General features: G+C 42.4%; 6 protein-coding genes, 1 long non-coding RNA gene and 1 other non-coding gene across 14 annotated transcripts; 2 read left to right on the forward strand and 6 right to left on the reverse strand.

The window, feature by feature from the left end:
- Nucleotides 1–15,985: 15,985 nt before the first annotated feature.
- Nucleotides 15,986–129,632, forward strand: RNF41 (ring finger protein 41). Its single transcript, XM_063426815.1, has 6 exons — nt 15,986–16,203; nt 85,537–85,648; nt 109,505–109,776; nt 118,779–118,914; nt 121,303–121,406; nt 127,840–129,632. The coding sequence occupies exons 2-6, from the start codon at nt 85,559–85,561 to the stop codon at nt 128,189–128,191; spliced, it is 954 nt and encodes a 317-aa protein (XP_063282885.1). The 5' UTR covers nt 15,986–16,203; nt 85,537–85,558; the 3' UTR covers nt 128,192–129,632.
- Nucleotides 129,633–163,457: 33,825 nt separating this feature from the next.
- TRNAS-CGA (transfer RNA serine (anticodon CGA)) lies at nt 163,458–163,539 on the reverse strand. Its single transcript has one exon. It is a non-coding gene; the product is annotated as a tRNA-Ser (tRNA).
- Nucleotides 163,540–164,955: 1,416 nt separating this feature from the next.
- Nucleotides 164,956–226,072, forward strand: SMARCC2 (SWI/SNF related, matrix associated, actin dependent regulator of chromatin subfamily c member 2). 3 transcript variants are annotated; one of them, XM_063426666.1, is made up of 29 exons: nt 164,956–165,113; nt 169,596–169,715; nt 171,686–171,771; nt 172,554–172,635; nt 172,903–172,995; nt 173,361–173,430; nt 175,775–175,844; nt 181,752–181,827; nt 195,039–195,170; nt 196,325–196,440; nt 197,203–197,327; nt 197,734–197,793; nt 203,091–203,128; nt 203,259–203,389; nt 203,549–203,620; nt 205,710–205,823; nt 206,016–206,169; nt 206,504–206,620; nt 207,432–207,494; nt 207,597–207,855; nt 208,103–208,264; nt 208,835–208,867; nt 209,449–209,513; nt 210,532–210,661; nt 215,243–215,397; nt 215,729–215,863; nt 215,956–216,274; nt 219,975–220,358; nt 223,628–226,072. In XM_063426666.1, exons 1-29 carry the CDS (start codon nt 165,003–165,005, stop codon nt 223,684–223,686), a joined length of 3,531 nt encoding a protein of 1,176 aa, XP_063282736.1. In that variant the 5' UTR covers nt 164,956–165,002; the 3' UTR covers nt 223,687–226,072. The 3 variants fall into 3 exon arrangements, with proteins under 3 accessions (XP_063282736.1, XP_063282753.1, XP_063282745.1); XM_063426683.1 differs by having other exon boundaries at nt 219,975–220,058; XM_063426675.1 differs by lacking the exon at nt 208,835–208,867.
- Nucleotides 226,073–246,180: 20,108 nt separating this feature from the next.
- Nucleotides 246,181–303,059, reverse strand: LOC134568110 (myosin light polypeptide 6-like). 4 transcript variants are annotated; one of them, XM_063426428.1, is made up of 7 exons: nt 302,830–303,059; nt 258,257–258,284; nt 250,809–250,952; nt 249,598–249,771; nt 249,248–249,325; nt 248,559–248,600; nt 246,181–246,553 (listed from the first exon to the last, which is right to left on the reverse strand). In XM_063426428.1, exons 1-6 carry the CDS (start codon nt 303,007–303,009, stop codon nt 248,572–248,574), a joined length of 633 nt encoding a protein of 210 aa, XP_063282498.1. In that variant the 5' UTR covers nt 303,010–303,059; the 3' UTR covers nt 246,181–246,553; nt 248,559–248,571. The 4 variants fall into 4 exon arrangements, with proteins under 4 accessions (XP_063282498.1, XP_063282516.1, XP_063282488.1 ...); XM_063426446.1 differs by lacking the exons at nt 258,257–258,284; nt 302,830–303,059 and adding exons at nt 258,482–258,509; nt 259,680–259,759; XM_063426418.1 differs by lacking the exon at nt 248,559–248,600 and having other exon boundaries at nt 302,830–303,058.
- A 25,372-nt stretch (nt 303,060–328,431) lies between these two features.
- On the reverse strand, nt 328,432–410,274 carry ESYT1 (extended synaptotagmin 1). Its single transcript, XM_063426404.1, has 32 exons — nt 409,913–410,274; nt 409,418–409,827; nt 369,994–370,035; nt 367,884–368,018; nt 367,292–367,365; nt 366,829–366,901; nt 366,610–366,699; nt 363,707–363,762; nt 363,121–363,241; nt 362,666–362,842; nt 358,226–358,308; nt 353,895–353,943; nt 353,714–353,803; nt 351,995–352,090; nt 350,718–350,789; nt 345,917–346,003; nt 345,650–345,799; nt 345,063–345,197; nt 343,414–343,590; nt 342,552–342,634; nt 340,254–340,302; nt 339,473–339,562; nt 339,291–339,386; nt 339,056–339,127; nt 337,530–337,616; nt 337,300–337,446; nt 336,860–337,047; nt 335,800–335,898; nt 334,688–334,807; nt 331,930–332,035; nt 331,486–331,535; nt 328,432–330,462 (listed from the first exon to the last, which is right to left on the reverse strand). The coding sequence occupies exons 2-32, from the start codon at nt 409,787–409,789 to the stop codon at nt 330,441–330,443; spliced, it is 3,288 nt and encodes a 1,095-aa protein (XP_063282474.1). The 5' UTR covers nt 409,790–409,827; nt 409,913–410,274; the 3' UTR covers nt 328,432–330,440.
- A 76,373-nt stretch (nt 410,275–486,647) lies between these two features.
- Nucleotides 486,648–491,067, reverse strand: ZC3H10 (zinc finger CCCH-type containing 10). Its single transcript, XM_063426493.1, has 2 exons — nt 490,848–491,067; nt 486,648–488,507 (listed from the first exon to the last, which is right to left on the reverse strand). Exon 2 carries the CDS (start codon nt 488,404–488,406, stop codon nt 487,165–487,167), a length of 1,242 nt encoding a protein of 413 aa, XP_063282563.1. The 5' UTR covers nt 488,407–488,507; nt 490,848–491,067; the 3' UTR covers nt 486,648–487,164.
- Nucleotides 491,068–500,320: 9,253 nt separating this feature from the next.
- Nucleotides 500,321–502,425, reverse strand: LOC134596038 (uncharacterized). 2 transcript variants are annotated; one of them, XR_010090331.1, is made up of 3 exons: nt 502,411–502,425; nt 501,575–502,295; nt 500,321–500,622 (listed from the first exon to the last, which is right to left on the reverse strand). It is a non-coding gene; the product is annotated as an uncharacterized LOC134596038 (long non-coding RNA). The 2 variants fall into 2 exon arrangements; XR_010090330.1 differs by lacking the exon at nt 502,411–502,425 and having other exon boundaries at nt 501,575–502,397.
- A 41,321-nt stretch (nt 502,426–543,746) lies between these two features.
- On the reverse strand, nt 543,747–567,816 carry PA2G4 (proliferation-associated 2G4). Its single transcript, XM_063426459.1, has 13 exons — nt 567,556–567,816; nt 559,919–560,047; nt 556,661–556,766; nt 555,467–555,536; nt 554,464–554,556; nt 553,303–553,366; nt 552,715–552,793; nt 550,565–550,643; nt 549,795–549,928; nt 548,974–549,068; nt 548,363–548,490; nt 547,472–547,525; nt 543,747–546,400 (listed from the first exon to the last, which is right to left on the reverse strand). Exons 1-13 carry the CDS (start codon nt 567,641–567,643, stop codon nt 546,347–546,349), a joined length of 1,173 nt encoding a protein of 390 aa, XP_063282529.1. The 5' UTR covers nt 567,644–567,816; the 3' UTR covers nt 543,747–546,346.
- Nucleotides 567,817–576,716: the final 8,900 nt, after the last annotated feature.

Genomic DNA, 576,716 nt, shown 5'->3' on the forward strand with positions numbered 1-576,716 from the left:
GGACAATGGCTGGCTTGGGGGGGCTTTCTGTAACTGGGAGTCAAAAAGGCGATTGGTTTTCTCGTGCTGTGGCTCCCAGGTGCCAAAGCTCATGGGAAGAAGATACCCTGTCACCAGAAGTGGGAAACCCTGTACTTGGGTGGCGGGAGCAGGGGACAATTGGAATCCCAGGAAGAAAACCCCTTGTCATCGGAAGTAGGAAAACCTGTACTTGGGTGGCGGGAACAGGGGACAAAGGGACTGGAACTCCTGTGTCACGCTAAGACACCTGGGAGGGGACACTGTGACTGTGTGGTGCACACCCCTTGCATGGGGTTTTGCTTAAAAAATGAGTGTGGTAAATAACGTGTTGTTGTACCTCCAGAACTCGGTCTCATCCAGTTACTGAGGGGAAGAAAAGGGTCTCTGTACAGTTTAAGTGGTTCCTGATGGGCTGAAGATAGGGAACTAGCGGAGGGTTACACGTAGTCCGCTACAGATCTCTTAAAGGATTTTAGGCCTGGGGAAGATTTGAAAGTGTGCGGTAGGTTGTTCCATAATTGCGGTGCTCTGTGGGAAAACAAAGATCACAACACTTTCTTTTTGCATTGTACTATACTAAATAAAGTGCTGGCACTGGATCGGAGGTTATAGGAGGTGGGAACAGCTGGGGAGAGCATTCTACTCAGTTATGGGGAGAATTTCCCAGAAAAGCTCTTAAACACAAGGCTGGAAATATGAAGGGTGCATCTGGATTCCAGCGACAGCCAGTTTAGTTATTTTAACATGTCACAAGAGTGGATCATGTAATTACATTGTAGCACAAAGCGGCAGAACGAGTTGTACAATGTATTAAGTTTATTAAGGTGGGTTTGTGGTGCAGGTGCATACACTACATCCCAATAATCAATGACCGGCATTAGTACTTGCTGTACAATATTTTCCTTTACTGTGGGGCTTAGACAGGATTTGTTTCTGTATAGGGTACCTAGTTTTGGAGAAAGTTTTAATAATGTAATAAATAACTCACTTTACACAAGACGTTGCTATATATTTAAATGTACAAAATATATGCAAAGAACATTAAGGGGATGTGACGAACTGCCTTTTGTCACTGGGTTTTTATGTGACCAACTGCCCTTTGCCCCTGGCTTTTGGAGGAGCCTGATTGCCAGCCTCCTGCTTCATGACTATAGCCCTGGGTTGTATGACCCTTTAAAAACTTTATATGGGCATATTAAGGCTTTTGGGAACAATGCCCCTTTAAGACAGTGCCCCCAGACCTTTAAAATATGTGATTCGTGGCTTTTTTCCTTATGATTCGGTAAATGGGGATTACCGAACCAATTACTGAACAGGCGGACCACACGCAAATGGCAGGCAATTTACCATCCAGGCTGGCGGTTAACCGCAGGTTGATTGCCGACCGCTGGGTGGCCGCCGTTCGTACAGTTGTACATGTGGCGGCGGCCATCCTTATTTAGTCAAACGCGGTCAACGATGTGTGCCACTGAATCCATGGAACTAAAATCGGCTACAAAACAGCACGAACACCGCTAAAAGTTGACCTTCCCTGGAACTAATTGATTCGACAATTCGAATCGACAGTTTGTTCAACAATACGAACGGCTCAACAATACGAACGGCACAGCCAAAATCTCTGGAACTGTTTTGGCCGGGAAAGCCATGCTTGAGGTCGGTCAAAAAGGACTTCCACCTAACTTTTAAACCACTGCAGGGAATTGTCTGATTTTTGGATATGTTTGTATTTGGAGTATGCTGATTTAGAATATGTATTGTGAATTTTATTAATATTGCATGTATACTTTTAAAGTTATAAGAATTGTTTAAAAACAGGCAGAGGGGAGGATTTTGCTGGAATGAATGGGAGTGTTTAACTGGATTGTACGTTGTTGATTGGCTGTTCCACAAGACCATGTGGGTGGGAACTGTGTGTAAAAACTTGCATAAAAGAAAGCCCTTTGGTGCTGATTAAACAGATCATCATGTTTGGGGGATTGGAGATCTACACTCTGGGGATTGCTATAATCACTATACTCCCCAGGGTATAATCACTAAGGTCTGCTAAGAGCTTGTTCCTGTTCCTGCTCTCTGGAATTCTGAGAGGTCGACCTACTTGAAGCTGGACCCTGAAGCTGGACCAAGCTACGGCGGTTTGTGGGGTCTGCAGTGGTTATGGTGTCAGGTGGAGTGCTTGGAGCCCTCGGAAAGCACTAGGAGCATCCATCAACCGAAGGTACCTGGTCGGGGTGCAAGGGCTTCCGTTACAGGGGATCATTAAAAGGAATGCAGTGGAAGGGTATATGGAAAGTTGTCAGCCATTGCACATCACAGCAAATAATCAGACTCACTCAATGAATGAATGTCATAGAAACATGGATAAAATTTATATTGTTTATTTGTTTGCATAACTCCTATAGTAAGAGGCTGGGTGGTAAGCGCCCATGGACTTTCAGTTTGTTTGTGTTAACCTTTTGACAGAGAACTAGGGAACAGAAACAGGGATGTGCTGGCCTGGCCCCATAACCACTACAAGCGAATAACTTCTGTCTCTCACTGCGCAGTAGTGGTGGTGGGGAGAGGAGCTTGAAGTAACCCCCAAGTAGTCAAACTGTTCTCAAATGTAACTGTGTCTTACCTGCTGGTCATTGCTTCTGGAAAAGTAAGAATCTCTCTTCACTGAGATATTCCCAGCGGTGCAAGGCAGGGCTTAGTTTAGAATAGCCAAAAGAAGGTTCCTAGCAGTAGTTTCCTATTCTTCATGGACGAAGTGATTGACTCCAAGGAGATAGCAGAAAAGAAGTCTCACCATTGTAGTACACTGTAGGTTACGGTGGTTTTGAGTGCTTCTTTAAAAATAACAAGAAAAAAAGTTAAAGCACAGAAGAAAAAAGTCAATCACTTCTAAAGTTCGTTATATCTGCTATAGGGGATTTCACCATGACGTCACAACAATTATTATTTATTATTATTATTGCCATTTATATAGCGCCAACAGATTCCGTAGCGCTTTACAATATTATGAGAGGGGATTTAACTATAAATAGGACAATTACAAATAAACTTACGGGAACAATAGGTTGAAGAGGACCCTGATCAAAAGCAGAAGCGTTCCATACACTCTCTACATTAATACACAACATGCAATTCCCCATACAGCTTCCTGTCTTGATCCTTTCACTCCAGTTTGACAGCCCCAGCAGTTGGGACTTGTTTTGTTATTAAAACAAAACAAAAATAAAGAAAGTTTTAAATAGCATTCGCCATAATCAGTGACCTTCCCCTCCGTTCCCCCTGCTTGATGCAGCCTGGGTAACCCTCTGTCCGATGAATGAGTCTGACAGGTGAGGTGTAGTGAAGGAGTGAGAGTGACTCAGTGAGCTTCACTCAGCAAGAGGCTAGTGCGGGCTCAGCTAGTAGTACTCACCGTCAGGTCCATACTTCTCTTGGCTCCTCCGGTCTTACGGACAGGTCACAACACAGCGCAACACATAGTGTTTACAAACATTCTGAACCAGACTATACATTTGCAACTTCTACAGTGAACTTTGAATGACTGAAAATTCTGTCACTACAATATAAGGTAATAGCAGCTGAAGTGCGCTTTATATTAGCATACCATATCGCTTTGTTTTCATTTTTGCGTGGTTGCAACACAAACTCTCTAATAAAATTCTGTGAAAGAGTTCCTTCAAGTTAGTTCAGACTTGTCCAATATGCACATACCATGCATGCGGAGCTTTTAAATAATGACATTTCAACAACACGGCGGAAAAATATTATTGGAAAGACCTTTATTGAATAGATAATGTTTTATGGGAAATTGCATATTTTTATATATATTAGCATGTAAGGTCAGGTAGCGTACAAATAGCACCCCCTCCAGCAAAAGTTTATTTTTTCCATATAGTAAACTGCATGGTATAGCACAGTGTTTTTCTCAATCTTTTAGGGAGAAGTAATCAAGAATGTATTTTCTACTGATTTAAATGCCAAATGAAATGTGTACAAACAGATGTTTAAGTTAATCCCATATTGGAGAACAAGCCTGATTCAAGGTAGTAAAGAATATATTTAAAGGGACACTATAGTCACCAGAACAACTACAGCTTATTTAATTTGTTCTGGTGAGTAGAATCATTACCTTCAGGCTTTTTGCAGTAAACACTGTCTTTTTTTAGAGAAAATGCAGTGTTTACATTATAGGCTAGTGATAACTTCACTGGCCACTCCCCAGATGGCTGTTAGAGATCCTTCCTGGGTCATGACTGCCTAAAATGCATCCAAACATTCAGTGTCTCCTCCCTATGCATGCAGATACTGAACTTTCCTCATAGAGATTCATTTATTAAATTAATCTCTATGAGGAGATGCTGATTGGCCAGGGGCTGGATATTTTCTCCTGCCAAAAGGATATGGGTTTGCAAGGCCTCCGTCCCTTGTATCTTCGGCCAAAAGCCTTAGTGGGAGCCCTTGCCTGAAGTCCACTGATCCCTTCAGCAGGATTGTGGTCCCATGGGTTCTCTGTATTCAGGGTGACTCCCTGGGTGTATGGACAGCAGTGGGGGGTTACCTCCAATTGAGCCCCAGGCTCGGAAGAAGAGTGGGCGTAGAGGATAGCAGCACCGTTCATCTGTGCAGAATGAGATGCAGGTAGGTGTGAGCTATGCTCCAAGTAAGCCGATGGCGTGGTAGAGAGACAGACATCCATGATGCCGTTGTAGGGCGGTGGAACACCAAGGGGTGATATCTTCCGAGATTGGTCAGTTAAACTGCACCAGAATTTCGGGCAGGTAACCTCAAATCTGTCGTTAAAGGAGTCAAGCCACTCCTGGGGTACTTAGGCCTGTATGTGGTTGTGGTGTTGATACCGGAGAAACTTACGGAAGCCAAGCACAGAGAGATGGACACAGGTTTCTTCAGGAAGGAAGAGATTCTTTATTCGATTCACCGACCGGGACTCAGAGGGACTAATGTCACCAAAAAACAGCAAAGTCTGAGTCCTGATCATACAGTGTAGATTCCTTATATAGGCATGTAGCTCCTCCCATAAGCAGTTCAACCTACACATACTCTTATCTAATCAACCGAATAGAGACTAAATTCCTGTTTGACCACATGGCTTGCCCAGCACAATGGAGGAGGGGAAATACTCGTATATCCTGTATTCCTACATATGCTCCTTACACTACTGATTGTATCTTAGCTACGTGATACATCAACATATGCAAGTGCACATACCACGTGGCAATCTTGTCCTAGTAAATTTATTTTTACTGAGATTCCACCACATTCCCCACTTTGATGCCTCTGATATTTTCACAATTACGGAGGCATCACATAACCTTAGTTTGCATATAGGTTGCCATGAACCAGACCAGACTTTGCTAGTAATGATGTGAATCCCTCAACATTCTTCTTCCTGCATTAGTTCTCCCTGATTTAGAACCTCATATCTATATATGGCCATTATCTGGGCAGCAGCCTTTCTTTCTGCTATATTTTCTATAATGCTCTGCACAGACCTAACTACTAAAGGAATAAGACATGGTAGGAGAAGACACAACATTAAGATCAGCATGACTCCACTTACCAATGCCTTAAGTCCTCCAAACTGCTCATACCAATTACCAAACCAACTACTTGGATTATACCCTTTCCATACCTGAGTAGGCACATGCGCTAGTTTAACCATATGGCTAGTAAGCTCAGCTATTGCTTGCCCTTCATCATCTATTTGAAGACAGCAATTGCTTAGGTTAAACTTCCCACATACACCTCCCTCTACTGCCAATAGGTAATCCAAAGCTAATCTATTTTGGCAAACGGCTGTCCTCATCCTAGTATTATGCTTCGTTAGAAGATTGAGCGCTTGTGATGTCTCATTAGTAATTATCTCAACCACCGCCTGTAACCTTATAATGCGGTTGAGCATATATATTGGGGTTCTATATCCGAAAGTGCCATCCTCTGCCCAAGTGGCTGGCCCATAATAATCTATAATACGCTGGGGAGGCCATTCATTATCTTCCCAGGCGCCTATCTCTATGGGTCCCCTTTTCTTCCTATGATTCACATCATATACTTTAACTCCCAAAGTCTCACCTGTTTCAATAGGCAACAAGAAGAAGGATGGTTTGAGCATACCTAACACACATGCCCCTTCCCAGTCCTGTGGTAACTCTGAATAGGCCTTCTTACCACAGATCCAGTACAAATTTGCTGGGGCTTTCCAACTAGATGTAATAGATAAATCAAACCACACATCCTTTAAACTGGCATATCTTGCAAACGGGTTGGGTGGTTCTGAGACATTTGAAGCCGACCACCAGGTTGTATTCTTTGTACTATCATCATAAGCTTTTTGCCCTAGACAAGTTAGTTCTCCTACAGATGTATTAAACATTATTCCTTTTCTTGCTATGCAAACATAACCTATGATGGAGGTCTTTAATCTCCACTCAGATTTACCTCTAACACTCATCTGATAATCGGCTTGTGAGGATATTATTTGTTCAATTGTCTCAGAACCGGACATTACCTCCTTTGCTTCCCAGGGCCATTGGTCTCCCATGTTAGTACCTCCACACACATAGCAGTTGGTCATATTAAGACTACCAGCAATACTTTCAGCTAAATCTATAAACAGGTTTTTAGCATTATGGGGGATCTTATTATCTACACTCATCTCTTCATAAAAAGAATGGAAAACCTGATGAGTTTGGGATGCTACGGTATCGGTCTCTATCCCTATAAACAATATTGTCCCAGGATCTAAACCCGTCCCATATATCTGAAACCCAAATAAGTTACCGAACCTATCTAAAAATTGTTCAGGATTATTTATAAGTATATGGACTGGGTTACATTCCATAGACTTACAATATGGTTTGGTAGGCAACTTAGTAACAATCATATCCTTATCTGCTGTCTGTCCCCAAGTTGCCCACCCCACACAAGACCAATATGGGCAATAATTATAATCCTTATCTGGGCATTTTGGACTTAGGTACTTGTTTTTACTACTGGGACAAATATATTTATCGTTAGACTCATACGTTCTCTCCCACTTAAGATCCCCACATACATTCCACGGCTTTCTACCACTTGATATCGCTTTACATGCATCAAATAGCAGAACACCCGAAGAATGTACGGTTTCTAATACAGTCTTATTTATTAGGGTCCCCTGTGGATCTCCATTCCTGAGGGTCAACCAAATTGTACGGGGTTGATACTCTGGATTGAAGCACTTAGGTTCTCCTACTCCTAAATGGCATACACTATATTCTATACCTAGGTATCTACACCTAGACACATATCCCTTACACTCATATTGTGAATGCCAAATTAGGGTCTGGAAAATATGATTACCTGTTATAGTAGTCTTAATGCAAACCTCACAGCTAGGAGTGTCGGTACCTCTACCTTCCTGAATATAAAAAGACACAAAAATATACATTATCAAAAGCGCTTCTTTCGACGTCTTCTTCCTCAGTCTTCGTCCCTGCGATGGCACCTCAGCTTCCAGGATGTAAGGGCTGCAGGGAATGGAGTTCTGCTCTTCTTCACAGAGGTCACTTCGAGACACCCTGGCTATGATACGTGGGTGAGTGGTCAGGCTTTATTATGGCCGTCAAAAACACTCACTTACTAATCTCTTTAAATGCAATTGTAATCCCAATGTCTCCTCGTCACTCCGACTGAGTCGTGCGCTTTAACCGGATCTTGCAGGGATTCTCTGGATCTGGTGTAGCTTGCCAAGAATCTACTGCTGCTGGTTTAACCCTGGAGTGATGAATCCACGGAGTCACTTCAGCCACCTTTATTGCTGTAGGGGTAGACAAAAGAACAACATAAGGACCCCTCCACTTAGGCCCTAACGGTATACTGTTCCACTCTTTAATCCACACTTGATCTCCTGGATGATAGCTATGAACAGGGGGATAAATATTCACAGGTAATCTATCTTGTACCCATTTCTGTACCTCCTCCATAGTTTTACCCAACTCTACAACCTGCTGCCGAGTAATTCCTTCTCCCAACTGACTCAAATCCCCCCTTAAGTTACCAAGTACGGGAGGTGGACGCCCATACATGATTTCAAAAGGTGAGAGACCCATCCTTCTGGTAGGTGTACTACGAATACGTAACAGAGCTATAGGCAAAAGAACATTCCACTTAAGCTGAGTCTCTTGACACATCTCTGCCAACCGGTTCTTTATAGTTCTATTCATTCTTTCTACTTTACCAGAGCTCTGAGGTCTATATGCCGTATGAAGCTTCCACTTAATACCAAGCATATGAGTCAGTTGTTGTAGGCACTGGTGAACAAAGGCTGGACCATTATCCGATCCTATAGAGCATGGTAGTCCATATCGGGGTATTATTTCTCGCAGCAGGAATCGTACAACTTCTCCTGCTTTCTCTGTACGAGTAGGACATGCTTCTACCCAGCCTGAATAGGTGCACACAACTACTAGTAGGTAGTGATGTCCACCGGATTTAGGCATTACTGTATAGTCTATTTGAAGATCGGACATAGGGAGTCCCCCCATATACTGAACTCCTGGTGGTTTTACTGGTCCTTGCCTTGCATTATTCTTAGCACATATTACACATCTTCGTACAATGGCTTGAGTCAAGTTGGACAATCTTGGTATGTAGAAATGTTTTCTGAGAGATTCTTCCATACTATCTCTTCCAGAATGTGTCCCGTTGTGATAGTTCTGGACAATTTCTACAGCTAGTGATGCTGGAATGACTATTCTTCCATCTTCTAACTGATACCATTTGTTCTCCAGGTACTTTCCAGTTTCAGTCTTTAACCACTCTTCTTCTTGAGCTGTATAAACTGGAGTCCATTGAGACAGTGGAGTCGGTATAAGAGCAGCTATATGTTCCACATATTCCTGTCTTCCTGATTCAGCGGCACGCTTAGCTGCATTATCTGCCATCCGATTTCCTTTGGTTACATCCCCATCTCCTTTCAGATGCGCCCGACAATGTATAATACCAACTTCTTTCGGTTCCCATACGGCTTCCAATAGTTGTAATATTTCGGCTGCGTACTTAATTTCTTTACCCTCTGAATTCAATAGTCCTCTTTCTTTATACAAAGCTCCGTGGGCATGAGTGGTTAAAAACGCATACTTGGAGTCCGTGTAGATGTTCACTCTTAAACCTTCAGCCAATTGTAACGCTCGTGTTAGTGCGATTAATTCTGCCTTCTGTGCCGATGTTCCTTTTGACAGTGGCCGAGCTTCTATCACCTTGTCCATAGTTGTTACTGCATATCCTGCATAGCGAATCCCTTCTTTCACATAACTACTACCGTCTGTATAGTACTGGACATCAGGGTTCTGGATGGGAAAGTCACGAAGATCTGGTCTACTTGAAAATTATTCATCCATCACCTCCAGGCAATCGTGTTGACTTTCAGTAGGTTGCGGCAAAAGGGTAGCTGGATTTAAGGTATTGACAGTCTCTAAATGCACTCTTGGGTTTTCACACAACATAGCTTGATACTTAGTCATGCGGCTGTTACTAAACCAATGATTGCCTTTGTAATCTAGCAACGTTTGTACTGCGTGTGGGACTCGCACATAGAGTTCTTGACCCAGAGTGAGTTTATCGGCTTCAGCTACCAGCAGGGCGGCTGCAGCTACGGCTCTTAGACAAGGTGGAAGACCACTGGCCACTGCATCCAGTTGTTTGGACATATATGCAACAGGTCTTTGCCATGATCCCAAGTACTGTGTTAATACTCCCACAGCCATTCTTCTTTGCTCGTGTACATATAAGTAGAATGGACGTGTGTGATCAGGTAGACCTAATGCTGGGGCACTCATCAAAGCCTTCTTCACATCTTCAAATGCCTTTTGCTGTTCAGTGGTCCATAGGAAGGGATCGTGTTCTGTACCTTTTATAGCTGCATAAAGAGGTTTCACCAATATCGCATAACCGGGAATCCATATCCTACAGAAGCCTGCTGCCCCCAAGAACTCTTGCACTTGTCTTCTATTCTTGGGTATTGGTATTTGGCATACAGCTTCTTTTCTCTCTGGCCCCATTATTCTTTGACCTTCAGAGATATGGAATCCCAGATACTTGACAGTTGGCTGACACAACTGAGCCTTCTTCCTGGACACCTTGTATCCTGCCTCCCAGAGAATGTGTAGAAGATCATGTGTTGCTTGCTGACATATTTCTCTTGTAACTGCGGCTATCAACAAATCATCTACATATTGTAATAGTACACACTCTCCTGGGATGGACTTGAAATCCAGTAAGTCTTGACTTAAAGCTGATCCAAATAGGGTAGGTGAATTTTTAAACCCTTGGGGCAGTCTCGTCCAAGTCATCTGGCGTTTCGAGCCCGTTACAGCATTTTCCGATTGGAATGCAAAGATACACTGACTTTCTGCAGCAATTCGAAGGCAAAAGAAGGCATCTTTGAGATCTAAGACAGTGAAATAGGTAGCCCCGCCCGGAATTAAAGCAAGCAGGTTATATGGATTGCGCACAACTGGATGTGTACTTACAACCGCATCATTGACTGCTCTCAAGTCCTGCACAGGGCGATACTCATCTGTACCGGGCTTTTGAACAGGCAGCAATGGGGTGTTCCAGGGGGAAGTACAGAATTTTAGGATACCATACCGTAAGAACTTATCCAGATACGATTGTATATTCTTCTTGGCCTTTTGTGGGATATGATATTGCCGTAAGCTCACTGGATAGACCCCAAGTTTCAGTTCGATTCAAATTGGTGGAATATTACGAGCAAGTCCTGGTGGGTTGTTCTATGCCCAAACTCCTGGTATATTGAACAAGGATTCATCACTCTTAGGGTTTTGACTAGTCAACGCTGTATAAAGTCGCCACTCTTCTTCCTTTGGTACAGATAGTGTCATTATACCTGAAGATCCATTGAACTTTAAAGATGTTGTTCCATTTGGTAGAAACGTTATCTGCGCTTGTAGTTTTGACAGCAAATCACGTCCTAGCAGTTGGACTGGACATTCAGGCATATAAAGGAATTGATGTTTCACTATGTGGCCTCCCAATGTACAGAGTTGACTTTTAAGAACCGGTTTAGCAGCACTCTTTCCAGTTGCTCCTATTAAGGTGATAGTTCTTCCAGATGGAGGAGCAACTAGGTCAGTTACCACCGAATGTTCAGCACCAGTATCGATCATGAATGCACTCCTTTTTCCCCCTATTGATACATCGACCATAGGCTCCGCTCGGCCAAGGGGGATGGAGCCCGGTCGGTATCAATAGTCCTCCATGACTGTGTCAGCCAATCCTACAAAGTCCCTATCTTCTCTATCGCGGGATCTCTGCGCTGCGGGATAGTACCTGTCTTCTCTAACACTTCCTCTATTGCTACCATTACTCCCTCCGGGACCTCCTCTACCTCTCGCTCTGCCTCTATAATTACCATATCCTGCCCTGGGTCGGTCTCTCTCATACTGTTCCCTTCGCGGACACTCGCTTCTCCAATGCCCTTCTTCCCTACAATATGCGCACTGATTCCTACTCAGGGGTTCCCCATTCCACTTACTATCGCCTCTATCCGTTCCCCTATATACCTCCTTTTCCCTTCTATCTACGCCTGTGATCGCTACCGCAAGCATATCTGCCTTTCTACGCATCTTGCGCTCTTCCTCTTTCTTCGTCTCCGTTTCCCTGTTCATATACACTTTATTCGCTACCTCCATTAGTTGGGTTATGGACATCCCTACAAACCCTTCTAACTTTTGTAGCTTGCGCTTTATATCTCCGTAGGCTTGGCGGACAAAGGCAGAGTTAACCATCCGGGAATTTTCAGGGGCCTCCGGATTAAAGGGGGTATACAAGCGGTATGCCTCCAAAAATCGGTCATAAAAGACACTGGGCGATTCATCACTTTTCTGTAACACCTCAGCCGTCTAAGACATATTAATCGCCTTCTTTCCTCCAGCTTTCATGCCAGCAATATTAGCGTCTCTATAAGCTTTTAAATGAACCATGTCTGCACCATTGACATTCCACTCTGGATCAGTGTTCGGATAATGAGTTGCGGCCCATGCTGCTGGGTTGGCTTGATTTCGTGCACGGGCCTCTTCTTCCAGCGCTTTAATTGCCGCTTGATTTATCCTAGTCCTTTCCTCGTTATTAAATAATGTCATTAATAATTGCTGGCAATCAGCCCAAGTGGGATTGTGTGTCTGGACTATCGAGGTGAACAGATCGGTCATGGCTTGAGGCTTTTCAGTGTAAGAGGAGTTATGGGTCTTCCAATTAAAGAGATCGGTAGTCGTGAAAGGGACATAGACAAAGACTGGGTCAGCGTATTGTATCTGGCCGTCATCGTTAAGGTGTGTCGAGCCAGGAGTCAATCGAAGTGGCATTTGATAATGTCGGGGTTGGAGGGTACCGGTCAGTTGTCGGGTTAGTATGGGGCTTTGTTGAGGTGTGTCAGTTAGGGGTTCCAGTCGAGGGGTAGTAAGGCATGGGGATGGGGAAGCTTTACTATGGGGAAGGTTGGTGAATAAAATATTCCGGGCCGGGCTAGGGGGAGCCTGACCGGAAGCTAGATATGGCGCCAAATCAGGATATGTGGGGTTAACGGAGGTAGGTACCGGAAGGGGAGGTTTTGAAACAAGGGGGCTGGATTCTGAGCTGGAGGAGGAAGTAGGTGGGGACAACGGGGCAAGGGGTGGAGCGTTTCCAGCAGCACCTCCTCTTCCTCTTCCTGTGGAGGAGGAGTAAGGGGGCGGCATAGGGATCTCAGACTCAGGGGCGTGTCCAAAATGGGCGTAATCATGGCCCTAGTAGACAAGCGAGTCCTGGCCACCATGAGGCGACATTGCTCCTCGTGGCATACTCGGATCCATTTTGGCGAGTCCCTTTTTAAAATTCTTTATCATGCATCCTAAGGGATCCAAAATCGTCGAATCTGACGCGCCCATCCTTAACAATGGAGCGTCGTTTCCAACAGATACTATGCATCCGTTCCCTCGGCAACAGCACCACGTGGTACAGTTACTAAGTGAAACGCACACAACAAAACACTCAGGGAATTCCCGTACACACACAGCTGTTACACCAGTCACTAAATAACTAATACTGTGCCCTTTGGCGAAACTATACAGTCACCCATGCTATAATACCCTATATTTGAATTACCCGTCTATAACATACCCCAGTAACATCGTCTTTACAAACAGTAGTTACAGTACGGTTAGCATAGGTTAAAGTACAATTTAAAGTCACAGTACAATTAGTAGTGGTTATGGTGTTAGACATGCAATATAGACGACAATTATTAGTACTTATTTACAGTGTCAGTAATTATACATGGTTATGGTACCGTGCGCTATAATACAGTTACACACTATTCACACTCTCGCTAGACGGCAGAGCTCACACTATCTAGCAAGATATACACGCTACTAAAACAATCTTTAACACATATACAATTCCCAACTAATCTATTGGCCAGTACCTTGATGGACTACCTAAAACTATCTACATCCGTTTTGGTTAGCCACACTGCCCAAGCACCACATATAGCGAACTACAGGGCGGAATTTACAACAGCACCCTTTTAGTCTAATTACTCTATCAAAAATCTAGTGGGTTCCAAATTTACACGCCTTCCCACTTAGCCAAGATAGGTTGAGAGCTAGCGAACCGAATTTACACAGGCGCCGCTTAGTCTCCCGGTCCCTCCGACCTAGCGAACAAAATATACACCCTAGAACGCTAGTCTAGACAAGACACCGGTGTCCGGCTAGGGCTATTTACACCAGAACCCCGCCTGACTCCAAACCAAAATTAAACGGGCTGACTACAGGGCGTTTAATTGAGCAGTGCGCGCCTTCGCTCCTTCCCTCCACTGGAGGGGGCAGATTCCAAATAACCCCTTATGGGCCTACCGCACAATCGGTATCCAATACCCCTAGTGGGTCCGCCGTCTAAAACAGCGGTCGTCTTGCCTCCTCGTTCCTGAACCTTAGTTCACACTCATCGACGGGGACACCCCAGCACTTACTACGTAGAGGCCGATGATCTCCTGGACAACAGACCAGTGGCGCCGAGACGAAGGGAGGTCCACGCAGAAGTTCAGGGGTGCAGCCGTAGAGAACGTGGGCAAAGATAGACCGTCTCACGCCTCTGCTTCTCAGCTACCGTTGAACGATGAGCTTCCCGGCCAATGCACCAAATGATACCGGAGGAACTGACGGAAGCCAAGCACAGAGAGATGGACACAGGTTTCTTCAGGAAGGAAGAGATTCTTTATTCGATTCACCGACCGGGACTCAGAGGGACTAATGTCACCAAAAAACAGCAAAGTCTGAGTCCTGATCATACAGTGTAGGTCCCTTATATAGGCATGTAGCTCCTCCCATAATCAGTTCAACCTACACATACTCTTATCTAATCAACCGAATAGAGACTAAATTCCTGTTTGACCACATGGCTTGCCCAGCACAATGGAGGAGGGGAAATACTCGTATATCCTGTATTCCTACATATGCTCCTTACACTACTGATTGTATCTTAGCTACGTGATACATCAACATATGCAAGTGCACATACCACGTGGCAATCTTGTCCTAGTAAATTTATTTTTACTGAGATTCCACCACAGTGTCTCCAGGCAATTTTAGGGTCGCCTCGCAGATCTCGAGTCAGCCAGCAGATCATTGCCCAAGGGCAGGGCCGCCATCAGGGGGTGACAACCATAACGGTTGTCACGGGCACAGCGGCCCTGGGGCCCATCGGGTGGCCCTAAGCGTGTGGGCCGTGGTATAGCGCGACCGGGCCCCTGGGAGGAAGTGGTCACTTCTGACAGACACTTACACATTCTCTCACACTCACTCACAAATTATTATTTTTATTTAAGCCCACCCCGCCTCCATATCTTTAAAAGAGCTGGAGTGGATCCTGTTCCTGGGGTCCCGTGTGGGGCTTGTGTAATCTTCGTGCTCTTCCAGCACTGCTCGTTCCCATGTTGTTTAGTGATGCCGCTGTGATGTCATGACCTGGCTCCTGTCATCACTTCAGTGCGTGCAAGGGAGAAGTGTTGGAAGAGCACAGAGATTACAGCTCTCTCGCCACCTGTCTCTGTTCTCCCCAAGCTGGCTGCCTCCATTCTCCCCGAGCTGACCACCTCCTGGGGGTCACTAAGGTAGCAAACTCTTTGAGTACCCCAAGCGTGTGGTATGCCTACTCCCTGGAGTATGTGTTTAGAAACCAGGGTGTAAAATATACCTTAACTATATGCATATATTTGTTATGAAAGGCCATTCCCCCATATTTTATTTGGTACCTTTGCTCATGTGTGCTTTTTAAAAATCAAAATGGCAAAATGTAGGCTAAACTGGAAGCACAGCTGACTTGGAGAATGTTTCCAATATAGCTATTTTTACCCTAAATTTGAAACTCACTTTGAATTCTCACTTTAGTGAATAGCCTGAATTCAGTGCATTATACAGCTGCTAGCCATTTCTATAACTAAACAGGGACATGCAGTACAATGCAGTGGGTCTCCTTCACTGGAAGACATCACTGGAAGCATCACTACTCCTGCTGTAAGAGGTTTCTAACACATTTATTCATAGCTACAGTGACCACTGTAAGCGTCACTCTGGAGGGTGACGTCATTTCCAGTAAACACAGTTAACTATAGGTTGTGGGAGCAGAAAACGGTGAGTGCTCCCTATTCTAAATGAATTAAAAAAAAAAAAATCCAAAATGGCCGCCTCACACCTACAGAGGCAAGTGACGTAAATAAAGAATTGACTAGCAACTACAGTCTGATTGGATAGAGAGCCGCGTGACGTCACGTGAGTAGAAGATAAGTTAAAGGTTCCCCCTATCCCTAGGACACCTCCGCTTCCCTATGCCCCGCCCCTTTAAGGTTTTTCCCCCTGTCAGTGGTGATTTGTCATTGAGTCTCCTGGTTCCGCCCCCGTCACCTCTACGCGCTCCACGATTGGCTGCCCGCATCTGTCTGTCACGGAGTATCATCGGGGTGGGCGTGGCTTCGCGGTGGGTTGCGTAGCAGCCATAGAGGAGCTGTGAGAGACCGGTGGTGGCGTCAGTTTGTGTCAGGGAGAAGCTCAGAGACGGAGTGTCCGGCGGACAGAATCTCCCTGCCCCGGGGGGGAGGCGGCGTCCGCTCCGTTGGGGTCGGGGCGCGTCACGGTAAGTTTATTACCAGCGGTGTATGATGGGAAGGCAGCTGGAGGGCCCTGAGTGCAGTCAATGAGTGGGGGCAGGTGTGAGGAAGTGTCTGCACTGTGTGAGTGGAGGGGGACTGGGGAATGGGGGGTAAACTACTTGTGGAACTACAGCTCTTCTAATGCCCAGCCTCCTGTGCTAGGGAATTATGGGAAATGTAGTACATGGCTAATGGAATGCCAAAGGTTGGCAATCTCAGCTGCACAGGTCTTGGTGTATGTTAAGCATAGTTTTAGGCTTTTTAAAAATTTGATTTATGGTCTTTGAGGAGCTTGTTAACCAGATTCACCATATTTTCCTGATAAACTTGGTCATGCTGTGGATGACAAATTCTGACTAGTATTATGATTGACTATTTACATCATATTAATGTAGGAGGGATCACAAAGTAACAGACATGACAGCATGTTTTCCCAACTGCAGGGCAGCACTTTTCATTTGTTGCCATCTAAAATGAAGGCATTATGTGTGTCCAGAAGACACAGTGTGCATCTGTAACTTAGGTGTGAACTGAGAGGGTATATAAAGGGTAACTGCATAATTTGTGTCCAATGGGTGTTTAATAGACAATATTGTGCTGCTGTGTGTCAGTGTAATTCCACTGCAAAATATATTGGATTTCATTAGTGATTGTGACTTTCTCGGGACTCTCTCAGCCAATGACTAATGTCCAAACTTGGTATGTGTTGGCAACAATGTCTACTTTTGCAAAGCTGTGTAGACTGGAAGGAATGTTGAAGCCCGATATAGCCAGGTTTGTGTCAAAGCTTTCGTAAGTGGATTGGCATTTTACTATGGGATGGCACGAGGGGATGTGTGACACCGTTATGGATGCTTACTTTGCTTTTTTTTTTTTTTGTAGTAAAAATTATGTCATTGCCCCATGATTGTATTTTAGCATAATACATTTTGATTGTTGGATTTGCTTGGTGAATTGTCCAAATATGTGAGCAGTTAATGGAGCAATGATAAGCTGTTAACGCATTTCTCATTTCTTCCTGAATGAGTTAAGGCAATCTTTGAGCAGCTAAGATTTTCCCGTTTATCCTCAAAAGATAAGTATTTTGCATCTATACATGGTGCCAGGAAAATCTTAAGCAAATTCCAAGATTAACCTCCCTCTCCATATTTGCTCTATGCTTTGGGGAAAGCCATGTGATGTAATTTGATGACGGAGTATGCAGCTACTAGTTCTATTTCTGCTGGCAGTTTAATATTGCGTGTAGGTACACATATAGCTTATTGTAGTAGTCATGGTGTAATGGATTTTATGCTATCCATTTGTGTTTAAACTGATTTTGCTCGCTTCTTCGACTGTAGGACATTTTTATTGCTACTCATGGCTGCCTTTGTGCGTGGCAGTATTGAAGAACACAGATGCAAATAGGATCCTTAATTAATTTTATTCTTTTCATCTTGTATTTCCTTGTTTTTTTTTTTTTTTATAATAAGTAACAAAAACTCATGTTGAAAGGCATTCACATGAAATCAAACATCTTGGACGAACAATTATATAGTTCTCGATATACATTTGTTAGTGCACCTGTGAGCTTTAGGTACATTGATTATACAATGTAATGTTAACAATCGTAGTCTGATGCCCTATTTCTACAATAATTGGCCTCTACGCCATAACCCATATGCATATTATAGAAAAATATAAATATGAAAAAAGATCCTGAATTATTTTATACCAAATATGCATCTTACATACTTACCGTCAATATGACTCTGGTGACATAAACCTGCAAATTGCTGTCTTGGTTTGAAAATAAAATTTTAGATCAATTTTGTCAGCATATCGGCTACCGAAACATCATCTGTAGATACTTTTGTACAGGTCATGTGAGGACAGTGTACAGATTGAAAGCTCTGCAGTATTTTCAGCTTCCATTTAGGAGTTTTCTTGACTGATCACCTAAAATACCATCCTGGATTATTTTACACCTGATATGAATCTGTATCGGTAAGCTTGTTAGAGCAGATCCCTCATCCAATCTGTATGCTGAATTTGTTATGTTAAAATTCCTTTTATATTGTGTATTTATTGTTCAGCACTGTTGAAAGTGCCACAGTGTTGCAAATAAAATGTTAATGTACGTGTTTTTTTTTTTTTTTTAATTTATTTTTTGTTCTTGGTGACCAAGTTCAGAGAGCGAGAGAGAATAAAATATATATATATATATATATATATATAGATGGATAGATGTCCTGTGGTGTAAAGTTGCACCAATCCCCTGGTATGTTAAAAATTTAGTTTAACAAGTGAGAGGCGGTCTTATGGTGCACATCTTGGCAATGTCAGGCAGAATTGGAATTACTGAATCTGCTGAGCTACTGGAATGTGCTGAAGCTGGTAAATTTATATGCTGTATGAAATGACAGTCCTTCTTGTTTCCTGTTGTCTGTAGAATGCTGCCTCTAAAATTTACAGTATAGTAATAGAAGTGTAAAGAATTGTACACTTTTTCTTCATGTCATATTTAAGATATATATATATATATTTTTTTTTTAAAATAATTCTTCTTGTACTGTTTGACTTAATTTATCCCAAACGGTATCCTCAGTTGTATATGGGAAAAATAAAAATGATGCAGCCTATTTGTGATTTAAACCCCCCCCCCCCCCCCCCAAAAAAAAAAACCTGTCTTCTTCAAAAAGAGATCCACGAAACTGATCTTAGCTCCAATATCTATATCTCTCTCAAGAGAAGGCTCCAGATGTGAGCCGAAACGTTGATGTTATTTTTAATTTTTTTTTTTTTTTTTTGTCAATCTTTGTTTTATTGCGGCATATGAGATGGGATACAGAAGAGAAAAGGATAATGTACGGTTTGTTCACAAAATGGGGTGGGTACAACATTTGCATCTGATAAATACACTTCCTTATTAATCAATGCCACTTTTTTTTTTTATGTTGATTATCGAAACAGATATATTACATTTTAAAGGTAAATAAAGAATGGTTATGTGAAGTTACTACCATAATGCTGCAGCCACTTTTGGAGCCCTGCAGTCAATGTAGATTCATTACAGATTGTTTAAGTTTAAACTGTAGCATGGATATTCAGGCTATGGATTGTTTGATCCAGTGTGTAACATGTCAAATTAACAGTGCATAAACTAGTCTTAATATTCCAACATTATAATACCTAGTAGGTTAAACCATGAGTCAGGCGGTGTGCCTTCGCCAGTCATTAGGGTAGTTTATAACAAGCTATTATGTTATACATGCTAAACGAACACATCTCAGTTTTCAATAGAGCAGTGTAGGTGTGGGAAGGTCGTGTGATAAATGCGTGTTGAAAGGAACATGGCGGGTAGTGAGTTTGTTGCTAGCTATGGTGCGAAGCTTAGCTATTCCGCCTATAGTATATGTTGTTAGTGAAGCAAGCTTAACTATGCACGATAAGACCAGACAGGTGATTGAAACATGCTAGGTTGTTGTAAAATAGAGAGTTTGATCATACGCCTACCGAGTGTGTTGTAGAGTGTAGTTTAAACCTTACGCTTTGTCTATTCGCTTTATGTGTCTGCATGCAATAGCTAACCACTGAAACCAATATGTAACTTAGAAGTGAGGCTGCAAATGGGAGTCCAGTAAAGGGAGGTCGTGTATCCGAACAGGTTATGTCCCAACAGCCCGTGGCTAAGATTGGTGGCAGTGGGGTTATCTGATAGCGGGCCAGTTCAGCCTATACCGCAGCTTGGTAGTGCCGCCGTGCGTGTCGGAGGGATGGCAAGGATGGCCCCGGTATCTCGTAGATTCCACAGAGATACGGCTTGGTGTGGACTGGTGGTAGCCGTCTGCCAGCCCCAGGCCCCCATGAAGGCCTTCACCTGTGTTCCACCGACTCGGTTGCTCGGAGAGGCCGGGTCGTCCCTTCTTCGGGCGCCATGTGGGGCTCGGGTGTTCTGCCGCCGCCAGCGGCGGGTAAGTCTCTGGCGGTGTGGTCGGTGATTTGGAGTCCGACTCCATGTGGTCTTCGGCCTGGAAAGGCGTTGTGGGCGGCCCCCAGTACCGCGTCCCCGTCGTTGTGGACAAAGCTTTGGACCATGAGATGCGTCAGTGGGCCTGGTAAAGACACCGCTGCTTGAGTGAGTTAGTTTTGGTCGCGTTTGGTGCGTCCTCTTCTTATGGGGTCCCGGTTGGTCCCTTTTACCCCCTACTGTAAACTGGTGCTTGTTGTAGCCCCGCCATGTCAGAGGTCTGTTAGTGCCATGGTGCATGTTGACTAGCCGTGGGTCAGGCAGTCGGTGGGGTGAGAGTTCAGCTTTCAGTTGGATCTGGGCTGGAGGGGTCATTAATGCCTCTAGTTTACAGCAGAAATCTTGAAAAATCTTCTCCAACCTGGATTCATAGTTCCACTTGTCTGTTACCTTGTCGGACTGACACGTGGGTGAGGCTTCCCCTTCCGCCATGCGGGTGGTGTGGTCACTTGAATACGGGTCGGGTCCGGCCCCATGCTTCGTTTGGTGGGCTGGGATATCCCCCCTGGCCCTGTGGGGGGGGAACGGTGCTCCGCGTGGTCCAGTGAGTAGGAGAGGTGGGGGGCAAGCGATCGGCCGATTTCCCCCGCCCGGAGCTCCCGCTAGGCCGCAGCTGCTCCATGTGTCTGCCGTCGGTCAGAGTAACGGCCCTCCTCATCGGGACCCCCCGGCTGCGGACCGACACCGGCAGGTGTCCGTTTGTGCTGGGTTTTGGGCAGCAGGAGTCCCAGTAAGTCGCTTGTGTGTGGAGATTAGTAGGGAGCTCCTGCATGCTGCGACCGTCTGCCATGCCGGTCAGGCTCCGCCCCCCGTTATTTTTAATTTTATTATGAATTAAAAGCTATATTTTATAATATACAAAGACCCTGGAGTGTTCTGTTCATTTGGACTTTTATGAATTTTGCTGGATGAGCATTGGGCAATATCTGCAGTTAACCAGGAGTGCAAGCATATTGAACTTTCACTACACGTGACATATTATTTAAATTCCTTAAACTGAAAAAGAAGGAAGTAGACCTGGATCTACATGGCGGCCTCTTATCCGATTACCATAGGGCTAAGCAAATACCAAGAGGCTTCTGGGTACATAACATACCAACTATTGGTAGAACTAAACCAAGGGTGTGCAAAGATTGTACGTCAGTATTGAACAAGTGTTCACTTGACTTAATGTTAATAACTATACAAGATGTAAAAGAAGATTTTATTTTTTTTTTTTGCATTTTTTATTTTTGCAGTGCATATAGTGATTACAACAGGCTCTAGGTACCCCAACGGCATTCCTTGAGCTTCATGGCATAGATAAGACATAGGGTAATTGCTAGACAATGCACATTTTTTGTATAATCGAAACAGGTTAAGGTTACACGCAGGTAATACATTCTTTTTTAAGTGTGTAGGCAATAGTTGTACCTCCGTGTGGGTTTAAATGCATGTGGCTGTGTGGAGCTATGTGCAACCCCGGCCACCAAAGCAGGAGACAGGAGTATTTCGCCATTGGGTTGGTCAGAGATTTGCAGGGTCACTAAATGGTGGAACAGAATATAGGTATATGGGGTATAACAGGTGTCATCAGTTAGCTTGCATGGTGTGTGACAGGTGTGTGTGCAGTAGCTTGTCTGACCTATGGAGTTTGGTGGTCAGTTAGATCAGGTATGTGGTCAGTTAGATCAGATATGTGAAAAGAGTCCAGTCTTAAGTGTCAACGCTTGTTTCTGGGTAGCGTCCATTGCGTTGGTTGCCTGTATTTGGTGAGTCATCCCATTTCTTTAGCGGGGATCTGTGGCAGTGGCGACGGGTAAGCACAGGTGTTGGCTAACCGCCAAGAGCAGGCCGACTTTTCCCTCCAGCTCCGGGCCATCGACAAGGGCGGCATTGTTTTCCCATGGACTCGGGAGCTGCTAGAGACCGGGTCCTTCCCTGGTGGGACAGGTCTGGGGGCCTTGAGGTGATTGCCCCGCTTGCGGCGGGCAGGCCTCCACCTGCGTGGGTGATGCGATGGGGTTGTACCCCTAGTGGCCTTCGGCCCGGATGGGCTGATGCGGTGAGTGACAGGCTGTTTCAGCGTAGTAGTGCCAGAGGGTTGCTCAGGCCCCCTCCGAGTGTCGCCTCCCTGTGCGCTTTCGGTGCTCCTGATCTCCCGCTGCTGGATCTGTGTAGCAGTGTACCTCGACTCAATCTTTGCCCAGAAGTTGTTGAACAGGTTGTTCAGGCGAATGTTCAGAGGCTCGGTGGCGAGGTTTCAGTGCTCCGCCGGCAAGCTTCCTGCGCTGGGTTGTGTGTCCGCCATGTCAGACTGGCACACGGCCTGCAGGTTTTGTGCGTGGCTGGGAGTTGTGTCGAGTCTCGGAGACCACGGAGGTATGATGGTCGAAGCTGTTTGGACCGGGATAACCCCCGCCGGTCCTGTGGGGGGGGGGGGGGAAGCCAGAGGTCGCGGAGGCTGTTTGTAGTGATGGGCTGGGAGAGCGGCCGTCTCTATCCTGCCCTGCGTGTTGTAGGCCCCAAGCCTCGGGTCAGGCTTTCCAGCGGGAATATCAGGCATGAGAGGTATCCCCTTGTTCCCCTGCTTCTGTAAAACAAGATGAGGTAAGTTGGGGTTCAATCCAAGGTAGTGTGCCCCTGTTTTTCGTCGAATTTAGGCCCAGGCTCGGGAGCTCGCAGATAGTGCGTCTGCTCGGCTCCCCTGTCAGGCTCCGCCCCCCCAAGATGTAAAAGATCTAATGGAAGTCCGGAAGAAGATCAAGCAATACCCCTTAACTCACAAGAAGGGATGAATATGCAACTTAAACTCAATGAGGAAATAATTAAGTATACAAATCAACTCATAAAGTTTAAAAGACAGAAGATGGAATGTGTACAGCAGGACTATACTGATCATTATGTATATAGATGGCTATCAGGAGAACAACGCAATCGTCAAGGAGATTTAAGAAGAGGATAATAAAGCCAAATCTAGCCACTATTGATGTTACTTCAGGCGAGTCCGCATCGGAAAATGAAGGCACTCGACCATCACAATCAGTCCATTTTTTAGAAATGGAGGGTCCACAAGAGGATACAGCACCCTGGAGAACCACCACAAGAAGCAAAAACAAAAGCGACAGAGACCAATTACAAGACGGGGACAAAAAGGACGAACCCGCTGGACCCAGAGGGAAACCTCCAGTGCGGAAGTAATACCTGTTTTCAACTTATCCGAAAGAACACTCAGCCACAAGGAATTGGATATTTTTTTTTTTTTTTTTAATTCTTTATTTTTAGCGTGCATAAAACTAGAACAGTAAGTCCCGGTGCGCCACAACAGCGACATCGGTGCATAGTTCAATACAATCCTTTCACAGGTCATGGTTATCAACGATCATGCACTTTTTCAGTTAATAGAAAGACATAACGATAATACAACATCGTGTGATTGTGATATGTTTAAACAATGAGTTGCGTAGCTAAGTTAATGATAGTTAAAAGTCTAAGGCGAGGTACTATCCGTTGACTCTGATTAACAGTTTGGTTTAATATAGCCTGTGTGTTCGTGGGGTTAGGTTATGGCCGCTGTGGGTGGGATACGTTGGGCTTAAGTTGGCCGATGTATATAGCTTTAGGTTTCTGTCGTTTGTGTTTAAGTTGAAATCTCTTTAACATTGTCCTTATATAGTCTGCGGGTTAGCTCGTTCACCTCTGTGGTCGCCTGTGTAAGTCAACGTGGAAGCCTCATTTAAGAAAGAGAGCATCGGAAATCCCCATCCTGTATAGTGTAATGGGGTGAAACAGGGGTGACTAACTGTCGCATCGTCGCTATATTATTGTGGGTGCTAGTCAGCTGTGTGTGGGGCTAGTCAGTGGAGCTATTTTAAGGGTCGACGACCTCTAGGCCACCATGTGAAGAAGTCCCGCTCAGTTAGTGGAGTTTATGCTGTCCCCCAAGGCAGGAAGCGTTGTATTCTTGTGCTATGTGAGTTCAAGTTCTCTTTTCGATGTACATTACAGTGATCGATGTGTTACAGGGGAGTAAGCTGTATCGAGTGAGACCTGTGCTGTGCGTTTGTGGGGCCGGGTCGTGATAGGTGACGGGTCCCTTTCCTAGAGCTAGCAGTGGTGACAGGCTGCTCGCGGTAGTCAGGGTCTTGCTCATTGAGCCTGACTCGAGTGTGCCCCGGTGTCCCCTGCGTGTGCATTAACAACTGTCTCCTGGGTCCTAACTGGTATGGTTTGTCCCTGGTACGCTTACTGTCGGTGTTGTCCCCATGAGGCAGCCGCCTGCGCGGAATAAGGTCCAGAAAAGAAAAACATTAAAAGCTTAACACAACATAAACAACCAAACTAGTAACTTTACTTGAGTCTCTTGCTACCTCCCCATCATATCTGGGTGGTCGCGAATATTATAAGCTCAATGCGGGTCGGAGAGGGCCCTGTATTACACGGTATCTTCAATGTGTATAGCTACTATAATGAGAAAGTCGGATGCCCCATACTGGGTGCCTCATACCCTATCAAGATAAGACATAGTAACCTCGACAATTTGTTCCCTTTAAGGTATCCCGCCCCCCGCCAGTGGTTGAGCAGAGTAAAACCCGGCACGTCCCGACATACTAGGTGCTACTTTCATGTAGCGGTTTCAGCCAAGGTTAGGCCGTGTTAGTCCCGGTGTCCCTATGTCGTGATCGCAGCGTACGTCTCCGGCGTGGAACTCAGGGGGACGAATGGGACGCTCTTGTCCGGGTCCCATACATGAGTGCGGTTGGGAGAGCTACTAGTGTCTGTTGTAGCTGGTTCCGCCGAGGTCAGCAACTCTTGTGGTAAGTCCAGGAGCTGGAGGAATGCCGGGGAGTCTTGGGCGTCCTTTTATGGTGTGACAGTCCTTTCCCCGTGTAACTGATAGTGTCCTGTGGGGTCGCCAACGGTATTCTACCTTGTGGGCACGAAGTATCGTAGTAAGTGGCTTCAGCGTTCTTCGCCAGGCTAGAGTGCTGTTAGATAGATCCAAATAGAGAGATATGTCCATGTTTTCAAATCGGAAGGGGGATTTGGTTTGAAAAGCTGTCAAAATCGCCGTTCTGTGCCCACTGCTGCGGAGGCTCAGAATAACATCCTGTGTGGCGTTGGCCGGTGCGTTCGGTGGTTTAGGGATTCTGAAGATCCCTTCTGGGGTGATCTTTGCACGATTTCCCTGTGGTAGGATTGCGAGGAGCAGCCGATCAATTAAAAGAGGTAGGTCGGCCTCGGCAATGTCCTCACGTACTCCCCTTACTTTTATGTTGGACGCCTTTTTAGCGTCTTCAAGCGCCGCGAGGCGCTGGTCGAGTTGCCGGTTCTGTTTATCCAGGCCTTGTATTGTGTGTTGTAACGTTATGTCTTGAGTGTGGGTCATGGACGAGCCCTCCAGTTTAGAGATGCGGCCTGTCAGGCCCTGCAGGTCTGCTCGGAGCGTCTTGATCTCTTCATGGAAGCTGTTTTTTAAATCCGCCATGAGCGCTTTCATGACCGTAACAGTGATCGATCCTTCATCCGCCTCTTTGCCCCTTTGTCGTGCCTTCTGCGGCGGGTCTGGGAAAAATCCGAACACCCGCCATGTTGGGCCGCCATGTTAGTCTCTGATGCGCCTCGTGCCTGCATCCACATCTCTCCGATTGTGAGACCTGGTGGGGGTTTGTGTGGCACCGATTTCTTCCCCTTTCTCCCCATTTTGTCTTGGGATGTTTGCTGGCAGGTAAGGATAAAAGTGGGGTACATTTTTCTGCTTTTTCGCCGTTTTGAGATCGGAGCTCTCTTTGCATGCGACTAGTCTCTTCAGCGTTCAGGCTCCGCCCTCGGAATTGGATATTTTAAGTAAGGGATTGTCATTTATTCCTACAAGAGCACCTAATCATTTTTCAATGGAACGTGGAACTGTACAAGTTCGGTCGGACATTGAGATTGAAAGATTTCTTTAACAAGGCACAGAAACCTATCGCTGTTGAAGATAACGGATCTAACAAACCATTCTTTAAAAGATCTAGCCAGTTTGATCCTCCATCAAATCAACCTACGATTAAAACATTTTTGTCCACTGTTAAAAACGAAACTGAAGAAATCCTAAATGGACATAAACCTCAACACTGGAACTTTACCAGGGAACAACATATATTAGTACGGCAATTAGCATCAGACCCAACAATTGTAATCCGCCCCGCAGATAAAGGCGGGGGTATAGTAGTTTTAAACTATGCAGAGTATGCCAATGAAATATACAAGCAATTGGAAGTACGGGAAACTTATCAACACCTGGAGAAGGATCCGACTAACAATATTGCCCAGAAAATCGAAGAGGTACTAATATTCAGTCTTAGAGCTGGTTACATTGATACAGACCTATTTGAATATCTACAGAAGAAACACCCTCGGACACCAATCTTATACACGTGAGGGAGCAGCTGGGCGTCCGTTGAGAGGTTCCCTTCAAGGAGGTGAGTGTTGCGTTGGGCCTCCCAGGGGAAGTCTGATTGCAGGTGTTGCCACTTCACTCTGCTACGGTCGATGCGTCCCAGAGGGTTCTGATGGGTCAAAGTCTCGGACCTCCATGCTGGGCCCCTAGCAGCTACAGGCTTTGTGTGAGCCCCTGCGGGTTTCGGGGCAGTTGTAGTGCTTTGCTTCCGCCGAGGGGGGAGAGAGGATCTCCGATCAGTTGAGCTGCGATTTGGTAATGCGTGAGTGTGCCGCCTTACTTGATGGCTTTTGAGGTTTAGAAGGCGCTGGTGGACTCCGGCGCTTGTCAGCCTTCAGGTACTTGTGGTCGGGAGGTAAGTTAGACTGCCTGTCTTCTCTCCGCTGCTCTCCTGTAGCTTTTGCCCCTCTACATAACAGCTTCCGCCAGAATTCTCTGAAGTGGGCCTCTAGTCGTTCCTCAAAGGTCTCCAGAGGGCTTGTTGCTTTTGCAGCAGGCTCAGCCGCCGCCATCTTGTTCTCGGTGTCAGAGCAGAGCGTGAGTGTCAGGGGTTGCGCTGTGTTTTGCTTTGCATAAGAGTCAAGCTTGTTTGTTCATGCCGGGATAACCCCCACCGGCAAGGGGGGAGAAACGGGGGTCCCAACCACCTTAGCTGTTCCAGCAGGCCAGTCAGCAGGGAGAGCGGCCGCCTCTCATACGCTCACAGACGCTGGTAGGCCACAGTGTGCTGTCGAGTATAATTTGTCCTGTAGGTCCCAAAAACCCTACAGGTTGGTGCTCCGGGTAATCCCGATGCGTTCCAGCGTTAAAAAATTGTTTTTTGGGGTAGGAAAACGCAGCTTAATAGTGGTTCTCACTTGGAGCTCACACTTGGTGCGACCAGTCAGTTCGGCGGATCGGCCCCCCTGTTAGCAGATTTTTATCCCCCACCCCCATGACTCCTCTCCTGCAACTGTCAAAAATTACCTACTACGCCCTCAATGAATACTTTTCTAATAACCTACTTCGAACCCCTACTTTTACCCTTTGTGTCACTATACCCCACTCCCTCTCAAATGTAAGCTCATTGAGCATGGCCCTCTACCTCTCTGTTTCTGTACGACTGGTTACAATTACATGTCTGTTTGTCCACCCATTGTACAGCACTACGGAATCTGATGGCACTATATAAATAATAATTGATGGGGCAATTCCAGTGGGCTGCAGGCACTATAACCAATTCAATTGAATGAAATGGCTATAGTGCCATTTAAATTGTGATAATGGCGGAATTGTCTGGGTGCCTTCTTACCCTTGGAGTTAAAGGGTTACTCTAAACCTCTTGGGGTGGCTTTCCTGTGTAAATGGCCCTTCTGGGTACAATGAAGGTGGTCTCCCTCCTCGATTTTCAGTAAATGATTGGGGGGAGGGGGGGGGATTTATTAATTTGGAATCCAACGCTGGGCAAAGGTCCTGACCCTGATCTTCCATGTCTCCTCCAACATCACAGACTTTTGATAGAAAAGCTAGTGATTGGAGAATTTTGCCAACTTAGAATGCATGTGCATGGTCTGGGCCGGTAAGGGGAGGGATACTTTAAAAAAAAAAAGGTAGGAGGGAGAACACAGTGGGTGGGAAAGGAGATCAAGATTATCACGTCTGTCGGCAGCGTGCAGTGCTGTCTGTTCCAGGCTGCCAATGTTAACTCTGTGCATAAAATATGCCTGTTTTTTTTGCCTAGGTGAGGTGTTTTTAAATAAAACTACTACATTTTTGTGAAACTTAAAATTGCTCTCTAGTGGTTGAGCGAGTGTGCTGGATCGTGTATGTTGTATGAATTGGCCCCAGCAGCACCCTATTAAATATTTTGGAGTCCAGCCAAATTTCCCAACTTTGCACCCCTCCCTGTCACAGGTGTATCATTCAAGGGCCCTATTTAACTTTTTAAGAATTAATCGGTTGCACTTATACTTTGTTGATAAGTAGAGTGACTGGAGAGTCCTTTTAACCCCTTAAGACCGGAGGGCGTACTATTACGTCCTTTTAAAAGCGGCTCTAAATGCCGCAGGACGTAATAGTACGCCCTCCGGTTTTTTGTAACTTACCCAGTCGCCGGCGATCCCACGCTGGCGATCGCGATTGGGGGGACTCCCAGGGAGCCCCCCGCGGCACGTCTGCTCTCTTCAGCCCCCCCCCCGGGCCATGTGAGAGTGAGGTCCTTGCGAGGACCTCACAATCACATAGCCGGGATAGCTGGCTGCAGCAATGCCAGCAGGGGGACTAACTGTAATGACAGTCCCCCTGCTGGCTGGAAATCAAATTCAAATTAATTAAAATAAGTGTAAATAAAATAAATACTTAGATTATATATATATATATATATATATATATATATATATATATATATATGTATATATATATGTATATGTATGTATAATATGTGTGTGTGTGTGTGTGTGTGTGTATATATATATATATATGTGTGTGTGTATATATATCTCAAATTACACGTAGACTGATACTGATTAAATATATATATAATTATTGTTATATATATTTATATATAATATAAAAAAAAATATGTAAATACGTACTAAAATAAAATAAATAATTAAAACTACAATATAAAAAAATATATAGATGTGTTTTATTTCGTTCTAACTGTATTGTGATATTAATATATATATATTTATATCAAAATACACGTAGAACGAAATAATATATATCTATATACATAAATATATACGTATATATCACTATATATACCTATATATAAATAAAAATATTTTAAAATTATAATTACGTATATATACACGTGTGTGTGTGTGTGTGTGTGTATATATATATATATATATATATATATATATATTAATTAATTCTACACATATATTTATGTAATAATTTTACATAATTAGGTATCCTAATTAATTACAATTAGCGGGTCCTGCCTGACAACCCATGCCGAAAGTATAGGGAATTTAATTTGCTAGCACTATATTTAACCGTATAACTTTCCAAGACACCATAAAACCTGTACATGGGGGGTGCTGTTTTACTCTGGAGACTTCGCTGAACACAAATATTAGTGTTTCAAAACAGTAAAATGTATTACAACGATGATATCGCCAGTAAAAGTGACATTTTATGCATTTTTCACACATAAACGGCACTTACACTGACGATCTTATTGCTGCAATACTTTTTACTGTTTTGAAACACAAATATTTGTGTTCAGCGAAGTCTTCCGAGTACAACAGTACCCCTCATGTACAGATTTTATGGCGTTTTCAAAAATTACAGCGTCAAATATAAGGCTTGTTTCATTTTTTTCATATTAAAATTTGCCAGATTGCTTACATTGCCTTTATGACACTATGGTAGCCCAAGAATGAAAATGACCCCTATGATGGCATACTTTTTGCAATAGTAGACAACCCAAGGTATTGCAAATGGGGTATGTCCAGTCTTTTTTAGTAGCCACTTAGTCACAAACACTGGCCAAAATTGGCGTCTTTTGCATTTTTCACACACAAAAATATACTAACGCTAACTTTGGCCAGTGTTTGTGACCAAATGGCTACTAAAAAAGACTGGACATGCCCCATTTGCAATACCTTGGGTCGTCTACTATTGCAAATGGTATGCCATTATGGATGTAAATTTATTTCCTGGGCTACTATACAGTCCCAAAGGCAACGTAACCAATCTGGCGAATTTCAATTTCAAATGTAACACGCTATATTTGACCCTGTAACTTCCCAAAACACCATAAAGCCTGTACATAGGGGGTACTGTTTTACACGTGAGACTTTGCTGAATACAAATATGTGTATTTTATTGCAGTAAAAGCAAACAGTATTATGACATTGACAGTTAAAATGTCATGTAGAACTAAAAAAAAAAATCGTATTTTCTCCCATTTTTTTCATATTATGTTTCATAGCTGATATTAAATGAAAGCCCTGTTTCCCCTGAATAAAATGATATATAATAAGGGGGGGTGCATTTAATATGAAAGAGGTGAATTACGGTTGGACAGACATATAGCGCAAATGCCAGGTTTTGTTTACATTTTGTTTCGTTCACAACTTGTACATTTGGCTGCGGTGTTAAGGGGTTAAATGATGTGGGTCAGTGTGTTCCTCTATCGTTTTCTTCTGATTATTTAGATCAGTTGCACGAACTTCCCGCGGCAGTAACTATGCATGTAGATATGTGAATAGAAATATCATTTTTGGTTAAACTTAACAATCCATGTGAAGCGATTATAAAATGTTTGCTGAAAACATTTTGACTCACAACTAAGATGCACAATAGCAGAGGTGTTTTTGTGGGAAATACATCAGAATTGTTCTAGTTAAATCGGCATTGTCACACAGCTTAAAGGGACACTTAAGGCACCCATACCACTTCTGCCCACTGAAGTGGTGTGGGTGCCAACTCCCACTACCCTTAACCCTGCAAGTGTAATTATTGCAGTTTTTATAAGCTGCAATAATTACCTGGCAGGGTTAAGTCCTCCTCTAGTGGCTGTCTCTCAGACAGCCACTAGAGGGACTTCCGTGTTCTTAGAACACGAAAAGTGTTTAAAGCGACGCTGGAGAGCCCCTTTAAGGTCAGCTTAAGTCCTTTCCATTTTCTGTATCAAAGAAAGATTTCCCACAATACTCTTCCTCCTCCTTGACATGGGAAATATAGCTGGCTTAAGTTCCTAATTGTGTCAGAAAGTTAGGTAAAGAAAAAAAAAAATAGCCCCTTCTTTGTCTTATGGTTTAAAGAAAACTAGGTCACAAATAATGAACCGCTTCTGAGAGAGGAAGAGAAGAGGAAACAATAGGAAAAATGTAAGTTCAACGTTACAGTGCTGCTTTAAATGTTGTTGTTTTTTTTTTGGGGGGGGGGGGGGTTCTCCTCATCAAAATGTATTGTGAGATGTATGCATAAATGTCTCTCTGTAATGTAAACATCATATAGTTTCTTATGACCATGGCTTTGAAATTAAAACTAATTAGTTGCACAAATTAACCTCCCCTATATTGTATAATAAAGCGGATTTGATTTAAGTTGGTCGTCAATAAGACTATACTTAAATAAAAAGTTTTTTAACAAAGACTGCTTACAGTTTTTGTTTTTTTTGTGAGAAGGCATACAAATGTTTGGAAATTTTAAATGTCTAAATCGGGGCTTTCCAAATTTTTATGGGCTGAGACCCACTTTTGTAAATGGTAATTTTTTTGAGACCATGGCATCTAGTTTTAGATGCATAAAATTTGCACATCATGTCTGCCTTAAATGCATACCATGGCAACCAGGTTTAGATGCATAAACTTGGCATATCACGGCAGATTTAGAGTTATAATTTTGCCATATCATGGCATTATAGAGGCAGAAACTTGTCCTATCATGGCAGTCTTAGAGGCATAATTCACATGATGTAAAGTCATGATTTTATTAACGACATGGAGGCGAGTATTATGCTGCACTCTTTCTTTATTTCCCTCAGCAGCAAAGAATTTTCTTTTTAACATAACCAGGATAGAACAGTAAGTAGTCTGAGTGGTACATCCTCCTAGCAACAGGACAGCCAATCGGATTCCACTCTCCCGCATAATAGGCTCTGTCAAGCAATCTGTTTCCTCTTTATTTGTGATCCCAAACAAGGACAACCATCCAACCGAAAAGGGACCGTGTGTATAAAGGGAATATCCATATCGGTATGAAGTAGGTTTAGGCTGTAAGAGAGGAAAAATATGGTAATATCCTAGTATAAAACTGGATGTGCGCATAAATCATAAATTGTCATAAATAGAACTTTAATTAGCTTAAGCCAATGTGGTCAAATTTGACTACTGACAAGCGTAACAGGAAGAAAAAACTCTATGTTCAAACAGAACTTACCGTGAAATCAACTTACCCATATTCCATCCTGCCTCGGGATGGGAGGGAGGGATAATACTCGCCTTCGTGTTGTTAATAAAATCATGACTTTATGTCATGGTAATAGTTAATCCTGTGAATTTTATTAAGACACTGAGGCTCCTATTAGGCTGGTTTAAAGCTGAGAGACTACCGTTCCCGCGAAGTGTTGTATGGGTTTAGAGTAAAAGTCACGGAAGGTAGACTCTGAGAACCAGTCGGCCGCCTTTAAAATGTCCTCAAGGCGACAACCAATCGAGGAGGCCTTGGAAGCCATCGTTCCTCATATTGAGTGAGGTGTCAATGCCTGCTAGGGACATAATCCATTTAACCCAGCGAGCCAGGGTAGGGGTAGACACTGGTAGATGCGTTTTTGGGAAGGAAACAGAGTTTGTGTTTCGCTGGGCCCCGTAATGAGGAGGTGCGAAGTTCATAAGTTTGTAGGCATGTGACCGGGCATAAAAGAGGCCTGTTAGGGAACGATGGGTATATCACTTTCTTTGATTTCTTCGTTCTTCGAGATATATCGAAGCTGACCCCTTCCGGGGTGTAAGAACGAGCGGTAATGTCCAGAGCTCTGATGTCGGAAACCCTCTTGCAAGATATGAGGCAGAGGAGCATGACTAGCTTTGCTGACAGCTGTTTCAGAGAGCTAGCGGTATTGTTTGGCCATGATTTGAGAAAATTGAGGATGATGGAGACGTCCCATAGTACTGAATAGCGTGGTAGTGGGGGACGTGCAAATCTGATGCCGCGTAGGAGTTTACATACCAGCGGGTGACGTCCCATCGGAGCTCCATCTACACCTTGGTGTGCAGCTGAAATTGCAGATCGGTGGGGCGGGGATGACGACGTGACGTCACGCAGGGAGCGTAGCGTGCACGCCGCCTCGATGAGCTGAGCTGGAGTCCCGCGAGGGTATGAGGGAGACACCGTCCGTATGAGAGTGTGGCTGCTTACCTCGACTAGCACGACGAGTGTTTACCCCGACAGATCCCGTTATCGACTGCCAGATGCGTATGCCGCCCTGACCCGTAATACCGGAGAGACAGCTGATGATGCTTTTGGAGCCAGGCTTCTACTATCAATCTCCTAAGCCTACCACCACCTATCTCCCTCCGCTTTTACTTCCAAGACAACTCAGGTGAAAACCCTTCGGGGTATCTGACATTGGGGAGGCAAGAATTTAATAACCAAAAAAAAAAATCTATAAAGGGGGGGTGGAAACGCTCCGGTAGATGGAGGTGGGAGCAACTTGATTAATGGCTTAATAATTACTTTTGGAACGAATCGTTGTGAAGTGGAGGTTAGGCCGAAAGGACCTTTTCCCTTTTCCCTTTTTTTTTTTTTTCCCTGCTTATCCCCCCTGGGGGAAGTTGAGAAGCCAGGTTGAGAGCTATGAGAATTTAATCAGAATTGTGAACGAACTTGAATTAAGTACAATCTCTCAGGGCAGTCCTTAAACGGTGTATGCAAGGAAGCTACTGCTAAAATCAGGTTAGCCTAAATATTAAGAACTAGGCATTGCTTTGAATGTAAGCCTATACTCGAGAAGTGGCAACACTAGGGGACTGGTAAAAGACAGCCGACTGACTGGAACTTATACCCGGAACAGGGGGAGCTTTTGGAGCAGTCTGAATGAAATCAAATTTTTGGGGTTTTTTTTCTTTTTTTTTGGATGAGAAGGCATTATAACATCGGCCCAGTACCCTCCCTGAAGGGAAATAAGACCAAGAAGGGAGTTGCAGCACCTGCAAGGGGGAAGGAAGGAAGGAAATCCCGATAAGAATAAAAAAGGGAAAAGAATAGAAAAGTGCCCCACTTAATTGAGGGGGAAAAAAGGATTAGAGAAATTACGACAAGGAAAACGGCGGAGCAAAGACAAGACCCAAAGCTTCCCCCCAAAAAAGACCGTGAAAAGAAGGAAAAGCAAGAAAGGAGACTTTCAAATTTTTTCAATGCAACAGGAGACAAAAGCTCAATAGAAAACTCCTCGGTATCAACGCCAAGCAAAATGATATTAAGTAAGCCCATGGGAGACCCTAATGAGAGAGACCCACAGGAATGCTCAGAAGAACAAATGATAACCCCAGCGTATTTAAAAGAGTGTTTAAATCTACAGTTGGAACAAATAAAACTAGAAATGCAGGGGAGTTTTGCAAACTTAAAGCAAGACATAGCATCAATGGGTCAAAAGGTCACAGTCAACGAACAAAAAATAGAAAACCTGGAATTCCTCCTTCAGAAGCAAAAAGAGACCATTGAGAAACAACAAGTGATGTTAAACGATCTGCAGGAGAGATCTACTAACTTGGAGGATAGAGGAAGAAGAAACAATCTAAGAATAAGAAATATCCCGGAATCTATTTCACAAGAAAATTTGGGAAATTACCTTTATGGAGTTTTTTTTTTTTTGTTTTTTTTTAATTCTTTATTTTTGTTGTGCAGTGCCAGGACAACAGTTAAGAGAAGGTACATCAAGAATAGCATCAAAAAGTGTCGACATTTCTCTATACATGTCAAAGATTACTGCACAATTTTTATATATTCGAAGAGTACATGCTGCTCCTAGAACTGAGTAGCAGATAACGTGTAGCATGGCATAAGTTGGTGTCTAAAGTAAAACAAAATTGATGCTTACAATAAATGTTCAATTATAATGTCATAGTTCTTAACATCCTCTTATTAATATATACGCATAGTCAACATGAAATGTACAGTAATAATTACTTACAGTTGGTATGTCAAAACTGGTTAAATGTAAGGTGTAGATAACAGTCTACATAGTAATCCCATAGGAGATGCATGTATGCGTGTCTAAGGTGGTGATTACGGTGAGAAAGCGATGTAAGTAAGCGCCCCTGTGTCTGTCTAGTTCCTGCATATATTGGAAAAAAAAAAAAGGGGGGGGGGGGGGTATTATAAGCAATCTTTCTGAGCCATTGTCTAACTATATATAAATGCCCTGATGATAATAAGGCTGTATGTAAGTGATGTTAGCCATGCGTGCCCAAACTAGTAAAGTTTTAGTGTGGTTATGTATTCCTTCCCACTGTAATGGTACTAGTTAAAGCCTTGGTAGGTTAAGTTGGAAGGTGGGTAGTAGCACAGGTTGATAAAACTCCATAGTTAGGCGTATTGACTTAAATCTTGTGTCTGCTATAAATGAGAAGATAAGTAAAATGGAAATCATAGCAGAGATCGGTCCCTGGGAGCGTATGCATGTTGCCAGTGTTAGTTAAACCGTTGGGTACGACACTACTTGCACACTGGTGTGATATATAGCGGAGCTTATTTGGCTCACAGTAATGGCATAGAGCTAAGTTATGCGTATTGTGAGTTGTGTCAGATGATATACATGTATGTGTATGTATGAGAAAAAGATGAAAAAAAAAAAACCTTTTTGTTTCAGTCTTCCAGGAAGAGGAAACATGGGTTAGGAAAAAGGGCCTACGTGAGGTTCCCTGTTAAGCGCCAGTGGAATATTTTCCCTGTGCCTCAAGGAGCCTTGTGCCATGCACGCGCAGCCGGGCATATCAGAACACCCTGAATTAAAATAATAAAGGGAGATAAGAAACAATTTAAATAAAATTAAAAAGAACACAAGGGAAGCAGTGTACATGCCAGACTGGGCAATCTAACATTCCCTGAAGTATTTAGGGAGGCCTATATTTATGCTATCTGCTTAAAAAGTAAATGCAAACGTGGAAATTAAATATGTGAACTATAAAACGGAGCTTTGTTATTTAACCACGGCCAGACTAAACAGTGTCTTTACATGGCGCGGACTGAGTGAAGCAATATCCGTTACCCCAGACGAGGGCTGATCCCACACCTGCCGTTGTGGGCCCTTTAGGCCGTCTATCCTCCGTCAGTCCTCCCCAGACCATATCCAGCTTCCCCGCGTGATGCCCTGAGGTTCTGTGGGCACTCAGAGTCCGGATTAGTCTTTCAGACCCCCCACCAAGAGTCCTTGTCCCATCCGTCTCCTGCACCTCCCCAGCACCCCAAATGCATCTGTGAAGCGTCTGGGCCCTCTTACCCCACTGAGCGCCGGCCACATACTTGGGACCGGGTCCCCCCTCTCACGGCGACCGGTATACCGGAAAGGCTGGTGTGTCCCCGTCCCACAGGACTCACGGTGTCGGGGGCATATTTCCTCTGGGCCACCCCCGAACCCAAAGGCAGGGTCCATGTCTTCTCTCGGGGGGGCTGGTTGCTCAGGGGTCCTTCCGGATGACAGCGGCTGTCGGGGCCCCCAGGGCGGCGCCGGATCTTTTTCTCATCTGAGTGAACGGAGGCCTCCCTCCTCATCCGCATCAGTGTCTGCTGGCGGGCTGTGTTTCAGGCAGTTCAGGCGGTCAGCGTGGGACCAACGTGGGAGCTACCGCCATTGTGTGGGCTGCCGCCATGCGGCCGGGATGACCACCTCCGGCCGGGGGGGAAGCAGGGCCGAGCCCGGAGACGGAGCATGTCTCTGTGTGTACTGGTATCTCTCGCGGGGTGTCCGTCTCTCACCCTGGAGTCTCATCCGGATGTGTCTGAGTTGTCTGTATGGCTTCGACGGCCGCTTGTATCTAGGCTTATGGTGGCTAGAAGGCCGAGGGTAGCTGTTTTAGCTCATCCCGGTTGCTACAGGCGTCTTCCAGGTATCTGGTTAAAGCTGGGGTTGTTCTCTATTGAGTGGAGGCGGACAATCCGTCCTTGAAACGGTTGGTAATGTCTTTTTATGATGGTTTAGTAAGCTCGGTGCTGGAGCCAAAGCAGATGGCTGCCAGTCGGCCCGGCAGCCCGGCCCCGCCCCCCCCTCCCCCCCCTCCCCCCCCCCCCTTATGGAGTTTTTTAAAGCTCTTAAAATTCATATTGATGATAAAATGGATTTTCTTGAGAGATCACATCGCTTATATAAACCAAGAACACTTCCAGATGATCTCCCAAGAGACATAATTATCGCCTGTCATTCTTACTCCTTCAGAGAAAAAATTCTAAAAGCAGCAAGACAAACAGAAAGAGAACAAGGAAAATTTAAGGACATAAAGGTTTTCCCAGATCTCTCTTTCCAGACAAGGAAAGCGAGGAAACTCTTTTTTTCCAGCTACTTTACGTTTAAGAGAAAAAAATTTAAAATATAGATGGGGATTTCCCACCAAACTTATAGTCTCCAAAGATGGGATCACGCACACATTTGATTCACTTGAAAATGTAACTAATTGGTTGGAGAATATAGTTTAATTAGGGAGAGAATTGAAATCAGTTGGTCGATAAGGTCAATTCAGGATGGAGTTTGAAATGGTTTTTGTGAATCACAATGGGAAAAGAGTGCATAGGGTATGGGGGAAAAAGAACACAATAGTGGGGAAAATTAAGTGGAAATTAAGTTAAAAGATACATTTATAATGACACTTATTCCTCACGGGGAAAATATTAAAGTATTTAGGAATGGCTAATTTTGTAGGACGGAGTTGCACTTTAATAAAAAAGGGAAATAAGCGGGGGGAAGGGAAAGAAAGGAAAGGGAAAGGGAGAAAAAAAAAACTAAGAGTAACTAGGGATAGGTAGAGTAATAGATAAAATCACATTTACACGAGGATTAATTTTTGACGTGCGAATAAGGGGGGTAAAATTAATATGAATTAAATGGAAGAGACACTCACGTAACACTGGGTTAATTTAAAAGAGGAAGAGGTTATCCACAAGAATTTATTATTGAATAACATTAAAAATAAAATTCAGAGTATAAATATAGACAAGGGGTCCACAAGAAGATAAATTAGAATCGTAATTATAACTAGATAGAAGTAATAGTACTTTTTGTTAAGGGTGGTAGGGAACACGAAAGAGGGCCGAGACTAAAGTGCTGGAGAGACTGATTTATAGATGGGGAATCTCAATCGGGAAGAACTAAAAGTCGTGTAAATTTTGCCTATCAGAGGGAGGTTGGGGTCACTGTTGAAGCATTTTAGAAGGTGGGAAAACGAAGTAGTATACGGGGATGATTACAGTTCAGCTCTTAAATTTTCCTTGTCTAGGAGTCATCCTGATGAGGACTAGATTACATTCAGGTTTTTTTTCCTTTTTGGATCTAAACCCAGAGGTTATTACTCAGGGTTATCAGTATGAATGCCCCTCAGATATGAGGGGAAGAGGTATGAATGGTGTTGTATGTGTGGTAGGGGCAGGGGCTTGTTTTCAGATAAGGAATATTATTAAATTCAGGTCCAATAAGAATATAAACAATGGACTTTGGGCAGTTTACAAGAGGATAAAAAGAGAGAATGGTTAAATTTTTATCGTTAAATTCTCAGGGTTTAAACTCTCCCAATAAGAGAGCGATCTTGTTCGACTATATTAAGAAAGAAAAAGCTCAAATAATTTTCTTACAGGAGACGCATTGGAGAAGAGAGGATTGGATAAGATTTATCCCTCAAGGGTTTCCAATAGTGGCATGTGCCTCATTAGACAAGCAGAGGAAAAGAGGGGTAGCCATTATGATAACTGAGGATATTGATGCTAAAATTATTTACCAAGAAAAAGATGAGGAAGCCAGATTTATTATAATGATAATTAAAATTCAAACAGAAATCTATACACTAGTTAATGTTTATGTGCCTAATAACCCCTCAAATAAGTACTTTTATGATCTTCTGGACAAAGTAGAAAAAATAAAACAGGGAAAATTACTTCTATCGGGGGATTTTAACCGTATATTAGATGCAAATCTCGACAGGAAATCATTAAATCCGGCTGGGCAAAATAAAGCTGCAATAGCTCAGGCAGCACAATTCCAAAAGATAATTTAAAAATATGGCCTACTGGATATCTGGCGGGTGTTCCATCCACTCGAGAGGGATTATACATGCTTCTCCAGATCATATCTCTCATATTCGAGAATTGATCTAATATTGGGCAATGACGCCCTGGCCAATAGCACTAACAAAGTCCTTATAGACGAAGTTACATGGTCAGACCATAATGCTATGATTTTGGAGGTGGATATAGTGAACAACAGGGTAAGAAGAACAAACTGGAGATTAAATGACAAAATCCTCTCTAGTAAAGAAAATAGAAAATATATTGAGGAGATGTCAGATAAGTTTTTTCTCGAAAATGAGACCGGAGAGGTGTCGACCCCAGAGATATGGAACACATATAAATGTGTTATAAGAGGGTACTTAATTAAACTAGGCACAATCGATAAAAAAAAAAAAAAAGTGGAAACCTCTGAGGGATCTTTATGTGGATTACTATAAATTATCTAGTGAAAACAAAATCTCTCCAACACAAGAGATCAGTGTAAAAATGCTGTCAGTGCAAAGCCGTATAAATGAACTATTATGGGAGGAGAAAACAAAAACTTTACATTCCTTAAAGATAGATTGGTATTATAAGAGCAATAGGGCAGACAGGTTGCTTACAAATAAATTAAAAAATAAAAAAATAATGAGGAGGATTTATAAAATTGAGACGGGCAAAGAAACGTTATTATGCCCCAAAAAGATGGGGTTAGCTTTTAATAATTATTATAGCCGATTATATAACTTAGACTCGGTGGGACAACAACTCCCCTCATCAGAATACTTTATAAATAGGAAAATGCCAAAAATAACTAGAGAACATCTGAATGAGATAAATAAACCAATAACCTCAGAGGACATTATAGTAGCAATAAATAAGTTACAGATGAATAAAGCCCCTGGCCCTGATGGCTATTCAAATAAATTTTATAAGATATTTAGGGACACTCTATCGGTACGCCTCGCAGGGGTATTTAATTTGATAGTGGAAAATCGGGCTTTTCCTAGTGAGATGCTTCAAGCCAATATAGTCCCAATTCTGAAGCCAGACAAAGATCCAGCCAAATTAGAGAACTATCGACCAATATCTCTTCTGAATGGGGATGTAAAAATCTATGCCTCAATTATAGCAGACCGTTTAAAAATCTGCATTCCTGCTTTGATTCATCAGGATCAGGCTGGATTTATCTTCGGCAGAGCAGCCTCAGGCGGACTTAGGAGAATCTTGGATGTGCATGAAGTAGCGATCAAGAAGAAGGTCTCCCTTCTGACCCTGTCATTGGATGCTGAAAAAGCGTTTGACAGGGTCAGATGGGATTTTCTGGGAGATACACTGAAGTCGTTTGGTATAGTTGGGGCAGTATATGACGCCATAATCGCGTTATATGCAGCTCCCTCTGCCAGGACAATAGGTCCAGGAATAGAAGCAGACTGGTTTAACATTAAGAATGGTACTAGGCAGGGCTGCCCTCTGTCCCCGCTACTCTATGTCTTAACCATTGAGCCTCTGGCAGAAGATATAAGGCAGAACGCGCAGATTAAGGGTTTTTTGTTTAACAATGCAGAACATAAGATTAATCTATATGCGGACGATGTTCTGCTTATGTTGCAGAACCCTAGAACATCAGTCCCGGAATTGATAAAAATATTAGACCAATACAGTAAATATTCAAACTATAAAATTAACACTAATAAGACTACAATAATGGCAACGAATCTAGTAAGAGAGGACAAGGAATATATAAAAACATCTTATGATTTCATCTGGACAAAGAGATATATTTCGTTTCTTGGCATTAAAATACCAAGAAACATAAATAAAGTTATAGAGGTCAATTTTCTTCCTCTCATAAAAAATACTAATAAGATTCTAAAAGAATGGGTTAGTAGAGAGATTTCCTGGATCGGGCGTATAAATACCATCCGTTCATATATTTTGCCTAAGTGGAATTATCTATTTAGAATGGTACCAATACAGGTTCCAAATCCTTGGTTAAAAATGATACAGGCAGCTTTTTCGAAATTTATCTGGAAGGGAAAAAAAACGAGAATAAGCCTCCAGCTACTATCCAAGAAAAGAAAAGATGGGGGTCTAGCTGCCCCAAATATAATAGATTATCATAACGCCTGTATGTTGGCACACACGGTTAATACCCTAAGTACAGACCAAAAGGATCAAGCATGGTACCAAATTGAGCAATCATTAGTAGAGACAAGTAGTCTGTCTGCTCTGTTCTGGTCAACAAGGAAAAAGGGGGAAAAAAAAAATTAGTCCGTCCAGAAAACTCAAAGATTATTGATAGCATGTGGAGATTCTGGAATAAAATTAAGAAAAACTGCAAAATAGAATATAGATTATTCCCATTTTTACCTATAGAGGTGATTAATAGTAACATTGATGATATTAATATTAATGGATGGACACAAAAGGGAATTAAGTATATACAAGAGCTTATTGATACAAAGGAAATAAAGCCATTTAACCAGTTACAATCAGAGTTTGGGATAGACAATAAGGAGATATTTACATATCTAAGAATTAAGTATTATCTGGCGAAATTTTTGGATTTCCAGCTCAGTAGAAATATTAGTTCCCTTAAAAAGATTATGGAAAACTATAGCACTAAAGGTCATATCTCCAGATGCTATGAATTTTTAAAGGATTCACAAAAAATTCTCGGACTGGAAAGCTAGGATTAAGTGGGAAAAAGATCTACATATTGGGATCCCTGAACAAGACATGATAAATGCAATAGTTAAAGTTAACAAATCGGTACATTGCCTAAATATAGTAGAAAACTTTTATAAACTCCTAAACAGATGGTATATGGTCCCAGTAAAATTGGCTAAAATGTATAAAGATCAGAAATCGGTATGTTGGCGATGTGAGGAAGGCTTGGGAGATTATCTCCATATCTGGTGGAACTGTAAACCTCTAAGTAACATATGGAAGTGTGTATCCCATCAGATTCAAAGTATGGGTCAGAAAGATATACCCTTTACACCACAAAGTTTTCTGTTGCATTTGGGTTGGCCTGCTATGCCAAATGAGATAAGTAAGCTGATAACGCACATTTTATTGGCAGTCAAGATAACAATAGCCAGATATTGGAAAAGTAATAAGGTATTAGAGTGGAGAGAAATTAAAACACAAGCTATATACCAATGCAAAATGGAAACGGGGATAATTCAAGGTAATTCTGTAGGTCTGAAGGAACCCAGTAAATGGGAAAAGTTAGTTGAGAAGTTTACTGCTAGTAAGGATAAGGTATAACGCAGAGTCTTCCAACCGCCCCGAAGTGTGTGTATGTTCCCGGAGGAATACCAGCTTTACTGCATTTAATAAAGATGGTTGAGAACAACCGAAAGGCATTTGCTTGATTCCCCCGGTAGTGTGGATGAGTATGAGATGAGTTTTTATTAACTTCAATCTTTATTTTGGTGTTAAATAGGGATATGGTTTCCCAAACTTGTTAAACAATGGTAAAACTGCTATTTTTTTTGTTTTATCCTATTACTACGGTTTTTTAGTAAATTGTTTGTAGGGAAACATATCCATCGATATAAAGAATAGAAATTGAGGTTATTGTATGTCTTGATAATTGTAATATAAAATTTTTTGAAGAAATAAAAATATATATAAAAAATAAATAAAAAAAGAAATTGCAGATCGGTAGAGGTTTATTGTACGCTAGGCTTTGCCATCCTCAAATAATGAGGTTAAGAAGTGGAGAATCGAAGTTGGAGGAGCCGATATGGGATCCAAATCTCGTTCCAGGCACCAATCACGTTAACTGTTCAAAGTAGACTTATAAGCCTGTCTCGTGCCGGGTGCCCATGCGCCCTTGAATGTGGAGCGTTGATTCCGAAACTCCCTCGATTGACCAGGGACCCCTGAAACCAGCCACACTGTGAGATGTAGTAGGTCTTGCTGGAGCAGGGGGTGAGGTGACCCGTCCGGGTCCTGAAGCAGGTCCTCAAGGTGTGGTAGGATGCGTGGTACGTCTATCGCCATCTCTAGGAAGGGAGGAAACCATGGTTGGGAAGGCCATAATGGTGCCACAATCACCAGAGTTCCCGTCTGGCGTCTTAAATTGTAGTAGGCAACGGGGGATCAGCGCAAATGGTGGAAAGGCATAGAGTTCCTTGTAGACGACCAGTCTTGGGTGAAAGCACCGGTTGCCAGTGCTGATGGGTCCGATCTCCAGCTGAAAAATCTGGGAAGTTGTGTATTCAAGCGGGAAGCGAAAAGGTCTTTGTTCATAGGGCCCCATAAGGACTGGATGTCTTGGAAGACCCTGGGGTCCAGATGCCAGTCGCTAGGGTCCCTGAGGTGTCGTGAGTACCAATCTGCCGCGTTGTTGCAGAGACCCGGGATATATTCCGCCGTGACCGAGATGCCGTGTGTCGGGCAGAATTTCCAAAAATCCCGTGCCATTTTTGCGAGGACCTTCGATTTCGTGCCCCCTAGGTGGTTGATATATCAGAGCGCTGTCCATCTTCAGAAGGATAGAGCACTGGGCTTGGGTTGGCGAGAAACTGCGGATTGCAAAGGATCCGGCCAGGAGTTCCAAGCAATTGATGTGGAGGAATGATTCCACGTCAGGCATCTGCCACCTGTAGATACATTTCCACAGCGAGCACCTCAACCGTGCAAGCTTGCGTCGGATTCTATTAGATCTGGTGCAGTGCCGAAAATGGCGCGACCATTCCAGGCTTCCATATGGAAGAGCCACCATTTCAGTTAGTCTTTCGCTTCCGAGTTCAGAGTGATCGTGTCTGTGTAGGAGACCCCGTCCTTCAAGTGGGAGGTTTGTAGGCATTATAAAGCTCGATAGTGGATCACTGGGCGGACACCTCCGCCTTTTTTGGCAACCAGGAATAGGTTGCTCACATAGCCTGGTGTGGCCATAGGGATTTCTGAGATGGCTTGTTTGTGTTCCAAGTCCAGGACCTCCTTGGCCCATGGCCGCCCACACTGTGGGAAGAAAGCTGGAGTGTTCCGTGAAACTAGCTTGTTCTGTCTAAATGAACTCCTGTTAACACGGCCGGACAGACTGCTCCTGGTTCTTCCGGCCCCACCAAAAACCTTGGGGTGAAACACCTTGCGCATTTTTGATTGCGATTTGTCTAGGGCAGTAAATGTATGTGCTCTTTGACAAAATTGTCTCCAAATAGGAGACCTTTGGCTTGGGCGCCCGGTTCGTTCCAGCTTGGGTTCTATTTTTAATAGTATTGATTTGCGACGCTCCGTGGCCATCGCAGTGTTGGCATTGCCAATCAAGCAAATAACTTGTTGGATCCATCCCCTTATAGCGTCACGATCCAGCTCTTGGTCGTCTTGGACCACTTCAAATATCTTGGTTGCCGGGCCCAAGATGTCTAAGACTTTATCCTGGCAGTTGCGCAGGGAAAAGTCTAAGCCTTTATTAGGCTTCCAGCCTGTCTTTCCCAAGAATTGGATAATTTTCTGGTCAACTGCAGGTGTTCTGCAGGCATCATCTGGGACTGTGGGGCATGGGCATTCACCCGTAGTTTATTCTGCGTCGCCTTATCTAAAGGCTTGCGTACTGTTGATGCTATATACCTGGCCACATGGTCCAAGGGGGACCATTCTGCTGACCGTTGGTGACGCAGTTGATCAGGGTCGAATAGGGGTTCCCCATGGTGGTCCAAAATTTTATCTGTGTCCCCTGGGGCCTTATGCTCCACGTTATGTTTATCAGATTGAAGCGAATTACAGTCTCGGGAGGGATCGTATTCCTCGTATCTTCCGAATCCATATAGGCCTCCTCAATATCGCTGAGATCCGACTCAGAATCTAGTTGGGCTTTTGCCCCTTTTACATAATCTAGCCGATTTTTGCCTGGCTAGTGGCACTTCTGCGTGGTGGCAGGTTAGTCGCGCCATCTGTGACAGGTGTATAGCTGTCCATCTGTGACATTGAGGAGTGTTTTACCTTAGCCAAGGCCTTGCGGCCAGCGTGAGGTTGCATAGGGGTCGTGACAGGCAAAACCTGGGCAACAGTCTGCTGAGCAGATTTCTGTGCCTGAATCAAGGCATATGTAAATGTCTGTGATAGTGAGTCAGACATCAATCCCATAGCCGACATAAGGGCTTTAGTCATGGCCTGTGACAGTGTTGTCCATCAGAGTCTGGATATCCGCAGAGGTATCAAACTCAGCGGGGGAACCCGCTCCATCGTCACACACCTGAAGGTGCCTTAAAAACCACCTTGATTGGGGATATTAGACCCAGAGGGTGTGGGAGCATCTTTGTCAGAAGGCATAGTGACTATGCTATGAAACTGACAGGAGTAATAAAGTATTATGGGAATAATAAACCTAGAGAGGAGGGTTGATTAACCCAAAAAAGGGGGTATGTAATGGAATAAGCAAATGTATTACTCACAGACGACGATATAATGCAGTAATATCAGGAGAGACAGTTATCTGACCGTCACTAAAACGAAACCCCAACTCAGAGTTCCGGCCGTTGGGGGGCAGTACTAGATTTAGAATGCGGGAAAGGCAATAAAATGGCTGCCACAAGCGGCAAAATCCCCGAAAGGGGAGAGTAGAAGAATTTGTGTAGACGAAAGCCAGGTTACAAGTGCGTTCGTGGTGAAACAGCCAAACATAAAGGGTCGAATTAGGCTACCTAAGCGTTCAAATGAAATTAGACTAACCAGTACACTGCAGAAAGCGCGCGCACGTCTGAATTCAGTAGAACGGCGATCGGACAGATAACTGGTAAAAATGGGGCGAAAGCGCCGTGACAGGGCACCAGCAGCTCCTGCAGACGTCCCCGAGCCCAGTTAATAGTACTGGGCTCAGGGGGGTCAAGGGTACCAAGGAAGAGGAGAATAATATCACAGCAAAGGCAATAAAATAGTAATGTTATAGAACTGTTAACTGACAGGATGGAAGTCCATGAATGAAACAAAACTAGAATACTAATGATATATTAAATAGGAATAATTATTTAACTAATCATTAAATATTTTTATTTAAAAAAAAAAAAAATTTTTTTTTTTTTGTATTTGTATTTACTTTATATCACACAGCCTGGTTACAATGCTGCTACCCATCCCATGTGTTCCCTATTAAGGGTTAATAAGTAAAGGGGTGTATATAAAAAATACCCCTTTCTGTCTCATTAGAGATATCTTTGCCAGAAGCTCAAGGAAGCAGGCTGAAGGGTCAGTGTTAGGACCCGCTTAGGGGGGGGGGTCTGCCTTGACGTTGGCAGGCGGGCATCCCTCCAATGGCCATTGGAGCAACTAAATGACCTCCATTTGTCTAAATATACATAGGGATTAAGGAAAAAGCGCAAGTAACATTTTCTTTTCTTTGGTTTTTTACTATATATTGGGGCTGATGTGTGTTGTAGTCCTTGCTGCTTTAGCGCAGGACTTCTTTTTTTGTATTTGTAATAATTAAATAGTTACACTAATTACAGTAATACATATAAAAGACGACCCCACCTGATGTTACTTAACTGAGGGAGCAGCAAAGAAAGAGGAAACAGATTGCTTGACAGCCTATTATGCTGGAGAGTGGAATCCGATTGGCTGTCCTGTTGCTAGGAGGATGTACTACTCAGACTACTTACTGTTTTATACTGGTTATGTTAAAAAAAATAAAAAAATTGAGGGAAATAAAGAAAGCGTGCAGCATAATAGGAGCCTCCGTATATCATGGTTAATTTAGAGGCATACTTTTAGCATGTCATGGCAGTTTAGAGGCATAAACTTGACACATCATGGCAATCCGTTTTAGAGACACAGAGACTCTGGCAGAGTCAGAAGCGCTGTGTCCCTCTTTTTTTCTAAAGTCACTTTTTATTGTAAGTAATGAACAAAGTAGACAGGCAAGCATGGTAATCATATGATGTAGCAGTGGGACACGCAGGTCTCCATTTGGATTACATCAATAACACATGGTTTGGATACGCAGATCCACTTTAGTTAGGTATATATTCGTTTGTAGTGTGAAAGTGGTAATATTGCTCCATATGATCCGAAGAACCTTATCAACTAGTTTGCCTGTATATAGTTAATGAAGTGTTAAGAATCAACTTGAATGCTTATGAGCAACGGGACGCAGAGGTTCCTTTAACAATTAGTGAGCGTGATCACAGTGGGTCTGTCGTAGTGTTATTATTAATCAGTTCGTTTTTTTTTTCATTACCTAGTTGTCTTTCAAAATATATTTTTCCTTTTTTAATTTTAGTTTTTCATTATATCTTTATATGGCAGTGTTGCCATTCCTGTTTGTCTAAGTCTGTGTGGTATTGTATGTGTTGAGTGGTTTGCCGTGTGATGTGTCTCCACTTTATCTAGGCCCCCCTTGGGTCCATGGTTTGCATTGGCTAGTGTCTTGACTCTCCTCTGAGACAGGAGGGGGGGGGGGGGTGTTAACCCTCTGCGTTTGCTTCTGTAAATCATAGGTTGAGTCTGTCATTTGAGGTCTGGTGTATGGTCAGTTTTACCCCTGGGATTGCTGTTTCCTCTCCAGTTTCTCCCGGTCCCGTCAACACTAGGTATCTATGTGACTGTCAGGGCAGTTGTTCGGTGTGAGCCATTCCAGGGGATGTCAGGCATCCTGTCTGCTGCCCAGTGGGGACTTCGGTGTGGTATTCGTGCGGTTGACCCCGTGATTCAGGGTATGGCTGTATTGGCATGTTTCGTGTATATGCGCGTTCTGTGGTGGTTGCGTGGAGAATCTCTGCGTGGGAGTGTGGTATGTATGCTCTGAGCTGGTGTAGACCTGTGGTGGTGAATGATGTTGTTCCCCATCTTGTTTTTCCCTCGTGTGTTGTGGGCTAGTTGTACTCTGGTTTCGGGAGTCATGGGGGTGTCTGTCCACCTGTCATCCAGTAGTGAACCCCCCTATTCCCGCCCCCTAGATCTTGGTTCTTCTCGTTTGCCCATTGTCAGCGTCCTGGGTAAGCTTTTCCTCTGTGTGTATCCGCTCCCCCCTGGGTCCCCACCCCGCTGCTACCAGTGGGCGGGGAGGGGTAGGCTTGTGATCGGTGGTGCTGCGTCCGGCGAGTCCAGGCACTCCATCCCCCGTCTCCCTCCCCCTCTCCCCCGTCTAGTTATCGGATGTGTTCCGAGAGCAATATACATACCATAGTCTCCACTGCTCTGCGTGTTTTTTTTGTCTCCCCAGAAGACTAGCTATTGTGGATTCGGCCCTGTGTATGTCTTCAACCCTGAGTTTCCATTGCCCGATTGTCGGCAGGGTCGGTGTTTTCCACAGTATCGGTATCAGTGCTTTAGCTGCGTTTAGCAGGTGTCTGAGGATTGATTTTTTTTTTTGTATGTTGAGAGCGTTTCTTTCGTGTGGTGTAGTAGGGCCAGGTCCGCTGTCAAGTTTGTGGGTTCTCCCGTTATATTCTGTATTTCTGCTTCAATGTCCTTCCAATATGGTTGGATCTTGTTGCAGTCCCACCAGATATGTTTGAGGGTACAGACTCCATTTTCACATCTCCAGCAGGTGTCCAGTATCATCGGATTGATCCGATGTAGTAGAGTCGGCGTGCGGTATCAGTGAGAACTTATAATTCATTTCTTGGTAGTTCGTGCTCGATGAGCTTTTGTGTTGTAGCAGCAATATTTGTTCCCATTGTCCCTCCGTGTATGCGTTATCCAAGAGGTCTTCCCATTGCCTTTTGAATAGGTCCTTCTTTTCCCTCTCGCCCGTTGCTAGTTGTTGGTATACGGTCGAGACCATTTGCCTCGGGTGTCTGGAAACAGAGTTGTTCAAACCAGGTTAGATCCCTGTGCAGCTTGATCTTGTGTGGAAGATTGTGGTAAAAATGTTTGAGTTGGGCATAGTGGAATTGGTGCATGAGGGTAGTCGTCCCTCCCTCTGACATTTCCCGTAGGGTCTTCAGTCCGGTTCCAGTTAATAACGTATGTAGAGGGATGTAGCCTTCTTGGGTGTCCAGTGGCCACGCTGACGGCGGTAGACCGTCTCCTATGTTTGAGTTGTAAGTGATGGGATCAACGGGCTGGGAGAGGGGAATATGTAAGGTGCCTTCCTCAGTCTAGTCCAAGATTTGAGTGTTTGTGTGATGGAGGAGTCTTCCCCTAGTGAGTTCAAGGCCTTGTCCCCACCATGCCAGATGTATTGGTGTAGTTGATTATTTGCTAGGTCTTTGCACAGTGTGGTCCATCGTTTATGAGGTGTGGCTATGTGGAGTTCTCTAATGCGCTGTAGAATCATTGCTTGGTAATATTTGTTCAGGTCCGGTAGGGCAAGTCCCCCCCGCATGTTTTGGGAAGGCACAGTTTTTCCTGTGCTATCCTGGCTCTATCCCCCTTCCATATGTATTTAAGGATCGCTGTCCGGAGCATTTTGAAGAAAATTTGTGGGATTATGCGTGGGAGTGTGTGGAACACGTAGAGTATCCTAGGGAGGATATTTATCTTTACAACTGCGATACGTCCCTGCCATGAGATGTGGTTGTAGTTCCATCTTTTGAGATCCTCCAGGACGGTGGACAGGAGGGGTGTGTAGTTATGCGTGTAAAGATCCTTCGCATCGGGGGTAACTTGTAGCCCCAGGTATTTCATGCTCTCTGTGCACCAGTGAAACGGGAATTGTCATCGCAGTCGCTCGCATTCTTCCACTGGTACCGTCACATTTAGTATCTCGCACTTGGGTATGTTAAGTTTGAGCCCCGATAAATTGCCATACGTCTGGAATTCTGCCATGAGCTGAGGGATCGATTCCAGGGGTTCAGCCAAGAAAAACAGCATGTTGTCTGCGTAAGCGGCGACCTTGTGTTCCTGCATTCTATGGCTGAGGCCTTGTATCTGTGGGTTTCTTCGTATTTTATCCAGGAGCGGTTCCAAGGTAGGGGCAAATGGAAGCGGCGAGAGTGGGCAGCCTTGCCTGGTTCCGTTCATTTTTTTTTTTTTTTTTTTTTTTATTCTTTATTTTTGCAGTGCAAATGAGTATAACAATGGACATGCGGTACCCCGACGGCAATCCGCATGTTGTTTCAAAACAGGTATAACAGTGGGGCATGTGTTAACAGTTGCACATTTTTATATTAAGGATAAAGTTTAGTACAATTTTTCATAATTTAAGGAGACTATATGTATCTGGAAGCAATTGCTGTTTGTTTTGTAACTCAGTTAACGAGATGGAACAGTAGATTTATATGGAGGGTAAAAAGCTAAAACAAGTAGTAGGGTAGGTGCATGTATAGTACATGAGCTATTGTCACCTTGATGCTTATAAAAGTAAACAATTCTTTCCTGTTAGGCTATATATTCATGTCTAAATACTTAACAATGCTGGTACAAGCAGGGAGGAAGAGATGGTATAGACATTATGAAAGTTAAACATTTTCTATTGTTAATATCAGGTTTGGTACTCGTGTAAATACCACTGATATGAAGCACATAGGTAAGCCAGCGCTCCAACCCTAAATCGTATAGGACACAGCTGGGTAATACAGGAAAGAGTCTGCTAGATCTGAGGAAGCCGCCAAGGCGAAACGCGTCATCACGTTTTTGGACGCACGACGTCAGTACGTGCTACTAGCACCTCCCATTCCCGGAAGCATTCTACCACTGGAAAGACCGCAAGTGCATGCCGCGAGTCTGAAGTGTTTGGTGATCCATCAAAGCTTTCCAGGGAGAGGGGTGATAAATTTTATAAATTTTTTGTACCAATAAAAGGCTTATTTTGATTCCGGTGCCATCCTGCTTGTTTTAAGCTCACCATCCAACTATTCTACAGAATCCTGCAGAAAGGATTTCAAAGCATCATAAGTTAGAGCAGACTTTTTTCTGCTCTATCATTGTGAGTTGCCAATCTATTTGTTATTTTTATTATACTCATCATATGGATTTACACTATATTGTCTTTCTATTCTCTTTATTTATATGTGGAGCGTTTTAAAAGATACTCCTTCATCTTCAGCTGTTTCTATATTGTGAGGAGTAAGTGTTTCTCTGGTTATATTTCACAAAAGCACAAATTCACATAATATATAACATTGGAATTAATTTATTTGCACTTAAAATAATTAATATATTGTATTTGCACTTTATTCATTATCTTTTTATTAATATTTGTGCATAGACTGGTTTAAATTGTTTAACTAGCACTTAAAGGCACAGCGCACTTTTTTTCTGCACAGGCTATATATTCATGTCTAAATACTTAACAATGCTGGTACAAGCAGGGAGGAAGAGATGGTATAGACATTATGAAAGTTAAGCATTTTCTATTGTTAATATCAGGTTTTGTACTCGTGTAAATACCACTGATATGAAGCACATAGGTAAGCCAGCGCTCCAACCCTAAATCGTATAGGACACAGCTGGGTAATACAGAAAAGAGTCTGCTAGGTCTGCATAGACATAAGGCAGCAGTCTATTCCGCAATGGGGCAATGAAAGTCAGACGACTCCCACAGTCGGTAAGTTCAGGGCTCTTGCAGGATAGTCACTCTGTCCCCACGTTTGTATGTGTGCCAGCATTTGGAGACCACAGACCTGGGGACGGGTCGGTGCTGGATCTGTCCTCTGACAGGAGCAGTCGTTGGTTCCCGGTTGCATCCGCCGCTGGTTGTGGCTGGGCTGCATTCGGCGGGGATGAGGCGGTGAGATAGTACCTCTAGGAGCACTCTGCCCAGGTAGGCTTGTGGTGTCAGGTGTTTTTCGCGCGGTTTACCCTTCCCCCTGTTTCGTTTGCGGCGCTTGAGGTTGCTTTCTATTCTCCGGTCGCCGTCCGGCAGCCTCGGGTTGTGTATCCGTGCTGCCCCGCGCTTGGGTAGAGTGCGCCTCCTTCTCTGTCTCTGCTTAAGTGCCCCTGTTGTTTGTGGAGATACAGGTTCTGGAGGACGACAATTGCGTGTCTGTGGTGGTGCGGATGTAGAAATCTTACTCTCCAGTTGCTGCCAAAACTTTTGACAGTGTCTTTCCAGGCGCTTGAGTATGTCGCTGGAGTGTGGGAGCCATGCGTCCGCCGCCATATTGAAGGGGCCGTGGTTCGTTTGGTCTATGTTTCTGGTTTGATCATACGCGAGTCAGCCCACCGGGTGGGGACCGGGATAACCCCCACTGGTCCAAGTGGGGGAGGTAACGGGGTTGCGGTGAGGCTTCTGCCGAGTGTGCTCTCCGGGTTGGGCGAATGGCCGCTTCCCCCAATTGCCAGGCACGCCAGGCCGCAATTCTCATACGAGATATGTGTCCGTCACACCGGGACTCTCCGGGCATAGGACGGTACCGCCGGTCGCCGTGATGGTCTACAGTTGTGCTGGGGTACTGTCTGCTTCTTTTTAGGCAAGGTTGCCCCGATTTTCAGGCTTGAAGAGCCGGAGCTCTCTGAAAGTGCGTCCTGCCATGGTGAGTGTCAGGCCCCGCCCCCCCTGGTTCCGTTCTTTATGTTGAAGCTATCTGTAAGTGCCCCATTTACTCGGACTTTAGCATTTGGTTGATGATAGAGTGTTGCGATCCACTTCAGCATCTGGTCACCGATGCCAGTTCTCCGCAGTGTTTCCATCATAAATCGCCAATCTACTCTATCAAATGCTTTTTCTGCGTCCGTGGATAGCAGAAGTACCTTTTTCTTGAGGTGTTTCACTGCATGTTGGATCACAAAGAGCCTGAGGGTGCGGTCTCTGGCCTCCCTGCCTGGGATGAACCCCGTCGTGGCATGTATGTCTGTAGTCGTAATGACCGTATCTTCGAGAAAAGTTTGACATCTGTGTTGATGAGAGATCGGGTGGTAGTTCCCCACCTGTTCTGTGTTTTTGCCTGGCTTCGGGATCACCGTAATCGTCGCTGCTAGGGATTCCTTGTGGAAGGATGCTCCGTCTCGTAGGCTATTTAGTGCGTTAACCAGTTTCGGTACCAGTTCATCGCTGAAATTCTTGTAGTATTCTACCGGGAAACCGTCTGGGCCTGGTGCTTTACCATGCTTTGCTACTTTTAGGGCTAGTTTGACCTCCTCTTCTGTAACCGGCGCGTCAAGCGTTTCTGCTTCTTCCGGGGTGAGGGCGTCAGGGTTGAAGTCCTGCAGGTAGTTTACCGTGTCCGTTTGTTGTCGCTCGGCATCAGGGGCCCTGTTTGAGTCGTCGATGTTGTCGAGGTTTGTGTAAAAGTACTTGAATTCCTCTGCGATTTCTTCAGGGAATTGCAACAATCTGCCTCGTCTGGTTCGCAGGGCGTGTACCTGGGCCTTGTTTTGCGGACCCCTTAGCATTTAGGCAAGCAATTTCCCACCCTTGTTGGCATGCCTGTAGAAGAATGCTTTTGAGCGTTGCATTTGTCTAGCGTATCTGCGTTCTATGATTTCCGTTAGCTGTCTCCTTTTCGCGGTGAGGTCTTTATATGTCTGGTCATGTTGGGACCTTTTATGCCTCTGTTCCAGGTCTGCTATCTGTTGGGTGAGGTCTCTTAGTTGTTGTCCTGCGTCTTTTTTCTTCTGTGTTGCTATTCGTATTAGGTGTCCCCTCAGGACGCTCTTGTGCGCTTCCCAGATAGTCATGCCTGACAGTTGTTCCGTAGTATTCTCCTCAAAGTATTGACAGATATGCTCAGCTATTTGCGTTCTCATTGGTTCATCTAGGAGCAGGGCATCGTTAAGTCTCCATGCCATCTTGGTCGGGCGGTATAGGGGTGATTCTAGTTCCACTTTCACCGCACTGATCCGACCAGGGCGTAGGTTGGATGTCAGCCTTCCTGAGGTAGGTGAGTCCCTCCTGCTGTATGCAGATGTAATCAATTCTGGAATACCGGTGGTGTAGTGTGGAGTAGTATGTAAAGTCCCGTTCCACCGGGTGGAGCGCCTGCCACGTGTCAATGAGCCGAAGGTTCCTGAGGGACTTCAGAATGGTCTTAATAGTTGAGCTTGGGACACTACTCCGTCCCATTGACATGTCCGTCAGGGGGTCCAGTGGGACATTTAAGTCTCCTCCTAGTATCAGGACTCCTACGAATTTGGCCAGTTTCATCAGTGTTCTGCGAATAAAGCTGGCTTGTCCCGAGTTCGGGGTGTAGATGTTTGCAATTGTGTATGTTTTCCCGGCCATTTCCCCTTTCACAAAAAGGAATCTACCGTCAGCGTCCACTAGTTGGTCGGAAGCCGCAAATTGGAGGTTAGCTGCGATCAGGATGGCAGTTCACGTTTTCTTCAAAGAGGGGTGATTGCTGTAGAAGTTCTGCGGGTAATATCGTTTTTAAAGTAGGGAGTTCGCTTCCGTCTTTAGGTGGGTTTCCTGTAAGAGTGCAATTGAGACGTGTTGTCTCTTGAGATCTCTCAGAAGATGAGATCTCTTTTCTGGGGCATTGAGTCCCCTGCAGTTTTGCGTAAGTATAGTCAAAGGTGTCGGGGTGTAAGCCATTGTGGATGGTAGGTGTCGTTACATCAGCCCTCTTATCCGTGGGTCAGGGACCCAGGCTGGCCGCACTATCAGCAGCACGGGTAGGCAAAGGCAGGGGGTCGGGCGGCAGGTGTGGGCGCGGCGCGCGTGGAGGGACGCAGCGGCAGTTTGGGAACCCAGGGGGGCGCCGAAGAGTGGCGTGTTGTCTCGTTAACAGGTGTAGTTGTGCGTCCTGTGTGTTGTCGTCTTGGTGTGTGTGTGTGGGTGTATGCCCCTTCAGTTAGTGTGTGGAGTCGTCTCTCCCTAGTTCGGGTAGAGTCCCGTATAACTGGGTGGGTGACCAGAGCCGTACCACTACACGGTAGTTACCGGAGCAGCTGCAAGCGTGGTTCCCCCAGTAGTCCTGGTTCTGCAACGGCTTTTCTGTGAGAGACCGATCTAAGTGCTGGTTTGAAAAATCTACATCCACGGAGCGGTAATGATCAACTCTCCAACATACTCTGTTTAAATCACGCTTTTACTGTGAATCTTAGAAATAAGCTTCACCATATTTTATTGTAAGAGTTATTCTTATATGGGGTTTTTTCATATGGGAAATAAAGTTGTAACTATATTGCGCTATGTCAGTATCTTTTCTATTTTAAAGGTTTTGGATACATATGTGCTACTGTTACAGCAACTAATCCCTGTGGATTTATGAAAATACCCACAAAATAAGACTGGATTTGGAACTCTTAGACATTTTCTGTGCTGACCCCAAAGTTTAAAGATAGGGGTACATTCACTAAGTGCTGATACTTGGTTTATTTTATTTTGTGTCTTATAAGATGTTTTAAAAACTTGGGAAGGTTTTTTTTATTGTATTTAGCAGCTTTTTACATTAACTTAGTTGTGGATAATAGAATTGAAACATTGACTTAGAAATTCCACTAGATTATTTTTGATCTATATTGCGCTCTCTATACTTTGTGTTTTGACCTATGAAGAAACGTTGGAACAGAGGAAAGATGAATACATTTCTATATTTTACATTAAATACATTATGTATCTTTATGATATATAGGAGCGATTTCAGGTAAGTGAAATTTTTCATTACAGGTTTACTATATGTGTGGTTTAGGTGCCTAGAGTAACTTTATTATTTATTTATTATTTTTATTGAAATAGCAACTATAAGTTGCACATAGAAAAGAGAATGAAGGTAAACGGTCACCATTTCTTTAACGCTTTGTTTATTTGGATTTCTGGCCCCTTTCCTAGCTCCTGCCATATTGATGCTGATCATAAATATGTTGTGTCTAGTATTTTCTGTTTAATTATGCTTAATTACTTCAGAAAGTGTATTGGGTGCCAGATAGCTTTACTACAAACCTTGTGCTTATGGGTGGAGGAGCAAGGATTTCTCCTACATCCCTTGGCACAGAGGTTTTGGCATACTTTCTTGGCTACACCGACTTGGATTAGAAGAAATATCATGTTTTGACAGAATTTCAAGTTCTTTAGAATACATAACTGTAGAGTGCCAAGTGGTGAATATCTGCAGATATGCAGAAAAGGATTTCTGACATGTGATGTAAAATGTGCTGGTGCTCCCCTTGTCTCTCTTGTGCTTTAAGACAAAAGGTAGCCAAAAAGCTATTCCCTTGCTGTTAAAGAAACATAACTTTAGGCGTTTAGTGTGAGTTAAGTGAGGAGCTCTCACAAAATGTGACCAGCCGCCATGAGTTACAGGTTCTTGCTTTCAAATCTCTACATAATGCTGCTCCCAACCATCTATCCTCCCTTATACACAAGTATGTCCCGTCTAGGCCCTGCTATGCTCTGCTGAAAACTTACGTCTATTTTCTGTCCGTACTCCCACCTATGATGCTCGCCTTCAAGACTTCTCGAGGGCTGCAAAGCTCCTGTGGAACCTCTCTTCCCTCCTCCATTAGAAGCTTACCCAATCTCCACGCCTTCAAAAAAATCATTAAAAACCCACTTCATAAAAGCGTATCAATTAAACTGTTAATAGCTCCCGACTGATTCCTCTCTTGCAACTGTCATTAGTTTAATACTATCCTTACCTATTGTGTCACTTTACCTCAATCCCTCTAGCACAGTTGTTCTCAAACCAGTCCTCATGGCCCACCAACAGTCCAGGATTTGTGTTTCCCTGTATTGAATTTTATTTATTTTTGCAGTGCTTTTGATAACCGTAACGTCATTTTGACTAGGCAGAGGTATACAGAATGATTATTGTAGAACATTGGGTATCCGATACTTGGCTTTTGAGAACATTGCACTCTTTAAAAAAAAATTTTTTATAAAACCATCATAACACAGTATCATGTCGGTGTTGGGTTCATGTGAGAGTGGTAATACGTAACATGAGGCTTGAATTACAGTGCTTGGTGTGGCAGGAGGTTGGGAGGCCTGTGTGGCCCGAGTGTGTCTAGAGGGTTCTTTTCGGTCATACCGGGTTCTTTGTGGCACCAGTTATTGTGGGCTTTATGCCAATCTAACATAGGTGTCTAAGCATGTGCCGGGACCTAGGTAGTGTGCAAGTTACAAATAGTATGTACAGGTAGTAAGTGCCCTTAACCAAGGGGGCTGCGGGGGGTGGGGAGGGTTGAGTTAACTTGTGGCGTATTGTCTCCCTGCTTTGCTGTTATAACTGTGTGGGTGTGCATGCGCAAGGGTTCCATACACCAGGGGAGCTGTTTTTTGTTGGGCTGACCTGTGAGGGCGCCACTGTATCAATGGGCATTTTATGCACAGTGTTAAAAGGTAGGAGGAGAGACATTAGTAAAAACATAGCGAAGAGGAAAATAAAACACGTAGTGAATCATTAAATCATAGAACGAACTTGTTGAGGAAACAGTCTCAGGTAACGGTAAAGCCTCTGTCTGCTTTTGTGGTTCAGGTCACGTGAGAGTTCGAGGTGCCCTCTCTTGGGGTAAATGGTTCGACCGTAGCCGGGTCCCAGGTTGTCGTGACTTTTGCGGCTGGTTGTGTTGGCGTCTGTGATGTGAGGTATGTGTTTCCCTGTTTTATTCCAATCGAGATACTAACAAAACCTGGACAATTGGTGGGCCATGAAGACTGGTTTGAGAACCACTGCTCTAGCATATAAGGTCATTGAGCAGGGCCCTCAAAACTTTAATCACATACAGTAGGCTCTTGCAGGGTCTAGCAAGCTATTAACATATCAGGGGATAAGAAAATCTTAATTAAACAGAACTTGCAATAAAAGCCTAAATAGCTCTCTTTACAGAAGTGTTTATGGAAGGCTGTGCAAGTCACATGCAGGGAGGTGTGACTAGGGTTCATAAACAAAGGGATTTAACTCCTAAATGGCAGAGGATTGAGCAGTAAGGCTGCAGGGGGCATGTTCTATACACCAAAACTGTTTCATTAAGCTAAAGTTGTTTAGTTGTCTATAGTGTCCCTTTAAGTGCATGGGATGTGTCAAGCTGTGCACTATAGCATTAGGAATACCGGTTTGTATTAGTCACGCTATAGTGTTTAATGATGGTAGGATCTGGAATATGTAATTTCAACACTGGCATCACTAAACGCAATGGAGCAGAGCAAGATTACAGCAACCCTACTGGACCCCAGGGAAAAGATCCACTCCTACTCTCGCAAAGGTAGGGTGGGTGGGCGTACTTATCCCATTAAGGACGGTGGGCGTTCTATGCCGTCCTTGGGGACCCGGCTCTAAACGCGGGCGGCATAGAACGCCAAAGCCGTCCTATGTATTTACCTGGTCGCCGGCGATCGTGGTGTGGGGACTCAACTGGCAGCCCAGGAGCCCCCTCCTTCCTTCCCGGACCCCCTGGGCCATGTGATAGCTAGGTCCTTGTAATGACAGGTACTCCCCATGCTGCCTGTAATTAGTAAAATAAATGTTAGTTTAAAATAAAATATATAATTTAGAATATGTATGTGTATGTGTATATGTATATATGTGTATATGTATATATGTGTGTATATATATATATATATATATATATATATATATATATATATATATGTGTAAATTCGTTTTAACCCCTTAAGACCACAGCCAAATGTACAGAACAAAACGTAAACAAAACCTGGCATTTGCGTTATGTCTGTCCAACCGTAATTCACCTCTTTCATATTAAATGCACCCCCCCTTATTATATATCATTTTATTTAGGGGAAACAGGGCTTTCATGTAACATCAAATATTTAGGTATAAAACACAATTTAATATGAATAAAATATTGAAAAATAGTAAAAAATAAGAAATTTTTCAAAAAATGTTTAGTTCTACGTGAAATTCTAACTGTGACTTGCATAATACTGTTTGCTTATACTGCAATAAAATACACATTTGTATTCAGCGATGTCTCACGTGTAAAACAGTAACCCCTATATATAGGTTTTATGGTCTTTTGGAAAGTTACAGGGTCAAATATAGCATGTTACACTTTTCAATTTTTTCACATTGAAATTCGCCAGATTGGTTACGTTGCCTTTGAGACTGTATGGTAGCCCAGGAATGAGAATTACCCCCATGATGGCATACTATTTGCAATAGTAGACAACCCAAGGTATTGCAAATGGGCTATGTCCAGTCTTTTTTTGTAGCCACTTGGTCACAAACACTAGCCAAAGTTAACGTTAATATTTGTTTGTGTGTGAAAAATTCAAAGCACTAATTTGAATGCCAATTTTGGCCAGTGTTTGTGACCAAGTGGCTACTAAAAAAGACTGAACATATACCCCATTTGCAATACCTTGGGTTGTCTACTTTTGCAAATGGTATGCCATCATGGGGGTAATTCTTATTCCTGGGCTACCATACGGTCTCAAAGGTAACATAACCAATCTGGCGAATTTCGTTGTGAAAAAACTGAAACACAAGCCTTATATTTGACTCTGTAACTTTGAAAACACCATAAAACCTGTACATGAGGGGTACTGTTATACTCAGGAGACTTTGCTGAACACAAATATTTGTGTTTCAAAACAGTAAAAAGTATTCAAGCAATAAGATCGTCAGTGTAAGTGCCGTTTATGTGTGAAAAATGCATAAAATGTCACTTTTACTGACGATATCATTGTTGTAATACATTACAACAATATACAACAATATCGTCCGTGTAAGTGCCGTTTGTGTGTGAAAACTGCAAAAAACGTAATTTTCATGGACCATATCTATTTTACTGTTTTGAAACACAAATATTTGTGTTCAGCGAAGTCTTCCGAGTAAAACAGTACCACCCATGTACAGGTTTTATGGTGTCATGGAAAGTTATAGGGTTAAACATGGTGCTAGAAAATTAAATTCCCTACACTTTCGGCCTGGGTTGTCAGGCAGGTCCCGCAAATTGTAATTAATAAAAGGACCTAATTATGTTAAATTATTATATAAATATATATGTAAAATTATTTTATATATATATATATTTTTTTTAAATTATTTTTATTTATATATAGGTATACATATAGTGATATATACATATACTTGTGTGTGTGTGTGTGTGTGTATATATATATATATATATATATATATATATATATATATATATTTTTTGTTCTACGTGTATTTTGATATCAATATATATTATCAAAATACAGTTAGAAGGAAATTACACATATATATTTTAATTATTTATTTTTATAATTTTTTTAGTTAATGTATTTACATATTTTTTTTATTTTATATATATATATATAAATCTATATATATATATATATCCTACGTGTATCTTGATAATATATATATTAATATTTAAATACACTTCGTCTGTGTGTGTGTGTGTGTGTGTGTGTGTGTGTGTGTGTGTGTGTGTGTATATATATATATATATATATACATACATACATACATACATACATACATACATACATACATACATACATACATACATACATACACTTGGATCATATATATATGATCGAAGTCTATTTTATTTGTAACTGTAATTTTTTTTTTTTAACTAATATTTTATTTTTATTACAGGAGAGGGGGCAGAGACCGTGTCAGCCAGTGATTTCACATCACTGGCTGACACACAGGATCGGTGATCACAGTGACACAGTGATCACCACTCTGATTTGTTGCGTGTGGCTGCCATGAGGGCGAGGCAATCACGTAGTTTCCACCCTCCGGGGTGCTTGTCGTTGGTCTAGAGATCCGATGCCATCTATCCAGTGGCATAGATTTGGCCTGCTTAGCAGTGAAGAGAGTGCTAAACAGCCTGCGGAATAGGTGCTCTGTGGTTTCTACCGCGTCAGGTAGGCCGCGGACTTTGACATTTTTCCAACGCCGTTTGTCTTCTAGCGCTGTTAGCTTATCTGACTGTTGCTGGTGGGCCTTCTGCTGGGTTAGCAGTTGCTGTTCTACTGCCGCTAGCCTGGTCTCATGCGCAGCCGTGTTTAGCTCTGTATTTTGTAGTCGGGCCGACACTCCGCTTATTTCCTCGCGGAACGTGCCGATGTCAGCTGCAATGTTGCGGCGCAGCTCCCCAAGCATGTTTCTCAGAGCCTCCGTAACAGGTGGCTTTGCAGGTAAGTGGGTCAATGTGGTCAGCACCTGGGCGCCATAGTCGTCCTCCTCTGACCCGGATGCCTCACTGAATGAGTTGTACCTGTCTTCCAACTGCATCGCCATTGTAGGCCTCTGCGTGGTCTGGGGCCTCCGCAGGAGATCACCGATATCTGCGGTAGCCGGGGGTCTATCCGGCTTGGATTTTTTTTGTTGCGTTGCCCCATACTCTCAGAAGGCTTTGCTGTGTCCAGGAGTGCTCTCAAATTGATTTTTTCGCTGTATTTCACCGTGTTTGGGACTTATTTGCACGGAGCTCAGTGCATGTGCGTCCTCTCGGTATGGCTGCTAGCTCCGCCCCCCACATTTTACTGTGTTGAAACTCTAATATTTTTGTTCAGCGAAGTCTCCTGAGTAGAACAGTACCCCTCATGTACAGGTTTTATGGTGTTTTCAAAGTTACAGAGTCAAATATAAGGCTTGCGTTTCAGTTTTTTCACATTGAAATTCGCCAGGTTGGTTATGTTGCCTTTGAGACCATATGGTAGCCCAGGAATGAAAATTTCCCCCATGATGGCATATCATTTGCAATATTAGACAACCCAAGGTATTGCAAATGGGGTATGTCCAGTCTTTTTTAGTAGCCACTTGGTCACAAACACTGGCCAAAATTGGCATTCAAATTTGTTTATTTATTTAGCATTTTTCACACACAAACCAATATTAACACTAACTTTGACCAGTGTTTGTGACCAAGTGGCTACTAAAACAGACTGGACATACCCCATTTGCAATACCTTGGGTTGTCTATTTTTGTAAATGTTATGCCATCATGGGGGTAATTCTCATTCCTGGGCTAGTAAAGTAACTAGTCTGGCGAATTTCAATGTGAAAAAAATGAAAAATTTAACCTGCTATATTTGACCCTTTAAATTCCCAAAACACCATAAAATCTGTACATAGGGGGTACTGTTTTACACGTGAGACATCGCTGAATACAAATGTGTATTTTATTGCAGTAAAAGCAAACAGTATTATGACATTCACAGTTAAAATGTAACGTAGAATTAAAAAAATCTTATTTTCTCCCATGTTTTTATATTTTATTCATATTAAATTATGTTCCATACCTAAATATTTGATGTTAAATGAAAGCCCTGTTTTCCCTGAATAAAATGATCTCTAATAAGTGTGTGAATTTAATATGAAAGAGGTGAATTATGGTTGGACAGACGTATAGCGCAAATGACAGGTTTTGTTTTGATCACAACTTGTTCATTTGGCTGCGGTCTTAAGGGGTTAAAGCTTTTGTTTTTTTACTAAAACTAAAACTTTTAAATTATTTTCTCCCATATTTTAATATTAAAAGTTATGTTTCATACCTAAATATTTGATGTTAAATGAAAGCCCCATTCCCCCTGTATAAAATGATATATGTGTGGGTGCACATAATATGAAAGAGGCGAATTACGCCTGAACAGACATAGCGCAAATTCCAGTTTTTGTTGACGTTTTGTTTTGATCACAACGTGCACATTTGGCTCAGTCCTTAAGGGGTTAAATTAAAATAAAAATAATTAGTAAGTGTATGAGAATGTGTCTGTCAGTATCACTGTGTATTTAGGTTACCCGGCCCCTGTCCAATCACATGGGACCCTGTCCAATCATTATTTATTTTCACATGCTGCGCTGGTCTCACTGTGACTGGCCCCACCTCCAAGGCTGAGATGATCAATCTTGATCTCTATGGGGAACATTCAGCGCATTCATGCAGAGCGTGGGGACACTGAACGTTTGTGCTGCACACTGTGCAGCAGTGGACTAGCAATCAATCGCCTCTAGTAGATGTCTAAGTGACTGTTACTAGAGGTTTTACTAGGCGGCAATGTAAACCTTGTCTTTTCTTTGAAAATCCTTCAGGCAAAGGAAATGGACACCAGAACCACTACATTTAGCTGTAGTGGTTCTGATGACTATGTCACTTTCATTTTTATTGTTGCTAGGTACCAAGAGGTGGAGCTAACGTTGCAATGCAGGGTTAAACAGACAGGGCACTGCACCCAGACCACTTCTGACTGAGATGAAGTGGTCTGGATGCTTCTAGTGTCCCTTCATAGATTTTTCCATATTAGAGAAATGGGTTGTAGGTAAGCACAAGTGGTACACATGTATGTTTTCTTATATAACACCACTAAGAAAAATCTTGACTACTCCCTGGTCACTGCAGATGCATATTAGCAGCATTTTATGCTTTAAAGACGGGGGAAATGGGACGCTTGGTCTTTTCTAAATTATTTATGCAAAGAGATCAGTCATCCATTTAATCAGAATATTTTTAGGTTATGTTTGAAACCTAAGTAAGAGCTAATTATAGTTGAATGATGACCAAATACAGCAGATGGTTAAGAATCCCTATGGTATGAGAGTCAGACTAATGGAATTTTCCAGAAGTCTGTTTTTATTTGGAGGTAGGTGTTGCAACCTGTGTCTTTCCAAACTTGTTTGTTCATTATTTAGAAAAACACACCTGGTTTTATTAATGGGTGATTTTTTATTAATAAGCTATGTATTTTAAGAAATTAATTACATAGTAGTGGGAGCATTGTACTTGCTGTTTTAAGAGTGCATGGCAAGATGTGCTTTAATTGGAAAAGTAAAATTTGTTTGGGTCTTTTCCAAAACCAAAGTACAAATTTGCCTTTAAAATAGAATGTGCCGAAACACCCATCAACCAATAAATATTGTAGTGACCTTATCAAACACCTTGCAAGAACACAGCATGTGTTTCATCCTCCGATCGCCCCCTGAGGTTTGCATTTATTTACTAAAGGCATCAGTCATTGTATCTAATTAAAAAAAATAAAAAAAAATTGTAAAAGCTGCAGATCTCTAGAGCCTTTGCAAGCTCCCTCCTTTATTACCCAAGAGGATGGATTGTTTTGAATCAAACTGATTTAACTTAACCCCTCCAGAACGGAGTCAGTAGTACACGTTCTGATCAAAACAAAACAAAAACTGGAATTCGCGCTATATGTCTGTTCAACCGTAATTCACCTCTTTCATATTAAGTGCACCCACACTTATTATATACCATTTTAAATGTCATAATACTGTTGGCTTTTACTGCAATAAAATGCACATTTGTATTCTGCAAAGCCTTAACAGGTTTTAAGGTGTTTTAGAAAGTTACAGGGTCAAATATAGCACATTCAATTTTTCTGTTTACATTTTATTTTTTATTTTATTTTTTACATTGAAATTTGCTAGATTAGTAATGTTACCTTTGAGACCATGTGGTAGCCCAGGAATGAAAATTACCCCCATGATGGCATATAATTTGCAATAGTAGACAACCCAAGGTATTGCAAATGTCCAGTCTTTTTTTTTATTTTTATTTTTTTTATTTTTTTTTTACTAGCCACTTTGTCACAAACACTGGCCAAAGTTAGCATTCATATTTGTTTCTGTGTGAAAAAAGCAAAAACAAATTTGGCCAGTATTTGTGACTAAGTGGCTACTAAAAAAGACTGGACATACCCCAATATATGTGTATTTTATTGCAGTAAAAGCTAACAGTATTATGACATTTTACAGCTAAAATGTCAGGCAGAACTACAAATGAATTGTTTTTTTTTTTTATTATTATTTTGGTGCGCTCTTTGTTTATATATTTCGTTCTACGTGTATTTTGATCTCAATATATATTCATATCAAAATAGTCAGAACAAGATTATATATATATATATTTTTAAATTCTTTATTTTGGTTGTGCAAGAAAGAACAAAAAAGGAAACATTGCCACAACGGCGTATGCAGGCTTCACAATCTCATAGTAATATACATACGTGACATTATAAGCATTGCACATTTTTATGTTAACAGAAAGTTATTGTCAGAAAGGCATAACAGTGGTGGTGATGTGAGTCGCGATGAGAACTAATAGGTGCCACCACCTATGGGGTCACCCTCTCTCCCCTGTTGGGTAGGATTAGGGGGCTCAAGAGTCCCTATGGGTTATGATAAGTGAGAGGGGGGGGGGTGGTTCAATAGATTATGTGTTAGGGGCCGGTTTGGTCTGTGTTCCGAGCTGGATAAGCAGCTTTGTAAGGCGAAAAGGGGGGGGGGGGGGGAGAAGCTCTCCCCGGTATGTGACTGTGTGTCGTTGTTATTGTATGCGTGTACATGTGACAGAGCATAGCAAGTGAACATTAAATTAATCAAAAAGGAAATAAAATAAAATAAAAGGCCATACGGTGGTAATAATACTAGGTAGAAAAATCCATTAGGACGGTATCTTTAGGCTAGTCCCGATATTTAAGGGGCTGTAAAGCCCAAGCAGGCTGCTTTTGGGACGGTCTCAGATTATGCAGTCAGGTCGCAGGTCCGGGTTTTGGGGAGACCCGGGCAGCGCGGGGTACGAACTCCTGGATTTCAGCCTGGTCAATACGAGCCAGTCCAGACCCAGAAGTAGAAGTAGCAGTCGGGGAGGGAAAGCCAAGCCTGTTCAGTTGTTCTCTAAGTTCTTGCAGGGTGCTCACCCGGTATGCTTCTCCCTGTACTTGAAAAAGGAGAGTCCTCGGCATGCCCCAGCGGTAGGTAATGTCCTTTGCCCGCATAGTTGCCGTAACATGCTCCCCGTCGTCCCGCTTCTTGTGCCCGGGGCCTGCACTTAGATTAACGGCAGCTCCTTCCTCCGGGTCAGCGGAGTATTCCTCCGAGGAACAAGAGAAATCCTCTCCCAGGGCGGCCATCTTGTCCCATGCGGCCTGCTGCTTATTGCGGAACAGTTCACCGATATCTCGACTTGGAAAGTCCTTATCAGCTTTCGGCTTTTAATTTTTTCGGCCCATGTCGGTTGCTGTATTGTAAATAAGGTTTATGGACCTTCTATGTGCCCGTTATCGGCCGCAAAACTTGCGATTATCATGGATTATTGCGGAGCTCGGAGAAAGCGTGTCTGCTCCGGTACTCTGCCAGGCTCCGCCAGAACAAGATTATATTTAACGTTTTTATATATAATCCATATTCTACGTGTATTTTGATATTAATATATTAAAATATACTTGCACAGTGTTGGAACTGTATTTTAATTTATTTCAGGTAGCAGGGGGACTACCGGTCATTCTAGGCACCCCCCTGCTGGCAATGCTGTGGACAGCTATTCCGTCCATGTGATTGTGAGGTCCTCTCGATCACATGGCCCAGGAGGGCCGAATTGGCAGCAGGGGGAGTCCCTTGGATGTCAGGTTAGTCGCCCTCTCCGCCCCCCCATCGCGACCGCCGGCGAGCAGGTAAGTACATAGGAAGGTGGGGACGTGCTATGCCGCCCACTGGCGTTTAGAGCCAGGTCCCCAAGGATGGCGGAGCACACTCAGTCCTCCGGGGTTTAACTGTGATATAAAGATTTTAAATCATGACATGTAAAAACCTAATTCTTTCACATTATAATATTAATATTTGCAACCAGATGAAGATTTCATATTTAAAATAATACTTTCCAGTTTACCAGTGATATCAGAACTAATATCTATAATTACAAATGCATAGATAATGATGAAATTACTGCATCTTGAAATTTCTTCAGTTTAATAGGTTAATGGCGACTATTTGGAAGACAACTTATTGTTTAAACTAAAATTATAACCGATAACAAACAAAGTTTAAAGCAAATACATTAATATCATCTGTTAACTCAACTGACCTTGTTAGACAACATTTAGGGAGTGGTTTTGTAGTGGCCATTTTACCTGACTTTCCTTTGGGTGCCAAGCCTTTACTGATGCTGGGTGATGCTCATCTTATTTCTGCAGAAGCCAGATGCCGATTCTGACGGTCATTTATTGGTTTAGAGCATCAGCGTAATGCTCTCATTCAACAAATGACCCTCCGTTTAAAGAATGTGCACATAATTGATAGTCCACTTGGAATTATAGTAGCAGGAAAAAATGGTGCCGTAAGTGTATGAAAAGTATATACTTTATTACTTTTTTTTTTTTTTTTTAAGCATATAGTATAAAAACAATTTAAAAAACACTTAATTCGGCTAAAATCCAAAAATAGTCTTAGTGGTCACTGTTCACCCAGGACGCGTTTCGCCAAGTAGGCTTCCTTGGCTGGAAAATTCTTTGTAGCTTCTTTGGATTCCTCCCTGCTTTAAATATCCTTCTAATCAGGGAATAATAGTATGCTGGCTTAAATTTTCACGGGCAATCTCCATGGTAACAGATGCCCTGCGTGTCAAGCCTCCTATTGATTCTGTGCTTTCCGCATTGCTTGCCGATACATCACGTCCGGTTTCGGCATATCCGGTTTGTGCGTTCCATTCTGCGTTCCAACAGCCATTGACTGGATTCTTTTGCCGGACGGCAGATTTTTCCTGGCATTTAATACAGGAAATAAATATCATCAACATTATTCTGCTTAATGTACATGATTTAAATGAAAAATCATATTTACATTCTTATGTTCAATGTACATCGTATAGATACGTTTATAATGTGCAGGGATGTATGTATAACATAGAAAACTGTTTATTGGACAGATAAAAACATTTGTTTCCTGAAATATCAATCTATTAATAACAAATTAAATTATTAAATTATTATTTTCCTTCTCACTGACTACCTATAATATTATTTCCACATTATAAACTTAGTGTATTCAATTCATTAAATATAATACAGATATAGTAGGATAGAATTTCTTTTACTGTATTTTGGTGCTTTATTTCCCTGCATTTAAAGGGGAGCATACTTAAAATTCTTAATATTATGAAAATGCCTTAAAATAGCATAATTTTAAATACTTTTTAATGGAATTAAATGTAAAAATACAGTATTTAAAAAATTATGTAAAAAAGGGAGGTATGTGCAAAAGGGAATTCATTTAATCTCTCATTAGAGTGCAAATACTAGTTTGTATAACAGAAGAGGCATAATCTTTTTAAAGTTTATTTGTTTTCACTTTATTATTGGTGCTTTCTTACTGTATTTATAGGGGATTGAGAAATTAATTACGGTAACTTTTAAATCGTGATTCATTTGTGATATAAATATAATTTCAAATAACTACTTGATTAGTGCTTTTTTTTAAAAAAAAAACATAGCCTGTCATTGCGATCGGAAGCTGCGGTCCCCGGGCACAGGGGGCATGCCCCCCAACCGCGATCTGCAGCGGCCATGTGCCGCCGGCCACGTGGGGGCAAGATCGCCCAGGGCGTTCTATGCCGTTTGTTTTTTTTGCCACCATTTACAGTACAGTTATCCCCTGTTTGAAGGTGCCCAGTGACAGGTGACTTTGTGGCAGCTGTCCACCAGTCCTTATTGCAAAGTCACCTCAAACCCATTTATTTTTAAAATACCTTTCATCAAACATTGAAAGGAAATCTCATTCCTACTTTTAGTATATGACCAGATCCTTCAGCCATATATGTACATCTTGGGGGAGACGGTATTTGAAAACTGACAGTTAGATTGTGAAGCAGGAAAGACCATAGAGACTAACTGCTTTTAAACACGGTCTGAACCAAAGAGCACATAAAATGGCTGGCTGACTTCACTATATGCTAAAAAAGGTAGTGACGAGTGTTTTTCTTTTTTCCTTTTACATATACCTAAAAAAATAATAATAATCTATCCCCCCATTACATTACTTACGTCCAGTGCTGTCATGTCTGCAGCTTGTATTACTGTAACATCCACCTTCTGCCTGTGCTCTACTTCTTCCATGGCCCCAACTTGTTGGCTTCATTGCCAGCTGGTCAGTGTGACATCCGTTGCTGTATTACCATGCTCTTCTAGCCAGCTCTGGCTCAGGAGTAGCCCCTTAAGGACAGAGCTTCAGAAGCTTGTCTTTCACTTAATGACAACGGCATTTTTTGCATTTTTTGCTATTTGCGTTCAACTGCAATTTGCATTTTACTAATTTATTGCACCGACACATATTATATACAGTTTTTTAAAGGACAGAAAGGGCTTTAATTTGATGTAACACATATATATATATATATAAATGCTTATTTATTATAAAAAAAATACAGAAATATGCAAAAAAATGAATTTTTGTGTTTTTTTTTTTTTTACAGTTTTTGCAATAATAATGTGTACATAATTAGTGCAGGTTAAGGAAAGTAATTAAAAATAAATTCATTTAGTTGTTCTGAATTACAGAATATATAATGTGTCTGGGATTTTAAGTTTTTTTTGTAAGTTACAGGTCACAAAGCACAAGGAGTAAAGTAAACTTTTTAAATGTGGAGCGATTTTAGAATTTGGTATGTTTGTCTTGTAAGCCTAATAGCCATAAAAGAAAACAAAATTGCCACACAAAAGTATATATTTATATAAAGTAGACACCACAGGCTATTTACCTAAGGTTGTTTTGACACTTTCATCGTAGCCATTTTACCGCCAACCCCTGCTAAATATTGGAGTAAAATTGTGTTTTTTGGGGGTTTTGGCACACAAACTTATAACAAAGAACTTCTCATGTGTATTTTGTAAAGTTGGTGTGTGCTATTCCTGTACAAAGTTTTATTTTGTGTTCAGTTACATCTGCTGAGTAAAATGGCACCCCCATTGTATGTCTTTGGCACTATTTCGTGAAGTTACAGTGCCATATAGGAGACCTGTCCTTTTCAGTATTCACAGTAGAATTTTGAGAGACGGATTTAATGAGCCTATGCTTCCATTTGGGGTATTATAACAGTTTGACTGTTCAAAAAACCCCACAAAGGCCTACCATTTGTAAAAGTAGACACTCACGGGTATCTCATAAGGTGCATATTGTGCCTTAACATGCCCCCATTTTTTCACCAATAGTTGCCAAAGTATGTGGTATAAAATAATTTTGTGCATTTTTTACATATGGATTGCATTTGTGCTGGGCATTTTGTATATTTCACATGTGCCACTAAGTTCAAATCCCCCAAATTATGTTCAGCTAAGTCTTCTGAGTAAAATGACACCCCCGTTGTATGTCTTTGGCACTATTTTGAGAAGCTACAGTGCCAGATAGGAGACCAAGCCATATCAGTTTTTACCGAACTTTGAATTTTGACGCTGGGCCTATGTGCAATTTCCAAGCATCTTAGCAGGTATTAAATTCAAACTACCCCACAAAGGCCTACCATTTCTTAAAGTAGACACCCCAGGGTATTTCAAAAGGTATATTCTAAACCTTAGTGTAGGATCATTTTTTGTTAGTTTGTACCAAGTCTCGTTGCAATTAGCATTTTTGTCTGCCTTTTTGACACACACTTGGAGATGTTACTGTATATTTTGCTATCCTTATGTGTGCTATGGCAGTATAACACCTAATATGTTGCTCAGCTATGTCATCTTAGTGCAATGATACCCCCATATACAGAATAGTTGGGGTAAACTTATTCGGGGGTAGTACACAGTCATCTGCGTCCCGGGCAAAGCGGTCATGGATTCCGAAACCAAAACACAGACAGACCACAAAGAGAGAGAACACAGAGAGAGAGAAACTTGTAATACCGGTCCTTAGAATGGCCGGGCTATACAAGCAGAGAATTGTCAAGGTACAAGCCGAGGTCAAAGGAGTAAAGAGAAACGGAACAACGATAGGACAAGCCGAGGTCAAGGATCAGAGAAGACAGGATAAACGGTAGACAAAGCCAAGATTCGGTAACCAATCAGACAGATGACTAAAAATCACACCCCAAAACTGGTCTACTTATTCGGCCTGGGTGTGAAAATTTTTAAAACAATGGCCAATACATAGGCCGGGCTGAGAGGGGCAATCAGGGCAGTAATAGCTGGTCTCAACTCTTACGCCCCTCTTGTAACACACCCTGCACCTTTTCTGGGGGTTTTGTTTTTTTAGGGGTTGGTGGAATCTTAAAGCAGAAGTGACCTGCCTCCATTCTTCTGCTAGGCTCCACTGATGGTCTCCTTGTGTGGCATTCTAGCAGCTTAGAAATTAGCTCAAACTGGAAAGAAAGAAAAGTGCTTTTCAGCCCAGCATTTGCCTTTTTAAAAATGACAAAGGCATTGTGGATTGCCATCTGCATCAGGTATATGCCCACTTTTTTATACCATGCCCTGGTCTTTCTCATGATCAAATATGGCTGCATCAGTTGATCGGACAGGTCAACGCCCCCCATATGCCGATTATATTGCCGTATGCAGACTGGCACCCGTTTATATTCGTCTCTGCCACGAACTGCGACCCTCCGAGTGTTTTCACCATGGATGGTGGTTAAGATGAAAACATCCTTTTTATCCCTGTACTTGAGTGCCAGCAGTTCATTCTGGCAGAGAGCTGCTGTTTGCCCCCTTTTCATTTTTTTGTTTGCTAGAGCCTTTGGGAAACCTGTGCGACTCTTCCGAATAGTGCCACAGGCCACGGTCTCGAAGCAATACAACATTTGTAACAGTGGGATGCTATTATAAAAGTTATCGATGTATAGATGATAACCTTTATTAAGTAGTGGCATTATTAAGTCCCAGACAATTTTCCCAATTGTCCCTACTGTATCTGGGCAACCTGGGGGATCAAGGTGGCTATCCCTTCCTTCGTATACACGGAAGGTGTATACGTAGCCACTGCCACTTTCACATAGTTTATAAAATTTGATCCCATATCGGGATCTTTTGGATGGGATATATTGTCTAAACCCCAGTCTTCCCTTAAACTTCATTAGGGACTCGTCAATGGAAATGGTTTTTATTGGGGGTATATATAGCGGCAAATTTACTGTTAAAGTGGGCAATTAAAGGGCGTAGTTTGTAAAGAAGATCATACTGCGGATCACCTTTTGGGGGGCACTTGTTGTTATCACTAAAGTGCATAAATCTTAGTATGTCTTCATATCTAAGCGCTACGGAATCTGTTGGCGCTATATAAATGGCAATAATAAATAAATAAATATCTTTCCCTTGTCATTGTCTCGGCAAAAATGGGAGTATTGCAAATAGGATGTTTAGCCCAATACATCCTAATTGTGGGCTTTTTAATTAGCCCCATTAACATGGTCAGTGCCCAGAATTGTTTCAATTCTGGCACACTGGTTGGGTACCATCTCTCTTTCCTAGAGATAAGAGAGTCTGGATTGCGTGCCAGATATTGCTCCGCATAGAGATTAGTCTGGGTGACTATCTCCCCAAAAATCTCATCCCCCAAGAACAGCTGCATAACATCCAGCGCACTATAGGCAGACAGGTCCGCCTGTATGCCAGGATTGGCTGTAAACACTGGGATGTCTGGGGAAAAATTATTAGGGGGTACCCAGTCATCTGCGCCATGTTCAGCATTAGGGGAATCGTCGATTTCCCCTGTTGGTCCTGCAGTATCTGGCACATAGTCCCTGTCCCCTGCATCCCCTGCTTCACTCTCTGAGGCAGTGTCAGTCGCCTCTGAGTCGGCCGCTAACAGGGCATAAGCCTCAACCGCGCTATACTTTCTAAACATTGTTTACACCTAACACAGCTAACAAAACTCTAACAAAAAAATATATTTTTTATTTTTTTTATTCCCTAATTCCCACTAAATTTCACCCACCAAAATAACCAAATCACAAATTAATAAAATCAAATAATAAAATTTAACCCCTTAGGGTTACAAAAAAACTAAAAATTAACCCTTGAAAGTAAAAAAAAAAAAAAATAGATCACAGTAGAGTACTGTGACCTGTATATTGATCACTGCTAGCAGTGATCAAGCAGCAGGGAAAGGGTTAATTTTTTTTTTTTTTTACTCCAGAAAAAAGAATTTTATACTTAAGTATAACTTTGCAATAAATCAGGGACACAATGTAGCACCGATCCGTCTCTCTCCACTTCACAAACCCACACGAGGTGGAGGGAGGCGGATCAGATATCCCAGCAGCATTGTGACCGCTGTGACTGGCTGTCACAGCGATCACATGGGCTGGGATATCCGGATTTGCTGCTGCTGGTCTGCCCCTGACTCGGAGGGACCCAGCAACAGCATTAACCCCGCGATCGCCGGCACTGCGCGATCGCGGCGTTAATTTTAACGCGTGACGGACAAGGTCAGTCACTCGTCATTAACGCATTCCCCCGAGTGACGGACCTCGTCCGTCACTCGTCGTTAAGGGGGTAGTCACAGCAACCATTGCGCATGTGCTGCGATTTGTTTCGCAGAGAACTGCCTGTAGAAGGGTTCTCCTGCTCTCCTCTTTTAGTCTTTTGGTGTAAACACAGTTGAATCCTTGCCCACACTGGGGTACCACAACTATCAATTCATACCTGGAGCTCCCCTCTATTACTTTGGGTCCATTTTTTTTTCTTATTTTATTTTTTATTTTATTTTTTGGCCACAGACTGTCAGATGCTCTGCAAAGTGAGCACTATATACAGCCCTCTACATAGATTTAAAGTGGACCAGAGATTTGTATTTATTTATTTATTTTAAATTGTATATAGATACAGATTAGATGAAGTTTATTTTTTGTGACCAAGCCACTTTAAATCTTCATTGACTACAATTCGGTGTGAGTTGGGAAAAATCCCTGCTCACACGTGGAGACACTTGTATCAATATATATCTGAGGCTCCTCTGTGTTAGCTGGGGAAATTTGTCCCCAGACTCAGCTGCTCTATATGCAGTAATCAACTGCCATTTCAATAAGGTATTTAAATGCCTAGTGCTGCAATGCGGTTTGAGTTAAATCCCTGCTTACACCAGGATGCCCCAGGTTTAAATCCAACCATTACATACAGCTGCTTAAATCCCACTCAGGCGCTGTTTCTGTGCCTGCAGATGCTTAATGGAAGCCCTGACTGTCTCCCAGCATGGTCCCATGCCAGTTGTGGTCAGTGCTGGGCCTTGCCAGCTGTCCAGCACAGAACACGTTGTAATTGGCATGCTGGAGTTTCAGCTTTACAGGTTTACAATGCTAAAACAAGGAAAGGTTAAAGGATCTTAACATGTATAGCTTGGAGGAAAGACGAGACGGGGGGACATGATAGAAACATTTAAATACATAAAGGGAATCAACACAGTAAAGGAGGAGACTATATTTAAAAGAAGAAAAACTACCACAACAAGAGGACGTAGTCTTAAATTAGAGGTGCAAATGTTTAAAAATACCAGGAAGTATTACTTTACTGAGAGAGTGGTGGATTCATGGAATAGCCTTCCAACTGAAGTGGTAGAGGTTAACACAGTGAGGGAGTTTAAGCATGTATGGGATAGGCATAAGGCTATCCTAGACTTAAGATAAGGCCAGGGACTAATTAAAAGTATTTCGAAATTATTGGGCAGACTAGATGGGCCGAATGGTTCTTATCTGCCGTCACATTCTATGTTTCTATTGTAGCCCAGGCTTGGGTGTGCAAATGAGACAGATATTATAGCGTTATTGCAATTAACACACCTATACTTTCGGAGTTGATAACCATGTGTCTCTCTTTATATTGTCTTAATTTGCTCTGGCATGTATTAGATCCGGTCTGAAATTTCTCGAGTTCTTAAAAGCCATAATTGAAACTATTCCAAAAATATTCCTTAGGTCCATATTCTCACTCAACACATGCTGGTGTTTTTTTTTATAATTTGTGCAATATAACGGGACTTAGTGGAATAAGTATGTACATAAAGAATTCGTTTTGGCTTTGTCTCGACTTCAACCCTCGGTCTCTCCTGATTATTGTATTCCAAAACTTTTTTTCCTTGGCTGTCCTCAGTGACTCCATGGGATAACCTCTATCCCTAAAATTCTTCCTAATTTCATCCGCCCCTTGTTCAAAAAGTTGATCATCAGAGATGATCCTTCTCCGACGTAATAACTCTTTCAATTTGGGTGGATGGAATGATTAGAAATGCAGGGACGCATTCCTGTCTGTCTGGAGAAGATATCAAAATGAAAACAATTTCTTGACATTCACATCCAGGAAATGAATCTGTGTCTGGCTATATTCAATGGTGAATTTTATGGTGGGGAGCATTTGATTAATGCTTCCCTAGAATTTGAAAAGGGTCTCCAATGAGTATAGATGTAATCCTCCTCAAAACAAGCCATAAATCTTTTTGGATACACTTTTACAACCTAGTGTAATGACTACCCGTTCCTTCATAAAAGACACAACAGATTTTTGAAAAAATTTAATTTGGTGGTTTTTTTTTGTTTGTTTTTACCAAAATACGTGACTTTGTGGAATTACAGGACGTGACATTTTTGTATACTATGAATATAAGCAGCCTGTACATCTTCGTACCACATGGTAGGGGTGTGCAGGCTGTTAAACGACATCTATTGAAATTAGACATTGATGAGGCTCAGCGTGAATTTGCAGTCACTCTTTTGGAAAAGATGTTATATGAACATTTATTTTCTGTACAAGGACACTTTTTATAAACCATTACAGGGCACGGCAATGGGTCAAATGTGGCCCCATCGTACGCCAATTGATTAGGGATCGATTGATCGATTAACGGTCTGGATAATCTGTATTTTTGTCAATATCGGTATCGGCCAATTCAGATACTGATATTGCCGATAATATAGAACAGGACCGCCGGACCCATTACAAGCCCGGCGGTCCTGGAGGGGCCCGCAGGTAGCGTTTACTTACCTTGCCAGCAGCTCCTTCAGCTCTTCTGTGTAAATCTCGTGAGACCCGCGGCCGTCAGAGTGTTGCCATGGGTTACCATGGCAATGCTTTGTGTGGCACGCTGGCTGTGAGAATGATATATCCCCCCTCCCTGGCCAAGTAACAAGCAGGAAGGGGGGACTAAAAAATAAATAATAATAATAATAATAATTACATATTAAAAAAAAATATTAAAATAAAATGTAATAAAAAAATGCCCCCTCAATTACATACCTACACAAACTCCTTTATATACACATACACTACACACACACTGCATTATATAAACACACTGCACAAATACACTGTGTATATAGTGCAGTGTGTTTTTGTAGTGTGCAGTGTGTTTTATATAATGCACACTACACATACACACTGCATTATATAATGCAGAATATCGGTATCGGCTCTAAAAAATGAATAAATCAATATCGCCCGATCCCTACAATTTATTTACAGCTTGTTTTGAGATGGATAAATTCTATACTCGTTCTAAACTCGCTGGCCGCGAGACTTACACTGGGAGCTGGAGAAGCTGCTGGGAGGTGAGTAAACGCATGCTGCCCCTCCCTCCCCCTCCCCCCCCCCACAGCTCAGCCAATGCCACTGGATCACCAGGGATTGCTATATCCCCCCTCCCTGGCCAGGTAACACGCAGGGAGGAGGGACAACAAAAATAAATAATAATTAAATATATAAAAAAAATCTATTTAATAAAAAAATGCTCCCTCACACACACTCCATTATATACACATACGCTACACAAACACAGTGTATATAATGCAGTGTGTTTGTATAGTGTGTTTTATATAATGGAGTGTGTTTGTATAGTGTGTCTATACACACACTATACATATCTGCATTATATACACACACTATACAAACACACACTCTGCATTATATACACACACTACATTCACTATACACACACTCTGCATTCATTATATACACACACTACACACACTGCATTCACTTTACACACACTATACACACTACACAAACACTGTGCTTTCATTATATACACACTGCATCCACTACACACACTAGACAAATACACACTGCATCCACTACACAAACACACACTGCATCCACAACACACACTACACAAACACACACTGCATCCACAACACACACTACACAAACACACACTGCATCCACAACACACACTACACAAACACACACTGCATCCACAACACACACTACACAAACACACACTGCATCCACTACACACACACTACACAAACACACACTGCATCCACTACACACACACTACACAAACACACACTGCATCCACTACACACACACTACACAAACACACACTGCATCCACTACACACACACTACACAAACACACACTGCATCCACTACACACACACTACACAAACACACACTGCATCCACTACACACACACTACACAAACACACACTGCATCCACTACACACACACTACACAAGCACACACTGCATCAACACACACCGCTCCCCTGTCTAAACACACTGCATCCACTACACCGCTCCCCTGTCTAAACACACTGCATCCACTACACATGGCATGTATATTTTGTGCATTTACCTTTTAGAAATGTTTTTTTATTTTCCAAAATGGTAAATGTACAGAATATCGGCAAATTATATCGGCTATCGGCCTGAAAGTTCTCAGAATATCGGTATCAATATCGTTCGATCCCTACCAGTGACCATTGGTGGGGGAGGGGGGGAAATAAAAGTATTTTCTATGGCATGTGTTGTGGAATCCTCCATAGATCTTAATGCTGTACTCACTGACATTGGTTCGTAGAAGCTGAAGCAACAGTAGAGGATGGCGGAGCCTGTGAGCGACCGGTTCAGGTAAGTAAATCTCATCTTTCACTGCACCCCATGGCCACCAGACCCACAGCTGGTGATAGAACCGCTTTAAAGAAAACCCTTAAATTACGTTTAAACACATGGCACAATTTCTAGGTGCTTTTATTTTTAAGAATGTTTTTTGTCAGATCTTGGGCAATTTCCTCTGTCCTTTAAGGAGTTAAGAAAGTGTGTGAGTGTGTGTGTGTGTTTCATGAGCTATTTCATGGTCGACTTTGCTTCCTTGTGAAAAACAAGAGCATAATCACAAACTAAGCATGGCTTGCAGGTAATCTAAAACTAGTGCAAGAAAGAAAACTTTGCCTGGGAATGTAACTGATTCTGTCAGACCAACCAAATTCTTTCAGCATTTGGTTTTAATAATGTTACTGCTTAGGAATACCTCTAGTGGTAGTTGTCACGAATGAGCCCTCTCCAAGAGTGCGTGACGTAGTTGTGGTGGTGAAAGGGTTAAAGTTCACTATTTGTCTGCACTAGACCGGAAATAATTACACAAACTCCTTTTAACATCACCCATGCTGAAACATAATAATAGAACTACTACTATTTTAACGCTGCCACCACCACCAAGACCATTTATCAATCAGGTCCCCCAGGTAAATCAATTATAAAACCCACCAAATATTACTTAGCACAATATTTAAAGAATTGCAAAAATACTAATTACTCTCTTCAGGTAACGTGATTCTTAACCAGACAGAGGCAGAACTTAATAAATGTTTATTATGAGCAAAAAATAGTCACAGTGCATATAGAAATAAGTGTGTGTGTTGAGTGCAAGCCTTCATTAACTGTATTATAATTGTTGGCAATGGCTGGAATGCCCCCTGCATTTTGAAGAGGATAAAACCTTTAAGTGTGTGCAAGGAGCAAAAGGGACTTTATATATAATGTGTATATATGATAAACAAATCATTTATACCAACAGGTAAAAACAAAAAGGATAAAATACAGAAGTCCTGATTACTCACTTAGGTTTTCAAAGTACAACTTCTGCCCAAGGAAGAATGATGGTGTATGTAGCGGAGCTGCAATATTAAATCCCAATATCTCCGCTGGTAGACGAAAGTAATCCAAAGAAAGCGCTGAAAGAAGGCAATATCCCAAATCCCCCAGTAACCGGACGAAACACAGTTCTGGGAGTCAACTGAGGGTTTTATTCACAAGCTCCAGTATTTATGCGATTTCCCATGCAAGGGGTTTCCTTAATTAGTAAACAGGGGTTATACAGTAGGGGACTACATGGGGTACTTAACATACAGAACATTTCTCCCACCATGCACTGCTGTACAAGAGGGATACTCCCCCAAGAATATCCTGCTCAGTGGATTATCCCTCCGTACAGCAGAACCGGCTTTTCACATAAAAATCTGTAACTGGTATATTATTTGTGTCAATGTACCGAATGACCGATCGGCAGATAGCTGGGGTCTGAGCGCATACTTCGTGAAAGTACCGCTCAGATCCCAGCACAATTTACCGAACGCTGCAAGAAATACATTGTAACATCAACTCTTCATAAAAGTCACAAATGCATAAGTGGGGGGAAAAAGTACCGAACGGCCTGGAAGTCCAGCGGTGTTCGTGCCGTTGAGTAGCCGATTTTAGTTCCAGGCAAAAAGGGAATCCAAGATGGCCGCCGCCTCGTGGTCAGTAGCCGAATGACTGCCACCCTGGGAATCAATTAACAGCCGATAGATAGTGTTGCAATCTGTTAATGGGAGCCACACGACCTCCTGTGTGGGCTCCCATTCTGTACTTTGTTCGTTTCACGAACAGTGTTGAAAATCACTATTGAAAAATTCCAATTGAAAAGCATTGAATTGGCTGAGACTGTAAAGTTTGACCGCAGCCAAGGAGGCTGAGCTTTCAGCAAAGAGACTGGTGCGGCGCTGGAATAAAGGTGAGATTAAATACCTTATTTTGCTGAAAGGGGTGCCGGTGACCTAAATAGCTTTATTAGAACTATAGTGGCACTATACTACTTCTTTAAGATACAGGTGACATGAGAGGATAACTGAAGGGAAAAAAACATGACAGAGCCGCTTTAACATAGTCTGGCATGCTTTTTAATTAGAAATGTGTATAAAGATGTCTTTATTTTATTTTGTAATTAAAGTTTGACTGGAAAACTTTCACTAAAACAAGTATGTCGGTATAGAGAAGTATGCAGACGTTATGGTGCATAACCAAGATTACAAAAAAAGATAAGCGAGAAACAAAACAGAATTCAAAGAAAATTAGAGGTTTGGGTCTCCATCCATATCAGGAAGAGTGAAAAAGAAAAGCAAAACACAAGGAAAGGGAAAAGAGAGCATGGGAAAAAAAAAACTAGACCTTTTAACTATTGGTTTGCCGTTTTACCTTTGTGTTTTTATTTTTATTTTTGGTTTTTTGTGGTTTGACTGGCTTCACTGCCAGAGAGGCGGTAATTCCTTAGCAGGAATTTGTTGGGTCTCCTGAAATAAACGCAGCTTGCAAATTGTAGGGGTGATTTTGCCCTTTATTTCAGAGAGGGAGGCACTAATCTAAATAGGGACAGGGCCACTATAGCATTGGAAATACAAGTTTGTATTTCCAGCACTATAGTGTACGTTTTATAGTACGGTAAATATTGAATACATTTTTTTTTTTTACTTTTGTACGACACACTTTGAAAAATATTGAATGAAATTCCTCGTAAAGGTTAAGACCCCATGATTTTTTTTTTTAATTTTATTTATTTTTATTGTGCTTGTTAACATAATACATACTGAGTAGATGGCAAATAAATCATTTCTTCCCCCAACTATTTGCCAATCAAAGCTCACTGCGACCTGTTCTGCTTGGACCCAGGTGTATGTTGGCCATCAGGTGAAGTACCTCTTTGGTAGAAATTCCAAGCATTCAGTTCAATTTTTTTATTTTAAGTGATTTCTTTAAGGGGGTATAGATGTTACTGTATAGTTGCAAATTAAAAAGTACCTTTCTTCTAGGGGCTGCCAGACCCAATTCAGTAATTGAATCTGTTTGATGATCTTGTCTGTATGATGACACTGGACTCTGTGTGCATCCAATGCCTTTCTATAAAAATCCATAGATTCATTGCTACTGTTAGATGTTCTTTGACTTGGTGGATCATGGCAGTTGCTGCACACTCTCCATATGTTCTCTGCTTTTCTATGAGAAGTCGGTGACACTACATTAAAGTCATAAGGAGTGATGTTTTAGCTGGAGTGAGGAAACTCCTTGCAATGGGATAAAGTTGAGTGTGTGTGTTTTTGTTTTGTATTTTGGGCCCTTTATATTGTATTTTGTTTAAATTAAAACGTTCAGAACTTGTACAGGCCTGATATCGAGAGGATGCAAGACAAATTAATGGATGTATCTGACACAATTGGCGTCACAAACAACGTTCTGGCTATCCTGTCACATGCTGCCTGGGAGGGCTTCTTATCAGAGCTGTTCATACAATGAGCTCTGATGAAGTGCTTGTGTATTGGTTTAAATGCCTTGAAACTCATCAAAAGTGAAATAAAAGCATGTTTATATGTCACATGCTTGTGCAACACCCTGTTTAGTGTTCTGAAGGACTGAGGGAAAATGGTCACATTAAAAGATCACTATAGGGTCAAGAACACAAACCTGCATTCCTGACCCTGTAGTGCTAAACCCACCATATTGGTGGCTTGTCCCCCTATAAAAGTTTCAAACTCTGCTTCAAAGTTTCTGCTGGAGCTGGCTATGCCCCCTTTGCGACATCATCCAAACAGTCGATTTTTAGCCAATCCAATGCTTTCCCTATGGGTGTATGGGAAAGCATTGGATTGGCTAAACTCTGCACGGGGGCAGGGCCAAATGCCGTTTTGGCCATTCAGGACCTTCTCATAGAGATGCATTGAATCAGTGCATCTCTATGAGGAAAATTCAGCGTCTCCATGCAGAGCGTGGGGATGTTGAACGGCAGGGTTGCTTACTGTGCAGCCCTGAGCCAGGAAGCCCCTCCAGTGGCCATCTAAGGAGTGGCCACTTGGAGGTGTCCCTAGGGGCAATGTAAACACAACATTATCTCTGAAAAGGCAGGGTTTACATGAAAATGCCTGAAGAGAGCTATTATACTCACCAGAACAACTACATTAAGCTGGTCTACACATTGTATTGCAGGAGGAATCCAGGAAACATTAGGAGTTTGAAAAATAATTCTTGGGCAAAGTTGTAAAAGCACTGTCACTATGGAAACAATGGAGTGTGCCTGCTGATTTGACTTGCACAATTACTACTCCGTGCACCCTTTTTTTTTTTTTTTAATAAATGTCTCTATTTTTGTACATTTTTATTTTGGCATGCATGGATACATCACTGTGAATGACATGAGTTGGTATTGTCCCCGCCTTGCTAATGTGGAAGTTCTGGATCTAGTTTATCTTGTGTGTTGTTTGTGTTATCCACTTTACTTGGTGAGCATGAAGAGTCTGTTATTTGAGCTGTTTAACCCCTTAAGAACGCAGGGCGTTCTATGCCGTTAAAACAGTGTAAAAGTAAATAATATATACTTAGATTATATCTGTATATAGATATAGATATAGACACACTCACACATACAGTCAGGTCCATAAATATTTGGACATCCACACAATTCTAATCTTTTTGGCTCTATACACCCACACAATGGGTTTGAAATGAAACAAAGATGTGCTTTAACTGCAGACTTTCAGCTTTAATTTGAGGGTATTTACATCCAAATCAGGTGAACGGTGTAGGAATTACAACAGTTTGTAAATGTGCCTTCCACTTTTTAAGGGACCAAAAGTAATGGGACAGATTAACAGTCATAAATCAAACTTTCACTTTTTAATACATGGTTGCAAATCCGTTGCAGTCAATTACAGCCTGAAGTCTGGAACGCATAGACATCACCAGACGCTGGGTTTCATCCCTGGTGATGCTCTGCCAGACCTCTACTGCAACTGTCTTCAGTTCCTGCTTGTTCTTGGGGCATTTTCCCTTCAGTTTTGTCTTCATCAAGGGAAATGCATGCTCAATCGGATTCAGGTCAGGTGATTGACTTGGCCATTGCATAATAATCCACTTCTTTCCCTTAAACTCTTTGGTTGCTTTTGCAGTATGCTTCGAGTCATTGTCCATCTGCACTGTGAAGTGCCGTCCAATGAGTTCTGAGGCATTTGGCTGAATATGAGCAGATAATATTGCCCGAAACACTTCAGAATTCATCCTGCTGCTTTTGTCAGCAGTCACATCATCAATAAATACGAGAACCAGTTCCATTGGCAGCCATACATGCCCACGCCATGACACTACCACCACCATGCTTCACTGATGAGGTGGTATGCTTTGGATCATGAGCAGTTCCTTTCCTTCTCCATACTCTTCTCTTCCCATCACTCTGGTACAAGTTGATCTTGGTCTCATCTGTCCATAGGATGTTGTTCCAGAACTGTGAAGGCTTTTTTAGATGTTTGGCAAACTTTAATCTGGCCTTCCTCTTTTTGAGGCTCACCAATGGTTTACATCTTGTGGTGAACCCTCTGTATTCACTCTGGTGAAGTCTTCTCTTGATTTGTTGACTTTGACACACATACACCTACCTCCTGGAGAGTGTTCTTGATCTGGCCAACTGTTGTGAAGGGCGTTTTCTTCACCAGAGAAATAATTCTTCGGTCATCCACCATAGTTGTTTTTTGTGGTCTTCCGGGTCTTTTGGTGTTGCTGAGCTCACCAATGCGTTCTTTCTTTTTAAGGTTGTTCCAAACAGTTGATTTGGCCACACCTAATGTTTTGCTATCTCTCTAATGGGTTTGTTTTGTTTTTTCAGCCTAATGATGGCTTGCTTCACTGTTGACAGCTCTTTGGATCTCATATTGAGAGTTGACAGCAACAGATTCCAAATGCAAATAGCACACTTGAAATGAACTCTGGACCTTTTATCTGCTCCTTGTAAATGGGATAATGAGGGAATAACACACACCTGGCCATGGAACAACTGAGCAGCCAATTGTCCCATTACTTTTGGTCCCTTGAAAAGTGGGAGGCACATATACAAACTGTTGTAATTCCTACACCGTTCACCTGACTTGGATGTAAATACCCTCAAATTAAAGCTGAAAGTCTGCAGTTAAAGCACATCGTTTTTCATTTCATTTTAAATCCATTGTGGTGGTGTATAGAGCCAAAAAGATTAGAATTGTGTCGATGTCCCAATATTTATGGACCTGGCTGAATATACACATACTGTCTGTGTATTTTAATATTAATATATATATCTCAAAGTACACGTACAATGATATTGACTAAATATATAATTATCTATATATATTAAACAAATCTGTAAATATCTTAAAAAATAAAATTACAAAAATAATAAATATATGCATGTGTAATTTCCTTCTAACTGTATTTTAAAATTAAAATTGTGCCAGTGTTTGTGACCAAGTGGCTGCTAAAAAAGACTGGACATACCCTATTTGCAATACCTTGGGTTGTCTACTTTTGCAAATGGTATGCCATCATGGGGGTAATTCTTATTCCTGGGCTACCACTCGGTCTCAAAGGCAACGTAACCAATCTGGCGAATTTTAATGTGAAAAAACTAAAAAAAAAAGTAACGCTATATTTGACCCTGTAACTTACCAAAACACTATAAAACCTGTACATAGGGGGTACTTTTTTACACGTGAGATATCGCTGAATACAAATGTGTATTTTATTGCAGTAAAAGCAAGCAGTATTATGACATTCACAGTTAAAATGTAACGTAGAATTAAAAAAATCTTATTTTCTCCCATGTTTTTATATTTTATTCATATTAAATTATGTTCCATACCTAAATATTTGATGTTAAATGAAAGCCCTGTTTTCCCTGAATAAAATGATCTCTAATAAGTGTGTGAATTTAATATGAAAGAGGTGAATTATGGTTGGACAGACGTATAGCGCAAATGACAGGTTTTGTTTTGATCACAACTTGTACATTTGGCTGCGGTCTTAAGGGGTTAAAGTTTTTTTTTTTTTTTTTTTTTTTTTACTATAGTTTGTTCTATTTTGTAGGTCGTTTATGTAAGTGTTAAGTAATGGCTTTTATTGGTCATTGTTTAAGTGCTTGGTTTCTGCCTAGTTATATACACTAGGTTTTTGCAGCAACCCATAACTGATAGTTGGCAAAGAACCTAGTTTTTCCTGTTTTAACGTCACACAATAGAAAACAATTAATGTAAGATATACATGTGGCAGAAGGCTGATCCTGATAGCTGGAAAACAATTTGGCCCATATCTCCTCTGTATTTCACAGACTGATGTGATCCGGTTTAGTCTCGTATCAAACCCTTAGCAAATTGTCAACAGCTTAGGTAAGGTGTAATGATCTATGCACATATTAGAAGTGAGGTTCTGCACAACATTCTCAGTTAAATGCTTTTTATTGTGTAATTCTGCTGCTGTTGAAAACAGCAACGCATTGGATTTGAATTCATGATTCACTTGATATATCAGACAATATCTGCTTTTAATATATGTATGTGAAATCCTGGATGGTTAAAAACGCAACTGACTAATGCTTTGGATTACCTTTTACTGTTTCTGTAGTTTGTTTTTATATATACGTAATTATGACTCTTTTTATTTTAGTGTGGAGACATAGATAGGCCTTAATGTCCAAATGATTCAATACTGTTAGATAATTTCCAAAGTATTTATCTACAAAAATTCCCATAGACCTCAATGGCGAATTCTGTTCATAACTCACTTAGAATTTTATTTTAACCGCATCAAATCATTCGGAAAGCTTATTAAATAGAGGCCATAATGTTTATAATATCTTAAAATGTTCTGTAAACTGTCTTACTACAGCAATTTCGCATACCATACTTACTGCTTTCTTTTTTCCCCCTCCTTTCTTTAGTGTTTAGTGTCCGTGATGAGCGATGGGGTATGATGTAACACGTTTCCAGGGTGATGTGGATGAAGATCTCATCTGCCCCATCTGCAGTGGGGTCCTGGAGGAGCCGGTGCAAGTGAGTAAAATACATCCCTGTTTGCACTGCTATAGACTATTAAAGGAACACTGAGGAAGTATTTCTTTTTAGACGCAAAACACGTTCTGTTCGCTGACGGTTTATTGTTCTTAGTGGTACTCTTCCCCTCTCCCCCTTTCTGTTTTGCCTGTGTTTCAATCTCACTCCCCTTACACTTATATTTCTCTCTGTACTTTGCCTTGTGTATAACGTCTTCTTACAGTAAATAAGCAATTGCAAGAAAGTTCCTGCTGATTTCCTTGGATATCTTAATGTGTGCAGTTAAACTCCTTTTTATCTTTGTTGGCTGAATCATTTTCCCTTTCTTACTTGCAGTTTATAATAGGGATAGGCCGATAATAGGTTCGGCCGATATTCCGGATTTTGGCAAATATAGGTATTGGCCACTATTGATACCGATAATGTGAAAGGCACGTCCATAAGGCGGCACAGGGGGCTGTCTTAAGGCGCACCAGCTCTAGGGGCGCAAGAATCGAGTTACTTGCAGGGAGGAAGAGCACAGCGCTCCCCAGTCACTAAGTGTAGCGTGGCTCTGTTTCTCACTGAGCGAGCACATCCTGTCAGTCCAGCCGGGTACAGGAAACGGAAGCTCCTGTAACGCGTTCCACGCTACAAGAGATAATGAGGCACACCATGGAGGGGGGAGGGGAGAGGACCATTAAGGGACAGGGAAGGGAGAGGTACACTAAGGAACAGGAAAGGGAGGGGAGAGGTACACTAAATATTCTTGAAAACAAAAAAAATCTGACTGGCATGTATATTTTGTGCATTTACCACACAAAAAATAAAATAAAGGTTATTGGTAAGTTATCGGCTATCTGCCTAAAAGTTTAGATTATTGGCATCGGTATCTGCTCTAAAAAAAAATAAAAAAAAATCGGTCAATCCCTAGTTCATAATAAATTTAAAGTGTCCAAATTTTCTTCTACTTTTTCCATTAAGCTGAAGTGATTTTTATGTATAGATTGTCCCATTAGTTGAATATGCTTAAAGGGACACTATAGTAACCAGAACAACTACAGCTTAATGTAGTTTTTCTTGTGTCTATAACCTTTCCCTGCAGGCATTTTTATGTAAACGCTGCTTTTTTAGAGAAAAAGCAGTGTTTACTTTACTGCCTAGGGCATGGGTAGGTAACCTTTGGCCCTCCAGATGTTGTGGACTAAATCTTCCAAAATTCTTACTGCTATAATACTGACAAAGCGTCATGGGAGGTGTAGTCCAATACATCTGGAGTGCTAAAGGTTGCCTACCTCTGGCCTAGGGATACCTCTAGTGGCAGTCACTCACACTGCCATTAGAGGAGCTTCCTCTGTCAGTGATGCACAGTGTGCTGCACTAACAATCAGCATCTCCATGCTCTTGTGTAGAGGCACTGAAAGCTTCTCATAGAGGAGCATTGATTCAATGCATCTCTATAAGGAGATGCTGATTGGCCAAGCCAGCAGCCCCGTACGGCGCTGGAATACAAGGAAGTTTATTACCTTTTGAAGAGTGCCAAGCACCTAAACTATGTTTAACACTGAGATACTTTGCCACTTTCTTTTACATCAAAATCACATTTAGGTTTCTCAACCCACTGCACTTGGTTTTTGTGTGTGACGGTTTATTGTTCTTAGTGGTACTCTTCCCCTCTCCCCCTTTCTGTTTTGCCTGTGTTTCAATCTCACTCCCCTTACACTTATATTTCTCTCTGTACTTTGCCTTGTGTATAACGTCTTCTTACAGTAAATAAGCAATTGCAAGAAAGTTCCTGCTGATTTCCTTGGATATCTTAATGTGTGCAGTTAAACTCCTTTTTATCTTTGTTGGCTGAATCATTTTCCCTTTCTTACTTGCAGTTTATAATAGGGATAGGCCGATAATAGGTTCGGCCGATATTCCGGATTTTGGCAAATATAGGTATTGGCCACTATTGATACCGATAATGTGAAAGGCACGTCCATAAGGCGGCACAGGGGGCTGTCTTAAGGCGCACCAGCTCTAGGGGCGCAAGAATCGAGTTACTTGCAGGGAGGAAGAGCACAGCGCTCCCCAGTCACTAAGTGTAGCGTGGCTCTGTTTCTCACTGAGCGAGCACATCCTGTCAGTCCAGCCGGGTACAGGAAACGGAAGCTCCTGTAACGCGTTCCACGCTACAAGAGATAATGAGGCACACCATGGAGGGGGGAGGGGAGAGGACCATTAAGGGACAGGGAAGGGAGAGGTACACTAAGGAACAGGAAAGGGAGGGGAGAGGTACACTAAATATTCTTGAAAACAAAAAAAATCTGACTGGCATGTATATTTTGTGCATTTACCACACAAAAAATAAAATAAAGGTTATTGGTAAGTTATCGGCTATCTGCCTAAAAGTTTAGATTATTGGCATCGGTATCTGCTCTAAAAAAAAATAAAAAAAAATCGGTCAATCCCTAGTTCATAATAAATTTAAAGTGTCCAAATTTTCTTCTACTTTTTCCATTAAGCTGAAGTGATTTTTATGTATAGATTGTCCCATTAGTTGAATATGCTTAAAGGGACACTATAGTAACCAGAACAACTACAGCTTAATGTAGTTTTTCTTGTGTCTATAACCTTTCCCTGCAGGCATTTTTATGTAAACGCTGCTTTTTTAGAGAAAAAGCAGTGTTTACTTTACTGCCTAGGGCATGGGTAGGTAACCTTTGGCCCTCCAGATGTTGTGGACTAAATCTTCCAAAATTCTTACTGCTATAATACTGACAAAGCGTCATGGGAGGTGTAGTCCAATACATCTGGAGTGCTAAAGGTTGCCTACCTCTGGCCTAGGGATACCTCTAGTGGCAGTCACTCACACTGCCATTAGAGGAGCTTCCTCTGTCAGTGATGCACAGTGTGCTGCACTAACAATCAGCATCTCCATGCTCTTGTGTAGAGGCACTGAAAGCTTCTCATAGAGGAGCATTGATTCAATGCATCTCTATAAGGAGATGCTGATTGGCCAAGCCAGCAGCCCCGTACGGCGCTGGAATACAAGGAAGTTTATTACCTTTTGAAGAGTGCCAAGCACCTAAACTATGTTTAACACTGAGATACTTTGCCACTTTCTTTTACATCAAAATCACATTTAGGTTTCTCAACCCACTGCACTTGGTTTTTGTGTGTGTTTTAAAACATTTTTTTTAATGTATGTTTGTCTGGCGTTTATTTTATCATGCTGAACTTTTTATAATCTACACAATTTATATACACTTTTAAACAACCCGTTAAGTTAGTGTTACCATTGGACTCAAATGCCTACTGGGATCTTTCTGTGTAGCTGTGACATATCCTCTGATATTAAAATGCTGGCTCTCAGATTGTTGTTGCCACACAAGATTTGTGGAATCTTAGACACCAACTATAGAGGCCAAGCTTCTGCCTGCAATGCCCAACTTCTAGCATTGTCATACATAGACTGCTGTTAAGTTGTCATCCTCTACTTGGAGCACTTGTGTAGTTAGTCATTCATCTATATCTCATGAGTCACAGCAGCAAACATGTGGACCTAGCCGCTCCGTGTACATGTTTCAGTCTACCCTGCAGCTAATGCCTGGATATATTGAATGGGACTCTATGTCCTTCCCCATGGTAGGTCCCAAAATGTTTGTGTACCATAAGATAATACATAGAAAAACATCACAAACAAAACAATATGTTGTGGTGCAGATCTTTTTTTTTTTTTTTGTAATCCAATATCATTAGTAATATAATTTTTAAAAATGACACGCAGGTTCTTAGAAATAAGCAATTAGCATTTTACAGGCAGGGCCAATACATGATATACTGAAGTAAGTTCGGACTCGCAGGTCCAACAGTAGACCGTGATGACATAATGTGCAAAACCTAAAGAAGAACAAAGTAATAAACAAAAGCCGTACACAATAATTTTAAACCCTAATTGAACAAACTGGTTATAGAGAGCAAACGAGCTTAGAAGGTAGCCACATTTCCTTCACCTCTAAGTTTAGAAAGTGGTATTTGACAGATATTGACATCACACCTGTATCTCTCAATGTCTGCCTGCTGAGTTTCAGAGGATAAACACTCTTCTATAAATACAAGGCCACCTCAATGGGCGTATTGTAGATTCTATTACTTTGCAAATAACTAACTCTGAAATACCCCCAGAAATAAGTTATTTGCAAAGTTATAGAATCTTCACTACATATTGTTTTATTTGTGACTTTTATTTCTATGAATTATCTTCTGGTACACAATTTATATTAAACTTATTGTATCCTGAACAGCTTTAGTGGAAAGCTGGCAGATGAGCTACAACTGCAGGGTTATATACAAAGTACTGAGCTTCCCTAAAGAGAATATGAGCTAAATGGGCATTTGAAGCCCATGGTGGAACATTTACACTGGTGTCCAAATTGGGACATCGAAGGTTGACTGTTAATCCAGCAATACATTATGGATAGAGAAGCATTGTTGGAATTGTAATAGCATGAAGGGCTGACTTTGGAAATATTGTGTGCTGTGGGCAAAACTATAGCGGCAATGAAAATGTACAGTTGTACACTTGGGTGTTTTTGTGACGTTTAACTGATCAGAACAGAAGAACTACTTTTAGGCGTCACTATTTTTGTCAACTCCGAATTGTGAGTGGAAAATGTAATAAAATAATTCTGTATATTAGCATAAAATCAATCATTTTCATACCATGCACATGGGTTTCAGGGGCTAGAATGTGAAGTGTCCAGGTTTGTCTTTCAGACTTTTTATCTGTACATTACTCTGTCACTTGCTTATACCAGCAAACTATATAGAAAATGATCCTGCTCACACATGTTAGTGCTGGCATTATATCTTTATCTATATCGAACACATTTTATTACATTTGAGAATTGAGAATATATGAATTCTTAAATCTAATAAATATGTATATAAAAACACTGAAAAAATATATATTTTTTCCAGGTTTTTACACCAAACAAATGTGGTAGACAGTCTTAATTCATCTGTGTATAAAGATTAAGTAGCTAGCTATATAATCACAACAACATTACTAAAACAGAGTTCTTATAATTGGGTTAGAGAGAGTAGATGGTAAGTCCAGGATGTTTTGCAAGACTTGAGGCACACAAGGTATGATGGTACTTATAGTCTAACAGTGGGAGCTCTGTTATTGGTAAAACCTGTTTTTGAAATACACTATATGGACAAAAGTATTGGGGCACACCTCTTAATTATTGAGTTCAGGTGTTTCATTTATACCGATTGCAACAGTTGTATTTAACGCCGTTACGGCGTTCCATGCCGTCGCGCTTTAAATGGGCTTTAAAGCCGTTGCGGCGGCATGGAACGCTGTAACGGTTTAAGCCCCCAGGAGCCAGCAACTACTCACCTCCGCCGCGATCCTCTTCTGGGCAAATGAGGCCCCCGGGGGCCATGTGATCGCTCTCAAAGAGCGATCACATGGCCCCCTATAGCTGGCTATGGATCTGCCAGCAGGGGGACTGTTTGAAATATCAGACAGTCCCCCTGCTGGTAGGAGGTGTAAAAAAAATAAAATAAACATGTTTAAAAATAAATTAAATATATTTTAATATATATATAATATGTATATATATTATATATATATATATAATATATATACATATTATATATATGTAACGTCATGCAAAGTGTATTTTAATATTAATATAAGTATATAAATTAATATTAAAATACACTTAGAATGACGTTACATATATATAATATGTATATATATTATATATATAATGTACATATATATATTATATATAAATACGTATAATTAAAATAATAAATAAATAAAATAATAAAATAAATAAATAAAATATTGAAACAAAATTTAATATAAATTATATATGCATATGTAATTTCATTCTAACTGTATTTTGTTATTAATATATATATATATCGGTAACAAAATACACTTAGAATGACATTCTATATATATCTATCTATGTATAAAATACAAATAACCGCAAATATATATATATATATATATAGATAAATACATATAATTACATAAAAGATTACATTAGTATACACGTAGAATTTAAATACCTATAAATGCATATATATTAAAATTCTACGTGTATATTTAAATAATCTTTTAATGTAATTATGTGATTTGATTAATTAAAATTTGATTGACATGCCTGACAACACAGGGAGAAAGTGCAGAGAATTTAATTCGCAAGCACTATATTTGACCCTGTAACTCTCCAAGACACCATAAAACCTGTACATAGGGGGTACTGTTTTACTCGGGAGACTTCACTGAACTCAAATATTAGTGTTTCAAACTGGTAAATTGTATTACAACAATGATATTTTAAGTAAAAGTGACGTTTTTCGCATTTTTTACAAGCGAACGGCACTTTTATGGTCTATATTATTGTTGTAATATGTTTTACGGTTTTAAAACACTAATATTTGTGTTTAGTGAAGTCTCCCGAGAATAACAGTACCCCCCATGTACAGGTTTTATGGTGTTTTGGAAAGTTAGAGAGTCACATATAAGGCTTGCATTTCATTTTTTTCACATTGAAATTTGCTAGATTGGTTATGTTGCCTTTGAGAGCGTATGGTAGCCCAGGATTGAGAATTACCCCCATGATGGCATACCATTTGCAAAAGTAGACAACCCGAGGTATTGCAAGTGGGGTATGTCCAGTCTTTTATAGTAGCCACTTAGTCACAAACACTGGCCAAATATTAGTTTTTTGCTTTTTTCACACAAAAACAAATATGAACGCTAATTTTGGCCAGTGTTTGTGACTAAGTGGCTACTAAAAAAGACTAAACATACCCCACTTTCAATACCTTGGCTTGTCTAATTTTTCAAATGGTATGCCATTATGGGGGTAATTCTCTTTCCTGGGCTACCACACCGTCTCAAAGGTAACATTACTAATCTGGAAAATTTCAATTTGAAAATGGAACGTTCTATATTTGACCCTGTAACTTTCCAAAACACCATAAAACCTGTTAATGGGGGGTACTGTTGTACTCGTGAGACATCGCTGATTACAAATATGTGCATTTTTTTGCAGTAAAACCTAACAGTATTATGACATTCACAGCTAAAATGGCAGACGGAAATACAAATTTAATAATCTTATTTAATTCTCAAATTTAATAATCTTATTTTCTCACCTTTTTTTTTATTTTATTCATAATAAATTATGTTCCATATATGAATAGTTAATGATAGATTAAAGCCCTGTTTCTCCTGAACAAAATGATATATAATAAGTGTGGGTGCATATAATTTGAAAGAGGGGAACTACGGTTGAACAGACATATAGCGCAAATTCCAGTTTTTGTTTACGTTTTGTTTTGATCAGAACGTGCACTATTGACTCCGTCCTGAAGGGGATAATAAAGCACATAGCCATGCAGTCTGCATTTACAAACATTTGTGAAAAAATGGGTCATAGATGTAATCCAATAGAAAGCAGCGACATTTTCCTGAACATAGACTTACTGGATACCGCACTCACCAAGTAAGCCAAGTGCTCTGAAACCAGGGCTGGCCAGGCCTCCCTTCCAAGATATGCAGAATAAATAACGGTTCAAATACTTGATAAATACCTGATAGGGTTGAAACGTTGCTGTTTTTTCCCCAATAAAGCTGCTATTTTTTTGTTATCCTGGAGTGCCTATGATACCGGAGAAACTGACGGAAGCCAAGCACAGAGAGATGGACACAGGTTTCTTCAGGAAGGAAGAGATTCTTTATTGGATCACCGATCGGGACTCAGAGGGACTAGCGTCACCAAAATACAGCAAAGTCTGAGTACTGAATACATAGAGTACATTCCTTATATAGCACTGTAGCTCCTCCCACAATTAACTACACCCACACATACCCTTAACCTATTTAATAAATAGAGTCTAAACTCATCCATCCGGTCTAACCACGTGGCTCATCTGATACAAAGGAGAGGGACGCGTAATTCCAGTTCTTACATTCCTGCACCTGGTCAGTACAGTGATAACAGTATCTTAGCTACGTGTAATTAACTGATACTACAAACACATATACATACATATGCCTTGTGGCAATCTTAGCCTGCTAAACTTGTATTTTACTGGAATTACATCACATTCCCCCCTTTGATGCCTCTGATATTTCACAATTACTTGAGGCATCACTTAACCTTGGTTTGCATATACCTCAGGTTACCATGAACCAGACCAGACTTATCTTATGATGTGAATCTTTTAACACTCATCTTCCTGCATTGGTTCTCCCTGATTTAAAGCCTCATATTTATATATGGCCATTATCTGTGCAGCAGCCTTCCTCTCTGCTATACTTCCTATCAGGCTTTGCACAGACCTAACTACTAAGGGTATAAGACACGGTAGGAGTAGACACAACAGTAAAATCAGTAGGACTCCACCTACCACTGCCTTAAGCCCTCCAAACCACTCATACCAGCTACCAAACCAACTACTTGGATTGTACCCTTTCCATACCTGAGTAGGCACATGCACTAGTTTAACCATATGGCTAGTAAGCTCAGCTATTGCTTGCCCTTCGTCATCTATTTGAAGACAGCAATTGCTCAGGTTAAACTTCCCACATACACCTCCCTCTACTGCCAAAAGGTAATCCAAGGCTAATCTATTCTGGTACACTGCTGTCCTCATCCTGGTATTATGCTTCGCTAGAAGATTGAGTGCTTGTGAGGTCTCATTAGTAATAATCTCAACCACCGCCTGTAATCTTATAATACGGTTGAGCATATAAATAGGGGTTCTATAACCAAAGGTACCATCTTCTGCCCACGTGGCTGGCCCATAATAATCTATGATACGCTGGGGAGGCCATTCATTATCTTCCCAGGTGCCTATCTCTAAGGGTCCCCTTTTCTTCCTATGATTCACATCATACACTTTAACACCTAAAGTCTCACCTGTTTCAATCGGTAACAAGAAGAAGGATGGTTTGAGCATACCCAACACACATGCCCCTTCCCAGTCCTGTGGCAACTCCGAATAGGCTTTCTTACCACAGATCCAGTACAAATTTGCTGGGGCTCTCCAGGTAGATGTGATGGATAAATCAAACCACACATCCTTTAAACTGGCATATCTAGCAAACGGGTTAGATGGTTCTGAGACATTTGAAGCCGACCACCAAGTTGTATTTTTAGTATCATCATCATAAGCTTTTTGCCCTAGACAAGTTAATTCTCCTACAGAAGTATTATACATTATTCCTTTCCTTGCTATGCAAACATAACCTATGATGGAGGTCTTTAATCTCCACTCAGATTTACCTCTAACACTCAAATGATAATCGGCTTGTGTAGATATTAGTTGGTCAACTGCCTCAGAACCGGACATTACCTCCTTTGCTTCCCAAGGCCATTGGTCTCCCATGTTAGTACCTCCACACACATAGCAGTTGGTAACATTAAGACTACCGGCAATACTTTCAGCTAGGTCAATGAACAGGTTTTTAGCGTTATGGGGGATCTTATTATCTATACTCATCTCTTCATAAAAGGAATGGTATACTTGATGAGTCTGGGAGGATACCGTATCAGTCTCTATTCCTATAAACAATAATGTCCCAGGATCTAAACCCGTCCCGTATATCTGAAACCCAAATAAATTTCCATACTTATCTAGGAACTTGTCGGGGTTATTAATAAGTATATGGACTGGGTTGCATTCCATAGACTTACAATAAGGGCTAGTCGGCAACTTAGTCACTATCATGTCTTTATCTACTGTCTGTCCCCAAGTCGCCCACCCCACACAAGACCAATATGGGCAAAAGTTATAGTCTTTATTTGGGCATCTAGGACTTACATATTTATTTTTACTACTGGGACAAATATATTTATCATTAGACCCATACGTCCTCTCCCATCTAAGATCCCCACATACATTCCACGGTTTTCTACCACTTGATATCGCCTTACATGCATCAAATAGCAGAACACCCGAAGAATATACGGATTCTAACACCGTCTTATTAATTAGGGTCCCCTGAGGATCTCCATTCCTGAGAGTCAACCAAATTGTACGAGGTTGATACTCTGGACTGAAGCACTTAGGTTCTCCTACTCCTAAATGGCACACACTATAGTCTATATTTAGGTATCTACATTTTGATACCTCTCCTTTACATTCGTATTGTGAATGCCAAATTAGGGTTTGGGAAATATGGTTACCTGTTCTCGTAGTCTTAATGCATACCTCACAGCTAGGAGTGTCGGTACCTCTACCTTCCTGAATATAAAAACACATATAAATAAACACAATCAAAAGCACATCTTTCGCCGTCATCCTCAGTCTTCGTCCGTGCGATGGAACCTCAGCTTCCAGGATGTGAGGGCTGCAGGGAATGGAGTTCTGCTCGTCTTCACAGGTGTCCCTTCGAGACTTTCCTGGCTTATACACTATGTGTTGGTAAGCGGACAGGCTTTATTATGGCCTTCTCACTCACACCTGTAACAATAAAATTTGTAATCCACAATAATTCCTCGTTACTCCGACTGAGTAGTGCGTTTCAACCGGATCTTGCAGGGATTCTCTGGATCTGCTGTAATTTGCCAAGAATCGACTGCTGCTGGTTTAACCCTGGAGTGATGTATCCACGGAGTTACTTCGGCTACTTTTATCGCTGTAGGGGTAGACAAAAGAACAACATAAGGACCTCTCCACTTGGGCCCTAACGGTACATTATTCCACTCTTTAATCCACACTTGGTCTCCTGGATGATAACTATGAACAGGGGGATAAATATTCACAGGTAATCTATCTTGTACCCATTTCTGTACCTCCTCCATAGTCTTACCCAACTCTACAACCTGCTGCCGGGTAATTCCTTCTCCCAACTGACTCAAGTCCCCCCTTAAGTTACCAAGTACGGGAGGTGGTCGCCCATACATGATTTCAAAAGGAGAGAGGCCCATCCTTCTGGTAGGGGTACTGCGGATTCGCAATAAAGCTATGGGTAAGCGAACGTTCCACTTAAGTTGGGTTTCCTGACACATTTTAGCCAACTGGTTCTTTATAGTTCTATTCATTCTCTCTACCTTACCAGAACTCTGGGGTCTATATGCAGTATGAAGCCTCCACTTTATACCAAGCATATGAGTCAGTTGTTGTAGGCACTGATGAACAAAAGCTGGACCATTGTCCGATCCTATAGAACAGGGTAGTCCATATCGGGGTATTATTTCTCGTAGCAGGAATCTCACAACTTCTCCTGCTTTCTCTGTACGAGTAGGACATGCTTCTACCCAACCTGAATAGGTGCACACAATTACCAACAGGTAACGATGTCCACCCGATTTAGGCATTACTGTAAAGTCTATTTGTAGATCGGACATGGGGAGTCCCCCCATAAACTGGACTCCTGGTGGCTTTACTGGTCCTTGTCTTGCATTATTCTTAGCACACGTTACACATCTGCGTACAATGGCCTGAGTCAAGTTGGACAATCTTGGTATGTAGAAATGTTTCCTGAGAGATTCTTCTGTACTGTCTCTCCCAGAATGTGTCCCATTATGATAGTTCTGGACAATTTCTACTGCTAGTGATGCTGGTATAACTATTCTTCCATCTTCTAGCTGATACCACTTGTTCTCCAAATACTTTCCCGGTTCAGTCTTTAACCACTCCTCTTCTTGAGCTGTATAAACTGGAGTCCATTGGGACAGTGGAGTTGGTATAAGAGCAGCTATATGCCCCACATACTCCTGTCTTCCTGATTCAGCAGCACGCTTAGCTGCACTATCTGCCATCCGATTTCCCTTGGTTACATCACCATCTCCTCTCAGATGCGCTCGACAATGTATGATACCGACTTCTTTCGGCTCCCACACTGCTTCCAATAGTTGTAGGATTTCAGCTGCGTATTTGATTTCTTTGCCTTCTGAATTCAGTAGTCCTCTTTCTTTATACAAAGCTCCGTGGGCATGAGTGGTTAAAAACGCATACTTAGAGTCCGTATAGATATTTACTCTTAAACCTTCAGCCAATTGTAACGCTCGTGTTAGTGCTATTAATTCTGCCTTTTGTGCTGATGTTCCTTTCGCCAGTGGCCGAGCTTCTATCACCTTGTCTATTGTTGTCACTGCATATCCTGCATAGCGGATCCCTTCTTTCACATAACTACTGCCGTCGGTGTAATATTGAACATCGGGGTTCTGGATGGGAAAATCACGAAGATCTGGTCTACTTGAAAATACTTCATCCATTACTTCCAAACAATCATGTTGACTTTCAGTAGGTTGCGGCAAAAGGGTAGCTGGATTTAAGGTGTTTACAGTCTCTAAATGCACTCTTGGGTTTTCACACAACATTGCTTGATACTTGGTCATACGGCTGTTACTAAACCAATGATTTCCTTTGTAATCCAACAACGTCTGTACTGCATGTGGGACTCGTACATAAAGTTCTTGACCCAGAGTGAGTTTATCGGCTTCAGCTACTAGCAGGGCGGCTGCAGCTACGGCTCTTAGACAAGGTGGAAGTCCGCTGGCCACTGCATCCAGTTGCTTAGACATGTAGGCAACAGGTCTTTGCCATGATCCCAAGTACTGTGTCAATACTCCCACAGCCATTCTTCTTTGCTCGTGTACATATAAGTAGAATGGTCGTGTGTGATCAGGTAGACCTAATGCTGGGGCACTCATCAAAGCCTTCTTCACATCTTCAAATGCCGTTTGCTGTTCTTGGGTCCATAAGAAGGGGTCGTGCTCTGTACCTTTGATGGCTGCGTACAGAGGTTTTGCCAGTATCGCATAGCTGGGAATCCATATCCTACAGAAGCCTGCTGCCCCCAAGAATTCTCGCACTTGTCTTCTATTCTTGGGTATTGGTATTTGGCAGACAGCTTCTTTTCTCTCTGGCCCCATAATCCTTTGACCTTCAGAGATATGGAATCCCAGATACTTGACAGTTGGCAAACACAACTGAGCCTTCTTCCTGGACACCTTGTATCCTGCCTTCCAGAGAATATGTAGTAGATCGTGCGTTGCTTGCTGACATTTTTCTTTTGTAACTGCTGCTATCAACAAGTCATCTACATATTGTAACAATACACATTCTCCTGGGATAGACTCGAAATCCAGTAGATCTTGACTTAGAGCTGAACCAAATAGGGTAGGTGAATTTTTAAACCCTTGGGGCAGTCTTGTCCAAGTCATTTGGCGTTTTGAGCCCGTTACAGCGTTCTCCCATTGGAAAGCGAAAATACATTGGCTTTCTGCGGCAATTCGGAGGCAAAAGAAGGCATCTTTGAGATCTAAGACTGTGAAGTAAGTAGCCCCGCCCGGAATTAAAGCAAGCAGGTTATATGGATTGGGTACAACTGGATGTATGCTAACAACCGCATCATTGACTGCTCTTAAGTCCTGTACAGGTCGATACTCATCTGTACCGGGCTTTTGAACAGGCAGCAATGGGGTGTTCCAGGGGGAAGTACAGAATTTTAGGATACCATACCGTATGAACTTATCCAGATAGGATTGGATGTTCTTCTTAGCCTTCTGCGGAATGTGATATTGTCTTAGGCTCACTGGATAAACCCCATGTTTCAGTTCAATTTTTATTGGTGGAATATTGCGGGCCAGTCCTGGTGGGTTGTTCTCTGCCCAAACTCCTGGTATGTTAAACAATGTCTCATCACTCCTAGGGTTTTGGCTAGTCAACACTGTATAAAGTCGCCACTCTTCTTCCTTTGGTACGGATAAAGTCATAATACCTGAAGGTCCATTAAACTTTAAGGATGTTGTTCCATTTGGTAGGAACGTAATCTGCGCTTGTAATTTTGATAGCATATCACGTCCCAGCAATTGGACTGGACATTCAGGCATATAAAGGAATTGGTGTTTTACTACGTGGCCTCCCAATGTACAGAGTCGACTTTTAAGAACCGGTTTTTCAGCACTTCTTCCAGTTGCTCCTATCACAGTAATAGTCCTTCCAGATGGAGGAGCAACTAGATTAGTCACCACTGAATGTTCAGCACCAGTGTCGATCATGAACGCACTCCTTTTCCCCCCTATTGATACATCGACCATAGGCTCCGCTCGACCAAGGGGGATGGAGCCCGGTCGGTATCAATAGTCCTCCATGACAGTGTCAGCCAATCCTACAAAGTCCCTACCTTCTCTATCGCGGGACCTTTGCGCTGCTGGAATATACCTGTCTTCCCTAACACTTCCTCTGTTCCCATTACTCCCTCTATAACCATTACTCCCTCCGGGGCCTCCTCTACCTCTCGCTCTACCTCTAAAGTTTCCGTAGCCTGCCCTGGGTTGGTCTCTCTCGTACTGCTCTCTTTGCGGACATTCGTTCCTCCAATGCCCTTCTTCCTTGCAATACGCGCATTGATCCCTACTCAAAGGCTCCCTACTCCATCTATTATTGCCTCTATCTGGGCCCCGTTTATCTACGCCTGCGATCGCTACCGCTAGCATATCAGCCTTTTTACGCATCTTGCGCTCTTCCTCTTTCTTACTTTCTGTATCCCTGTTCATATAGACCTTATTTGCTACCTCCATTAGTTGGGTGATGGACATACCTGCAAACCCTTCTAACTTTTGTAGCTTGCGCTTAATATCTCCGTATGCTTGGCTGACAAAGGCGGAGTTAACCATTCGGGAATTGTCTGCGTCTTCCGGATTAAAGGGGGTATACAAGCGGTATGCCTCCAATAATCGGTCATAAAAGACACTGGGCGCTTCATCGCTTTTCTGGATCACCTCAACTGTCTTCGACATGTTAATGGCTTTCTTTCCTCCGGCTTTCATGCCAGCAATTATAGCGTCTCTATAGGCTCTGAGTTGAACCATATCAGCACCATTTACGTTCCAATCGGGATCGGTGTTGGGATAGTGTGTCGCGGCCCATGCTGCTGGATTGGCTTGGTTCAAAGCACGGGCTCTATCCTCTAATGCTTTAATGGCTGCTTGATTTATTCTTGTCCTTTCCTCATTGTTAAATAAAGTCATTAGTAACTGCTGGCAATCAGCCCATGTCGGATTATGCGTCTGTACTATTGAGGTGAACAGATCAGTCATAGCTTGTGGTTTCTCAGTATACGAGGAATTATGGGTCTTCCAGTTTAAAAGATCGGTTGTGGTAAATGGGACATATACGAAGACTGGGTCAGCGTGTGCCATTTGACCTGCGGCATCGATATAAGCTGACCCGGGATTCAGACGAAGAGGCATCTGATAGTGCTTTAATTGTTGGGCACCAGTCAACTGTCGGGTTTGGATGGGGCTACGTAGAGAGGCGTCAGTCATGGGTTCCGGTCGGGGAGAGATAGGGTATGGGGATGTGGGAGGTCGGTTTTGGGAAAAGGTCGTAAATAAAACACTTCGAGCCGAGCTAGATGAAGCTTGACCGGAAGTCTGAAGTGGCGCCAAATCAGGATATTCGTTTCTAATGGGGGTGGATTCTGGTTCCGGAAGGGGAGATTTAGTACGAGGGGGGGTGGATCCTGTACTGGAGGAGGAAGCGGAAGTGGATGAGGGTAATGAGGGGAGGGGTGCAGGACTTTCTGCGTTTGCGTCACTTCTTCTTAACGGAAAGTAAGGGGGCGGCAAAGGGATCTCGGACTCAGGGGGCGTGTCCAAAATGGGCCTAACACCAGTCCTAGTGGACGAGCAAGTCCTAGCTACCATGAGGCGACACTGCTCCTCGTGGCATGTCTGGAGCCATTTTGGCGAGTCATTTACGGCCTGTCTCCAACAGTCAATATAAGGAAACTGGCCGTAAAGTTCAGGCCTACCTGATACAGCCACGTGTAAGCGCTGTACCAGAGTTAGATCCAAACTGCCACGTGGCGGCCATGCCGCAACCAAAGTAGGCCACTCCCTAGTACACAAAGTGACCAAACGTACAGGAGACATCTTTACCCCAAAATCACAAACTTTGAATCCCTTTTTAAAATTCTTAACCATACATCCTAAGGGATCCGGAATCGTTGACTGCGACGCACCCATACTTAACAATGGAACGTCGTCGACAACGAATACTATACACGCGTACTATTCAACAGTCACACCCGTTTCCTCTGGCAACAGCACCACGTGGTACGGTTACCAAGTGAAACGTACACAATAACAATAAACACTCAGGGAATTCCCGTACACACACAGCTGTTACACCAGTCACTATATAATCAATATTATGCCCTTTGGCGTAACTATACAGTCACCCACGCTATAATTCTCTATATACGAATTACCCGTCTATAACACACCCCAGTAACATCGTCTTTTACAAATAGCGGTTACAGTACGGTTAGCATAGGTCAAAGCACAAGTTAAGGTCACAATACAATTATTAGTGGTTATGGTGTTAAACATGCAATGGACGACAATGATTAGTACTTATTATATAATGTCAGTAAATATACAGGGTTATGGTACCGTGCACTATAATACAGCAACACACTATTAACACTCTCGCTAGACGGCTGAGCTCGCGCTATCTAACAAGATATACACTTTACTAAAACAATCGTTAACACATTTACAATTCCCAACTAAACTATTGGCCAGTACCTTGAATGGACTACCTAAAACTATATACACCCGTTTTGGTTAGCCACACTGCCCAATCACCACATATATAGCGAGCTAGAGAACCGAATTTACACAGGCGCCTCTTAGTCGCACTATCAAAAGTCTAGTGGGTTCCAAATTTACACGCCTTCCCACTTAGCCCAGATAGGATGAGAACTAGCGAACCGAATTTACACAGGCGCCGCTTAGTCTCCCGGTCCCTCCGACCTAGCGAACGTAATATACACCCTAGAACGCTAGTCTAGACAAGACACCGGTGTCCGGCTAGGGCTATCTTACACCTGGACCCCGCCTGACTAACCAAATCAAACGGTCTGACTAAAGAGCGTTCGATCGAGCGGTGCGCCTTCGCTCCTTCCCTCCGACAGAGGGGGCAGATACACAGATTCAAAACCCCTTTGGGCCTACCGCACAATCGGTATACCCCTAGTGGGTCCTGCCGTCTAAAACAGCAGTTGTCTTACCTCCTCGTTCCTGAACCTGAGTTCACACTCATCGACGGGGACACCCCAGCACTTCTCACGTAGAGGCCGATGATCTCCTGGACAACAGACCAGTGGCGCCGAGACGAAGGGAGGTCCACGCAGAAGTTCAGGGGTGCAGCCGTAGAGAACGTGGGCAAAGATAGACCGTCTCACGCCTCTGCCTCTCAGCTACCGTTGAACGATGAGCTTCCCGGCCAATGCACCAAATGATACCGGAGAAACTGACGGAAGCCAAGCACAGAGAGATGGACACAGGTTTCTTCAGGAAGGAAGAGATTCTTTATTGGATCACCGATCGGGACTCAGAGGGACTAGCGTCACCAAAATACAGCAAAGTCTGAGTACTGAATACATAGAGTACATTCCTTATATAGCACTGTAGCTCCTCCCACAATTAACTACACCCACACATACCCTTAACCTATTTAATAAATAGAGTCTAAACTCATCCATCCGGTCTAACCACGTGGCTCATCTGATACAAAGGAGAGGGACGCGTAATTCCAGTTCTTACATTCCTGCACCTGGTCAGTACAGTGATAACAGTATCTTAGCTACGTGTAATTAACTGATACTACAAACACATATACATACATATGCCTTGTGGCAATCTTAGCCTGCTAAACTTGTATTTTACTGGAATTACATCACACCTAAACCGTTATTTATGCTGCATATTTTCCTGAACATAGGCAGCGATGATACCTCATCAGTACCATGTGCCGTCTGTGTCATTCATTTTCTGATATCAACCAAATTAGATGTTTTCAATAATCATAATGTTCACACCACAGAACCGTAACATTCAATGGTTTTATTATGTCTGGTTTGAAAATAATGACATAGAACAGCAGAAGGTTGCAACATTTTCAGGTTTACAAATATAGAACACTTTGTAGTAACAAAAATGAAAAACTGACTTAAGTGACTTATTTCTATGTTATACGGTATTTAATAGTCTCATGCTGCAAGTATGCTTAATTTACAACTCTTGCCTGTGCCAGAGGGCAGTAAACTCAGTGAGTGCATATTACAACATCAGCGTCTGCAAGAATGATTTGCAATTCTGCCAAGTGGGCATTTTAATACCCCTGTGGGAATATGCAAGTGCCGGTCACATGAGCCAGCCACTCGTATCATTGCTTCCGCCCTACCTGTCTTACTTGTGTCTCGGGGCAGTGGCTAGATCCTTCAATCATTTCAACATTCTGAAAAATCCACTTCCCAGCTGCATATCTTCAAGGTAATACTGTTATTTTTAAGTAGTGTAATGCTGTGTTTTGTTCTATCGGCACTACAACGTTTACCCATTTAGTTGCTTCTTTCAGCTAACTGCTATTGTCTTTTGTTTTGTTTTTTTATTTTCTGTTAGATTTAAATGTTCGTGATTTGTCAATGTAAGAACCATTTGGTCATCTTAATGTATCTGTTTCCTTTTCTGATTGTTATTCTATGAGGTTATTGGTTTCCAGTTTGATACCCAAACCTGATTCTTATAAAATGTTGAGCATGTCTGTTTTGATAAAATTGCGAAATAGAAACTGCCTAGTAGCAATCTTGATTCTATCCTTATTATGATTTCATGTAACATGGACACCTTGTTGGAAAAACATTACAGTGAAAGCTTGTGTCAGTCATTAGTCCTACTTAAATATCCTTGAACCCAACTGTCAAATAGCGGTTATGTCCCAAGTCTTCAGATATGCATAAGTCAATGTCCGTTACGTATCTAGTAGGCATGACCCGGCACTGTTGACTAAAAAGCTATATTTTTTTTTTTTTTTTTTTTTTTTTAAGGTTAATGTTCTCATCCATACTAGTAACTGGCTGTAAGCCATACATTACTCTGTATGCTTACTACCATAAGCTATATAAGCATCATTTTATTTTCTCGGTAAATAGATCTGCTGTAACATATGATAGTTGTTCAATACATCTCGGGATATAGTTTACCTTAGGATAGTTTCTCTAGATACTTTTGTCAAATTCACACTTTAACCCTTGTTGTAACAACGTTTGAGCACTACATTGAACTTTTAAATGAATTTGAGTATGCATAATCCAATATACAAACATTGTATATTCGTTAAATATATTTAATGCAAATTTTCTTGAGGTATATGCACGTGCTCATACTTGGCCTGTGAATAGCAGTTGGATCACCAGCAGCTCGTAATGTCTAATCTATGTATATTTTTCTGCTTGTGTAAGTGAATTTAGGCATTTACAAAGAAACACTACAATGGAAACTCTTGTTTCATTTTCTAATATAACAACTCTTTTTGTTGTTTGTTTGTTTACACATACACCTTTAACCCCTTAAGGACAGAGCTCCAGAAGCTTGTCTTTCACTTAATGACAACAAATTTTTTTGCATTTTTTGCTGTTTGCGTTCAACTGCAATTTGCATTTTACTAATATATTGCACCGACGCATATTATATACCGTTTTTTAACCCCTTAAGGACCAAACTTCTGGAATAAAAGGGAATCATGACATGTCACACATGTCATGTGTCCTTAAGGGGTTAAAGGACAGAAAGGGCTTTAATTTGATGTAATATGTAATATATATATATATATATATATATATATATATATATACATAAATGCTTATTTATTATAAAAAAAATACAGAAAAATTAAGTTTTTGCAATAATAATGTCTGCACAATTAGTGCAGTTTAAGGAAAGTAATTAAAAATAAATTCATTTAGTTGTTCTGAATTACAGAATATATAATGTGTCTGGGATTTTAAGTTTTTTTTTTTGTAAGTTACAGGTCACAAAGCACAAGGAGTAAAGTAAACTTTAAATGTGGAGCGATTTTAGAATTTGGTATGTTTGTCTAGTAAGCTTAATAGCCACAAAAGAAAACAAAATTGCCACACAAAAGGTATTTATATAAAGTAGACACCACAGGCTATTTACCGAAGGTTGTTTTGACACTTTCTACGTAGCCATTTCACCGCCAACCTCTGCTAAATATTGGAGTAAAATTGTGTTTTTGTGGGGTTTTGGCACACAAACTTATAACAAAGAACTTCTCATGTGTATTTTGTAAAGTTGGTGTGTGCTATTCCTGTACAAAGTTTTATTTTGTGTTCAGTTACATCTGCTGAGTAAAATGGCACCCCCATTATATGTCTTTGGCACTATTTCGTGAAGTTACAGTGCCATATAGGAGACATGTCCTTTTCAGTATTCACAGTCGAATTTTGAGAGACGGATTTAATGAGCCTATGCTTCCATTTGGGGTATTATAGTAGTTTGACTGTTCAAAAAAAACCCACAATGGCCTACCATTTGTAAAAGTAGACACTCCAGGGTATCTCATAAGGTGCATATTGTGCCTTAGCATGCCCCCATTTTATTCACCCATATATGCCAAAGTATGTGGTAAAAAATAATTTTGGGCGTTTTTTTACATACGGATTGCATTTTGTATATTTCATATGTGCCACTAAGTTCAAACCCCCCAAATTATGCTCAGCTAAGTCTTCTGAGTAAAAATACACCCCCAATGGATGTCTTTGGCACTATTTCGTGAAGCTACAGTGCCGTATAGGAGACCAAGCCATATCAGTTTTTACCGAACTTTGAATTTTGGCGCTGGGCCTATGTGCAATTTCCAAGCATCTTTGCAGGTTTTAAATTCAAACTACCCCACAAAGGCCTACCATTTCTTAAAGTAGACACCCCAGGGTATTTCAAGTCATATTTTGAACCTTAGCGTGGGATCATTTTTCCGCTAGCTTGTACCAAGTGTAGTGGTAATAAGCGTATATTTTGCAAACCTTATGTATACTACCACTGTATAATACTTCATATGTTGCTCAGCTATGTCTGCTGAGTACAAAAATACCCCTGTATTTACCTTTGCCAGGTATATGTGGACATCTGAGGGGCACATTTGGGACACAGCCATTCCATTTTTTTTTTTCTCCAAACTTTAAATTTATACGTTGTGCCCATGTCCCATTTTAGAGTATTTTACCAGGCTATATAATCCAAATACACCATAAAGCCATACCATTTCTTAAAGAAAACATCCCAGGGTATTTCAAAAGGCATATTTTGAACCTTAGCGTGGGATCATTTTTCCGCTAGCTTGTACCAGGTGTAGTGGTATTAAGTGTTTTTTCTGCCTTTTTGACACACAAAGTGAGTTTGCACAGTATATTTTGCAAACCTTATGTGTGCTACGACTGTATAATACTTCATGTGTTGCTCAGCTATGTGGTCTGAGTACAGCAATACCCCCGTATGTACCTTTGCCAGGTATATGTGGATGTTGGAGGGGCACATTTGAGACGCAGCCATTCAGTTTTTTTCTAACTTTTAAGTTTTACGCTGTGTCCATGTTCCAATTTGGAGTAGTTTAGATGGTTGGTTATTGAAACTTCCCCACAAACACATACTATTTATTAAAGAATACACCCTGGGGTAATTCAAAAGGCATATTTCGAACCTTGGCGTGGGATAATTTTTTCTCTAGTTTGTTCCAGGTGTAGTGGTAATGAGCGTTTTTAAATGTATTTTTTAACTTTTTAAAACTTTTTTCTACTTTTTAAAACTATTTTTTAAACTTTTGTTTTGCTTATTAATTTTTTTTAAAGTTTCCTAAACTTTCTTAAAACTTTTTTTTCTTATAGATTTAACATTTTTCTACGCTTTTTTTTACCGTTAACCCCTAACTAGCAGTAAAAAGCACTAACAGTAAATTCCCCATTTTCCCATAACTCTCACCCACCCCAGCTTGCAAAATATTGAATTATACAATATTTAAATTAGTTAATTAAATAAATTGAACCCCTGAGGGTTAAAAAATAAAAGTTAATCGTCAGGGGTTAAAAAAAAATTAGATCACAGTATAATATGATCTGTATTTTGATCACTGTAGGCAGTGATCGACTGGCAGGGAAGGGGTTAATTTTTATTTGGACTGGGTAAAGGGGGGGGTGTTATTTTTTTACTTAAACGTTATTAAAACTTTTTTAACTTAATTTTTTTACGTTTTAAAGCTTATTTTAAAACTTTTTTTAACGTTAACCCTTAGTTAGCCTAACACTAAATCCCCCAATTCCCCACTAACTTCCACCCTCCCCAGCTAGCTACATTTATAATTTTAAAATATTTGAAAACCTTTTTTTTTTTTTTTTTTTTTTTTTTAACCCTCAGGGGTTACATTTATTTTATTAATTTTAAATATTTTAAAATTATTTTTTAAAAAAAAATTAACCCTAAGGGGTTAAAAAAAAAAGTCAGATCATAGTAAAATGCAATCCCTGCCAATTGATCACTAAAGTCGGTGATCAATTGGCAGGGAAGGGTTTAATTTTTTATTAAAATGGGTAAAGGGGGGTGGAATTTTATATTAACTTTATTTATTTTTTACGCAGGGGGCAGGATCATCACTGTTCTGGCTCCCTGCACTTCACATAGAACCAGGAAGTGCAGGGAGGCGGAAGGTGAGTATACTGAGCACATGTGCTCGCTCTGACAGCCTGTCAGAGCGGGCACATGTGCTGGGACAGTGCGAGTTGGTGCTCCCGGTCTGCCTCTAATACAGAGGCAGACCGGAGCACCATTAACCCGTGATCGCCGCGATTGCGGCGATCTGGGGTTAATTTTAACAGTGACAGACAAGGTCCGTCACTCGTTGTTAAGGCAATCTCCTGAGTGACGGACCTCGTCTGTCACTCGTCGTTAAGGGGTTAACCCCTCAAGGATGGAGCCAGTTGTACAGGTTGTGATCAAAACAAAATGTAAACAAAAACTGGAATTTGAGTTCAAGCGTAATTCACCTTTTTCATATTAAGTGCACCTACACATATTGTATGTAATTTTGTTCAGGAGAAACAGGGCTTTCACTTCACATTAACTTTTCATATATGAAACATTATTAATTCTGAATGAAAAAAAAGTATTTTAGTTCTGCGTTCCTTTTTCAGTTTATACACATTGAAATTTGTCAGACTGGTTATGTTGCCTTTGAGACTGTATCGTATCCCAGGAATGAGAATTACCCCCATTAAGGCATACCATCTGCAAAAGTAGACAACCCAAGGTATTGCAAATGGGGTATGTCCAGTCTGTTTTAGTAGCCACTTGGTCACAAACCTAATTTAATATGAATATATATATATATATATATATATATATATATATATATATATATATATATATATATATATTAAGGGGGGACAAGCCACCTAAATGGTAGTTTTCACATAATAGGGTCAGGAATATGTTGCCCTATACTGTTTCTTTAAGACCTAAGAATATATTAAACCGGGGTTTAAATTTGAGACTAGTCTGCTAGCCCTCACATATACCTCTCCAGAATGGAAATTACCAATGTACTCTAGCACTCGAGAAGGGCTTATGTCTGTCATCTGGTAAGAGAAGAAGAGAGGAAAAAGGGGCATTTCCACACATATCTTAGACATCCCACTCTGATTCTGGGGTCAATCGTATCACTATATGGCGAGGGGGCGGGTCTGAGGGGAATGACACCTATTTTCCAGCCAAGCAAACCAGGTGTCTCTGTTATAGTTTATTCAGTCCCTTAGAGATTTTGTGAGCACATGTTATCCTAGACCTCTTTCCTGTACATGTTGGTGGACCAAATATATAAAAAAAATTTTTTAAGACTAGTTAGTTAAAATAGTTGTGTTGCTTCCCCCTCCCCCACCCCCATTATATATGTCACTATAGGAACCAGTACCAGCAAGACTTGCTTTGTTCATTTCATTTATATGTTAAAAAATAAGTCTAAAAGCTGTTCTTCGTTCCACAGGCTCCGCACTGTGAGCACGCCTTCTGCAATGCTTGCATCACTCAGTGGTTCTCCCAGCAGCAGACGTGTCCAGTGGACCGCAGTGTTGTGACTGTTGCCCACCTGCGCCCAGTCCCCCGCATCATGCGGAATATGCTCTCCAAGCTGCAGATTACATGCGACAACGCAATTTTTGGCTGTACAACAATTGTGCGACTTGACAACCTCATGTCTCACCTCAATGACTGTGAACATAATCCAAAGCGGCCAGTGACGTGTGAGCAAGGATGCGGGTAAGGGTTTCTGTTTGTGAAGCAGAATTAATTACATCATGGCTACAAATAAATCCTGCAGCGCACATGCCCATTATTCTATCTTAATGGGTAATATGGGGCCATGGAGCGTTGGAGTTGTCTGTTTTTATGTATTCTACATTTACCTACACAAGTTTTCATGCAATGTGTGTGTTGATTTATAGTCCGTAGTTCTGAGGGTTTTTATTATTAATCTTTTAATTTAAAAGTTGATTTACGCCTTATAGGGACACTAGTCACCAAAACAACCTTAGCTAAATGAAGCAGTTTTTGTGTATAGATCATGCCTCTAAAGGCACACCCAGCACACCCCGTGCGCACGCCTATGATTTAGGGGTTGAATCACTTTTGTTTCTCTTTATGCAGCCCTAGCCACACCTTCCCTGGCTGTGACTGACTGTCTGCATGAAAACAAATGGTTTCACTTTCAATAACACACAATCAGATGTAATTTAATTTAAACGTTCTTGCTTATTAATTCAAGATCTTGGGGTCTAGCTAGCAAGCTATTAACAGAGCAGAAGATGTGAAATTTGAAATTAAACAGAATTGGCAATAAAGAAGTATAAACATTCTATTACTCTTTATGTTTAGAAAGGCTGTGTTAGTCACATGCAAGGAGATGTGCCTAGGGCTGCATAAACAAAGTGATTCAACTCCTAAATAGCAGTGAGACCACAGGGACATGATCTATACACCAATACTGCTTCATTAAGCTAAAGTTGTTTTGGTGACTATAGTGTCCCTTTAAGTCCATCCATGTTTGCAGAGTTTCCTTTCTTGCTCCAAAAATACTGCTGTGCATGATATCAAGACCTGGATTTTAAAATCCTATTCGCACAAAATATAGATGTTAGGACGTGATATTTTTTTTTTTCTTCACTTAGTCATTTTTGGGGGGCATAGATATTGGGCTTACAGCCTTATTATTGAAAACATTCGAAATCCTCATGTTCCTAGTAGCTGTCAAACAGCCACAAGGGGCGGCTTGATGGCAAGGTTAGACACATCCCAGTTTGTTTGTTTTTGTTGTTTTTTTTCCACAATAGAAAATGACCAGTCTCAACCAATTGGTGTACTCCAGTGATGGCGAACCTTTTTGAGCCCAAGTGCCCAAACCGCAATACATGGCAACTTATTTCCCTCAAAGTGCCAACACGGCAATTAACCCCTTAAGGACCAAGCTTCTAGAATAAAAGGGAATCATGACATGTCACACATGTCATGTGTCCTTAAGGGGTTAAACCAGAATACTGAGGTTTAAGTTTAGAAAAAGCAACCTATTAACATCTTTTGTTTTTAAAGAAGAACACAACAACAGAGTTAAATTATACAAACCGTTTTTTATTGAAAAAACATCAATTCTGGTGTTCGGTGGTGCTTCACCTAACTAAAGACCTATTCCCACCTATCCACCTGCAGTTTTCACGCATCTTACATGCTGCTTTGGCACAGTTTACATCAGAATTACATCCGTCTTACATCCTGTTTTGGTGCGACTTTTTATGAGTGTCAATGGACATGCATTTTTCATCAGGTTTCGGTCTGTTCAGCTGCACCAAAACTGCATGTAAACTGTGCCAAATATGTTTACAAGGGGATACATGCCAGACTGAAATTGTATGAGGAAAGCCTTACTCTGTGTCCTTTCTCTGCTTCTACAGTTACAGTAAATGTCAACCTGAATTAGGATAAGCAAGAAAAACAAGAAACCTAAACTTGCTTAATACGCTATAAACAACTCCTTAATTAGTGTCTTGGACACAAACACTGCATTAGTAAAGTTTGCAGTTCAGTTAGCATGCTTTTGTACAATTAATGTGAATTTATTTTTTTTCTGCTGTATACATACCGAACATTTGTCAAACCTTGGTTCATACTCCGTTAGTTTGAGAGCAACACATGTAGCACTCAATTCATCTGTTAATCTGTTTCTGGTATCAGATTTGATATAATTCAAAGCTGAAAACAACTGCTCACAAGCATAAGATGACCCAAACAACGAAAGAAGAGCAATTCCAAGTGCTTTCATGGACTTATAATTATTCCGCATAGAATTCCACACTTGAAGGATTTCATTTTCAGAACTACCAACTGTGCTGTCCTTGGTCATCCCTTAACATTCTATCTTCTCAAGTGTGGCACGCAGGGAATAGAATTTATTTTTCCAGTTAGAGCTTTCTTAAAATTCTAATGGCTCCATTTCCAGATTTTGTAAATCTAACCAGTGTAAGCAGGAAGTATCAAGCTCTTCATATTTGGCTTTATCTGGAGAAGTAAGAAAATACAGGGTTGTCTCAATTTTCCAGAATTGCAAGAATCTGTCACTAAAATTCTCCTTAGCAGCTGCTGCAATGCTAGAACGTTCCTTGTGGATTTCCTGAGGGATTGGAGGATTGTCCGTAAATATTGTAGAATTTTCCAAATGTATTTTTAGATTTGGAAAGTATTTCAGCTGCCCACTTTAAATGTCTTTCAAAAACCTGCTGTTTTCCCTACACCTTGTAGTTTTTTGTTCAGTACATGGAAGTGTGCTGTAAAATTTGTGTAAAAAACAGGAAGTTGGTAAACCAGGCCGTATCTGTGACCTGGGAATATTCTTGCCCCTTTTCATTTATAAACAGCCTAATTTCATCCAAGCAAGCCACAAATCTCTCCAGGACTCGCTACCGGACATTATTGTACATAAGTAAAGTATTATACTGTGCCTGTACCTCATCAAGACATGCTTGAAACTGTCGAAAATTAAGAGCACGAAGAGTAATTCACAATTTTTGGGACATCTTTGAGGATATCTTGTAATTTTTTGCTGCTGTCCCTGGCACAAAGACCTTCTTGGTGTATAATACAATGAAACTAAATGACTGGATGTTTTTGCAATGTGCTCAGTCACTAGTAATTGAAACCACTTTTTCTGGTCTTATTTCTTGTGCCAAAAAAGCCTCCATCACAGCATTGTGGACATCTATTCCTTGTGTTCTTCTATTCAAGGACAACAGTTTCAACAGCTCTTCTCTCATGTCACCAACCGCATAACGCAAAATTACTGCTAGCCTTGCATGATTATTTATATCTGTGCTTTCATCCAAGCACATGGAGTAACAGGCTGCCTTTTATAAGTCAGTGGAGAGCTGCTGACTAACTTCACTTCCCATGCGCAGGACTTGATTTTTAATCTGCTAACGGGCATCCCAGAGATGTGTTGCATAATTTTATCCTTCTTTGGGAAATCATGAAAAGAGAACTACTCCCAGCCAACATGGTCATTTTGAAAAAATCCCCATTAGAGAGAGGCTTACCATGTCTTGCTATGCACAGTGAAATTTGAAAGCTGGCAACTGTCAGATGATTTGATTTAGAAAGATAGTTGGAAAAACTACGCTACTGGGAGTGATATTTCCTCAATTTCTCCTTAAAAACTCTTTCCTTTCAGATTCTCCAAATTCGGCAACACTTTTGTTGGTTGGTTGGTGTCAAAGTGACATCTAACACTTGATGTGCGGGACACAACACTTTCACTACACAGAATACATAACGCTTTTCTATTGCGTTAAATCACTCCAAATGATTCTGTCCAAGCCTCTTGGAATGATCTTCCACTATCTGTTTTAAGTTTAGATTTTTTTGCTGTACTAATTTCTTTTGTTTGTGACGCGAGGTCTATACTCATACTTGATACTTGTCATTTATTACCACACAGCAAGGTTTGACAGTCGTAGCGTGCTGGTGAGTGACATGCAACCTCGCAGTGTGGTAATAAGTGATATCTCTTTGTGTTTGATGGAGTTAGATGCAGAGACAGGGCACTGAAAGCTTCATTTTGGCAGTTGGTAAAGGTTAGGATTTTTTTTCTGTTCTATTTCATATGTGGGGTATGTCACGAAGGCTGCAAAAATTGGCATGTTACAGTGGCTCTTTAACCCCTTAGTGATCGCTCCCTCCAATGCTCTGCCAGTACTGAGTGCCTAGTCTTCTTCTGAGTGGGACACTCTGGGCTGAGCCAGTCACATGGCCAGAATAGGTGTCCACAGTGCTGCTGCTGTTGGTGAAAAAGTAAAAATAAAGTTAATTAAAAGTTTTTATTAAGTTTTTATATATATATATATATATATATATATATATATATATATATCTCAAAATACACATAGATATAAATAGATATATATCTTTAATTCTATGAATATCTCCTTAACGACCGTGGACATACTGAGTACGTCTGGCAAAAAAAACAAAAAACGGTCATTAAGGACCTAGTATGTTCGCGGCAAATAGGAGCCCTGGACTTACCTGGACCAGCGATCACGGTAGGGGGGGGGGGGGGGGCAGCTGTGGCCACCTCAGCCCTCCAGGGCCATGTGATCACCATGATGCTGCAATAGGACTCTAGGAGCTTCCAGCAGGGGGACTGTCTGAGCTGTCAGGCAGTACCCCAGTCTGCTAAAAAGTAAAAAAATATTATAAACTAATTAAAGCATTTTATAATTTATTATACATATATAATGCATATATACATATGATTTCATTTTGTGTACTTTGAGATGTATACACATCTCAAAATACACTTACAATGAAATCATATATATGCAATATATATGTGTGTGTATGTGTATATATGTATGTGTGTATATATGTATGTGTGTATATATATATATATATATATGTGTGTATATATATATATATATAATATACACCGTATATACTCGAGTAAAAGACGAGTTTTTCATCACCCACTCGTCTTATACTCGAGCCAATTGTCTGTATTATGGCAATTTACATTGCCATAATACAGACAAGGACCGGGGGCTGGCAGGAAGCTGTAACTTACCTTTCCTGCAGCTCCTGTCAGCTTCCTTCTCTCTCCTCCGGTCCGTGCAGTTCCCTCTGCAAGTCTCGCGAGAGCCGCGGGGTCAGAGCGTTGCCACGAGTTACCGTGGCAATGCTCCGCGCGGACACGAGACTTGCAGAGGGAGCTGACCTGGGAGCTGCACGGACCGGAGGAGAGAGAAGGGAGCTGCTGTGAAGGTAAGTAAGAGCTCTCTGCCAGCCCCCCTCCTACAGCCCATCCACTGGACCACCAGGGAGTGAGAGCCCCCCTCCCTGGCCAGCTAACAAGCAGGGAGGGGGGACGAAAAAAAATAAAAAATAATAAAAATAATAATAATAATAAAATAAAAAAATATATAAGAAAAAATATAATATTAAAATAATAATTAATAATAAAAAAATGCCCAACCCCCACCAATGCTCTCCATCACACACACACTGCACTCATATACACACGCACTGCATTCATACACACACTGCATTCATTATATACACACACTGTAAATAAATATTCAATTAATATAATTTTTTTAGGATCTAATTTTATTTAGAAATTTACCAGTAGCTGCTGCATTTCCCACCCTAGTCTTATACTCGAGTCAATAAGTTTTCCCAGTTTTTTGGGGTAAAATTAGGGGCCTCTGCTTATATTCGGGTCGGCTTATACTCGAATATATATATATATATATATATATATATATATATATATATATATATATTTATATTTATATTTTTTCTATTTAATTTTTTTTTTATAGCAAAGCAAATAAAGACGCTAACTTTGGCCAGCGTTTGTGACTAAGTGGCTACTACAAAAGACTGGACATACCCCATTTTGAATACCCTGGGTTGGGTTATCTACATTTAAAATGGTATGCCATGATGGGCACAGACCCAGAAAACTGTCAAATCTGGCAAACTGTAACTTTGCCAAAAAACACCATAAAACCTGTACATGGGGGGTATTGTTGTTCTCGGGAGACTTCGCTGAACACAAATATGAGTGTTATAAATCAGTCAAACTTATCACGACTATAAAATCACTAGTAAAAGTGCAGTTTTTGTGTAAAACAATGAAAAAAACAACGCTAACTTTGGTCAGCATTTGTGGCTACTAAAAAAGACTGGACAACCCTCATTTTGAATACCCTGGGTTGTCTTTTACAAATGGTATGCCATGATGGGGTTAATTTTTAATTCCTAGGCTGCCATACGGTCTCAAAGGCAACATAGGCCCAGCAAACCAATCTGGCAAATTTCAATGTGCAAACAATTGACCCCTGTAAGTTTGCAAAAACACATAAAACCTGTACATTGGGGGGCACTGTTGTACTCTGGAGATGTTGCTGAACACATATTGGGGTGTTCTTTGTCAGCAACACATAACAGGAACTGAGAATCCATGCCTAAAGTACAATGTGAGAGAAAAATTACACAAGAACGACTACCCAAAAGGTTGACAAAGACTCGTGGTAGAATTGGTGCATGGAAAGTGTTAAAATACCACCATTGGAAATACCCTAGGGTGTCTACTTTTCAAAAATATATGGTTTGATGGGGGTAAATTACATTGGCCGGCTGCGAAAATTCCAAGTTGGAAAACTGGAATGTGCACCCTCCAAATAAGGTATTTTTTTTTTTTAATTCTCTATTTTTGCGTGCAGATATGTAACAGTGATGCATTCTGAGCCACAACTGCGCCCGTTCGTATTATCAACAGATATTTATAACATATATGGCTTACATAACTTTGCACAAGTTTATAATATTAAAAGATCAACTTTAGAGAAGAAAAAACTGTGTAGTGGTATCAATGATGCCCTTCGTGAGGGTGACGTGAACGTGGTGTCGCTCTCTATGCGACTGCCCTGGAGGGCTACCCCCTTTGCCTTTGTTCAAGGTAGTCGTAAGCTAAGTGGATCCTAGTGTGTCGGCATGGAGGGGGGGGGGGGATGAGGATGTCGCAGTGTAATGCGGGTTAGTGAGATCGTTACTAGGTAGGTATCTGCCACCCTGCGAGTTTACTTGTGGTATAATGCGGAGAGGTATAATGCTGGTTGTATGTAGGTGACAGTGTCGGTTTCACTGTGTGTGCACACATTGGAAATCACAAAGGAAAATGTTAGAGAGCATATTAAGTAAAACAAAACAATACTACAATAGAACAATAAAAATAAAAGAAGTAAGAGAAGGTGTTGGTGATTCTGCTGAGATCGAGTCTCTGACTGCATGAGACGTTTCGTCTGCGTGGAAGGTGGAATGAAAAATAAGGGTAAGTCATTATGAGGCGGCTTGTAGGTGGTACTTCAAGTAGGTGATCTGCCCGGGGAGGTTCTGGTGGAGTTCCGTGGGGTAAAGTCCCGTATGGTATCCGGATTCAGTTGGGCTATGGTCCGTCCGGACGCCGGTGCCGTTTGAAAGATACCAGTCGCTTGCAGGTGAGCTTCCAGCTCCTGTTTGTCTTGCGCCTTATATGTAGTTCCGTTGAGAGTAAATGATACGGCACGGGGGGTGCCCCATCTGTATGGGATTTCTTTGGTCCGAAGATGGTGCAGGAGGGGTTGTAGGGCTTTTCGCCAGGCTATAGTGTTCCTGGTCAGATCTGGGAATGCTGTCAGTGAGGTCCCTTCAAACCGTAGGGGGGGTTTTCCCCGCAGTGCGGTCACGATTGAGATCTTGTCAGCTTGTGTTTGGAACCGCAGTATGAGGTCTGCTGTTGCCGCTGTCGGTGCTCGGGGCGATTTCGGCAGCCTGAACATGCCGTCGATTTTAATGGTTTTCACCCGTTTTGGCGGGAGTAGGACTTCAAGGAGACGCCTGACGTAATGGGGTAAGTCATCTAGGCCTACCGATTCCGGTATCCCCCTCAGCTTTAAGTTGTAGTGTCTTCTTCGGTCTTCTATGGCGTCAAGCCTGTCATTGGTAGCGGTTTGCCATTGGACCAGGTCTGTGACTTGCCGTTCAATTGCCTGAAGCCTTGTGTCATGGGCGCTTGAGTTAGCCTCTAGCTGTGTAATTTTTTTCGTGGCACCGTCAATGGCCTTTCTATAGTGGGCCATGTCTGCCGCCAAATCTTTGCGGAGTTCCGCCAACATTGTCTTTAGTTGGTCGGCTGTGACCGGGTCCCCAGGCCCTGGGGGTACCTGTTTGCTTGCTGGTGGTTGCCTGTAGGTTGCACCTTCCAGGACGTCAGTGGCGAAATCCTCAGACGAGTAAGAGGAAAGGTCGTCCTGCTGCGCCATTTTGGGCCATGCGGCCTGGTGCGAGAGCCGAAGCATCTCGCCAATGTCCCTCCCGTGGGGGCTTCTTTCGGCTTTCGCTTTTTTAGATTTCCTGCCCATGGTCGTGTAGCCCGTACCTGGATGTTTTGCAGGAAGGTTTTGGGCCCGATTTCCACCATATATCTCTGATTTTATGCAGGTCAGAGACCCAAATAAGGTATTTTAGCCTATACATGGGGGGTATCCTTGTACTCAGGAGATGTTGCTGAACAAATATTGGGGTATTCTTTGGCAGTAACCCTTAAAGGGACACTATAGAAAAAACTGTATACATTACAACCTAGTTATAACTTCACTGGCCACTCCTCAGATGGCTGTTAGAGATCCTTCCTGGATCATGGCTGCCTAAAATGCATCCAAACATTTAGTATCTCCTCCCTCTGCATGCAGACACTGAACTTTCCTCATAGAGATTCATTGATTCAATTCATCTCTATGAGGAGATGCTGATTGGCCAGGGCTGTGTTTGAATCATGCTGGCTCTGCCCCTGATCTGCCTCTTTGTCAGTCTATTGTTCTGACTTGGATGATCAGATCACATTTTATGACCAAGTGCAGAAATCCATATCATTCCAAAGGGTTCACATACTTTTTCTTGCAACTGTATTCCTAACGCTATAGTAGTCTAGTACTGCTTTAGATATCCGGGCTCACTCAAATTAAATAAAAAGGCTTTAACCTACCTGTTTCAGCTGGCTGAGATAAGGAGTTTTGATTAATTTAGATAATTTAATGCTTTTCCAAATCGCAGCACTGCGCCAATCCGCATTTACTCATAGAAATGTCTTGATTAAATATCACTATAGCAATAGATATTTGATGAATTTCTGAACTCCTAATATACTTTTTTTTTTTTTCCTCCTCCTCTCTTAATAGCCTGGAAATGCCCAAAGATGAACTACCAAACCACAATTGCATAAAGCATCTCCGCTCTGTTGTACAGCAACAGCAAACCAGGATAGGAGAACTGGAGAAGGCATCCGCAGAGAGCAAGCATCAGTTGTCTGAGCAGGTAAACATTGCTCAAGAGTACTTGATGGATGTGGTTTACCCATCTTTCTTGGAAATGTTGTCTGCCTTGATATTATGGATATAGAAAAATTACTAAAAAACTACATTTAAAGTGACTCCATGGGGGACTGACTACTCTTCTTCCTCATTGAATGTCTATTGGGTTTTACATTTTGTGAACTACTGCACAAGTATGTCTAGGGTTTCTTGGGGGAAATGTGCAAATACTCACATGTTCTTTTTGACCCACTGTCAACTTCTTATTCATTCAGAGGAAATTGTGTGTGTGAGTGCGACACATTAGCTATGTTTCTAAGTTTTGTTTATAAATGTTTTGATTGTTTGGTGGTTGTGGTTTACCAAGTCAGATTTAATCTTGCAAATTAAATCCTTTACTTATTACAGAATTGTTGGTTTTGCGGCCATTTAGCTAAACAACCCATATACGATATTCACCTAAAAAAAAAAATTTTTAAAAACCTGGCCAATGAACCATGGCTTAAAGCGGCACTGTCGTGGCCGCATCCGTGTTTTTTTTTTTTTATTTTATTCATTTATTTTATTTTTTTTAAATCCCCCTTCCTACTGAAAAACATTAGAGCGGCCACGACAAAGAGCGGCAAATATGGGCCAAAAGTAACAAGAGGAAGGGGGCACCCATTGCCGGGCCCCACCCATCAGGGGCAGGTGGGGGCAAAAAGTAACAAGCCATTAGTTACGGGTGGAGGCAAAATGTAACTGAGCTCCACAGGGTGGGGAAAGGCTTATAAAAGCCTTCCCACACGCTGCAATTTGACTCCGAGCTCATTTATTGGTTGGTGGAAACCAACCAATAAGAGTGCCCTGATAGGTAAATTTTGAGCCTTGTCTGATTGGTAACTTGCAAGGCTCAAATTTACATATCAGAGCACTCTTAGACAATAGGTCCCCCCCATCTCTTGTTACTTTTGGCCCCCATTCTCCGCTCATGGGTTGGAGCCTGAGGGTCCCTCCTCCTGCCGCTCATGGGTGGGACCCGTTCCGTTGAATAGCACTATAACCTCCCGTTATTTTTCTAGATGCCACACCATGGGGGACCTGTACTAGGTCCCCCATTAATTGATTCAGGGGGTGGGGAGCTTATTTGTTATAACAGTGAGCAGCCACAGGCTTCTCACTGTTTATTAGACATGCCCCTAATTTTTGTCTGAATTGAAGGTTCCCACGAGATCAGTGGCATTCATAATTATTAAAGGGAGGAAGTTTGGAACAAATAGGACTCTTCCTAGAACCGGCCAACTGACCAAATTTGGCAATCTGAAGAGACAGGCCTTGGTAAGAGAGCAGACAAAGAACCTGATGGCGCCTCTACATGAGCTCCAGAGATCATGCGTGGAGATGGTCGAAATGTTATGGTAAACTGGCAAGATGGGAGCTTCTCCTCACTACATTACACATGAATGCCCACTTGGAATTGGGGGGGAGAAGCACCCAAAGGAATCTCTGACTGTGAGAACAAGATTCTCTAGTCTGATGAAATGAAAATTGCACCGTTTGTACTCCATTCGAAGCGTCCTGTCTGAAGAAAACCAGGCACCTCTCATCACCTGCTCAAGAACATCCCAGTGGTTAAGCATGATGATGAATAGCATCATGCTTTGAGGGTGTTAAGCAGCAGGGACTGGGAAACGGTATTTTGCGGTGTTCAGCTTTCTCTCAACCCTGACCGACCAGAGACATCCTTGGTGAAAACCTTGTCCAGAATGCTTATGACCGAGACTAGGCCAACATCCCTTGTGGCCACCGCCATGCTCTTTCGGCTGGATGAGCCCACATCAACGTTGTACTCTTACGCATGTGTAAAAGTACATCACTAAGATCTATGGAGGTTTCTGCGTGACTTCAGAATCCTCCATAGACTGAGCTTCCCTCCCCCCCCTGTTCCGTCACTAGTGGTAGCTCTGCCTTTTTGTGAAGCGTAGGAAAAAAAACTAAAAAAAAGTCCCTACTCATGTCTTTTTGACTGTGTTGAAATTCCAAAATGGTAAGATTTTTATGAAAAACTAATTTTGGATTTGTGATGGGGGGAGAGGAGGTGACAGTGCTGCCTAAAGGGTCTGAATACATATGTCAATGTTATATTTAATTTTTTCTATTTAATATATTTGCAAGGTGTAAAAAGAAAATCTTTTTTTTTTTTCTTTTCTTTATAGTGATATTGAATGTAGATTGATGTGGGTAAAAAATAATTTAAATAATTGTAGCATAAGGCTGCAACGTAAAATGTGAAAAAAACGATTCTTAGTAATTTTGAAAATGTAGCATTTTTTTGAGACCAGATACAGCAGTGGGCAAAATTGCTTCTCTGGATATGTTTTCACAACTGATTCTAGCTCTTTCAATCCCACAGAAACGTGACATCCAGCTGCTGAAGGCTTATATGAGAGCCATACGTAGTGCCAATCCAAATCTGCAGAACCTAGAGGAGACCATAGAATACAACGAAATACTCGAGTAAGTACTGCAAAAATATGCAAGATAAAAAATAAACTCTACAAGGAGGGAAATGTTATGTATGTAATTTCCTTGTTTTCTTAGAAGTGCTAGAGAAATGCACAAATAAAATACCAATACAATTCTCTTGTATTTGTTATCTAATGTTTTGTGACATTTTGTTTTTCTTTCATTTTTAATTATAGAGCATTGCATTTTGATGTGTAATATCTTAATAACTTGAAGTATTTTATTTGTCGTTTTCGCCTCCTCTGACAAAACTCTTCACTTTATTCTTCAAGTTACATTCCCTGCGTTCGGTAGATGGATCTACCGAACACTGCCCCCGGTTTATTAACCTCAAAGAAACCAAAAAAGTGCTCTCTAATTGAACGCCACTAGCGGTAAACGGTGGTTATCTAGTTGCACGAAAGCAGGCAGCGGGACTTGGTTGTTGAGTGTCTGTAACTCTAAGATGGACACTCGACCTCGTGAACACCGGCTAAACTTCATGAACGCCTGCTTCTCGCCACGACAAGCTAGTAGAGCGCTGTTTGGTAGGTTTATTTGCACGAAGTAGGTGAACAAACGATACCTATGAGCCAGGGGAACCGTTCGTCTGTTTGTTCATTGGCGATTCGGCTGTATTTGTGGTATCTGAGCGCAATGGACAACTTGGGCGCTCAGATCCAGACTATCCGGGAATATAATATTTGTGGGGGTTCTGTCTTATATGTATTTTAAATATTTGTAATTATGTTTTTATGTCAAGTCATGCTGACTCAAAAATGTATGGGAGTGTTAGACTGTATCCCTGTTGTGTATAAAAGTGGGCCATAATAAAATATTCCTCTTATACCCGTCATCAAGTCTCAACTGAGGTTTGGGTATGTGACTGACGAACCGCTGGATTTACCCTTGGGCATCTTGTATTTCGGGAACGGACGAATCGGCGTTCCAAGTAAACGGGCTATAATCACTAAAGTCCCTAGCCTTTCAGGAGCATACGAACGAACGGGTAAATGAAATACCAAGTGTTCGTTACACCTCCTCTCCGTACTTGGTTCATTCTAATGCATTTTTTTTTTTTTAAATAATAATGCTGATTAATGCATTAGGTTCTGACTGTCATTATATGCAGTATAACGTTTCTAAGTTTTCATGCAACCAGTAGAACGATTTGGTATGAAAAACTTTATACTAAATTACCATGGCTAAGTTCCTGGTAGCTATTCATTTTGAATCAATGTTTTGTACCAATGGCAATATGATAAAATATTTGTAAGGGCCTATTCTTCAGATCAAATTTCTTCAGTTTGTTAGAGGGTTAGATCATGACCATCATAATTCTAGTGGATGCATATCTCCAATCAAATCACCATTTTATTCTATTTTTCTAGATTCCCTTGACCAACATTTCTTAAGTGATGTATTGGTTGTATCACCTCATGTTTCAAGAAGTGCAAAATCTCTTGGTATCTCTACTGAAAAAGGGAAAGTGGTGCCTGGTGTAAGAATTAAGAAATGTGCTTATTTAATAATTAAAGGATCACCATAGTGTCAGGAAAACAAAGCAGGTTTCCGGACACTGTAGTGCCCAGAGGGTGCCCCCACCCTAAGGGTCACCCTCCCGTGGCGCTGAAGGGGTTAAAACCCCTTCAGCAGCTTACCTTATTCCAGCACCGGGCTCCCTCGGCGCTGGTGACCTCTCCTCCCCCGCCGACGTCAGCGGAGCCGCATGCGCATTCAAAGTGTCCATAAAAAAAGCATTTCTCAATGCTTTCCTATGGAGGCATAATATGCCCCCAGCATCGCAGATGCACCTCTAGTGGCTGTTCAGAAGACAGCCACTAGAGGCTGGTTTAACCCCAAATGTAAACAGCAGTTTCTCTGAAACTGCTAGATTTGCTTCTGAAGGGTTAAAACCTGAGGGACCTGGCACTCAGACCACTTAACTGAGCTGAAGTGGTATGAGTGACTATAGTGTCCCTTTAATGTTTTATTGGGAAATACATTTTGCTTACTGTCTGAACATTCACCAAATCGAAACCTAAGCAACTTGAATTAAAATCTCTACTGGTCAGAAACCCTCTTCCGATTCATTTGTTTATACTAGTATACTTAAAATTAAGAGGCACAGCTGGTAAACTAAAACCTTTTTTTTTTTCTTACCATGAGTCCTCTTAAAAACTGTCAAAAGTGTGTGGGGGTTACAACACCCCTCTAATCCTACCAAATCTGCCTTGTGGGCTTCACTATCTAGAACCAAAGGATGATTATGTAAGATGAATTGGTTTCGGAATAGCTCACTGTGGTAAAGATGATTTATATATACAAACTACAAATCTGATATAAATTGAATAAACACGATCAGCAATGTTTAAAAAGGTCTAAATAAAATTAATGGTGGAATACTATTCATATGCTAAACACCGAAAATTTGAGTTTACCACTATTGTATTGAACCTACACAATATTATTTCAGTGGGACATAACAGAAGAAAAATAGACCGTAAATTGTAGTGTTCAATAACAAAACTCCTTATGAGTGTGTGTCTACGTATATATTTGTGTATGTGTATATATATGTGTATATGTATGTATGTATGTATTAAATAAACAAATAAATGACGAGAGTATTCTCAGGACGAACTTCAGGTGAATAAAAACTGCCTTCATTGAAGCAGATTCAGTGTCACAGCAACAAGTTAAACATTTCAGTCCTATACTGGACTTTTATCAAGATTTTTATCTTGATATGTATATCTTTCATTCATACATAGTCTTATCCATAACAGGAGTTTATAAACAGTCTGTTTTATCATTATGCAAATGAAGTAATTCAATTATTTTTGCAAGTAGAGGATTTCTAACAAGAAAAGAGCTCATAGGATTACATTTCCCTAGTAGCCTGTCACTATATTACACTGTATAAATGCAATCTCAAGCGTATAAAGAGATTAATTGATTATTAATAATATAAAAGGATTGTGTGTGTGTGTGTTGTAGGGAAACCATGCCATTGACCAATTTTGGAGACTTACATTTTTATTTAAATAATTGCTTTGTTTTGATGTTTTGTTCCACAGAAGCTGAAGTACCAGAGGTTGTCTATTCTGACATTCCAGCTGCTGTGAAAAGCAACACACCGTCCGTTTGATACTGTCTTCCTTCCAAACATTAAAAAAAAAAAAAAAATATATATATATATATATATATATATAAACAACTGCTAAATAAACCCGTTGTAAAGGCAGTAATTAAATGACTATTGCAGACTGTGTTCTGCTATTTGAAACACCTTGTCCTTGTAGTATTTTCAAATGAAACCCAAAAAGCTGCATATACTCTAGGGCTGCATAAAAAATATATATTTTGTTACAATTAAAACAATAGAAAAAGTGTGTCTCAACAATAACAAAACAAAAACACCCCATGTAATCCATAAAGTAAAAAAAATACACATCACTCTACAACCTCCTGACATGGTTCATGTTTATTATATGCACTTATTCATAGGGGAAAATATGAATAAGTGCATATATTGAGCACAAAACATATCAGGAGGTTGCAGAGTGGTGTGTATTTGTCATGGTGTATTTTTCTTGCAATGTTGAAGCCCCAGCAATTTACACAGTTTTCATTCTTAGTGCAGCCACAGAAAAGCTATTTTCCAAGCTGCCTGAGGTTGATGGGAGTTATACCACCACAGATGTAGGCATAATCACATCTGTCTTTTTCCCAGTAGTTAAAGGGACTATAGTCACCAAAAAAACGAGAGCTTTGTGAAGCAGTTTTGGTGTATAGATAATGCCACTGCAAGCTCACTGCTCAATTCGCTGCCATTGCATCGTTTTTATGCAGCCATAGTCACACCTTACTAAACCACCGTACTAAACACTTCATGTAAAGTGAGATCTAATGTTTATACTTCCTTTATTGCACAGTCTGTTAAATTTAGAATTTATCTCCTGACTCGGTTATTAGCTTGCTAGACCTTTCAGAATCCTACTGTGTTTGATTAAAGTTGAATTTACAGATTTGGAGATTAAGTGAACATCTGATTGAAATTTTCTTTTTTCTTTTGATGCATCTGTGTGAATTACCGCCAGGGGAGGTGGGGGTAGGGCTGCATTGACAGAAACAAAAGTGGTTGAACTCCCGAATGGCAGAGAATTGAACAGTGAAATTTTAGATGCATAATCTATACACCAGAGCTGCTTCATTAAGCTAAAACTGTTTTGGTGACTAGTTTCCCTTGAGGCAAAGTGAAGGGGAGACCATTGCAATTGCAGCCCATCAAATTCAAGCATACATCTTGTGTAAGAGGGTGTGTGCTTGATAAAACTGAAGTATATAATTTAGAAATGATCTAGGCATTAATGTGCACTTATCGTTGAATGTCTTTCAAAGAGAAAGCTGAAAGGCTTTTTTGGGGGGTCCAATGTAAGGGTGTGCAATGCGTTCCTACAATAGGAAGGCTTTAACGCCATTAGGGCAGTATTACACGCCATAAAGATCACATGACTTGGCTCGGGTTATCAAGCAGGTCCCCGATATATAAAAGCATATCTAACATAAGCATGCCTATTATGTTATAAAAAAATAAATACATTAAAATATGTTCTATAATTCATAACAGCCCAGCAAAAATACCAGATAATTTAAAGGGACATTATATTCTCCAAAATAGCTTCAGCTTAATTATGCAGTCTTGTTGTATAGATCATGCCCCTGCAGTCTCACTGCTTAATTATCTGCCATTTAGGAGTTAAATCACTTTTGCTTCTGTTTATGCAGCCCTAGCCACACTTCCACTGGCTGTGACTCACACAACCTGCATGATAATAAATGGTTTCACTTTAAATAAGATGTAACTTACTTTAAAAGTATATCTCCTGCTGTGTAAATTGAACTTTTATCACATACAGGCGGCTCCTGCAGGGTCTACTGGTAAGCTATTAACAGAGCAGGAGATGAGAAATTCTAAATTAAACATTATTTTCAACACAGGAAGTGTAAACCTTAGATGACTCTTTGCAGGAAGTGTTGGGAAGGCTGTGTAAGTCACATGCAGGGAGGTGTGACTAGGGCTGCATAAAGAAAGTGATTTAACTCCTAAATGGCAGAGAATTGAGCAGTGAGACTGCAGGGGCATGATCTGTACACCAAAACTGCTTCATTAAGCTTAAGTTATTTTGGTGACTATAGTGTCCCTTTAAATTGAAAGCCCTATATTTGACCCTGTAACTGTCCAAAGGCTAATAAAAACTAACCATACTATGACATTCACAGTTAAAATGTCATGCAAAACTTGGAAATTAAGTCTTAATTTCTCATGCGTTTTTTTTTTTTATATTAAATAATTGTTTCCAGATATTTGATATGAAATGAAAGCTGAAAGCCATATTTCTCCTGAACAAAATGATACATAATGTGTAGGTGCACTTAAATGGACACTAGTCACCAAAACAACTTTTGCTTAATAAAGCAGTTTTTGTGTATATAACATTCCTCTGAAGTTTTACTGCTATTTAAGAATTCAATCACTTTTTGTTTCCTTTATGCAACCCTAGCCACACCACCCCTGGCTGTGACTGGCACAGCCTGCATGAAAACAAAATGGTTTCATCTACAATCAGCTGTAACTTACTTTAAAAGTTTTTTTATCTCTTGCTCTGTAAATTGAACTTTAATTGCATACAGGAGGCTCCTTCAGGATCTAGCAAGCTATTAGCTGGGCAGGAGAGAAGACATTCTAAATTAAACAGAATTTGCAATAAAGGAAGTGTAAACATTGGATGACTCTTTACAGGAAGTGTTTAGGAAGGCTGTGTAAGTTACAAGCAGGGGTTGTGACTAGTGCTGCATAAACTATGTGATTTAACTCCTAAATGGCAGGGCATTGAGCAGTGAGATTGCAGGGCTTGATCTATACACTTCAGTTGCTTCATTAAGCTAAAGCTGTTTTGGTGACTATGGTGTCACTTTAATATGAAAGGGTAAGTATGTTTGAAAAGACATATAGCTCAAGTTCTAGGTTTTGATTTGGTTCAGAACTTGTACAATTGTCTCTTTTCTGAAGAGGTTAAGCAGAGGGCTGAATGTTCTGTTTCTGTTCATCCATTTTTGTGTGCAATTTTTCTTCAATAAGAGTTGTTTGTCATTAGTAAGGACAGCAGTGTGTTTCTGGGAGCTTTGGTTCAGGTAACATAAATGAAAGCACTTGCCATGGAAAAGTGTATTTTTTTTATTAGTTGATCATTTCTTTGTTTGGGATTTGTAAAACCTGATCATTTATTGCAAATACAGGAGAGAGAGAGATGTGATTTTTCCAACTGGACTAGTGTTGTACACTTATGTGGCTTGATATCGTTTACTCTTTTTCCGATGCATTTGTTTAAAGATGGTGAACATTTAAAAGTTTATTTTTTTATTGTTATCTTTTGTACAGGTGGGTAAATTCCTTGCAACCAGCACGTGTTACCCGATGGGGTGGAATGATCTCTACACCAGATGCAGTTCTGCAAGCTGTCATCAAGCGCTCATTGGTTGAAAGTGGTTGTCCAGCTTCCATAGTAAATGAATTGATAGAGAATGCACATGAGCGCAATTGGCCACAGGGCCTGGCCACTCTTGAAACACGACAAATGAACAGACGTTATTATGAGAACTATGTGGCAAAAAGGATTCCTGGGAAGCAGGCTGTAGTGGTAATGGCCTGTGAAAATCAACACATGGGCGAGGACATGGTGCTGGAACCTGGTTTGGTGATGATCTTTGCTCATGGAGTTGAAGAAATCTAAATGCACATTATTTTATTAATTTACACTCCATTTGCTCCCCTGTGTGCTCTATACTTCTTGGAAAACAGACTTTTTATCTTAAGAAAAATAAAATCTCCATACTCCACTCTTGCCACTGGTGCCTACTGGTTGAATGCTGGGTTGATGCTTTACCAGTGTTGATGTGTAAGAAGAAACTCCCTGGCCAAACTGATGGCATCACTATTTTAAATGGGCTTATGAGGTCAAGTTAGCAAAGTACGTTTTTGTCCTTGCTTCATTTTGTTTTCCTTTTGCCACATTGGCCACATTTTTTATGGATCTGGTGCTAATAGACCAAGTCTAGATGCACAAACTGTACACCAGGAGCATGAGATGCAGGGGACAAAACAAAGGGCATTTTGAGGAAGTGCTGAGGCACAGGCTCTAATATCACTGGTTTCTACTAAAGAAAAAGCTATATTTCAATTGGAACTTGGACTCGTGTAAGGCAATTTGGACATTGGATCTTGGGAGGGTTTTGTGGTATTGGGCCAGAGGAAAGTAGATATTTTTTTAATCCCTGTATCACCTAGGACTAGTAACAAATGTTCAGTATGAGCTGTCACAATGTATTGGTGATATGGTAATTCAGTCTTTAAAGCCAGCTCCAGCAGTTCACCCAAAGGCCATATTAATGTTTGTGTTGAGGAGTGAAAAGAAGTCCTGAGGCTAACACAAATCTCATCTAGACCAAAACAAATAGAAACATCATATCAAGTGAATGAAGATGATTCTGATTGTGGCATGTAAACCGCTCACACAGTATATTGGCTTTTGATTATTCTCCTTCCTGAAATCTATACACACGGACCTTAATATATTGCGATTCGAGAGCATAAATGAAGAATGCAATCCAATTGTGTACTTTTCATTCCTTTGTATTGTGTGTGTTCTGCAAATGTTTAATGTTTTGTTCTTTCACACTGGGCTTGTATACAGCACTATCCTTAATTACAGTGCCCAGAAGTCAGACACCTTTTTAGTTTTTGACGAGTCATCTGTCATCATTGTGGGTACTTTCTTTAAGATTTATTTCAAATGAGGCACACGCCCCCTGAACCTTATGTGAATAAATGTAGATTTGTGCAGTTCTCCTATTCCTTCCCCTGCTGAAAGTAAGATTAATGAACAGACAAAACTGACAAATCAGTCTTCCTTGCTATCGAGAATAAGGCAAGTAATTACAGAGATAAAATCACATTTCTTTGTGATCCTTGACCCGTCGTCACCTTTGTCTACCTGTGACTGTTTGTTCATAGACCTTTCAAGCTTTATGTAATTGCTTTATTTTAACTCCCCCCCCCCCCCCCCCCCAATATTCATGTATGACATTTGTGCTTCAATATTTTTGTATTTCTGTTTTGCTCTATTTGTCTGCTTTATTTGCTTTTGTCTTTTTTTAATAATACATAAACATAAAGTGTGCGTTTGGTTGTTTCTTTTTACATAACGTTTCTTTGTTTTCCTTTTTGCATTGAAAAGGAGTTGTTTGTTTGTTTGTTTTTTTAATATTCTGTGCAGTTAATGCATGAAGAAAACCTATCGCCTCTGACTCTGTAGTCAATCCAGCCCTAGTTATTCATGACATAAAATTGATAGGGAACTGCTTATTACAATGCTTGGAGTGCCCGTTTTTAGAATTTCATTGTAGATCTGCATTGGTTATATGTTTGGCCATTACAACCACTATATATGCTGTTTATGTATTATTACAGTAAAATGCATACAATAATAAATATACATTAAGCATTTGCCTTTAATGAGGTAAAAAAAAATATTTTCTTGGAAAACTCCTGATATATTTTGTTTTTCTCAAAAATCTATTTTTCCCTCCTAAAGATGTATATTTTTTTTATTACCAAAAGCATGCTTATCTAATACTTACATTGGAACACCTGATGTTATTCATATGACCTATTGCTCATTTCCATAAACATCACAAGCCTTGTAAAAAATATGTTCTCTTCATCTCCTTCGATAACAACATTCTTTTGAAGTATGCTGATAGTTTAGCTTGGCAAGTATGTAATTTTACTTCCCCCCCCTTTTTTCCTCTCCCCCCTCCCCTCCCACATCTTTTAAAGGATTAAAAAGCAATGGAAAATTGCCATCAAAAGATCTGCGTGCAGATGATGTCTGCTGTATAGCATTGTAGAAAAAAATGGATAAAATAAATGTTGATCCTATGTGAGTGTGCATATTGGCATTATTTAATGTGTGTTAGTTTACATATGAAGAGAACTCCAAACCCTGAGGAACATAGGATGATTGTGCTAGTAATTATCCGGTTATAATATTAAAAGATGCTCTAGGCTGGACCTTGCAAAACATTAAAAATAATTAATTTTGAATGACCTACTTTAGAAGCAATTCCTCCTATCTAAGCTCACAGACTAAAGGAGCTTTAATAGGTAAACCTCTGCTCATGGGAAGGACCTTTACCTTTTTTTGGGGAGGGGGGAGGGGGGGAGGAGAGAGTCTGTTTATATTACTTTCTGTTTCCCAAATTGTACAGTGCTGCAGAATATGTTGTCATTTTATAAGTAATATTATTTCAGCTTTGGTGAAGTATACAGAGACTAGTATTTTAGTTCCTACCATTGTATCCAGAAGGAGTGCTCAATAGAACATCTGCTAAGAGCTTGAGACCGATGCCACTGGTGTGCTCCAGGGGGTAGACCGGCGTGATGGTTCACGGCAGGCACCGACCCTTCCATTTCTCGCCATGCGGCTTGCTGTTCCGGCGGTTGGCGTGGCTGCGAGCAGTAGACAGCTCTGAGCGTGCCGTGGCTTGCAAGCTGCGGTGTTTGGAGGTTGCTGGTGCTGCTGAGTGGTATGTGGGTCGGGTCTGCCTGGCGGTTTCGCTCAGTTGTGTGCGAGGGTGCTTGAGGAGTTTGCCTTCGCTTCCCGCCATCCGACTCTTCGGCACAGTCTCCGTCTGAAGGCTGTTCTAGGGGTGCGGTGTGAGTGTCTACACAGGCGGTGCCGGGTGGCAGGGCGGATCCATGCCGCCATCTCCTTCACCACTAGTTGGAATGACCGACCCCTGATGCGATATTGTGTCCATAGGTTGGTGCAGAGCCGATGAAAAAATTCCTGGACATGTTTGTGGCTTTTTAAGGGTGCTTTGTGTCGCGGGTCTCATTCGGGCCGCCATCTTGCTTGGGCCCTGATAGGCTTGGTTGACCGCTTGATTAAGCAGAGTGGGGGGGGGTAATCGTCCCCAGCGAGGACTGGGATATCCCCCGCCGGTCCAGAGGGGGGGGGGGGGTGTTGCGGGGCAGTGTCTGCTTCTTGTTTGCAGGCAGGACCCGTGCCAGGGGATCGGCCGCCTCCTCCATGCTTCAGGCTCCGCTCCTGTTTAGGCCGCATGGCCGGTTCGGACGCTTGCATTGTTTGTCGGTGCTTGACCGGCATGAATCCGTTCCTCGTGTTGTTATGCCTCGTTCTCTGGGCTCCGTGTGCTGCTGGCTGTAGTTGATTGTACAAAATCATAGTTTCTGTGCCCGCTGGTGTAGGAGCTCTCAGAGAGCACGTCCGGCCATCTTGGCTGTCAGGCCCCGCCCCCCCCATGCTTGGGATTTGAAGTCCTTTAGCTAAAGCGGCAGGGTGGGGAAACAATGAAGAGCATAGAGGCGGTCACCCTGAGTAATGTAATGGAATGTGTAGGCGGCTGCCCTGGACAGCATGGAGGCAGCAGGCAGGGAAAGCGCGCAAGGGAGCAGTAATCTTCCTGCAGCTTTTCAATGCTCCCTCTCGCTGTATAGTGATGCCGGGAGCTGGACTATAATTTCATTCTGGCCCCAGCTTCACTACAGGTAGCAGAGAGGAGCTGCACTTCAGCTCTCCCAAAGGTTAGGAGGCTGGGTGGATTAAAATGGAAAATGTCAATTTGTGTGTGTCTCTCTGTCAGTGTGTGTGTGTGTGTGTGTGTGTGTGTCTCTGTCAGTGTGTCTGTTTAGGTACATGCAACACCCCAATCATGAGAGGTGTTTTTACTCACCTTCCTTCTCTATGGGTAAGATTCAGCACCTCCATGCATAGCGTGGAGATGCTGAACAAAGGTGCTACACACTGTGCAGCACTGACGCAGCACTCTTTAGTGGCTGTCTGAGTGACTGTCACTAGAGGTGTTACTAGGCAGCAATGTAAACATGGCCTATTCTGTGTAAAAGGCAGCATTTACATTGAAAAGGTTACAGGAAAAGGCTGTAGGCACCAGAACTATATTAAGATGTTGTGGTTCTAGTGACTATAGTGACCCTTTAAGAATTTTATATTTCTCGTAAATTAAACTTCACTAGTTTTTAAAAAAACAAAACAAAACAAAACTGTCTCCTAACTTTTGTTGCTGGCTCCTCGATTCCAAACAAATTTGTCAAGCCCTGACATAACTAGTGCCACTAAAGAAAAAATAACTAAAAATATATTCACTTATCAGTCGTGTCACAAATGCCCAATATGTATGGGGTTTAAGTTATTTTTAAAAATGTATAGTAAAAAATTGCAACAAGTGATTTATGAATGGTCTGCAGACTCTGAAACGTTAATAGTGGTCACAAATAACTAAACAAAAGTATATATTTTTAGAAAGTAGATCTTCCACGGTGTTTACTCAGAGTATTTTGACACATTTCATTTAACCTTTTTATCAACTACTGCCAAATGTGAGGGTTACTTTTTTAATTTTTGTTTGTCATTAAAAAAACCAAAAAAAAAACTTATTTTCCTTAGGAATTTTATAGACCATGGATGTGCCGTTATTGTCCTTTTAAGTGCATGTGTGATAAAAATGGAGACTACGTATTTAGACACTAAAGGGTTAGGAAAAGTGAAGTAAAACTGTTTTTATTTTGAGCTGTAGGATGTACAGCACACCTTGCTGTTTAATAATTTTAATTAGTGACCTTGTTGGTGAGAGGGACACTATAGGCACCCAGACCACTTCATCTCATTGAAGTGGTCTGGGTGCAGTGCCCCTGTCCCCTTAACCCATGATAAACTGCAATAATTACTTTGCTGGGTTAACTCTACCTCTAGTGGCAGTTCCTAGACAGCCACTAGAGGCTCTTCTGGGTCTTTAGTAAACTTTTGGTCTGCTAAATGAATCTGGACGTCCTCACTCTTTACATGAGGACTTCCAGTATCATCTAAAACCCCAAAGGAATTCACTGAAGCAATGCTTTCCTATAGGGTAGTCCAAATGCGATCGCCATGCTTAAGAGGCGGAGCCTCATCCAGTGCCAAGGGACATTAGTGCTGGAATCAGGTAAGTGACAAAAGGGTTTTGATTCCTTTCGGTCAGGGGGCTTGTGGTTTCAGTGGTTTTTTTATTTTTATTTTATTTGTTTTATGCTCTAATAAATACATAACTGCCTTTTAGATACCTGGAATGTCCCTTTAAGACCGCATCCTATGTAAAAGTATGAAGAGTCCTAGTTCCTTTAAACAATTTCAGAAGAAAGGATCAAGATTTCCCCACATTATCACTGGCGTGGGGCCTTTGCATTCTTATGAAAAAAAATCCTCACAAGCTGATGTCCTCTTGTATGGTGGTAATGTCACAGTACTCCATTATTGGTGAGACTTACACAAATTGTAACATAGGAAACAAACATGCTAACTGCAATACTTACTGCTTAACCTCCATGGCGGTAATCCCAAGCGTGGCTTGGGGTTAATTTTCAGTACCAAAAGCGGTAACCCCGAGCCACGCTCAGGATTACACTGTAGTATCACTTACCTTGTTCCTATGAGCCCCTGGTGTAAAAAAAAAAAATACACACAATACTTTGTAAAAACAACGTACCACTTTAACATAAAAAAAAAATACTGACATAATCAGACCACCAGGGAGGCTAAACCACTTCCAGAGGCTCTCCTCAAATTCCTGTGGTCATTTCCAAAGGGGCACCTATAATAGATGAGTGGGGTGCACACACAATAAAAATATACACCTGCTCCGTATGCAATTCCTAATGACTAGGTTATGGTGTTCAGAGTGTCATTTTAAATACTGAGGGGTAATGCTGCTTTATTGGTATAATAAGTTAGCACTTTACTGCTTAAATGTTGTGTGTGGTTTTTTTTTTCTTCTTCTTCTTCAACAACCAAAGATAGGTATGTATATATTTTTCTGCAAAGCCTTTGGAGTTTTAATTGTTTTGTTTAGGGATTAAATACAACACATACAGAGTCAGTTTCTTATATCAATCTGTCATGTTTACTTTATTGAATGCCACCATTTGTCTTGCTGATTATATGGCTCAATGTGTTACTATGTCTGTATATGATCACAGAATTATTACAATCTGACTATGGTTTGTTAGGTTAGCATCTTTATTTTAATATGTCCTCTCAAGCTGCCCCTATTATAGCACTTGCACAGAAATGTAGCCCTCTCTGTCATGCAGCATCAAATATCTGAATCTTATGCAAGTTTGGTGAAGTCACAAGGATGAACACTAAAGTATTTAAGGCATTAGTTCTGGTTTTTTATTCACATATTGCAAGATTATCTCACATTAATGATTACTATTTATATTTCCAGTATTTGACAAACCACTGTTACTTGTTCAGACCTTTAGAATGACATTTGTGGCTTTTTAATGTTCTCAATGTTATTGTATAGCACCACTCCCTGTGTGATTGTTCTTTCCTCCATGTGTGGTGATGTAAAGTTTTGGTAATGTATAAAAGAGTATTGCTTTGGTTGTCACACCTGTTTAGTCATATTATTGTCTTTATCATTATTTAATTATTGCCTAAATTCATTGTTCACCTTTGAATTCGAAAGCATGCATTACTTTGGCATGCTTTTATTGAACCAAATGTTATGATTTAGTCATTCCTTTTCAAATAAATGCTTTTATAAAACTGTCTAAACTGATATTTGGTTAGGTTTAGAACATCTTTGTCTTTGCAATATCAATATGGAGATTTATTTTTTTTTGTTCAACATAATCCGTATGTGATGCCAAGAATGTAATTATAGTAGTATTGCAATTAGCTTATAACACATATCAATGGCTCAGGTGCCATATAAAAGAGAAGGTTCGGGATGGAGGGGGCAATATTTTTTAAAAATCATTATATAGAATAGTGTGGCGGAACAGACCTCGCCACGTGTTCTTGGAGGGGGCTGCTTGCCCGCCTCCTACCTTCTGACTATGGCCCTGGGATATATGGCATTTGAAAACACTATTTATGCCCTGTGACAAAACTAGAGATTGTGCACAAATATGACTATTGTCCATATGTTTTATGATTCCCTTCGTTTGTTGCACTGTTCCCCATGTGTTTTATCTGTTGGTTTGGCTGGATAGACTACCAAACTGTAGAGTTACTGGGTGGCCACCATTTCATGTATCAGAGGCACATGGTGAGAACAATAGATGAAGCACATGGTGAGAACAATGGATGGCGGCCATTTTAACTCAGACACTGTTTGGACTTTACTACACAGTGCCATCTCGCCGGTATTTGGTGCACAAAGACATCGTTCAGTAGTTTTAAACTACAGAACAGGGGACACATTTAACAGTAATTATTTTTCATATAGCCTGTATATGTTCTGCGGAATCTGCATTAAACCGTATCTTCCAAACTATTAACGGATCTGAGTGAATTTTGGATATGTGGTTCACCCAGATCCCTCGGTTCCGAGGATATATTTTTATGGGGTTACTGCATGTTTTGGGGTCCTTGTGATATGTTTTATAATACTGTATTTTCCTGCCTGTGATAATTAAGTTAGTCTACTGTGTTGAGATAATTGTATCACAGGCAGAAGGGAGGATTTCTGATGTAATGAATGGGAGTGTTAGTTGTGTTGATTGGTTGTTCTTCAAAACCCTGAGGGCAGTACTATGTTTGTAGAATGTGAATAAAATAGGCTGTATGTGCCAGTACAGTCAGATCTTCTTGACCTTCAACACGTAGTCTTGTCTCGTGATTGGAGGGGACAGCTATACTCACACTGGGGATTGCTATGCTCTGCATACTCCCTTGAGCTTTATTCACTTAGCTCTTTTAAGAGCTTGTTCCTGATACGCTCTCCGAGAGGAGAGGTCTTCCCCACACAGTCCTGGAGGACAGAAGCTGATCCAAGGTGGAAGGAAGACGGCGAGACTCCAGGTAAGCTACGGCGGTTGTGGAGTCTGCGGTGGTTGTGGTGTCCGGTGCGGTGGAGGAGGAGATGATAGATCTGCTTTAAAATTAATTTTATTTTAATGGATAGTATCTGTTCAATCATTCTTACACATTATTTTAATTAAGTTTAGATGATCCATGGGTTGACTTTTTTTTTTAAGGTTAAAGGACCACTCTAGTGCCAGGAAAGCATACTCGTTTTCCTGGCACTAGAGTGCCCTGAGGGTGCCCCCACCCTCAGGGACCCCCTCCCGCCCGGCTCTCGAAAGGGGAAAAGGGTTAAAACTTACCTTTTTCCAGCGCTGGGCGGGGAGCTCTCCTCCTCTCCGCCTCCGTTCCTCCCCGTCGGCTGAATGCGCACGCGCGGCAAGAGCTGCGCGCGCATTCAGTCGGTCACATAGGAAAGCATTCATAATGCTTTCCTATGGACGCTTGCGTGCTCTCACTGTGATTTTCACAGTGAGAATCACGCAAGCGCCTCTAGCGGCTGTCAGTGAGACAGCTACTAGAGGAAAAAGGGGAAGGCTTAACTAATTGATAAACATAGCAGTTTCTCTGAAACTGCTATGTTTATAAAAAAATTAGTTAACCCTAGCTGGACCTGGCACCCATACCACTTCATTAAGCTGAAGTGGTCTGGGTGCCTAGAGTGGTCCTTTAAAGGGACTCTATAGTCAACATATAAAAGCAAGAAAGACAGGTCCACCAGCCTTCCTTCTTGCTTTTATATGAACTTTCAATTATTAAAAATAATTTTCGGAGTTTTTTTTATATTAAAAACTTGCCTCCGTTCCAGCGCTGAGCTCCCAGCCATGCCGCGCCCCCTTTTTCGTCAAAATGACGAAATCGCGGGGCCCAATAGGACGCTTCTGAGAGAAGCGTCATCGCGATGTGGTGCGCATGCGCGGCTTCGCGCTGCACCAATCGCGTTCTTCATAGAGCGGCATTGAATGCCGCCCTATGAAGATAGTCAGCGCTATACCGCGCATGTGCGTGGAATGCGCGTTCGCGAGCTGAGCTGTCTGACTGCTCAGCTTGCTTTCTAAAACTAACAATAAGGGGGGGGGGGAAACCTACTGCCCCCCACCCCTGTGCGGCGGGTGGGGGCCCTAAAATTAAAAATAGGGGGGGGACCTACTGCCTCCCCCGGCCCCCACCCCTGTGCGGCGGGTGGGGGCCCTAAAATTATCAATAAGGGGGGGTACCTATTGTCCCCCCCCCCCCCGGCCCCCACCCCTGAGCGGTGGGTGGGGGCCCTAAATACAAAGAGGGGGGGGACCCTAGTTAACCCTCCCCCCCCCCCCCCCCCCCAAAAAAAATATCTCCCTACCTACCCCCCTCACCCTAAAAATAATGAGGGGGGGACCTTTAACTAAAAACCTGTAAAAAAAAATATAAAATGAGATAAAAACAACTTACCATTCGATGTTTTCTTAATTCTAAAATCTTCTTTCTTCAGCCCCAAAAAAGGCCAAATCAAAAAACATAATAACCGACGCAATAAAAAAAAAAAATGGAGGGCTCCGTGCAGACTGAGCTTTGCAGGGCGGGGGAAGGCTTATAAAGCCTTGCCACGCCCTGCAATTAGGCTAAGAACACTCTGATTGGCTGGTTTAAGCCAATCAGAGTGCTCTCTGTCATTTTACACAGCGTGGGAAAATTCCAAAGAATTTTCCCACGCTGTGCAAAATGACACAGAGCACTGTGATTGGATGGATTTCAAGCCATCCAATCACAGTGCTCTGTGTCATTTTACAAGCGTGGGCCGGGGGGGGGGGGGGGGGACAGTAGGTCCCCCCCTTGTTGATAATTTTAGGGCCCCCACCCCCCTTCAACCACTATTGTGGACAGAGAGTCCCTGTGGGTTCGGGCTTCAGCTGTCAGCTGAAGCCACTCCCACAGCAGTGCTGACAGCCTCAGCACACAAAGCGCGTTCACAGTGCTTGTGTGCTGATAGCCCGTCTGAAGTATTCACCCATGCGTGAATACGTCAGACGTGAGGCCTTTTTAGGGCCTCTGAACTTGGAAGTCCCTCTGGTGGCCGTCTGACTGCAACAAGAGGTGTTCCAAGCTTCCAATGTAAACACTGCATTTTCTCAAAAAATACAGTGCTTACAAGAAAAAGGCTGCAGGGAGCTGTAGCACTCACCTGAACAACCTCATTAAGCTGAAGTTGTTCAGGTGACTATAGTGTCCCTTTAAAAGCAGCAGTGTTTATCAAATTTAAGTTGGGATAAATAAAAAGAGGACACACCATTGTATCAAATTTCATGTTTTCCAATCTCATCGAAAATGAAGAACTGGTCTTGTGTTTAGTATATACCTGTGTGATATATATTCTTGAACTATTTCTCTGGAAAAACTCCTACCATACCTGAGCGATATGTTCCTGCTGCCTCCAAACTAAATATTCACTGTACCACTTTATTCTGCTCCTCACTTCCCCATCTCAAAAAAGAAACTGGACAAGCAGCCTTCTCCTATAGAGCTCCACATGTATGGAATAACCTCTCAGAGAATATCACATCTGCCACCATTCTAAGCTCCTGAATACATCTACATCAATCTACATTCAAAAAAAAAATGCACTTATTGTTAATGCCTAATTGTATATGTACCATGTGTGTAACAATGGATTTATATTTTTATTATATGCGTACCATTGCTTTTGTGTGTGCTGCCTTGAACGTACTACTCATACAAGAGAAATCTCAATGTATCCTTCTTGGCAATTTTCTTTTCCCCTCTAAATAAAAATGCTTAAATTCAAATCACTAAATCTAGGTTATATTAGTGCAGAAGTAATTATATATATATATATATATATAATATATGTGTATATATTTTTTAACTGACCTGTAATGATTTCTTCATGATGTAATTGAAATCCAATATATAGATATGATATATCTGATCTCAATTAAGTGGTACGGTGGTTCCTTAACTTTGCTCTGAAAGCATTGCCATTTGGTTAAATACTTCTCTAGTAACTGTTTTCCAGACAGCTGCTAGAGGTGGTTCCAGTGTGAGAGCGGAGTTAAAATCTGATCTCTATTTCTTTTACGAGGAGCATTAGATTGAACGAAAAAGAAGAATCGTTATGTTGGGAGAGAGGTGGATGGGATCTGTGGGTTGGAGGATAGCATGAAGTGGGGCTGGGCAGTGGAACTAGGGGGAGAGACCCTGTCCCTGGATTGACTGATTAAATCCACCTGTCAAATGTTTTACCAGAAGAAAGAGGGGGGGGGGAGGAATGGGAGTTACTTACGTTTATCAAGCATAGACTACCTCTGCACTGCTCGCCTCTCTACCTCCTGAAATGTAATTGAAGAGGCGATGCTGGTCCAATACAATGCTCCTCATACAGGAGCATTCGGGATCTGATGTGTATGCATGGCGAGTGAGCTGTACTCTATTGTTGCCACTAGTGGCTGTCCGTGTTGAACATCAATTTTTTTTACCCTGTAGGGTTAAACCCACAGAACCACTGCACCCAGATCACTTCTTTGAGTGGTCCGAATTTGCTAAAGCCCCCAATGGTGACATTGTTGCTGGGGGGGCGGAGGCCGGGTTGGGCAGGCAAAGGTGAGTTATGCTTACCTGAAGTTGTCTCTCGCGGGCGCAGACTTATTCCTCTAGTGGGTCTTCTTCAGGTAAAGTGAAAGGAGCAGATGTTGCAACATTGTGGTCTATGGAGGATCCCATAAGACTGCAGGATACTTCATAGACAGCCAATTACCTGTGACAGTCTAAAAAAATCAAGCGGAAGAAATATACAGAGACAAAGTGGTAACTACTTTGTCTCAGTAAATCTCCTGACAAGGTTGCAATTTCAGTGAAATGTCATCACCGTCAAAAGGAGTAAATCATTAGGATTCCATCTTCATGAAATACTCATTTTACAGGGAGGGTGGGGATGATGGTGATATGCTGAGTGTCAGCTTATGCTCCCAGACTATCACCCCCTCCCTGGCTAAACCATATTCATACTATTGTTATGGTGCTTGGAGCAGGGCTTGACAAATTTGTTTGGAATCTAGGAGCCAGCTCAAGTTCGGAGTCAGTTTTTTTTTTTTAACCCCTTAAGAACCAAACTTCTGGAATAAAAGGGAATCATGACATGTCACACATGTCGTGTGTCCTTAAGGGGTTAAACAAAGTTGTTTTTTTTTTTTCCCTCAAACGAAAGGAAATGCAACTCTTATAGTGATGCTATAGTCACCAGAACTACTGCAGCTAAATGTAGTTGTTCTGGTGTCTGTAGCATGCCCCTGCAGGCTTTTAAATGCAAACATTGCCATTGTACATTGTAGCATATGTACTGCATATATTGCTCTGTATGTACTGTATATATCCCCCCCCCCTCACCCCCACATTGTGCCCCATGTTTGTGTCATCGCTTGGTGCTTACCAAGGATGGAGTACAATTTTTTATCCTCTATGTGCAACATTTCTGTCTCTACACTCACAAATAACCTCTGCCATAATCCAAAGTTAATTTAATTTAGCATCTTCCTGACTTAATAAGCTTTATTCACTTAATTGGAGTTCAGTTCTGACGAATCGCACATTCAATTACTCCAGTAATCCAGTAAATGTAACCACAACTCTCTCAGACATAACACTAAGAATGAAAGAGTTCATTCATAGTTAAACCTTAGGGCAACATGCTATAAAAGTAATACTTTGGGAAGTCACTGGGGGACTCTGATGACAAGCCTTATATTCTTTATTACCAAAGTTACCAGTCATGCAAAGAGCATCACCATATTTAACTGATGGAGAATAAATTGTTTTAACTGTGCAATACTTAGTGAAGATTCCCCTAGACATACATAGCTACAAATAGATATATATTAACCTATGGATGTATTGCATAATGAGACGTGAATTTAGTACCATATATTATCCTGTATTTACAAATATATTTACAGGCCTTCCTTGATGGTTCTGTTGTTGGTGGAAGAGGGCAAAGGTAATAGAAGTGAAGCAATAATGAAAGTCCCACAGGGGTAATTAGTACACCTGGATATACCTTGCCTAAACCTTCACCTGCAGCAGGGCCAGATTAAGAGCCCAGTGGGCCTGGTGCTGACAATTATGATGGGGCCTAATTACAGAATCTTATCGACCAAAAACACTAAAACAGTCATACCTCTCAAGTGTCATGTATCTGATGGAGTTGGTGTTGGAGGGAAACTCAAAGGATGCAGCTATAAGAAAACACATACTCTATGCTAATCTCTTTATCTAATTTATGCTTTCTTCTTTCAAGTAAATCCATACCCCCAAAAAGGGGGCATGTCTGTCCAAAGAATTGGAAGGTCAGCCTGGCATCAGTGTCCCTATGCATCACAGTGTCAGTGTCCCCATGTCGCCAAGTCCCCTAGTTTCCCAGTGTCCCCATATCTCAGTGTGTCCTGTGTCACTAGGATACTAGGATACGGGACACAGTGAGACATGGGGACACTGAGACACTTGTGGATACAGACATGGGGAAACTGGGAGAAATTGAGACACTGGGAGACACGGCGACACAGACATTTGGGGACACTGGGAGAAATGGGGTCACAGACACTTGGGACACAGACATGGGAACACACACTGGGAGACTAGGAGACACTAGGGACACTGGCTGGGAGGTATGGGGACACAGACACTTGGTCACTGGGAGACATGGGGGCACTTGTGGACATAGACATGGGGACACTGGGAGACATGGGGACACAGACATTTGGGGACGCTGGGAGACACTGGGGACACAGACACTAGTGACACTAGCTGGGAGACATAGGGACACTGGGGGACACACACTGGCTGGGAGACATGAGGATACTGGAAGACATGGGGACACAGACATTTGGGGACACTGGGAGACATGGAGACAATAAAAGACATGGGGACACGGACACTGGGAGACTAGGGGACACAGACTAGGGACACTGGCTGGGAGACATGGGGACACTGGAAGATATGGAGACACTGTGTCCCTAGTGTCTACCTATGTCTCACAGCGTCCCTATGTGTCTCAGCGTCCCCATGTCTCCTAGTGTCTCAGTGTCCCCACATCTCTGTGTCCCCATGTCTCCCTGCTGCCTTTCCCCCATCCTTCACATACCTGAGTTGTAGTCTGTATCTGCAGGCTGGGAGCTGCTGTCTGGACTCTCTGTGCTGTGTAGCTGCTCCCCCACGGATCAGTGAGTAGAGAGAGGCAGGGAGATGCTGTAACTTCCTATCCCTGCCTCTCTCCATACACAGTGACCCCTACTGGCCGGTGCTGGTATTGCAGAGTAATCTACATTTATACTGAGAAAAATATTTGCATTTGTATTGCCGGTATTACTGCAATACCATCACGGCCAGGCAGCCTCAAATACCAGCTGTACCTTAAAATACCAGTCAGGTGGCAAACCTAAGAATAGTGTGTAAGAAAAAAAATATATATTTATTTTTTTATTTATTTTTTAAATGGGCCTATTCCATGGGCCTTGGCCTGGAGCTGCAGCTCCATCAGCCCCTATGTTAATCCGGCCCTGACCTGCAGTACCAGAAAAGGGGACTTGTCATATATATATACAGGTTAGTTTAAACAAACAAAAAAAACAACACATTTTTTCTTAAGTCTGTCCTCATAAGCAAGGATTCAAAACAAGTTGTTTTTTTTTCTCCCCTAACTGCCTTTTCTTTCTCAAGCAGTAACATTGAATAATTTAGAAAAGATGTGTTAGACATGCACAGTAGACTTACAGCAATACGTAATTGTATAGGAATACCGTTTGCACTGAAAATGCTATGATTGGTTGATTTTTGCCTTTTGTTGTACACACCCCTAAGAAAACTGTTTTTCATATATATGATGTACCTGCATTAAAAAAAAAAAAAAAAAAAAAAAGGCTACTACTTTCTTGAACTTTATCTGACTGGCGTGTGCATTGATTGTTCATTACAGTGAACATACAAAGAGACAAAGGAAAGCAAAATGGGTTACTGTATAAGTCCATGGCAGCGTAAAGGGTTACAGATCCTGTAAAATTTTGCAGCCTAATATTAACCCATCTATTAGTTAACATGGTAACAACCACTACAATGGGCTTATTGAAGTGTTACACCCCTCAGTTTTTAGTGATATTTAGCTTAAATGGTTACTCCAACCAAAAAAGGGATGTCTGGGAGAATAGGTGATTATGGGGTGAGGGGCATTGGTCTTCTTTTGCCAGCATGCTGTGGACAGATGCCAAATATACATAGATTTAACATGAGCCAGGTTGGCTGACTTCCAGAGGTGGACTTACACCTCCAACAGCACTGGGCTACATTGAATATGCAGTTTTTCAAACTGAATAACTGCACGTACAGAATAAAATTATAATGACCACTCGGGGCCGGTGCTATCCAGGGCCAGATGGGGAATGAAGAGCAGCCCTGAAAAATCTTTCTTTTTATTTTTATTTTTTTACCAGCCCTATAATGCACACAAATACAGAAGTGGAAAGAAAGACTTCAGTGGGGCTGCTTGGTTCACTGTGCTCTTCCTGCACAGTTCCCATCCTCAGCTTGTAGTGATACTAATGCGGGGGTGACTTCACATACCGGCTACTAATACAATACAGGGTGTGCAAGGGAACTGTGCAGGAGGAACACAGTGAGTACATATCTCCCTCACTGCCCATTCATCCTCCTACCGGTATATTTGTGCACCTGCCAAGTGAGAGCCCCCAAAGTGCGAGGCAGTGGCAGCCGCTTAGTTGCCATGGGCTAGGGCTGGCCCTGCTTTAGACTGTATGCCCATGATTTTAACATCTGGATTAAGTAATATGGGTCAGTGTCAGGACCAAGTAATGCCAATTGTAATTTTTATTCAATACAATCTATTTTATGCATATATACATGCATATTAACCCCTTAAGGACTGAGCCAAATGTACACATTTTGAACAGAACAAAACGTAAACAAAACCTGGCATTTGCGCTATATGTCTGTCCAACCGTAATTCACCTCTTTCATATTAAATGCACCCCCCCCCCTTATTATATATCATTTTATTCAGGGGAAACATGGCTTTCATTTTATACCAAATATTTAGCTATGAAACATAATTTAATATGAAAAAATGGGAGAAAATAAAAAATTTTTTTTTTTTTTTTTTTTAGTTCTACATGACATTTTAACTGTCAATGTCATAATACTGTTTGCTTTTACTGCAATAAAATACACATATTTGTATTCAGCAAAGTCTCACGTGTAAAACAGTACCCCCCTATGTACAGGTTTTATGGTGTTTTGGGAAGTTACAGGGTCAAATATAGCACGTTACATTTGAAATTGAAATTCGCCAGATTGGTTACGTTGCCTTTGGGACTGTATAGTAGCCCAGGAATAAAATTTACACCCATAATGGCATACCATTTGCAATAGTAGACAACCCAATGTATTGCAAATGGGGGTATGTCCAGTCTTTTTTAGTAGCCATTTGGTCACAAACACTGGCCACAGTTAGCGTTAGTATTTGTTTGTGTGTGAAAAATGCAAAACAACGCCAATTTTGGCCAGTGTTTGTGACCAAGTGGCTACTAAAAAAGACTGGACATACCCCATTTGCAATACCTTGGGTTGTCTACTGTTGCAAATGGTATGACATCATAGGGGTAATTTTCATTCTTGGGCTACCATAGGGTCACAAAGGCAACGTAAGCAATCTGGCGAATTTTAATGTGAAAAAAATTAAACACAAGCCTTATATTTGACACTGTAACTTTTGAAAACACCATAAAACCTGTACATGAGGGGTACTGTTGTACTCGGGAGACTTCGCTGAACATAAATATGTGTTTCAAAACAGTAAAAAGTATCACAACAATGATATCGTCTGTGTAAGTGCTGTTTGTGCGTGAAAAATGCAAAAAAAACTTCACTTTTACTGGCTATATCATTGTTGTAATATATTTTACTGTTTTGAAACACTAAAATTTGTGTTCAGTGAAGTCTCCCGAGTAAAACAGTACCCCCGATGTACAGGTTTTATGGTGTCTTGGAAAGTTATAGGGTTTAATATAGTGCTAGCAAATTAAATTCCCTATACTTTCGGCATGGGTTGTCAGGCAGGTCCCGCTAATTGTAATTAATTAGGATACCTAATTATGCAAAAATATTACATAAATATATGTGTAGAATTAATATATGTATATGTGTGTGTGTGTGTATATATATATATATATATATATACAGTGATATATACGTATATAGAGATATATATTTCGTTCTGTGTATTTTTTTTTTTTTTTTTAATTCTTTATTTTATTTGTGCAAATAAGTAACAGGCAGGTTTGTTCTGCCACAACAGCTGAGGCAAACCAGATGATACATAGAAAGGTATAACACTATGGCATGAAGGGCATTGCACATTTTTAGGGTTAACTGAACAAGATAGACATATAATACAGATTGACAGCGTAATCTGCACGGTCGTTGCTTGGATCCGTTAGTGATTATACATGTATGGCTGACAGCGTTAAATTACACAGCTTTGCTATCGACTTTGTTGTCGTCTCTTAAAGTAAGTGAAGGCACTATATGTGATATTGTGTTACTATAGAGCTAATACAATTTTTAACAATTAACAATTAACATTATATTTGCACCATAAGTGTAGCTGTCAACATGGCAACTCTCAGGTTTAAATGTCGCTAGACAAGCCACCTATATATAAAAGGTGTGATGAGACATCCTTGTGATAATCTGCGATCTTTGCATTAAATAACAAATTGTTATATCATTAAAGAAAGAACAAAGAAAAAAAAAAAAAAAAAACTGTATGGTAGCAGGCTGATTAAGCATTATGTTAATTTCAATTTGAATTACAGGCTAGGCAGAGCATGTTTGGATTATCTATTGAGCGAGTGATACTAGGCTATACAAATCCTAGGCATTTAAATAGAATTACAGTGCTAAACCAAATAATAAGATGATTGTCGCTTGTGTACCGCTGGGTTTTCTGCTGCCTGGGTTAGAGTCCCTGTCAGACTTAGCTGAGTTGGCAGCCAGCTCATGTAGTCTTAATATCAGCTGATACCTTGGCAGGGTACCCAACTTCCACATGTGTACTGCCCATAGGCTAACATGGTGATTTTGCAAGAACTAAAGAGTTGAGATAGAGTCCTGAATACTAGCAGTGACCAGGTAATAGTGGCAGAGCGGTGGCCTACTAGATATTATTGTGATCACTTCCTAAGTTACGTAGCGTCTTGTTTACATTGCACAGTTTAAGCTACCTACTATTTTCTGACTTTGTTCCTTTTAAGTAATTAAGCAATAGGGTACCCCAGTGGTTATCGCTTGAGTTTATGTTAGGTGTGTGAGAGATAACGAGCTTTAAAGGTAACTATCAGACCAGTTAGGCTAGGAATTACGTTGGATGAGATCAGAGAAGGTCTGAAAAGGGGTACGGTTTGTTCTGCGCGGTGCTCAAAACGATAGTTAGGTAACTACATTATAAACCCATATACATATATACATAACTTTAACAGAGATAGATAACATAGTGAGGCTTCCCTACCGTTTACGAGTGTAGGCTAGTCAGTCGCACATTTCAAACATTGTGTTATCACTTTAGTTGCGTTGTGCTATTCAATGTGGGTGGTTAGGGAACCATAGCTTGCAGGTCCACCAGCTGTCGTGTAAGATCTGTCGTGGGTCGATCGGGGATAAGCGCTGTGCCAAACATTGTGGTGTGTGAGGGGGGACCGTACCTGTCGTAGCTGACGGCACCCTGGGGCTGGTGTGTGCGCTCTGTCCTCCCTTGGTCAGTACCCAATTGGTGGCCTGGTGTGAATGTGTGTGTGGTTAGGTGTGGCGTGATGTGTGGCAGTGTGTATTTTTGTGTTCCCCGTCAGCTCCTGGAATGGTGCTCGTCCGTGTCTGGTCGTTTGTGAGGTGGGTGTGCGTGGGTGAGTTATTGCTGTATTGCTGGACCTCGTTGGTAGGTGTTAGGGAGGTAGTAAAGCCGTTATACGGCCCGTCATCTGAAAACGGGTCTGGGAGGGTGGGGGGGGGGGGCATTCTGTTAAACAGACATATACATTACAAGTCCAAGGAGAAATCGCTGTTTCTCATAGGTGTCCCAGGGTTGTCTGCTGGGGTGTCATCCATGCGGTTTCTGAGGAGAATATAGTCCACGGTGAGTCACGAGTGTTAGGTAGTGACAGCAGCATAAGACACAGGGGTTGAGCCTCTCGGGATAAACGGGTTGATTTTCGTCAGATCCCAATTATGGTCCGATGTGGTCAGGTGAGGAAGTCCTTCTTGGGCGAGGGAGTCCTGTGGGATGCCCAGAGTCCGCAGAAGGTCCGGTGCATCCTGGATGTCGTGGATCAGGTGGAAGTCCTTTCCTCGTTGTACGCTGAGAGTCCTGGGATTCCGCCAGTTGTAGCTGATTCCATTTTGGCGGAGCAGGGAGGTGAGTGGCCGAAGCGACCTGCGCCAGGCCAAGGTGCCGTTAGACAGATCGGCAAAGAAGGTTAGTCCCCTGTTGTCGAACTGTAGTGGGGTTTTGCCCCGTAGGGCCGTGAGGATCACAGATTTATCTCTCCCAGTGCGAAACGTGACTATGGTGTCTTTTGTGGCTGAAGACGGTGCCCTGGGGGGTTTAGGGATCCGAAATATGTCCGCAGGGGTGATGGCTTCGGGCTGTCCATGCGGCAATATGGCTGCTATCATGCGCCGAATAACGTGCGGTAGTTCGGACTCCGATATTTCGTCCGGTAGCCCTCTAACTTTCAAGTTTTGCCTTCTTCTGGTGTCCTCCTGTGCCGCGAATCGGCGTTCATAGAGCCGGTTCTGCCCTTGTAAGTCCTGTACTGCCTTTTGTAAGGATGACCGGTCCTGCTGGTGGCTCTGTGAGGAAGTTTCCAGCGTGTTGATGCGGCCTGTCAGGCCCTGTATTTCTCCCCTGAGGGCATGTACATCAGCCAGTATATTCTTTTGAAGATCAGCCAGTAGGGCTTTCATCACCCCTGTGGTCACCAATTCAGTGTCGGTAGTCGTCCCTTGGGGTCTGGCCCGTTGTGGCATGACTGGAGCTGGTAGGTAGTCGTCCTCTGCGTCTCCGGATAGATCATCAGAAAAATCAGAGCAGCCGCCATGAAGGGCCGCCATATTGGGTTCTGTCGGGCCTCGTGCTTGCCTCCACATATCTCCGATCGTCAGCCCAGAGGTAGGTTTTGCCGGCCCCGGCTTTTTATTTTTCTTTCCCATATTGCTCTTGGGGGTTCCAGCAATCTTTTGGGGGGTTAGTGGGTAATTCTTAATTAGTTTAGGCAGTTTTCCGTCGTGTTGTATCAGGAGCTCTAGTTATCTGCGACCGCTCTCCTCGGCTGTTCGGCTCAGCCCCCGTTCTGTGTATTTTGATATAAATATATATAATATCACAATACAGTTAGAACAAAATAACACATCTATATATTTTTAAATTTATTTAATTTTATTTTTTTACGTATTTACATATATTTTTTTAAATTTTATTTATATATATATTTATTTAATCAGTATCAGTCTACGTGTAATTTGATATTAATATATATATATAATTATATACATATTAATAGTAAAGTACACCTAGACAGTGTGTGTATATATGTGTGTGTGTATGTATATGTACCGTATTTCTTCGGATATAACGCGCATTTTTTTTTAACCGATTTTTAATTTAAAATTAGGGGTGCGCGTTATACTCGAATAAATATACCTCCCAGGACCGCCGGGCTCATTACAAGCCCGGCGGTCCTGGGGGGGGCGGGCAGCAAGCGTTTACTCACCTCCGTGCAGCTCCTCCAGCTTCCCAGTGTAAATCTCGCGAGACCCGCGGCCAGCTCTGACGTTCCCCCCAGGACCGCCAGGCTTGTAATGAGCCCGGCGGTCGGTATTATCGAGCACCCACTCGAATATTTATTAGAGTATAACAAGCACCCTAATTTTAGATTCAAAATCGGTATAAAATTTTATACCGATTTTTAATCGAAAATTAGGGGTGCGCGTTATACACGTGTGCGCGTTATACTCGAATAAATACGGTATATATATGATCTAAGTATATTATTTTTATTTTTTTTACACTGATTAATTTAATTTTACAGTTAGTCCCCCTGCTGGCAATGCACCAGGCAGCTAACCCGGCCATGTGATTGTGAGGTCACTCTCACATGGCCGGGGGGGGCGCGGCTGGAGGGCGTACGTGCCGCGGGGGGCTCCCTGGGAGTCCCCCCAACCGCGATCGCCGGCAACCGGGTAAGTAAGAAAAAACCGGAGGGTGTACAATTACGCCCGGCGGTGTTTAGAGCCGCTTATAATAGGGCGTAATTGTACGCCCTCCGGTCTTAAGGGGTTAATGCATTTGTTTTATATTAATATGTGTATAAATTATAAGCACAACACTCATACAAATCGTGCCTATAGTATATATATGTAAACACTAATATTATTATATATGCTTGGGCATAATACCTTCAAATATCCTGTCTGTAAACTAAGTAAAACATTCACACTGACCAGTATACACATTGACACCAACACTGACACACGCTGAACCATACACATATTGACAAAAACACAGACACACACTGGTCCATACACACAGATATATTGACCCCTCCACACATTCAATGACCCAACACACAGACATACACTACCCAATAAATAACCACAGAGCCATAAATAAACACATACACTCACACACATACACTAATGCATAAACAAATACAGACCCATAAACACAGACACACTCACAAACATTCATTGACCCATAAACACAGACAGACAGACACACACACATACACTGACACACTGACTCCTAAACAAATCCAGACACTGATCTGTATCTGTCTCCTAAACAAATAGAGACACTGACACATATACACTGACTCATAAGCAGACACATCGACATTTACATAAGTAAATTACAGATTCACCCTCTGCACAGTACCATTACCTGCTGCTTTCCAATGGTTTCCTGGGTCATCATTAGGTCTGCAGGTGTGGAGCTGGGTAAGAGTTGTCACTAGGCTTCTCTCCTGCTTGCACTGATTGCCGGCCACCGGGATATGACGTGACTCGGTATCCTGGCGGCTTGCTGCATGTCTGTTCCGCTCCTCGCAGCTACCCAGCAATTTATAAGAAAAAAACCTTTACAGCTGCTGCAGCCCCTGGCCAGCCCAAGCTTAACCGGCCCACTTGGAAATTTCCCGGTCTCCCGGTGTCCAGTCCGGCCCTGGTGCAATCTTAGGGCGCACCGCCCTGGGGAGCGCAGGATTCAGGTGACCAGCAGGAGGGGAGTGTACAGCACATAGCTCCCCTCCAGCCGGTCACAGAATGTCGCGTGGCCGACCTTGGACCATGGTCGGCCTTTCCCTTTCCCTGGTCTGACAGGAAGCACTCACTGAGAACACCAAACTGCTTCCGGTCAGACCGAAGAGTGAGAAACCAGCTCCTCCCACGCGGGCCATGTTACACAGGGGGAGGGAGGGGCTATGGGATTAAGACACATGGCGGTCTTTAAGAATGAGACATGGAGGCACATAGGGGGATTGAGACACATGAGGATCTTTTAGAATGAGACATATGGCGGCTGAGGGATTGAGACACAGAGGCTGGGGGATGGGGAATTGAGACACATGAGGGTCTGGGAGAAAGAGTCACATAAGGTACATGGGGGTATGAGAGAATGTGACACTGGGGGGCTGGGGGATTAAAACACAGTGAGGACTGGTGGGGTGAGACATATGGGGAGATTGAGACACATTGATACCGGAGAAACTGACGGAAGCGAAGCACAGAGAGATGGACACAGGTTTCTTCAGGAAGGAAGAGATTCTTTATTGGATCACCGATCGGGACTCAGAGGGACTAACGTCACCAAAATACCACAAGTTCTGAGCCCCGGACAATAGTGCAGGCTCCTTATATAGGCACATAACTCCTCCCATATTAAGCTCCACCCGCACATTCTCTTGACCAATCAATACAAATAAGAATTAACTTCCTGCTTGACCGCATGGCTTGTCCAGCACAATGGAGGAGGGGAATACTACATCCTGTATTCTTGCACATGCTCCGTACACTACTGATCGTATCTTGCCTCGTGCAACCAACTGATCGATACGTCAGCATATGCACGTACACATGCCACGTGGTAATCTCGGCCTACTAAATTTATTTTTACCGAGATTCCACCACATTCCCCCCTTTGATGCCTCTTGATATTTCACAATTACTTGAGGCATCACTTAACCTTAGTTTGCATACACCGCAAGTTACCTTGAACCAGACCAGACTTATCTTATGATGTGAATCTTCAACACTCATCTTCCTGCATTGGTTCTCCCTGATCTAGAGCCTTATACTTATAAATTGCCATTATCTGTGCAGCAGCCTTCCTCTCTGCTATATTTTCTATCAGGCTTTGCACAGACCTGACTACTAAGGGTATAAGACACGGCAGGAGTAGACACAACATTAAAATCAGTAGGACTCCACCTACCACTGCCTTAAGCCCTCCAAACCACTCATACCAGCTACCAAACCAACTACTTGGATTATACCCTTTCCATACCTGAGTAGGCACATGCGCTAGTTTAACCATATGGCTAGTAAGCTCAGCTATTGCTTGCCCTTCGTCATCTATTTGAAGACAGCAATTGCTCAGGTTAAACTTCCCACATACACCTCCCTCTACTGCCAATAGGTAATCCAAGGCTAATCTATTTTGGTAGACTGCTGTCCTCATCCTGGTATTATGCTTCGCTAGAAGATTGAGCGCTTGTGATGTTTCGTTAGTAATAATCTCAACCACCGCCTGTAATCTTATAATACGGTTGAGCATATAAATAGGGGTTCTATAACCAAAGGTACCATCTTCTGCCCACGTGGCTGGCCCATAATAATCTATAATACGCTGGGGAGGCCATTCATCATCTTCCCAGGCGCCTATCTCAATGGGTCCCCTTTTCTTCCTATGATTCACATCATACACTTTAACACCTAAAGTCTCACCTGTTTCAATAGGTAACAAGAAGAAGGATGGTTTGAGCATACCCAACACACATGCCCCTTCCCAGTCCTGTGGCAACTCCGAATAGGCTTTCTTACCACAGATCCAGTACAAATTTGCTGGGGCTCTCCAGGTAGATGTGATGGATAAATCAAACCACACATCCTTTAAATTGGCGTACCTAGCAAACGGGTTAGATGGTTCTGAGACATTTGAAGCCGACCACCAAGTTGTATTCTTTGTATCATCATCATAAGCTTTTTGCCCTAGACAAGTTAATTCTCAGAAGTATTATACATTATTCCTTTCCTTGCTATGCAAACATAACCTATGATGGAGGTCTTTAATCTCCACTCAGATTTACCTCTAACACTCATATGATAATCGGCTTGTGTAGATATTAGTTGGTCAACTGCCTCAGAACCGGACATTACCTCCTTTGCTTCCCAAGGCCATTGGTCTCCCATGTTAGTACCTCCACACACATAGCAGTTGGTAACATTAAGACTACCGGCAATACTTTCAGCTAAGTCAATGAACAGGTTTTTAGCATTATGGGGGATCTTATTATCTATACTCATCTCTTCATAAAAGGAATGGTATACTTGATGAGTTTGGGAGGATACCGTATCAGTCTCTATCCCTATAAACAATACTGTCCCAGGATCTAAACCCGTCCCGTATATTTGAAACCCAAATAAATTGCCATACTTGTCTAAGAACTTATCGGGGTTATTTATAAGTATATGGACTGGGTTGCATTCCATAGACTTACAATATGGGCTGGTAGGCAACTTAGTCACTATCATGTCTTTGTCTACCGTCTGTCCCCAAGTTGCCCACCCCACACAAGACCAATATGGGCAGAAGTTATAGTCTTTATTTGGGCATCTAGGACTCACATATTTATTTTTACTACTGGGACAAATATATTTATCATTAGACCCATACGTCCTCTCCCATCTAAGATCCCCACATACATTCCACGGCTTTCTACCACTTGATATCGCTTTACACGCATCAAATAGCAGAACTCCCGAAGAATGTACGGATTCTAACACTGTCTTATTAATTAGGGTCCCCTGAGGATCTCCATTCCTGAGAGTCAACCAAATTGTACGGGGTTGATACTCTGGACTGAAGCACTTAGGTTCTCCTATTCCTAAATGGCACACACTATAGTCTATATTTAAGTATCTACATCTCGATACATCTCCTTTACACTCGTATTGTGAATGCCAAATTAGGGTCTGGGAAATATGGTTACCTGTTCTTGTAGTCTTAATGCATACCTCACAGCTAGGAGTGTTGGTACCTCTACCTTCCTGAATATAAAAATACACATAAATAAACACTATCATCAACACATCTTTCGCCGTCATCCTCAGTCTTCGTCCGTGCGAAGGCACCTCAGCTTCCAGGATGTAAGGGCTGCAGGGAATGGAGTTCTGCTCGTCTTCACAGGAGTCCCTTCGAGACTTTCCCTGGCTTATAAACTATACGTCGGTGGGCGGACAGGCTTTATTATGGCCTTCTCACTCACGCACCAAATCCCAAAAATAATAAAATTTGTAATCCACAATAGTTCCTCGTTACTCCGACTGAGTCGTGCGTTTTAACCGGATCTTGCAGGGATTCTCTGGATCTGCTGTAGCTTGCCAAGAATCGACTGCTGCTGGTTTAACCCTGGAGTGATGTATCCACGGAGTCACTTCGGCTACTTTTATTGCTGTAGGGGTAGACAAAAGAACAACATAAGGACCTCTCCACTTGGGCCCTAACGGTACATTATTCCACTCTTTAATCCACACTTGATCTCCTGGATGATAACTATGAACTGGGGGATAAATATTCACAGGTAATCTATCTTGTACCCATTTCTGTACCTCCTCCATAGTCTGACCCAACTCTACAACCTGCTGCCGGGTAATTCCTTCTCCCAACTGACTCAAGTCCCCCCTTAAGTTACCAAGTACGGGAGGTGGTCGCCCATACATGATTTCAAAAGGAGAGAGGCCCATCCTTCTGGTAGGGGTACTGCGGATTCGCAATAGAGCTATGGGTAAGAGAACGTTCCACTTAAGTTGGGTTTCCTGACACATTTTAGCCAACTGATTCTTAATAGTTCTATTCATTCTCTCTACCTTACCAGAACTCTGGGGTCTATATGCTGTATGAAGCCTCCACTTTATACCAAGCATATGAGTCAGTTGTTGTAGGCACTGATGAACAAAAGCTGGACCATTGTCCGATCCTATAGAACAGGGTAGTCCATATCGGGGTATTATTTCTCGTAGCAGGAATCTCACAACTTCTCCTGCTTTCTCTGTACGAGTAGGACATGCTTCTACCCAGCCTGAATAGGTGCACACAATTACCAGCAGGTAACGATGTCCACCCGATTTAGGCATCACTGTAAAGTCAATTTGTAAATCGGACATGGGGAGTCCCCCCATAAACTGGACTCCTGGTGGCTTTACTGGTCCTTGTCTTGCATTATTTTTAGCACACGTTACACATCTTCGTACAATGGCCTGAGTCAAGTTGGACAATCTTGGTATGTAGAAATGTTTTCTGAGAGATTCTTCTGTGCTGTCTCTCCCAGAATGAGTCCCGTTGTGATAATTTTGGACAATTTCTACCGCTAGTGATGCTGGTATGACTATTCTTCCATCTTCTAGCTGATACCACTTGTTCTCCAAATACTTTCCTGGTTCAGTCTTTAACCACTCTTCTTCTTGAGCTGTATAAACTGGAGTCCATTGGGACAGTGGAGTTGGTATAAGAGCAGCTATATGCCCCACATATTCCTGTCTTCCTGATTCAGCAGCACGCTTAGCTGCACTATCTGCCATCCGATTTCCTTTGGTTACATCACCATCTCCTCTCAGATGCGCTCGACAATGTATGATACCGACTTCTTTCGGCTCCCACACTGCTTCCAATAGTTGTAGGATTTCAGCTGCGTATTTTATTTCTTTGCCTTCTGAATTCAGTAGTCCTCTTTCTTTATACAAAGCTCCGTGGGCATGAGTGGTTAAAAACGAATACTTGGAGTCCGTGTAGATGTTCACTCTTAAACCTTCAGCCAATTGTAACGCTCGTGTCAGTGCTATCAATTCTGCCTTTTGTGCTGATGTTCCTTTCGCCAGTGGCCGAGCTTCTATCACCTTGTCTATTGTTGTCACTGCATATCCTGCATAGCGGATCCCTTCTTTCACATAACTACTGCCGTCGGTATAATATTGAACATCGGGGTTCTGGATGGGAAAATCACGAAGATCTGGTCTACTTGAGAATACTTCATCCATTACTTCCAAACAATCATGTTGACTTTCAGTAGGTTGTGGCAAAAGGGTAGCTGGATTTAAGGTGTTTACAGTCTCTAAATGCACTCTTGGGTTTTCACACAACATTGCTTGATACTTGGTCATACGGCTGTTACTAAACCAATGATTTCCTTTGTAATCCAACAACGTCTGTACTGCATGTGGGACTCGTACATAAAGTTCTTGACCCAGAGTGAGTTTATCAGCTTCAGCTACTAGCAGGGCGGCTGCAGCTACGGCTCTTAGACAAGGTGGAAGTCCGCTGGCCACTGCATCCAATTGCTTAGACATGTAGGCAACAGGTCTTTGCCATGATCCCAAGTACTGTGTCAATACTCCCACAGCCATTCTTCTTTGCTCATGTACATACAGGTAGAATGGTCGTGTGTGATCAGGTAGACCTAATGCTGGGGCACTCATCAAAGCCTTATTCACATCTTCAAATGCCGTTTGCTGTTCTTGAGTCCATAAGAAGGGGTCGTGCTCTGTACCTTTGATAGCTGCATACAGAGGTTTTGCCAGTATCGCGTAGCTGGGAATCCATATCCTACAGAAGCCTGCTGCCCCCAAGAATTCTCGCACTTGTCTTCTATTCTTGGGTATCGGTATTTGGCACACAGCTTCTTTTCTCTCTGGCCCCATAATTCTTTGACCTTCAGAGATATGGAATCCCAGATATTTGACAGTTGGCAAACACAACTGAGCCTTCTTTCTAGACACCTTGTATCCTGCCTTCCAGAGAATGTGTAGTAGATCGTGCGTTGCTTGCTGACAGATTTCTTTTGTAACTGCTGCTATCAACAAGTCATCTACATACTGTAACAGTACACACTCTCCTGGGATGGACTCGAAATCCAATAGATCTTGACTTAGAGCTGAACCAAATAGGGTAGGTGAATTTTTAAACCCTTGGGGTAGTCTTGTCCAAGTCATTTGGCGTTTTGAGCCCGTTACAGCGTTCTCCCATTGGAAAGCGAAAATACATTTGACTTTCTGCGGCAATTCGGAGGCAAAAGAAGGCATCTTTGAGGTCTAAGACTGTAAAGTAAGTAGCCCCGCCCGGAATTAAAGTAAGCAGGTTATATGGATTGGGTACAACTGGATGTATACTAACAACCGCATCATTGACTGCTCTCAAGTCCTGCACAGGTCGATACTCATCTGTACCGGGCTTTTGAACAGGCAGCAATGGGGTGTTCCAGGGGGAAGTACAGAATTTTAGGATACCATACCGTATGAACTTATCCAGATAAGATTGGATGTTCTTCTTAGCCTTCTGCGGGATGTGGTATTGTCTTAGGCTTACTGGATAAACCCCAAGTTTTAGTTCAATTTTAATAGGTGGAATATTGCGGGCCAGTCCTGGTGGGTTGTTCTCTGCCCAAACTCCTGGTATGTTGAATAAGGACTCATCACTCCTAGGGTTTTGGCTAGTCAACGCTGTATAAAGTCGCCACTCTTCTTCCTTTGGTACAGATAATGTCATAATACCTGAAGGTCCATTAAACTTTAAGGATGTTGTTCCATTTGGTAGGAACGTAATCTGCGCTTGTAATTTTGATAGCATATCACGTCCCAGCAATTGGACTGGACATTCAGGCATATAAAGGAATTGATGTTTTACTACGTGGCCTCCCAATGTACAGAGTCGACTTTTAAGAACCGGTTTTTCAGCACTTCTTCCAGTTGCTCCTATTACAGTAATAGTCCTTCCAGATGGAGGAGCAACTAGATTAGTCACCACTGAATGTTCAGCACCAGTGTCGATCATGAACGCACTCCTTTTTCCCCCTATTGATACATCGACCATAGGCTCCGCTCGACCAAGGGGGATGGAGCCCGGTCGGTATCAATAGTCCTCCATGACCGTGTCAGCCAATCCCACAAAGTCCCTGCCTTCTCTATCGCGGGACCTTTGCGCTGCTGGGATATACCTATCTTCCCTAACACTTCCTCTGTTCCCATTGCTCCCTCTATTACCATTACTCCCTCCGGGGCCTCCTCTACCTCTCGCTCTGCCTCTAAAGTTTCCGTAACCTGCCCTGGGTTGGTCTCTCTCGTACTGCTCTCTTTGTGAACATTCGTTCCTCCAATGCCCTTCTTCATTGCAATACGCACACTGATTCCTACTCAAAGGCTCCCTACTCCATCTACTATCGCCTCTATCTGGGCCCCGTCTATCTACGCCTGCGATCGCTACCGCTAGCATATCTGCCTTTTTACGCATCTTGCGCTCTTCCTCTTTCTTACTTTCTGTTTCCCTATTCATGTATACCTTATTCGCTACCTCCATTAGTTGGGTGATAGACATACCTGCAAACCCTTCTAACTTCTGTAGCTTGCGCTTAATATCTCCGTAAGCTTGGCTGACAAAGGCGGAGTTCACCATTCGGGAATTATCTGCGTCTTCCGGATTAAAGGGGGTATACAAGCGGTATGCCTCCAATAATCGGTCATATAAGACACTGGGCGCTTCATCACTTTTCTGAATCACCTCAATTGTCTTTGACATATTAATGGCTTTCTTTCCTCCGGCTTTCATGCCAGCAATTATAGCGTCTCTATAGGCTCTGAGTTGAACCATATCAGCACCATTTACATTCCAATCGGGATCGGTGTTGGGATAATGTGTTGCGGCCCATGCTGCCGGATTGGCTTGATTCAAAGCACGGGCTCTATCCTCTAGCGCTTTAATGGCCGCTTGATTAATTCTTGTCCTTTCCTCATTGTTAAACAAAGTCATTAATAACTGCTGGCAATCAGCCCATGTCGGGTTATGTGTCTGTACTATTGAGGTGAACAGATCAGTCATAGCTTGTGGTTTCTCAGTATACGAGGAATTGTGGGTCTTCCAATTTAAGAGATCGGTTGTCGTGAACGGGACATATACAAAGACTGGGTCAGCATGTGCCATTTGGCCTGCGGCATCGATATAGGCTGACCCGGGATTCAGACGAAGAGGCATCTGATAGTGTTTTAATTGTTGGGCACCGGTCAGTTGTCGGGTCTGTATGGGGCTACGTGGAGGGGCGTCAGTCATGGGTTCCAGTCGGGGAGAAATAGGGTATGGGGATGTGGGAGCTTGGTTTTGGGAAAAGGTTGTAAATAAAACACTTCGAGTCGAGCTAGAAGAAGCTTGACCGGAAGTCTGAAGTGGCGCCAAATCAGGATATTCGGATTTAATGGGGGTTGGTTCTGATTCCGGAAGGGGAGATTTAGTACGAGGGGGGGTGGATTCTGTACTGGAGGAGGAAGCGGAAGTGGATGAGGGTAATGAGGGAAGGGTTGCAGGACTTCCTGCATTTGCGTCACTTCCTCTTAACGGAAAGTAAGGGGGCGGCAAAGGGATCTCGGACTCAGGGGGCGTGTCCAAGATGGGCCTAACACCAGTCCTAGTGGACAAACAAGTCCTAGCCACCATGAGGCGACATTGCTCCTCGTGGCATGTTTGAAGCCATTTTGGCGAGTCATTTACGGCCTGTCTCCAACAATCAATATAAGGAAACTGGCCGTAAAGTTCAGGCCTACCCGATACAGCCACGTGTAAGCGCTGTACCAGAGTTGGATCCAAACTGCCACGTGGCGGCCATGCCGCAACCAAAGTAGGCCACTCCCTAGTACACAAAGTGACCAAACGTACAGGAGACATTTTAACCCCAAAATCACAAGTTTTTAATCCCTTTTTAAAATTCTTCACCATACAACCTAAGGGATCCGGAATCGTTGACTGCGACGCGCCCATACTTATCAATGGAACGTCGTTGACAACGAATACTATGCACGCGTACTATTCAACAGTCACACCCGTTTCCTCTGGCAACAGCACCACGTGGTACAGTTACCAAGTGAAACGTACACAATAACACAATAAACACTCAGGGAATTCCCGTACACACACAGCTGTTACACCAGTCACTAGATAACCAATATTATGTCCTTTGGCGAAACTATACAGTCACCCACGCTATAATTCTCTATATACGAATTACCCGTCTATAACACACCCCAGTAACATCGTCTTTTACAAATAGCGGTTACAGTACGGTTAGCATAGGTCAAAGCACAAGTTAAGGTCACAATACAATTATTAGTGGTTATGGTGTTAAACATGCAATGGACGACAATGATTAGTACTTATATACAGTGTCAGTAAATATACAGGGTTATGGTACCGTGCACTATAATACAGCAACACACTATTAACACTCTCGCTAGACGGCTGAGCTCGCGCTATCTAACAAGATATACACTTTACTAAACAATCTTTAACACATTTACAATTCCCAACTAAACTATTGGCCAGTACCTTGAATGGACTACCTAAAACTATATACACCCGTTTTGGTTAGCCACACTGCCCAAGCACCACATATAGCGAGCTAGAGGACCGAATTTACACAGGTGCCTCTTAGTCGATTACTATCAAAAATCTAGTGGGTTCCAAATTTACACGCCTTCCCACTTAGCCAAGATAGGTTGAGAGCTAGCGAACCGAATTTACACAGGCGCCGCTTAGTCTCCCGGTCCCTCCGACCTAGCGAACGTAATATACACCCTAGAACGCTAGTCTAGACAAGACACCGGTGTCCGGCTAGGGCTATTTACACAGGACCCCGCCTGACTAACCAAATCAAACGGTCTGACTAAAGAGCGTTCGATTGAGCGGTGCGCCTTCGCTCCTTCCCTCCGACAGAGGGGGCAGATTCCATACACAAATAACCCCTTATGGGCCTACCGCACAATCGGTATACCCCTAGTGGGTCTGCCGTCTAAAACAGCAGTTGTCTTACCTCCTCGTTCCTGAACCTGAGTTCACACTCATCGACGGGGACACCCCAGCACTTCTCACGTAGAGGCCGATGATCTCCTGGACAACAGACCAGTGGCGCCGAGACGAAGGGAGGTCCACGCAGAAGTTCAGGGGTGCAGCCGTAGAGAACGTGGGCAAAGATAGACCGTCTCACGCCTCTGCCTCTCAGCTACCGTTGAAAGATGAGCTTCCCGGCCAATGCACCAAATGATACCGGAGAAACTGACGGAAGCGAAGCACAGAGAGATGGACACAGGTTTCTTCAGGAAGGAAGAGATTCTTTATTGGATCACCGATCGGGACTCAGAGGGACTAACGTCACCAAAATACCACAAGTTCTGAGCCCCGGACAATAGTGCAGGCTCCTTATATAGGCACATAACTCCTCCCATATTAAGCTCCACCCGCACATTCTCTTGACCAATCAATACAAATAAGAATTAACTTCCTGCTTGACCGCATGGCTTGTCCAGCACAATGGAGGAGGGGAATACTACATCCTGTATTCTTGCACATGCTCCGTACACTACTGATCGTATCTTGCCTCGTGCAACCAACTGATCGATACGTCAGCATATGCACGTACACATGCCACGTGGTAATCTCGGCCTACTAAATTTATTTTTACCGAGATTCCACCACAACATGGGGATCTTTTACAATGAGACATATGGGGGGGGTGTTGGATTGAGCCAAATGCGGGGGGCTGAGAGAATGTCGCACATGGGGGGCGGGGGGGTTTAGACACTTTGGGGACTGGGGGATTGAGACACATGGGGCACTTTTACAATGAGACAAATGGGAGGGGCTGGGGGTTGAGACACATTGTAGGGGTTTGAGTCACATGGGGGTCTTTTACAATGAGACATATGGGGGGCTGGGGGTTGAGGCACATGGGGGTCTGGGAGAATGTGACACATGATGGGGTTGGAGGATAGAGACACCTGGAGGGTTTGGGATAATGAGACATGGGGCTGGTGGATTGAGACAGCCATGAGCTAAAGGAAGTGGCAGGTGCGTTCTACTTGAGCATGCCTACCGCCATGCTGCTACCTCAGACCAGCGTCCAGACCTTAGATCAGTATGCTGCTTGTTTGTGCACGTGTGCACGGATGGAGTCCTTCAGAGGCTGAAAGTCTCCTCCGGGGAAAAAGGGGGCGGGGGGGGGGGCTTGCAAAGGCTGCCGTTCATAAAAGTCATTCACATACTTCCAATGAATACATGCATTAAAATGCATCCGTATATTCATTGGGGTTGTATCTACTAAACGGTGATTTATTTTTAACTTTTCTTTCTAATATGCGCAATGGAGTGTTACTGCCAGCACCCCCAGTAACAACGCTCAGCAAATCACGCTCCTACAACAAGAGTTGCAATCACTGCAGCAACAGCACAAAACATTTGAGCACTTGAGACAAAACAAGAACCTCAAGATATAGGGTATCACGGAAAACATCCCAGACGTGGAGTTGCCACTTTTTCTGAGGCGCCTCATGGGTGCATTGCTGCCTCCTACACAGCCCAAAGTAGTGGTATTTTATGGCATTTGATTCCCAAACCAGCTAAATCCACAGCCATAGCACCAAGGAACTTGGTTGTTTGATTCCAGAATGGGCAGGCAGCTGCCAGCTGTCATGAATGCAATTCTGAGTCACTCTCCTCATACTTTTAAAAATATGTCTCTCACCTTTTATCTCTCATCCCTCTAACCCTTTGCCTCCCTCCTTTGCTCACACTGATAAGGGTCTGCTGGGACTGGCCTCTTGTACTTACTGCTAATACTTGTTTGCTTCATGTTTTGTTGTTTACATTCTTCTTTGATATCACTATTGTTTTCTGGTCAAGTTTTCTGCATGTACAATCTCCTCCCTCCACTTAACGTAAGGGTCTCGTGCACAAAGAGAAGTACCTAGCTGTGGGCCAAATAAGTAATTAAATAGACTCTACTTTATGCAGCACTAGTTTTTTCTCCCTTTAATTTCAAGCACCTTGCCCATCATTTTATTATTTTCACACACACAAAGAACCACATCTTTTGGGATGGTTAGATGTCACCATCTTCCGTACAGGGCCATGAGTCCTTCCATTATACATATCGTAGCCCTCTGGGTTCCCTTTCTCTAGCACACACACCACAAGTTAATCACTGCATTTTTGACCGGTCTTTATTCTCATTTCATTCTCCATAACAATGACATTCTTATGGCTTGGATGTTACGCCAGTTAGGGGGCCACTGACGTAATTTAACCCTCCCGGCTGTTACTCGCCCTATACATGTTATCCCCATTAAGTGTTAGACACCCATGTTTTCCCAGTGCAAGTCCCTGGTGGGGTCTAGGACCACTCGTAAATCATGCTTTTTAATCACAAAACCAATCCACATTCAAACTAAGCTCTACCTATGCCACTGCTGGTTTATGTATACTATGTTCTCTGTTAATCAACTAATTTTATCGAATATTAACCACTGTTTCACACTGTCTGCGGATTGAAACAAAAACAGAGAATTAAATAAACAAAATATTAAATCAAACTTGTTTTCTTGCAACAATTTTTTTGTTAGTCCACCTAATGTTCTGTTCTGATAGTAATAATTATGGGGCCTGGTATCCTCTTTCTTTGCCTAAGGCCTCCTTGAGATTTAAATGTTATTAATTGTTGATCTTTCATTGAACTTTGATAAAAGGTCTTCTATACAATAAAAGACAATTTATAAAAAAGTATACATACATTCCATTATAGTTTACATCAAACAGGAAATGTAAATAGTAAATAATAAATTCATGCTTATATAAACTGTATATATAAAATTCTAATATAAAATGTCATTTTTCGTGAGTTGCTGTTTAATAAGGTAACAATAAATTAGACATGGAGGGGATTATGCATATTACTTCAAATAAAAATAAAAACGGATCCGTCACGGACAGGATTCGAACCTGTGCGGGGAAACCCCATTGGATTTCGAGTCCAACGCCTTAACCACTCGGCCACCGTGACTGTCAGCCAACGTTGCCGCATATCTCCTTGACACAGAGCGAGCAGCAGGCTGGGGCTATCTCAGCGCTCATTGGTGCAAAGTCATTCACAGCTTAACCCGCTGTGAGCAGGAAATGACCGCCAAGTAGCGGAGTGCGCGGGTTCGAATCCCGGCCTGGCTGTCTGATACCATGGCGGCACTGAGCGCGTACATCACCGGGTGCGTTATGGGAGAGCGTGAACGGTGATACCGGAGACAAATATCCGCTCTAATACGGCGAGCTCTCAGTGTGTAGACACTATTACTGGTTATACTTGATACATGTGACAAACTGATAGAAAATAGGGTTTGAGAAGCCTGGCTTACAGGAAAATGAATGAGAATATGGAGAGAGATTGTAAATGGCGGCGGCATGAGCTACATGTTATGTGTGTTCCAGGTCTGGCCGCTAGGTGTCTCTCTTCCTGTGACTAGCTATACCCTGTCTGACCGCTAGGTGTCTCTCTTCCTCTAACTATCTATACACTGTCTGGCCGCTAGGTGTCTCTCTTCCTCTATCTAGCTATACCCTGTCTGGCCGCTAGGTGTCTCTCTTCCTCTATCTAGCTATACCCTGTCTGACCGCTAGGTGTCTCTCTTCCTCTATCTAGCTATACCCTGTCTGGCCGCTAGGTGTCTCTCTTCCTGTGACTAGCTATACCCTGTCTGACCGCTAGGTGTCTCTCTTCCTCTAACTAGCTATACCCTGTCTGGCCGCTAGGTGTCTCTCTTCCTCTATCTAGCTATACCCTGTCTGGCCGCTAGGTGTCTCTCTTCCTCTATCTAGCTATACCCTGACTGGCCGCTACGTGTCCCCATGCTCTAACAATCTGTTCCCAGTCTGGCCGCTGCTTATTGCTATAATCTTACCGCATTTCTGCCGCAATGTATCCTCCGTTAAGTCACGATCCTTACCGACCTTGTCACCTCTGTGTGCTGGGCATTCTTCATAAATGTGATTAACCCATCCCTCACTGTTTAATACCCGTTCCCCCCGCTAGGTGGCTCCAGCCTGTAGCGAGATGCAGTGAATGTATCTCTGTGTGTGTAATACCCCTTCCCCCCGCTAGGTGTCTCCAGCCTGTAGCGAGATGCCGTGAATGTATGTGTGTATGTAATACCCGTTTTACCCGCTAGGTGTCCCCAGTCTTTAGCGAGATGCAGTGACTGTATCTATGAGTGTGTGTAATACCAGTTCCCCCCGCTAGGTGTCCCCAGCCTGTAGCGAGATGCAGTGACTGTATCTCTCTGTGTGTAATACCCGTTTTGCCCGCTAGGTGTCCCCAGATGCCGTGACTGTATCTCTCTGTGTGTGTAATACCCGTTTTGCCCGCTAGGTGTCCCCAGATGCAGTGACTGTATCTCTCTGTGTGTGTAATACCCGTTTTGCCCGCTAGGTGTCGCTCCGTTCACGGGTTGTGGGTGCCCGGCAGCCTGGCAGAAGATGGCGGTGCGGAAGAAGGACGGCGGCCCGAATGTGAAATACTATGAGTCTTCCGACACCATTTCCCAGTTCGATAACGTGCGGCTGTGGCTGGGCAAGAACTACAAGAAGGTACCGGAGAGAAGGGCTCGATGTCCTTAGTGAATCTCTGGGCTCGGCTTATCGGCTGCCAGCACGGCGAGAACAAAGAGCAGGGCCCGATAGGGGGGGGGGGACACAAACCTGGGGGGCACGGGGGACCCCGAAATACACCCCGGCCCTCACTGCCTGCCATGCCCGGTGCAGAGAGCCGGTCACCCCGGTACTGGGTACATGGCAGGCAAGGCCGGGGTCTGGGAATGGGCAAGGCCTGCCTACACCCAGGGCTGGGGCTATCTGTAAATCCCATCACCCCCAGCCACGCTGGATGGCAGGAATGGCAGGCCAGCCCTGGGGTCTCCATGTAAACAAACCATCAATGGACATGCCAGTGACCTCCCCCTACAGTGACCCAGGAATCCCATTTACTAAGCTGGAAATCCTTAAACATCTGGATTCCTGGTAAACCCTTTCTTTATTTGATCAAACCAGTACCCCCAGTGAGAGCTGTCACCATGCTCCAAAATAAATACCCCCTCCCTCCTCCTCCCCCCCTCCTTCTCATGGCTCAGCTGTCCTGTCAAACACAGGTTAATCCCCCCAGGCTAACCTGTCATGTGTCAGCTGCCCCTAACCTGTCACTGATTCTACTTTCCAATGTGATATTATTATTATTATTATTATTATAAAGTAACAAAATTTTCTGCAGTTCTGTACAATAGGTTTGCAAGACATACAAATACGAAAAAAAATTAAAATAAACACACGTTGGCTTGCAAGAACAAGAGGTAGTGAGCACCCTGTGTAATCAAATTTATATAAACTCATAGTATTTAAACCCATTTTGTATGTATGGTTGTGTGTATTTGTATATAGATATAAAAAAAACTGAGAATATTATGTGTGTAATTGATTGGAAAAAATAAATAAATAAAAAATCCAGTTAAGTTAATCAGAAGAACATCAACATTTTAGGAACTTTCTCTTGTGGAGAAAAAGTCCCTTTATGGACTGACACATTGATCTCTGTATGACTGCTATGTAACTGCATTGCCATTTTAATCACTTAGTCTTCTTTTTTTGTACAACTTTTAGCCAAAATGCATTTAAATGGAAGCTGTTTGATTTGTTTTTTTGTTTGTTTGTTTGTGTATATATATATATATAGTGTGACTATACCAAAAAAATAAATACTTTCAGCTTTCAAAAAATCACGTGGCAAGTGCTGTAGTTGGTAGATTTGTCCCTAACGAGGAAGAAGCTCCACTACTAATAAAGAGCCCCTCTTTCTTTTCTGCGTTTTTATCTTACCCCGCAAACAACAAGGCAGCAATAGTTCATGGGCTAAGTAATGCAGGCCCCAACTACACTTCCACTCATCACATAATATAAGGGGAGCTGCTTGATAAGCTTGTAGCAGCCATACCACGACTGCTACCAGTGTATACACAGGTTTGTTTTTTTGTGTGTGTGAACTAGGCCTTATGTAGCGATGTCCCTAGTGCACAGCAATTCGATTACACCGATCTAAAGGCAGGCAGGGTTATTGCTGCAGTCCTCTTTACACCATAACCTCTGCAGATGTGCATGGTTTTTATAGTTCTTAGTGATCCTTCAAAGGAGCCCAATGTTAAAAAAAAAAAAAAAAAAAAAACCACCAAAACCTATTATATACACACCAATAATAAAAGTGTCATAATCTTGAGGGGCACGCTATATTCATGTGCCTTCTGTGTGTTGTATGCCTTTGGAGGGCACATGGCGAATTTGTCCCTGACGCTGATATGGATAATAAGAACCAGATTTCTGTGGATATTCGGATATCCATCACTAAAAATAGACAAGGCCTACACCAAACCATCTCAGTGCGCGAGTGTTTCACATTCTACATCAGACACGTGGATCTCCGTCACAATGGGGAATTGAATGGACTGTAGGGAGAAGCCTGAAGGCATGCTTTGTGTTTTTATTAAAAATCAGGCATTCACGGCTCCTATGGAGAACATCAGCAGTGTGTATCCGTGATTGCTGTCTTTGAGAGGAGTAAGATGGACTGTAGTGTTTACATTTTTTTTTTTTTTTTTCAATGGTAGCAGCGTGTGGTTGGTTGTAAGGCTCAAATTTACCTTTGCCCTAGAGAGTGAGTCATCTGAGGGCATTCCTTCTTCTTTGTGTGAATGTTTACCTTGCGCGCTCTAAATCTATTTTTCTAGGAATAACTTTGTGAAAAGGAATTCACCATGCCCATGGCTGTACTCTATTTATACTCACCGGTTAATAAAAATAATTCTGTTTTGGTTTTGCTGTTGTCTTGTTAAGCAGATAATCCCTTTTTTATTTAGGATGTTTGTGGGAAATGTATTTTGCAGGATCATATTAAAGCGGTTCTGTCTCTTTGAGTATTTTAAGATATAATCTTTATAATGTACTCATACTGTATTTATAAGTAGGGACTGCTTTTGTCTTATGGTCAAGCCTGAGGTTGACAAAAGGCAGAGCGTCACAGTCAGCTTTTCTCAAATTCCAGCAGCTGTAGTAAGCGATATCTGTGAGAGTCATTCTTTGTCTTACTCATCGTCAGATGTAATCTATGGAGGCTTCCACAGGATCTTCTGTAGAAGTGAGTGTTGTACTTTTGCGCATGCGCAAGAGTACAGGACTGACACAAATCCTGGCAGATGAATCTCAAGGAGCTGAAGAAAATCTTCAGGAAGAAGACAGTAAGTAGAACTACCTCCCACAGCGCCCTGCGGCCACTTCAACGTAAGAGATGTCATCACATATGACAGGGCTCGAAAAGTGGGTATTTTTTTGCCCAATGAAGCATGGAGACAGGCGGCGAAGGAGCAAAAATCTTCCTGCAGTTCTTTCTCTGCTCGCAAAACCCTACTGTGATGCCGGGAGCCGGAATATGACGTGACTCCGGCACCTGCATCACTAAAAAGAACACAAGAAAGCAGAGCAAGTAGAGCTTGAAGATTACAGAAGCCCCACTGGACCCCAGGGCATTGATCCACTCTAGATCTCCCAAAGGTAGGGAAGCTCAGTGGACATAAATTAAAATAAAAATCATTTGTGAGAAAGTGTGTGTATCAGTCTGACTGTCAGTAAGCGTGTGTGTCTCTCTGTCAGTGAGTGCATCTGTTTAGGTTACTGGTTCCCATCAGTTTGCGTGGGAAATGTTTTAACTCACCATTTTTCTCCCCTCACCATGCCTGTCTCGCCATAGCTGGCGCTGCCTTCATGGCTGAGATCATCAACTTTGATGATCTGTTCTCTGCCAAGCCAATGCTTTCCCATAAGAAAGCATTCGGATTCTTTTGCTCATGTGCGAGAAAATACTGCACTGCGGCAATCAGCATCTCTTCATAGAGATTAATGTGTCTCTATGGGGAACACCTCCATGCAGAGTGTGGCGATGCTGAGCGTAGGTGCTGCACAATGTGCAGCACTGGACTAGGAATCATCTCTGGTAATTGTCTGAGTGACTGTCACTACAGGTGTTACTAGGCAGCAATGTAAACATTGCCTTTTCTCTGAAAAGACAGTGCTTATAGCAAAAGGCCTGTAAGGACAGGCTAGCGACACCAGAGCCACTACATTAAGCTATAGTGGTTCTGGTGACTATAGTGTCCCTTTAAGAATTCTATTTTTGTCGTTGAAAATTAAACATAACTTAGTTTAAAAAACAAAACAAAAAACTTGATCCTGACTTTTTTAGCTGGCTCCTAGATTCCAAGCAAATTTGTCAAGCTCTAACACGATATGTAAACACTCCAGATAGTGACAGAAATACTTTAAAATTTCTACTTAAAATGTGGCTGGACTGTGCTGCTGAAATGAGGGCCTGGTCATTGTGATAAATGTTTGCTCTACCCAGCCAATACATTGAGACACTTGTGATGTAAATACTGAGCATGATTAATTCAATTCATTGCTCTTATATGTCATATAGCATTAGCTAGCAGAAAGTAATGTGTTGCTTTAATTGTTAATCTACTATATGTTCATTAGTTCTGGAACTGGCATTATGACTTTGCATACATTTCCATATACGGTACATTTATTATTACTCAACTACCACGTCTATCAAATGTCTTTATGGGACTTGTGTCCTGATTAAATTGTTAGCAATGTTTGCATAGAATTCTATTCTTGTCTGAACTTTACCTATGTCAAATATTTTTTATTGAGACTGCAAATTACAACATTACATAAAATCTGTGTAAAAAGTCAATGTTGCTAATCAAAATAACATTACTGTAGAATCTAGGGCTTAATAAAGCAGTTGTTTTCAGATTTATAAAAGTCTGGTAGCTATTTCTCCCCAAATAGGGCACCATAACCACTACAGCTTGCGGGTTCACCTAATGTAACTGATATTATATTGCACAGGTTATAAATAATCCTCCTTGCAATGAAATTTAGTGTCATTTCAGGCTTGTACTACAAACAGACCCACACAGGAGACGACATTTCTGATTGCTAAACATTGCTTTTCTGTTTTTGCTGCAGTACATTCAAGCAGAACCTCCTACCAACAAGTCTTTGTCCAGCCTGGTTGTACAACTTCTACAGTTCCAAGAAGAGGTCTTTGGAAAACATGTTAGCAATGCTCCTCTCACTAAATTGCCGGTAAGTGTTCCCCAATATCATTATTTTCTAGCAGCCACAGATTCCCCAGGACTAAATCTAACGAGTAAAGTGGATGACACAAGGTTATTTGACAGACAGAAATAAACTGTAATTAGGGTTCTTTTAACCCCTTAAGGACCAAACTTCTGTAATAAAAGGGAATCATGACATGTCACACATGTCGTGTGTCCTTAAGGGGTTAAAGGACCACTCTAGTGCCAGGAAAACATACTTGTGCCCCCACCCTCAGGGTCCCCCTCCCGCCCGGCTCTGGAAAGGGGAAAAGGGGTAAAACTTACCTTTTTCCAGCGCTGGGCGGGGAGCTCTCCTCCTCCTCTCCGCCTCCTCTCCGCCCCGTCGGCTGAATGCGCACGCGCGGCAAGAGCTGCGCGTGCATTCAGCCGGTCGCATAGGAAAGCATTTACAATGCTTTCCTATGGACGCTTGCGTGCTCTCACTGTGATTTTCACAGTGAGAATCACGCAAGCGCCTCTAGCGGCTGTCAATGAGACAGCCACTAGAGGATTAGGGGGAAGGCTTAACCAATTTATAAACATAGCAGTTTCTCAACTGCTATGTTTATAAAAAAAAATGGGTTAACCCTAGCTGGACCTGGCACCCAGACCACTTCATTAAGCTGAAGTGGTCTGGGTGCCTAGAGTGGTCCTTTAATGTGCTAGTACTTTCAGTCAATATGACTTTTGAACTATTATTTGAATTAATGCATTCTCTCTATAAACCATACAAAAGTGGGGAGTCAGTGTGCATTGTTTCTTTTACAGAAGACCATTTATCTAACACAAATAATGTATCCAGTTCCATCCATTTATTTTTCCACAGCAAATTATTTGGATAGTCCCCAAAACATATTATAAACTACTGAAATGTCTCCCATTTTTCTTTACACCACAAAATTGTGAAAGATACTGGCTCTTAAATTAAGAGACTCTGTGTTATCCATTAAAGCGACCAGAACAAATCAATATTGGTGCACATCAAATCTTTAAAAGCCCTTACAGTGCCAATACGCTTTTATAAAAGTTGTACTTATATTCAGTATTCCATGTGCTTTTTGCTCATATTCATTTAAAAAAAACAATAACTGCAGTTGGCACAGTTTTTAGATATTTTTAGATCATTATTACACAAAAGTTTGTCCACAGTGAGGAGTATCTAAGTGCTATGCAACTCCAGGAACTCTGGTTGGGTCATACAGTGGGGTACTTTGGATCCATATGTTGGTATACGTATAGACCTCATTCATAAAGGGGGGATACATACTGAAAGATGGTAATTGGTATGTTTAGCACATTTATTAAAAAAAAAAAAAAAAAACGTATTTGTGCTTATATTCTCAGTTCATATCAACCATTATGTTTTAGGAATGTAATTCGTAAAGTTACAAAAGAGTGAATTTTTTAAAATAGATTATTCATAATTAGATTTTTAAATGGAATGGTCATTTTGAATCTACTCACTGTAGCCTTTGAAAGGGTTGATTTAAAATAAGGACATTTAGGATTTTGATGGACACGAGTATGGGCTAGTGGTTTTGATCCCCCCCAGATCCCCTAAAATTGTGTAGCACTGAGCTACTCCGCACTTGTGCGTGATTACATTGTGCTTGTTTTTTTAGAACAATCAGCAGTATTGTGTTTTTTTTTAAAAAAACATTTACATTTTTTTTTTAAGTAAAAGAGCAAGAAGCTCATGGAACTTTTAATATAAGTATATTTTGTTTTATTGAAATGTATTGGAAATCTAAATTTGATGGTTTGTGCACTAGTATAGATTTGACGGTTTCTGCAATTTTCATGGAAGCATAAGTAGTCAAAATTAATTGTAGAATACTATCAATATAGGAACAAATAAAAGCCCGAATTTACAACGCCCACCTGTGATTTCTTAGCTACTCCAAGGATATAAATAGCTCACATTATTTCTCTGTATTTTTGTTTCACACTTTCTAGATGAAATGTTTTCTGGACTTCAAGGTGGGAGGAGCACTTTGCCACATCCTTGCTGCCGCCTATAAATTCAAGAGTGACCAAGGATGGTGAGATATGTTCTTTATGGCAGTGTGATTGTGTAACACAGTATAGTGGTGGTTTGAGAGGAGACAAGGATTGAAATCCCACAAGGCCTCAGGGAGGTTACTAGTCTGGGCCCCCTTCATTCTTCACATAGGGATGGTTAATGAGGATAAGAACATTTTTGGTTCCTGTCTATCCTCTGGGCCCTAGGCAGCTACCTCGTTTGACCTTCTGGTTAATCCTGCTCAGTTATAGTGGTGTGTCTGTGTTTTTCCGAAATGTTTCTCTTATACCTTTACCATTATTTTCCATGTACATTTTTCCTACAGTTATTAGTAAATATACTGAGTTTTACACTTCAAAATGCTATCATGCCTTCTTGCCAAGTTGCCAGGTAAGCTCTCTGCTTATGAAATGTGAGAACAACTCTAATAAAGCAAAGAAAACAAAGATATAACACATCTTAATCTGAGTAATGTTCCTATTCACTCACCTCCCAAGAAAGCAGCATTGGGAATCTGCAAAGCTCTGTGGGTTTGAGAGCCAGGTTTTATTATTCTGGTTTGTTTGCTGGGAGCCATTGTGGTCCCAGCCTGTTGATTGCTAGAGCGAACTACAGTACAGAGGGGGCCCTGCTCCTTCCAAGGCTAAATATATTCTTTTATGCTGTAAGTTTGGAATTGTTTGAGCTACAAACTAAGCACTTTATATTTGTATCTCTATTATTGATTAAATAGTAGAATTACAGATGTACAGGCAACTTGAAACAGTCCCACCTCTAATAACGTCTATATATTTCCTGTAGGCGCAGGTTTGATTTCCAGAATCCTTCTCGTATGGATCGTAACGTAGAAATGTTTATGAACATTGAGAAGTCTTTAGTACAGGTAAGTACTTGCTATTATTGATGGTTAATAAGATTATGTTTGGGTTTGCGTTTTTAGTTTTCCTCATTAGACCGAGGGGTCAGAATAAAACCACTAACAGATTACTGCTGTTTGTGCTAATATGTTGTAAAAATGAGTGAATAGCATTGCTAAACATATCTGAAGCTTTCATCATGGTTCTTTTTTTAGTTTGCATAATTCTAGGAGATGAAGTGCTTTCTAAATTTCTTCTTCTTCTTCTTTCTTATATTTTTTATTAATACTTAGAATAATTGCTTATCTCGACCCAACATATACCTTCACCCTGAAATTGAAGCGAAACTACAGAGTAAGCTGAAAGACATTGTGAAGCGGCATCAGGTGTGGCTCAAGCTTGATTCTTTTTTTAATTAATTTTTTAAACAATAGTTTATGATAGTCATGTTAAAGATTTTATCTTACACAAATTCTGTGCACAACAGAATTGTGGTGTGTGTTACACAAAATGTGTGTATTTATAAGCCATGAATGTGACACTTTTGTCACTTAAGATCTCAGTTGTAGTCCAATTTTAATGTTTGTCATTGACTTTCGTAGCTTTCCTGTATTGTTCTCAACCTTCTTGTTTATACATTTAAGACTGTTTTGGGAATTTCAAAGTCAAGGTCTTTCAGATAAATGCTGAACACTGGGAGTTATTGTTTTTGCTTTGCTCCTTTAAATTATGCACTCTCTTTTGTTTTTAGGGTACTATAACAGAAGATAAAAGCCATGCTTCCCACGTGGTTGTTCCGGTCCCTGGTAACTTAGAGGAAGGTAAGACAGAAATCACCCACTGTTAGAATGCCCCAGTAGAGCATAGACATAACATCAGTGTAACCACTGGTAGAATCCTGCAGTTTTGGATATAATGACCATCAAATCATATAAACCATAGAATAATTCTGCAATATAGAGCATAGTAGCTATAAAATCTATGTAACGAATGTCAGAAATCTGCAATAGAGATTATATATTGGCCACACTTCAATGTAACTACTAGCAGAATCCTGCAGTATGAAATGTAATTGCCATACAATCTATGTAACCACTGGCAGATTCCTGCATTATAGAGTGTAATGCCCATAACTTAGAAACAAGACTTACCAGACATGAAGCTTGATCAGAGTGGGAGGCAAACACAATTTGACCATATATATTTAATTTTTAATGTTTAATTATCCTTTAGTGGGCATGCTACATCCTGGAGTCTAGGTGTTCTGTATTAAAACTGATACCTTACTGCTTAACCACTTTGCTACCAAGTTGTTGTTTTTATTTATTTTTTTTTTTATCTTTATTTTCGGTTTTGGTGCAACAATTTTACAGACAGTCGTGCACGTAGATGCACTAGTGAGGTCGAGGTTCTGTGTCGTTTGTGGTTTGCACCTTTAGGGTCAAGCTATAAAATTTTTAGTATAACAGTAACATGTTAAAACAAAACTTAGTTATCAATACATAGGTGTTATATTGTTTTGTGCTTCTTCGTGTTTCAGATGGGACGTAGTGTAGTGTAGCAGGTCCCGTCAAGTATGGGTCTGGTGGTGGTGGTTCTCTATGTGGGGGTTCAGTTATTACTCGAGTTGTGATCCGCTGGGTGCTGGTTCCAGCTGGGCGGCATTCCCGGGGTCTTGTGCCAGGTTGGGTAGTCTCAGGGTGGTTAGGAGGGTAGGTGCATCCTCCATGGAGGTCAGGACATGGGTAGTGCCATCCCGGGTTACCTCCAGTGTCCCGTTAGCGCCCCACTTGTATGCGATTCCTGCTGCTCAGAGTTTTGTAGTGAGTGGTCCATAGGATTTGCGCCACATTAGGGTGGCTTTTGATAAGTCCTTGAAGAACGTTAGGGAAGAATTCTCGAACAGTAGTGGTTTCTTGCCTTTCAGCCCGGCCATTATATGTAGTTTGTCTTGCACTGTGGCGCATCTGAGAATGACGTCTCTGGCCGTTGGGGACTTTAGGTGGGGAGGGGTAGGCAGGCGGTACACCCCATCTATGGTCACTTTCTTGACCGCTGTGTGTGGGAGGATTGTAGCTAGGAGGCGTCCGGTGTATTGCAGTAGCTCTTCGGCCGTTATCTCCTCGGGGATGCCCCTGATTTTAAGGTGAGAACGGTGTTGTCGATCTTCCATGTTGGATATTTTGAATGACCGGTACGTTTGTTGTTGCTGGATTTGTTTAATCGAGTCTTCCATTGTGTTTATGTGAGCGTGTACTGTCACTACTTCTGTCTGCGTGGCTCTCACCTTTTCAGTGACCGTGCGTAGTTCGGTCTTGAGGAGGGCTGTGTCAGCCGCTAGAAGTTTGTGGATGTCTGCTAATAGGAGCTTTAAGTCGCGTTTAGTGGTTGGTGCAGAGTCATCTGGGGACTATAGCAGCGGTCCAAGTTGTTGTTTTTTAATAAAATAAATGTCAGTCCATTTATTTGAACCATGGGATAAGTAGCTAGTACATAAACACAACTTAAAATAGTATATTTTTGTATATAATGTAAACATGATTTATCCAAGCATCTGTCATATGCAAAGTTTTGCAAGCTGCTATTGTAGCTTGTATCCTACAAAGTATCTGCAAGGTGTACTCCATGTGAAAAGAGCTATCCTTTCCTTGTCTGTTGGAATATAGATGTGACTATTGACCTAAAAAGGTTGCTGTAAACTGTTGGAAGAGACAGTGCAGACTCTTATTTGCAATCCATCTGCATAAATGCAGAGGGGTAGAAAGGAGACAGAGCAGAGACATTTTTTTCCGTGCAGGGTGAGGACCAGCGATAGAGCAAAGATTTATGTGTAAATTTTAAACTGTGCCCATTATGTTATTTTTTTAAATATAGTTTATGATTTAGATCACATATACAGCAGAAATATATATATATATATATATATATATATATATATATGTTTTTTTATAGACATACACTCACAGAATGATCAACAATCTGTGGGGGGTTTCTATTTTTATTTTAATTTGAGTTGATGTGTCTGATATTCTCTAATTTTAAATGCAGAAACTTTGTCCATTCACACAGCTGACTTTGGTGTAACCACATTGAGAGAAAAAAAATGAACATAATCTTAATAAACAATCTTGTATTTTCTTCTTCTTTTTCAAATCCCTTTTTCAGAAGAGTGGGTACGGCCCATAATGAAGAGAGACAAGCAAGTTCTTCTTCACTGGGGTTATTATCCTGACAGGTAGGATTTACTAAGCAAAAAATAGCCCACACTATGCACAGTTTTTGGTCGTTGACTGTGGCTTTAGTTCTTGCTGTGTTTTCATTGTATAACAAGTAGCTAATTAAAATACAGCTTCAATTTTTTTTCCTTCTTTCTCGTTACATCTTTATTTTGTCTAAACTGCAGCTTGCTAAAACAAAATGCATTACAAGCAAACAAAGCTTTTATATGTAATTGCCACTTACTTTATATTAGCATTGGATACAAAGTCTTACATGTTTTGAGCAGTGCACCTGAGTGATTGTCCTTTTCACTAGTACCTTTTATTGTTTGATCTTCTGTTCATGCAGAATAAGGTGGACTTTCACTTGGAGCTATTCACTAAGCTAAAATGGGAAATTGTAGGGAAATTATGCAATTCCAATAATTTACTAAATGCAGTTAGAGATGCATTTGGGGATCAGCTGCAAATGTGGTAATTTAGCTTATGGTAAATAACCACCATGCAGCATTCCATGCAAATTCTAGAATACATTTGACTATTAGGAAAGGTATTTTCTGCATTTGAATTGCATGCCACAAGTAGGGTTTTGTGCATGAGTTGCAATGAATGAGGGAAAAAAAATCAGTGACCAGTCAAAAAGCCTCTGATGACCCCTGTCCCCCACCATAAGCACATTTAATGGGGATGTGCATATCAGAACTGGACTATGGAGCAATGGAAGAAGCTTGTCTGGTCTAATGGATCACGTATTCTTTTAGATCAGGTCCATGGGATGGTGCATGTACGTCGTTTACCTGGGGAAGAGATGGCAGCAGTATGCACAAAGGGAAGGAGGTAGGCCGTTGAAGGCAGTGTTATGCTCTGAGCAATGTTCTGGTGGGAAACCTTGGTTCCTTGCCTTTATGTGGATGTTACTTTGATACATACCACCCTACCTAGAGATTGTTGCAGACCACGTACACTCCTTCATGATAGTGGTGTTCACTGATGGCGGTGGCCTCTTTCAACAAGACAGTGCACCCTGCCACTGTACAAAAAAAGGTTCAGTAATGGTTCGAGGAACATGACAAAGATTTTGAGGTGTTGGCCTCCAAATTCCCCAGATCTCAGTCCAATTGAGCATCTGTGGGAGTACTGGAACAACAAATCTGATCGAGACCCCACCTCGCAATGTGCAGGACTTAAAGGAAGTGCTGATAATATTTTGGTACTAAATACCACAGTGGGGGGCGGGGCCGGGCCGGGCCGGCCGGACGCCATTGTCAGGAGCTCCTGCACCATGCCGACAAAAAGGCAACCAATATCGCCAACAGACTGCCTAAAAAAGCAAGGCTCCATCAGAACTGTACCGGGGAGGGCACCAGCTTACCCCCGGTACCCGAAACTCACCGCAAACCGGGCAGGCAGAGAAGGCCTGAGCAAGGCCTACACAGAGAGCCGGAAACCCAGCGCTCACTGCGGGCGGCACAACCAAGCGGACACGCAGCGGTCACCTAGACGAGGGGTGAACTGCGGCCCGGGGCACGGCCCTGCCCCCCCCCCCCCCTCTCGGCCGGTGGGGGTTATCACGGCCTCCAGGCGGAGGTGCGGGCCGCAACGGGAATCCCCGCGCGACCCGGATACCGACCGTCTGCACTGGCACAGGCTGCGTGAATATCAGCCAGCCAGCAACATTGGAAGTCGCCGCGGAGGGGATGCCACATCAGGAGCACCCCGATCAAGCGCAAAGTGACTCAGGCACATACTCCACAACGGCGCTACTGCTGAGTCGGCGGAAGGAAGGTGGAGAAGGCAAAACGTGAGTGACCGATACTAAGAGCAATACTCACCAGGGGGAGCTGACCTGGACGGCCTGTGTGGAATTTGGCACTGATGAGGGCCGGACAGACCCCCCGGGATTGCAACTGGCCCGCAGGAAAAGTGAGTGCCCTAATCTCTGGGTATGTGGGGTCCCCAGAGAGCTATGTCCCTGATGCCACGAGCCCTGTGGGGCGGGACAACGCGGCCCTTCCGGCGGACCGGTGGCTGGGAGCGGCGAGCACTGGCCCCAAGAGTGTGGCCGGCACCAGGAGAGACATTGGGACACGCGCTCCACTGAGTCTGAGGTGGTGATGGGGAGGTGCAGGGAGTGAGTGGCCCACGGACTCTAGGTGTGGGGGTCGAGTGGACTGATTCAGCTCCTGAGTGCCCACAGCGCCGCGGAGGACCCGAGTGCTGGGCTGGAGTAGTCTCGGGGGGGACGGATGGAGACTCGAGGTCTTGAGTGACACACTGCGACCGCGCCATGGGAGGCCCCCCAGGGACTGACATCAAAACTGGTCTTGCTCCCGTATTGACCTGCCTATTTTCATCCCATAAGTTTTCATTTTCTCTTTTAAATGTTTATTTCCATCTGCCCTAATGAGCATTCTCTATAAGACTGCATGTTATTACTAAGTGCAACAGGACAGACTGTACAACAATAATGTTTAGCATGATTATAATGTTATTGCAGGACCTGCCCGTTAACCACTGCTTAGGCTATCTGGGCAAATAGCTACATAATAGATATCCACGTGCATACACCTCCATTATGGACAGTTCTGCTTTTATATTGCTGTAATTCTTATAGTTGATATTTGTTTACGCATTCCTAAATATAGTAAGCCAGAGATGAGACGCGCAATGCGCGACCAACGCACCTACTATAAGTTCTTGATGCTAATTAAGGTTTTTAGTCCTAACGCTTTTTTAAATTCATGATTGATGCGAACATATTCTCACTCTGTCATTTAGACACAGTTTAAGCTGCTTAGTAACCAGCAGTAATTGCATATTTATACTGCTTAGAATGGCTAAAATGCCCCTACAGGAGCTAAACTATACTGTTAACTGTTTAGTCGCACAGCCGTATACGTCACTGCTACATTGACATACTAGAGGGACTCTCCGCATTAGCTCCAGTATGCATACGTCATCTATGGTTGCTTATTAAAATGGCCAGACGATTGCATTGCACAACGTAAACCATTACGCCTCAACCTAATTATAGATATAACTATGCTCATTGAGGCATATATTTGTAAACTAACAGCTCTAATGATATTGCACTCAATCTACGACATGCTTATTTTGCGTTAATTTTGCGTTTAATAGGCCGCAGCCATAATGCTTATAGGATCATTCATTACATTCGGACGCCTGCCCTTTATAATACTGTTTTTATATACGATTACCGTACTGCACGTTGTATTAAATTCTCAGAAATGCTTGTTCATTCTGATTTATATGCCTCTGCGCAGGCAACCACATACCACATTTATCGCTTCAAATTGTGCCTGCTCAAGATCTTTTGCGCAACCAATAAAAATATTCAAAACTAAATACCACAGTGAGTAAAAAGTAACCCGAAGTAACGTTTTTTTAATCATGATCGATTAGAAAGTGATAGTCTAGCAACATTAGCTTAATGAATTGATTTTAGTGTATAAATCATGCCACTGCTGTCTCACTGATCAATTCTCTGCTATTTAGGAGTTAAATCACTTCTGTTTCTATTTATACAGCCCTAGCCACACCTCGCTGGCTGTGATTTAGACAGCATACATAAAAAAAAATTGTAATTCTTACTCAGCCCATTGTGTTTAAGGTTACGTTTTATCGCCTGCTTTAATCTCACACAGCAAGCTTCCACAGGATGGTAACAGAGTAGGAGATAAGAAATTCTAAATTAAACACACTGTGCAATATAGGACATATTACAATAAGATCTCTTTTTACAGGAAATGTGTAACCAAATTGCGGAAATTCAGTTGACCATAATTTGCAGACAGACAAGGTGCCAATCTAGTTATTGTGTTTGAGAATTCAGTTGTGTATTTACATTATTCTATCCTGGATTTCAGCCTTTCAGTTGCATCTGGATAGGCTAAAATATTGTCTACATTCATTCTTATGCAGTATTGCAAAATCCAGACATTGATACATCTTGAATAATGTCTAAATGTTGTGACCAGTTGTCTTCTATGGTACTGGGTTAGTTTTGATTATCTGAACTGGATGCATTTGGATTTAAAGGAACACTATATGTACATGTTTTCTGAACCTATTGTTTTCAAACACTATTTAGTTGGCTGCCCCCTCTCCCCCCCACCTGCCTTAAATAAGTTGAAAGTGTAACTTTATTCCAGTGCAGTGTGGCCGATCAGTATCTTCTCATAGAGTTGCATTGAATCTATGCATCTCTATGGGGGAAGTTCAGCACCTCCATGCAGAGCGTGGAGACACTAAACAGCACTGACCAGGAAGCACCTCTAGTCGCTGTATGAGTGACTGCCACTGGAGGTGTTCCTAGGCAGCAATGTAAGAGAAAAGGCAGTGTTTGCAGCAAAAAGCCTGACTATACTCACCAGAACAACTATCTTAAGCTGTTGTTCTGGTGACTATAGTGTTCCTTTAAGTGAATAACTGTGTATTTTACGCTAGCTCAGGGATTTCCAACCCAGTCCTCAAGTATGCCCTACAAGCCCAGGATTTAGGAATTACCCTGTTGTGTCTAAAGTGTTTTGGTATTTTCTTTCTAAAAAACACCTTAGACACAACGGGGTAATCCCTAAATCCTGGACTGTTAGAGGGTACTCGAGGACTGGGTTGGGAACCACTGCACTAGCTGCTCCTTAAATACAAATTTAAACTCAGTCCTAATAGTATAATGCTAAACCTGTTAAATAATTAACACACAAAGATAAATGTGCAGTCAACATTTATTAATTCACAATGTGTGGATAAGTACATGGTACAGATCCAGTACCAGTAATCTAAATTTAGCAATAAAAGTAAAGATTAGTCAATCTTGTATCAGTTATTTGTGACAGTGTAGCTTTTACTTTATCAGATCATCAGATTTCAAAGATTTCACCAGTGATGCCAGAGATAATTTTAATAACAATTTTAGATTGTTTAGCTAATAAGTTTTAATTTGTTTTTGGCAAATTTCAAGGATGTTCACTTTCAATCATTCAACTTGTTAATTATAAATCCTACTTAAACATCCAGATTACTGTCATACTTCTTAAAGCTTTGGAAATCTAAATTAAAGGGACACTATATTTACCAAAACAATAGTAGTTTTGGTGTATAGATCATGCACAAGCAATCTCACTGCTCAAATTCTCTGCCATTAGGAGTTAAATCACTTTGTTTATGCAGTCCAAGTAATACCTTCCTGCATGTGACTTACACAGGCCTCCTAAACAATTCCTGTAAAGTGAGATTTAATGTTTAACGTTCCTTTATTACACAGTCTGTTAAAATTATAATGTCTTAACTCATCCACTGTAATAGCCCGCTAGACCTTGCAGGAGCCTCTTATGTGTGCTTAAAGTTCGATTTCAGAGCAGGAGTTCAAAAACTTCTAAAATAAGTTAATATCTGTTAATAAAATGAAACCATTTTTTCATGCAGGCAGTGTGAATCACAGCTAGGGGAGGTGTGGCTAGGGCTATATGGACAGAAACAAAAGTGATTTAACTGTTAAATAGCAGAAAATTGAGCAACTAGACTTCAGAGGCATAATCTGTACACAAAAACTAAGTTAAAGTTAAAGTTCTCTTGGTGGCTATACTGTCCCTTTAACCTGATTACTATGCTAGATATGAAGTGTGCAGATTTATTATCAAATAGTAACATCAGAAAGTGATATTTTAGAACTAATGTATGAAATGGAAAAATATAAAAGGAAATAAATTCAGGAGATGCACATTAAGCAATGCAAAAAAAACAGTATAGTTTAGCTCCTCTGTCTCTTTTAAACAGGAAATGCACTGCTGCAACAGTTAGAAATATCTTGGTAGATTATGTCCTGCTTCTTGATATCATACTGCAAGCCCTCAGCTATTATCCTTTAAGAGTTTTATGTGTTATTATTTCTACTCCTACTCTAGTTATGACACATGGATTCCTGCCAGTGAAGTCGAAGCTTCAGTGGAAGATGCTCCCACTCCAGAGAAACCACGCAAGGTAAACCAACTTGTATCTCCATTTCTAGAATTCCCTCCAGATTGCAGAATTTAAAGGGACACTATAGTCACCCAGACCACTTCAGCTCAATGAGAAAACTGCTATGTTTACATTTGGGGTTAAGCCAGCCTCTAGTCGCTGTCTTCCGGAAGCCACTAGAGGCGCATCTGCGACGCTGGAGGCGTATTATGCCTCCATCGCGCAGAGCGTCCATAGGAAAGCATTGAGAAATGCTTTCCTATGGACACTTTGAATACGCGCGTGGCACTTGCTTCGCATTTGGCTCCGCTGACGTCGGGCGGGGGAGAAGAGGTCACCAGCGCCGAGGGAGCCCGGCGCTGGATTAAGGTGAACTGCTGAAGGCGTTTTAACCCCTTTAGCGCCACAGGAGGGGGACCCTGAGGGGAGAGGCACCCTCAGGGCACTATAGTGTCAGAAAAACTGCTTTGTTTTCCTGACACTATAGTGGTCCTTTAAGAAAACTGTCTGATACAGTGAGTGTCCATATTGAGAACTCAATTATTTGCTGTTTGAATTCTCATTCACTAGAATTAATACCGAAGCAAATAATGTTAAATTATGAGAATTAAACTGTTTTTTTTATTCTTTATTTTTGTTGTGCATGTTTTACATAGCAACGTCAAACGCTACAACAGCGTGTCTAAGAACGTACTTAGGTTGAACAGTGGCAAGAGGAATTGCACATTTTTGTATATTGATATTGAACATTAGCTCGGCTATACAATAAAGTCATTAAAATAAAAATTAAAAGCAGCGTATTATAACAGTTATAACTGAATGTAACCTTGCTAAAGTCGCCGTGGTTACCTTAAAATAACTTAACCTATGAACTGATTGGTACAGGCTAGGTCTAGCTGCAACATACGGGTGAGTCACAGATGGTTAAATATCATTATAATATAGAAGAAAAGGTAGCCTATCATAACAGGTGTAGTTGGGTGCATCTTTGCTAGAGTTACTGCGATTACCATGAAGAAACATATGAACTGATTGGTACAGGCGAGGTCATAGTGCATTGAGACAACAGTCCGGGTATCACAGTTGAGTACACTTAAAGCGGCACTGTCATGCCGAACTTACCTTTCCTCAATCTCTTCCTCTTCTCCCCCTCTCTCAGGATCTGTTATTCTTTTCTTCCTGTCTTCTTTAGTTTTCTTTAAAATCATAAGACAAAGTAGGGACTCTTTGTCTTATGGAGGATTTCTCCGCTTGACCAGCTCAGACCAGCGGAGGAGCAAAGTGTGCTTCATTTCCGCTGGTCAGAGCAATTTTCCCATGATCCCTAGCTTTCCTCCCTGTTCCCACAATGCTTCCTGTCAGTATTGCCGAACGTCCTGTCACTTAGACAGAACGCCGGCAAAACTGCCGAATTGCATCCTAACAGAATGAGAAGAGTTTCTACATTGGTGTTAGGATGCAATTCGGTACTTTGTTTGTATCGGGATTTCATTCTAATGAATGAAACTCCGATCCTATTCATTGACGCGGCTGCATCTTGCAGCCGCTTAGTAGATAACTCCCTAATTCCCACGGTATCAGGGAGCTATCTACTAAAAGGCTGAAAGACCTGAATTGGTCTTTCAGCCAACTTTACTAATACTAAGTAAAGATTACTTAGTATTAGTAAATAATATGCCCCTACTCGCTATACCGCAAATAGGGGCATGTCTAGTAAGCAGTTAAAAAAAAAAAAAAAACTAATAAACCCCTGCGCGGGGTTAAAGATGGGGGGGGACCTACTGTCCTCCCCCCTGGCCCCCACCCCTGCGCGGTGGGTGGGGGCCCTAATAAAACAATAAGGGGGGGGACCTACTGTCCTCCCCCACCCCTGAGCGGTGGTTGGGGGCCCTAATAAAACAATAAGGGGGGGGGACCTATTGTCCCCCCCGGCCCCCACCCCTGAGCGGTGGGTGGGGGCCCTAATAAAACAATAAGGGGGGGGGACCTACTGTCCTCGCCCCCTGGCCCTCACCCCTGAGCGGTGGGTGGGGGCCCTAATAAAACAATAAGGGGGGGGGGGACCTACTGTCCTCCACCCGGCCCCCACCCCTGAGCGGTGGGTGGGGGCCCTAATAAAACAATAAGGGGGGGAGGACCTATTGTCCTCCCCCCCGGCCCCCACCCCTGCGCGGTGGGTGGGGGCCCTAATAAAACAATAAGGGGGGGGGACCTATTGTCCTCCCCCGGCCCCCACCCCTGCGCGGTGGGTGGGGGCCCTAAATGAACCCCCCCATCAAGGTGACTAGGGGTCCCAATCCCCTAGTCACCCCCCCCCACCCAAAACATTCTATCCCCTACCTACCCCCCTCACCCTAAAAATAGTGAGGGGGGAATAAAATAACTAACCTGTAAAAAAAAAAATTAAACTTACCATTTGACGTCTTCTTTTTTCTAAATTCTTCTTTCTTCAGCCCCCCCAAAGGCCAAATAAAAATCCATTTGAAATCCATCCAATCACACTGCTCTGTGTCATTTTACAAGCGTGGGAAAGTTCTTTGGAATTTTCCCACGCTTGTAAAATGACACAGAGCACTGTGATTGGATGGCTTGAAAACCATCCAATCACAGTGATCTGTCATTTTACACAGCGTGGGAAAGTTCTTTTGAATTTTCTCACGCTGTGTAAAATGACACAGAACACTCTGATTGGCTTAAACCAACCAATCAGTGTGTCCTAGGCCTAATTGCAGGGCGGGGCAAGGCTTTATAAGCCTTGCCCCGCCCTGCAGAGCTCAGTACGCGGCGTGCCCTCCATGGGTGAAGATGGATTAATTTTTTGTTTGCGCTTGTTTTTTTTGTTTTTTTCAAGTGCGACGGGTATGATGGATTTTTATTTGGCCTTTTGGGGGGCTGAAGAAAGAAGAATTTAGAAAAAAGAAGACGTCAAATGGTAAGTTTAATTTTTTTTTTTACAGGTTAGTTATTTTATTCCCCCCTCACTGTTTTTAGGGTGAGGGGGGTAGGTAGGGGATAGAATGTTTTGGGTGGGGGGGGTGACTAGGGGCTTGGGACCCCTAGTCACCTTGATGGGGCGGGGGTTCATTTAGGGCCCCCACCCACCGCGCAGGGGTGGGGGCCGGAGGGGAGGACAATAGGTCCATAGGTCCCCCCCCCTAATTGTTTTATTAGGGCCCCCACCCACCGCGCAGGGGTGGGGGCCGGGGGGAGGACAATAGGTCCCCCCCCCTTATTGTTTTATTAGGGCCCCCACCCACCGCGCAGGGGTGGGGGCCAGGGGGGGAGGACAATAGGTCCCCCCCCCTTATTGTTTTATTAGGGCCCCCACCCACCGCTCAGGGGTGGGCGCCAGGGGGGGAGGACAGTAGGTCCCCCCCCCCTTATTGTTTTATTAGGGCCCCCACCCACTGCGCAGGGGTGGGGGCCGGGGGGGAGGACAGTAGGTCCCCCCCCTTATTGTTTTATTATGGCCCCCACCCACCGCGCAGGGGTGGGGGCCGGGGGGGAGGACAATAGGTCCTCCCCTTATTGTTTTATTAGGGCCCCCACCCACCGCTCAGGGGGGAGGGCCAGGGGGGGAGGACAGTAGGTCCCCCCCCCCTTATTGTTTTATTAGGGCCCCCACCCACCGCGCAGGGGTGGGGGCCGGGGGGGAGGACATTGGCTCCCCCCACTTATTACCATTTTTTTTTTACAGTGAGCAGCCACAGGCTGCTCACTGTTTAGTGGACATGCCCCTACTCGCGGTATAGCGAGTAGGGGCATTGGGGAGATTTTAATCTCCCTTGTGCTATTATGGGGGTCATATTTACCCCCATAGAGTGAGGGGGGGACCTGGGGGGCTTATGAAGTGGTGGGGAGCTCTGCTCCCTGCCGCTTCTATAGTTACATATTACAAGGAGGGAGCTGCACGCCGGTAGCTCCCTCCTTGTAATAAACTGAACGAACAAATGAACACTGATACTCAGTGTTAGTTTGTTCATCTGATTTTTTCTATTCATTCATTCGTCTGTCTGATGAATGAATGAATAGATGAAATTCCCGTTCGCATGTCCAGGTGTTTCACTGGGCATGTGCGGGAATCTCACAGTCTGTGTAGTGTGGGCAGATGACGTGTCCCATAGGGACTTCACCTACCCACACAAAGATGGCGGTGCCCTGAATATAGATCGGGGCAGAAGATAAAGAATTAAAAAGAGGTAATGTGGGGGACTTAGGGGCATTTGGGGGTGACTAGGGGGTCGATTGGATGTAGTGGAGGCGGGAGGGGGGTTAAAAAAAAAAAACGGGATTCGGCATGACAGTGCCTCTTTAAGCTTATGGCAAAACACATAAGTCAAAGCAAGAGGCGTAACATTAACCTAGTCTAGCAGGAGTTATACAGCATGCTTAAATATGACAGCCTATGCTTGACAATAGCTATGGTTAGAGTGTAGGATGGAGGTTAAGCTGACCTTCCCCTCGTGTATAGGACAGGCTATTATCATGGAAGACCCTTAAAGGCTCTCCTGTCATGCTATCTAGGAAGGGCTACATATTCCTGGCATTTGTTGTGCGTGGTGTAAGCTGACAGTGAGCAGTGTGTTACATGTTGATTTAGTTGGGTTGGTGTGTAATCATAGGTGTGTAATCGACCCAGCTATACCAGGAGGGTGAGAGATAAGGAAAGGAATAAGAACTGTGAGGTCAGACATTAAACCTAGTTAGAGTGAGAACACCTGTCCACTGAAGCTAAATGCATTACAGTAAAATAAACATAAAAAATAACAATTTGCGTTTCCCTTTTTTTTTATGCATAGAATTAAACTGTTTTAAAACTAGAAACCGGGGAACTGATACAATATCAAACTGCTTTCAGTCCAGATGGTGGAATAAAACAGTCACAAGGATACTTTTATTTATCCAGCAAACCTCTGTAGGACAAAACAATACTATAAAATAAGAATGAAAGCCTTAATGATTTATTTCTGATAAGAAAATATTAGTGAGTGCTGAATAAAAGATTAGAGGATGACTCCTAACCACTAAAGCGCTGTTACTTGTGAAGAGTGCTTCATTTTACAATTTTTTTGCAGCTTTCAATAGAAATTGGCACTTTAATAAATTAACCTGGTTACACCCATTGGCTGCGAATCAGATAATTGTCCTGTTACTTCCTGGTTTGATTTGCACAGTGAAGCTAAGAGACAGACAATTGCCCAGGGCACCTGCTTTGCAAAGACTTCTAATTGAGCTGCATTGGAAATTCTGTGTTTTGACAGCCATTGAAAGTCTGTGTTGGGGATGGAAGTCATGGGATTGCAAAGGCAGCAGACAAGCTGTTTTTAGATATACCCCAATGCAAAATGCATAATTAAATGCATGTTTTCATTTCATGTGCGTGTTTTCATATCTACTAAATAGTGGTTTATTTATTTGTATTTAGGTAATGGAGCATCCATTTAATTATTTTATCTACAGACTAAAATTCATTACATTAAGAACCATACTTTGATTCTCAAAAATATATTACGGTAATTCTGTCTAATTGATAGAATCAAAATAACAAGATAGACCTGGCAACATTTAGGCACTTACAGACTTCGTCAGGCCTGGTTTGCACAAGTGAAACCATTCATTTTAAAGCATAAATGGAACAGTAAGTGGACTAGTAAGGGAGACACTCATTTACTGTGAGTGAAATTTCCAAAATTAGCAGTAACAATGAATCATTAGCCTTTGGTGAGTGTGTACATTTGTGTGTGTGTGTTCTAAATATTTAGATTGTATTCTAAAGTTTTTAAATGTTCACCTTTAAAAGCAACATTTCCACTCATGCAGCCCAGACTTGATAAAGATGCTGGCCACCTGCTGGATGTTGGTTTAATAAATGCTTTACCTGAGAATTAGAGTACAGCGGTTACTTACCTTATGGGTCCCTGGAGCAGGATCCCATTGCCTCTAGTTCTGTGGTATTTGAGGGGATGCATCTACACAATACAACAGTTTGTGATGTACAGAAGAACTGATAACCATTAAAAAATCCTATAATGAAATTATGTAACAGGCTCAAAATTTGAAAAAGCTTTTGGCTACTGGCTGGCAGTGGCAAGTCAATTTTAACCCTGTCTAGTAGCATAGGACTTAGAATTTCGAGCCCTGCTGTAACTATTAAATAAATCACACACACTACCATGATGTTACAGCAAGTGCAACACCTACTGGCAGAAAATGTATCTCCTCTTACTGGACTTCTAGGGTTAATAAACCAGTTAAATTGAATTGAAAATATTAGACTTTAATAGAGTGTGAAATATCCGTAATGTACAGGTTAACCCCTTAAGGACAGGATTTAATATCCTATATGTACGCCTAACACAACATTACATGTGAAAGAAATGAAAAAAGGGTACAAATTTGAAAAACAAACACATTTTTACATGTAAGAATTTTCCTCACGTATAGTGGCAGTACTGTAACAAGTGGGTTGTATCTTCTCCAGTGGACAAGAAGCTTCCCCCCAAAATGTAAATATTCAATTAAGATCCCCCCTGCTGCTTCCCTTATAACTCCTGTACCTCCAAGGTTTCCCCACTTCTTTTTATTCCGGCACACGGGACAGACAGGCTCCTCCAGGCATAGGTGAAAAGAATATCAGTGTGGTCAGCACAGGCTGCTGGTCGGGGAGGTGAGTGCCCGAAAGCTACCCAGGTGGGAGCTGAGCGGAACGCAACTAGTAGCCGGCTTATGTGGCCAGTTCCTGGGAGGTCCTTGGCGGGCCTCCCACATTGCAGGACGGGCGAATGCCCACAGCAGTGGAACGCACACCCAGGAGGCGTTTGCGTTCCACTGAACTTCCAATCGCGCTACTGCACATGCGCAGATCGGAATTTTGTACATTCGGCACTAAATTCTAAATTACAAGCTGGGGTGGTTGCGAGAACAGGTACTCTGTGTTACCAGCTCTACTACACGGTGGTGATGTTTTTGAGGTGGGAATTTACTTTAAATCTCCCTTGAAAACTTAACCTTTATTGCATGCCTCCTAATTTAGAAAATGTGTGTTTTTTCTTTTTTTTTCTCGTTTGTCTACTGAATATGTCCAGTCCTGCTTCACCGGATAAAGCTGAGAAAGATAAGATGTCAGCTCCTATCCCTAAACAGGCCATGAGCAAAACAAAATATTTGTTTTGCTCAGAATGTAGGGTCTCTCTATTTGACGTGTGTAGAAAAAAAGACTTGTAATCAGTGCTTGACAGAATTGCTAGAAAAATCCAAGCAAAATAGCAATCCCTTGTAGCAGATTCTCCAAATAAGAGACGGCACTCCAAATTGAGGGTGAAGTAGAACTGAAGTTTTTAATCCAACACTCTGCCTTTATGCCCATTCTACAAACATAGTACCGCCCACAGGGTTTTGCAGAACAACCAATCAATACGTACAATACACACAGACACTCCCACACAAAATCCTCCCCTCTGCCTGTGACACAGTTACCTTACACAATGGGTTAATGTACTTAACACAGGCAAAGAAATACACAGTTTCACTCAATATTCATAACTCCAAAAGCATACATTACATTCACATAAAACTTACATACAAATTGGTCCTGTGGGTCAAAAGTTAGATCGATGTCCTTTGTGACCAAATGAAGCATGGCTTTTCTGCCCAAAACCAGTTCCACAGAGTCTTCTATCCTGGAGATAATTGGGAAGTAATCCAATTATCTCCAAGGACAGAGGCAAAACTCCATTGAACACATGGTAGCAAAAGACAATAAAATACATAAAAATATATAACTGTGCCGCTATTGCATAAAACAGGTACATTCATACATATCCCCAGATAGCTTTGATCTGAGCGCACATTATTACTGAATGGCACTCAGATCACATACATACATACAGTTCAATTGCCATGGAGCCAAAGTCTTTCATATAGTCTTTCGTTATACGATTGGCTCCATGGCATGGCTATCTGGGGTATCAGTGTTCAAATAGGGCAAGTACTGAATGACCCGGCTTTCGGGTCTTTGCAGGGGAAAATCAAGCATTTCAACATGGGGCCATAGTCACAGGGCAGGAGGCTGGCAATCAGTCTTCTCCAATGCCCAGTGGCGAGGCTGGTTCCGCCACATTCCCTTTCGGAGGTTTCCAGTCTGGCATCAAGTGTGGATGAGGGATTTTCACCAGAGAAATTGAAGACATTTATCAGGGAAGTATCGGCGGTTGTTCAGGAAAATGTACCTACCAAGGGTAAGGTAAAAGGTTTACCTATGCACCCAAGGGTTATGGAACTGCTGTAGAGGGAGTGGGAAAAACCCCAAAAAACTTGATTTAATTTCTAAGCACTTCAAACAACTGTTCAAATTACAGACAGAGGAAACGTAGGTAGAACTTCGATATTCAGGTGGCACAATTATTAAGAAAACCACAATCCCAATTGGTGAGGTTTCTGGTTTAAAAGATCCCACGGACAAGTGGGAAGAAACAGCACGCGGCCTGAAATATTCTCCTGCTCGATATCCGTGCAAAGCTGAAATCGCTGGTTCAGCATTTCTGAAATCCCAGGGCATGTGGTTACAAACCTTAGAAGAATCCCTTATGAGAAAATCAGAGAGAGACCCAGCCCAGCTGTTGTTTCTTCTGAAACTTTCTAATACATTTCTATTGGATGTCTCTGATGAGATGCTTCAATTATCGGCTCGGATAATGGGTTTATCCTTGATGGCCAGAAGAGCCTTATGGCTCAGAACGTGGACTGTGGACTCCGCTTCAAAAGAGTACTGCTCGCTCGCACACAGGAAGAGAGCAGCCCCACTGGACCTCAGGAAAGACCCACTCAGCTCTCCCAAAGGTAGGGAGGCTGAGTGGGTTTCAATTAAAACAAAAATGTGTGTGTGTGTGAGAGAGAGAGAGAGCCTGTCAGACAGTGTGTGTGTGAGTGAGAGCATGTCAGAGTGTGTGTGTAAGCCTGTCAGAGTGTGTGTATGTGTGTGAGAATCTCAGTTTCTGTGTGTGCAAGCCTATCTGTGTGTGTGTGTGTGAACGCTTGAATGTATGTGTGTGTGTGTAAGTCTGTCAGTGTGTCCGTGCAAGCCTGTTGTCCGCGTGAGAGTGTATGTGAGCCTGTCAGTGTGTGTTTGCGCGTTTAGGTACCTGCCCCATCCGATAGTTTTTACTCACCTTTTCCCCCATTTTCTCATGCCGTGCCAATTTCCCCATGACTGAGATTATCAATCTTTATTATCTCAGCTAAGCCAATGTTTTCCCCTAGAAAAGCATTGGGAGGATTTTGTGCATGCGCAGCAAATGTACCAATCCGCATGTCCTCATAGAGGTACATTAAATTAATCAATCTCTACGAGGAACATTCAGCACCTCCATGCAGAGCTTGGAGATAGTGAACCTGGGTGCTGTATGTGGTGAAGCGGTGACCCAGGACTCAGGACTCACTAGTGACTGTCTGAGTGACTGTCACTAGAGGTGTTGCTAAGCAGCAATGTAAATTCTGCCTTTTTGCAGAAAAGGCAGTGTTTACACTAAAACGCCTGCAGGGACAGGCTATAGACACCAGAACAACTACATCAAACTGTAGTGGTTCTGGTGACTATAGTGTCCCTTTAAGAATTGCATTTTCTCGTTGAAAATGACTGGCTCCTAACTTGTTTAGCTGGCTCATAGATTCCGAACAATTTTGTCAAGCCCTTACATAGGTAATGCATGGCGTCATGGATTTACAGTTCGCATCTTTTGTAAGGTAAATGAGCTGAGAAGTCATAACGAGGGATGTGGGTTGAACTTGGGAGAGTGTGGACCACTCGTCTGTGTGTGTTAACAGCACCACCGTCTGTGAACTTCTGGCTTTGGAGATATAGAGGCCTGGATGTGGTGACTATGTGTCATCGGTGTTCCTTGACCTTCGGGATTAGTGGTGAGTGTGTTCTTAGTCATGAGAATTTTGTAAGTCTAGTCTGTAGAGAGTCCTATTTTAGTTGTGCCATTGGAGGGTTGTGTGCAGTTGCCAGTTCTCTGGTTAGAGTACTTTGGTTGGCATGGAAAATATCACTTTGGTTTGTGAAGTGGTGTGTGCTAGAGAATGATGCCTACATTAAACTGGAGTAGGAAATGTTGTTTGGTGCAGTCTGTTTGTAGATTACTAGTGGTGGAGGTCTAGTCGAGTAAGAGCGTGAGTGGGTCACAAGGCCTAGATGAACCATTTTAGGGATAGTGTCGCTATTTGGTTGTGTGTGGATCGTGAGGGATGCGCTCCTTTGATAGTAAAAACCTGTATCCATGGGGTGATGAGGTGGATGTGTTTTGGCGCCGAAGCATTAAAGCTTATTGAAGGGAAATTTTTTTGTTGCAATGCCATATTTAACAAGTAAATCATATTAAAATCAGCGAAAAATAAAGAAAGCATAATATTCAAGTAACTTAAACAACTGAGTTGGTGAATGGGGTGTCACAGCAGACCTCAGCGGTCAACTTGTAGAAGGGCTGGTGTTGCTGAGAGTTGTCTGAGGTTGTGATTCCTCCCGTTACCCCGGGTCTGGTGCGAGCTGTGGTGCTTGTGGTCTGTGTTTGTGGGTTAGGCGTTGGCATAGAGTTCTCATGTTGTTGGGGGAGTCCCAATGCTGCCAGCAAGGCTGGGCCCTCTCTTGGATCAGTGGCTTTATAGTGTTGACCTTCTTTCGTCACCCATATTGCCCCAGGTGATACCCATCTGTAAGCAATTCCGGCTGCTTGTAGCAGTCTAGTAATTGATTGCCTATTCTTGCGCCACAGTAGCGTAGCCCTGCTTAAAGGGAAACTCCAGTGCCTCCGCGACGCTCCTCCTAGTGATTACGTCGGCCGGTGGGCGAGACTAATCTCGCTCACCGGCCGAGGAGACCTAATGCGCATGCGCGGAAATGCCGCGCATGCGCATTACGTCTCCCCATAGGAAAGCATTGAAAAATCATTTCAATGCTTTCCTATGGGGTTTTGAGCGACGCTGGAGGTCCTCACACAGCGTGAGGACGTCCAGCGACGCTCTAGCACAGGAAACCTGTGCTAGAAACAAGGAAGTGACCTCTAGTGGCTGTCTAATAGACAGCCACTAGAGGTGGAGTTAACCCTGCAATGTAAATATTGCAGTTTATGAAAAACTACAATAATTACACTTGCAGGGTTAAGGGTAGTGGGAGTTGGCACCCAGACCACTCCAATGAGCAGAAGTGGTCTGGGTGCCTGGAGTGTCCCTTTAAGTCCTGAAAAACTCAGTTGGCACAATTCAAATTCAAAGGGTATTTTTCCCTTCAAAGCAGCAAGCAGTCCCAGTTTGTCTGTCATAGTTTTGGACCGCAAGATAAGGTCCCTGGGGGCTTGTGGGGATTTAGAGATCCTGTAGATTCCGTTGAATGAAAAGGCTTTGGCTTGTCTCGCTGGCAGTACTGCCGCCACTTGGCATCTGATAAAGTTAGGTAGTTCTTCTTCTACTGGTATGGACTCCCCGACCCCTCTTATCTTGACATTCTTGCTTCTGCCCCTGTCATCAAGTATGTTGACTTGCCTGCCCATGTTTGCCTGAGTGGCTTGCAGTAGTCTTACACTGTCCCCCAAGGTGTTTAGGTCTTTGGTCTTTAACCTCTTCTTCGGTAGCTTGGGTGCGTGTGGTCAACGCTTGCACTTTGGTAGTTAGTACAGCCGGGTCTGCTTCCCACATTTTCCTGAGGCTGTGTTGTAGGCCTTTTAGCCGGTGTACAGTCCTGTGTGCCCTGTGGGAGCTCATGAGGTCTGGGGCTCGGTAAGGGGCTGTCTTGTGGGTCCCCCTCTTCTGATGGCTGTGGGGCAGCCTCTCGGGGAGACAGGGCCTGCAGCACATTAGGTGTTTGTAGCATTTGGCCTATATCCCGCTGTGTCTTCAGGGTGATTGGGGGCGGTTTTTGCAATCTGCGTCCCATCTCACCTTCGGTATATGTGCCTAGTGGTGTCTCCTCCGGACTGAAAGTACTCCACGGCCAGAGCCCTCCGGCGAAGTCTCCCTGCTGCCTTAATGCCTCAGTGCCCGGTGACTTAAAGAATGGCATCTGCCGGATCTGTGAAATTCTCTGCCGCCGATGGTGTGTCGGGTTGCCGGGCATTTTGCGAAATGCTCCTGATATTTGGCTGATTAAGGTACGGTTTCTCGGAGCTTGGAGAAATGGCGTCTGCTCCGGTGTGCTGCTAGGCTCCACCCCCTGGTTCTTTTTAATGACGGTGGAGCCTTGGAGGTACAGGGGTTATAAGGGAAGCTGCAGGCGGGATCTCAATTGAATATTTAAATTTTGGGGGGAGCTTCTTGTCCACTGGAGAAGATACAACCGACTTGTTACAGTACTGCCACTGTACTAAGGAAAAAATAATTTACGGTAAGTAAAATTACTGTTTTTTTACACATTCAATGCAACCAGTTATAAAGAACTCAAAATCGATTCATATATCAGTTCTGTTAAATGCCTCCAGTTATCCACTGATACTTGGGCTGCCTGGTATGAGAAGGGATTTAAACCCTGCTCCCACCAAATCTGCAGGGTATTACATGCCTTCCTACGGGTATTTAAGCCCACTCTGTGTAGGACAGCAAGGAACGTGCCAACATCATTAAGGGGTTAAAGTAAGCAAGATGGTTTCCAAAAGACAACCGTGACATTAGACATCAAAAGATCACACTTATTTGCAGTAGATATATATTTTTCGCAAAATGCAAAACCACTTTGACGAGAGACCCTGATTGTAAACGTGTTTTGTTGTTTGTATCCCAAAATTACTTGCTTACTGTTACCCAGTTGGATTAAAGCAATTGCATGCCAAATACTGATGTAATTCCACATTCTTATATGTTAATTCTATTGTATTGCCTGGATCTACAGTTACGAATGTTCCCATATATCTTTTTTTTCTACATGTCTTGGTTATGTCTTTTTTTTTCCTCTGTATATTTTCAAATGTTCTAAAATGCAAATGACTTCAAAAGACTTTAGAAATGGAACCTTCCCTTTTACATTTTTGACCACTGACTGCCATAGCAACAACATCGTTGAGGCTGACTGCATATAAGCTTAATCACATTGTTGCAGTGTCTGTAGAAACCCCCCAAAATATATCCTATTGAGAATATGTCAGTATAGAGTAGAATTTATTAACAAGAGCAGCACTTATATCAGTTGGGATAGAAGAAACTCATTTTAAATATGTTCATGAGTTGAGTCTTCTGGTTCTTTTGAGTAGGTTCATGCCAAATGGATTTTGGATACAGACTCTTTTAACGAATGGATGAATGAGGAAGACTATGAAGTGAATGATGAGAGGAGCCCGGTTACTCGCCGTAAGAAAATATCTGCCAAGACCTTGACTGATGAGGTAATTAAATTCTTAACTTCCTGATATATGCCTTTTTGTAGAACAATGTTGTTGGATAACCACATCCATCATGGGGGGCTAAAGGTCATTTAAGTGGTTCAAGTACAATATCTGGAGAGCCTTTGTATCCAACCGTTGCCACATGAATTGGGTTTAAATCCATGATTCCATATCTTATTCTCAATAGTTGCAGCCCCTTCTTTCAATTTTGCAATATCTTCTTTTGTTTGTTTGTTTTTTTAATTTTATTATTACATTCAAAGTTTTGAGGCAAAAGATGATAAAAAACAAGAGGAAGGAAAGAAAACGAGGGAATAAGGTGTTACCACACTTTCTGAAAGACCATTCTCCAATTTTCTCTCACCATTCATAAAGATTCAGAAAGAACAGATATATTTCTATACTTGATGTGTCATGAGTGCATTTATTTTAATAAACCACAAGTAGAGGTGTAATTAAATAAGTTTTACATCCAATGATTATTCTTGGCAGTGGGCGGCATATATATATTTTTTAATTCACGAGATCTGCATACTCCATTTCCCTCCTTTCCATTTCATTCTGTTTCTGACACTTTGAGTGGAATCCCCATTGACTTTAGTTTAGGTTTATTTTCAGTAATCACGCAGTTGTATATTATCAAAAAACCATGTCCACAGAGACACTATCCTGCAAGGCAGGAGTATTTCAGTTCACAAAACCGCAACGAGGTTAACGGGTTGCTGTGATAGAACCATATTAAAGCTAGTTATTTTTTATTTTTTTTTAAAGCAAAATGAATTACTGTATATTTTCAGAAGACTTTTGCAAAGTTCATATTATAATAAAACCGACAGTCATGTTTTCAGGTTTAGAATAAAGTTGTTTTTTTCAATGAAGAGATGTAGCAGTTTTGCAAAGAGACCTCAACTATTCATTAAGTGTAGATTGATTTTGGGTTTCTTTTAGTTATAATTTTCTTTTCCTGTAAGAGAGGCAATCCATAATACTTGTTGGAGATCGGATGTTCAGGGGATAGAGGGGAAATATTAACTTTTTGTTGCTGCTTAATGGTAGTAGTCTTTGCTTTATATTGTTTGACATAAATCTTTATTAATTATTTTGAAAACTTCAGTTGTTTTTGCTTCATTTGTTGTTCTTTATCATGTCTAAAGGTAAGCAGTCCAGACTCCGACCGCAAGGACAAGAAAGGACCTAACTACAAGAAGAGAAAACGCTCGCCGTCACCTCCACCCAGTGCAGAGGCAAAAAAGAAAAACGTCAAAAAAGGGTGCGTAATTGTCCATAGTATATAGTGTATTTTAATTACCTATATTGTCTATTTTGCTGAACACTTGCAAGATGTAAATAAAATAATCTGTTCTACGTGGTGCTATCAAATTATGGGGAAGTTGAAGTTCTATGACCAGAGATCTCATGAAAGCATCCAGGTACATTAACCTCGATTGTCCCTTTAAATTGATGAGTGCACTCGGCACAGTTCTATTTTATAGACCATATAGGAAGCATGATAAGGATAGGAAAATGTCATGTGATCTGTTCATTTATTAAATTGGCACTCATAGCACCTTAACTGCTACAGGTCATTGTAGTGGGTAAGAAACAACAAGTCAATGGCAAACTATTATTAACATCTAGGTTGGATGCAATCAATCTTGATAAAGTGCAGTTTCTGCATTATCAGTTCTGCTTCTATAAAGTCTAGCAAAAAGAATCTCCGGGGGAACTCATAATTTTATAGCACCACTGAGCAGTAGTGGTGACGATGCTTTTAGTGTCCTTTTAATTAAATATAACTTTACATTATCGTCATTTCAAAATGTTCCATTAGGTGATCCATTGCTGTATGTGACCTCTTTTGCAGGTAGGATGCTGTACCTTAGCCACTGCTATCTATCCATTCCTTATATCAATATATTTTCTGGCAAAGATAGTCCAGTCATAGTTTCCTTTTATGTTGCATTGCTTTATTTATATAAGTTAGTAATGTACCGTGACTGATGCTGTTCTCATTTAGACTTTTATGTTTCAGACCAGCTACTCCTTATACCAAGTCCAAGCGTGGTCACCGAGAGGAGGAGCAAGAAGATCTCACTAAGGACATGGATGAACCCTCTCCTGTTCCTAATGTGGAAGAAGTTACACTTCCTAAAACAGGTAAAAGTGCCTTCTTAGATACTTTTCTGTTTTCATGTCACATATGGTATCAGTTCATTAGTAGAAAGGTCCAAAAATTCTAATTTTCAAGATCATTCTTGGTACAAATCCAGAAGAAGTCAAACAATCCACCCTTGCCTCTTTGAGCTACTCTTATGTTGCCTAGATGGTATGGAGGAATTACTTCCTTTGTTACTCTATGTACAGGTGTGGACCAAGCTCTTTTAAATGTAAATATTGATCTATGAATACCCCTCCTTACCAGGAAAGTACCAAATCTTCTCTGTAAGATATAACTCTTCCCCAGGTTCTGCCCTAGATATAAGAAAAATATTTTTTCTATGTTTAGAGATTATACTGCTCTTCTTTCAATCAAATAATGCTAGAATTTCCTATTCCACCCTAGTAAACACCAAGAAAGACTCTGAGTCTGCTCCAGTGAAAGGAGGCACCGTGACGGATTTAGGTAAGTGCTAATTGGTATAATTGTATGTTTATTTGAAAGTGCAGTGTATAAACTAGATCAGATGGCTGAACTGTACAACACTCTTTTGTGAAAAGAGAATCCTGTTACTCCTCTTCTTTTGCTTGAGTGCACTTGTTTGTAATCTCCTAATGGTTAATGTGTATTACATTATTATTGTCTGCAGAATAGTCTAATGGACAGGTTTGATTGCAGTGAGGGACAGTTTAGCATTTCATCCTTTTTATGGTCCATACAATGAGTTTTAGTAATATATACTATTCAGTTGCAGTGTGATTAAATGAGATTGTGAGCAAAGTGTTTTGATTTCCCTGGGAAAAAAATATTATATCCAAATAGATTATATTGTTGCTGTGTTGCTGTGTTCTGACTGCCCTAAGGAAGCCTTTACCTATTTCCTTCCATACCCATGCTGGGAATGCCTTTGATGAATGGGGTTTCTATTTGGTATATGTTTATAAAGGCTTCACTTGTTATAATGCTTTACTGACCCTCAGTCTAAAAAACCAAACCAAACCCAAAACGTTGTGTGTATTGAGTGAAACAAAGCGTTTTCCTGCTGAGTAAGTTAAACTGGAGGGCTTTATCATATTTCTTTGTCTAAGGACCTGGACGTCTGAAAAGTGTCAGGATGTTTTTCTTTTTTTGTCTTTTTGTTCCCCCTGTTTAATTTTGTGTCCAATAAACTTCAGCTTGGATTTTAGTGAGCACTTGTTGTGGCGTGTTTTTCTTTTTTTTTCTTTGAGACTTTATCCCAGGTGCCAAAATAACTTGGTCAGAAATCTTTAAAGGGACCCTATGGACATGGAACATGTCTGGGTCTCATTAATAAGCTGTAGTTTTGCATGTTCAGATCTTTGTAGTTTTAGTAAAATAAATAAATAAATGTTTGGCAGAATGCTGCTCCATAACCCTGACTCCATAACCACACACTCCTTATGCCAGAAAAAAGCTTTGATATCAATGTACATTCACAACTCAACCTCTGATAGCGCTGAATGAGCTGAACTAGAAAGCAGACTGCAGTAGAAAGGAGAGGACACCCAAACAGGCACAGAATAAGGATATCACAACATGCATGTCTGTAGTTTATCTCACTTTCTGCAGCTTGCTTTTGGATTAAATGCAGCAGCTTAATTGTATATCACAACATCACAACTGTGATAATCTTTCAACTATGATTGGACATCATATCCTTTAACTTTTATGAGAATCACAAAGGTTTTCACTAAAGTGAGATTTATCGGGAAAACATAACTGAATTTTTTTCCGATTCCTAAAAAGCTAAGATGGGATGAGAGTTGATAAGAATAAAGTAAACCTTTAATTATGAAAATGGAAGATGACAACAACAACAGTAATGCAAGGCTGCGCCAAAATATATCAATGTGGACTACAGATATTATAAAGCATATAAATGAGACATAAACTATTCTGTTTGCACTCTTTTTATGTCTCATTTATATGCTTTATAATATCTGTAGTCCACATTGATCTATTTTGGCGCAGCCTTGCATTACTGTTGTTGTTGTTGTTGTCGTCGTCTTCCATTTTCATTATAGAGGGTTAGAGGTTTACCCTCTGCTAGGCCGCTGCCCATCCACTTTTTATTATTAGCGCTAACCTCCTTTATCTTTTTACATCTTTAATTATGAACAATGTATTAAAAGACATAATTAATAAACATATAAATGAGCTAAAAAAAATATACTCCGTTATAATTGTTCCCAAACTAGTCCTCATGGCCCACCAACAGTCCAGGATTTATGTATTTCCCTGTTTTTTTCCAGTGGAGATATTGACAAAACCTGGACTGTTGGTGGGTCTTGAGGACTGATATAGAGTATAACTTTTTAGACCATTTATATTCCTTCCGGTCTTATATTAAAAATAATAATGAAATATCACTCCGTACATTCCTTCAAACATTATTGCCTAATCTAGTAACTGGGATAATAAATGAATCATAAACATGTTTCCAAGTCGTAAAGAACCTATTTCAATTAGCGTAGGGCTACATTATTATTGATGGAAAAACAATACAGTCAAATATAAGGATATAATATAGAGGTGCCCACAGGCTAAGCTTGCTTTTTAAATTTATTCTATAAAATATGCTGTTCTAATGTAACATTGTATCATTCCAAAGTTACACAAATACAAACTAACATTAGTCTAAGTTAGGCACGATTGGTAAGAGCCATTGTTTCGTACAAAACAACTATGGTCTTCCCCAAAATCAGAAGGAAAAACACTAGTGTGTGTGAACTGACACTAAAATACGGATTATATAGTTCAGTTCTTATATACAAATGGCACTAATAATCAAGAGGCAAAAACTTAAATAAAATAAATCTCTCAGAATAAGATAAATTAATAAATGTCAGAAATCCTGTAGGATACATTTTGGTATATTAATATTTAATTAAATCACCCATACTATAATGTATAAATTAGTAGACACCCTCTTACAAACACTGTAATAGATGAGGAGGTCATATATAAATAAATGAGGAGGTCATATAGAGAGACTTAGGGGAGTCAGGATGCCAGAACTGGTAAAGGTACAAGTTGCTTTAAACAGAAACCGATATCGATCTGTTGTAATAATGCTAATCTAAAACTGAGCTGTACCCCAAAGCATGTTTCACCTTGCTCATCGGGGGGTGTCTACCTAAAAGAATGTGGTTTTATGCTTACATGTATGGTAGAACTGCTTTAGCATTCAACCTCTCTAGCGGACAGTAGCTCATTTAATTCAAACTTTAACTCAAGCCCTCAGCAGAGATATTCTTCTTATTATTTATGCTACCAGAAAAGTTGGCAAAATGTATTATAAAACTGATCGTTCAAATTGTGATAGCAGTTAGCACAGTACTGACATAAAACTAGGCCAATAGCAAAGTCTCTACTAGATGAGTTATTTAGTGCATATCCCTAAATGGCTCATACAACCAATTAAATACAAATGAAGCCTCCCAACAAGCCTGGATCACGTAGAACTCAAATCTCATCCTCTTTTAATAAGCTCCCTGTTTGCCATATTATGTAATAACTGTTCAGAATCTTTTTTTAGTTGGTTAACATTGACTGTTGGTACATTTTACTAAATCTCTTAAAAGCAATATCATATGATTGATATTTTTACCATAAAAGCATTGTTAAACAAATAAACCTTGGCAGGAAAAAAAAAATCCTACCTCTTGTTTTTATTTTTGTAGTCCATCGCTCACTTTTTGTGTACAGATATTTTTTGTATCTTTTGTGAACTCTGTATTTGTATGGCATGCAAAACCTTAAAGGAGCACAATAGACACCAAAACAACATCATCTAAAGAGTGCCTCCAGACACCATAACATTAAGGGGTTAAACTGTTCTTAAATGGCTTAACCCCAAAGATGCCTCCAACAACGGTCTCCACTTCTCCCCTGGCAACTTCTATTGTCACAGAGTGTCGCTGGGCATGGGCGCCTCTTAAATGGCTTAGAGCAATCAGTTGATGCGCTCAGCCAATCAGCAAGTCCCCATTCACTAAACCTGCTTGCTTGAAGATGTTTATACATAGTTATACATAGTTAATGCGCGTTTTAACACTGTGTTTCTGCTCTGTGTTCCATGCAGATAACCTTCCATGGGATGTAATGTTTATACCATATGGCTGAATTACTCTGCTTAGTTGTAGTATACAATGACTTAATTTGACCCACAACATAACTGCAGAAAGTCAGATAAACTACAGACAGATAGAGATCCTTTCTATTCGACTGCCTGGGTTTCCTCTGCTTCTAATGTTGGCTTTTTTTTTTTTTTTATAAATTATTTTTCCTGTGCAAGAGATTACAATCAGGTTCGCTACGTCACATTAGCTGTAGGAAACAATGCAAGAAATAACAAGACCAGAAATAACATTGCATAGTGGATATCGTGCACATATTTTTTAGGTATTGGAAAAATACATGAGTGTCAAACTAATCAGGCATGTCTAACTATGAGGTTATTGATCAGATTTGCAGACATGTGGGGCTAGCTAGGCATGTGGACAGTGAAGAGAATCCATACCTTTGTCTCATGGCTCAGCTGTCTTGCTTCTAGTGTGGCCCAGAATCGGGCAAAGACACGATCAAGATTCACCAGTGTTGTTGCTATGTGGGCCTCAGGTGAGGATTCAGCTGCGGTCACCACCATCTTGTGCGCCTCGGTGTACTACCACACTCAGTGGCGGTATTTGTGAGATGAGGAGGTGGATCCTCCTGGGACCAGGATGACCCCCACCATTCCAAAAGGGGGAGGGAGGAAGAGTGCAAGAGTCTGCGCCAGGAGAGCGTCCGTCTCTCCGGCATCTGAGTCACGTGTAGGCTGGAAGAGGTAAGTTGCCGGTGGTCCAGGCCAGGAAAGTTCTGAATCTGGTATTGTTCGGTTCACCAGTGTCCCCACTGTGCGGTACGCGGTTTGTGGTGGCTAGATCTTCTGTTTGACTGGAGAAAATTGCTTAAATATAGCGTGGAGCCCGGGAGTTCATTCAGCATGCGTCCTCTCGGCTAGCCAGTCAAGCTCCGCCCCCTGTAAAGTTGACTTTTTGGCTAGCAGCTTATTCTGTGCTGTCTTGGGCTGACCTGTGTACACTAATGAGGAATTCGTTTTCAGCAATGAGGGGGTGTGACTAAGGAGGCAGGCTTATGATGCAGCATTCTGCAACACATTTATTGCAAAATGGAAAAAAATAATACATGCACAATTTGTAATACAACATAGGCCAAAATCAAGTACGTTAAAGATGTATTGGTCCCTATAGTGTCCATTTAAGTGTGTGTTGTAAACCTAAAGCCATCTCAGAACTCTGCGCAGATTCAGAAAATAAGTCTTTATTCCCAAAAACAAATGCTTCCTTGGTGAATTGTGTCACTGAATGTGCTCAAAATAAGTGACCTTGGGAATTAGGGTGGGGCCGTTTAAAGGAGGAGTGTGTCAGTTTACTGACCGCCTCCCTGGCCATCCCCACTCAGGGCACATCATGCACAGAGCAGTGCTGAAGCACTTTTGGCATAGTCTTAGTGCTCTCAGCATAGCGTGTGTGCTTCTAATGATGTACTCACTGGAGGCAGGAGATCACAAAACGAACGGGGGATGGCAGAACATTGTCCCTGAAATTGGGACATTCCCTTGGAATTTGGAACTTTTGGGCAGTGTGCAACACCAAAAGAGGAAAAGAGTTTCTGTGGTATTAGAGTATATTCTTCTGATTTCAGAGTTTCTCTGTTTTCCTGTCTTGCTTTTACAGATGAACAAGAGGATGAAAGTATGGAAACTGTGACCAAGGTATGAGTAGCATCTTACATAACATCTACATGCACTTGTTTTTTTTGTGCGTTTTTTTTTTTTTTATCGTTTCTTGGAACACACTAATCACTACTAGTTAAAATTACCTATTCAATTTTGTTCCCTGTAGGAAGAGGATGAGAACTCATCAGGGAACAAAGGAGAACAAATCAAGACTTCAGACCTTCATGAGGACAACGTGACTGAACAAACCCATCATATTATTATCCCCAGCTATGCTGCCTGGTTTGATTACAATAGGTAGTTCAGATAGGCTTGTCTCCTATTATGATTATGGTGTGCATCTTTATTGTGCACCTGGAAAACTTCATGTCAAATTTTAACATATTTGTACCTTTCCCTCTCTGACAACCGGCCATTTTTAATATTTTTTCCTATCTTATGCCTTTTTCTTTGCAGTGTTCATGCCATTGAACGTCGGGCACTACCAGAATTTTTCAACGGCAAAAATAAGTCAAAAACCCCAGAGATGTAAGTTCTACCTGTCATAGAGCAAGCTATGATGGATTTGCTGGGGCTATATGACTCATAAATTCATCATTATATGGAAGACTTTAACGTTAAACACTCTAGTTGAGTACATAAAGATTTGACGAACTGGATAGAAAAACATAATCTTATTACTATGTGCTATAAATCATGTAATAGGCTTTAAACTTGATTTGGTAGGAATGCATTTAACCATATTTGGTGCCATACTGGCCTGTCAAAACTAATTGTTCACTTTCAATCTCTTTTGTTTTGTATTGTTATATATTTATAAAACTTTATATTGGGGTAAAATTACATTGTTCATTAACCTTTTTTTCATAATGTGTTTCAGAACAACTTCAGCTTTTAGCTTTTATTTTTAAATATATCCTTAGAATATTATTAATATATCACAATTAAATAGTTTTGTTTTTTTTCCTTTTACCCCACCTTGCTTTATTGTAAAATGTGTGTGCTTTTATGTCACAGGATCCTCAGTGACAAAACAAACACACGTCACTCACTCTAACTCATTCAGTACCTGAAAGAGACCCAGTGATTTTAATTTTTTTTTTAATTTTTTTTTTTTTTTTTGGGGGGGGGGGGGGGAGGATTTTTTTTTTCTCATCCTACCCGGTATAGAGTGTGTGAGAAAATAAAGATTGTGGAATGAAAATGAAAAGGAGTTATTATGAACTCAAAAGTGGATTTAGACACATCATGTCAAAACCTTGCTCTGAGATCATTACCTTGGATGCACTCATACTTATGTTATTTTGATACTGTCTGTAATGTAATTGGATGAGTCTTACAGAGATGAGAGATTGTCATGTCTTTTAGTGTACTAAATACTTTCAGGTCTACTTATTGCTGACCTGCGTTTCCCTTAAACCTCTGCTAAATAGGAATTCATCAAACATACATTGAAAATAATGTAAATACCAGAATTGGCTGAAAACTCTCAGCCACTTTTTGGTTCATGCAAAGTCTGCATCAGGCGATGAAAATTCAGGGGTGAATTTCATATTTTTTCTCCTACTTTTTCTAAAATTAATTATTTGTATAATACATACATATAAAAGAGTAGTCCACTTCATCCAAGAGAGCCTTTTCCTTAAAGGAACACTATAGGGTCAGTAACACAAACCTGTATTATAGTGTTAAAACCACCATCTAGTTCTCCTTTGCCCCCTCCCTAAATATAGTAAAATCTTACTTTTATTCAAGTCTGCAGCAGCTGCATCTGCCACTGTCCTGTCTGCTGACATTATCAGAAGTGGCGGTCTGAGCCTATCATAGTGCTTCCCCATAGGATTTCCTCATGTCAAGGAGGCAGATCAGGGGCAGAGCACAAGTCAAACACAGCCCTGGCCAATCAGCATCTTCTCATAGAGATGAATTGAATCAATGCATCTCTATGAGGAAAGTTCAGTGTCTGCATGTAGATGGTGGAGACACTGATTGGCAGTGCTGCTCACTGTGCAGAACTGCCCCAGGAAGCACCTCTACTAGCCATCTAAGGAGTGCCCAGTGGAGTTATCACTAGGCTGTAATGTAAACACTGCATTTTCTCTGAAAAGACCGTTTTAGTGCAGAAAGCTTTAAGGGAATGATTATACTCACCATAACAAATAAAATAAGCTGTAGTTGTTCTGGTGACTATAGTGTCCCTTTAATTCGGAAGAAAAAATGCTCTAGAAAGAAATTTACAGTAAGATGATTTGAGTAACAACTTTTTTATATAGTTTCCTTATTTTTTTAATTTCATATTCTTTTAGTAATATTAATATTACTAGCATTTATTAAGTGCTGACAGCGATGTACAATCAGGAAAATAGGCAGTACATTATAGACAAACAAATACAAAAGGAATAGAGGACCCTGCCCATGAATTTAGATCTAGTATTAACAGCCTTGTTTTAAAAAGTACTAAATTAAATGGCATGTTTTGGCTATGAAGGGAACTTGAGACCAGAGGTTTAAAGGTAATGGGTAGATAACCTTACAGCACTTGCACAGACTGCTAAGATGTGATGTAGTAGGCCATAATGAGTGTGCACTGTTAATCCGGCTGCTTTTCCATGTTTAGCTACCTGGCATATCGAAACTTCATGATTGACACCTACCGACTCAACCCTCAGGAATACCTCACTTCTACAGCATGTCGTCGTAACTTGGCAGGAGATGTCTGTGCTATCATGAGGTGCGGGGAACATGGGAACTTCAACTCAAAGGACTAAAAGGCAATGACCAAAATGGGCCAAGGCAGAGATGCTATGTGGAAATATTGGCTAGCTTTGGGGAAAGGCCATGCATGTGGATAAGTGAGAGCTGTATAATATTTATGTAAAGAGCAGAGTATGGTTTCCCAGCTGTTGTGTTCTGCTTGCTGCAGGGTACATGCCTTCCTGGAACAATGGGGTCTCATTAACTACCAAGTGGATGCTGAGAGTCGTCCAACCCCTATGGGGCCGCCTCCTACATCACATTTCCATGTGTTAGCTGATACTCCTTCAGGACTGGTTCCATTGCAGCCCAAAACACCACAGGTAGGCTGGTTTTGAAATTGTCTCTTTCTCTTTCTTTTTTTTTCACTTTGATTTATTTTGCACTTCATTTTCAGCTTTATCACTTTTAAAACATGACTTGTCACTGCCATTGCTACTCTAGTTTGTGGGGTTTTTTTTACAAATGTAATTGTACTGTTTTGTTGGTGTTCCATAATAACTTTCACCCTTTCAACCTTTGTTTTATTTGTTTTTGTCTGTTTTGTGGCATATTTTGTCTAGAATCTTTTTTTTTTTTTTTCCTTTATCCACATCAAATCCTCTTTATTTTGTTTCCCTTGACCTGAATTAAGTATTTCCTGTTCTTTCCCAATAGACATCTGCTTCCCAACAAATGCTGAATTTTCCTGATAAAGGTAAAGAAAAACCCAGTGACCTTCAAAATTTTGGCTTACGAACAGATATGTACAGCAAGAAAAACACAACATCCAAGGTATATTCTTGTAACCTTTTTGTAATGTTATGTGTTTAGTGTCCTTTTTTTTTTGCCAATGTTGATGTGTGAGAATATTACTGGCATAGGGCACACTTTCATACTTAGTCACTTACTTGTGAATTATCAGAAATATATTGTGAATTCAAAGTGAATTTCAAATTGTAGACCAAAATACATTAATTGAAAGCATGGCATATTCAGCTTTTTTTTTAGCCTATAATTGAAAATTTGCTGTGATTTCACTATGGCATGACAACACTTCACACTTTAGTGAACAACTATGTCTGCAGGCTGCTTTGACACTTCTACAGTCTGTTTTATCTTTGTGTTTTAGGGGGGTATCTATTTCATGTTGTTTCAAAATGTTAGATGGTCAGGTCTTTGTGACATGATAGCAGATTTCTGCCATCTGCAAAGTTAAATGAAGGGAATACAGGAGGAGTCTAATAATTTCTGGTAGCTGTGTCTTGTTAAATCTAATTTATTTCGGTAAATAATGTTATGTTAAAAAATAAAATCATGACATAGCCACATTCTTAAACAGTGTGGTAACAGGTGATTGTAAATATATGGTTTCAGTTTCACAAAGTGTGTATTTATAATAGAATTAATCAGTAAACCGCCTTTTTTATTGAAAGGCCACATTTTTATTCATACACTAATTCTCCTTTATTATATTGCCCCATTGTGTGTTAACTTCTATATTCTCTACACAAATCTTGGCACTTTTCCCATCTAACGGTATGCCAGTATACCAATCAATGTCATGTTATGTGACATGTTTTATAATTCCATATTTCTCTCATAGAGTAAAGCTGCTGCTAGTGCCACCCGTGAATGGACAGAACAGGAGACACTATTGCTGCTTGAGGTAAGTGTTTGGATATAAATCACTGCTTTCCATAGATAATGTATACTGTATATCTGTGTTTATGAACACTGAATGGTTTGTTATTGCCTCACACCTTCTCAGGCACTAGAAATGTACAAAGATGACTGGAATAAGGTGTCTGAACACGTAGGCAGCCGCACACAGGACGAGTGCATCCTTCATTTCTTGCGATTGCCAATTGAGGACCCCTATCTGGAGGACTCTGAGGCCTCACTTGGACCTCTGGCCTATCAGCCCATACCCTTCAGCCAGTCAGGCAACCCTGTGATGAGCACTGTAGCCTTCCTTGCGTCTGTGGTAGACCCCCGTGTAGCATCTGCTGCAGCCAAATCAGCTTTAGGTATATTATCTCTCTCTCTCTCTCTTTTTTTCATGTTTGTAAAAAAAAAAACAACAACAACAAAACTCACATTACCCTGTGTTCAGCAGAAAATGGTTTTGACTTTTTTTTAGTTTCTCATTAACAATCTGTGCATACCAAAAATAACTATCCTCCTGTGTATGTGTTTAAGAAATAACTTGGGTTACATTGGAGTGTGACATTCTCATAAATTAATATTTTAGAGTTTTTGTACTGCCTTTTGTAGATGAATTTTCTAAGATGAAGGAGGAAGTTCCTACAGCACTGGTGGAAGCTCACGTGCGGAAGGTGGAGGATGCAGCTAAAATAACTGGCAAACCCGACCCCAGCTATGGACTGGAGAGCAGTGGCATCGCTGGAACTACATTTGAAGATAATGAGAAGATAGGTGAGCTGCAGTATGGAAACACAGCTACTAAACTATTAATCAAAATATCACTTTCGGTCTTGCTTTCTCATGGGTGGGTTAGCTAATTTAATAATCCCAAGATTAAGCAATGTGCGAGCCAAATGTGTTCTTCTTACTCTTTTTTTTTTTTCTCCTCTTATTTTTTTGTAATTGGATTTCAGTTTAGCTGATCTTCCTTCATGGAGATGGAGTGCAACTCTACCAAAGGATGAGCGGTTCCATCTGTTAGTTTGCACTTAGTATTTTATACATGATTTGTTAGTCTTTGCTGTTTAAAGCACTAGGTTGCCATGAACGCAAACTATCATGGATTGATTGTATGTACTTCCAGCATTTAATGAAAATGTACGATTTTCGTAATGATTACAAAGTTAGTAGCCATAGAGCTTAATCATGGCACTTCAGATACTTTTTTTACTATTTTTCCCATAATCTTTCAAAGGTGGCTTTGTGTAAGAAACATCTGGGGTGCTAAGGTTAATAAATATATTGACATAGTTTACATGTAAGTAATGATTGTTTCTATGTATTTATTGATACCCTCTACAGATTGTCCCAAAAGGAACACCCATGAACCCCATGGTAGGGAATACTCAAGCTGTTTCCTCTATTATACCCAAGACACCTTACATCTTTTCCAAAGGAATCTGTTAGGCGAAAAACATGTATTTCAACAGCCCTTCAGCTCGAGAATGGAAGTTCAATAGAGATAAGGCCTTATTAAAAAAATTAAAATGTCTGATAAATTCTCATATTTTGCTAAAGGGTAAGATCATTTATGTCAAGTCTCACAATATGAGCAGGCCATGTGTGCCTTTTTTAATGAGCAGTTTATAGTAGTTGGTAAAAGAAAACAAAAAAAACAATATCCGTGAGAGCCCTGTTTGTAGTCTTTATCACCAGTTTTTGTCAATGCTTTGGAAATCAAAAGTGATTGAAGTAGGATTAAGAAATTACAAAACAAATTGTGTTGTTAGATCCCCAGAGTGTTTATTCACATAGTGTACTAGTTTTCTAGCATCTTTGCAAATGTAGGTGTGCATGATTGTCCCAGTGGTTAATCAATGGACGGATGAACAGTAAAGCTACGATGCAGATAGTACATATCACTCCCTGTTTCCTTGTCAGATATTTATAACAACATTCAATGTACCCTCTTCTAGAGGAAAGCAGTACAGAAGAGCCACCATCAGAAACACAGAGCACAGAAGACAAGAAAGAACCCAAGGTACATTTTTTCTTTTAAATATTTTTTTTTTTTTTATTGAGAGTGTAAAATAGAACTGCAAAACATACATTGGATATCAATGAGTAGTGTCAAGTATTATTGAAATAGGCATTCGAGAATTGCAAAGTACATAAAATTACATTCTCTTTTTTTCTGTGACATTATACCAAAAAATATCTAAACTAAACAGAAACATGCCTGCCAGTTCCCACATCCCCATCCCTCCCCCACTACCTAACCAATAAAATATTACTGGTAATGGTAAAAGAAAAAGCCTAAGCATTTCATGGCATTGTTCAAGGTCAGATTTGATCTTAGATGTATGATCCCATGAACTTACATTGGAGCTATAACAATGATAACAAGGTTAATTGATATATTGTTAAGTAGGCAGAGTAGGGAGATGTGGAGATAATAGGGAGAAATTACTCCACTGTCAGCCACGTCCCCTCCCCCACATTCAATTGTAGTGACGTCAATAATGTCAGATAGTATGGAGATCGGACATAAATACAACTGGTAGGAGGGATAGAGCAGGTCCACAATGGCAGAGCTAGTCGGGCCCCAAGGTACATTTTGCGACAGTGACCCAGGATTTGGCATTGCTTTTCTAGGAAACATTCTTATGCTTTCTAGATTGTATAGATTGTATACATGTTGCTCCCAGGCATCCTTGTTATCTGTACCTTCCCATAGTAAGTTACTACTTCTGCAAGTGGTTACCATGCTTTTATTGTCCTGTTTACTAGGAGGCACATCTTCCAAAACAAAAGAGAAGGGAAAATACATAGATTCCTCTTGCTCTTAAGTTACTGTCTGGTTTTACCTAGGTTTGCATATTTGGTACTCTGGCTGTTGTGAACTATGTTTTCTGTGATACTCATCACAGTCCATAACATCTGGAGAGCAGAAGTTTGCTAATTCTGATTTATAGTAAATCCGTAGAGCATCTTGGAGTTTTAGCCTAAAACATCACTACTGTAAATTGAGAAATGCACACTGTTGCTTAATGTTTCAGGACTCTCCAGGTGAAGCCATCCCTGACGATGAGGGGAAGGAACGGACAAGTGAGGTATCAAAGAAGGATGATGAGAAAAGCAAAGATAACGATACAGACAAAGAATCCGAAAAAAGTGATGTTGATATGGGTAGGTTAGCAATTTACATTAAACTTATTTACATTAAACTTATTTTTTAATTTACATTAAACTTATTTAAATTGTCATAAATTAACCCCTTAAGGACAGAAGCAATTGTCCAACTTCTGAACCATAACAAAACCTGGAAATGTTTGTTCCACTGTAATTTAACCCCTTAAGGACACATGACATGTGTGACATGTCATGATTCCCTTTTATTCCAGAAGTTTGGTCCTTAAGGGGTTAAAGGGTTCTCTTTACATGTACCCATACATATTATATACAGGGAGTGCAGAATTATTAGGCAAATGAGTATTTTGACCACATCATCCTCTTTATGCATGTTGTCTTACTCCAAGCTGTATAGGCTCGAAAGCCTACTACCAATTAAGCATATTAGGTGATGTGCATCTCTGTAATGAGAAGGGGTGTGTGGTCTAATGACATCAACACCCTATATCAGGTGTGCATAATTATTAGGCAACTTCCTTTCCTTTGGCAAAATGGGTCAAAAGAAGGACTTGGCAGGCTCAGAAAAGTAAAAAATAGTGAGATATCTTGCAGAGGGATGCAGCACTCTTAAAATTGCAAAGCTTCTGAAGCATGATCATCGAACAATCAAGCGTTTCATTCAAAATAGTCAACAGGGTCGCAAGAAGCGTGTGGAAAAACCAAGGCGCAAAATAACTGCCCATGAACTGAGAAAAGTCAAGCGTGCAGCTGCCAAGATGCCACTTGCCACCTGTTTGGCCATATTTCAGAGCTGCAACATCACTGACGTGCCCAAAAGCACAAGGTGTCCAATACTCAGAGACATGGCCAAGGTAAGAAAGGCTGAAAGACGACCACCACTGAACAAGACACACAAGCTGAAACGTCAAGACTGGGCCAAGAAATATCTCAAGACTGATTTTTCTAAGGTTTTATGGACTGATGAAATGAGAGTGAGTCTTGATGGGCCAGATGGATGGGCCCGTGGCTGGATTGGTAAAGGGCAGAGAGCTCCAGTCCGACTCAGACGCCAGCAAGGTGTGGAGGTGGAGTACTGGTTTGGGCTGGTATCATCAAAGATGAGCTTGTGGGGCCTTTTCGGGTTGAGGATGGAGTCAAGCTCAACTCCCAGTCCTACTGCCAGTTTCTGGAAGACACCTTCTTCAAGCAGTGGTACAGGAAGAAGTCTGCATCCTTCAAGAAGGATGATTTTCAAACATGATTTTCATGCAGGACAATGCTCCATCACACGCGTCCAAGTACTCCACAGCGTGGCTGGCAAGAAAGTGTATAAAAGAAGAAAATCTAATGACATGGCCTCCTTGTTCACCTGATCTGAACCCCATTGAGAACCTGTGGTCCATAATCAAATGTGAGATTTACAAGGAGGGAAAACAGTACACCTCTCTGAACAGTGTCTGGGAGGCTGTGGTTGCTTCTGCACGCAATGTTGATGGTGAACAGATCAAAACACTGACAGAATCCATGGATGGCAGGCTTTTGAGTGTCCTTGCAAAGAAAGGTGGCTATATTGGTCACTGATTTATTTTTGTTTTGTTTTTGAATGTCAGAAATTTTATATTTGTGAATGTTGAGATGTTATATTGGTTTCACTGGTAAAAATAAATAATTGAAATGGGTATATATTTGTTTTTTGTTAAGTTGCCTAATAATTATGCACAGTAATAGTCACCTGCACACACAGATATCCCCCTAAAATAGCTAAAACTAAAAACTACTTCCAAAAATATTCAGCTTTGATATTAATTAGTTTTTTGGGTTCATTGGGAACATGGTTGTTGTTCAATAATACAATTAATCCTCAAAAATACAACTTGCCTAATAATTCTGCACTCCCTGTATTGGGGGTTTTGCAGTCGTTGTTTTTAACCCCCTTAAGGACAAGTTTGACTTGTTTGTGTTTCACTTAAGGACCAAAGCAATGTTTGCTCTGTTTGTGTTCAACTGCAATTTCAATCTTTCACATTTAAAGCACCAACATATATTGTATACCATTTCTTAAAGAACAAAAAGACTTTGATTTCAGTTTATTTTGTTAATTATAGGTCACAAAATACAAGGAGTAAATTAAAATTTCAATGTGGAGTGGTTTTAGAATTTTGTATGTCTAATAGCCATCACAAAAAACAAAATTGCCACACCAAAGTCTATCTTTTTATAAAGTAGACATCATAATACCTAAAGGTATTCGGACACTTATTATGTAGCCATGTCAATGCGAATCTCTGCTAAATATTGTAGTAAAATGTAGTTTTTTTTTCTTCACATTTTTAACGTACACACCCAGAGGCGTAACTAGAAACCACAGGGCCCCAGTGCAAAAATTTACCTGCCCCCCCCCCCCCCCAAACGTCTACCCCCAGCGTTCATGCATACATATAGATACATACATACATACATACAAACATACACACAGACATACACACATACAGAGAAACATTCATTCTGACACACACACACATACAGGCACACATACATACAAACACATTCATTTACAAAATGTTTAAGTCACATTCCTTTTTAGGGTGACTTTCCCTGCTGTCCAGTGGCTAAGTCTGATGGGGTCCACTCTGAGTGCCTCCTCCCACGCGGCTCCCGGTGGTTGCTGGGAGGAGTGACCGGGGCAGTCACTTCCTCGCAGCGTCCGACTTCATCACAGGGGACCCGGTTGCACTGTTAAAGCGCAACGCTGACCGGGCCACCTGGAAATTAATTTACATCGGGTAGCCATAACAGTATGGTCCACCCGATGGACCCCTTAATCCGACCCTGGCAGTTACACCGTGCGGGCTGGGGCTGTAACACATAAAGGTGGGTACCCGGTTGCAGGCGTCTGCAGGACAGCCAGGCCCCTGGAGTGGCGGGCCCGGTTGCAGCTGAGACCGCGGTAGTTCCGCCACTGTATATACCTATAATTAAGGCTTTTTTTCATAATTATTTTGTAAACCTGATGTGCTACTACTACAAAACTCCATATTGTGTTCCTCTGCATCTTCGGAGTACAATACCTCCATTATTTGGCCACACGGGCGCATTAGCTTTCCAATGTTTTCTATGGGAAAGCATTGGATTGGCTGAGATTGTCAATTCTGATTTTCTCAGCAAAGGAGGCAGATTGCAGACAATCTATTCAGACACTGAGAACCTCCCAAACACCAGATTCAGTGAGAGAATCACTGTAGCTGAGATTGATTGCCAGCTGCTGTGTTCTCTATGGATTTATAGGGCTCTATGCAGCTTATATAAAAATTCTGGGTCCACTAAAAATGGCCACAGCTCACAGAATTTTAATCCTGCTTACACTACTATTTAAATCCCCATTGAAAGAACTGTGTGCTGAACTCACTCTTATGCAGCACACCTGTCAGTCTTGGGCCTCTAAAAATGGCCTCAGCTGACAGAGAGGAGCCCTAGATATCTATTGTTAGCTGGGTTTACTAGTCTGAGCAGGGATTTTACCATGTTCACACTGCATTATAACAATGGAGATTTAAATTCCTGATTGCGGTTTACTTTGAGCTCTGCAAACAGTGCATAGGTCAGTCTAGGGCCACTCATTCTGGCCCCAGGTGAAAGAGAGGACCCCCGGGTATCAAGATAAATGAGGTTCCTTGGTACCAGCAGAATTTTAACCCCTACTGATATTTTTACTGCATGATGGTCTATGCCATTACTGGGCATTAAAGCCCTGCCCTGCGTGACGGCATAGACTGACATGTGGTCTTTAAGTGGTTAAGGACAAAAAGAGCTTTCTAATATCCTAAATGTATGAATAAAATAAAAAGGGAAAAAGCCCTGCATACAGCCCATCAGTCAGTCTGGGGTCACTAAATATGCAAATGTATGTGTCTTCTTTTGCAGTGCACATAGTCCAGCTATGAATGAATAGAGCTTTTTAGCCTATTAACTCCCAGTCTGAACTGGATAATTGGTGAAGGTTTAAATTTGTATATGTTAAAATTTCTGTTGCATCATCAGCACATACCAGATAGACTACTTGTCTTCTTCCGCTAATAGTGGTATGTAGAGCTCGGTAGTTGATATGTTTTTAAAGAAAAGTTGACCAAAATTCTGTCCACGATTCTGTTACTAGGTTAGTGGAATTTGTGACAACTACATTGGATATTAAAATATGCAAATTACAGACAGCCCAAAACTGTACTTATTACTAGGCTTGATGTTTATCCTTATCTAACTACAGGTTGGTAAGTGAGTTTGTAAAGTGGCAGACCCAAGGACTACTGTATTCCCATGGGCTTCTCCTGATGCACTAATTAACTTGCTTACTAGTATAAAGAGACCTATCAGCAGTCTTGTATACAAAAGGCAAAAAAAGACACAATCCAATATATATATATATATGTGTGTGTGTGTGCATAAAATGTATTTGCAATATCCCTTATCAGTGTCTTCTAATGAGTTACGTGTAAGACTTGTTTCTTGCATATATTTATAAACTCTATTTTGTTAACACACAGAAGATATACTAATCATGTTTTAGTACTACCCCTGATTCACATTTCAGACATTTGCCTACAACAGGTCTTTGCACATGACTCCTTATGTATTATATTACAGGTGATGGTGAAAAGGTCCAGGATAATAAAGAAGCATCTGAGGAGACTGATAAGGAAGAAATTGATGGGAAGAATAAGGTGGAAAGAGATATCGGAGAGGGCAATTTGTCTACGGCTGCTGCTGCCGCCTTGGCTGCTGCAGCAGTTAAAGCAAAGGTGAAAAAGTTTCTCTCTATATTTTGCTGAATAGTTCTCATATATCTCATTAACCTCTAATATATTTTGAGTATAAAAATGTACTTTATATGTATGTGAGGCTGTGTTGTATTTCTTCATACTTTGCGTCTTCTGTGAAATATAGGCCCATTGCAATAGCAAGTAGTATGATAAAAGTAGTGTAATATTGGATCTAGCGTTGCTGAGGTCAATCAGAAAATACTGTCACTTTTTATTGTTCGAATGTAAATAAATGAATAAAGTAACCAACATCATTGATCTGTATCTATAGTTCTTGTTATTACTTAAGTTGTTGTATGTTCCTCTTTAGCATCTTGCTGCAGTGGAGGAGCGCAAGATAAAGTCCCTCGTAGCTCTTCTGGTGGAAACTCAGATGAAGAAGTTAGAAATCAAACTTAGACACTTTGAAGAGTTGGAAACCATCATGGACAGAGAGAGGGAGGCGGTGAGTGTGTGTTGTAAAATGTGTTGAAGTATACCTGTAAGGTACCTGTAATGCTAATGTGGTCGCTTTTTTTTTTTTTTTTTTTTTTATAGTTGGAGTACCAGCGGCAGCAGCTTTTGGCTGATCGGCAGAACTTCCACATGGAGCAGATGAAATACGCAGAGTTGAGAGCCCGTCAACAACATTTCCAACACATTCAAAATCAACACCAGCAGCAGCACCAGACTCCTCCAGGAAGTCAACCTGTACCACCCGCTGCTCATTCCATCCCAGTGCCACAGCAGTCTCTGACACCAGCTCCAGTAAGTGCCACCAGCAGTACGGAGTCACTTGGTCAACCCACGCCACCCTCTGCACAGCCACCAGTAAACAGTCAACAACAGGGAGCAACACAGCCAAGCCCGGCACATGGTGAGTCATTTGCAAACCGTAAATGGGTAAAAGAGTAAAGGGTAGAATAATTAGAAGACAGGCATTTCTATTTGAGTCAAAGAAAGATTCATACATATAGAATGGTTTACATTTTATCTACAACTAACCTTTCGTCACTTGTGTATGTCTTGTGTATATTATGCATTGTTACTGAAAATTCCAAATGTGTTTTCAAATAATTTGTTGATTAAATATTTTAATCATTAGATTTTCCCGTGCCAAGGAAAGCTATTTGAAGACTTCTTGGCCAATGTTTATTTCTGCTTTGGAAGTCTTTGGTCACTGATGACTGTTCTTCTCTTGTACAATTCTTTCTTCTGCCAAGATTTTGTCCTTCAGCTAATGAACATTTAATTATTTATTCCACTTCTATAAATGATGCATGCATTAATCTGTGAGCCATGCATACATGTAATACAATCAGCTTCTCAGCTTCATCTATCTGGAAAATGCAACAAACGAAGTCTAGAAGAAAGGCAGTGGCGTGGAACACTGTAAACAAACCTGACTGCTTAGAATTCACTGTTATCTGGAATGGTTGTTATCATTGATTCTATTGTTAATTTAATGTTACTTTACATTACTTTGTAGGAACACGTCAAGCAACATAACCACTACAGCTGTAGTGATTATGGTACCAGGAGAGCCCTGGTGCCTTCAATGTAAGTAGTCAGACTGTTTTGCTAATGGTTTGCCAACTTACCAGCAGTCCGGACCATCCAGTGCCAGTCCCCTCCTTTATGGGGATGTGGGGTGTCATGTCACCATCACAACTACAGTGTGCTGTAGTGGTTATAGTGCTCGGAGTGTATTTCTAATGCTGTAGTGTTACTTTACCTAACGTATTAGGTTTCACGCCCCCACTGTCCCAACATGCAAAGGGTTAAAAACCCTATTTTTACTCACCTTAATTTCAGCGCTGAGGCTACCTTGGCACTGGCTTGGTCTCCTCCTCCTATGACATCCCATCCTACTGGGACCTAATTTGCCGTGCTTGCCACTTGCACATTAAAACTTCCCCACACTTTGCGAGATGTACAGCGATACTTAAGATCGCTTTATCAGGACTGGAAATTATGGGCAACACCATATTGGACGAGCATGGACATTGGAATGTGACACACATGCATAGTGCGTCGTCACGAAAGAGGTTATCATGGACTACCATTAACATTACATAGTTGCACACCATCATACCGTATTTCCGTTCTGTATTGTTGCTTTTATGTATGATATGTATCTGCTGTCTTGCAATGAAAAATAAAGAATATAAAAAAAAAAAAAAACTTCCCCATAGGAGGGGGGCGGAGCCAGCACCCGAGCTCACCGACCGCACTGTTCAATAGCTCCGTGCGGGACATCGGAATTAACCCACCCGGTGCCGCAATCCGCGATCACACCGGGCTCTTAAGCCGACACACGACAACCCCACACTATGGGGAAAAAGAGCAGAAAGCCGATCCGGGCATGGGATCCGGAGATATCGGAGCTTTTCTCCGCGCGGCCTCGCGGCCTGCAAGTTCCAAAATGGCGCCTGAAACTTATACCACACAATCCTCGGACGAGGACAGCTACTATGCAGAGCCTGCAATACCTAACAGAGCACTACAGGTACCTCAGGAACCCATGGACATGGGGGACGCTGCACCAGCCACTAAGGCGGATATTAAAGCCTTGGTGAAGGACATTCAGGCCATGTTCCAAGCGGACATGGCACTGGTGCGAGCAGAGGTGACTACACTCACCAACAAAGTGGCACAAGTGGAGGTAGGCCTGGGGGACACCAAGCTAGCGCAAAGCGCCACGGACGCAGCACTGTGCTCCCTTCGCAAGCAATATGCGGACCAACAAATCCAACTGGCTAACATGGAAGACCGGAATAGGGCAAGGAACCTAAGGGTCCGAGGAGTACCGGAGACAATCACCGGCTCTGAATTGCCGCACTATTGCCGGCGACTTACGGCCACGCTATTGACACCGCGACAGGCAAAATTGGTCACGATAGACTCTTGCTACAGACTCACCAGAGCAGCCTCCACGCCACGCGAAGGAGCCAGCGACGTATTGATCAAGTTTGTGCGGGACTCTGACAGAGGACTGCTCATGGGGGCTGCGAGGGGCTCCCCCACAGTAGCATTTGAGGGGGCACAACTGGCATTTTACAGGGACTTTTCAAAACACACCATGTTGTGGCGGAAATCCCTCCGTCCAGCCACACAGGTGCTCCAGGAACACGCCATCCCCTACAAGTGGGGCCCACATCGTCCCCAGGCAGAAAACATAAGCTCTCACACGCATCCGACATACCGGCCTTCCTGCAGGCACTTGGCCTCCCAGCACTAACGACACAAGCGACAACTCGTCCATCGTGGACTGTGGCGGAGATCACTCCCTTCGTCCCAAGAGGAGAGGTTCAGAGGTCCACTGCCCCACCGACCTGACAAGACAGCAGCTGAACAGGACTTACAAACCTTTCATCTGTTGCAGCCAACAGGAGAGACACTTGACCCGTTATAAGTCTATTTTCTCCTATGCAGTTCATATTGTTTCCTTTTCTACTTTATGCATATGTTAGTTTATAAATTGCACTCTTCCCATGTCCCCACAACAATGGCTCCATAAGCAACCGAATACTCCTATATGCTACTCCTATATGCTAAGCCACCCCTCCCCGCCACATGCCCATAGAGTGCGCAAATTAGCTTATAAACCAACCGTCAACTCACTGCAGCACTCACAGCTTGTAACCTGGATAGCCATGCCTGGCTATGACACACATTCCTGACTTAGGTCCCACGCGCAACACACCCAAACCTAGAGGTGCCTTAGCTCTCGCAGAGAGATATACCCCGACACCAAGCATACAGGCGCTTAAAGCTAGACGGATGCAACCTCCCTTGCCATACTAGTGTCAAAGCGCTATAGATAGGGCGATAAAGGGTTACCTAGGCCCAAAAAATGTAAAACCGGGTAGTCCCCACCCATGTGTCACAATTGTTACAGAGCGATATGGTTTGTTATGAAATTACGAGTATAACACGTGGTATTGTTTTATTGTGCTGTACCCACAAAAATAAAGAATATAAAAAAAAAAAAAACTTCCCCATAGGAAAGCATTGAATTAGCTCTTTCCCATAGGGAATTTAAAGATATTAGACGTCCTCAGGCAAAGCGTGAGGATGTCCTACATTGCTTCACAGAGCAAAACGCAGTTAGCGAATGTTTTACATTGTAGGGTTAAATAGACAGGAGCACTGCACTCAAAACACTTCAGTGAGAAGAAGTGGTCTGGGTGCCTATAGTGTCTCTTTAATTACATTTAGTTGAACTAGCGTTTTCTTTCAGCAGCAAAAAAGTAGTTTTTATACTAGTTCCATATATATATATATTTATTGTACTAGTAGTTTTAATAGATTTTAATTTCACCCCAAGAGGCATATTTGTATATATTTACAACTAGGTACTGATCTAGATGATGCATCATGTTTACATTGGTATGTAGTGTCTGTAGAAGAATATGTTACCTAACATTGCATCAGTGGGTTTTGAAATTCACGCTAGTATTAAACAATCTCCTAATTCTTGAGAAATTACGTTTTCTTTTATAAAATATGCTGTTAGGATAGCATGAAGTGTTTTTTTTTTTTTTTATGCATTTGTCTCACTTTCTTTCCTGTAGGTTCAAGTACATATTCAGGACAAATGCCTCCTAACCCACTGATCCCATCAGCAGTATCAGTTCCTGCCCAGCCACCGGTGCCCGGTAATCCTCACCCCAGCATGCCTCAGCCTGTTCCATTTAATTTGGGTAGTGACTTAGTTGACTCCATTCATCAAAACCCGCAAACTAACCCCTTTACCGCTCACCAACCTATGCATGGAACATTCCCCCCTGCAGCATGTCGGGTCAGTGGGCCTCCTCCACCCCCTCATAACCCTGCCATTGCTGTGTCCTCAACGCCTCCTAACTTGCCGTCCTCCCTGAGTTCAGCTGCCACTCACAGCCCTGCCATCGTAGCCGCAATGCAGGGAGGGGCTGCCATCACCACCAGTCCAGTGCCAGGTGAGCTCATCACAAGGTGAAGGGGACGGGTCAATGGTTTAACAAGGGAATGCATGAACAGGCATAAATTATATTCTGTATATGGTAAAGACTGCGTGCTTTTTCACTGTGATGGTTATTTAAAAATGTAAGACATTTAGTTTACATTATAGTTTGTAACGCCCCTAAAAAATTATTATTTTTTTAAATGCTATGTGCACCACAGGCCTAGAGAGATTTCTGTAACTGCAAATGTTGTGGTTCAGAGGATACTTCTGTCTTACATGTTCTTGAACCAGTGATGCAGAATTTTTTATACTTGAAGTTATTTAAAGCAATCTTGTCATTTTTTTTTTGTTTGTTTAGTTTTTTTTGTTAACGATTACACCACCACGTCCGTTGTCTCTTGCCTCTATTTGTTTATTTTTTTGTGTGCTGGATCTTCATATCTGGGCACAGCCATTTTGTTCTGCCAAAGTTGTCTACTGTTTGCCCTTTTATATTTTTTTTACTTTACTGATAGCTTGAGGATATATTTGATTGGCAACTGAGAAAGAACCTTAAACTCCTCCTGTTGTACATAAGGACAGGTAGTCCCTTTTTCCCCTATGTGTTTTATGAAAAAAGAGATTCCAACACAGGAGCTGTACAGAAGCAAATTAGGTGTAAAGTGTTTGGTGTCAGCCACTTTAACACTGTAAATGCAGGCTTTCCTTCAGAATTGTTACTACTTTACATCAGTTCCTGTTTCATTGTTGTAGGATGATGTGCTCTACCCAACACATTTGTGCCAGCCTTACACAGTTGCTGGGATTGGTGGACTTTGTAACAAATTTGACAGCTCCAGTGCATTGATAATGCTGATTGTTTATTGTAACTAGAAACTAGTAAAGAATGATCCATGCCATTTCTTAAATAAAGTAGCACACACACAACAACAACAAGAGACCAGCATTATCAGCTATATTTATACACTTAAATCAATTAAATTCACTAATAAAAAAAAAAAAACTAACAATCTGAAGCGGCTTAATTGGAAAGATTCTCCCCACTTTCACAAATTTGCTGTTTTGGTCTGACATTTTCCAATGTTGCTGTGTTTTTACTTTTTAGCGAATAAACCTGCATAGTACATTTCTAATCAAAGCACATCAGCCCATAAATTAATTATTTTTGCCTATCGGTGGTTGTCACCTTTTGTAATTTCAATATAAAAAAGGTTTCAAAATAAACGGTTAAAGTACAATTAATTAGCATATAGAAACCACCCTTGGTCGTAGTGAGAATAGATTAGTAGCCTTGATTTATGAAATAAAAAAATGTTATAGCAGTTTAGGAGCTATCTTTATAATCTGGGACAGTTAAATGTTTATATTCAAACAATTGTTTAAATTCTGGTTATTAACATAACAGAGTTGCTGTAATCCAGATGCTTAAACAAAGGATATGTCTGGCTTTTTCTATTCTGTCACATGGGGGAGCTATAAGCACGAACTTTGCCTCCCTTGTAACTATCATCCCTTTCTCCAGCCCCTCTCCTCCCCCCTATCCTTCCTTCAAAGTCTTTCCTTCTGTCTCCTATTATTACCGTGTTTGGTTGGTTTCTGGCTGAAACGATTTGGAGTCAACATATAAACATGCGCTGTTTCCTTGTATGCACTGCCTCCTCTTCCTCCCCTCTGCTCTCACAGACATTTCTCATTTTTTCTATCCAAAAAAATCAAGGAAATTATTGCAAGTGCTACATTTGCACTGATTAGTAACTTTAAGTAGGAAATCACTTGGCAGTCATTAAAAAACATTGCACATATATGATGGAAAAACAAATATACTGAGTATAGAGCAAAGGATTCAATCTATGTATAGTATTCCTGGAATACAGATCCAACGATGGCTTGTTTGCAGACATGCTCTTATTTGGTGGTAAATGCAAGCCTTTCCCTGCTCTACTTTGGCATTCTGATAATCCTCGCCTTGACAGAATTAACATTGATGGAACCACCACAATGTGTACCTGAGACTCGGCAGGTGTGCACCCCACTACTACACTGTGCTGGTGTGGTACTTATTTTGGAAAACTGGTGAAATATTAAATCTCACAATGGTCCATTGAAAATAGAACATTAAAAAAGGTGTCAGATAATGAGAAATCAACTCATAGTGTACATAACCTTGCTTTTGTTGAATCCGTGAAGAGAATATCACAATTTGGGATGGTTCCATTTCCATTTCCCTCTCTTCATAATTAATAAATATATGATTTTCTAAACTCCATGATGGCTTAATTGGTTGAAAGGATGAATCTTTGTTTGTTAATGCAACAGTGGAAGTGGAAAAGCTGTAAATCGCAAATCTATATAGAAAACACAGGAGAAATATCATAGAGCGTACTGTTGTGCTCTAGTGACAACCAAGTTAGAAGACTACAAAGAACTTGGGAGTCCAACTGGCTGTTTTTGAAGCTCGTTTGAGTAGGGTCTTAATCAACCTATTGTTCCTGTAACATTTGGTAATTGTCTCATTTATTGTTAAATTTACCCCTTTTATAATATTGTAAAGCGCTGCAGAATATCTTGGCGCTATAGAAATACCCCCAAAAAATTATATTTGTGCCTTTAGGAGTACACTTTATGACCTTTGTTGTGATTTGTACATACAAGAACTGCAGCTATTATTTTGCACTGACTATCACTGAGGAAGATTGCTACTAATTTTCCACACCGCCATTACAGCTGTTAGAATAACATAGCATATGCTACTTGCCTTTTATAAATAGTTAGTTTGAGAAGATGCTATATTCTTCCTAGCAGATCCAGTAGAGCTGAACTTGGGCTCTGCACAATGTGAGTGGCCGTTTGATGTCCCCATGATTCTTCGTCTGTTATACTGGTTACACTGTCTTTTATTTTTATGCTATGTCATTTTATGAGATTTAAGAAAATCTGTCACAATATTCATTATTTTTACTTATGAATTCCTTTTTTTATTTTTTTTAAGTATGTTTCTTGTTTTCCTTTCATGTTTTGGTTTTGTTTCATACTTTTTTGTGCATACACGATCCTGTAATTTCCTTTCTGTATTATAATTCCCAGCCGTTTTACCAGATCTCTATTGTCCCATTTTCTTTACCAACTTCCTAGATTACTTTACTAACATAATTTTAGTTTAGTAATAGTTTATATTGCACGTGCTAATTTCTAATAAAGGGAAATCTTGCAAAATGAATCATTTATTATTGAGCATCAATTTACACCTTCTGCTTTTCCTCTTTTTTTTTTGTTTTGTTACAGATACTGGAACTCTGCCTCCAGAAAATATTGGAAACTCAGTTACCCCTGCCCAACCATAGTAACAGGATGTTTCAGTATTGGGGTTGGCGAAAGGGGGAAGTGGTTACAGGACTTGTATTCTGCCACTTCTATTTGGCTTCCAACTCCTCGTCTCTGTCCCAGCAACATGCACAAGCTGAGAACATGCCTAATCTCCCCATAGAAGCCAAGATTCTTGTGTATCATGGACACCATTCATTTTCTAGATGTTTTCTGACCTGCACCGTAAGGGTATTTGTTCAGGTGTACATAAGAATATGCTGAATGAGGAAGGTATAAGGGAACAGCGATAGTCCCTTAGTAAATCCAACTTTGCTAACGTGGTCCAGGAATAATACAGCAGTGCGAACGTGGACTGTTTGTGTATCTGCAATAATGTATCCTGTGAGCAAGCGAGCAAGTTGTCACTTGGTAACGATGGACTTGATTCATGAGGATATGTCAGGATTGGTTATGATTTTACTTTTCCTACTATCTTTCTTCAAGAAGATAATTTTCTTCATTACTTGCAATGATTGGTCTACAGAGACTGAGCTTCCCACGACATCTGAAAACAATGTTTCTTCTGAAGGTTTTTTTTATGCTACTGTTCTGTTTAGTTAAAGCCTAACAGCATATCTGCCATATGGCCAGTCACTAGTTCTACACGGATGGATTGGATTGCAGGCCCTGGTGACAACAAAGGTTAAAGGTCATGGGTTGTAAAGTAGGCAGCATATTACATACTTGGTATTTACAAATGTTTGTATTTCATGTGTGTTTTCAAAGTGGAATCCGAATACTTTTTTTCCAGGTTCTTTTTTTCACTTCCATTGCAACTGAAAGTACTTCCCCCCCCCCCCCCCCCCTCCCAAACCGTGCACACCATATTTCCACTGGGATTAACATTACATTCTGGTGTTTTAAATGTGGAAGTATGCACGTGTCCTTTTAGTTACCACATGAGGGGTACAAATGAGTGCGTCACTGTATGAAGATAGAGTACTACATTTTCTTATCAAATGAGCAAATGGGTAGCCTGCGAGAGGAGAGGATGAGAAATTGATATCCCTGCTAAAGGATGGCAATTGGGAATTTGTATTTCACACTGTAGTGCACTATTTGACCCATTAGTGAAATATATATATATTTTTTATTATTTTAACTATATAAGCTTTTTTTTTATGTTTTATTTTGAATCATTGTATTTTAAATATTTTTAGGCAGGGAAGGGAGATCAGAGGTTCAGAGCGCACTTTATAGAAAAGAGGCTGGGTACAATTCTTTTCTGCAAATTCTTTTAAAGGGGAAGTTACATTTATTATGAAGATATAAATATGTGTATATAATATATTTTGCAAGGCTCTTTCTGCAGAATACAATAATTCGGTTTCTTTAACTTACTTATGCTTCATCTGAACATGGTGGTAGCCAAAACAGCTTAGGTTTTCTGCAGCACTTCTTGGTAGACGTGGTGGTGAGCCATTTTTGAAGCAACATTCGTATGTGAAGCTATCAGCAAAAATATTGTAATGGGTTACCATGGCGATAGCTGCACTTATTGTAATGGGCTTCCGTGGTGATAGTTGCACTTTTACAATTTTGCAAGTGCAGCTGCTCTTCATACATGATCCACATTGTTTTAAAGTTATTTTATGCAGACTGAGTACAACCCGTGGATCAATAGTATCAGCCCAGGCTTGAGTGTGTAAGACGGCAAGAATAAAGATCATCGTTCCCATTTAAAAAATATAATACGTATGACTGGTAAACCTTTTTAATATCATTTTTACGAAGAGTCTCTTAAATGATTCATCCAAAATACACAAAGCTGCGCGGCTGCATCCAAATCTTATTTTTGACTGGCAGTTTTCCATTTTTGTTAACCACTGCCATTAAACATATACTATTTTCCCTCTAATTGCTTCTGTTACTCAGTTCCAACATGTAAGTTTTTTTGCAATTGTTCCCAGATATACAGATAGAGTACTCCCACACAGGTAAACGCTAAAAAATGGTCTGAAATCAAGAAAGTGCCACTGTAGCTTTAGATACTTGAATGAGGAATATCCCACCAATAAGTGCTCTTGTTTTGTCAAATGGGAAGAGCCCTACAAAATGTATTTCTCCCAATAATACGTCATGTAAGAATAAAAATGAAATTTCCTTTTAACATTTCGAACCACAGCTTGGAGGGAGGTTTGGTAGTCACATGTCTTCTGTAGGTTTAACCTGTGAGGGGATATCTGAATATGGGAAGGAGAGTTCTTTCCTTTTTGTTATTTGGGTAAAGCCTTTCAACCTTCTTGGGACTCTGACTACAACCCAATTGTGCCGATCCCTGTCTGTTCATGTTATTTGTACCTTTTCCTGTGTCTGTGCATCTTACATTTCCCCAGACATGGGGCATTAAAATCTTGAAATGTATCTGATTCTTTTTGTCGTGGATTTCAAATGCCCACTTTCTCCGAATGGTGTTGTTATAGTGCCAATGAATATGTACAGCATATCACTTTTTTGTAATTTTTTTTTATTTATTGTTTTTTTTCTCTTATGTTTACAGGGTTATTTACTGAACCCAGAACTGTGCAGATGTGACAAGGGAATTACAACTTTTAGAACTAAATATCATAATAGTAGTAATGGAATAGTAGCTGGTTTTGGAGACGTGTTTTACAGTACTGCTATATTAGTTTAACATTTGTAGTTAAGCTATAAATTATCCTGGCTTAGTGAACTAGATATGTTAAGAGTTATTCCAACCAAAACACAGCGGTTTAAGTCAGAGTAACCCTTTCTAAGCTCCTCTCCCACTCCCCGCCCCCTCTCCCCCCCAGAAAATTAAAAAATAAAACATTTAAACCGTACATCAGTTCCAGCGCCAATGCCAAGCATCCACCATGCACCCCAAACTTGCATAGAATTTATATTAGATACTAGGAGGTCTTGTTCTGGGCTGACACCCCACTGATGCTGCCCTAGCTGGAGTTACACATCCGGCAGTAAAGGGCTTAATCCCCGTATGTGCAGCCTACTATGAAAAATGCGGAATTACCTTTTACAAAACTACCTCTAGTCATAAGCATTTATTTTCATAATTGTCATTTTCATTTATATAATATTGCCTTTTTTCTTGGAGAACCTAAATGCTATAATTAAAAGATTGGGAATGTGTATGCACCATGTTATTCTATACATTTTCTTATTCACTTTACAAGAATGTTATAAAGTATCTCTCTAAATGGGACATGTAACTATTGTCCTATTTTTCTTAGAGAATGTGTTTCTGTGTATCTGTATCTAATTCTTTTCTATGAAAATGATGCTTGAGGCTACCGCCGCTCTCCATCAAGAGATTTTTCTTTTAATTTAATATATTGCAGATTTATGCTAATTTGCATAATTCATTATATATACATGACATCACAGGGAGTGGCATAAGAAAATACAATACATTTGGAAGAAGAAATTCCCTAAATAATTAAAGAGAGACTATAGTCACCCAGACCACTTTAGCTCAATGAAGTGGTCTGGGTGCAATGTCCCTCAGGTTTTAACCCTGCAAATGCAAACATATCAGTTTCAGAGAAACTGCTATGTTTACATTGCAGGGTTATGCCAGCCTCTAGTGGCTGTCTTCCGGACAGCCACTAGAGGCGCACAGCCACGCAGAGCGTTCATAGGAAAGCATTGAAAAAGGCTTTCCTATTGACAGCTTGAATGCGCGCGTGGCAATTGCCACGCATGCATATTCGGCTCTGCTGACGTCGGCAGAGGAAGCTGACGTCGGCGGGGGAGAAGACGTCACCAGCGCCGAGGGAGCCCGTCGCTGGAAAAACGTACGGTGCGGGAGGGCGACCCTGAGGGAGGGGGCACCCTCAGCGCACCATAGTGTCAGGAAAACTGCTTAGTTTTCCTGACACTATATTGATCCTTTAATATAACTGACAGTTTGATTTTGCTGTAAAGCAAGTTTTGGGAGATAGAACTGAGAAGCCCGACCTCCTGAGTGCTTACTTCATAGACCCAGCAGCAGGCTGTCTGTATCATAGTATAAGAAAAGAGAGAAACTGTGTGTATCGATTTCACACAATGTGGGAATCGAACGCACAGAGGTCAGTATGGTGGTTCCAGATCCACCAGAAGGGGCTTGTACCCCAGATATTGTAGAGAAACGAAAAAGACAAAATTAGTTTCTCCAGGGAAGGAGGCTCAAATCTGTTTTTTTAAACCAAGTCAAGGACAATAATAATTGTAAAATATGTACTATAGGTAATTGGTAAAACAGCACGGAGTGATATTAGTGGGGGGGGGAAAAAACTCACCTAATTGTCACATATAGCTGTTCCAAAGAATGTGCCAAAATAATAAACGCTTTAATATGTAGAAAAGAGGCACTCTAAATGGAACAATTACAGTGAAACAGAAGGAGGGACAATGATAATTTCTATATATAAGGATTAAATATAGACCATAGGGCAGTTACACATAGAGCCGAGGTAGTAAACACCAGTAGAAAATTGTCTGGTGAAAGAAAAAAACTGCTAGATGGTAATAGTATGCATATCAGAGTCTATAAGGGAGGTTAAAGGCTCATATAATAAAAAGGACGCTGTAGAGATTAAATTAGGAAAGGCAGGCTCCAGACAAAATACTGCAGTGCTCCAATCCCTGCCAGCTCCTAAATAAAACACCTTGAGTGATGTATAGTGCAGTCCTAATGAGGCTCCAAAAACCCCCACTTAACAAAAATGAAAAAAGTAAGCTGTCTGCTCTTGAATCGGACACCTAAAGAAATCCTATAGCCTGGTTGTATATGAATCTTGTATCATACAGTAGGCTCCCTAATAAACTGAGAAACTCCTCTCAAAACGTCCCCCAAAAACTAAATCAACTCCGGCTTAGAAAAAAGAAATATATAAGTACTAAACACCTAGTGCTACCATCAGTGGGAAAGAACACAGAAAAACAAGAAACCCGACGCGCGTTTTTTTTGTTTTTTTTTACTAATATCACTCCGTGCTGTTTTACCAATTACCTATAGTACATATTTTACAATTATTATTGTCCTTGACTTTGTTTAAAAAACAGATTTGAGCCTCCTTCCCTGGAGACTCTAATTTTGTCTTTTTCGTTTCTCTGTCTGTATCATAGCTCTTTTTTTCACCCCTTTTCTCAATGTATGGCACATAGCAGTAAGTGGCACACTGTACTGCCAGCGCCATTTGTGTCTGTTCGCCATAAATGGGAGACTGCTGCCATCATACCAGCCTGGCATCTTTCCTAGGCCACTGATTCACAGGAACCATGGAACCATGGAGCTGGTAAAAATGTTACAGAGACTGCCAGCTTCCTTCACATCTTATAATGCCAGCCTGGGGACAGATCACATCCTGCCACCCAGCCATATCAGTCCAACACTGCATTTACATCACAAACACTCCCCACAAACGAATGCAAACCAACCCCCAAAAAACTTGATTGTTTAGATATGATAAAAATGTTATACATGTGGGTGTCCGAGTCTATGCATATGTCTGTGTATGTTTTTATCAGTGCGTTTGTATTGTAGTGTGTGTGTAGTACGTCTGATTCTGTGTTTAGTATGTGTTTGTAGCACTGTATGTGTAGTAGTGTGTATAGCAGTGTATATACTGCGTGTGTGTGTGTGTGTAGTAGTCTTTGATAGTGTGTATACTGTGTATGCCGCAATGGCTGCCACTGTGTGTGTTTATACTGTGTGGGAGTATGTATATAACAATATGTGAACCTGCCATGTATAATAACTATTTTATTTTATTTATAAAATATTTTACCAGGATGGATACATGGAGATTTCTCTTGTTTTTAAGTATGTCCTGGGTCCGCAAAACATTGCATTGTTACAATACGATACAATGTTACAAAAAATACAATATGCAATCAATATATATACATGCATACACACATATATAAATTTAACATATTGCAGGTGATAAATATATTCAACCATTGTAGGTGTATTCTGTGCTGAGATATATTTCCATTGAATGAAGATTTTACTGAGCCCCTGAGGTTACTCCATAATTGCGGTGCTCTATAGGAAAAGGAGGATCGAGACACTTTATTTTTGTATTGTGGTATGCTAAATATAAATATATGCTAATAAGGGGGGGACGTCCTAATGTCCTCCCCCCCCCCCAGCCCCCACCCCTGAGCGGTGGGTGGGGGCCGTACAGTAAAATAAGGGGGGGGACCTAAGGTCCTCCCCCCTGGCCGGCGGGTGGGGGCCCTAAATACTAATAAGTGGGGGGGACCTAGTGTCCTCCCCCCGGCCCCCACCCCACAGCGGCGGGTGGGGGCCCTAAATACTAATAAGGGGGGGACCTAATGTCCTCCCCCTGGCCCCCACCCCTGAGCGGTGTGTGGGGGCCCTAAATACTAATAAGGGGGGACCTAAGGTCCTCCCCCCTGGCCCCCACCCCTGAGCGGCGGGTGGGGGTCTTAAAAAAAATGTGTCCCCCCCAGGTGACTAGGGGTCTCCAAACCCCTAGTCACCCCCTCCCCCCAATAAAAAAATTTCCCCCTACCGACCCCCCTCACCTTAAAAATTAACTAAATTAACTAAACCTTTAACTAAGTACCTGCAAAAAATAAAACTTACCATTCGATGTTTTCTTTCTTCTAAAATCTTCTTTTTTCAGCCCCCAAAAAGGCCAAATAAAAAACCATAATAACCAACGCAATTAGAAAAAAAAAAATAATCCATCTTCACCCATGGAGGCCTCCGCGTGCTCTGCAGGGCGGGGGAAGGCTTATAAAGCCTTGCCCCGCCCTGCAATTAGGCTCAGAGCACTCTGATTGGTGGGTTTAAGCCATCCAATCAGAGTGCTCTGACAGGTAAATAAGGAGAGACTGACAGGTAAGTCTCTACATTTACCTGTCACAGCACTCTGATTGGTTGGTTTGAAATCCACCAATCAGAGTGCTCTGTGTCATTTTACACAGTGTGGGAAACTTCTTTGGAATTTTCCCACGCTGTGTAAAATGACACAGAGCACTCTGATTGGTGGATTTCAAACCAACCAATCAGAGTGCTGTGACAGGTAAATGTAGAGACTTACCTGTCAGTCTCTTCATTTACCTGTCAGAGCACTCTGATTGGATGGCTTAAACCCACCAATCAGAGTGCTCTGAGCCTAATTGCAGGGCGGGGCAAGGCTTTATAAGCCTTCCCCCGCCCTGCAGAGCTCAGTCTGCGCGGAGCCCTCGCCGGGTGAAGAAGGATCATTTTTTTTATAATTGCGTCAGTTATTATGGTTTTTTATTTGGCCTTTTTGGGGGCTGAAAAAAGAAGATTTTAGAAGAAAGAAAACATCGAATGGTAAGTTTTATTTTTTTTTACAGGTACTTAGTTAAAGGTCCCCCCCCTCATTAGTTTCTAGGGTGAGGGAGGGGTAGGTAGGGGGATAATTTTTATTGGGGGGGAGGGGGTGACTAGGGGTTTGGAGACCCCTAGTCACCTGGGGGGGATTTTTTTTAGGGCCCCCACCTGTCGCTCAGGGGTGGGGGCCAGGGGGGAGGACACTAGGTCCCCCCCTCTTATTTCAATTTAGGGCCCCCACCCGCTGCTAAGGGGTGGGGGCCAGGGGGGAGGACATTAGGTCCCCCCCCCTTATTAGTAATTAGGGCCCCCACCCGCCGGCCAGGGGGGAGGACCTTAGGTCGCCCCCTTTATTTTACTGTAGGGCCCCCACCCACCGCTCAGGGGGGAGGACATTAGGTCCCCCCCTTATTAGTATTTAGGGCCCCCACCCACCGCTCAGGGGTGGGGGCCAGGAGGGAGGACATTACGTCCCCCCCTTATTTTACTGTAGGGCCCCCACCCACCGCTCAGGGGGGAGGACATTAGGTCCCCCCCTTATTATAATTTAGGGCCCCCACCCACCGCTCAGGGGTGGGGGCCAGGGGGGAGGACATTAGGTCCCCCCTTATTATAATTTAGGGCCCCCAACCACCGCTCAGGGGGGAGGACATTAGGTCCCCCCCTTATTATAATTTAGGGCCCCCACCCACCGCTCAGGGGTGGGGGCCAGGGGGGAGGACATTAGGTCCCCCCCTATTCTGATTTAGGGCCCCCACCCACCGATCTTGGGTGGGGGTCCGTGGGGAGGATAATAGGTTCCCCCCCATTATTTTACATTAGGGCCCCCACCCACCGCTCAGGGGTGGGGGCCAGGGGCTCGGGAGGGGGGAACTTATTTCTTATTTTTTGGTATTTTTTTACAGTGAGCAGCCACTGTTTAATAGACATGCCCCTACTCGCGCTATAGCGAGTAGGGGCATAATTTACTAATACTAAGTAATCTTTACTTAGTATTAGTAAATTTGGCTGAAAGACCAATTTAGGTCTTTCAAACTTTTGGTAGATAACTCCCTAATACCGTGGGAATTAGGGAGTTATCTACTTATTCATTCCTGTCATTACACGACTGGCTAAGTAACTTACATTTTATATGAATGTATGTTACTTGATTGTTGTAAGTGTTGCAAATGCTTACAGCTGAATCTTGGCTATGTTTGTATACTTTTTATTTAAAATTTACAATGTAACATTCTTCTTCTTTCACTGGGTAAGTATATTAGTACTTAGGCAATACTGTGCTTCGGAACTTCGGCACTTTGACACTTCGGAACTTCGACACTTTGACACTTCGGAAATTCGGTAATTTCGGAACTTCGGGACCTCGGCAATTCGGACATTCGGAAGTACCCGAATGTCCGAATTGTCCGAAATTCGTCCGAATACATATTCGGACCAAAACGAATTGCACATGTCTATTAATTGTCTTCTCATAGCTTCGGCAAGGAAGAAACATTAAAGGATGAGGAAATTAAAACATTGATTTCTCCTGTTATTTTTTTCCTTTTCGTTGTAAAGGTGATAGTGAGGTTAGAAATGTGGAGAATAGTAGTGGATTGATATCCATTCAAGTCATAGAGAGGTTTGGTTTTGTCTGATCTCTAGGAGAATAGCATGGATTTATACTGCAGATCTAGTGTTAACTTCCTCCATCTGCCCTTCATTATTCTAGATCACTTATGGAGAAAGCGGAATATTTTTTTTTTATATATATAAGGTAGGTGAGGTAGATGAAACTGTAACTTAATTGCAAGCAGCTGGTAATGGAGAAGTTAGAGAATGGGCACAGATTAGATGATGATAAAGGTTAGTATGTATGAAGCCATGTGCTGATGTCCAAACACAGTTGCAATTAATTTTTTTTTAGAAGAGTTTAAATTTAGGCAAGAGGTAGCGATTTCCTAAGAGTTTGATTTAGTTTAGTAATTCTCTTTTTAATTAACTTTAATTCTGTGTTTTGTAAATAAATAGAGTGAACATATCTAGTGTTAGTATGTCCAAATCTTAACAATATCACATCTTTTTCTGTAGATTCCAAGTGGGATTTTAAATGCAGCCATACCAGCCAAGGTATATTTAATATCTAAGTGTATGGTTTGCTTCCTAAATGTCTCGTGTGTTTTTTTTTTTTCTCCAAGGTCCTTAAAAGGAAACTACAGCAAAGTGTGCGTCTGCAGGGCTTTTAAAGGAGGCTGGCCCCTGCATTATGTTGTGGCATTTGGAATGTGGGCGGATTGAGTGATTTAGGGTTGTTTAGAATACTGCCCAGGTTTCCTTGCATTACTAAATGTGGTTCCTATTTGTGTTGCATAAACTGCACCATATTTACAGCTCTGCTTCTTTAAACTCCTAAGGGAAGGGAGTGGGTTTTTGGGAGAGATTTTCTTTCCCTGATAGCATCATTACTTTTAACATCAGGTCAGGAGTCCTGGTAAATCTCTATAATCACACATCTTGGTTGTTGTTTTAGACTGGGTAAAGACAACTGCTTGCTTGATGTTTGTTTTTAGCCAATCCATACGGCAGTGTGTTTCAATAGTGTTTGATAACAAATTAATAGACGGTTCATTGCATGTAGTTAAAGATGATGACGGTTTCTGAAAGGTTGCTGCAAACATATACCCATTAGACGCACAATTGGATATTTCAGTTTGTCTGTTTTTTGTGACCTGCATGAGTGACTTCTATGTAATAGGGATAGGGAACTTTTGTTAATGCAGATGTTATGAACTACATATGCCCCGATGCTTTACCAGCATTATGACTGTAAGAGCATTTTGGAAGATGTAGTCCGTAACATATCAAGTGCTGAGCACTGCCTTCTCCTGGCCTAGATCTATCTTTATGATCCACAGAAGTGGTTCTTAGAACCACCATTGCTATCAAAGCTCTGGTCCCTAAAATTATTTAATCTCTCCATTTTTTGAGCTGAAGGAGTCAGGTCCATATGATTCACATGACCGTAGCACTTCAGGACACAGGACAAACAGGCTGGGAGAAAAAACGTGACTTTTGTAAAAAAACATTATTTGTGAGTTTCCCTGTTTGAGAGCTCACATTTTTAAAGAGTTCTTAAAACGGTGTGCAATAATAAATCTGTGAATGTTTTTACATTATTGGAGCCTCCTTGGCATTTTTCTCATTCATGTGAATTGCTGCTATATCCAGTGTTTTTGTGAAATATGCTCCGAGGGGGTGACCCCCTCCTATAACTGTGCTATTTGACTCAGCCATGCAGAAGTGTCTCTTGTATATGTGAGTGCCATCCATAGGGGTTTGAGAAGGGGGTGTTGAACATATCTGTTTAAGAATTTTTCTGCACTATTTGTGATTTTTGTGTCCTTTTAAGAATATATAAAATATTGATGTGAAGTGGAAGGATTGGTATAAATATCTGCTTGAAAACAAATAAAAAATTTAAAGTGGTAACAAATCTCTAATTTTGGTTTCAACATTTTACATAAGGAAGGAACATCCCTGGCAAGAGTTTGGGGTGTACAAGAACAGTAACAGATCATTGATCGAAGGAAGAGGCAGGGCTGGGGCATATTTGCTAACAAAGAAGGATATGCAAGCAGCTGCACAGTTATGTGGAGCCTTATAGGTAAGGATGAGCGCTTTGAACAGAATCCTAAATGAAACCAGAGTGAGGTTTGAGATTTGTGGAACGTAAGGCAGATGAGTCTAGCAGAGGCGTTCATCTTAGATTGTAGACGGGCCATCTGTGCACTAATCAGGCAAATAGTAGAGAGATAAAATAATCAAGACTGGAAACAACAAGAGCGTGGAAGAGCATTTTAGTGGCATTCTGAGGGAGAAAGGGGTGAATGTGAGAAATGTTTTTAAGGTGAAAGAGACAGGTTTGGGTCATTGATTTGATGTAAGGGGTGAAGGAAGGGTCAGAGGCAAAGAGAACACCAAGACAACATGCTTGTGATGTAGAGGTTATGATTGCTCCATTAACCTGAAGGGAAATGGACAGATGTAGCTTTCGAACGAGGAAAGACAAAGAGTTTTAATCTTGGAGAGGTTGTGTTTTCGGAATCATGAAGCCATCCAGTCAGAGACACAGGATAGGCAGTCAGTGACACAATCCAGCACACTGGGAGAAATATCATGCGAGGAGTGGTAGATCTAGGTATCAACAGCATACAAGTTACTGAAAGTCATAGGATTCTACAGTTGCAAGAAAAAGTATGTGAACCCATTTGGAATGATATGGATTTCTGCACAAATTGGTCATAAAATGTGATCTGATCATCATCTAAGTCACAACAATAGACAATCACAGTCTGCTTAAACTAATAACACACAAAGAATGGGCGGAGCCTGGCTGTGGAGCTGATCAGACGTGCGCAGCACGAGCTCCAGCCTGAACTCACACATTAAGCGACATAAAACTGAATTATACAGTATAATCTTACTCAGGCCTTCCTTCTCCCCCCTCCTCCCCCCCCCCCGCCGGTGAGGGATATCCCAGCACCAGCAGCACCCCCCCCCCCCGCGCTGATTCACACACGAGGCACCTGAGGCCTAACCAAAATGGCCGCCCAGCAAAGACCCAGGGAAAAGACAGCGGTCGCCCGTGCCCCATGCCACCCTCTGGAGGCCCTAGACCGGCTGTGCCTGAACTTCTGCACAACGCTGTTGTACAGGGGGGTGACCTACCGGCGGGCAGCACAACTAGTGGCCTCATGGATTAGGCCAACCACCCGTCGACGCCACTACGAGATCCCATCTCTGGCCTTCCAGGCGGCCACTTGGCCGCGCAGACATCGATTGCCGGCAGGGCGGACAAACGAATTGGGTGCACACACCCGCCTTCACCCACAGAGGAGTGAGATAGCCGGGCTGGCCCTCAGACCCGGGGAAGCTTGTGGCATCATCGGTAACGAAGACCGGGAGACAGTGAGGCTTGATACCAGCGGGAGACACAGGCGGGAAGCCACTCCACAGCACCCGAATGGGAGGTTGCTGATCCAGGAGACCCACACAACGTGCCAACGGCCTAGCTCCTTAACCCCTTAAGGACACATGACATGTGTGACATGTCATGATTCCCTTTTATTCCAGAAGTTTGGTCCTTAAGGGGTTAAACATATTACCTCACGGTATCAGAATCACCTCACTGCAGCGGAGCTCTGACCTCGCGGTTTCAACGCCATCCTGCGTCTCATGGAGCGGCAGGCTACACCACATCGCTGAGCGGATCCCTACCACCAGGCAGCGGGACTTGAGATCTGGAGTTGGTTGAGTGCCTAATATAAACTGGCTACCTGTGTCCAACAACTAGTTTACGTTTCACTGGGACACCTGTTTCTTTTAACTATACTGCTGTCATGTCTAATTGGTGTTTGCCGAGGACTCTTTACTGCAGCTGAGCATGGTTTTAATTAATTTCTTTCATTTTTCATTTTATTAATGTGTCTTATCTACTCACTATCTTTTCCCTTTATTGTTATAAGCTAAATTGTGCACTGGTTGCTTATATGCGGAATCACATTTAGAATCATATCACCTTAAATACCTGAGTCAGTTAGGCTTGTTACCTTACTATTCTATCATATGTCAGTAAGTCAATCTGTATATACACCTGCATTTGTAATCTTCCCTGACACATCAAAGCTTAGTAAAGCATAGTTTAACATACAAACAACCTATGAGCGATGACATGCAATAGAAACGTTAACCCTAAACTACTGTTACCAAATGAAGATGTAACTCATTATGACTAATGTGAATTACCTACGTGTACCTAGCCTGCCTTATTAATATAACAAATGTGTACGTTCCATCTAAATGCTATATAACAGCTAACAAATCTGTATGTTCAAAATGTTGGAGAATGTTACATAGTTACATAGTTAGATAGCTGAAAAGAGACTTGCGTCCATCAAGTTCAGCCTTCCTCACCCCTGTTTTTTGCTGTTGATCCAAAAGAGAAAAAAAACAAAAAAACCCAGTTTGAAGCACAATTTTGCAACAAGCATTGCTGACAAGCGCTTGTTATTCTTATTCATACACAACAAAAATAAAGAATTAAAAAAAAAAAAAAAACCACACAAAGAATGAAATGTTGCCATGTTTTTATTGAACACACCATGTAAACATTCACAGTGCAGGTGGAAAACGTATGTGAACCCTTGGATTTAATAACTGGTTGAACCTCCTTTGGCAGCAATAACTTCAACCAAAGTTTCCTGTAGTTGCAGATCAGACGTGCACAACGGTCAGGAGTAATTCTTGACCATTCCTCTTTACAGAGCTGTTTCAGTTCAGCAATATTCTTGGGATGTCTGGTGTGAATCGCTTTCTTGAGGTCATGCCACAGCATCTCAATCGGGTTGAGGTCAGGACTCTGACTGGGCCACTTCAGAAGGCATATTTTCTTCTGTTTAAGCCATTCTGTTGTTGATTTACTTCTATGCTTTGGGTCATTGTCCTATTGCAACACCCATCTTCTGTTGAGCTTCAGCTGGTAGCCAGATGGCCTTAAGTTCTTAAGTTTAAGTTTTGTCTTGATAAACTTGGGAATTCATTTTTCCTTCGATGATAGCAATCCGTCCAGGCCCTGACGCAGCAAAGCAGCCCCAAACCATGATGCCCCCACCACCATACTTCACAGTTGGGATGAGGTTTTGATGTTGGTGTGCTGTGCCTCTTTTTTGCCACACATTTCACATTTCTTCCAAACAACTCAACTTTGGTTTCATCTGTCCACAGAATATTTTGCCAGTACTGCTGTGGAACATCCAGGTGCTCTTGTGCAAACTGTAAACGTGCAGCAATGTTTTGTTTGGACAGCAGTGGCTTCCTCTGTGGTATCCTCCCATGAAATCCATTCTTGTTTAGTGTTTTACGTATTGTAGATTCGCTAACAGGGATGTTAGCATTTGCCAGTGACTTTTGTAAGTCTTTAGCTGACACTCTAGGATTCTTCTTCACCTCATTGAGCAGTCTGCGCTGTGCTCTTGCAGTCATCTTTACAGGACGGCCACTCCTAGGGAGAGTAGCAGCAGTGCTGAACTTTCTCCATTTATAGACAATTTGTCTTACCATGGACTGATGAACAGCAAGGCTTTTGGAGATACTTTTATAACCCTTTCCAGCTTTATGCAAGTCAACAATTCTTAATCGTAGGTCTTCTGAGAGCTCTTTTGTGCGAGGCATCATTCACATCAGGCAATGCTTCTTGTGAAAAGCAAACCCAGAACTGGTGCGTTTTTTATAGGGCAGGGCAGCTGTAACCAACACCTCCAATCTCATCTCATTGATTGGACTCCAGTTGGCTGACATCTCACTCCAATTAGCTCTTGGAGATGCCATTAGTCTAGGGGTTCACATACTTTTTCCACCTGCACTGTGAATGTTTACATGGTGTGTTCAATAAAAACATGGCAACATTTCATTCTTTGTGTGTTATTGGTTTAAGCAGACTGTGATTGTCTATTGTTGTGACTTAGATGATGATCAGATCACATTTTATGACCAATTTGTGCAGAAATCCATATCATTCCAAAGGGTTCACATACTTTTTCTTGCAACTGTATTAGATCACTGAGAAATGCAGTCTTATTGAGAAAAGAGGTCTCAGTACAGAGCCTTGATGAACTCCAATCGAGGAGGTACAGAAGTGGAGGAGGAACCAGAAAAGGAGATACTAAATGATTGGTCACAGACGTAAAAAGTCAACCAGGAAAGAGTTGTGTTACTAAGCAGTAGGGGCTAGAAAATAGGTTTGGTGGCAAGAAGTGGTGAGTATAGAAGCGAGGGAGAAGGATGTAGAGGAGGTGTAAGCAACTTTCGGCTACGTTGGGGATGACTTGGGCAACATCTACAAGGAGAGGTAGATCTGGATATCAACAGCATACAAGTGATATTGAAAGCAGTGGCGTACATACCGCCCTGCGACCCAGGTATGTACCCACAGGGCCAGCCTCTTCTGCTGGGGGGCCCAGGAGCCGGCCACCTCCGGGCCCCCAGAGGCTGGCCCTGCTGTCACCCGGCTGGCTGGCGCGCGCGCGAGGGAGCACTGTCCCCTGAGTGCTCCCTCTTCAGCTCCCTCGCGCACCGCACTGAAACCGGTGACGTCATCTTCCGTCTCCGGCATCATCAGTACGCGGCGCGCGAGGGAGCTGAAGAGGGAGCACTCAGGGGACAGTGCTCCCTCGCGCGCCCGCCAGCCAGCCGGGTGACAGCAGGGCAAGCAACACCACTGGACCCCAGGGAATCCCCCCAGCTCTCCCACAGGTAAGGAGGCTGGGGGGATTAAATTTAAAAAACAAACAAAAAACGTGTGAGTGTGTTAGTGTTAGTGAGTGTGTGTGTTAGTGTGTGTGTTAGTGTTAGTGAGTGTGTTAGTGTTAGTGAGTGTGTGTGTGTTAGTGTTAGTGAGTGTGTGTGTTAGTGTTAGTGAGTGTGTGTGTTAGTGTTAGTGAGTGTGTGTGTTAGTGTTAGTGAGTGTGTGTGTTAGTGAGTGTGTGTGTTAGTGTTAGTGAGTGTGTGTGTGTTAGTGTTAGTGTGGGTGTTAGTGAGTGTGTTAGTGTTAGAGTGTGTGTGTTAGTGAGTGTGTTTGTTAGTGTTAGAGTGTGTGTGTTAGTGATTGTGTTAGTGAGTGTGTGTGTTAGTGAGTGTGTTAGTGAGTGTGTGTATTAGTGTTAGTGAGTGTGTGTGTTAATTAGTGTTAGAGTGTGTGTGTTAATTAGTGTTAGAGTGTGTGTGTTAGTGAGTGTGTTAGTGTTAGTGAGTGTGTTAGTGTTAGTGAGTGTGTTAGTGTTAGTGAGTGTGTGTTAGTGTGTGTGTCTGTTACTGAGTATGTTTGTGTGCGTCTGTCACTGAGTGTGTGTCTGTCAGTAAATGTGTGCGTCTGTTCATGAGAGTGTGTGTGTGTGTGTGTGTGTGTGTCTTAAGCACTTACCTTTCTCCAGCGCCGGACTCCCTTAACACTGGGGATCTCTCCGTCCCCATCCGCCTCTCAGCTCCGAATGCACATGCGTGGCAAGAGCCACGCGCACATTCAAACCGCCCATAGGAAAGCATTACTCAATGCTTTCCTATGGACGTTCAGCGTCTTCTCACTGTGATTTTCACAGTGAGAATCGCAGAAAATCCTCTAGCGGCTGTCAATGAGACAGCCACTAGAGGCTGGATTAACCCTCAGTGAAACATGTTTTCAGCTGCAGGGTTAAAACTAGAGAGACCTGGCACCCAGACCACTTCATTGAGCTGATGTGATCTGGGTGTCTGTAGTGGTCCTTTAAGTGTATGTGTTTATGCATGCACTGGCATACATACCGCGGTCGCACGGGTCGCAGCCCTGCGACCAGGTGCCCGCCGCCATGTGTTGCGGCCCCAGCCTGCGCAGAGTAAGCTGTAAGGGGTGGGGGCCCGGATCAGTTTTCGCACCGGGGCCCCATGGGTTGTGTGTACGCCACTGATTGAAAGTCAAAAGATTATATTAGCTCACTAAGAAAGGCAGCCTAATTGAGAAAAGAGGTTCCAGTACAGAGCCTTGAGGAACTCCAATCAAAGAGGTACACAAGGGAATGAGTAACTAGAAAGGAGACACTGAATGATTGGTCACAGAAGTAGGAAGAGAACCAGCAAAGAGTTATGTCACTAAGCACCTTTAGAGGTATTGGATGGATTTCATACCCCAGTTTAGTTTGACAGCCAAGGTGCGCAGTGAGTGGACATTTAGGGTACTAGGGCAAGTAGTGGTATAAAGGCAAGTTGCCATAGAAATGTGGAAGTCAAGATCGGTGAGAGTATAGATTGGATATCGATAGAAGGTCGAGGGATTTTAAGTTTCTGCAGAGTCGCACATGAGGGTGGTTTGGCAGGTGGCAGGATAAAACAGCAGCTTAGTAATGGTGTTCACAGAGGGGGAGGGGTGTGTTAATGAAGTTAGTGAAAAAGATTGGGAAAGATAAAGTTTAGACTAGGGTATCGCCAGCCTGATTGGTAAAGGTCTCATGTAGGCAGTCATAGAAATGTAGACATCTCAGAGGTAGTAAGCACGTCTATAGCAATGTTAAAGTCTCAAAAGATAACAAAGGGAATGTGAAAGGAAAGGATGTGCGGAATCCATGCTGAGAAGTGTTCTGGACAGGCCCAGGAGGGCAGTAGATAAATGCAATGTGTAACACGAATGGGTGGAAAAGGCAGGTGGCATGAACCTCAAAGGAAGAGGAGAGTGAAGGTACAGAGGAAATAAGTTAAAAAAGACCACGTCTCCCATGATGTAAACCATAATGCTGGCTTAAATTGGAAATCCATGTCGAATTTGCTTTAAATTCTCACTTTTGTAAATAACCCTGTCGGTTTATAGTTATTTTTTTGTGCTATCCTATCTCGTTAACAAACCAAGAAATAGTTTGGGGTAGGCCTTAGCAGCCTAATTAAAAGCATTACAGACATTTTGAATTTTTCTAGTTTGGCTATTTTGACCTTCAATTTAAAATTCGCTTTGAATTCTTTAATGAATATCTAGTTTTATTTGGTAAACCAGGATGGCATGGCTTTGCTGAAAGCGACATTCTCAGTTACACTGCTATCAAGAGCTTTCAGTGGAAGAAAGACAGGAAGGGCGTTCGGTAGACCCCCCAGGTAAGAAGTGAAACCATTAGAAAATTTGACTTTTTGACATTGGAGAGCCAACATAACCATTACAGTGCAGTTGAAACCCCTTTTAGTATACGTGAGAATGTCCTAACATCCGCACTAACAGCTCTCTCTCTCTGCTTTAGCCATACAGTGGGGAGCTGGAGACCCTTACTCAGTGAAAACCGCTCAAAAATGATTTAACAGTAAATGGTGGGACAGCACCAGGGGACTTCAGGCACGATTACCAATTCAGAGAGATGACAGGTTGTAGTGCCTAGAGTGTTCTTTTAACCTCTTTGTCCCAGTAGACAGATCATTGTGTGATCCATCCTAGTTCAGAGGCCTCCCCATCTCTATGTGGATGTGGCAAGCCCCAACATCTGCTAGCTAGCCTCTGGTTTAATATTAAACCGTTTAAATTGGGTTTGCCCAATCTGTGCTCTTCTTGACATTCATAAATGAACGCTTCCAGTTGTAATGTCTGTTTTGTCCAACCTGACTCACATTGTTTGTCTGAGAGCACTGAGGGCAGGTTAGCTCAGCACTCTAAGCCAATAAATGTTTTCAAGGTTACCCACTGATTTGACACACACTGACAGAGAAACACTCACAAGCACACATATACTCACTGAGTATACACAAACATTTTCTCTCACACACAAATTATTTGTCTTAATTTAATTTACATTACCCAGCCTCCCTACCTTTGGGAGAGCTGGAGTGGATCCTTTCCCTGGGTTCCAGTGGAGCTGCTATGATACTGTAATCTTCAAGCTCCGCTTCCTTGCACAACGTTTAGTGATGCCGGGGCTGGGTGACATATCCCGGCATCACACCAGCAAGAGTGTAGGAGCAGAGCAAGAAGAGCAGGAAGATTACCGGTCCTGTTTTTTTTTCCCTCTTTTTATCCCTTGAAATGCCGGTTGGACAAGGTTTTGAGTTAAAAGGATATTCAGTGAGGGCGTTATTTGTCATTGAGATGGAGTGGACGCCATATTCCATAGCTTTGGCAGAAATTGGTAAACTCTCTAAATATCACAAGCCCAACCATCCGAGACTAAGCCTGTACTCACCTCCGGGACTTCATGCCATTATCACACAGACGAAAGGCAATAAATGCAGATCTGGGGCGGTTCTTTGTCAGATAGGGATAGCATGAATTGGACACTGCATCCATATCTAAAACAGCTGAAGGAGTCTCAGTTATGGTGTGGCGATCCTAAGTCAGCACGTCCACCGAGATGAGAGAAGACATTGTAGTCCACTCGCACTGTATTACACCCCCACAGCCCTCGCCGTGGGAGCCTTGGATGAGCAGCCTTAGCCACTAAACAAGACATCCAGAACTTACTGCTGGATATACAGAACCTGCTGGTGGCAGATGTTGCAGTATTTAAAGTTTATGTGCAAGCAGTCACAGACAGGGATATCGGCCCTGAAGGAGGATATTATTAACCTGCAACACAGTATGTCTTGTATGAGGGACTTTCAGAATGTTAAGGCTAACCACAATATGTTATCATTGCAATAATGACTATGGACAACAGATCTAGGCAAAATCAACTCAAAAACAGAGGCATTTCAGACACCATCAGTGTGAAGGTGCTTTGTTGCAGCAATACTACCTTCAAGTTGGCTAAGATGGTGGCTATCGATAGGATATACCATTTACCTAAGTCACCAAGGGCACCACCTTCTGCTGTGCGGAACGCTATTATCCACTGTTCATTTTCACATGACAATAGACATATCATGTCAGCACTGCAAGGCAAAACAACTTACTCCTTCGAGGAATCCACCCTTACTTTTATCAATACCTCCTAACAAGTTCCTCTCTACAGTGGCAACGATCTCTCAACTTTGTAACACACCAACTGCGGATAGCTGTGGTGGAGTTTCGGTAGATGGCAAGGTCACTGGTGGAGACTCATAATGGGACTGTTCACAAAATATTTTTGAATACAGAGGCGCCTGCCTTTCTTAGTTCTTTAGAAGTTTCAACACCTGCTATAGAATCAGCAAGTCAACCTGAAACCGGCATCTGGGACCTGACAAACTTAGTACCCTTTGTGCATAGAGAAGGGGTGGAGATACAATCAGTGACCTGACTAGTGTTGGTGATGCTATGGAAGTGGGCAGGCATCTTTTGCTTGTATGTTTAGTATTTAATATTTGAATTTTTTTTTTTTTTAAACTAAATAATGTTCTCCCGACCAATGATATATCTCACTGTCTAAGATGGGTTTAAAGTTATTGCACCAAAGTGCTTGGTGTGTTCTGGCTCAGATCGCCATATTTGGTGAATCGTCTCATTCCACCTTTCCCTGATGCCCCCTTGATTAGGGATATCAAATGCAGAGAGCCTATTAGTTACTATACTGATTAACTTTTTATCTCCTGTTTAATTAATAACACAAGCTGTTAATCTATTGGAGTGATATCCTGGCCTTAAAGGGGGACTATAGTGCCAAGAAAACAAAGTTGTTTTCCTGGCACTGTAGATCCTTATAGTGCCCCTTTCCCTTGAGGCTCCCCTCTCCCCTGTGGTGCAGAAGGGTTAAAAACCCTGTCACTTACCGGATTCCAGCATTGGTGCTGGCTCAGGCTCCGCCTCACCTCCTCCCCATTGACATCATCTAGGGTGGGGGAGGGCAGGGGGAGCCAGGCAGGGAATTCCCCTACATGAGCAGTATTGGGGACTAAATGCACATGTGCAACAGCTCTGAGCTTCTAATGGAGATAAGCTGTTAGAACCAAGATTGACAGCTCTCACGGTAGGTAAACCACCACTAAAGTCTTATTTAACCCTGAAATATAAGTATTGACAGATTTACTTGTGTTTTGGGGCCGCTTAATTTTAAACATTTTTATAAATTATCTTAAAATATGCATTGAAAGCCAAGTTTCAGTGTTTGCAGATGACACTAAACTTTGTAAAGTAATAAAATGTGAGTAGAATATTGCTTTGCTGCAGAGGGATTTAGATAGATTGGGGGACTGGGCACTAAAATAGCAGATGAAATTTAATGTAGAGAAATGCAAAGTTATGCACAAGCAGCTTACACCCTAAATGGTAGTGAGTTAGGGACACAAACACACAGGAAGGATTTGGGAATAGTTATAGACAAATTAGGCAGCAATATGCAATGTCAATCTACAGTCAGTAAGGTTTTGTCATGTATAAATAGGGGCATAAATTCTTGGGATGAAAATATAATTTTGCCTCTTTATAAAATCGCTGGTAAGACCACACCTTGAATATGCTGTGCAATTTTGGGCACCTGTTCTAAAGAAGGATATCATGGCACTAGAAAGTGCAGAGACGAGCTACAAAATTGATAAAAGGAATGGAGCATTTTAGTTACGAAGAAAGGTTAATAAAAATAAAACGAAATCTTTCAGTTTGGAAAAACTGCGCCCCAGAGGGGATATGATAACATTATACAAATATATTTGGGGCCAGTACAAACCATTATTTGGAAATCTATTTATATACAGGGCTATACATAGGACACAAGGTCACACATTTAGGCTGGAAGAAAGGAGATTTCATCTAAGGCAAAGAAAAGGTTGTTTTAGAGTAAGAGCAATAAGTATATGGAATTCGCTGCCTGAAAAGGTGGTTTTATCAGAGTCCATACAGATGTTTAAACTGCAATTGGATAAATACTTGCAAAAACATTACATACAGGGATATCATTTCCAATTAGTGGGGTAATAGCTGCTTAATCCAAGGAATTTTTTCCTAGTTTGTTGCAAATTTGGAAGCGCTTCAGGACTGTTTTTTTGCCTTCTTTTGGATCAACAGCAAAAACATATGCGAGGAAGGCTGAACTTGATGGACGCAAGTCTCTTTTCAGCTTTTTAACTATGTTGGAAGGTGGGTTAGGTGGGCATCACAAAATGATAGGGAGCGATTGAGAATAGAGGGAAAGATTTAGGTAATGGGAACATAGAGAAGGATGGTATGGATTGAGGTATGGGTATAGCTGGGAGAATAGGAAAGTAGTGATGGGAGGACATAAAAGGAAAGATAAATTAGAGTGATGTAGGGACTGGGAGTGATGAGAGGACCAGAACGAAGGGAGATCATCAAGACACGAGTGATGGGAGCATAAGCAAGAAAAGTAATGAAGGGATGTCGAAGTGTGATGGGAGTGAGGAGGACTGGAGTGATGGTAAAACTAGGAGTAATGAATTTGAGTGATTAGTCACCGAAACAACTTTGGCTTAATGTAGTAGTTTTGGTGTATACATCAAGTCTCTGCAGTCTCACTGCTCAATTCTGCACAGGCAGAGAGATGAATCTGTTCTACATGGGGTTTGTATTAATTTGCTAGGTCTGCATGTGGCAGACAATGCTCTATATGTTAGTATCATTAGACCTTTCATAAAATAATTCATCAATACAAAAAAGATGCAACATGCAAATATGAGAGGATTTTGCCCTCACCCCCTGCATAGCCTGCTCTACAGAATCTCTCGACTATAAAGAAACACAAAATTAAGGAACATTAATACAAAAAGGTTTTGAAAAAAAGGTAGTTTACTTTATTTGGTGTTGGAGAGAAAAGAAATAGAATAATTTAACCAGCGCACTGAAGCATTACAGGAGGAGAAGGATGGAGACTATATATTTCTTCAGTTTCACTTAATTCTGAGGGTCTATGAGGCTTCGATCTTCACTTCCTTCATATGCCAGGTTCTAGCAGGCTCAATGGTTCTGAAACACAGTAAACTGATGGACGACAGCAGTAGAGAGGGCGCTTCCTAGAAAGCCTCGCCCCTCAATGAGAAACAATATTATAGATAACAAAAAGGACGTGAATGCACATTGCTGCTCTCCTCCAGCAGGTACAGCGTAATGACTATTCAGCCGCTCATTACCATCCGGACAAGTTCTGTAGAAGAGATAAAAACAGGTATTAGATTATATGAATAAAATGGCTGGGGGGACCCAAGATGCACACACAGCTGTTTGAAACAGGAAAAAAAAAAAAGTTTAACTTCCAAATGTTATAAGATGGAAAGTTAAATAATCAATACACTACGACCCTCTCTTGCAAAAACAAGCCATATAAAAAATAAAATAAAATACATTTGGACTACTTTAAAGGGGTCACATAGTGGTGCAGACTCAAAGCAATTTAGTGACAGATGATGTCAGGACTTAAGATATTTGTTTAATATTTGTTGTGGAAAGGTTGAAAATGCAGAGTAAATAAATAAAAAAATAATAAAAACACCAAATCAAAAACACTGTTCTGTGAAACAGCAGGTCAAAAAGTGCAGTCTTGGGAAGTGGAAAGGGGGCTCTTACACCAAGAGGGTTTGCAAGACAGTTCCAAAAATACAAAACATTTTTTGAAAAAAAAATTATGATATTCAAAACTGTGACCATTTGGCTGGCTCTGCATTGGAAATATGGGCCACTTGTCTTTCCAAAACATTAAATATTAAAGTTCCCCCCCCTCCACCATCTTTAATATCTAGAGACCCCTCTTCCCACAGATAGTGGGGATCAGACAAAGATAAATAAATAATTTAAAAAAAGACCAAAAAAAAATTATTACAAAAACCAAACCCAACATTTAGTATCAACTACAGCAAATTAAGCAAGTATTGGAAGTATTTAGCTTAAGCATCAAAGACGCCTACAGTCTACATCACAGCATTGGCAATCAGCAGATTGCTAGGAGGAGAGAAGCAATAGGTTTCTGGATTGGAGAAGGAAAAATTTAAATATTAATAGAAAGAAAAATAAAAACACCACCTCAAACATCTATTCAACACAAACACACACACTTTAGCTCATGAAATCACAATTTTTTTTTTTTTTTTTTAAATCAAAACACACACCATGCCCTACTCTTAAATTTAGAATGCACGGAGATAACCACACCACACAAAATGAATAAGTCAATTGTCCTATGTATCCGCCTTCTCACTAGTGCACTGCCTGGGAAGAGTCTAATAATTTAATGGCATTTTTTTAGCAGCACTTAAATTACAACGTGTAGCACGTAACAACGCATGTTGTGTTACATATATTGCATTTTGCATACTGTCAGGCCCTACTATTTTGAAATCACTATTTCAAAGCATACTAGCTGCAATCAGATGCACTCTGTGATCGTTGAATTTAAAAAAAAAAGCAGTCAAATTAAACTCTGCATTTCATACTTCCTCACTTATATTGGACGCATGAATGGTCATTTACCATTACCCAGGTTAAAACCTACAGGAATTGTAAGCCCTGAAACACCCTTAGGTCAAAAAAAGGAAATCCCCACCACTATAGCTTAAGTGGTTATGGTGCATCCCACTAAGCATCAATGTTTGGATGGATAATGCTGAAGTTCAAGTTATGCATTCTCTCAGTGGGAAACGCTATTTATTTATTTTTTTGACAACTTGACACCTTCTGGATGTTGCTCCTCCATTTTCACTCAAAATTTTACCTACAATAACTACAACAATAAACCTCTAGTTTTCATGATGCTTAAAGTGGTCACTTAAGTTTAACTCTGGGTCATCAGTAGCTTGTTGGGAATCTCAGAAATCATTATTTTAGATCATTCAAGGCCAAGTTATTAAGGCAGCAAGGGCCAATAAGGATACAAAATATATATTCATTGGCAAACCACTGAAGCCTTACTCTTCACTCAGAGTCCACTGCAAATCCACACACATATACAGAACACGTGCTCACTGTCAATATGGAGACAGTAGCAGGTTCAGCCAAACAACACCCTACATTTGGTTAGAGTATAAGAACGATTATAGAGTAGCTCGGGCACAGCATAGACCATGCAGAAACATGCTAAAGAATCTAGGAGATAGGAATAAAGATGGATAAAAACAAAAAAAGTCACAAACTGAAACCGGGTAGGAGTACCAGCATACCCAGGGGCTGCGGTCACGCAGACATGATGTGCCTGACAAAGTCTGTGGGAAGGAAGATCCATGAGACAAAACTTCAGATACCCTACATCAACAAATGCATGCCCCCACCCAATCCCTGCAGAGCAGGTGTGGGGAACCTTCTACCCTCCAGATGTTTTGGACTAAATCTCCAATAATGCTCTTACAGCCACAATGCTGGCAAAGCATCAAGGGAGATGTAGTCCACAACATCTGGAGGGCCGAATGTTGCCCACCCCTGCTGTAGAGTAAACAGTTTCTATAACAAAAGAATGAGAAGAGGCAAAATTTTAAATTATCTGCTCATCTGAGTTATGTCCAAAGGGATTTACTGATAAAAAGTCAGACCTAGATGGACGAAGATTAAGTTGGAAGAAACAGGTTTTATTTATGAAATACTTAACATGGTTGCAGACTCAGATGCTTCTTGCGGATATAGGTTTTGAAACATCTTTTTTCAAGCACACCATAAAAGGCAGGCTTTGAGAAAATGTAGCATTTGAACTGGAGGATTTATTTTAACCCATATTTGTGAGAAAAATGTGTGTAAATATATATTCATAAACCATTCTGCTACAAGAGTAAATTGGTGGGAAATCTTTCAGCAGATGGCAATGAATGTAATCTCAGAATACTTAAACTAGTTTGTATACATTTCTAAAGATACCTACCTTCGTAATTAATGCAACCGTTAGCATCTTCATGACCAAACAAAAGTGCATCCACTTCATCTTCTCCCAGCTTTTCCCCTAAAATATAGAACATTTTTAGATTTCAATGGTCACAACTAGAAGTGCAAGACAGTTGGTTTATTTTAAGGACATTTTTCACTATCAAAGTTCACAGTTAAAATGTTTTAGAGCACACACTGGGATCCTTTTTTATAATCTGTATATTGCACAGAATGTAAATTCTACAAGCAAACATCTAGACTTGGGTACTGGTTAGAATGTACAGGAATGTAAAGCCGTACTTTTCCCATTGCGATGGAAATGGTGACTCATACTATTGAAATAATTACCGAGTGTAACAAGAACATGACGAAGCTCTGCTGCCATTACAGTGCCATTGGCTTCCTTGTCAAAGACTCTCAAACCTTCCACAAAATCTTCGTGTGTGCCTGGGTCCTTGTTCTTGGCAATGGTCTGAAACATGGGGAGGAACTGGTCAAAGCTGATATGTTTAGTGGCCAGGTCTGTGTGGGGAGAGAGAGAGAGAGAGAGAGAGAGAGAGAGAGAGAGAGAGAGAGAGAGAGAGAGAGAGAGAGAGAGAGAAAATAAAAGGGTTAGCTTTCTCCAGCACAACAGCTAAACAAGGCTCAGATGGCTTGACCAGGAAGGGAGGAAACACAAAAATCGCTCCACAAAACTATGTCAGAGCAAATGTGAACTAGGTATTATTGTTTAATGCTGACCTGACAATTACATCTTTACATCAGTGGATCATTAAAAAACAAAAAAACAAGCACTGGAGTATAGGACAATACAGTGATGCCCAATTACTGCAGGCTCCATTTGTAAATTCAGAGGCAATGAGAGAGCCAGTGCTAATTTGACCTTTCCAAAAAGGTCTTTGGTAATACAGCACAGCTGATAACCCTATATCCAAGTGCTTTGCACACACAGAATGCTTACAAGAACTTGAACTGGATTTTCTCTTAATGTCTGAGCTTAGGTAGTAGGCTTTGAGTGGCTACCACCTAAACTCCTATTTTAGGTGTACTCGTGGCACAGCAACAGGCCATGTTCTTCTAATTTAGTTTCCAATGGCAATACTGACGGAACCTGGACTGTTGCTGGGTCATGGTGACTGGTTTGGAAATGACTTCCTTAAAAAGGGCACTATAGGCACCAAAACAACTTTAGCTTTATGAAGCAGTGTTGGTGCACAGATCACACCCCTGCTCAATTCTCTGCTATTTAGGAGTTAAATCACTTTGTTTATACAACCCTAGTCACACCTCCCTGCATGTGACTTACAGAGCCATCCAAAACATTTACTGTAAAAAGAGTCACCCAATGTTTATACTTCCTTTATTGCACAGTCTGTTAAATTCAGAATGTCTTATCTCCTGCCCTGCACTGTGCTTTTCAGACCCTGCAGTAGTCTGAGTGTGATTGAAGTTTAATTTACAGAGCAGGAAATAAAAACCTCTAAAGTAAGTTAACACTGGATTCTAAATAAATACATTTTTCATGTAGACTGTGTGATAGCCAGGGGAGGTACACCCACCTTCAGCTTTTGGGTTTCCCAACACTTTAAGAACCTCTGCATTTGTGGGGTTCTGCCCCAGGGCCCGCATGACATCCCCACATTGGCCGAGCTGGATTTTGGAATCTCCAGTTTTATCAAAGAGCAAGAAAGCCTCCTTGAAATCTAAAAAAGGACAAAATAAATAAGTTATGTAACAAAGAAAGCAATTACAGGACAGTAAGAAACTGCATGAATTTTTTATTTTATATTTTTATTTTAAATTAAACATTATGTAGGCTAGTTGACCTATCACTGTCTAAAGTGTTCAATAAGAAGACAAAACTGGCTATCCATAGAAATGAGTCACAATGTTTGCTAGGTCAAGGTACACAAGGGAGTAATCTGTCCAGAAGATCCAGACACTCACTGCAAGCCACGTTGCTTTGTGCAACAGAAAACATTGTACATTTCGACAACATTCAGGATTGGGGGTAGCTATAAAGACCTTAGGGCCTCCAGCTAGAGAAGCAAAGGTAGGCTAGCAGTACACATTTCAACAATAGTTAAAGTAAAAATACATTTTAAATAGATTCAACAAGCAGAAACAATTGATATAAAAATTGTTGCACGAACATTACATAATAAAACGGTTGTATAATCTTTCCGAGCAATGTCAAGAGGTCAAGAGGTTGAATATTTTTTTCCCGAGAGAATCCTATGAACATAAACATGGCGTAGAATAGAGAGAGAAGAAGAAAAGCCGTATACAAAAGCCGTATACATGATAAGTTAGATATATGAACAAGTCGGTTGTGGTGTGCCGAAACCGACGTATCGGGTAGGCCTGTAATAAAAGAGGGCAAAAAGTTGAATAATATACCTTATTACACATCTTTACGTTGCAAGATTCATAAAGGCTTGGCCTACTCAACTCTGGTTGTGGTATGTATCTAGTAATATACTGTGGATTTCCAGCGTCCTAATGTTTATGGTGTGAGCAGGGACATTTGTCTGGAAGCAGCTGATGCTGCCCTGATTCTGGAGGAATATCCTGAAAAGGCATTGGGGTTGAGTCCCCGCCTAGTTAGGAGGGTTCTGAGGTACATTATGAATTTAGCTGTAGTGAGTGGTTTGCCCTGCAGTTAAAAAGGGGCATATTGAGATTTGGTCCAGTGAGTGATAACCGGTAAAGGTCTGACATTTTGACCGGCACCTTATTGTCCATAGGATAGTCCTTATGTCCCTACGTATTACATATGGTAAGAGGATGTGAACTGTTTGGTACTAGGATGGGCACTTAAGATATGGTGTATTCCAGCCAGGTAAGTTTTGTAGTGTTAAGAGAGATTTTATAAATTGAGTGGGCAAAAAGACAACTGGCAATGGCGACTAGTGAACGAATATCGGTATTATGGTAATCGGTGGTAAACTTGTTGTAAAGGTGAAATCTCTATTGTATGCTCGGGATGTTAAATCAGAGGGCAGCTCAATCCAGTAATCTGCCAAATGCCATGAGGCGAGTTAGTGCAGTATTAAGCCATGGAATGTGGGTATAGCCAGCTGCTTTATTGTCAGAGAAGCACTTGACAGGTTCCCCTATCTACTCATACCTCCCCAGGCCTTGTAGGCGGCCACTATGTGGTAGATTCCAAAGAAATGTTGTCGAGGAATGTAAAGTTTGTTTGTTTGTTCCCCAAAAGTCTCAACTGGCCAGGCATCTCATAACCAACAGTCACCAAATTGGCTGTGAAATCAGTGTGTGCGGACGCATTGGTCCATGTAACTGGGAAATGATGAGAAATGGCGGGAATAACCTGGCCTCCTATTCCAATGTGGTATGAACCTGAGCCATATGTGTAGGTCTGCTTACAACTAGTGCCAGAATGCAACTGTCGGTGGGAAGAAGACTCAGCGGTAGGGAAATAAATGTGCAGAATAATTCTCATGGCAAACTTCAATGTGCCCAGTAGGACTGTAGATCCATTCTTTCCCACCCCTGGTGTATAGAACGACGTACAGATCATCGTAGTAGTAAGACTTGTACTCTAAGATATTGTGGGAGGCAATCAATAAGGAGACTAAAATTAACCTTTCCAGATGTATTTGCGTATGTTCAGGGACACAAAGTACGAGGGAGTAATAATGTAAACCGATGTGCTAGGGGCGGGATTGGAAAGGATAACATAACCATGAGAGGGATTTGGGAGTCCTGTGGCTGGGATGTGCGTCAGTGCCTGTGGAGATTCCAGTCTCTCTAGTCCATCGTTGATGTTATGTATGGAGGCAAGTAGAGTGGATATCAACGGTTTGACTTCATGTGATTTGGCCTAGTGGGCAGGGGCCACTGAAAGGTGTGGCAAGAACGTTGGCCTCTCGAGGAATGTAAAAAGAGTCAATATAAGAGGCCATGCTGGGTGAGGCTCTAACTCGTAACCTGGAGAGGTTGAGGTGAGGCGTTAGCTATGTGTTGGGCCGAGGGGCGTATACCTCCATATGCGGATGAAGATGGTGTTGGCCTCACGGAATTGGTAATGATGAGGCTAGTTACTGGCATAGCTGGGAACCAGGCCGCCAGTTGACATACCGGATCCGAGAATGGGACGGGTGATGGGTAGTAGCGAGGTGGGTAAACATACCTTGTTTGGGGTATAATGTGGTTTCCTTGCCAGAGGAATGAGATATTAGAGAACCTAAAGGGAAATGATGGTGGGAGGCAAGTTGGAACTGGAATTGGGCTTGACTTACTGTGAACAAAATACACATAATCGGGGTGGTTGTTCTTAAGGCTGGTATATGAATAGGTAACCTGAGGATAGGTATATGAATAGGTAACCTGAGGACATAGTTGTTAGAATCCTGACCCTACGATGGTGGGTACAAGATTCATAGGACATAAATCAAATATCCCTATAAGAGATTAGGGCGAGGATCCTAGGCCACTACCAGAGACCATGGGGAGTGTTTAATCAATACTGCGACAATAATGGGGGATAGGCAGAGTCATGAGTGACCGCTAATTGGTCGTGTGACTTCGGTAGCTAAAATAGGGGGATATGGAATACCAAGCTATGAGGGCAGTTTTGAGCTATCCCGGTAGGACTTAGAATATTTAATTATGGTCGTGCCAGCATGGGAAGGGGGGTGTATGTGTGGGGAATTAAGGATCCCCGGGCGTGGGCCTGTGTACGGAATTGCGTGCCAGCGTTGGCTGATGTAACATAGAACAGTTAGGAGTGGATTTGCTGTAGGTTTGGTGATACTATGCAAGGGTCGGATACATAGCAAGGGTCGGTTAGGATGATGAACTTGCTTGAGTAGAATATAGCAGCGATGAGTAAATAACCTTTTGCATAATACATGATTATTTTGACGTAGAGTCAGGGGGAACATATGATGGTATGGTAACGCCTGGTACACTAGGGTTTGTCCCAGGGAACATGACTATACATATACTGAACATAGGAGTGTGGCGTGTTACAAAAAAGGTTTAGCAAATAGGTGGTCGTCCGCCAAATAAGTAATATACCTATCATGGGAGCAAGTATACAGATTGGCCATAACACCTGGTACCAAGTCCATGAGTGATAAAATAAGACATATGCGATACATGATGGTAATGCAATATACGTAGTGAATATTAAACGTTTACCAGAGCTGAATTAGTAATAGGAAACTGACCATATCCGTGCACAATCGTAAATAACAAGAAATATAGCAAACATAACCGAAGTACAGGGGGCATGTAAGGATAACTAGTAGCAGGCTAAATACTTTCAGAAAAGAACCTGGACATTTCATTTCATGTATCAGGGAACAGTGTAAAACGAATTGGTACTATGATTGTGGTGGCCGCTAGATGGAAGCATGTAACTGAGATAGACTGGAGACTAGTTCGGTAGATATTTGACGAAAAGAAACTAGCGAATAGGAATGGAACAAAGAGCAGGCAGGAGTAGGTGAACTGACAAGTCCTGAACGGGAAAAAAAAAAAAGGAATGGACGGTATGTAAGAACGTAAACTTGTGAACAATTGTGTGTTCATGGATTTGGCCCGTACAGGCAGACTCACGGTTCGTGGATTTGACTGGTACAGGAAACAAATGACTTGACCCGGAAGCTTGCGGTGAGGTGAGAGGTCAGCTATGCGGCTGGAAAGTACCCAGACTTGGTGGACACTGAGGTTTGGTCCAGGAAAAGGCCCGGGAAGCCGGTAAGGGGTCTCAAAGCACCGGCTGGATTGAACGGCCAGTTCTGGAGAGGAGGTGAGTAGTCTCTGACTGCGTGTGGCTGGAACAGCGTCATGGGAGTTGTTGGAGCAGGGAGAACTTGGTCCAATCGGCGTGGGAGTCTTTGACCGCATGTGGCTGGAACAGCATGATGGGAGTTGTTGGAGCAGGGAGAACTTGGTCCGATCATCGTGGGAGTCTCTGACGCATGTGGCTGGAACAGCAGGATGGGAGTTGGTCCGATCGGCGTGGGAGCCACAGTAGGCCTAGACCAGCTTGTTTGGAGTTTTAGGCAGTCTGTGTTGATGACCTTTGAACCGGAAGTAGAGATGAACCAGGCAGCATCAGGTGTGTGTGTGTATATATATATATATATATATATATATATATATATATATATTATATACATTATATACACATATACATACACACACAGTAGGACCTCGGTTTACAAACGCCTCGGTTAACATAATTTTCGGTTTACAAATGAAAATCCATTGAAAATAATTGCCTCGGTTTACAAAAAAAAAATTTCGCAATACAAAGCAATTTTCCCCAGAATGCATTGTACCTGGGAGGTTTATAGCACCGCCCCCTGCATGCTGGAGCCTGTGGGTAGCACGTGGCATAGAGTGTGGAGGTGTTGGAGCGGCTTTTGCATCGAGTTTTGGAGCCATTCTGGAAATTGTTTGCAGTTGTTTTAGGACTTTTTGGTGCATTTCTCAAGCTCTGGAAAGGTAGGGAGCTGAGCTTTGTCGTTTACATTCCTTTTACTGTATTGTGGGTTGGTTTCCATGCCAGCTCATTTTAACTTTTTTCTGACCTGCAGAATGGATTAATTGGTTTTCAGTGCATTTCTATGGGAAACCGCGTTTCGATTTACAAATTTTTCGCAATAAGAAATGTCACGTAGAACGCATTAAATTCGTAAACCGAGGTCCCACTGTATATATGAATATTATAAAAGCAATAACATCAAATATAAGCACCATAGCCATGTGCATAGAGCACCTTGAGTCCAATCTCATTTGTGATGGGCTTATAGTCGTGGCAATTTGCAAAAAGCAATACCACCCTAAGACAATCCATAGAATAGTTAGTTCCTCCTTGAAGAGACAATCCGTGGACTGCAAAGGCACAGTTTACAGCTCAGCCAATGGCATAGCACAGTCTTATTCACTAAATAGTAAAGTGGGTTGCTTGTAAACGTGGAATCAGAGGTATGGTTGCTTTCAAATTTATTATGCACTTCCATACTGTGCGGTGGCTGGAACTGCAGCTAGTGGACAAACTACTTACTGGACCAGGGTTTATCGGATAAGGGCAGTCCCCATATAGCAGAATGACAGACTCCCAATTAGAGAAGGAGGGGGTCGTCTGCAACTGCAGAAAACTAACATGAGCACTGAAGGACACATTCAAAGCAAGTAACTTTTATCATAATTTTTTTTCTTTATATATAATATCCATCTATATCTATATATCCATCCTATTTTACAGTTTTGCATATTAAGGAAATCAATATATGGAGTTGATTTTTTTAACGAAAATTCCGATAACTAACAATGCTTCTAGCAGACAATTTGATACAAAATGACCCTAAAAATTATTCCCTGCAAAGAATGCACAAAGTTACAAGTAACATTTCTCTGCAATTCTTCTCTTAATTACTCATCCCTATAACCTTCCTCTGCCTTCTCCGAGCTTCTAATTTATTGTGCTTCCCTCCTTGCAAACACCTCTCCCATCCTCGGGTAAAGTCAGATCACTTGTTCACCTAACTTCGCTTCCCTTTGTGTATTTGTTTGTCATCCCTTTATATATTCTAATCAGCAGCGCCCTCTTCAACCCTTAAGTCATACATGTTTGTTAAACTTAAAAGGTGTATCTTGTTTTCCTACTGCTGGTGCCATCTAAACAGTTGTATGTATTTTACAACTTGTAATCAACATAGACCATCTGAAGCCCTCTCTTAAAAGGCTGTAGAAGCTGGAAGGTAAGGAGAGATCTGTTAGTAGCCATTAGACATGGCACTAGATGTGAGGCAAGCAGCTTGTCACTTCCTTCCTGTGGCACTCCCTGAATCTAACCTCCCTCTGGCAAATTCCAGAGAGTGGAGAAAAATACTCCCACAGACAGTTCCTCTCCATGGTGCTGCATGCAATATAAGAAATATTCAGCCTATAAGAAAAATAAAAAAGTACGGCATATAGACACTATTTTAATAGCAACGCCTTTCTTGGACAGCTACGGTAATTAAAAAAAATAGTTTGCATCAGAGTGCTCCGGGCATTTGTCTGTCAGGAATGCAGGACAAACCCTCCTCCCTCAATTCAAAACGACTCCTCCCTGAACAGTATTGTACTAACAAGCTCAGAATGAGACCTTTCTACCATATAAGGCATCCAGTGAGCAGCAAAGCAGCCATTTTATTACAAGGAGGGGTGGCTGGGGATGTGTCCTACAATGCAGGATATTGCATGCAAAAAGAAAGAGGGGGGGGGGGGACCCAAACAAAAAACACAATGTTACTAAGAGCCCCTGCAGCCTTCATAAAACAAAACAGAGTATTAAATATTTTATCAGGCCGTCACACACAATGCATAGATCACATTGAGACAGACACGTACAGCCTGTCATATGCACTCCAATGGCTGTTAATACGAACAGACAGACAGAATCCGAACATGCTACACACGTCAATATCCCTTACAAGAACATCGGCTTATAATATTAAAACAAGGCTCCCAAGTGCCCAGCTTTCTGACTGCAACTCCCATCACTGATATTTGCTGGCTGATGGCAATAGGCGTTGCCTGCAGAGCATTAGCTTTACCCCACTTAAAGCAAGGGCTGTACCTAATAGTTTGGGCACATATGGCACCCCACAGTAATCCCAGCCCCTTTAAAAGAGCCAACAGTTTTGTGCAGCCAATTCATAAATATATATATATTGAAAATCTTTCGTAAACCGTAAAACACACCCATATCCCCCGGATGCTACACTCATGCTGGAAGCGTTAACATAAGTAGGATTCTATGACACTAAAGATCTCAGGTTGTTACATTGTGTTCTAAACATGGAACCAGTTGGTGAAATAGTCAGATCGGTAACAGATCAGGGATGCTGGTGTTATGGATGAAAAGGGGGATTATTACTTTACTTATTAGGACTATAACAACTTTTGGCACTCCATCACAAGAGCAGATTAGTAGTTAGGAATATTTGGGATCCTTACAAAGCAAACCAGAGCCACTTACCGTCCACCTGGTCTGGGCTAAATTCAATCTGGAGAGGCCAGAGAAGGGGAGAGAGACAGACGTGAGTGGAAGCGAGTAATGGGGGGTGGGAGGCAAGTAAAATAAAACAGCCTTGGATTCCCTGGCAATGAGGGGCTCCCACTGTACCCTGACTGGGTGCTGATAACTTGATGGCACCTAATCCTCTAAAAAAGGTAAATCAACATACACAGTGTGTGCACTTACCGGCGATCTGATCTTCTTGGAAGTCACACTGTTCAATGCAAGAGAAGTACAAGGTATCAGAAAGATCAGTAAAAAAATACATTAGATCCCCGCCCTCACTCACAAAAATATAAGATGCCCCCGGTTGTGAAACCCGGGTATAAGCACAGGGGCGGCCTTGTTTCTGATTCCCCCTAGGGACTAGGCCCTGCTCGCTGTCTCACAGTACAGGCAGCTCCATAATAGGTCAAAGTTAGTGCCCAGCACTATACAGGCCCAGACAAAGAGCCAGGTAAACTGCCAGCCAGGCCATGGGATCACAGTAAGGGGTACACCAACAGCTAGCTAGCCCATGGGATCACAGTAAGGGGTGCAGTGACAGCCAGCCCATGGGATCACAGTAAGGGGTGCAGTGACAGCCAGCCCATGGGATCACAGTAAGGGGTGCAGTGACAGCCAGCCCATGGGATCACAGTAAGGGGTGCAGTGACAGCCAGCCCATGGGATCACAGTAAGGGGTGCAGTGACAGCCAGCCCATGGGATCACAGTAAGGGGTGCAGTGACAGCCAGCCCATGGGATCACAGTAAGGGGTGCAGTGACAGCCAGCCCATGGGATCACAGTAAGGGGTACACTAACAGCCAGCCCTCCCATGGGATCACAGTAAGGGGTACACTAACAGCCAGCCCTCCCATGGGATCACAGTAAAGGGTACACTAACAGCCAGCCAGCCCATGGGATCACAGTAAGGGGTACACTAACAGCCAGCCCATGGGATCATAGTAAGGGGTACACTAACAGCCAGCCAGCCCATGGGATCACAGTAAGGGGGTACACTGACAGCCAGCCCATGGGATCACAGTAAGGGGGTACACTAACAGCCAGCCCATGGGATCACAGTAAGGGGGACACTAACAGCCAGCCCGCCCATGGGATCACAGTAAGGGGTACACTAATAGCCAGCCCATGGGATCACAGTAAGGGGGACACTAACAGCCAGCCCGCCCATGGGATCACAGTAAGGGGTACACTAATAGCCAGCCCATGGGATCACAGTAAGGGGGACACTAACAGCCAGCCCGCCCATGGGATCACAGTAAGGGGGACACTAACAGCCAGCCCGCCCATGGGATCACAGTAAGGGGGACACTAACAGCCAGCCCGCCCATGGGATCGCAGTGATGGCTCTCAGGACAGATCGCCCATATCTCCTGCTCACCATGATTCCTGCTCGGGTCTCTTCCGGAATGCGAGCTCGAGCCGCCGCCTGAGCGCTATCTACCTCCAGCTACGTCAGAACCCCGGCCTTAGAGCCAATCACTAAACGGCAGTCGACTGACGTCAGACAGGAGCCACATCGCTGCTTCACTGAGTTCCATTATAATGACAATAGGGCCATCTAGTGGTAATATTAGGGTCTTGCAGGGAATCGAAGGCTTCGAATCGGTTCTAGCAGTGTTATTTACTAACGTGAGAATTCAAAGTAAATTTCAAATTTAAGGTTACTATAGCCGTTCTTTAAGTCACATTTGCTTCCAGCTCTACTTTGGCCTTAAATTTGAGATTAGCTTTGAATTCTCATTCAGTGAAGAAAGCTGTATGGATTTCATTATGATTCTTTTTGTTTGTCTGTTGCATTCCCGTTGTGCTGAACGCTCCTGGAGGAAGTCTCGCACCCAGTCAGACTTTCTCCATTATAGATTCATATTGTGTTCATACAGTGCAGCCCTTGCCCTTGCCAAACAGTCCTACTTTTCCTCTCTCATTAGTTCATGATCCCGTAACCCCAGGCGTCTCTTTGACACCTTTAATTCTCTTCTTCGCCCTGCTGTGGCTACCCCCCAAACTAACCTTACTGCTGATACTTTGCATGTTACTTCACTGACAAGATTGAACAGCTAAGGAAAGAATTCTCCCCTCCTTGCCATTCTGTTTCTCAACCACACATAGATCATGCCTTTCCTACCCTTCAGACATTCTCCCCAGCTACTGACCAAGAGGTGGCTGCTCTTCTTTGCTCCTCTCGCCCCACCACTTGCCCACTCGATCCTGTCCCATCTCACCTTATCAGATCTCTCTCCACTTGTCTTGTGCCTTCTTTAACACACATCTTCAACTGCTCTCTCTCTTCTGGCATTGTCCCTGCTGACCTTAAACATGCCACTGTAGTACCTATACTAAAAAATTCCCTTGACCCGTCCACCCCCTCTAACTACTGTCCCACATCCCTGCTCCCTTTTTCCTCAAAGCTTCTGGAAAGACTTGTCTTTACCCGTGTGACTCATTTCCTCAATTCCAACTCTCTCCTTGACCCCCTTCAATCTGGCTTCCGCCCTCTCCACTCTACAGAGACTGCGCCTATCAAAGTTACTAACGACCTAATCGCAGCTAAATCCAAAGGCCACTACTCCATACTAATTCTTTTTGACCTCTCAGCGGCCTTTGACACCGTTGATCATGCTCTTCTTCTTCAAACTCTTCAATCGCTTGGTCTCTGTGACTCTGTCCTCTTGTGGTTTTCCTCTTATCGCTCCCAACGCTCATTTAGTGTCTCTTTTTCTAATGATACCTCCTCCCCTCGTCCTGTCTCGGTTGGAGTCCCCCAAGGCTCTGTCCTTGGTCCCCTTCTATTTTCTCTTTATGCTGCCTCTCTTGGCAAACTTATTACCTCTTTTGGATTCCACTACCACCTGTACGCTGATGACACCCAGCTATATCTCTCCTCCCCGGACCTCTCCCCTGCCGTCCTGCAACGTGTCCCTGCTTGCCTTTCTTCCATCTCTGACTGGATGTCCTCCCGCTTTCTGAAACTCAATCTCTCTAAAACTGAGCTCCTTGTCTTTCCTCCTCCTAATACTGATCCTCCTCTTTCGCTCTCCCTTCAAGTTTGTGCTACCCACATCAGTCCATCCTTGCAAGCGTGCTGTCTTGGCGTCATACTTGACTCTGGTCTCACCTTTGAGCCTCACATCCAGCATGTTGCCAAATCCTGTAGATTCCATCTTAAAAACATAGCCTGCATCCGCCCCTTTCTTGCACCAGATACTACCAAGGAGCTTGTCCATGCTCTAGTAATTTCCCGCATGGATTATTGTAACCCTCTCCTGATTGGTCTTCCAAAAAGCCGTACTGCACCCCTACAGTCCATAATGAACGCTGCTGCTAGACTGATTTTCCTCTCTAGTCGTTTCTCTCACCCCTCTGCCAGTCCTTACATTGGCTTCCTGTATGCTATAGGAGTCAATTCAAGGTACTAACTCACACCTATAAAGCACTGAACAACTCTAGCCCCTCTTATATCTCCTCACAGATCCATAGGTATGTCCCTTCTCGGTCTCTCTGCTCTGCCCGTGACCACCTCCTGTCCGTTGTCCGCACCCATACGGCCAACTCACGCTTGCAGGACTTCTCGCGGGCGGCTCCCTTCCTATGGAATAGCCTGCCTACCGCCATCAGACTCTCCCCTAGTCTTGCATCTTTTAAGAAGTGCCTTAAAACCCATCTCTTTAGGAAAGCTTATGGCCTCCAAGACTAACCCCTACCTCACATACCTGTCTCTTGCCCTCTCCTAAAGGGCAGCCCACCTTATTTGACAGCAAATTCCTGTCCTAATGTGTTTTACACCCCACCTCCTATAGAATGTAAGCTCGATTGAGCAGGGTCCTCTTCAACCTATTGTTCCCGTAAGTTTATTTGTAATTGTCCTATTTATAGTTAAATTCCCTCTCATAATATTGTAAAGCGCTACGGAATCTGTTGGTGCTATATAAATGGCAATAATAATAATAATAATAATAACATTTGAGATCCATCTATTAGCCTGGAGGGCTATACAGTGGGAGTCAGGGCCGGACTGGGAAGAAAATTCGACCCGGACATTTTTTAATTACAGTGGCCCACTGAAAATGGGCCGGAGCCAGATAGGGTGTGTTTTGTCATCACCAATGACATGCACGCCCCATCACAAAGTGAGCATATTGGTTCAATGCTCTTCCAGGGCAGACCATGCACAGAGCTCTGCTGAATAGCTCTAGCATGAGAAAAAGACCCTGTATTTGTTCTGCACAGCACAAGAAAATGTAATGACATGTTTGCAATGTGTTTGCTTTAAATTTGTGTCTGGTGTCTCCATAGATGGGATACCAGGAGACAAAAATGCCAGGAAAAAGTATTGTGCAGTGTGTGTGTGTGAGGGTGATGTGTGTGTTTGTGTGTGTGTGTGTGTGTGTGTGTGTGTAAGGGGTGTAGTGTGTGTGCAAGAGGGGTGCAGTGTGTGTTACTGGGTGGCCACCATTTCATGTATCAGAGGCACATGGTGAGAACAATGGATGAAGCACTTTTCTTTCAGGAAGTGTTCCAGGGAATTGGAGGAAGGCAGATGTGGTTCCTATATTCAAAAAGGGTTCAAAATCCTTGCCTGGAAATTATAGACCTGTGAGCTTAACTTCTGTGGCTGGTAAAATATTTGAAAGGTTATTAAGGGTTAATATTCAAGAATTCCTTGAGAAGAACATGGTTATCAGCAAAAATCAGCACGGTTTTATGAAGCACAGGTCATGTCAAACTAACTTGATTGAGTTCTACGAAGAAGAAAGTAGAAGTATAGATCAGGGTGTTGCAGTGGATGTGATCTATTTGGATTTTGCCAAGGCATTTGATACAGTTCCACACAATAGATTAGTGTTCAAACTCAAGGAAATCAGTCTCGATGAAAATGCTTGTTCTTGGGTAGAACATTGGCTTAAAAACAGAGTACTAAGAGTTGTCATTAATGGTACATTTTCAAGCTGGACAGAGGTGGCAAGTGGTGTCCCTCAGGGGTCTGTTCTGGGACCCCTTCTATTTAACATGTTTATAAATGATCTTGAAGACAGCATTGAAAGTCATGTTTCAGTGTTTGCAGATGACACAAAACTTTGTAAAATAATACAATGTGAGCAAGATATTACTTTGCTGCAGAGGGATTTAGATAGAATGGGGGACTGGGCACTCAAATGGCAGATGAAATTTAATATTGAAAAATGCAATGTTATGCACTTCGGCGTAAAGAATACACAAGCAACTTATACCCTTAATGGAAGCGAATTAGGGATAACACCACACAAAAAGGACTTGGGAATTGTTATAGAGAACAAACTATGCAACAATGAGCAATGTCAATCAGCAGTGGCCAAGGCCAGTAAGGTATTGTCATGCATGAAAAAGGGCATTAATTCTCGGGACGAGAATATAATTTTTTTTTTTTTTTGTCAATCTCTGTTTATTGAAAAACATTTTTCTTTTTTTTTCATATCAACGCATTTTGGGTTACAGAATAGAAAGGAAGGGTGGGGGGATACATAGATATACAAGATAAGCTTTCACATTAGTCAGAGTGGTGGTATGTGTTGTGACAGAGTCTATGGGAGGGTAATAGAAGGAAGGTTTCTAGGACCCAGAATCCTCCATAGTCTATACTCATTCACCTGCCCAATTAGCAACTGCTGAGGCTTTAATTAGCAGGTCTCAGAGCAGAAAGAGTCAGATACAATCTGACCTGCAGAGAGAGAGCAGGTCTGTGCAGAGCAGCATCTAAACAATGTGCTAAAGGTTGGTGAAACCAATGCTTATTTTTGATTTGTGTAGTTTATTACCCTGGTTAGTAAGGGACATTTCTTTATGTTTAGTTAGTGCTCAAATTTGAGCTAGGATTTATTTTGTAGATTTTCCTTTCTGTTGTGCTGCAGTTTTTGAACAAACTGATTGCTGTATGGATTTTGTGCACGCTCTAAATAAACCACACCATTTTTGCACCAGAGACTGTTGTTCTATGCCTGTTACCCTAGAGGACTGTGTTGCTTTGCCCATAAAGGTCACAACATGGTGGAGGATGCGGGCATTTAAAGCACATTTATACGGTCTGTGGGTATAGAGGCCTAAGGTACTGCGACTCTGCAAACTGAGACTGGTTGTTTGAAACAGAGGCCTGCAGGTGTGGTGTGTGTGGTATTTACCAAGTGGCTGAAAAAAAAAAACAAGCAAGATGGAAGAGTTAGTAAAAGCCTTGGTACAGGCTACTACTACCCAGCAAGACACAAACCGCGTAACAGCGGCGCAGATCAGTAGCCTCATGGAGACACAGCGACAGGCTGTTGTGGTCCAACAGGAGACAAACCGCTTATTGGCCACACAAATAGACTGCATTATGGAAACTCAGCGGGAAGACAGAGACAAACTAACAAGTGCTTTGCAGCAAACCATGCTGTCAAGTGTAACTACCCCTACTACGGACAGGGGGCGCCGGATTAGAGTTACTGATTTTTTACATAAAGTGAGTGAGGTTGATGACATGGAGGCTTACCTGACAACCTTTGAAAGGATTGCTACCCGAGAAGGATGGCCTCCAGGTCAGTGGGCAGGATTATTAGCCCCTTGCCTCAGTGGAGAATCACAAAAAGCGTATGATGATTTGCCTCTCAGCCAAGCACAAGACTATGACCGATTGAAAGCGGAAATACTAACACGGCTTGGAGTTACGCCTGCAGTGCGAGCCCAAAGATATAATGCTTGGGTTTATGATACCGAGAAACCTACTAGGTCACAAATGTATGACCTCTTGAGACTTGCCCAGAAGTGGCTACAGCCAGAAATCAACTCTGCTGCAGTAATCATTGAAAAGGTGGCTATGGATCGCTTCCTCAGGAGTCTGCCGATAGCGCTACGGAAATGGGTCAGTCAAGCGTATCCAAAGGACCCTGAAGAAATGAGGAACTTGACAGAGATACCGGTTTGCTAATGAAACTCAGAGTAAAGAACCTTATCTCAACGCCAAATTGCAAGGGAACAGGATACCTTCAAAGAAGTCTGGTGGGTTTAAAGAAACCGATGGGAAAAAAGATTCTGTACAGACCCATAGACAGACTGACTACCTGCAAAATTGGGTACCCAGGTTCCCAACCCGGCCACAAGGCCAGACTGAGAAAGAGATAAAGTGTTATAGATGTCAGGAGATTGGACATATTGCACGTAACTGTCCACAGACTGATGGACCTATGGAATGTAATTTGGGGAGGGGGGAGAAACATGGTGCAATGTTGGTATACACACAAATGTCTGCTTTAACAAGTACTGGTGGTATTAATCATGTCAAATCTGTAAATATGGAGGGGAGGAGTGTGCAAGCACTCTTAGATTCTGGGAGTGAGGTTTCATTGGTAAAGAGATCTTTACTTCAGAGTGAGCAAGTAGATAAAATTCACGTGTTGGATATAATATGCATATATGGTGACACCCACACGTACCCCACGGCCGAGGTGGAATTTGCTACCGCGGTAGGGGTGATAAAACATAGAGTTGGGGTGGTACCATCATTGCCTTATGATGCTGTATTGGGGCGTGATTTTCCCCTCTTTCGGAAAATTTGGGAAGATACTGTAATAAAACAGGATAACCGTACAGAGGTAGAGGCAGAAACAGTGGGGTTAGAGAATGGTTTCCCTTTTTCTACGATTGATTTGGAGCAATATAGTGAAAATTAACCCACTGTCGTATGTTTGGGTGAGGAAGGGGAACACAATGAAAGTGATTCCTCCCAAGTAGACAATCTAAGGGAAGAGGTGGAGTTCCATCATCTAGGTATTAGCTCAGGAAATTTTAGGGCTGCCCAATGTTCAGGTAGTGGAAGGTACTCCTGTTAACCCGGAAACCCAATTGTCCCTTCCCTATTTTGCAGAAAAAGATAATTTACTTTACCGAGTAGAGAGGAGGGGGGTTGAAGAGGTTGAGCAATTACTGGTACCTCAATCCCACAGAAACCTAGTCTTAAAACTAGCTCACAGCCATGTATTGGGGGGGCATCTTGGGATTGAAAAAAACAGGGAGAGAGTACTAAGAAGATTTTACTGGCCAGGAATTTACTCTGCTATAGAGCGATTTTGCAAGTCATGCCCAGAATGCCAAAGAAAGGCTCCATTCCAAACTTTCCGTAATCCCCTCATTCCTCTTCCCATTATAGAAGTCCCATTTGAAAGAATTGCTATGGACCTGGTTGGTCCTTTACTTAAATCCGCTAGGGGGCACCAATATATATTGGTAGTACTAGATTATGCTACCCGGTATCCCGAAGCTATACCTTTAAGAAATACCTCAGCTAAAACCATTTCCAGAGAGTTAATGTTTATGTTCAGCCGGGTTGGACTACCTAGAGAAGTACTTACAGACCAAGGTACTCCTTTCATGTCACGAGTGATGAAAGAGCTATGTAACTTATTGAAGATTAGACAATTGAAAACTTCAGTGTATCACCCACAAACTGATGGGTTAGTGGAAAGATTTAATAAGACATTAAAAGCAATGCTCCGTAAGGTAATTGATAAAGATGGTAAGAATTGGGATCGTTTGCTCCCATATCTAATGTTTGCTATCAGAGAAGTCCCCCAAGCTTCCACAGGGTTCTCACCTTTTGAATTATTATATGTTTTATCTGTTGGGGAGAAGGTTCAAACTTGTCACAGATCATGCGCCATTGACATGGATGAGACATAACAAGGAAACAAATGCCAGAGTAACTAGGTGGTTCCTTAGTCTTCAGCCATATAACTTCTCTATGGAGCATAGAGCTGGTAAAGACCAGGGGAATGCAGATGGTTTATCCAGAGTCCATTGTTTGTTGTCAAAGGTCGCTACGACCGATGGGTCTAAGCTGGCGGGGGGGATATGTGACAGAGTCTATGGGAGGGTAATAGAAGGAAGGTATCTAGGACCCAGAATCCTCCATAGTCTATACTCATTCACCTGCCCAATTAGCAACTGCTGAGGCTTTAATTAGCAGGTCTCAGAGCAGAAAGAGTCAGATACAATCTGACCTGCAGAGAGAGAGCAGGTCTGTGCAGAGCAGCATCTAAACAATGTGCTAAAGGTTGGTGAAACCAATGCTTATTTTTGATTTGTGTAGTTTATTACCCTGGTTAGTAAGGGACATTTCTTTATGTTTAGTTAGTGCTCAAATTTGAGCTAGGATTTATTTTGTAGATCTTCCTTTCTGTTGTGCTGCAGTTTTTGAACAAACTGATTGCTGTATGGATTTTGTGCACGCTCTAAATAAACCACACCATTTTTGCACCAGAGACTGTTGTTCTATGCCTGTTACCCTAGAGGACTGTGTTGCTTTGCCCATAAAGGTCACAGTGTCCTTGCGCCAGTTCCGTGTGCATTAATATGTAGTCATGGGAGTATAGTTGGCTTAGGGAGATCGGCCGTGTGGTCAAGTGTGTCAAATTCAAGGTGATGGAGTCAGGCCGTCTTCTATATGCGCCCCTAACCAAGGGGGTGGCGGGGGGGGGGGGGTTGAGTGCAGTCTATGGCGTGTGCATGATGTCCGTACAGTCATATTAGGCTGCGCCCTATTATGATATTACGAGAGTGCGTCTGTAGTGGGTGTATTGTCGCTGTCATGTCAACCTAGGAGCCTTATAGTTATGCTTATAAGAATAACAGGGTTTAACAGAGCTAAACAGTTGTGCATGAGCCTCATGGTATTGGAGTGTCCCCTGGGGTATTCAGGTTTCGGATCGTAGAGTCGGGTGGTCCATGGTCATTGAGGGTACCGTAGTTCTGGTTCCGGAGTGTCGTTCCGGGTGTGTCTGCGGGACCTGGATACCCAGGGCTTTGAAAAATTGAGGCGCCTCGGCTAGCGAAGAAAGTTTATGGACAGTCCCTTTATGAGTGACCACCAAGAACCTGGGGGATCTCCAGTGGTATTCCAACCCTGCTGCTCTTAGATGGCTGGTGACTGATTGCAGGGATCGACGCCATTGCAGTGTGGACCTCGTAAGGTCCTGAAAGAATGAGAGGTTGGACCCTTCAAAGGGTAGTGGCGTCTTGCCATGCATCGCTGTCATCAGGAGCCTTTTAACCTGTGAGGTGGAGCAGCGGACGATCACATCCCTCACCAAGGTAGAGGTAGTGCCACCTGCCGCCGGTAGGCGGTATATCCCGTCTATAGAGAATTTCTTGGCTTGGGGCTGGGGCAGTATGGAGGCCACCAGGCACCTCATATAATGAGGTAGTTCGTCCGGCGTGATTGTGTCAGGGATCCCTCTAATTTTCAGGTGGTTTCGCCGAGACCTGTCATCTATGGCTGTGTAATGAAGTGAGAGTGCTTGTTGATGCGTTTGCATGGTCAAGACTGTGGCTTGGAGGTCTGAGAGTCCCTGCTTGAGTGTGACTATATCCTCTTCCGAGGCCTTCACCCTAGTGTCCACCGCCTGTATGTCTGCCTTAATACTTGCCACGTCTGCCGCCAGGAGGGACTTGATTTCCTGTACCAGGTTGTGGAAATCCCGCTGAGTGACCGGCGCCGATCCATCCACATTCTCAGCTGTGCCCGGTACCTGCTCTGGTAGTGGGTCTGGGCGAGCAGACTCTGCAGGAGTGATTGCTGGTCTGTGATCTGCTTTGGACGCCATCTTAGTTGCCTGGTTTCGCTGCAGTAAGGCCCCTATGGCTCTGGAACCTGGTTGTGGCTCCAGGGGGGCCTTCTGTGATCGTCTGCCCATTTGTGTGGAGGAGGGTGTTGGAGGGTGTCAGCGAAGTCCTCAGCCTCCGGGTCCCCGTGAGGCTGCCACCAATCCAGCAGGTCTGACCAGGTCGGGCTCCGTGAGTGTGTGTAGGCCCCGGGTTTGCATTTCTGCCGCTTGCTTCTCGCCGGCTGGATGAAAGGCATAGATCGTCTCCGGTTCTCACACTCCGTAGGTTAACAGCCTATTGCAGGTAGGGCGAAGGGTTTAATCCCTCAAATTCAAGCTTTTTTCGGCTAGGACCCACGGAGCTCCGTGAGATGGCGACTGCTCTCGCTCGCGGTCAGGCTCCGCCCCCCGAGAATATAATTTTGCCTCTTTATAAATCACTGGTAAGACCACATATTGAATATGCTGTGCAATTTTGGGCACCTGTTCTAAAGAAGGATATTATGGCACTAGAAAAAGTGCAGAGGCGGGCTAAAAAATTAATAAAAGGAATGGAACATATCAGCTATGAAGAGAGGTTAACAAATTTAAACCTATTTAGTTTAGAAAAACGTTGCCTGAGAGGGAGGTATATGATAACATTATACAAATATATTCAGGGCCAATACAAACCATTGTGTGGAAATCTATTCATAAACCGGACTTTACATAGGAAACGAGGCCATGCGTTTAGACTGGAAGAAAGAAGATTTCGTCTACGGCAAAGGAAAGGTTTTTTTTACTGTAAGAACAATCAGAATGTGGAATTCTCTGCCTGAAGAGGTGGTTTTATCACAGTCCATACAGATGTTCAAACAGCTACTGGATGCATACTTGCAAAAACAGAATATTCAAGGATATAATCTTTCAATGTAGGGTAATAACTGCTTGATCCAAAAATAAATCTGACTGCCATTCTGGGGTCAATAATTAACTTTTTCCTAGCTTGTTGCAAAATTGTGCTTCAAACTGGGTTTTTTTGCCTTCTTTTGGATCAACAGCAAAACTCAAATGTGAGGAAGGCTGAACTTGATGGACGCAAGTCTCTTTTCAGCTATATAACTATGTAACTATGTAACATGGTGAGAACAATGGATGACGGCCATTTTAACTCACAGACACTGTTTGGACTTTTCTACACGGTGTCATCTCGCCGGTATTTGGTGCACAAAGACATCGTGCTATAGTTTTAAACTATACAACAGGGGACACATTATACAGTAATTATTTTTCATATAGCCTGTATATGTTCTGTGGAATCTGCATTCAACTGTATCTTCCAAACTACTGAACGCATCTGGGTGAGTTTTGGATATGTGGTTCACCCAGATCCCCCGATTCCGACGATTTTATGGGGCTATTGCATGTTTTGGGGTCCCTGTGATATGTTTTATAATACTGTATTTCTCTGCCTGTGATAATTATATTAACCATTGTGTTCAGTAATCATATCACAGGCAGAGGGGAGGATTTTGTGTGGGAGTGTCTGTGTGTATTGTACGGATTGATTGGTTGTATTTCAAAACCCTGTGGGCAGTACTATGTTTGTGGATTGTGAATAAAAGAGTCTGTATGTGCCAGTACAGTCAGTTCTACTTCACCCTCAATCTAGAGTCCTGTCTCTTATTGGGGGAATTGCTATATCACCACAAGGGATTGCTATGCTCTGCATGCTCCCTTGGATAATCACTTCTAAGCTCTTTTAAGTGCTTGTTCCTGCTTCACTCTCTTGGAGGAGAGGTTCACCCACTGGAACCTGGAGCCTTGTCGTAGGTCCAGGGTGGGTAGGAGACGGCGAGACCCCAACCAAGCTGCGGCGGTTCATGGGGTCTACGGTGGTTGTGGTGTCTTGCGGAGCGCTTGGAGCCTTCTGTAAGCACTGGAAGAATCCTTCAACGGAGTTGCCCAGTCGGGGTGCCAGGGGATCCGTTACAGTGTGCTGTGAATGTCAGTGGTGCAGTGTGTGTGTATGTGAGTGAAGGTGCTGTGAGTGTTAATGTGCAGTGTGTGTGTGTGTGAGTGATTATATCCCCCCTCCCTTCTTACCTTTAGCCTGGGAGGGGGGATTGTGCTGCTGTCATCCCTGGTGGTGCTAGTGGTGAGTGAACTCTAACCTATGGTGCTAGAGTTCACTCTCGCGAGACCCGGAGCCTCGCCAACGCACTACAGCCCCTATCCCCCACTACAGTGCCTATCCATCCACTACAGCTCCTAACATCCATAACTGCCCCTAACAACCACTACTGCTCTTAAAGCTGTCAGCTGCCTTTAAACCCTCACTGCAGCACCTAAACCTCCCCCCTCCCATCTTCAACTACTTCCCATATGTATTTCCCCCATATTGCCGCACACAACACTCACAGCGGCCCAAACTTATCACTCACGGCTACTCACACAGCTACACATGTCACTCACAGCTACCCAAACACAGCCACTCACAGCTATACACACATTACACACAGTCAGCCTAATACATCACACACAGAAAGCCACAACACACACCTTGCACATAGCTAGTACACTTACAGCAACCCTACAGCACACATCCACTTTTTAATAAATATTCACATTACATAACATTAAAAAAAATAACATAGGGTGATGCACACCCTAATGAAATAGGCAGGGCACACCTATGCATAGCACGTGGCAACTTTACTGGAGTCTGGGCAAATTAGCTGCCCAGGCAGACTGAGCAAAGAGCCTAAATACTGGCCAGTTGGCCAGACTGTGTTTAGGGCACCCATTTTAATGTCACAATATGGGGGTTGGCAAATTATCTTTTTGCGTATGGCGGCAATAATCCTTGCACCTGCCCTGAATACATACTCATACAAAGCAATATGGAGGGCCAGCACTCCACTAGACATTTGGATGCAAATCTCCAAGGTCTCCTTACAACTAGCTCACATGCAGTAAAGAAACAATAAGGAACCCCAACGCCAAAATAAATGTCAAAGAGATTTATTCCATCAGTGTGGAACCGGCAATGTTTCGACTTCAGGGTCAATGTCATGGCTCCTTTTTGTTTTTGGTGTTGCTGCTCCTTATTGTTTCTCTACAAATATGTTATATGTTCATTTGTATAAGAAGCATTGAGAAATATGCAACCTTCCAAAATGTAATAATTGAATAATTAGAGGGATTCTATAATTCTATAAAGTTGTATTCATACCACTATAATGACCTCCAGTTCCCCCCTTCCACCCTCCCCAAGCTCAGAAAGGTTTAAAAAACACCTTATTTACTCCCTCAGCGCTAGAACAGTGCTCCAGCTTCTCCAATTTTTTCAGAAAGGGGGGCTAATGCACATATGCGGCAAGTTCTGAAAGTGCATTAGGTCCATTACCGCATTTCATCCGTGGCCTACTGGCTCACATTCTGCTCCGAGAGAATAACAGTGGATGGCATGTACCAGCTAATAAAATTGACTAGAGCTCCAGCGATGGCCTCCTGAGATGTCCTAATATGCTTTCAGTCGTTCAGAGACAAAATGGCAGTAGTGGAGGCTCTCAAATCCAGGCAGAGGCGGCTCTAGACTTTATGAGGCCTTAGGCGAAATTCAAGCATGAGGCCCCACTAACACCAAAAGTATAAAATAATAGGGTTGTATTTTGTGTGTGTGTAAGGAGCATTCGTTGTATTGAAAGGCGGGCTTGCAGTGCTGGATACAGAGAGTCATGGCTCGCAATGGCCATGGGCCGAGGCCGACAGGGGAGATCAGTGTATTTCCCCTCCCGGCCCATGCAGAGCCAGTGCTATCAGAGCGCCGGCCCTTCTGTTTGCCTTCATGGGCCGGTGGGAAGACAAACTGTCTCCCCACTGGCCCACAGGCACTGAGATTCGGCTAGGGAGGGATGGAGGGAGGGAGAGAGGATCCGGGGGAGCTCTATTCTGCAGCTCCACCAGGTTCCTCTCGCGAGGTCGGAGCGTTGCCGTGGTTACTATGGCAACGCTCCGATCTCGCAAGAGTGAACTCTACCTAAGGAACTACAGGGTAGAGTTCACTCCTCACCGGACCACCAGGGATTTCCCACCGGACCACGAGGGCTACAAGGTCCCCCCTCCCAGGCAAAGTTAAGAAGGGAGGAGGGACATAAATATTATAATAATACAACAAAAAAACAAAAACACATTTTTTTTACCCCACAGCACCCCAAACATCACACTACACCCCCAAACACCACACTGCACCCCTCACGTGCACACACTACACCCCAAACATCACACTACACCCCAAACACCCCACCCCATAGTGAAAGGGCTGCTGGCAAGGAGGGGGTATACTGGGAGGGGGTGATAGTGAGGGGGTTACTGGGAGGGAGGAAGGGAGGGAGGGGGTATACTGGGAGGGAGGTGATAGTAAGGGGGTTACTGGGAGGGAGGGAGGGGGTAATGGTGTGAAATAGGTGGTATACTGGGAGGGGGGTGAAAGTGAAGATGTTACTGGAAGGGAGGGGCAATGGTGTGAAGAAGGGGATATACTTGGTGGGAATTACTGGCAGAGAGGGGGTAAACTGGGAGGGGGTGATAGTGAAAGGGCTACTGGCAAGGAGGGGGTCTACTGGGAGGGGGTGATAGTGAGGGGGTTACTGGGAGCGAGGAGGTATACTGGGAGGGAGGTGATAGTAAGGGGGTTACTGGGAGGGAGGGGGTAATGGTGTGAAATAGGTGGTATACTGGGAGGGAGATGATAGTGAATGTGTTACTGGGAGGTAGGGGGTAATGGTGTGAAGTAGGGGTTATACTGGGAGGAGGGTGATAATGAGGGGGTTACCGGCAGGGAGGGGGTTATACTGGGATGGGGTTACAGTGAGGGGGTTACTTGCAGTGAGGGGGTATACTGGGGGGACGGTGATAGTGAGGGGGGGGGGTAATAGTGGTGTGGGAGCGGGTTAGATGAAATACCTTATTTTATTCCCTGGTGGTCTGGTGGTGAGCCACAGACCGGCGGCTACGGGCACTCTCCTCCCGGGCAGACAGCACGGAGGGGCCTCGCACCCGACGGCATACTGAGGAAGCAGCCGGGCCCCCTCCTAGTGTTTTGTCCTTGGTCATTGACCGAGGACCCGACACAGTCTGCCCTAAGGTGGTTTCAGCGGCTGCACTGCCCCAGCTGGTGCGAGGTCTTAGGCAGCCGCCTAAACCGCCTAATTAGAGAGCCGCCTCTGAATCCAGGGCACCCTTACAATTTGAGGTGATATAGCTCATTTGCGTGCAGGATCTCTGCAGAGTCACTCCAGACTGGAAACGTTCTGTTCGCCAGGTCACTCAGACACTCTGGGAGGTTGACATCCGATATAAATGAGGTCCAAATTGCACCCTCCTGGCCACCTTTTTGCACAGACAGACACGGCCTCTTTCCTTGGAGACCTAGGCCTCAAACACAGTGGCCTGATAAACCCATGACTGCTGGCTGTTCCTTGGATGTCCCGAGCATTGTCCCCCTACCACGCTACGCAGCCAATACCGGCTGAGAAAGTTGCAGCCTTAATGCTTTACTCCCCAGAGAGGGTAGTCTGAGACAGGCGATATTTAAAAACATATTTTTTTATTTGTGTACTGTTATTGTTATCTCCTGGTTCCTTGTCCTTTTCATACAGAGGTTTTACGGCAATTGTCTATCCACGTGATGCACTTCAGGGCCTAGGCCTGCGTATGCTCACAACCACATACACCTCCCTGGTGCACAGGGATTATTGAGTACTATAATCACCCTCACGACATAGTATTTTAGTACTCAATCTGCTGTTTTTACATTTTATTTTTCTAAGTTTCAATACACACTTGCAGCTGGTATATCTCATTATCTAGCCCCAACTACGTTCCGGTGAAACAGGGCTGTTCAGCCACAGATAAAGTCTGTGGGTGGCATACTGCACATTCTCCAGGCCTGTCATACATATTGTCTCCTTGTAACACACACTGGTATGGTAAAGCAAACCAGCTTTTTAGTCCTTTAACACAAAAGTCTTTGTTCTCACCATTTATTAATCCTTAATAGCAGAGTACAGTATTGTAATACGAATGTTAAATTTTGTATATATTGTGTTTTAATATTATTTTTGTATTTTATTGTACCCTATTGTATCAACACAATGTTTTGTGGACCCAGAACGAGAGAAATCTCAATGTATCCTTCCTGGTAAAATATTTTATAAATAAATAAATAAATAATGTTCTTCATATTACTATTGTATATGGGCCTATTTTACGTTGGAATAAGTCATACATAAAGAATTAAAAAAAAACAAAAAGCTGAAATTAAATTAGACAGTCACTAGAGGTGGAGTTAACCCCTCCAGGTAATTATTGAGTATATGTGTGTGTCTGTGAGTGTATGTGTGTCTGTGAGTGTGTGTGAGTATGTCTGTGAGTATATGTAAACGGTGCATGAGGGAGCAGAGCAGAGAGATCACAGCTCCCTCGCCGCCTCGGATGGTAAGCCAGCCGCCCACCGAAGGAAGGGAGAGGGGGAGAGAAGGGGAGGGTGTCTCTATTAGCTGACCAGCTCTTACTCACCCTCCCCCCCCCCCCCCCCCATGACATTGAAAATACAGGGGACGTCTCAGTGGGCGTTAAATAGTGCCACTCAGGGCAAATGCCTAGTTTGTCTTGGGCTAAATACACCCCTGCATACACACTGTACCCCTCCACACACACAATATATATCTCACACACTCTGCACCCCTCAATGCACCCTAAACACACACACATACACACTGCACCCCTCAATGCATCCAACACACACATTGCATCCCACACACACATGCACACAGACTTCACTCCTCACACACACACTGCACCCAGGGCCGGCGCCACCTGTAAGGCGACCTAGGCAGCCGCCTAGGGCGCAACTTATCAGGGGGCGCCGGATCCCTGTCCCCGCTGCGCCTCCTCATGCTGCGCCGCCTGAGCGCTTTAACAAGTCCCAGGCGGCGCAGCCCTGCTGCATGGAGGGTGGCCGGGTTTGAGTGACCGGCAGGAGGGAAGCGCAGAGCGCTCCCTCCTGCCGGTGTCTCCATGTAGCGTGGCCGGGCGGCGCGGAACGCGGGACAGGAACCTCTGTTTCCTGTACCCGGCCGCCGGCGGAATGACAGGAAGTGAGCGCTCAGTGAGCGCTTCCTGTCATTCCGCCGGTGGCCGGGTACAGGAAACAGAGGTTCCTGTCCCGCGTTCCGCGCCGCCCGGCCATGCTACATGGGCAGGAGGGGAGGGTAAGGGCCACTATGGGAGGGGGGAGGGGGGAGGGGAGGTATAAGGACCACTATGGGAGGGAAGAGGGGGATAACGGACCACTAGGGGAGGGGGGGAATAACGGACCACTAGGGGAGGGGGGAATAACGGACCACTAGGGGAGGGAGGGGGGGATAACGGACCACTAGGGGAGGGGGGGAATAACGGACCACTAGGGGAGGGAGGGGGAGGGGGGGAATAACGGACCACTAGGGGAGGGAGGGGGGGAATAACGGACCACTAGGGGAGGGAGGGGGGGAATAACAGACCACTAGGGGGGATAAGGACCACTGGGGGTGGGTAAGGACCAGGGGGGGTAAGGACCACTGGGGGGGGGTAAGGACCATGAGGGGGGGAAAGGACCACTAGGGGAGGGGAGGGGAGGGAGGATAAGGACCACTAGGGGAGGGAGGGAGAGGGGGGATAAGGACCACTGGGGCTGGGTAAGGACCGGGGGGGGGGTAAGGACCACTGGGGGGGGAGTAAGGACCATGAGGGGGCGGAAAGGACCACTAGGGGAGGAGAGGGGGGATAAGGACCACTAGGGGAGGGAGGGAGAGGGGGGGATAAGGGCCACTGGGGGTGGGTAAGGACCATGAGGGGGGGTAAGGACCACTAGGGGAGGGGAGGGGAGGGTAAGGACTACTAGGGGAGGGGGGAGGAAGGACCAGTAGGGGAGGGGAAGGTAAGGACCAGTAGGGGAGGGGGGAGCAAGGACCAGTAGGGGAGGGGAGGGTAAGGACCACTAGGGGAGGGGAGGGTAAGGACCACTAGGGGAGGGGTGAGTCAGGACCACTGGGGGAGGGGGTGAAGGAACACAGGGGGAACGGGGGTGGGAAGGTAAGGACCACTGAGGGAGGAGGAGGGGAGGTCCACTAGGGGTTTGGGAGAGGGAGGACCACTAAGGGGGGGGTGTAAGGACCACCAAAGGGGGGTGAGGAGGGAGGACCACTAAGGAGAGGGAAGGAGGGTAAGGACCACTAAGGGGGGGATTACCACTAAGGGGGTGGTGGGAGTAGGGGAAGGTCTACTAAGGGGTTTGGGAGAGGCAGGACCACTAAGGGGTTTGGGAGAGGGAGGACCACTAAGGGGTAAACATTGAGTTTGTGCCACTTTGTAGCATAATACCATCTTCTGAACAAATTGAATATTTTTTTCTCAGCCTCTTCCTGTGGCCGGCCATATCCTGAGGATTTGGTCACATACCGTCATAACAGGAGCATATGAGGCAGTGTCGCATTGCGCCCCCTCTGAGTCTGCGAGTATACACTGACCACAGGTCCACGGCTTGCAGACACAGAGGGAGTGCCCATCCTACATCATCTACTAAGACACTAACAGGAGACCTGTAGGAAATCCAAAGTCAATTTAACAAGGTCAATAGAGTTGAACTGGGATGAGTTGGCGGAACTTGCCACAAATCTAATCATGCACCATTTCTGACAGCTATTTCCTAAGGGGAGTGAGAAGACCACCAAGGGGTGGGGGGGGGGGGGGGACTGCAGAGGGACAGGGGGCCAAGGGAGAGCACTAAGTGACACACACACACACACACACACACACAGAAACATACAATGCATTCCTACTCACACACAGACACACCCGAAACACACAATACATCCCTTACGTTCTCTTACATAATTAATGCACCCCTTACAGATACACACTGCATTCAATTACATACACAGAAACAAACCTTGCACCCCTTACACACACACACAGGGCCGTCTTTAATATGATTAGGACCCTGGGCAATGCATTTTCTTGGGCCCCCTGGGCCCTGCCCCTCCTATCCCTCCCCCCAATTACGCCCAATGTGCAATCACACTGACAGACGTACTGGCACATACAGACACTGACAGACATTAAAACATTCACAGATACACACTGACACACAAATATATACTGGCAGACATACTGACACACACACACAGACGTATTGACACACACACACAGGCATACTGACACACACACAGGCATACTGACATACACATAGGCAGACGTACTGGCACATTCACAGATACATACATACACTGACACACAAATATATACTGGCAGACATACTGACACACAGACATACATACATACACACACAGGCACATACACTGACAGATATACTGACACACACAGACACATACACTGACAGATGTATTGACACACACACACACAGACATACATACACTGACAGACGTATTGACACACACACAGACATACATACACACACAGACACATACACTGACAGATATACTGACACACAGACACATACACTGACAGACGTATTGACACACACAGACATACATACACACACAGACACATACACTGACAGATATACTGACACACAGACAAACACATACACTGACAGATATACTGACACACACAGACACATACACTGACAGAAGTATTGACACACAGGCATACTGACATACACATAGACAGACATACTGACACACACAGGCCTACTGACATACACACACATACATACATACACAGACAGACATACTGACACACACAAACATACTTACACACACAGACATACTGACACACACAAACATACTTACACACAAGCATACATTTAGCCACCCTCCAGGTTCTTACCTTTTCCTGGAGGGTGGTTTCCCTGGGGTCCAGTGGCAGGCTGAGGCAGATGGGAGTTTTCCTCTGGAACTCCCCTCCCTGCCATTCTCCTCCCGCGCGGCTGTGTTCTCCGTCGGGAGGAAGTGACCTCCCAGCCGGTACAGGAAGGGGCCCGGTCGCACTGTTTAAGCGTCACAGCGCCAGACCGGGCCCCTGCTCACACATGCTCTCCGGGTGGCCCTTAGTGCATGAGCCACCCGGGGAGCCTCCTCAGCGTGCGGGCCGGTGCGGCTCTGTTCAGCCGCACCGCTGGGTCCATGGGGGGCTGCGCAAATCGCGGGGCCCACAGGGCAGCTGCTCTGGGCCCCCCAGGAGCAACTGGGCCCGGGGCAGCTGCCCCGTTTGCCCCGCGTTAAAGACGGCCCTGCACACACACACACACACACAGAAACATACAATGCATTCCTTACACGCAAACACACACTACATCCCATATAAACACACAACATCCCTTACACAAATTGCACACATAAAACATCCCCAACTCATGGATAGGCCATGTAGGTGGATTTATGGGTGGGCATTGTAGGCGTATGCCCCCTGGGGACCCAGACCTTGAGCTGTGTAAGGGGCCCTAAAAAATGGAGCTGCTTCCTGTTCGTTAATTGTTGTGAGCACTGTTAAAAACAGTCTCCAGAGAGCCTCTTCTACATCAGACCTATGGAGCCAGACTGAGCCCATCATCAGCCTCTTGTCCTCATCTGGTGGTAAGTAGGCAATCCAATATATTATTAGTGGCACTAATCTCTAATTTACCTCACATTAAATGGATACTATAGTCACCAGAAGCACTACAGCATAATGTAGTGGTTCTGGTGTCTATAGCCTGTGCCTGTAGGCTTTTTAATGTAAACACACTGTCTTTTCAGATAAAAGACACTTTGTGAAGACTGGCGTTGGCCCATATGGCAGAGCATATGGACGGGGCATTGTGATGTCACATGGTGGGCAGGACATATGGGGGGGGGGCGGCAACATTTTTTTTGCCTAGGGCGGCAAAAATCCTTGCACCGGCCCTGACTGCACCCCTTACACACTACTGACCCTATACCTTACTACAGCTCCTATCCCGGCAGACCACAGTTTAGCTGTCAAACTGGGAGGGCACCATGGCACTCCTGACACCACCACCACTACATACAGCTGTAGTGGCTGTGCATGGATTGTTCCTTTAAATAGTCTACCAGTGCCCATCCCAGAATTAGGTTCTGGATCTGCCCCTGTGCCCAATAGGGCATTGCAAACATAAAAATGCTAATTGCAGCAAAGGGTTAGAGTAATCCTCTAAGTACAGAAGTCCATCAGGTTGCTGTCTATTTTCTCAATCATTATGTTGCATCACAGTAGTCGTGAGGTGTCTGTTGGTGAAATCAACAAACAGTTCTACTCTGACCTAGCATTCCTTTCCTTAGTATTCGTCTCAATATTATCTGGGCTTGCTGTCCTTTGTCTGTGTCTCCTGCCCTCTTTTGCAATCTTCTTTTGAAAGTGATCATTTATTATTGTTATAACATGATGACTGTAAACTCTTAAAAACTCTTGATTGTTAAGGGTTAATTCCCTGCTATTCTACATGCCTAAGGTTCAGGGTTAAAACCCTAATTAGTTTGTTTACTTTGTTGTTCAAGTGATTGATACACTACCTAGTGATTGGATGAATCACTGTATGTTCACTTGTGTATTGTTAAGTATGGTACACTTGCATTATAACTTAAGAAAGACGTTTATTGTTGAACCGTTGCCACTCTGTGTTTGATGACTGAATAAATCACCATTTATCACTACATTGTGTGCTGATTTAAGGACCACTATAGGCACCCAGACCACTTCCGCTTAAAGGACCACTCTAGGCACCCAGACCACTTCAGCTTAATGAAGTGGTCTGGGTGCCAGGTCCAGCTAGGGTTAACCCATTTTTTTTTATAAACATAGCAGTTTCAGAGAAACTGCTATGTTTATTAATGGGTTAAGCCTTCCCCCTAATCCTCTAGTGGCTGTCTCACTGACAGCCGCTAGAGGCGCTTGCGGGATTCTCACTGTGAAAATCACAGTGAGAGCACGCAAGCGTCCATAGGAAAGCATTGTAAATGCTTTCCTATGCGACCGGCTGAATGTGCGCGCACATTCAGCCGACGGGGCGGAGAGGAGGCGGAGAGGAGGAGGAGAGCTCCCCGCCCAGCGCTGGAAAAAGGTAAGTTTTACCCCTTTTCCCCTTTCCAGAGCCGGGCGGGAGGGGGACCCTGAGGGTGGGGGCACCCTCAGGGCACTCTAGTGCCAGGAAATGAGTATGTTTTCCTGGCACTAGAGTGGTCCTTTAATGTAGTGGTCTGGGTGCCAGGTCCATCTAGGTTTAACCCTGCAGCTGAAAAATCACAGTGAGAAGACGCCAGCGTCCATAGGAAAGCATTGAGAATGCTTTCCTATGGACTGAATGCGCGCGCGGCTCTTGCCGCTCATGTGCTTTCAGCCGATGACGTTGGAAGGAGGAGGAGAGTCCCCAGCGCTGGAGAAAGGTACGATTTTAACCCCTTCCTCCCACTTCAGCCCAGCAGAAGGGTTGGCCATGAGGGTGGGGGGAACTATTAATACTATAGTGCCAGGAAAACAAGTTTGTTTTCCTGGCACTATAGTGGTCCTTTAACTTCGTACATTTTGTAAGTGTACAATAATAAAGCAGAGTGTTTGTGATTTAAAAGTGTTGCACTATGGTTTTTATTATTTGTCTTTGCATGCATCTCTGAGCGTCTGGAAGATCCACTTGAGCAGAGATTATCATCACTATTAAAGGTTTACTATTCTACCTACGGTACATTTGTGAGTTGAAACGTAAAACAAAAGTACACTATTTGGTGTTGTAATTGTATTACACTATTTTGGCCTTTGCATAATCTGTTGTAGATATTTTCTGTGTGTTACTGGGTGCTGAGGCTGTCTTCAATAAATTCATTGTGCACAATCTGAAGAATAAGTGTAATATTAAGTTAGTCCAGAAGGGGTCTCTCTTATGTGTGCAAACCATTATCTTTTTTTTGTGTTTGTGTATGTATATACATACATACAAACATACCTACATACATACATACATACACACACACTGATCAGCCACAACTTTAAAACCAACTGCTTAATAAATGTGTAGGTGCCCCTTGTGCTGTTAGAAAAGTTCTGATGCTTTGAGACATGAACTCCTCAAGACCTCTAAACGTGTCCTGTGATATCTGGCACCAAGACATTAGCAGTAAATCCTTTAAAGGGACACTCCAGTGCCAGGAAAACAATCCGTTTTCCTGGCACTGCAGGTCCCCTCTCCCTCCCACCTCCCATCCCCGGTTGCTGAAGGGGTGAAAACCCCTTCAGTCACTTACCAAAGGCAGCGACGATGTCCCTTGTCGCTGCTTCTTCCTCCACTCCTCCCCTTCATTACGTCAGCCGGTGGGGGAGACTGATCCTGCCTGCCGGCTGGGGAGACCTAATGCGCATGCGCAGCAATGCCTCACACGAGCATTAGACCTCTCCATAGGAAAGCATTGAAAATGCTTTTCAATGCTTTCCTATGGGGATTTTAGCGACGCTGGAGGTCCTCACACAGCGTGTGAAAACCTGTACTATGGACCAGGAAGTGCCCTCTAGTGGCTGTCTAGTAGACAGCCACTAGGGGATGACTTATCCCTGCAAAGTAATTATTGCAGTTTATGAAAACTGCAATAATTACACTTGCAGGGTTAAGGGAAGTGGGAGTTGGCACGCAGACCACTCCAATGGGCAGAAGTTGTGAGGTGGGGCCTTCATGGATTGGATCCCACAGATGAGATCTAAGGTCTGGAAAATTGGAGCCAAGGCAACCCCTTGAACTCTTTGTCATGTTTCTCAACAATTCCTGAACAATGGTTGCAGTGTGGCAGGGTGCATTATCCTGTTGAAAGAGGCCATTGCCATCAGTGAACAACATTGCCATGAAGGGGTGAACGTGGTCTGCAACAATCTCTAGATAGGTGGTATATGTTAAATTAACATCCGCATGAATGGCAGGACCCGAGGTTCACCGCAGAGCATTGTCCAGAGTATAACACTGCCTCTGCTGGCCTGCCTTCTTCCCATGGTGCATCCTGCTGCCATCTCTTTTCCAGGTAAACAATGCACATGCCCATCCTTTTGATCTAAAAGAAAACTTGATTCATCAGACCAGGCAACATTTTTCTTTTGCTTCATTGTCCAGTCCTGACGCTCACGTCCCCATTGAAGGCGCTTTTGTCTGTGAACAGGGGTCATCATGGGCATTCTGATTGGTCTGGGGTTATGCTTCCCCAATACACAGCAAACTGTGATGCACTGTGTGTTCTGACACCTTTCTATCATGGCCAGCATTAAGGTTTTCAGCAATTTGCCCTTCAATAGCATATCTGTATGATCGGGCTGGCCTTCGCTCCCCTTGTGCATCAATAAACCTTGGGCGCCCATGATACTGACACCAGTTCACTGGTTGTCCTTCCTTGCACCACTTTTGGTAGGTATTAACCACTTCTTACTGGAACAGCTCACAAGACTTGTAATTTTGGAGATGCTTTTGCAATGTTTTGGCTCAGTTGTCTAGCCATAACTATTTGGCCCGTGTCAAAGTCACTTTTTTTCGCTTAGCTTTTCTGTGCCCATTTTTCCTGCTTCAAACATATGGAATTTAAGGACTATTCAGTTGCTGCCTAATATATCTCACCCCTTGATAGGTGCTTCTGTAAAGATACAATTAATGTTTTTGCTTTACCTGTCAGTGGTTTTAATGTTGTGGCTGACCAGTATATATATATATATATATATATATATACACAACCTGTGAAGTCTAGAATAACTGTAATGGGAATCCGGAGCTCACATTAACCATATGGTTCATTGATGGAATTATTGTAATAAACAACTGATATTGGGACCTTATAATGATGAAATGCATGTTCTCACATTTTTCAGATTGCTCAGGACAAGGGGGATCACCTGGTCCTTGCACATCAAGTGTTTGTTTACTAAACTGCAAGTTCTGACACATGCCCCTTCTGATCACACACAGCTCCAAATTCTAGGCACTAATAAGCCCCTATCTTTGTCCTTACCCAATGCCACAATGTTTACTTCCCAAGGTTGACTAGTATTCTGACAATAATACTACTACCCTCAAGATTTAAAGTGGTAGTATCCATTGTGTGTGGTGTGTGCTCTCAAAACATTTAATTATGACCAATTTATATCATAGGTGTACACAGGGGATGTGCAGGTTGTGACTAGTCACTCTGTTTTGCAGTGCCAAATTGTCTTCCCTTTCCCTTGTTTAGGTCTCTTTAGAAAGTTTTGTGTAAGTTTAGTTTTTCTTGTTATCACTTTAAAGAAGATCTCTGTTTACACCTTGTTCTCACTAGAGCAAAAATGTGTATTTTTTAAATGTGTATGCCACATTTCTCTGGGTGCACACTTTAATGTACAATCCTCATGTGTATGTTTAGAGTTACTATGAAGGGTGAAAGCTTCGTCCTTAGCGAATATCACAATTAGATGTGGACATTTTATCATGATGAATTGACTGAGAGTACATGGCTTTCATTTAGGACTGGAGTAGACTGCTCAAGACATAACACCCACACAGCTATAAATAATTCAATGTAAATGTGATAATTAGTCACTATGAGAGTTCTAGGATTTAGAGCTAATTTCAGTAACATGTTAGAAAAGTAGTCAATTAAAAGTACAGATCAGAAGGCAGACATTTCTAAAGTGTTATTAAAAGCTATAATTATGAGTCATAAAATGTTGTCATCTGACTTAGAAGTCAAAATTAGGTACAATTCCAAATGATGCCACTACTATACACATCTACATATAGATTACTGCAATAAGTGAAGCAAAATCAAAATGAGGGAAACTGTGATTTTGAAGGACACAAACAGTATATTAAAAGGTGACTCTAACCATGGTCATGGTGGTAGGAATCCGGATGTGCAGTGTTTTGACATTAAATGCTGCACATTCAGGGATCACTTGTGTGCTGGGGACATATTACATCCCCAGCACACGTGCCTTCGGAAGACTCTACCTAATATCAATTCTGTGCATGTTTTACGTCTGTCGCCAGCTTGATGGCAACAGCCGTAATAATCTTCTCCCTTGAAGGCAGAGCACCTCCAAAATGAAGCTTGCTACACCCTCTATTTTTTTATTTAGTTTTTTCATTTAAAATTTCCCTTCCACCCTCCCTCCCCTTTACTGACTCAGAACACGTGGTTGTGCTTTGAGCCAGTGAAATAGTCCAATCAAAGGCTTCCCTATGAGAAGCCTTTGATTGGAACGGGTGAGTACAGGGCTGATGTTGGACGGGGAGTTGAGATAGGCACCATGAGCTTCACCTGGTACTGGATGTCAGGTAAGTTTCAATTATTCCTTAATCTATCCTAAAATATCTGAATTATTTCAATTGCAGACCATTTTTTCCAATTCTGTACTGCACAGCGGCTTATGTTGCACTATGCATTAAAAATCCATATTGAATGTCATAAGTGACACTGTGCCGTGTGACGTTCTGATCTCAGTTCAACAGTAAGACATACATGTCTCAGTCTGCCCAAGAATAGTGAGAGTTATACATGTATTCAGTCCCTCCCCGAAAACTGAAATGGTAAAAGAGAGGGGCTCGGTAATCAGTGTGATTTTAACTATGAATAGCAATTACTGTCTGGGAGTGAAATTCCCACCAATTCCTGTAACGTTAAAATCACCCTATCCCTTAACCAGAAGTCATAAAACATATATACACTGCTCAAAAAAATAAAGGGAACACTTAAACAACACAATGTAACTCCAAGTCAATCACACTTCTGTAAAATCAAACTGTCCACTTAGGAAGCAACACTGAGTGACAATCAATTTCACATGCTGTTGTGCAAATGGGATAGACAACAGGCGGAAATTATAGGCAATTAGCAAGACACCCCCAATAAAGGAGTGGTACTGCAGGTGGTGACCACAGACCACTTCTCAGTTCCTATGCTTCCTGGCTGATGTTTTGGTCACTTGTGAATGCTGGCGGTGCTTTCACTCTAGTGGTAGCATGAGACGAAGTCTACAACCCACACAAGAGGTTCAGGTAGTGCAGCTCATCCAGGATGGCACATCAATGCGAGCTGTGGCAAGAAGGTGTGCTGTGTCTGTCAGCGTAGTGTCCAGAGCATGGAGGCGCTACCAGGAGACAGGCCAGTACATCAGGAGACGTGGAGGAGGCCGTAGGAGGGCAACAACCCAGCAGCAGGACCGCTACCTCCGCCTTTGTGCAAGGAGGAACAGGAGGAGCATTGCCAGAGCCCTGCAAAATGACCTGCAGCAGGCCACAAATGTGCATGTGTCTGCTCAAACGGTCAGAAACAGACTCTATGAGGGTAGTAAGAGGGCCCGACGTCCACGGGTGGGGATTGTGCTTACAGCCCAACACCGTGCAGGACGTTTGGCATTTGCCAGAGAACACCAAGTTTGGCAAATTTGCCACTGGCGCCCTGTGCTCTTCACACATGAAAGCAGGTTCACACTGAGCACATGTGACAGACGTGACAGAGACTGGAGATGCCGTGGAGAACGTTCTGCTGCCTGCAACATCTTCCAGCATGACTGGTTTGGCAGTGGGTCAGTAATGGTGTGGGGTGGCATTTCTTTGGGGGGGCCGCACAGCCCTCCATTTGCTCGCCAGAGGTAGCCTGACTGCCATTAGGTACCGAGATGAGATCCTCAGACCCCTTGTGAGACCATATGCTGGTGTGGTTGGCCCTGGGTTCCTCCTAATGCAAGACAATGCTAGACCTCATGTGGTTGGCGTGTCAGCAGTTCCTGCAAGACGAAGGCATTGATGCTATGGACTGGCCAGCCCGTTCCCCAGACCTGAATCCAATTGAGCACATCTGGGACATCATGTCTCGCTCCATCCACCAATGTCACGTTGCACCACAGACTGTCCAGGAGTTGGCAGATGCTTAAGTCCAGGTCTGGGAGGAGATCCCTCAGATTTGATTTCCATTTTTTTATTTTTCTGTGATTTTGTTGTCAGCACATTCAACTATGTAAAGAACAAAGTATCTCAGAAGAATATTTAATTCATTCAGATCTAGGATGTGTTATATTTGTGTTCCCTTTATTGTATTGAGCAGTGTGTATATATATATATATATATATATATATATATATATATATATATATATATATATATATATATATAAATGTGAAATAAGAAAACAGAAAAAAATAAATCTACCAATAAGTGAGTCTCTTAAAGGAACACTATAGGGTCAGGAACACAATCATGTATTCCTGACCCTAAAGTGCTAAACCCACCATTTAGGTGGCTTGTCCCCCCCCCCCCCTCTCCCCCTTACCCCTTTAAAATGATAAACTTACCTTATTTCCAGCGTTGCACGGGTCTGCCGGCACTGGCCCGCCCCCTTGGTGACATTATCAAAATTGCTGATTTTTATCCAATCAAATGCTTTCCCATTGGGAAAAGCATTGGATTGGCTAAAATTGGCAAGGGGCGGGGTCAAATACCGTTTTGGCAAATCAGCACCTCCTCATAGAGATGCATTGAATCAAAAATTCAGCGTCTCCATGCAGAGCGTGGGGATGCTGAACGGCAGAGCTGCTTACTGTGCAGCCCTGAGCAAGGAAGCCCCTCCAGTGGCCATCTGAGGAGTGGCCCCTTGGAGGTGTCCCTAGGGGCAATGTAAACACTGCCTTTTCTCTGAAAAGGCAGTGTTTACATGAAAATGCCTGAAGGGAGCTATTATACTCACCATAACAACTACATTAATCTGTAGTTGTTCTGGTGACTATAGTGTCCCTTTAATAAGAGAGTAGCAAGAGTTAATATTAAATAAAATGTATCATTCGATATAAAATAAACTATATATAATCACGAGCTAAGTCATATAGCAAGAAAGTAACAGTGAGTGTTAACAAATTAATGTTGAAACCAAATATAATAATGATACACTGTTTGACTAGTGCAAAAGGAGAGAAAGGAGGCTGTCCCTAAATAATGTGTAAGAAAATAAATAAATAAATAAATAAGTAAATGAAAAGTATGTTATTTTATTCGGTAAGGCTAAAAACACACACAATAACTGACAAAGTTGCTAGTCACTACTGTCCCAATAATGGATACCTGGGGCAGACACGGTGGCTGCAACTAGACAAACTACGTGAAAAGTAGGTACAAACGGGAAGACAGTAAACAAAACGTAAATAGACAAAGGGCAAGAACCACACTGAAATTTGGTAAATAAGTCCCCACCCCAAGGATGGTACAATGCACGCGATGCTATTGCCCTGGATAAATTAACTGGCAAGATCGTAAGGTATAAGTGCAGTGTAACAAAAGTATCAAACGGAGTTCACAATAATGGCTACAATGTGCCAAAAGTGCCCCTTTTTGGATAAGGGATTCGTGTAATTAACTAGAGGATCGTTGAAATGTGAAAGGTAGGAGCTTAGATGTGAGTAAGTGAAAACAGCTCCCTCGCCGCGTCTGACAGGAACTCTGCCACCCGCCGCACTGAAGCCCCACTGGACCCCAGGGACAGAGCCACGCCAGCTCTCCAGGTAGGGAGGCTGGGTGGACATTTAATATTAAAGTGTATGTGTGTGTCTGTAAGTGTATGCGTGTGTCTGTGAGTGTGTGTCTGTGAGTGTGTGTGTGTAAGTGTGTGTATCTGAATGTGTGTGTGTCTGAATGTGTGTGTGTCTGACTGTGTGAGGGTATGTGTGTGTGTGTGTCCATGAGTGTGTGTCTTAGAGTGTGTCTGTGTGTGTATGTATCTGTGAGTGTACGTGTGTATATGTCTGAGTGTGTGTATATGAGTGCACGTGTGTGTCTGTCTGTGTGTGTATGTCTCTACATGTCTGTGTGTGTGTATGTATGTCTGTATGGGTCTCTGTGTGTATGTGTTTGTGTGTCTGTATGTATGTGTCTGCATGTGTATCTGTTTGTCTGCATGTGTAGGGAGGGCGGGGACGTGTGGGGCAGCAGGATCGTATGGGGTGGACGGTAGATGTATGGGGGGCCGCAGGGCAATTTTCGCAAAGGGGCCAGTGGTTTCTAGTTACGCCTCTGCACACACATATACATATAAAAACAAGTGCAAGCCAGAAAATTGGTCTATGTCAGATGTTGTTTGGTCAGAAGCTTATGAATAATCTTAGAAATTATTTTATGTCACTAAGTACCCTTAGTTCTTGCAGGATGCTTGTAAGCAAGGGCAGCCAACTGATTAATCTCCTGCAATGTGATCGCCACAGAATCCTGAGAGAAAGGGACAATGACCCAACACTCTAATAAATCTTATTTTAAGAGAAGGTGTTAATCCTCTCTCTGGTTGCAGCTGTCACAGGAACACAGCCAAATCACCTTTCTTTCCCTGCTCTCACTCCGGCTTTCCAGCAACTCAGCACAATCTGTGCTATTATTTAAATCCATGGGTGGAAACAGTCCTGTTGATCTTTCGTATATTGTATTCTCCTGTATTTTAAACACACTAAACAGGAGGCCGAGCCACGTGTCACACATACTTGCAGGGCTATTGAACTACACTCTGAACTTTAGTGTAAAAATGTAGGATTTGGCTGGCAAAAACGACCCTGGTGAACACATACAATGAGTTTGTACCCATGGACATAACCCTATGCATAACATTCCTAGCCTTTGCACTGATTCAGACTGTGTTTGGCCAGGCAAGCCGCCTAACGATAACACGTTACACACAACACGAGGCATTAAAATAAGCTACACTAACAAACCCTAGGGCACAGTCACCCATCCAAAGCAGCGAGCATGATATAATATTTAGACTTAGCATAAGGGTACAAAAAACGTATAACCTGAAACCTATGTTGATTCTGCTACACACAGATCGTACCTACAACTAGTTCAGTTCAAAAATGTACAATGTACTTTCTATGCCATGTCATGTATTGAATATACCTAAGCGATTTTAATCAATACTATGTATAACCTTACCTAAAAAAGGTGCTAGATCCACCGTCTGCCTCTTTGCTTAAACTGTTTCCTTCTTTGTCACTCCTCTGAAAACTCTTCCCAGACATGTGTAACTTACTAACTCACTTAAACTAAACGAGAGCATAAACTGTTAACATGTAGATCTCATTAACTAAAAAATTTGTGCTGTTTTACATATGCCATGATGATGTCTTTCTCTACTGTCATTATTGTACTTGCCCATGCTGTCGTGGCTGTGCAAGCTCTTTTGTTATAACATGCACAACAAAAATAAAGAATTAAAAAAAAAAATGTAGGATTTGCCGATTGTGAGAAATTGTCCAGCTCAGCTATTTGGATATTTGGATATTTTTGCCTAAATTTTGCAATTTAGATTTAATTTACTAAAATTAGGAGTTCGGTGTATTTTTTGTGGAGAATACAAAAATCAAGTAAAAAAGGCACCGTTAAATACGTGAATAAACAATTACAGTGGTAAAAAAAATGTGTGACAATAATTTAAATATTTTAAAGGGAAGCTGCACCTTTAAAATTGAGATAGCCCAAAAAATTATACGTATAACGCACCTTTTATTTTTTATTATATATTCAAGATAGTTTGGGATTAACTATCTTCATGTGCAGACCCCCCACACACCTCCGACATTAACATGCACACATAGACATACACTAACAATCAAAATCACACATTAGCATATACACCAATACACAAACTAACATGCTGTGATATGTTATCATACAGGGACACTCACTGACACTCATACAAAGACTCTTACTGACATTTATGATTCACTATAGCAGGAATTGTTGGGAATTTGCCAGTGAAATTAATATTTTAGGCCAAGACTAACTACACTGGTGAAATTTTGTCTATTTTAGCCGAATCTTTAAAGGGACACTATAGTCACCAGAACAACTACAACTTATTGAATTTGTTCTGGTGAGTAGAATCATTACCTTCAGGCTTTTTGCTGTAGACACTGTCTTTTCAGAGAAAATGCAGTGTTTACATCGCAGCCTAGTGATAACTTCACTGGCCACTCCTTAGATGGCTGTTAGAGGTCCTTCCTGGGTCATGGCTGCCTAAAATGCATCCAAACATTCAGTGTCTCCTCCCTCTGCATGCAAAAACTGAACTTTCCTCATAGAGATTCATTGATTCAATTCATCTCTATGAGGAGATGCTGATTGGCCAGGGCTGTGTTTGAATTATTCTGGCTCTGCCCCTGATCTGCCTCTTTGTCAGTCTTAGCCAATCCTATGGGGAAGCACTGTGATTGGATCAGGGCACGACTTCTGATGATGTCAGCAGACAGCTTGTTTTTCTGAGGCAAACAGCATGCAGAGTTACAGCTTCAGGCTTGAATACTAGTAAGATTTTACTATTTTAGGGAGGCATGAGGAGGACAGGGTGGCTAGATGGTGGTTTTAACCCTATAGGGTCAGCAATACATGTTTGTGTTCCTGACGCTATAGTGCTCCTTTAAGTATCCCTGGAGACTTCCCCGTTTAGTGAACACTGCTGCTTCTGTTCACATGGATCTTATATCATCATGTTTTTAAAGTATAAAACTTGCTACAAATTATAAAATGGTGTCACTTTATAAATGCATTATTCTGAAGATCTGGGTAAACTGTTATAACTTGTGACTGTGTATGGGGAGCCTGAGGATTCCATTAAAACTTTAAAGAGCAAATTCTCTTCTGATACGGAGGGCATGGGAAATGAATTGCGGGAGGTGAAGGGTGACATTTAAGCATTTTTATCTCTTTGCACAATTTTACATTTTCCCAGATTTCATTTTTAGGCACACTAAACATAGCAACTATTGGATTGTAGAGTTTTGCAAGTACTGGAATAGAGGGTAAAGGTGAAAGTACTTCAACTACATTCCATTTCCCAACAAGTATCCTTAGAAACAAATTCCTTCAATGTAACTTTCATTTATGAAATTAGACTGTTTCTAGGAGTGTAACTTGTAACAGTATGACATGAATAACGCTGCTAGAAACAGGGGTAGTTCCACCTGCAAAAAGGTGTTTGTCTGTCTTACTATATGCATTTTAAGGATGTGTGTTAAATTGTGTATGTATATACATGTTGATGATGTGTCTATAATTGCATTTCATATCAATGTGCTGTGTTTGTCTATCATTGCATGCTACACAGAAAATAACAAATGCAGAACATGCATTTGTTATTATTGGTGCTGCTATAAAGACTAAAATATATGCAAAGTACTGATTAAGGTACAGCGCACACACAAATATTACAGTTTTAAATCTTACAAACACTGTTTGCTCTAAGGTGTGTGCTTGTGCACGTGCACAACCATTTTCGAGGGAGCGCACAAGGTCTTTTGTGCACAGCTCCTCCCGGCGCTTGCTAGAAGGTGGTTGGCAACACGAAGAACAGGCCAATGATGTCACTAGGGTACCCGAAAGTGGCCACCTTAGGGCACCCCCGAAGCAGACACTCATTCAGCAAGGCAGAGTCGGCACCTGCTTACCCCACATGGCAGGTGCCAACTCTGTCGTTATACACCAGGCCAAGGGGAGGAGGCAGGTGGCATGGGCGGACAGGGAGGTTGACATGTTTCCATTTCCTCTCTCGCAAACCTCTTGTAGTGATTCCAGGAACCGGAATATGATGTCATTCTGGCCCCTGCATTACTACAGAGGGTGCAAGAGGGAGCAAAGAGGAAATTAAAAATTCATTCTCCACTGCACCTCAGGAAGAAAACCAATTCCCCACTGGACCCCAGGGAGAAACTCCGCAGGAAGAGGACACACACCAGCTCTTCTAAAGGTAGGGAGGATGCATGCATGGGCCTAAAAAAATTAAATAAGAAATTAAATTAATTTGTGAGTGTGTGTGCAAGAATGTGTAAAAGTGTATGTCGATGTGTGCATGACTGTCAATGAGTGTGTCTGTGTGTGCATCTGCCAGTGAGTGTTTCAAATCAGTGAGATTGTGTGTCTGTCATTGAGAGTGTGTGTCAATGTGTTTGTCAGTGAGTGTTTCTATCAGCGAGTGTGTCTTCAGTGTGTGTCTGTCAGTGTGTGTGTTTCAAATAAGTGAAATTGTGTGCTTGTCATTGAGAGTCTCTGTCAGTGTCTGTTAGTATGAGTGTTTCAAATTAGTGAGATTGTGTGTCTGTTATTGAGAGTGCGCTTCTGTATGTTTAAGTATATGCCACCATTTATTAGAGCGCCTTTTGAAAAATGTATGGGTGACCTTTCTCCATAGAATGTTTTGAATTGGTGTCTGCTGAATTGGATTGTTTGTTGGATATGATGTGATATTGTACGTTGGACATATCACATCATATCAAGATTCCTTTTTTAGTTTTTAAGAAGCATTAATGTATACCTCACCATTTATTGGTAAAATAGCTCCTTTTGCAAATGGTGATATGATCTCTCCTCTCCATACAATGTTTGCTACAATTGTGTCAGATGAATTTGATTTATATGTAAGAAGCTTTTATTGTGTATATATTACCATTTATTGGGCTGTGTTCACTGTTTCTGCCCAAGTTGAGGAATTAACATGCTTGCCCAAATACAGTCAACAAGCTAACAATATTATCTTTAGGCTGAATAAAAGGTCAATATTTTTATGGATTAAGTTGCTATTAACTTTGGTAAAGGTGGGGTTGAAGCTTTGTAACAAAGTATAAATGCAACAAGCTGTACTTTGTTTCTGCCTGTCTAAATGTCTGACATTATGGTAATACTGTTGAGTAACTTCTAACACTACATTATCATGTAGTAACACTATAATGTAGTGTTATTAACCGTGAGAGACAGGCTGCGCTGTACCAAAATGATTGACAAACTATTTCAGGTTTACATGCACACAAATATTCAGTGTGCATAAGATTTTAGATCAAGAAACTATTTTGCACAAGAGATAATTTCCCTCTAATTTTCTTAGTTGGTGTGCACATAAATTTTGTCTTGTGCAAACTTTTTCCTGATCTAAGATTTTTGTGTGTACAAGGCATTACTATCCTGCAAAATGCATTAACTTTCCAATCCAAGAATAGCATTTACTGTGGGCATTGTGCATGATCCCGACATAGGTTCTTGCAATTCAGTAAACTCAGACAGAGTCTGGAGAATGCAAAGTAATCATTCCGTAGACTATTACATGAATTCTGACTTTATGATGTGTGTGCACTTTGGATCCAACAGCTTGAAATACTCCTTTTACTGTAATGTGCACAAAAATATAGCAGAATAGGCCATTTTTTTTAGTAAACTAAGCAACACTCTCATTGGTTCAGTGTATGACCTATGGACCAAATACGTGGTCAGACCACGGTCTATTACTGCAGAAACTCCAATTAGGCCCACCAGTCCACAGCTTTGCGAGATAGAGAAAAGACAATTTCCCACTGCACTCTCACCAAGCATGTTGTTTTATTAAAAAAAAAAAAAACTCTTAGAGAGTGCTTCTCAGAGAGCGACACAGTTGAATCATCCCCAGATCTACTATGGCAGGTGCACAAAGAAGTGTTTAGAGGCCAATTCATCTCCTATGCTACACACGTACACAAACAGAGAAAAAGAAAATTGCTACATTTACATCCATAAAACAGGTTAGAGAGGAACTCAATATACAACTATCACAAACCAAGTTAATGATAAGGAAATTGAAAGCTAGATTCTACATAGAAGGCACAACAGGGCGAATGTTTGCAACTAAACTTATTAAGCAGTCCGCAAACTCTTCTATTCCATTCCTGCTGGATGACTCTGGACATTAAATTTCAAACCCTCAGTCCATAGCAAATCTTTTTGCTTGCTTCTATAGTGCATTCTACAAGCTAAAAAACCTGTCCGCAGATGCTCCAACACTCTGTAGGGGAAATACATCCATATTTGGGGAGAGTCTTCCTACCTACAATAACAAAGAAGCAGGAGAAGGATCAAGCAAGACCCATCACATTTGATTAACTCAATAGAACTACAAATTCCATTTCCATGGGTAAATTGCCCAGATCAAATGGGTACACAGTATTGTATTGTAAAAAATTGTGAATATCCTTATTCCTCATATTATTATTATTATTATTATTATTATTTATAAAGTGCCAACAAGTTCCGCAGAGCTGTACAATGGGTGGACTAACAGACACGTATTTGTAAGCAGACGAGTTGGGACACACAGGAACAGAGGAATTGAGGGCCCTGCTCAATGAGCTTACATGCTAGAGGGAGTGGGGTATAGTGACACAAAAGGTAAGGGTAGGGTAGAAAGGTAGGTTGCTAGTATAGTGTTCATTGAGGGCTTAGTGTTTTGATGACAGTTTCAGGAGAGGAATCAGGGTGCGGCAGAGACGGCTGTTCACAGTTTAATTGATATACTTTCCTAAAGAAGTAAGTTTTCAAAGATTTTTTTGAAGGAGTGGAGATTGGGTGAGAGTCTAACAGAGACGGGAAGGGCGTTCCATAGGAACGGTGCAGCCTTAGAGAAGGTGAGCATCAGAGGTAGTGGTACAAACAGAGGTTAGACGTAGGACTCCGGCAGAGCGTAGGGGTCTGGATGGGACATATTTGTGTATTAGTGAGGATCATGGGCGTAGGAACCCCAAAAAATCTGGGGGGGATAGCATTTTTACTCGCCGGGTATATTCTTATTCCGTAAACTAGGAGTTGTTTATCCCATTGTACAGCGCTACGGAATTTGCAGTCGCTATATAAATGATTAAATAATAACATTAAAGGGTCACTACAAGGAAGGGGTTTTACTTACCCGTATACAGCGCCGGGATCCTCCTGATTAGAACCACCCCTACCCTTCCCATGAATATTAGAACCACCCATACCCCTTCCATGCACAAAAGAACCCCACCTACCCCTTCCACGCATTTTAACCCCCTACCCCTTCCATGCATATTAGTACCCCCCTAACCACTTCCATGCATATAAGTACCCCCTAACCCCTTCCATGCATATTATAACCCACCCTACCTCTTCCATTCATATTAGTACTCCCCTAGCCCCTTCCAATAATTTTTCTACCTCCCCCCTCCTCCCATCCATATTAGTAGTCCCCCCTAAACCCTTCCAATTATTTTTCTACCTACCCCTCTCCCCCTATCCTTATTAGTAGCCCCCCTAACCCTTTCCAATTATTTTTCTGCCATGTTAACTAACGCCAGTGCTGGAGTGCCTACATTAAAAGGCCTGCAGGGACAGGCTATAGACACCAGAACCACTACATTAAGCTGCAGTGCTTCTGGGGACTATAGTGTTTCTTTAATGTGAGGTAAATTAGAGATTAGTGCCACGAATAATATGCTAGATTGCCTACTTACAACCAGATGAGGATGATGATGGGCTCTAGCTGCAGTCTGGCTCCACTGGTCTGGTGTAGAACAGGCTCTCTGGAGGCTGTTTGTAACTGTGGTCCCAAAAATCAATGTTCTGTGAGAACGGGAATCAGCTCCATTTTTTGGGGGCCCTTTACACAGCTCAAGGTCTGGGTCCCAGGGTCCACCTTCACGTTCCACCAATGAGTTTGTTCACAGGGGGTGGAGTGTGTAGGGGGATGTCCTGATATGTGTGTAAGGAATGCATTGTGTGAATCTGTGTTTGTATGTGTAAGGGCTGCAAGGTGTGATTCTGTGTATGTACGGGATGCAGTGTGTGCGTCTGTAAGGGGTGCATTGAGTGTGTGTAAGGAATGCATTGTGTGTTTCTGTGTGTGTAAGGATTGCATGATTGTGTGATTGTGTGTGTGTAAGGATTGCATGATTGTGTGATTGTGTGATTGTGTGTGTGTGCACGGGGTGCATTGAGTGTGTGTAAGGATGAATTGTGTGTTTCTGTGTGTGTAAGGGTGGCATGATTGTGTGATTGTGTGTGTGTGTGATGGATGTCAATCTCTCTCCCTCGTCACTCTCTCTCTCCCCCTCCCTCCCTCCCTTGTCACTCTCTCTCCCCCTCCCTCCCTCCCTTGTCACTCTCTCTCCCCCTCCCTTGTCACTCTCTCTCTCTCCCCCTCCCTTGTCACTCTCTCTCTCTCCCCCTCCCTTGTCACTCTCTCTCCCCCTCTCTCCCTCCGTCCCCCCCTTGTCACTCACTTTCTCCCCCCCTCCCTCCCTGTTTCCCCCCCTCCCTCCCTGTTTCCCCCCCTCCCTCCCTGTTTCTTTTTCCCCCCTCCCTCCCTGTTTCTTTCTCCCCCCTCCCTCCCTGTTTCTTTCTCCCCCCTCCCTCCCTGTTTCTTTCTCCCCCCTCCCTCCCTGTTTCTTTCTCCCCCCCTCCCTCCCTGTTTCTTTCTCCCGCCCTCCCTCCCTGTTTCTTTCTCCCCCTACTCCCTCCCTGTTTCTTTCTCTCCCCCTCCCTCCCTGTTTCTTTCTCTCCCCCTCCCTCCCTGTTTCTTTCTCTCCCCCTCCCTCCCTGTTTCTTTCTCCCCCCCTCCCTCCCTGTTTCTTTCTCCCCCCCTCCCTCCCTGTTTCTTTCTCCCCCCTCCCTCCCTGTTTCTTTCTCCCCCCCCTCCCTCCCTGTTTCTTTCTCCCCCCCCCTCCCTCCCTGTTTCTTTCTCCCCCCCTCCCTCCCTGTTTCTTTCTCCCCCCTCCCTCCCTGTTTCTTTCTCCCCCCCTCCCTGTTTCTTTCTCCCCCCTCCCTCCCTGTTTCTTTCTCCCCCCCTCCCTGTTTCTTTCTCCCCCCCTCCCTCCCTGTTTCTTTCTCCCCCCTCCCTCCCTGTTTCTTTCTCCCCCCTCCCTCCCTGTTTCTTGCTCCCCCCTCCCTCCCTGTTTCTTTCTCCCCCCCCTCCCTCCCTGTTTCTTTATCCCCCCTCCCTCCCTGTTTCTTTATCCCCCCTCCTTGTTTCTTTCCCCCCCCCCTCCTTGTTTCTTTCTTCCCCCCTCCCCTACCTGTGTTGTAGCATGGCCGAGCTGTGTACTGTCCGCGGGTACAGGGAGCTTTTGTTTCCTGTATCCGGCGGACTAACAGGAAGTGCACACTCAGTGTTCACTTCCTGTTAGTCCGGCCGGGTACAGGAGACAGATGCTCCCTGTACCGGCGGACTATACAGGGCTCGGCCACGCTACATTGAGGGAGTGACAGGAGGGAGCGCTGAGCGCTTCCCTCCTGTCAGCCCCTCTCCTCTGGCTGCGCCCGGGCGGTGCGCCCTCATGGACGCACCAGCCCGGGCAGAGCTGCAGCCGCCTGAGGCTCTCTGCAGAGCGCTCGGGCGGCTGCAGCAAAAGGGGGGCCGGCGGAGCTGGGGGGGATTTCCCCATTACCTGTCCCCCCCGCATGATTTGCTGGGGGGGATGCGTCCCCCCCATCCCCCCCGGTTCCTACGCCCATGGTGAGGATAAGTATGTGGAAGCAGAATTGTGTAGAGATTTATAAGCAAGTGTCAGGATCTTAAATTGGGCCCTATATCTTACAGGAAGCCAATGGAGGGACTGACAAAGGGGGAGGTGTGTGAGGTGCAGGCGGACAGGAAAATGAGCCTCGCCGTCGTATTCACTATAGACTGTGACGGGGAAAGTTGGGAACACGTAAGACCACTGAGAAGCGGATTACAGTAGTCAAGGCGAGAGAGACAGCAGCATAGACAAGCATTGTTGCCATATCAGGCATTAAATAGGGTGGGATGCGCGCAATGTTTTTTTAAATAGAAGCGGCAGAATTTGGCATTTGATTGGACATGAGGGGTGAAGGAGAGGTGGGAGTCAAAGAGAACATCTAGGCAGGGAGCCTTAGAGGTAGAGCGGATTGTAGCACCATTGACTTGGAGGGACACAGACAAGGAAGTAGCAACACTTGAGGGAGAGAAGAGCAGAAGTTCTGTTTTGGACAGGTTCAGTTTAAAAAAATAAGCAGCCATCCAGTTGGAAATAGCAGAGGCAGTCAGAGACACGAGTCAAGAGGGGTGGTGAGAAATCAGGGGAGGACAGATAAATTTACATGTCATCTTCATAGTAATGATACCGGAAGCTGAAGGAACTGATGAGTTTACCAAGGGAGGCAGTGTAGATTGAGAACAATAAGGGACCATGGACAGACCCTTGGGGAACACCATCTGAGAGGGATTGGGGAGAAGAGGCAGAGCCAGAGAAAGAAACACTGAGTGAGCGCTGGGAGAGGTAGGAAGAACTTTTAGCCAACCACCTATCTCTGGTATAGCCCCATCTCATACACTATGATCAGCTGGGTTTCCTTAAGGAAAGACGAGCCTTGGATGCCACAAGTTTGGTGATAGACCTGTTAAAAATGGTGATGGGATTTAGGAGTGTGGGCACAGCTAGATCATGCATTTCTTAGTAGTGGTAATGCTGTAAAGACCAAAATATATACAAAATACAGGTTACGGTAATAGTTTGCACACTGTACTTTTGTGCTATTTATGAGGTTAGTCATTCCCCCTATGGAATCAGAGGGTTAAAACAAGCAGGGCAATGGGTACACTGAGTAAAAGTTTTCCTCTATAGTTTGCCAACATGTCATTGTGGTATGCAGTGTCCTTGCAGAGTACCCTGCCCAGCAAAGAACACATGTATACTTTGTCTTCCTTCCTAGTGAAGACAATCTAAATCCTTGAAATCTGAGCTTCTTCTTAACACATGTGATGTGGAACTGCAATTCTAGGAAATTTGGCTTTGTACCAGTTAATTCTGGACGATGGGCATCTTTCAAGCGTCACAAGACATTTTATCATCTCATGTTCCATCCATTGTCTACGTTACATACTGTGTGGGAGGACATACTGGCTGTTCTACTGATGTTTTACAGTGAGAATCAATTGTGTGGTGTAATAATGAGTTTTACAGGTTATTAGTTATTGATGAAGAACCAACATATTCCCCAGTGCTGAATGCAGTAAGAAAAGGGTATTGTGACATAAAGAGACACATGAATACCATACCTCATTTGTAATAGAATATACACAATCTGGAATACCAAAGTTATCCAATACTACACAGTTAAAGGACCACGAAAGTCACCCAGACCAATTAATCTCACTGTGGTCTGAGTGTGGTCTGACTGCAGTGGTCCTGTGTATTTAACCCTTCCAGAAAGAACCTTGAAGGGTTAAAAACCTGTCATACTGAGTAAAAAACACAGTCACGGGATGCAGCAGCTCATAGAAAAGCATTGGTTGTAAATGTAGCAAACTGGTGGGGGGGGGGGGGGGGGGGGGTCTACTCTAGATAGGGACAGGTACTCTATAGTGTTAGAAACTCAGGTTTGTTATATTGTTCCTTTAATAGACATGTGCAATTCCGTTCGGTCCATTCATTTTCTCACTTTGTTTTTACATTTTATCAGCAAATAAGAAGAAAATGCAAAAGTGCAGTATTTTTACACAATTCCTGATGATGAATGTTAGTGTGTTGTTAACCTTGAGCTAGCATCGATGGATTACATTGCTTTTGCAGTCACAGTATATTTAAAGTAACACTCGAAGCATTATAAGAATCAGATGACACACTCAGACAATGAATGCATTCCAAGTAGAGGTGGAACCGATAGTGCTGATGCAGAAGTAGACTTTTCTCATGAATGGGGAGTGGTGGAGTGGCCACTCTCCGAAAAGGCAGTATATACTATTGGTAAACTGCACGGATTTTTTGATGATCAGAGAGGAGGGTAATGATTTTTTAGCAAACATTTGGGACATTTTATGGGTATAGACCCCTTAGACATGCGTTAACCACTTTAATAAGATGTCTTATGTTACCCTTTGGCTTTCCCTGTGGCCCTCAAATCTTGGGCAGCCTAAAAGACAGGTCTAAATATTGGCTGTCAATGAGTAGTAGCATCAGGAGGTGGAGTCAGACATATTTAAAGTGGTTATTGTTTCCCAAGTACATGCTTTTATAGGTTTATGGTGTTGTACAGGGCATCATGTCTCATTGGGTCAGTGGTTGAGTGCACGAGGTTAAGTTCACTAAGCACAACAACTCAGGGGACAGCCATCTTTAAATTACCAACTGGCACCGTTTCAATGGCTGGAAACAAGATGGCGACTTTTCCCACTAAATCTCCCAATGTCTTTTCAGTAGCAATCCTTATATCTTATATGTAGATTAGTTGAGCATGTGGATATGGATTTTTGGTCAGGAAGTGGACCTTTGATCACTGGATGGTGTGTGGGAGATAGATCCAGTTGAATACTCTTTCCAAGCTAGCAAAGCCTTAAGGGCCATGTCAATCCATAGTAATCAGGCATAGCACAGGATTAGCAGCAGGCAGCTGGAAGATTATCTGCAAAACTATTCTTAGAGGGTTTCTGACCAAATATGGAGGAACAATCAGAATAAGAGCAGCGAAAAAGATTAAACACACAAATCTCGCACAGCTATTCTTAGAGGTTTAGCAGGGAACCTTTAAATGTTGGTAAGGCAGAAATTACATGTTCATAGTTTCACACATCTGTTCTCAAAGCCTCAGTGTAAATAAATGGTTAACAGGGCCTAGTGACTACACTGATAATGTTCTCCAGCAGTTAAGTCTCTTTCTGCAGTGTGTACTTATGTTGTATATCTGCACATCCTCACTATACCCTTATAAAGGAAGAACAGTGCTCTAAGAATAGATGTAGCTTTACAGTTCATGTCTATTATTGCATTATTTATACACCACAATGACTGAATCATTAGCATCAGCTGGAAATCTCTCTATTCGACCAAACACATACATATCTACGTTCTGTTTATGCGCTCACTGCATAGAAAATGCACACATAAATAAAATGTAAACCTTGTTGCATCATCATCCATATTATTACTGTTCATTCAGCTGCACTGAATTGGGTCTTGAAATGTTGTTACATTAATTTCTATTCTTTATAAAATGTCAATCTATCATTGTCCGTCTATGTTATTACGCTGCTTGTAATGTCACTTGGCTGTCCAGAAATAAAGATATTTTTTTTTGTTTTGTTTTTTTAAATGCCTTCATAATACATTTCACATATCTCCAAGGATATTTTGTCTCAGCTTACAGACACCTCATCATGTCAGTTGGGAGTTTGTTCAATAAAGGGTTACTTCGAGCACCTTGACAACTTCAGAGATTTGAAGTGGCGATTGTGCTTGGAGTCTGCATGCGTTGCAAAATTAAATGCTGCACATTCAAAGCTGTAGCCCTTTGCTGCCACCAGCAGCAGTATTAAAGCACCATTAGCCAACCCTGAACAAAAATTCCAAGCTGGGTAATGTCAGTTACGTGCATATTGGATGTCTGTCATCAACAAGTACAGCATGCCGGCGAGAGATGACCCATGGCAGCATACCACCTCCTTATTCTGCCTCCCTGACATCCCTCCACCTACAGCAAGAGAGATTGCTGTCACCGGAGGAAGATCAGGCTGCCGGAGAACCTAGCCTTGGTGCAGGATTAAAGGTAAGTTTTTGCTCTTTTTCTATTTAGGGGTGGCGGGGATTCACAATCCCACGTTATAATTCACGGTGTAGCAAATAAACCACATAATTTCATTCATCTTGAGAACTACAAAGGGTTAAAAATTACCAGGCACATTACACTAAGTCAGAGATTGTTACTAAACTCATAGTTGGGCAGTGTTTGGTCAAGGAAGATATATGATAAATATAACACTTTGACCTTGGAAACAAATAAAGATATAAAAATTATTCAACTTTCAAATGATTTACTTACAAAAATTCCCATAGGCTTTAATAGTGACCAGTACTGAATCATTTGGAAAGTTTATTAATTTGAGGTGAGAAAAAAATTGTAAAGTAAACCTGTTTATTGCTTAGAACCTGATTTGATCTTACAATGCTTTTCAGTGACCCATAACAATCAGATTTTTCAAAGTGAGTGATCTAAATAATCTATAGGATTATTGTGCGGATTAATCACTTTTGCTTATAACTTGCCAAATTATTTTAAAAGGGTGATTGTGGAATCCCTAGTGCTAGTGTCTCAGGGCACTTTCCCCTTGCCTCCCTAAAGCAGTTTATCACATCAGAAACAAGTTTCCTCCTACTCACCTTCACTTTGGAAAGGTCAATGGGAGCCTCTTTGGGCTTCTCTGGTACTGGCACTGGTTTTGGTTCTGGTTCCTTGGATTTGGGAGCAGGAGCTGGTGCAGGAGATGCCTCAGGTGCCTTGGACTTGACTACGGGTTTGGCTAGTGGCTTTCTTACAGGCAGGTCCTTCTTTGGAGGCATGGTGATTCACAGCAAGAAAAGTAGACACAGATTACGAAGAGCATAGGATGAAGGTCTTCGGTTCTTAGCTTAAATAGCTTGGTTTATCAATGACCTCATATGGATCAACCCTTAGACTAGGAGAGGGAGGGCTTCAAGAGTTGAATTAAGTAGCTGGTCTGAAAATCTCACACTACTTTTTTTTTTCCATTTCATATAGGAGGGTTTGAGGAGTGGGGTTACTCTGCTGGCACGTAAGTTGGTTGAGGCCACATGGGAGCAACTGAAGATAATTCCCCTTAGGTGGCAGGAGGGGTGGAAATGATAACAGAGGGGAGGCAGGTTTGATTTCAGGATCTATTCTAACACATGTCATCCAAGAGGATGAGGAATGCAGATATGTATGATATGATAAGCTCTTTGGCAAATGGACCAAGCTGTGCATTAGTCTGAAAACAAAGAACAGAAAAACATTTAGAGCTTTCATAGACAGTCTTGGAGAACCTCCAAGACCTTTGGTTTTATATTCTGTGGGACAAAAAAATATATAAACTTTTAAGTCTTTTTCAAAATGTATATATATATATATATATATATATATAAATAAAACAAACAAACAAAAAAAAACGATTTACCAGCAGCAATGCATTGAATTCAAATTGTTTATTTTCAGAGCTCTAGATCAGGGATGTCAAACTCATTTGTTCTAGACAGACAAATTGTCCACTGACATAGGTTTTGGAGGGAGGAATGCATAACATTTATAAATACACAGGCCCGCAAATAAAAAAGCAGGCACAAAGAAAAATTTCATATAATGCCAGATAGTCATTACATTCTTACAATAGAAAAAGGTGTATTTGTGTGTGGTGTTGGCGTTTGAATGCAGATGTGTGTTTATATATGAATGCAGGGATGTGTTGGTAGTAATGCCATTTCAGTGCAGTACTGTGTTTGTGTGCAGTTTTGGCAGGGTCGGCGCGTCCATAAGGCAGCACAATCGGCCGCTTTAGGGCGCCAGAGCAGGGGGGCACAAAAATTGGAATCCCCTGCCGCTGGGACTCGGATTTTTCTAATTACCTCTCTCCCTGCAGCCAGGGAAGTCGGCCGGCCTCTCCTGATGATGTCAGGAGGAGGGGGCGTGACTTCCACTGCTCTTCTCCTAGGACCGCTGGGGAGTCTGGGAGAAGAGCAGGGGACAATCACAGTGACAAACATATAACTATAGACATGTGGTAATCAAAGCTGGGGGGGAAGGGGAGGAATGAGGTTTAACAATTTTATATTAAAACTTGATCATCTCCTACTGAGTTCTTTACAGAAAACATCTGCTCCACCCTGATATTTTCAGTTGTCCTTACACGCAGTTGTTTACTAGCAATGTCTGTGTAGAAACATAGAAACATAGAATGTGACGGCAGATAAGAACCATTCGGCCCATCTAGTCTGCCCAGTTTTCTAAATACTTTCATTAGTCCCTGGCCTTATCTTATAGTTAGGATAGCCTTATGCCTATCCCACGCATGCTTAAACTCCTTAACTGTGTTAACCTCTACCACTTCAGCTGGAAGGCTATTCCATGCATCCACTACCCTCTCAGTAAAGTAATACTTCCTGATATTATTTTTAAACCTTTGTCCCTCTAATTTAAGACTATGTCCTCTTGTTGTGGTAGTTTTTCTTCTGTTAAATATAGTCTCCTCCTTTACTGTGTTGATTCCCTTTATGTATTTAAATGTTTCTATCACATCCCCCCCTGTCTCGTCTTTCCACCAAGCTATACATGTTAAGATCCTTTAACCTTTCCTGGTAAGTTTTATCCTGCAATCCATGAACCAGTTTAGTAGCCCTTCTTTGAACTCTCTCTAAGGTATCAATATCCTTCTGAAGATATGGTCTCCAGCAGGGGAGGGCTGGCAGCCTTAGGCCTGGGGGGCAAAACCAGTCAAGTGGCCCATTGCGCCACCAAATCAGTTCACCATCCATGCCCACCTTTTCCTGGTTTTATAACGGATATTGATGTTATGCTAATCAGTAGCTCTTTGCCATACCCGCTCCTTCACGGCTCTGACTTTCAATGTTGTCAGAGCACAGGCTGAGAATCTCTGAGCCTGTGCTCTGACTCACTAACTGAGCGCCGGAACCACGAGGGAGAGGATATGATCTGACTGCACCTACTGCTGGTGCGCACCAGTGGACCACCAGCGAATAGTTTAAATTATATATGCTGGTGTACCAAACTTGTGAGCTGTGTTGGCCGCCGGGTGCCTCTGTTGTCATGGCACCCTGCGTGACCGCACAGCTTGCCCACCCCAACGGCTGGCCCTGCTGACACACACTGACGTTACTACTTAGACATCCCTCAATATTAATATAGACATCAGAGTAAACACCAATAAACTGTGGAAACAGAGCTGATCCCCCAAAATTTATAAAGGTTTGCTTAGAGGATTTATTGAAAGATTAAATCATGCCTCCTCCTCTCTCTCCCCCATGCACTGCTCTGTAGGCTGGGAGAAAGTGAAGAGTAATCACAGTCTCCCAGCACAACGCCACCTGTGGCTGCATGGGGAACAGCTGTTTAATGTAATGCTTGCAGGACGGCCAGCTGCCGCAGAACCTCTTTGTTTCCGTCTCTGCAAAGGGCTCCAGGCACTGCTTGTTGTGAGTGTGAGCCACTGTAAATTAGGGGCAGAGGGCAGAGGGCACTTGCACTGCGCTCAAGACGGGTCTGGGCAGGAGGAGAGTGCATTGCAATCAGTGCACTCCCCTCCTGTGGGTCACCAGTAGACTGGTGCACCTGCCCAGGATCAGAGCCGGTGCAAGGATTTTTGCCGCCCTAGACAAAATATAAATTTGCCGCCCCCCCATGTGACATCACAATGCCCCACCCATATGATCTGCCATATGAACTAACGCCAGTGCTGCACACAGTGTGTGTTTACATTAAAAAGCCTGCAGGGACCAGCTATAGACACCAGAACCACTTCATTAAGCTATAGTGTCCCTTTAATGTGAGGTAAATTGTAGATTAGTGTCACTAATAATATACTAGATTGCCTACTTACAATTAGATGAGGATGATGATGGGCTGCAGTTTGGCTCCACTGGTCTGGTGTAGAACAGGATCTCTGGAGGCTGTTTGCAACTGTGGTCACAAAATTCAATGTTCTGGGAGAATTGGAAGCAGCTCCATTTTTTGGGGGCCTCTTACACAGCTCAAGGTCTGGGCCCCAGGGCCTGACGGTGGGTATGCCCATAAGGCCCACTCATAAGTCCACTTATATGTTCCACCCAGGGCCGCCATCAGGGGGTGACAACCGTGACAGTTGTCACGGACCCGGCGGCCCTGGGGGGCCCGGACTGCTCTGGCAGTCCTGGGCCCCACTTTCCCTCTCTGCATACATAGATCGCGAATATCGCGATCTATGTGTGCAGCCGCGGGCCCCCGGCTCCCTGTTGCCGCAGAGGGGGCCCAGGCCTCCAGCCTCTTCTCTTCTCCTCCCTGCTAATAACTCTCGCGAGACCCGGTTGCCATGGCAACGCTCCGCGGGTCTCGCGAGAGTTATTGGAGGAGAGAAGAGGAGAAGCTGGAGGCCTGGGCACCCTCTGCGGTAACAGGGAGCCGGGGGGCCCCACCATGCCACCGGACCACCGGGGATGGAATCTCCCCCCTCCCTAGACACAGGTAAGCAGGGAGGGGGAGAAACAATTTAATGAATCAATTTTTTTTTTTTTTAATAATGTTAAAATGACCCCCCCTCCCCCTCCTCATTACAAATTTACACACACACACTACATACACTGACACAACACACACACACACACACTACATACACTGACATAACACACACACACACACTACATACACTGACACAACACACACACACACACACACTACATACACTGACATAACTTATCCTAATGTTTCTAATACCCCACTTCCTATAGACTGTAAGCTCATTTGAGCAGGGTCCTCTTCAACCTATTATTCCTGTAAGTTTTCTTGTAATTGTCTTATTTATTGTTACATCCCCCCCCTCTCAAAATATTGTAAAGCGCTACGGAATCTGTTGGCGCTATATAAATGGCAATAATAATAATAATAATAACACACACACACACACTACATACACTGACATAACACACACACACACACACACACACACACACACTACATACACTGACAAAACACACACTGCATACACTGACACAACACACACACACACACACTACATACACTGACAAAACACACACACTGCATACACTGACACAACACACACACTACATACACTGACACAACACACACACACACACTACATACACTAACACAACACACTCTGCATACACTGACACAACACACTCTGCATACACTGACACAACACACACTGCATACACTTACACAACCCACACTTTGCATACATTGACACAACACACTCACCGCATACACTAACACAACACACACTCTGCATACACTGACACAACACACACCGCATACACTGACAACACACACACCGCATACACTAACACAACACACACACCGCATACACTAACACAACACACACACACTGCATACACTGACACAACACACACACTGCATACACTGACACAACACACACACTGCATACACTGACACAACACACTGCATACACTAACACAACACACACTGCATACACTAACACAACACACTCTGCATACACTGACACAACACACACTGCATACACAAACACACACACTGCATACACTAATACAACACACACTGCATACACTAACACACACAGTGCATACACTAATACAATACACACACTGCATTCACTAATACAACATGCACTCTGCATGCACTACACACTAACACACTCACTGCATCCACTATACTGACACACACTCTGCATTCGCTACACATTACCACACTCTGCATTCACTACACTAACACACACTCTGCATCCGCTACACACTAACACACTCTGCATTCACTACACTAACACACACTGTGCATCCGCTACACACTAACACACTCTCTGCATTCACTACACTAACACAGACTCTGCATCCGCTACACACTAACACACTCTCTGCATTCACTACACTAACACACACTCTGCATCCGCTACACACTAACACACCCTCTGCATTCACTACACATTAACACACACTCTGCATTCACTACACATTAACACACACTCTGCATTCATTACACACTAACACACACTCTGCATTCACTAAACTATGCACACACTCTGCATTCACTAAACTATGCACACACTCTGGATTCACTATACGACACACACTCTGCATTAACTGTACACACAGCATCCACTACACAAACATCCTGTATTCACAGTACACACACTACATCCACCACAAATTGAAACACTCTGCATTCACTATACACAGACACTGCGTCTAATACACACACTACATCAACTACAGACACTGCATCCACTAAACACATTTCATCTAGTACATACAAACACTACATCCACTACACAAACACACACTACATCACTGTACACACACTACATCCACTACTCAAACACACTCTGCGTTCACTATACACACTGCATCTGCTACACTAACACACTCTGCATTCACTGCACAAACAGTATCTAATACACACAAACACTACATCCATTACACACATTCTAATTCACTTACACTATACACACCACATTCAGTCCCGCATCATTGTCAGCGGACTAGGTAGGGCGTGGGCGGGCCCGGGAGGGAGGGGTCGGGGGAGGGGGGCCCAGACCTTGTGCTTTGTCAGGGGCCCCAAAATTTCTGATGGCAGCCCTGGTTCCACCCACCCATGAGTTCGCTCACAGGGAGTGGAGTGTGTAGGGGATGTGTTGTGTTATTGTAGAGGATCTAATATGTGTGCTTATGGTATGTAGTGTATAGGGATACCAGTTTGTGCAGGTGATGCAGTGTGTTTGTGTGTAGTGGAAGCAGTGTGTATTTGTGTATAAGGGATGTATTATGTGTTTCTGGTTGTGTGTAAGGGATGCATTGTGTGAATTTGTGTTTGTATGCATAAGGGATGCAAGGTGTGTCTGTATGTGTGTGCATTGAGTGTAAGAGATGCATTGTGTTTCTGTGTGTATGTAAGAAAAACAGTGTGTGTGTTTGCATGTGTGTGTAAGGGTTTGCATTGTATGTTTCTGTGTATGTGTGCAAATGATGCATTGTCTTTGTGTGTAAGAGTTGCATTGTGTGTGTGTGTTTAAGGGTTGCATTGTGTGTGTGTAAGGGATGCATGTTGTGTTTCTGTGTATGTATAGGGATGCTGAGTGTGTGTGTGTGTGTGTGCTGTGCTCTTCTTACCCCCCCCTCCTCCCTGTGTTCTTCTTACTTCCCCCCCTTGTTCTTCTCACCCCCCTTCTTCTTCTTAACCCTCCTACTTCTTCTTACTCCCCCTTCTTCTTCTTACTCCCCCTTCTTCTTCTTACCCCATTCTTCTTCTTCTTACCCCATTCTTCTTCTTCTTACTCCCCCTTCTTCTTACCCCCTTCTTCTTACCCCCTTCTTCTAATTACTCCCCACTCTTGTTCTTATTACTCCCCACTCTTTTTCTTACTCCCCCCTTCTTCTTACCCCCCTATTTTTCTTATCTCCCCTCCTTCTTAATTCCCCCTTCTTCTTACTCCCCCCTCTTCTTCTTACCCCTTCTTCGTCTTACTCTCCACTCTTCTTCTTCTTACTTCCCCCTCTTTCTCTTACTCCCTCCTCTTCTTCTTCTTACTTCCCCCTCTTTTTCTTACTCCCCCCTTCTTCTTCTTACCCCCCTCTTTTTCTTCTTACCCCCCTCTTTTTCTTATCTCCCCTCCCCTCTTCTTACTCCCCTCCCCCTCTTCTTCATTTCTCCCCTCCTTCTTACACCCCCCCTCCCCTCACTCCCCCTCTGTCACGACTAGTAATGTGGTCCAGCACGCAGAAACTATGTAAACATATACATAAGTAAGAAACGGAAAAATAATAGGAAAGAGCGTAAACCGGTCCTTAGAATGGCCGGACTAATTCGCTAGAGACAGAGAATGGTCAAAGGGAAAGCCGAGGTCAAGGAAGCCAGAAAATACTCAATACCGATTAAACAAGCCAAGTCAGGGAAACCAGAGATCAGAATAACCAGGGAAACGCCAAGGATCAGGATACCAGGAAATCAGAAACACGAGAATAGCACTTTCAGGAAACCAGGAAACTGAAACCACGACATGGCAAAGTAATGGGGAAAGCTAGGGGTTTAAATACCCCTCTCTAGGCTATGATTGGTCAGAGGGCGACCTCTGACCCCAAAACGTGCGTGTGCGTTGACGTCGTGACGTCACGCACACGTTGGTATAATTCTCGGGGGCGGGGCTGGTAATAGACGCGACCACGCGGTCGGCGCCATCTTGGATCCGGGCGCGATGCCCGGAAGAACTATGTGCGCGGTTCCCGGCTCGCCGACGAGCAGGTAAGCTCGTGTAGTCGGAGCGGTCGTGCCGGTCGGGCACGACCGTGAGGCTCGGCGGGCCGGTGACCGCAACAGTACCCCCCACTCGAAGACCGCGCACCGGGCGGGAAGGACCCGGCTTAAGAGGAAAGCGGTTGTGAAACGACCGGATAAGACGGGGCGCATGGACCCGGTCAGCAGGAACCCAACAACGTTCCTCGGGACCATAACCCTTCCAGTCAACGAGATAGGACAAGACACCTCTGGATAATTTGGAGTCCATGATAGAATGGACTTCGTATTCTTCTTGATCACCCACTACCAAGGGCGGAGGAGGAGTGGATACCCTGGTGTAGCGATTGCAAGTAAGGGGCTTGAGTAGAGACACATGGAAAGTATTCGCTATTCTCATATGAGCCGGTAGTGCCAAAGAATAGGTCACTGGATTAATACGTTGGGTAACTCGAAAGGGACCAATGTACCGAGGGGCAAATTTCATGGATGGGACCTTAAGCTTGATATGTCTCGTGGAGAGCCACACCCTGTCACCTGGAAGATAGACAGGATTAGCGCCCCGTTTCTTGTCAGCTTGGACCTTTGCTCGGAATGAGGCTTTTTGCAGAGCTGAATGGACGGCATCCCAGGTATCATGAATCGATTCTAAACGGGTGTCCAAAGCGGGGATTTCTGTGTCTGAGAATGCAGAAGGTAAAACAGCGGGGTGATAACCCTGATTAACAAAGAATGGACTGTGATTAGAAGATTCATGAGTGGCGTTGTTTCTGGCGAACTCAGCCATGGGTAAGAGCTCATACCAGTTAGATTGATTGGCATTTATAAAGCAACGTAAATAGGCTTCTAAAGACTGATTCGCCCTCTCTGCTGCTCCATTTGTTTGAGGGTGATATGCTGATGAAAAGGAGAGTTCGATGCCCAATTGTTTGCAAAAGGAACGCCAAAATCTAGAAACAAACTGGGTACCTCTGTCAGATACTATGTTTTTGGGTACACCGTGCAACCGAAAGATCTCTCTCAAGAATATTTGAACAAGATCTTGAGCAGATGGTAATTTCTTAAGTGGGACGAAATGTGCCATCTTCGTGAATCTATCAATAACCATAAGGACTGTATTAAACCCGTTTGAACTGGGTAGATCCACAATGAAATCCATGGCCAAGTGGGTCCAGGGAGCACTAGGTATGGGCAGTGGTTGTAACAGTCCAGGAGGTGACCTAGGAGGAACTTTAGAAACTGCACATATTTGACATGCCCCAACATAATCTTTGATGTCGTTTCTGAGAGCAGGCCACCAAAATCTCCTGGAGACGGCTGAGAGAGTTTTATGGACTCCAGGATGGCCCGCTGTGAGGTTGTCATGGAACAAATCTAGTATCTTCTTTTGAAACTGAGGTGACACATACAGTTTGTCCGGAGGTTTTCCCACAGGTGCCTGAGTTTGATCTGCTATTATGGCACAGAAGAGTGGAGAAGACACTTCGGAAACAGTAGTGGCAATGAGGCATTCAGGAGGTACAATAGGATATATCTCCTGTTCTGGTACTTCATCTGTCTCAAACTGCCGAGAAAGTGCATCTGCCTTGATGTTTTTAGTACCAGGCCGGTACGTAATTACGAAATTGAATCGGGAGAGGAACAATGACCACCTAGCCTGACGAGAGGACAGTCTCTTAGCGTCCCCAATATAAGCCAAATTCTTATGATCAGTAAAGATCAAAAGTGGCTCTTTGGAACCTTCTAAGAGATGCCTCCATTCCTTAAGGGCAAGTACAATGGCCAAAAGTTCCCTATTCCCTATGTCGTAATTCCTCTCTGCAGGTGTGAGTTTGCGAGAGTAAAATCCACAGGGATGTAAAGGCGTATCAGGACTTTCTCTTTGAGACAGAATGGCTCCGACTCCTGTTTCTGATGCATCCACCTCTAGGATAAATGGTTTGGATGGATCAGGATGGGTCAGGACAGGTGCTGAGGAAAATAAAAATTTTAATTGTTCAAATGCCTCTCTTGCTTCTTTGGGCCAAGATATACAATTTGTTCCTTTTTTTGTTAAATTGGTTATAGGGGAAATCACGGAGGAAAATCCCCTTATGAATTTGCGGTAGTAATTCGCAAAACCTATAAAGCGTTGAGTAGCTTTAAGGCCCTTGGGTAATGGCCACCGTAAGACTGCCTCCAGTTTACGAGGATCCATCTGGAAACCAGACGGAGATATAACGTATCCAAGGAATTGTATCTCCGTTTGGTCAAACTGGCATTTCTCCAGTTTACAGTAAAGGCTGTTTTGTAACAGGGTTTTCAGTACAATTCTCACATGTTCGTGATGTGTCTCTAGGTCTGGGGAATAGATGAGAATGTCGTCCAAATACACTAGAACGAACATGTGAAGGTACTCTCTTAGGACATCGTTAATAAAATCCTGGAATACCGCTGGAGCGTTACATAAACCAAACGGCATAACCAGGTATTCGTAATGTCCCATTCTGGTGTTAAATGCGGTCTTCCATTCGTGACCGTCCTTAATCCTGACTAGATTGTATGCACTTCGGAGATCGAGCTTGGTAAAGACTCGAGCTCCCTTCAATCTGTCAAATAGCTCTGATATAAGGGGAATAGGGTAGGCGTTTTTGATGGTAATCCTATTCAAACCCCTATAATCAATACAAGGGCGTAGGTCTCCTTCTTTTTTAGAGACAAAAAAGAAGCCAGCCCCGGCTGGTGAGGAGGACCTACGGATATGACCCTTTCTGAGAGCCTCCTTAATGTATTCCTCTAAACAAAGATTTTCCTGGGGGGACAAGGCATAGATTCCTCCCTTGGGAGGCATAGTCCCTGGTAATAAATTTATAGTACAGTCATAAGGTCTATGAGGAGGTAACCCTTCTGACTGGACCTTGTTAAATACCTCTTTCAAATCCATATACTGTTGTGGAATTTGTGTGGTCAAAGGAGGTGTAACAGGAACATTAATGGTGCCAATAGGTTGTGGGATTTGTTTAAAGCAGACACCTTTGCATCTCTCACCCCAACTCACAATCTCTCCTTCAATCCAATCCAAACGTGGATTGTGTTTAAGGAGCCAAGGGAAACCGAGTATTATCGGAACTGTAGGTGAAGAGATAATTTGAAAGGTCATTTCTTCAGAATGGAGAACACCCACTGAAACAGTGATTGGCAGAGTTTCGTGTGTGATGAAAGGCTGGGTAAGAGGCCTCCCATCAATGGCCTCGACTGCTATAGGTTTTTCTTTATGTCTTAAGGGCAGGAGATGTTTTGCAGAGAATTCTTTGTCTAGGAAATTCTCCGCTGCCCCAGAGTCAATCATAGCCTCACATTGAACAGTAGTGTTCTCGAAAGATAAGGTTACTCTGATAAGGAAACGGTTCTTAGTCAATTTAGGGGACATATACATCACACCTAAGGTCGGTCCCCGTACGTGCCTTAGGTGTGCAAGTTTTCCGGCCGAACCGGGCATGATGACCTTAGATGCCCCTTCTTGCCACAATACATACATAACCCCTCGTTACGTCTGTGTTGTCTCTCTGCCTCAGTGAGTTTAGCACTACCCAATTGCATGGGTTCAGGTTCAGGAAGAGGCGTTTGGCTACTCACCACTGGGTTAGAGAAACGAGGAGCTATGGACAAATTAGAGCGTCTGTTACGTTGTTTGTTTTTCTCTCTCTCTCTGAGCCGGTTGTCAATGTCTATCATGTAAGCAATAAACTCATTAAGACTAACCGGAAGGTCTCTAGCTGCAGTCTCATCGTGTATATTCTCAGCTAAACCTTCAGAGAAAGCAGCCACCAGACCGCTATTGGTCCAATCAACCTCAGACGCTAATGTCCTGAACTCTATAGCATAATCGGCTACAGAACGAGTGCCTTGCTTGATTCGCATAAGGGCTTTGGCAGCGTTCTTCTCCCTGCCTTTAGGTTCAAATGTAGCTTTAAAGGCCGTAAGAAAAGTATTGTAATCACGGGCTACTGCGTCACCACTTTCCCATAAGGGGTTAGCCCAGGTTAAAGCTTTTCCAGTTAATTGGTTCATCAGATAGCCTATTTTTGATCTATCTGTTGGGAATGAACCGGGAGAGGCCTCAAAGTGGTATTCAATTTGGTTTAAGAAACCTCTGAATTCCTTAGAATCACCTCCATAGCGAGGGGGCGGTGACAAGGTTATGGACGGTGGTTTATGTGGTACGGGAACCACTACAGGTGGCGGAACCACAGGTGGTACCGGAGGGACCTCTAAATAGGCAGTCCTCTGGAGCAAGGTCTGAAATGCCTGGGCAAATTGGTCTAACCTGTGGTCCATATCCTCCACCCTACTCTCACATGCGATCATATGCTTGCATAGTTCTGCAGGATCCATGGCCATGTCGTAATGTCACGACTAGTAATGTGGTCCAGCACGCAGAAACTATGTAAACATATACATAAGTAAGAAACGGAAAAATAATAGGAAAGAGCGTAAACCGGTCCTTAGAATGGCCGGACTAATTCGCTAGAGACAGAGAATGGTCAAAGGGAAAGCCGAGGTCAAGGAAGCCAGAAAATACTCAATACCGATTAAACAAGCCAAGTCAGGGAAACCAGAGATCAGAATAACCAGGGAAACGCCAAGGATCAGGATACCAGGAAATCAGAAACACGAGAATAGCACTTTCAGGAAACCAGGAAACTGAAACCACGACATGGCAAAGTAATGGGGAAAGCTAGGGGTTTAAATACCCCTCTCTAGGCTATGATTGGTCAGAGGGCGACCTCTGACCCCAAAACGTGCGTGTGCGTTGACGTCGTGACGTCACGCACACGTTGGTATAATTCTCGGGGGCGGGGCTGGTAATAGACGCGACCACGCGGTCGGCGCCATCTTGGATCCGGGCGCGATGCCCGGAAGAACTATGTGCGCGGTTCCCGGCTCACCGACGAGCAGGTAAGCTCGTGTAGTCGGAGCGGTCGTGCCGGTCGGGCACGACCGTGAGGCTCGGCGGGCCGGTGACCGCAACACCCTCCCCTCTTCTTACTCCCCCCCTCCCCTCACTCCCCCTCCCCTCTTCTTACTCCCCCCTCCCCTCTTACTCCCCCCTCCCCTCTTACTCCCCTCTTATTATCCCCCCTGCCCTCTTCTTACTCCCTCCCTCCCCTTTTCTTACTCCCCCCTTCTTCTTACTCTCCCCCTCGCCTCTTCTTACTCCGCCCCTCTTACTTCCCCCGCCCCCCTCTTCTTTCTCCCCCCTCCCCTCTTCTTACTCTCCCCCCTCTTCTTACTTCCCCTCCTTCTTACTCCCCGCTCCCCTCTTCTTATTCCCTCTCCCTTCTTCCTACTCCCTCTCTTCTTCTTACTCCCCCCTCCCCTCCCCCTCCCCTCTTCTTACTCTCCCCCCCTCTTCTTACTCTCCACCCTCCCCTCTTCAGTTCTTACTCTCCCCCTCCCCCTCCCCTCTTCTTACTCTCCCCCCAATCCCCTCTTCTTACTCTCCACCCCCCCTCTTCAGTTCTTACTCTCCCCCCTCCCCCTCTTCTTCTTACTCCCCCTTTCTTACTCTCCCCCCTCTTCTTACTTTCCCCCTCCCCTCCTCTTACTCTCCCCCCTCTTCTTACTCTCCCCCCTCCCCCTCTTCTTCTTACTCCCCTCTTCTTACTCTCCCCCCTCCCCTCCTCTTACTCTCCCCCTCCCCTCTTCTTAACTCTCCCCCCTCCCCTCCTTTTACTCTCCCCCATCTTCTTACTCTCCCCCTCCCCTCTTCTTACTCTCCCGCCCTCTTCTTACTCTCCACCCTCCCCTCTTCAGTTCTTACTCTCCCCCTCCCCCTCCCCTCTTCTTACTCTCCCCCCAATCCCCTCTTCTTACTCTCCACCCTCCCCTCTTCAGTTCTTACTCTCCCCCCTCCCCCTCTTCTTCTTACTCCCCCTTTCTTACTCTCCCCCCTCTTCTTACTCTCCCCCTCCCCTCCTCTTACTCTCCCCCCTCTTCTTACTCTCCCCCCTCCCCTTCTTCTTCTTACTCCCCTCTTCTTACTCTCCCCCCTCCCCTCCTCTTACTTTCCCCCTCCCCTCTTCTTAACTCTCCCCCTCCCCTCCTCTTACTCTCCCCCATCTTCTTACTCCCCCCTCCCCTCCTCTTACTCTCCCCCCCTCTTCTTACTCTCCCCCCTCCCCTCTTCTTACTCTTCCCCAATCCCCTCTTCTTACTCTCCCCCCCATCCCCTCTTCTTACTCTCCCCCCAATCCCCTCTTCTTACTCTCCCCCCAATCCCCTCTTCAGTTCTTACTCTCCCCCCTCCCCCTCTTCTTCTTACCCCCTCCCCTGTAGCGTGGCCGAGCTGCTATCCAGTCCGCGGTGCCGGCCTGAGTGATGGGAAGGTGCACGCTCAGTGTGCACTTCCTTTCAGTCCGACCGGTTACAGGAAACAGAAACTCCGTGCGGAACAGGAGTTTCTGTTTCCTGTAACCGGCCGGACTGAAAGGAAGTGCACACTGAGCGTGCACCTTCCCATCACTCCGGCCGGCACCACAGACCAGAGAGCAGCTCAGCCACGCTACAGGGGAGGGGAGGGGAGGTGAGGCAGTGTGGCAGCCGCCTGAGCGCTCTTTACAGAGGGCTCAGGCGGCTGCAGCATTTAAAGGGCCGGCCCGCCGCGGCCGGTCGTAAAAGGATTTAGGGCGGCCTGGGGGGCAATTGCCTCCCTGCCCCCCGGCCCAGCCCGCCCCTGGTCTCCAGTACTGTGTACAGTACTCCAAGTGAGGTCTCACCAGTGTTCTGTACAATGGCATGAGCACTTCCCTCTTTCTACTGTTAATACCTCTCCCTATACAACCAAGCATTCTGCTAGCATTTCCTGCTGCTCTATTACATTGTCTGCCTACCTTTAAGTCCTCAGAAATAATCACCCCTAAATCCCTTTCCTCAGATGTTGAGGTTAGGACTCTATCAAATATTCTGTACTCTGCCCTTGGGTTTTTACGTCCAAGATGCATTATCTTGCACTTATCCACATTAAATGTCAGTTGCCACAACTCTGACCATTTTCTAGTTTACCTCAATCATTTGCCATTTGGCTTATCCCTCCTGGAACATCAACCCTGTTACATATCTTAGTATCATCCGCAAAAAGACATACCTTACCATCAAGACCTTCTGCAATATCACTAATAAAAATATTAAAGAGAATGGGTCCAAGTACAGATCCCTGAGGTACCCCACTGGTGACAAGCCCAAGCTTTGAATATATTCCATTGACTACAACCCTCTGTTGCCTGTCACTCAGCCACTGCCTAACCCATTCAACAATATTGGAATCCAAACTCAAAGATTGTAGTTTATTGATAAGCCTTCTATGTGCAACAGTGTCAAAAGCCTTACTGAAATCTAGGTAAGCAAGGTCTACTGCACCACCCTGATCTATAATTGTAGTTACCCAATCAAAAAAATCAATAAGATTAGTTTGGCATGATCTCCCTGAAGTAAACCCATGTTGTCTCTGATCTTGAAATCCATGTGTTTTTAGATGTTCAACAATCCTATCCTTTAACATGGTTTCCATCACTTTCCCCACTACTGAAGTAAGGCTTACTGGCCTATAGTTGCCTGACTCCTCCCTACTACCTTTCTTGTGAATGGGCACAACATTCGCTAACTTCCAATCTTCTGGGACTACTCCTGTTAACAATGATTGGTTAAATAAATCTGTTAATGGTTTTGCTAGTACACCACTAAGCTCGTGTGATACAATAATTACAGGAGAAAAGAAGCCCTTGTGATCTACCAAATGTAGAAATGTTTTCGCCTCAGGGTTGCTGATTTTATTCCAAGCACTTTCAACGACCATCATTTTAAAGTGAAAACATCCCCTTTCTGGAGGTTCCGGTGGACTGCCGACGAAAATGGCAGCATAACGGAGGAGCTCCGTCCCACAGAGCGAAAAACAGCGCACTCGCAGCAGAAATCCTACCTAATGGGTCGCACCAAGAGGTCTGACTCCCACCACGCTCAGAAGGGACAGCAGGGAACGCTGCAGGCCGGACCACTAGACGGCTACCTCAGCACACCAAGCAGGCAGCCGCGTGAGACGTCCGGCCCCAAGATGGCCGACGGCCAGCTCCCGCCGACACCACCCGACGCACGAGAACCCTCACTGGCAGACATCCGAGCCGACATCAGGGCTCTCACGGAAGCCATGGTGACGAAAGCTGATCTGCAGACACTGTCAGCCACACTGCATGAAGCTATGAGGTCGGAAGTGGCCTCACTCCAGAGAGACATAACGGCGCAAGATGGCCGACTACAGGCCCTAGAAGCCACGCACCTCACCTCGGTAAGCAGACTAAATGCAACAGACGCAGCAATAGCCAGACAGGGCAACATGCTCCTGCAATTAAGGAGACAGACTGAGGACCTGGACAACCGAGGCCGCAGGGCAAATATCAGGATCCGCAACCTGCCTGAATCAACTGGGGGAGAGGTTCTGACAGACACCCTGACAGCCCTGTTCAGAGACATTATGGGCCAGGACTCGCCACAGCGTATATCTTTTGACCGCGCTCACAGAGCGCTACGACCTCGCAACTTAGATAATGTACCCAGAGATGTAATTTGCTGCCTCCACGAGTTCAGAGTCAAAGAGCTGATTATGAACAAGGCCAGAGCGCAACCAACTTGGCGGTTCCGAGGAGCGGAGGTAGCTTTATTTCAGGACCTCTCCCCCCTCACACTCGAGACCCGCAGAGCACTCCGGCCAGTAACGCAACTGCTCCGGACACGCAACATACCGTATAAGTGGGGCTTCCCCTTCTGCCTGCTCGCCAAACATGCCAACGAGTGGATACCCCTAAGGTGGCCTGAGGAGGTCCCGGCCTTTCTTCAGCACCTGGGCCTACCACGCACGGAGGTCCCCGACTGGATCTTGGGCCAGCAAGAGCAGAGACCTAACCGATTGGACCAGAGAGCACCACGGAGACGCAGGGAAGACTCACCGCACAGAGGACCAGCACGCAGACCCCAGAATCCAGCACAACACCCAGCACAATCAGGAGAATAACACCCTCCACGCCCTGCAGCGGTGATCCCGACAGGACGGCGGGAGACCCCAGGAGGATGACAGGAGACCAGCGGACATACAACATTGGGCATCTAATCCACGAGACATCCAGATAAGCACATTCACGCAACACCTGAATTTTACCTAGTCCGCTAACTGGGACACATACCCCACTTTACTTGACAATAATCAGCATACTGGGACATCACTTGCACGGCCTTGCAGGGGGGGGGAGTGGAGGGGGCGGGTAACCTTGTTCAGGTGGTGCAGCACGGGGACTGACACGAGCAGCTACGTTTACGAGCACATAGCACCTGACACGCACCGAAGTGGACCCCCCTGCGGGGACTGTTTTTTTTTTCTTTCTTTTTTTTTTTTTTTGGGGTGGGGGGGAGCGGTGGGAGGGAGATGTGTTCATGATCCCAGGGGACCCCTGCATCACTGAGAGACTTGGTGCGATTACTTTTTTGACGCAGAGGCCGGTGCATTGGCCATGGACGGTGTTCATGAGACTGTGGGCTTCAAGCGATCGACAATAAACTCACATAAAACGAATGCCGGGTGGATGGGCGGGGGACACACACACACACGGCTGACACGGGATGGGGGGGGAGGGGGGCGAATATACAGACCAGAAAATGGGACGGGGGGCTAGACGGAGAGGGTGGGAGTCAGGCAACTAAGTGCACATTTATACACGGCCAGAGACAAGCGGTCTGACACCACAGAACCTACTCCTCTACAACAACACGGGGGGGAGGTGGGATGGGGGGGGCGAGGGAATATACCTCTCACAGGGGGGGAGGGGGGGGGAAAGACAAAAAAAAAAAAAGGGAAAAAAAAGGGGGGGGAAAAAAAAAAAAAAAAATAGGTGGGACATGGAGGACCACACCACAGTAGCCACGGCATGAGACAATGACACGAACCCCTGAAGCAGCAGTATAACTTGAAGACACGGGTCTCATGGCAGGGTGAAGGGGCACTTACACACACTCGGATACTGGGGGATATCTCTTTGGATATTGAATGCTAGAATTGTTGTTAATAACTGCTTGTACCGCGGTAAAGTGTTATATCTCAATTTGTGTTGCTTGTCCCCCCTCCCCCCCCCTCCTCCTCCCCTCCGCCCCTTATGCCCGACATTGCCGGGGGCGAGGATCTGGGCAGGGAGATTCCCGGTACGTTACACACCAGCGCCTAACGAGGGAGCCCAAGACTAGGACCCCATGTGAGGGCATGATGGCCCACCCGTAAATCCACCACCAGACAGCCACAGGAACACCCACGAGAGACAGATAGCGACGCAACCCAGGGGTAACCCACCTGAAGGACATATGACTCCCCACGCTGCTCCCATGCCAATATCAACCATACCCTGCTACCCCGCAAATCAGTATAGAAGCCCGGAAGGTGACGTACACACGCAGACCACAACTCACGGATGTAACGCACCTCAAGCCCAACATACCGCCAGACCATTACGACTGTCATCCCTCGGAGGGGCTGACTACTGGACGGGGGAATCGCTGGGACCACTGGGTGCCCCAACTCACAAACCCGTTACCATGGACTCACGCTAGCACAACACATACCAGAGCACAGTGCCACACAGTTAGGACCATAATAGTGGGACTGACGACACTCCTGACATGTTTGGATTGACCCACATTCCACTTGTCCAAACACTGCAGTAGCAGGACACACCATTGGGCCCTAGGCCACCACCGGAACCGACACCCGTGTAGACGAACCTACTGGGGGGGCCACTGCCGACGCCCAGCCGGTTCCATAGAACGGGGGTACGGCACTGGTTGACCGCCCAGTTACACGGGGTTCTCCCCATTTCGGGATAACACACACAATCACCCACACCCCTAGAGGAGACGACACCACACCTACACCACACTAACGTTCCTTCTGAGGAACCACCTCACCGAGAACTAACGCCACACAACAACACTACCCCATCCCCCCCTCCTGACCCAACCCACCCACGCACCAACCCCCGACTCACCCAACTGAGAGGGGCCCCACCGCGACGCGCCCGGGCCCACCCGGAACGGGCTCAATAAGATACAATCAGCGGATTCGGGTCGGACCGAGCACACCAACACCCCTGACGGACGAAGACATACCAAACATGGCGTACACACCGGCTCCCCTGGTAATCAGATCCCAAAACTGTAGGGGCCTGAACACCCCAGAGAAAAGAACACACCTATTGCGGAGCCTTAAGAGACAGCAGGTCTCCATCGCCCTCCTGCAGGAGACACATTTCAGAGAGGTCTCAAACGCCCTGCTTAAAGACAAGAACTACCCAGTCAACTACTTTAGCAATCATCCAACGTCACGCAAGGGAGGAACCGCGATACTCCTAGCTGCCCACTTACAATTCACGCCCACGGACACGAAGATTGACGAAGGAGGACGATATCTCTTCATCAAAGGTGAAATAGCGCGGAGAACATACACAATAGCCACGGTCTATACGCCCAACACCGGGCAAGCTAGCTTTCTCAGACGAACACTGTCAAAGCTATCAAAGTTCACAGAAGGCATACTCATACTTGGCGGAGACCTCAACATCCCACTGGATCCACTCATAGACACCACTACGGGAAGCAGCAGCATACCTCACTCGGCTATCAGAACGGTACACAAAGCCCTCAGAGATTTGAGACTGGTGGACACATGGAGAGCACTACACCCCGAAGACCGGGATTACACGTATTACTCCACAATACACGACAGGTACTCCCGTATAGACTACCTCTTTATCCAACAGGAGGGTCTCTCATACTTGCAAAGAGCGGACATCTTCACCACACCATGGTCGGACCATGGGGCGGCACAGATAACGCTGCTATCGCCCCTGTACCGACCCACCAGAATCGCATGGAGGCTCAATGATGCACTCCTGACGGACACGCTCCTCAAGACCCAAATCGCGGAACACCTCAACCACTACTTCGCCGAAAACGCAATAGAGGGGATCTCGAATATGACGATATGGGAGGCACACAAAAGCGTCATCAGGGGGCACCTGATCCAAATGACCACCAGGAGGAAACAGGATGTCGGGCGCCAAGTTGCCGACCTGACACGGAAGATCTCAGAACTGGAAATGGCTCACAAACGAGACCAGCAGGACCAAACCTACAGGGATCTGGTAGCACATAGACGACAACTTTCCGATCTACTTGAGCACAAACACGCCAGTAACACCCGACGGTCGCGTGCATTTTTCTACATGCATGCCAACAAGAGCGGAAGATTACTGGCACGGATGCTACAGGGCGAACAGGGACGAGCGCAAGTCCACGCCATACGCACAACCCGGGGCACAACCACCCAGTTCCCTGAAGACATCGCGAACGAATTTCACAGGTTTTATACCCAGCTATACAACATACGTGGGGACGAGGACAGCTCGGTTCGGAATGTGAGGAAGGAGGATACAACACGATACCTAGAGAGCTTTCAACCGGACGCCCTCACCCAGGAAGAAGCGGACACATTGGAGGTACCCATCACCGAGGAAGAAATTAAAATGGCACTGAAAGTAGCAAAAACCGGAAAGGCCCCAGGACCAGATGGCTTCCCGATGGAATACCTAAAAAAATTCGGATCCATCCTCATACCCCACCTAACTAAGGCCCTCAACAGCTTGCGGGAAGGAACAAAGTTCGGCAGGGAGTCACTGGCCGCCATAGTCACGGTTATCCCCAAACCAGGCAAATGCCCGGAACAAGTGGGCAACTACCGCCCAATATCACTCCTTAAGGTGCTTGCGATGAGACTTCAAAAGCATCTGAAGAGACTCATACACCCCGACCAGACAGGCTTTATACCGGGCAGAGAGGCTAGGGACTGCACCCTCCGTCTCTTCGCAGTACAACACTTGGCCAGATTAACGAAGACGAAACTACTCCTACTCTCCACAGACACCGAGAAGGCGTTCGATAGAGTAGACTGGCACTTTATGACGGAGGCGCTACGCAAGATGGGCATAGGATTGGGTATGCTCACATGGATTACCGCATTATACAGTGATCCGAACGCTAGAGTCAGAGTGAATGGGGCCCTCACGAACAGCTTCGACATTCGAAACGGCACAAGGCAGGGCTGCCCGCTCTCCCCACTCATATTTGCCCTCACCCTGGAGCCGCTTCTAGATCGGGTTCGGAAAAACCAAGGGATCACGGGCCTCAACTTTAGATCGCACGAACATAAAGTCGCCGCATACGCGGATGACATGCTGATTTTCCTCCGGGACCCGACAAATTCCATCCCGCGACTACTCGAGGAATTCGATGAGTATGGAAGCATCTCGGGACTGAAACTCAACTTCACAAAGTGCGACATCCTAAACATCACGGTACCCGAAACTGAATGCACACAACTGAGAAGACAATTCCCCTTTCACTGGTGCCAGGATCGGATGAGGTACATGGGACTGTGGATCACACACGAAGCAAAGGACTTTTATACGTGCAACTATCAACCCCTACTGACCACCTTTCTGGGAGATCTGAAGAGATGGAGCTATGCACACATATCATGGCTGGGGAGGATAGCGGTAATTAAGATGAATATCCTGCCCAGGATTTTATACCTCTTCCACGCGGCACCCCAACCGGTACCTCCCGCGTTCTTTAAGACACTGAAAACGGCGCTCACACAATATGTCTGGAAGGGGGACAGAGCACGAATTAGCTACGACAGACTCTGCCTCCCAAGGAGATGGGGAGGGCTAGCTATGCCGGACATTCGGAAGTACCACCAAGCCACCATCCTACAGAGAATAAGAGAGCTTCATGTGGCCCCTCCTGACAAGCGATGGGTGCGACTGTGGAGAGACTCCACAGATCACCGAATACACACACTGCTGTGGCACAGGGAAGAGACAGCACAGGCCACCCTAGGGGCTGACTCGCCAGTGGCACACACGCTCAAACACTGGGACAAGCTGCGAAACGACCAAAGGATCTCGCCCAAACCGAGCCCATTGATACCCATAACCCACAACCCAAATCTGGGGGATGGACTCGCCCAGTCCGCATGGCCACTAGCCCATCAAGACGGATACATACCGATTCATGCTGTGCTTACCAATGCAGGAGTGAAATCACTAAGGGAACTATCGGATGACAGACCACCCACGCTCATGCACCAGTTTCACTACGCCCAATTGAGACACTATTATTTTAACCTTCCGCACAGAACCAAAATTCATCGAGAACTAACATGGTTCGAGACACTATGCTCGCAAACACCGGACTCAGATGGGAGAGTCTCGGTTCTGTATCAGATCCTGATAACCCGCTCGAAAAACAACCTGTTTAAACGTCCATGGGAGGAATGGACGGCCAAGACCTTCTCGGATGATCAATGGGAAAAAATCTTAACCCTGCTGCACAAGAGTTCCGCTAGCACACACTTCCAGGAGGTCAACAACAAGTTGATGGCACACTGGTACCGCACGCCGGCCCAACTCAACCGATACGTCCCGACTATCCCCAACATCTGCTGGAGGTGCCATGACGGTGAAGGCACGCTACGCCACATCTGGTGGGATTGTCGGAAAATTAAAACATTCTGGAGGAACATTGGACAGGAAATAAACACCATACTAGATGAACCTCAGGACCTGACAATGGAAGCGGCCCTCCTACATTACACAGAGAAACCCTTGCAGGTTTACAAAAAATCGATATTGAGGCACCTGCTAAATGCAGCCAAATCCTTAATCCCACTTCACTGGAAGAAGGAGGACACACCCACGATGGAACATTGGAAACGCACAGTGGAGGAAATAAGAACGGCCGAAGCACGGATAGCAGATCTCCAGGAACGGGGAGAACGACACACGGAATCCTGGAGGCCGTGGCTATTATACATAACGTAGGAGTTCACACAAAGTGGATGACGAATTGGACCCCACTGAGTGATACGGGGAACGGACCCAGGCGCGCCGAGGATGCGGAAGCATACCCGAGACCCCATGGTCTCCCCCACCCCTCAACCTCTAATTGTTCCACACACCCCTACCCACATAGGACCCGCACACGAGCACCTGCACTCACGACACAACAATACACAAAACATTCGACACCGATGTCGCCTGGAAGGCGACTGGCGATGAGACTTGAGGCAAGATAGGAGTACACCTCATGGCTTAGACCGACTCACCACTGACATATAGGGACATGACGCCTCAACACGCCATATAGAGCCTAGGCTACGAAGTACAACTAAGGTTCACAAAATATACCATCACCAAAAAGATACAGGAATTGAGGACAACCACAGATCCACATCAACCAACACAAAGACGGACCGCTAGGAGACCGACAAAACACCCAAGGGACCTAGAGACTACCCACACTTAGCCTAACGACCTCATGGCCACACTTGGAACCCTAATGAACATACACACAAACATTGACCGCACACAACAACACTGGGCTGTGCCCGAAGGGAGACCAGCAATTACAGTGCAATCTAGAAGACGATGACATCCAACATGACCTACTAGCAGGCAGATACGCAAGGGAAGAGTACCCTGGGAAGGGGAGACGGGGTAAAAATAAAAAAATAAATAAAAAAAAAAAGACTAGGGAGGACTGACCACAAAACACTCGAGTAACGCTTCACAACTACCAGATGCAAACCGGACACATTAGACGGACCTTAGACGTGACGCTTCCCCGAAGAGTCGACAAAGATTCATACTATGACACGAACCCGGGGCCCGGCATAGGGACCGTATATCTTACATGGGAACAACACTACGACCACAAATCCCCTACGGAGGTCCTCATAGAGGGTCTTGGCCCACCAACCGATGACACATCCCACCCTAGCTAGACGACTCGCAGCCGGAGAGTCACGGACGTTCACAATGAGCCAGCGAGACCGGTTAGGATACTCACCCAGAGAGGAGCCCAGTAGAGGCAAGAGACCCGAAAGGGAACCCATAACCAAGGGTGCCTACGAACTTGCAACAGGTAGTCACACAGTAGGCAGGGTTGTGTGAACACAAACTGGAGACCGGCGCGGCCTTACACCCGCACAATTTATTACAGTATACATGCTTCCCCAAACACGAAACTTGCCTTACACACCAGTAGAACACTGCCAGGTCATGTTGGAAGGGCATCGAAATTGCTAATGTGCATCAATGCAAGACATAAGCATGCTTTCTGAGGAACACTCAGCTTACCTTGAGACCTGTGTGTCTCCCTTACCATGGTTACACATGAGATCTGCGTATCTCGATTGAATAATCACTAATTGTTTGTTTCTGTTTTTCGTTGTTCATTTGTTCATCTGAAACCTGCGCGTTTCTTAATATTTCAACCTCTCTTGCCAACTATTTTGAGAATCTTTTCAATAAAAAGATATTTACAAAACATCCCCTTTCTGTAAAGTATACCATTGAATAAAATGTTAAAAATCACCTATAAATCACCTATAACCTTTAAAAAAAACGTTCTTAATGTGACGCTCCATTTACTTCCCAATGTATATAAATGATTCAGCAACCTACATCACAATCCAAGGGCAGAACTTATGAAACCGAATGACACAGAGCCAAGATTGCGGTGCTTAGTTCCAGAATAAAGTTAAATAGAGCAGTGTGGATGTTTATATTTAATGGGGAAACTATAAGTAAGAAATATAATACAAATTAAAAATATCACCTCTTTTTAGCATAGATAATGCCTCCAATGTTTCAGATGGCCTGCACCAGAAATAAACTCTTACTCCACAAACCTCCACACAGCAGAAGTTAATGGAATAAGTGTTTTACCCCCTGCAATAAAGGCCACTCTGGAGTTCTTCATAAACCTGCAATGTGTCCGGTGTAATTTACTTCTAGAAGACATGCGCACAATCAATTTAGAAAGGAGTAGATAGACAAATAATCAAACGCTTGATTTGATCTACATCACCTGTGCCACTCATCACTATATAGTGAACCCAACTCAGTTAAGGTTTTGGCAGAGATATCAAAGCAAGAGTGTGTTGTATTGTGTTGTGTTGTTGCAGACTGCAATTTGTGGATAAAATTGGCATTCACAGTTCAGAACTCTCATTCTGTGCTGGCTGATAGACAGGCTCCGAAAGTCAATACTACACATGGGCAAAAACACCTTCTCAAGACAAGCAGGTCTTCAGTGGGTTCATGCTTACAGCAACTTTTTAATGCTATTTTTTCAGACTTCACAAAAACATTTTATTTACTTATCCTTTGTATTTAAAAACGATTAAAAACCAGGATGTGATTATTTCTATTTTTGGGGGAACACTCCAAGCATCATAACCACTACAGCCTACAGCAGTGTTCATGGTGCCAGGAGTGCCCTGGCTTGTTAAAGTGTAATTTGGCAAGCTGGTTTAGAATGTTTGGACAAGTAACCTGGGTATTTTCATTGGATGAGGCAGGCATGGCCCCTATTCAGGCACTTGAGCTAACCAGATTCTATTGCAGGGAAATTTTAGAAACAATCGATGCAGCTTCAGGTGCCCAGCAATACAATTGTACCAATACGATTTTTCGCATTACAGTGGGACAGCCCTGAGCACTCATGGCACCATAACCACTACAGCAGACTCTAGTGTTATGTTATTTGCATTTATTTAAAGGGGAACCATATGATTCTGAGTTACTTGGAGTGTTCCTTTAAGATATAGATAAAATGAGTTACACATTTTAGCAGGTATTGATTTGGTTCATAAGTGTGCAAAAGCATGCTAAATTTCATTGTGGAATAAAGACACAGGCATTTATTCATGTTTTTGTTTGTTTTGTTTTTTAAGGGATACTCCAACCTTCTTTTCATCTAAATTTGTTATTCAATTTAAAACACCCTATTGAGCATTATTGACTAGGTCTCCCCCAGCCAGAATAAATAAATCAGACTACACAGAGAGACACATACAATAAGAATCAGGGAGACAGACATTTAATGGATACCATGAAGTAGTGGTACGTTTATTAAGCATTAGCTGCCCATTGCCAGCGATATTTCAGGTTTTGTGAGCAGAGGAAATGCTATGTTGCAGTACTCCCTGGGTAACACAGGTATACATTTCAACATCATGATTTCAATTGCGTTAAAAACAAATTCTAAAAGCAAACAGAAATACAATATAAAAATACAAAACTTAAAAAAAAAATGGTTTAAAAATGGGCTTATATTGGTCTTTTAAAGCTCTGACAATTTTTGGAAAAAGACAGACTTTGCAGTAGAGGTGTTCACAGTTCCAAAGTATTGGCAGTTGCTCCCATTTGATTTCACTTTTTTTATGATGCGCTGTGATGAGAACAATGAACACTTACATCTAATACATATATATTGTATATTTAAATCAGAAAAACAGTCACTGGTGAAATATTTGACCTATTTTAGCTACTGTGATGGCCAATTCCTGTCAATGGAATCTTATTGAATACACACATATATTACATATTGCGAGAAGAATTAAGCGATTTGCTGCATAATAACATGAAAAAAAAGCCAAAGATTGGTAAGCACTGATAAAAAGTTAACTTTTTATCCGGGCAGTAGTCACTAACTGTCTGAATGCCAGGGTGTTGTGGCCTACCTATGCATAAAGACTTTTCTCACATTCATATGGCTACAACTAGAACAGTCATGCGGTACACAATATCACATTAGTTCACGGGACAAGATTTTTGTGCTCCTGGCACTAAACTGGTTCAAAAGACTAAAAAGGCCACATTCATTTACTCTGGACAGCCTAGGAAGGGAGGTTACCATGAGCACATAACCGGAGCACAAATTGGCGTACATAGGAGGGCAAGTGTATACAAACTGCACTCCTTGCGCTTCTGAAATGTTCAAGTATGGCTGTGAAAGCAGAACAGTAAAAATTCTCTTAGCAGCACGTTAACACTGGCAATACTGAAATAATATATGGAAAACCTTTAAGATATGAATTTTTTTTACTCCCTATTCAGAAACATTGGACGTAATTGGACACCATTTGGCATGTAATAAAATTTGAAAACATATGCTTAAAAAAATAGTAAATGATCACTGCACTGTCTGTTCAGATCTGAATAATATACAGTAAGAAATCAAGGCACCCTCTATATATGACACACTTTGGATTATCCTAAGAACTGTTAGCAGTCCAGTGCTGAAACAGTTAAGAACATTATTATAAATACACCCCGTATTTTGCATAGGAATGCATAATGCAAACTACTCTGTGTAGCGGCTATAAAGATTCCTTTCTTGACTATTCTCTACTACTGAAATACTCACACAAAAAGAACTTTGAGCGGAAACAGAAGAAAGGTGTATAACCAATAGATGGAATATTAATGAAGGTATTCTGGTAAAGCAAGAACCAGACAAACAAAAGACATCATTATCATGTTACATGGCACTAGACAGAGCACTAGGTGTGTACCATGGCTGTATGTTAAGCCACATGGACCCTGAAGGCTGAGAACACCCCTGGCATGCAGATGATTACATATACAATCCTTCATGTTAGTTACTTAGCTCTGCTTCAACATTATCTTATCAGTGATTGTTTTGTACACACAAGAGTGAATGAACGTAGATATACACACACATCTAAAAAGGAAACGGATTCCTGTGTATGAATATGGAAGGAGATGGTAACAGGGGAGGCATGGCTTGGCTTTAAATTAATGTTCTTTAACTCTGGTGAATGTATAATACTTTTCCATAATAAGGCCAATGAAAATCTGGTGGTGCTAGGAATGTCCTTACTCTGCTTTTATACACAATTTCCATTAGCAAAGCCTGCAGAATGATGCATCACAGCGTCCTTGGAAAAGCTCGGTTCAGGAGACTGGATAGGACAAAAAGACGGTGCCAAGTCCTGCAGGAAGCGTTTCTAGCACAGATGCCTTTGGGCACAGAATGTTGCATTCTTCCAAAATGCTTGGATACACATTTATTCCTCCTTCAGGTTGTACCTGTTTTAAAAATCGGTGTGTAAGAGCAGTGATACCATATATATTATTGTGATTGTGTGGTTTCTATATGTCTGGCGATATAGACTGTTACTGTATGGTTAAAAACAGAGTGTTACATTATGAATAAATGGCTACGCTCTGTCCTGAAGACACAGGTGAGTGAATGATATATACAGTATACTGAAGCATGAAGGGTATTTGCTAAGCTTAGAGTGGTGACATAAAACAATTAAAGAGAATTCAATTTCTTTGTGAAATGAAGCCTCATATGGAGAAGGCAACGAGTTACTTAATTAAATACCAAAAGAGAACAAGCGGCTCTCAGCATTTTAAGTGTTTTTTTAATCCATCAATACTCACTTGTTCTCTTTTGAGAATTAATTAGGCATGGTTTCCTTTTGCTGGTGGTATATTGTTGGGATACATCCTGGGTGCATTATATAATGAGAGGGTTGTTAGGATGGTTATTGACCTTTTGCTATAGAGTCACATGGAAAATGCCTTACTATTACTACTTACCAGGCTCTCCCCATCTGGAGGGGTGGAGCATAACTTAAATACAAAATGTATTCCTTTCCTTCCGTATGGGAAACGTAAGAGCTAGTTCAATGTTCACCATTACAGGGAAGAAACTGTGGATATGATAGAGGCAAAAAAAAACAAAAAAACTCTATCTGGGCCTAAATGAAGATTCTCTTCAAACATCAACATTTCTTTTCGGTCATCTCATTGTCGCGTTTAGAGGAGCCTAACTCATTTCTTATGGAGGGTCAAATCTAGTAGAAAAAGAAGCAGAGAACTGAATATTTCTTTCTCAGCTCTCGCTATCTCTTGCCTCTTGTATAGTGCCGGTTTATAATGCAGGCACCAGAATAGTTGTCCTAATCTGTAGTGGAAAGCGGGGGACTTTTCACGTTACTACCACATTGGAAACTTGCAGCTGGATACGTGTGCTTCACAAGCTAAAGCTCCCTGTGTTTGACAAGCTTGGTTTATTTAGGAAAAGGTCTCGAAAGAACTTACCATTGACTCAAGCCTTGTGAGAGATCCATTTGGGAGAGGTCGATCTGAACCTGTTGAGAGAAAGGAAAACATACATTTATTATGATAGAGTTACTCTTAGATAGGTCTGTTAAGGGGATTTACCGGTAAGAGATAATTTGTGTACCATAATATAGGTTTTAAAATTGGGCCTGTGCATTGCCAGAGCAGCAGCTTGCAATCAATAACAGGCAGTACACTTTACTGTCAAACATCTCTAACCCTATGATTCCCATCAGCCATGGCCAATGTTTGGAGATCTTAGTCTTATGTATTATCAATATGTTTTTTATTATTATATTGTATGAATATATATTTGAAAAACCCAATAAAAACATTAAAAACAACAAAATTGTTCATCCATGACTTGAAACTTCACATCTGTCACAAATGAAATGTGTTTGGCCCAGAAACATGGAAACTGACCTTTCCAATCACCTCCTTTTTGCTCGACATGAAGGACCTGCTGTTTTTTACAGAGATTTCCAGTTTCTTCCTTGACGCCTCTTCAAGTGACACCTCCCACTCAACTCTGTAAGGTATTTGTAAAATTGGTTAATTAAGTTGGAGAGAGTGAAAGTGGTTTGCATTTATTACAATCTCAACAGAATGATTCCTAATGATTTTCCACAGATATCAATGTGTTACGGGTTATGAATTGACATGTCAAAAAATTATTCACGTGGTACATTATGGACAAAAAAAAAGCGCAATTATGTTTATAAATGAAACCGTATATAATGACATTTTGAAGCGCAATTTTTGATTGTTTAGAATACAATGATTTAAAAAAATATATATATATATATTTATATATATATATATATATATCCTGGGAATGACAATATATATCTTCACAGCCTTCAGTTAACAGTAGTTTCGGTGCTATATTTAGCAAAATATTTATCAGTCTGAATCTGAATATCAGAAGACATGTCAAAATAATTAGCTTTGACAGACATAACAGGGTTTATTACAGAAAATTTACTGGGTTTCATATGAAGTAGAAAGGCATTTAAAGTGAAACACTCGTTTCTCTTGTAGAGCAGGTTCCTCGTTCTTTCATGCCAGTCATCACTACTGAAGCACCTACTGGGGTGAGTAGTGCAATGAATAAAGTATAAATTAATGACCTCCACAGCATCTCCATGACTATAATGACAACATCGTCCTATGATGCTCTGGGTATTCTAATGTATATTTAGGCATCAGCTACAAAACGCATTATGAGTGCATGCATACTCTTCTGATATACCCCAAGTACTGTGCTTAAACATTTGCCCTCACTTGCACAAACAGCACCAAGGGGTTAATTTAACTTACATAGTACGATCTGACTGTATCAGGACAGTCAGGCATACATTTAAAGTACAAGTTAAAATCCATTCTGTTTTTTTTTTTTTTAAACTAGTAGCCAACCATAGCTAACTTTTAGTTAGCTTTCAGGTTGTGTCAAAACCTGACATGTGACACTATCCTTTTGCCATTTACGGTTAGAATAAGTTGATTCCTATAGAATGTAAGCTCGATTGAGCAGGGTCCTCTTCAACCTATTGTTCCTGTAAGTTTATTTGTAATTGTCCTATTTATAGTTAAATCCCCTCTCATAATATTGTAAAGCGCTACGGAATCTGTTGGCGCTATATAAATGGCAATAATAATAATAATTAAGAGCCCATTCATTCAATGGAACCTATTCATCAGTTTGAAAAGAAGTCCCTATGCAATAACATTGGAGTTTCTAAACTGAAGGCCTAGACTGGCATTGGGCAAATTAGGCATATGCTTGGTGGGCTGCCATGAAGAGTTGTCAAGGTCATTATCATTTACTTTGTAGAGGCCAGCACCAGAGATAACTGTTCAATGACACAATGTTCAACATAGCATGGTTGAATGCAAATGCTGATGTCCTCACTATCCTTAGTATCTTCTACTGCATGAATGAATGGGAGAGAGATGGCGCAGAGTGAAAGGGAGAGGCTGCGCAGAGTGAAAGGGAGAGGCTGCGCAGAGTGAAAGGGAGAGGCGGCGCAGAGTGAAAGGGAGAGGCGGCGCAGAGTGAAAGGGAGAGGCGGCGCAGAGTGAATGGGAGAGGCGGCGCAGAGTGAATGGGAGAGAGGCGTCGCAGAGTGAATGGGAGAGAGGCGGCGCAGGGTGTATGGGAGAGAGGAGGCGCAGGGTGAATGGGAGAGAGGAGGCGCAGGGTGAATGGGAGAGGTGCAAAGGGTGAATGGGAGAGACGACAAAGGGTGAATGGGAGAGGCGGCAAAGGGTGAATGGGAGAGTGATGGTGCAGAGTGAATGGGAGAGTGACGGTGCAGGGTGAATGGGAGAGTGACGGTGCAGGGTGAATGGGAGAGTGACGGTGCAGGGTGAATGGGAGAGTGACGGTGCAGGGTGAATGGGAGAGTGACGGTGCAGGGTGAATGGGAGAGTGACGGTGCAGGGTGAATGGGAGAGTGACGGTGCAGGGTGAATGGGAGAGTGACGGTGCAGGGTGAATGGGAGAGGGGCCGTGAAGGGTGAATAGGAGAGGCGGTGCAGGGTGAATAGGAGAGGCGGTGCAGCGTGAATAGGAGAGGCTGTGCAGCGTGAATAGGAGAGGCTGTGCAGCGTGAATAGGAGAGGCTGTGCAGCATGAGTGGGAGAGGCAGAGCAAAGTGAAGGGAGGAAGGGTGCAGAGTGATAGGGAGGAGGGGTGTAGGGTGAATGAGAGAAAGAGCGTAGTGTGAACGGAGTGCTGTAGAGTGTAGGGGGTGCTGAGGTAAAGGAGAATGGGTACAGAGAGAATAAGTAGGTGGAGAAAAGTGAACATACATTAACAACACATACAATAACTACACTCTCTTACACAACACTTTCATGCACACATACACCATTCATTCACACACTTCAATGCTACACCATGAAAACCCACATTCACCTACAGTCCCACACTACATCAATACACCCACGCAATCACAGGCACTTATACTACACTAATACATCCCAATTTTCACACACTTCTGTAATACAGCCCCACTTACACAAACACTACCACACTACAGTCAGGTTCTTAAAGTGGGCTACTTTGTGATGTAAATGTCCAGCAGGCCTATTTTTAGTGACAGTCCACACGGTGACTAGTGTAGCATGTTAAACATATATAAACCATACAATTTTATGAATTCCAAAATGGACATACTTTTCATTAAATTCTGGGTTATTGGTCCTTTTCTTCACACTGGTTTTCCGCTTTTTGTCTGGTAGCAATACCATTGACAGGTAAGGATCGGGAGGTTCCTTGGAAGAGAGGCCTAGATTTCTGATAGAAATTCATTGATTAGATTAAATACAAAACACTAGTCAAGAGTGCACACGCATTAAATTTTCTTTTGTCAGAAGCTCTGTGTTTAACCCCTTAAGGACACATGACATGTGTGTCATGTCATGATTCCCTTTTATTCCAGAAGTTTGGTCCTTAAGGGGTTAAAAGTGGTGATCATGTTACAAAAATGGATTCATTTTGAAATTAATTTTTCAGTGACTTTTGGGTTTGGATCTTTGTATTTATAATATAATAAGTGTCCCACTACTACCTTCCAACCAAAACTGGCTCTACATGCTTATACCAAGATAATTTTCTCATAATTATTTTAGGAGTTAGTAGTGGAGAAAGACTCACACTCGACACTCTCGAACTAGAATACAGAGCATTGTACTATCTTAGATTATAAATTCCTTTGCGTAGGGCCTTCTTCAACTCTTGTATCTATCGACATTTACATTGCTTGCTATATATGTCCATTGTATAATAGTGAAGCACTGAAATATACTGGTGTTATATCAATGACAATCATAATGCTAATGATAATAACTATAATAATGTACAACAATTTGCAATATATGTATTGCCTATTCTCTGTCCTGAGATTCCAAGTGAGAAATGTATATCCTACTACTTCAAAAGTTGGTCCTTCTTGAAAATATTTTTCACCAGGATTCATATTGATGTATTATGTATGGGGCAAGTTACTGAATAATGCATTTTTATTTAGCATATGGATAGATAGTAGTAAATATCCAGTATAAATGACATGGTTTCACTTTGAAGAGGATATTTAACTACAACAGAATTAGCCAAACTGCTGGCAAATGTATCTAAACATTTCAGTTGACAGACTATAATGCCATCCTAATCTCTGGTACCATATGGCTAGTTTTGCAGACCAGATTGCATGAATAGATTGCAATGTGTTGTGTAACATGTGACAAGAAGCCTATGTTTGTTAGTAAACTTGTACTAACTTGCATTACCTGCAGTTGTGTATCACTGCTACAAGTCTCCCTTCCTTAGCAGGGTAATACAGGGTCATCCTCAGCTGTCCCAGGAGAGAGTCTGTGGAAGATGGATCGCTGTGGAAGAAAGGATACAAATATTTCTATATAACATCAATTTTAATTTGTGCAACTTGAAGTATTCATCAAAACTAATCCATACTCCGTATCTTTCCTTCCAGAACAGAGCACAGGTACATATACATCCGTTACCCATATTTCCTCTTATACCCCTACCTATCCTTTATGGTCATTGTTAACTTCTGCCAGTTGTACATAGTTACCTCGCTTTGCCCTCTCTCTATAAGGGTAATCTAAAGGGGGTTGTTACATTTATTCTCCTTTATCCCCCTTCACAAGGAGGTCTCCAATCACTACTCCCTGAATTGTTACCATAACGTTATATAATATTCAAAGATAATCTTTTTTTAAGCAGCACTAACAATCTATTACCATCCTAACATAAAAGCAGAATCTCTGCAGACTCCAACACCGAGATCACCTTAGATTCCATCTGTATTTGGGAGTCTGGGCTGGGTCAGCAGGGGGAGTCTTGCAAAGGCTCCAGACAAGAGAATTGCAGCTTTTGCAAACAGTTTTTAGATATACTCCCATTGCAAAAAAACAAACCGATAATTAAATGCATACATTTTTATTGGGTGTATATCTAGTAAACAATAATTTTGATTATTTGAGGGAGAAGGTGGGGGGGGGGGGGGGGAGGTGGAAAAGAGGGGCGTAGTGAAGTGTCCCAAGTAGAGTGAAAAGGCAAATGATTGGCATCTTATCAACATTTACTGGACAATGTCTTTCACCCTACAGATTAAAGGATGTGTTTAACCACACAGAATATTAACAAACCACAATTTAATGGTATGAGAAAAAAAACAAAAAAACATCTGTTAGTCTTTTTAGAGGGGTAGTTGCTAAAATGAAAGTGTATTTAAGGCAACTTGTGGATTCAAAATAAGGAATACAGAAAAATAACTACATTAAAGAAATCCCTGCAGTTGTAATAATGACCCAATGTGGGCTTTACCTGTTAGAGTGAGGCAGTCTTTGACGGAGATCCCCCGGGGAGGATGCAAATGCAAGGTCACTGCTATCAAACGCAGGCATTGGGTTGTCAGTATCAGACAATTTCTTTGGACTGGGGGGTCTTTGATGATCAGATGAAGCAATCTTAAGTGCCTGGAGCTCAGGACTGACATTTGGAGAGGACAAAATCTAGGGGGCAGAGATATGCAAGTATCAGGTTACAATATATAACTTTAAAGCCTATTACAATTTGTAACATTTAAAAATATTTGTGATAGACATAGTAACATCTATTCATTTTACATTTGCCTTTATAAAAACAGAGATGGCCAGGCTAAGACTAGGCTGACTGAGCATCATGGGAAAGACAGGTCTCAAAAATCTGGGATAACAAGCTCAGCCATCTTTGATCTATATAACAAAATAACATCATGCACTCACTCTCAACTGCAGTCTCATCAGAACCTGACTGTGCTGTCCAGGTGAAGTCAGATTGAACCATCTGTCAAATGTCAGACAATCAGCATCCAAGAGATCAGAAATGGGCATGTTGAAGGATCCCAAGGAATTATGAGAGTCATCTCGAACCTGCAAGAAAATTTTGAATGTAAATAAAAATACACAAGAATGTGATCAGCAAATTAATGCAGGTAATCATGCTTCATACTGACCTGTAGCTGGAAGGTCTCATTAGCTGGATTCCTGATGAGAAAAACAAAGCTTTCATCCCACACAGGAGAGGTGCTCTTTGAGGCAGACTGAGAAGGAACAAAACAAAGACAAACAATGCTGAAGCAATCCTCCTGTGATTTCATTTTAGCTTTTCCATATGTATTTTTAGGTTTTGCTATTGTTACACCAGACTGAGCACAGCACAAGTTTACATTTTTTTGTAGTATTTATCCTCAAATTATACATCTGTCTATGTGTATAAAAAAGAAAGAGAGACAATACAGAACAGTGACAAATGCACTAAAGGAAATAATTCATCAAGTAGTTGTGAAGAAGTTAAGATACACCACAAGATCTAAGGTAAAGTGGTATATTAAAGGGACACTATAGTCACCTGAACAACTTTAGCTTAATGAAGCAGTTTTGGTGTATAGAACATGCCCCTGCAGCCTCACTGCTCAATCCTCTGCCATTTAGGAGTTAAATCCCTTTGTTTATGAACCCTAGTCACACCTCCCTGCATGTGACTTGCACAGCCTTCCATAAACACTTCCTGCAAAGAGAGCCCTATTTAGGCTTTCTTTATTGCAAGTTCTGTTTAATTAAGATTTTCTTATCCCCTGCTATGTTAATAGCTTGCTAGACCCTAGGTGAAATGCGTCCTGCTGACAAGAATAGTGTATTACACTATTCTTGTCAGCAGGAAGCATTTCATAGGTTTCTGGGCGTAATAATTGGATAACAGAACTACAAATTCCAGAAACCCCTAATTAGCTGATCATTTCCATGTCTACGAAGTGCTACCTACTTGAATTGTGAATCCTGGAAATGTATTTCACAATTTTGGACTGATTGTTTAGCATATTTGTCCAAGTGAATTATCTATAGAATGTATATAAAAATAGGTGGGTTCTAACTTCGAGTGCCCCTTTAATGAATAGGACTCCATACAAGTTGGTGGTTCCATATCTTTAAATTTCCAATTTAAAAAGGTTTATATTTAAATGTGGATAAACAATATTTTGTTTAGCTTGCAACTGTTAAGCAAGGTTTAGAATTTCACTGCCCTATAAATGTAATAATAATAAAAAGAAGAATAGAGTATGCATATATGTGTCTTTCTCATGCATGTTTAGGTAGGAATAACTGGATACAGGGTGTTGGGGCTTGTTTATGCAAGAATACAAAATTATAAATTATTCATGTACACTGTCCTGTAAAAGATTAGGCCATTTATAGAAAGAAGAAAAATAATTGCTCAGATATCAGAGTAATTATTTGCTTAGACTGAGTCATTTGTAGAGAATTTTTCAGTGGTATACAAACACTGGAGTCTACTCTGCATGAGATATTATATGTTATGAATGAATGTAATGTAAAGAGGTAGCATTGAAGATAAATAAAAAAAAACTGTATGAAACAACAGATGTATACAGTATTCAAATAGACCCATATTCATTTATATATTGTAACGTGTTTGAAACTCTGAGCTGTCATGAAGGTGACAAGTATCAATAAATCGTACCTTGGTCTTGTAAGTAACTTTCTTCACAGTAAGCTCTGCATTTGCTGCTGGTGGGTTTTTCCCCTTCAGTATCTGTGTACAAGGAGATGTTATAATACATATGTCAGATAATAAAGAGAATGCAGGCACTATTTTAAAAAGATGATAAAATGGGAGTTAAAAGGGGTTAGATGATTCATACAAAAAACAGACTGGAGAGAATGTATTTGGCAGCAGACAGTTAATGAGAACTCACAGGAAGGTTGCTTGCTCGCTCTATATAGACAAAGAGAAGGCCGGCAGAGAAATCCTCACCGTTGGCAGGCTGAGACAGACTGTTTATCATCAGCACCTGAAAAAGACATATTCTCAGCAACACCAGAAAAAAAGAACAAACCTTTCTCCATCCTATACTGTAAAGCAATGAAAATGTAATACCTGATCCAGTTGAGAAGCATCAGTAATTAGAGATAGACACTCCAGTTTGACATGCAGTTTCCCAGATTTAACTTCCTGTAATGGCAGCCACTGGGTAGGGAAACACACAAGAGAAACGAGTTACACCGTGTTTAATATGGAGAAAATACACACAATTATATTGCACTAAGACCCATGTCTGTCAATGTGGTGATAACAAAGGGAACACAGCCCTAACAAGCACAGAGCTTGATAAATAGGCTCACGGACATTAGCACTGTGTATAGTTCACCTCATATGCAAGTTACACCAGCATCATCTAAACTACATTTCCCATGATGCTTAGACAGCATTAAGACCGGTCGAATATCACGTGGAATGTAGTTTGGAAGTGTGAGGGTCAGCCATAACTAAGCTGTAAACAGAATTCCAGTGTAAGATTGACTCTTTTTAGCAATGGCACAGAAACATTTTCTAGTTGAAGAAACAAAGCAGATATGATGCCAAGTAATAAACATAGAACTGAATCAGGCTGCAACATGCCAAGCAACTCACAAAATAAACATGAAAACTGTTTACATTTTAAGGCAGGACAGATGGGTATAATGAATAAATAAGGTGCTACCATGACATGGAGTTCTAATACAAACAAATAGCAGTAAATCATCAACACGTCTATTGTGAGTTTGCATCTAATAATATACAAAGTGCTACGGGGGACAATCAAATCGTTTAATGTTTAGCGCTTTTTTCTGTATTTCTCCTTTCAAAAAAGAAACTGCACAAATGTATATATAAATACCTCATCAATGGTTTTCTTTTTCAGGACGTCTTTCACACTCACTTTACAACTAGTGAAGAAAGAAGAGGGAGGAGGGGTGGGACAAAGGGAAGATTAACAGTGCGGTTATTAAACTTGCAGAACTTTAAAAAAGGGCAAGTAAATAAATAGCAAACAGAATAGATCACATTACATTACTCCATTGTCACATCAAGTTTCTAACTGCTTATGATAGAAAACTGTGAACGTCGCTGTTTTCAGGAGAGCCTGCGTAGGGAGCTTGAACCACAGCTGCAGGACATTTATTATTGACTATTAACTCTAGGTTGGCTAAAATACACCCTTTCTGAAATGTTACACAAAATGGGGAGATGTAAATAATTTACACTAATATTATTTGGAATGATTGTTTTTTTTGTGTGTGTGTTATTAGGGTTCATATCAGTAGTCTTTAAATATAAATATTTTACTAAGGTGCATAAACATATACTTATTATTAGTCCTTACTGGGATACGGATTGGGATGCCTCTGAGTGCTCTAAAACCCATAATGAATATTGTACTAATAAATTCCAAAGCTCTCTGCACTTGTTTGTTTTAAAAAAACAAAAAAACTTATTTAAATAGTTTTGTAAAAACCTAACAGAAAGAAATGCAGGGCAGGGAGAAATGAAATATGTAAGGCTATAAGACACATTGTTAAAGGGACACAATAGTCACTAAAACAACTTTAGCTTAATAAAGCAGTTTTGTGTATAGGTCATGCCTCTGAAATGTCACTGCTCAATTATCTGGTATATAGGAGTTAAATCACTTTTGTTTCTGTCCATACCTCCCCTGGCTGTGACTCTCACATGTTGCATCAAAGAAAAAAGGTTTTATTTTCAATCAGATACTCACTTACTTTCGAAGGTTTAATCTCCTGCTCTGTAACTTGAACTTTAATTACATAGAAGAGGCTACTACAAAGCCTAGCAAACTATTAACAGTTCAGGTGATAAGAAATTAAAAATTAAACAGAATTTGCAATAAAGGAAGTGTAAACATTAGATCTCACTGTACAGGAAGTGTTCAGGAAGGCTGAGCACATTACAGGTTCAGGTAAGTAAGGCTCGGCTCACCATTACCTGCCCCCCTGGCCTCCGGACCCCAGGGGCAATGGCACCGTTCCGCAAAGTCCCTATATAGTGACAGTGCCGCTTTTAGGCTTTAAGTCTCCATATGAAAGGCCTGACACACAAACTGTTCATGTATGTCAAACGTGTTTTGTTAAAATCGTTTGTCTTGTTTTACTTACTGTACAGCGCTGTAAAATATGTAGGAGCTATTTAAATAATTGTAACTACAGATAGATTTTTCCAATGTTTTTTGGACAAAATAGCCAAGCTGGAAAATAGCAAAGTTGCAGAATTATTTTTGTCCTATATTTTAAAATACTGTTTACAATTCTCCAGAATTTCTGATTGGTGTAAAAAATTCATAGTTTGCAGGATATTTATCTATATGAAATATGCTCTAAAGTGACCATTGTCTTGAAAAACTGCCAACTGATAAGCTAGTACTCATAGACTAAAGTCAAACAAAGCTAACCCATTACCTGGGGGCAACAAAATGACATTTTTTACATTCTTTTATTAAGGAAAGCTACTTCAAAGCACATGGCAGATATAGCAAGTATTTGGAACTTGTAAGCTCTCCACTTGCATCAATCACCGATGACTCATGCCATTGGCACCTTTTAGTATCTCACACTATTAAACCCCATATTAATATTAATGGAAACTGTCACTGTATCCGCTATACAGGAGCATTTTGGGGATTTTCTTTAATAAACAGAATTACACTCAGAAGAGTAAAAGGGCACACTGCAAAGTACAGTGCCAAATGTAAATTATTTAAAATCACTGAGTCTGTAACAATGCTCACCCACGCCAACCTTCTAGTTGGCGCCCTGACCAGAAATCCTTCAGTCTGAATGTATTCTCTGAGCCCAGATGTTGATAAACACCAGAAAGACCAAGGCACAGAGTAAGTATTGAGTCCAAGGATGGTGGGAGTTAAATTGCTATAATAATATAATGCATTGTTTTGGTTTTATTCTATTTTTAAGCAAATCCTGAGAAGCTGCCTGTAAATACTGACTGAGGTGAAGCCAATCCAGCTTGTGACACAGCGAATCCCTGATATTTTATATATGTGATCTGACCATGCCTAATTAAGGGGCACAGGAGCAGCTTGTGCCCAAAACAAAATAAATCCCAAATACATTATTTACTACACATAAATTGTAATAATACCATACACAAAGCATATACTGACCTTCCCAAGGAATCATCTGCATCAATATCTTTATCAAACACATTAAATTCAATGTCCTGCCCGGGGATATCTGTAACCAGTATCTGCAGATAAAAAAAGTATTTAAGGTTAAGACATTTACAAATTTTTTAACATTTTCACCTTTTCACATCAACAGTATCGCCTAATGATGCCTATTCCAACTCCCATGATCTGCTGCCAGTCGATCTTTTTACAAAAGAACTGAATACCCACAGCATGTGGAAAGTTATGTTTGTGTGGGTAAGTTGTACATTTTTAGAGGTATTACTTTTTGCAAGTTATACATATATGGGTTATGTTCTTTAAAAGTATATTTACTAAATATGGGACAGAGTTTTTCTCTACTTTTTTTAGGTCAAGGGCCCAAATTATGTACATTGCATCATTAAAGTTTTATTTACTTATTTTATTTTTTTATACCTATTCCTTAACGGAAACATTCACGCAATGGCCCACCCATTAATTAAATATAAGCATTTAAAAAAAAAAAATACTTTCCCGGTGTTGACTTTACTGCAGTAAATCAGTGCAACTACATTTAAATCTTAATGTGGGCAGTGTCAGAACCACTGTTATAGGACAATGAGCAAGTATACAGTGATAATTTCCTGTCATATTGTGTTTTACACCCCAGCTCCTATAGACTCGTTTATATAAGCTTGTTTGAGCAAGGTCCTCTTCAACCTATCGTTCCTGTAAGTTTTCTTGTAATGGTCCTATTTATAGTTAAATCCCCCACCTCATAATATTGTAAAGTGCTATGGCATCTGTTGGTGCTATATAAATGGCAATAATAATAATAATAATAATGGTCATTATTCCGTATATGTGTGTGTGTTACCTCAAAGGCCTGGTCCCACCGTGGGTTCAAATTCTCCTTCACCACTTTGGTACGCACAGATTTGCCTCCCGCTCGTATCACAGTGTAAGGGTCAGATTTCCCTTTTATCATCCCACCCATGAAGTTATCTTTGGCAATCAGGTTTTCTGCTTCGAGGACGAACACGCGAATCACGTTCTGAAAACAAGCACAATTTTATTAGGTACAAGATTAAATAAAGAATTGGAACAGCAATGCAATGAAACAGTGTGTACAATTCTTACAATCCCATTATTTCTTATTCCTGGATGCCTTAATTTATGAATGTACATACCCTCCTTTTTTTTGTTTTTATTGAGATGGTAGGAGACAACAGATTGCAATATCAGCAAGTAACCGTCATACAGTAAAAGAAAAAACATTCACAAATAAAATCATAGGCAGAACTAGCATAGATAAGGACATCTCATTTTGCAAAGTAATAAAGTAGAAACACAAGTAGTGCAAAGATATCTCATATAGTACTCTGGTAGCAGTAATTGCACTAGTTGTAAAACCACTCTTTTTGGGTAAGAAAGGGGATAACAATAGTCAGCATTTGCATAAACTGGCTAGACCAGCAATATATGGGTGCCAGAGGAAGAGTATAAAATTGCCGAAATAATAAAATTGTTGAAAATAATAAAATGAACCAACATGAGATTATAGTCCCCGACATCTGTCTTACATGGGGGGTGAAGTCCATCAAACATTGCCCCGCATAATGGAGCAAATATAACACGCTTCGGCTAGAAGCAAGTAACCAACACTAAAAGGCATGCAGTCCAAGCCAAAACACTCCACATTCCCCAGGCAATATTTCAAGTCATCCCCAAGACCACACTGAAATGGCAAACAGTGCTCAACTCGTGGTCTCGTGATCGTCTTGGTGTACACTCCCAGCAGTGCCGACCGTGGACTCTCCAAGTGTGAGAACTGTATGAAGGGGTTCTTGGCAAGGGTTGGTGGCTGCAAAGCCTTAAACTATTGGATAACCAGAGTCGGAGAGACAACCTCAGCCTCACCTCCGTAAGCCACTGTGATGCTCTGCTGGAGACCCAGAGAGCAAGCTTTGCCAAGAATTGCCTGCACAGGTCTTTAACCCCTTAAGGACACATGACATGTGTGACATGTCATGATTCCCTTTTATTCCAGAAGTTTGGTCCTTAAGGGGTTAAAGGCCTGAAGGAATGAGCTCCAGCTTTAAATTGGGTGAGGTGCAGCTGCCATCTTGAAGCAGGACAAACACACAATTCAACTGAGAGTCTATCAAGCAGTAGCCAGAGATCATTCCAGTGGAACCAGGATAACCCCATGAATCCAAAGGGGGTGGGATAACAGATCTGTTGCATTTAATAAAACACATTTATTTACAAATTAAGATCCATACAATGTAGCTGTGTAAATGATACAGTAAATCATCATTACTGTGTCTTTCTAGGCAGACACCATGTTATCTTCATTTTACATTATAAGAGTCTACCAACTTTCTCTCTAAATTTTATAGGCCACAAACTCTCTGTAGTGCTTGAACAGATCATTATAAAGTATTTTTTTTTTTAAATATGAGTGGTGGATTTCCAAAACATCTTAGCTATACCAACTCATAATATAACCTGGTATTAAATTACCTCAGTTGCAAACTTCTCCGGAGGGTTGGTTTTTACAGGTCTTGGGGGCAAATCTACACTAGATCCAATTGAAGCCTCAATCCCAGGACTCTCTGTTTCCACGACAGGGACATATGCTGGGTCCACATAAAGAATCTGTTCCACAAACATAAAATGTTATTTTAAAGTTCCATGATAAGGGGTGCATAGAAAGTATGTGATTACATAATTTGGCATGTGTTTGAAAACTAATAACAGCATAAGATAGGAAGATCAAGTCAAAATTACAAAAAAACAAATAAGATGACTTTATGCAAAATGGTCACCACCGTTAAGAGAACGTTCTACATGACAAGAAGTGGTGTCATGGCAAGTAAAATAATTGGTTCCTAGCAAGGCGATTGTCCGGACTGTCCGAAGCACAACACTAAGAAATATACTTGGATGTTTGTTTGTTTTAAAACATATAAATAAGAGGCTAAACAGATAATTACAGGAAATACAGGAAAATACTTTTTGGTGAAGTTTGGTGCAGGAAGTGTTAATGGTGCCAGTAGTGAATGTCAATGAAAATGTCACAGGTTCCTTTCTTTGTTTATGATTGTTACCCGCATAACGAGTTTCATGTAGATTCTGCTTCTGGATCCAGAGTTCTCCAGCTGAAACCACTGGTCTAATGTGAGTTGATCAGCACAAAGGATCCGACTAAGTGGAAGAGACAATGAGCCCAATGAAAACTGCCGATCATCATCTTTCACCTAAGAAAAAAACAACAACAAAAAACAATAGATGCTTATGTGCAATTAGACCAATACAGAGTAGCCCAAGCTGAAGAACACAAAGAATCATATTGTTCTCAGTGTTTCCAGTCTCACCTGTATGTCCAAGTCATGCAGGTTGGGGTCACGAATAAAGAAACGGAATGGCTCTTCCCAAACAGGAGAGTTGGTATTATGCACAGTCTGCAAGGAAGAGACACAATGTGACTTGGTAAGTGATTTTGGTAAGTGAGTTTTTCTGTTATACATACAATATAAATTTAAATGAAAACCAGCAGGATAGGGAGAAACTGGTAGAATGGATGTTGTCCACACATGATTTAAGACATGTCAACATACACTACAATACTATAAATCCATCCCCTGATCTAGGTAAGGTACTGTCTTAATATATTTCTACAAAAGGACCATGTTGGTCAGAATCTACCTGAAACCTCCTAGAGGTCAAGCATGGAGATTAGCAAGCAGAATCTTTCAGTTTTGCTTGATATAATTTTAGTGGAGTTTTCAAACTGCCATGCAAAAACTCGATTAATTAAATAATCCAAAGCAGGAGTAGCACGATCTAAGGTGTAGTTTCATAAACCTTGCGATTGCACATTACAGGGGGTTTGATTAACAGAAAGAAGATATGGCAAACAGATCTTTACATTACAAATACTTAAATAATTTCTCTTGAAGTTCTTTCGAAATGGAGGTAGAATATATGTAGAATATATGTTATGCTTTCCAAAGATGATGCAACATTTCGTAAGAGAATAACTATGTAGAATAAAGTCAAGTGAAAACCCATGTGGATCAGGGACATGAGGAGAGAGCTGGACGCATCTGAGTGGAGCTCCGCTCTTCTCACGCTGCAATAAGCACACAAAAGCTAATTTACAGAAAATTGAGACGAGGAACCCCAAAAAAACACGCGAGAGAAGGACGTGAATCCGGGATCATAATGCTGGACATATTTGCTGCCCAGAAACTCGGGCCGACAGAAAATCAAGATGACGTCGTAGCTTTCCCACCATGTGGAGCTCCTAACGTGGAACCCTCCTCTGGTTATACCACACAGATTCTGGCTAAGCTGGCTGAAGTCTAAACTTACCTTGCCGGTGAAATTGAGAAGACAACGGCGGTCTTACAGTCCGAAATGCTCGCACTCGGCACAAGAACCGTGCGCGCGGCTGGAGGAACACCTGTAAAACACCACTACGGCGCATAATGAGGTGATCACCCACGTAAATCGCCTCACCTCCCTCATGGCCAAGACGGAATTGGCTATGGAGGATATGGCTAACCGATCAAGGCAAAATAATGTACGCCTTCAAGGCCTCTCAGAGAAGGATAATGAAGGCCCCCTTCAAGATCTCCTGCTCACCATTTTGAAGCCCCTGTTGCCGGATGTCCCAGACAGCCACTGGCACATATGGCCCTACGTGCTCGGAGAGCCGATGCCAACGCCCCGAGAGATGTGGTTATCAGATTCCTCCATTTCCAGATGAAGGAGGCCTTGCTTCGAAAGAGCAGAGAAGGGCCCATCAAGCATGCAGGCACAGACCTATTCCTGTATCAGGACGTAGTGCTCAGCACTCTCCAGCGCGGCCGAGACTGGAAGGCCATCACTGGAGCATTGCGCTTGGTAGGTCTCAGATATGCCTGTGTGTAAGTTTTCACACCCGGCGGAGATCCGCAGCGCTTATTCCTGGGCCTTGACCTCCCACCCCCTCTCAACCTGCCTAATATTTCTGCGACCCCGCAAGAATGATGCCAGCTGCCGAGCGAGTGGCAGGAGGTTGCAGTGCGAGGGCACTGACTACCTCAACGGGTATCGTATGTTGCTAGCTGGGGAAAACTCTAGCTTTTGGGGGGGGTTAACTACTTGCTGTAGTATTAGGGGGGTTGGCGACTGGACTGTTGGGGGATGGGGACGGGTGAGGGATATGGGCCTACCCACCGTTTTGTCTACGACCCGATGAGGGCATCCTGTGCCGCAATTACAGCCACACTAGCAAACCATGGTTCATACCAGATACGTATTACTGCGGGATGGAGGGGCATTGGATGAGGGACGGGGATGAGTATTAAAGCAACAACATTGCCAAAATGATGCCTAAAGGAACGATAACGCTGCTCTACGCCCACCTGTGCTCTGAAAATAATGAATGGGGTAGACGCACATACGGTGACCAGTGGGAACGGGATCTAGGCGAGAAACTAGAAGGCATTGAGTGGCAGGAGATTTGGGAAGCTATCAATAACACGTCTATGTGCATAACCCTCTAGGAACAATCCTTTAAAACCATGTTGCGATGGTACACAACTCCTGTTAAAAGCTATTTAGAATGCACAAAACTGACGTTTGCTGGAGAGGATGTCGATTGAAGGGGACATACTTACATGTGTGGTGGGAATGTCCACTTATGCTAAGATTCTGGAAATTGTTTAAGAATCTGTTGATCCAGGTGTTCACTAGGGCCCCGGAACTAGAATCCTGGCTGTATCTACTAAATAGATCTTGTAACGAAAATATACCCCAACTCGCAGGATTCAACTCGACAAAAGACAACACAGAGGAGAGATACGTCTACCGGCCCTTAGAATGGCCGGACTCGATGTATATGAGAGGAGACAGAGTCAGGAACGATCCGTGGTCAAGGGCACAAAGAGACAGCGTAAACTAGGACTAGCCGGGGTCTGGTACACAGTAAACAGCAAGCCGGCAAACAGAACAGATAAGGAGAAAGAGATAACGTAGTCAGAAACAAAGCCAAGGTCAATACGAAGGAACACAACTGAACACAACAAGCGCTAAAGGGAACTGAAACAGAAACCACGATAGGGCAGGGAGTAAAGGGAGAGGTAAGTTTAAATACCTTCAACTTATTCTTGATTGGCCCCTGTCATATCCATGCCCCCAATATGTGAGAGTATGGGGAGTGTGGGGTGACAGGGGCCAATGGGAGACCATTTTGATTTTCGGCTCCCACTTCCCCTTGAAGAGCGTGCTCATGACGCGCGGCGCGCTCTCAAAGCTAGGGGGGACACGTGACCGCATTCCGCTGTCAGCGCCCGCCGTTATCGGCGCTCTGAGCGCGCCGGGAACAGAGGACCTCGGCCGGCCCCCGGACAAGGTAAGTAACGCTACAGATCTATAGATGGTTGAACCAGGAGTGAACAAAAACTTTTGCATAAAATCACCCTGGCCGCACGAATGGCAGTAGCAGCCTCTTGGCTGCAACAGGGAGGCCCAAATTTTGCGGGAGTGATAACCAGAATCAAAGAGAGTCATCCCTCCCCTCCCCCACCACCTTTTTACTACTTATTTCTCTCTACTTCCTCTTTCCTTTCTTCATATCTCCCTTTATCTTAAGGAAATTAATATTAAAAACCATTACTACTACTTTGCAAACCTTAAGTGTAATGGTAACACATGGATGGTTACTGTGTTTGTACCTTGTGTTCTTAGCCTATAAAAATACCTGATAATATGTGGAATGAATAGATATGTACCATTACTGTTGTGCTTTTTCACGTGTCATGCAAAAATAAAAAATTAAAAAAAACAACTGTTTTTATATTAGTGTATATTTCTTTTTTCTAAATCTATTTTTATTGAAAACATTTTGTTTTGATATATCACTGCATGGTTGGTTACATATATATATATATAGAGAGAGAGAGAGAGAGAGAGAGAGAGAGAAATGACACATGAGTATGAATGTCGTTACGTGAGATAACAATTGTCAGACAGATCGGTATGAGTCACAGAAGCAACAACTTAACATTGACATTTTAACATGAAGGTATTAGGTGCGCAGGAAGAACAGCTGTGAAGCCCATATATTTCTTATATAAATAGAATTTAAAAAAAAAATTTAAATTAAATTTAAAAAAAACCTTTAAATGAAGCATGACCAGAAAAAAAGGCAGTTTATTGACAGAAGCATGCAGTGTTTGTATTGTAGAGCAAATTATATATCTTTTCATGATCATCATTCCGTGTACTTCCTGTTATCTGAAAATAACACTTGGAACCCGACCAAAACAAACAGTCACACAGCACTCTCAGAATTCGAGATGCACTGTTCTGAAAAACTTAATGTTATGAGCAAGGATGTAAAAGCAATAAGTATAAGCGGCGGTTTGTTCCTTTCCTCTTCACTATTGTCAGCAATACATGGAGAAATAAGGTTTGCATGTGTCCCCTAGTAGTGAGCATGAATACCTGCTGATGCTGGAAGCTAAAAAACAAGGATGAGTGGGGCCAAAGAGAATGCATGGCAATAAAAATAAAATAAATAGATAAATCAGAAATAGGGCACAGCACAATGGCCTTGAACAGTTGTGAGCCTATGGCTCAGATTGATCCCACGATATGCTTATACCATGAGGAATATATCTGCACTTCAAGCAACAGTACTCTCCTTGGCTCAGTCACTTTGCTACCTCATAGTCCTTACACTTGGTGACCTAAATGGTACTGCTCTAAAAAGTTGTTGTATGCCATTGTTACGGTTTGGATACCGGTACGCTCTGTATAATTTTGGTGGATTATTCTCAGGTGTTTGTTGACAGAGAACCAGAATTGTGAATCCAAAACTGTTCGGAGGTACAAGTCTGTAGTTTCTGATGTTTCGGCTTGGTTGGAAGCCAGGAGTTTTTACCATGTATGCAGAGTGGCACGCTTGTCAACAAGCACCCAGATAACCCTGCTAGAGATGTTAAGCAAGTATTTACTCTCATTTATTTGCATAAATACAAAAGCAGGTGGCCTACCTAAGTCATCTGTGGTTTTTGTTACTTTTCAATTAAAATGGAAAAATACTGCCCTAAACATGCACGTCCTGATCAACTACAGAGTGTCTAATTTTGGTGCTTATCAGTTGCTACTGGTCTGTTTATTTACCTTGCTCTCCAGTGTCACATCCTGTATAGACAGCTGCACCATGGGGTTTGGGGACTTCGTCGCCTTCTTTAACTGGTGAGAGAAAATGCTAGTTTATCAAGAAATACAGCTAAATTCTTCTAAGAAGGAAAATTTACATGAACGTACAGACACATGCCTGATTAATTTTAGGTTTGAAATATCTTAAAAGCAATAAAAACAAAAAAAAACCAAAAAACACTTTAGCCTGTTTTAGACTATGGGGTGGGAAAAAACCCAAATAAATCAAAACAGCACATTACCTACGTAGTGCCAGAAGAGTGTAAGGTTCTTTTATAAATATCCTCATGTGGAAGATACGCGAAAAAAGGGCCTGATTACCCTACTGAGCTGGGATTACATCAGAGAGGCTTGCTTAAAAGGTTTCAGTCTGTGTAACACTTCAGGAGCAATCTTATGAAATGTTGATCCAAATTGTACCACATGGGCAGATGTGCTCCACCCATTAACCCACTTGTTTTTTCCACAACAGATAACTGTTGTCAAATGTGTGGAGAGCAATTAACTTTTATACACATGTGGTGGAGCTGCCCTAAGATGATCAGATTCTGGGGTGTGGTGTGTAACCTGATCAGTTATATTTTCTACAGACAACTTAGCTTAGACCCTTGGGCTGTTCCCCCTTAGATGGTATGATTTCTTGAGAACAGAAACTACAAAACAAAATCTCACAAGCAGCTAGGAGAGCTATAGCTCAATTGTGGATGCAGGTTGATACACCATCCATTGCAACAGCCCTCCTAAAAGCTTAAAGACATGTATTAAATGGCAAACTAAAAGAGCAAGTATGTAACACACTTCCAGCCTTTTTTAAAAAGTATGGCAGCCATGAGAATCGGATGAAATGCATGGAACCGCAGAGAAAACCACGGATTTCAGAAGATCTGTTATGTTTTCACTTTTCATGTTACCTGTATGTTGTATTGCAAAACCTTTTGTTGCTATGTATCAGTGGTCTCCACATTTGCTGTATGGTATTTTTAAATCTGACTTCTTATCACAAATAAAGAATTAATAAAAAAAAAATGTAAAGTCCTCACAAGACCTAGACTCTTCCTTATTACCTGCCCAAGCTTGGAAACATTAGTCTATATGTAGATTGTAGGACCATCATATCTGCTTAATGATCACACAGCTATACTAATTCTATTGGTATCCATTCATGACATCTAATAGTAACTAGTCATCTACAATCACCCATTTTTCCCTCTTCTTCAATAAAAGCACTTCATACTTACTGGCAGATCCTGAGCCCTGTCCAGATAGATGATCAAGATTGCGGCAGAAGGCTCCCCTGTCATTTTTGAAGAAATCTCTCTGTTGATCTTCATTATCTGTATTAAGAAATACAAGACAAGAAGACAAGCAAGTCACTATTTTGTGTTCACTAGTGCACCATGTAGGTGGTTTATTCAATCTCATTAAATGCATATCGTTCCACTGGAGGACACATCTATGAGGCATTTAGGTCAAGTTCATAGATACATGTTCTCTAGCAGGAATGAGGGAACTAACACAGATTAGTCACAGATTCCTCTACTTCTAGCACAAAATCTGAGTATTGAATAAAAACAGAATGTATATTTATTATAAAACAGATTGATAATAAACTAATACAAAGTTTTCGAGTTAAAACCCCAAAAATACAAGATCCGGAAATATACTCACTAACTTTAGACTCTTTTTACGGCTTGTGCAGACTATCCTGTGTTTTATTACATCTATGAAGTTATTCACCAAGGTCAAGATGTGCCACTGGATTGCATAATTTAGAGGAAATCTCAAACTAGCTAGAAATGGTTATTTATAAATGAATGGTTGAAGCAGAGTTTCCTGTGGAAGCCCAGTAGAGTGCCCCCATAGACACCCAATCCTTTATTAATGATAACGAGTACCTATGGGTGTGCAGTAGTGTGAAGAAAATAGACTTGATTTCAGGATTTTCTTATGTCTTTCGTTTATTCTGAGTTTTATTGGTTCGGTAGTTTAAACTACCGAACACTGACCTCCCACCTGGCTCATTAACTTCAAAGGGAACCGTCAATTGAGTGCTCTCACTGGGCGGCCGCCGTTCGCATAGTCGAGCGCCACGTGGAAGAGAAAAAGGCGGCCATCTTGTTTGCACTTACGAACGCCTGCTTCCTTTTGTTGCTGAACAGCCAGGAGAGCGCCGTTCGGTAGTTTGGTTCCCACAAACAAGGGGAACCTCGCTCCTATGAGCCAGAGGCTCCGTTCGTGCTTTAATTCACCTTTATGCCTTTTTCGAAATTGACCGACCGCACACACTGAATTCATGGAACTGTTTTGGGCAGTAGCCTTGTGTGCGGTCTGTGAACTAAGACTTCCACACTTTTCAAAAACCCCTGAAATTTGAATATGTTTGTCTCCCAGATCGGGGCTATCAGGGGATATGTCATTTGTGGGGATACCATGTGTTTAAAGGGGTGTTCCAAGTTTTGGGGAAATTGTGTGCTCTTTGCCTGGAGATAATTGGGTTATCCCTTAGCTTACCTAATTATCATCAGGCAGAGAGAGAGGGAGTGTTTTACTGTAAATAAGCATTATGATTGGTTGTCACTTTTGTGTACTGTAGGAGTTCCTCTTGCAGGAGGATTTCCCCCCCAAAAAAACAGTGTGGCATCAATAAAACATTATTCCTGTTGTACCCTTCATGAAGTCTAGGCTCATGCTTGGGTAACCTTTCCTTTGATGGGGAGATTCTTCTTGGAAACTGCATTCACCTGACTATTCATCTACACACCCTAGCTGTAGCTATAATCACTGATGCTCAGCAATTGGGGAACGAATAGGCGAACAAAGTACCATAACTACTGACGTTCATAACAAGGAGTCTTTTATTAACCCTTGTACTGCCACCCATAATGTGAATCAACAGGATTCTTGTCAAGAAATACCTATGCATACTTTGTGACTTGAATGACCCTCTTTTTTCTTACCTGCTCAAGCTTGGAAGCATTTTGCATGAGAGTGAGCCACTCCAGCCGGAGGTGTAGTTGGCCTGTCTTTGTATCATCTAGTGTGAACCACTGAAAGAGAGAACGCAATATAAGATATCAGGTATACATATTGTTGCCTTTCTCATTCCAACAGGCAGCAGAATATGCTGTTGATTCTAACCTTGTCCAGAACATGTGCTTTCTTTACTTCAACAAGATCTAACTTCATCCTGAAAGAGAGGGAAGATAGGACAATCTAAATGACTAACAAGCAAATACCACTGCTCCCCCTCAAAAAAATAATCCCCCAAAAACCACAGATTTAGGCATTTACATTTCAAAACCATTTAATTTGTTCTTGCAATGAATCAATTTAAAAGGACACTATAGTGACCAGAACAACTACAGCTTATTGAATTTGTTCTGGTGAGTAGAATCATTACCTTCAGGCTTTTTGCTGTAAACACTGTCTTTTCAGAGAAAATGCAGTGTTTACATTACAGCCTAGTGATAACTTCACTGGCCACTCCTCAGATGGCTACTATAGATCCTTCCTGGGTCATGGCTGCCTTAAATGCATCCAAACATTCAGTGTCTCCTCCAGGGGTGGACTGACAGCCTTCTGGGCCCCCGGACAAAATTAGGTCCAGGGCCCTTCGAAGACAAAATATTAAAGTAGCACTATAATATTAGAGTGGAGCCGGGCTCCCTCGGCTCTGGGGAATTCTCCTTCCTCTGCCGACGTCAGATTCGAATGCGCATTCGCGGCAAGAGCCGCGCACGCATTCAAACCGCCCATAGGAAAGCATTACTAAATGCTTTCCTATGGACGTCCAGCTTGTCTTCTCGCTGTGATTTTCACAGTGAGAATCGCGGAAGCGCCTCTAACGAACTGTCAGTGAGACCACCACTAGAAGCTGGATTAACCCTTAGTGAAACATAGCAGTTTCTCTGAAACTGCTATGTTTTCAGCTGCAGGGTTAAAACTAGAGGAACCTGGCACCCAGACCACTTCATTGAGCTGAAGTGGTCTGGGTGCCTATAGTGGTCCTTTAAGGACTAAGTAAATGTTAAAAAGAATTTTAAAGTAAGTAGTCAAACCGTTTGAGAACAGTTTGACAACTTACCTGGGGTCTGCTGGGACATGAGGCTGTAGTAGGGCATAGGAGCAGTGGTGTGTGTGAGTGGTGCAGTGTGTGTGAAAGGTTCAGTGTGTGTGTGTGTGGGGGGGGGTGTAGTGAGTGAATGTGTAGGGGGTGTGTGTGTTTTGGCAGTGTATGTGTGTATGGGGGGCAGTGTGTGAATGTGTATGGTGTGGGGGCAGTGTGTGTATGGGGAGGGCAGTGTGTGGGGGCAATGTATGTATGTGTATGGTGTGTGTGGGGGCAGTGTATGTGTGGGCGGGCCGTGTGTGTGTATGGTGTATATATAGGTGGGCAGTGTATGCAGTGTGTGTGTGTGTGTGTATATATATATGGGTGGGCAGTGTGTGTGTGTATATATGGTTGGGCAGTGTGTGTGTGTATATGGGTGGGTAGTGTATGTATATATATATGGGTGGGCAGTGTATGGGTATATATGGGTGGGCAATGTGTGTGTATATATGGGTGGGCAGTGTATGCAGTGTGTGTGCATATATGGGTGGGTAGTGTATGCAGTGTGTGTATATGTGTGGGCAGCGTATGCAGTCGGTGTGTATATAACGGTAGGGAGTGTATGTAGTGTGTGTGTGTGTGTGTGTGTGTGTGTATATATATTGGTGAGTAGTGTATGTAGTGTGTGTATATCAATGGGTGGGCAGTGTCTGCAGTGTGTGTGTGTATATATATGGGTGGGCAGTGTGTGCGTGTATATATGCGTGGGCAGTGTATGTGTATATATGGGTGGGCAGTGTGTGTGTGTGTGTGTATATATATATATATATATATATATATGTGGGCAGTGTATGTATATAGGTGGGCAGTGTATATATATATAAATGGGTGGGCAGTGTATAAATATATATATATATATGGGTGGGCAGTGTATATATATATATATATATGGGTGGGCAGTGTATATGTATATGGGTGAGCAGTGTATGTATATGGGTGGGCAGTGTATGTATATGGGTGGGCAGTATATATGTATATATGGGTGGGCAGTGTGTGTATATATGGGTGGGCAGTGTGTGTATATGGGTGAGCAGTGTGTGTATATGGGTGGGCAGTGTGTGTATATGGGTGGGCAGTGTATGTGTATGGGTGGGCAGTGTGTGTATATGGGTGGGCAGTGTGTGTATATGGGTGGGCAGTGTATGTGTATGGGTGGGAAGTGTGTGTATATGGGTGGGCAGTGTATGTGTATGGGTGGGAAGTGTATGTGTATGGGTGGGCAGTGTATGTGTATGGGGGCAGTGTGTGTATGTGGGGGCAGTGTGTGTATGTGGGGCAGTGTGTGTATATATGGTTGGGCAGTGTATGTGTATGGGTGGGCAGTATGTGTATGGGGGGGCAGTGTGAGTATGGGGGGCAGTGTGAGTATGGGGGGGCAGTGTGTGTATGGGGGGCAGTGTGTGTGTGTGGGGGCAGTGAGTGTATGGGGGGGCAGTGTGTGTATGGGGGGGCAGTGTGTGTATGGGGGGGCAGTGTGTGTATGGGGGGGCAGTGTGTGTATGGGGGGGGCAGTGTGTGTATGGGGGGGGCAGTGTGTGTATGGGGGGGCAGTGTGTGTATGGGGGGGGCAGTGTGTGTATGGGGGGGCAGTGTGTGTATGGGGGGGGCAGTGTGTGTATGGGGGGGCAGTGTGTGTATGGGGGGGCAGTGTGTGTATGGGGGGGCAGTGTGTGTATGGGGGGGCAGTGTGTGTATGGGGGGGCAGTGTGTGTATGGGGGGGGCTGTGTGTGTATGGGGGGGGCAGTGTGTGTATGGGGGGGGCAGTGTGTGTATGGGGGGGGGGCAGTGTGTGTATGGGGGGGGGGCAGTGTGTGTATGGGGGGGGGCAGTGTGTGTATGGGGGGGGGGCAGTGTGTGTATGGGGGGGGGGGGCAATGTGTGTATGGGCCTGCTTACCTGTAAAATCTGATGTTTTCTCCCTCCATCTCCTGAAGCAGCACTTGTCAGGCCAGGCTCCTCTTCTCACCCTCCATCCATGCTGTGAGTGCTGAGAGGGAAGCAGCGGGTGATGTCACTTCCTGCCCCCCCTCCCATCCTCACACGGAGCACTGAGCAGGCAAAGATAGAGGAGACCTGGCAGAGTGGCAGTGAGAGGTATGCTGCCAGGTCTCTCACTGAATGATGGGGGGGAGGTATTAGCATATTGATGGGTTGCAGGGGCCCTTCGACTCATTATGGGCCCCTGCAACCTTCTTACAGCACTTTCTTTAACTTCCTTCTGCTGTGGAGATCTTTGATCTCCACAGCAGAAGCATGGCTGTGCTGCCGGGCCCCTGACTGACTCGGGCCCTCGGTCAGTGACCGATCTGCCCGACCTGTCAGTCCGCCCCTGGTCTCCTCCCTCTGCTGCTCTGCATTCAGACACTGAACTTTCCTCAGAGATTCATTGATTCAATTCATCTCTATGAGGAAATGCTGATTGGCCAGGGCTCTGTTTGAATCATGCTGGCTCTGCCCCAATCTGCCTCCTTGTCAGTCTCAGCCAATCCTATGGGAAAGCATTGTGATTGGATCAGGCTTCCACTTCTGATGATGTCAGCAGACTGCTTATTTTTTTTTTTTTTTAGGCAAACGGCATGCAGATCTACAGCTTCAGGCTTGAATACAGTAAGATTCTACTATATTTATGTAGGCATGAGGGGCCCAGGGGGGCTGGATGGTTGTTTTAACCCTATTGGGTCAGGAATACATGTTTGTGTTCCTGACCCTATAGTGATCCTTTAAACATAGATTTTTTTTCCATATGGATACTCTTCTTGGTTACTTTAAATACAATTTTTAAGCATGATACGGGGGGAGAAATATATTACAGGGACACTATAGACACACAGACCACTTCACCTCATTGAATTGGTCTGGGTGCAGTGTCCATATTTTAGAGAAACTGCAATGTTTACATTGCAGCATTAAGTCTGGCTCCAGTGGCTATATACCAGACAGCCACTGGAGATGCTTACATGATGTTAACAGACTTTTGGTTTCGGTAACGGACACTGGACGGCCTCATGCTTTGCATGAGGATATCCAGCATCAGCTATTTCCCACAGGAAAGCAGTGATTTAATGCTTTACTTTGGAGAGGGCCTAATACATGGACGGAACTTGCAGTGACGCCGGAGGAGGCGGAGAGGACATCGGCCCTGGGATCAGGTAAGTAAATATGGGCTATGGTGCCAGGAATACAAACTATAATATCCCATAACCAGCTTTGGGGAAATAACAGGAGTCGTGAGCTAGCCTTCTCAATGTCCTCCTATTGTTGCAATGACAGATGTGAAGAATAACCATTTTTTTGTAACCCATACAGTTCTGTTACTTTCTTGTGTCTGGTGAGTTAAACTGTGGAAAAGCGACTAACCTGCCCAATAAGTCATCTTGATCAGGATCCTTATCAAACAATTCCACTTCCAACTCCTGGCCAGGCACTTCATTTACAATAGCCTACAGATGGAATATAATAATACAAGTGTTACCTTGCATTTAGGCATAAAAACATAAATACAAAAATATACATACACCACACAAACAGGTAAAGTTTAATGAAATAGTGTTTATTGTTCCTATATGTACTTGCTTTATTTGAGAGTATATGTTTTCATGTTATCTCAGGCAGCTGCAGAAAACATTCAAATCTTTATCTTGCTGCTTTGAAGTAGCTAACAATAGAATACATGTTGTTGTTTTTTTTAATCCCACAGGAAGGACATCTAATTAGCCAAAGTCTGTGAAAATGACCTAATGATGGCTTCCAGCCACAAAACCATTTTACAGCATACGCTAAGAGCAAAGAGAGACACAGACATCTTGTAAAATACTCAAAGCTAAACTCGGCAGATAAAGCAAATGTAACATAAAACAAGTATCTTATTTCACCGCGATGATACACAGCTCAACTCTGTAGTATAGAAAATCCCAGATGATACAAGGGTATTATGAGAAACCATGCATGTTTGAATTTACCTTATAATTATTATTTTGGTTAGACAGTTTGCATAGTGAACCATTTCATTTCTTTAATTTGCAGCTAAAGAGCAGGCAAAGAGAAATCTCTAAATTGACATAGGATTTGACAGAAATGGGGAAATTGAATGATTGCCATTTTAAGAACTGTGTGGGCATGGAAGAGGATTAGAAATGGAGCATGCTGGATTCTGTATGATGTATTAATTGCTCCCGGCAGAACCAATAATGTATGTATATTTAGTGCAGTATTCCTGCTCTTTATAAACATATTTTTTTAGCAGTGTTGACCATATACTCTCAGGCTTTGCACCATGTCATATTTACAGAGCCCTTTGTAAACCATGCACTGCAGAGAGTCCCAAGAGAATGGATGTCTCTTGTAAGAGGTTTAATGTCATAACAGTGGACATTAGGTTGTTACAGTGAGATTTGCCAAAAATATGGTACCCATCCTTGATCATCATGGTCAAATTCATTGCTTGTCCTGGAGGTCCTACAGTGCATGAGCAGTAATCTCCTGCTCTTTAAATCTTGCTTTTAGCAGAGAAGTACTGAATCCGATGCTTCTCTAACAAACTTTGGATGTGTTTGGCATCATCATGTTGTGGGTGATGATGCTGAATGTCAAGGTCTTTGGTTTTCAAAAGTGTTAAGGAGGTAGTGCCTCTAGTGGCTGGCAGTTTGACAGCTGCTAGAGTTGATCTCTGACAAAAGTAAACATTGCCTTTTCTAAGAAAAGGCAATGTTTTACTTTGGCAGAGAAAAGAGACAGCATTTTTGCATTAAAAGCACTACATTAATGAGTAGTAGTTTCAGTGCTTAGAATGCCTCTTTAAAGAACTGTGTGAGCTTTGACGCCGATTTGAAGTTGAGTGTGCTAGATTCTGCAAGTTCTATAAACTGGTCTCAGTAGCAAAAACATACACAAACTGGTAAATTTCATGAAATAGTGTTTATTGCTGATATATATGATTTATGTGAGGGTAAAGTTCTCATTTTTTTTTTTTAAATTCTTTATTTTGATCGTGCAGTGGTTTGACAAGCAGAGTTATCGGTATAGAGTACAAGTGTTTCACATGAGATATCTTAGTAGCATATAAAAAATAAAACTGCACTTTTTTTTTTTTTTTAAAGGTAGCATACAAGTAGGAACATATTATGTCAGACAATGAGAGGGAAACAAGTACATTAGAATTCAAGCATATAGGCTGACAATAATTACAACGCGGGAAAAACTGTTTGTAGCATGCTAAAGAATTATATTAATGATGCTTCTGAAGGTTAGTAGCCGCTAGGTACTTTTCGGGCGATTGAAGCCGGGATTGGAGTGATGTGGGGTATAGCCATTGTGTGTGCTAATCCGACGTGGTGACTATCTATGCATTCTCACCGAAAAGGTTACCAATGCGGGCTAGCTCAGTGCCCCTAACCTAGGGGGGCTACGGGGGGGGGTGGTGTTGACGCCCTTTAACGGCTGGGCCCTTGGTCTAACCCTTGTAAGGGTGTTTGTTTAGTCGTTAGGCCTTGGGTTTTGTGTTTGTTCCTCCTGTTCCCCCTCCATGGTCATGTAGGGTAAGTGCCTCTATGTGCGGGGGGGGGGGGGGGAGAGGGTGTCCTCATAGCAGGAGGGGTACATTAGCCTAACAAATGTAAAAAGAAAAAGGAAAAAACATAAGAAAAACATGTGAACGTAAACATGAAGCGTTTACAGCTCGGGCAGTGTGGGCCAGTCCAGAGAGTGTTCGTCTAAAGTTCCAACAGAGTCTATACGGTGTGTGTAGCTGGGACCTGCCAACATGGCCTAGTAACAGCTCTCAGTACGGCGTCTCACGGGTCTGGTGTCGGTGCGGCTCTGGAACGCGGCATGAAGGGTGTCGCTGTGGTCGGGTCCCGGGTGTCTGTAGATAGTCCAGGGGTTGTGGTCTTATCAGGCAGTCCCAGGGTTCGGAGGAACGATGCAGCTTCTCCCATGGCTTGCAAGATATGCGTGGTCCCCGCTCGTGTGACCTGAATACAGTTGTCTGCTCCCCACCGGTATGATATGCCTGCGGCTCGTAGTTGAGCGGTGACGGGGCTGCAGGATTTTCTCCACAGCAGCGTCGCCTTGGATAGATCCTGGAAGAACAGCAGTGCTGAATTCTCAAAGGTAAGTGGCGTCTTGTCCCTCACGGCTTGCATGACCTGAATCTTTTCCTGGATGTTGCGGCATCTCAGGATGACATCCCGGATCAGGTTAGGTTTTGTGTGGGTCGTCGAGGGGAGACGGTATACCCCCTCTGGGGTCATTTTGCGGGCTGCTGCTGGAGGTAATATGGTTGCGAGGAGGCGTCTTGTGTAGTGGGGCAGCTCCTCTGTGGACACTGTGGTCGGGACTCCCCTGATTTTTATGTTAAGCCGGCCGTGTCGGTCCTCCATAATTGCGAGCCTGCCCATCAGGATTCTTTGGGTCTGTTGCAGCTGGAGGACCGTGTCTTGCACCGCGTGGATCTTGTCGTGTGCTTCCGTTACCCCATCTTCCATCGCTCCCACCTTCTCTCTGACCTCTTTGAGTTCGGTTTTCAGTTTAGCTGAGTCCGCCTCAAGCAGTTTATGTATGTCTGCAAGAAGAATTTTCAGGTCGCCCTTAGTGGACGGAGCGGTGTCGTCTGAGGCATCTGCGTTTGGTATCATTGGTGCCCGGGAGGCTGGCAACGCTTCTGACTCTCGGCCTCGTGGCTCGGTTTCGGCCTCAGTTTGTGGTTCCTCCGAGGGTGCATGGGTCTGGTGTTGTGCCGGCCGTTGGAACAAGGACCCGATATCCCTGGTGTCGGAACCTGCAGTCGGTTTCTGTGACCGTCGGCCCATAGCTGTGTCGTGTGTCGGCTCTGCCTCCTCCGGGTGGCCTGCGTAGCTGCTCCTCAGGAGTGCCTCAAGGTCCGAGGTTGTCAGCGGGCGGTAGGCCTCAATTCGGCGGCGCCGCTTCTGTTGCTTTTGTGGCTGGAAAAAAGGCATCAGCCGGTTCAGCCCCGCTTGCTTGTTCAGGTTCTTCGGGTTACAAAGTCGGATCGGCAGTAATTTGGGCGATATCGGGCAGATTAAGGATCACTCAGGGAGAGCTCTGGAATATGGCGTCCGTTCAGGTTTGAGTTCAAGCTCCGCCCCCTAAAGTTCTCATTTTATCTCTGTCAGCTACAGACATTTAAATCTTTATCTTGTTGCTTTGAAGTAGTGAACAATAGAATGCATGTTATTTTTAATCCCACAGAAGGCCATCTAATTAGCCAAGGTTTATGAAAAATGCTTAACAATTGCCACAATTGTACAGCATAACCTGAGAGCAGCAGATAACATCCAAACATTTTATAAAAACACACATAGGTGAACGCAAAGGCAGTAGATAAAGCAAGTGTGATATAAAACAAGTATATTTAATGATATATTACTCAACTCTGTAGTACAGTAAATGATTGCACACTGAACTATATAATTCTTTCATTTTATAGGAAATGCAAATGTCAGAATGAACAAGAATTTGATGAATGAGAAAATCTAGTGCTATATAAATGTCTGAAGTGCTATTAATTGCATAATTTTTTTTAAAATATTTATTAGACATTAAATAAACAATGTCTACTAAATAATAATTTAGCCTCATATCTGAATTTAATTTTAAAAATTTCTCATATCCACATGTACTTTAAAAAATATTCTAAATGGAAATTTCAGGTTTAAATATATCCATAAACTTCTTTATTATGAAAATCAAATCCTAGTTAAACAAAAACCTCCTCTGTGAGGTTTAATATAACGACCAAATATCTACTCCAAGTAAAAAGTGCTCTGCATACAATCATACCTCATACATCTCATTCCAGACAGGATTGAGATCCTCATTAATGATGCGACTGTTGTAGACCTGAGTCCCCACACGGACAATGGCATAAGGATCTGACTTCCCCGCTATCAATCCTTTGACCTTCAGATCTTTTGCACTAAGGTTACGAGCTCCCATGAGATGTATGCGTACAATGCCCTAAAAAGTGTGAATAAAAGTTGTATCAAAAACACAAGGAAGATATATATATATATACACACACACACACGCATACATACATATAGATGCACACACGCACACACACACACACAGAATATATTAGAATGCACAAGAAAGCGAAGAGAAAGACAAGGACTGTGGAGAAGAAAAAAAAAAGTGACAACCAAAAAAAAAAAAAAAAAGCAGCTTTATCAAAACCTAAAAGATTAATAAACCCTTTAAAAAAATAAAAAAAAAATCAACAAAAAAATCCATACCCTAGGCAAGGGGGAACGCAGTTCAGCCAAATGAAGGTCAGGTGCTAATGGGATAGTCAGCCGATTTGGCAGCACCAGGTAAGAAGAAATTATGTCCATGATCATGGTATCAGACATGACGCTGTAGATATAAAATATGAACGTGTAGGAAGGAAGACAAAGAAATGCAAGGTGAAAATATGATGTGTAGACAAATTATAGCCAAGCATTGATTCATACATAAGACAACACTGAATTAGGAGAGTGAAAAGTACAGGAAGTTTATACATTTGGGAGAGGAAGAGTTACTGTGTTAAAAACAAAAGTCTTAATGAAGCTGCGATAATCCTCGTACCCGGCTGGCAGCCAATTAGATTAATGTTATATGTTGTAAGTGCAAGAGATTTGACTTGTTTTCTCTTTTGTGCCGATGTTGAATTAACATGCATACTCTTGTAATTATTGTTGCATGTTTATATGTGTTGTAAAGAATTTTATAAAAAAAATGGGGGAAAAACAATCTGAAAAGAAAGCTATTAAAGAGTATTATAAACAAAACAAAACAAAAAGTATTTTGTATTTTTTTGCATTGATGAGGCCTACTTACTTGAGTCCAGGGATGTCTAAGAGGTTTGTGAGGCCTGTCCAGTTTATTTCCAACAACTACCAGAAAACAGAAGTTAAAGACACATTGATGGTTAACTGACTGACACCTACTACAGCAAACAAACAAAAAAAAAAACAGTGTGCAAAAATTCTGATATCTAAGAAAAGAATATACAGACAAAAAGAGGGAATAAAACTATCAGAAGAAAGCTCTAAAACTTGAAGGATATAGGGATTCACCAAAAACCCACAGAGATAGTATAAAAAAGGGGAGTAGTACTGTATAAAATAGTGACAAGTATCCAGGAGCTTTCTTAATACAATAGATGAATGTAGAATCTTGTCTTAAGTGTTAGACTCTAATGTGTTCGGATAAAGTATAAAATGGAAACAGTATCTTCTTTGGTGTCTGACTCCAAAATACTCAAATATCTTGCATCTATATGTGTGGCACAGGTATCTTTAATCCTGGTACAGAAAGTAACCCAGGGTAAATGTTACCATTACCAGATATTCTACTTTTAAAAAGATAAAAGACATAAGAAAAATACAGAAAAAGTTCATAAAAATGTACACTAATATCAAGCAAAAACCAGTACTTGGAACTGGTTGCTATAAAGCAATATAAAAATATCGCTAAAACAACTGAGAGTATAAAAGACAATTTATTATAAAAATGGTTATCCATTTAATCTTTTTTTATCTTCTCTCCTTCTATACACAACCAATTCTTTCTAATCCTTGTGTAAACAGTGTATGTTTGCTTTGCCATCCTCCTCTGATAACTTGGCTCCCCATTCGGAGTACAGTTTATGGCTGCTCCTTTCTATAGCAGGATCTTTCATAGAGAAACATTCAGTATTCAGACGTAAATTAACAGTTTTCAGAACTTCAAATCCAAGCATCTGGGATATCTTCTAGATAGAAAAACTGTCCAAAGTAATCTTACAGGAACCACTAGTAGAGTGTGACATTGTGAATTGATTAATGGAATTAATTTCTCAAAAATGTAAAAACATTGTATTGTACAGCCTCATGCTACATAGATAAAAAAATATCTTCAGCACTTTGAAGATGCTAGGATGTGTCAGTATGTGCTAACTAGTGGACTTCGATGCAGCTATGTACTGCCATGTCCTGAAGATTTGGTGTGATCAGGGCTAAATCTCTGCTCACACTATTGAGTTCCAATACCTCTGTCAACTGGGGTCATTTTTTTAGTGGCCCCAGACTTTTTGATAAGTTGCATGCAGCATTGAAAGTCATAGTCATTTGTAAGCATTTCAATGATTAGAAATAGATTGCAGGGTGTGCGTGGTTAAATCTCTGCTCACACCATCAAATCCAATTATCATTTTTAGTGGCCCCAGACTGACCAATGAGATGATTTAGATGCCTGGAAATAGACTGCAACATGAGCAATCTAAGCATTAATATATGTGAGTAATATAAAATTTGCACACAAAAAAAGCCTCCCCCCATGTCTGCTAGTGTGTGTGTGTGTCTGCTAGTGAGTGAGCTTGTGTGTGTGTGTGTGTGTTTGCCCGCCTGCTAGTGAGTGAGCTTGTGTGTGTGCCTGCTAGTGAGTGAGCTTGTGTGTGTGTGCCTGCCTGATAGTGAGTGAGCTTGTGTGTGTGTGCGCCTGCCAGTGAGTGTGTGTATGCCTGCTAAAAATTGAGCTTGTGTGTGTGTGTGTGCCTACTAGTAAGTGAGCTTGTGTGTGTGTGTGTGTGTGTGTGTGCCTGCTAGTAAGTGAGCTTCTGTGTGTGTGTGTGTGTGGCTGCTAGTGAGTGAGCTTGCATGTGTGTGTCAGTGAGCTTGTCTGTAGTGAGCATGTGTGTGTCAGTGAGCTTTTCTATAAGGAGCATGTGTGTATCAGTGAGCTTGTCTGTGGTTAGCATGTGTGTGTCAGTGAGCTTGTCTGTAGGGAGCATGTGTGTTTTTGTGAGATTGTCTGTAGTTAACGTGTGTGTCAGTGTGCTTGTGTGTAGTGAGCGTGTGTGTAGTGTGCATGTGTGTCAGTGAGCTTGCCTGTAGTAAACTTCTGCATCAGAGTTTGTCCATACTACGTTTGTGTGCATATACCAATAAGCTTGTCTGTGTGTGTCAGTGAGATTATCTGTCAGTGAGCCTATTTGTGTGCATCCATGAGCTTGTGTTTTTATGTCAATGAGCTTATGTATATCAGTAAAATTGACGATGAGGTTGTGTATCAATGAGCTTGTGTGTGTCAGTGAGATTGTCTGTGTCAGCATGTGGGTATGCTTACTGTATAATTAAGTGTTTTACTCTGAAAGGACCAATATTTTATATTAGGAAAAAATAAATTATATATATATACACCGAATATTTTTCAAGGATGCACTCTCAGGTCTTCAAGTGAAAAAAAATGTGATTTAATGTAATGAAATTATATCCAGCAATTTTTTTTTATTTTTTTTTTTTATCAATAAAAAAAAATAATACAAAAATAAATAAAATTGACATTTTGACCCTAACGGGTCTTTTACAAGATCCTATATATTAACCAATAGTATGTAAGGCTATGTCTTGCCACCCTAGACAATTGAGTAATATATAAACACACACACACATATATATATATATATATATATATATATAAATATATATTTATTATATGTTTATATATTATTTAATATTATATATTAATAGTAAATTATATTACTCAATCCTCTGGGTGGCAAGACATAGCCTTACATATTACATGGCAAAATGACTTATAGGGCTGGCATAGATTTTTTTTCCAGGGCTGCTTTGTATCCCCAGTCCAGCCCTGCCAATTAGTGCATAATTCAGGGTTTACCTATGGTTCGCATATTGTAGTTGAAAACTAGGATTCTTTGTGATATAAAATAAAAATGTTTAAAGTCTATATTGACATACCGGTCGGCGGATGAAGAACAACGTTATTGCACCAATGATAGGAACGTCTCCAATAAGGGGTTCCAAGATAACGCGTAGCACACCATGTAACTGTCAAGGTAAACATATCTGATTATCATATATTGCGAACCATGGATTATTTTACTTTCAAAAAGTAAAAACAATAATTTAAAGAAGGAAGAGTCCAAAAAACTAGTTAGGGACAAATATGTTCCTCACCTGTACTCCCTTTACTCCAGCTTTACAAAAATATTTCTTTATTTCTACATCAATTTCCATGTCTCCAACATAACTGTGGAAAAGAAAACAAAATAATGTGTCAGCGCAATATAGTAGAATGTCATTCACTGGAATCAAAGGCTGTATTATGGAATGAAAGGCTGTATTATGGAAAGAAAGGCTGTATTAGGGTGAGGATCGTGAAACAGTGAGAATGTGGGTTACGTGGGACAGGTGAACAGCATCAAGCACAGGTGCCAATACTAGTATTCTCTACAGACAATACAACCCCTGAAATACTGCAAAGCACACACATAAGTATAGTATGAGTGTTATTAATTGGAGAAGTTTCAATGGCCAAATGCAAGCCTTAAAATACACAAGCATACCAAACTAATCAGTTTTATAGGAATTTTGATTATGGGAACAAGTACAAGACAGCATGGTCATGAAAAGCAATTACCTGAGGTGGAGGTCCAGAATGATCTGATTCTTGTTGAGTTCAGTGTGTGCCTTCACTCCAATCACTTTCGGGGCCTGGATTACACAGGGTGTATAACATGCAGTTTAGTATGCTGTCCAGGCGATGTTAATAGAAATTTGTGCCTGCATTAATTAGTTACTGAACAGTTTTTTGGCAAGTCTGCAAAAAGGTACATTCTATGTATAGTCAACGTGGAAATTCAGACATTGGTGCTGAGGTACATGACCGGTAGAGAGGCAGATTCTACCGATCTCTGAACTAAAGTGTCTTTAATACTGCTTAATAAGTAGGTTGAGTGGACTGGGATTCCCTTAACTACCTTTTTGATCCTCTATTTCTCCTAGTTTTTGTTGTTTTTTTTTTATTTTGTTTTTTTTATTGAGGAAGAAAAAAAAAAAAAACTCCAAAAAGAGCAAAAAAACTACCTAAACTCTACATGATAAAGGGTTAGAAATATATTATGGCGATTCTGAAAAATGTCTGCTGTGAAGGGGTTAAAAGCAGTACAGAGTCCTAAAGAACGTTTGTTCTGATGCAGGTAGACTTTTGGCGAAATGAATATGTTACTTACCTTCTGACCCATGTTAATTTTTGTGAAGTAGAAGGTTGACAAGTGAGCGTTGGATGACCGTACTGCTGGTGCAATCGTATCGGAGAAGAGCTTTTCCAAGTACTGACTGATGAATGGCCACATCTGTGCCAGAAACTGGGAAAGGAAGGAACAGAATATAATATATATATATATAAAGATTTAATGTAATTAACTGGATTACCGGTTTCTAAAGTGAAATTATTATTATGAAAAAGAAAAACAATACTGATTGTATAGTACAAACATCAACAGCAGATAACTGATACATACTAACGCAAGTAATGATTTAATCTCCTCCTGTATCTTGCACAGCAGGGAAGGGAGGAAGGCTTCAAGTCTATCTCTGGTGTCTAGTGTTGTGGAAGCAGGAGATCTGTGTACTGAATGGCACATCCTTCCCTCCAGCTTCCAAGCGGTTTGCTAAACATTAGACAGGCAGCAGATGCCGAGATATGTCCCACAGCACCCTGCTACCTGATTCAGTGTTACCATGCAGGTGAAAGAGTTTCTAACAGTAAATTCACCGGCTGCTCAGCCCGCAATGCTGTCTCAGAGATTTCACAGTGAAAGCCTCTAATCACTCTCTCATGCATCAGGGGCCCAGGAAACATTGTGCCCAAAGCTAGTGCCTTACCCAAAGGGACACCCTCATACTTATTTGGTGGCAGTCCAATTTGAATTAATTGATAGTCTAATAATTTTTTTTTTTTACTTATTTAATATTTTATTCTTTTTCTTATTATATAAAACATATACAGCATGATATGCATTACCATTTTACCAATTGCCATTACGTGATAAAAAAAATTCAAGTGTATACATATCTAACATACAAAACATTGACTATACATTAACAAAGATAAACAAAAATAAACAAAAAGTCCAGACTGAGGGCTCTCTTGAGTCAGATTAGATTTTAATTTAGTAATTTTACATTCCTATTATAGCATCTAGCTATCTTTATATCAAATGTAAGCAGGGTTTATCTATAGACTAATTTTCCTGTATGATACCTAGCCAGTTTTTCAAAGTACTTGGTTCTTTAACTATCCCTATCTCCATTTTCAACTGATAGATTAATTGTGATTTTACTTCCTCCCATATTGGGATTTCTCTGGCTTTCCATTTCCTAGCAATTGATATTTTAGCTGCTAACAGTGTATGGACTATCAGGACAACATATTGATCCAAATTCTGAGACATATATAGTTGTAACAGAAATAACTGGTTTCCTGTCGACCTTAATTCCTGTCCATGATTCAATATTCATAGTTACCATATCCCAAAATCTTTTTATCTCACCACATTCCCACCATATATGTTGCATTCCTGCCTTATGTTCCCCGTAGCGCCAGCATTTATCCGATGCATCCGGGTACATTTTAGCAAGTTTATCTGGCGTTAAATACTATCTATTCATGATTTTGTATTGGAGTTCCACTAAGTTCAGACAGTGTACATTTTTTATGGTCAAATTCAGTGCTTTCATCCAGTCATCGTAACTTATGTTATTGTCTATTTCCTTCTCCCATTTTGATATCACTAGGCCAATAATTTCTTCCGGGTCAGTTCCGATTAAATTAAAACACTTTGAGACTAACTTTTTAATAATAGTATGGTTTTTTAATAATTGTTCCAGTATTAAATGTTTCGCTGAATAATTTTTTATTAAGTGCTCTTTAAGATACCCCTTAATTCTCATATAGGTAAATATCTCTTTAGCTTGTAGCTTATATTCGTCTGTTAAAGTATTAAAATCTTTTATCTTACCATTATCTATTATATTGTTGATTTTGTTAACCCCTGCATTGATCCAGCTCTGGATGTTTAGATCCATTATATTTTTTTGCAGCTGTCTAAAATCAATGCTAGTAAGCAGTTTGTCTTGTATGATAGTCTAATAATTAAATAATTTCCATTTGATATAAATGATATATAATAATAATAATAATAGTAATTGTTTGCCCGCCTGTGCCTTGGATAATTTTTTTGTCAAAGGAAAAGATAATGTATGTTTTACCAACTTAGATTACATGCACAATACATGGTCACAACTCTTCCACAAATATGCAAAAGACTCATCTGTTACCTTGTTAAGCCATTCAGCTTTCTCCACATCAGGGAACGTGACCTGGAGAATAAGAGATAATAATCCATTAACACCTAACACGTAAGGAGAGATAAAATGCAACTTTAAATTACAGCATATACAAAATAAATGCATTTTTTAGGTTATGCATCACACAGAAGATATGATTCTAAAATAAAAGAGGTAACATTCTCCCTGACAAAGAAGCTATGTCATATGGTATTACAGAATAATATGCTTCATGTGCAGTGCCATCACATCTTGTCACGGAGAATCATTACATTCAATAATTTCTTATGACTGAATCAATGGCGGATCGCAGATAGTGTCGTGCATGCACCTATGGTCCCCAATGCTCATCTATGAGGAGCACTGGATAGTGGATACTATATGAACAACAGTATGGGGACACCAGACCATTACCCTAACAGGGACATTTATAACATCGCATTCTAAATATACAGACATTAATTGCATTAAAGGATCACTATAGTGCCAGGAAAACAAACTTGTTTTCCTGGCACTATAGTGCTCTGAGGGTGTCCCCACTCTCAGGGTCCCACTCCCGCCGGGCTGAAGCTCTGAAACTGCTATGTTTAAAGCAGGCAGGGTTAATCCTAGAAGGACCTAGCATCCAGACCACTTTATTGAGCTGAAGTGGTCTGGGTGCCTATAGTGGTCCTTTAATAAGTAGTTGGTCCTCCATTTGCAACTATAACATATTCCACTCTTTTTTAGGGTCATTCTGCAGTAATGTTTGCCCATTCATCTAGCAGAGCATTCATGCTGGACTAGAAAAGGGCCTTCCCCAAACTGTGCACACAAAGTTGTGAGCATAGCATTGTCCTAAATGTATTGGTATGCTGAAAAATTAAGATTTCCCTTCACTCGAAGTAAGGGGCCTAGCCCAACCCTTGAAAAAACGCCCCATACCATTATCCCTCCTCCACCAAACAATACACTCGGCACAATGCAGTCAGGCAGGTAACCTTTTCCTGGCATTCGCCAAACCCAGACTCATCCATCAGACTACCAAACAGAGAAGTGTGATTCGTCACTACACAGAACACGGTTCCACTGCTCTAGAGTCCGATGGCAGTGTGCTTTACACCACTGGATTGTGCTTCATTTTATACACCTGTGACCTATGCCAATGGGTCTGATTAAAACACCTGAAATCAATAATTAAGAGGTGTGTTCTAACACTTTTATGGATATCATGTATAATACATATATATGTATATATTAAATAAATCAAGAAGAGTGCACTCAGAGGTCTAGTGAAATATATTACTGATGCTTTTATTTAGCACAAGTTAACATTTCAGTCCCCAGGGACTTTTATCTTGCTTGAGGATTAGGATAGAGGAGGACAGCAGGATGTGAAATCAAAATAAAGACTTTCCCTACTAAGAGCCACGTGAGAAGTATGAATCTATAAATATAACAAATCAGTGAACATGATTGAAAATAATGGTGTTTTAAGCGCAAATTATACGTGGGCATCACTTTATTTGGAGGAAAAATGTTTAGGAGGTAGAATGTATTTGGAATTCCAGCTTCCTAATGTACCAATGGACAATATCGGACTTTTTCTATAGAGACTTATTTTAAGCAAAGGTTAGGCCAAAAGAGCCGAGTTAAGTCTATTACCAGTATTGTTTTTTGACCTGTAGCTTTACTTTTCTTTGTCCCAATTCATGGTTGCGAATAAACTCCCATAAAGGCACCACCACAATTAAACACCATATTCTAGGAAGCATTCATTACATATATGGAGCTGTAAAGCCACTCAGGGTTAACTGGCACTGCCCTCTGCACAATCAAAATGGAACAAAAATCAAACACAAAAGCTGGTTATATCAAGGGCAAAGCTGCAGCTCCTAAGGCGGGTTTCCGGCTGGCTGTTGCTTTATCTGAAGCATGATGATCGTGTGCCTATGGTGGCTTTATTTTCTGAGAACCTTTTCTGAAAGTAGGGCAAAGTGGTGGCAGAAAACTTATACAGGATAAAGCCGTTTATGAAGATGAAAAATAAATAACAGTCGTCGTGTTTATGAAGATGTAAAGAGGAAGAGGAACTTCCATGGTAACGTGTGATTAACACAGTGAACAGACCACAGAACAGCCAAACCTCAAAATTCTTATTCTATAAACATTTTATTTTTTTCATTCACAGTGTTTCCTAGGCTGTATTGACACAGGCAGAATGTACAATGCTAATGATATCTATATTATCTCTACATGGAGTTGCTGTTGCAAAAGACTGAGAACAGTTTGTGTGAAAAAAACATCTTAGTGCAAATCGAGACTGGATTTTAAAAAATGTAAATAATGAAATTATAAGCAAAATAAATAAATAAATAAAATAAAACTGGGAGAAAATTGCATTTCAATGTCTGTTTTGCTGAATGTGTGGAATGCCCAAGAAGGAAAGCCATATTTAACCCCTTCAGGACGCAGGACAGTTAAGGACCGTCCTCGACATTTTTGCGTTGCCGACCGAGGACGGTCCTGAACCGTCCTAACGGAAAACGGGCGGCGGGAGCGATCGGAGATCACGTCCGCCGAAATCCCGTTGTTACTATCTGCCCGGCATCCCAGGCAGATAGTAACAGCCAATTGCGGCATGTGAGCGATCCGCGATCGCTCACAATTGGCTGGTGTCAAAGTGGGTGTTACAAACACTCACTTTGACACTGATCTCTGCCTCTCTCCCCTCTGTAGCGTTTTGTGAGGCGAGAGAGACAGAGATCTGATAGTTTGTTGCAGCAGGTGTTCCAGAAAGTATTAAAAAGTATCAGCATTGAATAAAAATCCAATTTTAATCCCTTCCCTGCCAGATCTGTTACAGACAGTGCATTTGTACTGTCTGTTTGTTTGTTTTTTGCCCTTAAGGGTTAACTTTATTTTAAAAATCTGTGTCGTAGTCGTAGTCTGTCATAGTCTGTCATAGTCTGTCAGTTTCCTTTACCCAAATCTCCATTAGATTCTTCTAACAGGAGTTAGTTTAGGGATTACTGTTTTAGTCTGTTTTAGTGTAAAAAAAAAAAAAAAAATTGTGTTTAGTATTTTGTTAGTTTAGTCTGTTAGTGTGAAACATGCAGCGCATGTACAACTTGGAGGAGGCATATGCCTTCTTGGCGTCAGACTCTGACGCCACTGACACTGCGTCCGATTTTGATCCAGGTCAGTTTAGCGGCACGTCTAGTGACATGTCATCTGTGTGTGAGCCGGCTGCTAAAAAAAGCTATGCTTCCCCTGCTACGCCGAATGTGGAGGAGGACTGGGTACCTCCACAGTCAGCTGAGCCCAACATCCCCCCTTTTAGTGCCAACGCAGGCATTAATGTGAATGTGGTTGACTTCTCCCCTATACAATATATGGAGTTATTTTTAGGGGATACCATCTGGGAGGAGATTGTTTCCCAGACTAATTTATACGCTAGCCAATTTATTCAGACCAATCCAGGTAGCTATACAGTCAGGGAGCATGCTTGGCATCCCACAGATGTCCCTGAACTTAAAAAATTCTGGGCTCTTACCATGCTCATGGGGATAATAAAGAAGCCATCAATCTGCTCTTACAAAAAAAAATAAATCCCCAGAAACGTTGCCGGGTCTGTTATAAAAAAGGGAAAAGGGGGGCGGGCCTGACCTTGAAGCTGAAAGGACACACATCATAACAGCTCCTGCTAAATACAGCAATTATAGCGACTTTTAAGGGCCACAACGGCTACTAAGCGAGACAGAAAGGCTACCCAGAGTGTGGGGACATCGGGGTGCACAGGTAGACACCAAACAAACGACGAACAAAACCCCATACACCCAGCACCATGGTGAGGCCTACAAGCATGGCGGGCGCAGGAGGGACGGCCGCTTTCCTGCAGCCACAACCGGCCAAGACTCAGACCTTGGGCCCTCGTTCCCCCCCCTCTGGACCGGCGGGGGTCATCCCGGTCTACCCCCTCATGATACCCCTACAAAGCGGTGGACAAACGAACACGATACAGAGACCTGCACCTACCATCACAAGGGCCTCCAAAATGGCGGATACCGTCCATACAGCCTACCCACTTGATGTGTGGCTGACAACAGAGCTCCGGCTAAATCTTATCTTTTCCTCCTTCTGGAAGCAACTGAAGGCTCGCATGCGGACACCGAAACACAAGCCACTGACGGCATGCACTGCACCACGAGGTACCCGACGGAGTGAAGCAGAATCACCCCCTAACCCTGTACCCGCAACAGTCCATATCGGGCAAGGGACCACCTCGGGACCACACCTGAGCACCAGGGTGGGCAACAACAAAACCGGGCCTGGATCCCTGGGGATACCCAAGAGAGGACCCCCACGGCACCCTCATCGAAGACCTGCAACGAGACTCAAGCCTCAATGGGGCAAGACCGGCCCGACACAGCGAATGAGACGGAGGGACACAAAACTCTGGGAGGAGAACGTGCTGAGAACACACACAGGGAGCTGTCACAGCTCAAGACAAGTTAACCCAGCCCGGCACACAGATTGGAAGGCACTATACTCACCAGCCAACACACACCCACATGGCTCAGGGGCTCTAAGCTGCCTCGCACCAGGGGGACTACACAAGCTGCATCTATCAACATTGGGGGCATGCATCCAGCCCCGACTGGGCATCGGCTGACCCCAACGGGACTTGGAATCCAAGTCAGGCAAAATGCCCATCGTCACTCAGTCTCCTATGCCCCAACTGAATTTCCACGTATGTCGGCTGGCATCTCTATTTTATGTATGACTTTGTTTTTTGGACTGCCCGCACAGGGGATCACAGGGGGGTATTACCTGTAGTCCATCGATTAAACACTAAGTATACCTATGCCCATGTTCAAGCGAGTATTATACTCTTAGGTTATATCATTTTTATTTCACAAGCATGTCAATGCCATGTTTTACTACGTACTGAAATCTATAATCTAATGTAAAACTCGCCTTTGCGTTAACTTTATTGTTATTTCTCCACGGTGCACATCACGCTGATTCACATGTTAGTTACTGTACACCACTGTGTAGAACAACTTAATAGTCCTAGCAAACTCTTTTATGCCGTTTATATAAATAGCAGTAGACAGTCAATTATCAGGTTATATACGGGCGGAAACAGATAGACCAGCGTTAACTCAACCTTTTCTGTCTTGGCCATTAGCATGTACCGTTTAGTCACGCATACCTTAGCAGATTAACATAATTTAATTTTATTTTGTTTGCATGTTTACGCTCTAAGCAATAATGACACCTCACCAAGTCTCTATATTCTGTAAACTTACTGTTAGTCTCACTAACCAGCATACATAAGGTTTTTTTTTGTTTTTTTTTGGTTTTTAAGCTACTGCAAACCATACTACTGGATATTGTTATGTCAAAGCTCAACATGTATAACCTCCCTAGCTAGTACCTACTTAACGTAACCCTAGCAACGGTTAACTCTTGTTATATTAACCCCTCAATATTGCACGTCAGACGGGAAAACTCACATGTAAATTGATATGTAAATCTACTGTCTACGTTTTTTCTCAACAAAACCTAAAAATTGTGCCGTCTATTCATATGCCATGTTTTTGATTATTGTATATTACCGCTTACGACTGCTATCGTGGCTGAGTAAGCCTATTGTTATATCTTGCACAACAGAAAATAAAGAATTTAAAAAAAAAAAAAAAAAAAAAAAGGGAAAAGGACAGACACCCCTTTTTACTGTCCCCAATGCCCTACAAAACCTGGACTGTGTATTGGAGCATGTTTTAAGGTCTACCACACAGAAAATACATTTTTATAATACTTGTTCCTGATTTATTTATTTTTTGTTTATTTTGAAAGTAGCAAATTTCTGTTAGTCAGTATCCTTCCCCCAAATCTCCAGTAAGATTCTTTTTGCAGGAGTTAGTTTACAGATTGCTGCTAACGGAAGTTTTAGTCTCATTTAGTCTGTTTTTATCAGTTTTAGTCTGGTTCTAGTATAAAATAAAATAAAAATTGCGTGTTAGTAACTCTGTGTTAGTCAGACTCTGACGCCACTGACACTGCGTCCGATTTTGACCCAGGTCAGATTTCTGACACATCTAGTGACATGTCATCTGTGTGTGAGCCGGCTACAAAAATAAGCTGTACTTTCTCTGCAATGCCGAATGTGGAGGAGGAACTGGTTTCTCCACAGGTAGCTGAGCCCCAAATCCCCCTTTTTAGTGCCAACACAGGCATTAATGTGTTATGGTACTTTTTGAAAGTAAACCAAAATGTTCAAATGTCTATCTGTTCCTGTCCAAATCAATAAAATTAAATTGCGTATATACGCTGAAGTAATTAAGTCTGACACACGAGGTTCAGGTTAAAATAACTTCGAGAAAGTTTATTGGCAAGTGCAGAAAAAGCGGGCGCGCAGGCCCTTTTAAGAGGCATTTTGCGTCATCATTGATTATTAGAATATCAGCAAATAAACATCATCAATTGGATTAATTGTTAAGTGACGGGGTTAGTGTCTTACCTATTGGTTCGTAAAATAAAGAGGTTAGTCCCGTGCCCACCCATCAGAGGTGGGATTATTCTGGACACGGGTGGGGGACAAGGGGGTCCTAAGCGTCATTTTACACGGTCAATGATATCAGGCTTTATGTCCAGGTGCAAGGTCTCTTATGAATAGAACATTTCATTACTACTGTGTTCTGTGGCCTTCAAACTGTACTATCTTACAAGCTCTAAGGAGTAGCCAGCAAGTCTTAAGGAGTAGCCAGCACCTCCTGGTACTTGTCCTTGAAGGAAACACGGTCTTTGTCTACTGTATTAATTGGGTTGAGAAGTTCAGTCACGTAATGTAGTTTTAAAATGAACAAGTTAAGTCATGAGGACAAAATGGAGGATTGAAGAAGTCAGGTTAGGAGGACAAAATGGAGGACGAAGTCACAGTATAAAGTTAAAATGGAGTTAGTACAATAATTCAATACAAGTACAATAAAGATTTTAATAATTCCACATCAAATGTCAATGTGGATGACTTCTCCCCTATGCAATATATGGAGCTATTTTTAGGGGAGATTGCTACCCAGACTAATTTATATGCTACCCAATTTATTGATACCAATCCAGGTAGCTATGCAGTCAGGGAGCATGTTTGGCATTCCACAGATGTCGCTGAACTTAAAGAATTCTGGGCTCTTACAATTCTCATGGGGATTATAAAGAAGCCACCAATTTGCTCTTACTGGAGCACCAACCCAATTCTAGTCCATTGTTCTCTCAAACCATGTCTAGAACAAGATATGAGCTGCTGCTGAGATACTTACATTTCAATGACAATACCCTCTGTCACCCCAGAGATCACACCCAATATGATAGGCTTCATAAGATACGCCCACTGGTAGACCATCTTCAGCACAAATTTACTGAAGTTTATACTCCTCAAACAAATGTATCTATTAATGAATCGTTAATGAAAAATAAAGGGAGATTAGGATTCAAACAATACATCCTCTCAAAGCGCTTTAGGTATGGTGTAAAATTCTACAAACTGTGCGAAAGTGGCTATACATTTGCCTTTCGTATATATGAGGGGAAAGATGGTCAACTGGACCCTCCTGGCTGTACTGACTCTCTGGGGACAAGTGGGAAACTTGTTTTTGACTTACTGATCCCCTTGTTCAATAAGGGTTACCACCTTTATGTGGACAATTTTTATAGCATTGTCCGTTTGTTTCAAACTCTTTAGGGTTTCCAGATACTGGCCTGTGGCAGTGTGAGAAGAAATGCCAGGGATTTCCCCAGACCTTTTATAGAGGCCAAATTAAAAAAAAAAGTGAATGTAAAGGTCTGCACAAAGCTAAAGTGCTTGCAATAAAATTTAAGGACAGGAAGGATGTTAATATACTAACCACCATCCATGACGAAAGCATGTCAGACGTCACTGTCCGAGTACAGACCAAACCTGTTTGCATCAGGGCTTATAAAATGCTCATGGGGGTGTTGATTTGGCTGATCAGCTGATGCAGCCATATCTTATCTTAAGAAAGACAAAAGCCTGGTATAAAAAGGTGGCCATCTACCTGATGCAAGTAGCGACACATAATTAATTTTTACTCTAAAAAAATGAATCCAGAAAGAACCACCTTTCTCCAATTTCAGTTCAAGCTGATTTCCATAATAATTTATGGAGATGGTCAAGTTCCAACAACAGAGGAGTCCAGACATTTTATTTTTAAGATACCGCCAACTGCAAAAAACAAAACAAATCCCCTGAAATGTTGCTGGGTCTGTTATAAAAAAGGGAAAAGGACAGACACCCCTTTGCACTGTTTTTTTTTCTTTTGAAAGCAGCACATTTTAGTTAGTCAGTTTCCTTCCCCCAAATCTCCAGTTAGATTCTTTTTGCAGGAGTTAGTTTAGAGAATGCTGCTAAAGGTGCATTTGATACCTGCACATTTGGTTAAAAAAGTTTTATGGTCGTAACATATAACTGGCTGGCCAAAACCAGATGACGTGTGCATAAAAATCAGAATTCAAAAATTACCACCATGCACGTTCTCTGAAATTTGTTTAGCAGAATGGTTGGGGGAAGGATGTGAAAACACCTCAAATACAATACCCTGTAATGTCTACTTCCAAAAAAAAAAAATATAAACTTTCATGATGTTAACATTAACTGGGGGATGCAAAAATATGCCAAACTGAAGATAGGCCAAGCATACCTATATATCAAGTTGAAAAACTGATATGTACAAGTCTCGATTGTGGCCTTTTAGACCCCAAACAACCCAGCAAACCTATGCATGGGTAAGATCACTGTACTCAGGAGATGTTGCTGAACACATATTGGGGTGTTGTTTGGCAGTGATACATAACAGGATCTGTTAATTCATGCCTAAAGTACAATGTATGTGTAAAAAAACACGAAGAAAATTACTACCCAAAAGTTTGCCAAAGGCTGGTGGTAGAATTATTGCATGAAAAGTATTAAACTACCACCATTTAAAATACCCTGAGTTGTCTACTTTAAAAAAATATATGGTGTGATGGGGGTAAAATAAATTGGCCCAAATAGGACAGGGGCGCCGGTTTACTACATGTCAAAATTCCAAGTTGAAAAATGGATATGCGCACCTGCCAAATGTGGCCTTTTAGCCCCCAAACAATCCGACAAGTCTATGCATGGGTGGTATAACTGTACTCAGGAGATGTTGCTGAACACATATTGGCTTGTTGTTTGGCAGTGACACATAACATGATCTGTTAATTCATGCCTAAAGTACAATGTGTGTGAAAAAAACACACAAAAAATGACTACCTAAAAGTTTGACAAAGTCTGGTGGTAGAATTAGTGCATGGAAAGTGTTAAAAAACCACCATTTGAAATACCCTAGGGTGTCTACTTTCCAAAAATACATGGTTTGGTGGGGGTAAAATACATTGGCCGGCCTTACAAATGTCCCAAATAAGACATGTGCGCAGGTTGACTACATGTCAAAATTCCAAGTTGAAAAATGGATATGCGCACCTGCCAAATGTGGCCTTTTAGCCCCCAAACAATCCGACAAGTTTATGCATGGGTGGTATAACTGTACTCAGGAGATGTTGCTGAACACATATTGGCTTGTTGTTTGGCAGTGACACATAGCATGATCTGTTAATTCATGCCTAAAGTACAATGTGTGTGAAAAAAACACACAAAAAATGACTACCTAAAAGTTTGACAAAGTCTGGTGGTACAATTAGTGCATGGGGGGGGGGGCCGGGCCGGGCCGCCGAGCCGACTGGAAGCAGATCAACATGGCTCCGGGCCTGCGGCCCTAATAACAGCACTAAATCCGCACATACACTGCTCTGGAGCCCAATATTCAGATGGGTTGAGATGGAGAATCACCTCAGCTCCAATCTGATACCAGGCAAGGCCAACATCATGTCGGAAGCACCGGAGCTGAGGCACCCGGCCTACTTGCCTGCACAAGCCGGGACATTGACAGCAAATGATCCAGAATCAGAAGCCGGCAACTAACCCGGGTGGGAATGCATGCCAGCAACATTAGCCTCAGAAGAGGGCCATGAGGACGTCAGAATCGGCCCCGCTCCCCCCCGCGGCCGGTGGGGGTGATCCCGGCCACATGGGGACGGCACACACCAAGATGGAAGCCCCCGACTTGGGCCTACACCGATCCCCTACACTGGCAAAGGCTGCCAAAATGAAACCCACCCGACGACAGGACCAAGGAGACACAGACCAGTATGCTGAGGGACACTTCGGCACTTACCTTGGTGGTGGACCGGACCACGGGCGCACTTCCTGGACTGCTCCCGAGCCGATATCATGGCTGCCTGACCTCAGGGTGAGGTGGGCACCCGGAGGAGACTGTCCCCACTGCTGCGAGCCCGGCGGGTGTGGACGGCGCGTGCTCCCGGCGGACCGGTGGCTGAGAGGCCATGCGCCCACCGCCCTGAAGAAGTGGCCGGCACTGGGTGAGACACACATGGCACCCCATGTACCCACGGGGGAATCGAAGAATCAGGGGAGGTGCAGGGGACACACGGCCGGCGGACTCATGTGGGGGGGCCCGCGGGAGCACATGTTGTCCCTGAGTGCCCACTGAGACACGGTGCCTGCGGGGACGGCCTGGGCAGAACAGGAGGACCGTCCCGGGGCCGGACACCCGAGGAGACCCTTGCAGCACGGAGTGCCCCTCAGCCAATGTGGAAAAACTCCATGCCTCGCACATCAAGTGGGACTCGATCCTTCCTGTGAGTTCACAGGGCACACAGGTTTGCCACCTACGACACCACTTAAGGAACGAAAAGAAAATGACCAAACCTGACACTACCCTCATTTAGCCAGCCAGGACACACAGACCTGCAAGGCCATACGGCCTTTAGTTCTGGACATGATGCTACACACTCTACAGTTAAAGCTGACCCTATGTTTACTCGAGAAGTACCATGACCACCTCTCTTTAATGTGGGAGCCCTTGTGCTCTATATATGATTTGTTTGCTTACATAGATAGCGCATTACAGTTACCTGCCTTTATTCTCATCCCATAATTTTTCATTTTTTCTTTTAAATGTTTATCTCTATATGTCCTAATGAGCATTCTACATAAGACTGCATGTTTCTTAATGCTACCGCACGCAAACTGACATACACGGTACCCGCATATGTTCTTTAAAAATCTGCATCTAAAAATATGCACCCTTACACAGTAACGATGCATTCACTCTGTTACGTAGTTTTTGAGTTTTATTTAAAGCATACTAAGCCTGACAAGCAGTAGCTAGCAACAAGGACATGACGATATGTTTTTGGATAATTATCATATGCCTTCCATGTTTCATTACTGCTTACTTACCTGCCTAACTACTGCATTTCATGCTACTATGCCTAAGAAACCTCACGGACCAACATAAAGCATTGACATGAATCAGCAAACACAAAACAACTGCATAAATTAGCTAACATAAGGTAACAAACAGCCAAAGCAATTACATAATTAATACAAACCTGCTCACACAAAGCACTTGCACAAACCAGCACACACACAAAGCAATGCGCAAACCAGCTAATCAGATGCGATTGCATAAACCAGCTAACACAAAACATTTGCACAAACCAGCTCACATACTGCAATTAAAGGGTAACTACCAGCCTGCTCTTACATTATTATGTGTATGGGTGGTGATTCTTAACTATTATGCCTTCTTTATTGTTGCATGCCTGCACTGTGACTGTTTAAGCGCTACTACATGACGAACAACTATTACTTAAACGCCTAATAATGCGTTAGATATATGTAATAGCACTAGCACAATCTCTGCAATTTACGCTATAATGCTTGTAAGTATATCCCTGCAAAGTTCAAATACGCTTATATGTTTTGATCGAATACGCCTCTGCGCAGGCGATACTCTGCATTTCTCCTTATATGCTGACAATTAAGCCTCTACGTAGGCAACTGTTCACCTTATTGGATGTTACTGCATAAGCCCCTGCGTGGGCAACCACTTACCTTAATATGAACCAATTCGCAATATGCACTTATATTGTGAAACAATAAAAATATATTCAAAACAATTAGTGCATGGAAAGTGTTACAAAAACACCATTTGAAATACCCTAGGGCAGGGATAGGCAACCTTCGGCTCTCCAGATGTTGTGGACTAAATCCCCCATAATGCTCTTACACACATAATGCTGGCAAAGCATCATGGGAGGTGTAGTCCAAAACATCTACAGAGCCGAAGGTTGCCTATCCCTGCCCTAGGGTGTCTACTTTCCAAAAATATATGGTTTGGTGGGGGTAAAATACATTGGCCGGCTTTACAAATGTCCCAAATAGGACATGTGCGCAGGTTGACTACATGTCAAAATTCCAAGTTGGAAAATGGATATGCGCACCTTCCAAATGTGGCCTTTTAGCCCCCAAACAACTCAACAAGCCTATGCATGGGTGGTATCACTGTACTCGGGAGATGTTGCTGAACATATATTAGTGTGTTTTTTGGCAGGAAGACATAACAGGATCTGTAAGTTTATACCTGAATTGCAATGTATGTGAAAAACAAACAACAACAAAAAACTACCTATGTGAAGTTTGGCAAAGACTGGTGGTAAAATGGATGCATAGAAAGTGTCAAAATATCCTTAGATGAATATCCTGGGTTGTCTACTTTAAAAAAAATTATATACATGTGGAGTGTTTTCTAGAGATTTATGACAGATAATAGTGTTACAATGTCACTATTGATAAATTTTTAAAATGTATGTTTTGAAACCGCCATATCCTACTTGTACTTATAGCCCTATAACTTGCAAAAAAAAAGCAAAAAAGCACGTAAACACTGGGTATTTTTAAACTCAGGACAAAATTTAGAATCTATTTAGCAGTTTTTTTCATTCGCTTTTGTAGATGAGTAAAAGATTTTCCAAGTAAAAGTAAAAAAACATGTATTTTTTTCAATTTTTCATCCTATTTTTTCATTTTTTTTTTTTTATTAAATGACATGAGATTATATAAATAATGGTACGTAAAGAAAGCCCCTTTTGTCCTGAAAAAAACAATATTGAATTTGTATGGGAACAGTAAATGAGAGAGCGGAAAATTACAGCTAAACACAAACACCACAAAAGTGTAAAAAGGGGGCGGGGCTGGGCCGCCGAGCAGAGTGGTCGCAGGATGGCTGGGCTCCTGCAAATGAAGACATTTTAAAGCTTATAAAACATGTCTTTAAACACCCAACTCACCCACTACTGCGGCCCTCGATGGACACGGGCTACCGGAACCAGGGAGAGGCTTGCTCCCTGAGTTTTAGTCCCCTGGAGGGGAGATCGCTGCAGCAACAAGCGGGACCTTCCCTGGCGGTGAGTGGAGTGGACGGCCGCCGCTCCACTATACCGCCTAACGGAGCCTGACAGCAATTCTACACCTGTGCGGTCCCGGTCCCCCCCCTCTGGACCGGGGGGCGTGATCCCGTTCCACACCCGGTGACCGCGATTGTGAGACGGAGGGGCCCGATTGCTGCCTCCAAAATGGCGGGCGCCATGTGCGCAGACAGCAGGGGGTAAATCTTATCCCTCCCAGGATTCCTACTAAAATGGCTCCTACCTCCTGATCCCAGCCCTCGCGGCCACTTAAGCCAGCAATGAGAGGCACAGATGACCCGAACAAGCAGGAAACAGCGGCTGCATGGGGGAGACGGATCGGTGGGCAGCAACCTTCCCTGCCAGGAGCGAGTGTGCCAGTTGCCGGTGCGACATCTGTACTGGAGGACCGATCGGGCGCTCACACACCACCCAGCCTGCAACAAGACCCTAGAAGAATTAAGCGGGCGCCAAGCGTGAAGCGTACTCGCGAAAAGCACAGTCCCCTGCAATCTCGAGGACTTTTACCGCATTGAACGGGGACAGATATGGAGCCACAGGAGTTGGAGAGATGAGGCAATCAGCAGAACCCGGAGAGGTCTCTATCAGCTCTTATACGTGCCTGTATGCTTGGTGTCGGGGTATGTCCCTCAGTGGGAACTAAGGCACCTCTAGGTTTGGGTGTATTGCGCGTGGGACCTAAGTCAGGTATGCTCGGGTGGGTATGTGAGTCATAGCTGGGTAGGGCTGTCCAGGTTGCAAGCTGAGAGTGCTGCAGTGAGTTGTCGGTAGGTTTACAAGCTACTTTGCGCACTCTGGGGGCAAATTGGGGGGGGAGAGTGGCTTAGCATATAGGATTATTCGGTTGCTTACGGAGCCATTGTTGTGAGGACATGGAAAGAGCGCAATTTAGAAACTAACATATGCAAAAAGTGAAAAAGGAAACAACGTGACCTGCATAGGAGAAAGTAGACTTAGAACGGGTCAGGTGTCTCTCCTGTTGGCTGCAACAGATGAAAGGTTTGTAAGTCCTGCTCAGCTGCTGCCGTGTCAGGTCGGTAGGGCAGTGGACTTCTGAACCTCTCCTCTTGGGACGAAGGGGGTGATCTCCGCCACTGTCCATGATGGACGAGTTGTTGCTAGTGTCGTCAGTACTGGGAGGCCAAGTGCCTGCAGGAAGGCCGGTATGTCGGATGCATGTGAGAGCTTATGTGTCTTGCCCGCCTTTTCTGCCTGGGCCCCACTTGTAGGGGATGGCTTGTTCCTGGAGTAACTGAGTGGCCGGACGGAGGAATTTCCGCCACAACATGGTATGTTTCGAAAAGTCTCTGTAAAACGCAAGTTGTGCCCCCTCAAATGCTACTGTGGGGGAGCCTCTCGCAGCCCCCATGAGCAGTCCCCTGTCAGAGTCCCGCACAAACTTGATCATTACATCGCTGGCTCCTTCGTGTGGTGTGGAGGCTGCTCTGGTGAGTCTGTAGCAAGAGTCTATCGTGACCAATTTTGCCTGTCGCGGTGTCAATAGCGTGGCTGTAAGTCGTCGGCAGTAGTGCGGTAATTCAGAGCCGGTGATTGTCTCCGGCACTCCTCGGACCCTTAGGTTCCTCGCCCTATTCCGGTCCTCCATGCCAGCCAGTTGGGTTTGTTGGTCCGCATATTGCTTGCGGAGGGAGCACAGCGCCGCGTCCGTGGTGCTTTGCGCTAGTTTGGTGTCCCCCAGGCCTACCTCCACGTTTGACACTTTGTTGGTGAGTGTGGTCACCTCTGCTCTTACCAGTGCCATGTCCGCTTGGAACATGGACTGAATGTCCTTCACCAAGGCTCTAATATCCGCCTTAGTGGCTGGTGCAGCACCCCCCATGTCCATGGGTTCCTGAGGTACCTGTAGTGCTCGGTTAGGTATTGCAGGCTCTGCATAGTAGCTGTCCTCGTCTGAGGATTGTGTGGTATAAGCTTCAGGGGCCATCTTGGAACTTGCAGGCCGCGAGGCTGCGCGGAGAAAAGCTCCGATATCTCCGGATCTGCTTTCTGCTTTTTGCTCTTTTTCCCCATAGTGTGGGGCTGCCGTGTGTCGGCTTAGGAGCCCGGTGTGTTCGTGGATTGCAGCACCGGGCGGGTTAATTCCAGTGTCCCGCACAGAGCTATTGAAATGTGCGGCCGACTAGCTCGGGTGCTGGCTCCGCCCCCCCTGTTTTAATTTCTATGATGTTTTAAAACAAAAAACATTTTCTTTATGATTTTATTTATCATAAAAATTTACACTTAGTGGATGATACTATAATAAAACTGTTGTCACTGTCATTTTCGTATTTCCTTGCATCTTATCAAAGTCCATAACTTAATTCATATGGATGCATTAGAAATCTAAAAATATATTAATTATCCAAAAGTACAGTTTTAGCAGATCGTGTAAACAGTGACACTGTGATTCAGCCCACAAATCAGTTTTTTTGTTAAATGCAATAATAATGTAAAATCAGTACACTGCATCCCACATGACTAGGTGGGGTGAGTCAAGGACAGGAAAATACCCAGCAGATGGTGATGGTCAGCTGCTCGGCAGTCATCTTCACGCAAGTTCCTTACTCATTACCTCAAACGAACACTGTTACTAAACCACTGCCTCAATAACACATCCTCAGGCAGGATACACAGAGGAATTAAAACATTTCTGCATTATCTCTACAATAAAGGGTCTATTCAATAAATACGAAATTGTGCATGAAAGTTTGGCCAATACCACTATGCACAGTTTAGGATTTTTCAGCATACTAAACTCAGGTTTGCATTCACTATCAGTGGAATCTTATTTATATTAGGCCATATAGAAACTAGCAGACTTGGGACAAACAGCCAGTGAATCATTCTGCCCGGAAAAAAGTAAAGCCATCATGACATTCACTCTAACAGAAATTCTCCACAATAACTACAAATGTATAATTTAGCAGAGAAAAAAAATTATATAATAACGGGAGCGGGGCTGGATCGCCATGCTGACCGTTCGCATGCAGGAGGGGCTCCGGAGGAATCTGGCCTCTTAGCTATACTTAGAAGCTTTTGATCCAAAACAAACCCACAAGATAGCCACACATCTGTGGGAGACGTAGCAGACCCTGCGATCGGGAGTTTTGGATCCCCTGGGGGACATATGAAGATTTGGAGGCTGCGGCCTACCTGGGAGGGGAGCGAGTTGGACAGCCGCCACCATGCCTCCCTTCCCAGCTACCACACGCCGACTTCTTGAGTCGCTTGCTGGTCCCGTTTCCACCGCCTGTGGGCCAGGGGGGTCATCACGGTCCCCACTGGGGAGAGCTTGAGCTATGCGGAGCCTAGGGAGCACGGAACACCTAAGGCCTACCTTGCAAAATGGCGGTGGCTCAGGGCACTTCACCATCTGCTCCTGCACCACAGAGCCCCTATGAGCTGCAGTCCCGCCACCGACCCCGGTGGAGAACCTCATAGAGTGTCCAACGACAAATCAACTGATTACCCCTACCAAGGAGAGAGAGGGACCGTGAGAGTCACCAGACCATCTGCCCGTAACAGACGCCCCCTGGTGGTTTTGGGTGCTGGATGGGAGCTAGGAACCCATGCCGCAACACAGATCTGCCAAGCAGACTTATACTACCCACAAGCCTGTCAAGCGCTGAATATCAAGCCTGATGAGGGACTGTCAACTACACACAGATGAGTACCTGTGACCCTTGAAAGCACCTGATAGTCCTCATTAAGCTTGTTGTGCCGAACTGCCGTGGTACCTGCTCCCCGACAATGTGGATTGTCCACTTTATGCAAGCAAAGCATCAATCGCAGCCCAACCTGACAAGAATCTCACAAGGGACAGCAGCTTCACGTTTAACATCCACCGCCTGAGACCTGATGTTCTCCAACATGTACCGCAGCCATTATGTTCTCCTTAACCATATCCCTCCACCTGATCTCACACAGACATGCAATATCACAGAGGTCTGCTCAGCTCCAGCGGTCTTTAAGCTACACCGCATATCTTGCTAAAACCGCTGTTTACCAATTCTTGTGTAATGTTTTACACAGCTTGCATTTACCTACAGATCTACGCTATACCTACCTATACCTAAGCGTATGCTATAAATATAAACTACAGTTACTCCATCTTGTCGAATTTTCAAAGTCCCGGCAATGACATCGCTGCAGGGGGCCTGGTGGCTGGGGTAAAGGAAGGATTTACTTACCTGAACTTGTCCATTGTGGGCGCGGCCCTCTTGATCCAGCAGTTCCTCCCTGGAGCTGACGTCACCGAAGAGTACAAGAGTACAGCATTGAGGACTATGGAGGATCCCACAAGACCACGGGATCCTCCTTTGCCAATTCCCTGCAACCGTCACAGGTTACGGCTGTTAAGATTGACACACAGACCCCACCCTGAGTCTAAGAATGTCAGGCAAGGGAGAAATACAGTGACAAAGTAGTCCCTAATTCATCTCTGTACTCTCTTCACTTAGTTGGAATTTGACCAAAAAAAAAATTGGGGGTGGCGGGGGAGAGTACGAGGGCAAACATTTAAATTTGAGTTCTCTTTGATTCAATGTTTATGGATTTCATATTTAATTATTTACACCGGGTTAAATTTGCTAACTCAAAAGTATCATTGTTGCACTGGTGTTAAATGAGCATCAATTTATGTGTTGATGAATATGTGAATTCCTAAACTTTGCAGTGAAAATCAGATTATTTCATAGCAGAACAGAAATGTACTGTAATTGCGGTCACAAATTTGTCATAAAAAACAGATACATTTTATCTGCGTTTAAGGTTTACGCTGTTTTCTTGTGTTTTAGTTGTATATTCAGATAGCTTCCTTTTGTCGTCTGCCATCCCCTGCTGCTGAGCTGCTAGGAAATCTGGGGAAGCATTATTTTCAACACTGATTATCCCTCCCTAGTGTTTAAAGGACCACTATAGTGCCAGGAAAACAAACTCGTTTTCCTGGCACTATATTGTCCTTAAGTCCCCCCCACCCTCAGGGCCCCCATCCCGCTGCGCTGAAGGGGTTAAAACCTCTTTCAGCTACTTACCTTAATCCAGCGCCGGGCTCCCTCGGTGCTGATGACCTCTCCTCCCCCTCCGACGTCAGCTCCCGAGTGGAGCCGAATGAGCATGCGCGGCATTACTCAACGCTTTCCTATGAACATTCTGCATGCTCAATGCGATTTTTGCATTGAGCGTTGAGGAAACGCCTCTAGTGGCGGTCAGGAAGACAACCACTAGAGGGTGGATTAACCCTGCAATGTAAACAAACGGCTATGTTTACAGCTGAAGGGTTAAGACCTGGGGGACCTGGTACCCAGACCACTTCATTGAGCTGAAGTGGTCTGGGTGACTATAGTGGTCGTCGTTCTCATAGAAGATGAGAATAGCTAGCTACACAATCTGTCAGCCTTCCTTATGCTTTGACTGATGTAAACCTTACTAACAATGTCTATTAATAAGAACATTAATGTACTGTGTGCATCAAGTGCTCTATTCTCAAAAATATGTTTAAAATAAAAACAGCTAGTTTTGCTTCAGTCAACAGCCAAATTAGATTACTTTTTTTTTTTTTAAATTGATAACAGTATGAAATGTAGAAAAATAAACCACCAAATTTTTTTTTTTATATAATGTTAATGGGAAGTGCGACATACCATTGAGAAGCATACACCCTGTTCCAAATTATTATGCAAATTCTATTTAAGTGTCACAAAGATTAAATATTTTGTTTTTCAGTTTAACTCATGGATGGCATTGTGTCACAGGGCTCTTTTGATCACTGAAAACAATCTCGGACACCTGTGATAATTAGATTACTAGGTGACCCCAATTTAAGGAAAAAACTACTAAAGGAGAGTGTTCCACATTATTAAGCAGAGCACCATTTTCATGCAATATGGGGAAGAAAAAGGATCTCTCTGCTGCCGAAAAGAGTGAAATAGTTCAATGCCTTGGACGAGGTATGAAAACATTAGATATTTCACGAACACTTAAGCATGATCATCGCACTATTAAGAGATTTGTGGCTGATTCAGAGCACACAGACGGGTTCGTGCAGATAAAGGCACATTGAGGAAGATTTCTGCCAGATCCATGCATCGGATCAAGAGAGCAGCTGCTTAAATACCATTACATAGCAGCAAACAGATATTTGAAGCTGCTGGTGCCTCTGGAGTCCCACGGACATCAAGGTGTAGAGTCCACCAGAGTCTTGCAACTGTGCATAAACCTTCTATTCGGCCACCACTAACCAGTGCTCACAAGCAGAAACGGCTGCATTGGGCAGAAAAATACATGAAGACTAATTTTCAAACAGTCCTGTTCACTGATGAGTGCCGTGCAAACCTGGATGGTCAAGATGGATGGAGTAGTAGATGGTTGGTGGATGGCCACCTTGTTCCAACAAGGCTGCGATGTCAGCAAGGCAGTGGTGGAGTCATGTTTTGGGCCGGAATCATGGAAAGAGAGCTGGTCGGCCCCTTTAGGGTCCCCGATGGTGTAAAGATGACCTCTGCAAAGTATGTGGAGTTTCTGACTGACCACTTTCTTCCTTGGTACAGAAGTAAGAAATATGCTTTCCGTAATAAAATCATCTTCATGCATGACAGTGCACCATCTCATGCTGCAAAGAATACCTCTGCATCAATGGCTGCTATGGGGATAAAAGGAGAGAAAGTTGTGGTGTGGCCTCCATCCTCCACTGACCTCAATCCTATTGAGAACCTTTGGAGCATCCTCAAGCAAAAGATATATGAGGGTGGGAGGCAGTTTACATCCAAACAGCAGCTCTGGGAGGCTATTCTGATATCTTGCAAAACAAATTCAAGCATAAACTGTCCAAAAACTCACAAGTTCAATGGATGCAAGACTTGTGAAGCTAGGCGTCCTATGTTAAAATGTAACGTGATCTGTTAAAATCTTGTTATAAGTTTGATTGAAATAGCTTTTGATTTCAGTAAATATGCTACAAACACAACAAATTAAAATTTTCAGTCCTTTACAACCTATAAAGTGTTTTGAAACTTACTGTGCGTAATAGTTTGGAACAGTGCAATGTAAGGTTTTTACGTTTAAAAAAAATACTGTCATGATTAGGAGGTTTGTTCAATAAAATTCAAATTGTACTCTTAATAGTTGATAACATGAGAATTATGCTGACTGTTATTTACATCAAATTATTTAGGTAAATGCAAAAAATATAATTTGCATAATAATTTGAAACAGGGAGTAGTTTTGATGCAGGGAAGTGACACTAATTATTGTTATACTCTAAAGAACATTTTGCTATGATAGGTGGAAAGATGGTCACAAGAAACTCTCAGTCCCATGTCCAGCCTCAATTTGGACGGTACCCATGATACCACAGAGGCTTACTTATAATTTAGTAAAGCATTTGTTTTCACCGGAATGATGAAATAGCAGTGTACTCGCATTTGTTACATTGCTTTACATAATAAAACAGGGGTAAGTAACCCCTTAGCATGTGTATTTTGCCATATGCTGCTTGTGTAATGTATGGGTGTTTGAAGGGTTGTATTTGTGTTATAATGTGCATGAGCAGTTTGTTGTATTGTGTACTTTTGCTACCACTCCTGGGGGGTCTTTTCCAGCTGGTATGGGTATAAAACTATTCGGGTGCACAACTGAATAATGGAGCAGTAACCATGGAAACCAATGGAATGAGCCACTTCTGGGAAACCACACAAGCTCTTTGTAAATAAATAAACCTTCACCCCAAAACACAAACTTAAAGTAAGGAAACAAGACTGTAAGCTATTTTCAGCAGGGTCTTCGAGAACCTCATGTTAACATTTGTTATGATTTGTTTCTTATTTATTTTTGTATTGTATTAGCTTTAAACACACAGGTATATTGCAGGTCAGTAACTGGTTAAGAAATTAGTCGGACCGTGCGATTCACCATCCGGCAGATATGAAACATGTATGTCAGCAGAACATAAATAATAACAACAACAACATTGTGGGCATAGCATTGTGACAAACAATACATTATGGTGAGGGGTTGCTAGTTGTGTCCTGGGGTGGCAACTTTAACTGAAGTGGTGCGATGCAGAAGGCTTTAGTGATTAGGAGCGGACACAATCAGCTAGAGGCTTTTGTGGCAAGAGTCAGGTCATAAAGTCCATGGCTAAACACAATATCGACCTCTGCTTTGAGGTTGGGCTCGGGCGGGTATACTGCAACCCTCACTGTCATCTGGAACAAGCCTGTTCCTGCTAACTGCGGCCACCATTCCGGAATTCACTCCAAGAGCACCTCAGTGAGCCTCGACTGCCAGACCACCTACCTGAGGAACTGGAGACTGGTCTTCTAAAGGGGACTCTTATATCCACGGTTATTGCTCACAATACCATCACAGTTAGAAATTGCCTTGTTTTGCAGTTTTAATTTTCCTCTCTTTTTTTCTTACTTTTCTTTTAATGTTTATTAGTATGACATCTCATTTTAAACTCTAATATGCAACCAAAATGAGCACAAAGATGCACTACACGCAGACAGCCTTAACACTATGTGACACACACCCAACGCATCCTTATACCGATCAGCTACTCTTGACTGATCTTTACTTACCTAACCACCCCTCTGTGGTTATAACTCCCCCTGGCAATTGTCACCCATATGACATCGACACAGGGCGCACTGGTTGTTATACACTTCTCGCTCACTTAATGTAATTACACCACAAAATTCATACTGCATGTACTTTGTCTTACTATTCACTATATATTGAATATCACACATGCAGTGTGACAAAAGTAAAGAATTTTGAATTCTTAAAAAAAATAAAAAAAATTGTTAGGGCTGTAGAATATATTCACTTTATATAAATGCGTATAATATTACTTCTGGTACTATATCAAAAGGCATTGAAATAGATCTGTGCAAAGTCAGGAAGTGAAAAAAGGCACATCCCAATCACAAGTTATTTAGTCACTTTTCTGTAGTACAATTTACATATGAAACAAAAGTTTACACTAATAGTGCACTACACACACAAACAATAATATATATATATATATATATATATATATATATATAGAGAGAGAGAGAGAGAGAGAGAGAGAGAGAGAGAGATGTTTTGTTTTTTTTTACCTTTGAATGCTAATTTTTCAATTAACACATATTATAATTTAATGGCATTAGCAAGCTGCTGTGTCTAACATATCAAAAGAATAAAGAGATCTAAAGCACAGGTTTCGTTACAGCAGGGTTGAGTGACCATTAGAATGTTTAACATGCCAAAGGTCTGCTTAATTCCTCTGTAGGTAAAATAAATACAAAATAACAAAGTACACGCTGCTATTTCCTATATATACGCACACAAATTGTCATGAGTAAAAACACAGAGCTAGGGTGTTTTTTTTTTCGTAAAAAATTAAAAAAGACTTTCTATTTGTAGCTTTTAGCAATCCCAAAACGCGAAGTCTAAATATAAAAGGGCAGTAAAATAAAAATATTTCTCTTTAGGCTAAACAGCAGGAATAACAACTTTAAACCTGTTCTACAACATCTAGAGATATATATGTTCTCGATATTCAGTGCAGCAATAAGGCAGGCATTTGCACAAATCCACACTAACGTAGTATGATTACCAACGTAGGATGATTATAAACTTCCCTGGGGCGACAGGTATGTGTCTGTGTTTGTATATGTAATATTGCTATATCAATGCTGTTATTCTGCATTGCAGTGTCTCCGTTCATATGCAATCAGTAACAAATACAGCAATGCATGCAGAGATGATCTCATTCTTCTGTTTTAGCAAGGCCGGAGGCATTGCAATGGTTGTATTTGAATAGGATACTCAATACTTTAAACTTTGCAATAAAAACCTCAGAACAGAAAATGAGGCTTATTCCCTAGACACAGAATCTTAATAATTTAAAAAAACAAACTGCACATTTTGGGGCAAATTATTGTTAAACACATCTATATTATCAGCTTGACTAGATTTGCCTGAATTTTTCAATTCAGTTTTCACTTTCAGTTCTCTTATTATCACATTATCCCTGCCTTCACTGAAGCCTACAGGCCTGCTGGAGCCTACCTAAACTAAGCCTACTCCTAAGGGCTGAAAGGAGGCAGGGAGTGATGCCAAAGTACCCAAGGTGCAAGGTCATCCCATTCTAACACTGAATACAATAAGGAAGAGAAGGAGGATGGGCGGGCACTCCTGGCCCAATAACCACTATAGTGCACTGGAGTGGTCATCGTATTTGGAGTGTTCCGTTGATTAAAAAAATCAATGTAATCATTGCAAATAGTTTATAACAGCAATGCACCAGAATCTCTACAGCTTATTATGGTGGCTATAGAAACATAGAATGTGACGGCAGATAAGAACCATTCGGCCCATCTAGTCTGCCCAATTTTCTAAATACTTTCATTAGTCTCTGGCCTTATCTTACAGTTAGGATAGCCTTATGCCTATCCCACACATGCTTAAACTCCTTTACTGTGTTAACCTCTACCACTTCAGCTGGAAGGCTATTCCATGCATCCACTACCCTCTCAGTAAAGTAATACTTCCTGATATTATTTTTAAACCTTTGTCCCTCTAATTTAAGACTACGTCCTCTTGTTGTGGTAGTTTTTCTTATTTTAAATATAGTCTCCTCCTTTACTGTGTTGATTCCCTTTATGTATTTAAATGTTTCTATCATATCCCCCCTGTCTCGTCTTTCCTCCAAGCTATACATGTTAAGATCCTTTAACCTTTCCTGGTAAGTTTTATCCTGCAATCCATGAACCAGTTTAGTAGCCCTTCTCTGAACTCTCTCTAAGGTATCAATATCCTTCTGAAGATATGGTCTCCAGTACTGCGTACAATACTCCAAGTGAGGTCTCACCAGTGTTCTGTATAATGGCATGAGCCATTCCCTCTTTCTACTTCTAATACCTCTCCCTATACAACCAAGCATTCTGCTAGCATTTCCTGCTGCTCTATAACATTGTCTGCCTACCTTTAAGTCCTCAGAAATAATCACCCCTAAATCCCTTTCCTCAGATGTTGAGGTTAGGACTCTATCAAGAAGTCTTTGGGTGCTGTCCCTTTTAAGCAAAGTATTTTTCGAGCAGGTTTAGCAAAAATCTTAGCTCTTTAGAACCCTAAAGCCCAGCCCCTCTGCTTCCAGTCAGATATTTCATTTATGCATTAAGCATCAAAATCCAACTAAGCTTGGATGGCAATAATAGGCTGAAGGCACTGGGCTAAGCTGTCTAAGGTTGGATAATTGACTAACAACGCAGAACTGCATTATCACATCGGTGGATGAAGGGTAGAGCTTGTGATGCTTGGCAAACCCGTTTTTTCTCTCCAAACAGCACACCTTTCAGGGAACTATACTTATCCTGACTCCTGGTATGTATACGAGTAGTGAGGTGTGAAGAAACAGGATGGTTATGGCTCTCTTGAAGGTCCGTAGAAACAAAAAGTTATATTTTCTGTGAAATCTCTAGAATACCAGAGGATGCTGCACCATTATATGCTGGAGTGTATATTGTGTATAGAGTGTATATTATAAAAACGCAAAGGAAGATGAGCGTGAAAGAAATACCATGATTTGCACAATCATGGAATGTAAGACTCTTTGCTATCATGAGATATCTGGGTGGTATTTAGGAAAATGCACATAAGTGTTGAAACTGCAAAGTGTAATAGTAAAGAAACACTAAAGTATTAGGTTTACAAACAAGTTTCTCGGTTAGTGCAGCGGAAGTGCCTCTAATGGCTTTCAGTATGACAGTGACTAAAGGTGGATTTAAAGGGACACTATAGTCACCAGAACAACTTCAGCTAATTGCATTTGTTCTGGTGACTATAATAATTTCCTTCAGGCTTTTTGCAGAAAATAATGTCTTTTCAGAGAAAATGCAGTGTTTACATTACAGCCTAGTGATAACTGAACTGGCTACTCCTCAGATGGCTACTTGAGATGCTTCCTAGTGGCTCTGATTAAGTTGGTATTTTAGTATCAATAGAAATCGTTTACATAAAAACTCACATTTGACCTGTGTATGACTACAGTTAGAAATGTGTTAAAGTGTAAGGTAGCTGATTTGTAAGCTCAAGAAGGGTTAATATACCATGTGTTTGCTGCCAGGTCAACTTGCCCTAGAGGCATTGTCTTCTGTATGCATTGAGATGTGACATAATGTAGTAACAAGAACAGTGTCCGGGTCCGCAGCACGTGACACCACACAGCTTTTTACTTTTAAATAAAGCATACATACATATAACCAGTGTTTAATAGGCAGAGCATGACATTTATGTGTGGTTTTCAAGTTTAAGGTACAAAGATATTTACCACTACCATCACTGTGATTCCCGAAATCCCTTTGCTGGTATAGAATGTACAAAGCATTAGCAGCTAGACATGTGCAATTTGTTTAACGCCAAATCGAATTTCATCCAACCTCTAAAGCACTTGAATTTCCAAATTGATGGAAAACAAAACCAAAACGACAGATCTTCTAAGCCATTCTTTTTGAGAAGAATAGCAATTTAGGGAGATATCTACTAAATAACTGAAAGAGCAAAAATAAATAAATAAATAAATAACAGAGAGTACATGGAAGTGGGAGGGCATCAATGAAGGAGTAAAGTTGGTATGGAGGGTAGACAGATGCTTCCCCTTGCAGGCATTGACTTCAAAAGGATAAGATGAATCATTTCTGCACAGAATTTTTATTTTGTACCAGGGGTGCATCTAGCCCCAGCACAGAAGTGTTTTTCTCTGTTTTATTAATTATATTTATATAGCGCCAGCAAATTCTGTAGCGCTGTGCAATGGGTGTGTGCAATGTTTCAAGCTTCAAATCACTGAAGTGGTCATGGTGGTTGGAATAATTCTTTAAGAAAAGGTATTTTCTTAATTCTGATCTTACAGCAATTTAGCAGATAAGTCTCTAAATTTGTACTTTGTAATTTCGTGACTGCCTTCATTCATTCATTCCCTAAAAGTATTAAATGGGCGTCCAAATTTTGAAAATTAAAGAAATTCGAAAAATTACAAACTGATACCAAACCAATTTTTTTCCCATGCACATACATTTCAACAGCTGTATACAATTAAAGCTTTAAATAAGTGGGTCAATGCGTTTTCACACAGGTGGTGTTGGTGACCAATAACGGAATACGTTATGTTATAATGAAGATTTAAACATTACATACGTTGGTCACTATATAAATGAGGCTGATAATTTTCCTGCATGACATTTTCCATGTCTTTCTGTCCTTGGATATGTCCACAAACTAGCTTCACACATTCAATCCAATGGCAGTTGCATTAAGGAACTAAGAAATAATTTTATTCCTAGTGTGTCAGTGTTTGGCAGACACTAAAGGCACCATAACCACCACAGCGTGCCCAAGGAAACTAGGTAAGTTGCAAACTGCTTGAAAACATTTTTGACTATATGCTGTGGAATGATGCCACGGGACTCCAGGCAGCATAAACATTACAACATGCTGCGGTGTTTACTGTGCATAGAATAAGCCCTTCCAATATTAAAATGAAATAAAACAGCTGATGTTATTTGGTAAATCTACACCATTTGTCTGCTTCCTCTTACTAATCCTAATTTTGTTTGATCGGATGGTACAGATGGTCAGCATTAAAGGGACAGTTTAGGCAAACTGTTTAACCCCTTGAGGTTAGAATGGCACCATAACAACTTAATTTAGATTAAGTTATTTTGCTGCCTGGAGTGTTCCTTTAACTGAACCAAAATTATACTGCCAATGAGCAGGTTGGTAGAGGTGGGCTGGAATAGAGGATGCAGAATAGAATTGAGATGGAGAAGGAGTGAGCTCAGTTAGACGAGGATGTTGCGGGTGAACGTGTGTGTACAGGGATACACTGCACCAGAGCTTGGAACTCTACAAACTACACAGCAGCAAAAAATGCCAGCAGGGACTGTAAAAATGACTGGTAAAATAAGAAGAGACATGAGTTAGTGTCTGATAGCACAAAAGCTGTGAAGACACATACAAGGTTATTCTCTAAGGTGTGAGTTTGTGTTATTAAAAGTGAATATTGTTTTTGTATTTTATTGTACCCTATTGTATCAATGCAATGTTTTGTGAACCCAGGACATGCTTGAAAACGAGAGTTATCTCAATATATCCTTCCTGGTAAAATATTTTATAAATAAATGTAAAATGTTAAACTAGCATTCAAAAAATTGTCAGTGTCATCGCCATGTTTTTATTACAACTATTTGGACCTGCTCTTCACTAACTGTTGAACAGAATACCAGATAATGAGAGGAGAATGGAAGTTAAAGGTAAAGAGAACACTGAGAAGGAAGAGTAGAAATGGAGGAAGAATGGATTGTTAACCGAGATAGAGTTTAAGAGTTTAATACAGAGATTAGGGGTATTGATATAGCGAAGGGAAAATCATATGGAGAGAATAGGATAACATAAGACAAGGTGAAGCTGGACACTCAGATAGCTTACTTGATTTAAATGATCTGCTTTACAACAATGGGCACTCAGTCTCTGACTCAAAAAATATTTGTTGTTACTGTGTTACAGGCTTAAAATCTTTATTGATTATAACCTATGAAAGGCATACAATTACAAACCAACCATACAAACTTGACTAGCATTGTTTATATTTATTCCAAATGCCTTATTAAAGATTGCAGTGGTATAACAATTTCTAATAAACCAAAAAATGGCAATATGAGAAGTTTTTAGCTGACGTTTGCTAACATTTTCCGCACACCCACTCTGAACATACTGCAGCCTTGTTTGGTCTGCATCTCTCTCTGAACAGTCATCCTGTGAGCTGGAACAGCTGTGAAAGAGGCATGGGGGTGGAGATTTGGAGTTGCTGGCTCAAAATTTAAATAAAGCAAAAAAAGGCCTGGCTAGATTTACTATATCTCCTTATTTACAGAATGCCTTATAGTAGGTCTAAGCATGGCCCTAACATGTAAATCTCTATATTTCCAAATAAAGGAATCGTCCTAGACACTTTGTATAAACGTGCTGTAAACAAATGCTAGAATATACACACAAGAGCACAGATCTAAAATCATAATGGATCAATATGCCCTATATATATATATATATATATATATATTTTGTCTACAATTATGTAGCTGTGCATAATTACTATTTCTTAAAAACCATTACAACAACTGTGTAATGAAGAAGAATGCCACTTCTAGAGTGCCAGAAAAAAGAAACGGCAAAAATAAAAAGAAGAAATTATGTAGATCTGTGGATCTTTTAATTTTTTTTTTTAAATCTGTGGTTATGAGTAAAATTTCCTGTTACATACAGGGTCTTTTGCAGAATTAATATAACAGATAATAAAACTGCTTCACAGTCATATCTCACTGCTTAGTGATAACGCTTCTTACACATGAGCATGACAGCAAACAGTTTTTATTTTTAATTCTGCCCGTCGGTAGCATTGAATGAATGCTGATGGAACTGTATCACTGCAGCAGAGGAGGGAGCATAGCGTATAAGGAAGAGAGTGAATTTTATCCCAAAATAGGCTGCAAGCTGGAAACCCTTCTTACTCATATTACATCTTGCCATGATTTCCTATGATGCAGTGCTCTGAGAATGTCCATTTATTCCGTCAACTATCCCAGGAGATTTACTTATGTGTCAGTCTAGACTCTAGCTCAAAACAGTAAATTTTAGGCCAACTAACTTGATCGTTTTCTGAATGCAAGTAATGTGAAAAGATGTGCCACAGAAAACCTCTGGCATATCACTTATTAAGGATCACTCCTCATCCAATCTATGCCCCAGTTTGTCACTGTTATCATATATCAACGGTCTGACAACTTACCTTGGTGCCGCTAGCCCGTGTCGCCACATCCCCTTGTACTGGAAGCTCTTGCAAGGAGCTTCTGTAAGCTCCACTGAGCTAAACTCTGTCATGTAGGGCTTAATTCACTGGCTGAAAGAGTCAGATAAGCACTTTCAGCCATTGAGCTTGGCCCTGCTTGGTTAGACTTAGCTCAGTTTCAGGAGCAGCAGCTGTGGGACTCTTCTAAATATTCTACCACTAGACATTCTGCCTAATTTAATCTGAACATTGACCCCTCTCTAACTCTAAATCCTCTAATCATAAGAACCCACTTTATCCTCATCTTGTCTAACTTTGACCCCAAGCTATAATTATCCTTAACCCTGTTCTTTAACACTAAAAAACAGCCATCACAAATATGCTATATTACATTACAAGCACACATAGGAATGTACACTTGTACTTAAGCAGTTATCAGATATTAATATATCTATATTTTCCAGAACGTTTTATGCCTGTAAGTTCTTCTTTATAAATGCATGAAATCCACTTCATCCAATTGTCTTCTATTTTTAATACACTTTTTGAAGCATAATCTGTAAAACTTTATTTTGCAAGAAGAGTCTGGGTTTTTAGTAGCTATTTATCTAGTGTTAGTTTGTATCTTCCATCCCCCTTCTAGAATATGCTTGACAACCAGTGGAAATGTTTACCTAAAAACAGTGTTGTTTCTGAGCACTGTGTTAAAACCACAGGGGAATGGGAAGTGTGATAAACGGTAAACAAACAAAAAAAGCATCATTTGTATTGTACCCAGATATACAAAATGTCCCCTCTGTAACACTATCTATAAGGACTGTACCCAATTGTAAAAAAATAATAATTAGGCTTAAGATACAAATAATACATTTCTTAATCCCTCCAAATATAATTAACAATATGGTTATATAGGAATCCAATTGTAGCCTGCCAAAATAACTAAATTAATCTATCTACTGTAATAGCAGAATGAATACTGATGGAATTGATTTTTTAAATCTATTGATATAACCATGTTCAGGCGATAGTCCCTTTCTATGTTTTATGCTTCACTAACTGGCTGTAAAAGTTCAAGGACATTATTAGTTTTTTCAGTTTTTTTTCCAGCAAATTTATTTTTGGCTACGTAGCAAATAACTGAGAAATCACACGCTTCTAACAGATATAAAGTAATGCCGGTCAGTAATGATAGGCTGGATATATGGCCCCCAAAATGTAGTACTTTAAAAATTGTGTTCACTTTTGATTGGTACAAAGTTACATCACGCCCCTAGACATGAATACACTTTCTAAATGTTGCTACACATTTAAACATTGGGCAGTACTTTATGAACGTGTGTGTGGTTTCATTTATTCGGGGCTCCCTCAGCGCTGCTTAAAGGGACACTCCAGGCACCCAGACCACTTCTGCTCATTGGAGTGGTCTGGGTACCAACTCCCACTACTCCTAACCCTGCAAGTGTAATTATTGCAGTTTTTTATAAAATTGCCGCGCATGCGCATTAGGTCTCCTCGGCCGACAGAATCACAGGGAGGAGCGGCGCGGAGTAACTGGGGATTGGTGGGTGGGAGGGAGAGGGACCCTCCAGTGCCAGGAAAACGGATTGTTTTCCTGGCACTGGAGTTTCCCTTTAAGGGTCGAGGTTAAAACAGTGATCTCTAAACTGAAGTCCATGGAATTTTGGTTTATCATATATGAGGGTCTTCACCACTGAAAATTATTTTCTTACAAGTACCATATGTATATATGATCACATAACATAAAACTATTTATAAAGGCAGAATTAATAAAACAAATATAAGCCACAATAGATCCTAAGATGTTTTCAAACTACAGCTTCCATGATAATTTGTCATTCTAAACGCATGCAAAGAATCATGGGAGTTGTAGTTTGAAAACATCTAAGGATCTACCTTTTGGGCACTCCTGCGCTAAATGAAATGGTTTTCCATTAAAGATTACTGGAGAGTCAGGCCAGCACAATACATTTCAGGCAGTCATTGTCTAAAAAGGATTACAGGATGTATTTAACAAAGAATCAGATCTCACTTCACTATAAGAAAATATAGCATCTGGTTATTATATACAATGGTTCTCTATGGTGAATTAAATATTTAGTAATTAGAAGCAATAGATTTTTTATACAATTTTTTATACAATGTAAATTTACCATGTATTATTCTAGATACAAAATTCAAAGAAAAATACAAATTGATGATGCATGCACGCACATTAATTATTTAGAGCAATGAATGACGGGCCAATTGTTCATAAACTAAATGTGCAAGGTTTTTTCCCTCTCCTATTGATATTGTGAGTGGGAGGTAGGTACATTCTCTCCCATGAGAAAACTAAGCAAAAATAGAGCTAACCTGATTACATCAGGTATCAGTGCTTCCTTTTGAATGAAAGGCTAAATGTGGACCCTGGCAACAGACATGCATCTCTCATCAAGAAAAAAAAAAAAAAAAGTAATGAATAAATAAGAATAATAGTTTTGTATAGTGCTTTATAAAATGCATACTTGCTGCACTAAATCCCAGAATACCTCTTTAATATTTAAATGCCTTACTAAGTTGACATGGATAAACTCAAGGGACTATTTCAGGTTCATATGGGTCACCCTGTCCTTCAGTAAGTCTGAGAAAGCAAATGGAAGCACTAATGGCTGAATTGATTACCCATTTAAAAAAAAAAAAAAAAAAAAACCACACACTCACAACGGAAAAAAGAACAACAAAGCAAAATAAGAAAGAAAGAAAAATCTAGGCATAAAGTAACAAACACAGGGTGCTGTTAGAGCTTATGATGTAAATAGGTTATGGGGTCAAGCTATCTAATGCCAGCCACTCCTTTAAATTGCAACATCACATGAAGGAATTCAAATTTCATGATGCTGGCTCAAGACAATTTGGCCACATCAAATCACAGCAGGCCCCTTCAGCACCACCAAATTGGGGAAGCCATATTGGTGCTACCAAATGGCACAGCCACCACGAGCTTGCTAGCATCGTAACCACTGCAAAGGGATGTCTCGCATTGATGGTCCTCGGGAGTGTTCCTTTTAGTGTATGTGTGTGTGTAACATGTTCATATAGAAGAAAAGTAAAATTAATTGCACAAATAAACACTATAATATGGGAGACTTTCATGTCGTATGAAAGCTTGGTCTAATTCTGTGTTTTGCACAGAGATTAGCACCTTAGTGGGGGTATCATTTACATAATTTATCTCTATAAATATAGTGATAGTGGTTGTTTACAAAATGCAGTCAGATAAGATGTGAAAAAGGCTTTTGTAGATTGCAAAAGAGATAAAATGGTCTGTGTGCAGATGTCTAAACAATAGCCCAGATGGTGATATAGCTCAGTGTTTGGTTTTATATAATTGAGATGTTGGGGTTCATAGGTTTGATTCCCATTATGGTACACATTTGCAATTTATTTATATTCAGTCCCTTAACCCCTTCAGGACCGGCCTGTTTTTGCGATGTTTGTACGTTAAGGACCAGAGCAGTTTTAACACTTTTGTGGTGTTTGTGTTTAGCTGTAATTTTCCGCTCTCTCATTTACGGTTCCCATACAAGTTATATACTGTTTTTTTCACGACAAGAAGGGCTTTCTTTACATACCAGTATATATATTATGTCATATATTGTATTTAAAAAAAATAATAAAATATGGTGAAAAATAAAAAAAAAAACATGTTTTTGGACTTTTACTTGAAAAATCGTTTACTTATCTACAAAAGCTAATGAAAAAAACTGCTAAATAGATTCAAAATTTTGTCCCGAGTTTAAAAACACCCAGTGTTTACGTGCTTTATTGCTTTTTTTTGCAAGTTATAGGCCTATAAATACAAGTAGGAAATTGCTGTTTCAATATATATATATTTTAAATGTATCAATAGTGACATTGTTACACCGTTATCTGTCATAAATCCCCGAAACACACCTAACATGTACATATTTTTTAAAGTAGACAACCCAGGGTATTCAAAATAGGGTATGTCCAGTTTTTTTTAGTAGCCACCTAGTCACAAACACTGGCCAAAGTTAGCATTTATATTTGTTTGTGTGTTAAAAATGCAAAAAACGCTAACTTTGGCCGGTGTTTGTGACTAAGTGGCTACTAAAAAAAGCTGAACATACCCCATTTGCAATACCTTGGGTTGTCTTCTTTTGCAAATGGTATGCCATCATGGGGCTAATTCTCATTCCTTGGCTACCATACGCTCTCAAAGGCAACCTAACCAATCTGACAAATTTCAATAAAAAAAAAAAAGTAAAATCAAGCCTTATATTTGACCCTGTAACTTTCACAAACACTATAAAACCTCTACATGTGGGGTACTGTTATACTCAGGAGACTTCGCTGAACACAAATATTAGTGTATCAGAACAGTAAAATATATCACAGCAATAATATCCTCAGTGAAAGAGCTGTTTGTGTGTGAAAAATGCAAAAAACTTCACTTTCACTGACAATATCATCGCTGTGATATGTTTTACTGTTTTGAAACACTAATATTTGTGTTCAGCGAAGTCTCCCGAGTAAAACAGTACCCCCATGTACAGGATTTAGGGTGTCATAGAAAGTTACAGGGTTAAACACAGTGCTAGCAAATTAAATTATCTGGACTTTTGGCCTGGGTTGGCAGGCAGGTCCCTCAAATTGCAATCATTAAAATTACTTAATTAGGTAAAAATATTACATAAATATGCACGTAGAATTTTAATATATATACATATTTATATATTTGACGTCTACGTGTATATTTATGAAATTATTTATGTAATTATGTATGTGGACATATGTATATTTCGTATTATTTTTATTTATTTATTTATACATAGATATATATATCATTACATTCTAAGTGTATTTTGATATAAATATATATATATCAATATCAAAATACTGTTAGAATAAAACTGAATATATATATATAATTTTTTTTTAATTATTAAAAATTATTTTTATTTTTTGTTATTTATTTTTATTAACATATTATTTGTATTTTATAATAATATATATATATACCATATATATAGTTATTATATATATTGTATATATTCGTGTGTAATTTAAATATAAGTGTATTTTTATAATTATATACGTATATATAAATATAAAAATACACTTAGTGTGACATTATATATATGATATATATACATATATTATATATAGGTATATATAGATATAATACATGTATATATAGCATATATATATACACATATTATTTTTTTTTTTACACAGATTTTTTTTTACACTTTATTTTATGATTTTTTACTTGCAGGGAGACTGCCTGTCAGCACAGACAGTCCCCCTGCAGGCAGATACACAGACCCCTATTGCGGTCATGTGATCGAGTGATCACATGGCCGTGGGGTCCTGATCTGCAGAGGGGGGACTGCCCGGGCAGACAGGCAGTCCCCCTGGACCGGGAGGAGAGCTGATCGCCGCCGTGGGACCGACGGCGATCAGGTAAGTAGCCCAAAACCGTTATGACGGTTCAGGACCGTCAGCGGTCCAAACGCACGTTTTACCGCTGACGGTCCTGAACCGTCAGCGGTCGTTAAGGGGTTAAGGACTGAGGCAGTTGTACAAGTTGTGATCAAAACAAAACGTAAACAAAACTTTGAATTTGCGCTATATGTCTGTTCAACCAGAATTATTATACATCATTTTATTCAGGAGAAACAGGGCTTTCATATCATATCAAATATTTATATATGAAAGATAATTTAATATTAATAGAAAATTAAAAAATTTCTCAAAAATTGAGAAATTAAAAAAAATTAATTGAGAAATTGAGAAATTAAGAAAAAAAATTTTTTTTTTAGTTCTACAAAACATTTTAACTGTGAATAGCATAATACGGTTATCTATTACTGCAATAAAATACACATTTTTTGGGGTGTTTTTGAGAGTTGCAGGGTCAAATATAGCACGTTACATTTTTCAGTTTATAACACATTGAAATTTGCAAAGATGTTGCCTTGGAGACCAAATGGTAGCCCATGAATGAGAATTACCCCCATGAGGGCATACCATTTGCAAAAGTAGAAAACCCATGTATTACAAATGGGGTATGTACAGTCTTTTTGGTCCAGCCTCTTAACAAGGGTTTGTGTCCTTTTTATACACAAGAGTCCATACACTAAGAGCCAAGTACTATAGGCTCTAGAAAAGGTGAGCAGCTTACAATACTTTTTATATTTGCCCTATATTGAACTAGCATATTGCACTAGGAGTTTGTCTCCATTTTTAGCTTTAAAAAGTTTGTCAAGATACAGCTGAAGATGGGCAGTGTGACCGAAGTACACATCAGTCTATGAGATCAGAGCCTGTCCTTGTTAGGCTCTGTTAAATGTGAGTGTTCAATAAAAGCACCATTTTGACAAAAAATATTGGCAATATTGCACTATATGTGTGTTTACTTTTTTTAGGCTACAGAGCCCTTTGTATATAATTTAAGGTAAGTAGTTTTTAGCCTACAGCGCTTCACTTTTGACTAAGGTGGGTCTATATAACACACAGTTAGGTTTTACAAATTTTATAAGGTTGTGTAAAGGTGAGAGATATTTGCACATAGGTGGTAGCAGGTTTTATATATCATTTCTTTTTATACACCTTTAAGCACCTCCTGCACAATTAAGCACTTTTGCCAGAAAGTTCAGATAATTTAATTTGCAAGCCCTATATTTGGCCCTGTAACTTTCCAAAACACCATAAAACCTGTACATGAGGGCACTGGTGTACTCGTGAGGCATCACTAAACACAAACCTGTATATTTTATTGCAGTGAAATGTCTAAAATAAATAAAATGTATAATGACAATGTGATCAGTGAAATGGCAGTTTGTGTGTAAAAAATGCAAAAAAAAAAAACCAATATGAACATTAATTTTCGTCAGGGTCTGTGACTAAGTGGCTACTAACAAATACTGGACATACCTCATTTGAATACCTAAAGTTGTAAACTTTTGGAAATTATATGATGATTGGGTAATTCTTATTCCTGGGATGCCATATGATTATTATTATTATTATTATTATATTTATATAGCGCCATCAAGTTCCGCAGCGCTTTACAATGGGTGGACGAACAGACATGTAGTTGTAACCAGACAAGTTGGACACACAGGAACAGAGGGGTTGAGGGCCCTGCTCAATGAGCTTACATGCTAGAGGGAGTGGGGTAAAATGACACAAAAAGGTAAGGATAGTATTAGACTAGTGACAGTTGCAGAAGAGGAATCAGTTGGGAGCTATTAACAGTTTAATTGATACGCTTTTATGAAGAAGTGGGTTTTTAATGATTTTTTGAAGGAGTGGAGACTGGGTGAGCATCTAACGGAGGAGGGAAGGGAGTTCCACAGGAACGGTGCAGCCCTCGAGAAATCTTGAAGGCGAGCATCAGAGGTGGCAGTACGGGCAGAAGATAGACATAAGTCTTCAGCAGAGAGTAAGGGCCTAGAAGGGACATACTTGTGTATAAGGGAGGATAGATAGGTGGGAGCAGCATTATGTAGCAATTTGAAAGCAAGAGCCAGAATTTTAAATTGAGCTCTATATTTTATAGGAAGCCAATGTAGGGACTGACAGAAGGGTGAGGCATGTGAGGTGCGGGCGTACAGGAAGATGAGCCTCGCTGCGTTATGATCTCAAAGGCAACATAGGCCCAGCAAACAAAAGTGACAAATTTCCCCAATGTGTAAAACCTGAAATGAGGAAAACCATCTGACCCTTTACGTTCCAAAAATCCCATAAAACCTGTGCATACACAATTATGTGTATTGTATTGCAGTAAAATCTAACAGTATTATGACATTTACAGTCGAAATGCCATGCAGAACTTAGAAAAATTAAGTTTAGATTTTATCAGGGCCGTCTTTAATTTTGATTGGACCCTGGGCAAGCATTTACTTGGGCCCCCCTGACTACATATAGATACACACAAATACACTACCTGACACACATGCAGATACACACAAGAACATACAGATACACACAGACACTGACACACACATAGACACACACACAGGTACAAACACTGACATACATGCAGATACAAAAGGTACACACACACTGACACACATTCAGACACACATGCAGATATACAGATACAAACACTGACACATACAGATACACACACAAACGCAAATGGACAACATACAGATACAGAGACACATTCTGACAGACGTACTGACACAGACAGCCATACTGAAACACACATACACAAAGACATACTGAACCACACAGACATACAGATACACTGACAGACATACTGGCACATATACACACAGACAGACAGCCATACTGAAACACACATACACAAAGACATACTGAACCACACAGACATACAGATACACTGACAGACATACTGGCACATATACACACAGACAGATGGACATACTGAAACACACATACACTGACAGACATATTGACAAACGCAGACATACAGAACCACACAGATATACTGACACACTGACAGACATTCTGGTACACATACACACAGACAGACAGACATACTGAAACACACATACACACAGACACTGACAGACATACACACATACAGACATTTTGACACTCACAGACAGCCATACTGAAACACACAGACATACAGAACCACAGGGACACTGACAGACTCATGCACACACAGACATACTGACACACTGACAGACATTCTGGCACACATACACACAGACAGACATACTGAAACACACATACACACAGATAGACATACATATATACTGACACACACACACTCAGACATTCATGCAAAATTTGATAACCACCCTCCAGTGGGCTGGCTGGGGTGGCTGGGGTGGCTGGGAGTTAAGCTCTCGCTCTCTCCCGGCCTGGCCCCCTGTATCCTGTATCACCAGCACTAAGTGTTTTTGTGTTTCTAAGTGTGTAAAGCAATGTAACATATTGGGGATTATTCACTAAACTGAGAATTATGGGGAACGATCACAAACTAAACTACCATAAAGCTGCAGTGAGGCATATCTCCACAATAGACAGTTGTTGGCCTCATTGTAATATTGTTGAATACGCTTCTGAATTGATTTATTTTGGGGGTTAAACTTCTAATATGATTTAATATTTTGAAATATATTTTAATATATTAATCTATTCTGAAAGTTGATCCAGAAATATTAAATCATTTGAAAATTGTATCCAAAAATATTGAATTGAGGCCATCATTGTATGGGAACTGCAGACTCCAAAACACCAAAGCGAGTGTAGAGTATATTTAAAGAAAGACTATAACTCCCCAGGATTCTAAATATATTACGTTTATATTGTTTTGAATTTTTAACTCAATGGTGTACATTTTTGGAGTTAATTCCTGTAAAATTATTCTGGCACACATACACACAGACAGACATACTGAAACACACATACACACAGATAGACATACATATATACTGACACACACACACTCAGACATTCATGCAAAATTTGATAACCACCCTCCAGTTTATTACCTTTTCCTGGAGGGTGGATTCCCTGGGGTCCAGTGGGCTGGCTGGGGTGGCTGGGAGTTAAGCTCTCGCTCTCTCCCGGCCTGGCCCCCTTCTGAGCAGCTGGTCCTCCTTCCTCCCGCGCGGTTCCGGTTTCTGTGGGAGGAAGTGACGCGCAGCGGTCACTTCCTCCCAGACGGCTGCCGAAAAGCAAGGGCCCGGTCGCGCTGTTAAAGCACCACCACGCCCGACCGGGCCCCTGCTGACACAGGCCCACCGGGTGGCCCTAAGTGCATGGGCCACCCGATGGGCCCCCATAGTTTGCGGGCCCGGGCAAACGGAGCAGCTGTCTTGGGCCCCCCAGCAGGGACAGGGCCCGGGGCAGCTGCCCCGTTTGCCCCGCGTTAAAGACGGCCCTGGATTTTATTCATATTAAATTAGGTTTCATATATAAATATTTGTTGTGAAATGAAAGCCCTATATAAGTGTGGGTGCACTTAATATGAACGATTAAAGGGTGATTGAACCTGTAGCTGAACTTTTAGAAAACTTTTGGTTTTGGTTAGGTCAGAACTTGTACAATTGCCTCTATCCTTAAGGGGTTAATCAGTACACAATGAATCCCATAGCTCAAGAGTTAGGGAGAGTTAACACTTTCTGTCACTTGTGATGCCTATGGTCTGCTTTGATAACCACAGCCGTACAATAATGTTGTGTTATGTGCTTGGCTTACCCAGGATGGTAACTCTTTCTTTGTCATGAACAAGGTTTTAGCAGTGATAACTTCTTCATTCTGCAAGGCTTCCAAAACTGTATTAAGTCTTCTCAGTTTGCTTAGACGAGATCCCTTCCAGCCCAGGTAAAACAGCAGTCCGACGACCACGAAAAGTATGCTCATACCCAGGTACCCACAAAGGTATACTGGCAACAGCAGCAGCAATGTCTTGCCCAGAGTCAATAAGCTGGCAACCAGTTCAGAACTAGAGTTGGAAGGCGATGGGGATTGCGCATCCTCTGTGCCCGTGCTAGTGGATGATGGGGACACGGTTCCTTCTGTGCCCGGACTGGGGGTTGATGGGACTTGTAGCCCTTCTGTGCCAGGCATGATGAAAGCTGATGGTCTCCGCTAAGTATGAATCAAACCTGGGTGATAGGATAATACTGCGTTAAACTGACATGACAAGCAGGCTGGGTGGATTATCACACACGGCTCTTAGCTGGTACTTACAGTGTATGGAAAGATGGGTCCTCTAATGCAGTCTAAACTGGGCACTGCACAGGAGATCTGCAGTCAGTGCCAGCTGTGTCTCAGAGGGTGAGGTCAGTGCCAACTCTGCATCATGCCAGGCGCTCTATACTGGTAACTGGTGCAGGGCGGCTCCCCTGTGTGCCCACTGACCCGGTATACCCACAGGCATGGGTCTCCCCGGTTTTACAAGCTCACCAGCCCTTTTTAAAGTATCAGTAGCTACAATAATCCAGACTGCTCACACACACCCGGCACCCCACACCCCACACCACCCCCGGGGTCACTGCTCACACTCAGTCGTTCACCGCAAGCAGTTGCCATCCAGTCCGGGTAGGAGTGACTACCCTCCTCCCTCCCGCCAGCTGATTGGTGGGCCGATCCGACCCTGTATGGAGGCGGGAATGCTGACCTCCCTGCTCAGCCTGACTTGGTGACGGAGGACGGTCTGCAGTGGGCGTGGCCTCGCTCTGCGGGAACTCTCTTGGAACTCCAGGAGTGATTGCATTCTATGATAGAATGCCACATCATGTTTCTGGATGGATGGGGCTGCCAAAGGGTAAAGTATCCAGTAAAGCCATTGGAAGGGGATGAACAATAAAACATTCCTGGCAATACTGGACATTACTGTGGAACCCACAGGGTTAACAATTCTCATTATTCTTATAGACACGAGTAGAAAAGTCAATGAAATATGATTAAAAAGGTATACTTTAGTAATGTCAACAATGTGATCAAATTGTATAACCTCTTGTAACTATATACACGATTAATTATATTTCTTTTCTTTTTTTTCAGACTTGTGCTTGTTTCTTATATGCTATTGGCCCTAGAACACCTGCTCCTCTGTGTGCCCCTTTGGGATTCTAGAAGTAAGAAGTTGCCTTTAACCCCTTAAGGACCAAACTTCTGGAATAAAATGGAATCATGACATGTCACACATGTCATGTGTCCTTAAGGGGTTAAAAGAGGATAAATAAATATAGAGTCAAGTTAGTTTAAGTTAGTTTAAATGAAATTAAGTGCAAGGTAAGCTTTGTGTCACACAGTGATTAACAGTGAATTTTAGGTAAAATTACAGGCCTCCCAACTGTTCTTAATCCAGTGGAAGAGTTCCAATTTCAGGGTCCTGTCTCGCAGTACCTGGCTGGTTCCCTGGTGTCTATCAGATGTGCTCATGCTATGTTAAGAGTACTAAGACCATGTACAGAATGCTTTATAAGTGATCTGCGCATGCAAAGTCTTTAAAGGAACCCTCCAGGTACCATAACAACTGCATTACTGGACTGCACCCTTCAGACCTGCACAATCCTGTAGCAAGTTACACAGCTACCTATGTTAGGAGATATGAAACTGGATATCACACTAAAATTATAAATAATCTAAACCCTGACAATTCACACTCTTGTGAACAACCCTGACCCTGTAATATGCGAAAAGTAGCTTCTTATGCTTCATCTCTAAGGAGCCATTGTTGCTGTTGCCCATGAATGGTCTATGTAAAATCCCAAGTTCTCTACATAATATTCCATACATGCCTGTTGTTGTTGATGCAAATGGAGCTCTCATGAAATCTTTGATTTACTAAATTTCGTTCTCCAGTAACATTTTGTAACAGGAACAGGATGCCTAGTTCCTGACTTTGCATCCAGACTTGAACCGCTATCATGTCCGTCCCTTCTCCATGCCATCAGTGACCTCAAAAAGCTACCACAGTAACCCGGTAACGTATGGGTACTTGCCCAGCAGCTTGAGCACATTAGTGATATCTACCAAACATCAACCATATACTGGATAAAGCAATAAATCCAACCTTGTACCCAAGCACTAGACAAGACAGAGTGTAGGGGCAGACAATAACAGTTTGTTGAACAACAGGCAGTATATTTATACAGCATATGGTGTTAAATAAAGGCACAATAAACATGCTAAAAAGTGTGGACCTTGTGGGAGACTGGAGTGACAAAGTAGGAAAGAGAGTGCTGGGCACACACTTGTACCAGTATGTCTGGGCTTATCTGAGTAAATGGCTAAGTGGTAAAGGTGTATGTAGTTATGTGTATACTATGGTGGGACATTAAAACAAGGGGGGGGGGAGCTCTCTATAGAGGAGTTCCTTCAATTTAAAGGCACCACTCGATAGAGTATACCTATGTTGTAAAGGACAAGTATTCTGGTCACCAGGAATCAGAGCGACACACTCTGGATCGTTAGTGGGTACTTAGATATTACTACTAGGTTTGCTGCTTTGCACCTCGGTAAAGCTCTGGGACGTTTACCACTATGTGCCAGGAGGCTCTAAAGAAAAAGGTGCGCTCATCGTTGGTCACAGTTAACAGGGTTACCCGGTCAGAGAACTGTATTTTAAACTTTAAAACAAGCACACAATTATCCTTATCAGTCCCACCACAGCAAATACGGTACTTCATTGTAACCTGCTCCAGTCCCACACAATGTTAAGCTTTTGTTGTCTACTTTGGGTTGTCCTTCACAGCGTTAACCCTTTAGATGTCAGTAGGGATTCATCCTGAATGTCCCAATGTCCAGTTGGTAGATTTTACTGTGTCCTTGGTGATTAACCTGTTAAATACACATGCCCAAATGTTTTATTGCAGATGGCCTGGATAGTTTAATCTTTTAAGGGTGGAGGGGGATTTCCCCCTAATAAAGGGTCCATAGTTTAAGGTTAAGAGGCTAACCTGTGAGTAAGGTTCTGCTACCATTACAGGTTATGGTGATATTTATTTGCTACATCAACATAACTTTTTTTTTTTTTTTTTTTTTTAAAGATTGTGACCAGGTATCAGGATTATTCTTCGCAAATTTTAGGAGATTTCCGAACCTCATGATAACCTTACTGAAAATGCAACCAGAGTATCCTATTTACACACACAAGATAATACACTAGAGTGAGAGTTAACCCCTTAAGGACCGGACTGTTTTTGCGATGTTGTACATTTGCGACCAGGCATCTTTTTACACTTTTGTGGTGTTTGTGTTTAGCTGTAATTTTCCGCTCTCTCATTTACTGTTCCCATACAAATTATATATTGTTTTTTTCAGGACAAAAGGGGCTTTCTTTACATACCATTATTTATATAATCTCATGTAATTTAATTTTTAAAAAATGAAAAAATATGATGAAAAATTGAAAAAAATACATGTTTTTTGACTTTTATGTGAAAAATCTTTTACTCATCTACAAAAGCGAATGAAAAAAACTGCTAAATAGATTCCAAATTTTGTCCTGAGTTTAAAAATACCCAGTGTTTACATGCTTTTTGCTACTTTTTTGCATGTTATAGGGCTATAAGTACAAGTAGGATATTGCGGTTTCAAAACATACATTTTTAAAATGTATCAATAGTGACATTGTAACACTATTATCTGTCATAAATCGCTGAATAACACCCCACATGTACATATTTTTTTTAAAGTAGACAACCCAGGGTATTCAATATGGGGTATGTCCAGACTTTTTTAGTAGCCACTTAGTCGCAAACACTGGCCAAAGTTAGCGTTCATATTTGTTTGTGTGTGAAAAAAGTAAAAAACTAAATTGAACGCTAATTTTGGCCAGTGTTTGTGACTAAGTGGTAACTAAAAAAGACTGGACATACCCCATTTGCAATATCTTGGGTTGTCTTCTTTTGCAAATGGTATGCCATCATGGGGGTAATTCTCATTCCTGGGCTACCATACGCTCTCAAAGGCAACGTAACCAACCTGGCCATTTTCAATGTAAAAATATTTGACCCATATATTTGACCCTGTAACGTTCAAAAACGCTATAAAACCTGTACATGGGGGGTACTTTTATACTCAGGAGACTTTGCTGAACACAAATATTAGTGTTTCAAAACTGGAAAATGTATCACAACAATTATATCATCAGTAAACGTGCTGTTTTAGGGTGTCGTAGAACGTTACAGGGTAAAATACAGTGACAGCAAATTAAATTCTCTGGACTTTCGGCTTGGGTTGGCAGGCAGGTCCCTTAAATTGCAATCAATAAAATAACTTAATTATGTAAAAATATTACATAAATACGCACGTAGAATTTAAATATATATGCATATTTATATATTTGAAGTCTACGTGTATATTTATATAATTATTTATGTAATTTTGTATATGGACATATGAATAGTTCGTATTCTTTTTATTTATTTATATATACATAGATATATATACAATTTCATTCTAAGTGTATTTTGATATAAATATATATATATTAATATCAAAATACAGTTAGAATCAAATTTCGTATAGATATATAATTTTTTTAAAATTTTTATTATTATTTTTACATGTTTAATTTAATTTAAATTACTTTTTATTTGTATTTTATAATAATATATATATATACAATATATATAGTTATTATATATATTATATATATACGTGTGTAATTTAATTATAAGTGTATTTTTATATTAATATATGTACATATTAATATAAAAATACACTTAGTATGACATTATATATATGATATATAGACATATATTATATAGGTATAATATATGTCTATATATCATATATATATACACATATATAATAATCATTTTTTTTTTATTAACTATAACTTTAATTTTTTAATGATTTTACACTGGCAGGGAGACTGCCTGTCAGCACAGACAGTCCCCCTGCAGGCAGACACATGGACACCTATTGTGACCATGTGGTCGCCCTGTTGGGCGATCACATGGCCACAGGGGTCCTAATCCGCCATGGGGAGACTGTCTGGGCTGCAGACAGTCTCCCCACACCGGGAGCACCGCCGATCGCCGCCGGGGGAACGACGGCGATCGGGTAAGTACCTCTTAAATTTAGGACGGTTCAGGATCGTCGTCGGTCGGCAAGGGAAAAATGCCGATGACGGTCCTGAACCGTCTAGCGTCGTTAAGGGGTTAAAAAAACATTAAAATCATTCATATCTCATGAATGCATATACAGTGGGACCTCGGTTTACAAACGCCTCGGTTAACATAATTTTCGGTTTACAAATGAAAATCCATTGAAAATAATGCCTCGGTTTACAATTTTTTTTTGCAATACAAAGCAAGTTTCCCCAGGATGCATTGCACCTGGGAGGTTTATAGCGCCGCCCCGTGCATGCTGTAGCCTGTGGGTAGCACGTGGCATAGAGTGTGGAGGTGTTGGAGCAGATTTTGCATCGAGTTTTGGAGCCATTCTGGAAATAGTTTGCAGTTGTTTTGGGACTTTTTGGTGCATTTCTCAAGCTGTGGAAAGGTAGAGAGCTGAGCTTCGTTGTTTGCATGCCTTTTATTGTGTTTTCTGCATTGTGGGTTGGTTTCCATGCCAGCTCATTTTGACTTTTTTTCTGACCTCCAGAACGGATTTATTGGTTTTCAATGCATTCCTATGGAAATCCGCGTTTCGGTTTCCAAATTTTTCGCAATAAGAAACGTCCCGGAGAATGCATTAAATTCGTAAACCGAGGTCCCACTGTATTTTAACCCTTAAATATAAAACATTAAAGCGGTTCAGTCACCCCATAAAAAAAGAGTATTTCACTAAGATTCAAAACCAGTCAAAACATATAAAGGGAAAAAGTAGGAAATACTTTGTTGCAGTATTTTTTTTTTTTTTTTTACAAAAATCAGAGGTACCGTTTGTCAAGCTTGTAATTTCCTCAGACATCCCAAGTGACAGCTCAAGGGAAACAAACTCTTTCTGTGGACCTTAATTGCGCATGCGCCAGAGTATACGTTAACGTTGGCTCCTGGCATTGTCAGAAGCTGAAAAGGACCAAATGGAAGATGACAGCTCGCACAAGAGACAGGATTTAAGTATAATCTACCGTCCCCTGCCCCCCATGGCCACCGGACCCCTAGTGGTAATCTAGCCCATGGGACAGCACAGCTAGGGGAGTGGGCCTTGACAGAGCCAGGAGGTAGGCATAACAGTCAGTTGAAATTGATTGACAGCTGGTAAGCTGGGGGGGGGGGGGGCGGGGTTTTTATAGGAGTAAATATATCAGCCATTTTATGAAGTGGACATTTTAACTAAACCTAAACTTACCTGTTTGTTGTCTCTCAGATTTGGGTAGGTTTTTTTCTTTATTTTTCAGATGGATCCTGTTAAAGAATTCCTTGCAGGTGTTCGTGTTGCAGGGAGGGAGCGTGGAATCGTCTGGCTAGAGGAGCGGATGGCGTCCCCTGGGCCTTCTGTTGTAACTGCGGCAGTTGCGGAGTGCCGGCCCACTTGGAGGACAAGGCCTCCTAAACGTCAAAGCCCCGGATCGGTTCCGGCCCAGAGGAGGAGCCCATTGCCGGGTGCTGCTACCCCAGTCCGAGGTTTGAAAGCCGTGCGGTGGGGATGCGGTTTAGAGGAGCTGGAGCAGGACCAGGACTGCGCCAGGCAGCATTTCTGGAGCAGGTCGGAGGCAGGAGACTGCACGTCCACGTCTCCCAGTTTGGGCTGCACCCCGCTGGATGGCGGCTGGCAGGAGCGGTCAGGTGGCGAGGATAGCCGGCTCCGGTACTATGGGGAGCGCTGCCAGGACTTTGGCCAATGCTGGAGACACCCCTGCTGCTCCTGGTGTGTCAGGCCCCAGTGGCCTTGTACCCTTGGGGAGTGTGGGGCAGGACGGGGATGCCCAGGGGTGCAGAGGGAGAAGGGCCACGATGGGTTCAGGCGGCAGGATGGTGTCTGGTGCGGCCCCAGCCCCTGCTGGGGCCAGGTTGGCTGAAATGAATGCTAGAATGAGGAAGAGGTCCGTTTAACCCCCTATTCCTGTGGGGGCTAGGTCAGCACGAGTAGCGGCTGCCTCAGGTTTAGGCAGCCAGGCAGGGATGGGACATGGCAGTTCTGCGGCCAGGGAGGTGCCCGGCATGCCCAGTAGGAAGGATCTGAGCCCTGATGGCAGGGATGCGTCCCAAGTGGGGTCTGGGGAGCACAGCACATCCCTAGTGGGGTCAGGTGAGAGAGAGGAAGCATGGCTACAAGGAGCCATGCAGCTAGATAGTCCAGATGTGAGGAGTCATTCTGTGCAGGAGAGCAGAGAGCGATGCTCTAGGGCGCGGGATAGCGAGTCACCAGGTGTCCCAGGCCAGTCTACTGTTCAGGATCGTTCCAGGGATAGGACCAGGCGCAGCGAGGTCAGGCGGTCCACAATTGGTTGGTGCAGCATAGACAGGAGCCCTTCTGTTACAGCAGGGGGCATTCAACTTCATCTGTGTCACGGCTCCCGGCCACGACACCACGTGACCGCAAGAGAGTAAAGTGCCCAATTCGTCCAGAAAACTCTCACACCTAAGTTCCAGAAGGGGACCGGCCTTAGGTGTTATCTATATGTCCCCCACTATGCCTCTTTCTAGACTTCTCCTTTCTGTCACCATTCAGTTACACGATCTTGAGGTCAACTGCAAAGCCCTATTAGATTCCCAGAGCAGCAGAAAGCTTTATTGATGCTCACTTTGTGTCTACACACGAAATACCTCCGGCCATTGAGGCCATAGATTGTAGAAACCGCTCATTACCCATGAGACCTTACCTTTTTCATCACAAGTAGGGGCCTCGCACAAGTCAAATAACTTTTTCGGAGGGTTCCAGCAGGTACCGCTCCTGACGTATTATTGATTCATGCTGGGGGTAATGATTTGGGGCTGGTCCTGAAAACGGAGTTGGTCAGGTGGATGAAGAGGGATCTGGACCGGCTACAGGAGCTGCTTCCAGGTGCGGTGGTGGTGTGGTCCGAGATGGTTCCTTGGTTCCACTAGCGAAACACCAAGGACCTGGCTGCAGTGGCTCGCTGTAAAGGTAAAATCAATAAGATGATGACAGTCTTTATTAGGCATCTAGGAGAAGTGACTGTGAGGCATGGGGAGTTGTAAGGCATGCTGCCTGGGTACTACAGGAGGGATGGTGTATATCTTTTGGATATGGGGTGTGACCTGTTTATTTTGGGTCTTCAAGAAGTCTAGTTAGAATCTAGTTAGATTAAAAACAAAAGAAGGAAGGTATGTAGATGAGGATAAAGGTCTAGCTGACTGCCTCAATGAATATTTTTGTTCGGTATTTACAGCTGAAAATGAAGGAAAGGGACCTCTGTTAAAAAAAAGGATAAATGAGTCATTTATTACACGTGAGTTTACAGAGGAAGAGGTTCTATTTCAACTGTCAAAAGTAAAGACAAATAAGTCAATGGGACCTGATGGAATACACCCAAAGCTATTAAAAGAGCTTAGTGGTGTACTAGCAAAACCATTAACAGATTTATTTAACCAATCATTGTTAACAGGAGTAGTCCCAGAAGATTGGAAGTTAGCGAATGTTGTGCCCATTCACAAGAAAGGTAATAGGGAGGAGTCGGGCAACTATAGGCCAGTAAGCCTTACTTCAGTAGTGGGGAAAGTGATGGAAACCATGTTAAAGGATAGGATTGTTGAACATCTAAAAACACATGGATTTCAAGATCAGAGACAACATGGGTTTACTTCAGGGAGATCATGCCAAACTAATCTTATTGATTTTTTTGATTGGGTAACTAAAATTATAGATCAGGGTGGTGCAGTAGACATTGCTTACCTAGATTTCAGTAAGGCTTTTGACACTGTTGCACATAGAAGGCTTATCAATAAACTGCAATCTTTGAGTTTGGATTCCAATATTGTTGAATGGGTAAGGCAGTGGCTGAGTGACAGGCAACAGGGGGTTGTAGTCAATGGAGTATATTCGAAGCTTGGGCTTGTCACCAGTGGGGTACCTCAGGGATCTGTACTTGGACCCATTCTCTTTAATATTTTTATTAGTGATATTGCAGAAGGTCTTGATGGTAAGGTGTCTTTTTGCGGATGATACGAAGATATGTAACAGGGTTGATGTTCCAGGAGGGATAAGCCAAATGACAAATTATTTAGGTAAACTAGAAAAATGGTCAGAGTTGTGGCAACTGACATTTAATGTGGATAAGTGCAAGATAATGCATCTTGGACGTAAAAACCCAAGGGCAGAGTACAGAATATTTGATAGAGTCCTAACCTCAACATCTGAGGAAAGGGATTTAGGGGTGATTATTTCTGAGGACTTAAAGGTAGGCAGACAATGTTATAGAGCAGCAGGAAATGCTAGCAGAATGCTTGGTTGTATAGGGAGAGGTATTAGCAGTAGAAAGAGGGAAGTGCTCATGCCATTGTACAGAACACTGGTAAGACCTCACTTGGAGTACTGTACACAGTACTGGAGACCATATCTTCAGAAGGATATTGATACCTTAGAGAGAGTTCAAAGAAGGGCTACTAAACTGGTTCATGGATTGCAGGATAAAACTTACCAGGAAAGGTTAAAGGATCTTAACATGTATAGCTTGGTGGAAAGACGAGACAGGGGGGATATGATAGAAACATTTAAATACATAAAGGGAATCAACACCGTAAAGGAGGAGACTATATTTAAAAGAAGAAAAACTACCACAACCAGAGGGCATAGTCTAAAATTAGAGGGACAAAGGTTTAAAAATAATATCAGGAAGTATTACTTTACTGAGAGGGTAGTGGATGCATGGAATAGCCTTCCAGCTGAAGTGGTAGAGGTTAACACAGTAAAGGAGTTTAAGCATGCGTGGGATAGGCATAAGGCTATCCTAACTATAAGATAATGCCAGGGACTAATGAAAGTATTTAGAAAACTGGGCAGACTAGATGGGCCGAATGGTTCTTATCTGCCGTCACATTCTATGTTTCTATGTTTCACAGGGCCTTGTTTCTGTGTGGGGCGCTCAGAAGCTTTAGGTGTCAAGTCCTGAGCTGTGGCAGGGAATGGCCAGTGTGACAAAATCCACTTTGCCACTGTTTTTTGGAGGGGCCTCTGTGCCAGCCTCCTACCCTGGGACTATGGGCCCTGTGATAACCCATGTTCAAAAGTACTGTTTATGCCTCTTGGACTTTTAACTGGAACAGATTCAAACATGTGGCGGCGGCCATCTTAAATTGTCGAGCGGTATTTTGTCGTTGAGTGCATGGAACTGTTTTGGGCATGGGACCATGTGCATGGTGGGGCAAAAATAAGACTTCCAGGAAATTCCTGAACCGATCTGGGTGATTTTTGGATATGTTGTTCACCCAGATCGTGGGCATATGTTGTATTTTGGGGTACTTTTTGGGGTTTGTAAAAATTTATGTTTTTTCTGTTTAGAGTTAATTGAGATAGCCCATTGTGTTTGCTAATTGTATCACAGGCAGAGGGGAGGGATTGTGTGCTGTAAGTGGGAGTGTCGATCGGGGGCTAGATGGAGGAGGAAGGGGGCATCCTGACGTTTAGTGTGGAGTATGCAGTGTTACACTTGGTTTGTAGGTTCAAGCTCGTTGGTGGCTCCGAACCTGGGGGTGTAGTGGTGTCTTGGTACACCATTACAATTTAATCCGATGGAAATGTGGCCATTTGGACGGCCAGTTTTTGTGTTATCAGTTAGTTATATTGTTATTTATTGTTATTATTGTGGGGTCATTGCCAGGGGTATGTTATGTATAAGGGGGATTTTAGTTTTAATAATATTTGTTGGCAATGACCCTATTTTGTTATACCTTAATTAATGAATAATTAATAAAGCTGTGGACTAATATTTCCAACAGTATAACCTGTGTCAGTGTCTTGATGGGGTTCAGGGTAAGGTTAGTGCATATGCTGGAAATCCAACTGTGCACCCGTTATGTCACTGTCAGGGTCTCTGCAAAGCATGTGAACACCCCAGAGTCACTTTACATACACCTCTAGTGCCTGTCTTCCTAACAAAGCTTCTGCACAGCTGTTTTACATTCATACTGTCCACAGAACCCACAAGATGCTTTTTTTGCTAGAAAAAGAAAGAAACAAACAAAAAAAGCCAAACAAACCTATGGCTGTGGTAATGGCAACTAAGACCACCCCCCCCCCCCCCCCCCCCCACCCTCCCCCAAAAAAGTGTCCTTGTTAAAATTCTAATTTTGCAGTTCCCCGTAACGCTGAGTTGTAGTGGTGTGGAGAGGATATTGACAGCCACTAGTTTTTCCAAAATCATAGGAAGTTTGTCAAATAAATAAATAAATAAAATAGAAATTCCTTGTTTCAGTCAACTTTACACATGCTTAGTCTCCTTCAAGAAGGCATTTGTGATATCACCCATTGTGTTTCTATGGAGATGTCGGAATGTTTAACTCATTTGGCTTCTATTACAGGGCTGTTATTGGCTCACAGCAGCAGTAGGTTTGTTTAGAGTGTCTGAGAAACCAGCCATCTTTGTAGCAAGCAGATAAGAGCACCAAAGATAAGTGTGACACTTTCTTGTTCTGACTGAGGGATCAAAGTAAGAAGACAGATGTAGTAGTGAACAGTGGGATAGGAGTAACAGCAGGCTCCGTGTAACATTTGTAACTAGTTTCAAACACAACAAATCCCCAACAAGTGAAAAACTCTGCATTCATCTTCCATCTGGCAGGGAGATTAACCTTACTGATTGCCCACTTACTGATGGAGAAATACAAGTCCTAAAAAAAGGCCTCAAGTTTGCCCCTACAGCCGAAATAGATAAATTCAACTTTTTTATTGACATGAATAAATTCATGAGAAATCTATGCTTAAAAAAGTTTTTTAATGATAAAGATTGCCCGACGAATGAACCCTCGGAAAGCGAACAAAATTTTGTTCAAACACAATTGAAAGAGAAATCAACTTTTTTTCCCAGACACATGATCTCTGATGGAATGAAAACATTTGAGACCATGGTGATGGGGGAAATAAACAAAATTAAAAAACTAAATAAATTTCAACAAAACATGTCTAGAAAAGAAAAAAATACTTTAACAAAATTACAAAAAAACAAAGACCTGATTATAAAACCAGCCGACAAAGGGCTGAAATATATGGAAGAATCTGAAAGAATCCTTTCAGACTCCAGCACTTACCAAAAACTTAATTCTAATCCCACTAACAAAGTGAAGGAACTCTTTGAAGAATATATTAAGAAGGGATTGGAAAAAGAAATACTTACAGAAAAAGAAGGTAAATATTTACAGACAGCACACCCGAAATTAACGGTTTTTTATTATTTACCTAAAGTACATAAGAACCCACTAAACCCACCCGGACGCCCAATTATATCAGGAATAGACTCCATTTCTTCCAGAATTTCAGAGTACATCGATATACTACTACAGCCTATAGTTGCTAAGACATTGTCACACTTGAAAGATACAATCCATATCTTACAAGTTCTAGATTCTATCCAATGGAAACACAGTTATCATTTGGTCACAAGTGATGTTACATCCTTGTACAGCATTATCCCACACGAAATAGGAATAAGAGCGGTGAAATATTTTTTAGTTAAAGCGAATTTTAAAGATGAGCAAATAGAGTTCATTTTAGAAGGGATCCATCTCATTTTAACAAACAACTTTTTTTGGTATCACGATACTTTTTATCTACAAATTAGAGGGACGGCGATGGGCACCAAATTCGCACCCAGTTACGCAAATCTTTTTATGGCGTATTGGGAGGAACATTTCATCTATTCAATCCATCCCTGGGTGTCGAATTTGGTGTCCTAGCACCGATATATAGACGACATCTTTTTAATCTGGGAAGGCACGACAGACCTTTTAGAGATGTTCAAACACTTTTTAAACGACAATGACTGGGGGATTATCCTCACCACCTCTCAAAGTCAGAAGGAAATCCATTTTTTAGATCTCCACATCTTTGTACAAAACGAGCAAATTAAAACAAAAAATTTCTTCAAAACAGTAGATGCAAACGGGTACATCGAGAAATCCAGCTGCCACCACAGACCATGGCTTAAGAACGCACCTAAAGGACAATTTTTGAGGATAAGGCGAAACTGCACTAATGACGAAGACTTTAGGACACAAGCAGGGAGAATAAGAGAACAATTTAAAGAAAAAGGATACGAAGAAACTGAATTGAACATAGCTATGGAGGAAGTAATTAACACATCAAGGAAAGATTTACTAACCTACAAACCCAAAAACACACAATCTACGTATACCCAGAATATTCCTTTTATTTGCAATTTTAATGGTAACCACAAACAAATAAATAGAGCCATCAGGAAATACTGGTATATCTTACAAGAAGATCCTGTTTTAAAAACTATGTTACCGACCCAACCACGTATAATTTATAGAGGTGCCACTAATATGAAAAAAACCCTAGTTCGAAGTAGTGAAGGCCCAGCCAAAATAAAACATTTTCTAAACTATAATAAAGGTTTCTATGGTTGTGGGACCTGCCTGGCGTGCAGGACCACCAAAAGCAAAAAGAGACACCTGACCGATATTAAAGATCTCATCAATAAGGAATTTACCATTAAGGAACAACTTACATGCTTCTCTAAAGGAGTCATTTATGTGATAAAATGCCCCTGTGGCCTATTATACATAGGCAGAACCATAAGATGCCTGCACATAAGAATTTCGGAACACGTGCGCAACATAAAAAAAGGTCTAGAGACACACAGTTTATCAAAGCACTTTAAAACCCACCATAACCAGGAACCTGAGAACCTATTTTTTTGCCCACTTAAACTTGTAGAAAAAGATTGGAGGGGAGGTGACTTTAACAAAAAAATCGGAATAGAAGAAATGAAATTTATCCATAATTTTAACACTCTAATACCCCACGGATTAAATTCAGACTTCGAGGTCTGTCATTTCTTCTAAATGCCTATTTGTTAGAAACATCTTTATGCTAGAATAAAATTGAATAATATCAGAAAAATGCTGTCACCTCCTACTACATAGAGCAGGCTTTTAAAAGTATTAGATATATTTGCAATCCTCTAAAACGGAAAGCACTTTGTTATCCACCTAGAGACACCTGTGTGATGAATATTTAATATTGTAATGGATAGTTAATAATACCCTACAACTATAAGCACTTTAAATATAACAGTATTAAGAATAAGAATGATTATCACCATTGGCACAACACTAGCACTTTAATATAATATGTCAGCATATGATGTTTTTCAATGCGATTAATATTATCTAAGTTAAAGGCTAATATCACTTTTTGCACAACAACAGCATTTTAATGTTTAATTAAGCACTTTAATGTTAAGCTATTAATGCTATTTAAATTCCACCAGCACTTTAATGCTAAGCCACTAATGCTATACAAATTCATATTTATTTAGCACTTTTATGTTATGCCACTAAAGCTATCTAAATTCCTATTAATTCCGAAATGGAACGCACGACACGCTCGACATGCGTTCCAGTGACGTCAGTAGATAGCGACAGCGCCATCTGAAAGTGGAACGCATGCCGTCAGCGGTGGAACGCACGTTGCGTTCCATACGTGCGATAGCCGGAACCCGGAAGTGAAAAGACACAAGGGGATTAAGAAGACGCCAAACAGAGAAGGAAGCCCATACACCGATTGAAAAAGCCCCTGGTACGGGGCGAAACGCGTTTCGGACATTTGGACTTTTGCCAATTGGCAGGACTATATACAGTTACTCCATTTTTTATTTATTTTATCGAAATTTTAATTTGATCCATGTTTTACTCCACATTGGGGAGCAATAAAGTTTTCTCTTGAAAAAAGTCAAGTCAAGTTGTGGAACCTGGATTATTACCCAACCGGAGCATCATATAAGTGATCTGGGAATAGGAGAGGGACATCCTGAAAAGTCCCACAGCGCTATCCATGAGAGCCATATGCAGAAATTTGGCTCTAGGCTTGTGAGTACCTGACGCTCATTTCGATTGATACAATTGTACTAGCATATTACACTATATTGCTTTTTATATTACAGAACCATTCTAGAAGTGTGAATCATCTCCTACATTGTATGTATTTTATGTTTGTATTTTATAGAGTGGTGTAAGGGGTTTCCACTCAGGTGATCTGTGGCATTTATTGCCACCACACTTAATCCCACTTTGTTTGTATATTTTTTGTGTTTCACTGGCAGGGAGATTGGTCTTTTTTGTCACAAGTAAAGTACATGTCATCTGTGTATACTTATCTGTTCAATATTGTAATGTAACTCTCCGCGCTGACTATTCTAAAGCTGTGCTACTGATCTCTGAATGTTGTAAGTTGTACCATAGATTCCTGAATATTCCTAGTGATCGTTACTGTTTACTCACTAATGTAAACTGTGCCATGGATTTAGAATATTGTAAACTGTGCCACTGTTTGATTGCTGATTGATGAATATTAAAGAGCCGCCCCTCTAGGCACCAATATAGCTTTAATGGATTTGATAGGTTTGGTTTAATCAATATGAGTTTTTTAGTTTGTTTGTTTTTGCATGCTTAAAACTTTTGCACAAAAAAATACATGTTTTGCAGAATTCGTCACCATAAACATGCCCAAGGCCCGACTGGGAAAAAAATTAGGCCCGGGCATTTTTCAATCACAACGGCCCCCTGAGAAGGTGTGTTTTGTCATCACTAATGACAAGCACGCCCCCTCTCAAAGTGAGCATGTTAGTTCAATGCGCAGTAGGGATGTGCATGGGCAAAATATTCGGTTCGGTTCAGCATTCCCGATATTCGTGACTTCGGCACTTTGTTTCGGTTCGGCACTTTCGAAATTCGGAACTTCAGGACTTGGGGCCCTTCGGTTCAGTTCGGCACTTTGGGACTTCAGCACTTTGGATATGTTCAGGGGTGGGGGCTGGGTGAGAGGACAGTAGGTCCCCCCCTTATTCTACTTTAGGGCCCCCACCCGCTGCTCAGGGGTGGGGGCCGGGGGGAGGACAATAGGTACCCCCTCTTTGAAGTAATTTAGGGCCCCCACCTGCCGCTCGGGGGGGGAGGACAATAGGTCCCCCCCCTTATTCTACTTTATGGCCCCAACCCGCCGCTGAGGGGTGGAGGGCGGGGGGAGGACAATACGTCCCCCCCATTTTCCTGATTTAGGGCCCCCACCTGCCGCTCAGGGGTGGGGGGAACACGATAGGTTCCCCCCATTGCTATCCAGGGCCCCCACCCGCCGCTCAGGTGTGGGGGCCGGGGGGGCAGTAGATCCCCCCCTTCAGTTTAAAAGCCTCCACTCGCCGGGGGACACTTGGGGGGGGTTGTTTTTTTTAACAGTGAGCAACCACAGGCTGCTCACTGTTTACTACACATGCCCCTACTTGCAGTATAGCGAGTAGGAGCAGAATTTACTAATACTAAGTAAAAATTACTTAGTATTAGTAAATTTGTCTGAAAGCCCAATTTAGGTCTTTCAGCCTTTTGTTAGATAACTCCCTAATTCCCACGGTATCAGGGAGCTATCTACTTACTCATGCCCATCCATTGACTTGCCAAGTAACTTACATTTTATATGAACGTGTTACTTGATTGTTGTAAGTGTTGCAAATGTTTACAGCTGTATACTTTTTATTTAAACTGGTATACAGTGTAACATTCTTCATTCTTCCACTTTGTATATTAGTACTTCGGCAATTCTGTGCTTCGGCAATTCGACTATTCGGCAAATCCGAAATTCGGCTATTCGGACATTTGGCGCTTCTGGACTTCGGCAGTTCGGTTCGGTTCGACATTTCCGAAATTTGGCACTTCGGAAATTTGCCAATTCAGCTATTCGGACATTTGGAAGTATGCAAATGTCCGAATTGCCCAAAATTCGTCTGAATTTACATTCGGAGTGAAACGAATTGCACATGTCTAATGCGCAGAGCCCTGCTGAAGAGCTCTAGCATGAGAAAAAGGCCCTGTATTTGGTCTGCGCAGCGCAAGCAAATTTGATAAAATGCTTGCGCTGTGTTTGCTTTTAACTTGTCTCTGGTGTCTCCATAAGTGGGATAGCAGAGGACAAAACAGGCAGGAAAGCATATCGTGCATGTATTTGGAGCCTGCTTGTGGGATTGCGTGCGTGAAGAGTGAGCTGATTGTGGTGTGGTATTGTGTAAATAGGTTGATTTAATTTGTGTTTGTGGTGTAATATGTGTGGCATGGGGCTGTAGAGAGTTTGTGTGTGTAGGAGGCATAGTGTGTATAGGGGATGTAGCGAGTGTGTGCATACGGGCTGTAGTGTGTGTGTGTATATAGGTGACAAAGTGTGTGTAGGAGTTGTAGAGAGTGTGTGTTTAGAGAATGTAGTATGTGTTTGCTAATAAGAAATATAGTTTGTGCATAGGGGATCCAGAGTTTGTATGTCAGGAATTTAGTGTGCGTAGGTGGTGCAGTGTGTGTGTGTAAAGGACCCAGAGTGTGTATAGGAGATTGTGTGTGTGTGTTTAGAGGATTCAGAGTGTATATGGGGATCTACTGTGTGTGTGTAGATTAGATGATCCAGAGTTCGGTAAGGGATCTAGCGTGTATCTGTGTGTAATGGTTCAGTGTGAGCTGTGCTGTAGTATATATATATTTATATATTTATTTCCTGATGTATTGTATGTGTGAGGGTCGCAGTGTGTTGGGTGTGCTGTGTGTATGTGTGAAGGGTGCAGCATGTGTGTGTGTGTAATGACATTGATGTTACAAAGTTTTGGAGTCCAGTAGCCAGATCAGCAATGTTTTCTGCCAGAGGTAGCCACTCGTTACCCAGATGGTTGAGCCCCTGAGCCTTGAGTGGCCGTCTGGTCTTAAGCAGAGATGGGAGACTGGAACAGAAAGATGATAATCGTAGTGAGGCAAGCCGAGGTCAGTGGGAAGGAGAAGCAGCAAAGTCAAAACGGTCCAAATCCAGCAACAGGTAGGAGAAACAGGAACAAGCTTGATTAGAGAGTACAGGAACCACAATAATCTGGCAAAAGGTACAGAGACAGGAAGTGGCTTTTATAGGCCAAGAACCAGACACCTGACCAGACACAGCTGAAGAGAGTTGTCACTGATACCATTGCTTGTAGAGTCAAGGTTATCAGATCTCAGGTAAATTTGCAAAAGGCATGCTGGTGTACTGGTAAGGAAGAGGTTTAGCAGCATGTAAACCAGGGTTTCAAACCCAGCAGAGTCAGTCTGTGTGAGGGGTAAAGTGTGTGTAAGAGGGGTGCTGTGTGTGTGTGAGGGTGTACTTATCTGCCATCACATTCTATGTGTCTAATTTTATTTGTCTGTTAACTCACTGAGGGTTATTTTATATATTATATATGTGTGTGTGTGTATGTGAGGGTGCTGTGTGTGCGTGAGGGTGCTGTGTGTGTGTGTTTGAGGGTGCTATGTGTGTGAGGGTGTTGTGTGTGTGTGTGGGTGCTGTGTGTGCGTGTAAGTGTGCCATTAGTGTGAGTGTGTGAGGGTGCTCTGTGTGTCTTAGGGTGCTGTGTGATGGTGCTGTGTGTGTGAGTGTGCTGTGTTTTTGTCTGAGGGTGCTGTGTGTGTGTGAGGGTGCTGTGTGTGTGAGTGTGCTGTTAGTGTGAGTGTGCTGTGTGTGTGTGTGCTGTTAGTGTGTATGCTGTGTGTGTGAGTGTGCTGTTAGTGTGTGTGTGCTGTGTGTGTGAGTGTGCTATGTGTGTGAATATGTCTAGAGGGACTGTGTGTGTGGGGGGGGGGGCAAGATGTAAATATATTAAATATGCTTTTTTGTTTTGTTTTTTATTAAAAAAAAACGAAACTTCATATCCCCCTATCTTCTTACCTTAAGCCTGGGAGGGGGGAGAATCAAACTACAAACAGGTAGTGATATCTTTACATCATGTCTCATTCGTTGTCCTCTCCTATTGCAGGCTGCTTGTAGTTCAGATCATTCAATTTGTAATTATTTTTTTTTATGCAAAGCTATAAATACTGGAGCATGGAAAAAATGCAAGATATTAATAAAGCCAAAAGCTATCAAATACATTAAAGGGACACTGGAGCAATGTAACAATTTTTTTTTTTATCTCATTGAATTTGTTGAAGAGCCTGGAGTCCACTAGCATTGTCTCTCCCCCAAAATAGCTCAACTATATTTTCCTTCAATGTGAAATTCACTTTGAATTCTCACTTTAATGATTAACCCTGTATGTGTGTGTTCAACTGCAATTATCATTTTCTCAATTTGCACCAATAAATGCTATATACTGTTTGTAAAGGACAAAGGGGCTTTAATTTACATATACATATATACATTCTCATGTATTATAAAAAAGAAAATGCAAATAAAATGGAAAAAATATATTTCTTTCACAGTTTTGCCAATAAGAATGTGTGCATAATTGAAGATTATATTAGCTTTAGTGTACTAATAATCTTAATTTCAGTAATGACAGGAGGGGAATATTTGCATATCTTTCTTTACTGAAAACTCCAGCAGCATAGACACATAACAACCAATCAGAAAAAAGTTATGATGCCCATAAAAGGCCCTGTCTATGACATCACTTTCTCTTTCTTAGAAGCGAAACAACAAATAACAACTATAAAACATAATCATATTAAACGCCAACAGTTCAATAACATAATAGAATATCCAACTCCAGTAGTTCCGTGATGTAGAGGTATGGAAGGTGAATCTTTGTCTTGTTGAGAAGACGTTCACACTGCAAGAAAAGAAAAAGGTGAAAGGTCTCTGGCGTGATAATTTGTCCGCATACAATTAACATTAAGAATCTGACATAACAATGGATGCCTGAATGGATAATAAATCAATATATTAATTCTAAATTAATGTTATTTAATAAATATATACACAACATATTCCAAGGTACATGTTTAATTATTCACCCTATACAATCCTCTCAAGATACATGTCTAAGTATTAAACATACAACCATATATCGTACGTGTCTTCCTGTACATAAAAGACGTATTCTGTTCAACTTGAGTAAGACATGGGAGGGATCCTATAGGGCGGGAAATATTCGCCTCCTGTCATTACTAAAATTAAGATTATTAGTACACTAAAGCTAATATAATCTTCAATTTTACCACATGACAGGAGGCTTCATATTTGCATTTTTAAAGCTTCAAATTGACTAATGTGAAGGAAGCATGAGATGTTTGCCGAAAGTAAAACATCCTAAATGTACTTTCTCGCGTACAATCCGCGCAGCGCATAATGTCGGTTAGGGAGGCGCCTGCCGTTAAGGCTTGGGAGGCTGCCGCCCCTCTGACCGAGTGTGCTCCGAAGCAAGGTTCAACGACCGCTAACGATAATAGCCAGCGGACCCATCTAGCCAGTGTTGTCGTAGACACCGGTCCGTGAGGCCTTACGTAAGAAATCAGGAGTTGACCCGTCTAATTAGTTCGAAGGGGAGCTGTGATTTCTGTATACCTCATTAGTGGCCTGACAACACATAGTTTGGGGTCTGACCCAAAATACGGGTATGACACTGAAGATGAATCTGACTTAGTTCGTCTTGATATGGAAAAGGTAACTCCTTCCGGTGTGAGAGAGAAACCGTCCACATCGACCGCTCTAACGTCTGCCACCCGTCAAAATGAGATGAGGCATAACCAGAGGGCCAGTTTGGCTGAGAGTTGTTTCAGCGACAGATAGGGGTTGTCCGGCCATTCCCTAAGGAATTTCAGCACCACATCCACCTGCCAGAGGCGTGAATACTTGGGTGCTGGGGGTCTCGTTAATTTGGCACCCCGCAGTAGCCGACAAACCAGTGGATCTTGACCTACTGGTCTGCCTTGTACCGGAACGTGTGCCGCCGATATGGCAGATCTGATCACATTGAGGGATCGATATGATCATCCCAGCAAGAACAGATGAGATAGGTAGTTAAGGATCAGTGAGACAGGGGCAGTAAAGGGATCGGAATCCCTTTCCACACACCAATCACTCCAGGTCGACCAGGCGGAAATATAGCATTTCCTGGTGCCGGGAGCCCATGAGTCCCATAGGAGGTCTTTAGTTGATTGTGATAGGCCGTGGACTGACCAGGATCCCCTGAAATCGTCCAGGCCACTAGCGCCAGTTGTCCTTTAAGGACGAGGGAATGGGCTTCCCCTCAAGGTCCCGTCAGAAGTAGAGGGAAGGTAGGGAGTAGTAGGGGTTTTTCGTGAGATATCTCCAGGAGGTCCGGGAACCACGGTTGGCTCTGCCAGAGGGGTGTTATGAGCAGGAGCGATATCTTGTGGGTGCGTGTGTATCGAAGCACCTTTGCTATCGTGGAGAACGGTTGGGCCACGTTTGCAGGGATTCATCCACTGCTTCGCAGTTCGGATCCGGAAGAAGAGCCAAAGATCGCTTTGCCAATCCAAGCTTGTATGTGAAGTAACCACCATTGAAATTCTGTCCTCACTTCTGCTGACAGTGAGATCCAGTGGTCGTATGAGTGACCGGTGCGTAGGTATCTTGCCTTCAGTCATTGCATGGCCCTGTAGTGTAGTGGGCCCAGGAATATCGCTTGTATGGAGGAGGAGAGGAGTCCCACAATCCGGGCGAGTATCCTGAGAGGAATCATATCCAACCTTAGAGGGCGTCTGATATCTTTTCTCATAGAGGCGATCTTTGCAGTAGACAGACGCAGAACGCAGTTCTCCAAGTCGATGTCGAAACCCAGGAACTGGCCCGACTCGGAGGGAGAAGCGATCTTTGTCTGTGTACTACAAAACCCATGGATTCCAGAAAGTGAACGACAAACTTTGTCTGCAATCGTAGCCTGGATTCGCAAAGGATCAGCATGTCTTCCAGGTATACGAGACATCGCACGCCCAAATTCTCAGATGCGTGCCCTCACTGGTTTCAGTAGCTTCGTGAGCACCACGGAGTCGTAAACTGCCAAGTTTGTCCTCTCCACTGGAATCGGAGGAAACGTCGGCAGTCTAGGGCAACGGATACTGACAAGTATGCGTCCTTGAGGTCCAGATGTGTAAACCAGTCGTTATCACAGGAGGTCTTGTAGAAGATGAATTTCCTCCATCTTAAAGTGTTTGTATACCACGTAGGAGTTCAATTGATGTAGTTTCCTGGCTTCTTCTTGACCAGGAAAATATTGCTGAGGAAGCCTTCCCCTCTGGTGCATATTAAATTGCACCCTTCTTGAAGAGGGTGCGGATTTCCTTGTCCACGAGGCGTTCCTGTTCCACCAGCATGCGTATTGGAGGTGAAGGGGCGACCTGAACGGCTGTGATAAAAAACTCTATGACGTAGCCTTGTACTGTCTGGCGAACCCAAGCGTCTTTGGTAATTGTCTCCCAATTCTGTAAAACAGAGACAGGCTGCCGGTCATAAAATTGGAAACAGTTAGGTATGTAGGGGGACTCACTAGTAGAGAAGCGGCTGTGGCCCAAACCTCTGAAGCCTCTGGTTCTATCCGCGCCTCTGTAGGATGAGGTCCTTTGTGTAGTAGATGGGAGAAATATGAGGACTGTGTATACGATCTGGAACCTGTCGCCCAGAAGCGGCTGGTGGCTCGGTTCCGCTACCGACCAGTCCTCCCAAAAACACCTCTCCCCGTAGGGGTGTGGAGGACTTGTTTTAGCGAGGTTTGGGCTTAATTTAGTGTGGTGAATAAATTCACGTGTTTCTTGAGTTCTGCAATGAATGCTTCGTCAAATAGTAGGCCTTGTGCTTTTGGATCGATCTCTTTCATTCCTAAGTCCAAGAGTGTGTTGTCGATGCGGACCAGTGCAGATTTGCGTCTTTCAGCGCATAGTGCGTCATTTGCGTTGCCCAGGAGGCATATCGAGCATTGAGCCCACTCTCTGATGGTGTTAGGGTTGAGTTGTGTACCCTGGTTGAGCACCAGATCTGCAAAATAGAGCATCTTTGCAATTAGGCCTGGTAAATCAAGTACTTTATCGCGTGTCGACCTCAGGCCTTTCTCCCCACCATTGCGGGGGTTTCGTCCTGAGCGTGCAATGAAGACTACCACAGTGTTGTTGAACTCGGGCGTAACTGCCACTTTGTCTGGCAGCAGTGGTCAAGGCGTTCGGCCTTGAGGCGTGCGCGTACTTCCATCTCCAGAGGGTTGCGCAGCCAATAGTGCACGAAACGTGCTAGGTGGTCCGGGAGGCTCCACTCTGAAGACCGCGGATGCAGGATGTTGCGGGGGTCGAATAGTGGGGCCCCTTGTTCGTCCAGGAACGTTCCGTCTTCGGCTACTCTGGTTTAGTGCCACTACTGCTATCTCTGCCTCAGCCGTCGTCACCGAGTAAGGTTTCCCTAACGTACTTTGAGGAAGTGTGGGGTAGGTCTTGCCATTCCTCTTCCTCAGATGGCGAGTCGTCTTCGTGCCACTCATCTACCATGTCCAAAGTGCGTGGTGGGTAATAGTCTTCTTTGTCGGAAGATTGTGGTGGACAGGGTTTGGATTCCCGGTGCTCCGTCCACTTGGTCTGTTTGATGGGCGTCTTGCCCTTGACCTTAGTGGCAGGGGGGCTGGAGCCCTTCCCTTGCCGTTTTGACTTGGAGACTTTTGGGCCTGAGGCCTCCATCAAGCAGTTTGGGGCAGAGCTCATAACAGAACCTTCTCCACTGAGGCCGCTACTGCGGCGTTTATCATTGCCTGGAAATCTTGGGAAGGTTGAGAGTGTCCTCCATGACTCGTTCCCATCCTGTTGGGAGATAGTGGGAGTAGTTTTGGAGGGTCAGCACGTAGGGGTGCTAGACTCCTGGTAGAACTGGGGATCACCCAGGTTAAATGGCTTGAATTGCTTGCTTTAGATTGTCTGAGTGTATGAATACTTATGCCAAGTGTAGTGGGGTCACCTCTATTAGTTTAATTTGTCTACTGAGAGCCGTGGTGCAGGCGTGACTGACTGGTAGTGGTGTTGGTCTGGTTAGCTGGGTTCACCACAAATGTACGCCAGAGCTGTATGCACAGTTTTTAACAATCAGGTTTATTATAGAAGCGTGTGGGGCCTGTCTCCTTAAGGTCTGCAGCCGCATGACCCTTGTGCATTCGGCTGGGGTTCATCCCAGGTGGTGGGCCATGGTAACCCAGAGGACACCCACATTATAATTATTGGCACCTTACAAGCATTGCATGCATATCTGGGGGTCACCCCAGGTGGTGTGCCATGAAAAATTACACAGAGGACACCCACGTTATAATTATTGGCACCTTACAAGCATTGCATGCATATCTGGGGGTCACCCCAGGTGGTGTGCCATGAAAAATTACCCAGAGGACACCCACGTTCAATATGTACACTAGGTACAGTAAATATACATATATGTATCCCTGTGAAGGGTACTCTGCAATACACTCAGTTTCCTTAATGATCCTGCATTCAAATCGTATCCAGCAAGTGGAGTGGTACTGTTGCTTTAATGTAAAACTGACAGGCAGTGTTTAAACATCCATATATGTATGTGGAGATCAGTTTGAGCTGAGCTGATTTACTGTGGAGGCGATCCTGAGAAAGGAAACCAATGCTAAGGTGCAGATCGGGTGGTGTGCCATGAAAAAATACCCAGAGGACACCCACGTTTAGAACGTACACTAGGTACAGAAAATATATATGTATCCCTGTGCAGGGTAATCTTTAATACACTCAGTCTCCTTTAATGATTTGCATGCTCAAATATCCAGCAAGTGGATTGTTGATTAGTTCCTACATGGGAAACTGCCAGGCAGTGTAAAACACTCATCACCAGTATATGGAGCTGTTTGATATAGTGAGGGCAATCCTGAGGGAAAGTGTATTGGAAAACTGACAGGAAGTGTTACACATTCATCATAAGTATATTTGGTGATGTTAGATTTATAACAGTGAGTAGCAATCCTGAGGAAAAAACAACACTAAAGGTGCAGATCGAGTGATTCTTGATCTGTAAAGCAAGAGGGAAGGCGGCCGTCGTGGATCTCGTGAAACGCGAGATCCAAGATGGCCGCCGTTCGCACGCAAATGTCTGCAACGGTGAAAAAAACGCCCCGGCCTCCCTCCACCCGTCCCCACACAGTCCCAACCAGTGCCGGTAAATTAAATACAAGGAGAACAGGTCCGCGGAGCGGGTGCGGCACGGGCAGCCGTGACGCCCGCGGACCGAGCAAGGGAAACAAAACTTCTACAGGTAAAGCACCAGTATACCAGGGGACAGTGAGAAAACAGTCATGGATACAGTATAAGTCTAGGAGGGACAGGTATAGGAGAGCCAGGGGTATATTAGCAAGAAGTATGAAAGGAAAAATAATACAAATAGTCTGTAAACATGAGGTTACACAGGAGAGGCAAAATACTCTGACCTGTTGTAGGCTGGAGCAGCAAAGAAAGAGGAAGTGATGTCATAGACAGGGCCTTTTATGGGCATCATAACTTTTTTCTGATTGGTTGTTATGTTTCTATGCTGCTGGAGTTTTCAGTAAAGAAAGATATGCAAATATAAAGCCTCCTGTCATGTGGTAAAATTAGTGTATCTTTAGAATAGTAACTCAAAATAAATAAATTTGCCCTGATATACAGAGTACATTATATGTCTAGGGTTTCATTTTAAATTTGGTTGTTAAGGGTAACAAAATACAAGAAGTAAAATACTCCATCGCAGAAAACTAAATTGCCTCACAAAAGGATATATTTATATACAAAATAAATCACAGGCTATTTAGCTATGGGTATTTTAGAATTTTTTACCAAGCCATTTAACTGCCGATCTCCGCTAAATATTGCAGAAAATGTAAAAAAAAAAGTCTAAGTTTTAACATACACACATATTACAACTTTTTTTTTATATGTTTTTCATAAATCTGGTGTGTGCTACTTCTGTAAAAAACAAACAAATGGTTTTTAACCACATTTTCTGAGTAAAACTGTCCTTCGAATGTATGCCTTTGTCAAGATACTGTGAAGCTACAGTGCCATATAAGAAACTTGACCAGGCCCGGACTGGCCATCGGGCACACCGGGCAAATGCCCGGTGGGCCGCGATGGCCGTGGGGCCGAGGCCGGCAGGGGAGATCACAGCCGGCCCCGCTGTGTGTCTCCATGGGCCGGTGGGGAGATCAAAGATCTCCCTCACCGGCCCAGAGACACTGTTAAAGGCGGCTGCCCGGGGCTGAGGAGTGAGGGAAGCAGGAGAGAGGACCGGCGGAGCTCTATCCAGCAACTCCGCCGGGTCCTCTCGCGAGGTCTGAGCATTGCCGCGGTAACCGCGGCAACGCTCAGATCTCGCGAGAGTGAAAACTAGCCTGCAGGTTAGAGTTCACTCTCACCACTGGACCACCAGGGAAGGAAGCTGCGGAAAGAATCCCCCCTCCCAGGCATAATGTAAGAAGGGAGGGGGGATATTAAGCAACTGCCCCACCTCCAGCATGGCTGCTTCAACGGCCCCCTCCCAGGCTAAAGGTAAGAAGGGGAGGGGGGGGATATAATTTTTTTTTTTTTTTTTTTAATTATTAACAAAAAAAATATTTAAATGTAAATAAAAAAATCACACTAACAGCCCCCTCACACACACACACACATCACCCCCAAACACACACACACACATCACCCCCAGACACACACACACACAGCACCCCCAGACACACACACACAGCACCCCCAGACACACACACACAGCACCCCCAGGCACACACAGCATCGCCAGGCACACACAGCACCCCCAGAGACACACAGCACCCCCAGAGACACACAGCACCCTCAGAGACACACAGCACCCTCAGAGACACACAGCACCCTCAGAGACACACAGCACCCAGACACACAGCACCCAGACACACACAGCACCCTCAGAGAGACACAGCACCCTCAGAGAGACACAGCACCCTCAGAGACACACAGCACCCTCAGAGACACACAGCACCCTCAGAGACACACACAGCACCCTCAGAGACACACACAGCACCCAGACACACGCAGCACCCAGACACACACAGCACCCAGACACACACAGCACCCTCAGAGACACACACAGCACCCAGACACACACATCACCCAGACACACAGCACCCTCAGAGACACACAGCACCCAGACACACACACACATATATATATATATACACACACATATATATCTATATAATAACCCTCAGTGAGTTAACAGACAAAGAAAATTAGAAACCTAGAATGTGACGGCAGATAAAAACACCCTCACACACAGCACCCCTCTTACATACACACACACTGCGCCCCTCACACATACAACGCTAGATCCCTTACCCTATATGCACTCTTAATCCTCTATACACACACACACACACTCTCCTATACACACTCTGGGTCCTTTACACACTCGATCTCCTACACACACACACTGCACCACCTACACACACACTACATTCCTTGTCAGCAAACGCATACAACATTCTCTAAACACACCCTCTCTACAACCCCTGCACACACTACGTCACCTATACACACACACTACAGCCCGTATGCACACACTTGCTACATCCCCTATAACACTATGCCCCCTATACACACACTCTCTACAGCCCCTAGCCACACATATTACACCACAAACACAAATTAAATTGACCTATTTACACAATACCACACCACACTCTACACACACGCAATCCCACAAGCAGGCTCCAAACATATGCACCATACACTTTCCTGGCCCTTTTGTACTCTAGTATCCCACTTGTGGAGACACCAGAGACAATTTAAAAGCAAACACAGCGCAAGCATGTTATTAAATTTGCTTGCGCTGCGCAGAACAAATTCAGGGCCTTTTTCTAATGCTAGAGCTCTTCAGGGGGGCTATGCGCATTGAACTAACATGCTCACTTTGAGAGGGGGCGTGCTTGTCATTAGTGATGACAAAACACACCCTCTCTGGCCCCGCCCCCTTCTTAGGGGGCCGCTCTGATTGAAAAATGCCCGGGCCTAATTTTGTTCCCAGTCCGGCCCTGAACTTGACTATTTAAGTTTTTAAAGTTAGAATTTGATAGATGGATTTGATGGGCATATTTCTCATTTTGGGGCATTATATTGGTTTGACTGTTATAATTAAAAATACAAAGTACCAAAGTTCACACTTGGGCCTCTAGAATGTAAGCTCATTGAGCAGGGCCCTCCACTTCTCTGTTCCTGTATGTCCAGTTTTCTGGTTACAATTAAATGTCATTTAGTCCACCCATTGTACAGTGCTACAGAATCTGATGGCGTTATATAAAAATTAAAATAATAATAATAATAAGCTGGATACTACTAGGTTTATTCTGGACATGCAACCTATTTATCAAAACATAAAAAAAAAGGACAGAGGAAAAACTTTAACCCCTTAACACCGTTACGGCGCTCTATGCTGTCCCCATTCTAATGAGCTTTAAACATAGAACGCCGTAACAGCTTAAGCCCCCAGGAGCTCCGCGGTACTTACCTCCGCCGCGATCCTCTTCGGGAGGACTGCCTGTCAGCCCAGGCAGCCCTCCCATGGCAAATCAGGCTGCCGGGGACCATGTGATCGCTCTCAAAGATGATGGCATACCATTTGCAAAAGTAGGGAACCCAAGGTATTGCAAGTAGGGTATGTCCAGCCTTTTTTAGTGGCCACTTAGTCACAAACACTGGACAAATATTAGTTTTTTGCTTTTTTCACACAAAAACAAATATGAACACTAACTGTGGCCAGTGTTTGTGACTAATTGGCTACTAAAAAAGACTGGACATATCCCACTTGCAATACCTTGGGTTGTCTACTTTTGCAAATGGTATGTCATCATGGGGGTAATTCTCATTCCTGGGCTACCACACGGTCTCAAAGGCAACATTACTAATCTGGCAAATTTCAATGTGAAAAAAATAGAAAAATGGAATGTGCTATATTTGACCCTGTAACTTTCCAAAACACAGTAAAACCTGCTAAATGGGGGTACAGTTGTACTCGTGGGATTTTGCTGAATACAAATATGTGCATTTTATTGCAGTAAAAGCTAACCAGTATTATGACATGTACAGCTAAAATGTCAGGGGGAACTACACATTTTTTTTTTGAAAAAAAAAATCTTAATTTCTCACAGTTTTTTTTCATGTTATTCATAATAAATTATGAGAAATTAAAGCCCTGTTTGTCCTGAATAAATTGATATATAATAAGTGTGGGTGCATTTAATATGAAAGAGGTGAATTACAGTTGAACAGACATATAGCGCAAATACCATTTTTTGTTTACATTTTGTTTTGATCAGAACGTGTACTGTTGCCGACGTCCTGAAGGGGTTAAGGAACTTCCTCCACTACAATAGAATGCTCTTCTAGAGTTATACATAAGGACTGTTGGAATGACAGTGTGCAAAACTGAATTAAAAGACAGTCAACCCAGCCTGTATAAAAAAAAAAAAAAACGTACATTCCCTCCTCTTTATTCTGTACCCCTTTTAACGCATGCCTCAATAAAAGAAAGATTGACAAAAAAAATAAATAAATAAGACAGTCAAGCAAAAAGGACAAATAAAGAATCAAATATTCCTCACTAACCAAAATTCAGATACAATGTTACTAGAGTGTGAATTTACCTTATGAAATATATAAACATATAATTTCGTAGAAAAAGATACTGGACAGTCACACTAACAGGAACTCAGGAGCTCGGTAGTATCAGCAACAAAGATTAACTCAGGAGCTTGGTAGTATCAGCAACAAAGATTCTTGGTAGTATCAGCCACAATATATTTTTCTACTTATCTCCTGGAGTGAGATGAAATGCGCTAAAAGTCTGGAGCCAACTTTTAATAGGCTAAAAAAATTGTAAGTTTACAGACTACTCCTACTTATTATATTTCATGTAAATGCAGATTACACTATGTGTATGTATATCTATTTTATATGGGTTAAAGAATAATTTCATACGAAGAACCTGTGTTATATATGTTTATATATTTCATAAGGTAAATTCATTCCTATATATGTGCGCTAAATCACTTTATTTGTTAGTATCATCATGTGTTTTTAAGTGTTTTATAGTGACATTGCACTTGGTGGTTTTTAGCAGCACTAAACACTTTTCCTTTAAATTCAGCGCTGCTCTATCTTTCATATTCTTGTGTTACTAGAGTGTACCTACTATTGGAAACGTTGCATTATGTGAAACTGTACATACAAACCTGAGAATATAAGATGTGTCTTTAAATGTGTAAGAGAAATACACTCTTGGGACAAATCACCCCTATGACAAAGTACAAGATACAATTGTAAACAAAATTATTCAACCCGCAATCAGGGGAAAAATCAGGTTTATTGTCAATATATACAGACTTTCAGCTGTTTGCAATTAACAAATCAAACAAAAGCAATTGAAATAGCGCAACACAACGAATAAACCTAGCTATATATAAAAGTAAGCTTTCAACACCCTCATTAAGTAGGCATTTAGAAATACATATAATTTGGGGGGTTTTACACAGAGAAGCAAAAATCGCCAGGAGATAAAAGATAACCATTTAGTTAATCTAATTTAATTAATTTACATAATCCCCCCATATAAGGTATCAGGCGTTGCTAAAGCCCTTATTGCTGTGTGTAGAGGAAAGTTCCTAATAAAGGAATGAACATGTGAATTCAGTGAGAAAGTGCTTAGGAACGCCAGTTTCCAGACACATTAAGGACACTATAGTCACCAGAACAACTACAGCTTATTCTATTTGTTCTGGTGAGTGTAATCAGTCCCTTCAGGCTTTTTGCAGTAAACACTGTCTTTTCAGAGAAAATGCGGTGTTTACATTACAGTCTAGTGATACCTCCACTGGCCACTCCTCAGATAGCTACTAGAGGTGCTTCCATGTGCAGTGCTGCATAGTGTGACTGACATCCAGTGTCTCCACCCTCTGCAGCATTGTGCAGCATTACCATTCAGTGTCTCCACCCTCTACATGGAGACACTGAACTTTCCTCATGGAGATCCATTGAATCCATTGATTCAGGCTGTGTTTGATTTTTGCTGGCTCCGCCCCCGATTTGCCTCCGTGACAGTCTCAGTCAATCCTATGGGAAAGCATTGTGATTATTTAAGTTCAACACTTCTGATGATGTCAGACAAGGAGGGAGATCGGGGCAAAGCTAGCACTAGCAGACTGGAATAAAGGTAAGATTTTACTATATTTAAGGAGGTAGTGGGGACATGTTTGTGTTCCTGACCCTATAGGGTTCGTTTAAAATCTACCATAACAACAAAGCAGCTGGTATTCACTTTATAGGCTGGGAGTGTATACCTTAACCACAGCATAAATGAGACTGGGGTATGACACTCCGCTATAGGGTGTAGTTTGGGATTTAACGATTAAATACCCTTTCTCCTCACGGTTTGAATGAGGGACTTTAGTTTTTACCATTTATATAATCAACCCCAATACGTGCAATTAAACTGGTAGGACGCACCTCATTGTATATTTGCTTCTTAATTTTCTTTTTCATCAATAGTAAAGCAGACACTCTTCATAATCTTTTTCCATAATCTCCATGGTGTGGGGATATATAGGGGGCAAAAATATTAAAAATAATATTTTCATAATTTAAAAAAATATATATTTAATAATTTTATAATATCAAAATTGATATCTCAAGAATTACCCACTATTTTTAATTATCTTAGAGAACGAGCATAATGAGGATTTTACTCCATACAATAAATCACAGATTTTTTTATAAAAATATAATTTATTGTGACAATAATAATAATATGTAAGATGCGTGATAATAATCAGTGAATATTTAGGTATAACATTGGTATACAATATGGCAATGCTTTAAACAAATACAGCGGCTAACAGCATCAACTATCAAGACATAACATAATTTACAATAGGTAAACAATCTCACAGACACTAAACACAGAATTCACAGCGCAGCTAGAAGTCGTAAAATCTTGGCTAACAGTTAGATCAACTGAGTAACCCATTCAATGCTGGCTAGATCCTCCTAGGCATATAATATCCTATTCTTTTGCAAATTTTAATGAAAGCAATGTTCATAGCTGATCATCAACTATTAACCCTTCCATGGAACCATCCAATATAAAAAATAATCTACCAGATTTTACGTTAGCCGAATTTTAATTTCCCTACATAAGATTTTCTATCTTATTTCAGAGCAATTCAATATTTCTGGATAACATGTGTCATGCTAACCTGTTGGTAAATAATACCGTTAATATATCGTTAATGTTAGTTCCACCTGCAGTAATGGAATTTTTATAACCATATATTCTTATTTAACTAAGATTTCAAGGTTGAAATCTGACAATTTATCCAGGCATATATTCCAGCTATGTAAAATTGTAATTAATTAATTAATCCGATGATTAGATAGTCCCAGGAATTTGAATGCAAGTATGATTGATGATTGTATGGAGGTGTGTATGTAATAGAGAAAGTGGTGTTGGTTTGGAAAGTTGAGTCAAAGAGTTTGAGAGAGTGTAAGTCCCAGAGTGTGTATCCTCAATCTCTGTCCTGGATTTCTGTGAATCTCCTTCTCTTCCCTTTGTCCTTACTTTTTAAAGGGCCAGACTCTCTGCACGTCATTATCTGATAAGGCCAATAGGAGACTGAAGGTGTGTCCAACCCACAGACCACCATCTAGATTTTGGTCAGTAGATGGCGCCCTTACATCACCAAAATGTCTTGTCCAGGAAAGAGTTAACTAATATTGATGACGATTCTGACGTAATTTTGGCTTATCTAAATGGCCAGTATAACTCAAATTTGCTCACACCAGACTTTGTGTCTATGATTTCAATCGTATTTTCTAAATTGACACCTCCTAACCTTAATTTCACCCTATTTCTTACAATGGGACCTTGTAAGATTTAGAAAGTAAAATGAATTACTACGTGTTATCTATCACTAGTGTCTGGCTTTCTTGTGTCTGGTCCTTTTGTGAAGCTGTGTGTAGGATTATTTTTCTATTCCACTAACATTTATTAAATAATATGATATTTCTTCATGAACATTTTTCCATGAATGGTCTATATTATTAACATAATACAGATTATATGTTATTAATATAATAGTAAATAAGTGTATAGTGTATAGATGTATATATAATAAGTATGTATACCTTTCCCAGACTTCATTCCTTTGTTTATATAACGCATTCCTAAGCTCACCCTTGTTTGGCTATTTACAGATAGCAAGAAATTATGTGTCCTTCTTAGCCTGAAGATCCAAAATGGAGTCCGCTCTGTTTTAAGTGTGACTGGCAGTAGACCCTTTTAATTTCTAGCTTAGCACAAAATGTCTGCCGATATAAATATTCTGACAATGGTCTAGCTTTGGGTTCCTTAGTCATAGTGTAAGTCTCGTCCTCCCCCCACCACACCCACCACACCCTTTTTTTGTGTCTTATTTTTATCCTTTCTGTTCTATAAACATATCTGGAAAATGTCTTAGACAATATTCCTTTAATGTGAGATTTTTTTCTTGGCTTATGGTTAGCAGGTTTTGGTAGGTACTAGCGGATTTATCTGCAATGCTGAGTCATATAGGAGCATTTACACAGGGTTGTAAAGCTGTGGTTTCTTTGCTTGGCTAGTTCCTATTATCACTATTTATTTTGCTAGTATTGTCTCCATACTACTGGATATTAGTTTGGTATTCTGCCTGCTTCAAGATATTTGATCCCCTAAGTGTGTGTACATTTTGTCATTATCTGACTATTCTTATATTTTTTTATGGCATATTGCCTAAATAGTGCTATATGAGTCAAATTACACCGCGTGGGAAAATTCCAAAGAACTTTCCCACGCTGTGTAAAATGACACAGAGCACTCTGATTGGTGGATTTCAAACTAACCAATCAGAGTGCTGTGACAGGTAAATGTAGAGACTTACCTGTCAGTCTCTTCATTTACCTGTCAGAGCAGTCTGATTGGATAGCTTAAACCCACCAATCAGAGTGCCCTGAGCCTAATTGCAGGGCGGGGCAAGGCTTTCTAAGCCTTGCCCCGCCCTGCAGAGCTCAGTCTGTGCGGAGCTCTCGCAGGGTGAAGATGGATTTTTTTTTTGCGCTCGTTTTTTTTTTATTGCGTCGGTTCTTATGGATATTTATTTGCCCTTTTTTGGGGCAGAAAAAAGAAGATTTTAGAAGAAAGAAAACATTGAATGGTAAGTTTATTTTTATTTTTAAAGGTACTTAGTTAAATGGTCCCCCCTCATTATTTTTAGGGTGAGGGGGGTAGGTAGGAGTTTATTTTTTTGGGGGGAAGGGGTGACTAGGGGTTTGGGGACCCCTAGTCACCTGGGGGAGGGGGATTACATTTTCATTTAGGGCCCCCACCCACCGCTCAGGGGTGGGGGCCAGGGGGGAGGACAATAGGTCCCCCCATTTGTATTTAGGGCCCCCACCCGCTGCTCAGGGGTGGGGCCAGGGGGGAGGACAATAGGTCCCCCCATTTGTATTTAGGGCCCCCACCCGCCGCTCCGGGGTGGGGGACAGGGGGAGGACAATAGGTCCCGCCCCTTATTTTTGTTTAGGGCCCCCACCCACCTCTCAGGGGTGGGGGCCAGGGGGAGGACAATAGGTCCCCCCCAGTTTGTATTTAGTACCCCCACCCACCGCTCAGGGGTGGGGGCTAGGGGGAGGACATTAGGTCCCCCATTTGTATTTAGGGCCCCCACCCGCCGCTCAGGGGTGGGGGCCAGAGGGGAGGACATTAGGTTCCCCCCCATTTGTATTTAGGGCCCCCACCCGTCGCTCAGGGGTAGGGGCCAGGGGGGAGGACATTAGGTGTGTCCCCCCCTTATTCTTGTTAAGGGCCCCCACACACCGCTCAGGGTTGGGAGCCATGGGGGAGGACATTAGGTCCCCCCCAATTTTTATTTAGGCCCCACCGCCGCTAAGGGGTGGGGGCCGGTGGGGAGGACAATAGGTCCTCCCCCCTTTTTTTACTTTAGGGCCCCCACCTGCTCAGGGAGGGGGGACCCTTTTTATTTTTTTTATTTTTTTTAACAGTGAGCAGCCACAGGCGGTATTGCGAGTAGGGGCACAATTTACTAATACTAAGTAATTTTTACTTAGTATTAGTAAATTTGGCTGAAAGATCAATTTAGGTCTTTCAGCCTTTTGGTAGATGACGCCCTAATACCGTGGGAATTAGGGAGTTATCTACCAAGCGGCTGCAACAAAAGTCCCGAAATGCCGAAGTTCCGAAGTTTCCGAAGTGCCGAAGTTCCGAAGTGCCGAAGTTCTGAAGTGCCGAAGTTGCCGAAGTGCCGAAGTTCCGAAGTGTCTAAGATCCGAAGTTCCGAAGTTGCCGAAGTTCCGAAGTGGCGAAGTTCTGAAGTGCCGAAGTTCCGAAGTTGTCAAGTGCCGAAGTTCCGAAGTTGCCGAAGTTCCAAAGTGTCGAAGTGCCGAATTGCCGAAGTCCCGAATTGATGAAGTCCCGAATTTCGGAATGCCGATCCGAACCGAATATTTTCCCCATGTACATGCCTAGTGGAAAATAGAGAGCAAACCCGGGAGAAACGGATGATGGACGCCCAAAGTCAAGTAGATGACCAGGTCACACAGGTGTAGACACTCACCCGGTCTGTGACCTCAAGGGAGTCTCACCACAGACGTAAGAATGTACGTGTGTGGGGAATCCCGGAAACAGTAAGTGGAGATGTCCTGTCGCCCTCTACTCAGCGACCGGTGGCCTTTAATGGGCCTTAAGAGTAAAGATACTAAGAGGATTATACTCTCAGCATTCAGAGTACGCAGGGCAGCAACAGTCCCTCCAGGAGTGCTAAGAGATACGATCGTAATCACCAGAGACATTGCGGTTCAAACCGCTATTCTGAACAGATCCAGAGAGCTCAAGACAGTCCAGATCGAAGGCTGCTCCGTGGCAGTATATGGAGACCTTCCCTTTGGGGTGTTAATGTCGAGGAGACAATTGGCCCCTATTGCCAAGACGCTGAGAGAAACAGATATCCGCTACTGCTGGGGAGAAGATGGAACGGTGAATGTCCTAAGGGGAACCGAGACGCTTACCCTGTCGTCTGTGGAAGACCCCACGGCCTTTCTTCAGAGAATGAACCTGCCGGGCAGGGATCCAGAGAACCCTGGGACTTGAGCGTGCAAATGAGGTTACACTGAGAACCTACAGGCAATGTAGTCCTGAGTGACTGTTTCACTCATCACCTACCAAATTCCCCTAAAATCGATGTTTTACATACTGCTCACCCTTTCAATGATTTTTATAATTTTCTGTTGACACCAGGCAAAAGATTTGTGACATTGGTTCTTCGGACACTTTAAATGATGCAGAGCCATACTGTTCTACCCTGCCTAACTGACAGCACAGTCTCACTGACATGCTCGGAGTAATGACTTCCCAGGGTCAACCAAGCCAGACAGTAAATTACGACCCACACAGGACGCGAATATACTCTAGACTGCTTCACGACCGAATGAATGTATGATGTTATACGATGTTATATTTTATGACCCATACAAGAGGCGAATGTACACTGTTACCTGCCTTACTGTTATACTCTGACACAGTTGTATTTTTAGTGAAAAACCTGTAATAAAATACTAATTACAAAGGTAAAAAATATATATTAATTTGAAGGCTAGGACATGGGACGAACTACTGTAGGCAGTGTAACATCTTAAATTAGATGAAGCTGTTATAGTGAGCACAGTGTTCCTTGTAGCACTAGATTCCATTACTTGATATAAGTATATATCTTGTAATTGAATAGCAGTCCTCTAAATGATATTGATGAGTCAATATGCCAGGTATTAAAGACAGTTGTGGAGAGGGCCAACATGATAGTGCTCATTGATGCACAGCGCTTCATAATTTTGCACTGAGGTATATGTAACATCAATTAATAGAATAACATAATAATTTTGACAGAAACAAGAGGTTAAATGTTATATATAACTTGCCGATTGATTTTATTTTGTGTCTCATTCTATGGTCTGATTAAAATTATGTAAATATGCTCATTCAGTTTTGTACAAAAATAATTCACTGTATTGTTAATCTCAAACAGCATATCAAGAAAAAAAAACTACAAAAACAAACTATCTTATTGTTGATGTTATCTGATTAATATCTTATTGCAGAATTTTGTTTGTTTTTTTGCAATGCATTCACCATGTGACTAAAGAGCAGCAAAGGGTGCTTAATATGGTCACAACAATCATACAACTTCCCCATTTCTCATGTAAACGAAGATCAGCAAAAAAAGAATTAATAAATAAAATACAATAATTTTGAAAAGCTATTTTTTCAAATATCCCTAGAACAGCACATGTAAGTCAGTATTTTAAATTGAACAATAAGATTATTTGAAAGATTATACACCTCAAACCCCAAAAAATTAACACAGAATGCTCCTTTTCAACAGAAAAGTTTCCTGGCCATACATGGCAGCATCACATATGGGTATTACCCAAGCTCTGAAGAAGGGTAGGATTTAACCAAAAACAGTCAATACAGAAGTCATTATAGATGCTAAAAATAAGTCAAAGAATTTATTAATTTTGCCCTGCTACTGAGGCAAGAACACCTATCCCAAAGCGAGCATCATTTGAGGAAGACAAATCTAGTTTGTAGTGTTTGACAAATGTAATCGGAGAGGACAATGTAGCTGCCTTACAAATATCCTTAACTGGCACCTCCGCTCTTGAAGCCCATGAAGTAGTCAGTTTCCTTGAATGCAGTTTAATGACACTCGAAACTAGATGACCTTGGGAAGTGTAAGCACTTTTAATCACTAGAGATAGCCACCACCTCAATGTTGTAATGGAGGCTGCTTTCCCTTTTTTACTGCCTGAAGTTAGGATAAAAAGATTTTCTGACTTTCTGAAATCCTTTGATGTCTTTAAGTAGATGCTGAGGCATCTCATCACATCCAATTTACTCCATCCTAATTCTTCCTTGTTTCCTGGAAAGAATGAAGGTAGAACAATTTCTTGTTGAATGTGGAATCTATAAAACATAAAGAAATGACCAATGGACATGAAATCCAGAGGACAAAGTAAAGTCCATATATGAATATAATGTAATTAAAACTAAATTTATTTGTATATGTTTAAAAAGGAACAGTAATTGAACCAAAAGGACAAAAAAAAACCCAAAAAACTAGAAAAAGGAAACTTATAAACACAAAATAAAGGGGGAGCTTATAAGCTCTAAATAAGAAATGGAGCAGAAGGAGTTAAGAAGAAATAGAGGCTGCTTGTTAAAGGAATGATAAGATTGTAGTTGTGGTGAGTAAAAAATATACTCACAGAGAGTTGGAACAATATAATACCTATAGGATAGTACAACAAGGAAACATATACAATGTAGCAATTAAATCATATAACCTAAGGATAGCAGAGGGATAATGTCTCTGAAAAACATTATATAGCTAAGTCTTCATTGAACTTGCTGAACACTAAATCGACTTCAAAGTCGCTGTCTGAAAAAATAATATTGTAATGAAGGCAAAAAGCTAGGTTGATTGTAAAACAGAGACCAGTATAAAGTAAATCCATCTGTTATCAGGTAGTTGTGGTGAGTAGAAAAAAATATACTCACAAAGAGGTTGAACCCAATAGCTTAGTTGCTAAGCAGTATATTACCTATGAAATGATGCCTCAAGGGAATATATACAATGTTGCAAAAAAATGTAAATAAAATAAATGTTGCATGTGCATTTTAAGTTTTAGAGGCACAGCTGCCTCTCATGGGTTGGGGCAAGGGGGACATTAGTATGTCCTCCATGTTTTATTTTTTTTGCTGGCCATTGGTAGGGCATGGGTGGACAGTGACCTGACCACACCCAGTATTGAATTTCTAAACTTCCCCCAATACACATGGGGAGGACCTGTAATTTTATAGGTCCTACATGTTTGGGATGGGTTCTTTCTTAAAACTGGGCAGCAATAATAATTTATTTATAATAGGCAGCTGATGGCTGCTCAATATTTAGTATACATGCCTCCACCCACCACATGGCAAATGAGGGCATAAGGGAGATTTTAAACTTCCCATATATTAATATAAAAATCATATTGACTCTGTACTTCTGCCCCACAGCCAGACTCTGTGTTAACGGAGGGCTCACGGACCCTTTCCCAATCCGTAATGGCACTAGACAGGGTTTGCCCGCTCTTCGTCCTTGCCCTCAGACCCTTCCTTCAAGCGATCAGACATAACTCTATACTTCATCTATGGTGAGCTTGTTCAAAAATAAAATCATTTTGGACAAAGATCTACATACAGTATCCAAAGATTTTCAGATCACCCGCCCCCCTTTTGACTGGCACAGATTCTATTACACCACACTAAAACTCCATTCCTTCTCACTACCTTGTCCGACCCTCCCCAACTGGAGCCAGAGACCATCACAAGTCTTCAGGGTAAGAGCTTGCCCTCTACCAACTGGACACGCAAATATTACCATCTCTGTCTGCTCCTTTTTGCATGCAGCACTCCATTCTTCTGGGTGCTACTGACACTGTCTTTACAAAGACACTTTTGGCTAACAAGCTCAACTGATTCAACTCTCAGCACACAGGTCCAAAGAGTCTGTCACCATGCTCCCCCAAATAGCAGAAACAACACTCATGTTCAGGAAGGCAAGAATACCCAAACTGTTTTAAGCAAAAAGAAAAGTGGAGTTAGAGTGTGAGCCCTTGTTACAAAGGTTGGGGTAGCACAAACAGGGTTATTCACTTAAGTAAGAATTGGCAGGAATTCATAGTGAATTTCAAAATTTTGACGAAAATAGTTAAACTGTCTATTCTGTTTCCAGTTTAGCTATGTTGGCCTTAAATTTAAAATTCAATTGGAATTCCTGGCAATTCTCACATTACTAACTAACCCTGAAGGACTAGACTTTAACAACATAACATTTAACTTGTGATAACACAACCAAACAATCTATAAAATATGACGGCAAAAACTGGTAACACAAAACACAATAAAATGTAAATTCTCGCAAGGGTTGGAAGGGAATTAGGAGAACAGAAATAAAACTTAGCACACTGACTGCAATATTTTATGGTATGCAGATATATGAATATTCATCGAAAGAAGCAAATTCTCTAGGTAAGCTAAACCTACAGATATTGCACACAACATTCACACAACAATGAAAATCGACAAGGGCTTCAAAGATGGTGATACTCTCAGATATAGATTCTGTTACATCCTCATACACTTTTCTTTCCTTCATTTTTTCCTCTTGTTAATGTGGTGGCTGGCTAGCAAGCGCTGGCCAGCTGCCACCTGATTAACACCTGCAATACTAAGGGTTTTCAAACTACTGGTGTTGCTACATGGTTAAGTCTTGCTCCTTCGTGGTTTTTTTCCCATTATTTGCTTGTTCGGCCGATGGGCGAATAGTACACTTCAAATTATTAATGTTTGCCTAAAAGCAAGTGACGGATAGTTTGCAAATGTGCATCCTATCGTGCTAGATGCATTCTGTCTTGGTGTAGTTTATAACTGGTGCTTTGTACATATTTCCCATTGTACAGCGCTAGGGAATGTGATGGCGCTATATAAATAAAATATTAATAATAACATTTTGGATGTGATACTCTGTATAGGGTACAGATGCGGAAAGCACCGATTTTAAACCAGACACCAACTGCATCCAGCAGATTGTTCCAGATTTGGTCTGGTTGACCAAATTCTGACCAGAATTAGCTTTAATAAATATGAAAATTGCCATTCTGTTTGGAATTTGGTCATTTTCAATTAATTTGGTCCAGACAAAATCGAGTGTTTAGTGGATAACCCTTTTACCCATATATCTATTCTCTCTTGTGCTATTCTAAAATAAAAGAGAAGAGAGAGAGAGAGCGGAGGATACAATGAATATATAAGCAATGGAATACTAGGAACAAAATATATTACTAGAAATAGAAATTAAAACATAACTTTTAATAAGGAAATAAATCACTAAAAAGTCTCTTATAACAAAAGACCCACTACAATACAGAACTAATAGTACTAAGTACACGTACACTAAACATGAAAATAAAAAATAAAATTAAAATGAGAAAAGGAGCTGGTCCAAACTGCCTTAAAATTATAGCCTTCCCTAAAGAGGGATTACATATAAAGCAATGGATCCTATAGAAATTAAACTGTGTGATAACAGGATATCCACTGGCAGCAAATAAATAGTGAATACTGACTAAGTGGGTTTCAATAAAGTACTATCTTGATTAGCAACTATGTATAACAGTAGCTCTGAGAATGTATCAAAAATTGTAACCAAGATAGTAGTAACTGTCAGCAATGGTCCAATGCTGAAGAAAAAATGCCTACAATGTTATCAGGTATGGAGCAGGGTGGGTGAAGGGGAGGAAAAGGAGGGGGAGGAAAATAGCCAGATAACTGTCCCTATAGTGCCTTCGAGGGCACCCCTTACCCCTAAAGTAACCCTAATCCAAAACCACCCGCTCCTGAAATAAGATAATGGCAATGAAAAGAAAGAAAATGTCCAAAAAATCCAAAATAAAATGAAAACCACAGGCAGTATTGTGGACTCAGCACTGCCCCAAATGCCCCTTAGGTCCCCTATCTCTCTCTCTTCTAGTTTTCCACAGGGGTTATCCCCCATTTAGGAGGTTACATAGGCATAATTATTTTCTTTCTTTTCTTCTTACTTTTCTTTTTTGCAGTATAATTCTAAAATAAAACCACAATGTAGTGCCAATAAAATATTGAATAATGAAGTGCTGAAAATGTTAATATGCACCTTTACAGACTTCCAGTGTGCATAAGTGGCAGAACTGTAGACTGCATGGGTACGAATGGGTTACAAAAAACTCTGTTGTGTTTGATAAAAGATTATGACTAAGAAATCTTGAAATTGCATACAGCTTGTCAGAAGAAACCAGAAAAAGAGAACTGAAGAGGGCACTAACATTGTGACATTGTTTGTTCTTTATAACAAGATAATACGTAAAGGAACACCCCAGGCTGGAAACTAGCATTTTTTATGTATAATTTAGAGAATGCATAAAAAAAATTGTATAATTCTGTATATACACTGATCAACCACAACATTAAATGTATCTGCCTGATATTGTGTAGGCCCCCTCATGCTGCCAAAACAGCTCTGTTGTGTCAAGGCATGGACACTACAAGACCTCTGAATGTGTCCTGTGGTATCTGTAATCAAAACATTAGCAGCAGATCCTTTAAGTCCTACAAGCTGTGAGGTGGGGCCTCCATAAATGGGATTTTTTTTCCCAGCACATCCCACAGATGCTCAATCATATTGAGATCTGGGGAATTTGGAGGCCAAAGCAACACTTTGGCCAAAAAAGATAGAGAGAGGTCCCCTAAGGATAATTCTCCCCTGTGGTTTAACCCTGGTAAATATATACACAAAAAAAAAAAAAAAAAAAAGGGACTTAAAGATGGAAGAATCCTTAGTGTAATTATAAGTCATGTCAAAGTAGTTAATAATACATCACACAATTGAGACAAAGTTTTCACTAGTACAAAGTTACAGAAAGTAACCAACAGGTACGTAAGTAACAACCCCATTAATACTTGACCTAAATGGGGGAACAGAGATAAAGTCATAAGAGAGATCATTTGTCCTGATCAAAATAATACCATATGAGTGCAAAAATATGCACTAACGGAGCTCCATATGTACTCCCTAAAAAAATGTGGTAACAGGATAGGATAGGGGGATCTCAGAGAAACGGATGTTACCACACTAGATGGTAACCATAATAGCCTGATAATAAGTACCCCCAAGTGTAAAATACCAAAAGTCCAAATATCCCCTCCTCTATTACCTCAGGAAAGTGCCTACAACCTAAATAAAGCTCTAAATCTAAGCTCCATGTAAATCTCTCAAATAGACCATGACTGATAAAGATAAGTTTCCACTAAATAATCCCTAAATGGTAGACTACATTAAAAAACAAATTCCCATCCCCACAAAACTTAAATAAACAAAAAGATAACAAATGAAAAAGCCTTTGAACTCTTTGTTATGTTCCTCAAACCATTGCTGAACATTTTTTGCATTGTGGCAGGGTGCATTATCCTGCTGTAAGAGGCCACCAGGGAACACAATTGCAATGAAGGGGTATACGTGGTCTGCAACAATCTCTAAATAGATGGTACATGTCAAAGTTACATCCACATGAATACCAGGACCCAAAGTTTCCCAGGAGAACCCAGTGATGTCTGACAAGCATAACACTGTCTATGCCACCCTTCCTTCTTCCCATAGTGCATCCCACTGCAATATCTTCCCCAGGTAAATGACACACAAGCACCCAGCCATCCACCTGATCTAAAAGAAAATGTGATTTCAGACCAGGCAACCTTCTTCCATTGCTCCATGGTCCAGTTCTGACACTCATGTCCCCACAAAGGGAATATGCAGCCCCACAAGTAGCAAACTGCAATGCTTTCTATCACACGTTTCTATCATGGCCATAATTGCGGTTTCATCAATTTGACCTACAGTAGCTGTTCTGTGTGATTAGATCAAATGGGCTAGCCACATGCATTAATGAGCCTTGGGCGCGTATAACCCTGACCCAGGTTTGCTGTTTATCCTTTCTTGTATCACTTTTGGTAGGTACTAATGTCAGGGTATTTATATCGGCAGACATTTTGTGCTATGATAGAAATTAAAGTGTATATTGCCTAAATCATTCTGAACAGAGCAGACTTCATTTTGTTATCTTCAAGCTAATAAAAGACACAAGATTTCTATCCTTTCTGTTAAACTAACCACTTTGCCAGAGCTAAAGGAATGCTTAGTATATACAAACCTGTTGACAAGAGATGAGAACGGGGGATGGACAGACTGTCTAAATGCTAATGGAATATAATCAATTCTAAACCCAGACATTTGTGACAGAGAAGATTAAATAATTAAATTTTCCTTTCAATATTGTATAACTTCCCATTGTAAGTTTAGGGGTCATATTTAGTTATAACTGACATATAAGAAATTATAGCAGAATTTGCCAGACACATAGTCTGAAGAAAGCCCCAAAAAAACTCTTTGAACTGACAGTAAACTTAAGTTATAGACAACCATAAAGATAAGGTAAATGACGTCAAAATAGCCACCAGGAAAAGTTAACTCTTTCCTGGATAGGTATGTTTAGTGGGACGAGACTGCCCTCTATAGATGAAATACTTAAACTGCTATCTGGAAGGTAACCACACCTCCAGTTTTCTATTGCTCTATCACCTAGTGACGAACAGAGAATTTTTCCCTTTAAAAGTTAAGACAAAGGGAAGAGAGAGAGGCAGAGAGATGCAAGAGGTATGCAGAGGAAGCAGTTGGAAGCAGTTGGAAGCAGGCTAAGTCAGGATACAGAGAAAGAGACCCATGACATTCAGTTCCTGAGATTACCTACTAATCTGATGAAAATATCTACTCAACTGGTAATTATACTGGTTTCATTTAATTAATCTAAATTAATTAAAATTTTCTAATAGCATGATATATGACTGGATAAATCACGATCAGATTTCGATATTTAGAAATCTTAGTTACTAAATAATATATGATTAAGCATTCTATTCTGCAGATAGAAAAGATTCATGATATTTATCCAGGTGTATTGATTTGCTCTAAAATAAGATAAAATATCTGTTTAGGCAAGTTAAAATTCTGCTTATAGAACATGGTAGATTACTCTTATTGGATGGTTCTAGGAAATGACTAATGAGATGGTTTAAATGTTATTTTATTTAAAATTACATGAGAATAGATATTAATTACCTAGGAGGTCTAGCCAGCATTGAAAGGGTTATTCTAACTGTCAGCTAAAGTTTTATGGCCTTAAGCTGCAAGCTCTGTGTCTGTGTGTAAGTTCCACTTTCGTTTCTCTGTGAAGTACTATCATAAATCATTGTCTTGACAATTAAGACTGTGTTAGCCATTGGGAGATGTTTTTACATTACCATATTGTATTGCATACTATGTTATACTGAATATTCATTGATTATTATCACGCATGTTACATATTATTATTTAATTTGTCACAATAAATTGTATCTATTTTTATAACAAATTGTGATTTTATTTATATGGAATACATTTCACTTACACGATAACGATCTTTGGGATCTGAGAATTGAAATAGTGGGCAATTCTCAACTGTTTACTATTATTATCCCATAAATATCCCCACACTAACCACTGCATACCAGAAACATCCCACAAGACTTGCTAATTTGGTGATGCTCTGACCCAGACATCTAGCCATCACTATTTGGCAGTTGTGATAGTCACTCAGATCTTTTCACTTGCCCATTTTTCCTGCTTCCAAACATTAAATTCATGAACTGGCTGTTCACATGTTGCATCATATATTCCATCCCGTGACAGGTGCCCTTGTGACAATATAATCAATATTTTTTCACTTCACTTGTCAGTGGTTTTAATGTTGTGTATGATCAGTAGATAGATAGATAGATAAATAGATAGATAGAACGATAGATAGATAGATAGATATAAATGCACAGCACTGTAATTAATCTACCAGTGCCCCTCCCAAGATTAGTTTCTGGATCTGCCCTTGCCAGCCAGACCATGAAAGTTACTTGCAACTGCAAGCTTGCATGGTCCATGGCTTTCAGCATATTTGTGCACGGATCAGAGGCAATACTTTACACTAATTAGTACACTTGATTGTGTTTTTTTTTTGCACAGTGCACTTTTACACAGTTTTATATCTCACATCTATTTGTATGTATGTATATATATTTGCACTTTATTACTGAGTGAGATTTGTTTGGCACTTTGCAATATATATTGGAGTCTTAAAGACCCAGCACACTTCATTGTTTAATTATTATTGATATATGTGTTTTTAAGCTTTGTACACATTATAAGGTACAGCTTTGTATAATTGTTATAATAGTTATTTTTATATATATTTCATTTAATCTTATAGCGCCATACTTTTACTTGTTTTCTTTTATAATTGTGGAGTAAAAGTTTGAGCCCGGTATTAGAATATATGGAGAAATTAGAATTAAGATTCAAATGTAGGTTTCATGAATGATTTAATACCACTGTTTTTCATATTACAGTTGGATCAAGCAGAGGGGTAATGTTCAGTTGAGTATTTCAATCCTTCACACTAATCTTTTGAATGAATTTACTATTTAGGATGTGTATGTTCATTTATTTCCATTTATGACTAAATAATGTAAGGGCATGTAACATGTCAAATTTGATGGTGTTCTCAGAGCAATGAACAATGTTGGTTTATACCACTCACAGTGCTTTGCAGCCAGAAAGTTTAACTTATTACCAGTGAACCATTATCCACATTGGTAAATCAAAAAGGGGATGGGCATGCTATTGTCCACCTCTTCACCCACCAATGAGTTTCGGGTTGGTGGCTGAGCAGAAGCTGGGTGTCTTGCTATGCATCACGTTTGCAGCAGGTCATAACAGCAGAAGGGTGTTCTTCTAAGTACTAAAGATGCTTGCCATGAAGGGGTTGAATCATTTTGAGACTGGAGAAGTCATTATAAGTTGCATTGTCATTTGAATTTGGGGAAACCACTTGAAGCATTCATTGTGTTGAACTATTTTAATTGCATTTGTTTGATTTGTTCATTGCAAACAGTTGAAAGTTTGTAAATTTTTACAATAAACCTGACATTCAATGGGGGTTCAATATTTTGATTGCAACTGTATTAGATTTATTGACCCTTACTTACTATTTTTAGGGTGAGGTGGTAGGTAGGGATTTTTGTATTGTGAGGATTGGACCCCTAGCCACTTTGGGGGAGATTGGAAGGGAGGTGGATAATACCATGTCAACCCTGCCTTTGTTTTAATTCCCCTATGTAACAAACGCTCCTTCCCACAAATGTTTGTCACTAACTCCTGGAGGAGTGTGGAAGCTGGCATCCTGCTCACCGAATATGGGAGACTCTGTTCGGGAGTTACCCTGCCCAGCCGCCATTAGAAGCTTTCCTTCAGTGTCCCTGGTTCGGCACTTTCCCTTCATTCGAGTGGAACTAAATGCTAGCTCCCTGGCGGCCATTTGCATGAACAAACCCATGTATGGTCTTTAGCGGTACTTAGCTGCGACCGCTATGGAACAGATTTCTGCAAGAGGACTTTGTGGTTCCCGGTCACCTCAGCCGTGAATGTTATGGAACTGTTTTCGGTATGAGATGACCTTGCGGTTCCCGGACAACTTGGTCCATGGATCTGAGCGCTATTTGAACAACTTAGGCACCAAGTTTGGCTCATTAAAAATAGTTGTACTCCCAGAACTATGTGTCGTCTAGTTACTGGGAGGGAAAAGGGCTAATCACTGCTCAGCACCTTGTTCCAGCTTGTGGAGGTACTGAGCAGTGATTAGGTCCCGTTATGACCGGCTGCAAATGAGAATCGTGGAGGATTCAGCGAGGAAAGTCCTTGTAAGGATTATTGCTCCCAGGACTGTGTGTCGTCCAGTAGCTACTTGCTATTGATTGCTATTTAAATTAGCTATTGTTTGCTAATAAGCAGAGGCCTACCCAGGTGTTAAACATTCCTAGTGGGAGGTGATTTTAGGAGTATATAAGGGTAGTTGTCATTAGCTTGGCTAATAGAGCTTGGTTGCTTCATCTAAGTGTTGCTTCTAAGTGTGTGTGTGGTTGGAGATATTCTGGAGAGTGTTGCTTCTAAGTGTGTGTGTGGTTGGAGATATTCTGGAGATAAACTGGAGGTAATCTGAGGTATCCAGGAGGATAAATAAAAAAAAAAGGTAAAATTTGTTTGATTTAAATTATTCGCCTCATTGGAATGGCAGACTTAGTTCAGTGTAATAGTTGCTTTGCATTTGTTTCACGTTCCACTTTTTGGAGGTTTGGTTGTTGTCTAATCTGTAGACAGTTCTCTATCTTGCGGCAGGAGATTGTATTTTTGAAGTCTGAGATTTGTAAATTATCTGGTAAACAAATTCAGGCTGGAACTGCTGCAAAGCCATTGCCGCAGAGACATACTAGGAATGGCAGATGGATTACTGTAGGATCTGGTAGACTTGGAGTTGTGGATAAAAGGCATATTGCACAGTCTGTTGTTCTACATAATTCATTTTCTGCACTTTCAGAGTGTAGTGGTGTCCTGGAGATAGGCACTGAGGCTAGTGGTGTTGTGCAGAGAGGCACTGAGGCTAGTGGTGTTGTGCAGAGAGGCACTGAGGCTAGTGGTGTTGTGCAGAGAGGCACTGAGGCTAGTGGTGTTGTGCAGAGAGGCACTGAGGCTAGTGGTGTTGTGCAGAGAGGCACTGAGGCTAGTGGTGTTGTGCAGAGAGGCACTGAGGCTAGTGGTGTTGTGCAGAGAGGCACTGAGGCTAGTGGTGTTGTGCAGAGAGGCACTGAGGCTAGTGGTGTTGTGCAGAGAGGCTTGAAGACTATGGTGAGGCCTAATAGAAAGCAGTTGTTGTTGGGGGATTCCATCATAAGAGGTGTGGAGATGGACAATGGTGGTCTTGTGAGGTGTCTTCCCGGAGCTACTGCTCACAGAGACAGGAGACGTATCTGTAATATTGTTAAGCAAGCAAAGCAGGAAGGGGAATTGGATGTACTTGTCCATTTAGGGACAAATGACTTGGCTTGCAATGAGGTTTCAGAGGTTAAGGAAGTTTTTAGTGTTTTTGCCAATGATATACGGCAGGTTGCTTCCACACTGTCATTCTCTGAAGTTCTGCCTGTGCATAACACTCAGAACGACAGGCGGATGCGTATTAGGGACTTTAACTTGTGGCTTGGTGAATGGTGTCGGGAGCAAGGATTTGGCTTTATTGCTCATGGTAGCTCTGTTTGGAATGGAAATAAACTGTACAAAAAAGATGGTTTGCATCTTTCTCAAAAGGGAACAAATGTTCTCAGTGAGCAGTTCAGAGGTTTTGCTAGGATGTTTTTAAACTAGGAGGGGGGGGGCAAAAGGGTGATAAAACATCAATCCAATTGTCCCCCAAAACAAGGACAGAAGGTGCCTGTAGCAAGTGTGTTAAAAAATGATAAGCTTAGAGTCATGTCTACAAATGCTCGCAGTTTAGGGAATAAGATCCATGAACTTGTGGCAATAATGGCAACTGATAGTGTAGATTTAGTCGCTGTTACTGAGACATGGTATAATGAGAAAAATGACTGGGACATAGCAATACCAGGGTACTCTTTATATAGAAAAGACAGGGAAGGCAAGAAAGGGGGAGGGGTGGCCCTGTATGTAAAGGATAGCATAAAATCTAGCCTAATAAAGGTTAGTGAGGCGAACATAGAGTCCGTTTGGGTTACGTTAGAATTTGGTAATCACACAGTAACTCGGGTAGGTGTGATTTATAGGCCCCCAGGACAAATTGAAGAGTTAGATAATCTACTAGTTGAAGAAATAGCTAAAATGACAATGAAGGGGGAAGTTAGCATCATGGGTGACTTTAATCTTCCTGATGTGAATTGGAAAACAAAAATAGCTACTTGTGCCAGGAGCACACATATTCTAAACTCCCTACTGGGATTGTCTCTAAAACAAGTCGTTGAGGAGCCAACTCGTAAAGAGGCCATACTAGATTTAGTGTTAACAAATGGAGATTTGGTATCAGATATTACTGTAGGTGAAAGTTTAGGATCCAGTGATCATCAGTCAGTGTGGTTTAATATAAGAACAGTGACTGAGTCACACCACACAAAAACAAAAGTTTTAGACTTTAGAAAAACAGACTTTTCTAAAATTAGAATATGTGTAAAGGAGTCATTATCAGACTGGAGCAATTTATATGGAGTCCAAAAGAAATGGGATTATTTAAAAGTTGCACTACTGAAGGCAACAGAAAATTGCATTAGGCTTGTCAGTAAAAGCAAAAAATTCAAGAAACCACTGTGGTACTCCGCAGATGTGGCCAAAATAGTAAAAAACAAAAAGTTAGCATTTAGTAATTATAAAAAAACCCAGGAAGACAGAATGACCTATAAGATTAGGCAGAAAGAGGCTAAGCAAGTTATAAGAGCTTCCAAATCCCACACAGAAGAGAAAATAGCACAGTCAGTAAAAAAAGGGGGACAAAACTTTTTTTAGATACATAAATGAGAAAAGAAAAGTAAAACAAGGATTAGTTAGATTAAAAACAAAAGAAGGAAGGTATGTAGATGAGGATAAAGGTCTAGCTGACTGCCTCAATGAATATTTTTGTTCGGTATTTACAGATGAAAATGAAGGAAAGGGACCTCAGTTAAGAAAAAGGATAAATGAGTCATTGATTACACGTGAGTTTACAGAGGAAGAGGTTCTATTTCAACTGTCAAAAGTAAAGACAAATAAGTCAATGGGACCTGATGGAATACACCCAAAGCTATTAAAAGAGCTTAGTGGTGTACTAGCAAAACCATTAACAGATTTATTTAACCAATCATTGATAACAGGAGTAGTCCCAGAAGATTGGAAGTTAGCGAATGTTGTGCCCATTCACAAGAAAGGTAATAGGGAGGAGTCGGGCAACTATAGGCCAGTAAGCCTTACTTCAGTAGTGGGGAAAGTGATGGAAACCATGTTAAAGGATAGGATTGTTGAACATCTAAAAACACATGGATTTCAAGACCAGAGACAACATGGGTTTACTTCAGGGAGATCATGCCAAACTAATCTTATTGATTTTTTTGATTGGGTAACTAAAATTATAGATCAGGGTGGTGCAGTAGACATTGCTTACCTAGATTTCAGTAAGGCTTTTGACACTGTTGCACATATAAGGCTTATCAATAAACTACAATCTTTGAGTTTGGATTCCAATATTGTTGAATGGGTAAGGCAGTGGCTGAGTGACAGGCAACAGAGGGTTGTAGTCAATGGAGTATATTCGAAGCTTGGGCTTGTCACCAGTGGGGTACCTCAGGGATCTGTACTTGGACCCATTCTCTTTAATATTTTTATTAGTGATATTGCAGAAGGTCTTGATGGTAAGGTATGTCTTTTTGCGGATGATACTAAGATATGTAACATGGTTGATGTTCCAGGAGGGATAAGCCAAATGGCAAATGATTTAGGTAAACTAGAAAATGGTCAGAGTTGTGGCAACTGACATTTAATGTGGATAAGTGCAAGATAATGCATCTTGGACGTAAAAACCCAAGGGTAGAGTACAAAATATTTGATAGAGTCCTAACCTCAACATCTGAGGAAATGGATTTAGGGGTGATTATTTCTGATGACTTAAAGGTTGGCAGACAATGTAATAGAGCAGCAGGAAATGCTAGCAGAATGCTTGGTTGTATAGGGAGAGGTATTAGCAGTAGAAAGAGGGAAGTGCTCATGCCATTGTACAGAACACTGGTGAGACCTCACTTGGAGTACTGTACACAGTACTGGAGACCCTATCTTCAGAAGGATATTGATACCTTAGAGAGAGTTCAAAGAAGGGCTACTAAACTGGTTCATGGATTGCAGGATAAAACTTACCAGGAAAGGTTAAAGGATCTTAACATGTATAGCTTGGAGGAAAGACGAGACAGGGGGGATATGATAGAAACATTTAAATACATAAAGGGAATCAACACAGTAAAGGAGGAGACTATATTTAAAAGAAGAAAAACTACCACAACAAGAGGACATAGTCTTAAATTAGAGGGACAAAGGTTTAAAAATAATATCAGGAAGTATTACTTTACTGAGAGGGTAGTGGATGCATGGAATAGCCTTCCAGCTGAAGTGGTAGAGGTTAACACAGTAAAGGAGTTTAAGCATGCGTGGGATAGGCATAAGGCTATCCTAACTATAAGATAAGGCCAGGGACTAATGAAAGTATTTAGAAAACTGGGCAGACTAGATGGGCCGAATGGTTCTTATCTGCCGTCACATTCTATGTTTCTATGTTTCTATGTTCCCGGGCGGATGTAGAGCTAGTCCCCTACCCTGTTCCAGGACAGAGAGGCTCCAGGAGGACCTTAGTAAAGCCACGGCAATTGGGGCAGAAGCGCTGAGGTTTCCCCACTTCCAGCTAGGAAGTGATCCTTGGCGAAGGTACCCAGCCGGGATACAGGGAGCTCAGCTACACCCTACGCACACCTAAAGCCCATGGATAGAGTTGGTGCACAATAGCATGTCCACCAGACCAATTTGTTCTAATTATCTCCCCCCCCACACACACACCTGAAACCCTTATAAGTGGCTTATCATTGTTCAATAGACATGCCCCACTCACTATGCCACCTAAGAGAGACCTATGAAACCTGCATAGGCTTATTTTAATTCATATTTTATTATGGCGACTGTCTGGCAAGTGCTGGCCGGCTGCCATATACCCAGGGGCGTATTTGCCGCGAGGCAAACAAGGCATTTGCCTTGGGCGGCATTTTCCAGGGGGCGGCAAAAAAAGCCGCCCCCAAACGCCCAGGGCAAATGCCTTGTTAGCCTTGCGGCTAACAGACATCCTGGGCTGGTGGCTGGGCGGGCGGGCGGCTGGCGAGGGAGCACTTCCTCTGAGCTGTCTGCTCAGCTCCCTCGCGCGCCGCAGAGTGAGGCTGGGAGGCGGAGACGGAATATGACGTCATATTCCGGCTCCCAGCCTCACTCTGCGGCGCGCGAGGGAGCTGAGCAGAGAGCTCAGAGGAAGTGCTCCCTCGCCAGCCGCCCGCCCAGCAACCAGCCCAGCAGCCCGACCGGCAGCCCCACTAGACCCCAGGGAGAGGGAGAACCCCCCCAGCATTCCCAAAGGTAAGGAGGCTGGGGGGGTAAATTAAAAAAAAAAAAAGAGTTAATGTGAGTGAGTGTGTCTGTTAGTGTGTGTCTGTTAGTGAGTGTGTGTGAATGTGTCTGTTAGTGAGTGTGTGTGAGTGTGTCTGACTGTGTGTGTCTGTTAGTGTGTGTGAGTGTGTCTGTTAGTGTGTGTGAGTGTGTCTGTTAGTGTGTGTGAGTGTGTCTGTTAGTGTGTGTGTGTCTGTTAGTGAGTGTGAGAGTGTGTGTGAGTGTGTCTGACTGTGTGTGTCTGTTAGTGTGTGTGAGTGTGTCTGTTAGTGTGTGTGTGTGTGTCTGTTAGTGAGTGTGAGAGTGTGTGTGAGTGTGTGTGTCTGTTAGTGTGTGTGAGTGTGTCTGTTAGTGTGTGTGAGTGTGTCAGTTAGTGTGTGTCTGTTAGTGTGTCTGTTAGTGAGTGTGAGTGTGTCTGTTTGTCTGTTAGAGTGTGTGTGTGTGAGAGTGTGTCTGTTAGAGTGTGTGTGTGTGTGTCTGACTGTGTGTGTCTGTTAGTGTGTGTATGTCAGTGTGTGTGAGTGTGTCTGTTAGTGAGTGTGTGAGTGTGTCTGTTAGCAGCTAACAGACACACTCACACACTCACTAACAGACACTCACACACACTGACATACACACACTAACAGACACACTCACTAACAGACACACTCACAGATACGCATCCATTAGCTAACAGTTAGCTAATGGATGCGTATCTGTCAGTGTGTGTGTATTTAGAAGGCGGGGGAAGGGTTGGGTGGGGGTGGCGGGGGGGGGGGGGGGTGAGGGGGCGCCTGAGTTTTGTCCTGCCTAGGGCAGCACAAAACCAGGATACACCCCTGCATATACCGTAATTAATTCTCGCTCCGCCAATGTTTTCTTCACTATTTGCCTGCTGGCTGCTTGTGGTTTATAAATATTCCACATCCTATGCTGTGTAGAGGGTTTGGATGCCAAGTGCACTGATTTTAAACCAGACACTGAATGCATCCTGCTGGTCAGATTGACTGAATTTCTGGCTGGTATTATCATAAATAATAAGTAAATATACGAATTGCTATTCCTATTGGAATCCGGTGTATTCCTTTAATGTTTTTTAATCATTGCAATTTGGAATAAAAAAGGTAAGAAAAATATGTTTGTAACCAATGCATTAAATGTGGGATTGAAAAGTGTTTTTTTTTTTTTTTCAACCACTGGTACAATGTAAATACATTTCCAACAGGAATAAACTCCTCATTGTGATATTTCCTCATAGCTTACTTACTATTTCATTTTTGGTTTTTTTCCGATTTGCCAAGTCATATTTAAATCCCAATTAAATGGCACCATCTAGTGGTGTTTATTGTACTGTGTAAGCAGACTCCTTGCAGTTTATGTGCTTTAGGTTTGTTTCCTGGTTTAGGGCAGGTGAAGAAAGAGCAGGTCATGAAAACATTGCAGTTTTCCCGCTGGGTCGGTGCAGGGATTTTTGACTACACAGGCAAAGGTGCATTTTGCCGCAACCCACCTGTGTCACTTTAAACCCCCCTATTGAATTTCTTATCCCCTTTTGTGTTCATCCTCTCTTTTGAATATACCCCCTTTAGTGTATCGTAGCCTTCTTTTGTGCCTTACAACCCTCTCTAGTGTATCTTATCCCCCATTTTACCTTTTGTGTGTTTTATACTCCCATTATGTCTCTCTTACTTTCCCCAGCTCCTTTGCGTCTCTTATCTCCCCACCCCTTTGTGTATCCCCTCCTCCCTCCTAGCCCCTTCATCTTTCTCTTTCTCCTTTGTGTGTCTTACTTCTCCAGCTCTTTCCTGTGCTGCTTTTTTCACCCCAGCCCCTGTGTGTGTCTTTTCCCCCAGAACATTTATTCTTCTGCCCAGGCCATTTGTGTGTATCATCCCCCTCTGCCTATTTGTGCATATCTTGTTTTTCTTTCCCTGTCACTTTATGTGTCTCTTTCTTTCTACGTAAGCCCATGTTGTGTGTCTCATCCTTCCCAGCCCCTTTTGTATGTCTTTCTTTTCCCCCAACTCATGTGGTCTCTTTCTCCCTTCTTCTACCCCTCAATGTGTCTCTTTCTCCCTCTTCCCCAGCCCCTCTGTGTGTCTCTTTCTTTTCCCCTAGCTCATGTGTGTCCCTTTCTCCCCCAGACCCTTTGTGTGTGTCTCTTTTCCCATTCCCCTGTCCCTCTATGTGACTTTTACCAGTCCTTTTTGGGGGCTTTCCCCTTACCCAGTCCCCAGTGTGTCTTTCTTTCCCCCCCAGTGTCTCTTTCTCCCCCCCCCCAGTGTTATCTTTCTCCATCCCCAGTCCATGTTGTTTGTATTTCTCCCCTTCCCCAGTCCCTCTATGTATCTCTTTCTTTCCCCCAGCTCATGTGTGTCCCTTTCTCCCCTAGACACTTTGTGTGTCTTTTTACCCCTTCCCCAGTCTCGGTGTGTGTCTTTTCTCCAACTTCCCCAGCCCTTCTGTGTGTTTAATGTTATTCTACCGCTGACCCTTTTGTGTGTCTCCCCGCCAGCCCTTCTGTATGTCTCTTTCTCCCCTCCTCCCCAATCTCTTTGTGTGTCTCTTCTTATTCTGCTGTTTCTTCCCAGCCCCTCTATTTCTCCCACCCCTAGCAACTTTTTTTTGTGTCAATCATATTTATTGAAGAAATTTTCGTGAATTCCGTAAGCATACGGCCAATAAAATGGTACAATACATTTATGGACAGCTTTACAAAGTCAGGTCTTTTCCGCTCTCAAGATCTAATGATTGCTTAGGTGCTGATATAGCCCTTCTCATGTGTGTCTTGTGGAAAGTCGGCTCTTTTCTAGCCGTCCTAGACAGTGAGCGTTGTCTATCGTCGTACCCAGTGTCAGTGTGTGTCCTTGTCAGTTTTTATGGGCAGGATATTGGTGCCGGCAGGCCTCCGTCATATTGAGGGCAGCCGTACATCCGATGGTGTCACCTAGGAGGGTGACCTCTTTAGTTGTGTAAGTGTGGTCTGTCCGCGTCAAACGCGTCGGCTGTGTGCTGCTAGGTAGAGCTGCAGTCTATAAGTGGTCCGGTCGGAGCCGGTCTATTGTCGAGTCGTCGTACTACGTATAAGTACAGAAGAAAAAGGAAACGTGGGGGAAGAGATAGTAGAAGAGAAAGAGGGGAAAAGAAAAAAAAAAGGGGGGGGTTAATGGGGGGCGTATTGAGCGTCTGGGCTCTGCGTATTGGGTCTCGACCACTGCAGCCCCGTCGTTCCGGTTAGTTCCAGGGCTCTGGTGATTTATGCTACTCCCCCTGAGACATATCGCCTCCAGGGGTACCATGTCAGGGCGCACTTATCTGAGCGCTCTCGCAAGGAGGCCGTCAGAATCTCCATATCGTAAATGGTCTCTACTTTGTCTATCCATTGTCTAAGAGTGGGGACTGACGGACTCTTCCAGTGCAGGGGGATAAGAGCTTTTGCTGCGTTTAGTAGGTGGATTGTCAGCGAATTTTTGTATGCTTGCGTGGGGCTGGTGGTATGGTGCAGGAGCATCGTCAGGGGTTGCATGGGGATATCATCCCCCCTGATCTCTTTGATCTTTGCCCTGATCATCTGCCAGTATGGTGTGATATGTGGGCATGACCACCAGATGTGTAGGTTCGTGCCTCTCTCCAAGCCACATCTCCAACAATCGCCTGATTCCGTTGCATGTATGTGTCTAAGTGTGTCTGGTGTTCTGTACCACCGTGTTAATAATTTGTAGCCTGTTTCCTGGAACTTAGAGCTTATTGAACATTTATGGGTAAGGATGAATATTTTGTCCCATTCGTGAGCTGTCAGCTGTGTGCCCGTCTCCCCCTCCCATCTGCTCGTGTAGCCTAATGGGCAGCTGTCTCCTGTCCTCTGGAGCATAGCATATAGACAGGAGACCCCATGGTCTATATGTCGTCTTTCTGTGCATAATCGTTCGAATTCTGTAAGTGTACGGTGGAGGTGGGGTTTCCCTGGGAGTTTGGCGTAGTAGGACCTAATTTGGTGGTAATGGAATTTGTCAAGCAGGGTAGGTTGTCTGTCTGTTATTAAGTTGTCCAGCGGTTGTAGCGTTCCCCCCGGACTCCACTGGCGTATAAAGAACCAATCTGTCCTCTGGAAATTGCTTAGGGCGGCCGGGTGGAGGCCTGCTGACACCCCCGGATTGTGTGTGATGGGCGTAAGCGGGCTTGGGGAGGTGGTAAGTTGGTGTCAGGGTACCTGAAGTCTCTACCTCTGAGAGAGGTAGAGACTTAGAAGTTTATCCGTCCAGAAGGGCTGTTTCCTCCGTCCCTCGCGGTCCTCCCGGTCATTTACACGCCGGCCGCGAGGGATCCACTTCCTTTTGTAACACGACGCCCAGCAGTCGACGTCATGACGCCAACCCGGACCGACCTGTCACTCAATTGTCTGGAAACTAATCAGGACTCGTCGGAGGCGTGTCTACTCTCCTGAGCCAGGGTATTTAACAGTGCTTCTTCCATTTGCTCATTGCCCTGTCGTGGTTCTAGCCTGTCTAGTCACTCAGCGCTCTTGTATTCCAGTTATCCTTTTGGTTCAGACCCGGCTTGTTTGTATTACTCTGCTTATCTCTGTTACCCTTTGACTCGGCTTGTTCCTCGCTTACCTGTCTTCTCGTTCCCTCGACCTCGGCTCGTCTTTGACCATTCTCTCTATCTCCGTACGTTAGTCCGGCCATTCTAAGGTCCGGTATACGTACCTTTCTACTGTCTGTACTCTGCGTGTTGGATCCCTGTCCCGATCCTGACAGTTGGTGGGCATACCGTTGTCCACACCATACCCTGAGGGTGGCGTCAATCATCGGGTTCTTCGTGTGTAGGTCAGTGAAAGTGGACCCCCCGAGCCAGAGCTGTGATGGAACAATTCCCCGTGTCTGTTGTAGTTCCATGGATACCCCGCGTTTAGTGCTGGGGCGTGCATGCCAGTCTACTATTCTGTGGAGATGCGTCGCTCTATAGTATGCTATCACTGACGGTAGTCCCATACCTCCTGCTGTCTTTGGTCTCTCTAGGATCGATCTGCGGATGCGCGTCTGCCTGTGATTCCATACAAACCTACGAATAGCTGTTGTCACCGAGTTGAAAAACATCTGGGGGATCCTGGTGGGGAGTGTCGCAAAGAGGTACAGCAACCTGGGGAGTATATTCATTTTGACCGCACTAATGCGGCCAAACCACGATATGTACTTCTGCGTCCACCGCTGGAGGTCTTGTTGTATAGCTGAGAGGATGGGAAGGAAGTTCAGCCTGTATACCTGCGTCAAGTCCGCTGGTAGCCAGGTGCCCAGGTACCGTAGTTTTGTTGCACACCATGAGAAGGCGAACTGTGAGCTGAGCTGGCGGACCTGCTCCTCTCCCTGCATTATCGGCATTGCTTCAGATTTTTCTATGTTGAGTTTCAAATTGGACACCTGATGGTAGGTGCGAAACGCCTGTAGCAGGTTGGGCATAGAAATCCTGGGCTGCTCCAGGAAGAAGAGCATGTTGTCCGCATAGGCTGCCACTCTGTGCTCCTCCGCGCCCACCCTCACCCCCGTTATGCCCCCGTCCTGTCTGACCGCCTCCAGAAACGGCTCAAGAGAGAGGGCAAACAGGAGAGGGGACAGGGGACAGCCCTGGCGGGTCCCGTTACATATTGGGAAGGACTGCGTTAATGCTCCGTTGATACGGATCCTGGCCGTCGGGGAGGAGTACAGCGCCGACACCCATGATCGCATTATTGGTCCGAACCCCATATGTCGTAGTAGACCCTGAGAAAGGTGGTCTCTGAGTGTCCTGCGTGCCTCTGTGAGTCGCAGGTACGTGTCGTCATCTAAGGTCTGCTTGTGGGTATCCTCCAGGTCTGCTATCTGTGTCGTTAGGTCTAATATTTGGCGAGCTCTATCTTTCTTACGTTGTGTGCTGATGGATATAAAGAGGCCCCTAACAACACATTTATGGGCTTCCCAGAGCGTCAGTGGGGGCATATCGGGAGTGTCGTTAATTTCAAAGTATTGTGTGAGCGTCTGTGATGCCTTGGTGCGTGTCTCTAGCTCTGTTAACAAGGTTTCGTTTAGTTTCCATTGGCGTTCGGCCGGTTTAAATAGTGGCGAGTTCATCACTACCGTAATTGGGGCATGGTCGGACTGGTTGATGATCCCTATGGATGCTTCTCGGAGGAGCGCTAGGCTCTCCTGGGGTAGGAATATATAGTCAATCCGACTATATTGCTTGTATACTGACGAGTAGTAGGAGAAGTCTTTATCGTCTGGATGGGCTACCCGCCAGCAGTCCACCAGCCCCATCCCGGTAAGCGTGCGCCTCATCATGCGCAGGCTGTGTTCCGGGACAGTGCTGGCCCCCCTGGTGGTGTCCATCCGTGGGTCTAAGGGAACGTTGAGGTCACCCGCAACTATCAGCAGACCGGCCTTGAATTTTTCTAGTTTGGCTAGGGTTTTGGTCAGGAAGATGTGTTGCCTGCGGTTGGGGCTATAGATGCTTGCAAATGTGTAGGTGTGATGGGCGATGGTGCCCTTCAGAAAGATAAATCTCCCGTCAGGGTCCGCCATCGTGTCTATGTGTTGAAACGGGACTGTTCGGGAGATCAGAATCGCCACCCCTGTCTTCTTAGACTCCGGGTGGTTGGCATAATACCCCTGTGGATAGCGGCTGTTCTCCACTTTCATGGAGTCCTGGCCCTTAAGGTGCGTTTCTTGCAGGAGCGCAATAGAGACCTTTTCCGCCCAGAGCTGGCGCAAGAGTTGGGAGCGTTTCTCCGGGAGGTTTAGGCCTCTCACATTATTAGACCACACCTTGAGGTGTGCGGGGGCGAGGCTCGCCCCGTCCCTGCGGATTGGGCTTCTCCCACCTGGTCGCAGTGCTGAAGGCATAGCCCAGACGTCCATACGTAGGGGATTCAGGGGAGGGTGAGGTGAGGGAGAGGAGAAGAAAGAGGGAGAGAAGAGAAAAAAAAAAAAAAAAAAAGAAGGGAAGGGGGGAAAGTTGCTGGGTAGCAACTATGAACCTCGGTCGGTTGGAGACGTTTGGAAGCTGCTCGTCCGCAGTCCTACCAAACACCGACTAGTATGTACACTGTGGGTCAGTTGCGTGGGGTGCGAGAAAGGTCGCCTACGGTGCCTGTCGCACTATTGCACGTGTCGTGATCGTGGCTGTCTCCAGGTGCTCCCAACCCGCCCGTCACATCGTAAAAAGTCGTCCCTGGAACAACAAATTTAATCCATGGAGGCACCATTTCGCAAGTTGCAGAACTTAAAGGGACATTATAGTCACCAAAGCAACTTTACTTTAACAAAGCTGTTTTTTTGTATAGATTATGTTGCTCTGTAGTCTCACTGCTCAATTATCTACCATTTTGGAGTTGTTTCCATTAATGTATTCATAGCTACACCACCCCTGGCTGCAACGCACACAGCCTGCATTAAACAATGGTTTAATTTCAATCAGATGTTAACTTACTTCATTAGTTATCTCCTGCTGTGTAAATTGGACTTTAACCACACACAGTTTGCTCCTGCAAGGTCTGACAAGCTATTAACAATAAAGGAGATAAATTCTAAATGAAACACACTGTGCAATAAAGGTAAACATTAGATCTCACTTTACAGTAAGTGTTTAGGAAGGGGTAAGTCACATGCAGGGAGGTGTGAGTAGGGCTGCATAAACAGGTTTTGGACGGGACTACTTGCCAGCCTTTTACCCTGTGACTATGGCCCCTTTAATTTATTTTGGCTGAGAGACCCTAATTGTGCCTATTGGCACTTTAAACATCGGTTCTTCGAACTCCCGAACAGTCGAAGTAGCCGCCATTCGACATTCAAACACGTGGTAGTGGCCATCTTGTTCGCATGGACTAAAACCGTGAATAGACTTCAGGGAGACTTAGCCGTGAATGCCCTGGAACTATTTTCACCACAAAAATCTCGCGGTTCCCAGTCGGTCCTCCAGCGGCACTTAACCGCGAATCTATGGAACTGTTTTGGGCATGAAATCCTGGGTTCGCCTGGGCAAAAATATGACTTCCATAACATTTCTTAACCCCTGATCTGATCTGGGTGATTTGGGGATATAACCCAGATCAGGGCTATCAGGGGATGTAAGATTTATGGGGATATGTTGTGTTTTGGGGTACTGATGGTATAAAAATGTGTGTATTTCTGCCTGTGGATAATTAAGATAATGCATTAACTACCTTAATTATATCACAGGCAGAGGGTAGGTATTGTTTACTGTATGTGGGAGTGTCAGACGTTGTTACGCTGTTTTTATTGGTTTGTGTCCCTTGTGTCCCAGTCCCTTTTCAGGTCCAGTGGGCGTTCCTCTGGCCTGAAAAGTTGTATATAAAGCCAACCTGAACCATTAAACCTTTTGTCTTTCTTCACCCTCAATATTGAGTTCAAGTCTCTTATTGGGGGAAACTGCTATAATAACACTGGGGATTGCTATACTCTGTATACTCCCCTGAAGCTCTAATCACTTAGCTCTTCTAAGAACTGTTCCTGTTACGCTCTCCTGGAGGGGAGGTCTTCCCCACACGGTCCTCGATGTCACAGGTGGTTCCAGGGTGGAAAGAAGACGGTGAGATCCCAGCTAAGCTACGGCAGTTGTGGAGTCTGCAGTGTTTGTGGTGTCCGGTGCGGTACTTATAGTCCTCGGTAAGCACTAGGAGCATCCTTTGGCGGAGGTACCCAGTCTGGGTGCCAGGTAATCCGTTACATCCTACATGGCGGGGAATTAAGCAGTGAGACTGCAGGGGCATAATCTATATACAAGTACTGCTTAATTAAGCTAAAGTTGTTTTGTTAACTATAGTGCCTCTTTAAGAGATCTTCTACTAATGTCTTGGTGCCACAGGACACATTTAGAGGTCTTATGGAGTCCGTGCCTCGCTGTTTTAGCAGCATGAAGGATACCCACACGATATTCGGCAGGTAGTTTTAATTTTGTAAAAAACATAGAAAAAGTTGCTTGCGCACTATCCCAGATCTGGACATTTAGTTTCACTCCAATATCCATTAAATAGTAAACTCAGGTGAATCCTTCACTAACAATCACCCTTGCTACTTTAAGCTGAATGGCATTATCTCTACTGAGACAGAAAGGGGTATTTTTCTAAGCCCCTACACACTTATTAACCCTTAATAGGGAGCACATGGGGTTGGGGCAGCACTGTAGCATGGCTGTGTAATACAAAAGGAAATACAAACACACAATTTACATTTTGTAGCTCCTCGGTGTAAATCTTACTTAGCATCATCTTGTGGAGGATTATGCTTCCTTATATATTTATGTCTGTTAGATATTTCGATGTTGGCTAGTAGTGGGTCCTAGAATGTAATGCTAGGGTTAAGGATAGGTTAATAAATACATTAGTAGTATAGTGTAGTAGTATAAAATACCACAATCCCTGATCACCTTAACTGTGCTTAAAATATACTCACTTTTTGTCTTTACTTGCATGTTGCATTAGTTATTTATTTATATTTAATTTAATTTTGTATTATTTTGTTTGAGTTCATGTACAACATTTTAGTATTTTATGATGCATTACATTATATGTATTTTGAAGCGTTTTCTCCCATTATGGATTGATACTATGTGTATATAGGGAATTAAACAATTCCTGTGTCAGGGAGATATGGCTGTGAGAGGGTTAATTTAAAGGAAACCTGTAGCCACTTACCTTGGCCTCTGAATCCCTGCCGCGATCACATTAGCAAGGTCCACCCCCACGCCTCCTCTGACAATCATTGATTTGTCTTGCTTGAGGAAACTTCCCGAAGAGGGGTAAACCTCCTCAGTGACACTGACATGCTATTCCATTGACGATATGTCACTCTGTTCATACAACCCCCGCCAACGCTAGCAGTGCCGTCTAAGGGGTTTCCATACCAACCACAGCACATGCACTGTGGTTGCTATGGGTGGACAGAAGTTCCTCATGTGGAAGGTCTCTTCTGCTCTCCCTGGCTTTGAGTGTCTCCCAAGGAATTGAGGCAAATAGGAGAAAGATACAATTTTATTTACCGTAAGTTTATTTTCCTTAGGGTAAGAGGTAGTGCACAACAATAGGGATATCCACTCTGTCAGGAAAAATCAGGCAGTCACCTAGAAATCTAAACATTAAGCCCCTTCTAATACTCCTCCTTCTTAAGGTATAAAACTCCAACAAGTCCTAATAATCCCCAGAAACATGTGTGTTTACTATGCACTAGAGCAGGCATAGGCAACCTTCAGCACTCCAGCTGTTTTGGACTACACCTCCCATAATGCTTTGCCAACATTATGGGTGTAAGAGCATTATGGGGGATGGAGTTCACAACATCTGGAGTGTCGAAGGTTGCCTATGCCTGCTCTAGAGCTTATGCTAAACCCATGTGTCCAGGGCCGTCTTTAACGCGGGGCAAACGGGGCAGCTCCCCCGGGCCCTGTCCCTGCTGGGGGGCCCAAGACAGCTGCTCCGTTTGCCCCGGCCCGCAAACTATGGGGGCCCATCGGGTGGCCCATGCACTTAGGGCCACCCAGTGGGCCTGTGTCAGCAGGGGCCCGGTCGGGCGCTGTGGCGCTTTAACAGCGCGACCGGGCCCTTGCTTTTCGGCAGCCGTCTGGGAGGAAGTGACCGCCGTGCGTCACTTCCTCCCACAGAAACCGGAACCGCGCGGGGAGGAGGACCAGCTGCTCAGAAGGGGGCCAGGCCGGGAGAGAGCGAGAGCTTAACTCCCAGCCACCCCAGCCAGCCCACTGGACCCCAGGGAATCCACCTCCAGGAAAAGGTAAGAAACTCTGAGTCTGAGTCTGGAATGTCTGAGTGTGTGTGTGTGTGTCAGTATATATGTATGTCTATCTTGGTGTATGTGTGTTTCAGTATGTCTGTCTGTGTGTATGTGTGCCAGAATGTCTGAAAAAATTGTTTGTTTGTTTTTTGTAAATGTGTATATAATTTTAAAGCTGCAGTGATGTAGTTAAAATTAAATAATTCACTGCGCAAGCTATTCGGTTTGAATAAAGAAAAGTGTTTTCATCTTACAATGATTTAACTGAAGGGACTTATTGAAATCCACATACTCCTTATGAGGCATAAAATGATTCATGCCAAAATACACTGCACTGCATTGATCGAGTGTTTATGTAAACATTTAGGAATGTATGTATTATATGATTAATGATTAAATCTGTTATGTGCAGAAATATGTACAGGAGAACCATATCCACGGCTGCACAGTCTAAAAACAGCTACAAGCAATCAGTTACCATTTTATTTCTCGGGCTTTCACTAAACGAAATAAACAGCATTTGTTATGTAAATCTAGAGCAAAATCTCTGTCCCTGGCATTTGACATCATTATCGACATTGAGATGTCATTGACTCTTTTTATACATGTATTTTTTTATTCACCATTTTGGATGATATGTAAACCCACTGCGATGAAACACATTAATACATACATCATGTGCTTTATGTGCAGTCATACCTAAATATCAAACGTTTAAATAACTTGAGCAATTTTTTTTTATTAGAAGAGAGGGTTGGGAAAAATAAAATAATCACATTGCAACTGATTATGTAAAATCGTTTACTGAATTTTGGAAAACGGAGCACTGATGCATTTGAATTTTGCATGAATGTCTGAGTGTGTGTGTGTGTCAGTATATATGTATGTATGTCTATCTGTGTGTATGTGTGTTTCAGTATGTCTATCTGTGTGTATGTGTGTTTCAGTATGTCTGTCTGCGTGTATGTGTGCCAGAATGTCTGTCAGTGTGTCAGTATGTCTGTGTGTGAGTCTGTCAGTGTCTGTGTGGTTCAGTATGTATGTGTGTTTCAGTATGGCTGTCTGTGAGTGTCAAAATGTCTGTATATGTGTATGTCTGTCAGTTTCTGTGTGTATGTGTGTTTCAGTATGTCTGTCTGTGTGTATGTGTGACAGAATGTCTGTGTGAGTCTGTCAATGTCCGTGTGGTTCTGTATGTCTGTGTTTGTCAATATGTCTGTCAGTGTATGTGTGTTTCAGTATGTCCATCTGTCTGTGTGTATATGTGCCAGTATGTCTGTCAGTGTATCTGTATGTCTGTGTGGTTCAGTATGTCTTTGTGTATGTGTGTTTCAGTATAGCTGTCTGTGTCAGTACGTCTGTCAGAATGTGTCTCTGTATCTGTATGTTGTCCATTTGCGTTTGTGTGTGTATCTGTATGTGTCAGTGTTTGTATCTGTATATCTGCATGTGTGTCAGTGTGTGTGTACCTTTTGTATCTGCATGCATGTCAGTGTCTGTATCTGTGTGTGTGTCTATGTGTGTGTCAGTGTCTGTGTGTATCTGTATGTTCTTGTGTGTATCTATATGCGGTCAGTGTGTATCTGCATGTGTGTCAGGTAGTGTATTTGTGTGTATCTATATGTAGTCAGGGGGGCCCAAGTAAATGCTTGCCCAGGGTCCAATCAAAATTAAAGACGGCCCTGCATGTGTCCTAATAAAATACATCCAAAAACTGTATTTTACGTCTGTAAAGTGATTGTTTTGGCTCAATCACCCTTCCCCACATTTGGTTGAATTCCTAGTTGCAGGTCTCTAACGGTTTCCACACTGGGATTACTGCCATTCCCTCTGTAATTCTAGAATGTAGAACCTACTAACAGCCCTATTGGACCCTCACTCTGCTGACATCCTTTTACAGCAAGAACATGAACAAGGTTTTCTCCTGGGCCATTTCCCGCCCCACCCCCTTCTCTACCTGGCATACTATTCCAATCGGAATTGTCACTAGGAAAAATGATCTTTGAAAACATGTAATCGCTGATCTTTTTGCTCCCCACTCATCATCAGTTCCCTATTTAAATTCTTTGATCCCCTCTAAAGAATTTTCTCTACAATACGCAACAATTGACAATGCCATAAATGCTATTATCAATGCCGGTGTGCGCACCTAGCTGAGCAAGACTATTGTCAATGCGTTTAAACCTATACATCTGTTCGTTTGGCATTTACACGGCATTAAGTGGAAGGATCAGTATTTAATTTTTCTCCAAGCACACGTTTGGGTAAAAGAGCAGTCCCAAGTTTTTTGACATCTTTTCCTGAAACATTGTGTTGGTTAATGCTTAATACTTTCACACACTCCTAATTTACGTTTACACATGTCTTGCTTGCTATTGGGTAGGACACGGCCTTGGTGCCACAACCACAAATAGTAAATGTAGATAAGTGCATCTTAAAGACCACTGGAATTTCCTATGGGTAGGTAGTGTGCTTTTCATCCCCACCGGAACAGTGGGTACATCTGCTTTAGGTAGCTCTTCCAATTTATTGACAGACTCTTCTTTGATGGCAAATATTGTTTTAAAGTGCTTTGAGATATAAGCTGTTTAGGGAGGACATTTCCATTCTCTCAGCATCAGATCCCTTAATTTAGGATGAAATGCAAATGATTTGAGCTTTTTGAGTTTGAATAATTTCAATTATCACCTTGCTCTTGAAAAAAACACGAGTGCCTACCTATACTTCCAAAGGCAGTCAGAGAACTGGGATTTAACAAAAGCTCCATGCCATGGCCTTTTGGAGAGGCTAAAAGGCCAACTTCTTGCCCACAGACTATGGACCTGGTCCCAGGAGCCCTTTAACCCCTTAAGGACACATGACATGTCTGACATGTCATGATTCCCTTTTATTCCAGACGTTTGGTCCTTAAGGGGTTAAAGGGGCTTGTGATGGTAGCAACTGAAAAAAAACAAAAAAACTATTCATTGTTACTTGCTAACGCTGCAGCGCCCTCTAGTGGCTGAATGGAAGTTTGTATATTTGCATAATGGTGATATGTAAATCGGGGGAAACAAATAAGTAGTTAAATGTATACAGGTGATACTCGAAAAATTAGAATATCGTGCAAAAGTTCATTTATTTCAGTAATGCAACATAAAAGGGATAACTAATATATGAGATAGACGCATTACATGCAAAGCAAGATAGTTCAAGCCGTAAATTAGAATATTGAGAAAAGGTGCAATATTCTAGGCTCCCAGTGTCCCACTCTAATCAGCTAAGTACGCCACAACACCTGCAAAGGGTTTCTGAGCCTTTAAATGGTCTCTCAGTCTGGATCAGTAGGAATCACAATCATGGGGAAGACTGCTGACCTGACAGTTGTGCAGAAAACCATCATTGACACCCTCCATAAGGAGGGAAAGCCTCAAAAGGTAATTGCGAAGGAAGTTGGATGTTCCCAAAGGGAAAAGTGTGGAAGAAAAAGGTGCACAAGCAGCAGGGATGACCACAACCTGGAGAGGATTGTCAGGAAAAGGCCGGTCAAAAGTGTTGGGGACTTTCACAAGGATTGGATTGAGGCTGGAGTCAGTGCATCAAGAGCCACCACACATCGGATCGTGGACATGGGCTTCAGACGTCGTATTCCTCTTGTCAAGCCGCTCCTGAACAACAAACAACATCAGAAGCATCTTACCTGTACTAAAGAAAAATACACCTTGTCTGTTGCTCAGTGGTCCAAAGTCCTCTTTTCTGATGAGAGCAACTTTTGCATCTAATTTGGAAACCAAGGACCCAGAGTCTAGAGGAAGAATGGAGAGGCACACACTGCAAGATGCTTGAAGTCCAGTGTGAAGTTTCCACAGTCTGTGTTGATTTGGGGAGCCATGTCATCTGCTGGTGTTGGTCCACTGTGCTTCATTAAGTCCACGGTCAACGCAGCCGTCTATCAGGAGATTTTGGAGCACTTTGTGCTTCCTTCCGCAGACGAGCTTTATGGGGATGCTGACTTCATTTTCCAGCAGGACTTGGCACCTGCCAACACTTCCAAAAGCACCAAAGTCTGGTTCAGTGCCTGTGGGATTACTGTGCTTGATTGGCCAGTAAACTCGCCTGACCTGAACCCCATAGAGAATCTATGGGGCATTGCCAAGAGAAAGATGAGAGACATGAGACCAAACAATGCAGAAGAGCTGAAGGCCGCCATTGAAGCATCCTAGTCTTCCATAACACCTCAGCAGTGCCACAGACTGATAGCTTCCATGCCACGCCTCATTGAGGCAGTAATTGCTGCAAAAGAGGCCCAAACCAAGTACTGCGTCCATATGCATGCTTATACTTTTCAGAGGTCCGATATTGTTCTATGTACACTCCTTGTTTTATTGATTGCATGTAATATTCTAATTTACTAAGATTGTGGATTTGGGGTTTTTATGAGCTGTAAGCCATAATCATCTGCACTTATGACAAATCACGGCTTGAACTATCTTGCTTTGCATGTAATGCGTCTATCTCATATATTAGTTTTCCCTTTTACGTTGCATTACTGAAATAAATGAACTTTTGCACGATATTCTAATTTTTCGAGTATCACCTGTACATTATTGTTTTGTTTTTTTTCATGTGAAAATGTTATTTGTAATATATAGTTCATGTATTAATTATAATGACTTGTACTCCAATATTTTATATATTTGTATTTTAAACGTTTGTCAACATATATTTAAGGACTAATCCCCAAAGGGTAGTCCTTGTCCACATTGATAAAGAAATGTATGTTAGTTCCATTTGAAACCTTATGTCCTGTCTGGATATATTCAGGAATCTCAGTGGCAGTCTTTGGACCTGTAGGTAACCCAGGATAAGTGCATAAGAGCTAGCCCTGACAGCCACAACTGCCTTTATAAAGGCAGTAGCTAAAGGAGCTGGAATCACTATAAGCAGAGGTGTCAGTGCGTGCTTGTGAAGAAGAAACGGAAGAGGAAAAGGCAGACAGGGCGATATTTGCCTGGAAGGAGGGAGCTGGAGCCTGGTCAAAAACGCTCCAGGGTCCCTGATAGCAGCAAGGAGGTAATTGGTCGGAGTACAGGAGCTTCTTCACATGGAGTTATTAGAACATACTGGGGTTTTTATAGCTTAAGGTGGAGTATTGGGAGATGTTTAACTTTTAAAAAATGTAGGTGACTTTCTACCCTTTTCAGTGTGGATCTCTTGTGCACTGCCTCTAATCTGGAGGGAAAAAATATTTTAAAATAGGGCTTTCTCCCAATCTCTACATTTGCCAGCAAAACTTAATGCAGGTATATAGTGTTTTTTGGCACTACGTGTACCCTTTAACCTTAAAAAGTTAGGTCCTAGCATGTTTCTGTAGTTTTTCTGCACCAGATTAATTTCCTGTTGCAACTAGGTTGTCTGGTGATTGATTCATATGCAGCTGTAAAATGCTGCCACAATGGAACTCGAGTGATCTTGAAAAAGTACATTATTTACAAAACATAATGATGTGTGCACTTCTACACCATCTGCAGCCATTATGGTTTGTTTTATTGGATGAATTATTTTTAATTCGTTTGAAACAAAGGACATTAAAACTTTTTAGCAACAGCATTTTTTTTGATAATAGGACACAATGTTTTTGTTTCTTTTAATAAAAATTTCTTTATAACACTTAAAGAAAAATATACATAAAACACACGGTTCACCAGTCCTTAAGCTGTCCGAATTGCAAGGTTCTTTAATATGTAAGCTTTCTGTTCATCTGGTGTCCTCTAACACAGTGTTCTCCAACCTTTTAGCACCCGAGGACCAGCAAAAAGAGTAGACCTATTTTGCGGACCAGCTTCAGCCAGAAATAAAACCCAATGGTATGTGTGAGGGATGGTGTGTGTGTGTGGCGCAGTGTATGTATGTATGTATGGTTTAAGGGTAGATTAGTAAATATATATATATATATATATATATATATATATATATATATACACACACACACACACACACACGAAGAAGAGACAAAAAACAGAAGAATTGGAATTATGGAAGAGTGTAAGTCCCTTAAGAGGGAGGGGGACAGTCAGTGGTACAAATAGTGTGTACCACTTTAAATATGAAACTTAACTTTTAATACTAAAAAAGTAAAACCACAAGAGCACACATTAAGAACACTAATTAGTATAACTTAAAGCTGACTCGTCTCCGTTAGTACGGAGATAGTGTAATTGCAGGGATTATTTCAATCCGATAAGTGAACCCGCTGCAGGTGAAGCGATACTTTACCTGGCGGTACAATATTACAGTCTCGAGTACAAAGTAGTATATAACACCCTGTTCTCAGAGTATTATTTTGTCAATTAAAAGTAAACTGTATACCTGTTGGTGTCTCTGACCACAACAATATATGGTCTGTGACACCAACAGGTATACAGTTTACTTTCTATTACTAAAATAATACTCTGAGAACAGGATGGTATATACTACTTGGTACTCAAAACTGTAATATTGTGCCGCCAGGAAAATTTATTGTACCGCTTCACCTTGCAGCGGGTTAACTTATCAGATTGAAATAATCCCTGCAATTACACTATCTCCGTACTAACGGAGACGAGCCAGGACTAGTTATACTATTTAACGGTCTGACCTTAAGGACGCGATAATTACTGCAGCCTATTACTACAGTGGAGTGACAGCAATCCTATATTTTTACATCAGGGCTCTGAGCTACTATTGTATCGTGTATGGCAGCCCTTGATACATTGCTTATAATTTATTGCAACTTTACATTTGTTATCAAAAGAAGGGCTGTAAGCACAGATACACATACTTTTGCATGTATGAACTATTAGAGCTCTTAGTGTGTGCTCTGTATAATTGGTGAGCAGGGTTTTTGCACTCTGCTTCCTAGGCAGGATTTCTGGCGTGAGGTTGTATAGACCAGTGTTTAGGGATTTCCAGGCTTTAGTTAAGGGGTGCCCTTAAAGACACAAGCACTTAGGGACTTTGAGAATTACTCAGGAATTTCTCCACTATTGTTGTCTTAAACGGTTAAACCCACACTATCTCTGTGATATATATTCCTGCATAGTGATATTAATAACCCATTCTGGTTCTCCCTCCCACACAACAATATATGGTCTGAGACACCAATAAGTATACAGTTTACTTTTTATTGACAAAATAATACTCTGAGAACAGGGTGTTATATACTACTTTGTACTCGAGACTGTAATATTGTACCGCCAGGTAAATTATTGAACCGCTTCACCTGCAGCGGGTTCACTTATCGGATTGAAATAATCCCTGCAATTACACTATCTCCGTACTAACGGAGACGAGCCAGGACAAGTTATACTAATTAGTGTTCTTAATGTGTGCTCTTGTGGTTTTACTTTTTTAGTATTAAAAGTTAAGTTTTATATTATTATTATTATGATTTATAAAGCGCAAACAGATTCCGCAGCGCTGTACAATTAGTGGAGAAACATACAATATACACAGACAAATACAAGAGGTAAGAGAGCCCTGCCCATAAGCTGATATCTAGCCATTGGAGCTCTTTTATACAAAGTGCTTGGCTAGATGGCATGTGAGTTTACAATCTAAAGGAAACCATGGGGATTTGAGACAAGAGGTAGCAGGGGAAGTTTGGATGTGATGGCTGAACGAGTTAGCAGAGAAGCAGCTATTGGTAAGATGTTAGGGGAATGAAGAGGTAATTGGGTGAGAATCTCAAACAGCTGGAGAAGCATGCTATATATTTAGGGGGAGCCTGGGTGGGCGGGAGGAGGGGAGGGTGGGTGGAAATGGGGAGAAAAAAATGCAGTCTTTCACTGAGTTGAGTGAGGCCTGAAGGACAGAGAATGGAATATTTAAAGTGGTACACACTATTTGTACCACTGACTGTCCCCCTCGCTCTTAAGGGACTTGCACTCTTCAGGACACTCTACCATAATTCATTTTCTCCAGTTTTTTGTCTCTTCTTGTTGTTTAGTTGTTGGTGCAAATAGTCTTGCACTAGGGGTTAACCCCAATCAGGGCCGTCTTTAATATGGATTGGACCCTGGGCAAACATTTTCTTGGGCCCCCTGAACCCTGTCGTCCCCTCCCTGGCATGCAATCATGCCCCCCACCCCAACGCAGAGGCGGACGTAAAGTAGAGAGGGCTCTGGTGCATTAATTATTTTGGGCAAGAGGGGACATACTGACACACAGACAGACATACTGACACACACACACACACACATACTGACAAACACACATACTGACACACACAGACAGAAACTCTTCAGTTTCCTACCTTTGAAAGAGGCTTCCTTCCCTGGGGTCCAGTGTGCTGGCTGGGGTAGTTGGGGGTCTGGCTCTCCTTCTCCCCCCCCCTCACTGGATGCTGGCTCAGCAGCCTCCCGCGCGGCCCGATGTCTTTGAGGTGGGAGGAAGTGATTCGCGGACGTCACTTCCTCCCATGCAGCCGTTAAGCAAGGGCCCGGTCGCGCTGTTAAAGGGCCACAGTGCCGACCAGACCCCTGCTGAAACATGCTCACTGGGTGGCCCTAAGGGTATGGGCCACCCCGTGGGCCCCCTTAGTGTGCGGGCCCCGGTGCAGCTGCAATACTAGCACCGCGGGCCCATTAGAAAGGGAAATATTTTTTTTAAAAAATAATTTTATTGCAGGCGGCGGGGCCCACGGGGCAGCTGCTTTGGGCTCCCCATGAGTAACTGGGCCCAGGGCTGCTGCCCCGTTTGCCCCTCCTTAAAGACGGCCCTGACCCCAATTCAGGAGATTTTCAACTTTGGTACCCCCTTACCCTTTGTGTGTGTGCGCACGCATGTATATATATATATATATATATATATATATATTTATTTTTTTCATTTTTTTTTTATAAAAATAAAAAATACAAGTTATTTTGATATCCCCACCCCACCCTCCCTGCTTACCTTTGCATGGGAGGGAGGACATTTCCTCCAAATCCTGGTTGTCCTGTGGGGAAGCCCTGATGGTCCCAGGTTCTCCTCTCACGAGCTCGGAGCTTTGCTGCAGTTACCACGGCAACGATCAGAATCTCACAAGAGTGAACTCTAGCAGCTGCCGGCTGCAGCATTAAACTGCGAGCCAGCCTTAGAGGGAGATCTCTGATCTCCCCACCGGTCCTGCAGAACCGGCAGAGGAGAGGGGGCAAATTTCCCGGTGCTATGATCATAAGATCATAGCACCAGGGAAATATCTTGCGGCAATTTATTGCCGGTCTGCAGAAGCTTTCACCCAACGTTATAGCCGGGTGAAAGCTTTCGCGGACCGGCAATAAATTTGTGCGGACCGATTCCGGCCTCTGGCCCTGAGGTTGGGAACCCATGCTCTACCACAATCTCATTGCATTTCATCACATTGAGTGAATTCCTCACAAGGTAATTAAAAAAAACCAAGAGCAATGTATATACACCGTATTGATTAACCAAATATCTCCCCCCCCCCCCCCCTCAATTAACATTTAACAATCCTATTAGTTAGGAGACAAAAGAAATAGACATACGTTTTAACTTGGTATGCAAAAATCTGTTGCAAGTTATTACATAAATAACAAATGCAGTGGCTGTATAGTTTTAATACAGCAATATAAAACAATGCAATTGTGTTGTAAATGCAATGTTTCCACTGCAGTGTTGAACACAAATCTAGTAGATGTCTTGGTGACAGCCAGTAGGAGCTTCACTTGTGAAAACCAAATTAGACTAGGTTATAGGAACACTATAGGGTCATGTATTCCTGACCCTATATAGTTAAAACCACCATCTAGCCCCCCCCGGGCCCCTCATGCCTCCCTAAATATAGCAAAATCTTACTTGTATTCAAGCCTGAAGCTGTAGCTCTGCATGCTGTTTGCCTCAGAAAAACAAGCTGTCTGCTGACATCATCAGAAGTGGTGGCCTGATCCAATCACAGTGCTTCTCCATAGGATTGGCTGAGACTGACAAGGAGGCAGAGCCAGCATGATTCAAACACAGCCCTGGCCAATCAGCATCTCTTCATAGAGATGAATTGAATCAATTAATCTCTATGAGGAAAGTTCAGTGTCTGCATGCAGAGGGAGGAGAAACTGAATGTTTGGATGGATTTTAGGCAGCCATGACCCAGGAAGGATCTCTAACAGCCATCTAAGTAGTGGCCAGTTAAGTTCTCACTAGGCTGTAATGTAAACACTGCATTTTCTCTGAAAAGACCGTGTTTACAGGAAAAAGCCTGAAGGTAATGATTCTACTCAACAGAACAAATTCAATAAGATGTAGTTGTTCTGGTGACTATAGTGTCCCTTTAATTATGGTGCTATCATGACAACAATTGGCTGAGTAGACTAGTATAACTGCTCTCAGATTATAATTGGGTGAAATGTCACTTGAGAATATGGAAATCATTGCATCTAAGAAAGGGGTAGGCAGCCATCGGCACTCCTGATGTTGTGGACTACATCTCTCAATGCTCTTAGAGCCATAATGCGAGCAAAGCACACAAGAGCTCATCGAGCACGAACTACCAAGAAATGAATTACAAGCTGCTGTCCCACTGGTACCGCACGCCGACCCTACTACATTGGATCAATCCGACAATACCGGACACCTGCTGGAGGTGCGAAAACGGAACTGGCACTATTCCAAGGATAAATCTGACTGCCATTCTGGAGTCAAGAAGGAATTTTTTCCTAGCTTGTTGCAAAATTGGAAGTGCTTCAAACTGGGTTTTTTTGCCTTCTTTTGGATCAACAGCAAAAAACATATGTGAGGAAGGCTGAACTTGATGGACGCAAGTCACCTTTCAGCTATGTAACTATGTAACTATCAAACATATCTGGTGGGACTGCGACAAGATCCAATCATACTGGAAAGAAATTGAGGCGGAAATACAGAATATAACGGGGGGAACTCACAAGCTTGACAGCGGACCTGGTCCTACTATGTATACAATTTTTATTTCACAGATGTTAGAGAGTATTTTTCTCAGGTTGCATAATTATTCACCTATCTGGTGTTTTGGATTTACATTACAGCCTAGTGATAGCTTCACTGGCCACTCCTCAGATAGCTGTTAGAGATCCTTCCTGGGTCATGGCTGCCTAAAATACATCCATACATTCAGTGTCTCCTCCCTCTGCATGCAGACACCGAACTTTTCTCATATTGATTCAATTCATCTCGATGAGGAGATGCTGATTGGCCAGGGCTGTGTTTGAATCATGCTGGCTCTGCCCCTATGTCAGTCTTAGCCAATCCTATGGGGAAGCACTCTGATTGGATCAGACTACCACTTCTGCTGATGTCAGAGGCAGGTCAGAAGGAAACAGTGAAACTATGCAGCTGCAGATTTGAATTCAAGTAAGATTTCACTATATGGGTGGGATCATGGGGGGCTAGATGGTGGTTTTAACACTATAGGGTCAATAATACATGTTTGTGTTCCTGACCCCATAGTGAGCCTTTAATTATGACACTTAAGAATGCCCTTTAGAACTGATACTACAGTTTTGTTTTGGTTTTTTTTAATCAGATATAAAAGTCAAACAGCATGGGGTAGCATATTTTTGCAGTTGCTTGGCATTTTACATTCATCATCATTTAATGGCTGATCGGGACGACTCCAACGATCACAAGATTTATGCAGCCAAGTGGGCTTGTCCGGCCCTGAACATAGCCTCAATGGATTTATCATACCAACTAAATGCAAGTAAAGAGAAATAAGAAAAACACACACTGTGGTGTTTATATATGTTTAATAACAACAGGAAACAACACACTCTACACAAAATCTCAACAAGTTGTATACATTGCATAACAAGCACAAGTCAAGGATTTCAAACTAGAAACATTCCACCCCATATTATTAGTGCAGCTAAATTACCTTAACGATGTACATTCTTCCCACCATTATTTTAAATGTATGCAATACTGTCATATGTATATTAGAAAAGGTATATAAAATGTCTGCTTTGGGTGGTTGGATTATTTTGTACATTTGTTATATTGTAATCAATGGTTTTCACACAAAAGACAAACAAAACTATTTTGTTGTTATTGGTGTTAAAACACTACCTCAGCTGTAATCTGTTATAATTTATAATAAAAAAACAAAAAACAATTGCCACTAAACCACATCAAAATATGATGGAAAGTGAGTATACACTTTATGCAAATGTCAACAATGACAAAAAATTCTTGAAAGAAAACTTTTTTTTTTAAATCACTGAAAATAACAGATTACATGTGATATAGCCTGTGTTATTTTGTAATAAGGGTAGATACGTTAACTCCTTACAGTGAGTTTCCTGGATTACCTTTGCTCCATTAGGCAGCCACTTCTATCCCCCTGTTCACAAGCATCCCTGATCTTTGAAAACCATGTACAATTTGAAGGTCTGAAACCATCGCAGATTGCATTTCTGACATGCTTAGCACTTTGGCATGAAATCAGAATTCAAGAATGCATACCAACTAGCTTGATTAACTGCATGTCTTTGGTCACACAAGTTATGTTTCCGACCAGAGAGGACTGACGATCACCGCCCACATAGGAGAAGTGTAATCCACGAGATGCACTGAAAAGAGGCTTTAATCTAAGTTTCCACTCCAAAATGACAGATACATGCATATTTTTATTTTCAATAATATAAAACTATGGCAGCTTTACTTCAAGTAAAATGTCTATTAAAGAAAAAAAAAAATACTGTGGCTTTACTTATATAAATGGGTATCACAACTAACATTTCAGATCGGACAAAAAAAAAAGAAAAAAAAAAAAGAAGTTATACCAAATAAGACTGTTTGCAAACCAGACTTCACACTTAACTGGTTAATGCTTGGTCCTTTGTAACAAACATAGGAGGAAGAAAAATAAAATAAAAAAAATCTGGTTTAAAGTGAGGCAGGCGATTGAATTTAAACTGCCTGTCAGAAATATATAAATTATAAGGGCAGCCTAAGCATAGCATTTTACAGCCTAACATTCTACACAGACCACAACACTAATTAAAACAGAAACAGGAAGTAGACTCCTTGACAAAAGTGACTGGCATGATGGATTTTCAGCAATGCAACTAAATTTGAGAAACTAGAGATATTTACATAAAGCGTGCTGGAAGGTGGTGACCCGGTGCTACAAATACAGCAAACATTTGACAAAATATATTTGGTGAACATGATTTACAACTTTCTAAATGGTAAGTTAGGAACCTCCAAAGATGAAAATTAGACTTTTACATTAATATCTCTAGGGAGAACATTTTCTTTGTGGGTAATTCTTGGATTTGGAATAGTATCACAGAATATTGCAGCCATCAACTGTTAAAATCTAAAGTAATGGTGGCTATAGCAATGCCCAAACGACTGAATATCTTTAAACAGATCTTATTTACTGATAGTTTCTTTGCCAACATTTTAATTTCTGCTCTTTCACATACAGCAGACGTTTATATAAATGTTGCCCTTTCCTATTAGCAGGAAAGAAGGGCAATTTCTTTATATCTGAGACCAGATTAAAAAAAAAAGAAAAAAAAAAAAAAAGAAATTTATAACAAAATGTATACCATTGGAAAAGAAATTTAAACTGAAAATGTCAAAATTAAGGAGCCTTATTTTGTGGAAAATAATTAGCAACAAAGTATCACCAATGCGGGCTGCAAAATCTGGCTCTTCTACGCAAGAATTGTATATTATTTTCAGGTTCAGAATGTGGCTACCAACATGATTAACAATACATGTTGGGAGCTATTCCGCAGGACTATGGAACTATATAAATATAAGGAAACAAGAAAAATTGCTGTCAACAGTAGAAAGCTGTCATGGTAAGCAAATAATTTTGACAAAAATAAGCTCCTTCAACACATTAAGGATACTTAAAAAAAAACTACCTCCAACTTTGATATTCAAAATATATTGAGTGTGCTACAGTTTTGCATTTAGCGCTTTAATTTCTGCTCTAAAAAAGAAAAAAAAAAAAATCACGTGAGGACCAAATTACTTGAACATTAAATGATAGTGCTCTGTCTATAGCTAAAAGCCATAGCTGCCAAACATCTACAGACAAGGAGCAGTATGGATAATTAGTGAGGCATGGCAGTTATACGCATGCTCTGTGAGGCAATGGGATAGGTAACCATTGGCGTAGTGGCGTGACTCATAGTAATGCCAGGAAGAGGCTGGGCCATGGAAACAGCTACTGGTGCAACAGAGACTGCCACTGGTGCCATAGAAACTGGAGGTGGAGCCATACCTTGAGCAATGGTTTGCGCCAGCGCTGCAGAAAGTGGGGTGATTTCTGGGTTCAGCTGAGCAGCTGCATTGGTCTGAGCAGCAGGTGGTGCACCAGTGGATGCCACTAGCTCTTGCTGTGTGACTGCTCGGGGCTGCAATGCCTGGCTACTCAGGGTTGTGTGGGTCTGGGCTATGCCATGGTTGTAGTTGGTCACTGTGCCAACAGCCTGTTCACTAGTTGGAGCTGTAGTGCTAAGTGTGCTTAGTGTAACCACTTTTGCCTGGCTGCGGAATTGTGCATTTTGGTCCAGTAAGACTTCATTAGTTGCAGCCAGGACAGAAACTTGCTTTTTCAAGTCCTCAACACGCCTGCGGAGCATAACATTTTCTTCCTCCAGGAGACGATACTCTACTGGGGAAGCACTATAATATCCATCATATCCTACACGCCTTCTTTTCATTACAGGATCATCAAAGCGTTCACCATAGCGGTAATAAGAAGAGGAATAGTAATCTGTTTCTGGGAGGCCCTCGTAAGCACCATAGTGCTCATAAGCACGGGTGGTAGCTGCAGATAAACTTCCAGGGGCCACTCCTGTGTTCATAGCCCCTCCCCGTATATCACATGGGTATTCATATTGGTACTCATATTCCCGTTGAAGGTGACGAAACTTGCATCTATCACCACGTTGGCAGTCACCCTTTAGGAAATCACGACAAATTGGAATCTCACCTTTGTTTGGCAAGTCAGTGGGAGACAAGCCAAGACCAGCTGCCACTTTTTGTCGCAAACGGGGAGGAAGCTCTCCAGTTTTCTTATAATGTTCTTCATCATCCTTGGTGCCATGAATAAAGCGACAGTTGAGACGAACACACTCCTTGTTTTGAAAGTCATGACAAAAGACAAACTCATTTTTCTGCACTCCGAGGTCAGATACATCATTAGAGTCTGGATGCTTGAAGCGGCAGCGCTTTCCTCGCTTGCAAACATTGCGCAGAAAGTCCCGACACACAAAATCCACAGGCGCACCAGCTTCCTCGCCGCTACTACTGCTGCTGCTGCCATTTGCATAATTTTCCCTGTTTGGCATGGTTTTAGTAGCGCTTGGTTCTTACTAAAATAGGATTTAATCACCCACGCCTGCGCTGCGCCTTAGTTTGCACTGCACCAAAGAAGCGCTCTGCGTAACAGCTGTAAAAGAGAACATTTGTTCAGCAATTAGATAATTACCACTACACATGTTCAGCAATAAGATATCTACCAGAAGCAAGACGTGCTAAAAGGGATGCAAACAGAAAGTTAGGAGAAATTATAAAATAAATATCAGCATGTAAGAAAGATCCCCCAATTATTACAGCACTTTGAAGTGACACTATAGTCACCAAAACATCTACAGCATAATGTAGTTCTGGTAAGTATAGCATGTCCCTGCATGCATTTTCTTGTAAACACTACCCTTTCACATAAAAGTGGTAGAGGGGACACTGCAACCTAAATGGTGATTTTAACAATATAGTGTCAGGAAGACACATTTGTGTTCCTGAGCCTGTAGCATTCTTTTAAAATAAAAGCATAGTAATCTTATTTAAGGAACACTACAAAGTCAGGAACATGTATTCCTGACCCTGTAGTGTTAAACTTACTATTTAGATGGCTGCCCCCCTTTATTCCACTTAAAATTTATTGTACTCACCTTTATTCCAGCTACGCGCACCCCGATATGCCTCCTTGGCCGACAATCTCAGTCAGTCACAATGCTTTCCCTTAGCAAAGCGCTGGATTGGCTGTGATCATCTCCTCTATGGAAAAAAGTTCAGCATTTTCTTGTGCAGCACTGAGCCAGGAAGCACCTCATGTGGCCATCTGAGGAGTGGCCACATGAGGTGCTCCTAAAGAGCAATGTAAACACAGCCTTTTCTCTGAATAGCAAAAATTCTGCAGGGACAGAATATACACACCAGAACAACTACATTAAAAGGAACAGTATAGGGTCAGGAACACAAACGTATTACTGACCCTATAGTTTTAAAAACACAATCAAGCCCCTCTAAATATCAAATATCAAAAACTTGCCTTTACTCTGTTGATGTTGGCTCTACCCCCGACGTGCCTGTTTGGCTGACATCATCAGAAGTGGTGGTCTGAGCCAATCGCAATGTTTTCACACAGGAAAGCATTGGATTGGCTGAGCTTGTCAAGGAGACCGATCAGGGGCAGAGCCAGCGCAAACCAAATAGCCCTGGCCAATCAGCATCTCCTCAAAGAAATGCATTGAATCAATGCATCTCTATGAGGAAAGCTCAGTGTCTGCATGCAGAGGGTGGAGACACTGAACAGCAGTGCTGCACATTGCACAGCACTGATCGACAAAGGATGCACCTCTAACAGCCATCTCAGTGGCCTCTGGAAGGGTCCCTAGGCTGTAAACACTGCATTTTCACTGGAAAAAAACAAAATGTTTACCGCTAAAAGACTGAAAGGATTGAGTCTACTCATCAGAACAAATACAATAAACTGTAGTTCTTGTGACTATAGTGCCAGCACTATTGGGTTATTAAGTCCCCCCACCCCTCCCCTGGGTTGTAGGGCTTAAAATTTACCTTAATCTAGTGCAGGGTTCCCTCGGACCTGGCGACCTCTCCTTCCCTGCCGACGTCAGCTCCCGAGTGGTGTCGCATACGCAGCCAGAGGCGCGCAGGCTTTCAAACCGCCCCTTGGAAAGCGTTACTCAATGCTTTCTTATGGGGATCTGAACTCACGCTGTGTGAGTTCAATGCGATTTTCACACTGAGAATCGCGGAAGCAGCCGTCAGGGAGACCGCCACTGGAGGCTGAATTATTGTAAACATAGTTTCAGCTGCAGGGTTAAACCTACGGGGGACCTGGCACCCAGACCACTTCATTGAGTGGAAGTGGTCTGGGTGCCTATAGTGGTCCTTTGGGCTGCAGTTGCTCTGGTGACTATAGTGTCCCTGTACGCTTTGCTACTTGTTTCTCTAAAAGTTAAATGTATATTTAAGTTTACTAACAACGTCCTATAATGATAAAAAAACAAAACAAATAAGCACTGTTATTGTACTTAGATTGTTCCTTTAATATAAATTTTAACCCACACGATAGATCATAGATCTAAAAAGACTACAAGTCTGTAAGGAGCGAGCAGTTAAACCAGTGACAAGATTGAGGCAAAAAAAAAAACACCAACCCATCTCAAATATCTCAAAAAGAAAAAAAGAGCATTAAACTAAAATATGAGAATACACCAAGAACCTCCTCTGCCCCCTTTTCCTTACTTTTGATGCCATTAATTCATGCAAAGCGAATATGATGAGATCAGTTTACAGTTGGACGATAATTCTAAGACTATTTATTGTACCTTTACAATTACGCTACCACGATTAATGTTACATAAATACACGGTTTATCTGGTTACAGAACACGGGCCTGCCGATAAAGACAGAGCAGACGTTACCAGTATGAGAAGCCGTTAACCAACCCGTCCCCACCCGGCCCGGCAGGGCCTGTACATACCGCTTTCCGCCGCCTGCTCTCTAGGCCTCACTGAGACCTCAAGCCAGACACTAAATTAGCCGCTCGCGAAGGCGGGTCACCGACACCAAGCGATAACCGAACTGACCCGATCGGACAACGGTCTCAACACAACGTACTTGACCTGTAAAGGGCAACACGGAATTACCAGCACACCACAAGGTGCGACACACCAAGACCCCCACCAACGTCAACACCCACTTCCGGGAGCGTGGGGACGCAGTAAACGTACGGCCCAGAGTTCTAAACACAAGTTCCTCAGTTCATTAGAGATTCCATGCCAGCGGTCAGACGCCATATTGGAGAAGTCGATAACAGTTGCGCATTTTGTCCGTCAGGGCTAAAGGTCAATGTGTTACAATCTCTGTGGGTTTCGGTCTCATTGGATGCGGTGTTTAGAGCTCCTTTGACTTCCGGTGCCCTTTGTCACCCTCCCATGGCGCCATGTTGCGCTGCATGTGATTGTTGGGGCCGCCATTTGTGTTTAGGGAATAGGTTTTTACTGGTTAGTGGCCAGCTCCTCCCAGCGGTTATCAGTATCAGCAAACAGACAGTAGCCATTTGATCTTGAAATGTGCATTTGTGTAGGAGCAGACAGTATGGATAAATCATATATCCTTCCGGACAGTATCATGAAATAAAGTGTGATTAATTTGCCCTTTTTAACCCCTTAAGGACACATGACATGTGTGACATGTCATGATTCCCTTTTATTCCAGAAGTTTGGTCCTTAAGGGGTTAAACTACAGGGTGTCCTGGGAATTTTTGAATTTTTCCAGCTTTATTTTTTTTCAGGTGTATATGCAACCGGTTTCAGTTCAATTTAAAAATGGTGACTTCAATTTGACAACTTTAAAATGTGTGCAGCACCATTATAGCATTGTTTATGGTTCCTCTCCTCCAGGCCCATAATATGTCTAAACCTTAGAGTATTGGAGGGTGAATTACAGCATCTTGAAGGCACCTAGCTAAAACACAAATGTCAGGGCCAGCCTTTGGGGTGTGTGAGTTGTGCAGCTGCACAGAGGCCTGTGGCAACCGGGGTGCCAGGCTGGCTACGTAGTGTTATTACTCTCTGGTTATGGAGGCCAGCGCCAGGTTTCTGTCATAACTCCGCCGTGATCGTGTGTGTGTGTATGTGCAGACTCAAGTAGTGGGGAAGACGATGTAGGCCAGGTATCTGGTGGGCAGACAGTAACAGTGAAAGAGGGAGCAGCAGTGTACAGAGAGATGTGGCCATTGGGTGTCATGCGGAAAACCTGCAAGTTAAAGAAAAGTGTATTTCTCCAAATCTCCGTTCAGAGGCAGGCTGTCTGTCAGGGAGAGTGAACAGGCCATGGGCCAGCAGTGAAGGACAATTAACCCCTTAAGGACTGAGCCAAATGTACACGTTGTGAACAGAACAAAACGTAAACAAAACCTGGCATTTGCGCTATATGTCTGTCCAACCGTAATTCACCTTTCATATTAAATATCATTTTATTCAGGGAAAACTGGGCTTTCATTTAATATCAAATATTTAGCTATGAAACATAATTTAATATGAAAAAAAATGGGAGAAATAAGATTTTTTTTTAGTTCTACATGACATTTTAACTGTCAATGTCATAATAATGTTTGCTTTTACTGCAATAAAATACACATATTTGTATTCAGCAAAGTCTCAAGTGCAAAACAGTAACCCCTATGTACAGGTTTTATGGTGTTTTGGGAAGTTACAGGGTCAAATATAGCGTGTTACATTTGAAATTGAAATTCGCCAGATTGGTTACGTTGCCTTTGAAACTGTATAGTAGCCCAGGAATAAAATTTACACCCATAATGGCATACCATTTGCAATAGTAGACAACCCAAGGTCACAAACACTGGCCAAAGTTAGCGTTAGTATTTGTTTGTGTGTGAAAAATGCAAAAAACGCCAATTTTGGCCAGTGTTTGTGACTAAGTGGCTACTAAAAAAAAGACTGGACATACCCCATTTGCAATACCTTGGGTTGTCTACTATTGCAAATGGTATGCCATCATAGGGGTAATTTTCATTCTTGGGCTACCATAGGGTCACAAAGGCAACGTAAGTAATCTGGCGAATTTTAATGTGAAAAATATGAAACACAAGCCTTATATTTGACGCTGTAACTTTTGAAAACACCATAAAACTTGTACATGGGAGACTTCGCTGAACACAAATATTTGTGTTTCAAAACAGTAAAAAGTATTGCAGCAATAATATCGTGCGTGTAAGTGCCGTTTGTGCGTGAAAAATGCAAAAAACTTCACTTTTACTGGCGATATCATCGTTGTAATACATTTTACTGTTTTGAAACACTAATATTTGTGTTCAGCGAAGTCTCCCGAGTAAAATAGTACCCCCATGTACAGGTTTTATGATGTCTTGGAAAGTTATAGGTTTAAATATAGTGCTAGCAAATTAAATTCCCTATACTTTCGGCCTGGGTTGTTAGGCAGGTCCCGCTAATTGTAATTAATTAGGATACCTAATTATGTAAAAATATTACATAAATATATGTGTAGAATTAATATATGTGTATATATATATATATATATATATACACACACACACGTTTGTGTATATATATATATATATATATATATATATATATAATTTTGTAAAAAATATTTTTATTTATATATATATATATATAGTGATATATACGTATATATTTATGTATATAGATATATATTATTTCGTTCCACATGTATTTTGATATCAATATATATATTAATTTTAAAATACAGTTAGAACGAAATAACACACATCTATATATTTTTTTTATTTATTTTTTAACGTATTTACATATTTATTTTTTATATTATATATAAATATATATATAACAATAATTATATATATATATTTAATCAGTGTCATTCGACGTGTAATTTGATATTAATATATATATATATATAATTATATTAATAGTAAAATACACCTAGACAGTGTATGTGTGTGTATGTATATGTGTGTATATATATATATATATATATATATATATATATATATAAAGAGATAAACTTGTCACTCACCCTTTTATATACCTCACCTATATATATATATATATATATATATATATATATGATCTAAGTATATATATATATATATTTTTTTTTTTTTTACACTGTTTTAACATTCTTTTTATTTGATTTCCAGCCAGCAGGGGGACTAACTGTCATTACAGTTAGTCCCCCTGCTCTCATTGCCTGAGCCAGCTATCCCGGCCATGTGATTGTGAGGTCCTCGTAAGGATCTCACTCTCACATGGCCAGGGGGGTCGGAAGAGGATGGACGTGTCGCAGGGGGACCCCGGGGGTCCCCCCAACTGCTATCGCCGGCGTGGGATCGCCGGCGACCGGTTAAGTAAAAAAAAAAACAGAGGGTGTATTATTGCGCCCAGCGGCGTTTAGAGACGCTTAAAATAGGGCGTAATAGTACGCCCTCCGGTCTTAAGGAATTAAATAAAATTAAAGGTTTTGTTTACATTTTATTTTGATAAAAATGTGTACAAGTTCCTCCACCCTTAACCACGGAGCCAATTGTACAAGTTGTGATCAAAACCAAACCATATTTCACCTCTTTCATATTAAGTGCACCCACACTTATTATATATAATTGTATTCAGGAGAGACAGGGTTTTAATTTCATATCAAATATTTCTATATGAAACATAATTTAATATGAATAAAATCTAAAAAAAAAAAGTATGAGAAATTAAGAAATTTTATTTTTCAAGTTCTGCATTACATTTTAACTCAGAATGTCATAATACTGTTGGCTTTTACTGAAATAAAATACACATATTTGTGTTCAGAAATGTCTCACAAGTACAACAGTACCCCCATGTACAGATTTATGGGTTTTTGAGAACTTACAGGCGCCAAATGAAGGGCTTTCCCCATGCCATGTTTGCACATTGAAATTTGCCAGATTGGTTTGCTTGGCCTATGTTGCCTTTGAGACCGTGTGGTAGCCCAGGAATGAAAATTAAACCTATCATGGCATATCATTTGTAAAAGTAGACAACCCATGGTATTCAAAATTGGGTATGTCTGGTCTTTTTTAGTAGCCACTTAGTCACAAACCCTGGCCAAAATTAGTGTTTATATTTGTTTGTTTTTTTGCATTTTTCACAAATAAACTGCCCTTTCACAGATGATATCAGTATAATACATTTGACTGCTGTAAAACACTCATATTTGTGTAGAGTAATGTCTCACGAGTACAACAGTGTCCCTCAAGTACAGGTTTTATGGCGATTTAGAAAGTTACAGGGTCAAACATAAGATTTGCCAATTTCTGTTTTTGCAAATTGCTATTTGCCAGATTGGCTATGTTGTATTTGAGACGGTATGGCAGCCCAGAAATGAAAATTAACGCCACCATGATGTACCATTTGAAAAAGTAGACAAGCCAGGGTATTCAAAATGTCCAATCTTTTGTAGTAGCCACAAACGCTTGCCAAAGTTAATATTTTTTTGTGCATTTTTTTACTTCAAAAACTGCACTTTTACTGGTGATATTGTCGTGATAAGTTTTACTATTTTAAAACACTCATATTTATGTTCAGCAAAGTCTCCTGAGTATAACAATACCCCCATGTACAGATACAAAAAGATAAGTCCTGCGCTCACTCCCATCACTCCTGGGCGGCAGTAACGACCACAGTACACATCAGCCCCAATACATACAGGAAGAACCAAAGAAAAAGTTAGCTGCGCTCTCTCCTAAATCCCTAAGTATATTTAAACAGATGGAGGTCATTCAGTTACTCCAATGTCCATTGGAGGAAATGCCCACCAGCCAACATCAAGGCAGACCCCCCCCCCCCCCCGGTGGGTCCTAAACTGACCATTCACCTTGCTTCCTTGAGCTTCTGGCAAAGATATCTCTAATGAGACAGAGGGGTATTTTTTATATACACCCCTATATACTAATTATACCTTATTACCTATATAGTTATTAACCCTTAATAGGGAGTAACTAAATGACTGTATAATGAAATCTTATATATGCATGTTATAAAATGCTTTAATATTTTTTAATAGACTTAATCAGATTTCAGCTCTTAGTCACTTCCTGGTTCGTGACATTGCCTCAAACATGCTTGTACAAAGGTTTATTAAGTCCATACGGTTGAAGAGGCCTCCCAAGCTGGTTCCTTTTCCTACCTGGGATTTGTCTCTGGTTCTTCAAGCCCTTTGTGAACCACCGTTTGAACCGTTACTTCAAGTCCCATCAAGCTGCTTACCTTCAAGACTGCCTTCCTGGTGGCTATCACCTCCGCTAAGAAAATAGGTGAGATCCGAGCTCTATCTCCGGAGTTCACCATATTTCATCAAGAAAAAGTGCTACTGCATCCCAGGCCTTCTTTTTTGCCCAAGGTTATATCAAGTGCTGCGATTAACCAGCCTATTATTCTGCCGGCCTTTTGTCAATCACCTACATCAGATCTGGAAAGAAAGTGGCATCTCCTGGATATTAGGAGATCCCTGAAGAGCTACCTTCGGAAGTCTCAGGGGTTTAGATCCTCAGATCATCTCTTTGTCTACTTTCAAGGCAAATATAAGGGTTGTGCTGTCTCCGGACCCTCGTTAGCTAGATGGCTGACAAATACCATCAGGTTGGCCTATCACTCCAAAGGGATTCCTCTTAGATTCCCATTAAAGGCTCATTCCACTAGGGCTATGGCGACCTCCTGGGCTGAAAGAGCAGCAGCATCAACTGAAGATATCTGCAAAGCAGCTACTTGGTCTTCATTACATACCGTATTTATCGGCGTATAACACGCACTTTTTCTCCCTGAAAATAGGGTGGAAATGATGTGTGCGTGTTATACGCTGATATACCATATTTACTTACCTGTCTTGAAGCGTGGGCCGGTGTTCAGCGCGCACCGCGGTACTGGAACTTCAATTTCAGGTTCCGGTTGGACTGAAAGGAAGTGTGCCAGAAACCGGAACCTGAAATTGAAGTTCCAGTACCGCGGTGCGCGCTGTGAAGCCGGCCCACGCTTCAAGACAGGTAAGTAATTATGGGACAAGGGGAGGGAAAGTGCACTAGGGGACACTATGGGAGTGGGTGGAGAATACTATGGAAAGGGGGGGGAACACTATGGGAGGGGGTGGGAATATTCTGGAATTTCCTTCTTAAAATGAGGTGCGTGTTATACGCCGATAAATACGGTACCTTTATCAAGCATTATAGGCTGGACATATCATCTGAGGCTGCTTTTGGGCGTAAGGTGCTGCAAGCTGTGGCCTGCTGAGTCCCCACCCTTTATTTTGTTGCAGGGATCTTGCTATATCCCACTTGTGATTACAGCCACTATACGAAGGGAAAAACAGTAATTTTACTTACCGTAAATTCCTTTTTTCTTTGTATAGTGGCAGTACTGGCTTTCCCTCCGCTTTGATGTGGATTAAATGAATTTGCATTACTTGGTCTCTGTTTGGTTATTTTTTATTACTGGTGTGTTATCAGGGCTTACAGGTTTTATGGAGGCAGCAGACGGAGCACAGCTATAAATCTCAAAGAAGGGGGAGCTTCTTGTCCAAGACCGGAAGGAACACCCCACATGTGAGTACTGCCACTATACAAAGAAAAAAGGAATTTACGGTAAGTAAAATTACTATTTTTATTTTTACTTTGTGCCCCAACATCGAGCAATACCCACAGAGCGGCTGGAAGCTCAAATTCGCCGCGGACACATCAGGTACATCTGCGGTCCTTAAGGACCATTTTTATGTCAAACATACCTGATACGTCCGTGGTCAGGAAGGGGTTAAAGGGACACTAATGTCAGGAACACAAAACATGTATTCCTGACCCTATAGGGTTTAACCCACCATTTAGGTGACTTACCCCCCTTAAAAAAAATGTAAACACCTTATTTCCAGCACAGGTCTGCCGATGCTGGCCCCGTCCTAATCCACCTCCTTGGTGACATCAGAATTGCCGATTTTTAACCAATCCAATGCTTTCCCATAGGGATGCTGTGTGTAGGTGGGAAAGTCTCTTTATGTCCTCCCTCCCTGTTAAAAGGGAAGAAGGGAGTTGACATTATATTACAAGCCCTGATGGTCCAGTGGTGGCATGTTTACATTAGCCTGTAGCTCCTCCAGCTGCAGGCTGTGAGCACAGCACTGTATCAGAGCATTGCCATGGTAACAGAAACGCTCTGACAAGCCTGAATAAAAATCAGACTGCAGGCACACTGATTTTCTCACTTGTCAAAACATAACTCCCTACCAGGAGTTTTAGTATCCACTCAGACTTACTAAGGGCATATTTATTTCACTAGCCCAGTACATTGTCATGTCACATCACCCATGAGATTCCAGTCTGGAAATGGCCCCAGGAAATAGTCTACGGCAAAAAGGAAGTCTCCCCCTAATGTACATGTTATAACATTGTGCAGTAGTGCCCTACCATCCAGAAAATATCCTCCCTATCCAGGGATCATAACCTAGATGAAGTGAAGGACCAAAGAATACCAAGACTTGTTAGTTTAACTACAATGTTAAATAAAAAAAAAAAATTAACTTCTGCCAACACTCCAAGCACTGTAACCACTACTGTAAGTATACACACTGAAATTCCCTGCACTCACGCTGAAAAACATGGCTGGGTGCACTACCAGGGCTCCAACATCCAATTTGTATGTAGACTACTGCACTGTCTTTAAACTTTAATTCCATAGTAGTTAGAATATATATCTATTACATTCACCCCCATTGATGTCAAACAGCCTAACCCATTACCTGGAGTCTGCTAGGAGACATAGTCTCCACTACAAAATGCAAGAGCTGAAAGATCCTACGTCGGAACATCCATAAGCACTCGACTGATGCTGTGCCTTGCATGACTAAGGAAAGCAAGCCAACATGTATTCCTGACACGAATTGAATACACGTAGGATCCCACCACATTGAGTTTAAAAAACAGATTTACTTACCTTTTCTCCCTCATTGCAGTTGGCAACATCTCCAGAAGGTGAGGCAAATCAAATCCATAGGTCAAAATCCAAAATTTAACTGCAATGGTGAAATCACCAGTATCTCCTGCACCAAGTTTTAAACATACCAACCACAAACTTTATTGCTTAAACTGCATCGAGACTTCAAATAAAGCTTTTCTGTAGTCACCAAAAAAAACCATAGTGGCTGGGGGATCAGTTCAAAAGGAATCTGATCTGAATTCAGAATAAAAATGGAATTGAGGCACACCTGGAACATTTCTAATCTATGCGGTCATAAAGACCCATATAAACAAAATAAAGGGAACACATTTAGATGTGACTGAAAGCATGAGTTGGAGTTCCAGGAATCAGTTTAAGCATTGCAGTTAGTATGTTTCATTTTGTTTAGAACCCAGATATTGGTAGGCTTAACACAAGACCATATGGTGTAACTGAAACCCCATATTTGTGTTTTTTTTTTAAACTTTGTTAGTGTTGGTACCCAATCTGGGTCACAAATTGAAGCCCTCATTCTTTAAAAATAGTATGTTCGTGCAGTAATTGAAAGTTCATTATAACACCCTAGATGCCCGTGTAGAAGTGAATAGTGCTACCACATGATACATTTTGCACTATCCAGTGTTCATGTCAGTAGTAAATAACATGGCTACCAAAATGAGAAACGTTCAACATCTTTCAAGGATATCTAGTTCTCTTCAGAAGGACCATGTAGAACGTGAGTATGTAATCAGCCAAATTTGTATCCTTTACTAAACCTTAAAGGAACACTAGTCACCTAAATAAAGCAGTTTTAATGTATAGATCATTCCCCTGCTCAATTCACTGTCATTTAGGAGTTAAATCACTTTGTTCCCATTTATGCAGCCCTAGCCCACCTCCCCTGGCTATGATTAACAGAGCCTGCACGGAATAAAATTGTTTCACTTTCAAACAGATGTAATTCCTTAAATAATTGTATCTCAATCTCTAAATTGAACTTTAAATCACATACAGGAAGCTCTTGCAGGGTCTAGCAAGCTATTAACATAGCAGGGGATAAGAACATCTTAATTAAACAGAACTTGCAATAAAGAAAGCCTAAATAGGGCTCTCTTTACAGGAAGTGTTTATGGAAGGCTGTGCAAGTCACATGCAGGGAGGTGTGACTAGAATTCATAAACAAAGGCATTTAACTCCTAAATGGCAGAGGATTGAGCAGTGAGGCTGCAGGGGCATGTTGTTCAGGTGACTAGTGTCCCTTTAAAAGCGCAACACCAGTTTCTTCACCAAGCTTCCAAAGCACACATGATGGCGCATTTATTTGAATGGCTGCATGCAGACATACATAATACTAATAGACAAGCATGTTTTTAATTTGTCAGCCTATAGAAGACGGTCAAACAAGACCCATCATGCCCACTCTGCCAGCAATAAGTAGAACATGATATAGAATGTGTGCTTTATAGACAAATGAGAGGTATCCAGCTTGGTTTAACCAAAAAAGCCATTTTATTACTTTTGCTACATGAGACCAGAAACAAGTCCAAACTCCAGACAGACTTCAGCATGTCTTCAGCGTGCACCTGGCAGCAGAAAGGTGGGGACAAGCTGGATCACACCGAATTGCAGATTGAAAGTGCCAGACAAATTCTGTGTCATCCACAAGGGCCAGTGCTCAATTCCACATGCAGTCTTCAGGAGTGATTTCTTTAGCTTGCAGGTCTCAGAAGCAACGGAGGAGACGTTTACTTGGACCTCTGCCTCATCTTTCGCCTCTTACGCTTCAGTCTAGAAGAGAAATAATATTACCATCCATACAAAAAAAAAAATATATGTGGTCTAACTTCATTTTCAAAGAAATTTAACATTTTTCTTCAAGTGAAATATATATATATATATATATATATATATATATATATATATAAACCTTAATTTATCGTTTACACTGACCTAAAGAACGGCCAATAATAAACAGGAAGTATTCAAGCAGACTTCTAATTTCAATAAAATAAGCCAATAGCAAATTACTGCTTACACCATTAATATTTTGTGTGATTATCCCTTTCAAATTGTAAGCCATGGATCATAAGAGTTCAAAGTTGCAGTCAAGGTCAGTTACAGCAGAATAAAGCTGCAGTTTTGTAGGTAAAATGCTAACTTTATTCTGACATGTACTGGCTATATTCCCGACATACATGAGCATTTGGCCATAACATTGGTCAGATACTTAAGTTCAGACTTTTCTGAAAAGCAGTTTATTACAGGACATATTCATTTAAGAACAAGCTCAAAATCTGTAGAGCTTAAACTACGAAAGGGAGTTTCCTAAAAATTTTAGCTACGTTACATGGATATGTTATATGCCCAAAACCAGGCCTACCATTATATATCCTGTGAAGACAAAAATCAGAAAATTCCATACATATCCAGCATCCACATGGGACAGTTCATGCTGACATTGCAAGTTTCTGCATAGATATAGAAAAAGCCAGCATGCATGTCTAGTACTTCACACCTTTAAGTTTGTGCATTAAACTGGGCTCAAAATTTAAAGCAATAAATTAGTACAGGCATGGATAGTCATCCGCCGCTGTTAGACTAGGGTCAACAGCAAACTCACTGTATTTACTTGCAAAGACAAAATATTTACTTTCCAGTGGAAGTTTTAAACCATTTTAAACTATAGAACATATAGATTAACACAAGTTACCAGCAGCACGTTTTTATGAAGTAGACATACCTGCGCATACGCTTCTTCCTCCACTGTAAGGAGAGAAAAAAAAAAAAAAATTAGTTTCACCGATTTGACCAAGCCAGTGGTCCATGTTTTAAAAATGCTATTTAGAGGCCATTTGCAGAGTAAAGGAGTTGAGTGTTGACATGGACTTGGGTCAGTGCAGTCCACCATTTCAAGGAGAGACTGCTGCATTGCAGCAAGAGTGATAGCAAACATAAATCTCAAGTTCTCTTCTTGAAGGTGATCTATATCTGGACAAGCACCCACCAGGTCATGGCTTTAATCGGGTGCTTCTAGTGTAGTAAGACGACTGCCAAGTGACCAAGTGTCCATCTGGGACAACAAAACAGCAGAATGGGCAGTAATGCTCCATACAGGGCACAAGGCGTTAGGGCCCGGGGAGCGACCTGATTAGCTTGTGAAGAACAGGCTTCGATTTAATTATCTAATGGACAGTGAAAAGGATCATGTGACGCCATGTTATATAAAGAAAGGATAGGCAAATATGCATCTGAATAATGCGGCACACAATGCAGTATAATCACGACCATCATACATTCTATAGGTTCAGACGTTCTAGAACACAGCCAACCTATGGAACAAACATACCCATCCACATTGAAGAACAAAGCAGCAAAGAGGCCTAATTACCGCCCAACAACCAACCCTGATAGAAGCGGTAAAAATCGTTTCTTACCTTGGCTCTCATCTTGAGAAGATAAGCCTGTGAATAAAGAATGAAATAAAGTTAATTCTCGGTGAGGATGACTTCGGCAAAGCGAGGATTGAACAAGATTGTAAGTAGGCCAGACATCCAGCAAGAACACCACAATGCTTACCTTCCTAAGATGGCACCAATGACAAGAGAACGTCTCGCTCGCAACCAACCGTATTTAAAGCCGATATCGTGATGTCACTTCCGGACAAGGCTGTAGGATTCGCAATGGCTGCAGGGAACTGTAGTCCTAATCAACAGTATCCATTTTGTAGAAAGTAACCAACCAAAGCCACTGGCAGTCGCAGGCATACACCCATACAGTATACTTATGTTGTGTTTTTTCTTCCGTTTTTCACCATTACGTTTCCAGGCACGCTGGGGGTGATTTATAAAAATAAAAAGTGTTTGTTCTGATATGAAGTGCAAACTTGGAAAATAGGTGCAATATGCCCGCTGGTTTCACTTTAGATAGCTTTCCATAAGAAGACAATTTTTATACATAACCTTCATTATTTTATTTTTTTTCTTCTTAAACCAAACGCTCATATGAGGGGGCATATTGAGGGCAGTCTAATTCATATTTTTTTCTCCACAAATGGCTGCAGTGGTTATGGTGCTTGAAGAGTTTCTTTAATTTTGTAAAACACTTCTTTGTTCATAGGCAGATACATTTTAAAGAAACACTCCAAATACAATAACCACCTGCTGGTGGCCTCATTTAGTAGGTATTCAATTTTGATGGTGCGGTTCATTGCCTTCCCTACTGTTGAAAACTGCAGAACTAAGCTAAGCCCAGGCAGTACAGATCTAAGCTCATTGGCTGATAGTGCTCAGTCCTGCTGCACTGTAGGGTTTAGCTTAGGAAAATTTACAGGAAATAAAAAAAAAAAACCGAAGTGATGTGCTCTTCTATATAGTATTGCCAGATTTATGTGCACAAATAAATAATGCTTGAATGAGTCTTAAGTCGGCGATAATGGAGACCACTGAACCTTTACAATCCAAGAAGCACAAAACACAAATCTGAGAACTTTCCCACAACTTAACACCAGTACTTATTAAAAGATCAACATTAAAAGTATATACGTCGGGGGGCGGAGCCTAACTGCCGAGCAGGCCAGACGTGTTGTGAATCAGTTCCTGCACAAAGCAACAAAATTGGGGGTAAATACCCCAAAAACAGACACGATCCCGAGCCGGAAGGCACACGGCGAGTCAGTGAAACCAGGGGGCATCGAATGAAGCTACAATCAAGACTTATACTGCCCGGGAACCCGAACAAAGCACATGGGGCCTACATGTGACAGAGCCAGGGAGAGACAGCCGCTCTCCTGGATGGTAAAGCCAGGTACAAACCCCTCTGTGCACTTACCTCCTTTCCCCCCCTCTGGACCGGCGGGGGTCATCCCGGTCCACACTCGACTCCTATAGCAACCAGCCGAGGCAACAACACAAGCCTGGCCCTGACATGCAAGGCTACAGGCCCTCACAGGAAGTATCTAAAATGGCGGCCGCCAACGCGACTTACATGGCGAACACGAAACCGGGAAACGCCACTGAATGCACCTCTATGGAGCCTAGAGGCGATATGGAACAGCTTCTGGGACAAACTCATGAAGCGGCACCAAGCAGCCCGACCTATAACACCTGCACCACCGACGATGGGTGAGCGGAACTGCGGATGGTGGGGAGTGGAGGGAATGCCCTTGGGCACAACATCGTCTCTGCCACTCATCCACACGCAACCTAGCCCACCCGGGCTGCACGCCAAAGGGCAGAGAGCCCAAAAGCATCGTCCACACTGGCAAAGGAACAAGCAAAGCAAGCGACAGAGAAAGACCAGCTCCTCTGTCACTCCCACAAGTGGAGGAAACCCGGGCCCCAGCGCTAGCCAAGTTTGTAGCAAGAAGATGCAGACCTGCAAGCCAGCCTGGGGCTGGAGGGACACCCTCACCGACGCCCACACAGCTGCGGGACGCAGAAACCCAGCGCCGGACACAGAATTGCCTCCAATGGGAAAGCATAAATAGCAGGCAGGATCCCACCTATGTCTACCAGAAAGTGCACAAATACAGGATGCCTAACGACCGCCACCAGTTTACGTTTCCAACAGTGCAATACCCGCTGAACCACAAATGCTTTAGTCACATCTTCCCCTCACATGAAGTGCATTAAGATTGAAAGAGCTGACATACCCTGTTCCACTGACACGGATGTACCTCGATGCCGCAAGTCAGAAAGAAAGGCTAAGTGAATAACAACCTACTTTCTGAAGAAGACCAACCAAATTGATCCCACACCGTCAAGTATGCTGCCCAAGACTTAGGAGACAGGGATCTCTCAATCAAGTCAGTCAAGTTCCAAAACTGAGGTTCCAGAAGAATTCAGGGCCCTCCACAGGCTTCTGCCTCTAGAGTCACCTCCTGAAATCCATCCTCCTGGAAGCGAGAAAGAGAGTCGGCAATACATTAGACACACCTGGCACCTGCACCCAAACAAATATTAGATTCCAAGCAATGCAGAACCAACCGTCGCAATAAAGCCCATCCCAGAAGCAGGGCCGGACTGGCCCACCGGGATACCGGAAAATTTCCCGGTGGGCCGTCGGCACCTGGGGCCGGGGTGACCTGCGGCCGCAGGGAGAACTTGAAAGGCGGCCGCAGGGGAAGCTTTTCATGAGGCCGGGAGCAGGCTCTTCTGGGGGAGCAGGCTGTTCTGTCTCTGCTCCCCCTCCCTCGCGCGCAGCTTAATGAGACCGGAGCCGGAATATGACGTCATATTCTGGCCCTGGTCTCTTTCTAGCGCGCGAGGGAGGGGGAGCAGAGACAGAACAGCCTGCTCCCCCAGAAGAGCCTGCTCCCGGCCTCATGAAAAGCTTCCCCTGCGGCCGCCTTTCAAGTTCTCCCTGCGGCCGCCAGCACAGCTACCAGTCTGCCCACCCACAGGTACTAAAAAATATGTATGTCAGTGGGAGTGTGTGTGTGTGTCATGCTGTGTGTGTGTGTGTGTTCCATGCTGTGTGTGTGTCTGTCTGTCATGGTGTGTGTATGTGTCTGTGTCATGCTGTGTGTGTGTGTGTGTCTGTATCATGCTGTGTGTGTGTGTCTGTATCAAGCTGTGTGTGTGTGTGTGTGTGTGTGTGTGTCTGTCTGTCTGTCTGTGTCATGCTGTGTGTGTCTGCGTCATGCTGTGTGTGTGTGTGTCTGTGTCATGCTGTGTGTGTGTCTGTATCATGCTGTGTGTCTGTCTGTGTCATGCTGTGTGTATGTCTGTGTCATGCTGTGTATCTATTAAGGGTTAATAAGTAAAGGGGTGTATATAAAAAATACCCCTTTCTGTCTCATTAGAGATATCTTTGCCAGAAGCTCAAGGAAGCAGGCTGAAGGGTCAGTGTTAGGACCCGCTTAGGGGGGTCTGCCTTGACGTTGGCAGGCGGGCATCCCTCCAATGGCCATTGGAGCAACTAAATGACCTCCATTTGTCTAAATATACATAGGGATTAAGGAGAAAGCGCAAGTAACATTTTCTTTTCTTTGGTTTTTACTATATATTGGGGCTGATGTGTGTTGTAGTCCTTGCTGCTTAAGCGCAGGACTTCTCTTTTTGTATTTGTATTTACTTTGTATCACACAGCCTGGTTACAATGCTGCTACCCATCCCATGTGTTCCCTATTAAGGGTTAATAAGTAAAGGGGTGTATATAAAAAATACCCCTTTCTGTCTCATTAGAGATATCTTTGCCAGAAGCTCAAGGAAGCAGGCTGAAGGGTCAGTGTTAGGACCCGCTTAGGGGGGTCTGCCTTGACGTTGGCAGGCGGGCATCCCTCCAATGGCCATTGGAGCAACTAAATGACCTCCATTTGTCTAAATATACATAGGGATTAAGGAGAAAGCGCAAGTAACATTTTCTTTTCTTTGGTTTTTACTATATATTGGGGCTGATGTGTGTTGTAGTCCTTGCTGCTTAAGCGCAGGACTTCTCTTTTTGTATTTGTCATGCTGTGTATCTGTCTGTGTCATGCTGTGTGTGTGTGTCTGTATCATGCTGTGTGTCTGTCTGTGTCATGCTGTGTCTGTATCATGGTGTGTGTCTGTCATGGTGTGTGTGTGTGTGTCTGTCATGGTGTGTGTGTGTGTGTGTGTGTGTGTGTCTGTCATGGTGTGTGTGTGTCTGTCTGTGTCATGCTGTGTGTGTGTCTGTGTCATGCGATGTGTGTGTGTCTGTCTGTGTCATGCTGTGTGTCTGTCTGTGTCATGCTGTGTGTCTGTCTGTGTCATGCTGTGTGTGTGTCTGTCTGTGTTACGCTGTGTGTGTGTCTGTCTGTGTTAGGCTGTGTGTGTGTCTGTCTGTGTTACGCTGTGTGTGTGTGTCTGTATGTGTCATGCTGTGTGTCTGTCTGTGTCGTCTGTGTCACGGTGTGTCTGTATCATGGTGTGTGTGTCTGTCATGGTGTGTGTGTGTGTGTCTTTGTCTGTCATGGTGTGTGTGTGTGTGTGTGTCAGTCGTGGTGTGTGTGTGTGTGTGTGTGTCAGTCGTGGTGTCTGTGTGTGTTTTTAAAAATAGTGTTTTACTCACCTTTTTTTTTTTCCAACGTCGTGCTGGTCTCTGCCTCTATGACTGAGATCATCAAGCTTGATGATCTCAGCCAATCCGCACTGACACAGGAAGCGCCTCTAGTGACCGTCTGAGTGTCTGTCACTAGAGGTGTCACTAGGAAGCAATGTAAACACTGCCTTTTCTCTGCAAAGTCAGTGTTTACATTCAAAAGCCTGTAGGGGCAGGCTATAGACACCAGAACCACTACATTAAGCTGTGTGTGTGTGTGCCTGCTAGTGAGCTTGCTTGCATGTGTATGTGTGTGTGTGTGTGTGTGCCTGCTAGTGAGTGAGCTTGTGTTTTTATGTCAATGAGCTTATGTATATTAGTGAAATTGTTTGTCTATGAGGCTGTGTATCAATGAGCTTGTGTGTGTCAGTGAGATTGTCTGTGTCTGCATGTGAGTATGCTTACTGTATAATTAAATGTTTTACTCTGAAAGGACCAATATATTATATTAGAAAAAGCAATATATATATATATATATATATATATATATAGCGACAATATATGGCGCAATGACTTATGGGGCTGGCATAGATTTTTTTTTTCCAGGGCTGCTTTGTATCCCCAGTCCGGCCCTGCCCAGAAGAGAACCCAAAGATAACTGGTTAATGACATGAACCACACTAAGTTTTTTTTGCACGGAAAATAACCTGCTTCTTTGCCAAAGCTGAGACCCAGAGCTTGGCCAACACTACAGTTGGGAATAGCACCAAAAAGGAATCTGACCACGCCAAAAGCCCGCACATCATAGCCCTCAGAAAAAAGCACCAAAACCAACTGAGTTGCAGCCTCCGTGAACAGCTCAAAGGCCAAGTTAGACACGGTTTTACTGCGCCAAAATGTCTGACCATTGAAACCCACGAGGAACAAAACTCCAAACTCCCAAAAGGCAAGTAAAGTTAAAAGGTAGATGAATACCAACCCCAGTCAAGGAACAAGCAAAGCAAGCGACAGAGAAAGACCAGCTCCTCTGTCACTCCCACAAGTGGAGGAAACCCGGGCCCCAGCGCTAGCCAAGTTTGTAGCAAGAAGATGCAGACCTACAAGCCAGCCTGGAGCTGGAGGGACACCCTCACCGACGCCCACACAGCTGCAGGACGCAGAAACCCAGCGCCGGACACACACCACTCATACAAAGAGGGCATTGGGTGAAAGAGACCCTGAAGGGGGACTTGTGAACTCGCTTCAATGGGACACTGTCATAATGCTAGCCCCTACATGCCATAACAGCGAGACCGTGGGACTCACTGAGCAGCTTGACACACTTGTGGACACTGAGCTTACTATTATGCATGCTTTATATCCTGCATCGCAGGTACCATGTTTCTTAGTATAAAGAGTTATATTTTGCTTCTTGCGAATATCTTCCTGAGCCTTGACTGCTGACTCCTTCGATCACCAAATCCCGTTACCCTTCCATTCCCAATAAGAAACGCAACACCATGTTAAGTGGGTAAGGGCAACGGCCACAGCTTTATTTAAACCAGCATAACCAAATACTGTCAGCTGCTGGTTTTACCCAGCAGACAGGTACACTTTAAACTTCTTCCAGAGCCTCTTCAGCCTGTCCTTCGTCATCAACCAAATTCAGGCTGCGACTCCCCAAGCCCGTCCGGGCATTATTCATTTACCAAACTTGCTGGCGCAGAAAACCCGCCACCGCAGACCCCACCCCTACTAGAGGGAGGGGGATGTGTCCCCCAAAGCCAGCGCCTGTGTCATTATTGCTTGTAACCACATTTTAAATGTATCCAAACCGACATGAGTAAGATGTACCAAATCAGTATGCATAGCATTATGGTTATCTTCTCCTAGTTCAACATGAGGAATCACCAATTCACCCAAGCATTGTACGAATCGTGATATTGTCATGTTGAAGCGACATCCACCTCATTATATCCCTTTTTGCGTTGCGCGTTCTTGACCCAGGTAAAAACCACCAGCGTGGATCAGCAGAATCAGCAGTATAACTGGTTCTGTCACATATCGCTGAAGCGATCTCTGCAGATAAAATTGCTGCCAGCGCAACCCCCTGATCCCCCACCACCTAACATTGACCTGGTAATGAGTAATCCCAAGGTCCTGGTCATGCGACCTCTGGTCTACCTGACAAGCTGCCCAATAAATAAAAGAATACCCAATGATCCAAACATATAGAGAATATCTAGCAATAAAGAAATCAACCGAACATTAACCATACCCAGGCACCTATAAAAGCACCTAGTAAAGGCCGAACATACAATCGAAAACCTGCTCATTCCCACCGGCCCAGCAGCCAAATGGAAGAGTCTGACAGACCTAACCTGTTTGCCTGCAGAGTCAGACCGATGCGGAATGAATGAGTTGAATAACCACTATCATTTTTTATTTTTGTTCGGAAGTCCACTCTTAACAAGCGCAATACAGTATAATCCACTCCTAACGAGCGCAAGACCAACATAAACACTCTAGTGAATGGATAATAACCCATATGCATGCACTGGAACGTATCTCCAATTATGGACGCTCCAATCCTAATCACTCTACCACTACCTGCTTGATCAGTATTAGATCGCCAAATTAGAAATTCCACTTATTTTTGAAACTAAAGAACCTCCTTCCTAAAAAGGGGCGACTGAGCTCTAGAACTCCACCAATCTGCAGACGCATAGAGTTGCATAAAAACACACAGAAAAGGCTACCCGAAACAGAATTGCCTCCAATGGGAAAACATAAATAGCAGGCAGGATCCCACCTATGTCTACCAGAAAGTGCACAAATACAGGATGCCTAACGACCGCCACCAGTTTACGTTTCCAACAGTGCAATACCCGCTGAACCACAAATGCTTTAGTCACATCTTCCCCTCACATGAAGTGCATTAAGATTGAAAGAGCTGACATACCCTGTTCCACTGACACGGATGTACCTCGATGCCGCAAGTCAGAAAGAAAGGCTAAGTGAATAACAACCTACTTTCTGAAGAAGACCAACCAAATTGATCCCACACCGTCAAGTATGCTGCCCAAGGCTTAGGAGACAGGGATCTCTCAATCAAGTCAGTCAAGTTCCAAAACTGAGGTTCCAGAAGAATTCAGGGCCCTCCACAGGCTTCTGCCTCTAGAGTCACCTCCTGAAATTCATCCTCCTGGAAGCGAGAAAGAGAGTCGGCAATACATTAGACACACCTGGCACCTGCACCCAAACAAATATTAGATTCCAAGCAATGCAGAACCAACCGTCGCAATAAAGCCCATCCCAGAAGAGAACCCAAAGATAACTGGTTAACGACATGAACCGCACTAAGTTTTTTTGCACGGAAAAGAACCTGCTTCTTTGCCAAAGCTGAGACCCAGAGCTTGGCCGACACTACAGTCGGGAATAGCACCAAAAAGGAATCTGACCACGCCAACAGCCCGCACATCATAGCCCTCAGAAAAAAGCACCAAAACCAACTGAGTTGCAGCCTCCGTGAACAGCTCAAAGGCCAAGTTAGACACGGTTTTACTGCGCCAAAATGTCTGACCATTGAAACCCACGAGGAACAAAACTCCAAACTCCCAAAAGGCAAGTAAAGTTAAAAGGTAAAGAGAAAAAGTAAGTTGGATTCCCAAACTGGGAAGCAACTTGCTGTGTGTCCTGGGGCGACCAAATTAGGGGTTAACCCTTACAGAAATGTATAAACAGAGAAGCAGACCTGGTGGGTCAGAGAGAATAGGGCGCCCCCTAGTGAATATCCATACATATATACAGGGAATAAAACGTAACTTTTAATAGTTGCTGCATAAAAATATGCCTATAGTGAGGACATGACAAGAACTCAAAACAAAATAAAATAAACAAAATGAACAGAAAAACGAAAAGAAATCAAAAATAAACAAATGAAAAATGGGGAGGATGTTAATCAATGTGAGAGCGTGCTGGATGGGGATAAAGTGACCTAAGGTAATGTCCTAAGGGTTACTATTAGGATAAACCCCCCAACATCTATACTGTGTCTCACAAGTACACTGTCTCCTCTCTGTTATATAGTGCGATTGTCCCTCCGTATAATACCCACTGACAGTATCCAAAAATAAAAAGCAGAATCTGATGGGGTAAAAACAGTGGCAAACGGTAATCTGCCTATAAAAGAGACTGAAGCAACAAAAGAATAACACGAGAGATAAGTGTATCATAAAGTAGAGACCTGATCTGGATGGTAACAATGTATCTAAAAACGATACAGCTGTTAGAGCACTGCCTCAGGGGGTACGGGAACGAGTTCAGCGTAAAAAGAGCAGCCACTAATTATCAGGCGGCGCTAGAAGGCACTAACTAGCAGCCGTCCAGTGGTGTCTTTAGAATTGCTCAGTACACATCAAACGTCCCCTTGTCACCACCCCTCTTATATAGAGACGATACATCTGTTTGAATATGGCTTCAAGGGGGTACGGGAACAAACCTCGGTGTGGAGAGAGCACCCAATGACTGACATGCTGTGCTAGAAAGAACTAACTAACAACCAGCCGTCCAGCAAAGTCTTGGGAATTGTGAACACCAATTGCTCAGTACACAACCTATGTCCCCTTGTCGCCACCCCTCTTTAGCAAAAACCTTGTATCTCTAATGAAGACCTGCTCGAACTTGCTAAGCTTACTAGCTACTCATCCATAAGAACAGTCTCGTATAACGTCCTCCCTAACTGCCTGCCTGACACGTGTTTCGGCGCCACTACATGCACCTTCTTCTGAGGCTAAACGTAAAATGAGCAACGGGAGCCCCTTAAATATCCCTAAAGACTGAGTCCAAGCTGTGGGCGTGTACCCCACTTTCGCGCCCAGACTGGCCGGGATTGAACAAGTTACACCCCTTGATGACGTGTCGGAATCGAATAGGGTTATGCTAATGAGGTGCCCGAGACCTGGTTAACCTCTTCAGTGCCATTGTGATGACTTAGCTACGGTTATACTCGTCCGTGTATGTGTAATCCTTACATGGAAAGAAACCGCTTAAATTTAAACAGGAGAGCATACAACCAGGAAACAGTACCTGTATTAGCAGGCAACCAAATTATGTCAGTATTGGAACGAGGGCCAGCAAAGATGTAACAGAGGGTAGATCTGAATAGAGACTAAGCTGAACCTCCAGTTAAACATGTCATCTATTATGAGGGGACTGATTAAGATGCCTAAAGTTACCAGTAGTAGGTACCATTCCCATCTGTGACACAGGAGGATTTAACCAACACAGATAAGGGGGTACTAGTTCAGAGGGATATTTATATATATATATACAGGGTTGAGAAGAGCCCCCGTTGTGAAAAGATAGATAGAACAAAAGCAAATCCAAATAATGCTAACCATAACGAAAATAATAATTAAATCAAATCAAGTAGAACAAAAATGATGAATCAAAATAATATATAATCAAATAAAATAAAATGAAAATAATAATAATACTAAAAAATAATAATAGTAAATAATGATAGTAAGTAATAATAGAAATAGAATAAAATAAATTAAATTAAATTAAATAAAATAATATAGAATAACAAAAGTATATACAGTCCCTAAGGAAAATATGTACATATGTAATATAATCATGTAGTTATGACCTTGGTGTGTTTATTTATCAATAAAGGGAGTGAATGTGAACCCTCATTTAAACCGTTGGGGGCCAAAGTTTTGAATCTATAGATCCAATAACACTCTCTTTTAAGTAGAGTGTTATCCAAGTCACCACCTCTATGACCTAAAGTCACTCGCTCAATCCCTGCGAACCTAACACCTTTGGGGTCTCCGGAGTGTTGGTTTCTAATGTGTCTTGCCACGGGTGTATCCCTCAGATTTCTCACGGAGTGTATATGCTCCATGATTCGTCTCTTAAATGGGCGGATAGTTTTGCCCACATATTTGAGGCCACATGCACAGATCAGGAGGTAAACTATGCCTTTGGTACTGCAATTAAAAAATTGTTTAACATTGCAGACCACCTGATCGCTTGAGTCCATGAGGTGTTTGGAGTCTTTGCAAATGTAGCTGCACGCTACACACTTGCCACACTTGTAAGTACTGTCAGGATCGGGACAGGGATCCAACACGCAGAGTACAAACAGTAGCCAGATACGTATACCGGACCTTAGAATGGGCGGACTAACGTAAGTAGTACAGTATAGAATGGTCAAAGACAAGCCGAGGTCGAGGGTAACAGAAGACAGGTAAGCGAGAGACAAGCCGAATCAAGGGTAACAGAGATAAGCAGAGTAAGGTAAACAAGCCGGGTCAAAACCAAAAGGGATAATAGAATACACAAGCACTGAGTGACTAGAACAAGCTAGAACCACGACAGGGCAATGAGCTAATGAAAGAAGCTCTGTTAAATACCCTGTTCAGAGCAGTAACCACGCCTCCGAGGCGTCCTGATTGGTCCTGCAGCAATTGAGTGACAGGTCGTTCCGGAGGAGTGTCCTGATGACAACTTCCTGCCTAGATGCTGTAAAAGGCAGTCACTCCCTCGCGGCCGGCCTTGCATGACCGGATAGACCGTGGGAAAGGGAGCCATCAGGCCGTCTGGATGGAGGAACAGCTAAGTCTCTACCTCTTTCGGAGGTAGAGACCGCAGGTACCCTGACAGTACCCCCCCTCTCAGATACGCCCACCGGGCGGAATACACCAGGGCGAGAAGGGAATCGAGAGTGAAACGCCCTGCGGAGACGGGGAGCATGCACCTCCTCCTGAGGTACCCAACTTCTCTCCTCAGGACCATAACCCTTCCAATCGACCAGATATTGCAGTTTCCCCCGGGAGATTCGAGAATCAACTATGGAATTGACCTCATACTCCTCCTGACCCTCCACCTGAACTGAGCGGGGAGGGGCGATCGTGGAGGAGAACCTGTTACATATTAATGGTTTTAGCAAGGAAACATGAAATGAATTAGGAATGCGTAAGGCATTAGGCAACGCTAAACGATACGCAACTGGGTTAATTTGAGACAGTACCCTGTAAGGTCCAATATATCGAGGAGCAAACTTCATGGACGGCACTTTTAACCGAATGTTTCTAGTACTTAACCATACTCTATCGCCTGGAACAAACACCGGTGCTGCCCTTCTACGTTTGTCAGCGTGTTTTTTAACCAGGGTAGAATTGTGCAGAAGGATTTGTCGAGTTTGATCCCACAACTCTCTTAAATTGGCAACATGAACATCCACCGACGGTATCCCTTGAGAAGAAGACTCCGAAGGAAGGATGGAAGGATGAAAGCCATAATTCAAGAAAAAAGGGCTAGAATGCGTAGAATCACAAATGAGATTGTTATGTGCAAACTCCGCCCAAGGAATCAAACCGACCCAATCGTCCTGGTGTTCTGAAACGAAACAACGTAAATATTGTTCAACTTTTTGGTTAGTGCGTTCAGCAGCTCCATTGGACTGAGGATGATAGGCAGAGGAGAAATTCAATTTGATGCCTAGTTGGGAGCAGAATGATCTCCAAAAACGGGAAACAAATTGGGAGCCTCTGTCAGAGACAATTTGGGAAGGTATCCCATGCAAACGGAAAATCTCCCTGGCGAATATCTCCGCTAATTCGGGCGAAGATGGGAGTTTAGGTAAGGGAATGAAGTGAGCCATTTTAGTAAATCTGTCTACCACAGTGAGGATGACAGTCTGCTTTTTAGAGATAGGCAAATCAACAATGAAGTCCATTGCCAGGCAGGACCAAGGCTTTTCAGGAACCTCTAAAGGGTGCAGAAATCCGCATGGAAGCGAATGGGGTAGCTTGGTCTTGGTACAAACTTCACATGCCCCGATGAATTCTTTAATATCCTTGCGTAAGTCAGGCCACCAAAAATCTTTAGAGACCAGCGCATAGGTCTTGCAGATGCCAGGATGCCCAGCCACCTTGCTGTTATGGAGACAGCGTAGCACCTCCAGTTGGAGAGCGGCAGGAACGAAGTGTCGATCCCCAGGAGTCTGTTTGGGTGCCAAATGCTGAAACTTCATGATCTCAGAAAGCAATGGAGAGTGAATCCTGAGATTCGTGTTTGCGATGATATTCCCCTTAGGAACTATGGAGGACAGAAGTGGTTCAGTTATAGTGGATGGTTCATATTGACGAGACAAAGCATAGGCTTTAGAGTTCTTAGAACCAGGTCTATACGTAAGTACATAATTAAAAAGAGTGAGGAACAAAGCCCAGCGAGCCTGCCTGGCGGACAAGCGCTTAGCCTCCCCAATATAAGACAAGTTCTTATGATCCGTTAGGATAGTAACAGGGTGTAGTGTCCCTTCCAGTAAATGTCTCCACTCCTTTAAAGCCTTAATGACCGCTAACAGTTCCCTCTCCCCGATGTCATATCTGCTCTCAGGCCCAGAAATTTTTTTAGAGAAGAAACCACAAGGGTGTAACGGTTTATCCACCCCTAACCTTTGAGACAGAACAGCCCCAACTCCTGTCTCAGAAGCATCGACCTCGAGCAAGAAAGGCAGAGTCGTATCAGGATGAACTAGAATGGGAGCTGAGGCAAAAAGGTCCTTGAGAGTCTTAAAAGCACCAAGAGCTTCCTCAGACCAGAACTTAGTATCAGCCCCTTGTTTGGTCATATTGGTAATAGGCGCAATGATAGAGGAGTAACCCTTAATGAAGCGCCTATAGTAGTTGGAAAAACCAATAAACCTTTGGATAGCCTTGAGTCCTTTGGGCAAAGGCCAGTCTAAAATAGATTGGAGTTTACCAGGATCCATTTTAAAACCTTCCCCAGAAATCACGTACCCAAGAAAGTCTACCTGAGACTGATCAAAACTGCACTTCTCCAATTTGCAGTATAGACCATGTTGCAGAAGTTTGTGTAACACCTTTCTGACCTGTCTATGGTGAGTCTCAATCTCCTTAGAGTGTATTAGTATGTCGTCCAGGTAAACAATAACACAATCATGCTGAAACTCCCTAAGTACCTCATTAATCAACTCTTGAAATACTGCAGGAGCATTGCATAGTCCAAATGGCATAACAGTGTATTCGTAATGGCCATACCGGGTATTGAATGCCGTCATCCACTCGTGACCTTGCTGGATTCTCACCAAATTGTAAGCCCCTCTGAGATCTAACTTGGTGAAGATTTTGGAGCCCTTAAGACGATCAAATAACTCGGTAATCAGTGGGATAGGATAGGCATTTCTGACAGTTATTTTATTCAAGCCTCGGTAATCGATACAAGGTCTCAGCGTGCCATCCTTCTTCTTAATGAAAAAGAACCCCGCCCGGCCGGAGAAGAAGACCTCCTGATGAATCCCTTTTCTAAATTCTCCTGAATATACTCCTCTAGAACCGAGTTTTCCTGAACAGACAAAGGATATACATGGCCCCTCGGAGGCATAGTCCCGGGTAGAAGCTTAATTTTACAGTCAAATGACCTGTGTGGCGGCAAAGAATCGGCATTCTTCTTGTCAAACACTGCCCTTAAGTCTAGGTAAAGGTCTGGTATTTGTCTTTCTGTGGACTGAGTAGGATTCTCCTGTATGTTAATATTAGCTAATGGAGAAACCTTGCACAAACACCGATCCTGACAGCCCTGGCCCCACGAGAGTATCTCCCCTAACTCCCAATCAATAATAGGGTTATGTTCTTTCAACCATGGATACCCCAGAACTATGGGAACGGAAGGAGACGAAATGAGCAGAAGAGATAAATTCTCCACGTGTAGGATACCAACATTTAACTCAATGGGTATGGTCTCACGAAAGATAACAGGGTCTAGTAGTGGTCTACCATCTATGGCCTCAACGGCCAAGGGTGTCTCCCTTAGCTGGGATGGGAAATTGTTTTTACTAGCAAAGGCTTGGTCGATAAAATTCTCAGCAGCACCGGAATCTATCAAAGCCATAGCCCTTACTACTTCCCTCCCGCAAGTTAAGGAAACTGGTAGCAGAAGCCTGTGATCTTTATAATTAGGAGTAGAGGACAAAATAGAAACACCCAAGGCCTGTCCTCTAGAGAGACTTAGGTGCGAGCGTTTCCCGGGCGGTTAGAACAGTTCGAGAGTAAATGACCCTTAGCTCCACAATACATACACAAACCCTCTCTTCTCCTGTACTGTCTTTCCTCCTCAGAGAGGCGGGTATACCCTATCTGCATAGGTTTAGGAAGCAAAGATACCGTGGAGTCAGGACTTGGAAAAGCGGGGGCTAACCTAAAAGAAGGTCTCCGGTTCCTCTCTCGAGTGTTCTGTCTCTCTCTTAAACGTTCATCTATACGAGAGATGAACGAAATTAAATCCTCTAAATTCTCAGGGAGTTCTCTGGTAGCAACCTCATCAAGGATTACTTCAGATAAGCCATTCAAAAATACATCCATATACGCCTGCTCATTCCACTTGACCTCTGACGCCAGAGACCTGAACTCTAGTGCATAATCCACCAGTGTTTGGTTCTCCTGTCTCAGACGCAACAGTAATCTGGCTGCATTAACCTTTCTACCTGGAGGGTCAAATGTTCTTCTAAAAGCAGCTACAAAGGCGTTATAGTTATAAACTAATGGGTTATCGTTCTCCCATAATGGGTTGGGCCATCTCAGAGCTTTCTCAATAAGTAGGGTGATAATAAATCCTACCTTTGCCCTATCTGTAGGATAAGAGCGAGGTTGCAATTCAAAATGGATACTAATTTGGTTTAAGAAACCACGACACTTCTCAGGAGCCCCACCATAGCGTACTGGGGGGGTAATGCGAGAAGAAGCACCCACTGTGGCTACCTCTAGACCTGAACCGACAGGAGAAACAGGGGTATTACGTATCTCCTCTGGTGGGTTATTGGCACGAGATAATAGAGCCTGTAGCGCAAGCGCCATCTGATCCATTCTGTGATCCATGGCTTCAAACCTAGGATCAGGAGAGGCAAGCTGACTGTTTGTACTCGCAGGATCCATTGGCCCTGTCGTAATGTCAGGATCGGGACAGGGATCCAACACGCAGAGTACAAACAGTAGCCAGATACGTATACCGGACCTTAGAATGGGCGGACTAACGTAAGTAGTACAGTATAGAATGGTCAAAGACAAAGACAAGCCGAGGTCGAGGGTAACAGAAGACAGGTAAGCGAGAGACAAGCCGAATCAAGGGTAACAGAGATAAGCAGAGTAAGGTAAACAAGCCGGGTCAAAACCAAAAGGGATAATAGAATACACAAGCACTGAGTGACTAGAACAAGCTAGAACCACGACAGGGCAATGAGCTAATGAAAGAAGTTCTGTTAAATACCCTGTTCAGAGCAGTAACCACGAGGCGTCCTGATTGGTCCTGCAGCAATTGAGTGACAGGTCGTTCCGGAGGAGTGTCCTGATGACAACTTCCTGCCTAGATGCTGTAAAAGGCAGTCACTCCCTCGCGGCCGGCCTTGCATGACCGGATAGACCGTGGGAAAGGGAGCCATCAGGCCGTCTGGATGGAGGAACAGCTAAGTCTCTACCTCTTTCGGAGGTAGAGACCGCAGGTACCCTGACAAGTACCCTGTATAGAAAGCCAATTATGTCCAGATTTTTTGGAAGATAAATGGCTAGGCACCAATGCCTCTTTTAAATTTCTACCTCTTCGTGCTGTTAGGGATACATAGGGGGTGACTATCCCTTTAAAGTGGGGGTCCTGTGATATAAGTGGCCAGAACCTGCCTAGTATCTTTTTTGCCTGATTCCATCCTGAATCAAAATTCGCAATACAACGAATTGGCGTCTGTTCAATGGGAGTCGATTTGTCACTGAGAAGTTCCGATCTATCACTGTGTAAAGCCCTCTGGTATGCTTGCTTTAGACAGCGGTTGGGATAACCTCTCTCTTTAAATCTGAGTTTGAGGAGTTTGGCTTGGGTGGTAAATTCCTCCAGGTTTGAGCAGTTTCTCCTAAGCCGGAGGTACTGTCCCATAGGGATGCCTCTCTTCAGTGTGGTCGGGTGGTGGCTCTCCCACCTCAACATAGTGTTGGTTGAGGTGGGTTTCCTGAATAGAGTCGTCTCAATGGTTTGTTTTGAAGTAGTCGTGAACGTGCAGTCAAGGAAGTTCAAGGAGGACCCCCCTATCTCCATCGTAAACTTCAAGTTGAGGTCATTGGAATTCAAGGTCTCCACGAAGGTCGTGAAGTGATCCCTAGTGCCAGTCCAGACCACTAAGACGTCATCTATATAACGTTTCCACATAAAGATGAACTTAGTGTATTCAGTATTTGAGTTGCTGAAGACCACGTACTCCTCCCACCAACCCAGGTGCAGGTTGGCATATGATGGGGCACAAGATGTCCCCATAGCTGTTCCCTGCACCTGGTGGTAGTATTGTCCATCAAACAAGAAAAAGTTATGGGTCAAGACAAACTGCAGCAGGTCTAGTACAAAGGAGGTGTGGCACTGATGTCTGGGACCACGTGTTTCCAAGTAATGCTTGGTGTGTCTTAACCCAAGGGAGTGGGGAATGGATGAATAGAGCGCCTCTACATCCAGGCTACACAAGATGGCATTCTCTGGAAGGTTGGTGGAGGCTAGGCATTTTAGGGTATCCTTGGTGTCCCTGAGATGGGAGGGTAACTTTTCTACAAAGGGACGGAGGATCTTATCTATGTAGATACTGGCTTTACATGTTAAGTTGTTAGATCCAGACACGATGGGTCTAGCGGTCAAGACCTCATACTGTTTATGCACCTTTGGTAGGCAGTAAAAGGTGGATACAGTGGGGCACTTAACGTATATAAATGAGTATTCATCCTTCCCTAAAACCCCATCATCGAAGGCCTTATCCAGGAGGTTTTTCAGTATCGATAGAAATTTGGCTGAAGGGTCTGAGGGTAGGTTTTTATAGGTAGTACTGTCCTTAAGTATATTTTGAGCCATTTGTACATACTGTGTTTTATTTTGTACCACAATATTCCCCCCCTTGTCTGCCGGCTTGATGACGATGTCGTCATCTGCCTGTAGATCACAGAGGGCCTGCCATTCATTCCTGGAAAGGTTGCTATGTGGTCGAAGTTGGAGGGAGTCCAACCTTAAGTCTTGTATCATTTTACAGGTCGAATCTACGAACATATCGATGTTCTTGTAATCTCTGATATTAGGAGTGAATTTACTTTTAGTTCGTAGGTCGGTGTAGGGTAGCAACTCCGGGCCATCATTCTCATCTAGTAAAGATACTAGATCCTTAAGGCACTGATACTCCCTCATATTGAAACCCAGATCCCTGGCTTTTTTCTCTTTCTCAATGAGGAAGAATTTATGGAGGGCCAGTCTCCGCCCAAAAAGGTGGATATCCTTTATCCATTCAAACTTATTGAATAGAGGGACCGGGACAAAGGATAACCCTTTTGTAAGAACCTGGATCTGGGATTCAGTGAGTGCCTTATCTGAGAAATTGATGACTTTGTTGCTAGACTTTAATACCGTTTGCGTGACCTCCCCCTGTATCGCGTTTGCCTGTACTGTACTTGGGGTTCCCCCTCTCGGGGGTTTTGGCCTAAAAAAGCCACCCCTTTTTTCAAAATGCCTCTTGTTTGGGTAACATTAGAGGGTGTTGAACTAGTGTTTGAACCTTCAGTGTCTGTATCAGAAGTCTCGTATTCTGATGTTGAGTACTGGTTTGAGTCTGTGTAGTTAAAAGGTAGATGAATACCAACCCCAGTCAAGGAACAAGCAAAGCAAGCGACAGAGAAAGACCAGCTCCTCTGTCACTCCCACAAGTGGAGGAAACCCGGGCCCCAGCGCTAGCCAAGTTTGTAGCAAGAAGATGCAGACCTGCAAGCCAGCCTGGGGCTGGAGGGACACCCTCACCGACGCCCACACAGCTGCGGGACGCAGAAACCCAGCGCCGGACACACACCACTCATACAAAGAGGGCATTGGGTGAAAGAGACCCTGAAGGGGGCCTTGTGAACTCGCTTCAATGGGACACTGTCATAATGCTAGCCCCTACATGCCATAACAGCGAGACCGCGGGACTCACTGAGCAGCTGGACACACTTGTGGACACTGAGCTTACTATTATGCATGCTTTATATCCTGCATCGCAGGTACCATGTTTCTTAGTATAAAGAGTTATATTTTGCTTCTTGCGAATATCTTCCTGAGCCTTGACTGCTGACTCCTTCGATCACCAAATCCCGTTACCCTTCCATTCCCAATAAGTAACGCAACACCATGTTAAGTGGGAAAGGGCAACGGCCACAGCTTTATTTAAACCAGCATAACCAAATACTGTCAGCTGCTGGTTTTACCCAGCAGACAGGTACACTTTAAACTTCTTCCAGAGCCTCTTCAGCCTGTCCTTCGTCATCAACCAAATTCAGGCTGCGACTCCTCAAGCCCGTCCGGGCATTATTCATTTACCAAACTTGCTGGCGCAGGAAACCCGCCTACTAGAGGGAGGGGGATGTGTCCCCCAAAACCAGCGCCTGTGTCATTATTGCTTGTAACCACATTTTAAATGTATCCAAACCAACATGAGTAAGATGTACCAAATCAGTATGCATAGCATTATGGTTATCTTCTCCTAGTTCAACATGAGGAATCACCAATTCACCCAAGCATTGTACGAATCGTGATATTATCATGTTGAAGCGAGATCCACCTCATTATATCCCTTTTTGTGTTGCGCGCTCTTGACCCAGGTAAAAACCATCAGCGTGGATCAGCAGAATCAGCAGTATAACTGGTTCTGTCACATATCGCTGAAGCGATCTCTGCAGATAAAATTGCTGCCAGCGCAACCCCCTGATCCCACACCACCTAACATTGACCTGGTGATGAGTAATCCCAAGGTCCTGGTCATACGACCTCTGGTCTACCTGACAAGCCGCCCAATAAATAAAAAAATGCCCAATGATCCAAACATATAGAGAATATCTAGCAATAAAGAAATCAACCGAACATTAACCATACCCAGGCACCTATAAAAGCACCTAGTAAAGGCGAAAATGCGCCAAAATGTCTGACCATTGAAACCCACGAGGAACAAAACTCCAAACTCCCAAAAGGCAAGTAAAGTTAAAAGGTAGATGAATACCAACCCCAGTCAAGGAAAGTAAGTGACTGAAAGCACGCCCCATGGGCATGACTTACAGCCAAAAATCAAATGGCCCTGTTGGGATTGCAGAATTCAAATAGCCCAATAGGGAGCCCCCTAGATATGACAACCTGAAGCTTAGTCTGTATCTAAATCCCCAGGAAGAAAAATTGTACTAGTTGGAACCCCAAAATCCGCCACAACCCTATGAAAGTGAAACAACAAGTCCGTACAAACCTGAGAACCTGACTAGTGCAGAAAGAGATGGACAAACAAACAGATCATATTAACACAACAATGTATCTCAACCGAGAAGACCAAATCTCCGTATGAGAAGACAGATCTCTATTGGGACCTGCGAGTCCATTATGCATCTGCTATACGTTCTCACCTGTGACCTGCGTGTCACCAAAATATGTTAAAATGCTCAATATTCATCTTACATGTTCAAAGTTGCATTATTCGACTGGGACCTGCGAGTCCGCACTGTTTTTCCACAGTAAAGATGAAAAATATTCAATAAACAAATATTTACAAAAAAAAAAGAAAGAGATGGACAAACCACTACACTGTGATGAATTAGAAAACCGACAAACAAAAAGTCGTTGAGATAGTGAAGGAGGGAAGAACAGCCCGACACCCACACCACGATCCATTCCAACAAGGAACTGAAAACGTAAAATATAAAACAAGAAATCGAACAACCCATGAGAAGGCACATGTCGAAGAAAAATCACCCTGAAACTGACACCCCAACAGATGAAAACAATCTGGGTGACCTGGCAGCAACCGAAAAGCCGACTGGATATCAGACGTCGCCAACAGGGCCCCCGGGTACTACTCCACAAACCAAATCCAAAGCCCGATCAAAAGAAGCGTATCGCACCCGACAGTCCTCCTTTGAAATCCCATCATGAACCGAGGACCCCCAACGGATAAGACAGATTTCCTACATTTTACCTCCTTCCCTAGCTCGGCTGCCAGGGCCCTCTCCTTACCCCGAACCGAGGACAGGTTAGGTGCAACGACGCCTCCCCCGATGGAGTAAATGGGAACGCCTGAGACAGATTTAGAGTCACGGCACCTGTCTTTCTGCCCTCAATGGCGTCCTCTCCCTAAGGAACGTAATCCTTGGACTCCGACATCGGGTGGGGTTTTCACCTCTTAAAACTACAGACGGCTGAGTGAGCCCCACAACATTGGAAGCACTCATGCTTAAACCTACAACTGCTGTACCCTCTGCAGTGGCTCTCGTTAAAGAGCCAACAGATTCCTTTCTTGTGACCCGCCGATGCTCCTCCGGAAGTGCCGGTGGCCGACGGAAAGTAAGAACCCGATGGATGCCAGGGATTAATGAGAAGCAACCATAGGTTTCCGTCTTGCACACCGAAATCCAAGTTTGGCTTAACCGCTGTATTTTATTTTTTTTATTTATTTATTTTAACTGCTGGTCGTATTTAAACCAGCATTGCCCCCTGTACACCTTATAAGCCCCCCAAATCAAGTCCAGATGCAAAAAACAGAGACAGGGCCTTTTCCGGAAACCTAGATGATAGGGACACTGCCAGGCTCCCTCAGCATTGTTCACCAGTAGTCTGGTAATTTTCCCCAGAATTCCATGCTTTCAACTGTAAAATCAACTGTATCCTTTTGGTTGCTATGCCAACCCCTCAGGGCAGCAGTCATGCTCCCCCCTCCCTATTCGCTCCGGGGGTTGGCCTAGATAGTGCAGTGACACTTACATATGCCTGTCACTATGTCTAGTTCTCTAATGGAAGAACACACTCTCATACACCTGAGTCAAGTCAGATAAGCTTGTAAGTAGACCTGTGACCATACTAATTGTTTAAAAAGTATCCGTTATATTGTTCAGACAGGGAAGCGCTACATACCGGAATATCTGATGTTTATATGTTTATATTTTTCTCTGCTAAGCAACGGTCTAACCACATGCTCCTGCTGGAATAGCCAGCGCTAGATACCTGCATAATACATGTCATTAACGGACTAGCCCATGCACTGGTCATACCTGCCTACAACCTATAACTATCCTTAATGCTGCTTTTGCTATATCTCGGCATGTGTTAAGCCATGAACCCGGGCGTAACTGACGCTGCCATATGGATATTGAATGTTTAGCCTAGCAGGATTGCCGCGAACTGCCAAGATCCCATAAACTGTTCTTTCATGCTATCAATGCCTGCACCCTATACACCCTACTGTTATAATTGTTTATCTGAATGAGCAAGTGGAATGCCTTTGGGGTACCACATGCATGTATGTCAAAACCTTTTGCACTGCAAAAAAAAGTGTATACGTCGACATATAGACGCAATAGAAACGCCCCAAAACGTTTTAAATGCACATCCGTAACATGAAAGGCTAAACTAGAAACCATCGGCCCCTGTTTCAAAATTGCCCTGGGGCCCACTATGTGTTCTTGTGTCTAATTTCCTCCCCCCACCCCTCAGTGTTTAATTTCCCCCTAGCCCTCCATGTGTCCCATTCCCTCCCCACCAGCCCCTCCATGTGTCCCATTCCCTCCCTCTGCAGCCCCTTCATGTGTCCCATTCTCTCCCTCTGCAGCCCCTTCGTGTGTTCCATTCTCTCCCTCTGCAGCCTCTCCATGTGTCCCATTCTCTCCCTCTGCAGCCTCTCCATGTGTCCCATTCTCTTCCTTCTGAAGATCATTTTTGCTGGATGTGTGCCAAACCATTGGCGGATTTAAGACACGTGGTGGGATTGCCCGATAGTTAAACAACTTTGGGACAAGACAAATGATTTTATGTCAAATCTCTTCTCTATAAAGTCTCTCTAAGACTTTATATTAACACCTGGAATGGCATTGCTACATCTAGATATGAAAATATTAAAGGGACACTATAGTCACCCTAACAACTACAGCTTAATGTATTTTTTTCTGGTGAGTAGAATCATTACCTTCAGGCTTTTTGCTTTAAACACTGTATTTTCAGAGAAAATGCTGTGTTTACATTACAGCCTAGTGATAACATCATTGGCCACTCCTAAGATGTCTGTTTGAGATCCTTCCTGGGTCATTGCTGCCTAAAATGCATCCCAACATTCAGTGTCTCCTCCCTCTGCATGCAGACACTGAACTTTCCTCATAAAGATCGATTGATTCAATTCATCTCTATGAGGATATGCTGATTGGCCAGGGCTGTGTGTGAATTGTGCTGGCCCTGCCTCTGATCTGCCTCTTTGTCAGTCAAAGCTAATCCTATGGGGAAGCATTGTGATTGGATCAGGCTACCACTTCTGCTGATGTCAGCAAGCAGTGGGCAGGTCTAAAGGCAACAGGGACAGAGTAAGCAGCTCCAGACATGAATACAAGTAAGATTTTACTACATTTAGGGAGGCATGAGGAGACCAGGGTGGCTAGATGGTAGTTTTAACCCTATAGGGTCAGGAATACCTGTTTGTGTTCCTGACCCTATAGTGCTCCTTTAAAAAAAGATCTTATTGCATTACATATTCTATTGGCTGTTAAATCATTGATAGCTACAAACTGGAAATCCTCTTTGATGGACAGTAGGCCTAAGATACAGCTAAAGGTAACTGAACAATGTAAAATGGAACATGCCATTACTAGCAGTTGTTTTTTTCAATTGAGATATCAATATATTTTCTGGGGGTAAAGAAACGAAAACCATTATTCTTTATTTTTGAGTGCAGAGTTAAAAACACTTTTCAGCAATGTCACTTGACATAAGAGTGAATAATATATCGCTTTGAGTAATTATGTTATGCTGCACTGTTTTTTTTCTTGTTTTTTTTGTTTTTTTGTTTTTTAAATAGAACAAGAGTAATAGGACAATACAAACAGGCTTATCAACAATCAGAATAAGTAAGTCTAGTCCTAGCTGGAATTGCGTGTTTGTAACTATATAGACTTGCTAGACATATGGATAATAAATAAAAATAAAAATGAAAGTATACATGAACAAGCTTTACTGTATTAACCCCTTGAGGACGCTAGACGGTTCAGGACCGTCATCTGCATTTTCCCCTTGCCGACCGACGACGGTCCTGAACCGTCCTAAATTTAAAATGTACTTACCCGATCGCCGTCGTTCCCCCGGCGGCGATCGGCGGTGCTCCCGTTGTGGGGAGACTGCCTGCAGCCCAGACAGTATCCCCATGGCGAATTAGGACCCCTGTGGCCATGTGATCGCCCAACAGGGCGACCACATGGTCACAATAGGTGTCCATGTGTCTGCCTGCAGGGGGACTGTCTGTGCTGACAGGCAGTCTCCCTGCCAGTGTAAAATCAAAAAAATAATTAAAGTTATAGTTAATAAAAAAAAATATTATTATATATGTGTATATATATGATATATAGACATATATTATACCTATATAATATATGTCTATATATCATATATATAATGTCATGCTAAGTGTATTTTTATAATTATATGTACATATATTAATATAAAAATACACTTGTAATTAAATTACACACGTATATATATAATATATATAAATAACTATATATATTGTATATATATATATTATTATAAAATACAAATAATAAGTCATTTAAATTAAATTAAACACGTAAAAATAATAATAATAAAAAAAATTATATATCTATACGAAATGTTATTCTAACTGTATTTTGATATTAATATATATATATATTTATATCAAAATACACTTAGAATGAAATTGTATATATATCTATGTATATATAAATAAATAAAAAGAATACAAACTATTCATATGTCCATATACAAAATTACATAAATAATTATATAAATATACACGTAGACTTCAAATATATAAATATGCATATATATTTAAATTCTACGTGCATATTTATGTAATATTTTTACATAATTACGTTATTTTATTGATTGCAATTTAAGGGACCTGCCTGCCAACCCAGGCCGAAAGTCCAGAGAATTTAATTTGCTAGCACTGTATTTTACCCTGTAACATTCTACGACACCCTAAAACCTGTACATGGGGGGTACTGTTTTACTCGGGAGACTTTGCTGAACACAAATATTAGTGATTCAAAACAGTAAAACATATCACAGCGATGATATTGTCAGTGAAAGTGACCTTTTTTTGCATTTTTCACACACAAACAGCACGTTTACTGATGATATAATTGTTGTGATACATTTTCCAGTTTTGAAACACTAATATTTGTGTTCAGCAAAGTCTCCTGAGTATAAAAGTACCCCCCATGTACAGGTTTTATAGCGTTTTTGAAAGTTACAGGGTCAAATATATGGGTCAAATATTTTTACATTGAAAATGGCCAGGTTGGTTACATGGCCTTTGAGAGCGTATGGTAGCCCAGGAATGAGAATTACCCCCATGATGGCATACCATTTGCGAAAGAAGACAACCCAAGGTATCGCAAATGGGGTATGTCCAGTCTTTTTTAGTAGCCACTTAGTCACAAACACTGGCCAAAATTAGCGTTCAATTTAGTGTTTTACTTTTTTCACACACAAACAAATATGAACGCTAACGTTGGCCAGTGTTTGCGACTAAGTGGCTACTAAAAAAGTCTGGACATACCCCATATTGAATACCCTGGGTTGTCTACTTTAAAAAAATATGTACATGTGGGGTGTTATTCAGCGATTTATGACAGATAATAGTGTTACAATGTCACTATTGATACATTTTAAAAATGTATGTTTTGAAACCGCAATATCCTACTTGTACTTATAGCCCTATAACATGCAAAAAAATAGCAAAAAGCATGTAAACACTGGGTATTTTTAAACTCAGGACAAAATTTTGAATCTATTTGGCAGTTTTTTTCATTCGCTTTTGTAGATGAGTAAAAGATTTTTCACATAACAGTCAAAAAACATGTATTTTTTTCAATTTTTCATCATATTTTTTCATTTTTTAAAAATTAAATTACATGAGATTATATAAATAATGGTATGCAAAGAAAGCCCCTTTTGTCCTGAAAAAAAACAATATATAATTTGTATGGGAACAGTAAATGAGAGAGCGGAAAATTACAGCTAAACACAAACACCACAAAAGTGTAAAAAGATGCCTGGTCGCAAATGTACAACATCGCAAAAACAGTCCAGTCCTTAAGGGGTTAATTAATTTCCATAGTGAAGTTTGGTATGTATGTGATAGAGGAATGTGTTACATAAAAGTTTTGTAGTTTAGTTCAGGTGAGTAACGTGATGGTTTTCTATTAGCTTAGGCAACAATAGATTGTATGGAGTATAAAACTCTGCTGGAATTTGTACGTAGTGTAAGTGTATGCATATAAGGTATGTGTCATCCAGTTAGTTGGCTAGATGTGCCTGTGCAGTGTTAATCATGGAATTAACCCCTGAGCACCACCCTCAGCGTAGCGTGGAACGGGGTCACATGAAAGCATGCATTCAGAAAAAACAGTCAGAGCTTTTGATCTGTAGTAACATCAGCCTGATTTTAAATGGGGACAACGGATAACTGTGGCAGCCGCTGTAGCTTATAGAGCTGTGTCTCTGAACAGTGTCCCTGAGAGATGATGGCGATGTTCTCGGGATAACTTGTCCACATTAGCCAATGCCTTGGCTCGGTAAAGTGGGGGACACTCCAGGCAATGCAGCTTGAGTGCCAGGGTATAGCCCGCACCTCCCTGTGTCTGAGAGGGGGTCCGCATCTGGGGTCCAAGGACCCTAACAACGTGGTGCTCCAAGTCCCTCCCTATTTGGAGATAGCGGGGGCCTCGAGTGGTCCGCCGCCGCTTGTGGTTGTCTAATCTCCGCCAACGTGGTCGATGCTTTACGGCCGTAGCCGGGGTGGCCCTCACCCCGGTGTGCCAGGCTTAGGTTTCACCGTTGCTTGTGAAGGTGCTTTGCCCTGAGGGGGCCCAGGCTCTCCACGGCTCTCACCCTTGCACTCACTTCCCTGGTGCTGGGCATGTGGGGTCGACATCCTAGCCTCCAGCCTTTGCCCAAATCTCTGGAATGCCTCGTCCAGGCGTTGCAGTATGTGGTCCACCAAGCTTGGTAGGACCATCTCCAGCCTGTGCATCTCCAGCCTCTGTATAGAGAGCACATCCACCATTCAGGGAATATCTGTCGGGTGCTCCATGTGGCCTGTGTCGGTCGCCAGATTGTCGTGTGGGCATGTGGGGCTAGCCAGGTGGTCCATGGGGGGGAGAGGACAGCACTTGTTAGTCTCCTCACCGCCAGTCGAAGCAGTAGGAGAGCGGCCGTCTCTCCTCAGCCCTGTCGCTGGTAGGCCGCAAAGCTTTGAGTCGGGCTTCCCGGTGTCGGAGAGCCCTACTGAAGGTGTCTTCAGAAACTCTACATCCAGGTGAGTTTTAGCTCGGCTTTTTCCCCCGATTATTGGGTGCCAGACGCGGGAGCTCATGCAACACATGTCTGGTCTCGTAGCTTGGCTCCGCCCCCCGAAAACCTGTTTTTTTAAATATAAAATATGCACTATATCTAAGAATCCTTAAAAACCTAATTCTAAGAAAGTACCGATGACTAAATAGGATACCAACACATGATACTGAGCTCTAGGACTGTTCCTCCCAACCCGAGACCCTACCACTGTTTAAATGTCAGTAGGTTAAGATTTGTACGTCTATGTATTTGTTCATCTTTGTCTTTAATTGTATCTATGTCAGTTTTAATGTATGCATTCATACTGCAAATAAAAAAATGAGCATGGCATATTGCCCTTTAAATTACAATTATGCTCAACCACGGTAATTCTGAACTTGCACCAGGGATGGAGGACACCCCAGAAGTCTACACCCTGTTCCAAATTATTATGCAAATGATATTTTTCTCATTAACCTAAATAATTGATGTAAATAACCATCAGCATAATTCTCATGTTATCAACTAGTAAGAGTACAATTCAAATTTTATTGAACAAACCTCCTAATGATAACAGTATTTTTTTTAAACATAAAAAACTTACAATGCACTGTTCCAAATTATTACGCACAGTAAGTTTCAAAACACTTTATAGGTTGTAAATGTAACGGAATGCAGTAGTATAGTCCACGATGTCCGCTGGTATCACAGGTAATCCACAGTCAGGTTAGAAAGCAAGGCAATATTCCCAATCCTCCCAATAACCGGACGAAACACAGTTTGGGAGTCAACTAACTGGCTTTATTCACAAGCTGCATATTTATACAGTTCCCCATGCAAGGGGTTTTCTTACAGAGGTTCCAGGGGTTTTATCCCAGCATGCAGTATAATTCTCCCAGCAGACCCTGCTGCACGAGAGGGATACTCCCACTAAAATGGACGATTAAGTAGATTATCCCCTCGTGCAGCAAAACCGACAATTTACATTAAAATACAGTTTTTACGTTTTATTCGGTATTTTGACCGGGCCGAACGTTCGGTAGATAGCTGGGATCTGAGCGCATCTTTTGAGAGAATACCACTCAGCTCCCAGCTGAAATAACCGAACGCCGCACCAAATAAAGTTATATGTGGAAGTTCCCCTCAATCTGTCGATTGTATTTAGGGGAACGTTCCTACCGAACACCAGACTTCCGAACGGCCTGGAAGGGCAGCGGTGTTCGTGTCGTCGAGTAGCCGTTTTCAGTTCCAGGCGCTCGACGACAAAACACCGCTGAAGAATGGCGAATCCAAGATGGCCGACCGCCGCATGGTCGGTAGTCGAACGACGGCCACCTAGGAGAGCCTCTAATTACCGATTGCAACATTGTTGCAATCGGTTAACAAGTGCCACACGCCTCTAAGTGTGTGGTCTATCAGGGGAGCCCGGATTCGTTTGACGAACAGCCCGGATAGTCGCTGTTCGTCGAACAAAGTGTTCTGCATGCTGGTAGCTTACGGCTGCCAGCATGCGAACCACCATAATACAGTATACATACAGCATAATATACACAGCACACAATACAGCCTACAGACAACCTTCTACATTGCAGTCCAGAAGTGGCTAGGTTTGCCACAGTAAAGAACTAAAAATTTTCATTTGTTGTGTTTGCAGCATATTTACTGAAATCAAAAGCTGTTTCAATCAAACTTATAACAACATTTTAACTTTTTAAACATTTTAACATAGGACCCCTTATTTGATAGCAGCTTCACAAGTCTTGCATCCATTGAACTTGTGAGTTTTTGGACAGTTTCTGCTTGAATTTGTTTGCAAGATGTCAGATGCCTCCCAGAGCTGCTGTTTGGATGTAAACTGCCTCCCACCCTCATAGATCTTTTGCTCGAGGATGCTCCAAAGGTTCTCCATAGGATTGAGGTCATGGGAGGATGGAGGCCACACCATGACTTTCTCTCCTTTTATACCTATAGCAGCCATTGATGCAGAGGTATTCTTTGCAGCATGAGATGGTGCATTGTCATGCATAAAGATGATTTTATTACGGAAAGCATAGTTCTTCCTTCTGTACCAGGGAAAAAAGTGGTCATTCAGAAACTCCACATACTTTGCAGAGGTCATCTTTACACCTTCGGGGGCTGACCAGCTCTCTTCCCATGATTCCGGCCCAAAACATGACTCCACCACCGCCTTGCTGACGTCGCAGCCTTGTTGGAACAGGTTGGCCATCCACCAACCATCCACTACTCCATCCATCTGGACCATCCAGGGTTGCACGGCACTCATCAGTGAACAGGACTGTTTGAAAATGAGTCTTCATGTATTTTTCTGCCCAATGCAGCCGTTTCTGCTTGTGAGCATTGGTTAGTGGTGGCCGAATAGAAGGTTTATGCACAGTTGCAAGACTCTGGAGGACTCTACACCTTGATGTCCGTGGGACTCCAGAGGCACCAGCAGCTTTAAATATCTGTTTGCTGCTATGTAATGGTATTTTATCAGCTGCTCTCTTGATCGGATGCATGGATCTGGAAGAAATCTTCCTCAATGTGCCTTTATCTGCACAAACCCGTCTGTGCTCTGAATAAGCCACAAATCTCTTAATAGTGCGATGATCACGGTTAAGTTTTCGTGCAATATCTAATGTTTTCATACCTCGTCCAAGGCATTGAACTATTTCACTCTTTTCGGCAGCAGAGAGATCCTTTTTCTTCCCCATATTGAATGAAAATGGTGCTCTGCTTAATAATGTGGAACACCCTCCTTTAGTAGTTTTTCCTTAAATTGGGCTCACCTGGTAATCTAATTATCACAGGTGTCCGAGATTGTTTTCAGTGATCAAAAGAGCCCTGAGACACAATGCCATCCATGAGTTAAACTGAAAAACAAAATATTTAATCTTTGTGACACTTAAATAGAATTTGCATAATAATTTGGAACAGGGTGTAAGTAGACCCTGGTCAGGTGTCCTTGCATGTAACTCTGCCCAGTTATCAAGCACTGCAGGAGCGACAGCATTAGAGGGTGGTCTCCCTGATCACGTATGGGATGTGTGTGCCACCAGAAAACTGAGGTCGGCTGTAGACGCGAATATGGCGCAAATTAACCAGAGGAAGTTCTAGCATTCCATGGTGGATCGCACACTGCAACCAGATGGATTTGTTTTACCCTATTTAATCAAGGACTAGTACCAAGTATTTATTTAATGCTTTATTTTTGATGTGCATATGCAATATTAAGGATAACATCTCAGACATTGAAAAGTCAGTAATAAAAAGACATACCCATCAAACAATGTAGATATAGGAAACATCACTTGTTTAAATCAAGACAAAGTGAACACAGTGCTAGGTTTGGAGAATGAAAGACAAATAAGTAAGCAGAGCAAATGCACTGAGAGGAAGTTCTAAAGATTGAACAGTGAATGACTGTAAAAGATGTCAAGTAGCTGTAGCAAAGAGTAAAACCCCTAGGAAACCCCCCAATTAGGCTAGGAGTGAGCACCCTGCATGCAGATAGGGAAAAAGCAAAACAGCTGCTCAATGCGTGAGAACATTAGATGCAAAACTACGATTCAAAAAATGAGCGTGGCATATTGCCCTTTAAATCACGATTACACTCAGCCATGGTAATTCTGAACTTGCACCAGGGATGGAAGACACCCGAGGCATCTAAATAGACCCTGGGGTGTCCTCCATCCCTGTCCTGGGATCATCACTGAAATAAGTTGATTCCCTGCCATGAAAGCCCCAGGCCCAATAGCCCAGGGTATAAAGGGATATGATCACCGTGTGGCAAACAATCAAACCTTGTAGGGTCGATTTGAGTTATAGCTCCGCTGTTCTGCGGACCCTCAAAGAGTCTTACACAGCTGGCCACATGTTGTTTTTCTCACAGCGCTGTTGCATCATGCAGTCCCATAAATTAAAGGGTTTCATCGCCCTCTGCACAGCCTCGTACCATTGACTCTCAGGTTGTCTTCTAGTTGTGTTACTCATTGCCACGGGTCCCAATTGAACATCCATCACTGGCCAAAAGGAATAGAAAAGTTTGTACAGATTATGTAGAACATCTACATATTCCTCTGCAGAGATCGTAGGAGCATGCAGCATTCGCCATCTTGTTCACCTGTTACTTATGCTGCAGTAATGCCACGCACCCTCAGCTTAGTAATGGAGCCTCCAGGGATTAGACTGGGATCACCCCCATCTGCCCACATAGGAAGGAAAACAGAGAACCAAACAGCAGCGCGGGCCACGAGCAGAGATTCGCTGCTTTTCTGCCCCTCCATGCCCACAAGATCACAGCTCTCCATCAGTGTGGACACCCAAAGACATCAGAACATGCCCAATTATTCCAATAACACCATGCATGCAGTTTGTCAGGGCACCGTGGGCGGCTGTAAGGGGAGGCTGCAATCCACTTGCAGCAGTCACCCTCAGTCCCTCGCCGCCCGCTGTCTCCCTTTCCCCTACCTGTCAGCGAGCGGCGTCCTCTCAGCCCCAGGCGCCGCTCGCGTCCTCCTCCTCGCCTCCCAGCGGCAGCATGTATAACGCTGCACGCTGGGAGCCCGCACGCTTTTACGAACGCCAGGGTCGGTCACGTGACCCGGCATTAAAGTCACAGTACAATACTCACAGTGGGAGGTGTAAATATCTCCCACGTGTGATTGTTAATTCTGATTGGAAGTTATCCAATCAGAATTAACCATAGGATTTATATACTTACCTTTCCTGTCTCTCAGTGCCCTGTTGTGGTCTTGTGATACCCGTATTGCAGTCTGTTTGTGCGTCTCTCTCTGGTTACCGATTATTTGGCTTGTTATTCCGATTTTCCTGTATTCTCCATTCCTTTGACCTCGGCTTGTTTCTCGTTCTCCTGTTTTCTGGCAACCTTTACTTGGCTTGTCTCCTGACTATTCTTAGTGTGCTTAACCCGGCCATTCTAAGGACCGGTATTGCACCCTTTACTTTCTGTGACCTGTTAGCGTGTTAGGTTCCCGAATCGTGACACAGTTACAGTCATCGAGGTGGTATAATCTGCAAGATAATTTGAGTATAGTAGTTTAAGTGCAGGTTTTCACTCGGCCTGCCTCCCTATTACCAAGCATTTAATCTCTCAAAATCACGTACAAGTTTTGTAGCTTAATTCCTTAAATAATTTGAGGAGCTCTGATACCATGCAGCTATCTCCCTGTGCAGTCAGACCCCGTCCCCAACAACTACTTATATAGGTATAATTTTGCTTTAAAGTGTTGTGTTTTAATTAATGGTACAGGCATTTCTCACTTTATGAACTTACGCTTTATGAACGCCCGCCTTTATGAACTTTTTCCTGGATGTGCCGCCATTTTGTGTCAGCGGTCCATGAGTCTGGACCAAGGAGTGTGCTTTGGAGCACAAACAAGAAGAGAAGAAGAATTTGTGGCTAGGAGTAGACAAGAAGGGAGAAGAGGATGAGAAACGCAGTTCCTGAAGATAAAGGGAAGTCTTAAAAAAAACGGTTTAGACTGTACTGTAGTCTTTCTGCGCTTTCATGGGCATATCTGATATATTATTGCACTGTGTACTATTGAGTAGAGATTTGATTAGATTTTTCTGTGTGTGTCTGTCTGTGTGTGTTTGCCATTGTGCCATGTTTTGGAAGGCAGCATCTGTGAGGAGTAAGAGGATGGCTGAAGAGCCTAAAGAAAGGGGAGACTGAAGAGAATTTGAGAGCTGTAAATATAAAAGGAGTAAAAGAAAAGTGCTTAATATGAGATGCAAGCCTGCAAGTAAGAGAGGAGAAGGAGGGGAGTTTGAGAGAGATGTAAAAAATAAAAGAAGGAAAAGAAAAGTGATAAAGGAGAGGGGAAGTTGATAAAGAAGAAAGTGAAAGGGTAGGAGGGCTCAAGAGAGGTGCCCTCATTCAACAAGTGCAGTATGTCTCTTCATTGAGGATGATGGTTCCTACAGAATTTAGGTATTTGCTATGCTTTCATTTTGTATTTGTACTTAATAGTTTAGGTTTTTAATAGTAAAATGTGTTGGTCGGGAACGGAACCCATGTTTATAATATTGTGTGTATGGGATATTAGTTCTCACTTTACAAGGCTTCGGAACCAATTAGTTCTTAACCCCTTAAGGACACATGACATGTGTGACATGTTATGATTCCCTTTTATTCCAGAAGCTTGGTCCTTAAGGGGTTAAAGTCGGGAACTACCTGTATATTTGCCCTGCAGTAGATGGAGCCTATTGATAGTTTGATAGTCTTTTTGAATTGGCAACATCTTATCTTATTTTTATTTACATATTTTTAGGCATACTTTGCATTTATGGTTTTACATGTAAAAGGTTAAAATCCATCCTGTATTATTTTGTGTGGGAAACCTGCAATTATTTCTGCACAATACATTTGGCTTAATTGGTGTGTATATATAGAGCTCTCTCTGCAGTTTACTTTAATATGTCTGTCTTGGTGAAACACATATGGTCAAAAACCTATGGCACGAGTGGTGCCTTTGCATGGCATGCAAGGCTACCACCACAAACAGATAGGAGAGATATGAGGATCTCCAATGGAGGGAACCTACAATTGGGACTTCTTCAAATATCTGCTAGTACCAACCAAACATTCAACGCTTACAGTGATTGCAGCAGGTAATAGGGGGCAGTCCTCAATTTATTTAATCGTTGCAGTGCTTAGAGGAAGTGATCTCAGATCACATGAAGGGGGAATACTCACTATAGGAAGCAGCCTGCATCAGCCATCGCAGCACCTGCCCCTAACCTGTACCTGGCCAGTCCCCAATAAACCCTAGGAAAGCCACCAACAATGCCCACAAACACACACAGCTCCTTCACACACAAACAGCCCTCACAAACACAACCCAACAAGCAGCCTCCACATATACCCATCACCCACAATCACAATACCACAAGCAGCCCACCATGTTATGTCATGGTCTGTGCAATGTTCTACTGGTAAACCTTGACAAAGAGTTCAAGGTGTTGCCTTGGCCTCCAAATTCCCCAGACCAATTGAGCATCTTTGGGATGCGCTAGTACACAAGATCAATCCAAGAAGTCCCCACCTTGCAACGTGCATGTCTTGTTGATGCATCAGAGCTGTTTTGGTAGCATGAGGGGGACCTACACTGTAGGGAGGTGGTTTTATTGTTATGGCTGATCAGTGTACAATTAATTAAAAATAAATAAATAGGACCAGCACCTCAAGAGAGTTTAAAGTCTTGATTTGGCACAGTACTGCTTACATGTTGTCTACCCCTGCCGTAGCCAGAAAGGTCATATTAGTGGTCTATACTGCCTGTGCTTTGACTCTGCCCAAATTCTTGATGAATTTCTGGTGAAGATTTGAGCACTGTTCACCAGGAAGAGGAAGCGTACATTCTGAATGCGAAGTAGCATTCCTGTGTTTTCTGCAACACTGCACATCTTCCATTATTGATATTGCATCAAATATCCAATTAACATCAGCAGTGGTAGGCTGACTGTGTTTGAGCAATCTTCTGTTTTTTTTTCTGCTCTTATTACCCTAGAATTGTGTTTCACTTCTTCAGTAAATTTGGATACGAATACATTTAACAGGCCCTTTGAGGCACTTGTGGATACTTTGTTGTCTGAAGATAATTTTAAGAAGACACACCCGATTCCATTCCAATTCACAGACTTTATGTTGTTTTACTCCACATGTGAGATTTGTTTTTGAGACTAGGATTCCCTACTGCTTTTATTCAAGAATACTTGTAGGTGGTTTCAACAAGGTCTACTTGGACTACCTCCTTCTACAGAGGCGTGAACAAAACCAGAGGCACTAGAGGCAGAGGACATCTCCCCACAGTTGGGTCCACTTTTTTTTTTTTTTTTTTTTTAATTCTTTATTTTTGTTGCACAGTTGAGTACATTAACAACGACGCACGCCACAACAGCGTATATACGCATATTAAACAGGCTAAACAGTGACATTGACAATAGTGCATTTTTTGGTTTATGAATACAGGCTAATTTTATGAAGATGAGTTACAACTTTAACAGATATAGGCGTAATAGCTAAGTTTTGCAGGATTAATCTATTCAGTGCTGTACATTAGCTTAGACTTCGTGCTAAAGGCAGGTAAGTGAGTATATCAAGTTATACATTCTGAACATGCTGATTTTCGAGCTCGAGAGAAGGAAAAGAAAAATTAAATAGATATAATGAGAGGACAACATCGATTACGTCAGTCGATTAGTAAATGCGATAAGTTACTTAACTGAGCATAGATAATACCAGGCAGGCGGGCTTGTCACCTTTAACTTAGCAGGCTACAGGCTGAGTGTTTAACTGATGCTTGTGTTGAGGACTTATACAGTTATTGGGAGGCTATTATGAGAGTGCTAAACAAAGCATAAATAAGGAGCATGGCTAAATAACAGAAATAAAATGAGACGACTAAGCAGTGGGTATTACGTTGGAGTCCCTTGTCATTAGCGAGTCCCTGTTTAAGAGAATACTGTATGGTTTCATTTGCGTCCATTGTATCAGAGGCTCCAGGCCTGGTCCTCCACATTTCCAAGGATGTAGGTTCTCCTTCAGCCTATACCCCTCGTGGGGAAGGGTGTCACAGATGCATGTATGTCCTGCAGGGTGCAGGGGCATAGCAAGAAGCGGCTTTGTGGGTTCCAGTGGTTGCCCCCTCTGCCTGTTGCTGTGGGAGCCTGCGTTGTCCTTGCAGGTGAGCAGTGTCTCTGACTGTGTCTCATTGGGGGTGATAGTAGGGGTGAGTGTTCCTGCTCTTTTCCATCGCTGGTGTATTGCCATCTGTCACATGGAGCTGGGGTACCTGTCACTTTAATGTTAGGGATGGTGTTGAGCTGTGTCTTTTTCTCCGGCACCCACATGTTCCTTCTCTGCGTCCTTTGCAGCTGTGGGACCCTCTGTGGGTTAAAGTGTCTGCGGACCTCCTCGGCTGTGTAACCAGCTGATTTGTTCGGGTAAGTTGCTTTACGGGTCACAGTACCGCTGTAATGAGCTGGTCGCTTGGGGCACTGCCTCAGTTTGAGTTCTCGAGAGCTCCGGTGGGGCACGCTCAGTGCAGGTAAGCGCTGGGTCCTCTGCTGGTGTGTAAGTTTGCTTGTGGGGTGGCTGTTCAGCAGAATGGCAGGTCTCCGTTGTCGCCCTGTTGTGACTGCTGGTAAATGCCATGGGTGGTCATAGCCCTGGCTAAGTGTTGTGGGAGCTTCCCTCAGCGGTGTACCGAATGGGTGCCTCGCTGTCGGCCATTTTGTGGGGGCCGCGTGGTGACTGTCGGTGGCTAGTCGCCCAGAAGCACTGCTGAGGTGGTGTCTGCCTGGTGGGGGCCGGGATAACCCCCGCCGGCCCAAAGGGGGGGGTAAGCGAGGCCGGGGGCCCCAGATTTGTCATAGGTCTCTGTAGTTGCCGGGACGGAAAGTGAGGCGGCGGCCGTCCACCCCGCTCCCTTCCCGGGTAGGCCTCAGTCTCCCCAGCCCCGGAGCATCTCACCAGGACCCGGTCCACCCGATATCAGGTGCTCCAGCTGCACCGGGACACTCCAGGGTCAGGTATTACGCACTTCCAGGGGGTTCCAAGCTGCTTGTGATGGGTTTTTACCCATTTTTCGTCGAGAGTCCCTGGAGCCATAGTGACTTGCAGCCTGCTGGCATGGCCGCCCGGCCCCGCCCCTCAGTTGGGTCCACTTTTACAGTGCTGTTACACAACTTGTCTTTTTTTCTTACAGAACTGGGGAACTAAATCCTCAGATGCCTGGATTCTTAAGACAGTTTAAAGTTACGTCATAGAATTCAGTTCACCCCCAGGACAGGTGTACCCTCCTCTTCCGCTAATGGGTTTTCAGGGAGTCCCTCATCAACTAATAGATCCAGTCGCTGTTCAATATGCACAGGATGACGGTATCTTCAACATCTTTCTGGTTCAGAAGAAAACGTTAGACTTTCGACCAGTTATACTCTCGTTTGTATATCAACATTTCAAGATGAAAGGCATCCATCTGCTATGTGATCTACTCCTTTAGGACAACTGTTGCACTCGCCTCAGCCAAGGATGCTTACCTTTCAGTGTCGATTGCTCCATCTTGTCAATGTTTCCTACGGTTTCATTGGTGCCATCTCCCATGCCAGTTTATATGACGACTCAGCTCCACTCCGTCGTGCTTAAAAAAAACAAAACTAAAACAGTGTGTTTGTGTAGTGTGTGTATATAATGAATGCAGTGTGCATATAATGAGTGCAGAGTTTGTGCAGTGAGTGTTTGTGTAGGTATGTTAATTGTGTAAAATGGGGGGGTGGGGGGACATTTTTACTTTAAATATTACATTTTTTTTAAATTATGTTTTAGTCCCCCTCTCCCTGCTTCTTGCCTGGCCAGGGAGGGGGGATATGGCATTCCCTGGTGGCATGGACTGTGCAGAAGGAGCCCAGCACACTCTTTGCAGCAGCTCCCCTGTCTAACTCCCGCAGCCTGCGTGCGTCACGGAACGTTGCCATGGTAACACTCTGACAGCCGTGGGACTCACGAGATTTAGACAGGGGAGCTGCTGGGATGGTAAGTAAGTGTGTGTTGGGCCACCCAGGACCCGGATGGCGGCCCTGGTCCGCATTATCGGTATCTTTATTGGCCGGTACCAATATTGCTGAAAATACAGAATATTGGCCAGACCAATAATCAGTCGATCCCCAATATCAACACCACCAGGCCATGCAGCGGTTGCAAGCACGTTACCTGCGCTCGGGCCTCTCCTATGAACTAGTTTGTGCTCCTCTTTCCTAAGGTACAGACAGAACAGCGCTGATGGCTCCTCCATGTGCAGACCTGGAAGGGCAAGGCTATATTTGGTCCCTCACCAGATTTCATAGTGGAAACCAGCCTTTGGGGACGGGGGACGCATTGTGCGACTTCCACCACGGGAGGAGCCATGGTTGGACGAGGAAACCAGCCTACACATCAATTGCCTGAAACTGATCACCAATTCCTTCGCCATCCCGAGTCTGGCCAAGAACATGTTCGATTGATGCATTCTATTACGCTTGGGCAACGTTTCTGCAGTTCATATATTTGTATATTAAACAGGCTAGGCGTGGCCAGATAACCGGCAGAGGCGAAGAAGGAAATCTACAGTTTTTGGTTACCTCACAATATCACTATGCGGGCAGAATACCTTTCGGAAATCACCAATCTCACGGCGGATTGGTACTCTAGTCACTGGAGTCACAGCATCAGTTGGTGTCTGGATGAGACAGTCTTCCGCTTACTGCTCAAATGCAGATCCTGTACACCTGGATCTTTTTGACTAATGGGCTAATTGTCAGTTCCTGAGATTCTTTAGCTGGCTTCTGAACCCAAAGAGCGTAGCAGTGGACATATTCCTCCAGACCTGGCCATCTCAAGTTCACATGGAAGGGATTGCTCTCCTTTGCCTGAGCCAGACAAGGTTTTCTGATCTGTTAGAATTGTCCTGATACCATCCACTCCTCCTGCTATCATCCCCTCTACTCCTGGACAGTTCCCACGGAGAACCACATCACTCTATCATTCAAGAAAGATTATTTCAGTGGATCCTGGTCAGTTGACAGCCTATTGCAAGCAACTAAGGACCTCTTATGGGACCCTTGGTCTCAGGCTACCAGACAAAGTTCTCTCTCATGGAGTGGTTGGTGTTTGGAGAGGGATTTCGATCCCTTTACTGCTCTGGCGAGATGGCTTCACTCGATACCGACATTTTGGTGCTCATTTCGTACAGGGTGTAGCAGCATCGTTGACTTATTCGGCAGGTGCCTCTCTTGTTGACATTATGCGCTGCGCTGACAGGTCGCAGGGAGATACTTTACTTTTATATGTCCTTCCAGTGCTTAATTTGCCCTACTTCCACAGCGTTATAAATGCAAACTATGAAGCCTCCTTTCATGTGATAAAATGTATCTGATTCCAGGGGAACATAGGGTCAGTGCTAAAACGGATGTAATTGTAAATTATGCTTAATGTAATGCACTTACAATCTTAATTTTGGAAATGACCCGAGGCGAGTATTTTCCCTATTTTAGCATAATATACAATTACATCTGTTCTAGCACCGAGGCTACGTTCCTGTGAAAATCGGATCCTCCACCACTCCCGCTTGCTGGAGGAAGGGCTGAGGGGAGTACAAGTGCAGCCTAGGGTGTGTGTGCTTACTTCAGACGTACATTCAATATACACTGAATTCATATAAGGCAACATGTACCATGCTGCCTATGGACTATTTAAGAGGTGGAGATACATCTCCATCAGCAAAGCTGTTAAACAGATTCCAGGATCATGACCACTTCAAGTCAGTTTAGTGGCAATGGTGCTAGGAGTTACCCTTTAGTGGATTTCATGGTTTTAAAAGGTTAAACTCTATGTACTAGAGTCTCTCCCCCCCCCACCTTCCTCCTCAACCTAGATGACACATACAGTGCCTTGCAAAAGTATTCACCCCCTTGACTTTTTACCTATTTTGTTACATTACAGCCTTAAGTTCAATGTTTTTCTAATCTGAGTTTTATGTGATGGATCAGAACACAACAGTCTAAGTTGGTGAAGCAAAATGAGAAAAAAAAATATATATAAAGCTAGTTGGGCATGTGCCAATTCACCCCCTTTGTTATGAAACCCATAAAAAGCTCTGGTGCAACCAATTACCTTCAGAAGTCACATAATTAGTGAAATAATGTCCACCTGTGTGCGCAATCTAAGTGTCACATGATCTGTCATTTCATATACACCTTTTTTTGAAAGGCTCCAGAGGTTGCAACACCTAAGCAAGAGGCACCACTAACCAAACACTGCCATGAAGATCAAGGAACTCTCCAAACAAGTAAGGGACAATGTTGTTGAGAAGTGCAAGTCAGGGTTAGGTTATTAAAAAAATATCCAAATCTTTGATGATCCCCAGGACCACCATCAAATCTTTCATAACCAAATGGAAAGAACATGGCACAACAGCAAACCTGCCAAGAGAAACCCACCAAAACTCACAGACCAGGCAAGGAGGGCATTAATCAGAGAGGCAGCACAGAAACCGAAGGTAACCCTGGAGTGGCTGCAGAGTTGCACAGCAGAGACTGTAGTATCTGTTCAAAGGACAACAATAAGCCGTACGCTCCATAGAGTTGGGCTTTATGGCAAAGTTGCCAGAAGAAATCCAATACTTTCAACAAAAAGCAAAATGGCACGTTTAGAGTTTGCAAAAAGGCATGTGGGAAACTCCCAAAATGTATGGAGGAAGGTGCTCTGGTCTGATGAGACTAAAATTGAACTTTTCGGCCATCAAAGAAAACGCCATGTCTGGCGCAAACCTAACACATCACCCAAAGAACACCATCCCCACAGTGAAACATGGTGGTAGCAGCATCATGCTGTGGGGATGTTTTTCAGCAGCCGGGACTGGGAAACTGGGCAGAGTTGAGGGAAAGATGGATGGTGCTAAATACAGGGATATTCTTGAGCAAAACCTGTACCACTGCGTGATTTGAGGCTAGGACGGAGGTTCACCTTCCAGCAGGACAATGACCCCAAACACTGCTAAAACAACACACGAGAGGTTTAAAGGGAAACATGTAAATGTGTTGGAATGGCCTTGTCAAAGCCCAGACCTCAATCCAATAGAAAATCTGATCAGACTTAAAGATTCCTCACAAGCGCAAACCATCCAACTTGAAGGAGCTGGAGCAGTTTTGCAAGGAGGAATGGGCAAACATCCCAGTGGTAAGATGTGGGAAGCTCAGAGACTTATCCAAAGCGACTTGTGATTGCCGCAAAAGGTGGCTCTACAAAGTATTGACTTTAGGGGGGTGAATAGTTATGCACATTGACCTTTTCTGTTATTTTGTCCTATTTGTTGTTTGCTTCACAATTTAAAAAAAAAAAAAAATCTTAAACGTTGTGGGCATGTTCTGTAAATTAAATGATGCAAATCCTCAAACAATCCATGTTAATTCCAGGTTGTGAGGCAACAAAACACAAAAAATGCCAAGGGGGTGAATACTTTTGCAAGGCACTGTATGCAAGTCACTCAAAATACTGGTTCTTCACAAAAAGCTTATGAATAAGCCACTCTCTATAATCGAATAGCCAAAAGAACACATTGGAGTGGGCTTATGGTTGCAACAAATTTGCTTTCTGCTGCAATCATGATTTAAGGCATCTCTGAAAATAGCAGGGGCTGTATATGATGGTTGGAGATACATGGCGGTTTCTTTTATATATTTATATATATATATATTTCTTTTTTTAAAAAGCTCATACATCACTAACAAAAGTTGCATGGACAGGGATGTTAGCTGCCAGGCAGTATGCTACAAATAGAATTTAGTTTAACTTTTAAATCGTTTTACCCGAGAATGATAAATATTGCATTTTTGATGACGGCAGCTAAGATAACCTTACGTTTTGAGGATCTCTAACCGTTAACACATGCAAACCATAATCCATTTAATCATGAGGGGGGAAATGAATTAAATAATTAAAATTTACACTGTACAAAAATGCTCACCATTCATTTAGTACCAGTCAGAATTTCCATTTTATTGATGGGAGGGGCATTATACATATTGCAAGGGCATTTGTAACATAACTTGCAGGCATTTTCCCCACCGGGAGATACATTCCAAATAGTAAAGTAGAAAATCGAAAAGTTCCTTTTGTGAAGTCACAGTGATTTAACGCATCTTGGTTTACAATGGCAATGCACTTAATATCTGGAGTGGCCGTACCACCTCTATAAGTTGGGAAGCTTATGAAAGCAACCTATGGTATACAGTTGTATACAATCTTTATAAGAGTCCCTAGACAAGAACAAGATATGTGGGCGAATCCTCACACCACCCAACAGTAAACAGTGCACATATGCAAAAAGGTCACCCAATGACACTTTCTAGTGGAAGTAAAACCTTTGTCCTTTCTTGTTCCAGACAATTAAAGACCTACTAAGACAAATCAGTTAATATAGCCACTCAAATGTACATGTAGTTGAAGACTTTAATGAGCAGTTGGACCTCATTTACGAGCATACAATTTGTAAGAATTCCTGCAGTGCACAGCTTATTCGATGACACAAGGAAGAGGTTAATCTGTGAACATTGCAGCAACAGTCCCCTGGGTGCCTGAATCCCAGTTTCCTTTTTATAAAGGTGTCCGGAACATTAATTATTTTAATATAAAAGAAAAACAGAGACACACCCAACAAGACATCATTTTAAACAACATGATATAAAAATATATTTCTCTCTTCCACAATGTTGAGGGTTGGATAGATGCTTGTTTCTGCACATGCAACTGGATAAAGGAGTAAAGCTGTCACCACTGTGATATACCAACCATTCTGCATTATCTTCACTACAAGGGTCAGAAGGGTTATAATATCCAAAAAAGAAAATCAAATGAAGGAAGTGAAAGCTTATATTATAACTGTTCTTGGAAAGAAGACAAACCTGGACCTCCCTTACAAACAGCTCACATTTAAAATAAAGTCCATGTATTCTAGCAAAGAGACAGTCCCAATCCACACATAGAAATTGTAAATAGGAGGTGAAGACATTTTTTTTTTTTAAATAAAGTTATTCTGTTGGATATTATCCTTTGTTGCACATATTTGACAGACCACAGAGAGGCAACTTTTTACATATGCCTCTTTCTTCGTGAGTCGATAGCAATGGTCATTTCATTGACTATTTCCAAAGAACATGTAGAATGCTAGAGGCTCTATTACCATACAGTGAACATGGAAGATTTGTGCATGTGATTATTCCGTAGAGAAGTTTTTTTTTTTTAGGATATACAAAACCAGAACCATGTTTGCAAACCACAACAATGGCATGCGCAAGTCTGAGAATTGTGTGTGTTTGGAGAAGACAACCACAGTAATCAATTATGCATTTGATTAATGGTATCCCAATATACAGTACAACTTTGTACAGCATTCTCTTACAAATACAGGTTCTTGTTACATCAGCCCACCACTTGTCATACCGGCTTTAGAACCGACAACTGCAATGAAATCTTGCATAACCAATGGCAAGTTTTAGGGTAATTATTGGCATCTCAGAAGACCAATAATCTGTGAGAAGTACAGCAGATAAATTTATATTGGGGAGAGAAACAATGGGAGGACCCAGGACTTACGAGTGCAAGTGTCAAGTCACATTAAAACAGAAAACACAAATGCGCGTCCTTCCTTGAGCAAAGTCGAAGGATTATAAGACTGCTAAACATGTCCTAGCATTGCAATTAACATTGTAATGAATGTGGATATCATTCAGACTACAAAGGAATTACAATGTTAACTACAAGATACAAGCAGCCTCAATGAGGAAAAAAAAAAAGCCAGATTTGTTACTCTGTCACAGCATTTAAAAAAAAAAACAAAAAAAAACTCAAATTAAATTATTTACTTATTTCATGGGCAGCATCACTCAGTCTGATGTACTACTTGTGGTTATAACATTCAGCTTTGCGCAATCAACCGACAGTCTTACAGCCAGAAGGGTAGCTGAGGCAGAGGACACATGGTTTGACCAGAGATCCAGCATTATAGATCTGTCAGCCCAGTGTCAATGACGTTTCTAGTTACATATTGGAGTCCAAAATTGCAGAGTTAAAATACAATCCTTACATAACCAGGAGAATATTTTTTTGTTTAGGCCTTGTCTGTTTTGCCAAATGGGGACAGTCAAGAACAGGTTTAATTAAGTAGTGTAATATTTTGCAGACATAGTGGCAGCAGTGGTATTAATATAAATAGGTGACTTGTTCCAATCCTGTTTTTGTTTTGTTTTTTTGCTTAAAAAGATGGTCTTAAAGACTGGTTTTATGCCTGAATTACTTTTTTGTTTTTAATAGATATATATATATACTTTTGGTAAAGTAGTCTGACGTGAATTCCAAAACACTCTTCCATTAATGTCCATGTTTGTATCCAAAAAGGGTGCTGGGGGAAGCCCAGATTGACTTTTTTTTTTTTTATAAGGACAGAACAAAGGTATTTTTTTCTGAGTTTCATTTCATTATTTGTTTGTGAAGGAGGGGGAAGAGGTAAAAGTAACGCAGTACTAAAAAATAAACTGGCAGGTTGAAGTCAATCATTTTGGCAGGAATTCTCCCTCACTCTGTGCCTTCATTATCTTCAGCAGCAGCATGTTCGGCGTTCTTAGAAGCCTGTTATATACAAATTGAAGATACGCAAAGTCACAAACAAGAACACCAAAGGCAAAGTAGCAGCAACATGCACAATTCATGAAAAAAACTGATGCATCAACACACATTGCATTCTGTACTTGCTATTAATTTGGCAACTCCTTCAAATGGAAAAAATAGATTAGCAAGTCAAGCTAAAATTAATTAACGTTAAAATAATTTTTACAAAAGCAGTTAGTAAGTACCCCTTTGAGACCAAATATTTTTCTATTAGGAACGGAATGCTCATTTGGCATATACAATATAAAACATTATAAAAAAATGCAGCCAGTTATTGGATAAGCATGATGTGCATGTTCTAACCACCAGCTACCATACTTTGGGTTGTACCCCAAGGAATAAAAACCAAAACAAAAAAACAACAACTTTTTTGCAGATGGTTGCACAGCTCAAAGATCAGGATAGGTTTCACTCTACGTGGAGAACGATACTTAACTTCTACTCCCTCTATATTGAAAATTTTAATTGTGCTGGAATTGTAAAAAGGTAACACGTGGTAACCAATGAATGCACCACAGTAATGTATTATTCTGGACTATTTAACAAGGTAATGTGTACAGTGATTATAATATACAAAAATATCTGTATGTAGATGGGAAGCAAGGTTCAAAATATTTATAGAGTTACTACAACCGCCATGACCACTTCAGTCATTTGAATTGGTCATGGTGGTAAACGTTATGTGTTTTAGCATACTAATATATTGTATATGCCGATTGTCAATTCTGTGCATAAATTGCATCTGTTGTCAGCACGCACTCCACGCGGACAACATACATAGAAATCTTCCCCTTGCACACAGGCCTGTGAAAAAGCCTGTGATTGGACCGTGCGCGGCAGCAGTGACATCAGCATCAGGATCATGCCCGGTACTGGATTTCAGGTAAGTAAAACTTTTTTCTGCAGGATTTACTACAGATTAAGAGGACCTTCTCCAGAGTGTCCAATAGGGAATATTACACTGGAAAGGTCTCCCTTCTCAAAAGGGTTTTATAGCAAAAACCCTTAAAGTCACTTTGTAAAAGGCATTACCTTCTTTTTCTTCTTTTTTTGGGTCTTCCGGCTGGCTGAACTTTGCAGAAGTGCCTAAAAAAATAATAAATGAAAACATTTATACGAGACATGCGAGTCCATAGCCATGTTCCACAGATCCAAACTTTATACATAAGAAGCATTTGACACTAAAAGCCATTTCTCAGAAACATTGGCAAAGATGTTATGGTTTTATTCTATAGAGTGTCTATCATTGTCTCTATTCATTTCAGCTGCAGAGACAGCCCCGCCCCCCCCCCGCCAAAGGCATGCTCAGGGGCAGATTCTTAGGAGCGATTTCTCTCCTTTAATTTTCTACCATTATTCCTGTTACTTAAACGTCTGGTATTAATACAAATTGGTACTAACTTTATATGGTGTCCTTATTTGGTTTATGTAGAAATTACAAGTCTTGATTTCACTGCTACTGCCATTAGAATTACACCAAACCTGTATTTATAACAGGATAGTTACATCCCTTCAATTATGGTGTTATTTTTTACATTGGTACTTTTTTTTTTTTTCTTTTTTATGATGATACCCTTGTTTTATAATCATAGAAATTTTAATGCATGTTATGTTTTAAATATTTACTTTCCAAGGCTGCCTTTCCTTTTTTCCCCTATATATTTCTGTATTTATTATGGGGGATACCCTCCACTGTTCCTGGCAATTTAGCTTACAATTATTATATTTAACCATAAACAATACAGCCAAGTTTTAGAAAGAATGTAGAGAAGTTTGATGACACTTACGAGAACCAAGCAAACACTTTCAAATCTGAGCTCAAGTCCTCTAGCCCACTGTCATCATGCAAAAACCTCAAAAAGCACTGTTTCTGAATTACAATTTCCAAAAGCTACATTCAGAAAAGGGAAATTATATACCAACCTTTAACTCCGCATCCTGCACCTCAAATTCGGACTTGAATAAATCAAGATCGAAAGGCCCACTGGTTATTCTCATGGGGCCATTGGGCATCAAAAGAACTGTGAATTTAAATTGAGCCACAAATTCTCCTGAAAAGATCGAAGAAAAAGTAGTGAGAACGTATACAGTCTGTAATAAGAACTCTCTAATAAAAAGCAATTAATGATGTTAAGCTCCTTTTTCCTCAGACTTCAGCAACTACTGGTACAATCAGCAGTGCAAGATCTCTGAAAGATATCTACACTGACTCCACTGATGATATTATTGAATAGATTATGGTGTTCCTCTGAACGCTGTAATAATGCAATATGAATCCTCCAGTGCAGTGGAAAAAAATGAAATGAGGCATTTGTCTCAATTCACCACTGTAATATGACAAATGCTATATCACACTAAATATATTGAAGAGTAAAATATGATCCATTCTCTTATTGGGTTCACTAGTAGCACATCTAAAAATCTGTCGGTAATGAAAAAGTTTTTTTTTCTTTTCTTTATTTAGAAAATAAATGTAGTGAGGTCATGAATTATGGTTTACTTTCCCTTTAAAACACATTGAACTATTTCCTCACCTTCCTTTTCATAGAGTACATTGAATGGCTGGAGCAGCTCATGTTTGGCGCATTCTACCACACCCATTCTTGCTTTCTTTTCATCTTCAAATGCCCTATGGGAAATTAGGAGGATTAGAAATCATGGACATGGCAATTAAATCCATACAGTCACCATTTGAGACAAATACAGTGACAACAAATATATATATACTCTCTACAATGGAAGAGTGGCATCCTGATAGTTAAAGGGACAATAAGCACCAAAAACATCTCTTAAATAATTTGTTTTGATGCATACAAGCTGCCCCTCTTCTCTAAATAGTAAACATTGCCATCTCAGAGAAACCCCAATGCTAACATTTGCCAGAGAACTTCATGATACCACATATAAAATAAAGAACTCGAAGGCTGGTCAGATAGCTCATTGAGTACCATTAAATTGGGTAATATTAACATCCCCTGGATGTTGGGCAAAAGTAACAACCCCAGGACATACTTGGAAACCAGATAATATCTGAATGTACCTTTCCTGGTTAAATCATTTGTTATTATTATGCCCAACATGACAGCGCCAAACTAGAACTATAAATGTGCTGAATACAGACCAATGAACAACAATATTAAACATACATTTTAAACAGAGCTCAAAATTTCCCACTCGTCACCAACATACTGGTGAGTGAAAATATAGCCCTGGTGAGCAGTAATCACCCTGGTGATGGTATGCAATAACTTTTGGAGGCAGGTAACTTTTTAAGGCCTATGCCTTAAAAAGGACAAGGCTTCAAAACTTAAGCACTGTTTTTAATATCGGAGTGGTCCTTTGCACTTTACATTACCTGAGAGTGAATGGCATGGCATCAAAGCGTCTCTCCACTTCACTAAAAAAGGCACGGGAGGTTTTCATTTTCAAGCCATATTGTTTAGATGGGTCCCTTTTGTAAATGGTTGTCCTCTGTCCAGCATCTCTTGCCTGTGGCAAACATCAGTTATCGATCAGGAACACTCACACAGAAACTTTTCATTTGTCTTCAGTTTAACACCCAATAAGAGACTGTTAATCTATCTGATCATCCTATTTTCTATCTAAACCCACATAAGCTTGTTCTTGATTTTGTTTCCTCCATGAAAAAGCAATGTACTAGTCAAACTTTAGACAGAGTCAATCTCACATATTTATCATGTAGAGCTTACACCATTTTAGCAGCTCTTCATGTTCAACAAAAAGTGGGTCTGAAAAAGATAGCAAAGACACTCAAAATAGATGTAATGTGAATGTTGAGTTACAGTCTGTTATGCAGGGAGGACTTTAAAAAAAAAAAAAAAAAATTAAATAGTTTAGATCCATTTTTGCTCCTTCCACCAAATATCTTTTGGATCCATTAATATTAGTACTATCAGACTGAACAGCAAAAGGTTAAAGATTTAAATTCAGCTGTGTTTTTATATAGCAGCAAGAGGACAACTAAACTACTCACAGAACAGAAATCCTAGCAGTGCCCATTAACCATTGCTATAAAGCCACTATACAGGTAAGTATGTTGTATATCCAACATGCATATTTAATATATCAACATATATCGAATTCACCTTGCCTAAAATAACTCACCTTTCCCTCTCCCGTGCTAATGAGAACATCAACGGCGTAAACCTCATGGACTTCAAACTCCACCTTTTCATGGTCTTTCCTGCAAAAGGCAAAATAATATTTGAAATCACTAGTGAACTAACACAACCTCATTTACAGCTTGGATATAATATGGTTGATTTTAGGATATTAGAAACAAAATGTTAAACATGTGCAAAGAGTTAAATTCAACTCTGTTTCAAACATGTAAACAAAAAATAATAATTTCTTAACCACGAAGAAAGATATACACACACACACACACACACACACACCTTCTTACTTTTGCATACTACTATGACATTTTTAACAATGAAAATGCCAGCTCCCACCACAACTGGAGTCAAGATATAGGTATTTTGTAATGTACACAGTGCTGCCTCATGAGTCCTCAGAGTAGCAGTGCTCTGAATGGAGCACACTTGCAAGCCAGGAGGATGTAACAAGGTTAATTTATAAAAGTGACAGTTTCTATTGGGAAAAGAAAAAAAAAACGACTTCATATATACAGTACTTAACCCCTTAAGGACACATAACATGTGTAACATGTCATGATTCCCTTTTATTCCAGAAGTTTGGTCCTTAAGGGGTTAAAGTGTCAGGTGTGCCCCTTTAAAGGTTAATATGTTTTAGGGATGCGACTATTATCCATTTTGTTGGGAATGAAATGAGAGGTGAGAGAATGACATGATAAAATCCACAAACTTCTCAGTGAAAGCCCTAAGAAGCTTGTGGATTGAACAAAACAGGTTGATGGTTAAGTGGGGCTTGGAGGACATAGCTCTTTGGAGATTGGCGACCAGCTTGTATCTGCTTAGACCCCGATGACCGGTTTCATCTGTGGCCCTATACAGCGTGAGGTGGATCAAGCTGACTTGGCAGAGCGTAGTTGGTGTGTTGCTACTGGTTCTTTGAAGACCTTCGAGGCAAAACTTTGCACTGTACAATTTGCTTGTTACTTGACTTAGTGTGATGGAAGTACAGCATTTTCACAGTTAAATCACTTATTTGTGCAATACTGCTCAATTTCTCTCTATATTTTTAAGCTCTTACTAATAAATAGGATTATTACTTTTCAATTAAGTGTCATTTCTCAATTTTCATTGTGTTTATTTGTGCAGGGGTTCTTAAAAGGTTGCTTTATTTTCCCAGTTCAGTAGTGCTGCCAGATGTCCTCCAGGCTGACAATCACTGAAGTGGCATGCTTTAGCCAGGGATATGGCTAGGGTTAGCTAAAGTTACACACAGCATTGTAAGTGTGACACTGAAGAGTATGGTGGCACAGCTCAAGTATCACTTGAACAAATCGCTTAAGTAGAATACAAACCCAGGGTCCTTAGTGTAGAGACAGTCTGTGAAATTCCCCATGAAAATGAAACGTGTGTGAAAACCACAATATCAATTTAATGTAACCATCTTAAAATCTTAGACAGAAGGCATTTTAACATCAGGACTAATATTGTAAAACTACCATGACGGCTTATTTATTCTAGTTGCACTAGTTATATATTATATGCAAAAGCATTTTTTGAATTTACTATTTTACGCATATGTAATGTAGTTGTAAAATAAATATATATATATATATATATATATATATATATATATATATATATATATATATTATTATGAGAAGGAAGGGTCGTCGTCCCCATACAAGACGCATATGTGCACTTAAAGAGAAAAGTTAAATTATATGGATGCCAAATTTGCACAGAATTGATAATAACCAGCCTAGAACTTTGTTCTGGTCTGCCTAATGACACTGCTTGAGGTGGAGTTACACCTCCAGCAGCAAAGGGGATAATCTCTGCATGTGCAGCATTTCAAAGCAAAACACTGCACATGGAGTCTCCAAGTAATATGACCACTAACAATCAATGCAGTGATTGTGGTGCTTGGAGAGACCCATCAACGGAATGACAATAGACCAGGAGAACAGAAACCATAAGCCGTGTTTGACTGCATACAACTCATTTAGCAAAACTTGGAAAATGTTGATACAATGCCCATTGATACGTACATCTCCATAAACATATAAAGTTTTACTTTGTAGTAAACATACTCATCCATTAACTTGCTAACAGCTGGTCTGCACTTAAAATCCAAAATCTCAAGTCTAGAAAACTTACTTTTGCTGGTCAGTTGGATTTTGAATGATGGTCTTTTCTCCATCAATAACATGCTGCTTTAATTGGTGGGAAAGCATACCTGACAAAATACACAATATTTAACGAGGGTCTAACTCTGGATGTACATTTGCATAGCACTACCAAACAACAACAAATGAGGGAGAAAGTCCTATTCTACTGTGACTATATAGTCTGCAGGGTTTTTCAATAAACTCAGAATCACAGTTCATTGAAAAACCATGGAAAAATTTAGGCAAAGTGTTAAATAGGGATATTCTAGTCACAGACTGGCCATCTTAGCCTAAATTCTGCACTCTGGGATTCAGATCTCAATATACAAGCAAGTATTAAATGAATTCATTCAGATGAGGGTAACACTGGTAAAGTATGAAGGAGTGATAAGTGCATTTAATGTTGTATATAGCATGTTACGTCTGGATTTTACATTTGAGATGCCTTCAGGAAGCAGGCTATTTGTATTAGTTCCTAATACACAATTGCTCCTTTACAGCAAAGCTCAAGTCTCCACATGCATAGAACACATATATCGGTATAGGCTTACTGTAACCAGGACACATTCGCGCTTACCTTCAATAGGAGTGCAGTTAAATGATGGTGAAATTTTGTTCCATGCTTCAGTTACCTGTGAGTTCTGATGTTAAAAATAAAAATTGCCTCAATACAATTCAATACAATGTTTTTATTACCAACCTCACATGTCCTGTCTAGAGATGTTTAGAGGAACACTCCAAGCAGCATAACCACTACAGCCCCCTGTAGTGTTTGTGTTAGATGTAACCTGGCAACCTCCCAGTGTAAGTAGTCAACGGTTTGACAACTTACCATGAGTGTGCCAATGCACCCTCCTGCAGTATAGTGGTTATGGTGCTCAAAGTGATCCTTACTTAAAAACTACAGAGAAGGGACTTTCATGTTCTAGGTTTTTATGGCTCTTCCCTAGGACAACCCAGCAGTACATGTTCCAAGTTCTCCTCACAGACTGCTACCTGAGTTCACATACATCCTTAAAATAAACTAGTTGCTGAGCTTGGACAACATTAACAAACACAAATGCTGTTCATTAACTAAATGGAGAATTGGCAAGGGAATTGCTTCCTTAAATAGTCAAAATGTTCTGTTTACCAATAACAACTTTTTATACAAAAACAGTACATAAAGACAATGACTTGTACAATTAATGGCCATCAGTCATTCAGTAGGAATGAGGATTAACAGGATTAAAGGACTTAACATGTGAAAACAGGTAGCATTTACAATATTCCTTGCCAACTTGGTGATTATTATACCACTCTGATTGAAAATCAATCAACTCATCTTAAGGTAAATGTTTTGCAATTTTAATGTAGTGTCATTTACTCAAGTGCACAAAAGCTTTGTTACAAATAATCTGTTGCCTACGCTCCAGGAGACTATAACCTCAACCTACCAAGACAAGCAAAAAACAATGAAATAAACATAAGTTGTCCCTGCCAAAATATAGCAGATGGGAGCCGATTATTTAGTTCAAGTAAACAGCAGGTGTAAACTAGTAACGAAGTGTGAGAGAATGGTATTGAGATTGAATAATTTCACATATAATGACATATGTTTTAAAAGTACAATTTTAAGCTGTCATCTTAAGTTAAAATGTTCTTGCCCAATCAACTTTTTAAAATATGCATTTAGGTACAGTAGACCTTATAATATAAGACATTTAAAAAAAAAAAATATCTTTTCTTTTTTTTTAACCTGGTTTCCTGGCTTTACAAGACGTAGGGCTGCTTCTGCGCATAGATGAGCTGCTTTAATTACATCCGCTTTGCGTCCAGTCACTGGGGAATCCTGCATTAATAAAGTGCCAATTAACTGAAAATTCAAATATTGCACAGCCTCACATACTGTAGGGTAAGTGTTTGAAAACGGTACAGATCCATTGGAATGTGCAGTGTTATTTTCCATTAAATATGATCTTTAATCAATTAGGCGAATACTGAACTGCACAGCTTTATCTAGGACACAGGGTAAATGTTCACGCATGTAAGTAACCAATGATCTCTCTACTTGATCAATTTAGCACATTGTGTAGAAAGTAATTTAGCTTACTGCTACTTTTGGAATATTTCCCAGCCAAATTAGTAAATATATTGTTGTAATGGCCACTGCAAGCTCTCTAGCCTCCTCCTCTGATAAATGTATAGTGGAAGTTTTCCTTTGAAACAAATAAAATAAACAGAATACCCAAATCTTGTCCGTTTCTGGACTTAATTTATTGGTTGAGAATATTCAATTTGGATACATATAGTTACATAGCTGAAAAGAGACCCGTGTCCATCAAGTTCAGCCTTCCTCACATATGTTTTTGCTGTTGATCCAAAAGAATGCAAAAAACCCAGTCTGAAGCGCTTCCGATTTTGCAACAAACTAGGAAAAATTCCTTCTTGACCCAAAAATAGCAGTCCGATATCTCCCTGGATCAAGCAGCTATTATCCCACTAATTAGAAATTATATCCCTGTATGTTATGTTTTTGCAAGTATTTATCCAATTGCTGTTTAAACATCTGTATGGACTCTGATAAAACCACCTCTTCAGGCAGAGCATTCCATATCCTTATAGTTCTTACTTAATTTATGACCCTATTTATACATACAATGAGAGAAGGTTTCTCAGTAATAGATATTGAAGGGGGGTTGCAGACATCAACGTAGGAACATTTTATGGAAACATCACAAATAAAAAAAAATGATCCTTACTTTGGAAGCACCGACAACAAGACTGTGTGCAACATTAGAGATGAACCCATCAACATGGACTCCCAAGTCTCTGCAATTTAAACCATATGGTGACAAACTTATCAAAGATATAAATAACAAATGCACCACAATGAAACCAGACTGTTCAATACTAAAACACAAAACCAAATGCTGATCTTCAACAAATATGACATTGCATACAAAGTGTATATATATATATATATAAATAAATAAATAAACTGTATGAATTAAACCCAAAGGCCTCCAAAATCCACAACATTACGTGTGTCCAGCTCATGCAGGGTTTCTGAGGAAGGCCTACCAGATATTGTTAACTTCAACATATATATTATTGAACATATAAATCACAATTTTTGGGTTACATGCAAAGCTTTTTGAAATCACGTTTCTATAGAAGTATTGCAGTTAGTCTAAAAATACAACAATGCATTCTTTCAAGAGATGTAACATTTTAACACAAATAGAATTCCTTCGTTACCAAATGTGATACAATACGCATCTACTAAGATATATACTGGTTTTACTACAGATAACAGAATTTAAACTTTTGCTTCTATAGTCCTAAAGACGCAAGTAAAAATGAAAGTCACATCATATTAAAGGTGTGCTCTAAGCGACATAACCACTACAGCCCATCGTAGGGGTTATGAAACTAGGGGGCCATTCACACTGTCCAAAAGGTTATATGTCAAACCATTTTTAGCAACACTTATGGCCCTCCAGGCTTCCATGTCAAGCCCCCATAATTGCCATATTGCTAACATGGAAGCTATACTTCCGCACTAGAAATATCAAATTAGTCTAAATATAGAAAGCATTGAAAAGTTGAGAGTCAGCTGACAAGCTCAGGTAATCATTGGCACCCAAATTTCAACAAAATGAATAATGATAACAGGGATGCTATACTTCATGAGTAATACAGTGTGAAGAGGGCCTGCAACAAGCAATGGAAAAAACAGGTTTGTATCAAACCATTTAAACAGTTTGACATAAGCAAAATACGCTTTAGTCATGTTGGTGTGTAAAGCCCCTTTATTGACCTCAGATTTATACTGTTTTTACATCGAAGAGTAGAAAATAAATGCAAGTATAATTGCTTTGATTTGGAACAAGACTCCACCACATGCACAAACTGATACTTTTTGTTAGAGAATATTGTTAACGCTTACTTACATCTTTACCAGATCCCCATCTTTCAGAAGATAATCTTGGTCACTCTTCAAGGGGGAGAAGTGACACACCGTGTTATTTACAGATATACAAGTGGGGAAGGCAATTCCTGAAATGAATATAATGAAATAATTTTAAACATCTTTTCTCCCTCTTAAAAGTCAATGTAAATGTTAGTCAAGTCACAAATTAAATAAAAAAAAACAAAAACAAGTCCTGCGCTCACTCCCATCACTCCTGGGCGGCAGCAATGACCACCGTACACATCAGCCCCAATACATACAGTAAAAAGCAAAGAAAAAGTTACCTGCGCTCTCTCTTAAATCCCTATGTATATTTAAAAAAAAAAAAAAAAATATGGAGGTTATTTAGTCACTCCAATGGCCACTGGAGGGAATGCTCGCCTGCCAATGTCAAGGCAGACCCCCTCAGGGGTGTCCTACACTGAGCTTTCAACTTGCTTCCTTGAGCTTCAGGCAAAGATATCTCTAATGAGACAGAGAAGGGTATTTTTTTATATACACCCCTATATACTTATTAACCCTTAATAGGGAACACATGGGATGGGCATTGTAACATAGCTGTGTGATACAAAAATTGAAAACAAATACAAAAAAACCAAGCCCTGCGCTCACTCCCATCACTCCTGGGAGACAGCAACCACCACCAGTTTTTGTTTAACTAGACATAGGGATTTAGAAGAGAGCGCATTACAACCACTAGAGGAGGACTTAACCCTGCAATGTAAATATTGCAGTTTATGAAAACTGCAATAATTACACTTGCAGGGTTAAAGGTAGTTGGAGTTGGCACCCAGACCACTCCAATGGGCAGAAGTGGTCTGGGTGCCTGGAGTATCCCTCAAACCAAACAGGAGGAGGATCAGATTCACACCTGCAATTCAGAGATTTAATTTCTGTAAATTATGAGGTTGACAATCAATACACCAACTGGCTCATAACGGAATACTTAAAGGGACAACATAGGCAACAAAACCTTACAAAATTTGTCATGTTACCTGGAGTACACAGGCGTCACGTTAGTCAAACCGCTATTTTACTGTTTTAAAGAGAAGCAGGGTCCCTCAGAGCATGCAGCTTTGCCCCCAGACGGCATTGTGAAGATGGAAAGTGCCATACAAGTGTCAGCTTACAATCATATAGCTGGCTGCTCTCCTTACCTACAAAGTACAGCATAAGGCACAGCTACTTTCCATCTACAACACACACTTACTGAAGGCCAGGCTGTGAGTGCCAGGGCACCCTGCATCCTGGTGAAATTTAAGATAATGGTTTGACAGGGATGCGGGAGACTCCTATGAACTGAAGTGATTATGGTGCCTACAGCAGCATCAATATTAGAGCAACATCGCCACTTTTGAGATATTCATAAAGAAATATTCCTTACAAGAAAAAGTTATTGTTTGCTTTGTAGGGACTACTTTAAGCGTCAATCTTTGGCAAATGTAAAAGCTTCCTCAACAGCATGTAAACCTCCCATCAGACATTGGGCTGACAGAAACAGGAATTATCTTGTACAATAGATGCTTATGGCATCTTATTGCACAAGCTCAAGTTTATCGATGTAAAGATCACAGGGTCTCTTCCATAGACCCCATTTTGTACCATTGTGCATGTAAGAGACTTCAAGTGCCAGCTGTAGTCAACCCAGTACCTAGACTACCAGCATATGAGTCACCTCATAAGGAACAGTGCTTCTTTAAAGGAACACTACAGTGTCAGGAATTCAAACACATACATCTAAGTGACTGCCACTAGAGGTGTAACTAGGCTGCAATGTAAACACTGCCTTTTACCTGAAATTTATTAGTCAATGGTTTAACCCCTTAACGGACACCTAGAGAACTTTAGTTTGCTGAAATACTTTTTCATTTTACTAAAAGTGCATATTACAAAAGAAATTGGCACTATTTTAAATTAACCTTGTTACACTCCCTGGCTTTTTAGGACAACTGGTACTGTTACTTCCTGGTTGTTTAGCTCAGTGGAGCTATACTAAAGAGGCAGACAAGTGCACAGAGCACTTGCATTGCAAAGACTTGAGATGCACAAGGCAGTAAGTGATTGGACACCTGCATAAAGTATGTGCTGGGAAAAAGGGGTGGGACATTTGCAAGCTGTTTTTAAATATTCCCCCAATGTAAAAAAAAAAAAAAAAGAAAGCCTAATAAAAAGAATACTATAAGGTTAAGAACACAAACATGTATTCCTGACCCTATAATGCTAAAAACAAAAAAAACACAACACAACTAAACACTATCTAGCCCCCCCCCCCCCCCCCCCCCGTAAATCTAGTAAACTCTTACCTTTATTGCAGTCTACCGGTGCGGACTCGGCCCCATATACGCCTTCGTGGCTGACATTATCAGAAGTAATAATCTCAGCCAATCACAATTATTTACCATAGGTAAGCGTTGGTTTGACCAAGATTGATGATCTCAACCAAGGAGGCGGGTCAGGGGAGGAGCCAAATGCCACCTTGGCCAATCAGCATCTTCTCATAGAAACACATTGAATCTATGCATCTCAGAATAAACGTCAGTGTCTCCATGCAGAAAAGACAGTATTTACTGCACAAAGCATGCAGGGACCGACTATACTGAACAGAAAAACTGCCATAAGCGGAAATTGTTTTTGTTGACTATATTGTCCTTTTAAATGCATGCATGCTTTCATTTGGGGTATATCTAATTAGCAGATCTCTAAGTTGTCATATTTAGCAGTGTAGCGTCCCTTTAAACTAAGATAGTGCCTTAAGCCTTTAAATGAAATCCTTTAAATGAAAAAAAAACAAAAAAAAAAAACAACAATAAGCCAGTAAAATGCTCTGTGATAAAGTGTAAGTGATAAAATATATACATATTATATAAAAACAACCCTTTTAAATGGTGGTACAAAATGTTACGACATGATACAAGGAATCACTTGGCAATTATCCCAGCTGTCAAAGCAGAAATTATTCTTGTCTGCTCTAGCACTTCATTTTTTTTTTTAGGTATAAAATTACTACATCACAAAGGCCTTTTGTTACTCAGATTCTTTAGCCTTCTTATCCAGGTACGGTAGATTAGAAACCGCATCAGGATTTATTCTATTCCTCAGAGGAAAAGCCTGGATGGCCTATCAATGTGACAGATGGAAGGATTAGGTGAAGCCAAGACAGACTTTGTGCTTTAGGCACACTCAACATTGGTATGGCATATTTCATAAACATCCGAAGTTGCTGCTCAAAAGATTGTACCTTTTTTTATTTCCTTCTCCTTCTTGAAGATTTTGCCAGTTTCCTCCATGATCAGGTTATCCCCCTTTTCACAAAGACTCAAGATTGAAGCATTGGGTGTTGCTGCATCCACCAGGGCACGGAGAACCCCTGTGAGAGAGAAAAGTCAACAGATATATATATATATATATATATATATATATATAAAAAAAAAAAAAAAACTTAGATTTGCTCTAGAACCATACTCTAGATCGAGTGGACTGATCAGTGTTTGTTAAATTGGTAGTTTGAATCTGAACAGGTTTAGTTTAAAATAGGTGGTAATTTCAAGGGAGTGAAATTAATTTTTTTATTATGCACTGTAACAATTAACTGCATGACTATTGCCCAAACAACAAACTCAATCCACCCCTTTGAGGTCACCATTTCGGTCTATAATTAAAGCAAGGGAAGAGACTGGTTTAGGTTCCTAGAAATGCAACTGTAAACGCATATTCATTCACTTATGGAAGCAGTCATTGAAAACCAGACACGTTCAGTGGAACAGTACTGCTGGAACAATTTTCATTCAGTAAGACAATGCTGGGTGGTTTCATTTCGAGAAGCAAAGCTTAGCTTTTCAATTCTCTTTTTTGTATTCAAAATGTATAGGCTACTAGCTAGCAGTTTCTGTGAAAGAACATACAGCCCCATCAACCATTGCTAGTATGAAGGTATATACATATATATATATACATATACACATACACAAAAACAATATTGCTCCTGCACTCACACTTGAAATTCCTTTAAGAGCCGGGTGCCAACCAAAAAGAACAGCTTCAATATCCAGGTAATTCAAAGGAATGGTTGCACTCACGTAATTAAAAGTCCAAAGTTTAATGGAAAAAATTAAAAATCCAGGATCAACGTTTCAGTCACTACTGACTTTCATCAGGATCATATATATATATATATATATATATATATATATATATATATATATATATATATATATATATATATATATATATATATATATATAAATAAATCATTCACGCTGGGTCCCGCACTCCTGCTCCCAGTCTTGTTTATTGCCTAGGTGCCACTCCGACCTCAAAATATAAAATACCTTGTTGGAAGTGCACTCACTTCCAACGAGAGAGATAGAGATATTGAAGTTCACACTGTACGCCTTTTTAAGCCCACTCCTTTAAGAATTGCCATCATCTATCGCCCCCCCGGTCACCCTAAACTATTTATTGAACACTTTTCCTCCTGGTTACCCCATTTTCTTTCCTCTAGCACTCCCTCTCTCATACTTGGGGACTTCAATATCCCTATCAACAAGCTCAACTGCCCTGATGCCTCCCGTCTGCTCTCTGTAACCTCCTCCTTTGGACTCACACAGATTTCCTCCTCCGCAACTCACACTGCAGGAAACACTCTTGACCTCATCTTCACCAATCTCTGTACCACCTCTGATCTCTCCACTGATCCATTTCCTTTGTCTGACCACCATCTGCTAACATTTAACATCTGCATACCTCATACCAAAATTTCAACACCATCAACTCTCCAACCTCGCAGAAACCTCAACTCCCTCGATCTCCAGCACTTCTCCACCACACTCCAAACACTCCTTTTACCCATCTCAAATCTCAACTGCCCTAACTCTGCAACCTCACTCTACAACTCCACTCTCTCCTCTCAACTTGACATCATGGCACCTCCTACAGTTAAACGCAGCAAGCGCCCCCAACTACAACCCTGGCACACTAAGCTGACCCGTTACCTCCAAAAATGTTCCAGAACTGCTGAACGCTGCTGGAGAAAGTCTCACTCTGCATCTGACTTTGTCCACTATAAATTTATGCTGCGCTCCTACAGCATGGCTCTTTCCTCTGCAAAAGTAAACTACTTCAAAACCCTCATAAGCACACTGTCCCATCAACCCAAACACCTGTTTCACACTTTTGATGCTCTTCTTCGCCCTGTGACTACCCCTCCTTCCACCACCTTGTCCGCCACAAACTTTGCATCTCATTTCACTGAGAAGATCTCTACAATCAGGAAAGAGATCTCTAATCTCTCTCCTTCCCCTATCATTATATCACCCAACCCCACTCCCCCTGCCATCCTATGCACATTTGCACCTGCTACAGCACAAGAGGTTTCTGCACTGCTCCTGTCCTCCCGCCCCACCACCTGCTCTCTCGATCCTATTCCCTCGCATCTCATCCGCACTTTGTCTCCCTCTCTTGCTCTTCCTCTCGCTAGCATTTTCAATCTCTCCCTTTCCTCTGGCACATTTCCCTCACCCTTCAAACATGCAACCGTAACCCCGATTCTGAAAAAGCCCAACCTTGATCCCAACTCCCCATCCAACTACCGCCCTATCTCGCTACTCCCATTTGCCTCCAAGATCCTCGAGAGAGTTGTGTACGCCAGATTGACAGACTTTCTCGAATCCAACTCTCTGCTTGACCCCCTTCAGTCTGGATTCCGCGCTGGTCACTCTGTCGAAACTGCTGTGACCAAAGTATCCAACGACTTAATTGCCGCTAAATCTCACGGCCAATACTCTATCCTAATCCTCCTTGATCTTTCTGCCGCATTTGACACTGTTGATCATCAACAGCTTCTTCACATTCTTCGTAACTTTGGTCTATGGGATACTGCTCTCTCCTGGTGCTCCTCCTACCTCTCCCAGCGCTCTTTCAGTGTTTCTTTCTCTGGTTCCGCCTCTACTCACCAACCCCTCTCTGTCGGCGTCCCCCAAGGATCTGTCCTCGGCCCCCTACTGTTCTCTATCTATACTGCCTCCCTTGGTAAACTCATCAGCTCCTTTGGTTTCCAATATCATTTATATGCAGATGACACGCAAATCTACCTGTCCTCCCCTGATCTCTCTCCGCCCACCTTGACTCGTGTTTCTGACTGCCTCTCTGCTATTTCCAACTGGATGGCTGCTCACTTCCTTAAACTCAACCTGTCCAAAACAGAACTTCTAGTTTTTCCTCCCTCAAGTGCTGCTACTCCTGTTGTCTCCATCCAAGTCAACGGCGCTACTATCACCTCTACCTCGCAGGCTCGCTGCCTAGGGGTTCTTTTCGATTCTGACCTCTCTTTTACTCCCCATGTCCAATCGATAGTCAAATCCTGTCGCTTCCAACTCAAGAACATAGCGCGCATCCGCCCATATCTAACGCCGGACGCGGCTAAGATATTGGTTCATGCTGTTGTTCTCTCTCGCCTCGACTACTGCAATCCCCTTCTGACCGGTCTTACATGTTCCCAGCTTGCACCGCTGCAATCTGTAATGAACGCGGCTGCGAGGCTTATTTTCCTGTCCGGTCGCACCTCCCACGCCTCCACGCTCTGTCAGTCCCTGCATTGGCTTCCAGTTAGATATAGGGCCCAATTCAAAATTCTGGCACTTGCTTACAAATCCCTACATAATGCTGCTCCAACATACCTATCCTCCCTCATACACAAGTATGTCCCGTCGAGACCCCTGCGCTCATCCCAAGACCTACGCCTATCCTCTGCCCGGATCCCCACTTCTGACGCTCGCCTTCAAGACTTCTCTAGGGCTGCACCTATTCTGTGGAACTCACTTCCCTCCTCAATCAGACTTTCACCCAGCCTCCACTCCTTCAAAAAATCTTTGAAAACTCACTTCTTCGTTAAAGCGTATCAATTAAACTGTCAGCAGGCTTCTCATTCCCCACCCCTTGACTCCTTCCCTGCAACTGTCAAAAATGACCTACCAAGCACTCAATAAACCCTTCTCTAACAAACTATTTAATTCCCCTACTTTAACCCGTTTGTGTCACTATACCCCACTCCCTCTAGCATGTAAGCTCATTGAGCAGGGCCCTCAACCCCCTCTGTTCCTGTACGTCCAGTGGTCTGATCTCAATTATGTGTCTGTTAGTCCACCCATTGTACAGCGCTACGGAATTTGTTGGCGCTATATAAATAATAAAATAATAATTATATATATATATATATATATATATATATATATATATATATATATATATATATATATAATTTAAATTAGGTATTTTGAATGTTATTGCCAATAGTGGAGCTCTCATTTTATAAACTGAATGAATTTTAAGATTCCCAGGTTGGCAATGTTTGCCTATTCTGACACTGTGCTGCAGTACATAAACTAGCAATTCGTAACCATGACCCAACAAAATGACCCAAATGGTTAAAAAAGTGTACTTCATTCATCAGGCCTCTGGCAATTGCCTAACCGCCTTCCCTATTTACGGTCAATATATTTTCCCCTTGTTTCACTAAACTATTGGTGCTTCCAATACCTTCACTGGCCTCTCTGCTGATGCCTGGCAGCTTAATTGAAATGTTTGGAAATTGAGATATAGCCGCAGCTTTGACTTCTTCACAGTAAGTTGTGAAGGAGACTATAGGAGGAGGTGAGAAGTATAATATTAGCATGCAGTTCTTGGACTGGTAGAACAAAGTAAAGCGACCTCTTGTAACATCTGTGAAGGCTTGCAGTGGTGATTTTTGTAAGACACTTAAAAAGGACCACTATAGTGCCAGGAAAACAAACTCTTTTTCCAGGCACTATAGGGTCATTAGTTCCCCGCTACCCTCAGGGCACCCCTTCAGCCACTTACTTTTCTCCAGCCTTAGATGAAATCTTTCTTCAAGCCTAAACGTATGACCTTGTGTCCTATCTATAGCCCTATTTATGAATAGATTCCCAGATAATTGTTTGTAGTGGCCCCAAATATATTTGTATAATGTTATATCCCCTCTGAGGTCCTGTTTTTCCAAACTAAAGAGATTTAAATGTTTTAACCTTTCTTCATAACTAAAATGCTCCATCCCTTTTATCAATTTTGTAGCTCGTCTCTGCACTTTCTAGTGTCATGATATCCTTCTTTAGAACAGGTGCCTAAAATTGCACAGCATATTCATGGTGTGGTGTTACCAGTGATTTATAAACTGGCAAAATTATATTTTCATCCCGAGAATTTATGCCCCTATTTATACATGACAAAACCTTACTGGCCTTAGCAACTGCAGATTGACATTGCATATTGTTGCCTAATTTGTTGTCTGTAACAATTACCAAATCCTTCTTCGTGTGTGGTTATCCCTAATTCACAACCATTTAGGGTGTAAATTGCTTGTGCATTCTTGACCCCAAAGTGCATAACTTTGCATTTCTCTACATAAACTGTAATCTGCCATTTTAGTGCCCAGTCCCCCAATCTATCTAAATCCCACATGGCTTTCAATGCCTATTGTAAGATCATTTATAAATATGTTAAATAGAAGCGGTCCCAAAACAGAACCCTGAGGGACACCACTTTTGTCCAGCCTGAAAATGTACCATTAATGACAACTCGTCCTTATCCTTAAGCCAATGTTTTACCCTATAACAAGAATATTCATCTAGACTAATTTCTTTTAGTTTAAAGACTAGCCTATTGTGAGTAACCATATCAAATGCCTTGGCAAAATCCAAGTGCATCACATCCACTGCAACACCCTGATCTATACTTCTACGTAGAATGCAATTAGGTTAGTTTGACATGACCTATGTTTCATAAAACCATGCTGATTATTGCGAATAAAGTTCTTCCCAATGAATTCCTGAATATTCTTCCTTAATAGCCCATCAAATATTTTCCCAGTCACAGAAGTTAAAGGGACACTTTAGGCACAAGGACCACTTCTGCCCATTGGAGTGGTCTGGGTGCCAAGTCCCACCACCCTTAACGCTGCAAGTGTAATTAAGTCCTCCTCTAGTGGCTGTCTCTCAGACAGCCACTAGAGTGACTTCCGTGTTCTTAGAACACGAAAAGTGTTGGACATCCTCACGCTATGCATGAGGACCTCCAGCGTTGGCAGAATCTCCATAGGAATGCATTGAATAAGGCTTTCCTATGGGAAGGTCTAATGCGCGCATGTGCATTAGGTCTCCCCTGCCGGCTGACGTCAGCAGGGGAGGATGTGGGCGGAGCCTTACCCAGAGCCTAGGGACATCAGCAATGGATTCCAGTAAGTCACTGAAGGGCTTTTAATCCCTTCAGCAACATGGCATGGGGGGTGGGAGGCACTGCAGTGCCAGAAAAATCGATGTTTTCCTGGCACTGGAGAGTCCCTTTAAGCTCACAGTTCTATAATTTCCAGACAAGGATTTTGAACCCTTTTTAAATATAGGAACAACATCTGCCTTCCTCCAGTACAATACCTGAAACAAAAGATTAAATACAGAGGTAAACTTATTTCAGCATTTAGCTCCTTAAGTACTTGTGGGTGAATACCATCAGGTTCCAGAGCTTTATTTACGTTAATTTTCTTTAACTGCTGTAGCACCTTGTCTCGAGTCATCTAATCACAAGTTATCTGCAAGTTTTTTGCAGCAATCATTTGTTTTGAAAAGGCCACAAAAGCATGAACCTCCTAACATCCTAAACTAGAGTAGCAGGGAGGTTGAATTTTTTTATTTTATTTGTTGTGGTTTATTAATTTTTACTCAATACATTTTAAAGGCTGAATCTTGAGGCTTACACACACCAAGACCATAAAGAAAAAAATAAATTTACTTCAAAACAAAAAATAAAGGCTTATTTTGATCTGTATAAAGATTTAACATAAAGACTAAACCTATCTGACAGGTACAACCTAATGAGCACGAGTGTGACTTTTCTGTAAAAGTCAATAATAAGAATATGTTCTGAAATGTGGAAGAAATATAGGTAAAACACCAAAAAAATAAAATAAAAGATGCGCTGCTATAACTTTCAATCAGAGGTCTTCAATGAACAGTCTTCAGAAGACTACTAGAATGTGTGCTTTTAGACAATAAATACATTTCTTGTAACTGTTGGCAGAATTATGTTTTCCTCATTGCAATTTGTTAGTGTATACTTTAAAATTATATAATGACAGAAGACCTTCAAACATGTCACAAAGTAATGCATGGATAACCCAGCAAACATGCAGAAATGTTTCTGCAGTTTAATAGAGTTTTTCGTGTGTGTATATATATATATATATATATATATATATATATATATATATATATATATATATACACACACACGACATATGGTCAATGTATTTTTTCCCAACATAATTTTCATCTGCCTTGACGAGAAGAAGGCCCTTCCTGAGTTGTAGTAGATTGCATAAGTAGAAGTTAATTATGAGACCAAGATACTGACTGCTTAATGACCGGCACATACCCTGCACCAACATATATTCTTACAAACTATATAACTTATTAGATGATGTGACAGCCCCGTCTCCCCCCATATTCAGCACAGAGCACTTGCTGCTCTCACACACCATACAGAGGAGGCTGCAGACACGTGGGTGCCAGGGCCTGTGGAGTGTAAGAGTGCCGGGGAGGCACATGGCAGACGGGACACGTGCGATCCCCTCCCCCACTGCCATTAAACCCCCTATTCCCTGCACTTCATGTCAGAGCAGCGGCAGACAGGGGGTTAAATGTCCCGGGTGATTGACAGGTCAGACAGTATAATAAAGCCGGAGAGCCGACCCGTGCTATCCTGGCCGTGTGTCTCGGGCCTGGCACTCCTGACTCCCAGCCCCGGGGTACCCGAGGTTAGGCAGCCCCCCTCCTCCCCCGGTAACCGTGTCCCCCCGCTGCTGGCTCTTACTGTTCGCGATGTCGCCCCCCATCTTGTACTTGGTGACCACCAGGTCCTCGGCGATGGTCTGCTCCTGCTGTTCATCGTCACCCGACATGTTGGACTCCAACGGTTCTCCCCGGCAGCGGACACTGGCAACTGAAGCGCGCGGAGGAGGCGGCGGACAGAGAGATAGAAAGAGCGAGGGAGAGAGAGGCGGGAGCTCAGAGGCTAGAGGGGGGTGAGAGAGGCGGGATGGACGCTCAGGGCTATGGGAAATGTAGTCCGCAGTGACAGTCCCGCCGCCGCTTGCTAAGCGCGCGCGAGATAGAGAGGGGAGACAGGCCGCACAGGAAGCCACGTGCCTGCCCCAGTCCGCCCGGGGAAAGCCGGGAAATGTAGTCCTGGCTGTGGCCTTGCAGAGCGTCGCTATGGTGAGGTTCTAGAATGGGTCCTTACATGTGCTCTGCTTACTGTGTGAGCGGTTTTACTATACCAGACCTTCTAACCAAGAGGGGGGAAATAGCTTCAGCTTACTCTTAACCCCTTAAGGACACATGACGTGTTGCATGTCATGATTCCCTTTTATTCCAGAAGTTTGAGGGACACAGAAAAAAATTGGCACACACAAGTATATATTTATGTAAAGTAGGCATCACAGGTTATGTACCTTTTGGCACGTTATATTTTTTGTCAATGACATTTTGAGTCGAAATATTACATGACAAGCATTAAAAGAACAATATCCAAATTACGCTTGTTAAAACAAGCTAGGTTATCACACATTTTTGCATAGTAAAGCAAGAGAATCAACACGTACTATGTCATCGTAAGTGGAAGAATTACAGGCAAGTGTAGGCATCGGCTGTGAAATCAGTAAGATGGTGCCTGTTAGTAGGTGTATGTGAGAAGAAACATGATGTTGTAGCATGGAACAGTTAGGAAAACAAATAAAATACGTCTTGAGTAAAATAAGCAATAAAAATAGTGAATGGTTATATCATGCTGCTTTATAAATCCGTAAATAATGCAAGCCAGTCATCCCATCATTAGCATTGGCATGGATAATGCATCTAAACCAATCGGAGTATGAGGTAATATAATGAGACTTAAACAACTGGTGTGATAGCCACCATCCTGTCATAAGGCTCAACTGAGCAAAGAACTGGTTAGATGAGTGGATGTCAATGGATGAGCATAATAAAAAGACACACAATTCAAACTGGACTATAACAGCACAATTAAGAATAAAAGATAACATAAGAAAATAAAATATGGAATTATGAACGTGCTTATTATAATGTTGGGAATATGCTTGTACCGCTGGAATCATAACATACAACAGCAAGAACAGATGTGAGAAAGGGTGAACTTGATGGACATGTGTCTCTTTTCAGCCCGTGTAACTACCGGTATGTAATAAGATACATATATGTTTCATAAAGAAAACGTTGACAACTGCTGTAAGAGCTGGGTTCAGTGCCTGGTTTATAGGCCACATAAATAAGGAAAGTCAACCAACCCCTTGACTGGTTTAGGTCTGTGGATAGCAACTAAGTCCACATAGTTGAGCCCGGGTGTAGCGCCCCTCCAGCCCCAGGCCTTTCCAAGAGCCGATACCATATGCCCACAGACTCTGAGATTCTCTAAGCCCAAGTCCTTCCCTGCTAGGAAACTGCAAAAGTCCCTATTTCTTCATCCACTGTGGCGTCAAATGGATCTCTACATACATGGGTGGTGTACTGGGGTCAAACCCTGAATGGCTTTCAGGTAAGATGGGCAAGCATCAGCTGCTTTGGCGGAAGGGGCCTCTTTGGGATTTTCCTGCAGTACCTCCGATCTTCCTCTGCAGGCTGAAAACCAGGAGCCTCTGGCTGCATGTGACACTCCTGCTTCACCCAGAAGCAGTCAAAGATCACCCTCAGTTTAGCTATGGATGGAGGAATGGAGCCAGTCGGGCAGGTTGGTTTTGGTTAAGAAAAAAGTGCAGAATTCCTTCGTACCGGAATCTGCAGTGTGTCCAAAAGAACCCTATAAAGGCAAAAACCCTAGAGCTAGATACACAACGATGAGGCAAAAAAAGATCCTAGGCTGGAGTGCCCAAGGAACACAGAAAAGGAGTTATCTGGGTGTTGCAAATTAGAATTAGTTAAAAACACTTTTTATTGTAGGACATGAATTCCCAAGAAAAAATAATGAAGTCAAGTCAAAATAATAAGAGACCTAAAAGAAATCCGAACACGTCTAGAAAATAGCCAGGAGGAGAACTATAGATTCTAATAGTATTGTGGGGATGAGGGTAGACAGGTATTGAGAGGTGCTAAGAAGTAGACAATTATGCAGTATACTGAGCAGTGTGCTTCTGTTCTTAAGTACTACATATCTCCAGCACTAAAAAGATGGATGAGTGGCATACTCTGTCCAAATAGAGTCTGTAGATGGTGAATAAGGAACTTGCAATACACCTAAATTCTGGAATACAAACTTCAGATAAATGACTGGGATTTTTTAGGTCTCTTATTATTTTGACTTTATAATTTTTTCTTGAGAATTCATGTCCTACAATAACAAGTGTTTTTAACTAATTCTTATTTGCAACACCCAGAGAACTCCTTTTCTGTGTTCCTTGGGCACTCCAGCCTGGGATCACTTTTTTGCCTTAAGGTTGGTTTTGTTGCCAAGTTCTCTGGTGTCCAAATGTCTGCACCTGCCATCTTGCTGCTTGCTTGACTCAGCCTTGTGCCAGGGAAGGAAACGAGCAGCTTTACTATGCAGGACTTTGGAGATTGAGTCCAGCTGGGATCGGGATAACTCCCAGCAGTCCGAGAGGGGGAGAGTGATCCAGACAATTGTCAAGTCAAGTCACCTGCAAGCTGAGAGATCGGTCACATCTTCCACACCGGAAGAACTGCAGGAAGAACACATTCCTACCTTTAGTTTATGACATTTCTACCTTTAGTTTTGTTATTTCTGCTGTTTACCAAAGTTAATTAATGCATATGTGCCAAAAGTGCAGTCTTTCAGCTTTAATGTGAGGGTATTCACATCCAAATCGGAGGAAGGGTTTAGGAATTACAGCTTTTTAATATGTAGCCCCTTCTTGTTCAAGGCACCAAAGGTAATTGGACAATTGACTCAGAAGCTGTTTCATGGACAGGTGCTATGGGCTATTCCTTCGTTATTTCTTCATCAGTTAAGCAGGTAAAAAGACGAGTTAATTCCAGGTGTGACATTTTCATTTGGAAGCTGTTGCTGTGAACCCACAACATGCGGTCAAAAGAACTCTTAGTGCAAGTGAAACTGGCCATCCTTAGGCTGCAAAAAACAAAATCCATCAGAGAGATAACAGGAACATTAGGAATGGCCATATCTACAGTTTGGTACATTCTGAGAACAAAAGAACGCACTGGTGAGCTCTGCAACACAAAAAGGCCTGGACGTCAATGGAAAACAACATTGGTGAATACTTAGTAGGATCCTTTCAATGGTAAAGTAAAACACCTTCATAATATCACGCCAAGTGAAGAACACTCCCCAGGAGGTAGGCATATCATTATCCAAGTCTACCATAAAGAGAAAAATTGAAAGAATGAGAACTCTGAAAACGGACAAAAGCTTAGAGAGACTTGATAGCTTACCCTTCGGTAGATCGCCACTCAGGTCTCAAAATAGTTTTTGCTCACTTGTGCCATTACAGAGAGAACATATCTGAAGCATATCAGACTGGTCTCATCCTTATGGGCAGTCCTGATCCGAAATGCCAGCAAGTTCCCTTTGCACGAGAGAGAGAGCAACCCCAGACGATCGTTTCGGCCTTCTTTTGGGCCTCGAAAATTCCATAATGAGAAGACTTCACCACACCGTGCACACCATTCATAAGCCTCAATAATAGAAAGACCAGATTAGACATTGCCAAAAAAACATCTAAAAAAGCCAGCCCAGTTGTAGAATATATTTTTTTTGGACAGATGAAACTAAAATCAACCTGTACCAAATGATGGGAAGAAAAAAGTATGGATAAGGCTTGGAACTGCTCATGATCTAAAGCCTATTACATCATCTGTAAAACGTTGGAGGCAGTGTGATGACATGGGCATGCATGGCTTACAATGGCACTTGGTCACTAGTGTTTATTGTTGATTTGACAGAAGACAGAAGCAGCCGGATGAATTCTGAAATGTATAGCGATATACTGTCTGCTCAGATTCAGCCAAATTCAGCAAAGTTGATTGGACAGTGCTTCACTTTACAGATGGACAATGAACCAAAACATACTGCAAAAGCAAGCCAGGAGTTTTTTAAGGCAAATAAATTGAATTTTCTTCATTGGCCGAGTCAATTTCCTGATCTCAACCCAATCAAGCATGCATTTCACTTTATGAAGACAAAACGTAAAGCAGAAAGACCCACAAACAAAGAACAACTGAAGACAGCTGCAGTAAAGGCCTGGCAAAGCATTTCAAAGGAGGAAACTCACCGTTTCCAGACTTCAAGCAGATATTGGCTGCAAAGGGTTCTCAACAAAGTATTAAAAATTCCCAAATTTTACTATTAACATAGTAAAGCCATGATTTTATTAATGACACGGAGGCGAGTATTATGCAATCTTTTTCTTTGTTTTCCCTCAGCAGCAAAATGAGAGAAAAAATATTTAAACTCAAATAAATGTATACATATAACAAAAACAGCCTAGCAACAGGGCAGCCAATTATGGCCTGTGATGAAAAATGCTCAATAGGCCAGAAATAAAATGTACGAAATGTAGAATCATGGGACCAATCCGCAGCCTTTAGAATATTGTCTAAACGGCAACCCACAACTGAAGCATTAGAAGCCATCGCTCCTCTGAGACGAAAATATGGAGGTATCCACTCCCGCTAGTGATAATAAGTCTTGCACCCAGTGTGCCAGAGTAGTCGTAGATACAGGAAGATGAGGTTTCTTAAATGATATGAAGAGCTGGTGCTGATTTGGGGTACGCAGAGAGCTTGTGCGGTGCAAGTATGATTTAAGACATGCAAATGGGCACAATGCTGGCTTGTCTGCAAAACTCAGGTGGAAAACTTGATAGCTGACTTCGTCCTCCGTGTGATGTCAAAAGAGATACCCTTTGGGGGCGGAGCCTAACTGCAGAGGCAAGCGGACGCACGAACCTGAAGCTCCGAGCAAAAAACGGAGAAACTAAGCCTAAATATAGCCCACATCACCCCCAACGACAACTGTTCAAACGTGGGAACACCCCAAGCCAAATGGGTCGGAAAAATAAAACGGCGACAGACAAACTTGCTCCAGGGCTGACAATCAGAAAAATGTGGCGGCAAGCATGCGGCACAAGCGGATCCAATATGGCGGCTCTCCACGGAGGCTGCTCGAACCTTTCAGATGACTGCTCTGGGGATCCCGGGGATGATTCCCTCCCAGCCTCAGCCCCAATGCCGAGAGTGAAACTCAATAAACCAGGAGCTGACCCTGACGCTGACCTAGTAACCATCAGGGTATTAAAAACCCTATTGGCAGACCTACAAAAGAACATCCTCACGGATGTCACCGCTGTTAGGGGTGAGCTGCAGGGCCTGACATGCCGCATAACATCGCTGGAGGACTCCTCCCAAGAACACCAGCGGAACATTTCTTCGCTACAGAAAGTTGTGCAGGACGTACGCCACCAAAACCTGCTACATGAACGCCGCTTCGCGGCCCAAGAGGATACCAGAAGGAGAAATAATTTGAAGGTCAGAGGGTTCCCGGAGGAGATGCCGGAGCCAGAGCTGCCGCAAGCACTCAAGCATATGTTGACAGACATATTACCCCCTGGACAAGCTAAATACATTACACCCACAGAACGTTTCCCGGTCCCCAAACCCACCAGAGCCCCAGTCTCAGACTAAAGGGACACAATCGTTACCTTCTGGACCGGGACGGACAAATCGCCGGTCCTCGCCGCCCTCTGGGGAAAACCTAAAAGAAATCCCCTGACCGTTTGTAGAACCCATGCATCTGAAGTCAGTAAATCCCATGCTTGTATAAACTGTGCTATCCTTCCCCCTATGCCCAAAAGGGAAAAATGGGGATTTATAGTATTCCCCCAAAAAACGTCATCCCGATGAAAACCAGAGGGTTAAAGATCACCTTGATGTTGGCCTGAGCCTTAGCTAAAGCCGTGAATGTCTTAACGAAGGAGCCTAGGTCTTTGATGAAGGACTCCCCTAAAAAGCATGCTTTTAGCAGATGGGCCCGGTTCTTTAACTGCCATATTGATAAGTTTTGGCTCAATCTTTAGTAAAATTGCCTTACGGCGCTCTGCAGACAAGGCCGTATTGGCGTTGCCCAGGACGCATATAAGCCACTGAACCCAAAATTTCGAAATCTAGGACAGAGTCCTTCGTCTTAGTGGATTTCAGAATCTCATACAGTTTTGACTCTGGGCCCAGTGTATCCAGGACCTTGTCCTGACAGTTATGCAAGGAAAATTCAAACCCTTTCCTGGGCTTCCAGCCTGTTTTTGACAGGAGCTGTACTATCTGGGGGTCCACTTTGGGAGTTTTACAAGCAGCACTGGGCACCTAGGGCCTCGGACATTTAGCCTGTAATTTGGTGCGCCCCTCTTTGGACAAAGGTGTGCGCATACGAAGTGCCAAATATTGGGCGATGTTCTCGGGAGGCTCCCACTTCGCCGAACGCTGGTGCCGCAAATCATCTGGATCGAACAGGGGACCCACATCCACCCCCGCTGCTGGAGCGCCAGCCCCCTGAGACACTGGGGCACCGCCCAGAAATAGTGACATGTCCCGTGACTCGTCTATATCTGAGTCAGCCTCCTTGTAGGAGGCATAATCAAGTCCTCCGATCCCTCACTCTGGTCGCTATCCAACCCATCATCTCGGGTGCGCGCCAGTTTCCATTTCCTGGCCGATTTTGCCCAACCAGTTGCTCTTGTACACGGTGGGAACGCGCAATCTGGGACCGCCATATGCTAGTCAATCTGTGCAGGTCTGACTTGAGTCTGAGAGTGAGGCGAAACGTGCCTAGTCTTTGCCCGTGCTTTGCGGGCCATAGGCACTGACTTATCCACAGGGGCTGAAATCGTAGCTGGCCCTTGGGGTTGAGCGAAAGCCTGCGCTAGAGTCTGTGATATGGAGAAGGACATAGCCCCCATGGCAGATGCCAGAGCCCTCTCAATGGATCCCATCATAGTAGAATCCAGGAAGGCCTGGAATTTTTCCAAAAGCAAAAGTCCCTTGTCTACTGGATTAGAAGGAAGAGGGATGGTAGTGGTGAACGAAGGGCCCTCAGCTCAGTCTCCATGAGTCTGCAGTAAAAAAAATTGCACACAGGCATATCAAAATATGCAGACAGTCAGGCAAGAGTGGCAGTGCTAGGTAGCAACCTTAGACTACATGGCGCCAACCAATTATTAACCCTGTACTAGAGGGGATATGGACCCACTAAGAGCGATAGGGCCGCTAGAGAATATATCACCACAAGGATTGAAACCTAACAAGCTTATCTACAACAGGTAAAGATAGGGTAAACCTGCAGGGTTGATTAACCCAGAACAAATAAAATGTTATGACTTAGCTTGAAAAGGAAGACACCGTGGGATGCACCAGGGAAACACAGGGAGCCGTCAGCGAGGGAAAACCACAACAGGGCACAGGCTGTCACTGCTTCCCTCCTTCACGCGTTCCGCTGAGGAAAGTGCGCCAAGCCGACAGGCTGCGCCCCCTGCAATGGCCGCCGAGTTCGACCTTCATGGCTAACTAAACAATAGCTGCAGGAGTGCAAGACTCGCTTGTGCGGCCAGATCTGGCTGTGCGGCTACAATGAACACACTCCGGCCACAGTAACAGAATCACACTTCCCCTTGAGCTGACAGGTTGTGAGCAGTGGCCCGCAGCGCAGGGAAAAAGGGAGGGGGGAAGAGGGCATGTCTAACGGCTGAGCCAGGTCCCCAGAGGTCTAGAGATCCGCGGCTCAGCCTAACAGGGGAAAGACCACACAGGAGGGAGGGATAATCACACACAGTATGTCATGTATAAATCCAAATCCGAGCCCAATATGAAACCATAAGCATAAATGAGTAGTACTTAGCTGTTCTGAGGGAGCAGCAAAGAAAGAGGAAGAGATCCTTGGGAATATGCCTTTTATAGACTGTACTACTTCATGATTGGCTCCCCTGTTTCTAGGCAGTTTTTGTTATATGTATAAATAGTTTCTCATTTTGCTGCTGAGGGAAAATAAAGAAAGAGATTGCCCCCCCACACAAACACTGGGTGACACTAGACAGAGAAGCAGCGGAAGGGACCATGGAATCGATGGTCTGGGGGGGAGCCCTGCAACCCCGGAACTGGGAGGAGAACAGGAGACCAGTCGCACAAACATTACGTGGATGGAAATCGCTGAGGGAAAGTCATACTTCTCACCCACACCTAGCCCAATGCTCCCGATTACGCACAACAGTTAAATAGGTGGGGGCTTACCAGCCAGAGCTTACCAGCTTCCTGGGAAAGGGGGAATATATCCCCATAAACAGAGCTCTACGAGCGGGCGGGATGCGAGACCTAGAATCGCTACTGGAAGGTAGACCAAGGACCATCATGACTACGCGATATCTGCAACTGAAACAATACTACACCATGCTCGCACATAAGGAGCACCTACACAGGGAATTAACATGGTTCGAGGGTCTCTGCGAACAAGGAACCAGACTGGACCACGCAGTTTCAACGCTATACCAACAACTAATAACGGATACCCAAACAAACAACGTCACCTTCCGGAGACAATGGGAGGAATCTCTGGGCAAGACGTTCACTGCACCACAGTGGGATAAAGCTCTGATATGGCAACACAAAAGTTCCATGAGCTCCTACTACCAGGAAGTAAATTACAAGCTGCTATCCTGCTGGTATAGAACACCTACCGTAATTCATCGAATTTTCCCGGCAGTGCCACCAACGTGTTGGAGATGCCAGGAGGACAGAGGCACACTACTACATATATGGTAGGAATGCCGAGTCATACTCCCATATTGGGACATGGTAAAAACTGAGACGACCCAGGTGCTGCGGGATGTCCCTGACTGGTCTGCGGAACTCGCCCTCCTACACATCTCACAACAAACGATCTCGAGCTATAAAAAAATCAATACTTCGACACCTCTTGAATGCGGCTAAGGTGTCAATACCGGC

This window comes from Pelobates fuscus, chromosome 1 (genome assembly GCF_036172605.1).
Source record: "Pelobates fuscus isolate aPelFus1 chromosome 1, aPelFus1.pri, whole genome shotgun sequence".
NCBI classification, from domain to species: domain Eukaryota; kingdom Metazoa; phylum Chordata; class Amphibia; order Anura; family Pelobatidae; genus Pelobates; species Pelobates fuscus.

Excerpts from the sequence above, each read along its gene's own strand:
- ESYT1 (XM_063426404.1), bottom strand. The coding sequence starts at position 409,789 with ATGCCTGGCACAGAAGGGCTACAAGTCCCATCAACCCCCAGTCCGGGC. Across the intron at positions 358,309-362,665 it reads TCTGGAATGAGATGTATGAG|GCTATTGTAAATGAAGTGCC; the intron begins GTATGATTGTAT and ends TTCCATCTGTAG. Across the intron at positions 331,536-331,929 it reads AAAAGGAGGTGATTGGAAAG|GTTCAGATCGACCTCTCCCA; the intron begins GTCAGTTTCCAT and ends TTCTCTCAACAG.
- PA2G4 (XM_063426459.1), bottom strand. The coding sequence starts at position 567,643 with ATGTCGGGTGACGATGAACAGCAGGAGCAGACCATCGCCGAGGACCTG. Across the intron at positions 556,767-559,918 it reads GGAGAAGGAAATAAAAAAAG|GAATTGCCTTCCCCACTTGT; the intron begins GTACAATCTTTT and ends TATTCATTTCAG. Across the intron at positions 549,069-549,794 it reads GCCATGCCATTCACTCTCAG|GGCATTTGAAGATGAAAAGA; the intron begins GTAATGTAAAGT and ends AATTTCCCATAG.
- SMARCC2 (XM_063426666.1), top strand. The coding sequence starts at position 165,003 with ATGGCGGTGCGGAAGAAGGACGGCGGCCCGAATGTGAAATACTATGAG. Across the intron at positions 196,441-197,202 it reads AAGAAAAACGTCAAAAAAGG|ACCAGCTACTCCTTATACCA; the intron begins GTGCGTAATTGT and ends TTTATGTTTCAG. Across the intron at positions 215,398-215,728 it reads CTGCAGCAGTTAAAGCAAAG|CATCTTGCTGCAGTGGAGGA; the intron begins GTGAAAAAGTTT and ends GTTCCTCTTTAG.
- RNF41 (XM_063426815.1), top strand. The coding sequence starts at position 85,559 with ATGGGGTATGATGTAACACGTTTCCAGGGTGATGTGGATGAAGATCTC. Across the intron at positions 85,649-109,504 it reads TCCTGGAGGAGCCGGTGCAA|GCTCCGCACTGTGAGCACGC; the intron begins GTGAGTAAAATA and ends TTCGTTCCACAG. Across the intron at positions 109,777-118,778 it reads ACGTGTGAGCAAGGATGCGG|CCTGGAAATGCCCAAAGATG; the intron begins GTAAGGGTTTCT and ends CTCTCTTAATAG.
- ZC3H10 (XM_063426493.1), bottom strand. The coding sequence starts at position 488,406 with ATGCCAAACAGGGAAAATTATGCAAATGGCAGCAGCAGCAGTAGTAGC.
- LOC134568110 (XM_063426428.1), bottom strand. The coding sequence starts at position 303,009 with ATGCCTCCAAAGAAGGACCTGCCTGTAAGAAAGCCACTAGCCAAACCC. Across the intron at positions 250,953-258,256 it reads TAGCCCAGACCAGGTGGACG|ATTTCAAGGAGGCTTTCTTG; the intron begins GTAAGTGGCTCT and ends GTCCTTTTTTAG. Across the intron at positions 249,326-249,597 it reads TCATGTTCTTGTTACACTCG|GGGAAAAGCTGGGAGAAGAT; the intron begins GTAATTATTTCA and ends TCTATATTTTAG.